We start from the raw sequence: 576,716 nt of genomic DNA on the forward strand, positions 1-576,716 counted from the left end.
GTGTCCTCAGAGGCTGCATCAACCCATGCATACCAAGAAGGGCCAAGACCATCCAGTGGCCTCCTTACTCAGAGCCCTTTTAGGAGTGATTTTAATTCGTGTAAATGAGTATTTTTAATTTGTTATACTGGCCTTTATCTCTATTACCATCTCATTTGCTTTTAAACCTAGTTTTGCCATCCTGACTGAATTCCATTTGATGCATTAGGAGTAATTCTCTTCCCAAAGGGTTAGACATTTTCTCTCCACATAAAAGTCGCTTATTTTGGATAAAGAGACGATTAGATTTATCTTTAATATTTTAATGGCAGCCAGGATTATTGGGTGGGCAGCCCCGGTTTCGGTTGTTGTTGGGGGATTAGACTCTAATAAACTCTTCAGATTGGGATTTTTTTTCTGCTTTTCACAAAGTACTTGTATTTATTTAAAAAATTCACTTCTTTTTGAGTCATAAATTCCATTTGCTGTTTCCTATTAGTATTAAATCAAGTTGATTAAATTCATAGTGACTATTTGCACATATATCTTTTTAATTTTAACATCCACAACATAAAATCTTTAATGGTGCAATCTGAAATACCTGCAACATACATTGCTGTTGCTGTTTAAACAGATGGAAATGAGGATCCAGAGGGAAGGGAGAGAAGAAGGGATGGAGAGATGGACAGACGGATGTTGAAAAGGGGGTGAGCTGACTATCCCCATCACACGGAATACAAAAGATTTGGGGGTTGGTAAGGATATAGAATTTGGAGAAAGCTCCCTCTCCTCAAAATCACCAGCATCCTCTTGGTGAGCAAAAAGAGAGTGCAGCCTGTCCAGGGTGGCAGGCTCAGTTCACCGCACAACCCTTGCAGTGCCAGGAGCCGGGCAGCCCCCGGAGCTGGCATTTCCTCACAGCAGATGCTTGCGGGGCCGGTGGGGTGCAAACCCAAGAAGTGAGAGCCCCTCACCCCTCGGGGCTCCACACCCTGCCTCGGCTGTCACGGATCCTAGTTTAGGCTAATCGTAAACTTGGTAATAGAATAAAATGTCAGCAAAGTAGAAATCAATAAGTGTTAATGCTCCAGGACTTTCACTGCTGGGCTCCCCTCTCGGGCTCCCCCCTCCCGCACCATCCTGTCCCTTTGATTTCAGTCCCTTCTCTAATCCCCACCTCATCAGCTCCGGGAAGGGCTGATCTGCAGCAGAAAATCCCTCATTCGGGGCAAAATCAGCTTAATTTGCAGCAATTTGTAGCAGGTCTTTGCTGGGATTTGAGTCTCAAAATTATTCCGCGGGTGGGGGCCGGAGCCCCTTGCAATATGGGCAGAGATTTCCCCGCTCCTCCGCTGGCAGAGATTTGTCTGGGCAGTAATTACAGGCGGGGGCGCAGCCCGGCCCCCGCCCGGCGCTCGCCCTCCGCCCGCGGGGCCTGGCACCGGGCGAGCGGCCGAACACGCAGCCGCCCGGATTAGCAGCATTAGCGGCCAGCGCCGAGCAACAATTAATCATTTGCTGGTAAATACAAGCGGGAGCCTCCCCCGGCTGCTGGGGAGGGAAGGGGAGAAGGGGGTGGCCACCCTGGCCTGCAATAGAGCAGTGAGGAAAGGAAAGGGAAGGGCTGGGGAGGGATGGAGACGCCCGGGGACCTTGTGCCCTCGGGCCGGGAGATCAGAACAAGCAACTTTCCTTCCGCTAATGCCGCTAATTACCGGCGGCAGCTCCGCCACCGCCCGGAGGCTCCCGGGCACGGGGACCCCCGGGGCCGCCCCCGAGCCTCGTCCCGCGCTCCGGGCGAGCGCCTTCCCGCGGGGCCCGGCCCGGCCCGGCCCGAGCGCCTTCCCGCGGGGCCCGGCCCGGCCCGGCCCGAGCGCCTTCCCGCGGGGCCCGGCCCGGCCCGGCCCGAGCGCCTTCCCGCGGGGCCCGGCCCGGCCCAGGGCGAGCGCCTTCCCGCGGGGGCCGGTTCGCACGGCGGGGTGTGGAGCGCCCAAATCCGCCCCGGTAATCCCGGAGGATGGGCGCTCGATGGGGAGCATCGTTTGCGGTGTGGCTTGGTTTGCGGGACAGGGACAAACAGAGCGGTGTCACGGTGCGTTTGGGTGCCGGGCTAGCACTTGGCGGCCCGTCACTTTCTCGGTAAAAAATTAGCTTGAGGTGGAATCGGAATTACACGTGTTAAATGAATTAAAAGCTGACTAATTAGTGGTTCTGACAAATTCACTGGGGAATCATCCACTGCCAGAGAAATGTTGAAGATGTGTTTTCTAGAGATCAGTTCTTGGTCCATACCGTGCAATATCTTTGTGGTGACTCAGAAGAAAATACGAAATCAATGCTGGTAATGATTTCTACTTGACATAAAAATTGGTGGAGTGATAAATAATGATGGGAGTAGGTCAGTTATACCAGGCAATCTGGATCACTTGGCAGGCTCTGCTCATTTGAACAATATGTGATTTTAATATAGCCAAATGCAAGACTATATATCTCAGAACAGAAAATGAAGGTCACAGGCTGCTGTCACGGGAAGCAGTGGCTCTGAGGAGGATGGAGGAGATGTGACAGATAATAAAAACTAAGCATGGATTTTTGGTGTAATCTGCTCTATCAGAGCTATGCCATTTCTGGATCTATCGACAAGAAAATGTTACCTAAGCAGGATAAGGGTGGTCTTGGCATCTCAAGACTATAACAGATTGATACTGTGCCCACTTCTGGTGTCTACATTTTCTATAAAAACCACCAAAGAACTGGAAAATATTCAGATAAGAACTTCATGAACAACACATGAGTTGAGAGACACTTTCAGAGGTTGGAAGGTTCTTTAATTTATTAGCAAAGGCATAACAAGATTTATCACTAGAAGTCAAGCTAACTAATTAATAATTAATTTAATTAAATATAAGTATTAATATAAGGCTTGAATTTTTCACAGTCAGGATAATTAGTAGAGCAGGCAAGACAGTTTTAAAACAGCTTCTTGTTGAAAAAAAAAACTTCTTTGGATGGAAGTGTTTTGGCTTTTGACAGAAAAATATGTAGTTGCTTACAGAAATCCCTAGGGCAATATATTTTGAAACAGTTTGTTTTACAAAATTGTTCTGAAATGTATTTTCTGATGTTAATTTATGCATTTTCATTTTATATTATTCTTCTACTATCACATTATAGCATGAAAAATAATTTAAATCTATTTTCATTTTAATTTTCAAACTGTTAAGTACATTTGCCACATAATACTGAGTAAGTACTAAATGAATGGAAAATCCTTTTGTTATAACACAGCAGAGAATCTTTATACTGCCAAAAGTGTGAAATACTTCATGTGCCATGAAGTTTCGGATGACCTTAATGATTTTAAAATATAGTATAGGAATCTCCACTGTCAATCACAGTGTCTGTATACTGCAGGCATTGTTTGCTGTCAGCTGTTGCTGATGACCTGTAAGACTAGTTAAATAAAAAGCAACCAGTTGCAAAACCAGCATTTTAAAATTATAACATTAATTCTCCATAGACAGAAATACTTTCAAATGCAAGAATTTCCCACATTATGAAAAAAACTGATTTTCAGACATGTCTAGTATTCCAGCATTAAAACTGTTTACCTGAGGAAGGATCTTTCCCACTTAGACCTTCTAAAATACATGCTCCAGCACAGACAAACCCTGCAGCCTTGACTCAGGTCAGACTTGGCGACTAATGAGTCTGTCCACAGTCAGAGTGCTTTTTGGATCCAGGTTGCTCTCTGGATGCAAAGGTTCTGGTCACCTCGGTTGTTGCTCTTGGTGTTGCGCAGGGGTCAAAGGAGGCTCAACCTGGTGTCGCTGCAGAGGAAATGGGATTGGAAGATGCTCCAGCGGCTAAAGGATCCTCACTCCAGAGAAGAGCTAAGCCAAAGAAATTGCCCCAAACATCTACAGCGGAGGCACCAAGTCTTCAGCACCAATTGTTTTTAGTGCCTCCCAGTGTATCCTAATGAATTAATAACCTGTAGGGTAGTTAGAGCCATGAAATGTCTAAAAAAAATCCATAGAGCCACCATTGAATGCAGTAATAGGGAATTCAGGGTGAAGGGATGGAGTCAAAAGGTTCCCCTATCTGGGCAACCCTAGTTGGATCTAAACAGGTGACATTCCCAAGCCAGGAGCTGGACTATGGTGATCCTTGTTTGTCTCTTCCAATCCAGGGTATTCTATGACTCTGTGAAGCTGGGGCTCTGTGGAGGCTCAGGGTGACCCGTGGTGACCCCAGGCCACCCTTGCTCCCACAGCAAGGAGGAGGGCTGTGCTCTGGCTGCCCAACCATCTGCCAGCAATTACACTACTTTGATTTGAACCACTGGAGTCCTGTCATCCCTTTGCTTCCCCCTTGGTGAACCAAAGGACAGGAGGCAAAATGAGCCCAGGGTCCCCTTTGTTTCCTTGGAGTCTGCATTAGCAGCTGGGATACCTTGTGTGTATCCTAACTTTTGGCTGCTTAGGATAGGTCCATGGTTTATGAACACTCCTGGGTCTCTTTCTCATCTTGCATGCTTGGTTATCTTCCAATGTGCTTTCCATTTTGTTGGAAGACTTGTCCTGTTCTGCTGCAAAATAGCCTCTGCTTAGCAGTATGTCTCTGCCTTCACCCTTGTGTGGAGCTGAGCAGCCCACCTTCAGATCAGCTTGGATTCCTGAAAATGCCACAGTCTCACTCACAGACACTTTACAGTTGAATTTAGATGACTTTAAAGACCATTTTGACATTCTGGGATGAGAGAAGCCTCTATCATTGCTGCTGCTTTTGTGTGGTATAGCATGGGCAAAGCTGTCTCTCAGCCACCTGCTGGGGTTTGGCTTGCGTGGCAGAGGTGGAGCCCAGGGAAATGAGCCAAGCACGTTTGCTAGATGGGAATGGGTTAAAGAGTTAAGGAAGCACTCAGAACTGAACAAAGGTGTTTACAGGCCCTGGAAAGAAAGCAGAGCTTGCTGCCCAGGCACGAGGCTGGGCAAAACCAATGGCACAGGGTGGTGCCACTGCCCCTCATGGGTGACATGCAGGAGCATCACCTGGAGAAGATCCTGCACATGGGGTGGTCTGCAGAAGTCACTTGGTTTTGGTGTGCTAAAACCCACTGTCATCTGATAAAGTTATGGGAGGATGGACGGCAGTGTTCCTCGTCTCTCTGCTCATACCATGGCTCCACCCTTTGTTTTCAGACTCCTAACAAAACCTGGACTAAAAAATGAAACTAAACATTGCAGTTTGTTCTTGGAGTTGTTGTAAATGCACATCCTTCCTCAACGTCTCCATAGCAATCACCAAGAAAACCAACTTCAGACTAAGGCTGCTCTGAAGGATAGTGAACACTAGAAAACCAATGCCAAAACCCTGGTGGAAACAAGGCAAACAGAGAGAGAATAAAAAGGTAACGTGTATTAAGGGTTTGATCATGCTTACACATCCTCTAACATAAATCTAACTTTAACTTTGAATCTCAGCAACAGAAATACCCAAACATAAAATGCTTTCATGTGGGCTTTAGAGATGGATGTATGAAACAGAACAAAACACTTTTTTCAAACTGGTAATCATTAATCTTTCTTCAGTAACTATGGCTTGTCTTGCATTAACCTAGGGGACAGATTTTCTACCTCTCCTCATGTTATCATATTGAATAATACTCATAGAAGCCAATTGAACTACTTGTGAATAAAATGTTACTCAAAAAAATAAGACAGTCAAAGCCAAATCATATGTAAATAATACCCTTCAAAGTCTGCTGAACACGTCCTCTAACCACAGAGTGATACCATTTTAATTATCAAAATATAAAAATGCTCACTGCAAAAGACCAGGAGTCCAAAGTTTTAAAATAAAGTCCATAAAAATAAATATATTAGGTTGAAAATTCTAGAAGGCTTTAAATAATGTATTAAATTTATTTTAGTTTTTTCTGCATTAAAATGGCTCCAGTTGATGTTGTCAAACCTTTTGCACCAGCAGTGCTTTTTAATAAAAGCTGAATTTTTCTTGTACTCTCTTGATTCTTAAAGGTCTTTGTGAAAAGCACAAATAAAGTGAGATGCAAGGTAGCATTGTAACATTTAGCAACAACACAGAAAGTACAGTTAATGAAGAATTTTAGTTTCAGTGACCTATAAATGAGACGTTACCTTCATTAACTCTTGATCTTCTTCCTTTGGAACTGGTGGTCCATTCTGGAGTTACCAACTAAACAGGGAATAAATACTGTGTGCTTCCAGCACTTACACAAACTAGCTTACCAGAATAAACCTTCATAAATATTTCTTGAAGGTCAGGGTGGTGTTTCCACATAAAAAACAAGAGAATTCACCCAAACTGCATGTTACTGGAATGACAAAGTAAATCTTCACATTTTCATTTGTGCTAATGAAAGGGGTTGAATGACTGGGTATTCAAAACTTTACACATTTTGTAGTAATTATTTTCTTCTGCTTTTGAAATAGTTGGGGTTTTTTGATGCTAACATTCTCAAAATATATTGTGGGATACATTTGCTGGTTCTTGGTGAAGCTATAGCTTCAACTACATCCTTTATGTCTACAAATACCCTTCTATTTTAAAGAAATAAAAGGTGCATTAAAGAATAAAATAACTACCAACTACCATCACAGTGTCATCAGTGAGCTCATCAAAGTGCTCTGTGTGGTATTACCTCACGTAGGTTTGCTCTCTGGGCCTTAGATCTTCAGTCTCTCTGATTTCTGTTCCACCTTGGTAAAGGCAACCAACTGCAAATGGCTTAGTGCCTAGAAAAGGCAAAAAGTGCTGCTGTGAGCACTGCTCTTAAGGGTGATGTATGAAGAGAGAGCAGAGTTTTTAATTCAGAAAGACTGCATTCACATTGCAAACCAAGACATTGGAGGTTTTAAATATCTGGTATCTTAGTACAGGGAAGTGAGTCTATGGCAGTGAATATATCTGTTTTCAGCTTCATTTTTCTTGTAAGAGTGTGTCTGTAAGCAATATCCCTAATCATCACTGTTCACATCTGACAAGCCCTATTTTGAACTAGTGGGGAAATTTGACTTAGGCTGTTACTGGCCAATAGTTTCCAAATCACGTTATGAAATTACCTGAAATAAATTGTCCACTAACATCAGCATTTTTTTTCCTTGTTCTAATTTACAAGAGGAATAAACTAGTAATAGTTTGTAGTTATTCAGCTTCATGCCATTGCAAATCACAGTGAGTGGTGGAGGTTTGCACCAGAAGTCTCACTGATCTAAGTGGGTGGCAGCTAGGAGGGAGCTCTGTTACCCAGGGTGGGGGATCCTCATGGATCATTCAGATAACAAGGTGCTGTATTTTTCTCTCCAATTTTTCCTGCCTCCAGTGCTAAGTGTGGCACTATCTCAGCCTGGGTCTGAGGGTATTTTGGCTTGGAAGAGTAGAAGATGTCACTGAAAAAAACCCAGGGTAGTGTTTCCTGCAAAAGTCTTGGGTGCTCTCTTTCAGAAGAGACACCACAGGGGCTCAGGGACTTGCTGCTGGTTCTTCCTGGTGCAAGAGAAGGAGCAGAGCCTCTGTGCTGCTTATGATTTTAAAATATCCAGGACAGTGTAGAAATTGCTCTGCGTGACCCTAAAAGACAAGAAGAGAGAAACCTTTGAAGAGCCTTCCTTACGAACCTAGGGAAAAAGCAGTGATTCCAGAAATGTTTAACAGAAAAGTGAGAGTATAAAGACACCATCATTAACATGGCTTGAAAGACAGGATGCTAATGCAGCTGAAAGCTATTGCTGGTTGGATGTGCCAGCACATCCCCAGCTCCACGGGTGTATCAGCAGCCGGAGGGGCTTTGACTCCGTTGACGTAGGTAGTTATAATCAGGAGGAGAAAGTGGAGAGAAGGCACAGGAGGGATGGAGACCAAGAAACAAAAAAGAAAGAGGGGGGAGAGAGGGAGAGAGAGAGAGAGAGAGAGAGAGAGGAAAGAAAGGACAGAGGGAAAAGGGAAAAGGAGAAAGAGAGAAAATGTGGGGGGAGAAGAAGAGAAATGGGAAGGAGAGCAAGCGAGACTGTATTTCTATAATTACTGTGGATTGGCTCGGATTAAGGGCAACTAGCTATCTCTTGGTTTTTGCTTTTTATATAACAACTAATCTCCTTCTAATCAGTTATTATTAAATTATATTCCATTTTTAATTCATTCACAGATCATTGGTGGCACAATTCGGACATCTGGACAGATAATTGAATAGAGATAATTTATGTAAATGAGGAACAGTTGTGTACAGAGGTGGGGGAGGGGAGATTTCAGCTCCCAAGGCCAGTGACCTAATGAGGACTCGCCAAAAGCTGCCCTTGCATCCTGGGAGGACTCAGGTGTGAGGGAGGATGCTAGGAATATTTGAGTATTGTGTGTTGGATATTAACACACATACAAGAGGCCATCGAGCCTGACCTGTTTCACTTTACCTGAGGGACCGACCTGTATTGAACATCATTCCTCCAAAGGCTGCAAACAGTGGCCAAATCAGCACCTGGAGGTGCCCTTTGCCTCCCAGGGAGAGACTGTTCCAGATCTCTTCATGATTTACAGTGTGATACCCCAGAGCTGCACTGACCTGACCATAGGGTGAGGCAGCAGTGAAGGAGCTGCTCCAACTCAGAATGTGAGCTTGTGCAGGTCTACTGGAATCCTGGAGGCTATTCCTTACTCCTCAAAAATGTCTCCCTGCTCTTTGACAGACGTGGTCTAATCTTTCATTCCTTGTCCTGAACTCTGAATTTTGGAATCAGGAAAAACTTACGTAGGTAGACTTCAAAGAGAAGTTCCATGATCAAAGGCAGTAGCCAAGTACCACAGAGGCAGTGGCCTAAAGCATTGTGGTAGCAGCAGTATGAAAAAACAGCCCCATGATTCTGGCTTATTGTCATCTATATGGGAGCTGTCAGAATGAGCAAATGCAGAAATTGAGACAAATACTGTGCAGAGAGAGAACACAATGTGGCAGTGTGATACATCAAATCCAGTATGAACACCTACAGGGCAGGGAGTCTACTTTGGGCACATTCCCACTGTAGCCAGAGGGCTCTGATCAGTAGGCTCAGTAGAGCCTGGGCCATGGTTTATCTTACCTTGATACAGGTAAGATAAACTCAATTAGGGGACTTGCATCTCTGCTGGCTTTACTGATGAGATAGATACTGACTAGAGAAGTAGCCCAGGACTAGCTCAGGTGTGAGCATCTCAAGTTAAGCAAGATGGATCCCACAATAAGGGAGGAGAGGCATTACTCTGCTTTTGCAGTAGTGGAACAGCAGCACAACTGCAAATTCCTCTGCCTTGGAACAAGGGAAGATTAAAATGAAATTCTTGTTCTGGGCTATGGTTATATTACTTTTCTACAACATTTAGATGCCACAGACCTATGTGCTGAAGAAAGAAGCATGATAGATAAATTTATCTTCCAAAAGGGGGAAGAATGCTAAACTCAATTGCTATAGCAAAAATCTAATTTCCATCACTTTATCATAACAGGAAGAATTTTGCTGTGCATACTGAATTGTCTTAGTATTATGGAACTGTTGGAGGAAGGGAACACCACAAATGCATTCAGTGTGTGGGAAGACTACTCACAAGATTTGTTTGTGAAAATAAATTCAGGTCAAATTGCCAAGAATACAATGCAAATGAAATTAAACTGGTTCAAGTGACCTTCTTGCCCAGTGTCAGAAATACACTGGGCTTTGTTCAGCTCTGCAGGGTTTTTTTGTTGATTAAAAATTTGCCTTTTCAGGTCGGTTCTTGAGGCTCTAATTAGCAAAATGTGAAATTGCCACTTGAAGAATTATTGTGAATTTTCCAGATAGGCATTATCAGTGATAATGAGAATGCAGCCATATGATTGACTGCAACCACAAGGTTGGGACAAAAGTTCTTAGCAAGGAGGGTTGAAATCAGCCCTTCTTCAAGTCTTCATAACTGATGAATAAAGGTGACTGAGGTGTGTGTTAATGCCATTTGTAGGATACTGAGTTGAGAGTATTTATGCCCATGAGCAGAAGAAAATCAGTGCTGCAGTACGGAGAACATAGGTGGGAGTCAACCCAGTGAACTGTTAAAAGGGAAAAATCCCAGAGCCAAAAAATGTGCCTCAGAGACAGACAGTAGGAGAGTCAGAACAGCTGGGCATAATAGTTTGGTATGATTACAATGTACATTTGCAATATGACAAAGCTCTAAAAAGAATTGAGGCAGCTCCACATTTAGAAACATGACACTGTGGAGCAGCCCATTAATGTTGTATTTCTCCATTGTTAAAACTCAAATTTGCAGTTTTGCAATATTGATTTTTTAAGGAAATACTGATAAATGGAACAGAGCATAGAAAAGAGGAAAGAAAATGCCTGGAAACTTGTGGTTTAGGTCTGTGAGCCATGCAGAGATGTGTCTGACTTAAGTGATAACTGAAGAGAGAGGAATAGGAATCCCTCAGCTACCAGAAAGGCACAGAATCTGGTGAGGAAGACAGATTTGGGCTAGCACCAGGAAGAGGAGTACTAGTGACTAAGTGAAAGGAAGATCACAGGTCACCTATGCACAGGATAAAGGTGAGCATTGAAAGGGAATGGATGATGTGATGATGTTAAAACTGCAGAGATTTCCCCTGAGTAACTGCTAGGACTGTGGGAGCCCTGTCATGGGGAGCATTTAATGGATTAGATGTCTTAATTCTCACACAATTGCCCTCTTACTGGTGGTAGCCACCACTGCCAGACACAGGAGCTATGCAATGCTGCTGACTCCTTGCATGCTGTGATGGATAAATATAAATCCCAATAAAGGCAGGAAACTCCTACATAATGTACATGTCCCATCCCAACCTCTATGACACATTTTCATGAAATTTTCTGCACAGTCTGTGTCTTTCCTGATGCTGACTTCCCTTAAGTATATTGGGGGGCTGCTACATGTCTTAAGGTTTCAAACCAGTTTTCCTTATGACTATTAAACTAGTTTGGTGATACAGTCCATTAAGAAGGGACTATTGCATTTGCTTGTTTGTTTCAATAATGTTTTATAATATTAAACCCTCTTTTCTGTTATGGTGGAAAAGCTTCATAATAAAGGAATCACTGCTGTGTGTCCTAAACTTATCCAGTCTGGGGTAGTGTATTTCCTTTGCAAACTTATTCAGTAGCCAAACCTCATTGACATTTATCTCCATTTCATCTCTAGTTTCCCTCACTTCATCATGGACTTAGGCCACTGTGTTTTCCCAAAGGAGCAGGTGGGCTGTGATGAAAATGCAGACTCAGACATAATTGACTCTGAGGGAGCTTTGAAGACCAGAGCTAATATCCTGGCTTGGCAGACAATGCAGCGTGAGAATCAGCACGATGTCTAGAACACAACGGTGAGCTGCTCATATTGACTCAAAGATGGATCCTGAGAATGTGTCCACCTTTAATCCCAGATATAGTGGATATAAGTCCAAGGCCCATCTGGCCAAGGGACCATTATCCTCTCATGGTCTGTCCCCAATCTCAAATGAAAAGGTTTGTGCTCTTCAGACAGACAAGAGTGTATGGAGCGCACACAAGTGTGATACAAGTGTATGATACAAGCACCCTGGTTTGTATCAGAAATAGTTGTGTCCAGCAGGACCAGGGCATTGATTGTCCCCTGTTCTTGGCACTGGAGAGGCCACACCTGGGATCTTCTATTCAGTTCTGGGCCCCTCACTACAAGAAAGACATTGAGGTGCTGGAGCATATCCAGAGAAGGGCAACAGAGCTGGTGAAGGGTCTGGAGCCCAAGTCCTGTGAGGAGCAGCTGAGGGAGCTGGGGTTGCTTAGTCTGGGGAAAAAGGGTCTCAGTAGGGAACTTATTTCTCTACAACTACCTGAAAGAAGGTTAGGGCCAGGTGATGTTCAGTCTCTTCTACCAAGTAACAAGGAATAAGACAAGGGAAAATGGTCCCATCTGCCATGGGAGATTTAGATTGGATATTAGAAAAAATTTCTTCATAGAAAGGGTCGCCAAGCACTGGAACAGGCTGCCCAGGGAAGTGGTTGGGTATACCCTTGGAGGTATTTATAAAAGCAGATGTGGGTTTTGGGGGCGTGGTTTAGTGCTGGGTAAATGGTTGGACTCAATGATATCAAAGGTCTTTTCCAACCTAAATGGTGCTATATTTCTATTCTGTTATTAAGAATGCATGGGGTCAAGGAAAGAAGATGATGAAAGACAATCATACAGACTGAAAATAGCTGGGAATACAGAGAAAGAGTAAAGGAAAATTTTCCAGCCTTTAGTTGAAATTCCATTACTTGTGGTGGATACTCATGCCAACCTCATGCATTTACAACCTCCCTAGATTTCCCCAAGGAAATGCTGCAGAAATAGGTATTTCTATTATGGTATATAGACAGTTTATTTTAAGTCTTCAAGGCATCACTTGATTTAGTTTTCCTAGCAGAGAGGAGCAGTACCAGCAGTCACGCTGGTTATCTGGTGGTGATGGAGAAGCAGATGCTCCCACCACTCTTTCAACTCTCACAGCAATGCTCGATCAATCATGGACTGACACAGCAGTGATCTGGGTGGCACACCTCTGCCCTTTGCCTTTAGCCAGACCCCAGAAAACGGTAAGGGCCAGTACTGTGTCCACCTCCAGAGTTCACTCAACTCTTGGGTTTCCATCATTTTTCAGGTCTGCATCCTGTTGTCATTCCTGGTTAGTAAGAACACAGTGGGGTGTGGGTGAGGACAGCAGTGATGTGTTCAGTGAACCAGCGTCACTTCCTCATACCTCATCTCTCTCAGTGTACTTGCATCTCAAACACTGCTGAAGATTAGATGGTGGATGTCAAATGAAGAGATGGATTGCTAGAAAATTAGGACTAGTGGGAACCCAGAGAAGCTGTCTCTTGGTCCCTTCTGCCCTGTGCCATGACCAGTCATACCCATCTCATTCTTGACAGAGGGACAAGCATCTAAGTAATCTCTTCCAGTGTCTCCTTGCAGTCTATTTCACACCCCCTGCTCATTTTTCCTAATTTTGTTCCTAATGTCTAACATAGATCTTTCCTACTACAATTTCCTGTGTCATGGGCAAAAAGGGCAGCTTTTTTCCTTCTTTCTATACAGATTTAATGCTTGGGGATTTTCTTTTATCCCCTCTCCATCTTCCCTCCTCAGGTTACACAGCACCAGTTCTTTGAGGTTTTCCTTGCAGGATGTGTCAGATCTGTGATCATTCTCACTGTCCTCCATTAGGCACTCTCCAAAGAGTCCACTTAGAAAGGCGATTCCAAAACTGGGCTCAATATACCAACTAAAGCCTCACCAGTGCTGAATACAAGGAGGGTAATTTCCAGAGCTCTTGATAGTTGTTGTCTTATCCATTCTTTGCAGCAGTAGGTTTGATTTATTTGCAACACTATACTATTTTTGACAGTGCTTGTAATCCCTTCTAACCCCTACTGCTTTTTTGGAAGAATTGCTGCATAACAAGTTGTTTTCCAACCCCTGTTTATGCATTTCATTCTTTCTGCATCACTGAGATTCTTTGCATGGTTTCTTACTGATTTGCATCTACGTTTTTTCAACTACTTTCTGAAATTGCCAAGATGATTTTGAATGCTAAGTCTGTCCTTCAGTGTACTTAAAGTGACTTGCAGGTCTGTGTCTTCCTGATCTGCCCACTCCCTCTTTTGTCATCCATTAATTCATGCAGTGAGCAGAACCAGACCCAGAACAGATCTTCATGGAGCTATTCTCAATACATCTTTTATTTTGAGAGTAAACCACTGAGGACTATTCACTGAACACAGTTTTTCAACTAATTTTTCATCTATCTAATGTTAGTTTCTGCTAATTTATATTTCCCTAGTTTACTTACAAGGATAGCTTTTGAAATTGAGCCTAAATATCTTATAGATGTAAAGATACTCAACCTGTTCTGTTCCTTCTTTGTCTACAAGACCTGTTGCCTTGCTACAGCAAGAAATTAAATTGACTGAAAGGGATGATCCTTGACAAATTCACACTGGAAACAATTGATTTTCTCATTTTAGCCTTTGATATTTAGAGATAACTAGGTAATTTTTTCCAGAATTTTAATGGGAAAGGGAATTATGTTGATTGGTCTATAATTACCCATCACCCTTTCCTTCACTTCTGTAAGAGCAATGCCTCTGATTTTCCTGTACTCCACCACATCCCTACAAGTTTTCTGGAAGACAGCCTCTACTAACTCTGAGACTGCTGTAGCCAAATTTCTAAGCACCTTCAATGAAGCTCGTTATGCCAAATAAATCTGAATGCATCTAACTCAATAACATTACCTCTCCCATACACTTGTCTTATTCTATGCCAAGATTTTACTTCCTTATCACTGTTGTTAGTTTCTCTAATATTATCCTCTGTCAATAATTTTCACTCCCTGTTGAGCAGAGATCCAATATTTTGCTTAGTCTTCCTCTTGCTACTAATGAATTTACAGAATGATTTCTTGTTCACTTTGATTATTCTGCTACTTACAAACTTATTTTATGCTTGGCCTTTTTGATTATATTCCTGCTTGCCTCTGCTGTTCTTCTGTACTCACCTTTTGTGGACCAAGGTATTGCTTATCTTCCGCACCCTTCCTTCACAGTGTGAGGTCAATGGCAAATTTGTGAACTAACCAGGTTATTTTAATTTTTTTCCCTATTTTATGATATGATAGCCCCTCCTGGAGCAGAGGAGGATGAGGGGCTCAGAGAAATAAGGCTAGTGTATCATGAGTTTGCTGCAGTTAAAGAAGAAGGTTAAGGGGCAGCTTGTAGGTTGACAATTGGATTAGGAGATGCTGGAGGCAGGGAAATGCAGGAGAGCCCTTTTCCCAACAGTTGTATTTGTTGTAAAAGCAATTATTTTGAGCATTATTAAAGATCATAACCACAGCTCTAATGACATTTATGTGGAGATGGTGAGACTGCATCCTTGAATTCTGCAGTGAGGTGTTAGCTTGTGTCTCCAGCCTGCTGGTTGATCTGATCCTCAGCTCAGTAACAGTGAGGGCAGGTCAAGGAGGGGTAGGAGACAGCAGTGCTGTGCTGCAAGGAGGCCCTGCACTGCAGGGTACCCAGGGACAATGGCACAGCCCTGGTGTGCCTCCACAGTGGGCCCTGGTCACCTCTCACTATGCCACCACCAAGACCCCTATGTACAACGCCAAGCCTTCCTCCAGCATCCCACCTTGATAAAGCCAGGGGCTGAGTGCATGGGTAGAAGGCTTGGGAAATGCCAGGGTGAGGTCTTCCTCAGCACCCTGTCACATCACCTTGCCAATGCTAGCCCATGCCCGTGTCTTCTCCAGAACACCAGTGTCAGTGTCCTTGCCCCTTTATACTCCGCGTTTTGCCTTGACAACAGGTGCTCCTCCTCCTGCTGCTGCCCTGGGCTCTATGCAGACAGCTCCCCTCCCTGTGCTCCTCATTAACACCCCTCCTAACCGGCAGGAGCAGACACCACCAGCAGCTCCTTTCCCCTCCAATCCCCTCCCCTTCCCTTCCATAATCTATCTAAATATTAAAATGAGTTTGTCCCTGATTTACATGCGTAAGAAGGGATGTAATAATGAGGACGTAGATTAGAAGATTTAGCACAATCGTTTGTGTAGATTGTGTCCCATCAAAGGGCAGCTCTGACAAGCCGAGATTAAGGAGCAAACAGCTGCCGCTGGAATTCAGTCCATTTGTTTGTTTGCTGTTTTCTCTCTTGACTCCAGCAAACAGTCTCATTAACATGCAAGTGATTTGCCCCTTAAGCCTTTTCCTGTTTATTATTGGGGGAGTTGCTGACAAGGGCTTTGTAGAGTCCCTGGCCCAGTTCTGAGAGATCGACATGCAAATCAAGATTAAAATGGGAAGTAATTAAAAACAAAGAAGGGGCCACGACACCTTGGTCCCCTCTTTCATTGAGGGATCCTAAAGTTAAGGCACTGGGAAAAGGTGTGTGGTGAGGGGAAATGGAGCACTGTTCACCAGGACTGTATGGCTCTGGCAGGCTCCTCTTGGTTGTGATGTTGAGCTCTCCCTTTCTCCTCCACTCCCTCTGCCTCCCCCTCCTCAAAATGTCTGTCTGCTAAACTCATTTGCAGCCTTTGCTTCAATGGCCTCGTTTGGCAGCACCTTCCATACGGTTCCTGCTTGCTGCCCACCACAGCCTCAGCACGCTGGGCAGCACATCCTGGACCCACTGCTGCCTTCACGGGCACAGCCCCTGGCCTGGGGCCATCTGTGCCCTCTGCCCTCTTAGCAGTGGTGTCCCCATCCAGCATCATGAACCTACCAACAGAACTTGCAGCTTTTTCAGCATCCACAGTGGGTGAGGGACTGACACATGCAGGGACTGTGCAGCAGCCATGCTCACAGGCACTGGTAGTGATGCAAAGGGTCTTCTGAAGCCACCTGGGCTGTGAGGCTATCTCAGGTCACTGGAGCAACACTGAGGACAAACCAGTACAGTGTGCCTTTCAGTAGCACCCAGACTGAGCTGATGAATGCTGTTAGTTCCAGCATAGGGACAGTGACAGTGTGTTTATCTGCTGGCTCCCCAAGTCCAGTGCACCCTCTCTAAAGCTGTCTAGGGATGACAACTGTGAGGAACAGCACACAGGATTTCTTGGACTGAGAGAGAGAGACTGTCACATAAATCTCCTGCAAAGCAAGCAGCCTTTCTCTTCATTTATCAGAGCACTTGCTCTGTCCCTTGCAAGACAAGTAAAAATATAATGAAGCTTAGAAACTTGCTCTGGGAAGCAGCCACAGTTACTCAGTGTGTGTCTACACAGACAGGCAGGGATAGATGTGGCTTGCTTTGCCTGGCAGCCGACTCCTGCCTGGCAGCATGGAGCTGTGCCGGAGCATCTCCACACCCAGCCTCTTGTCTTGGTCACTCTCAAGGCTCCTGGCTTGGGCACAGCTGCTCCTGGACCCTGGGACTCCTGCCCAGGTACATTGCATGCTTGCACCTTGTTAAGCAGACTTGCACGTGTTTGTGTGTGCATACCCTCGGTGCCAGGATGAGGCTGTTCACCAGCTGGGACACAGTCACATTTGTGAATTTCCTTTAAGCTTTTCTTAAATCTTGATGTTGGCAGACTGCTGTGCACCTTCCCATGGCGGCCAGGGCAAGCAGGATCTGACGAAAGGTAGCTCAAAACTCTTGGCCTTGGGGACTGGCTGCTATTTTCAGTGGTTACTCAGCTGTTACTGAAGTTGGTTTCATGCATGGCCAGGAAAAGACTGCAACACTACAAATATGTGACTGCAGACTGTGTTGTAATGAACTATGTAGGAGAATCACAATGTTTAAAACACTTATGCATGCACTAAGTACTTTCTAACCTGAGTCCTTTACTTTTATAATCATGGAGTAGACCTGCACAGAGGAATTGGTCAGTAAGATGTCACTCTCCACCTTGTTCCACTTAGCTGTTAAGTCCAGAGAAGCTCAAGGCTTTTGTAGAAACAACTGTTTAGAGCTGCAGTGCCTTCCCCTCAAACTACTTCTGCTGCTTGCCAAGGCAGTGCAGTAAGGAATGACCAAACCAAAACATGGCCAGCCTCAATGTTACGGCATTGCACAAAGTAAATGAGATGGTGACCATGATCCTTGCAAACAGTATTGTGTACAGACAGAATGACAGGCGAGTGATTGTGAATTCCCTGCTGTTGTTTCCAACTCATTGGCCAAAATAATTAATGAAATAGTTATAGCTTTTGCTTTTTCAAACTCAGAGAATGGCACAGCTTCACTGCTTATCCAGCTTTTTTTGGTGTTTGTTATGACAGTGCCAAGGGAGAGAAGAGCATTTTCCCAGCTGGGGCACTACCTGCAGGAGAGCATAGTCTGGTACAGCTGGAGTGGCCAGTCAAGTTCAAACAGTGTCAGAGATAGGAATAGATATCTTTTTCCAACTTGAATAGCTGCTGCATTCCTCTGATCTGCTCTGACCTTCCCCCTGTACCCCTCCTCTTTCTCTCCAAGAGGTAGCTCTGCAGCCAGCAGCCAGGCTCCAGGTATGCTCCCATAAGAGGTGGCTGTGTGCAGTCCCAGTCAAACCCTTGCTTCTCCATGGGGCAGCATTCGACTGTACAGTGCCTTGCACACTCGCTCAACCATGCAAGGAGGTCTCCAGGCAGCAGCAGCAGCACCCCAGCAGCAGCAACACTGCCTCTCTCAGCACCATTTCTTTACCTGTAACAACCTAGCCCTTGTTGCAATTGATTTTCAATGGATCATTGAAATTGCTTCATCATTTTAGTCCTAACAGACTTCTACTGCCTGTTTCTCTGTTATTTTGGGTTTTTTTCTTTAATTTCCACAGAGATAGAGTTTTGGTTTATAAAGGGATAAGGATTCTGTGGCTTGGGCCCTTAAAGTCATAAATCCCTGGGCCATTTTTGCTCAAACACAGCATGGTCAAAGCAGCCACTGCTTCCCTGGGTAGAGATCAGATCTGGAGAACTTCACACTCCCCAACCAAAAGAGATATGAGTGATTAAGAGGACTGCTAATAGTAGAAATGGGTAGTCAGCCTTGATAGAAGTCATTTGAGTGCTCCTGCTAGAAATGGGAATGAGCAGGTGAAACCAGCATGCATACGCAGCATACCGGTAAATTAGCAGGGAACTGCTGGAGAGTTCTGTTTGTCTGCAGCTCATGTCAGCATCCATGACACCATCATGCAGTGCATCCCTTCCAGCCTGGTCCTCGTGAATGTGCTGATGGACCCCAAAGAGTGGGATCAGTGCTTCAGCCAAAGGAACACACGTGATGGAGAAAAGGGTCTGGAAAAAAAAATTCATAAATGAGGGAAACAAGGATATTGGAGTGGTTCCTGGTTCCCCCCAAAAAAAGATGTTTTCCCCCAGAAGGGTCTAGTGATCACCCTCAGATGGCAGGTGCAGGAGAAGCTCTGGAAAACAGTGGCTTTGACAAGGGGACAGAGGGGACACTGAGTCCCCCAGCATCTCATGGCTCTTGCATTATGTGTGCAGAGGAGTCCCTGCCCACGCCTCCTGCTGCAGTAATAAGCGCTTGACTGAGAACAGGGCAGGCAGGAAAAAAAAAAAAAGGGGCTTCGTGGGCTCGGCTGCAGCGTGTGCCACCATGTGAGCTGGGAAGGTGGGGGAGTCTCTAATCCCTCGGGGTCAGGCCAGCTGCCAGGATCCAGCTCGTTCCCCAGCATGGCAACTCCGCAGCCTCTCTCACACCCTTTGCAGGGCAGGGGCTGGCTGCCTGCAGCCTCTCTTCTTGGGCTTGTGTTCCAGGTAGCTGCAGGCAAAGGAATGCCAAGTTTTATGCACACCTTCTTTTGGGAGGTCTAGGAAGCTTTTGTGACCTGCATAGACACTTAGCAGGGTCCAGGGGGAAGGCTGCCTAACTTGTCTCTATAATTGCTGGTGGTTTCATGTGCCAGCTTTGCCGGGCTGTTGTTTTTCCTGTCAGGAAAAAGAAATATAAAATTATACTTATGGACATAATAGGGTTTTTTAATCAAAGCCCCTCCAATGCAGGAAGCGTCTCTCTTCAGAGCCAAGATATTCAACTTGCCCTCCACTGCATCCTTCTTTCAACTATGATTATTTTTGCATTACTATTGCTATTATGTCATAAATTGACGTCTTGTGTTCCTGTTTGTTATCTGGGGATTCTGCTCTAATCTTGACAATCACTAATGCAGTGTAAATCCAGCGCGCTGGGTGATAATCTGGCTACATAAAAAAAAAAAAAAAAAGGACTTTCTAGGCATAATCAAAACCTTTCACTTTAATACTGAGCACAATAGTTTTACGACAAAATTGCATTTTCCCCAGCTCTCCTTCTCTGCAACTCAGAAAGATACTGTGCTGTTTGCCTCTAGATAAAGTGGGTGCTCCCTGGGATTTAGTGGCAGGATGCAGGATCAGGCAGTGGAGAGCAGTTTGCATCCTGCACTCCAGTGACATCCAAAAGTTGGCAGGAGTCCTGTTCCTTCCCTGGCCTCGGCAGGGAATGTCTCCCCTTCGCCAAACAGAGCTCTGGAGGATGGATGGGGAGTTTCTTGGATTGTGTTAATTCCACACAAAAAGTAATTCACTATGACTCATACTCATAGGTAGTAATTAGTGCCTGTTGAAACCCTGTTTTCCAGCCAGATGTATCTCCACACCGTTAAGTTGCTGTGCTCTGAACTGAGAAGGACCTGGGTCAGGGAACAGGGCGTGCGTTTCACTCCCTTTCTCAGGGAGCCATGAGAAGGGTAGGAGCGCAGAAAGCACTGCAAGCCAGGGAGAGAAAAGACGCGGGGCGAAATGGTGCATTAAGGCTGGGTGGTGCGGGTATTTCGCAGGAAGAAACGCCTCCCCAAAGGCCGGGCCGTGGCTCTTTGCAGGCCCGGGCAGCAGCAGGGCCGCAGCCCCTGGGGCCCGTCCGCGCTGCCCCCTCACGGCGGGCCGGGCCGGGCCGGGCCGGGCGCCCGGGTGTCGGTGGCGCGGCGTCCGGGAATGCGCCGCTGATCCTAAACAAGTTTGCCAGCCATGCTTTTCTCATGGCTCCCGCACAATGGCCCGTTTTCTGCCCACCTGCCGATTATGCTTAATTAGGCGAGGAGTTGATTAATTTGAGGTAATTGACAGCTAATTACAGGGCTGAGGGCTCATTAACTTGACGTCCTGTCTGAGGGAATCAGCTGGAGGGGGTCAGGTGATGTGCAGCCTCCCTCTGGTGCCCGCTTGCCGCCCACTCACCTGGGCGGCCCAGGGAGGGGACAAGTGAGGCTGCCCTGTGGGAGGTGGGATGCTGGGGGCCGTGGCCACAGGGCGTCGGGAGGACAGACACCCCAGAGGGGACGCGGCAGGAGGGCTCCCTGTGGTGATAAAGCAGGAGGAGAGGAGTTTGGAGGTTGGTGATGGGCTGGGAGCTCGAGGACAAGAAGCCAAGCGTGCAGGCAGGAGGGGAGAGAGATGTGCAAGGGATGAGGGCTCCCAAGGCTGCAGCTCCCAGCAGGCTGGGCCAGCAGTCCCCCACCATGCCCACAGCCCCAGCAGGGTGTCCAGGGCGATGGAAGATGCCACAGGTCCATCTCTTCAACAGGAGTCCGCAGCAGCTGCTGGCAGGCTGCATGCACCCGTGCTTGCTGTACTGCAGGACATGATTAGTCACTTCATGTTCACATCATACAACTACTAATTGAAAAAAGGAATCTTTTTGCAATAAGACTTTTCTCAGTTGCTCTTTGCTGCATGCAAATCACAGGACAGCAAGAGAGCTGTTTACCTAACATCCTATTGATCTCCCTCAATGGAGAGAATTCAGGCATGTCCTCTGGATTTACACATGTATCCTTATCTCACCTTTGTAGAACTGGTAGAATCTCTGCAGAGAGAGGCTACATTATACAACCAAGGTTACATTGAAAATCTAAACTGGATGCAACTTTTTGAGCCCTACACCCTGGGCCTTGACCATAGAACCATCTTCACAAGGCAGGTTACCTGAAGATGACTGCCAGAAGTCCGGCCTTACGGCTATTCTTCTCCTGGGGGACTGGCAACTCACAGATCTGGGATGTTCCTGGCAATGCTGAGGAAAGGGACAAACGAGCCTTTTTTAAAGGCTACCATCTAATTATGTCAGAGAGGATGTGGCTAGAGAAATGTACTTGAAAGGTCACAGAAGTTTGTGATGGCTTCTTGTTGCTGTGGGAGGGCTCACCACCCTTAGACTCCATCTCATTTTCAGGAAGTCTTGCCATAGACATCATGGATGTAGTGCCTGGTTAGTAAACTTGGATCAGGATTCAATGGTAAGCCAATACAGAAAGTGGCTGAGAGGAGGAATGAGGAGTAAGCCATGCTGGTGAGCACAATGACTACAGAGCACAGTAATAGCTGGACTGTCCAGGCAGACACGCTTAATTCACACCAAGGTATTTTGCACTGCTATGGGCAATGAAGGCTTGGATAATAGACATCGAAGAAATGAGATCTCCTGGCAAAATTGCAGACAGCTCTTCTGTGAGCATATGGAAGTGTGGTGAAGAATCTAAAAAAACATCATAAATCACAGTTTGACCTTACCACTGGAGCTCTTCAGCCAGAGGAAGCTGCATTGCAACTGAAGCCTTCTCAGACACTTCACACATTGGCATCATTCCTCTGCCTTATTTTTGCCTTATTTCTGCCTCTGTCGCCTCTGAAAGTGCTATGCCATCTTCACATTCTTGGTGTGATCAGAAAGGACGAAAAATATAGGTGTCTCATCTGCATCTTGCTGACAGTGGCTTTTAGAGACCTGACCAATCAACTTGCTTTGATATTCTGTTGTTATATTCCACTGCTAAGTTGTAAACTGCCCTTTATCCCTTTGAAATGGTGTTTAATTTTCAAGCTCTCTTGTTTAAATTTCATGGAGTCGGGTAAAGCTGACTGGTCTCTGTGGAAATCATTATTTAATACCCTTCTCCTATTTGTTGTTCCTTCTTTCTACCCAAAACACACCCGGACTGGGTGATGATTCATGGTACAGAGGCCAAATGGACCCATGTGACAAATAAATTTTGCTCACTTGCTTAGAACCTTTCCCATGTCTGTCTCTTTCAGGAGAAGGTGTCCATAATTTAAGTTGCATTTGAGAGGAGAACACCCCAGCAACTTTTATAGTGGCATTTATCATTTAGAACCTGGGAGAGGAGTTATTTGGAGGAGCCCAGGAAGGTAGTTTCCCCTTTTTCTCTCTAAATCCATTGTTGAAATTGGCTAAACCTTGGCCATTTCTCATCTTGACTATTACAAGGCTGTTGCCTTGTAGTGTAAATACAAAGACTGTACATTGGTGCAATAATATTAAGCATTAGGTATAGCACTGGGTTACCTCCTCATGAATTTCTTCCTCTTTTCTGTGTTGACACAGACTTCATCAACAGTGCTGAAAGAATCTCAAACAGGGATACGTTTAACCATATACATGTGAGCTCGTGTAATGTTATCATCAGCTTACTGGAGTGCTAGGATGGACGTAGATTAAGTGGTTCCCTCTTTAACAGGATGCCTGAGGTAGATCCAGATAGGAAAAGTGCATTCTGCATGTTTTAACTCACTGAACATTTAGAGCTCTCTTGCTGTAGAAAGCCTCACCCACCAAATGCCACGGTCTCATGCTGAGTTCTTTTCAGAAGAAGGAATATTTCATAGGGCCCATGATTCTTCTGAGGTCTAAGCTTTAATAAAACTTCCTTTTTGATACTTTCCAAAAGCATGTAGATGTGGTGCTTAGGGATATGGTGGTAGACCTGTCAGAGTTACCTTAATGGTTGGTTTCAATCTTCAAGGTCTTTTCCAGTGTTCATGATTCTGTGTTAACTGAGTCAGGAGCTCCTTCTGTCTGTAAGGAAATTGCTGAGTCCAGTTCTAGTAGCAGGAAATTTTACACAGCTCTAAAGCTCTGGGTAAGCAGTAACAGATATGATCTTTGAGGAAGTGCTAAGTAGCCTGACTAGGATTGTCATACTGATGTAAGAATCAGGATAGCATAGAATCATTTATTTGAGAGGTGTTTCCTCAGAGAAATCCATCCTATAACAGTATAGTGTGACTTAGGGTGATGTCATTTCAGCCAGGGAGACTGGTGATTGGTATATAACAAGCTTTTGGTATTTAAATACAGGTCGTTTGTACATCCAGAATTCCATTAAATTTAGGCAAACTCCTTTCTGTACTAAGTCTGTGGATGCTGGAGGAAAAAAAAGTTGGAAAAGTATGTAATACCAATAGTTTGTTTTACAGTAGTAAAAGTGCAAGTAATCCCTACACAAACTATACATAAGCTTTCCAGGTAAGTTAGCATCATGGAAACTATTGCTGTTATCAATGACAGGGTAACTTGTTAGAATTTAATTTCCTTTTTATCTCAGCTTTGGAATTGTCTTGTTCTTGGGAATCCAAAAAAGACGAGGCGGTCTCAGCAAATTGTTTGTCTGAGAGAAGGAAGATTACCATTCTGGAAAGCAATCTGCACTTCCAGCAGGTTGGAGTGTTTTAGAAAGATGATTACCTGAGCAGTGGCAAGGATGCCCTTGGTGACACCTGGGCCAGCACAAGATGCTGCAGCAGTCATTTGTGTCACTGGATGAGAACTGTGCTCAGATGGTGACACTGCTTGTTCCTTGATAGCCTTTCTGTTGCTTTCCTCTTTGGACATAGCTCAGGCCATTTCAAGGAGGAAGAACATTAGATGTAGAACACTAAGATTTTCTTGACTACATCTGTTCTTCTCTGATCTGGCAGATACAAGCAGTTGCTCAGCACTAACATCCCTGCACCACGTGTCCAGCCACAAAGACCTACCTCACAACTGCATTTGCAGCTGAAGCTGGTCTGAATCTGTCCACACCACCATCTGTAATCAGTGACTTCTAAAAGAGAGACCTGCTGATTCTCCAGTGTCTCCATTTAATTTGGGTACCTCTGCAGCATAAGACAATACAACAGGCTCAGAGGACTACTCTGAATCTGAGGAGTAGGAATGGCTGGAGGGAGTGCTTCTTAGCTCTGATTTTTCTGAAATATTTCCAGCCTTTTTTCATACTTAAGAATTGCTTTCTGTTGAGTCTGGCTTCAGAAACTTTTTCACATACACAGAGCCTGTGTGAAGTAGCTCAAAATTATGATGCCAACAACAGAAGCTAGATGCAATGTTGCTTTAAAATCTGTGCCATAACTACTATGAATATGCCTGTGTTGGCACAGGTATAATTGGCACCTATTCTGCAAGGCTGGATTACAACCTTCCCAAAGCAATTAGAAGGCTGAATTTTAAGTCAAGATGCTGCTAAACAGTCAAAAACTAACAAATATCCATAGCCCATGTTTACACCAAGCAGATCACCCTCCAGTTCTGAAGTTCAAAGAAGGTTATTTTTCTGGTGCTCCCTGTGACATAGCTCCCAATCACCAGAAAACCAGCTTGTATTTTAAGCTTGAATGAGAGCTCAGGATCAAAATTTTACAGTTCCAACCCAAATGCAGTACATGATGCACAAATTTTTAATCCAAATACTTCACTTCATGTGCCTGAGAAGCCAGTTAGCAGAAAAGTGTACACAGGTGCACAGACTTTTTCTATAATTTCAAACATCTTTCACCTTAAAGAGCTGTTAAGTAACTATTCTCTATCAGTATCTGGGTTTGAGAAGAGAAGATGCCTGATCGATGGCCTTGCTCAGGAGTAAGAGGGTTACTGTAATTATCTTGTTTGCAAGAAAAATAAGAACATTTATCTCATTTTAGGTTAGGAGAAGGAATAGAAATTATGAAATTTATCATTAGCCCAAATGCATTTTTATTTTGCTGATGAATAAATGTTGAATGCCTGACCTTTGTGCTAGTATTGTTCCCATTATTTCTGTAGGAATTTTGTATTAAATTTTCCATTAAATGTTGGAATTTTTCAACACATTTGACTGACCCAAATAAAAACAAATTGCATTTTAACATTTTGAAATGAGAGAACCAAAAGCTGTCAGTTTCCATGCTGTAGAAAATAAAGAATATTTTTGGACATTTCGCTTACATGGCACTATGTTCATGCACAGCAGTGCTGATCTGTTGCAAACTTGTTTGAATTAAACTGAAGAGTCCCAAGGGGGATCTTATATCTAATTTGTTTGAAGATGCTGCAAGGCAGTGTGAACCACAAGGATGAAGGAGAAGGAAATCTTTCTCTTTTTAGATCAGGAAGTCACCAGGAGTATATGTCTCCTTGAGAGCCACGGAGCTGTAACCTTGAAAAGAGTAAGAGACCAAGTGAATTCCTCCTTCCTAGAATCTGTCTCTCTGTCCCTCTAAGCAAGGACAAAAGTCCAGAGTGAAGAGGGTGCTTTGGCAAACATGAGACTGGCATGGGGGTATTGGATGAACTGCAGTCCAGCAGCACAAGTCAGGCACAAGCAGCAAAAGGTTTGCCCCTGACTTCTGACTAAGGCGCTGACAAGTATCTCCTGCAGATCTGGAGAAGTGACTCTGAGAAAAGAAGTACAGGGACAGCTGATTCTGCGTTATCTATCCATACCTTCTCCCAGCTAAAGGTATTTTGAAGTTACATAAGTGCTAGACATGAGAAAACATCAGATACTTAGCCCTTGAAAGTACAGACTGTTTACTTGATATAGCTCCAAGCTGGGATTTATAACCAGTGTGGTAGGACAGCTTCTCAGAATTTATAGGGGCTGACTATTTAGGCATTATTTTGATGACCAGTCTTCAATCCAGTGCTGAGGCAAAATTAATTTACTGTTCTGATAATATGGTGTTCTTTTTGTTAGCTTCCCTCAATAATACTTATCACTTACGTATGTACACAAATATGGATGTAGCTTATTTGGATGCTATTTTTATTTAATCTTAGTTTAAGACTTTTATGAACATTATAATAAAATCATGTACAAATGCCCTCCTGATACTTACTCAGTAGGCAATAACAATTGACCAGAATGGATATTGCCAGGCAAAAAGCGAACTGGATTCACTTAAGAAGTCAATGATTTCCACACGTTTGTTTCACTGACAGCACATTTGGCTCATCATCTCTATAACACCCTGCCTGTACACTCAAGTTTTCAGGACAAAAGAGACATCTATCCACTTGCTGCAAAGAAAATGACAAATGTTACTTTTTTGTCACAGACAATAATTTTGTTATGTTACAAAAACTAGGAAGCTGACTAGGGGAAAGGAATTGTGCAGTTGATCATTAAACAAAACAAAACAAAACCAAAAACAAAAACAAAACAACAACAGAACAACCCCATAAAAAAGCCCCCAAAAAAACAAAACAAAAAAAAAAAAGGAAATTTGGAGTTCCCAGGAATAACTATAACCAGTAAAATAACAGAATTTTTTAAATATGGGGGGGAAAATTGCTAACCACCCAGAGATAAGAAAACAAGCATTTGTACTAGGGATTTCTAAAGAATAAATTGTGCTGGAGAAACCTGATTGCTTTTTAAAACAGAATTACAAAATTAGTGGATGATGGGAACACGATGGATTTGATACATTTGGATTTTAGTAAAGATTTGATACATAAATCCTACTCAAAATTAATGCAAATGGGTTTGGCTACACCAGTAGATGGAATGAAATATTGGCCGGAGACCCACAAATAAAGGATAATGATGCATTAAAAGGTATTGTGTTAGAGGGAGAGATCTCCCTCCCAGAGATCAGCAGTCAGCTCTGTCCTATTTAACACCTCTTGACATGACACCTTCTGTCTGAAAATCAGGAAATTTTTGGAGAGTGAAATATGGAAGGACATGAGGGATAGAGCAGCTGAAAATAAAATGGTATGCCAGTAAAAATACAAGTATTGTCCAAACCACAGTATACAGTCACAAGGAGGTCCCTAGAAAACACCGGATGAGAATAACTGCAGCAGGAACCAATGAGATAGGAATTAGCTGTGTAGCACAGCAGAAAAACAGCTAAAGTGTTTGAGTAATAGAGCTGCAATTCACCCCAGAGTGCAAAGAGCAGAAAGCTTTTGCAGTATCTTTGTCCCACATATGCTTTCAGTGCGGTCCCAGGCAGGTTTTGATGTTGTAGCTGGTAGGGCAGCTCCTGGAATCTCTTTTTGTTGCATGCTGGAGACAGAACTGCTGTTTCTCCCCAGAAACAACCAGTGTGGATACAGTGAAGTCAGCCTGATTTGCGAGGAGGGCTTTAAACAGATTCTTCCTCATTTTTTAGAAATTATAAAACCAGGGAAGGAAATGGCAGTAAAGCAAATTAAATGCATTAACAGCAGATATAAATCCCCATTTTCCTAATGTTTTCCCATTCTCTATCACTCACTCTGTCCATTTGCAATTTCAGCTATTAATCATCTAATCTTAGCATCCATCCCCAGGTGTACATGGGTGTCCCAATGACTTTTGAACCCGCAGACAAATTTCAGCCATTTTCCATGTAGGCAGTGCATTTCTGTACCTTTCTGTACATTTCATTACATTAAATGGCTAAGAAAGAAATCCAGTGACTGCCCTTGCTGAAGTGCGAGCGTACCTCCTGTCAGGTACCAGAGAATCCACACATGATGCAGTCTTGAGAGATACATCCACAAGGAAAGCCACACTTCCTTGGCTGGTGCCACTGCTCATTAAACTGATGCTTTTCTCTGACTTCCTTCTTGCTGAAAACCACCAGCTCTTCCTATTTTCTTCCCTCGTGTTTTGCTTTTTTCACTATTTTTCTTCTTATAATGCATTTTTAACAGTCTGCCTCCTTCCCTCCTTTGCATTTGCTCCAACCTCCTGCCCATGCCTTGCTGCGTTTCAAAATGTACTTTTTACCCATCTTGGTCTCCTGTCCTCTAAGTTCCTATTTCTAAGTCCCTAATTCTTCTCACTTACTTACTTACTTATTTTTCTTTCAGTCTTCCACATCACTTTATTTCCACAGATCTCTCCCACCAAAAAAATCTTATTAATAATATTTTATTATAGTAAAATTTTATTAATAGTAAAATCCCTGTAAACTTTACCCAGATGCATATACAAATGGGGTACACTAATATCTATTGCAGCAAATTCCTCCCTCTCCAAATTATTGAAGTGAATGAGAGAAATTATCTCTCTTTTGTTAGAGAAAATAGTTTTAAGCTCCCTAGAGAGCTGCAGTGATCATTTTAATAATGTTCTGTGTGAAGGCAGGATCAGACCCACAGATCACCAGCGCAATAGCAAGATTTTCAACATGGCAAAATTAGGAAAATTATGTTTTTCCTGCCTTTGTCTGTCGGCAAACATTTGGACCGAGCAAGTGTGGAATTACATTAAATCTGTAAAGACCCTCTGTGTCTAAGTGTAAAAGGCTCAGCAAGGTCAGAATAAGTGTTCTACATCAGTGAAAATGTTTTATTATTTGTAAGGTCTCTGTAATGCTCATAGCTTTCTCCTAAATACATGCATATATACCATGCACTCTGTGACACTTAACAGTGCTGTGAGAAACCATAATTTTTAAAGTTCTATTTTTAAATTCTCAAATCTTTAATACTGCATAAAGTCACTCAACAATTAAATTCATAGAATAGTTCTTACAGGTCTTAAAAAATATTTAAATGTCTGGTATTGCACTGTAATTTATTGTTATTTAAATTTCTTACACCTGTTGGTTGCTTTGGCATTTGCATTTTTATTTATTTCTTTACTTTAAAGCCCACATCTATTTAATGAAACAACAAAGCAGATGGGAAGCAGTGGAAGGGCCACTCAACTGTAGCTATGTTACAGGGTTTGAACTGTGCTGGATAACCTCTAACAAGACTCTTTACATCCTGACGCCTCCTTTTCTTCTCCCATTCTTTTACTGTTTCATCTTCTTATAATCTCTTAGGAGGACAGAAACATTCACCTAATTATGTGTTTCCCTGATGCACAGCACAACAGAGTTCTGATACTTGCTGAAGTCACCATGAATTCAATGGTTTTTGTAATGCAGTTGAGAACTCAGACTGCTGAAGAGATGTCCTCCAAACACCCATGGGCCAGGTACCATACAACTAGTGAGTGTTATGTGAATGCCAGAAGGTCTTGATGAAGGCCACAAGAAGCCATTGCACCCTTTCCCTCCATCTGCATATTTTCACCTGTCTTCACAATGTTCTTGAGTACTGCTAATCTGTATGATGGATGTTCTTTACCAGAATGCCATCCTCACAAGGACACAAAACCAACACTTTTTTTAATGCTCAGTGGATCCTTATTTGTATTTGGAAATCAGAAATTTGACCTAATATTATCCATACAGCAAGATGGCAGGCCAGTCAAATAGAGGTGTTACAAGCAGGGACACCAATACTTCCTTGGGCAAAGAAACAGAGATAAATTGGAAAACCAGCAGTGTGTCTTTTCTCCTTGAGTCTGCCAGTAAAGCCCAATCTCTTGAGGAAGTCCTGACATGGGAAGTGTCACAACCTTTACACAAGGATGCCACTCAAGTCTTGAGCTTCCACAGCACGAAAAATGGAGATGGGTGTGATGGTCTTTAGTTTTCTGCCAGTGATTTGTGACTCCTCCTTAGACCAAGACTGAAGTGGCCACACGGTGTAACAGGCAGTTGTTTTTTCCTTTTCAGAAACTGTTCTGCTGTGACACCAGAAAGCAGTGCAGATGTGGGTTTCACTGAGCATCCATGACAAAGCCTCGGCTCAGGTAGAGTGCTTGTGTTCAGACCTTTGCCTCTTTCTATTGTGAGGCAGCATAAAAGCTGCCAGCTCACTGGGGTAAGGCAGGAGCAATAAAGCTTTTCTCCTTTCCTCTCTGGGTTTTAGTAAGAGGATTATACATCTCCTTCTTCTAGAATAAACCTCTTTGCAGAGAAGATACTTCTCAAGCCCTCTTTGGAGATCAGGCTTCTAAGATCAAGACTCTAAGATTCAAGCCATCACAGCAGCCAGTAGGAAATGAACCCCAGTAAAAAGGGAAAGGCTTTTACAGCTCTGCAGGGCTTGGACACAAGGGTACATGCTGCCATGGCTAAAGGATTCTTGTTTGGTTCACAGCTAATGGAGACAGAAAAACTAAGGAGGCACAAGCACAAGTCAGAGTTCAAGCTCCATCCAAGATGACAGGAGACTGTTGCTGGAGACTTGGAAGGACACAAACCCTCATGCTGGAACAGCTTCACCACCAGGGAAAAATAACCCAAGAAACTAAAGAGGGAACCTCTTGCAACTTTAACCCTTGACAAAGGATGTCTGAAAACAGTACCCAAGCATTCCTGAGTGCATGCAATGAGTACATTGTTAAAAGAGAGAGAAAAAAATCAAAAGGTTTAAGACATGGTTATATGTTTTACTACATTTAGCCCAAAGCTTTAGAATGATTACAACATCCAAATCAGAATTAATCACTAATACATTCCCATAACTTTGGAAACATCAACCAGCAATTAACTTGTGCAAGTTACTCTGTTTATAAAACACCTATGTATTAAAATGAAAGTCTGTGTGATGAGTTAATAAAACTACTTCCTTCCACTGAGCCTCCTCAGCACACACTATTCTTCCCTTCTGCTGAGGCCATCTCAGCTGCTGTGACAATACAGACCTGCTCTGACTCCTGCTTCATCTTCTGTCTCTCTGTACTGCCTTTGTAGTAGGTCACTATCTGCTGTCACTCTCTTTACTCTCACTGTAGTAGTTTTAGGCTAATGGCACAAAAGCACACATTTTGGTTTTAGCATTTTCTATAGCTCCTTTGGTGATCATCTTCACCTACATTAACTTTTGTGCATTGTTTCAATGTTGCCCCACGGCGTTTTGGAGCAAAACAATCATCCTGATATATATGTACATCTTGCTTTTCACCTCACACCATAAGCATCACATCTTCAATACAGAGGGATAGTCTGATTCACCTCCATGTCACCTTTCATCTTTCCAGCTTTCCACTTCCTGGGCACATTGAGAGCTGTGATGATCCTAACAACTCACAGGAGCTTTCTTTCTTGATGGCACCTGGAGGTCCTGGCAATTCCTCAGCTCTCTCCTCACTACCCACTTTCCAGGGACACAAACTGACACACTGTCCTCTGTGTGAAGGGCCACTGGGGAGAAGGGACTGCTGGAGCTTGACCTGCTGCTACTCTACCACTATGTCCTTTCCATCTCTCTGAAGACCATTTTACTGGCTCTGCACTTTTGGCTGATGGATGCATCATACATAACCCCCTCTCTGCTTGTACACACAGTGTTTGCCTGGCTTGCCCAGCGAGATGGTTCAGTTTTGGAAGCACCAGGTGCAGCTGCTGGGACCGCTGGTTGGAGAAGCATTTGCCTCCTGAGCCCGTTAATTAGCACAGTAACGGTAACTGTGCTCCATTAGCCAACCCATGTGGTCAAGTCCCCTCTCCGTCCACCAACCTTGCCCTTAATGAGAGCTGGAAGAGGGACACTCACAAAACACTGCCTCAGAATAATATTCGGCTTTGTCCACGCCGGTAACGAGAGCTGACAGGATCACTACGTCCATTTCTCTTCTAATTAGCACACTTCCAGCTCGGCCTGAGCCAGCAGCCAGAGAAAAGCGATCGGACAACCGTACCGAATCACAAACACAAAGAGGCCCATTCCCCGTAATTAGGTGAGACAATCCCTCAGTCTTTTCTCGGCTGGAGCTTGCCGGTAAGACTCTCGCTGTTTTGGTAAGTCCCAGCAACACAAGTTACACGTCTCCCCAGGACACTAATAAGCCCCTAATTGTCTTCCGCTTCACACGGCTCGTACCATAGGTCTGACTTGGGGGAATTCTTCTAACGAGCGGCAGCCAGCACTCCCTGCGCCGCAGACGGACAGGGAGCCGCCTCTCGGGCACCGGCAGCAGAAGGGGGACGGGGAGAAACAGCCAGAAAAGCAATCCAGGCGCTGGGGCCCAGCTACATGGCACGGGGCCAGGAGCTGGGCATCAGCCACACGGTGCTGGGGACAGGGGCCTTCTCCATCTTTTTTCCATCTCCACCATCCACCTGCATGGTGGAAACCTGACTTCAGCTCTCTAGACTGTCTTATCCTCTGTCATCTCCAGGTACACAGGTACTTGCACTTCCACACAGAAATGCACCACCAAAACCAAACGTCTGGCTGCAAAGATTTGCCTCCAGTCTCTGCTAAGGTTTGCTGCGAGCTGCCCTTAGAGAAATGCTGCGCCTAGCATGGGCTTTCCTCCAGTGAGGCCTCGCCATGGGTCTGCCCCAGAGTCCAGGCCGGAAAGGAGCATGTGTGCAAACAAGATCCTATCCGTTCTCATGTAAAGGAACATGTGCTGAGTCTTGCAGGACAGGTTTCTAAAGATTCTCACAAAATTATTAAAAGCATGAATTGTGAGGTGGGTGTGAGACCCCAGCTCAAGCTCTCTTAACAAAACAAGGCAAAGAAAGACACATAGTCCCTCTAATTTTCAACCTGACACTTTCTTCAGAAACTGCCGTCAACCAAATGTTTTTCAGCAAAACATTTTCCCTAATTTTTGATTACAAGCTCATATTGAGCAAAATATCACAGCTGATCCTGTTAAGGATACTCTTGGCCTGCAGATCCATTTGCCTCCTGTGCAGCTGATTACAAACTGATCCCTTCTGCAAATCAGGGCTCACCCTGATTCCTCCCACAGCGGGCCTCAACAGAAGCAATTTGTCCCATTTTTACACGTGCTATTTTGGCTTCAGTGTGCAAAACAGGGGGAAAAACCTAAGACAGGGTGACAAGCTCATCCACACAGAGTACAATAGAAACACAGATGCCATTGCTTTCTCTGAAAGGCAATTTGGGATTTTATATATACATATATATATATATATATGTGTGTATATATATATATATATTAGCTATAACTGAAGAGTTACTTTAATTAGAGAGAGGCAAACAAACAGAAGGCCACAAAACCAGTCAGCCTGAGCATCTGTGCCCACTTGGGTTGCTCTTGCCCCTCATTCTCATGTAGCTGGTAAGCTCTCTTCCTGCCTTTTCATACACAGCCTGCTGCATTTTGGGCTATCCTAATAAGTGGAAGATGGCAAATGGGAAATTTCTGCTTCTTCAAATTTAGCTTAAAATTCTGTGATTAGGAAGAAAATGGAGCCTGCTATTTTTGAGAGGGAAATCCTCCCTCACATATAAGTGTCTGCAAGCACAAAATTTAATTACCCTATATTATTACGCCTACTCATCAGCTATGGGCCACAGAGCCAGCCTTTCAAGTGATACAGAACCAAGTCAAGTACTTTGTCCTCACAGAGATCTGGTCAATAAATAAGGTGCAAGGTCATTCTTATTACCCATTTTTTCTACTAGCAATTAAGTAAGGGCTTTCAAGCTCAGCCCTCTTCCTCTTTTCTGTTCCTTGCTGAGGTGTCTATAACAGAGACAGGCAGGGAGCATTCTGGCTTCACTGGTCACTGATCTGTATTATAGGAATCAGCAGGCAGGGCAGAGGTCAACCACACAAACCCAACAAGAAAACGCCTATTCTGTACACTCATCAGCTGCCTGGAGTCAGTCATCCTCCTCAAAGAGACACAACGGAAAAGGTCAAGTCTAAAAACCAGCAGTTTCAGTGGATGATGAAGTCAAGATGTGAAGGGATCCTGCCATGCTGAAAATCTGGCACAATCTAAATAAAATTGGCATTGTTGCACATATTCTATGCAGAATGTGGATTATACCCTATAACAACTGGATCGGCCTGGATCTCTGGCTATTTAACCATCTTTATGTGGAATTTATGACTGGCAACAATGATCTAAGTTCAGAATGTTGCATCTCACATCCTCCTGAATGAAACTCAAAGCACTGATGCAAAGATTGACTTGCAGAAATAACATGTCTCCAGAATAGGTTTGATTCCAAGAAGCACAGCATTATGTAAAACCAAAAGGATCCAGTCTTTTTCCTTTCCTTGTCCTTGATTTTCTTTGTCTCTCTTTTTAGATTTTTTTTTTTCTTTCTTGCCTTCTAAAAATACCAATGTGTATCTCTTATGAGGGCAATGTACATCTGGCATCACACATGCAATACCTTTTGGTTGTATCTGGCACCCTGGCTGATGAATGTGCTGGGATGTGCACAAAGGAGTGGGTGGGGCTTTTGGTATTTTTGTGGTGGGAAGGTTTTGCTACAGTGATAACAGAAATGTGTTTACAACATCTGCATTTGTTCTTCTAATTATTTTTATTCAGCTCAGAGTTGTTGCTTCATGGGAAGTTTCTGTCCAACTATAATTTTCCTGGGCTGAAGATGCAGACAACCTTCTAGAAAATTGTCTTTCAATGAATTATCATCTTCTACTAAAGATTATTTAATGACTTCTTCAAAAGTGTCAGTAGAGACTGGCACATAAAGATGGGGGTACAACAATGAGAGGATTATTTTCATGCTCTATCAAGTTTGTATGCCATGTTCAGATAGTTCACTCAAAGATGTGACACATTTTCCCACTACAAGGACCATTGTTGCCTGAGGTTCTTACTTAGGAGAAACTCGTGTTTTTGAATGACTGCTGGTTCTAAGGGAACACATGCATCACTGTGGACTTTCTGCAACAGTAATTTTTCTTTTGATTGTATATATCTAACAATTTGTATTAGTTTAGAAGTACTACAGAAATGTTTATGAGAAGTTACTGAACCTGTGGGAGGCCAGGAGACCAGGATTTCAGACCATGTGGAGAAGACAACATTTACCTTTTTCACATACTGCATAGGCTGAGGATGGAATTGCCAGGTGTCAATTCAACAGCATGGAATGGCTGGCATCACTGTCACTGTGATCCGGAAAAATCCTTGTTTGCCCAGCACTAGTTATTGTAGGTGAAGTGGATGAGATCAGCTGCAAATCTAGCTGATGATCCTGCTCTTAGAGATACTCAAAACAGGATTTAGGCCCCAATGCTGTGAAAGAAAACAGGAGAGTAACAAAATACAAGCTGCAATTAGGACGTACACACTTCACAGTATGCTTGTACTAAGAGTACTCTACAATTGATTATGCCTGCTCAGGCTGTAATAAAGACAGATCATTGAACATTGTGAACACAAACAAGGTGAACATAACCACAGAACAAAAACCATAGCAGAACCTGAAAAATCACAAGTAGTGCACAGAGAGCAAAGAAGAAAAAATCCAAACAACTGTTCCTGACAATAAAGAAATTAAAGGTTCCAAACGGAATTACCAGGTAAGCAGATTTAAAACCACTTCCCTCCCCCCCAGGTTATTTTTTTGTTTTGTTTTGTTTTGTTTTTTGGTTGATTTTTTTACCTTTCTTTGTATAACTGAATGATGGAACTCACTATCCTGGGGCATTTTTCAGGTCAGAAGTACAGACAAATTAGGACTAAGACAAATTTATGGAGGGTAGGGTCTACTGTGGACCAGATTCAACTAAAACAGATTGCTGGATGCTGTATAAGTTACCCTAATGCAAAATCACTGTGTAAGCCTTTTGTTTATATCCTTCCCTATCCTTCTACAACTGTTTATAAGCAAAGAGAAGATTACAGATAAGACTGGCTTGTGATTTAACTTGTAATAGCACCTTACATTTTTACATAACACAAAAATCAGTAAATCCAGAATAAGGTTCAAACATTACCTTCAAGATGGATTAGTCAATTTTCACTAATCTGTCATTTCTAGGTGTCTTTTTGAAGGAAATATTAATCAAAGTTGAGAACTGTGAGTTACAGGACTATTACAAAATTGTTGATCTCGTAATGGCAAAACACTGAGTTAAATGGAGTATCACATTATTCAATTGCCAGTGCACATAGACTTTTATTTTGATAATGATTTACATAACAAACAAGAATTTCTTCTCGGTTGAATTAGACAGCAAAGCATTTGATAGTCTAAAACTGAAGCGAATAGCCTTTATAACTGAATGTGTGTTTCACTGGCATTTAAAAGAAACCAAATAAATATTAAGTTTACTTCCAAGAAAGTCACAATAGCATCTAATTTACCAATATATGAAACCACTTTATAAAACAATGCATCAACTTGATTAACATTACCAAATCTTGATTTTCTTACACTCTTCATTCCCATCAGTAACAAAAAGTCACTCAGATTTTCTTGTATAGATAGATAACAGCATGGATGTCACGAAGGATAGCGCTGAAGGAAAAATAGGGTTCAAAAGGGCATGAAAACCCTTAGTAGCATTTGAATATTGACAAATATTTATTTACTGATGGGAATGGAACATCCACAGGCGAGCCCTGAGGTGGTGTCATGCAGATAAGTGAAGAGCCTGAGGAATAATATTGCCTAAGTGGCCAAGCAAAAGCTTTTGCATCTCAGAGAGCTATTCTGGAAACCCAGACAAACCTCTCAGGTTTGCATTTGCATATTATTAAACCAAAAAGCAATAACAGACAGAAAAAAATTCTTTGACTAACACACAAAAATACATATAAATATTTCCAATAAAAAATAACATAATTGACTCATCTCTACAGATACGTACAAAATCAAAAAATATCACAATTCTAAAGCATATATTAATGACTGCCCTATAGAAGATGATTACTGTGTATAATACATGGAGATTTTTCTTCCTTTTTTTTTTTTTAAACATATGTATGTTACTAAAAACTACCTAGAGTTTGAAATTTCTTACTGCACATATCATAAAATACACATATTCCAGGACAGGCTTCCATATATTTTCCTCTATCCTCCTTTCAGATCTCAATTCCTTAATGTGTTCGACCAAGAAACCTCCATAAAATGCACAAACTAATACTGGTGATACAGTTGAAGTATCCCATTATGTCATATATGTATACATATATTACATATATAGCATACAAACTTAAATTTGCATTCCAAATCTGTAATTCAGTGCTTAAAGCTATATCAACATCAGTTTGCACCATCAGGTTTTCTTCTGTTCCTAAACATTCTCATGTCCTGAAGGGATGAAGCTCCTGTTAAGCTCAGCCCTGCATAAACTGTGAAGGACAGAAATACCTCTGTTAAGTCTTAAATCAGGCTCCTAATATCTCTAAATTTGTGCAGGGTCTTTCCAGGATGTAGGATTTAACTACTTAAACTTAGTTAACCTGAGCTGTCCAAAACAAGCCTAGTTCTGACCGGCAATAACCAAAACTACAGACTGCAAACCAAAGGGTCACCAGCAAGTCAGTAAAACTCAGAAGTCTATTTGATCAAAAAAAACCTCCCCCTCTTTATTGCACATGCACCCAAAAAGAGTCTCATCTCTCTGCAAAGCCAGAAAAATGCACTGCTGTAAGGACAGCCTGTTACATGTACTATTGCCAAATAACTTCTTCTCTCACATGTGACTACAGCCTGAGAAATGACACATTTTGAAAAGCCTGCATGATAAAAATACCATTATGTTATGTTTCAAAATTACATTGTATCCTAAAAAATAACATATTTACTAATGCTTAAAATGTTGTTTTCTAGGAAAAGGAAAGAGAATGGAATTAAAATAATTATTCTCTTAAATAAAACAAAAAGTCTGAACATGCTCTATACCTCTTCCAAGGAGTCAATATGTAGAAGTGCATGAACAGAAGACAAAGGCATTAAACTGTAATCACAGTGTTCTGAAAGAGAGAAGCTCACGAAAGTTTCTATCTTAAAAACTCTGGTTTTGCAGGAGAGTAAAATTTTGAGGTGCTGGTTTGTAAGCAATTAAAAATACTACAAAACATTATTTTCAGAAATGCTGAGATATTGTACAGGCAGACCACAATGTGGCTAACAATCCTTCTTGGAGTGAAAACTGAAAACATCACCATCTTTCAACTTTATAACTCTTTACAGTTTCTGGCCCTGCAAGAAGCAAAGAATTGCAGAGGACTGACAAAGCTGTTTCTTTGTGTACTGGCCAAAGCTTCTGTAAGGATATCTTCCTTGAGACACAGTAACACTTCTTACTTGCTCCTGTGGTCTGTTAGTTTCAATTTCACTTAGAGAACCACTTAGGGGTGAAATGAAGCTCCTGGCACATCGATGGTCTGTCTGGAGGTCTTCCTCAGAGTACCAGACATTCTTCTCTGGTGAGAAGGCAGTGAGCAACTGGAATCTAATGCAGAGACTCAGCTTCTACACTAAAAGCATATGCTCCTGCTGAGCCAGTGCTCTTGGTCAATCCACACCCCAAACTATGCTCAAATCCTTCAGCACAGACCTCACACACAGGAAATCAATGCATCTAAGACAAAAGACACACAAAAGGGTCAAGGCCTCATGATGGACACTGGCCAGTGTCAGATCTGCTGTGTCCCTCAAACAGGCTGCCCCTGAGAGCAGCTGAATAAGGACACTGGCTGTTCACTTTGAACTGCTGACTGGAACAGGTTACTGTGTCACAGCATGTCAGGGCCAAGTCCTCCTGTCGGACATCCTATAGTCAGATGAAGTCCAAACTCCAGTGCAACCAACTGCAGTCCTTGTGACCTGTGCATATTGTACCTTTCCCCCGTTAAGAGATGAGCTGTGGAAGCAAAAAGAGATGTCTGCTTCTGAAGGTCTAGAGCAAGAGCTTTGTTCTTCTTAGACTTTCTGGGTTTCATTTGGATCCGCACTACATAAAATGACTTAGTTGGGGTATTTTCGTCCAAATGCTAGATGCAGCTACTTTTTGGGTTTCTCTAGGATGTTCAGGAACTTCCCTCGAGTCATTTCTCTAGCTGAAATCACAAGGGAGGAAAAAGAAATCAGTATTTTTTAAAAAGCCAAGAAACTCAAACAAACAATTGTTTAATTTGTATAAATGTATAACATATTCTAACCACAGGATAAGAAATTAATTTAGATTTGTGCTTGTACCAAAACTAAGAATTATTTTATATATTAAGTGGAAAATAAATAGAACTGCATTTCAGCTTGAATTCCTGACATGCTACAAATGCAGGCAGGGTCTGGAATCTTCTAAACTCAGCAATAATTTCCACAGGCTGTCTCATTACATACAATCTATGCTTTCTATTCCTACTGCATTATGCTCTTGCAGCACCTCCTTTCCTCTGTACTATCCATCTCTGAATGGTGCAATCCAAATCTCTATCACTCTATCTCAGCACAATTGTTCCTGTATGTTATAATCTGTCAGAGATTATGGAACTCTCTCTTTCTCTGTTTCAAGATTATTGGTCCCTGGATGATGTGGTCTTCAACAGAAATTAGGCTGCATTTTCACTCTCTCAGAAGTGTCAGTCCCTGGATGCTGTAATATAATGGGGTTTATATTCCTTCAATGCAGTTCATATATAGATAGGGTAATAAAAGTAAAGTTTATGGAGCTTTGGTCTTCTCTTTCTCTCTGCGTTGTCAGTCCTTCGATGTTTAATACAGCAAGGCAAGGCTTATATGTCTCTCTCTCACTCTCAGTTCTATCAATCTCTGGTAGCTGTACTACAGCAGGGTTTACACAGCCACTTTTCTGCGTGAGACATTTCTGACTTGAGAACTCATAAGCTCACAAGCTGGCAGAGAAGCCCTCATACTCTTCTTGTCTTGCAATAACAATAACATGCATCAAAAAAACACCATTAGCAACTGTGGCCTGGAGAAAGACAATGTTCCTACTGGTGCCCCTCCATTTCTTTTCAACAGAGGTGTAAGGTGTGTGCTGGACTGGGAGGCATCAAAACATAGAGGGTTTTATTCACAGGAATGATGAAAGCATGCATGTTTCCCACACCTAGCTTCAAAGACAGTCTAGAAGGAGACAGGAATTAATTTTCTGTTTTATCCATTCAATTCCTGACTTCTCTACTGTGACAAACATCAGAAATTAAAATTAGCATAAAAACTGGAGGTGGGTTTGTTGATGTTGGGTTTTCTCTTGACATTATTGATTATCTCTCAGAACAGAACTAAAATGTAATAACAATATTCAGCTTACAATACTGAGTGTGCACTCAGATAAAGACATTTTGTTATTGTTTACATAAAAGTTAGAATTTGTGTCTTAAAGCCTCTTTAAATTATTACATTCTAATTTTACACAAAATTTTATCACGAGGTATTGTCATCACCAAAATCCCTGCAAAACAATTAAGTAAAAGTCTATAACCTGTCTGTTACATACTGATACTTGTAGGCTGCAAAGTCCACTGTCCTGAGTGGAACATGCTTCAGACTGGCTGCAGGTTCAAGCAGATCACTGCACTATTTCCTTGCCTCATGCCTCTGGCTGTGAGTTATCTCACCTGGGATCCCACTTCTGATTCGCAGCATGAATTTCCACAAAAGTACTCATTTGTACCTCTGCTTCCCCAACCCCAAGGAACTAAGTTGCTAAAGCACAAAGAGCATGACTAAATAAAACGGAAAGATTTTTAAAATTTCAGCTTGAAAGAGATTCTTAGTTCTTTGACACCTCCCTGCCTTGCTCCAACAATAGTTCATGGTTTTAAAACATTCTTAAAGAGAAAAGCATGTAAGCTGAACTGTAGTTGATAAAGTGGAAAGTTTTCCAGAGTGCAAGTCCCATACAGGAGATATACGAATGCATGACAATTCTGTTTCCCCAAAGAGGGCTGCACCCTATAAATCAGGCAGAGAGCATAGACTCCTTCTGTGCGCTGAGTGAAATTACTGTGGGTTGGAGGTTGCTCCAAGAGCACGTGCCTGCCTGTTCACTTGTCATCGGAGATGTTAACATTTCTGATTAATTCACAGACCTCTCATTTTATTCTTCATTCCTTTATCCTTGCTATCCTGTTCTGCTGCAGCTTAAAGATTCTTACCGACCTGCTACAATAATCACCACCCGCTTCCCCCCCCAACCTGGTGAAATTGTTTAGTGATGCCAACCGCGCTTTTAATTTGCAAGACATCAGACACAGAGGTAATTTATACCAACATCTGTTCATTTCTGACTTCTGAAACAAACTCGCACATGCTGCTACAAAATCCCATTAGGAGCAGGAGACAGCCTTCTGCTATTCTGTATTCCTCATCTCCTCACAGACTCAGGCTTGCAGCAGGGCTTTATTTTTAAAGATATGATGCCAAACTGAGAAAGAAAAAGGACCTTTTATCTTTGTATACGTATGAAAATGGCCAGGAAGTAACATCCTCATTTGACCGAAAAACCACAGCCAAGCTAAGGGCAAGTTTCCACAAGCATTAACAATCTTGTCTTCCCTGCTTCAGCTACTTCCCTTATCTGCCCAAGAAACACAGTTCAATGTATTCCTGGTAAACACAGGCCAAATTTTTATTACATGGTACTGCGTTCAAACATCTTGGCTATTCCTCCACCTTTGTTTCTTTTTAATCTGTGCTGGAGCATGATTTGATGGATTTTGCACAGTAAAAGGCTCTAATATTAAACTGACTTCTCTGCTCAGTATTGCTTCTGAGAAATGAATTCTTAATAATAGGAATATAATTTCCATTGGGGTCTTATGAAGCTTGCTGGAGTGAGGGAAGAGCTTGTGAATGAAGAAACCATCACCCACATTCCAAATACGATTGCAGGCTAAGAGAGATGGTAAAACCAGCTTTAAGCAACTACCCAAGGGACCAGCAGAAGCCATTTGAATGGTAGACAGAGGTGGATTTTTTAATTAAAAGGTTGGACAAAACTATAGTGAAAACCTCAGGGATTTCATCTTTACAATGGTAGTTTAAACCATGGACTACAAGGGAAGAGAGGGTTTGAGCACAGGTTTCATTGTACCAGCAGCCACACACTACAGAGGCTGCGCAGCACAAAACAGAAACATGAATCTGCATGACAAGGCACGATTTACAACCTGGCCTACACTGTGCATCTACTACAACAGAAAAATCAACAATGGATACTATTGCAATAGCTTGGATGCCAATTAACCTCACCTACTCGGGAGAAGGAAGACACTGAACACAGAAAAAAACACTTTAAGTTGATGTCAGCACTGGTTGCTCCGGAAGTAGCACTTGAATAAACTCCCTCAGGTAAATGTTTTGAAAAATGGTATCAGGCTATTATAATTAACAGAGAATGCTGTAATGTAGGAATTAAGTTTGCTGCTAAGCAGATCTCAAGAACAGGTACTGGATAGGAAAGGCTGGGGCTGAAAGGAGGAGGAAACATTTCTACTTGATAGGGGAGCAGAATAAGGTTTAATATAATCTCCTCTTTAGAACTTCAATCCCTCAATCCCACATTTAGCCTTGTTGCCTCAGGCGCCGTTTTTACTACAATTGTCCCCAAGCTGCCTCTCCGCAGTAAATTTTGTGGTTGCTGGTTGAAAAGATTCAGTAGTACAGATTGATTTCCTACAAGTGAGGAGATGAGGGATTACCAAAAGCAGTCCTGGTTAACAAGATTGGGTGCAGAATCTCCTGCTAGAGCAGCCCACTCTGCCAGTGCTTTGCATCCTTTCACTATGACATATGGGTTTCATTACACAAAGATTTTCCTGATTTTAACTTGGAGGCGATTACATTGGAAACTCAGAGCTATCTTTACATCTGTAGCAATTTAAAGGTTAAGTAACTTTTAATCAAATGACAAAGACTCATAATGTTTTTTTCTCGATTGAAAATGAAAACTGCTGTTCCGGATATTCCTTCCACTGACAATTTAATTAGAAAAAACCACTGCACTGGAGATTGGGGTCCAGCCTGATTGCTCCCCATAAAAAGCCTTCTCACACATACCACAGGACATACTGTGTCATAAGGTCTGGATAGCCAGGAAATAATGGAAGGATTTACTGCTTTAAAATCAGCAAGGAAAACAGTGATTTATACTTACATAAGCAACTTTCATCCAGGAGAATCCCTAAGCAACTCACATACATGCACACTTTTAAAACATAATATACACTTAAATATATCCACAACACACTTGGGGATAAAGTCTATGTAAAAGATATAGGTGACAAACTGTATTTATCACACATTCATCATGAACGTTAGGCCTTCACTGCTTACTACTTCTGGGCTTATCTAAAAATCTCAAAACAAAGCTTGTGAGTATATATTCAAATTATAGATACTTTAATACAAAGTCATTTGCTAATGAAGCACTTCTTAGCTTCTCTCCCAGATATAAGTTATGGGACAAATTTGACTGTGATCCTTCTCTGACCTGAAAATAAAGCCTTGTTGAAATCTAAAGGTCTTGCTACTAATAAAACCCAGAAATACAATTAATGTTTTTAGCTCTGAAATGTCTTGCAGTATCACATTTTGAATGCTACATTTTTGCCTGCAAAAAGGTTATTTTAGGCACTGCTATAATTTGTTAGCTTATCAGTTATTCTTCCCATTCAGTTGTATTTATGGTAACTAAAGAACTTGTTTTTCAGCATGGAAGGATTCCTTTGAAGTACTAATCATACATTCTGAAAATACTGCTGTGTCCTTGGACTACATAGAAAACAAAACTAGAAAGGTTTATTTCTGAAGCACTGTCAATGCAAATTACCATTTTATGGCAAAGAATATGAATAGCAGAAAGACAGCAGAACAGTTCTCTGGTTTTTAACCTTCTATCACACGAGTGTGTTGCATCAGAAATGATTTCTTATGTGCTGAGATACAATATTAGGATAAGAAGACACAATGATTCTTTTTCTTAGTTGTCAGGGCATAAAAAAGGCCAAGAGGAATCTGCCTGTGAGCCATTGTGGGACTTTTGCTTGACTGAACTTGTGAAAGCCAATTCCAAAGTCACACCTTTCAGTTGAGCTTAACTAATATTGCATGAGGAAAGAAAATTTAAAAAAATAAGTCAGAGGATGAGGGTTGAAGGCAAAAAGGTAATGTAAAATCAGGAAAAATACTTAAGATTGACATTATTACTGAACAGTCCTCAAAGAAAAAACAGACATATGACAAACAAGACCAAGAGAATATTATTACTCAGACAACATAATCTGAACTTCTGTCAGAGAGAGAGAAGCTGGTCCCTGTAGATCTATCTCAAACCAGACCCCCAAAATCCTATCACCATCTGGCACCAGCTCACACCTCTTTCTTCACAGAAAGAGCTTCAGTTACTCTGCTGTCTCCTGTCTACTTCCTAATATAAGTGTCAAATGAGCTGCTAGTTGAAGACTGTTGGCCTCTGACAAATACTTACCAGTGAAAGTACCCCATGCCCAATTTCAGATAGAGTTGAACTGGCATCAGGAGAGCAGTGGCTAGTGGTAAGAATGTCAGTCACCTTCACTGCAGGCACAACTGGCACATGCAGACACTCCAAGCTATGCTTCAGGAACTGTTACACTGACACTGAAGACCACTGCAATCACCTAACACTCCTGAAATACATTTCTCAGGTAAGACAGCAGAATCAGCATTAACACCCAGGTGGAATCAGCTTGCATTACCATGGCATCTCTCAGCAATCAGTATCAAAGCACTTGGAAAGTTTATCAAGCCTTACAATAGTCTTGAAATATACAATGATTTAATTCCCACCTTACAGATGGGGTCACAGCCTCAGTACAGATTGTGTGCTTTCACCCCAGCCAGCAACCAAGCCCCATGCAGCCATTTGCTCACTACCCCACCAGAAGAATCAGAGAGAGGATCAGAAGGGGAAAAGCTGGGAAATTTGTGGGTCAAGAGAGAGTTTAACAGAGAAAGCAAAGCAAAACAAGGAATTGATTCACTGCTTCCCATGGCAGGCAGGTGTTCAGCCATCACACATAATGCTGACTTGGGAAGACAAACACCATCACTTTGAACATCCCTACCCTCTTCCTTCCTTTCCCCCCCACTTTATAAACTGAACCCAATTTCGTGTGGTCTAGAATATCCCTTTGGATCACCTGTCCCAGCTGTGTCTCCTCCCAACTTTCCATGTGCCTCAAACCTATTTGCCTTGAGGGGGCAGTACACAGAGCAGAAAAGGCTTTGGCTCTGCTCACTAATAACAAAACCATCTCTCTATTACCAACCTGTGCTCAGCACAAATCCAGAACACAGGTCCATGTCAGCCAGTGGGAAGAAAATTAACTCTACCGCAGCCAAAACCAGCACAAGATGTATGCAAAAGGATTCGGCAGCTGTGCTAGAATTCAGGCTCTGAAGGATGAGCTGTCAAGTCTTGCTGCAGCAATTTTGAATAGTAACACCCCCTTAGTCCAAAACATCAGTGTCCTTCCCTTGGTGAATGAGACAGCAAAACGTGCCCTTATGTCAGCTTTACCTCACAGCCTGGCATGGCTTGTTTTGAAACGCTGGAGAAGGTGAAAGCTTGCACAAAGCCAGGCTGTGCATCGGAGCAGGTGAGCACATGGACTGCTCCTCCCAGTGTGCTATGAGAACAGTCCTCTCTGACAGAGAAGTAGTAAATAGTTGAGACTGATGAAGTTCTAAACCATTGAAACAGTTTAGTGAATGTTAGCTAGAGCCTTAAGAACTGTAATCAAATACCTAATGCTTTCCTGAATTATGAAATCCTCACGTGACCTCTTTCCACCTTGTTTTACTCCACACGTAGTACTCGTATTTTATCTTATACCTGATAAGAGATCTCAGAGACCATTCAGGATTATCCAGTGATAACAGATCTGTATCAGATTAATAAATCCTCAAAAATGTTATTGTTGCTATCAATAAATACTGAAATAATATCTGCGCTAAGAAAAATTCTTCTCTGCAGAATTAATTTACCTTGTTCTCCTAACCAGATTTCCCTGCCTCACAAGGAGGTTACCATTCTGTTTGCATTCAGTTGCAAACTGTGATGTTCACTGAGTTTCGAATTCTGAAACTACAAACAGTATTCATTCACACACAGATGGGCAAAGTCAGTCAATGAAAACACCCAAAGCAAGGGGCAAAGACAACCCTGCCAATGACCAGGGAGCTACTAAACTTACGTACCAGGACACAGACACTAGGATGTGCAGGTATTTTGTCCTGAGTGACCCTGACATTACAGTAAACTCTTACAGTACCTCCCAATTCTATGAGCTGCCTGCAGCCAATATCTTGTAGGGCCAAAGTTCTGATCCCTTTGACCCCCAAAGCAGGGAAAGAGTTACATCTTCTGCCTGCAAAGCCAATAAAAACCTCTTGATTATAATTTAGATAAGAGCCACTGGATTGAATAATAATGTCTGAAACTCCCCTGGCTGTTTCACCTTGAGACGTCCATCACTGGGTTAAACATGATGCTAATTGCATTTGGATTGATTAATTTCTCTCACTCCTGTCTATTCGAATAATGCTTAACAAAATAATCACAGCACCCACAGCCAAATCTTCTCCGTCAAAGGAATGAAGCCATCAGAACCAGCAGAGATGAAAGAAATGAAGATGACCCGTAATTACTGCTACGGTGATATCATTACCATATTACAGAAAATGAGTGTACGTGGGGGGAGCGGGGGCTGCGATTATTATTTATTTTTTAATGGAACCTCACATCCTAAGAATACAGATCCAACATAGCGAGTGGAGCACACAGAAATACAGAACTAAAAAATTATTGTGCATTAAATTGCAAAATACAGTGAACACTAGGACTTCTGATACATCAAGCATCCTGTACTGTAAGATGCTGTTTATTCACTTCACTATTTTTTCATTGCAATAATATTTTGTGTATGACTAGCATAGAGATTTAAGATGCCTCTCTTCCTAAAAAGATCTTCAAGGCCTGCAGCAGAACTCACCCATAACCTTGATGCTAAAGTAATTCTTTTTTAATATTATTAAAAGTCATCTTATTTTCAATGCAGGCATTCAGATTTTTAAATCACAAGATCTAATTTGATGCTCAAAGAAAAGCTATTATGCCAGAAATTTTTATTCTTCAGTGCTGATTCCTCTCTGAAAGCAGTTATAAACTGCATCCAAAGCCACAGTAGATCACTCTCAACCATTCAATATGCTGGTTCTGTAAAGATATCAAATGTATCAAGTCTGGAAAAATTTAAAGCAGGATTTGAAAAAAAAGAAAACAAAAAACCCCCAAACAACCAAACCCATAACCCTAACATGCAAATGGAAGGCCTTCTGCTCCCTTTATTCTCCAAAATACACTCCCAAAGCCCCCATCATTTGAGAAACAAATAGCTTGGCAATTGTGTAAGATCTACAGACACCTGTGCACTGCAATTCTAATTGTGGTTTATACACTTCACTTCTCTCAGTGCTCCTTATGTCTCCCCCCTAGTCTCAGACCAAAGACCAAAAAAAAAAAAAGAACTACATACAACTAGCAGCTTAAAATATTTTTTCTGGAATAAAGCCAAGGCGAAATACACAAGAAAATTTTGCATGCCAAAAATGTCAAGACCTAAGACCAGGCACTGACTCATGAAGCTAATTAAACACAGAAAAATTACCTTCAGGTATTTTGTAAGGCTGAAATTGAAAGAAAAAAAAAAAAAGAGTTATATTTCCAATATTAAAAGCAGTAAGAAAACCAGTTTTGCATTGAAGTTGAGGATATTTTCAAATATACCTGAAAGGTACTTTACTAGCATAGGTTATCACTGGAAGAGCTACAACTTGGGAGAGCTCTGACCATCAAATCCCACAGATCTCTCAACTAAACAGCAGAATAGGGCCAAATTTTTTACAAGAAGCACTCTAAAGAGCCTTTTTCTATTTGCTTGTACCAAAAGGAAAATAATCTCCTCCTGTCTTCCAACACCTGCAGTGGATCAAGAGTTCTTGATAATTTAGATTTTCTCCACCACAGGATCTCAAGGAAGAATCTTCTTTCTCAAACACACAGAAATGAGATCAAAACTGCTTGCTCAAGAACTCTCAGGCATAAAACACACCAAGAAGCTCAGCAAAGAGGTCTTGCTGAACATACACATGGAGCCAGGTATGAAAGGTTTCTGGAGATGAACGGACCCTTCTCAGAAGGAACAGAGGCAGAAGTGCTGCCCATGCTCCCACAGCACAGTGCACCGCAATGCAGTGCCCCTGCCTGCACTGGGGAACACACATTTACTGCTGGGAGCAAAGCAGGTGAACCCTGAGAGTAACAATTTTTTCAGGTTTTATCAGTGGCCAGGGCATGGAGGCCATGGCCAAATCTGAGCCCAGGAGCCAATAGAAACAAAGGGATTAAGAGTTATTAGGAGCAGAGAGAATTACATATTTACAGTACAGTTACTGAAAAATAATCGTGTAATGATTATGTAAGTCCCTATATTCCTTTTGGCTAATAATGCTGGGATACAAGCTGTATGGTTATGCAAGCCAGGGCACACAAATCCAATCAGAAGACATCAAGGCTTGTTTACAGGGAGGCTTGCAGCACTGGATCAAGAACAGTACAGCTTCCTTGACCTCCAAAAGGTAGAAACCAGTCCTTGTCAATAGGTTAGCTAATGCCCTGAACTGTGAAGAAGAACTGAATTTTTAAATTTAACTTCTGTCAGCAAACTTAATGGAAAGAGATATCTAGATCAAAGAAGCTCATAATATGGTAGCCTGTATTTATTTGTCCAGAAGTATGTCTTTACTTTAAAGAGCAGACTAAATCTTTAAAATGTTTTCTAATCCCAAGATTCCTTATTGAAACATTTTTTCTGTTTAGATGACTGCAGCCCTTGACATAGCAATGCATTATCAGTATTGAAGGTCTCTATGAAAAAAAGATTCATAGGTTTTGACTGAAAAATAATATTTGATTTACACATGTATTAAACCAAGATTCTTTTGCAATTAGTATGATACAACACATTACATTACATTACACAGAAGAAAGACTTCCAAACTTTTCAAAAATCCAAGAAAAAAGTCTGTATGGCCAAATATGTGCAAATGACTGAAATCTCAGTATTTCGAGGCCAAAGTCTCAGGCTTTGTTAAGACAGATTTATGGAAGAACAGCAATATGCAGTATGTGGGCTGCAAAACAACACCTTCACAACTGTCTCCATAATTTTATTCTTTCCTTTGAATGAATCAAAGGTACTTCATGTAACAATTACCCTTATCCCTGTCCTCATCCTTCCCACTATATTCACTGCTTGCTTTATTCCAGCATTTTAAGCTATGGTTATATTATTGAAGTTATTTTACCTTGATAAGTTTCATGTGTTTTTTACCCACTACAGTACACTTCTGGCAGCAATACCCTGAGCTGAGGAGTATCTGAGAGACCAGAAGAGGATTCAGGAAATTGAAAACCATCTTTACCAACTCCAAGCTGGTCACAAGACATCTGAGGAAATGCACTTATTTAGAAAAGTTACATATTTTACAGCATCCAAATGCCAATGGAGTCAAGTTCGAATGAATAGTGAAAAGCTGTTATTACTCAAAGAATCTATGACTAGTGCTAATCTGACCTACTTGATAACAAAATTGTAATACCACTCAAGGCTATTTGGAATGGGTATTAAAATATAAACAATTTAGGCTCTGCTACAATTATTCAATTTAGCTGTTAATGAGCTTAAAGGCAACTAGGCAAGGCTCAACTGTAAAAACAGATGTAAAAGATATACCCAAAAATACCCTCCCAGACCCACAAGGAAACTGAGAACATTTTTCATAAACATCCTCATGCTTCTAGTATTTTGAAGAGTTTTGAAGTACTCAAAGTATTTTGAGTTTTGAAGAAAATATTAAGAATCCAAGAAATAAGGAGGGTATTGGAGTCTGAAGATATCTCCTGAGCGTAGAGGCCAGCAGAAACTCCAGTTTTTTGAAACCCAGAAATAAATCCAAAACAAACAAAAAGCATTATTTTTCACTCCAGAAGCTCTACTGAGAGTAGCCCATTAAGCTTTGGTACTCATCTGCTTCCAAAAATTCTTTCATGTTTATTTACAGTCCATGCATACCACTGGTCTGAGGACATATCTACCACTAGATACCACTCTTATGAAAGTTGAATGCAGCAACACTGCTATTTTTTAATGAGCACAGAATTGCTTTTCATCCATTACTAGAAGAAAGAACAGAGGCACTGCAGCAAAGCACACAGCAAACCTTCTACAAGACAGCTCAGAAAGGAAGGAGAAGGCAGTGCCTCTGCTTTGCCATGAAGAGTCTCCATAGATTTGGTGACTGGAAACACTGCTCTGAGGGTTAAGGGCCACTGAGGAAACTTTGGAAGTCAGAACTGTGAAGACTCCATGATCCAGTGACAATGAAACTATCAGATGTATTTAGAGTTAGAAAGGTACAGCAGAGTAGAAGAGGTATAATGAAATGAGGATAGAAGATAGAAGTCCTTAGTGAAGACAATTTAACCTACCAGAAGAGAATATATCAAATAAGGTATACAGTACCAGATCATAGGAGGAAAATTGTACAGAATTAGAGATTCATTCTGATTTGATAGAACCTTGGCAGGTCTCCAGTTAATGTTCTGTTCTTCAGCACAGACAGACTGCTCAAGGCTTTATCCAGTCAAGCCAGAAAAACATTCATAGATGGAGACAGCACAACCTCTCTTGACAATCCTTTCAATAATTGATTGCTCCATGCTGGAAAAGTTTTCTCTTGATTCCAGTCAGAAACATTCTTGCATCTATTTATTTATTTATTGTCTCTTGTCCTGCCACACCTGACTCCATCTTCTCAAACAACCTCCCTGCACATTCCAGCAGGCAGCTATCAGGTTCCTGGGAGGTCACCTCTTCTCCATGCTGAATGCGCCCCATTCCCTTGGCCTCTGTTCACATGGGAAATGCTCCAGCCCCTGATCATCTTGGTGGCCCCTCCACTGAACTCACTCTAGTTTACCAATGTCTTGTTCATGCTGGGGCATGGAAGACACCACTGGTGTGGCATTACAGATGCAGATGCATCACTTCCCTGGATCTTCTGGCCATGTTTCAATCAACAGATGTACATGCAATCCCACATTCCTTTCCCATGTACTACTTACTTGCTGCATTCCTTGCCTTTAACCTTCTACCAACCCACTGCTTTGCTTCATGTTTCAGAAAACCCAAGCACCATAGGCAAGAGTGAGGGCATTTTATGCCCTGAGACAGGGAAGGAACTGTTTGCTCCTTTCAGTTTTATATCCATACATTAATAAACATAAATTGTAAGCTTTTTTTCTTTAATTAATGTGCTCTTTATTTTCAAATAAGCCAGGTACTAGACATGAAAATCTTGGGGCAACCTAGAGAACTATCTGTTGAAAACCAAATGAGAGCTTGGCCTGCTACCCAGAAACATCCATCACTCAGCCCTTTTCTGCTGGGATTTGTGTTGAATGACGTCCTCTGCAGGTTAACAATTAGTTTTTAGCATAAGAGGCCTGTGCCATCGTCATCATCTCCCCAGGAGACCAAAACAGGCTGAGTGATTTTTAGATTATATGGTCTGATAAGACACAGGCTCCTGAGTCTCTGTGTGCTTGTGCCATGCAGGCCACCTGCTCTGTGGAGCTGCCACCAGGGACACCTTCAAAAAGGTTTAATAATGATGTTCTCTCTAGAGAAGTAACTCAGAGCATGCTCAGAATTTACATTTACACCACTGACTAAAATCTTGTATATAAAATCCTATATATAAATAGGATCTATGACTAGTTGCTAAAAGAGATTGTAGAAATGCTACTTCCTATTAAATAAGAATCTGTGTGCTCTGTAGTCATAAAAACTGTAAATGAGCACAGGAATTGATAGAGCAAGACAGATCAGTAATCTACCCAGTCAGATATCCTATCTAACTGCACCCAAGATCAGAAGCATCAGAGGAAAAGATAAATTAGGGAGCCACATTATGAAGACATATGGAATAATTGTTACTGAAAGATTCCTCCTCTTCTTAAGTGCTTGTTTTATATCCTGAAGCAGCTGATATTTCCTAATTCATTTTAGATTTTTTTCTACTCTAACTAAAAATGTTCTCATCGTCCATTTAATTGCCTGATTCTTTTTCAATTGCTGCTAAGTACTTGCAGTTAAAAAAAATAAAAAATCCCAGTGTGGCAGAAAGTCCCACATCAAATCATTCATTATGTAAAAAGCATTTATTTTTGCTAATTTCAATCTGACTAGTTTCCATTATTTGTTTTCTGATTTTCTCCCCTCTCGTTCTTTTCAGGGTTGGGAATCAGTAGGAATTTTCCATTTATCTTCCCACCTGAAGAGATAAAATAACAACTGCATTACCTTTCAAAATCAAAGAGATCCTCTTTTTACCCCCACATTTTCATAAAGAAAACTCTTGATTTAGAAGTAGCTCTCTAGTGTATAGTGTATACACTATCTCAAATTATTCCTACCAAAATACTGCCTGATGTGACAGAGTACCCAAAGTTACAAAATAGAGAATGAGACTTATTTCCTTCCTGGGAAAAGATTATTAGACCTCATGCAGAAATACAGGGTGTAAAGCACAAACAATTATTAAATTCAAACAGAAGAGGTGGGAGATAGCATAATAATTTGCTGTGACTTGGAGATTCACTCAAGCCTGAAGACATACAGGAGAAGAACAATCTGCTCAGCTTCACCATGCTGGAGACCTGGCTATTCTGGACCTGGCTGGTTTGGATGATCCCAGGAGCTCAGGAGGCTTAAGGGGCACATGCAAAATATTATTAAATCCTGCCACATTCATCAACCATGCACAAACCTCAAATACAAACAGCAAGTTTTTCATCCAGAAACACAAAAGTCATGTAAAAACTACTTCATACAGAACATCAGAACAACAACAACAAAAAAAACATGTCAAGAAAAAGAAATGGAGAAATGGTCTGATACAACAGTAAAGAATGTGTAGAAATGTATAGAGATCAGCCAAAATATGAAGCTCATCTTCGTGAGTGGAACAAGATTTCATAAGATCAGAGTAAAGGATTCTGAGAAATGTATAATAGTATAAAAACTTGGATAAGCACTGTGTGGATATCTAGGAAAGGTTTTATTCCCTAAGTGCTATATCAAAACTGGAAGAAGATTTAGGTTATGGCTTGGGCGCTTGGACTTACTGGAGAGTCAAACATTACACTTGGTCACAAGGTGAAATGACCAACAAAACAGAAGTCATTGAAAGAGGGATCACAGACAATTGGTTTGGCAGTGGAGGAGGAGTAAAAAGCTCCAGTTTCAACAAGTGTTCAGGTCCCTCAGATATAATGGAAATGAAGGGGCTGCTAGAAAGCATTTTTAATACCATAGGTTCTAGAAAGGTAGCAATGTTCATTAGCTCCCACTGTGCTCTAAATACTCTGAAATATGCATGTTGATAACTTACAGTCACAATATAGAACAAAATACTATATGAAATAAAGCCATGCTACATAGTACTGACACATGCACTCACACTAACTCTACAAAATAGTTGTGTTTCATGTACGTACATTTTATAATATTTTTCAAATTATCTAGCTTCTTAGGAGTAATAAAGTACTACCTTGCATGAGCACTGTAGTGCTTACACAGAAATTATATTATCAGAATTATTTACTGAAAAGAGAATAGAGATTTTAAAAGAGTACTGAAAAGACAGGAAACAAAGTGCTACAGAATTGATAATTCTCTTCATTCATAGTACAGATTTTTCCTTCTCAGTTTCATTGCCATAACCACATACAATTTGAATCACTACAATGCATCTACATTCTACTTTCCTCATTAAATTGGAAACTAGGTGATACCAACTCTAAAAATCATCAACATTCACCATTTCTCTTCCTCTCATTGACACACATGCAAAGGGCCTGTAAACTCCTACTGTCACCAGCCTAAGACATGGCCTTCACCGGGACAGATGTTGCCACTGGCTTGAAGAACTTGTGCCCTCTCTGGGAATCCAGCAGCAGGTCTTTTGTTTTATCCAGCAGGCAGGGCCACTCAAAATCCTCATTAGGAAGTGATCTGCAGCTATGCACCAAAGGGAAGAGTCCAGCTTGTAGGATTTTTGATTTCATTTAAGGCAGTGCTTAGCAAGAAGAGAGACCAGCAGGTATATTTTCAATGCCATCTGCTGGATAAGACAGACAACTCTAATAAAGGCAAATACCTGCTGTTTTCCATCTATCATACCACTTCCATCATCTCATACCAACAGCTCTCTCTTCCTTGTATCTTACCTAAACAAAGACCAAATTTGAAGTTGTCTCAATAAGCAAATCTTATTCCCCACTCCCTTAATGCATCCAAGAGAGCAAATAAGCCAATATTTATGAACATGTTTGAATGTATAAAAACGACTGCACTTTACTCCAGCAGAGAATTCAGGGGGTTCTTACAGAGAAAAATATCTTAAAATAGATTTCATGAGAAGAGCCTGATGCATGTGCTGCAAAACATATTCCTGTACTGCACTAGTCTCCCACTCTAGAAGAACTAATACTTCTTTCTGAGGAGAGCAATGAAAATGTCACAACACAAGAAGGTTTTTTCCCCTTGCCTGGAGAGTATTTTTCCCATTGGAAAGACCAACAATGGAAAGCATTCGCTCAACTAAATGAGTAGAAACATACTTGTATTTCACAATAAAATGGAACAGACAACTGATCTGAAGAGATGGGTAAATTCTACTCCTATAGAAGTACAACAACAGATATCCTAGGATTTGAGAACAGGTATTTATTAATTCCAGTGAATAAAGTGTTGGCTTGATTTTGAACAATTCTCAAACTTTTCTGAATTATGACGTATTATGGTCAATCAAATTGCAAAGCTTCACTAAATGTCTCAACTGTTCACAGAAATTAGACAATATGGATATCTGCAACTTCTCATAAAGGACATCTGAACACATTCCCCTCCCAATAGTGTAACCAAAGAACTTCTGAAGACTCTGGTAGAATGACCCTCTTGCTCTATTATGCCATTTAGACAGCCTATTGGATCACCTAAATTGAGTAAAAAAAGAGGGATTGGCATGAAATGAGGTCTGGCATGAGGTTGATATAACTCATGTAAGAGATGCAGGAACAGATTGCACTCCTAGGTCCTCAAATACAAAAATCGTACTTGCTGACGTGAAAAAACAACAATTGTTAATAAACAGATATTCTACTCTTCAACACTCCATATGGCAGTCTGATGGATTAAACACCAGCAGAGTGTTGATCACTCTAAAAGCTCATATTGAGATGATCTGGAAAATCTGTCTATCTACAATTTACGAATTCTGGTTAATTTAATTAAAATGTTGCATCACTAAGTGCCTTAATATGGAAAGCCATAAGCTTGTGAGGTTCCTGGCACATGCCTGGCTTCAGAAGAAGCTACAGAACAAATTAGCAAGAGTCTCCTTTTAAATTTGGAATGTACAAAGGAAGGAAGACTCCTGAGCTAGAAAATTAAGTGTACAAACAGGAAGAAGAGAGCAGAAGGGATAGGTGATACAATAAGGCTAAGGAATGCCTGTAGCATAAAGGAAAAAAGGATATAGGCTGTAAAGGTACAGGTGGCTTCTTTGAAAGGGGCCAGCTAAGGTTAAAGGAAACTAGATGTGTTAGAGGTAACAGACTGAGAACGGGAGAGAAAGGGGTGGGATTCAGGAAAGGAACTGTCCCCTTGCAAGGCCAGGAAGTCCCAAAAAAGAAGCCCATGATCAACATGCTAGGCCAAAGGTAAACTCAGTAGTGTAATCTCCCCTTACCAATGGAGGCTTGGGATTTGGCTTCTTCAACTGAGACATGCTCCAGCACATACACAATCAATTACTGCAGTTTAGCTAAGGGGTGGTATCTGCTCATTTTCAATTTGGTGACAACACCATGAAAGAGAATCTTTGAGGCTAAGCCAGCTTACAAAGTTTTATTTTTTATCCTAGAAGCATGGCTGGATGAAAGAATACAGACATTCCCAATGCAAAACACCTGTCACAAAAGACAAGTGAGGAAACTGCTAGGATGTGGAAGCAGATGATAGTTTGGAAAACAAACCATGTCTGAATGCAGCTCTACATTAATGGAAGCCAAAACATTCCCAGCTCATTACTGTCTCTGGAATGACACATGCGTGTTAATACTTTTTTATACTTAATAATATCTACTGTTCTTCTTAAACAAAAAATGAAGATGCCACGTTAACTTCTTAGCAGTTAAAGCTGAGGGTGCAGCATCAAGGGTTTGCTGGGCACTACTGCAAAGCACAAAACTTTTTTTTTCTCTTTTCAAAAATATCTAGACTAATGAAAATTCTAGATGGAAGGAATAGCAGTTATCTCTAGGAAAACATAGGTTTAGGCTAATTTCTTGTTCCAAATCATTAAACAGAAACAATTTTGGATTTTGTTCGGTAGAATGATCATCTTACTCGGAAAAAGCAGGAGGAAAAGTCTCTCCAGTATGGCAATTGGTCCTCTACTTGCACAGGCAGATGAGGTTCTGCCTGCAAAACCCAAGAAGATCTGCTGTCTTTCTGTGACAGACAACAGGGTATGTGAGATTGTGAAGAAGGCTTGGTTGTGTTCTATGTCTAGCACAGTATTATAAAGAAAGATGGTCACCCCTTGAAAACACCAGCTGTGTTTCTACAATTCACTGTGTGACAAAAAAGAATATTGACCTTTTACAATGCACAGCCCTATGCAAATCTTACCCATTAGAGTAGAAGTCAGAAAAATTGATCTGGAGTAAATAAAAAACAAGGCCATGTGCTTAGAAAATAAAAACCATTATAAGAAGTTTGATCACATTTGCATCTCCATGCTTCCTCTAGGCTATTCCAACTACTTTTCAGAACATGCGACTGAGTGTGTCAGAGTCAAAGTTAATTATTTCCTTATTCAAATACAAGAGTACTGCTCTTCTATACTATTATAAGCATAAGAGCCAATAAAAAGTGCCAAAGACAGAAAGCAAGGTGGGAAAATAACCTTCCTTCCCCTAAGTCTTCTCTGTTTCAGAGAGACCAAGCAGGCTGGTTTCAAAACAAGAGCAAGTGATATAACCAAACAAAAGCAGATCTGAAAGGTGAGCAAACCCCACAAGCCACAGAGTCATTATTACTGTGTCGACAGCACACTTGTTAAAAATGTATATTTTAATTTTCTGTATTGCTTAAAGGTCCCAATTTGCCCAGGGATCTAGCTAAGCTGCCATTTTCTGCCACGACACAGTCTAATCTTTATTTAATGGATTTAGCATCTATCTTCACTAGAGTGGTCTCTAAGGGGAAGGGGAGGGGAGTATGAAGGGGCATGAAGAGATGATCAGGGCCCCCCTCTCCTTCATCCATCCGGCACTCATGTTTGTGTTCAAAATTCAATTACCTCCTTATTGATACTTCACAGAGATATTTAAGCTGCAAACATGAAGCCCTGATTTCCCAGGGGGCCATGCCCCTCTCTATTTCACTGCTCTGCTTCCCCCAGGGTGAATTCCTGAGGCGTCCATATTAATAGGTAATCAGTCACAATTCATTTATTAAACAGCTAGCAAGGTTTATCAGCCTGCCCTGATTAGCCGGAAGAAGCCACTGAATTCCTAATTTATTTATGGAAATATAAGTGTCTTTTTGAATTCCATTCATGAAAGACAGGGGTGTCACGGGTCTGGCACAGTGAATTCTAACAGGGAAGCACCAGGCAACCTGGACACTGAGGACTTTGCAACTTCAGCCTGGTAAACGCACTGTGGTGACCTCAGCACAACCCAGAGATTTAGACAAGGATTCACAAGCCAGCCCTTCAGAGAGTAGGCATTGCCTCCCACTGCAACTAGAGAATGATTATCCACTGATGGCTCAGTGTGTGGAATGGCTGGAAAAAGTTCACTAAACAGAGCCATCAGTGCAACAAAACAAGGCCAAAATAATAAAGAAAAAAAGAAGCATTTTCAAAAGTTTAAATAAAACCAGAGCTGAAAACAACTGCCAGGTAACATTATTATATGCATTTACACATAAAGTTCAGCTTTTTGAAAACTGCATACTGTTACAACCTTTACATTATTTCTGCTATAATAATTTCAACTAAACTGTTTTTAAAATGGAACACCACTACTGTACATTCAAACTCAGACACAGAAAGTCAGTGATGCTGCTGACTACCAAAAAGTGAAAATCGCTAAAACAATTTAAAAAGTAATTTATCTATTTTTTTAAAAAGAGAGATGGAGTACTCAGTAAAAAGCAGACCTTGAAGTGAAAAGACTTATACATGCACTGGATACACCTTAAGGCAGTTAGAATAATACAGCTCCATATAACATAAAGCTTGTATACACAGGCCTCTGAAGGTTCAAGGCTACTACTGGTGGAAAACTTTTTTTATCCCTGTAAGCTGTGTAGTGATCTCCAAAACTCATATGCACCTGAATTTTACCGACCATAGCTACTTAACCAGAAAACAACTAGGAATGGAAGGCTATAGAAAATGTTTATTTCCTTTTTCTTCTCAATACAAATTTGTACTAAGCAATTTTCAATGTGTCCCCTTCTGCCTTTGGTCACTTTCCTGAATAGCTCTACAGGGAAGTAAACATAGAAAAACACAGTAAATATAGGGATTGTATTTTCAAATGCTCTGAACAAGGTGTGTCCTTCACACAGACGCAGTAGCCAAAAGGGTATTTTTGACTAATTCTTTCCTAAAATATTTAGATCTCAAAACTGACAGGATTTAACAACATACAGTGTTACCTGAAATACAGAGACATGTTTAAACATATTGAGAGCATTTCTGTTAATACTAATTCTGAGACACTGTTATGAAACATTTTGTTTAGCAACTTCAGTATTCTAATCATGCTATTAACTGACTACAAAAGTTATTCAAAACTAGCAAGTCTAAGCATAGGGAGGATGCTGATACCACTCCGCAATACTGTATCTCACAAGAAATATTTCAGTTCAATCACAATTACTTGAAAATATATTTCAAAAATCCTTCCAAAATCTTATGTAGTTTAAAACCAGCTATGCCTATATCCTCTGAATTTACAAGAACAGCTGAATAGTTACACAAAAGGTTTTAATTTAAGATTCTATTACACAAAAATTGCAGTAGCATATTGAAACATAAAAAAATCCCCACTTCAGTACAACCCATAACCTTAAATACAAAATATATTATTTCCTCTCAAATTACAGTGGTTAGACATGAAAAGATGTAGTACATGCAATAAATACATCCAAAATGCTAGGAGGACTGAATGTTTGAATTCATCTACATCAAGAACTTGTGTGTTGCAGGTGTATGAAGTCAAGGATGGCATGGGGAAACTAATCCTGGAAGAAGCATCTTTTTACTGCCTGAAAAAGTAATCAATAGCTTAATTGTTATTAGTTTGTGTTTTCTGCAAATAAGGGTCATTCAGTGTATTTTTCCTACCATGAAATGTAGTTCCTGGAAGAAGGAAAAAACCACAGAATTTACATGAAAGATTTCTCAATACCTTTCCTCCACTGTATAAGGAGGATTTTCATGCTGCACAAGAGGCAGACACCACTCGATTTTACAACAGACCCAAACGTCTAATCGAGTTGTGGCTCTCAACAGCCAGTTTCTGCAGCCCTCACTGCTTGGGGAACTGCAAATGTTACCAGTGAAAATAAAACAACCTCTTCCTTTCCTAAGTCTATCCGTACTTCGCCTTTTCCCCCTTCAGCAGTAAATTCTCAAGAGTGATTTTAAACAAGGGCTTTACAGAATACACAAGATAGAACTCACCACAGAGCAGGTAAAATAGGACACTCATGCATGTTTTCACTGGGAAGCTCGTTATTTTCACTCCCTCAATATGTAAGCTCCTTATCATGCAGAACACTGCAGCGCTGTCCATAGCAGACATCTAACCCATGATGCCCAAAGGTGCTGCAAAATGTAAGCTGCAATCATGTTGCAGTTATTTCTAGTCCAGACAGATGTTATTTCTAACCTAGTAGTTTTCACAGACGTTACTCCCAGTTATTTCTAGTTTTCACTGCTTTCAAAACACAGCTGAGTGAAAGCAATGTAGTATGGCACATATACAGGAAGAACTCCTGCAAAACTAGAAGAGAATAGAATTTACTATTACAACAGAGAGCACAACATTACAATCTTCAACTGACTGATTTTCAAATTAACTAGTTTAAAGTCCATTTTAATGCAACTAAGTCTGATATAGATATCCAGTCAAACCCAGCATGCCACTGCCCATCCACCAAGCAGAACTGGAATTCATGCCCCTGCGTAACACCCAAAGGGTTTCAAAACAAAACCAGAAGTATTACCAGAAGGTACTCCTTCCTTTCTAATGCCTTGATAGAACTTGAGGGCAAGCACCTATTACTCTGCAGAGAATTACTCTTCATACTGTCATCCTGTTCCATCTTGTCCTCCATCCCATAAGTTATTTCCAATTCTCCTGAAACAATGTCCATATATTCACGATTATAAGCCGCACTGAGTATAAGCCGCACTTCCGGGTGTCAGCAACTTTTCATTCTTTGTCCATATATAAGCCACACCTGATTATAAGACGCACTTTGGGTTCGGACCAAAATTTTAGTCAAAATGGTGCAGCTTATAATCGTGAAATTACTACTTTTAAGGCTACTACAGTAACAAACTGCATGATTACAATAAAGCCTGGGATGATTATCTTCTCTCTTTCTTGCACAGTCAGTGCCAGCAACATCATACTCTTACTGACTTAACAAGGAACGTCATAGACTGCACACACAAAAATTACTTCCCACACTACTTAAATGCTGTAACTTAAGTGACAGACATTTACAGGCAGAGTACAACACAGTTCAGAATAAAAATGAGACCCTTTAATTGACACTGGAGAAAATTAGATTCTAATTGCATATGCTATATTTTGCTGATGACAATGGGGTTAGCATTTGCAAAAAAAGTGTTATGAGTTCCTTAACGACCAACAGGTTATTAAGACCTTTGTCATATAAGACATTAGAAATGTGACATTTCCAACAGCAGAGAGCCCTCTAGAGCTACCACAGGATAACAGTTTAGCAACCCTCCAGGAGAAGGGCACCAATGCTGCTTAATGCAACATCTGGGCTCTCACAGATTCCCCTCCAGCTACTGACCAAACACAATTTTACCTGGTTCAGTAGAAGAGAGATCAAATCCCACAGAGAGAAAACATCAGTAACATTTTGATTTGAAGAATATGGGAGCTAATATTTATTGTATTGTCAGTAAACTTGGAAAGCTTTAAAATGTAATAATAGCTTTGGGGGAAGTTGTGCAAGGATTTTGAGATACTTATTTACAATACATCTATAAAAAAATAACCAAATACCTGAAAAGCAAAATTTTACATGACAGTGCATAGTGAGACCAAAATAATTGTCACTTTGTGAAGTGTAAACAATATGTGGATATATTCCTTAGAGCACAAAATATGAAACTGCCCTATCAATGTAAAATAATTTCTACACAGAAAATATATTCTGCTGGACTTATTATAATAAAGTTTACAAGCTTTCAGTAAAACAGTACTCAAAACAACACATAAATGAAATCTACTTAATCAATTATTAGATGTGTTTCAGTTACCTCCACTCTTGTGCTTGTGCTGTAGCAACCAATCAGTACAATTAAATGACAAACTGAAAATCTCTTCTTACACAGCATGGAGTCTCCTATTCCCACCTCCTCAATTACAGTACAAGTTGTAAAATAAATTGCAAGAAAATAACTAAACTATATCCTTTAGCTTTACTGTCAAGACTTACAACTGTGAAAAGCAGTAAGCACAACTTTATTATCTCCTCACTGGGACCAAAAATAGCAAGAATAAATTCACCCATTTTCTCAGAACCAAAACCCATTGAAGCACACAATTTTGGGACTGAACTGAATTACAGCATACCAACAACAGGTTTGGGTCCACATTTCAAGAGCCTAAGTCAACCACTTGAAGTTATGAGCTTAGCTTTCTGCAGGTCTTAATTATGATACAAGTTTGCAGTGTGCTTAGGGAACAACAATCTCTTGGACACTTTAAAGAATCCACAAACAGCCTTCAAACATGCTTTCATGGGCAAGTATAAAGTAATGTTTTACTACCAAAATAAATTTCTAAGAGCCAACACTTCACTGGAAGGGGGAGGTGAAGAACAAACTTGCAATGAATATGATGAGAAGAGGCAGTACGTCTACTCTGCTGGCAACAGCATCAAGCTTCCTTTTTCGATCCCCAGCTAGAACTCAAAAAGCCTCAGCAAAACCTTCCTGTAGAGACAAGATTTTAATTCTGTCTTACATTATGTTTTCAATGCCTAAGAAAATGTAAATAGCTGTCATTGCTTCCATGCTATTAACAGCAGCAATCCTTTGTTATTCTTGAATAACAATTATTGTTTTCTTTAAGAATCAAGTACAATCTTTGTGCATCAAGAAGGCTTAGACATGAAAGAAAAGGTACATTCAGGTGTAATCTGTTGTACATGCCCGTGCAGACACCGAGCAGGTCCCCACCAAGACTAAGGGGAGCAAGAACACCCAGCCATCCTCACTGGAAACATGTCAGGACAGTAACTACATGTGTGCACTTAGGGTCATAGCACAGTCCTCAGCTCCTTCTCCCCATCCCCTTAAAATGTGTATTTCTGCAGGATATGTATGAGAACTAGTTATGAAAGTCAAGCAATTAAAAAGCATTTCTGAGGTATTCACGGGACTGTACCAGCCACAAGTGCCTGACAGCTCTGCATGTGTCAAAGTCCCTGGAGAGCCATCACACTTCAATTACTATCACTAACATTAGTCATTATCAGGCTGGCTTCAGTCCCTGGGGAAGGCAGCTTGTGATGACAATATCCAGCCTCTCCTTGTAAAACAATTCATTAGGCAAAGCGGAACAGCTGGGGCAGCCACGTGGATGTCTGCAGAGTGCCCCCCCAACCGGGACCTCCAGCCCCCCTTTTCCTTTTGGACAGGGGCAGCCACCGCCCCCATGACAGCTGTAAAAGCCTCTGGGGACACTTCAGGTTTAATCAGCACTCCTTATACTCAGGGGAAGCATCTGATTGCAAACTTAAACTAATGGCACTCAGAAGGTTACAACAATCATCAGATAAGAGGCTTCAGGGCATTTTTGTCTTGTTCTAATACTCGCAAGTTAATGAGGCAATAAGAGACAGATACTATCAGACTTGGTCTAGCAACATTATACAGACGGGATGTTCAAAGCTGCATTTACTGCAGATGCAAGAGGTAAGGTGGCAAGTTCACTATTGATCTTACAGAAGACTTCATGCTCAGAACGACTGAAACCACTCAATAAAGTGACAAAATGCTTGGCAAATTTTCACATAGCTTTGTATGCATTATCGCTGGATCCAAAATGGAGGAAACTGAAGAGGAATACAGCAAATGAAACAGGTAAATAGTATCTAGCATTAGAATGGATACAGACTAATAATTTCTAACCTTTATGCTGCTTGCAAATAGAAATCCTTTTTCATATATAATGTCTACAAATGGCTGAGAATAGCCTCGCATTTCTTGGTTACCCTGCTTGGGGGGAAGTAGCACTTGATACTGGGATCTGTTTTATTATCATAATCTCATTTTACTTCTGATGACTGACACAATATTCTAATGATACCCTCCTGCAGGATATAATAGCAGCAAGCAGGGGGAAACAACAAACAGCAGCAAAGGATACTTAACAATAAATACTTTATATGCTGTTTTTTAAAATTCATTATTTTTTCAATGCTTTCCAAAACCAAGTTAACATGAACTCCACCTTAGGGAGATAGGAAGGGACATGTAAGAAAGCAAATAAATGAACCAAGCAGAAGAGGGGTAGGACCAGAAACTGAGCCAAGCCTCCAAAGTCACATTCTAGTGACATTTTTCACTAGGATTAGCGGCTGCTCTACAAATAGGTCCACCAAGCCATACAGTGGAAGAAAATTCCCTCTTCATTCCTGCCAGAAGCCAAAAGTTACAGGAGAACATTTCAGACAGAGATGGCACAGGAATAATCTTTCCAATAGCTGCTAACACAGAGTAAATGTTCTAGTAGCACAGAAGAAGTGGAAAGTTTTAATCGAATAAAGGCATAGACAGCAAAAGATGTTTAAATAATAAATACAGACCAGTTGTAAACGTTTGAGAGTCCCTGCTAGAATGACTCCTGAGATTTGTTTGGCATTTTTGTGTTTTTAAATGATAATGGAAAAATGCACATAACCTTATGTTTGATCAAACTTTTCCCCATCCTCAATTCCTCCACTGACAGTAGTCTACAAGTTATCCTGTCAGAATGAGAGTAGCAAAAAATAGGCTTCTGACAGTATAATGTAAGAACATTTTGTTTGTAGTCATGTTTCTTTCGGTGCCAAGCATGTGGCAGGTAGAAATGCTTTAATGTGACAGCCCCATTCCTTTACTTTTTTAGCTAAAAGCTCTTCAGTCAAGCCCCATTGACCCTCTACTTGTCTAGACAGATGAGGGTGGTTTCACTGCTCATTTCAGCCAAGACACACAAGAAACTCTGTGTATCCTGAGGACCATTCTCCTACTCTGCCTAAAGAATTGTACTGAATGAACTGTATCTCCCTATGCACAAAAATGGTCTCTGCAGCCCACGCTGCACAGACTTGTAATCAGCTCTGTTGATGGAAGTATTTCAAAGTCCATTCATCATCCCCCTAAAATCTAAAATCCATCACTGTGATAAAGGAATTCTGAGGTTTTCTGTTCCTAATCAGCTGCTCCCACAGAGGCAGATCATAAAGCTGCACCTGCATAAAAGCTCATAAGCTGAACTGTTTGGTGCTGTGGGGAATGCGGGATTCAAACGCACTTCTAGTTCCAGAAGATCTTACATCACAGAAACATGGAGTCACTGCATGATCAGGGTTACAAGGGCTCAGAAGGTCTCCTGGTCAAAGTAAGGTTGATTACGAGGTCAGATCATGCTGCTTAAAGCTTTATTGAGTCAGGTCTAGAAAACCTCCAAAAACAGAGAATGCAGAACTGGTGACTGCTCAATGTGTTCCACTACTTGACTGACCAGTGCTAATATTCCAGATGGCTTCGCAAAGCAGAAATTGGTGCTTTGAGTATCATACCAAAAATCCTGCAGAATTTAAGGGTGATGAATCAGATGACTGATTTCTAGTCTTCAGAGCAGTTTGGTCAGTTAGTTTTCAGATAAATCAGATTTCTTTCTCTTTTTCCCTGCTAACATAAAAAAGGCTCCCTTTTCTTAACCACAGCAAGAATCTATATCAACCTTCACTCTATCAACATAAATTAAAAAAGTCTTTTCCAGAACAGACTAAACCACTGTAGAACTTCTTCCTACTATTGAACAAACTATAAGAGACAAAGGGAACTTTCAGAAGAGACATCCTTAGACATAAATACCATGGTATAAGAAATGTTTTGTGGTGTTTTATTTATTGGCTTGGTGTTTTTATTTTGTTCTTCTTGTTTGCTGGTAGTTGATGTCCTGGGTTTCATTTTGGTGAAGGCAGATATGTTGCTTTTGTCTTGTTTTAATAAAGAAAGTAAAGCATCCTGGCTGAAATACCTTTCAGAGGTAACCTCCATTTTAACAAAATCAGACTCACAAACTAGGTATGGGCATGTAGAAAAGGTGAGGAGGAGAAGAGAAAAGGAAAAAAAAAAATTCAAGAAAGATCAGGTAAAAAGCATCTCATCAACTCAGCTTTTATTTAAAATTTAGCTGTTGCATTGAGCATCATCCAGTTCAACAGCAGTTACTTGCCAGCTTTTGGGCCACTCAACATGTGATCCTTACATACACTGCTTTGGAAACTCAGTTATCAGAACTAGATGGGATGCTGTCTACCACTGGAAAAACTCCCCATTGTACTTCTAACTTCAGACTCCAGAATTAACCATGCAATGGCAGGTGTCATTTTAGCATTTCTAACACTTCTACACCTAACCACATTTTAAAGCTATCTACACAATCACTGAGTGTACATTATTTATGATAATCTCCCTTTGGTAAGACGTGTCCATCAGAATTAGAAAAATGCAATCAGCTGCATTTGGGAATCTCAATGAATACCTGACATAATGGAAATGTAGGGTTTTACAGTCCTTTTGGATATTTGAAAATAATTCTGTGGTAAAATAATTGCCTTATTGTGAAAAAAATTATTAAGTCACAGACAAAAAGATCAAATCCAAACTGTAGAATCTAACAACAGAAGATTCCACACAGACAAGTATCTACAACAGGTATCAAACAGAAAATACAAGCAAAGAGAAACTGTAGAAGTTTGAACTTCTGACACATATATAAGAGTCTTAGAGATTTTTTTTCCCTTTCTCAAACTTCACAAGTATACACCTCCTTCTGCAGCAATCAGAATTACCAATGCCTGGAGACTATGATGATACATTAGTACTCAGCATCAATGTTCACCACAGCATCCTTCCCTAAGAGTACGGGAAAGACAAGAAGGCAAAGATGGAGAATTTCTTGAAACTTACAGAAATACTCATTCTGCTTTACCAGCAGACAGAGAACACCCTAAGGATCCATGCAGTATTTCTTTCCACACATGACAGTTACCTAGACACAGCATTTGTTTTATGGTAAGAATGTACTATTTATGCATATGGGTAGAATCACATCTGATATCATCAGTATACTGTCTCTCCCTGATTTTATGTTTAAGAATAACCTGAACCTTCTTCTTTTTTTAATTTTTTTTTTTTTCTGCACAGAGGGCAACTCAAATATGCACCCATTTATTAAAAAAAAAACAATAGCAGCCATGGTCCAAATTCAGTTTCCATCCTCACTATTGCAACCTAATCTCCTGGCACGTTAATGCAAATCAAAGTGAACACTTCTCTGACACTGGTAGCAAAGCATGTTCCTCTCCCAAGAGAGACCTGTAAAACAGGACAGTCACTGACAGCAGTACAATTACTGACACAGATACAGACTTTATGGACATGTTTATCTCTGCTGTAAATCCACACTCTCTCTCCACTCCGATTCATGAGTCATAAAGAAATTGCAGATAATGAAAAAGTTGGAGAAATTTACAGCGTGTCGGAAACCTCAGACAGCCAGAAGAAATTAAAGAGCTGACTGGGGATAAATCACACAGGTACAATTAAAACTTCCTATGCCTCCTTCACTTCCAAACTGGGGCACAAGCCAATGGAGATGATGAAAAGTTGAGGTCATGACTCCTCTGACTGTAATCATTTCTTAACTACCTACATGTCAGAATTAGCCAATTCACAGATCATGTATGAATGGCAATTTCAAGCTGGCATTCTGATGTCTCGCTGTCCCAACGGGAGGTGCCCCAGAAAAATCCTGCCTGTAAATAAGCCACCCAGCAAACAGTATAAGGAAAGGTGATTTCCTTGCCTCTCTGTAGATGCAGAGTATCTCTTACCACAGTGATGTGCATTAAAATGAAGTGGTAGATCTACAGTGTGGGAGGAGAGTATAAAAAGAATCGGGAGAAAGGCCAAGGTTCTACATGGAAATCACAGCACCTTGGATATTGTGGTGACAAGGCATATAAACATCTTAACAGACAATTCAAGTGTTCTTTTCACCTCTCTGAAACAATCAAAGAAGCCCAAGAATTACTATAAATGCAAACTGAAAACAGCCTCCATATTTTTCCTACTGTGAAAAACTAAGCCAACCATTTCAGCTGTCCTAACCCAAAACTGAACCATCCAAAATGTAGACACATTCTATAGGAGAAGTCTACTACCTCTGCAAAGTAACTCCTCAAGCTAACTATGTATCATAGAAATCCAATGTTCAAAGAGCATAATTTTGTCATGCAGATGTAAAACTCTGTCTCTGAGCTTTTGAAGCACATGAAGTATATTGTTTCACATAAAGTCTTTGCCAAACACAGTACTAAATAACAAAATAAGTGAGAAATATGCTTTGAAGCAAAACTGAAACACGATGAAGATTCACTCAGCAAGGCAGGGAATGCAGAAAACTAACCAAGAAAAAACACAGTTGTTACAAAGAAAATTCCAAGCAGAGCAGAAATAACCAAAGCACACACATCTCAAACTGCTTCTTTTTACGCAAGACAGTTTACCATGCAAGTAAACAAACTGTGTATTTTGTTTAAGAACATAACAAGCACTAGACTTGGCAGACATTGTTCTCTTACAAGCCCAACATATTTAGAACAATGTAGGTGATCCAAAACACATTTTCTTCCATCATGTTTCAGATTAATACAGGCACAAAGTGCTGGAAGCACAGTACTTCTGAAGATGCCAGCTTTTAACAAAGAAAAAGTGAGCATCATCCTCACTCTTTTGTCAGCAGTCAAGATGGTAAAAACACTGTTATATCTCCATAATAACTGCCACTGCCGTGGGATGAGACTGCTGTGGGATGTAGATCCAAATCACATGCTACTCTTTCACTCTATTTCCTTCCTGCCTCTCCAAAAGGCAGTTTCCTTCTCCAGCTCCACCACAACACTTTAGATAGTCTTACTTCTCCAAGGAAATAGGGAAATGTTTATGTTATAGAAAGAATCTGCTCTTCTACACAGTCCCAAAACCTATTTTGACTAGTAAGAAATCCTAGGAGTCCAATTCACTTTTCCATGCAACTCTCTAGACTACAGAGAGTGGACACACAGCTTTTACTAAAATGGACCAACAGAGATTTCAGAAGATGTCATATGACATATTAAAGCACCCTTTACTTACACATCTGTTACTATGTTTCCTACAAATGTAGAAAATGAAACATTTTGCTGCAAACAACTGTACATACACACCAGAAAGAGCAACAGACAACTGTAATGCAGAAGTGAGACCATGTTCACAAATGTAAAGTAAGGCTTCTGAGCTTAAAAAGCCTCTGTGTTGGCAGGACTAGTAGTTATGATCAGAAAATATTTTTATCAGATAAATTACATCACTGATAGAAGCCTGTTTGGGTACAAAAATGGAGCCTAAAAAGGCTGCATGTTCATGCTACATGGAGACAATCTAGGCCAGCCAATCCATTACACAAAAGGAAAAAGATATTTCAGTAAAAGAATACATTATCTTCCCTAATTTCCCTTATTTTGAGTCTAATTCAGCAACTTTGTATAGGCAAAGTTCAAGTGTAGTAACTGTAATGCCCTGTCTTGTAGTTTAACAGGTAAATTGAATCCACCAAAGATGAAGCCAAATTTAAACATATTCTACCTATGATCAGCATCAAAATGAGGTAAAAAAAATAAATACCATCCGAAACTCAATGACAAGAGTAGCCTGCAAGGATCACTGGCAGAACTAAGGGTGTGTGTTCAAAAACTGCTACAGTTAAATCCTGATGAACTGCTCCGCCCCTCCAAACCCACAAAAAAAGCTGAACTTGCAGGCAAGCGATCACAACAGACAGCATTTATCTGAAATGAAAAATGAAAAAACAAAGACTACCAATCTAAGGAAAATATGGTGAACTGTACCTAGCTTGGAATTCAGAAGGTCTCCTTTACGATTTTCTAGAAATTTCAGAGGCTGCTGAAGTTGCAGAGGACTACAATTCAAAACCAAGGACAACTTAACTCAAGAGCGAAGTAGTGTGCTCATTCATGAGCACATCCATCTCTTGCTATTTCTGGAAGAGTTTCTCCATTACAGGGAACCCTCAGAGATTTCTGGTAGTTGCTTAACTACCAGGCAGTTTAGCACATTACTAAAATAAATAAACAAAAATATCCATTGTCAAACAAAAGGTCCTTCCAACCCACCACTCTAATTGACATGCCAATGGCAAACATCTATAGAAGAGTGTAAGTGCAGGGAGGCACACACTGTACCTGCATGGTAATCTCTCTCTGCTTTCTGCATCTCCAAGATGTCCAAGCCACTGGGGACTTCTCAGCAGTCAGACACCCTGCAAGGATTTATCCTCCAATCATTGTTCTCATTGAGTGAGAAACTTCATGTCCAGAAGCTCCAGTGATGATGTGTTCTGCTCTTCAACGCACAAGTATATCCTCACATCTATCTCATCACACTCTTTTATTCTCTCTGCCTCCCATATTACGAGAAACAGTGAGGAGTCATTCCCTATTCACACTTTCTCTGCATTAATGTTTACCAGATCTTTTTTCACATACTACATCAGTTGTTTTTCTCCAGGCCAAAAAAACCCTAGTCATTTACTTATTCTTCATATTAAAGAAAATGATCACTGTCTAAACTTGGACTGGTTTTTCCTTTATCAGTCTGGGGCTACAAGACAACCAACCTTTTGCTGCTCACTTGCAATCTCCCAGATCATCCAGGTCTAATCTGGGAGCCCCTGATCAAACAGCTCTTCCACTGCACCTTTTTTTTAAAACATGCTTGAACATATATGGAAAATAAATCCAAGTTACAAAGAAAATAGGAACAAAGTTGCTAGAACCTAGTGAAAGCCAGGGTGCACAAAACCATGGGAAACTATAAATAAGGAGACTTGGTTGAGCATGTTTGGGAACTGTCTCATTGCTCTTGAAAAAGTATGAGGATTTGACATTGGATAATACAGTCATGCCTAATTTTACAGCAAGAAATCACAAACTACCTTCAACTCCAAATAAAAATTTAATCTAACACAAGAGATTAAACTAGCAAAATTACTGACAGGGAAATTATAAATTATATTCATAGCTGTTTGGTCAGTTATCCCACATTTTCCAATATTTAAGGCACCCACAGCATCAAGGCACCATTAGCTTCACAAAGATATTGAGGCTTAAGAGGAGCAGGATTTGCAGGAAGTCTCATACTGACAGTATCACTGCAGGTGTACTGTGATACCACAGTGGCCAGATGATCACTCTGGTATCAGTGAGATTTTATAAACATAGCTGTGATACCAGCCATCTATATTTACATTTCAGGACTTCTGAACAAGTATAGCAGGTGTTATCTGAAAAATATCAGAGATTCACAGGGAAACAATAGCAGGACCTTCAAAGAGCCCCTGCACAACCACATTCCTTCAGTGATGGAGTGCTTTTCCCATTCTCCAATCCTACATATTTGTTACTTTTATACATAAGTTTTTTCTGAAGTTCGGAAAAAAGCAAACTTCTAGTTTTTAATAAGAAAAACATTTTTCTCTGTGTATTTATTCTCAGATACATCTCTCTATATACACATATCCCAAAGGATGACAGGGCCTATCTTTAAACACATGGACTTCTCAGAGCTGCCCGATCATGAAACCAAGACTTCAAAATTCTTCTGAAGTCAACTTTGACTCAGATGCTCCAAAAGGTGCAATGGGTCATACAGTGGAAAAACAGAGCTTCCAATCTAAATTTCCAGTTATTTACATTAAGTGTTTTGAAAGTTGCTGCTTTGTGGGCTACAAACATTGAGTCAGGGTCTGTGACTGGGCTCCTAAAAAAGAACTATTTCCCTCTTGCTTGCCACATTAGCTGGGGACTGCTCATTCTGCAGTGCTCACTACTCCACTCCAAGCAAAGCCTGCAAGTAGAAAAATTAAGTGACAGAGAAGGGAGGAAAAAAGTTCATAACAGGGCTCATATATCTTTTTTCCCCCAAACTTAGAAATGAGACTCACTGAGTGGCAGCAGCTCACATTCAGAAGAGCTGCTATGCCTCTCAAAGTCACCCTAACTGTATGAACAACTAAAAGTCAATATATTCATTGAGCCCAATTCCTTCTCCCTTAAAACACCCCAATTGATAGGGACAGTAAAATGGACACAAAGCAGGACTTTCAATACTAAAAATGTTCTTTCTAAAAATTATTATTCTAACCAATAAAATAATTAATTAAAATAAGGAAAACAGAAGCTGTAATGTGAGAAGGTTTGACTTCATGATCTTGGAGGTCTTTTCCAGCCTAAATATTTCTGTGATTCTAAAAGAACCAAAGCAAAAAGAAAAAAGCAGCTACAAGCAAAATGATGAGGTAGAATTTTACAGAGCTTAAAAAGCAGACAAGGAAATACAAGCTGAAACCTCAGAAGAAGTGCTGAAAAATTATTTATTTTTAAAAGGCTTTATTGATACAAGGACCTGAGCTTGGAAGCTTCTAGAGAACTCTAGAATCACTTTTTAACAAAAAGCAAATACACAAAAAAGACCTAAGCTTGTTTCTTAAAGAGGAAAGTAAAATTTTTTTTTTTTAAAATGGTTCATGCTATGAAAATCCTGCTTCATTCAAGGAAAGCTATACTTTGATATGAATCCTGTGCTAAGGAAGGGAAGAATATTCTGCAAAGAATATTCTGAGCAAGAACCCACCTGCTAGCATGCCAGGAAGAAAGTGGAAGAACAAGCTGGAAGGAAAAGCTAAAGTATATGTTGACAAATTAAATTGATTTATAGAAGCCATGGGGCACTCAACAAACTAGCCAGGGTTACAGAAAGTAAAGATAACCCTATGGGAGAAAGAGGAGAGGGAGTTAGTTGCGGAAAAAGAAAATCTGTGAAAAGCATGCAACTAAAAGAGGAAATGAGAAGTCCATGGCCAAAAAGTTTGGGACAGCTGGAATTGTAGATAATAAAAATGTGGAATTCATATAACAGTATTCAACTGTTCCTAGATGAAAGCCATCCAGATGTCCCATCAAGATGGACAAAACGTTCAATACATCTGTTTCAAACTTGTCAAGAAAGCCCACTCATACAGACAAAATAGTAAGAGAGTTCCTATGAATTCAAGAAATGAGGCATGTAACTCAGTAATTATTTATCTAATTACATCATACCAATTCAATTATTCAGATTTCAGTGCTAATGTTGCAGTAGTACCTCAATACAGAAACTTTTCAAAAGGTACCCAGTCCCACAGCACTTTGCCTAATGAATTCTAATGCAAAACTGGTGTCAAGTATGTTGTGAACTGGGTATAACAATAACAGATCTCAGAACATGACTGCAATGTCACTCAATAGATACATATTTCATGGAGTGCTGCAGGAACCATCCTGGTCCTGCACAGTACATAATTAATAACTTGGATGAAAATAAAAGTCTTTGAAAATATGAAGGATTTGAGGTGGGATCTAGAAGAGTTGGAAGAAAAAGTAAGTTGCTAATACTTTGAAGTAGAACTGTCTCTCAACCTCACTGCTGATGAAACACTTGGAAATACAATAAAAAAAGACCGTGCACATTCTGAAGAGAAAATATGTCACAAAAAACAATCTTGGGAGGAACAGCTTCAAACCGTAACTGAAATGTCTGCGGGAGGCCTCATGCTGCCATCTAGAGGAGACTGGAAAGCAGCGGGTTTTGTCCTGGTTTGGACAGCCACTTTCAATGAGTCAGCCAATTCAACAGGGACTAGTAAACTCCAGTACAGAGATACAACCAAATCCAATATAACCGAGACAAAACCACAAGTTTCCTAACTCTAGTGAACACATCTCTTGGATTTTTTTCTTGTTCTCTCATTTATCTAAGTCCATAAGAGAAAATAACCTAAAGACAGTATTAGGAAAAAACAGTCCTAAGCAGCTTCTGCTCAAATTCCACAACTAATTTTTGGTTAAAATTTTCCAAAGATAATTTTCCTATGTATATTATGACACACAAAGTATTCAATGGATTAGAGTGTAAAGGAAAATCGGTGACAAGAATCTACAAGAATGGGAACCTTTCATAAAGCTTGAAAATTCAAGACTTAAAACTGTTGAGCCTCACACATTTCAGTTTTCACTCACTTTGGCTTCTTTACGTATGCACTTGTTCTCAGTAAAAATAAATGGAAACACATGCAACAAATGTCACACATGCAATAAGGAAACAAATGCCTCCCTAGCTTTACTGCAACTCAGGCTCTGCTAAAGTCCATTTAGCAGAACAACACTGTCTGGTATTAGAGCCTACAGCTTAACTGAGAAAGCAAATCATCAGCCAATCTTTGCATTTGACTCAGTTTTACACTGTTATACTTTAATTTCTACTCCATCAAATCCTTTACACAGTCTTAACAGATGTTAGCAATGAAAGTAAAATAAACTTGAATTATGTTAAAACAAGCTTAATGATTTGTTATGAAGAATGCATTAGGCTATCCTAGGTTTGCAGTCAGAAAGACTAAAGGTTTATTACTAAGTTGTGTTACCCACTGAAAGGAAGGTGAAAGACTTGACACTTTTAGTGCTTTGTGTAGCCCAAGAGTAATTGCAACCAAGGTTTACATTGGAGCATAACTAAACAGAAAAAAAACGTGCCAGTACGTATGAGTAGCATTAAAAACAACTCCACAATACTCTTGAAATTCTCAAAGCTGAATCAACCCATTAAGAGTCCTAAATGAGACAACGAAAGGAGTCTTTCCACAGTAAGAGTTGGCTGTTTGCAATTGGGATGAAGGTCACCTTTATTACACAATGACATCACTTCCCACCACAATGGAGTGTAGAAAAAATAAGCTACAGAAGCAGAAAACAGTACGAACAATGAAGTGACAGGAGAATCCTGTACACAAGTGTAGGTTTCACTGCGGAGGCAGTGCATGAAATTTGACAGAAGTACTGCCACAAGTATTCTGAGAAATACCTTTAGTATCTGAGTAGGAAATTAAGCAAAGTGACCTGATTTACGTGAGACAATGTTAACTTGGGAACAGAAGCCTCTGTGCCACTGGGTAACACCAGACTGACATACATGTTTTCGCCCATGCAGGTAGGCTCATTCTCTCATCCTCTTGCAGGAGGTCACCAACTGTCAAACACTTGCCAAATCTGCCAACACACTTTTCCAGCTACAAATGTACAAGCACATGCTTTAGTGGAAAGATTTGCAATGCAGTCAGCCACATCTGTGTACAGCACTTACATTCATCCAGTCCCAGCTGATAAGCCAGGTTCTGCAGGCCACGAACTTTTTCCATTAGGTTAGCTGTAGTGAGGCTCCCCAGTTCTTAAGAAGAGAAAAAAAGATGAATTTTAACACTGTCCATAGTTCTCCAGCAGCAGTTCTCCTGTTTAGTACTTCACAGAGCACTTTCAAGCCATACTCCTGTCAGGATTTGTTTCAGTGAACAGTGTATGTTCAAAATTCAAGCTGACTCCACTCCTAATTTTAACGTAAGCAGAAAAGCCACGACTCTAGTTCACACTTTAATCTGCCACCATTGCAAAGAGTCATTTGACCCATAGTTTGGAAGTTCTTGTAAGGTCATGTTGCAACATGAACAAGCTATATAAAAGCATCCAAGGGAACGAGCCTATTTCATATTAATAATGTGAGTTCAAGCACATTTTCTGGAGAAAGTCAGAGTTAATTCATCTCACTTTCATTCTGTAGCTGGGACATATCACTGTGACTCGATCACATATCATCATCTGCAATGCACGAGAGGCTGAGCACACTCAAGGATGTTTACTGCAACTAACAGCTGCATAATGAAGCAAGTGTACATGCTAGCTAATCCTTCTGTAACCTGCTTATAAAGCCTCACCATTGCATTGGAGCTCCTGGATCTGGGAGGGAACACACACACACAGAGCATCTCTGAACAAGTCAATCAACAAGACTAAGCTACTCAGCAACTGATCAGCTGAGCCCCTCCAGAAAACTCATGCTACTTCTCAAAATGCAGGAGATGCTCACTGTACTCACACAGTGATAAAAATGGCTAAGGGAAGTGACTGAAATATACACAGTATTACACTGCTTGCTTTGAAAAATCAGCCTGCCACTAGATAGGCTATTGGAAATAACTGGTCTAATGAAACTGTCTATCATTAGCAAGATAAAGAGACTTCTGAGTCAGAGATTCTGCAAATACGATGACTAGAGATCTCAAGGCATAGGGCCACCACCAGAACATTTAAAGAACAAGTGTTTTAAGCCTCCTGAGTAAGTACTGAATTCCCACCTGCTTTGGCAACCTCAATTCCCACCCACAATATTCATACTCACCCTTCAACATATCAATATCATCATTTTCTAATTCAGCCATCCACTTGGGAGGAGAACTTGTAATGGGCTGTTTTGAAAAAAAAAATAGAAGTTCACATTAAGAAAAGTTAATTTTTAGAATTATACAATGAAGTATGATCTGTACTGAAAACTAGTTACACTGACTGCAAAAATATGAGTGTGCTCCATAAAAATACTTTTATGCTTAATCTTGTTTCTTCTTGGACACTTTAGAATTTTAAAAGGCATGCTACCATCCACAAGCCAAAAATCAGTACGAATAACAGGATCTTCTGAAGTTTAAAACCCTTTATTTCTTCCAAAGTATAATTCTCATACACAGTAAACTGCATAAAGTATGAAAAAGGAAACACATATATAAAAGACACATTAAAACCAAAAGGTGTATTGTAGCATATACTGGAGTTATAACTGAGATGCGGTTCACAGAAGATGTAAAGCCCGCAAGAGATCCCGCAGATCTACCATCACACGGAAGGAGGAAACGCGAAAGGCAAAGCAGAGCTCACTCACGCTTTTGAAGGAGGCGGCGAACTCGGCAACCCCGGGCACTGGGAAGAGAAAGCGGAGGTTGGCGGGGGTGAACACCTCTGCAGCTGCCCCAAGGAGGCCCGGCCCCGGTCAGGCTCTCCCCACCCCACCCCGAGCTGTCACACTCGGGGCCGCGGGCCCGCCGCACTTACGCTGCTCGGGCCACAGGTCCGGGGAGGCGCGGTCCAGCTTCTCGAAGCTCAGCAGCGAGGCCTCCAGGTCGGCGCCTGCAACAGAGAGGGGGTGAGGGGATTTGGGGCGGGGAGCGGCGCGGGGGCGCGGCGGTGCCGCTCGGCCCTCCCGCCTCACCGTCCGCGGGAGCCGCCATGGCGCGCCCTCACGTGACCGCCCGCGCCCTCGCGGCCCCGGCCGAGCGGGAGCGGAGAGCAAGCCCCGCCCCTGAGCCCCACGTGCCGCTCTCGCGGCCGCCGCCGGGCGGCGCTGGGCAGGGCGGGGCCGGGCCGTGACGCTCGGAGGGCGGCTCGGCCCCCTCCGCCAATCCTCGGCCCGGCACGGGGGGCGGGAGCCGAGGGGGGCGCGGCCTGAGCGGCTGCTGGCGGCGATTGGCCGCGAGCCGCGCGGGGGCGGGGCCCGAGGCGGGGCGGGGCGGGGCGGGGCGGGGGGCGCCGTCGGGGGCCGCGGAGCAGCGACCCTGGGCCGGGATGGCGGCGGCGGCGGCGCGCGGGGTGTGGGGCGGGCGGCGCCGCGTGGCGCTCAGGGTGAGGCGGCCACCGCCGGCCCGCGGCGGCTCCCGCGGCTCGGGGGGCGCAGGGAGTCGCGGCTCACCTGGTCCCGGGACCCCGCGGGGGGGTCGGTCCCGGGCGGGGAGCAGCCGAAGGGGGTTCGGGGGGAGGTGCTGCCTGACCCGCCCTGAGGTGGTCTGTGCTTCCCCCCGTCCAGCTGCCGCGGAGAGCCGGTGCCCCCTGGATCCCCTCAGTCGCAGCGCCCTTCTCTTCCTCGGTGGTGAGTGCCCGTCCGAGCCGCTGGGAGGGGGAGGGAGGGAGGGAGGTGCGGAGAGCCCCGGGCGCCGCCGCCACCGCCCGCTGGACGGATCTCGGATCTGCTCTGGCTGGAACCCCGGTGGGTCCGGTGGAACAAACAGAGGCAGTGCCCCCGTGCTTGATGTAAGAGATGGAAACGAGTTCCGTGTCCGATTTGTCAGGCTGCGGAGCTGTGTGGTGGCCGCTGTCACCTCGCGTTACTCCGGGTGGCTCTGGAGTGGCCTCATGCATCTGTTTGCGACAGAGCGAGGATCTGGTTTCCTTCGGACAGTATCGAACAGCTTTAGTTGTTGTACTGCCTTTTTTCCTCTGCTGTCCATGGCTGCACACCCTCCGAACTCCAAACCAGGATCCCACAAATAGTCTGCTTTAGTACCGTCCATGTTTCCACATCAAGTGCATTCTTTACAGAAAAAAAAAAGGTGGCGATCTTATGGAAAATGTGCAATTAATTTTAATTCAGCGTTTCCTGGCTTGCTTAAAATGTTTTTTGTTGCGCATTCAATTTTTGAGATACCCTTTTTAAACAATTTGAAAAAACATGAACTCCATTGCACTGGAGTCTGTGTGGGTCATAAGCACTGGAGATTGTAGCTCCACTGCAGAGACATGGCACTGAGGCTAATGGAGTGATTGATAGCCATAGGAGTTTGTCATTCTTTAGACCAGCACTAGACCAGCAGCTTTTCTGACAGCCAGGAAAATCGGTCAAGGGACTCAGATTTCCTGTGCTTCCTTCCAGGTTCTAGAGGAGATTGTGTTTTCATAGGCACAGACTTCTGCCTCTCTTTTCCAAGTGTGATTCCAGCTACACAATCATCTGCAACTTTTTCATTTTAATTGTCTCCTAGTGTTGCTTTCCAAATCATTAGGTCTTGCTTGTCCATTAACAGACTTATTTTACACTTCTGATCCTAGCTTTCTCATATCCAACCTTTCTCAATTTATTCTAACTAACATTGCCCTCAATTTTTTTCATTTTCATCCTCTTTTCACTGTCATTGTTTGTTCACTCAGTACCATTTATGTTCCTGATTCTTTCTCTGATCTCTTTCTCTTCATTACTCTTTAAATAGCATCCAAGTCCTCATCTCCCTTTCATAATTCCACATCCTAATTTCTTCAGTTTTCTGATATATTTGGGTTTGTATACCAGTTCTATTGATCTGTCCCATTTCTGTTATTCATACAGAAGATCCATTTCCCCTTTCTCTTACCTGTTCTCCCCAGGTCATGGATTTGTGTCATGATTAACTGGTTCTTGCCTTCTCCTAGTTCTCTCCTTACCTTCCAAGGTCAACTCCTCTTTTCTTATTTCTTAACTTGTACAGTCACAATTTGTTTTCCTGCATGGTATGCTTTTGTTGCCTGTCTAATGCTAACTGCAGCTTTTACCTCTGCTTTCTGTTCCATTCAATGTTTGCCTGAACTCCTTATTACGAACTTTCCTTGTCCTTCCTCTTAATCTGAGTGGGAATGTTCTGGTTTTTGTGCTGCCAAGCCAGGACACTCCACAGATGCAGGTTCTTTGCTCTTAGTTGCAAGACCAAACTGGGGGTAGGGAAAGTCCAATTTTCTGCTTGCAGCAATGAACTGGAAAGATGAACCTGCTTAGTGGCTTGATGGGAAGGAGGCAATGGGACAGTGGTGCAGTCTGCACTGGGTTCATGGAATTCCCATGAGTGAATTATTAACAGTTTCTTCTGAACAGTTCACACATCAATTCACGATTTCTGAGTTGCATTTTTCAGGTTTTGATTAAATAGACTGAAATAATTCTGAACATAAGCAGAGAAATGTATTTTTTTCTATAACTGCTCCTAGAAAGAATTTTGGCCGTTTTGGTGTAAAGTGAGAGAAAAATGGGGCAGAGAGCAGTTAGCTGGGTCTTGCTGTGAAGACTGGATCTAGACTCTCTAGTGGTTCACATAGCAGTAAATGATGAAGGCTTGCCTGTAATACTGGTATTTAGGCACATTGAGACAAAAATAACTCACTGTCCAGTGTTTTGACCTCCACAGCCAACAACCAAACTCTTCATTGATGGGAAGTTTATTGAATCCAAAACTACTGAATGGATTGATATCCACAACCCGGTAAGTGAAATGGTCACAGCTTATATAAATAGTGATCACTGTGAAACAAAGGTCTGTGCCTCTCTTCAGGGATGTGACAAAACCAAAACATACGTACATTTCTTGAGAAATGTTTAAATTTGGAGCTTAAGGTAGACTACAGCTTCTCAGTTTCCTTTTCACATCAAATGTCAGTCTCAGAAAAGTTGCTATCTCCTTTACTTCCCTCACATAGTAAGCCCCTGATCTCCAGAAAGGAAGCTTAAATTCTGGTTATATTTTTTTTCTCATAGAAAGGCTCTGTGATGAGTATGTCAAATTTCTGAAGGGTGTCCTTCACCCTGTAGATGAAATCAACTGGGTGCAATTTGATCCTAGCTGCATGTGAAGTCCTGATAGAGACTGATATTACTCTCAGAGTAAAAAGGTGAAAAATCCTGAGAGCTGAAGCTCCTCTCCTTTTAGGGAGCTTCTATCTGTGACCCACAGTGATCACAGAGAAGTTAGAAGTTGGATACTATGCAGTGCAGAATAGATAAGTAGCGCTTGTATTGTCTACGTATTCCACCAAAGACAAATGGAAATGAGGTTGCACTCGGAATTCTGACCTTCCTGGCCTCTCTAGTAAGCATTTAAATAGCAGTTTCTAAATCTTATTTGTAAAGCTCTATTTTCATTTGCTTTGTGGAAATGATCAGAGCTGCAAGCCATGTTCATGAAGCTCATTTGGTCTCTATGTAGGAACCAGAGTTTCTTGTTTAATTTTCTCCCTCTTGTTTTAAATAGTTTCTCTCATAATGATATATCTGAAATTTTTGTCATGTCAAAGCAGATTTAAGAACATTAGAAGAAGGTTAAACTGGCAACAAGCTTGAAGTTAAAATACTGGTTAAAATACTGTAGAACTAAGGTTGTGTGTAAATATAGTACTTTGGCCTAGGGATATAGGTAAGCTAACATCAATGGCAATTGCACAGTCATGTGCTGCTTTTCCCAAAGGAATGTTGCCTCATTTGATGTGCAAGAGGGACGTCCAGATGAACCAAAATCATGGAGATGGAAAAGACTGCAGCCCATAGAAACTTTTGCCTTATACTCTCTAGAAGTTTCAAGAAAGACAAGTCACTTCAACTCCAGCTTGAAAATCAGCACTGCATTTGCAGTTTACTGAGTGCTTAATTCAAGATATTTGGAGTTTTCAGATTCAGAAATACTGCAGTTGTAGCCCAGGCCTTGTGTGTGCAATCAAGGAAGGCATCTCCTTTGTGCTCGGCCCTTAGAAGTACAACTCCTTGTAGAACAAGAATATTAGGTGTGTGCTGTGAAAAGACTCTTGAATGGTTGGTGGGGACAGATGGGAAAAGTTGAGTTTTGATGCAATTTGTTTTCTCTTTCAGGCCACAAATGAGGTGGTTGGCCGTGTACCTAAAGCCACACCCAGTGAGATGGAGGCAGCTGTGGCTTCTTGCAAAAAGGCTTTTTGGAACTGGTCAGAAACATCTGTTTTGAGTCGCCAGCAAATCTTTCTGCGTTATCAACAGCTCATCAAAGACAATCTGGTGAGACACCATGGCTGTGTGTGATGGCTATGGCTGAATGCATTGCAGCTGATTTTAGGAACTAAATTGAGAGACTGGGTGTTTACAGAGTTCTGTAACGGAGTTCAGAGGCATTGCCAAGCCAACTGAGACACTGTCCAGAGGTGCAGAAAAATGTTCTCATCAAATGGTAACAGAGAGGCAGCATATTCTTAGGGAATATTATTCTGAATTTGTCCCTTTACAAAGAGACCACAGAAAGAACTTTGAGCCTTGATGAAATATGTGCTAGTTGATGAAGACAAGTATGTTACTATGTTTCTGGGTTTCCCTGATTGCTTTTTTGGTGTGTATGTGGTGTCATACCTGAAAGCATTAGAGTACAAGCCATTCTAGGATGATCTTTTCTAAAATGTCATCTTCGTGGATTATTGGCTTCTTGGTCTACAAGGAGCAAATCAGTCAGTGTAGGTTTTTATGGGTTCTGTTCAGTCTATTCACTGTCATGTTCAACTCTCTGTTAATTCTGTCCTATCCCTGCACTCTGTTTCATGGGTGGGCACTTTTCTAACATTCATAAACTTTGTGTTTTCTGTGTGCAGAAAGAAATTTCCAAACTCATCACCTTTGAACAAGGGAAGACCCTGGCTGATGCTGAGGGAGATGTTTTCCGAGGCCTCCGTAAGCTGCTGGCTCCTCCTGTTAAAAAGGGGGTTTGAGAAACCACAGGAAGGGATGAGGTCTCCTGAGCAACTGATGGCTCTGTACAGTTGCTCCCTTTATAGCCTCCAAAGAAAAGTGTCAATTGTAGCTCTAAGCTGAAGAGTTTTCTTAGAGTATCTTTAAATCACTTCCAACTTGTCAGAGCTTTCTCTAGGAGTGACTGCAAATTACTAAAAAGGGATAAAAACTTCTCGCCTGTGCTCAGATATCTAAGGTTGAGACCCAGGTACCCAATTTTGTACTGGGACTGTTGTGTCTGTGCTCCTATCACAATGATGTGTAGTGTGGTCAAGAGAGAATCCATTCATAATTTGTTTGCAATTCTTGGTAGAGAGATTTTTCTGGAGCACAATGAGTTAGTTTTAAGCTGTGGGAGAAGAGGCTGGAAGAAAGAGGTGGGTCAAGGTAGTAATGAGAAGGGAGTTTGGGGACCAATTGTTAACAGATCATCCAGCAGCATGTTGCCCTTTCTGCCGCAGAGGTGGTTGAACATGCTTGCAGTGTGACATCCCTCATCCTTGGAGAGACCATGCCCTCCATCACTAAAGACATGGACACTTACACCTACCGCCTGCCTCTGGGCGTGTGTGCTGGAATTGCACCGTTCAACTTCCCAGCCATGATTCCTCTTTGGATGTTCCCCATGGCTATGGTTTGTGGAAACACCTTCTTGATGAAACCATCTGAGCGTGTGCCAGGAGCACTAATGTTCCTTGCCAAGCTGTTTCAGGATGCTGGTGCCCCCGATGGGACCCTGAATATTATCCATGGACAACATGAAGGTAATAACAACCCTTCCTGGGAGATGGTGAGTGTATATGTTGTGGTGTGTGCTCAGTGGAGTGTCTGAGACTGCTGCAGTTAGATAGGTTTGGACAGGTGCTCCAGCTCTGTTGATGAAGCTGAAAGGCAAGTGGGAGATTCTCTGTCACCTTGCACCAGATCTTTCAGGAGATACAGTGAAAATTTTGGGAATTGGGGTTAGAGTTCCCAAGGCATGTAAGTGCTCAAATTCTGTTTAGTAACCTAAACTGCAACTGAAATAAGTAGATAAATCATCTTGGTTTCGCAAGGAAGCCTGAGCAAGAATTACATGCCTCACTGACTATACAGTGGATGCCAGTATTCTGGCTCCTAACATGCTGTTTTTTACACAAGCACACAAGTAGGTTCAGGACATGATGGTACAAATACAGAACAGTAGCTTCACTTTGGCATCGCTCAGATACCCTGGGAGGTGCCCAAAGCATGAGGAAATGTAAGAGAGGCAGGAGTATGAAGAAAGGGTAGGAGTATGTGTGCTAAGAAGTGAGTGAAAAGTTGCACAGACAGGCTTTCAGGGAACTCAGATGTAGGAAACAAAGGCAAGAATTTCAATAAGAAAGATACATAGATTTAGTACTGTGGGGATGGGAATGGAGAGAAGCATTTTTGCACCACAGTTATAATGTATTATTTCCTATTTGAAGCTGTGAATTTCATTTGTGACCATCCGGATATCAGAGCAATCAGCTTTGTGGGATCTAATCAGGCTGGCGAGTACATCTATGAGAGAGGATCCCGGAATGGCAAGAGAGTCCAGGCCAACATGGTAATGTCTCTGAACAGAGCACACTTTAGCACATAGGCTACCTCTGTCACCTGTGAATGTTAAGAGAGACCACACCACTCAGCAGCAGAAGCTGAGTTTGCTGCTGATAGCTAAGTGATAAGGCTGCTCTCTTGCCAGCCTGTTGGTAGCAGAATCGTAGCTACTATAAGAAGTCATTGCCAGAGGGCTAGAGAAGAAGCAGTCTGGGGTGCTTAATAATGGGAGACTGTGTGTTGTTTTTCAGGGAGCCAAGAACCATGGTGTGGTGATGCCTGATGCCAATAAAGAGAACACCTTGAACCAGCTGGTTGGAGCTGCTTTTGGAGCAGCTGGCCAACGCTGCATGGCTCTATCTACAGCAATTCTAGTAGGAGAAGCTCAGAAATGGCTGCCAGAGCTTGTGGACAGAGCCAAAAATTTACGAGTAAATGCAGGTACAGACTGAGATGATAAGTTTTACATCACTTCTGTACAACTGCAGCTTTTTAGGTCAGCTTATCTGCCATACCATGTTGTGACCCTTGGAGCTATTGGCACCACAGGTTTGGATGTGTAGGGGTAGGAGCTAGCAGATTGTCTGGACTGAGAAACCCAGCCCTGCTTGGAGGTAGGAATATGTTTTCAGCTTGCTTGTGGGACTGTGTTGCAATGTTTACAGGATCAGTCTTGTTTTAACTGGAGATTTAGGTTAAATACTATGTTTAACTCATATCTGCCATTTATATATCAACTTCATTTCAAGATCCTTCCAATTTGTAGTAAGCATACAATAAAAGAAGAAAAATGGAAACAAGTACTTTGGAAAAGCTAGGCTGTTATTAATTCTAGGGGAATTATATATTTTATTTTTTTATATTGAATAAAGTGCTGCAAAGGGGAAAAGTTTCCTTCCTGAGAAGAATGTGTTAATGACTTTTGGCTTCCTGGTGATTCCTTGTTGATTGAGAGCTGCAGGCTGTGGCTCCTGTTCATCAATGTCTCAAATCTTTGTTCTGTGTCATAGAAACATCAGGATTTTCAGATTTTTCCTACCAGTGTAGTTATCTCCACAACAGATGTCTATGAAAAGGAAGTTAAAAACTTTGTTTCTCTGCCTCTTCACAGGAGACCAGCCTGGAGCAGATCTTGGGCCTCTAATCAGTCCCCAAGCTAAGGAACGGGTTTGCAGTCTGATTGAGAAAGGAGTAAAAGAAGGTGCCAGCCTTCTCCTGGATGGACGTAATGTCAAAGTGAAGGGATATGAAAATGGCAATTTTGTTGGACCAACAATCCTTGCCAAAGTCAAGGTAAGATGACCAAAAACAGTGCTTGTGAGTGTATATTGCAGGGTCAGCTGAAAAATGGGTTAGCCAAATCAGTCAGTAATCAGTGATCACCAGGTAGAAAGGCCATAGATGGCTCAGCCTTCCCTGGCACAGGGTCAATGAAGTACTCATTGTAATGCAGGCAGTAAAAGCAGAAAGCACTCTGGAGATGAAAAGTGGTGCTTTCTTTAGTGTACTAGATAGAGGACAGGGCATGGGAAATGCTGGAGAGGTGAGGAGGACTGAAGGATGGCCTGTAGCAATGCAGTGTGATCAATAATCCCAGGAATATCATGAGTGCTAACAGCATGTGTGTTTCTTGTATCCTATTTACTACAATATTTTTATTATATCCTTTTTGCAAATTGCTTTTTCTACTGTTTGTATTGGCAGCCAAACATGACTTGCTACAAGGAGGAAATCTTTGGGCCAGTCCTAGTGGTGCTGGAAGCAGACACTTTGGATGATGCCATTGAGATGGTGAACAATAACCCCTATGGGAATGGAACTGCAATCTTCACCACCAATGGAGCCACAGCTCGGAAGTATTCTCACTTAGTAGATGTGGGGCAGGTATGTTCCAGCTAGGATTGCTGCTTTTAGCCCTCACTATTTGCAGTGGGTAACCAGCTGTAATCACTGCCCTCTCAGCCAGCAGTGCCCAGCCTCAGATATAAGGAAGCAAAATGCAGAAGTCTTTGGAAAGTACAGTAATTTCACGATTACAAGCCGCACCATTTTGACCAAAGTTTTGGTGGAAACCCGGAAGTGCGGCTAGTGCTCGGGGCTGGTCCTGTCCCGAGCAAAAATGGTTTGAAATCCATGGTTTCCCTTTGTTCCAACGATGAACCAATCAGAGAACAGCTTATTGCCTGCCTGTGGATGGCGGCGTTACTGAGGGGCGGGGGGTGTTATCAGGGTGAGTTACCTCGGCGAGTTACCTCGGCAGTTTGATAAAAGTGTGTGATATTTCTCTATTTCTCTTTTTTAAGTGTTTTCAGTCTTGTGCGGCTGCGCGGCTGGCCGTGCTCGCGCGGATCAGGGGAGGGGCTGGGCCAGGCCAGGCTGTGTTCGCGTGGATCAGGGAAGGGGCCGGGCTGGGCCGGATGAGTGGGGTGGCTGTGCCGGCTGTTCGTCCACGCGGCTGAGCGGCTGTTTAAAGGCAATGCGGATCCATTGGGAACGCTCGCAAAATGACCACGCTATTGTTCGTGTCTTTTTCGGCTTGTAAATAAAACTTGCAGGGTACGCTGCCGCAGCTATGGTCTGTGTCTTTTTTCACTTGGAAATAATGTTTCCAAGGTCGGCACCTGCCAATAAGCCCCTGTGATCCCACGATTGTGTTACTAAATGACGACTTTGTGAAAGTTCGCCGCGAACGAAAGTGCGGCTAATAATCGGGTGCGGCTTTTTTATTGACAAAGACATCAATGTTGCCGACACACCGGAAACGCGGCTTATACTCCGTGTGGCTTGTATTCGTGAAATTACTGTACTCTGCAATCTGCTACTTCTTGTGACTAATATGGCAGCTTTCCTTTGGTTTAGGTGGGTGTCAACGTTCCAATCCCAGTGCCTCTGCCCATGTTCTCTTTCACTGGCTCTCGTGCTTCTTTCAGAGGGGACACCAATTTCTATGGCAAACAGGTAACTTTCTGATTCAGAGTATTCTATTAGGTTGAATTGTGATAAATCAAGTTATAAATGGCAATGGGGAGATGGTCATCAGTCCTCATTAGCGAGGAGACTTTGAAGCCATTTCAACCAGGAAACTGAAAACCAGCCAGTGATCACAGCACCATAATACATGTTACAATCATAGGTAGCCCATTCTTCTTTCTTTTTCCCTTAAATAAAAAAATGCAAGTTGGTTTAGGAGATTTGAGAAGGGAGCAATAACTAGCAAGCTTTCTCACACAATCAGAATCTTCGTGAAACTGGTGAAAAGAACAGGCTGACAAGAATTGCTTCCACAGAAGAAAACTCAATCCTGTTTAGATAAAGCAAAAACCCTTCGATACACCACTAGTGTAGGCCTGAGGAATTCATAAGACCAAACACCTGATCTGTGGATCTCTCCTTTCCTCCAGGGAGTGCAGTTCTATACACAGCTGAAAACTATCATTTCTCAATGGAAAGAGGAAGATGCCACCATTGCCAAGCCTGCTGTGGTTATGCCAACTATGGGAAACTAAACCAGCCTTTGCAGATGCTGTTCCTGGTGCCCTTCTGTGCTGCACTTTCCAGCTTTGTCCTGATCCTTTACTTGGGAATGAATAGAAAGCTCCTTTGTCTCAAGGATCTGTTACTGTGCAGATTGGGTGCAGTCATGTGACTCACGGTCTGGATTTTCTGTTGCTGTCAGTGGTTTTTTTTGTTAGCTGAGCTAATTTTTTCCCTACAACCTATCAAAGACTAAACAACCTTATCTGACTGAAAAGGCAGCCACTGAGATTGGTCTTAATTTGTGTTTCTTTCCAGACCCCATTAACTTGAACATTACTCTGTTTTTCACTTCACTATCTTTAGCCTTAGTGACTCACTCCTGGCTACATCTTGTAGCAGGTTTATTTACCTCTTTATCTTGTATATTAAGATTCTAAGTTCACCTTATTCAAAGATGAGTACTCATTTTGAGTGACATAACTGGGACATCTTGGGTGTCTCATAGAAGCGACTTTACATACAATGAAGACAACAAGTTGTCAGTCTTTCACCTGTCAAGCAGTTTCCAAAACATTGGGAAATAGCTTTGTACAGATTTTTCAGGAAGGCATATTTGATTTCTTGTCTGAGGATGAAAGAAATTTCTGTTTGGAACAGTGACCTTCACTGTGCCTCTGACAGCTTGAAAACTTCTGTTCCTCTTCTGTCTGGAGCTTGTATGCTCAAGTTGCCAGCAATTCCATTATACCTGAAAATTGTTTGGTGCCTTTTCACTGTGCTAATGGATACAAGCCTACACCTTATGCCCTGCAACATAATGAAACTGTGGAAGCAGAAGCATGTATAATGTGTCTTTGTGTCACAGCATCATGTGCATCTGAAAAAAATGGAGTGTAAGTAGAGAGGTCAGTAGGAAGAAAGAACACATTTTTTAACCACAAAGCAGCCAGACCTTGTCTGTTGGTTGCCTGTCCTGATTGTAGCTGTATTTCTTGTCTTGGTTGATTGACTCCTTGTCACATTTGCTCAAACAAAGTCATGTACTCCTGGGACTGCAAATTCCTATTGCTAGAGAAGAGTAAGGCTTGGTATATACAATCTGGTTTTAAGAATCTCTGCATTTGAAGCTGGAGAATCTATATTTTTATTTCTGGTTCCTGAAAGATTTTGCAGCCATGAAGGATCTGCAGGGATCTCACTCAAGCGCCCATGGAAAATAATATACTTCTAATGATTGTAACCATTACTTGTTCTAATTAAGCAATCTGAATGTGAACACTTTGTATCCTGCCTTCTGGTAAAGATGCCTTGTAACTGACAGCTCTATTTTAGTGCAATTCTGTGCATTCACTAATGTTTGTATTTTGTTATTTTCCTCTGCTATACACTAGAGGGAAATTCTCACCTTGCAATTTGATTACAAATTAAAAACATGCTAATATATTTCTGCACACTATGACTGTTCCTTGGAAAGACTTTATATAGGTGTGACATTGATTTTATTCCCCTCTTCACAGGAGATGGTCTGCAACTCCTGTAACCCATGTATACATATTCCTTTTACAGTATTTCAGGGACTTCTGTACCAGTTTCCTTGCACAGCATTTCAAGGAATGCCTTGTTTTTGTTTCCATGTACACATAATTTGATCACAGAACCTCTTAAGCTTCATGTAAATAGCTACAAAATGAAAATACATCTTCACCAAGTTATGCCAACACTTTATACATAGGGTTCTAACCACTAGTCCAAATGCTAGTGCTTTGTACAGGGTCTTGCAAGCTCCTGGCTTGGGAAAGAAAGAGGTCTTTAAGAAGGAGAAAAATAAGTATATTTCAGATGGATTTCAAACACAGAGTCGAAGCAGCAGCGCAGCAGACAGGGGTCTAGAATTCACAGCCTTACTGCAAAGCTAACTTTCAAAATAAAAAGTGCAGATGAGTTTCTAATTGCTGGCTGCTGTTCATGGAAAGTGTATAGCCGCATTACTTGGTCTATCTGTTGACATCTGAGTCTGTGGAAGGATCACTGCAGAAGAGGATGGATCTGATAATGTGGCCTGCTGTGTAATAAATATTAGGTTGGGAGAAGTATTTTCTGTATTGCAAAGGTAAAATATTGTAGGTAAGTCACTATTAAGACATTGGAATTCACTCAAGCATCTAGGGAATACATACTAATTAACAGCCTCTAATACTGTCATTTACTTTCAAATGCCTTAATTTTCTCCATAATCAGTACTGCTATTCTGATTTGGCTGTTGTCCTAGTAAAACTCATTGTATTTTTCCTTTAGAAATTCTAAAATCTGTATTCTCCTGTAACAAAAGCAGTCTATTATCAAGGTTACCTGCTCCCTGAGGAATTGCAGAACTATTCCTGCACTTTCTCCAGATATCTTCTACACGACTGTATGATCTTTTGTGTGCAAACATCTTTTCTAATTATCCACACTTCCAACAGCATTTTTACGCAGACAGTTTTAAAGAATTGTACTAGAAATGCAAATCTTGTGTGTTCCCTTTTTAATAATGAACTGATCGTGATTTACCTGCCTCATCTCAGTGCTGTTACTGCTTTCCACTCATCTGTTTATTCTCCTTTTTATTTAATATCTGACATTAAAATAAGCTAAATAATGTATCTTCTATGTTATACAATAGTCTAAAGTATCTACTAAATTTATTTAGACTATTAAAATACAATTTCACGGTCAACCCTTTGAATATTATGAAAAACATTTTCTTTAGAAGGCACTGAAATCTAGATTCTGAAAGCTATTTAATATGCATAAGTCAAAAACTATTTTAAAATGGCTTAACCACCTCTGAGAATTGGACCCTAAGACTTCCACTCCCAGGGTTTTTTTTTTCTATCTGTATCAAGAAAAAGGCTCCAATCCACTTCCATGTCCATTTTGGAAAGTGGCAGCCTGCCTTTCCAAAGGATGTGTCTCTCATCTTCCTATATCTTAATGTATAAATGTCTCCAGGGCTCCTGCTTATGAACTTTTATCTGGTAATTTGATGTCTGAGTATTACATTTTGGCTTGTGTGCCTGACTGCCTCACATCTGACAAGCTGTGCATGCCAGAACCCTGCCCTACCTATTCCTCCAGGGTAAGCTGACATTGCTTGCCTTGGAGTGTCATAATTAGCAATAAGGTTGTATCTGAGTTGGTATCTGAAAATCAGGCATATGAGTCTCCATCATGGTCCACGCTCTCTGATGAGGACTGAATGCAACATCAGCTGCATCGATTTTGCCTTTTTAATCAAAACTCTCTGTGCTAGCTGAAAACGTGTCTCCTTGTATGATCATGGACTTTGACAAGAGCATCCTCTAGGAAACATAAACCTGCTTTTCAATAAGAGAAGGCTTTAGGGGGTCATGAGATTTTTTTCCATAAGAACTGAGTCTAAATGCCTGCTGCTGAAAGATCAACACAACAATAAATTTTAAAATTAATTAAAAATTCCTCAGTTTTGTCACACATTCATGTGCATATAGATACACTAGTACAGATCTTATGCCCCAATTCACAGCTTGTAATATATTTAATGCTGCTTGAACTTTGAATTACCAGTGTAAGCCATATTTTATGTATCTTTAAAGTCACACTCCCACATATTTTTGGAGACAGCAATGAACCATAGGGTAAGTAAACTTTTCTGGCTGTGGATATTTGTACTTTTTAATACTGGGAAGTTTGCTTTACAATACTCTTATAGGGAAATATACCTGGGGAGTACTACTGTCACAATACACATTATTTACTTGTTTGGTAAAGATGGATAGGGATCCATTAGTGACTGGACAAAATAAATCTCACTGCACAGAGCAAAGTTAATTCTCCTGACTTCTATTCTTGACTTTATCAGTACCAAAATTTCTTTCCAGTTGTTTTTCTTTTGATACAACACATAAAGATCTAACAGTATAGTCTAGTGCATGTACAAAATCAGTATATAGTGTACCAACTTTTTCAAAAAGTTAAAGTACCTCACACCAAGCCACACAACTAGATTCTTATGTTAGATTCAGAGCTTACTGGAATCCCATTGACCTGGAGTGACCAGCCCAGTTCAGTGTCCACCTACTGAAGAAACAAAAGATTACCATGGATTCACCCCATTCATTTGGACAAAAAGCAGTCGCAAAATACAAGGGGGGTTTTCTCATGTCAACCTGCTGATATTCTGTTTTTCAAAACTTTTTTCCACTGAAAAACATAGAAAAGATCAATGTATTTGAAGAAAATTTCAAAGGCATGTCATTCATGGATTCATTATGTGTAAAACAGGTTTAAAATTCTAGCCCTTCATTGCTCTTATTCAGCTTTTCATAACACATACATTTTAAAAATAAATAGGAGCACACAGCGCTGTGTTTTCAAATGCTAAATCTATGGCTCTCTAAACTAAATAGAACAAACCCAATGACATCTGTTCTGTTAGTGGTTATAAATACTGGGAAGAGGAGGACTTGTATGAACACATATTAGTTTCAAATACATTGTCTTCTCCTTGTCTCTCCAGTTCATACATAAAAAGGGTCAATACAGAATTTTCTATTTCAGTTCCAGTCTTCCCCTTCTCCCTCTCCAGGGGAGAAGATTCCTTAGACCTCGATTACAAATTTCACCCCCAATTTTTCAGGGAGTGTTTCTGCTGTATCAATTTTGAGATAACCTGAACAAAGTTGTCGCCAAGTTATTCAGTAGCCAATCCATACTAAACAAACATTTTTCTGGGGTTTAGGATCATGTTAATCTCTCACCAAGAATGTATGCAAGCTTCAGCTATGGGGGACCTTAACTCTATGGCTTAAAATCCAAGTGCCCAGACACTGCTGCAGATAGTAGGCACAGATATCTAGCACAAGGTTGGAGACCTGCAATCCTGGCTACTGCAGCATATGTAGCTCTAATTTAATTTAATCTGCATCCTAACAGAAGTTCTGAGATATTTGTAACTCTGAGATTTCATTTTATTCACTATAAAATGTAATCCTGTCAGTCAGTGCTGCGCTGCAGGTGATCCTGTTTTCAGTATGTCAGTGTCTGTTTCATGTGATGAGTTAATTTTTAGACTATTAGAAAGCTTGAGGAAAACAGTCTTGGAAGCACAATGCAAAGCAGAGGCTTCTGAGATACAGAAAAACAGTGGAAAACAGACTGGATTTACCACCTACTGTATGTTTCTGTTAAAATGATCAGCAATATAGCAAACAGTTGTTAGCACCTTAATTGTAATTTTTGTAGGCTTCACTGTTAGCTCACAGGAGTGAGCAAAAAGCAAAAGAGCAATGCCAGAAAAAGCAATGCCTATAAAAGAAAATAGAAGCAACAATTATTAAAATGAAACTACAGAAGCACATCTCTACTGGAAGTTCTCTATCAAATTCCACAGGACATAGCAGAACATGCAAAGAACTCTTTTGAGTTTACCTTTAGTTTAATCCATAGAAATAATGACCAAAAAGTGTTAACCTAGTTGTAATTAGGTTCACACAAAGTCATTACTAATTAATAGGATACTGCAATTCATGTGTTATTCTCACTACAGAAGTTTTCATAACCATTCCAAATCCAAACAATATTACCATGCAAAGGATTTTTTAGGCGTCTGTCTCAGAAGATGGACACTAGTTTTCCATGTTTCCATACCAGTAACATTTATGTGCTTCCTCTAGGTCTCTGTGCATATTATTTGTGCTATTTCTGTTGCTTTTGAATGCTTTGATTTGGGGAAATTGTTTCTTCACTGCACATGCCTCCTTTTTTTTTTTTCTCTTTTTTTTTTTTTGTAATAGGCAGTTTGGGCCTTCTTCTTTTAATGCTTTCTACTGGATATGATCTCCTGATTCACATTACAGAGCATCTGTATGGAACCTTTCTACCTCAGTCCCCTCATTTAAGATATCCTGGGCTATGTTCTTCACTCAGTCCATCTCTCAATCCTTCATTTCTAGTTGTTGCAGTTTTTTGATCTCCACCATACTTGGTTGGTGCTGTGTTTTCTCAGTCTCTGATTTTCTGGTCATGTGCCATAAGGCCATTACCAGTGTTTCCGCTATATGTGTGCTCTGTGCTACAGATGGCGGTGCAGTGCAAAGGAAGTTTACAAAAGGAGAAAAAATGACAGATACAGAAAGAAAACTGGCCATCTGGAAAAAGGTCCAAGTAAGATCTTCTATAGTAGATAGGTGAAACCAAGCACTGGCACACGAGCAAGAAAATAGTGTCCTACCAACTGACCGCATCAATGTACGGGGTCAGAGCTTTGTATCTTCTTATTAAGCAAATAGGATGTTAAAAATCATTGAATTCTCATTCCCATTTTCAGTTTCTTTTTCTAACTGGAAAAGGGGTTTGCTTGGTACTTGGATTTAGGAAAGTAGGAATAGCGGTAAAGTGAAAGAATCTGTAATAGAGCAAATGGGACCAACAGCATAGTGCTTCTTTTGCATTGTGTTCCGAGCAGAGTTTGGCTCCGTTTTCTCTGAAACCTCCTCCAAGCAGCCAAACCCAGCAGATTCCCTCCCAGCTTTCTCTTTTTCCGAGCTGAACAAGCGCTTCAGCCTCTCCTTGTCCATCCCGTGCTGAAGGCCCGGGCTGCGCCGGGCTGGTCCGGTGCTCAGCTGTCCCTCGCCAAGGAGCGGGGCAGGATTAATTCCTGAGGGATGGAGCGGGGGGGTTCGGCTCGGCGGCCCGACCCGCCCGCGGGGGGCGCTGCCGCCCCACACGGCCCCACACGGCCTCGCCGGGCCGGGCGCTGCCTGAGGGGAGCTCGCTCCGTCCCGCCCGTACCCGGCGGCGGCAGCGCCGGCCCGGCCGCGGGGGCTGTGCCGCCCATGGCTGCGCGCCCCGAGCGCCGTTCGCGGCCCGGCGGGGGAGACGCGCGTTCCCGCGGGGGCCGGACGGCGCGCGCCCGCCACGCGCAACTCCCGCGACGGGCGGTGCGTCACGCGGGCGGGCCGTGACGCGGCGCGCGGGGCCGGCGGGATGCGGCGCCGCGAGCGGCCGGTGAGCGCGCGCAGCCGGCGGGGGCGGGGGGAGGGGCGCGGCAGCGTCCGCGCGCTGCCATGGACACCGCGCGCCCGCCGCCCGCCCCCCCCCGCCGGTGCCAGCGGCGCCGGGATCGGGAGCGCGCGCGGGGCGGCCGCCGTCCCGCCGCTGCCGGGCGGGGCGAGCCCCCCCGAACCGTGCTCGCTCCCGCGCCCCGGGAGGGCGCTTCGCCGGGCGCGAGCCCGGGCGGGCGGCGGGAGACCGGCGAAACTGCGCCGGCGGCTCCGTTAGTGCCAGGGTTGGGCGGGAGGACGGCCCGTCCCGGCCGAGCGATAGATAGCGCGGGCCGGCCGGTGAGGAGGGGACGGGCGTTCCTGCCAGCGTCACCGGTGCCGGCTCCGGGAAGAGCTGCGGAGTCCCGGGCCGCGCTGCCCGGTACCGCCGGGGCGCAGGGAGGAGGCTCTTGCAGGGGAGAGGAGAGGAAGGTAGGGAAGGGTCCCAGGCGTGTGCAGGGCCAGGGCTGAGGTGACAGCCGTGGGAAGCGGAGCAGGCAGGACGCGCTGGGATGCGCTGCAGGGACGGAGCCAACCGCGCGGCGGGGTCGGGGCATTCCCGGGGAGCGGCTGCGGGAGGCAGCGCCGGAGCGCTCCCGGCTGGCACGGCAGCAAAGCCCTCAGCGTCCCGAGCCTGTGGCAGCCAAGGTCTGTTTTCCAGGAACAGCGGTGTCCCAGGAAAAGGTGCCGTTAGAGCCCCGCAGGTATGCGCGTTCGCGGCTCCCAAGGGTGCCCGCACCGCAGCTAGCGGTTTCCTGGAAAAGCCGCCTTGGTCTAATTAAAGAGGAAAACCGAAAACCCGCTTGGCCAGAAATGTGAATAAGCAAATAATGTGTGTTTGGAGCCTCAGTATGGGGGAAGAAAGATTAAAACTATCGATAACGCATGTTTGTGAGTTGGTTCTACTTATTTCCCCTGGAGTTTAAAGCTCTAGAGCCAGAATTTTACCGAAAATACATGTGCTCAAAGAACACTGTGCCGTTATTCTTATGGAAATACTGGGAAGTTCTGCCTTTGAATTCAGTTATTCCTTCTGTTGTGTCTTCTAAACAGTGTACTACTTTTAAGAAGCTGAAGTTTTTGTCAAAACAATCCAAGAAAGCTGTTTTTTTCAATAGATAAAAATAAGTCCAGAAAAAATATGTAATAACTTTTTTTTTCTGGAAAAAGAAGGGTTTAAAAGTATTTATTTAGTCATGAATGTTAAGTGTTAAACCTCTCATCTGGGAAATAGATTTTGTGACCATAAGAGTTGCTCATCTGGAAAACAGATTTTGTTACTGTTTGAGCACAGAAGACTTTCCATTCTGAATGATTTCTGGTGTGCTTTAGCATGGAAGAATATTAATTGAATTATGTAATTTTATTTGTTTCCTAAATAGTTTTTTTGGGGGGGGTTGGTAAAATATTTACCTGTATTTATATCATTAACATTTATTACTATTATTTTTTAATATTTTTGTGTATCTCCAAATATTTCCCAATATTATGTTAGGAAACAGAAGGGAAATTCTTGTATCTCTGATACACTGCTTCTCCCTCCCCTCAGATCACATTCCTTTTTACAGGGAGATGGTTCTGTTGTGTGGTTTTTGTTTTGTGTGTTATTTTGTCAGAAATAGTCAAGTACTGAATATTTCTTGTCTTGAAAATCACCAGTGTTTCTGCATATGGTGAGCTCTAAGGTTGATTTTTGCTGTCTTAAGGTTAGTAATTGTTATGGTGTAGTTTTTACTTTTGTTGTTTAAAGGAGGCTTTAGTTGGGTTTTTTTTCCCCCTTTCTGTTTCCGCTTTCAGTCTTGGAAGTCTCTGCAAACATTCCAGTATTTTTGAATCATACAGTTTGCATAGTTCTTAAATTTTATATTGGATGTACTTAAACTTTTTCGTTTAGTAGCTAAAATCTGCTGTGTACAGATGACATTTGCACCTGTTTCAGTGGGAAATGAGTGTTCTGTCCTGTTTTGCTGGCTCAGGCCTCAGGGATGTTGGGGTCAACTGTAGTGCTTGTGTAAATGTTTTACTAACTTGAGCTCAAGTTAACTTTCAACTTCTTGAAATTCATCCTGTGTAGTTACATAAGCATGTTTCACTGCTTGTATTGAGTAATGATAAACTCAAATTTGAATAAAACTGGTATTTGATGTGCCTTCTTGACGTTATAATTTGCCTGATACACAGTCCACTCCTGTTAGCTGACAGTGAAGGTGAAGAAGTGCAGGTGCAGCGTCTCTTGCTGTGGTGCTCTGAAGGTGCTTTCCATTAGGAATTCCTGGAGTGGAATAGCTGTTGCTTCCATCCTGCTTCAGGTGTGTGCCTAGCGTACTCATGATCAAGGCTGATTATTACTGCTCCTTTTGAAATACAGTAACTGTGCTTACTGATGGGGAACTGCAGGCTTTACCTTGCTGAGCTGCTTGATTGCATTAATGAGCTTGTGATCACATTACCATCACCCTGTTTTCTCCTTTCTGCTTGTTGTTAATTTTCTCCACCCTGTTGTATTCTGATACCAGCTAGGACTTCTAAGCTGTTTGAGAGGAACTGTTCTGAAAATATTTTTCATTCTCAGTAACTTATCTCTTGTCTATTTCTACCCTGAATTTTTTCTTCCGTACTTTCGATTATATCTCTCCAAATTCTTTTTTCCATTTCTGTTACGGTCTGATGATTTTTCTCTTTTGTCTCTGATTTCTTGCTTTGATCTGTTTTTATTCTTCTTACGGACATTGTTTTGCTAGTGTGCTTGATTGAAGGGGTTTCACCAGTCATTGAAGGGGTTCACTGTGCATTTCTCATTCTCCATGATAGATAAGAAAAATAAAATCCCAAGGTGATTGGTCATGAGTTTGTTGTTTTATGGGGTTTTATTTGTCCTTAGAAGTATAAAAGGAGAAAGAAAAAAAGTCAGGGGAAATGTAGAAAACAGAAAGTGTGATATGGTGGTGGATATCTGAGAAGGGATGGAGAAGAGAAGCTTGAGGGGAGGTATTTAATGTGAGACTAAGAATCTGTCAAGGAAAGTATGAGTTAATGATGGCAGTTGCTCAGATATTTTCGGATCATCAGAGATTCTGAGGCTTACATAACTGTCACATGTGCTGTTTGTAATAGGACTCTGGAGTTTGTTCTTAAGATAGGTGCTTGGGTTGTATTTGTGATAGTTCATTAAACAAAATCCTTATGTTACATGAGAATAAGAACACCCCTTTGAACTTGTTGGAAGGTGGCTCTCACTAATGTACTTTATATTCTGTTAAAACAGTGCAGCTGCCTGGATTTTCAGTGGCCCTCCTTGCTGTGATGAAGCAAACCTGGGTAATGCCTGCTGCATCTTAGTACAAATTCATAAATACAAAACTGCCAAACTTCTTGGCACTCCTCATCAAGTCTCTTCAGGAGAGCACTTTGTTGCAGTACTACGTATTTACTCCTTTCCACATAAAATGTGGGTACTTTAGAAATTCCTGCAATTGGAGTTGATCTGTCACAGACACTGGCCAGGGTCGTTGTCTGCTAGGGAATTGTGGTCAGTTCTTCTCAGAGTGTCCTTCTAAGGCAGAGAGGATCAGGAGTCTGCTTCTTCCCACATCTCTCTGCATCTGTTAGGAACAGGTGGCCAAAAATAAAGGTCACAGCAGGCAGGTGAGATAACCCATCTGCAGTGGGCTGTGCACTTCATTGGCTCTAGACATAACAGAATTCTGGAGTGAGAGAGATGCCTGAGGAATGCGATGGTTTTTTCCTGGAAATGGGTAAAAGTTGATCTCTCTTCACTGCAACTGGGGACGAAGGTCAAGGATGGAGATAAAAATCCTACGAGGGCTGAGTCTGGGGTGGTAAAAGGTAGTGGAGTATAAGTGATCTCTTTGGATGTGGGAGAAAGGTGTGTGGAAATAGAGGTTATAGCAGACTCACATAGAAAGGAAAGGAGAGGGTTTAAAAATGAATACATGCAGGATAGAGACAGCAAATAAAGATTTCAAGAGAATGTACATGGTGCGGCTGAGCAGATTGCTAAAAGACAGTCAAATGTAAGAGCAAGCAGTGGCAGGGGTCTTGGGCAGAGCTGATGAGCAGCCATACAAAGTAGAATATTCAGTGCTGTGGGTGGATGGATGTGTTATCAAATGTCTGGAAAGTGATAAGGAGCTGTTTGCACCTTCTGTGTGCTGAGTCCTCTGTGTGTAGGTTGATGCAGGCAATACTGCATATGGTGAGACATCTGGCCACATGCTCATTTCTGCTGTTAAAGGTGCCTACATATTCTCCTCCTTTTTACCTGGGCACCACAGGATTTCTGTGCCCATGTCTTTTGTTAGCATTTCTCAGGAAAAATACGTGCAGAGGATAGGTGTTCAGGGGAGATGCAGTTGTATCTTGATATCCAATACTGTGCAACACAGCTTTGGGGCTTTGGCTTGTGAAACTGTTGTTAGAAGCTGTGTAAGCAACCTGAGTGTTTGCAGCAACTGCTTTAGGTTTGTGAGAGTGTGTGGGTTTTGTTATTTTTTGTTGTTATTTGCAATTCAAAAAATAAAAATCAAAGTAAAAAGATGGAAAAGAAAAATATGAAAAAGTACCGAGAGGCAGAGCTCAGGTGCTCTTCAGTTCAGCCCCTGTTGTGCAGCACAGGCTTTTCTTGGAGATGGGGATGCTGCTGGAAGGATATGCCTTTATTTTCTCTGTGTGCTAATCTCTCCCAGCAGCTGTTCTTAGCCTGAGATGAAATTCTCTTTGTTTGTGACCGTGAATAACACTTGTGTTCTGCCACAGCATCTCAAGTGTGTAAATACTAAAGTGGTTCTGCCCAGAGTTATCCTCTGGCAATATTTCTTTTCAGATAATATTTGGGCTTTTGGGAGGTTCTGGAGACAGACTCTGAATGTTGAAAGTCTGCAAGACAAATAAGAGAAGGAAATTGTCTGAAAGTTAAAACTAGAAATACTGGAAAGCAAACTACTCCATCTCTTCTGTGCTTAGGAAATGGAGAAACCTTTACTCTGAAAGAACAAATCGGTTAGATGTGGTTGTAGCATTAAGTGCAATAAAACAACTCTTTTTGGATAAGGTGTTGAAAAGTTGAAAAGTATCTAAAGGGAGAATGTATGTGTACAGAATGATTTATTTATTTTCTTTTTAAACAGAGTTTTAAAGGAGAGCGTTCTTGGTAATTTCAATTCCTATTTTTTTTTTTTTTCAACTCTTTAGGACCTTCTGCAGCTCTGTGATTGCTGATACATGCTTGACAGCCTCAAGGGGTCCTGGCAAGATGGCATCTTCCCGACTTCCCATCCTTATAGCATTGGCATTTTCCTCTTTGCCCTTTGTTCTTTCACATTCAAACAGGGTGATGTGGTTTCAAGAGTTCTTTCCACCTAATGTATGCCCTGTAAATGCCAAAGCAAACACTTTTTATGGCATCATGTTTGACGCAGGAAGCACTGGAACCCGCATTCATATTTACACCTTTGTGCAGAAGAGCCCAGGTAAGACCCCCATGTATGGTGACTTAGGTTCCAACTTCTCAAAACAGTTTTGTTTTTTGCCAGCTCAGCATTTGGGGGCAGATGAAGATTTCTACAGTTTGTCCTTCAAATGGTCCTCCTGCAGGTGTTTATCATCCATTTGTCATGGTGTTTTGCTGTGTAAATACTTTTTTTGTAGATCTTTTGAGTCTCAGAGATATAATTGTGGGTATACTGGAGAATTCTGAATTTTCAAACATTTTCATCTATGCAGCTTAAACATCTATGCTGTTTAAAAGGAATATTCCATTGAGATGAAAAGATACTTGTGCTGGTTTTGTCAGGTTGCATATTTCCTTAAATTTTATCAAGAGATACTTGAATTCTGCATGTATTTGTCACATTTTGTAGCAAATTAAAACCAGTAAATTAGAGAGTTGTTAAGTACTGAAGCTCTGAGCCATTTCCAGGAGAGCTCTGCAGAGATTCACTATGCTGCAGTGTATCTGCTGCTCACATGGTGCAGAGGTGCCCAGTTTTGGCTGCACATGTGACAGGATGCAGGAGGATGAATTAGCTTGGGTATGAACAGGTTTGTGAGCCAACCTGTGAGTCAACAGGTTTGCAAAGGTTGAATGCTGGTTGCTGCACATAGTACTTGTGTGTCTTTGCATGACTTCATCCATAGTCTGGAAGGAATGGTACAAGGTCCAGTTCTGTTGGACTCAGTCTGGCTTGTAATACACAATACTCAGGGATAGCTTCTACACCCAAACTGAGCTGTGGTCAAACTTGTTTGGCTTATCAGCCAAGTACTTGGGCAGAGTCAGCTCTGTTCTCAGTTGGATGAATCACCCAAGGATAATTGGAAGTTGATTGTCTGTGTTAATATGCACTAGTATTTCACAATTAGCTTAAGGACAGAAAGGGAAAGAAATTTTATTAAGAATAGGCAATGGTTATGCTGCATTATTGTAACTTACTGTAGTTCACAAGTGCTAAATGAACATGCTTTTAATTATAACAGCATGTTATTAATAAATTGTTTGTGAACGTGGAGGGTACAAGGGCAAGTGTCTGCTAAATATGTTCCTGAAGTGAAGGAGCAAGGCTTGGTTTAGGAGGGGTATAATCTTGTTTGCAAGGAGAATCAAGGATAGTCACTTTACAGTCCTTTTGGAAATTAAAGAATAAGATTTGAGTTGTTGACTGTATCGTGTGATGTTTTGTTTGTTTGCAGAAGATTTGAGTTGTTGACTGTATCATGTAATGTTTTGTTTGTTTGCAGAAAAACTTCCAGAGGTGGAAGGGGAAATCTTTGAGTCTGTGAAGCCAGGTCTGTCTGCCTATGCTGATCAGCCTGAAAAGGTAAGACTGTCCTTCATTCCCTGGGAGTTGATCGAGCTTCTGTTAGATCATTTACATTCTACCAAGCAGTTCAAGTAGTACTGATTGCAATTGCAAAAAGTCAGGAAGAAATGTGAAAGTTCTGCTGCTGTCTCTCTAAACCTGTTCCTCTGCTTTTGTGAGTTAAGTTGTACACGGAAATAGGAGCTGGTATTTTACATATTTCATCAGTGGAACAGTGGCTTAATTAATTGCTTAAGTGTTTATATAATTAGACTATATGCCTTTGAGAATTTCAAAAACAAAGTGATTTTTGTCTTTAGCAGCATCCATATTCAGTGTTTATTTCCCCTCTAGCTATGCCAAATACGAGTAACAAATAATTTTCTCAGTTCTGAAGTAAGCTGCCATTTTCTAGCCCCTGTGCTGACAGGAAGCTCTTTCATAAACTAAAGGAGATGCCAGAGGAATGATAGATTAGATACAATATCTTGTGTGCTTTAGCAGCCTTGAAGCTGGGAGCTAGCACTATGGGGGTTTCAGGTTTCTCATTTTGCTCAGCTGGATTCCACACTGCAGCAATTTGAGTGTGACACTTTATGGAAGAGTGAATGGATTTGGGATTTCTCAAAAACTTTCATACAATCACCTGTGATTCCAGTGAATCTTGCTTGTTGGGTAGGAGGGCAGAGCTCACCCCAAAAGAAATTTCTAGGCATTTCACAGGAGAATGTGTATTGCTAATCCCAAACTGTAATTGTTAGAGCAGTGGAAATAATTGAGGCAGCAGTGATGTCTGTACCTTTATAGCTGGCATTTTAATTGCAGTATTTGCTATGGACACACTTGGAATTCTTATGTTGCATTTAGTGAAATCTACTGGTATTTTCCCTTGCTTTGGTAGTCTCAGTCAGTAATTGCACCATTTAGTTTCATCATACTGCAAGATGTTTAGGTTTGTCGGGTAATCAGTTCCCTCACCTCCCTCCATTCTTTCCAAAAAATACCTTCCACAAACAATTATATTTATCTTCCCCAAAATATATTTATGAATACACCTTTCTTTCCAAGGCAGACATTCGGTTTGATGTTCTAATGAGATGTCTGGCATGGTTTTTGTGCTTACCTTGGGTGTATCTTCTGCTGTTGAATACTGTCTTCACAAGTTTTGAGGAGAAACTGAGAGGCCTATTCTCTGTTGGCCTGTAGGAGGAAACCATATGAAAAACATATTTTTCCTTTCAGGGTGCTGAAACTGTCAAAACATTGCTGGACATGGCCATAGATGCTGTGCCACGTCATCTCTGGAAAAAGACCCCAGTAGTGTTAAAAGCCACAGCTGGACTTCGCTTGCTGTCAGAGGAGAAAGCTCAGGCTCTGCTTTCAGAGGTAGTACTAAGTTGTTTTGTTCTCCCTCATTCATCTTTTTCTTTTTTTTTTTTTTTCTTTTCATTCAGTTCTCTATTCTGTTTAGCATAAGAGAATTTCATCTATGAAAAAAGACTGTAATCCCACCATAGATGAAGCTTGTAGTATATCTTATCTGGTCCTGAAATCCCATCTTGCTGTGGTGGAAAGCACTTTCTTTACTAGCCCCTACTCCACACACTTTTGTTATTTTCTACTGCTGTGTAAAACAAAACTTCGTCACCCTCAGAGCAGACAGGACTCTGAAGACCAAGAAATTGAATCACTATTTCTTTCCTCAGGTGAAAGAAGTCTTTGAGGAATCACCATTCCTTGTTCCAGAGGACAGTGTTGGCATCATGGATGGATCTCATGAAGGTATATTTTAGGAGGGGTAAAAAGTAAAAGCAAAGAGAAACAGGAAAAAGAGAGGTATCTTAGGAACGTGAGAGGGAAATAGAAATGGTTCTTACACTGAGAAAAAGAAAAGGTTTCTGGTCCTGTTTGAAACAATGCAATCCTGCCTTTCTGAGGTGGTGTTCATTACTTGGTCACCCATTAGGCTACAAAAGCAGATACACAAAGAGATTTCACAGGTTTCAGAACAAAACCTTGTCTCAATAAGTATTGTCTGATGCAGGCTGACCAGCTGAAGCCTGCTCTTGGCAACTGGTGCAAAAGAAATGGTGTCCACCTCTGAAAGGATGCATGACAATACATAGCAAGCTGGGAAGCTTATGGAAAGTGCCTTGTAAATTCTGCAATATCAGCATTAAAAAATCATCTATTTTCAATCTAAAATTGGGAGGATTGTGACTATCAGAGGAGAATTAAGGATAATTGGCAAGTATTAAAAATATATAAATGAATAATAAAATAATAAGTTAAAAATATTTTGTTGGGAAAAATACAGCTGGTAAAGTAGCAAGGAAATACCATAAAATACAAGAAAAGGTGAAATATATTGTAGGTTTGGAGTGAACAATGACTTTGCAGTGCAGAAAAAAAATACTGTAACATTCTGGCTGTATATCCAGACATACTGCCTTGGAGAACGGGCAAGTAATGATCATCTGTATGGTGCCTGATGAAGAGAGGCATCCTGTCATGTTTTGTTCAGTTTACAACACTTCCTTATGGCAATTAAATTGCCACTTTGGAAGGTGCTGAAGGAAAGCAAGAAGAATTATCACAGTGCTTAAATAACTAATAAATGGAGGAACATTAAAGAACAAAATCTCTCCGAGAGATGGGGTCAAGAGAAAAGAAGTATCCTTCTGTATTCAAGTGTTTTATAAGTATGGTGCAGTGCATAGTTTGTCACTCTGGATTAATGGGTGAATTGTACAATAAGGAGAACTGTTGTATTGCCAGGGGGCAGGATCAAAGAGGCATAATAGAGGAGCACAGGGTAACCTGCCAAGTTTATTTAAAATCCCTACCTCTTCTACTGTCACATGTTTGCCTGTGTTTGGGTGATAATCATGCCAGTGTCAAGCGAGTCAAAAGAGCTTGTTTGTGTTTTACTGGTTGCTGCTCTGTCTGTAGTGTAATTATAGAAACCTCAAGATTAAAACACAGGGTGGTGTGAATGCAGTTTTCAGATTGGGAATTGAAATGCTGGACTGCAAAAATGGGCCTCAGAAAACTTGTGTATTGTGTCAGCTCATTACTTCTTTGTAGGTTGTTTGGATAATAGATATGATTTGTGTATGCTGCACTTGCATGCATATTACAAAGTCCTACCTATATCAGCTCATGAACCTTATGTGAATCAATAATGCATCATATAATGTAATTATGAGTTTGAATTAATCTCTGAAGTCTGGGGTGGTCAGGTTAATTTAGTAATGACTTCCAGTAAAACAAATAATATGTGGAGGGCTGGTAACAGTGGGGAGGAGATTGGTGAAGTATTCAGTGGTGACTTTTTTTTTTTTTTCTTTTTTTCACTTCTTGCAGGAATTTTAGCCTGGATCACTGTGAACTTTTTGACAGGTAGTTAATTCTGTATAACTACTCTTTAAACTTGAACTTGAGTCTCTTCTGTGGAGGTGATCACCCTGAGTTCCTCTGCCTTGGCCATGCTTTTCTTCCCCGCTCTGTCAGCAGTGCTAAAGCAGTGGATTGTCTTGGGCAGGCTGTGTTCCAAAGTCTGTAGTAAGAAGGAGACATCTTAACCTCAAATGTGCCAGAATTTGCTCCAATCTTGGAGGCACTGGCTAGCTAGTTTCCCTAATGTGCTTTTGGGTGCTGCTAGTGTGTGAGAAACAAGGCCTTGCAGTGTTCTTCATCCCAGTTTGAGCTGTGCAATTACAGGAGTGGTGCAGGGCATGGTGCCTTAGCACTACTGGTTCTGAGAGCTTCTGGGAGTGCAATCAGTGAAAAGAAAATCACTACTCTAGATAGATGAGCAATCAGAAAAGCTGCTCTGGGTGAAGAGAAGTTATAATAGCTCATTTGGCTCTTACCACCCTTCCTTCCTCTACTGGTTTTCACCAGCTATATGGTGGTTACAAAATTTGTGTACTCTCCCTGAGTCTGCTGCAGGTGATACTTTGTCTCTTACTTTTAGCTTTTGCTTGATACCTACATATTTATCTGCTTTTGTCTCCTTGGAGGAGAGATTGGAATCAAGGAAAAAAGTCTGTGAATCTTTCCCTAATATCTTCTGTTTGCCTGCTTGTTCTCTCTGAGGTTTTTTCTTTTGAAGGGCAGCTCAGCCCTCCTTGTAATCATCTGGCAGCTGCCTGAACACCCACACAGTGTCTGCATTTCAGCATTTGTGCATTGGGGCTGCTCTGAGCATGGTGTTGTTTGCAGGGCAGCTGTCTGGCCAGAACCAGCAAACTGTTGGGACTCTGGACTTGGGAGGAGCCTCAACCCAAATCACATTCCTGCCACGGTTTGAGGTGAGGAGTGGTTGAAAGTGTGTGGGTTGGGACTGCAAGGCTGGTGGAGAGATATGAGCACTGCTGCACTCTGGTATCACTTTGTCAGCAGTGGTACAAGCAGAACATCTGTGGTTAACAGAACATCTGTATTTCTGTTTCCCTTTGAGATCAGCTGGCTGATAGGCACTTGAAAACAAAGGAGGCTGAATAATGAGGAAATAAAAAGAAAGCAAATGAGTAAAACCAAAAAGAAATAGCTTTTGTTTTCTAGACTCCGGCTGGGAAAACATCATTCATGTTGATATTGCTGTATATTCAACAAATGTAGAACATTTCTAGGTAGTGTTCTTGAATATTAGAAGAAATTTAGGGGCTGGTCTATCTTTTTTTTTTCCCATTCTAGTCTGATAACAGATCTTCACTAAATTTTGTAGGAGAGGAGTGTTGTATAGGATAAATTTCTTTAATAGTAGCACAGTCAATTCTCTGTTTTCTTATCAATTTCTTCTCATTCCTTTTGAGCATTTTGCTCTCTATCCCTCAGACACCTTTGCTGGATTTCTTAGTAGTTCCATAACTCTTTAGAAACAGTTTGAACTGGGACCCAAGTCTGCAGTTTGCATGAGAAAATTACATGAGTAATGAAAAGGCACTATATCATTCCGTACCTTCATATTGTGATGTTGTTTATGTCACTCTTTCTGAAGGAGTCATTTCTTTAACATTTTTTATTTATAGAACTTGAGATTCTCAGAGGATTTTTCGTGACCACAAAATGCATGGCTTTCACATCAGGATATTTTAATTCTGCAATTGTGTGTTATGTTGAAACATGACATGCAACCTTATCTTGTTCAGCAAAGCCTCAAGTATACTCTGGTCTTGTCCTCTGTTTTGTGTTGATAACACCTGCTAAAGTGGGCACTGGACCAACAGGAAAGGGTGTTGTATGTCAGAGTTTTGGAGAAATAAATAGAACTGTGAAATAGGTTGAACTTCAGCTCAGGATTCAAATGTCCCCTTCAGGCCTTGCAGGAAAAGCCCTGGAGGGTTTGCTGCTGACCAGGACTAATGGTGTGAATTTGTAGGCCAGTGTGGAGTCAATGTTCATGTTGCCTGCTTGTACACTGCTTCTCACCTGTGTTGTCAAGTTCAAATAAATAAGCTCAGTATGTTTTGGGGGGTTTTTCCTATCTGACAGAATTAATAGGGATACCTCCCTTTGATTTGTGAGGATTTTTCCCTCCTGCAATTCCAGGCAGTCACATGTTTGTACTTGTATTAGTTTGGAACAAAATACTGTAACAGTAAGAGATTTGTTTATTAAATATTAATTAGAAGCAAGTAGAGAACATATAATGATAACTGCATGGAGCTGATTTTAATTTCATGGCATTATTGCCAAAGTTAAAAGCAACTGAAAACCAATTGCAGTAATTATGAAATTGCTATTTGGTGTCTGCCTCATTTTTGTGAAAGTAGGGCATGAAAAAAGACAATTGTTTTCTCCAAACTAATTTTTTTTTTAGGATCTCTCCTTTAAATAGTTTTTGTGCTGTAAGGTTTAGAAACAGAACTCAAAATATGGCAGTCTGTGTGTATGAGGCCAAGGATGTGACTGCCATTTCAGTGATAATCAGCTTGAGACTCAAAATAAATTTCAATTTATATTTGCTCAGGAGAAACTCAAGCTGAATACTGTCAAATTCCTTTCAGCTTCGAGCAGGCTTCTGTCTAGGACTCTAGAAAATATAACCCAGATCAGGATTTCCTTACTTGAATGGTAACTGCAGGACTATGCAGCTTCAGTTCTCCTGGAGATTCTGCCGCTTGGCCCAGAATAACAGTGTCTGATCTAAGTGCACAGAGCCAAGAAGGGGTGGGGGAAAGAGCCCATGAGGAGAGACAGAAACTGAGACTGAGAGCTTAGGGAGTGGACACAAAGAAACAGTAAATGATGGCTAAAGCAGTTCAGCCTTACAAGAGTGTGAGTCTGTAGGAAGCTGGGGCAGGGTACCAATGGGATGGAGGTGGGCACAGGGGGAATACTGTGAGAGGAAAAAACTGGAGGTGGTGAGGCAAGAGGCTAATTTAGGTGGAGCAGCCTTAAGACTGGGAGTGAGTGAGTGATCACAGCGTTTCCTTGAGTACCCGGCAAGACATTTGACATGGTGAAAATGGGGCCTATACTTTGTATTTTTAATTCTTGTGAGTACCTCAGTTTAGGTGCCTAGTGTGACTTGCAAAAGTTCATGGCACTTCTAGTGCAGCTGATTTCAATGGGGATTCTATACATGTAGAGTAGCATGTAAGTACTCCAGAAAAATTCAGGTTACCTGAATTAGAAAGTGTTTTCATCCTGATCTGTTGTGCTTCCCTGTTATACATTGAAGTAACACAAAAATCCATGTAAATAAAATCAGTGTTAAAAGCTGCAGATATTACAGCAGAGGCACCATTGGAAAACTGTACTTTTGTCTTCAGAGCAGATCAGATGAGTAAACTCTATGGGTACATCTGTGATATTACATTAAAGCTAGTTATTCTTTATTGCATAATATAAGCTAAAACTTTTTTTTTTTCTTAATTTTTAGGAAACTCTGAAGGAAACCCCTGGGGATTTTCTTACCTCGTTTGAAATGTTTAATAGCACCTACAAGCTCTATACCCACAGGTGAGGAGCAAAAGACTGCAATTTCCACTGGGGAAATCAGTCTTTTTGCAGCCCCTGAGCTAACAGACACATCATCCTGGTACCAGCAGCAGAGACCATGACTTTACTACTTATCTGTATGGAATGGTAGAAGTGGAACATGACATTAGCCATGATCCTGGAATGTTTCCACTGAACTAATGTCACTGCAAGGGAATATTAGGCAGTCTGTCAAATGAAGAGAAAGCATATGAGCTTGTGAGCCCATATTTAAGGAGAAGAATTCTTATTACTGGATTCAAGCCAAATATTCTGGAACAAGCAGAAAGGTAGATATTGTGCCAGTAGTCAGAGCTAAACATGATCAGAGATTTGGAAAGAGAACTTTCCTGGGACTTGTTCCTTAGTGGTGTGAACATTACCATCTCAGCCAGTTATAGAATCTGCTTACTTGACAGCAGCGCTGGTCTAATAGTCATCCTCTCCTACTTCTTACATTTTCTGATGTAACTGATTGCTGTAGTCATCAATACAGTCCATTAGATCACCTAAAATAATTGGAATTGAAAAAATCATCTCCTAAAAATTTGAGAGCTGGAGGTTAGTTTAACTCTGAATATTCTGCAAATGTTTAGAATGACATGACAGAAGGGGTAAGTGGCCAAACACAGAGGTGGGAATGAAAGAATCAACAGGACTTTAATCTAGCTGTGTTGCTGCAATGTGTGATGACATTCTCATAAGCATTGTTCATATTCTAGGTTATAATGAATGTAGCAGTTACCTGTGGTGTCAAACAGGTGAATTTCACACAAAGCCACAGTTCCTGTTTTGTGGGAGGTTCTGCACTCTGCCCTAAGAGCACATAGTTTTGTGTGTGTTACATAAGAGTGGCTGCCCTATCCCCCATGCACTCAGCACATACCCTTCTTTCTCCCTTATTTTTAAGATGGTGCATTTTTGCTTTTCACAATCATCTTGTATAAATGCCACATCAGCTCTAATCACTTCCTGCCGTTTTAGATTTACCCATTTTACAATTCTTTGTATTTCTTTGTGACATTCTTTTGGCCCTCAGGGTTGTTCTGGTAAAGAGAACTCTGCTTCAGACAGGAGAGCCTTGTGGGAATTAGAGGAAGGGAATTTGGTTTGGGAGTTCCAGGACTTAGGAAAAGGGGTATAGGTCAAGCATACCAGATGTGCAGGAATCAAGACTAACATCTGTTTGCTGTTCCCAGCTATTTGGGATTTGGACTAAAAGCTGCAAGACTGGCAACGCTTGGAGCTTTGGATATGGAAGGTATGTTCATACAGTAAAACACTCAAGATTTATGGAGGGATACTTAGACAGCCTTTTGTCAGCAGCCCATTTCCTGTGTCTCTTTACTTCTTTGTTTCACTTTTCTGTTTCTGATGGTATATATTTGTCTGCAAAACAGTTAAGGAGTTGTTTTGTGAGACAGCTGATTTTCCCTATTTTTGAGATCAGCCAGCAATGACACTCAAGTGCAAATTCCAGAAATGCACACGTGGGAGCATGCAAACTCCATGGCCAGCCACAAACACATAGCTTTGCAAGCATCCACAGAAGCACAAGCAGCATGAATAGATCCTTTTCCTGAGGGTTGCTGCTTAGGGAAACCCACTTCGTAGGCGCTTCTGGTATCTGCCTGGCCCGTGGTGTTCCTGTTGTGTGCACTGCCTAGTGTAGATGGAAGCCCACAGACACATCACATGCTCTCACTCACTAACCTGAGTGCATACTCACATTCCTGAGTCTTTCCAGTCTCTCACCCAGAGCTTGGGCCTTTTGTCTAGTCTCTGGCCAGGACCTGGAGTCTTTGCACCTTCTGGATTCTTACTTGACAGCAAGGTGGACTTGTGATAATTACTGGAATGTACTCAAATCAAAAATAGCTGGGAGTAGGAATTAAGAAGAAGAAGAAGATAGGACAGACTGCAGTGATTGGTCACAAGGCTCAGACAGAAAAGCCCAAGGACCAGCTGCTGTCTTACTTGTGACTGTCTTCTTTTATAGTCCCCTCTGGTTTGCCATACTTGTACTTCCCTGATCCTTTAATTCCCCTTTCCCAGCCTTTGAGCCTTTCCCTAAGCATCCCATAGTAAATTTTGCTGTCCCACAGTCTGCCTCAAGCATTCTGTTAGAAATTTGCTTTTTCTGTGAGACCTGTGTGTGCAGCAATAATCATGTTTTCTTCTTATCAGTTACAGTATTTCTGGTTAAACCCCTCAAAGGTACATTGAGTGGATCCTGTAGTGGCCACTGATCTCTGTCTTAGGAGGTTTTGTCTTCATTGCTCAGTTGCTTTGTTTGTCTCAATTATCTGCTGTCATTAGGGTTTGTGCCTCTGTGTGTTTATCACCTCCCAATTCCTGTCTTTTGTGGTGAATAGCCATTATCCAGATACCATTTATCTCATTAACAAATGACAAGCCTCGCTGCTCTGCTGTTTGCAGGACAAAACAATTTTTCCAGATTTGAAACTAGTCCTTAATTTGTAATCAGTTAGTGCCACGTCCATCAATTCAGATTTTTGTACTTTTGCTTAAAGACTTTAATGGAGATCTTTCAGCCTTTTCTGGTTCTGCATATTGATCTATAGCTATGTTAAATTCTGTGCTTTCTGACTCTCCTCTCTGCTCTCATTCCAGTTGTGGATGGACAAATGTTCCGCAGTTCTTGTTTGCCAAAGCAGTTGGAAGCAGAGTGGCACTTTGGGGGAGTGAAATATCGGTATGGTGGCAACAAAGAAGGTAAATTAAGGAGACTACATATTTCTTTTAGAATGAGTCATCTCCAGAATCTGAGTTTTTCCTTGTGAAATATTTCCTCAGTTAACTGATGATGATTGGGATATGAAGGATAGCTGTCCAGTTGTAAAGGTTCATGTCTGAGAAATCCAGATTAAAATCTGAAGCTGTAAGAGTAGCTGATCTATACCCCTGTCCTCTGACTGTGATCTCTTATTGCAAAATCATACCTTTATAGGAAATGTTGAGAATTACTTGTGCAAATAAGAGGTTTTTCTGAGGCTTTGAGCAAAGTGTAAAAATTTTGTGTTAGGATACAAACATTTTGGCCTACCAGTTAATCTCACTTGTGGGACTGTTTCTTAAGTCTCTAATAATAAGTCTCTAATGCTGCATAGAGAGGGTGAGTCTGCTGCCATCGTAGACTTGAACAGATCAGGGAACATGAGAGCTGAATTGCAGATTTAGTGTGTGTGGAGTGGGTTGGTAAAATTGCAGTGTGATGGAGGGAGAAAGCAAGGTTTTACCTAACAGGTGGCAGCAAATGTAGAAGATTCTGCTGACCGCAGAACATGTCAATGGGAGTTGTGTCTGGCATGGAAGTAGTTTGTGTGGCACTTCTTTCAGACACTGCAGTGATCTGCTCTAACCAGCTCTACTTGATGAGGGTGTTTCAGAGTCCTTGCCTGTGTGCAGGTGCTGTATTGGACTACAGAAGGGATATCTAAGCTCTTGTTCTGATGGTTTAATCTCTACTTCTTCAGTTTTTCATCCTGTTGCCACTATTTCTTCCATCTCTTGCATGTGGTCATTGGCTCACCCCATCTGTGTTTATCCTGACAGGAGAAACAGGATTCAAGCCTTGCTACTTGGAAGTACTCAAGGTTGTCAAAGGGAAACTTCACCAACCAGATGAAATTCGTGGAAGTTCCTTCTATGCTTTCTCCTATTACTATGATCGAGCAGCTGACACCAACCTAATCGGTAAATTTGGGATAATCTACCACATATGAGCATGTCAACCAGAAGGTGGACAGAGGAACCCTGGTGGCTGGAACCACGCAGAGCAGAGGAAAGGAATGTTATTGAGAAAGAGGAGATACACAAAATACCTCAAGGGAGTGACATCTATATCTCACTGCAGTTTGGTGTTCAGAGTTCAGCACATGAAATGTGGTCAGGGCTCCAGTTACACCTGCAGCTCTGTTCCAAACAGGTCTCACTCCTAGTGCAGCGTCGCTAAGTTGCACTCTGGGGTCAACTTAGATCAAGAATTCAAATGCTGTCAGGTCTATGATGATGTTTTCTCACATCTTTTTCAGATTATGAACGTGGAGGTGTTTTGGAAGTGAGAGATTTTGAAAGAAAAGCCAAAGAAGGTAATTGTCATGAGCTGGGAAACTGGTTTGGACAAGAAATAACAAAAATATGAATGTGTAGGCAGTACATTATGTGACTTGGAAGAAAAGCAAATTTATTTAACCTTTATTTCACTTACACCTGTCATGTTACTTTTATTAGTCAAAAACTCTAACTGATGCAGAAGACATATGATAGAGCAGTGAGAGGTTGGTGGCTTTACAGCTCTGTTCAGGAGAAGGAGATAGTTCATAGAGTCACTACAAAATAAGAGCTTATTCTGTCAAATCGCAACTCTCTTGAGTTTAAGAGAGTGCTGAATTCTCTGAGTTTGTCACCTTAAATCCTATTTAATCTCTAACAAAATGGAGGGAGAGAGTAAATGGTTTTTAAGTCTGACAGCCTCTTCCTCATTCCTTTTCTTCCCCCCGTCTTTCTTCCTCAATGCTTGTTCTAGTTTTGTACCTCCTGTGGATGAAGAGCTTCCACCTTGCCTGGCTGCTGATGGCTAAAAGCAAATTATCTCTCTAATGTGATTGTTCTCATGAGCAGAAGATGCTTAATTATGTAGTTCAGGACTGACTTTTCTAAAATAAGGCCTAAATTTTAATGATTTTTCAGCTAAACTTAATCTCCCTGGAAACTTGGATTTTGAATAGGGGGATTAGGCTCTAAAATTTGAGTGTGGGTTGGTTGTTATTCTTTCCCTAGATAGTGAGAGAGCTTATTTCCAAAGATGTGGCTAAGATGTTACCTAACATTATCAAACCACTTGCTTAGCTTTAGAGCATCAGAAGATCAATTCTGTGATCCTGAACTAATTTTTCTCTAACTTATTTCAATAGTAGAAGGATGCTGCTCATCTTTTCTTAGCAGGATGTGAACTCTGCTCTTGCTGCCAGTAGAACAGGGCAGTAACAGTCAGTCTAGAAAATGATGCTTAGTGTAAATACATGTCCCAGTCACTGTCACTCTGACTTCAGACCAAGGAATCTTGACTGAGCTGCCGCAAGGGAGTGGTTATTTGGGCAATAGCCTCTTCTATTTCCTTGGAAAAATAAAATAAACTGCCATCCTAGAAAGTGGAATCCATTGCTAGAGCCTCCATGGAGAAAAGATGATGAAAACAAGTGATGCTGTGTTCTTGAAAAAATAAGTAATCTAATACCCTGCTAGTTATCAGTTGAGAGAGTGTGGATTATGTTGCTGTAATGAAAGATGTACTTATGATGGAGTTAAGAGAAACTGGATGTACTACATGGTTTATTCCCCAACATTATAGAATATACAGCATGTACAATGTGTCATATATACCCAATAGATGAGGATGGCTTGTTTGGTAAGCTTTGGCTTGAGTTCAAATGTACAATGTGGATAAAAGCCCTTATTTTACTGAGATCCCTTTTTTTCCTTTTTTCCTTCTCTAGTCTGTGATAACATGGAGAGATACAACTCAGCCAGTCCTTTCCTGTGCATGGATCTTGCTTACATCACTGCTTTATTAAAGGAAGGTTTCGGATTTAGGGACAACACAATCTTAAAGGTGAGAAAAAACAGTTAAATCCCTATCGATTAACATGCATTAGTTGATTTTTCTCACTAATTATCTACTGAATCTTTCCAGATTTGTAACATGTAGTTGCTGTCATTTGTGCAATTTACAAATCTAGAGAACTGTCAGGAACATTTTTTTTTCTTCCTTTATAGTTGACAAAGAAAGTAAACAACATAGAGACAAGCTGGACTTTGGGTGCTACCTTTTACCTGCTGCAGTCTCTGGGGATGACTTATTGACCTGTGACACTGCTGTGGACTTCAGCCTTTCTGAAAATGCTGAGAAAATAAATTGCAATCTCCAGGTATATTGTTCAGCTGGGACTGGTTATAGAGCAGAACATGGACCAAAGATATACAACAGATCTTTACCCTGGATTGGCATTGTGCCTAATGAGAGCATGATTTGTAACTGTGATTGCTATAAATGATCCAGAATCTGCCTTATGAAAGTAAAAAGGTCTAAACCCCAGCAGAGAATATGCAAGGGGCTCAAAACTAGCTTTCACCAGCAAGTGTGTTAGAAGCACAGAGTTCCTGGATGTGGTGGCAGACTACAGACACGTGACTTCTCCTACCCCCTTCTATTTTAAACATACATAAGTTAAGTTTGCTTGTGAGATGTTAAATACAGAAATCAGAAATAGCATCAACAGTCATTCAGAGAAAAGTGAACAACTCTGGATGCTGCCAACCTCAGTGTTCCAAGAATCCAGCTGCTAGCTTAGCAAATACATGGCAAGAATACTCCAGTCTTTCAAGAAGGGCCTGCTGTAAGTACACTTTGGGCATGGTTTTAGGAAAGGTGTTGGCTAAAACAGTAATTTACCAAACATTTTTTTCAGACAGTAGGCATTTTCTAAGCAGAATGTGTGCCTGTGTTTCAGTTTTGCTGCCCTTTACAAGTCTGTGCAGCTACACCATACATCTGACTAACAGACTCGATAAATTTATTCATTTAGCATGTAGTCATAACACATAGTTGTGCTGGCACAACGAGGAGCAGTGCCAGCTATTGAAACTCAACTGCCAGAAGAAGAGCTTGTCACATTCCACCCACAAGGAGATTGCAGTCAGATGAAATGGCTGATCTGACAGCTCACTTTGCTGCGAGAGCCAGTTCTGTTTCTCTGCTCTCAGCAAGGCACAACCACAGCCTTCTCTCTGCTGCTGGTGCTCCTCGGGTTCTTGTGTGAGCTGATTCAGGACACCTAACTTGAGGGGTGCTCACCCAAGAGTCAAGTCTAGTGCTGTCCCAAGGCCAGCAGGCATGGCACAGCCCCATGAGACCTGCTGGGCCAGACAGTGGTCTGAGCACTAGTCCCTTTGGCAGGAGTGAGCTTTATGGTGTGGTCTCCCATTTGAAACCCATCCATTGCCCCAAGTAATATCAGCCGTAGAGACTTTTTATACCCCATGAAATAATTAGAAGCTTGCTACTGTCGTCTCTTCTCCAAGGAATGTGTAAGGTACAGGTGAATTTACCCCATCACAACAAAGAGGTATTACTCATGTGACTAAGGGAAACTTCTATCCACTGCTGTCTTGCGATGAACATCTCCCCGTTGGGCAGTTGCAGTTACCTGTTCGCTCTCAAACACCTTTCCTGCTTCTGTCAAACCAAAGACTGCCCTCACACTGCCTTCTCTGCAAACTGGATTTGAAAATAATTGGTAATTCCCAGCAAGGGGAGGAAGTAGTGCACTCACGTCTTCTATGGTCTGGCCGAACAGCTTGGAGACTTAGAAATTTGCCTTACTGTGAACATTAGTCCCCTTCCTCCAGTTAGCAGTGCAAGTTTGCCTGTGGCTGATTAAGCTATCCCATTTCATATCTCAGGTTTTACAGCACGAGGGTGCAAGGCGCGCTTTTGATTGAACAAATTCGATCAGCAACAAGAAGGCAAGGGTTTGGGATGGAGCCATCCATACTTATCCTATCACTGACACCTTGCCATAAATTCAGGCTGCTTTTTTGAAACAGGAAATGCTCATCCTACATGTGTACCCCTTACCAGAATCTGTTTGAGATCCACATTGAGAAATTCCTGTGTCACACCAAAGGTTCTGTTTGAACATGGAGAAAGTAATTGTGGCCCGTTGTCAACCATAAACATTTCTTATTCCTCTTCCTACTGTTGGCAAAACTTGGTATATGGTCTGGTCTGCAGAACAAGGTGACTGCAAATGCATTCATTTTGTCTTCAGTGAACGCTTTTGTATTCTCACAAATTCACACAAAGTAGGATGCAGTGGTTACAGGCCTGGCCAGGCTGCATTATCCTGAGAGCAAGCTAATGTAATAATCCAGAAGTCATCTTTCAATCTGAGCCAGTGCTGTCATAAATTCTTACTGGATCTTGGGGCTAAGAGCTGGCAGCAGTGAGGCTGTGTTTTGAAGGTGGAATGCTGTATCTAAGGAAGCAGCAGCATTATCTGCCCCCTAAACACACAGCCCTGAGGAGGGCTCGAGGGCTGGGTTTTGTCCAAAGCAAGGAGGGGCTAGAAGAAAGGTACCATGCAGAAGTTGTTTTTTTCTGCATTCTTTTCCTCAGACTCTGGTACTACAAATGCCAGGGGGAAGCATCTGCTTCCCAGTACCAAAGTTGCATTTAATCTGAATGCTCAGGGCCTTAATTTGTCAGTGGCACAATTCATTAACTGAAGCAGAACTTGTGCTCTGGCATGATCCTTCAGTTATTAGAGAAACAAAAACTCTGTTAAAAGGTTTATTTTTGCAAGAAATTGCAGAATTGAGCCCCTGCTGTTTACATCTGAATCCAAGCAAGTGGGGGGATCTGGACAAATCCAGTCAAGTCCTCACACCCTAGTGCAATGAGATTATTTATTAGCTAAACTAAAGAGTAAGCAGCCTTTTAAGAGAAGAGCTCTACTTGCAGCCCTGATTTTTATCTCCTCCTTTGTATTGTCTTTTAGCCAGCCATTAACAAGAACTGCCTAATATGAGTGACTGCAGAAGCACAAGCTTTCATTTCAAAACTTATGTTTCATTCTTTCTGATGTTGATTTCTGATACTGGTCAACCATATGTGTAAATCTTGCCCATGGGCAGTGCTTAGTTTAATTGTGTGAGTGGAAAATGTCTAATGCAAGAGGCTGGTGTTTGGAACCTAAGAATATCTTGAATTATCTATTTTAGTAATTAAAGCATTTTTAACAATATTCAAGATGTTGTGGTATTGTTTTCTTTCCTAGATATCATTGTTTCCTTGAATCTTTACCATGGAGCCCTTAAGACTAGCCAGTTCCATGAGAAACACCATTATTATATAAAACACCAAGAGAAAGGCAGGGAAAAGTGTGGAAGAAGGAGAGACCATTTTAAAATGTATCTGCCACCATGCATTGTCTCCCTGTGCTGCAAACTACCCCTTCTGTCTGAGGTGAGGTGCCAAGAGCCCAGGAGTGACATTACAGTTCTAGAAGTCATATCAGAAGAAACCAAAAGTAACAAAGCAGCAAAAGCTGTTAAAAACCAGCAGTTGGCAAAAACCAGCACTGTGTTTTGCCAAAAGACAGACAAATGTTTGCACCTCAATCTTCAACTCAGGAGGCCCAAACTAAAAGCACATTGGACATTTAGTTCTGTGGCCGAAGACATCATGGTACTATGGAAATAATCCCTAAATCCTCTTGAGAAGGGCAAATGAGACAGCTTTTGCATAAACCAGTGGATGATGTAATACACAGCTCAGTCCCTCAGTTTTATTGTAAATTAAAATAACAATTCAAAGATTCAAGTCACAGTCCTTTTAAGGGCAGTGCATTCATAGACAAGCTGCTGACAGACTGACAACAGATCACTTGCTGGCAAAAGCCATGATCTGCTCCTAAAAGAGAAGAAAAAGAGAAGTAATTCATAAGCATGTGTTTTAGGAACAACCTTTAGGCACCATCCCTTTCATATAAATGAAATGTTTCATATGAATGCTTCATGAAACAACAGTGCTTGGCCAGTCTTTCTAGCCACCTGCAGAGAACCTATCCCTATGTCCAAGGAAATTAACAAAATTGTGGCATTCCTTTCCTTCCCAAGTTGCACAAAACTGGTATTACCAATGGCTTCTGTGCTCCAAAAAGCACAGATACATCTTCATTTGTTTTGTACTTTTAAGCAGAAAAAGAGAACAAAAAATTCTGAGCACTGAAGCAGCAGCATAGCCTTCCTTAATGAAGACACCATGCCAGTGGCAGCTGCTCTGCCTTACTGATTTTCAATTGAGGAAGTGTCTCAACTGTGACCATAACACAAAGGAAACAGGGCATCTGTGTTTAATATGAAGATGGAGAATAAATGAAATAAAACTGAAATCCAAAAATGAGAATCTAATTTGCTGGTGCTTGGGAGCTTTGAGAGCAGAGGGCTTAAGGAACCTCACAAAAATCCAGCAACTAGGCCAAAAGGGTGAGGAATTCAGGCACCTACACTGCCAACAGAGGGGGTCTGTTTAAGACAGAAACTGCCTTCCTCAGGTAATTTCCATTTTCAATATTAACTTCTGCCATGAGGGAACAATTCACATGGAAAAACAGCACAGTGTGGGCTGCACACTGCATCTTGTGAAGCCACCCAATGTCTTAATGAAGATGTGTCTTCACAGGCCTGTTTTTTTTTCTGTACATTGCTGGAATACAATTCAAGGTTTGACATTTTAATTCCACAGCAAAATTAAGCCAAAGACTTCTGATGACCTCTAACTCCTAATTACTGATACAGAATATACACTTAGATCTTTTACATTCCCTTTTGCTGCAGGGGAAAAAAGTCCCTACTGAACCATCAATTATTTAGGAATTCCACAGGCCCATTCAGGACACAAAACCTCAAGTTTAAACTAGTATTTTCCAACCAAAAATGTGTAATTTAAAACAAATAACTTTACATCTTGTGCATATTTTGTGAATAGTTTTGGACAATTCCTACAGCCCTCACTGAAGTGAGATGCTTACTTTGACAGGAGGTAGAGCATTTGTTGCTTGCAATCCCCATGTCCTCAGCAACACCAGAGGAGCCAGTGTGGTAGAGTACAGCCTTTTTAGCGTATCAGTAGCAGCTATCAAGGAGACATTATGCCTCTGACGTTCTGTTTCAAATTTGAGGAGGTGTTTTAAAGAGCCTGGAAGAGATAATGGAATGCTTCTATTACACTTGATGTGCCACTAACAATTGGCATCTTATCTATAGAGCAGTTTCCTCTGCCAACTGAAAAAGAACAGAGAAATGGTCTGTCTCAGTAAAGACCTTCCACCAGTTAGTGCTCTTCATCTCACCACATCTCTAACTGTCATCCTGCAGACTTCACCTTTTTAAAGCAGCTTTAAGATTTGTGGGATGGAAACTGCATCCAAGAAACTTGAACTCCACAGCCAATGGACATCACAACAGCTTTGCTTCAACAAAACTTTCAAACACAAGACAGCAGCATGCTTAACCAGAGGTACTGCAGCAAAGGCCTAGAAGACTAATCCTCTTACTACCACTGTGCTGGCTTGGATCCTTACCCAGATCGCTCCCGTTGAAGGCTGCTGCACTGAGGTGATGAGCTAAACAAGCAACATCACCAAAGCCCAGGTTCACTCCTTGTCCTGCAAGTGGGTGGACTCTGTGTGCTGCATCCCTGGAGCAAGAGAAGACAGAAATGTATTTCCCTTCGTGAAGAAAGCCACAGCAGCTGACAAACCCCAGAAGAGATCAGTGTAGCACTCCTCACCTCTTTGCAATGAACCACCTTAGAGCAGCATATGCGCTTTATCCAGTACCTCCTTGCATGCTATGCTGAACTACCTGACTGCCTCTCCAGTTGTAAGAAGCAAGACAAAGGGGAGGTAACAAAAAGCAGGTCTGAAAGGAAAAATTATAAAGAGGTGACTAGCCAAAGTCCTCTCAGATCACGTGTGGAACAGGCCTGTATGTTTTTGTAAGTGGCCTCAGCACAATGGGCCCTCTGTCAATGGCACACTGCACAAAAACAAAGTGGACAGACATTATGAGTATAAAGAAGAGGTGCGATTATCATTGACTAGAAATAAAATTGGGTTCTTCTATGAACAGACTTATCTATAAAGCTCAAAGACAAACACTGCTACAGGAGTCACAAAGTTAGAGAAATTCAATTAATTTTTGATGCAAGATCACGTGCTTTACCAAGCTATAAAGCACAGCATGCGCCGAAGCACAGAGCGGTTCACAGGTTGGAAAGATGAAAAGAATACCACACAGAAGTGTAGCACAGCATCCAAGAATTACTAAAAGCTACCACTGTACTGCAGCTGGGGCACAGAAGAAAGTACATATAAGAAATGTTGTATTTTCCTCTTTGAATAGGCCGACATACAAAAGTCTCTGACATCCCACATGGAGTAATTTTTATCATTTGTGTTCAAGAAAGGTGAGTTTAAAACTCAAACTGAATGCACAGAATGGGTGGTACAATGTAAGGTGAAGTATAGATCCAGCATGAGATACTGGATTGTTTCACTGGACTGTGCAAACCAGGAAAGGGAAATAATTATCTTTCAATTTACACAGAAAGCACATATAATGGGCAGAAAACTACTCATACAAAAGGACATGAGGGCACACGGAACAAACTGGATCTGGGTAAAGTCAAACTGCTATCCTCACATCATTTCTAACACATGCCACCCGCTCAGCCAAGGCTGCCCCTGAGGGCCTTACCCGATAAGAGCTACGCGGTGCTGGACATACTCTGTCGCATGCCCCATTCCAAGAGGGAACATGGCTCGGCTCTCTGGATCCACTTCAGCAACACTTGGAGGCAGCTGACGGACTGCAGTCCCTGAGGGCTTCAGGAGTGAAATGGCAGAACGAAACATGGCCCCAGCAGTGTCAATGAAGTCAGAGTGGTTTGTGTTGCTCCACTGAAACAGACAAACAAATCTTTGGAAGTTGACCCAGACGAGACCCATAAAAGAACCCAGCTGAAAAATAATCTGAGTTCCAAATGCTGAATTTTACCCACTTGGACAAAATTCTACCCAAGAAAAAACTATCTTCACTATTTAAGGACATATACATTTCCAACTAGGATAAGCCTACTCTTCCTACTTTTTGGAAACTTAGGTTAACTTCTGGGACTTTCAGAACTAACCTAATTCAGGTCCAAGGCATCATATTTTCTCTGTATCATTCTCACCAGAGGAAGGTACTTCAGAATCCACCTCTCCCATTACTATAATTTAAGCTACAGGATTCTGTTCTGTTTCTTACAGACTCTTCCCTGCCACAACGCTGATACTCACAAAGGCAGAGTTGATGCTATCCACAAAGCTTTCCTCATCCATAGAGACAAGTTCCGATGCATGCTCATGAGATGTAGACCAGACCAGAGAGCTGGCAGTGTCAGACAGCTAGTTTAGAGAATGTCAAGGGTAAATACCAAGAGAAAAAGAAGCAAAAACAACATTCATTGCAAAGATTTTCCCACTGCCCTGCCTCACACCAGTCCCTCTGAAAATTACAGTTCCACCCCATCTTGTTACAAGTGGGAAATGCCAAGAGGAGGGAGAAGGGGAAAACACAATAAATGAAGAGTAAAGGGCAGATGTGCAAATTCTTAAGAGACAGAACCAATACAGAAAGGCATGGACAGAAATAAAGTTACTAGACTACAAAATTTTTTAAAAACATTAAAAAAATACAGACCCCTTACCGGAAGAAGTGCAATTGGCCCGGTGGGAAGGAACCGCTGCCATGCTACATTGTTGTCTGTGGCCTACAGTGGAAAGAAGCAAGTGGACAGCAAGCCAGATCACCCTCTTAGGTTCTGCTGCTTATGGAAAAGACAGTTGAGCAGAATTTTACCTCAGATAAATGGAGAGTTGCCACCACAGCTGATTGGTCATACTGATGTTCGATGTTCTTAATGTCAGCTTCCTTCCGGACCATAGAATTATGACCGTCTGCACCAATCTGTAAAACAAAGAGATGCAGAGCAACTTCTTCAGCAGCTCCTAGAAAGACCAGGAGCTAGTATTTCACTCTCAAAACCTCAGCCTGCATCTATATATGGTCTGTTCATTCAGAAAAAAAAATCCCCCAAAACCAGAAGAGGTGGCCCCTTCAGCTCTTCTCAAATTCAGCAGCATCTCCTTGCACCAGGTAGAGAGAAGGCCATGCCCAGTGTCCCACACCCTCTCTGACAGGGTTAGCCACTCACCTCATGCTAGCACTCCACAGAGGTGGAGCAGCACACATGGAATCAGAACCAAATCCAGTGGAAAGGACTTGGGTTAGAGATGACACCTTTTCAACAGAAATAAAGAGCTTAGTTACCAGCAGCTTGGTTTGAAGTCTGCGTCCATCAGCTAACTCAACTTGGACCCAAGGGCTTGTGTCACAGCTGTGGGAAGGAAGGGGCCAGGTGTACCCAACTGCTTTACTCCTGTAGAAAACCTCCACCCGGTCTGGTGGGAACACAGAGTACCATGGTCACAGCATGACACGGACAGGAAAAAAGGAAACATCACAGTCACGAGTGTTTCAACAGCACCCTAGGAGCTCACCCTACAATTCTCAAGGCACCCCAGAAGAACAGATATGGACAACCCCTTGTCACTGCAAGGCCTGCTCTGGACAAGGAGCTACAGATCTTTTAATTAAATCAAATTTTGGAGAGACTGTATTCTGGAGAACTACATATCAAAGTGCTTTCTTGCTCTGTAGCCTTTGGAAGTCAGATTTCTCCCTCCCTTCCCAATTCCAGAAGCTGCCCATTTCTCAAGAGTTACTTGTTAGATGAATTTCTCCCTCTCAAGACTTAGTACACACAATAGAAGGCAAGTAACTGAAAGCTATCTGCAGGAAATAAAACATTGAAGAAGTTATCCATTACCTGCTACTGCATCTAACTGTTTTGTGAGAGCAGACATAATGACATCATTCTCCACTATGTAACCCATGTCATCTAAGTCATCTTTCTCAAAAACGATCATGGCTTCTGAACAAGCATCCCACACCTACAAAGAAAAAATACATTACATGAAGCTATGTGATAAATAAGTCCATTTCAGGGACTTAACAGCAGAAAGACACAGCAATCTAGAAATACAGAACTAGAGAAACATCCTGGACTACTGTTCATTTCCAGCTACTAAAGTGCACCACATAACTAATTTCATTAAATGATTTAGCGTAAGCTCAAAAAGTAATTCCAAGTCAAGTTTTATATCCCTACTTTCCTGTTACATAATTTTTATATAACTCTACCCTACAACCTTGCTGTAGGTTAACCCCAGCACGCAGCTCAGTCCCTCACAGCACCTTCCTTACTCCACTGCACCGGGATGGGGAAGAAGACTGAAAGGGTGAAAGTACAAAACTCATGGCTTGAGGTAAACACAGTTTAATAGGAAAAGCAAAAGCCACATGTGCAAGCAAAGCAAACCAAGGAATTCATTCACTGCTTTCCAAGGGCAAGCAGGTGCTCAGCCACCTCCAGGAGAGCAGAGCCCCATCAGGCACAATCGTTACTTGGGAAGACAAACGCCATCACTCCAAACTTCTCATCTTTCCTTCTTCTCTTCCTTGGCTTTTATTCCTGAGCATGACACCATATGGTATGGATTATCAGTCAGGCTCAGCTGTCCAGCCTGTGTATCCTCCCAGCTTCTTGTGCATCCCCAGCCTGGTCATGGGCAGGGCACTGTGAGACAGCCTTGGAATTGTGTAAATGCTGCTCAGCAATAGCTAAAACATCCTTGTGATATCAGCAGTTTTCAACACAAATCTGAAACACTGTTCCATGCAAGCCACCATGAAGAGAAGAAACTCTATCCCAGCCAAACCAATACACCCTTTACCATTATTTCCTGGTTAATACCCATGCCTCAATATCTACAGCTGCCATTTAGGAATTTACCTTTCAGCCTATAAAATCAAGGCCCTGAGGACAGGTATTTCTGAGCAGACTGCAACCCACAAAAAAGGAACAGAAATGAACACAAGCATGACTGCCCTTTACCATAGAAAGAAAAACCTTTGTATCATTGATGTAAGTGCTTTTGAGAATTCAGAGTAGACAGACATGAGGTATATTTGCAGGCACCTGCATTCGCCTGAACGGTTTGAGTCTCAGGCTGCAGACATGATCCCAGGCACCACAACCTGAAACAGAAAAAGAACATAAATACATGGAGATACAGGTTCATGTGAGACCAAACCAAAACTCACTCCACACTCTCCTCCACCCTTCCCTGACTGTGCTCAGGCTTGGCTTGTACCATCCCTGGACAGGGCCAGGATTGTCTCAGTGCTATCACAGCTCCAGAATCACACTGTTTCACTGTTAACACAATACAGCAGGACAGAAACTAGGGCTCTCCATGAACCTCTGACCTAAAAGCCAACTCTCACTGTCCCATCACTGAGTAATAAAACCAACACAGAAATGCACAGCCATTATTGCAAAGAACATTTATTTCTCCACAAGGAAACAAGGCTCAAATATTTCTTTAAAATGACAATTAATCCTCATTAATTAAGGACTGAGGTACCAGACGAAGCTTCTTTTGTGAACAGAACATTCCAGGTGCTGTAGAAAGCACTTTGCAAACTTTCAGTAGCATAATGTCACAAATATTTATATAATGGCAAATCAGACCAGATATTAGAACACAGGTCCCTGTTATCAAGAGAATTTGGATTTAATAACCACAACTCAGCATGTAGAGACAAAGGCAAATAATTCTACTGATGTTAGGGTGAAGGCAGCACATGGTCAAAAGGGGTTTTGTTTAAACAAAACCAGCTCAAATATAAATGCTAAAAATGCAAACAACAAAAACATACTTACTGCTTAGCAGGGTTGCTGATCCTGGGGAGATGGAACTGACCCTGTTACTGTAACTGTCTGGCATGTGATCATATTCTTTCCTAGGACCAGCCTCCAGCAAAGCAATCTTTTTATCATGGAAGTGGATGTCATGCCCTACAATAAGCAAATAGATGCTTTGTTACAATGGTCCTGCCAAAAATCTCAGAAATAAAACACCTGAGTTTCTGTAATAAGACAGAGTGGATGCAGCACTTAATAAAGAAATACATATACAATACAGATTTTGACTGGGTAAACTTTTGAATGTTAAAGCTTTATGACTACAGTCCTGTTACTGAAATGGACAACCCCTCTGCAGCTAAAGCAAGGATTACAAATTTTCCTTTTACATAAAGCTTACATTTTTGTACAAATTTGTGCCATTTTTAAATGAAAATTCATTGCTGGAATATTATCAAGTGAAATCTGCAATGTTTACTCCATGCACAGAACACATTTTCCAAAGCTTAGTCATAAATTCTCCTTTTAGAAGAAGAGATAAAAATAAAACTTCTGTGATATGTAGCAATTAAATTAATATTTTCTCTGACCTTACATTCTGACAGTGGAATAGCACAAGCAGTTTAGACTTTAAATTTCCAGTTAAAGAGAACTGAAAAAAAAACTAAGACTCAAGTAAAGTGTAAAACACTGCAGCAGAGCTGGCCACACTTGCAGCATCCCAACCACTACAGATGCAGAAGGTACTGAGGACAGAAGTGGTGTCCTTGCAACGTCTAGTTCACTACTACAGCACCCCTAAAGACAGCAGTGTCCTGGACATATTTTCTAGATTATGCACAGTAATAACCTCATCTCTTGAGAGGTCCCAAACCTGCTTGTCAGCCTTAGATATCAGTGCTGGAGTCTCAAATCCACTGTGCTCTTGTTAAACAATACAATCAGAACTTAAGCTTGCAAGGTAAAGCCTTATACTTGCAAAGCACTTATTTCTCAGGATCTTTGATGCTCTGTGCACTATATATTTTTTTAGGTTTCTGTCACTACAGCGCCATTGTGAAGCCATGTTGCAAATAAAGAAGTAGCCAGTACTCCCAGGACCTCTAATGACACAAAGCAAGCAGAAATCCATTTTAACTTAGTATTCCAGTGTTTAAAACAGGGGTTAGAGAATGAAACTTGGGATCAGATAATAATGATTAGACAGGTGGAGCACTTCTCCTACAAGGAAAGGCTGAGAGAATTGGGTTTGTTCAGACTGGAAAAGAGATGACTTAGGGGTGACAGTACCTGAAGGAGCCCACAAGAATGACAAAAAGGGACTTTTTATAAGATCATGTAGTGATTGAAGGGGAAATGGATTCAAAGTGAAAGAGAGCAGGTTTAGATTAGCTATTAGGAGGAAGTTCTTTGCTCTGAGGGTGGTGAGACACTGGAACAGGTTGCTCAGAGAAGTTGTAAATGCCTTGGAGGTGTTTGAGGCCAGGCTGGATGGGGCTCAGAGCAACCTGGTCAAGGGAAGGTGTCCCCGCACGCAGCAGGGGGTTGGAACTCGGCGATATTTAAGGTCCCTCCCAACCCATTCTATGATTCTTTCATCAGAAAAACATTTCCAGGTATGGGTGACATTATCCATCAGCTATTTAAGGATGAGCATGTTTGACAGAAACGCTACAATCTGTAAAACTCCAGTTAATGGCTCCATTTAACAGCTGTGCACACACACGGATACAGCTAGGCTCATCACCACCGATCAGCTCACCAAACACCTCTGGGCCATCTTTAGAGCGTTGCCACACGCGGACGCAGGATCAAGGAGACCCCACAGCAGGATCCCGGACACCGAGATCCTACACACGGTTATCTCACACTGCGGGTGAGTGGGTCACAGCCTTACCCAGCACGGCGGCCATGGCGCTCCCGACCATGCCGCCTCCCGACACCACCACATCGTAGAGCGGCGGGGCGGAGGCGGCGGAGCGGAGCGGGGCGCGGGGCCCGGCCCTCAGCCGCGCTCCGAGCGGGGCCAGCAGCGCCCGCCCGCGCAGCGCCGCCATCGCCGCGGAACTGACGGCGGGCGGAAGTGGCTCCGCGGAACCATGACAACGGCCGCGCGCGCCGCCGGCCTCGTGTCTGATTGGCTGCGGAAGGCGAGGTGGGCGGGCCCGAGCGCTGCTGGCCGCGCTGATTGGTGCAGACCGGGGGCGGGGCGGGCTGAGGCGGCGGCCCGCAGACGAGCGGGGGCACGGCCGCGGCGCTCCCGGGCGGGGAGGCGGGGTCGCAACCCCAAAACCAGCACTGCCCCATTTATTTCATTTCTTCCAGGTGACGCGACATCCCCCAGGCTGTAACACGCCGACTCCTGCGTTTCTCTCCGCCGGGCAAGGAGCCGGGAGCATCCTCTCGGGATGGGGGGCCGGCGGTCTCCGTTAGAACCGGGCGTGCCTTGCCAGGCAGAATTATGGGGTGACCTCGAGGTGTTCGAAGAAGATGAGGAGCTGGAGGGTTTCAGGAGGGAGGCGGAAGTTCTGCGTGAGAAGCTGAGGGAGGCTCTCAGGTAGGATGGTACCTGGTAAGGATGGCAGGATGGGGTGCAGGATTCCTTCTCCTGGCCAGTGAGAAGGCGGAGCATGTAGTCCCAAAATGCACGTGTGTAGTGCCGAAACACTGGCCACAAATGTTGTCACAGCAGGGAGGATGGGATCAGTAGGTGCCCACGAAAGCAGCATTCACATAAAACACGAACAGCACAAATCCCCGCCTCAGTCATCAGCTAATCATGCTTAAAATGTCACACGTTTCTATCCAGTATCCAGTTTTCAGAGCTGTCTTTCCAAGGTGGAGCTCTCAAATGACTTTCCTTGTCATTAGTCTAGCTTGGCATTCACTAGCAGGTCACACATGCATGCTTTTACAAAGTAAGTAGTTCATGAAGAAGAAGAGACTGCAGCAATCACCAGCAAGTGTATTGACCAGGAGTCTGTTCACACATGATCTGCACCTTCTGTCTCCCTCGCTTTCTTCTCCTTTCCTGTTCTTGGTCCACTCTGATTCACCTTGATCCTTCCTTTTGCCTGCATTTATTCCTTCCCTAAAATCTCCTAAGTTTCGCTCACTTTCACAATTACCCTCAGACATCCTATGAGAAATTTGCTATTTTAATGGGACCCAGAATAGTCTCAGGTGGGTTTTTTTCTTATTATCAATAATATGGTCATCTTCTCAGGTACAAAGTTTCTAGCTGAACCTCTCAAACATCACACTAAAGCAGTTTCTTGTCATGACATTCCCATCAGCATCCCAGGAATGCTAGTGTTTGGTACTGTTTGTTAGGCTTGTGCATCTGTGTGCCTGATTGCCTCTCCTGCATTTGTCTGTTACGTTGAGTAGCTGTTAGCAAGATAACCCTAAAGTTGGAACTTTATGGTTTGCCTGTGGCTTTCTGGCAATAGAGTGCTAGCAGCATAATAAATTGCATGACAAAGCTAAGTAGGCCTAATTTCCATTTTGTACATGGAAAACAAAACAAGCAAAGCTCTGCTCACAAACTTTGGTAGCAAAGTGAAATATGGAGCCTGAGAATGGCAAACCGTAGACCTGTCTTTTAAGAACCAGCTCAGCTTATGGTGTCTTTCTCTTAATCAACAGTGTCTCCCTTCTTTTAACTGTTTTTTTTTAATAATTTCACTTATTTCCCCTTCATAATGTCTTTGTCTTAGTCATACATCTGGTAATATAAGGCAGTCCAGTTCTTTGACCGACCTCACCTCAGACAGTACCTGCGATCAGCAAAAGCCTCACTTGTTTCCTAAGCCCCGCTTGAGGCCAAAAAGTGCTTCATCTCCCTGGATTCCTTCCATCACCATCCCTCAGCCTTTCCAAATGACACTGCGGGAAGCTCGCAAAAAGTCCGAGTTGCTGAAGTCATACATGTTTCTTGAACTAGACAAACAGAGAAACAAAAGGCAAAGCCAGGATGAAGCTGAATGTCAGAAACAATTCCGGGCACAGCCTGTACCTGCCCACGTGTTTCTGCCCCTTTATCAGGAAATAATGGAACAGAATGAGATTCGCAGGCAAGCAGCAACACAGAAAAGAAAGGAGCTGCTACTTTCAACACAGCGGCCCTTCAGTTTTCTGGAGAAGGAAGAGAAAAAGAAAGAAGCTATCAGACAAAAATTCCTGGCAGCAGCAACCCCAAATGAGAGCTCCAAACAGAAGCAAGCCAGTAAAAAAGTACCTAAATCTACTTATGACTCACTTCTTGGAGATAAACTCAAAGGTAACATGCCAGGGCTCTTTCTGTAAAAGCACGTCCCTGCCTGTCCCTTGCTGTCTCCATGCTGGGAGGTAAGATCATGGCCTGTAGGGCATCACTTGGAGCCTAAGGCCAGTTGAGTCTCCTGCGTGTCGCTGGTCATTACACTTGGTTTAGATACCCTTGCAGTAGAGTGCCCTAAGTGTAGTAGTCTTGTATCAGTGTCAGCAACAGCAGTTCTATTCCACTCCCCAGAAAACATGGGCACATTGAGCTCTTCAGACAGATTTCCATACCCAATTTGCTGCAGATATGACAGACTGGGAATCTTTTCCTGCACTGGATTCCATATCTTTGGTTACACTAAAGGGACTGAGATGATTTGTGGCACAAACATGAAGACAGATGGAGTGCCATAGGTCTCTAAGGTCCATGCAGTATCTTAGATCTGACAACTTTACTCCTACCCAAGTGCTCCATTCTGCACAGAACCCCTAGGAGAGGAGAAAAATATTTCCTGAGCCCAAATTAGGCAGTTAGTTTCTAAGTGATAGTGTAGTAGTCAGTCTTTCCTGCCATTCTCTGATGTTTCCAGGTGCCTTCCCACTTGCACTGGCTCAATGCTAAAATGGGAAGTAGGCACCAGGACCATTCTAGTCAGGACAGCCAAGGAAATGTTACTGATGCTTGCTTTCAGATGACTTAAGCCACTATAATTGAAAGTTTGAAGTAAGCAATTCAGACTTCATGCTTGAATGTGGGAACTAAGCCAGTCCTTAATAATTCTCATGGCTTTTCTCATCCTTTTCTCCTTTTTTACTGTTTCCCAGTGATTTCTTCTTGAGGACATACCAGTTCAGTTTTCATCAGAAAACATTCTGTTGGGGTGTACTAACCTAAATAGATTAGAAAGGTAAAAGGAAGCAAAGGACAAACCGTTGTTCTATTTCTATCTGGCATATGAGAAGGGAGGGGAAATGAACATTTCATACTTCAGGCAATGAGTATCTATAAAATTACTCAAAGCCATCTTATTTTGCAAACAGTAGTATTGATTTTTTTTCCCTAAAAGCTAAAAACCAACCCCCAGCCAAATGTCTGCATTTTAACAAATATTTAGTGCTGCACAGGGAAGAACTTCAGTTTGATGGCATAATCTGAAACATATTCTATGCAAAGTTTGTCACAAAAGGTGATCTATCCATCAAATATTCCTTACTTAAAAGCTCTTCCAGTATAGACAGTTACTGCTGGAGATTACATAGAAAAGCCATCATCTGTTACAAGTATACTTGAACTACTCATTTGTACCACACAGTCAACATGGCTGTAAGTCCCATACAAAAAGTACTAGTGTGGGAGATTACCACTTCTGCAAGACAAAGGGCACAAGTTACCTGGTATCCCTATGAATATGAGAAGTCCTGTTCAGGTATTGCTCCAGTAAGTAGAAGAGATATCTAGAAATTAAGGCCTGAGAAAGAGACCCTACCATGGTTTACTGGTATCTTTGAATTATTTTTCCCTGGGAGGCAGAGGAGAGAGGGGCTGAAAAGGAGGGGAAGGAGAGCACAGGATGTTTGGTCTCTCCTATATGTGTAGCTGCCATCATAATGGAAAGTTCAGACTTGTGCAGTGATAATTTTACAGCCTTTTATGTCACTCATACTCTTCTCATTGCTTTCCTTTTGATCCTTTAGAAGCTGAACTCTACCGGGAAATCCGTATTCAAATGAGAGCAAAGGATTTGCTCAAGAGTTCCGTAGCTCCTATAGATACCAGCAACTGTCGGAGGGAGCCTCAGTCCCGAACTTCCACCAGAACTAAGCAGGAAAGACTTGGCTTCTTACAGGACAGAAGTTTCAGCTTCAAACCAAGGATTAATCCAACAGTACCAGATTTTGAAGAACTGTACTGGGCGTTTCAGAGGAAGACACTGAGGAGACAAGAAATCAAAGAGCCAACTCGTAATAAACCATTCAAGCTAAGAACCTCTGCCAGGCAGAGGCAGGCTAATGAAAAGATAAAGGTGAGATACCTGGATATTTCTGTGGTGTACTGCTTTCTCCTATCAAGATACCAACTTCTCAAGTTTATAGCATTTAATTATTAATGGTTAACATCCTGTGATCTCCGCCCTTATTTTGAGAGTACTGCAGAATTCTAGGCCAAACAAGAGAACAAAATTCTACATAAAGAGATGAGCTATGACAGCTAAGGCTCAGTCACCCTTTCATAGCTCTAATCATGTCTCCTTCCCCTTGTCCCTCAGCCCATCCACATGTAAATCTCTGCTGATGGAAGAGAGAAGAATGAGTGCATTCTCATACCCCAGCTGTTCTCTTTGGTAGGCAAATAACAGAGGAGATTCTGTACTAGCAGCTGTCTGTGAACAAATACACTGAATGAAGTTTCATTTCTTTCAGGATTCTCAGAAGCTTTCCAAGGTTTCAGTGCAAAAAAGTCACTCTCTGCCTGGACTTTCCTCTCTCTCTTCCAACACCCTTCCTGTGCATATTACAGATGCAACTAGAAAGAGGGAATCAGCTATTAGGTAGGTAGAAAAGTTTGTCTACAGGACTGTACAACTACTGCCCAATATGGAGGGGGAAAATACCAGTGTTTTCCCTCATCACATCAATTACATCAACAACACATTTCCTAAATGTTTCTCTGTCTTCTTTCTTTGCTAAGTCTTGCTCTGTCTCCCAGTTGCTTTGGAAAATGCACACTTGTATGGCTGAAATTTTTCTTTTTTAGGTTAGATGACTACAAAAGTGAAATTGCCAGCTAGCATGTGGTCTGCCACTCCACATGGGTTCATCAGTAACTTTTTTTTTATATAGATATGCCCAAGATAACAAAAAGGAGGGGGACAAAGAAGGAATTTATTGGCTGGAGAAACAAAAAATGAAATGTCAAGCTATGCAAAAGTCTCTAAACAGCCGAGCAAAAGCACTGGATCCTCATAAAAGTCTGGAGGAAACACAAAAGGAGAAGTCAAAACAGATCAGGTCAGTATGCTACCCTGCACAAAAATAACCATTTGCTCTACTAACTGAGGATCATCAGATAATTCATTAGGACAGAATAGGTCTAAAAACATTCCTAGCCTAGCCTTTTTTGGCTGTTGTATCCATTCCACATTCATTTGGATATCTTGACTATTCCACGCTTTTCCTTCCATACAGAACCGTTTCCTTTAGATTAATGTTTGTTGAAACTAATGTGTACAAGCCACTCCACTGTAATGTGTAACTTGGTAAAGAATACATAAGAGACAGGATTTTCTAAAAATGTAAGCACTGTTTCCTTGCTTGCAGTCAAGAAGAGCTTTGCTAATAAGTCCATAACTTGTCAGCAATAGGATTTTCCCAGCATTCAGAATCAAGAGAATTACTGAAGTGATTTAAGGAATGAAACACTCACTGAGAATTCATCATTCCTGATCAGCTGCAGTCAGAGAGAACCTATAGTAGACAGGCAATTTTTCCATTACAGGAAAAATATGCAAGACAGAACAAAAGAATACAGAAAAGAGCTGGAAGAAATGCAGCTGCGAGTCAAGAACAGACCATTCCTCTTCGAGCAGGTCACAAAGGTAACTGCTCAAAGTCCCCGAGTGTTTCTGGGCAATAGGATAAATTGTCGTTCAATTAAGTCAGGCTTTAAGAAATCTAGTCTCAAATTAATTCATGGATAAGAAGGTACAAATGGTTGCATAGTCTCTGGACTGCACTCAAAATAACACATGGAAAAGCCACCAAAGTATACTTTAAATCCCTTCCTACTACTTGAAAAAAACATTCAGGCTTATTTCTAGGAGCTTGCCAGTACCTAACTGCAATCACAGTATATGATCTGATCAAAATCAAGGCCTTATCACCAGAAATGAAATGAATACCTATTCTGCACCTGAATACCATAGACTACAGTCTGGAGATGCAAAACTTTCTTAAAACCCTCTCCAGTTAAGCACATTTTCTCTGCACCTCTATTGCAATGGAAGAACATTAATGATGGTTGCTTTTATCATCTGTAGGCTTTGCAATCTGGGGCTGCATTCAGCACATCTCACCCATCACAAAGTACCAGCTGCAAATCTCCATTGCACCTGAGGTGTAGATACAATCTGTACTCTATCTTTTTCCCTGGGTTTTCTCTTTCAGTTCCCTGTCCTTGCAAGAACTACAGCTGTTTAGAGACAGTGACAATACATTGACAATATGCTGGATTTAAAATGTCTCAACAGAAAGTACCCTCCTGGATCAGGCTTTCTGTTCTGATAATGGAGGCAGAGAACATACTGTGTGATAAATACTGGTAATATTTCCATGTACCAGATTGATAAGAATTCACCGTTATCAATAGTGTTCACTCATGTTGATACTAGGCTTCTATCCTTCCATATAGAACACCTTAATCTTCAGGGACTGGCCAGTCCCTCTGAAAAACCCTTATCTCAGACTGCATTGATTTGAAGGTTCATTTGGAGGCAGTTAGGATATAGGACTCAAAATGCTTGTTTTTTAATTGAGCTGATACTAAGCTATTTCACAGGCACTCTCCATTTATTAACTTCACTGTTGCTAGTCCTTACCACTTACAAGCAAATGTGCTTACAGGATTTCACACAATTCTGTTTTTCCACATTTTTGATTTGAATGTGAGAGTTAGGATTCAGACACAAGTACATCAGTCTGGTAAGACTGGAATGTGGCAGGTGGAGGAGAACAGAAGAAGGAAGAAAAAAAAGAACTGAAGCAAGAAAACGTGAGCTGTGGGTTTGAAAGATGTTAGACATTGTCCTGCTTCAGTTCAGTTTTGGTACTATACTGTATGGATTACAAAAATTTTGGACAGGAGGTTGTGTTGTCGTCTTGTCCCCATTAGGAGCATGAAATGTGCACTTCAAAACAAGTTGACTGTTACGGGGAATCCCCAGTTCTATGTATTTACTGTTTAAGTTTCGGTTTCACAGCATGATGCTCGTCAAGGAGCAGAGCGTCGCTACAGACGCACCCTCCAGCAGGTTGGCCTAAGCGAAGAATTTGTAAGGAAAAAAGGGAAAGATGCCACTGACTTGCTGGAAGAAGAATCTGATGTTCACAGGTAATAAAAACAATGCAGTACAGATCTTTTGTCTGTGACTAAAAATATTTTTCCTTGTTCATGAATGCATTCTAGTTTCTATAATCTAGTGTAGGAAAAATTAAATCAACTTCATTTCTCTTACTAAACATTGTAGCTCCTCTCTCTGAATTCTTTTTAACTGCACCCTATTTCATATACACAGGGAAAAACCATTTCTGGTATTAGATCATCACTGTTTCTGCAGGCTGCCCGAGCCTCAGGGTGAAAAGGATGACTGTACTGGACAGGAAGGAGTACCTCAGGAGGAACAGAGCGCAAAGGGAGTGGCAACATAAAAGCTCGCAGAAGAATCCAATCAGCTCTTGAGTTTTTTGTTCCAAGATTCTCCAGTTTAATCCTCAGGAACTTAATAGTTAAAGCTGACACCTAAGAATTGCTGTGGGGTGAGATGGGAGAATTTAGTAAAGGAAAAAAACCAGCTGTTGTTTAGAGCATGTCTCGTTTAACCCAGCAAACCCTGCAGCCTCCCTTAGTCTTGAAAAGTGTCTCTTGTGTGACCTCTTTCCCTTTAACGGGCAACAAAACAAATTAAAGAGGTTGAAGCACTATCTTTGGATAAAAGTATATATTAAAGATTGAAGAGTGCATCCTCTAGTGTCAGCTCCTTGCAGTCATGCCACAGAAGCACACAGAAAGGAAGAATGCCTTCCACTGTGCACTATTTTAGGCACATATATTGGTAGAATACTTCCAAACAAGTATTTCTACAAAAACAAATATCAGGATTTGACCCACCTTGGGAGAAAACTCAAAGGGGAAGTCTTTCTCTGGTATTAATGCTTCATTCACTCAATACCAGCTCTGCTTTTTCCCCCAGTTAGTAAGAAAAAATAGTCTTCCTATATTAAAAAGTCTCCCATGTTTCATGATTTGAAAGCATTTCAACATCTTACCAATTTAGGTCGTTAATTTGGCCCAAAAAACAACCAAAGTTATGAAGAAGGTTGTAATTAAACAGTGCGTCACTTTGAATTGTTGTTGTCCTAATTGTATGATTACTATGATATCAAAGATGGATCTTGGAGAAGAAAAGATTAGGTGTTGCCTGCTAGGACTTTGCACTCAAATGCCTAGTGCATCTTGAACGGCATATTTCACACTTGAGTGATCTCTCTTTACCTGACACTAATATCAATTTTAAAAATAAAAATCCTTGCCACCTGGAATGTTTTCTGAGAATTTTGCACTTTGACATTAAAATATTTTTAAATGGATATAATGTTTCTGTATTACACAATTTTCCTTATCAAACATCTCACTTACTTAAATAGATGTGTCTCTTTTTGTCACCTCAATCCTTTTTTCCTTACATTTTAACAACACAGCCTTACCATCAAATCAGAAATACAGTAACTGTCAGAGCTACTACATTAGACAAAGATATAAATAATGACATTTTTAATCATAACAAAGTACTAAATCCAAGAATTTGTGGCCCAGGGGTTTCACACTGCTACATTACAAGCTGAATACACCAGACTGCAGCATCCTCACTTGTGACTCAGGCTTAAGTTCCTTGCAGGGTTTCAGGAAGGCTGTTACCAGTTCCTACACAGGATTAATTGTGTAGGACATACAGAGGCTGTTCTTTCTCTGGGTACCCCCTGGAAAAGAGCAGTGATGTAACCATATTGTCACTGTGCCTTGCCACATTGAAAGAGGCAGGAAAGAAGATTACTTCCATGCTCCAAGTCTGTGGTTTAAAGCCTCTTTGTATGAATATTTTTGGAGCAGTGAGACTGAAATTATAATACATACATTTTGAAAGGTATTTACTAAAATTGGTTGCTAATTTCCATAGTAATAGTTAATGGCGCTGAAAAAAGAAATTTCCAAGTATGTGAAGTGAAAAGGGAAACCCTAAGAAAGGAGGAACAAAAGTTTAAATTATTATGCCATATCCTTTTAACAAATACTAAGGTGACATGCATGAATATAGTAACTAATTAAAGTCTTCATATTGGTCCTAAAGAGAAATTGCAAAAATACGATGAAACTAAGAGCATCAAACTAAGTAACTGAAACTCACATATCTCTTGCTAAACAAAGTTTTGTTCCAAAAAGAGGATTACAATTCTGTAATCCTAAAAGAGAACGGTAGTCTTGTAATATGTCTCAAAAATGGTATGGAAATAAAGAATTTCAACTATGGTTCTGGATTTTTGCATTTTATGAAAATATTTGGTTATATTCAGTTACAAGACATAGCCTGTTCAGCTAGCCTACAAAAATACTGTAGAAAAGAAGAAATCTCACTGGAGTATCTCCCATCAGTTGCTGAGATGGCAGCCAAATTGCATCAGACTTTGATTCCCAGGTACCTGGTGGAGCTTCTGCAGGAACCTCCAGGTATACAATACCTGTACCAGCAGCAGCACTACTTTTCCATTCAGCTAGGGAGCAATATAAACTCTAGGCATTCCCGTTGCATAGAAGCTATTACAGACACACTACCTTAGCAAAACTCTGCATTCTCAGCAATGCCAGTTCTGAAGACTTTTAAAGTTAACAAAATATTCAAAACACCATGTGGAAGACTCATTTAAAGAGCTTGATATACCAAACAAATTTTGGAGGAAAATGACTGGGAAAGCAGGAACAGAACACAGCAAATGTAACCAAATGATATCAAGTAGTACATTTATTTCATATAGTAAGTCAGCTTCTGACAGTGAGATGTATTAGAATATAGTCTCTGAAGGTAAAGGGTGGAAGGAAGGCCTGTTGCTCAAGATACTGAATATTTGAACAGTGCCTAGCACAATGAGGTCCTGGTCCTTAGCTGGGGCTCCTAGGTGCTCCAGCAAAACAAACACTTTAGGCTTTAGTAGATGGACTGCATAAGCAGTTTTGAAATGGTGTTCCACAACATGGGCTAAGTGACATCTAAGCAACAGACTTCACCTTTTAAGCTCTGCAAGAGAGAAACTTGGTCCAGCAGATCTTCTCCAACTCCAGTTTTAGGATTCATCCACTATCTACCCACCCCTCTGCGCACAGTTAAAGCAATGTTCATTCATCCCACTGCAATATGGTGAGCCTCAAGGAGGAATGATCAATCCCATCTCAGTCACCACATATAAGAGGGCGGAAAAAAGAGCAGCTGGTCTCACCCTCTTCTACTCCAATAATTGACTCAGTGTCTGGCAGGTGCAGAGACTCAACACCAAGGCTGGGCTGAGAGTTCATGGAGATGAGATTCTTACTATGCACTGTCGATTCTTCCAGCAAACTGCTGCCCATCAGTGACTCTATTTTGAAAAAAAAGGGTAAAAGAAAATTCTCATGATGCAATGACACTGCAATATAAGATAGAATCACTGCCCCACTTCAAGTCATATTGACTTCTTCCCTGGACACCTGCTTTATCCATTCCTACTCTTTGGGCATTCAGTGCTCCAATGGATGGGAAATACGTTTATTGTTTTGGACCTTACTATGGTGGGATCTTATGCAGGATCGGCTTTCTCTTTAAATAATTAACATTGTGTAAAAACCCAGGCTGCTTGCAACAAGAAAACATAACCAAAGGAAAAAATCCACATTAAAAACCCCAACTAGATTCATATTGATTTTGAAAACAACAAACATATCTGCCCCTTGACCGCCATACAAAAATGCACTTTTGTCTTCTGTCCTAGAAAAGGGGAAGGTAAGCAGCCCCCATCTCCAAGAGGAACAAACTTTTGTTTCTTACTGGCTTGTGGTCTCATGTTATCAGGACAAACATCTTTTCTTTGACCATCCACTAATTTTTTCCTGCACTTTTCCCCCAGAGTCAATGTGCTCCCTTCTTTACCTGGCTGTTCTCGCTCCCTGCTGCCAGCCGTTCCAATTCGGGAGTGGTGTTTCCTCATATGCACATTCCTGCTACCACTCTGGGAAAATGTCTTCCCACAGATTTGGCACTGATGGGGCTTCACTCCTTGGAGTCAAAGGGGGAAGAAATATCCCAAGAATTACCAAATGGGGAGAAGAGACCTCATCAACTAAGAAACTAGTAACAGTTTTCAAATGGCTGTTAATACCACTGGTGCTAATTTGTCAGTAAAAAAAAAAAGAGAAGTATTTCCATCTCCTGGAGGACCATAAGCTTCTAGAACAGAAGAGGTTTAGATATCAGTAATGGCAGTTGTTGGAAAACTCAAGTCTGAAGAGTAACAAAGTCTTCAAGTCAGACTGCTGACAGGGAACAAGTTATTTGAAATCATTTACTCATTGATATGGAAACACTTGATGTCCCCCACATAGAATAAAATGACCAGAGGCAAGGAAGCTGTCTCCTGCCATCACATGATGAATTGCAGCATCTGGTTTACATTACTGAGCAGAGACTTGATGATGACTTGTCACTGTGAAAAGATTTCCATTTTAGAGAGCAGTTCATAATTTTCACATTACAAACATGTTGTCCATACTTCTTGGCTCAATGGCATGGAAGCAAGGAGAAAGGACAGAAAAAGCATGGAGAACTCAATCTCAGATGTTATTACGTTAATAAACTCTCCCATTCCCCAAACATTTCATTTTCATTGTGTGCTGATGACATTTAAGATAGATTGCTCAAAACAGAAGGCAAAAGCTTTGAAACACCTGTGAAATACATTTCCACCCAAACCTTTGTCCAATTACAAGTATGTAGGATAAAATAAAGGAAAACCCTACCTATAGCAGAAATCCACTTACACGAGATTTCAGATACAAATGGCTGTAGTTAATATGCAGAGATGCTAGAGTCTATGCAGCTATGAAAAAAGATATTCAACTCCATGACATTTTAGAAACAATTTTAAAAATAATTTTTAAAATGCAATTTGTATTTATTAATAGAAACAACCTAGAAGATTAAAGTGTACAGGCTACAGGCACCATGAAAGGGAAGTAAAAAAACCACTATGACCAGAAGTTCTGTAGAAACCAGGATTTTACTTAAGGAAATCAAATCAAAGTCCTACAATAAAGGTCTTTTTTTTTCAGACAGATCGCAGAATGTCAGATGAAGACTCTTACCTGAGTGGACAACCAAATGTTTCCGAAGACTGGAGTATTCAGCAAAGGAGCGACCACATCCCTGTGCCTGACACAGAAAGGGTTTTTCCCCTACAAGGGAAAAGTAAGTTCTTAGATTTTGGAATCACAACTTAATCTGATTGCCCAAGTCCCTGAGAACAGCCTGGACATCTCTCTTCCATTCTCCCATTTGGCCTTATGTATATTAGGGATCCATGGAAATGACACATCCTTCCTAAGCTTCCTAAGGCTTTCACAGCATTCTCTTCACCAGAGGAAACAGAGGCATTATTTTAAAATATTTTAAAATACTCTAATACTCATTATTTTAAAATATCATTCACGGAAAGTGAGGAAAGGGATCACTGTTTCTAGATAATCTTTCAAGTATATAAATAATAATATAGTAATATAAAACTACTGGATCTATGGTGTATCTTCTATATGCAGTTCTCAACAATGACCTCTCTGTTCCACACACTCACAGGGTCCTGCTCCCTTTCTGCCTCTCAGTGCCAAAAATCCCATTAACTGTATTTCCTTAATATCAGATTCTATACTTTATTTTAGATCAGGCTGGACTTGCCAAAATGCTATGAGAGATGTGTCAGTCATTTATATCTCTGTGTGGAGGAACTGTAATTCAAGGCACAAATTGTTCTCATGGGTTGAAATTTATATCACGGTTATTTTTTATTTATTTAATTTATGATAAATTGGGAGGTTGCTACATTAATGCAGTGCAATAAAATTAATCTGTTTTGGACACCCTCTTAATAAAGCTAGACATAACTTTTGCCTGCAACATCCCACTCAAAAACTCAATATACCATGTTTAACACTATGATTTTAAGTCTTTAACTGGACCCCTGTACAAAAGTAATAGCGAGATCACAGGAGATTAAGCAAGCTATTTTAACAATTTATTGTATAACATATATGTAGTTCTTTCAGAGTAAACTTGTTTTTAAAGGCATTGCTACTGTGACTTTGCCTTTAGAAATCTTCTCCCTACAGTTCATTTATTGGCCTATTATCTTCAATAGCATTTGACAGCTGTGAGCAAAAGGATCAACACAACATTTTCCAATTGGTGTTACAAAGCTGAAATATGTATCAGAGTGTCAAACACAGATTGTACTTTCTGGCTTTCCATAAATCTTTAAAAGTTTGGAAAAACTACCATTGACCTAAATAACAGTGCACAGTTCCATCTGTAAGACACTTCAGAGCTATTTAAACCTGCAATTTCATAACACCTTTGGTCTGATCAAATGCTTAATTCCACATTATCCATCTGCAGCTTAGAAAGTTACTATTTACTCCTTCAGAAGCTACTACTCTGTTGGTTGCAAAATGCTCACTTCTCAGGGAGGATTTTGTATGGATCAGCCGGGCCTATTAACTTAATCTGCACCTTGGCAGGGAGCTGTAAGTGCAAAAGAAAACTGCAAAAAATGTAACTGCTGTTACTACACATTCAAAATTTTATTATTGGTATATACAATTTTTAACTACATCCCAACATCTGCCCCCAAACCATGTGTTCTAGCTAGACTGCACGTACTTTAAAATAGCAGCCTTTTCCCATGTGTATCGACAAACCACATACCATACGGTCATGTTTAAGTAAGGCAGAAGGCACTAACAGCTGCTGGCGACCCACATCATCTGTAATTTCATTTACCAGGGAGGCCTTGTTCTCTCACACTTGTCAAGGTTATTTTGAAATTAACCAACTGAAATACAATGCTTCTGAGGCCATCTCTAACAATATTCCGAGAAGCTTGAGCTGGGTCATTTGTTTGAGTGTTGTGATGACCCCGAGGCTTAAAAGACTAAACAAGCAAAATCACCAGAATATTCATTATGAACTTTGCTGGCCATTAATTAAATTGCTGGTCACTTAAGCAGTAATTTTTGTGCCTCTCTCAAACAACTTTCTAGTACAAAAACACCTAAAGCACTTTGGCTGCTATACCAGCTTCTAAAAATACTGACACAAGGCAGGATTACATTCTCCAGAGGAGCCATCATAAACAAATCATGTATAAAACACAGCACTATGAAATAAATGTTTTTGTTTTATTTACTATAAAAGGCTGAGCATGAATTGAGAGTATAGAGGCTCCACCATACTGTAACATCCCAAATTAGCATTGGCACAAACACAGCAGTTTGCACACCATAATGCTGTCTTCTAATTAATGCTTTTTTTCTACTTTTCTTGGTACTATATTTTTGCTACTCATTACACTGCACTCCTCATTTCCCTGTATGTCCCAAATGTAGTCATTCTACAGCAGTATAAGTAACACAAGCTAGTCAGTCAGGCAGATGTCAGTACAGCTTCTACTATCTATGCTATTGAGCCTTTGAGGAATTTCAAATAACCTCTTTGCAAAACACAGTTTCAGAAGTCATCTTCACTAACTATTCCCTTGGTAACAGTCTAGTTTCACACACCCTTCCCTCCATCACACAACTGGAAGGGAATCTTCAGAGTATGCTTCTGAGCAGAATACAGGACCACCACACACTACTTGAAAGGTAAAGCCCGTGTGAGACTATATAGAATAGCAAAAAAGATTATCATTTGATTTATCTGACCTATAGGTCAATGTGAATTGACAGAAAAGGGACATTAATGGAGGACAGAGGTAAACAACATAATACTTTGAATAGTTTGAGGACAGAGGAGGAAGTGGTTTATTCCTCAGGAAAGACCCCACCTCAGCAGACCACAAATAGGTGAGGTCTAAAACACACCAGTGTGAATTCGTAGGTGGTTCTTCAGGTTTCCAGCTGTTGTGAACTGTTTACCACAGCCCAGTTCTGTGCACACAAAGGGTTTTTCACCATTGTGAGTTCTCATGTGCACCTTCAGCCTCTGCAAGACATAGAAACTTTTCCCACAGCCTTCTGCCGGGCAGGTGAAGGAGCGGTCGTTCCTGGAAAGCAACAAAAAGCTTTTTCATTACGGCTACTGCAACACATTTTTTTCATGAACACTCAACTTCTTAATTAAATATGAGTACCGGTTAAAATACAAAAAATACAGCTTGTCAGTGTCAAAACCTAACAATCTCAAATACAGAGTGCACTTTTCCAAGGTCATAACAACACACAATTTCATTCTGCTCACCGGTGTGTTTTCAGATGATACTTGAAGTGAGCTGGCCATACAAATGTCCGATCACAGCCCTCAACTGTGCACTTCAGCTTCCTTTCCACACGAGATAGATGAGGAATGGGGCTTGAATCTTTTGGCTGCCCATCTCCTGTGCAAAGATGAACATTTTCCCCTGAGAAAAAAAAAAGCCCACAGAAATAAAAAATTTAATGGAAGAAACAGCATCATATATGATACAGGATTGTAAATCAGGTATGATGTGTCTGGCTGCTAACTGTTTAGCATGCCCTACATGCTGCTGCCTAGCCTGTAACAGGGATCAGATACAGACTTGCAAACCTTACCAGGCCCTTAAATTATTCCCAACAAGCCATCTGGACCAGATAAGCTGCTACCAGATAAGGCTTATCACAAAAAGAATAGAAAGCCAATGCACCAGAAATTGTAAAAATGGTCTCTATATCAATATCAAACAACCAATTTTAACTATCAGCCAACTATCATCTATTAGGTAAGCTATTTTTGAAAATACCTTAGCTAAAATAAGAAATATTTGCTTGCAATTATTTATTAAAATAATTAAGTCATAAACCATGTGAATAAATCCAATTATGTATTCTCCAGGAAACTGATCTCCAAATTCAGTGGAGCTAAAAAGAAAGTATGAGTCACAGTATTTATTAAAAATAGGCTCTTAAAAGTGAAAATCAAAGTTGAAAAACAAGCAGCTGCTGCCAGAAAGAAGGTTTTCTTTGCATGTACTGGAGAACTAGTAGGCTACAACCAGCAGGCTAGTTCCACTAGAGTTTATTCTAGAAAAAATGAGAAGCCTATTTATACCGAAGAAAAAAAGCATAATTGTCCTGTATAAGTCTATCACTGATGATTTGAAGATGTCATAACTGATTCAAAGCAAGACACAATTAAAGAGAGGAAGAAACAACATGAAACTAGGGGTCTTGTATGGAACATTCAACTTTTGAGACACAATCTGTGGATCTCCTACCATTATTGCTTGCTTTGGCATTCTTTGCGAGCTGTGCCCGAGTGGCAGCAATTAAACTGTCATGGGCCAACTCTTGCACTCGTAGGAACCATGGAGTACTGCTGTCTGTGCTATCATGAGAGAGAAAGTCATTGCCAGAATCTTCTGCTTCATCTTGAACAAACACCAAGTGCTCTGCGGGAGACCCCAGCCCTAGAAAAGAAGAAAAATTGGTGAAACAATAATGTAACAGAGGGAAATTTCTTTTTGCTTCTCAGAGATTAGTGTTCATAGCATGGATGAAATAGCTGCCCTGAAAAAGTCTCCACTGACCTCGACATTGTAGAAAGATGTTAATGACTAAATGCTCCTAAAATATCCAATAATGCCCAGCAAGTTACATGATCTTTCCTCTTCATAAGCAGCAGGGAAAGAGCTGCACTTGTATCTCCTGCATTCTGCTGAGACATATCCAGCCAGATGACAAACAGGAGGACAATTACCTGCTCTCGTCAGGTTGAGAAGAATGAATGAAGTGCTGTCGCTGGGCTGGAGGTCTTGCAATAAACTAGAAGTTTCTGAAGTTGACAGAAGTTCAGATGGTTTCTGTACATTCTGTGCCCTTGTTTCCTCTCCATCAGGGCCTACATTTACCTGGAGACTTCTCAAGACAGCAGATGAAGAAACATCTTTTGAAGAATTAGTGTGACTTGGAGAAGTGAGATCTCTTTCATCATCTAATAAGGAAAGTGAAACCAGAGTAAATAAAAGTATAAATACACTGACTAAAAGACACCTATGTGAAATAATTTTTCTAGGAAAAGACCCCAGAACTTGAGAGACAAGGGAGTTTCTAACTAGTCAAACTTCACTATAAGTGAGAAGATTCAGTCACTCTGCTGAAATTGTTCCTCCATCCCTGGAATGTGTTATCAGCAAGAGACAGTGAGGCCAGGGTGGTGAAGTGAAGACAGCTGTATGAAGGGTAGGGTCACAAAGATCTGCCACGTAGATTTTACCTGGCAACATGAGTCTGTTGCATTCTGAGGTCTCAGTAACAGGAAGCAGAGAGAGACAGGTGATGTCTTTTGGTTCTGATTCCACCAGTTCTTGTCCCAGTGGAATAGAAGTATTTTGAACAAACTGAACCAGCAGCTGGAAAAACAAACGGAAGATTAGGTCAAGAGCAGCACAAATCATTTAAAAAGGTCCTAAATCCACTCCCTAGTGTCTTGTAGGAAACACTGAATATAATACCATGAATACACACAGATATAAATGAAAACTTTTCAATTTACATTAATATAAGGAAATAATTGTTATCTCTGAAATACCTATACACTTCTCATTTCTTTAACATATAACAAACAGCTCTGGATCATTGCAGAATAAGTCTAGTTAGGCTATATTTCTTTCAAATTAATATTTTATCACTTGATACTTTGCTATGATCTAGCATTTCAAGTAAATGTTTTCCCCCCTCCACCTTCGGTACAGGGATTTTTTAAAATCATTGTCTTTAAATACTTTAACTGAAAGTTGTCCTTTTCTAAATTAAAAAAAGCAATCAGAAGACTAGTTACAAAGATGCTATCATATGGCTATTCAAAATAAGCAGATAATCAGAGAACAAGGCTGGGATGACAACGGGGAGAATGCAGACAGCCTTACCCATCCAAATCAGCTACTCCTAAAACCATCAAAGATGGACAACCAACCCACACGCTAAGGGGATTAACACAAGAAACTCTTTCCAAAATACTACACGAAACAAGGGGGACTATTGCATAAACAGATACAGGACTTAAACTGAGATGCATTCCCTGGGGAGGAATTTGGGACTCGTCAAAAGATGTGGGGGGGGATTTGTACAGGACTTATTAGGTGTTGTTTAAGGGAAAGGCCAAAGGCAGGAAAATGAAAGGATCAAGTCAGAGCAGGGCAAAACAAACACAAGAAAATGAAGAGGGAAGAATAAAGGGGCCCATTGCATATAAGCAGGAAGTTGGTCAATTCAGTTGTCTCGCACAGCCTAGCTCTTACACTCCATCCTGTCTTCTTATTAAACTCCATTCTTACCTACTTCCTGTGTGGTCCTGCTCTCTACAGTGGGCCTCTAGTGGCACACACTAGTTTCATATGTGTTTTCCATGTGTGCCATATGCTAATGAACTCCGAGCCAGCCTAGTTCGCAAGTGAAAGAAGTGTGGGGACAAATCCCAAAGAAATGCATGAAGGTTTTGCTTAGGCAGCAGAATACAGAATCAGGTACTTTGTGCTACCCATGTTTATGAGGGTAAAGCTGCAAGCACTCAGCCTGCATTCATATGTTTGGTGCCAATCACATCTGCACAGTGTGTGCACACATATTTTTCAAACAGGTACTAAATGTGACAAGCGGCTGAATCCAATATCAGAGTTAAAGAGTTGTTCTCATGATTCTTGATGAGCCCAGGAGGTGAGAGGTTATTCAGTCCAGCAGATTTAGCCATCCCTAACACCAGTCAGCTCTGGCAAAAATTACTTCCAACTAACTCCTCAAAACCCTGAGTTATAAAAAAGGAACCTGACACCTGAAAATGAACAGGAAGTCAGAGAAATTATTTTTTCACCCCTGAAATCCTTCCCAAATTTTTAACCTAGTTCAGAACAGTAAAGTATGTGCCTTGTTTACTCATTCCATCCCTTTTACAACATCTCAAGTTTTTGTCAGAGTACCAGAGATAAGGCTGGACTCCTCTTTACCTCCAAGGCAGACACACTAATGTGTTCTGTTACCAATGCCACAGTACTTTATATTAAAATATTCTGATTTAACAGAGGAAGTGCTGCTGGGAATCAGGAGATAACACAGTCCAACTTTTGCAAATGGACTGAACAAATTCTGTGAAGACAGAAAGGGGCCAGTTGTAACACACCCAGACACTTACTCCACATTTCAGAGAAAATGCTGCACAAAGCATTTGATCATGTAGGATCTATTTGTTTGCCTTTAAGTTCTGTCAAACAAATTAACTCCCTGAACTGGTCTCCCTAGGGGCTCCTTTTAAGCTCATCCTGGGCCAGTCATTCCCTTCCCAAGTTGTGCTGTAGGTTTATCTGTCTCAAGCCCTGTCTACAGGATGAACCTCAGATTTTTACTGCATCTGTGTCCCTAGCCCCATCTTCTGCTGCTCCTACTCAGATTTTGGATAGATCCTGGACCTGGTTCATCACTTTCCCTTATCCAGGCTGAGGGCTGTGGATTCCAGCACCTGTCTCTGCCCTCCATGCCCAGGTGCTGCAGTGTTGTGCCCTGGTCTGTGAGGACACTGCCTGGACCGGGATCACCCTTGACTCCCTGCTCACCCTTCCTTAGGAGCAGCCTGTCATCAGTGACAATTATGAAGCTACAAATTAAGTCCTGAAGTCATTCAGATGGCAGTGTGCCATTTGAACTAGGCCACAAGCCAGATGGCAGTTTGAAAGGTTAGAATTGTTTCATCTTAGATATAAGATTATCCAGAGGACCTAATAAGAAGATGGAACTATTTTTATGTTATCAAAAAAATACATAGGCAATAAGAGACAGTCCCTCCCCCAGGGCCATGTATTCTAATTTAGGATTAAAAAACAGGACAAAAAGAAGTAAAAAGAGAGTTAGGAATAATGAGCAAGGCAACCAGAAAAAATAAGTAGGGACTAAAAACTGTGAACACTACAATCTGAATTATTGGATTGTCTTTCATGTTGATGAGCCCTACTGCTCCTTACTCTGCCATGAAACACTTGTTTTATGGACTTGCCTATTTTTCTACAGAAAGACCTAAATGAAACTTACCTCCCACAAGAAGAAATATTTGCTTTAAACCTTCCACTTCAATAACAAGTGGCAACATTAAGCCACTAGGGAGAAGCAAAATGCAGCAACCACAAACACATGCTCAGAAGAAAAAAGTTCCTTTTAATTTGCTTTGAAAAGCAATGACAAACTTGTACAGAGAATTATGAGAGGTTACAAAAAGCAGAAGCAAACAAATGGATGTGCATTATGCTCATTATTAAAATGGGGAATAAAAAACCCCAACCCTTTGCACAAATGAAAACAAACCAATCATCAACTCAAATAATTCAGACAGAATAAAAGTTTTCATGTTAGTTTTATCTTGACAGATTTCTCCTAAACCCTCCTGTTCAAAATCATTGTATACCTTTGTGGACAACTACAGCAACTGGAATACAGGAAAGAACTCATTACAAACATTGCATTATGCTTTCTTAAGCTTCTCGCAATATGGTTTTATAAACAGGAAATTATAAGGGAATCTGGTAATTGGTTATTCAGCATAGAAATCTAGAAACAGGACAGGTGATAAATTAAATGCACAGATACACAAACACTAACAAACTCTAGCAAACTGCAGATACAAGACAGTAAAAATACCCAGAACTCCTGGGACACTGATGGATGGGCCAGTACAGAAATAACTTGAGTGTGATCTTGAAAAAAATTCAACCAGAAACTTTGTAAGGAATAAGAACTTTGTAAGGAATAAGAACAATGTTACCAGAACCCTTATCTCATTAGCAAGAGCAAACTTCTGGGACTGGGTAAAACATATTAAGGTACCTTGAGTGGAGACTGTGGGACTGTGAAAAACTTATGTTTAGGGGAAGGACCAAAGGCAAGGAAAGGGAGGAATCAAGGTAGACAGGAGAGAAACAACTATGGGAACAGAAAGGGGATTAAGGATATTACTGGTTGACCACATTAGCAGGCTGCAGATTGCTGCTCTGCATCACCACTGGGGTGTATCTCATCCTCTCTAACACTTCCTCCTAAATGGTTTCTGAGTACATTCATTTGATTAAATTCACTTTGGCATAGCCTGTGAAATAGAGAAAAACAATCTGGAAACCCAAGATCCTGGTCAGAGTCTGAATTAAAAAGTCCAAGGCCTGGAGATAGATACTGGAAGGACTTGAGGTTTGGCAGAGTGGACAGATGCATGACCACAAGTACGCATGTCAGCCAAGGGAGGACACGTGTGACATACCAGCATATTTCAAGCCTTTTTACCTGGTAAGCAGGGACAGGATTAGGCCATTTGTGGCCTTTCTTTTCCATGGGAATGCCATTTGTGTTTGAGTGCGCTGGTAAAAGCCCTATCCTGCCACACAGCCATAATATCTGCATTGTCTATGTGTGCACAGGTATATTTTTGCAGTTCAGGCTCAGGTGCACCTCTGTGTGCACCTCGGAACGGTGCAGTGGTCTCATGTCTGGAAGATCAGGAAGGCAGGAACCTCCTAGATGATACAGTATGACAGATCCCATAACCAAATCACATCTGGCATCACAAACAGGTCCCAGATGGGCTGTAAATACTCCTGAGATCGTGACTGTAGAATCCCTGCTTAGGGAGGAGACTGATCCACTATGACCAAAGTGCTAGAATTAGTAAGCAAAGCAGATAGGTCATCTTGGGATGCCAGAATAGGAATAGTTAGGGAAATTGAATGTACAAAATATTAGCAGAACACCAAAGGAATGATAAGAGCAGAGAGGTGGCTTTACTCTATAGCTAAAATATCCCTTGGAATTTGAAAAAAAATTTTAATATTGCAAAAGGACATCCTTAAGAGATTCAGACTTTATGGGACAGACATGAATCATACAGACAATCTATAATCTTTGGAGGGCAAAGTTCAGTTGCATCTTGATAAAAAAAATTTATTTTTGCTATGCCACATCACCTTCTTGAATACACCCTTCTTTAACTACTTCTGCTGAAATGCCACGTAACTGAAAATTCTGTCAATAATGCAGACAGTCAATGTGTCAAAAATGTAAAATATTTATTGGCTGTTGTCATCATTAAGCAAATACTTGTTATCCCTGCTGGTCAACAAGAAATGGCTGGACAGGATGAGCCCAGGGTCTATCACTACAAACAATGCAGAATGCTTGTATTATCAAGAGGCTTGGATAATGTCCCTGACCCGAGAGGGAAAAAAACCCCACAACAAACAACAACCAAAAAACTGTTTAAAGAACTGAGAACCTCTACTGGAAATCCTTAAAAAAAAAAAAAAAAAAAAAAAAGCAAAAGTAAAAAACAAACCAAAATTAAACAAAAAACTAAACCAAAAACCCAAACAACCAATCCAACAAAACCAGAAACAAATGATGATATGATATGGCCACCTGGGATGGATCATATTAAGTTTGTCTCCTATAACAGATGATTCAAAAGCCAAGAAGTGTCAGGCAGCTGCTTTGGCTGAAGTAGGGGTTGCTGAGAGAGACAGGGTAAGAGCGTTTTCCAGAAGCTCAGATCTACCCCCCACACTAGACAGCTGGAGAGCTAGACTAGACTCCCAGAGCAACAGGGACCATGTCTTTAATCAAAGCCGTTCCTGTTCTAAATTTAACCAGCGAACCACAACAAAATAAAGAGGTCAAAAGAAAATTTAGTGGAGGGGGAGGAGAAAGGAGGGGCTGGAGCTTAAGGGTGTGCAGGGCAGAAGGCTTGTTACCTAGAAACTGGGATGTCCTCCTCCCATACAGCCTCTGGGGAACTAATTAAATCACAAGTGTCTCTCCTTGTGAGGCACTGAGCAGGAGAGAAAGGAGAGGCTAAAATACCTCTCTTCACCTTCTTTCCAAAAACTAATTCAATTTACAGAACAGAGTTGTGATTCATTTGATTGTGCCAAGAGTCACCCCAACTGCAGAAAGCACCCTGCACTGGACCCAGTATGGTGGAGTTGACTGGAAATACTTGCAAGTATAATAAATCACCTCAAAGGCTTAAAGTGTGCAAAATGCAAATCTTAGCAGTTCCCTGAGGAATGATAGTTACATAGCTTTGGGGGCAGGGAGTTCAGAAGAAAAAGCAGATCCATCTGTCCACACAACTGTCTCCAAGCAACTTTATAACTTTCTATGAAAGGAGGATTCACCTCTACTCAAGCATGATTTATTTAATGGCATGTTGGTGGCTCCTTTAGGGACAAGAACCAGTATCAAAAAGTCTATGAAATAGAGACAATGTGCTTTGATTGTTGCCATCTAGATGTCAAAAATACAGCTAGCTTTTAATTAATGCATTTCTCACATGGTAAGGTATATGAAAAAACATCTGTGGCTGTAAGAATTGTGGTGCCATGGCTCACTAGAGGATATAAAATCATTATTTACTTGCAGAGACATTTGAACTGCTATTTAGAAAAAGTGTAAAAAGGGTATCTGCCAGTTTCATGTCAAAGGAATAGAAAATAGTACTAACTTAACACTCAAGCTTCATACAGGAAGGATGCCCTCTGCAACAACCACTGTAACTTTTTTTAATGCACCAGGCCTGTTTCTTCTGGAGAATACACAGCCAACTCTTACTATGGGCTTGCTGAGAAGGAAATGCAACTCTGCCATGAGGAAATAGGACTATTATGTAAATATGCCTAATTAACAAATACCATACTCAAGTCAAGAAAAGACAAGGCCCAGTTACAGCTGCTATTTGAGGAATAAGCAATGAGCATTCCAACTGTCCTGGTCCTTGGCTGTCAGAAATAATCTAAGGGAACCTACCCATTCACAGACAAAAGTAACGAAGTCCTCCCACCTTATCATTCAGAACTCAGAAACAAAATTGCTGGAATGTATGAGAAACCAACGACAAGGCAAGAGAGAGGAACTCTCTGCACATCATGCTGAGAACACTCAGAGCTGTTCCGAATTTGCAGCTACTGCAGTGTGACTGGAAGGGCTTTGGCTGCTCTGTTAACAAACAAATGCCTCAACATCATCACATGAGCTGTAATGAATTAACAGCATGTAATCATCATTCTTTTTAGAGTACCAGTTAAAGATACATGCTGTATCTCTAACATACAAATTGTATGTTTCATAGGGATAGAAACAAGACTCAACAAAAACCATTCAATTAAGTCTTGCAAACTTCCCCAAAGTTATTTCATAGCTGTACTGTGTCCTCTGCTCTAGGACTTTAGCCATCTGCAGAGGTAAAGCTGAGAACCAGGAAAAGCAAGGACACCAAGTGATACAACCCCTGCATCTGTAAGTGGGGAAATGCACAGAGAACTAGCTAATGGTCACTCAACATGAAAAATAAGGCAAGAAATAGGAGAGGCAGCAGGTGAGGTGCTGAAGGTAACAAATTGCAGACACTTGTACCTAGCACATTACAATTAGAGTAACAAAACCCAGAATTCCTCCACAACTGATTAGTGAGCCACTGCTAGAGTGACATCTTGTAGAGGTTCAACCAGAAGTTTTAACTGACAAGAAAACAAAGCTATTACGGAGTATCAGAATGGGTCTCACATGACAGACCAACCTTACTATCTAATATAGCAAGGACAGCAGGACGTGTTAAGCTTATTACACTCTGTTTAGGGAGAGGATGGAAGGAGGACTCAAGGTGGATAAACAAAGAACAAGGGGTAGGGTGGAGAAAAGAGACTCCAATCATACGTTTGCTGGCTTCTAATCAGTACACCACTGTGCCTGATCACCACAGTCCCTCCTAATTACCAAAGACATTCCTAAATATTCTATCCACTGCTAGTGAGCTTCTAGTTGACTAATACAAGTAGGAAGCTACCAGAGTCTGGAAAAAAAAACCCAAGAAAACATTCCAGCCAGAAACTGGCTAAAAGCCCTGGATCTGGGCCAAAGGACTGTAGGCCTGGCAGAGACATGTGAATGTGAGTACGCATGAGTTGAGTGATGAGGGTACATCTATGGCCCACTAACAAACCATCATTGCTCATGCTTTACCTGTGTTTATGGCCAGCTGTGCATGCACAAACATCCCTATAATTCGTGCCCAGTTGTGCTACCAGCTGAACCTGGAACAGTCCAGCAGCCTCACATGGAGCAACCAGGATGCCCTGTGTGCTGCTGCTGCTGCCTACTGCTTCTGCCAACTGCTTAATGGAAACAGGAGTACTGTGAAAAACAGGACTGGTTGATATTGATAGAATAATTCAGATTGTCCAAAACCAAGTAAAGTCAATTTGGTTTGAGGGAAAGAAAGAGTCTATTTGTTCATTTATTCTCATAAAAAAAAGAGTGCTATAATAGTGGGGGGGAAAAAACCTGAGAACAGGCAAGAATATTGGCAGATACTTGAAAGGAGGTGAAAAAAACTTGCAATATTTTCAAATTTTTTACCATTCAAATCAAAGCATGAAAGCATTAGATGTCACTAAAACACTTGAAAAGTTATTACATAAGCAGCAACCTGAGTAAACTCATTGAACTCTAAGTGTTACCCATAAACATTCCTGGGAACAACCAAACTCAGTTCATAATTGCTCACCTCAGGTTTGGATTCTAACTCATCCGATAACATTGATTCAAGTGTCCAACTCCTGCAGCTGTTCTCAGCAAGGCACAGATTTTTTAATTTTTAATTTTTTTTTAGTTCAGAGAGAGCAACACTCCCTGATTATTTTCATATTTTCCTAAGTGCAAACCAGTGTGATGGTCCTTCTGCAAGAAGCTCTGTTGTGGAAATAATTAAGTTAACCTAAAATAACAAAAAAGGAAACATAAAGAAAGAGGAACTGAAAAACAAGAGCAAAGCAAAAAGAAGTGAACGTGTGTTGATGCAACTGTAAAATATACTTTGAGGTATCGGTAAAACATATGTACTGAGGTTCCTGGATTTCTGTTTTCACTTAATCAAAAAATAGCCTTTAAAGTAATTTTGCAGTGTTAGGATGTCATTTACCACTTTTTTTTTTTGCAATCACTAATTTTCTATGGAAAATTGCCTTGTTTGTTCTGGAAACTTACGGGATCAACTGCAAATCACATAAAGCACGCAAGACATGAGGAAGCTGAATTCCCAGCACACAACACAGTGGAATTATCCAATTATTGATAACAGGGAGCCATATACAAACAACCTGTCAGCAGGAAACATCAGTTCTTCCTGTCAGTCAAGATATTTCACAGAATCAGAAATTTAATTTCTTAATGTACCCAGAGAAATAGAACTTATTTCACAAAGACCCATATGATGTTTGTGCTTAAAGGGGAACATGAGAACAAGCTTTTCTTGCCTGCCGAGAAAACACCCAGACACTGCTGATGGGAGAAAAATGTGAACTACATACAGTTCTTTTCCCTTTCCAACACAACTACCAATCTATTGACTATGTTAAAAAATAACAAGAATACTGGACCAGCTACCAAGAGAACCTAAAAGCCTTCCTCTCACACTCCTGGCAGTGGCACTGCAGCACGGAGCTTCACCTGCCGTGAAGGGGCAGGGCAGCACACCCGGCGAGCGCACAGTAACTCCGCCGCCGCCCGCAGCGAGCCAGGGCCCTGCGGTACTCCCGCGCCCACCCGCTGCCCCGTCAGCCTGCACCGGCAGGGCGGGCCCCGAGTGACCCACGGCGACAAGAGTCAGCGCTGCCAGGCCCGGCTGCCCACGCTCCGGCCGGGAGGAGCCCGGCGGAGGCCCGGGGAGGAGCGGGGGTAGGGCGGAGCGCCGAGGCCCGGCGGGGCAGGTGCCACCCGCCCCAGGGCGCGGGTCCGGCCGCAGCCGTGAGGGGCGGCCCCGGCAGCGGGGACGGCAAGGACAGGAGGGCCGGGGTGTCCCCCCTCGCTCCGCGGCTCGCTGGGTTCCCGCACCCCACGGAGGTCGGCAAGTCCCACAGATGTAGCCAGACACCCCCCAGCAGCCGCCTTACCGGCATCTCCGCCGCCCGGACGTGACGGGCCCGGCCGGAAATGCCGCGCGGGCTGGGGGGAGCGCGGGGCGGGGCCGCGCTGCCGCCCGCCGCCGTCTGTTCCCATCGCCCGCAGCCGGAGGGGAGCAGCTCGCTGCCCGGGTTTTTCCCGTTGGCCTCGTTACCAGGCCTGCAGGCTCCAGCTGCAGCCTGATCCCTCTTCAAGTAGTCGTTTTCATATGGATTGTTACCGTACAGGTGAACATTATGCCGGAACTTTATGGAAACGTTCGATCTGCTGAGCTCCTTTTTCCCATATAAATCGACACATTGTCCCAGTTTGTTACAGCACGTGTGGAAACACCGCTTTCCTACTAATTCTTTCTGTTTCTGCTTTGCTCTGACTTCTTGTTGCCTGTTCTTGCAGCTGGTGATGGAAAATTCCAGGAGTTCACAGTGGCTCACTAATAACATGTACCAAGTTAGTCATTCCAGAGACATACATGTTTTTGCAATGTACCTAAAAAACAAGAAGGGACTGAGTAATCAAAAAACCTTGCACTTTAGTTTTAGCTCGTTATCCTAGGTGACCAGGACAAAGCACCTGAAGAAGTTGGCAGTCTGGTCTTGACATTAGCATCCAAACCAGTGACCTTCAGGTCCTGTAAACTTTAACTCGGTTATGTGTAGCCTGTAGCTTTGGAGCCATATGTGATTCCTGACTCCTATGCCAGCGCAGCTGCTTGTGTTACACTCCTGATGCTGGTGCTGATAGGCAGTGAAAACCCGGGTGATATGGGAGTAACCCAACAGCAGCTGTCCAGGCTGGCAAAATCAGATTTCCTGAGGCTCCCTTGGAGCACAGCCTCTTCTGATCCACGGTGGACTGTGGAAAAAAACCCCTATGGTCACTTCCTGGTAAATGGCTGTCATCTCCTACCTTGAATTACTTTGGAATGGTTTCTTTTTTCCAGCCCTTCCAAGATGTACAATATGGCTTCACTGCCTTACAGAACATTTGAAAAATTTGATTTGCAGCATAAAGATTCATAGTTCTCTCCCTCAGCTTTAACTGTGCGGTGAGTGGCTTCATGGAGGGCAAAGCACTGGAGTCATACTGACAGCCTAGTGCTTCAGCAAAACGACTATTGACCAACTACATTCTGGAGCCACCTGGTAACTCATAAAGTCTGCAAGCAAGTTAGATGTAGATCTTTTTCTGAGGTAATTATCCCATCAGCTTGCAGGCATTGCATCAATACTAACAATAGCCTGCACTGTGAAACCAATTTTCAGTGAAGCTGAAGCACATTTCTGTTGAACAAGGCAGAGAAAACTGATTCAACACCCAGAATCAACAGCCTTGGAGACTGGGCTGCTCAGTGCCATACTGGCCCTGCAGATGGATTGTATCAGGGAACCTAGAAAGTCTGGCAATTATAACGTTGGACCACTCAGCCATAGTTGTGGTGGCCTGAAGCTTTAGACAGCTTCATTTATTCAAGCCTACAATACTGAAAGTAATAGCTCCTGAGACTGAATTTTTTAACACAATCCCAAAAAGCTGGAGCTCCTTAAATGGCCGTGCAATAGTAACAGTAAAAGACCATTTCACTGTACCACTGAGGAATCTGTTCAGTGCAGGTAGCTTGGTTTACAGCTGCAGTGTAAGATGCGGACTGAGCTCTGGATGGCTGGAGTCGAGTCCATTGAGCTACATACCCTTTGATAGGGACCTGTGACCCAACCAGGTGACCAGACAGAGACATGGCAGGAGCCAAGGACCCCCAAACATTCCCATGCTTAGACTGAGGGTATAAAAACCCAGAGTTTCCTTTGTTCAGGGTCCCAGCTCAAGCTGTTACTTAGTTTTTACACCAAGACTGAATTATTTTAAGGATTGGGACCACTGAGACTCTGCCATGGGAAACCTAGCATTGAGATGGTAAGGAAACCTTGTCTGACTTTTTAGCAAGGGGCTGTGGAGAGTCAGGCTCACTGGAGCTGCCCACTGGGAAAGGGTTTCAGTCAATTTAGGTGGTGAGAGCATGACTGCCAGAGTAGCTCCTGGATGGTCAGACAGGAAAGTTTCCCTAATGCAGCATGCCATTGTATTGCTGATCCAATATCCAACAAAAGTAACCATAAATGCAGAACTACTAACTCTTCTTGATGCTACTTTGGTAATCCAGAGGAACTGAATCATAAAGCTTGATGCTGTTTTACATTAAGATACTCAGTAATCTTAGAAGTCCTTTGACTCATCACCAGCTCAGCAATGGGGAATCGTTGAGTAAGTAGATATTAAAATATGGAGACATGTAGGCGCATAAGTTCCTTTCATTTGCATCCTTCTAGGCCAGATGAGTTTGGCTGCTTCAGAACTTGCATCTTGACTGCCTGGGGAATTTTGGTGGAATCTGCAGTGGGAGTAACACAGCACTTACCTGAGTTGTTTATGCTGGTTCAAATCACTTGTGCAGGCGTGTGAAGCAGCACCGGTCCCTGATGAGAACTGGCTGACTGGGAATTTCCTATAGTCTTACTTTAACAATAACTTCTGCCTCTACAGGCTCCTTCTCTCCAGTCAAGGAGAAATGGAAGACACATTTCCCCCAGGACCAGATTCAAGAAAAGATAAGTGATCCTGTTTTTTTACCCCTGCTGTGAGACAGCAAAAATGGCTAATCATGGAGTAAAGGGAGAGTGGTGGTTTAGATTTGGTTGTTAATGAATCTGGTTACAATGTGTGCCTACTCCTTACACAGAGGAGTCTAGACTTCATTTCTATTAGCACATCTTTTTAATATTTCGTGCATACATTTCTGAACACTCAGATATAAAGTTGTTATAGAAACTGTATCCATTATTCCAAGATACTGGCAGTATTCAATTTTATTTTGATAAGTTTTTTTTTCATTACAAAAATGTCTGCAATTACCATCACTTTGTTTTTCAGCCTTTACAGCATCAGCATCTAACAAACTTTTAAATTCTCTCAAAACTCTGTATGCACAGAAGTCACCTTTACACACCTACAGCTGGATGTTGGCACGAGTGTTATAAAAGCGGGAGCGATTTAAGAAAGTGAGTACTAAGATTTGGAGCATTTTCTCCTATATCCCTCCAGGCTCGCACCCGGTTCTGTCACATGTCGGACTCTGCCGCGCTCCACCTTTCCTGCGCAGTCAGCGCGTTTCCCGCGGCAGCAGCAGGAATGCTGCTGAGGTAATTTTGCTGGCTCAAAGGCGTACGTGCGGTCCCAGACAGGCCTCCGCGCCGCCGCCACCACACATCACCAGACACCCTTCCCAAGTTTTCCTAAACACCGACCGCGCGGGGCAGGCGCGCCCAGCAGGGGCCGTCCCGCGCCTGTCCCCGGCCGCGGCCGGCGCTCCCACCGTAGAGCCCGCAGGGAGCGCGGTCCCGGGCCGCGCCCAGGGCAGGAGCCTCCGCCGCACTGCGTTGGGAGCCGCCGGAGGGGCGGAGAGCGGGGGGGCCGCGCCGCCGGCACGGGGGGGGTGAACGGCCAACGTCCCCCGCGGGGCGGGCGCGCCGGCTCCGCCTCCCAGTCCACCGCCGGCGCGTTCCATTCTCCCCGCGGGGTGAACCTTCCTCCCTCCGCCGCGGCGGCTCTCGCCGCCCCGCAGAAACAGAGCGCGGCGCCGGCGGTGACTTCCTTCACACGCTGCCCTCAGGGCTGGGTGGTTCCGGCCCACCTCTCCCCGCTCTGCCGGGCAGTGGTAGCGGCCGCTCCGCCCCTTCGCCTCCCCCCCCCGCAAGCGGCGCGGGTGGTGCGTCCCGGCAGCAGGCGCGTCCCGGCCGGCGCCCGCCCCCCCGCGCCGTGTCATTGATGTTGTTGTTTGTGTCGCAGGAGCCGCAGGCCAGGCCGGGGCCGCCGCCCGGGGCCGCCGCCGCGGGGCTGGGGCCGGCGCCAGGGATGTCGGTGTGCGGGGAGGCGGTGGGCGCCGGCTCCCTGCCCAGCGAGCTGGTGGTCCACATTTTCTCCTTCCTGGCGGCCCCCGACCGGCTGCGGGCCTCGGCCGCTTGCTCGCACTGGCGGGAGTGCCTCTTCTACCCGGCGCTCTGGCCGCGCCTCCGCCTCAGCCTCCGCGTCTCGCCCGCCGAGCGCCCGCGCCTCGAGTTCCTCATGCGCAAGTGCGGCTGGTTCGTCCGTGAGCTCCGCGTACAGTTCGCCGCCGACAACTACCCCACCGGCGGCGGCGGGGCGGCGGCGGGCGAGGGCGCCGCGGTGGCGGGGGACGGGGAGGCGCCGCCGCCGCTGAGCCCCCGCTGGCTCGACCTGCTGAGGACTTACCTGGAGCTGGTGCTGTGCGTCCTGAGCAGCGTCCGCAACAACAGGTACCGGCAGGGGAGCGGCGGTGCCGGGCGCGGGGCAGGCGGAGCCCCGAGCCGCGCAGGGCCGCGTCCCGCCGGTTTGTGCGGGCGGAAACAACGCCCGAGCCGGCGCCGGCCGGTTCGTGCTGGGGCTGCGCTCGGAGCCGCTCTCGGGGTGCGTGTGAGTCTGTGAGTTGGGCAGAAACGGGGACGCGCCGCTCCAAACTACCAAATTTTTGTCTTGGAGTGTAGTTTGATGAGGAGTATAAACGCTCTGACATTCAGTTGGCGAGCGGCTGGTCAATACACAAAACAAATACAGCTGCAGTAATTAAAAGTTCTTCGTCTTTTGGATGGAAGTGAGGAATGCAGCTCAAACGGAGCAAGTGAGAGCCAGGAGTTGGAATTTACTGCATAACGAGACAGCTTTCTCACTTAAAATAAGCCTTACTACGGACAGACTTTAGACCTTTTGTACGCTTGAAAAATGTATGTCATGAGAAATTAGTAAAGGGGGTTTAAAATTACAGCTCTGGCGTTCTGAGTTACTGCCCCAATAAAATACCTCCGTCTTTCCAGCTCTAAGGTAGAAAAGCTGAGCTTTCATGCCAGCTCTCACCTACTAATCTGAGGTTTGAGGAGGTTATGTGCTCTTTTGTTTATTGGAAAAAAGGACTTTCTTGGCCTAATTGAATTTAAATTACAGAAATATTTTCCTGTGGTTTGTATTTAAGATGTGTTTTTCACACACTTACTTTGGCAGGTTAGATAATTTCCTCAGCTTTGAGGTCTTTAACACAAAAATACTCACATTCTCTTCACTGTATGTGGGTGTGATAGAGATAATAAGATAATAATAATAATATATCCTAATATATGGCCTCTAGTCAGCATGTAAGACAGGAAAGCAACCCACGCAGGTTTTAGGATAGGAAATAGTTAATATTATTTTCCCTCGGTGTGCATATAGCTTCACCTACCAAGGGAAGAAAAACTGCAAGTGTTTCAGGGAATCTTCAGGATGAATTAAACCTTGTGGATGGCCTTTAGAAAACTGTCTGCGACTGAGTCATGATCTTGTTACCGCCCCCTTCGATTTCAGAGCTTGAGGCCTTCCTTGTGTCTTTATTTTGAATTGTAGCAAGATAACTTTAAATGCAGTTCCTCGTTGGTTTGAGATGAATGCAGACGTGGTGTGTGAAGTCTCACTTTCAGTTCCTCTGCTCTGTTGCGCTCAGCAGATACTTCCTGTGGTGCAGCTGCGATGGCTGAGAGTTACAGACCTCCCTTGAGAAAACAGCTCGGTAGTCCCAGCTCACCTTTATCTTAATTTATTTCTTGCCCTGTGAATCCTTGGTGTGCAAATCGTGATCATCTGTCTTGATTGGTCTTCTCGTGCATTTCAGGAGCTTTCACTTCACTGTTGAATTTGTGGGAAATCCAGCTAGTATTATAAGAGGAAAAAATGTTGAAGTGATTGTGGTGATTGTTTGATCTGAGACAAATATCGTGACGTGGGCTTGGCATCTTAAAATAAGTACAGGAGATGTTGCATGGGGGCGTTGTTAGAAAACTAAATTGTTTCTTTCTTTCCTGAGTGAAATACCAGGCTGTCAAAATTAACTCTGATGTCAGAAGGCTTTTGATGCACTTTTTCTTTTGGAAAATTCTCCATGGCCTTCTCTGATATCTGTACAAGGACACTTGCTTTCTGAAGTTCATTTTACAGATTCAGTATGCACAATGTGACTCAGGACTGCAGCAAAATACTGAGCAGAAGTAGTTGTTTCTCCAGTGCCTGTTCTCTGGTAGATTAGTATAATTTTGCTGGTAAGACAGGGATGAAAAGTTACCAACTTTGATAGGATTTTGCATTGCTGTACTTTGTTGCTCTCTCTAAATCGTTTATATGCTGCTCTGTTGGTTTCAAATGAATGATGTGTGACTGGGGAACACAGGGTACCTGGTTATTACAGCAGGCTTTTTTTAACGAGCGTTTTAAAAACTGGAGGAAGAGTGGCATAATTTACATTAAACACGTGACTTTTTACTTTCAGAATAGACTCATTTTTTCCCCTTGAACACACTAGGTTTTTAATTTATTTTGGTATTTGAGGGTTTTTGTTTTTTTTTTTTCCTTGCATAGTAACTACGTATAACTAATTAGTTTTCAGGTAGAACACTGGGTTTTAGTTCTTTAAGTAGGTTTTTGAGATTGAAAAGAGGTGAGAAGGAGTATTAACATATACCAAATTGCTGCTTATTTCTTACTGTCACCACCTAATGTCGAAATCGGAGGCGTTGTCACCTACCTGATGCTTAGTTTTGTTGTAGGGATTGAAGGCCATAATTATTAATTAATTTCTCTGCTTTTCTTAAGGATTTTAAATAATTCCTTCTTGTTTTCACTGTATTTCAATGTACACAAGATAGCTATTGTAATTTCCAGAATAATGGAAATGGAAATTTTTAACTTCTCCAGTGGCTGGATCACTGTAAATGCATTCCTTTTGGAATTAAGTTTAGAACAGGACAATCTTTCATAATTCCTTTCAGCCCTATGATAGCTTTTTGGCAGATAAATTCAAAAAATGTTCCATCTTACACTTCAGAATTGAAAAGGAAGAAATCTGCTTTTGTGATGCTGTTTCTTAACTGCAATGTTGTGGGGTTTTAAATTTTTTATTAAGCAACACAGTAGCAACCTTCCTCTTTGCAAGAAAAATAATTTACTTTAAATGGCTACGGATTTCCTTGAGGATTTACAATACTGCAGGACCTAAGAAAAGTAATTACTAAAAGTAATGAAATTTCTAAATGCTCTCTTGGCTAGAGGAGAATGATGTGTGGTTTTCCAACTAAGAGCATTTTCTGTACAGCAAGATTGCTAGTTTCTAAGCAAATCTGTGTGTTAAGTTGCTAGAGAAATATTTTGGAATGACCTTTGCCAGTTCTGATGGAGTTAAGGAAATAGCAACTTGTCTGTAACTTGTTTTAAAAACAACTGAAAATTTTTTGACAAATACTCCTGCTGCTAGCCGATTACCATCCAAAAAGCTACATTCAATGTCTGTCTCATATTTGAAGCAGAGCTCAAGTTGTTTTGTGGGTGGTAGCATATTACTCCCAAAATACTGGGAATAATAGAATTGGGACCTTGATGAGCTCTATCTAAATTTATCATTTATTTAATTAAAAGGTACTAAAGTAGCATTTGTAGTGATCTGTAACTTTTCCATAAGCTTTTATCTTTATGACAGCAAATATATCAAAGTAACAAAGCATATAACTGTTTAAAAGCTGATGTTCTACTTAATACTGAGAAAAAGGGTGTGGGTGGGTGTAATGTTTCTTAAATCCTCATGATGTGCACCTTCTTGATCTTTCAAAACGAAGTTCTAGAAGGCAGGGTGGGAGTGCTACAAACTTTGTTTGCATTTACATGCATACAACAGCTAATAAGCACCTGGTGATCATTCTGTAGGAAAATCCTCTTCTTTTATATAACTCTAAGATAGCAAAGTATAGTTTCATTTTCTCCTTCCTTGCTTACAAAGGAAGATAGGAAGGTAGTGATACACCCTCACCCCCCCTTTTCCTCTGCTGCGTGTTAAATTGTGTGACTTGTTTGATCTTTGCTATGGAAACAAAAATGCACCTTACTATAAAACTGTGGTATCTTGTATGGTATCTCTTGGAGTTAACAAAAATTGGTCAATTCCTCAAAACAGTAGACTGCATCTGTTTTTGATGTTTGCTAATGACCGTTTTCTATTGGTCTGAATGGGCAGCTGAAACTGGCAGAAACTAGTATAGTAATACAATATGTGCCTTACCACTTTGTTCGCCTTGAATGTAAGCAAGGACATTTTGTGCCTTTTTTTAACTGGGTATTAAAAAAGACCAACCAAAACTAAAGATGGAGCCTAGTAAGAAGCTTGCTATTTCTAGTGCACTTTCTGAGCTAGTGGAAAATTAAATGCTTTAGAAATCCTTCCAAAACACAAGGTTTCCCCCAGCTATAGGTATGGACACTACACAGGATTAAGATGCCTTTATGACTTTTAGCAAAAGATAAGTAACTTTTAAATAATTATATTTAAATAGCAGTCATTTTACTGACTCTCTCAAGTAAAGATGAGCAGTGAGCTGAATGTCATGGAGTTGTATAACACTCCAAATAGTAGCAAAAATCTAAGATTGTGTTGAACTGTGATCAGATTTGTTGATGGTAATAACTGTTCTGTGAATAGAAAAATAATTAGATATTGTCATTGGTTGTTTTCAGGCGGAGAACTTTCCATTTGTCTCCACTATATGAAATGGCAGTTAAAAAGATGAAATAAAAATGTGTAGGGTGTTAGTAATTAGTGTTCCATGCGTCCTGTGCTTTAGTGGTCCTCTTAATGCCTACATCCTACTGTAGCATTGGCTGGCGGTATGAGAGGCACAAACCAAGACCTGGGTTTGATGTGAATATGCAGGTGATTGAAAACTGTTCTGAAGACTGCATTTTGGCTCTTGACTCACAAATAAGTCACCAAGATCAAAAGATAAAGGCTTATTTAAAGCATGGGCTGTGAACAGTACTTTTCACACCAGGTGGAGGTTCCTGCTACTTCCCTGTCACATCAGACTATCTCTTAGAGCTTTTGAGGAAAAAAGAGCCCAAAATACTCTCAGTTGGGTGTGCAGGTGTTTTAGATTTCCCTGCCAAGCTTGTTCTTCAGAATGATCAGGCTGTGTCTTAGTGAGATTTTTAGAATATTGGTCATATTCTAAGGCTCAGTTTATTAGAGTGTATCATCAGTACAATAGGCCTGCATTTAAAATATGAAATATTAAATGGCTAGAATTTCAGACACAGTTGTAAATTCTAGGTATTTGACTCCAGTATTTGTCAGATTCTATATGAAGCTCATGAATCTTGCTGCTAAATTGTAGTTTTCCTATAGAAAAAAAGTAGCAGGTGCAACAATGGATAGATTTCAGGTGATCAATGTGCTGTTTTTTAATACAGGGACTTCAAAACAGGTAAATTATGATTTATGGTAGATAACAATTGTAGACTGCAACTCATACCTACTAAAAATGTAAAACGTGGCTACTTAATCCTTTCCTTGCCCACCCCCCTCCTCTTAGTAGAATATCAGGTTGTACTGTGGAGGTAGTGAAGTGTACCAGAGCTTTCCTATGCTTTGAGTATGGTAATTGTGTTGCATTTTCCTCAAGGCTGATTTGAAATACTAGCATATGCTTTGTAAGCCAGAAGAAATAAGGATTTATGGTAACTCATTTAATTGTGAGCTACAGGTTAATTGGCATCTGCTGTTTAGGATTAATTTAACTTACGTGTCCATTTGTGGTGAAACTGGAGTTTCTACCTTGTTAATTATCAATTGCAGACTAGCCCTTGCATGTTTGGGGTAAATCTAATTTGCAGCATATATAAATAAAAGAGCTGTTGACCCAAAACTTATTCAGCTACAATAATAATAATAATCTTAATAGTAAATGCTATACAGCTACTTTAAAACTGCAGTCATTTCCATACCTCTTTCTTGATCTGTTTTAGGAACAGAAAAGATGCAAGTCAGGGAACTGAACTAGGGAAAGGAAAAGTGAGTGTCTAGTGCACTGTGTCATGATAAGCATCAACTCAGAGGTTCTTCTTTCACTTCTTTTTAGGTATCCCTTCTAAAAGTTCAAATAGCATATCATGGTGGGCCACTGTCCCTTACTGATGGAGAATATTAGAAGAGCTTCCCCTGCTTTGATATAACAGAAATTCAACGCTGCTTAGGGTATGGGGAGCTTTTGCTTTTCTTGTCTGAGGTTTGTGATGCCTTGATTGAGGCAGGTTTGAGCTCCCATTTGTAACCCATCTGATGTAAGTGCTCAGGCAGGGCTGTTTGTGGTTGCTCAAATGCAGTGTTAAAAGGAGTAAATATTTGATGTTTTCATCTGTGACACTTAACACACATGTTCCAAGGATTAAAAATAGTGTGAAACCCCTCCTAAGTTTTCTTTGTGGTGCTGTAGGCCTGCTGAACATACTCCTGTGCTGACTGAAAAACTGTATTTGGTCTTACACTTGGTTTCAGCATTTCATGTAGTCCTCTTCCCCTTTATACTTCAGTCTCATTTTCTGTAGTTCCACAGGCTATGTGTTCAGTGGGGTAATACTGGGGTTTATTGCCTGCATTTGTCTTATCCAGAATGATTTCCCTCACCATTTTAGTTTTGTGTACAAATTCCTTTTTATTTTGTTGTTTCCTAGGAACCTCCAGAAGTTAAGTCTCTTTGGGGATATAAGCATTCTGCAGCAACATGGAACTATATCAAATACCTACCTTGGCAAGGTTGACCCTGATGGCAAGAAGATTAAACAGTAAGTTATATTTATAAATTACCAAATACAGTAAAATAATAAAAATAGTTAACAGAACACAGAAATTCATGAAATACATGACTGAGAAGCTTTTGAGTTTTTTTACAGGGTGAAAATCTAAATTCTTGTTCCTGCTATTTACATGAAGTAGTCTGCTGGCTGTTGTATTTTTGTTGTTTTTTTCCCCTCCATTTTTAGCAGGGTGAGAATCCTTTCTTTCCTCTTCTCATTGTGTTCTAGAAACAATATTATGTTAAGGCCACAAAAGGGTAGGAGGGATGAGGGACTCTTACCAACACCTCTTACTATTACTGTAGATGAAAAAAAATTAGAAAAGGAAGTAATCTCTTGTATTTCACAAGAGTTGAAAACATGTTTTTTTTAATGTTCTCTTTCAAGTTTGCTTGAAACTTTAGAGAGAAACAGAGAAACTGTTGAAACAAGGAACTGCTACAACTTATTTCAAATTGCATCTGAAAACTAGGTTACGTATTTGCAGAATTCCTGAAAGATCACAGCTCTCAATGTGCTTGTTTAGTTCAGACTTGCATTTTAGCTTGCCATAATTATGTTATAGGACAGTCCTTGAATGCTTAAAATCAAAATAGTTTTTTTTTTCTTCTTTGGAAAAGGTTGTATACAGTATGAAGAGCTACTGACTTCTGGAATAAATTACCACAGAGGGAATGATGCTGAATTTTAACTATTTTAGCAGTACTGCTAAAACTTTTGATACAATAAAACCTGAATACCATAATTTTAATTTGTGTCTATTTAGACATCTTTTGCCCAGTAGCTGGGGAGTGCAATAAGTAGAGCCACTTGAGGTCTTTACTATTTTTTGTTTTGAGTGATTTTTAGAACAGTGTAGGTATATTATCAGATCGATGGATACATGTGAATGCAGTCATCAAATTGAATGTTTGGTCCTGACCTAAATTTACAAACCAGTGTGAATACAACTGTGAGTCACATGCTGTGTCTTTGTCATCTGTTACGTTTCCAATGCAGAACTTGGAGCAATTTGTGATTCTGTCTAATGTATGTACTGTAGTGCTGTGTGCAGGTAAAGACTCATTTGGTAAAAGCTCCTTTATTTGATACCCTTCGTGAAAATATAAATATATAATCAAATCTTTGCAAAGAGGCTTGAAGGGAGCCATCTGAGCAGATGTTTACTCAGTTGAGTGCATGGTTAACCATTTCTTCAAGGAAGTATTCACATTTTGGAGCCATAAACCAAAATTCAGAATTAATTATCTAACTTGATGTTAGTCTTATCATTTGATGAGTATTAACCTTTGCACATTTTTGAATGAGCAAATAAACGCTACTTCTTTTGGTTCAGTTAATTTTGGTGTTGGTTTTTTGTGTGTTTTTGTTTGTTGTGGGTTATTTGTTTGGATTTTGGGGGTGGTGGTTTGCTTGTTTGGGTTTTTTATTTTTTTGGAGGAGGGTTTTATTGTTGTTTGGTTCTTTCCTAGAATAGAACAAGTTATTCAGGACCTGCTAGTCCTTGTCTAAATTAAAGGGAAACTGATAGTGTTTCATTTAGTTGTATGAAGTTTGAGAACTAGTAGCAGACTTAGTTCAGAAAGTAAATCTTTATTGCTGCTTGGCCTTGTGTTTTGCACTTGGGGTTTGCATCAATAAGTTGTAAAACTTTGCTGATAACTAACAGTGAAAGGTATAAGCAACCTTTGGAGACAGTGTTAGTGGTAGCTGAGGATTTTTGGAACCTCTGTGGTGATAAGCTTTACTAGCTGTTTCAGAAACTTCCTGCAATTAAAAGCAGTCAGGGGAAATGTGGCTTTGAGCTGGGTGTAACAGACTATGGGTGGAATGTCAGCTATTACAGTCATTAGGATGCTTCCTCGGGTTTAAGACTAAGGGTTGTCCTGAGGCAGAGGAAGCTTTGGAGCATGTTTTCAAAAATATACTTTTGCAGTCATCTGCATGAGTTTGTAATGCTTATTCCTTTTCTGTACAGCATGTATGTCCCTGGTTACTTTCTAAACTTCTCTTTACAGCTCTCTTTCTTAGTGTTGGGAAACTCAGTATAAACAGTTCATTTGTCTTGAGCTGAACAAAGGGTAGTTGTTTAAAATTTTGGCTTTCTGAAATCTACTTCTCATGATTGATCCGCGTGGTTTAGATAGTTTGGTTTCCAAAAGAACCAGTTTAGCCTCTGTTACTAAAGAAAATCTTTGATTGATAGTATTTAATGAAACAAATGGCCTCCATATGGACCTTAGTAGTATGTTTGCTTCCTGTCCAGGACCATGGATGTGCTTCAGTCCTGGTTAAGACTGGTTTGGGAGCTTAAAAATGAACTGTGCCTGTCTGGTCAGGCTTTAGTCTGTCCTCTGGGTGAAAACACCATTCGGGGCATTAATTGTGAAAGTATGTTTTTTAAAAAATTATTTTTAAAATTGTTTGTTCCAGTATAATAATTTGTAGGTTACAGGTCAGTGGTGACTATCCCATAATTACTGCCTGCAGGGAGCAAAGGGGGCTGATGACACTTGTTGACACATTAGTAAGCTGTGTTGCTTTTTGGCCTGTGCTGAGTGAGTTCTGCCTGTATTTTCTGTTGCATGCTCCAACTTCAGTTTTATAAGTGAGCTTTGAAATAATTGTGTTAAGTTAGCATAAATGTTGTAGTACCTGCTGGGCAGTTGAAGTAAAATTAATATGGTAATAAAGTAGGTGGTAATTTCCAAGAATTCATGTGTCTAATTTTCTAGAATGCAGTTCAGGCTATTTTTGCAAACGCCAGTTAGATGCAATCTGTTTATGAAAAATGGAATGTGCATAAGAATTTGCAGGGGAGGAAAAAAATCAATCCTGCTCGGGTGTTTAAAAAATTATTTGAACTATGTTAAAATTAATTATTTCTATCTTATGTAGTGCTTTCTGCCTTTTGTATTAAAAACAATTCAGAAATTATTGCTGTTAAATATTCTGTATTGACATGTTTGATCTCTTACTGGCTAAAAACTGGAAAAAGTTTTCTTAGGACCTACAGGTCATTAGACTAGCAGCACACCAGCAAATCTAAATTCTTGTGTAAATACCTTGCACTAAAAAGCTGATGTGCAGATTGCATTAAATCAATCTCTCTCTTTTAAAAAGTTTCTTACTGCAGTTCCCACTGGAGAGAAAAGCTACCTGAGAACTGCAGAGTTGTGTCATATTTCTTTTTATTGAATTTTGCAGGTACTGAAACAATATTCTTCTAAGCTCCCATGATTAAGGTGTATGAGAATGGCAATTTAAACAGATTTTTAGTGCAGTGAGACATATAGATGGTAGTATTCTACTGAACACCTCAAAATTTGTTTGTCTTCAGCAGTTCTGTAAAATATTAAAAGCAATATTAAGATTGATTACCTGGGCTATTACAAAATAAATTCTACCATTGCTGCAACCATTACAACTCCTTTTGTAGATGTGTATGGGAGGAGGGAAGAGTCTTTGGAAGAAATTTAAGATTGCTGTGGTGGAATCTTTTCTTTGGGGGATTGCAAGATAATCTGCCTTCAATTTAAGCATTGGCAAGAATAATGATGAAACACACATTGACAGGATCAAATAAGGTTCATCTTAACTCTCAATGAATTTAGAAATGAAATAGAAAAACTACGCTGTCTGTGAGTCTTACATACTGTTTAAAACTATTTCATTTGTGTCACAGTTGTGAGTCCTCAATTTAAAATAAATATTGAAGTCTTTTTACCTCATGACTATCTTAGGCAAAACCTTAGGAGCTGAGGTGTAAAATAAATACAGTAACCACACCAGCTTTTGCATTTGGGTGAAATCAGGCTTTGCAAACCTAATACCGTCAGAAGAGAAGGAAGAAAGTACATTATAGGCAAGGGGGGAATGAATAAGGATTTGCCAAGAGAGGATGAATGAGGACTGATCTTTTAACTTTATTACAGCAAGAGTTATGGGGCATCAAAGGTAGTAGGTGATGGGTTCAGAGCAAGCAGTGAGAGGGGGTAATCACACTGCAAAGTTCTTTATTATTGGGTGTTACAATTGCTAAACACTGACTGTGCTGAGGGAGGGACCTGGATGAATTTGTAGAAGTGAAGTCTCTGAGAGCTGCAAAATGTATAAAGCCACCTCTGCTCAGAACTGAGTTACAAAGTCTTGGAAACTAGAGAGATATTTGTTAACTGTCCCTATGTGCTTCCCTTGTTTTGTCACCTTAAGGTGCTAGTGTTTCTCTGCTGTCAGTCAGGATGCTGGATTAAACCTTTAATTTTGCCTGAACATTATCTCTATAAAAGGTACATGGATGAGGATAAAAATTTTGTGATTTTTTTTTGCTTAGACATATAAAGTATACAGATCTTCATCGCAATAAAAGAATAAGTGTTCTGTGAAAACAGAACAGGGGAACAAAAATTTCTGCTATTTTTGTACTGGATCTTATTTCTTGATGTTTTATGGGACTGTCACAGCCTGGCTCAGCTGCTTCTCTGTAATGCTGACCCGGGCTTGAGATCAAATACTTACCTGCACATGTGTCTAATATGCTAAAAGAACACTTGTCATTTGGGTAGGAGGACTCTTTTGGGCCTTTACAACTTTGGAATGAAGACTGGAAAAATACTTACATAGAGAAAGTTTTAAAGTGTGACTGTACTATTTGAATTTCATATTGAAAATTTAAAATACTTCTGTTGCCTTCTTGAACAAAATAACCTAAATAACATTTATTCATTAAAAAAAAGGAGGTAGAAGGGGTGGGTGTATCAGAATAAGTTCATAATAATCTTGAAAGAAAAATTTTTGAATAAAACAATTGAATGGTATGCAGTTGGTAAGACTAAACTGTGTTTAATAGGAGCATTGTCTCTTTTGTTTACTTACAGAATCCAACAGCTGTTTGAAGAGATATTAGGCAATAGCAGGCAATTGAAATGGCTGTCTTGTGGGTTAATGCTGCAAATAGTAACTCCCACATCATTGTCCTCCTTATCAAACCCCATAGCCAACACCATGGAACATCTGAGTTTATTGGACAACCACATCCCTGGTAATACCACTCTTATCACCGCGGTTGAATTGGAGCGCTTTGTGAATCTGCGTTCGCTCGCTTTGGATTTCTGTGATTTTACAGCTGAAATGGCAAGAGTCCTGGCTGACAGCAACCATGTGCCTTTGCATCGACTGTCTCTGCTGGTCCACAGTGTTTCCATAATGCACAAGTCATTGGACAATATGCCAAAAGATGAGAATTGGCAGGCTCTGACTCGCAACAGCACTAATCTTCGGGTCTATATAATGGCTTTTGATGTCAAGAGTGATGATATGTTAAGGATTCTTAAGCCCAGTATCCCCCTAGAGAGGATTCACTTTGACAGCTATGTCACTTATGTTTCAGGGGCTGTTGTTGACCTCATATCCAGGCAGTATGACAAGTTCCTCACTCATTTTATACTAATGAATGATGTGATAGATATGTCTGCCTTCCCAGATCTCAGTGACAACCGGAATGAAGATCCACTTGTCTTATTAGCCTGGAGGTGCACAAGACTGTCTCTCCTTGCTGTTCATGGTAGGTAACACATTGCACGGGCATAGGATGGGGCTTTTAAATGCTTACAAGCCTTCAGCCTTTCTAATCATAGTGTGTTTCAGTGGCATGTTATTCAAAAGGCTGCTGCATGCACCATTGCTATACATGCTGTTGTTGAAGGTGTTCATTGTATATGAGTTTTAAACATGCTTGTATCTACTAACTTCTGTTGAGAAGTCATGTAGGATTTTATTAAACTCCTCACAGAAATGAGGATAACTTAAGAAGTGACTGTTCCAGGAGGCTTATCCTACAAGTGGTCTGCACTGTGCAAGTTCCATTAAGTGATTGGTTAATGTGTATGTGAACTGAAAACATTTGCTGTTTTTGTGTGAGCTCATATGCTGGCAAGATTAGAGGGTTTTGTTTCCTATTTGTAAATACCAAGAGTTAAGTGCCCCAAAGCTGAGAAGAAGAAATTTGTTGCCATTTTGTTAAGACTACCAGCAGATGAAGGCTGAAAATGTGTGGAGGGGGTTGTCTCAGTGTGTTGGTTTCACCAGTGATACCAGAGCTAGGTTTATCCCACCTATTTATTTGCCGTATGGTAGCAAATAGCTTTTAGAATTTATTCAGTTCTGTCATCAATAGAGCACTTGGTGGTAGAAATTGGAACAGTCTGGCAAGTTTTAAGGCATCCAAAACTGAAATAATGCAGAATAATGTTTTTTCATTTGTGCTGAAATCAGCTTACCAAGACCAAGTCTGCTCATGCCTGAAGGAGTTAAGTGATGACTGTATTGTGTTGCACAAGAATAAATGTGTTTCCTCAGACTGCTTGGGGGAGTAAATCTCCAGTTGTTCAGTACAAACAGGAGACCTTCAGCAGCAGGAAGTGGACATTCAGATTTCCATCAGTTGAAGTCAGAAGGTCCTGCTGTATTTGTTTTTGTTTTTTTTTTCCCAAATGTGGTATTTTACTGAAAAAATCATTGCTGGGGCAGGAGAGGCGTGATCAATTCAGCTGTCTCTCCTTAGTAGTTTCCAGGTGAGACAAATTTTGGATTTTGGGTACTGGTACATGACTCTACCAGTCTAGGTGTGGATTTTAGCAGTTTCTTCTAAAATTTTGATACACGTTTGAGGACGTTTAAAAGTTTTGTTTTATTTGTGTTACCTTAAATTATCCTCCTGCTGCCGAAGAGTCCTCTAATATATTAAGCTGGTGAAACATCTGAACTTAAGCCTGGTGTAGGTATCATTTAATATCAGTACATGTCTATTCAGTAGAAGGTATTAGTCTGTGCAGAGCACTGGGAAGGCAAACATCCTTTGCACTTCTGTCTACCAAATGGTTGTTGCTACATAACCTTTGTCTGGAGAGATGCTGTGTCTGCTGTGGGAGATTCGTGTGAGATAATGACCAAGTATCATCTTGCTGTTACATTGGGATTCACATTCTTTACCTTTCTTTTCCCCTTCTTGAAGCAGAAGCTAGCTAAGCTGCTTGTAAATGCCTCCTGATCTTTCCTCAACTATGGACATAACTTCTGTAGTACTATACCGCAAACAAGTAGTAACTGTAGATGGAACATTATTAGGAAGAAATATCCAGAATGCTGTGATACCTCAGTACAGCATCTCATTAGCCTCATGCTTGGATTCCCTGAGGTTTACCATGTAATGTTTTCTGGCTCCACTTGTCATATTATACAGTGAAGTTTCCTTCAGAGCCATAGTTTGCTCAAAGTGCTCTGGTTTCTTCTTCTGTCTCCCAAAGTGGTTATTCTTCAGTTTCCACTGCTTCTCAGGCTTTTGTGTGTGTGTTTTTGTGTATGTTTCCTCTTCTGGTATTAGTTGGCTTTTGAAAATGCTTTGATTTACATCTAGTTTTGGTGCCACTTGTCACTGACCAGAAAAGGAAGGGGAAAACATATGCTGAGGACACCTTATTATAGGTTACCTCAAGATTTTCTTTTGTGGGAAGTCATCATCTTTCCACCAAAGTAGCATGTCCAGGAGCCAGAGGAAGGAAGATGTTAATACATTCTTGCAGAACAAAGAAAATGTGTAAAGAGTGTTTGGCCATTGGGATGGAGACAGTAGGATACTCATAGTAGGATGATCTGGCACTGTGAATAAAAAGCATGGTCCGTCTGTGAGAACAAAAACCTTTTTTATTTGTTTCTTCCTCCTTAGGGGAAGGATACTGCCACACAGATTTTTATGACTTCGTGTTATAAATGTGTGTATATATATATATATATATATATAATATATACGCACATACTGGGGTGACCTGAGGAGGCTGCAGAGGCTTCTGGTTTATGTGCATGCTGATTTTGTTTGTTTAGTGGTGGCTTGTTTTTTGTTTGGGTTTTTTTTTTTTAATGTCTACTTTCTAAAGCAATGAAAGCAAATCTTTATTTCTAGCATAAGCAGAGTTTTAAAGCAGTCCTTTTATGCATTCTGTTTATTGGTAACTCACTCTTTTAATTCCAATTTTACTACAGAGTAGATCACAGGAGGTTTGAAATTTTATCTACAACTTACAGTAGTCCACTGCTCTGCAAGTAGGAGAAAAAGATCTAGAAAAACTTGATGAAACTATCTGAAATAGTTTTATGCTTTCTTATTCAGAGTGTAAAATGGGGGATTCACTACTTGAAACCAGAAAAGCCCCCACCATGCCCTAGGGGAATTCTGCCAGATGGAACATGAGAGGTTGTGAGAGATACTAGGATGGTCTGGTATTAAGTACTAGAGTAAGAAAATGACAGAGTGACATTGTTTTTCTTTCCCCGTAGGTTACACAGTCTGGGCTCATAATCTTATAGCAATTGCTCGTCTTCGTGGCTCTGATCTGAAAGTACTGGAAGTCACAGAAGAAAGCATTGAATTTGACCAAGGAGAACTGGCTGATCAGGATGTGGATCCAGTACACAATTTCATTGAGCAAGTTTCTCTCGGATTGGGTCGCCCTTGGCATGCTGTCATGGACATAGAGCTGCTCAGTGTCTTCACTGAGCCAACCCGTCATTTTTACAGAGAGATGCAAAGCTTCAGTGAAGGCATTTAGCTCCTTATTTACAATTCCTGTGGTTACATATGCAAGTAGGGTCCTATTATGTTTTTTCGGTAGTGTGAATTAACCCCTTTTGTGCTGTGTTTAATCAGTATTAGCTATATAGAATTATATATGTGTATTCTACTTCTTGATCAAAGAACGTAGTTGGATATTGGTTTAGAAGCTGAAAGTGGCAGTGTTTAGGGTTTTCACGGTTAATGGACTTGTCTACCAAACCTTGCAAAGATACAGCCAAAGGCTGTCTGAGGTTGCCGGCTAACTTTACTTTAATTGAGTAACTGCATTTTGAATTATTTTGCTATTATATTGGAGTCCTGTGCTCGGGAGCCAACTGTTTTTAATACCCATATCCATAGCCCAGTGGATTTCTCTGCTGTCATTGTGTGCTTAATCCAGTAGCATGCTACTTAATAGGCTTAAGGGACGAGAAGTCTATCCAGGGCTGTTCACTGTAAGACTCTTACCTTGCTTGATTTCATACGTGGATTCTGCAGCATGGCTTAACTCCATTCTCGGCTTTCCTTAGCTGCTAAGCGGCGGTGTGAAACACTAGCGTTCAGGTTCCTGCACTTACAGATTCACTCCATAAAGCTGTAGTCTTTTGGATTCTTTGCGAACTCCTCCTTGTTTGTTCTCATGTTCTGTCATCATCCTTAAAAGTTAGCTTTGGGCCAAAGTTTAAAGGAAAAAAGCAAGAAATGTGCGCTCCGGTGAGGTAAACGCATAACAGTGAAGAATTCAATACAAAGGTCTACACCTGCAAACAAACATTAGTCGTGAAATCCCTAACAACCAAGTCACTGGATTTTCTCTGTCAGCGCCTGTGTCAGCTGCCAAAGAATAGATTAAAAACGAAGAAGTGCCCACATGCTGGCAGGGGCAGGCCAACTTTTGGCCAGCCAGATACTGCTAGATTGTAATATATAAGGTCGAATTTCGACCTGTGGTACACAGCTGTGCTGTGGCTCAGTCAGCAACCTCAGAACTCTTAACAAACATGCACCTGTTTCACTGTGAATAGTGAATGTAAAGGAAGGAAAGGAAACAAATATAAAGCTTGTTCTATCACAGGTATGAGCTGCTATGATGCATGAAGAACATTCCATGAAGTATGTTTTAAAATCTTGTTATATCTGAGAGGCTTTAGAAGCCGATGTAACTGTTTCAGGGCAACCGCGGTACAGACGTGGTCTCTGTGAGACTTCCACCTGACCCCAGTTTTAAGTGGTACGAATGTTGTGCATTTAATGTTTAAAGGACAGTCTGCAATAATAAAGTAAGTGGCCAACGTGGGTGCCCAGCAGTGCTGAGACCTGGCTGCTATATTGTAAGCTTTGGAAAACACAATTTATGCAACAGATGTCCAGATATGATTCTATTTATGGAAAAAGTTTATATGTGTTTTACAAATGGTTTTACCATCTTATATTAAAATGACCTTTTGACAGGTGTGCGCTGTTTTGTCTCCAGTGAGCACATACCATGCGGATTTTATATGTACATCAGTAGAGTGAATCCACTGGCACAGTGTGTGTATATGCCAGATGTGGTGAGATTTTATCTTATAAATGTGATCAGACTAAAAAAAAATCCTGACAGAAAATGTAAGGAAACCAGCTGAATGTTTGAATTGATGACTGATGTTGTATGGTTTATGTTAAATGTTATATTCTTTTAATCAATGAATAAAGCATTAAAAATTGATCGCTGTATAAAATACTTTATTGTTGACAGCATGAAGATTTTTAGAATTAAAATGCAACATCGTTCATAAGATGTGTATAACTAGTAGCTCCCATTGTGTTTAGGTCAGCAGAAAAATCTAAAATAAGTCACACAACTTTTTTTAATTTGGCTGAATTTTGTCAACATTTTTGGGGTGGTGGAGGAATGGGAAGGATGCTTTGCTAAAGATCAGACCAGTTAGCACAAACAGTATATTATTATATGACCTATTAGACTGATACAGTAAACTGTGGATTGTAGAATATAGAAGACTATTTTTGAGAAATTACTGCATCAATTGCAATTGCTTAAATCAAAATCTAATGTGCTCAAGAAAAATGTGTAGTACTTCTTTGGTGTCCCACTATTAAATAGAATATGAATACCTGCAATGCTTCAGTTTGACGTTTTATCTGTACTCAGAGTACACAGTTGTGCCTTCTGAATGAAAGCTGCAGATGTCTGGTCAGCTGTTGGAGAGCTGCTGTGCCCTGCAATGGCTGACTGTGCTGTGAGGCTTGTCAGAGTGGCTGGTCAGTGTGTGCGTGCCAAGCACGGACTTCATTTGAGCTCCTGAACTTCATGTTACGATAGCCCAAACTGCTGCCAAATGTGAAAACCGCACTGCTTGTTCAAGCAGTTTCCTAGATCTCGATTTGGTAAGCAAGATAATTTGCTATCAGACTGAAGAGATGCTGTGGGTAATAAAGATAATTTAAATACAGTTCCAGCTTTTTATGTTCCAGTAGAGTGAAATACTGGGACTTTCTTGGTGTTTTTCAGGGCTCGGCCTCAGGAGGGAGGTTTATGTAGCAGATAAATCTGATGGTGATTGCTCAGCAGCATCTGAACCTGAAGTTTGGTTGTAAAGGGTTCAAGATTTCAGGAAGTCACGTAGAAAAAGCCAGAAACAAATAAAGCAAATTCTGTGTCCTCTAGTTTAAACAGGTGCAGAATAGTATTTTTATCTCTGCAAGCTACTGCATTTTATGGGTAACAGTTGGAAAGTAACCGGTTTGTTTCTCTGTATAGACGTGTTTTTAATCTGTTTGGTCTAACCTGTTTTCTGCTTTAATTGACTTAATCTTGAAAGGTAAGATGAGGAGCAGGAGAAGTAGCCCACTTCTCTACAGCAGGGAGATGTGCAGCCCTTTCACTCACTGCAGTTGCACCAGGGCTGGCTCTTAGCAATGGCTGTCCATTGTTAGAATGTTCTGGGTCTGATTTTTTTCATATAGCCTGAAGTCTACTCACTGGGTGTGGCTTGTGTTCAGGGAAGAACTCAGTGTACTTAAAACAGATGGCTAGAATCTTTCTATTTTGGAAATTACAGGCAGTCCAGTAAAGCAGGAGTGTGTGGTGAAAGCCCATACCTTGAGCAGAGCTGTAGAAAAGCACCCCTGATTTTTCTCCTTTCTTAGGAAGAGATAAAAATGGGGTTTATTGTCTGCCTGTATTTTCAGCAGTAATCTTTATTAGTGATACCAGGATGAAGGGATTCAAACTGAAGCCATTCGTAATTGTTAGGAAATAAAGATGATCTTAATATTCTTTTGCATTTACAAACTATCGTGAAATTACTTTGAACTTGCATAATCCCAACAGGAATTTTACCTTTGTTGTTTCTTTATATTTCCTGAAGAGATGGCAATGTCAAGTTAGTCTTTTGCATTCTAAGTTCACCTGCAGGAGCTTGGAACACAAGCCTTCATATGTCAAAACTAGGTTTCTTACTCCTTTGGGGTGGGTGGAACAGGGACTTTCCCATATACACTTTTGTGTGACTTTCCTACATTTGACAGGTTGCCATCTACCTGCTTCCTGCTGCATAAACCTGGGCTTGTTCCCAAATTTGCAAATAAAGTTTTGGACTGCTACTGGGGAGGGGGAAAAAGTCTCAAATGATGCCATTCTCTCTGCAGGATGATCTAATTCATGCTTTTCCTGCATTTTCTTAGTCCAGCTATCTTTTCTTTTGCCTGTAGCTTTTGGTACCATTGTGGGCATAGACGGTTTGGTGAGAGTTAACTTTGAACAAATATTTACCCACATGGAGAAAAACATATATACATTCACAAATAGTTTTTGCAGCCTCCCAAAACAAAAAAAGGTTTATGGCAGTGTCATCAGCCCAGGACTTCTGTGCTATACCTTGCTTCTCTGGGCAGGGGCAAGGCTGTTTTTTGAAGTTTGATTGTACCTAGGGCTAATGACAAGGGTAAGGGTAAAACCCAGTAATTCCTTTGAGAATCCTTGTGAAGTCTCTCAGGCAAACTCAGAGCCATCAACTACAGTAATTTCACGAATACAAGCCGCGCTGAGTATAAGCCGCATCTCTGGGTGTTGGCAAACATTTCGTTTTTTGTTCATAAATAAGCCGCACCTGAGTATAAGCTGCTCTGTCGCACGCAGCGAGGACCCGCGTACAACAAAGTTGCCAAATAGTAACAGAACCGCGGCATAGCGGGGGGTTTACTGGCTCGGCCCACTCGGGGCTGCCGACGGGGCCAGGTGGCCCAGCCCGGCGCTGCCACTCGGCGGGGCTGCTCGGGGCCAGCCGCTGCCTCTGGGCTCACTCGCCCTGGCCCAGCACTGCCCCGTGGTGGCAGACAGAGACGGAACACCCCCAGCTCCCGCGGCAGCAGGCGGGCGGGAACAGAGCCCCCCGCCTCCTCCCCGCGCCGTGGCGATGGCGGCATAGGGCCCCCCCTGCCTCCCCGAGCTGCGACCATGGTGGCACGAGACCCCCGCCGCGTCCCTGAGCCGCGGCGATGGCGGCACGGGTCCCCCGCCTTCCCCCCGGGCTGTGGCAATGGCGGCACAGGGCCCCCGCCTTCCCCCCGGGCCGCGATAATGGCGGCACGCGGCCCCCCCGTCTCTCCCCCACAGTGCGGCAGAGGAGGGAAGGACAGAGCTCTCCCTCCTCTCTCCGCGCCCCCCGTGCTGCCTGCAGGCAGCCAGGCTCCACCCGCGGTGCAACAGAATAACAATTTGTAACAATTGTGAAATGCCAGCTTTTACTAGCAGGTGCTCGGCTCAGCACCCTGGCTGGCACTCCTGAGGTTGTAAATGTCAGAAAATTAGTCACATGTTACCCGCTCCTGAGTTTTAGCCGCGTTTCTGGTGTGGGGGCAAAATTCTAGAAAAAATGGTGCGACTTGCATTCGTGTAATTACTGTATAATAATTATTTATTATATATAGTGAATAATGGAATTGGGCGGAGCCGCAATGCATTACGGGTAGGGGGCCGCCGCAATGCATTATGGGTAGGCAGGGCCGCTGCAATGCATTATGGGTAGGGGGCCGCCGCAATGCATTATGGGTAGGGGCCAGCCGCAATGCATTATGGGTAGGGGGCCGCCGCAATGCATTATGGATTGGGACCGTTGTTTTCCTGGAAAGTGAATTTTCAGGGGGGCTATGGGGGCATCCCCACCTAATTTTTGTGCAGTTTAGTGCACGGGGGACGTTTCGAAGGGTCACCCGACGCCAGTAATTTTCGCTAATGAGCCCACGTTAATCAGCGGCGCTGCCCCGCCCCTCAGTCCTTCCCCCACGGCGCCGAGGTCGAAGGCTCTGCCCTTTCTTCTTCTTCTTCTTGTAGTTCTTACCCCCCGCTCCCCACCCACTCCTCCTCCTTCTCCTCTCCCAGTGAGACCCTCCTAGGGCAGCCGTAAAACTACCGCGTTTTGCCCCAAAACTGCCCACCCGGTCGAGGGGGTCCCCGTGTGGGGAGGGGTCCCGTTTTTGGAAGGTGTTTTTGGGGAGAAGTCCCTATTTTTGGGGAGGGGTCCCGGCCTTGTCCAAGCCCCTCGGGCACTTCACGCACGTTCTGTTGCGTGCGCTGCCTTCCCTCGGGGGGGAATTGGGTGGGGACTTGGGGGGTGGGATCAGCGCGGGGGACGGCACTGCTGACCTTGCCGGGATCCCCCCGTGGCGAGGAGGAACCAGGCGAATTGGGGAGGGGGCTTGGGGAGCGTTTGGGCGGTGGCATTATGGTGGGGGGGAGGATCACCAGGGGGGCGGGGGGAGGGGGTTTGGGACTGCCGGGGAAACACCGGGTGGGGTTGGAATGGTGGAGGGGGGGGGGCGGTCCTGGAGCTGCTTTGGGACCCCGAGAATGGGGAGGGGGGCGTTGGAATTTGGGGGGCCCTATTTTGGGGGTCCCGAGTGCTGGGGGGAGGGTGTTCTGACATCCCCTGAGCCCCGCACCCCCCCCCCCATTTTTGGATCTCACATTTCGGGGGTGGTTGAAGGGCACTGGGGGGGGTCGTGCCTTGTGTCTTCCCCCCCATGACCCCCTGTCCCCATCCCCAGCTCAGGGGGCTCTGTGGGTCCGGGGGTCTCTGTGGATTCTGTGGGGGGGTCGTGCCCGCTGTACCCCCCCACCCCGTGACCCCCTCATGACTCCCCTGTCCCCCTATCCAGCTCGGGGGGCTCCGGGGCGTCTCTGTGGAGCCAGAGGGGGCTCTGTGGGTTTGGTGGGGCTCTAACCCAGTGTCCTCCCTCCGTGACCTCCCCATTTCCCCCCAGCTCAGGGGGCCCTGGAGGATCTCTGTGTGTTCAGGGTTCTCTGTGGGTTCTGGGGGGTCGTGCCCGCTGTCCCCCCCCATGTCCCTCCCCGACCCCGCTGTCACCCCCTACCACCCCTGAGGTCGGGGGGTCTCCAGGAGGTGCTGGAGCAGCTCCAGCTCCGGGCGCTGTCGGTGACGGACGACAGGGTGGCGCTGGACCAGGGGGCCGTTCTGTTCACTGGTGAAGTCTGGGATCCCCGGGAACCCCCCCGACCCTCCAGGGGGTCCCAACCGCCCCCTGCCCTCCCCAGGCCGGGAATTTTTTGTGGGAATCTCGCCCCGGACCAACCTGTGAGGGGCTGGCGCCGTGGCTGACGCCTTCAGGGTGAGACCCCCGGGGGGGTTTGGGGGGCCTCAGATCCCCTGGGGAGGTTGGGGGGACTCTGGATGGGGTTTGGAGGGCATTTCGGAGGGAATTTGGGGGTTCGGACCTGCAGAGCTTTTGGGGGGATCTTGGGGGAAATTCAGGGGGCTTTGGAGAATTTTGGGGGGAATTTGGGGGGCTCTGGGTGGTTCAGACCCCCAAGAAATTTTGGGGTTCAAAGCTCTGGGGGGTTCTGGGGAAATTTGGGGGAATCTGGGGGGCTTTGTGGGGAAATCTTGGGGAATTTGGAGCGTTTTAGGGGGCTTTGAAGGAGCTCTGGGTGGTTCAGACCCCCAATGCATATTGGGGTTCAGAGCCCTGTTGGGTTTGGGGGAATTTGGAGGGGCTTTGGGGGCAAAATTTAGGGCACCTAGGGAGGAATTTGGGGGCACTTTGGGAGGGCTTTGGGGGAAAAATTTGGGACACTTTGTGGGGAAATTTGGGGAAAAATTTTGGGGGGGCTTTGTAAGGGAGTCTTTTTGGGTTTTTTTTTTTGGGGGGGGGGGTTTCCTCAGTGTCTGCAGCAGTTCCAGGGGGGTTTCTGAGGGTCCTGACCCCCCCACACCCCCCCTCCCCAGGACTTCACGATGTCCACGGTGCCCGTGGGGGGCCGGGGGCACCTCAAGGGCGTCCTGAGCATGGCTGACCCCCAGACCATCGCCCACAGCAGCGACCACAGCGCCCAGCGGGCCCTCAGGGTGGGGAGGGGCTGCGGGGTGAGGGGGGAAATCCCAATTTGGGGAGGGGGCTCCCGGAATTTGGGGAGGGGTCAGCCGGGAGCTGCACATAGTGAACCACAGAGCCGCGGATGAAGCGGTTCTTGACCGACAGCTGGGCAGGGGGAGACCCCCCCCACGGGGGCCCCAAAAAAATCAGTGAGACCCCAAAAAATCTGCTGAGACCCCTAAAAATCCGCTGGGATACCCAAAAACACATTGAGACCCTAGAGCAGCCCCCAAAAACTCAATGAGACCCACAAAACCCACTGGGATCCCCAAAATCCTGGTGGGACCCCTGAACGGCCCCCAAAAAACCCAGTGAGACCCCTAAAAAACCAGGTGGGACCCCCAAAACCACACTGAGACCCCCGAATTCCCCCCAAAATCCCACTGAGACCCCCCCAACGGGCCCCCAAAATTCAGTGAGGCCCTCCAAAATCCCCCCTGAGACCCCTGAAATTCCACTGAGACCACCAAAGGGCTCCCAAAAACTCAATGAGACCCCCGAACAGGCCCCGAAATTTGGTGAGAGCCCAAAAACCTCTGCGACCCCAGAAAGGCCGCAAAAACTCACTGAGACCCCAATCGGCCCCCAAAAACCCAGTGAGACCCCTAAAAAACCAGGTGGGACCCCCAAAAACACACTGAGACCCCCGAATTCCCCCCAAAATCCCACTGAGACCCCCCCCAAAATCCCCCTGAGACCCCCGAACGGCCCCCAAAAACTCACTGAAACCCTCTGAGACCCCCCAAAACCCCCCTGAGCCCCCCACCCCGCACCATGTGCGGGCACTTCTTGGGGTCCGTGACGCTGATGTCCATCAATTTGATGTTCAGGTACTGGGGAGAGAGCAAGGAGGGGGGTCAGAGGGGTCTGAAAATCCCCATTGACCCTCCCTGGGATCCCCCACTCACCTGATCCACCGAGTGCAGCGTCCCACAGATGCTGGGGAGAGACATCATATATGTAATATATACCCTATATATAATAGATGATATAAAACATGTCCCGCTATGTATAAAGTGAAATATCACATGTCCCCCATGGAAAAAGTCATAATTCACATGCCCCTCATATAAGAAATGAAATAATTAACATCATTAAAAGTACTAGAAAATAAAAAAAAACCACTACCACGGCAAAAAAAGACAAGACCAAAAAACAAACCAAAACCCTACTTTAAAAATCCACCCTATAAGTATCCATGTTCCCTAAAATAAAACTAGTAAAAGACACCAAAACAGCCAACCAATTAATCAAACTACAAAAATAAAAATAGCACAAAAAAACCTAACTTAACAACACTAAACTAAAAGTACTCCTAACTCAATGAACTCGTTATGCCTCAAACCATCAAAACAAAAATACCACTGATAAATAAACACAAAATCAAAAGATAAATTTAACCATAAAGAGTATCTTCCAAATTATCCATAACTATAAAACATGTATTACAAACAAACCAAATAAATAAAACCCCTATGATATAATAATAAACCAACATAAACAACACACAATAACACCCCATATATAATGTTTTAATTATATTTAAAAAAGCCTAATAAATTAGCTATGACATGACCTCAAACCCACCAAAACAACCGCTACATACTCACAATAATAAAACGCTGTCCCAAAAGAATTAAAAACCCATCCTCTGCCTTATGCTACAACCCATAACACCAAAAAAAAAAACCCAACAGTAAAACACAATTCAAAGAAAACCTCAATACCAAAACTAAGACTTTATCATACACCATGTATAAACAAAACAAAACTATACATTATATTATGGAAAACCATCTTAAAAGCACTACATTAAAAAAAAACTTTCAAATATTAAAAACTGCATCTAACAAAAGCCGTCTAATAAATTCACAGCCGAAACTCCACCAGCAGAGCCGGTCCGACCCCAAATCCCCATCACACATATCAAAAGTCTGTTTTAAAAACCTACTTCAATTCATCCTACCTCAAATACAAAACCATCCATAAAGTGGCCTCCATTCAAACCCAAAATTGCACACAGTCAATAACACCAAAAAACAAAACAACACACTATATACCACCAAAAAATAAAATACTGAATTAAAACCAAATATAAATACCACTATTTATTAAAGAGCACAGTCACCATCTATACTTAACTGGAACTAAAACTAAATGTATATATACAATTAAAATGCATTACTTTCGACATATACCTGATTATATAAAATAATAAAGTGTACTAGAAGGATATTATAATATAATATCCTCTATCATCCTCCAATAAACTCTCTCGCAACTATATAGGCTAACACACACACACACAAAAAAAACTAAAAAAAAAAAATCTAGTTTTTACTTCTCATTCATTAGCTGTTACGGATAATAACCAAATCAAGTCGAATTAAATAAATTTCCTTTATTGCCCGCCCGCCCCCCGCTCTGGAAGGGGAGGACACGGGGGACCCGCAGCTGTCCCCCGCTCTTCTCCAAATCTCTATGCAATAATGGATTCATTTTTCTTTAGACTTATTTCTCTTATCGGGACTCCCTCCCCGTGTTCTATCATTTAACCCAGCGGGCTGTCCCTTGTTATTTCGGGCAACTTACCTTTTTTTAAAAATCTTTTTCGGTTTCTCTGGGGTTTTCCTGGGGTTTGTTCTTTTTCTGTCTTATTTCTTCAAAAAAAAAAAAAAAAAAACCCAAGCTACTGTTATAGATAATAACCGAATCAAACCGAATTAAACAGTAAACCAGCAACCAAAAATACGGTCTTGGGAAGCCACAAACTAAACAGGACAGCACTCGCATCAGATGACGCTGTGTTCACACTGCCATCCCGGCTTTTTATACAGATTTTTCTGGCCTGAGGCGAGAGTTCCCTTTGTTTCTGCTGAGGATTCTCGTGTTTCTTGGTGCTACCCTGCACAAAAGTCCCTCCTGCGCCTCGATGAGGGCTGTGTCTGCTCCCTATTCATGTGTAATTTCCTTGGGAGTGCTGGTTTCTCACTTACGGGGACCGGTGATGGGCTCTGATATGCGGTACTTGATAAGCTCTTTATCGACGATCTGTCCCGTCTGGTTGTTCCAGGATCGTTGAGCTGGGTTTGTTGAGATGCTAATTAAGGCCTTTGTCTATGGCTTCGGGTGTGGGTGGCAGTGGCTGAAAAGTTCTCTTTCTTTTTTTATTTTATACAACTTTCTTATACATAAACACGAATTATAACAACATATATCACAATCCCTCCCCTTCTATATAATCAAATTAATTTGTGTTCCCTTTTCAATTTTCTTCAGATTTATCACTGCTATTCCATCCCTTCATTGTCTCTTCTCGATAATTTATGCAAGGGAGATTATTTTTTCCTGTTTGTTATTCAAATTTTGTAAGTGCCTTTACTGCACTGGTATTTACCTTTCCTTCTCCCGATTTCAGTAATTTGGATGCTCTTCCAGATGTGGGCATAGCGGCTATTTGCATGCCCTGCACCACTGAGTGCATTAATTTGATGAAACAAGGTATCAAGCATGGTAGGAAGATGACTCCAGCTACTGAGCACAGGATAAAGAATACAATTTTTTTCCACTATGCTCCCGAGAATAACTGTTCTCACCAAGATGCCTGGAGAATGGAATTCCGCTTTTGGACTGGGACATTTGCCACCCTTTTTATTTCTGTAGCAAGATCCCTTATAGTTTTTCTATAATCAATTTCAACACAACATTCTCTTCTAAGGCTATTTGTTCTATTTTGCCTTCCTTGTTTCTGGATAAACAAAAAGTGTTATTGAATTGGGCACAAACCCGTTCGTCATTTTCTTCAAGTAGGTCGATGATGATTGGTTCACCGTCCGAGATTAATCCGTTCTCAAACTTAAGATTTCTGCCCGCCCAATACATTTTTCCTTCTATGACACACATATTTAATCGGGTATTGTCATAACATAACTCATTCACCTGAAAATAAGCTACATATACCGACTTTTGTTTTCCCCCTACCCACACCAAGCGATTGCATTGTCCACGAGTAGGAAGAGGTGTGAACGAGTCGGGGTGCTGATTAATGGGCATCCCCCACACTCATTGTTACGGCTTTGTGCCGCAGAGCTTGGCAGAATTCCTTGGTTATGCGTTAATCGGTGGGAACATGACTAGGCTGAGGCTCACCAGGATTCCCCCACCTCTCTGCCTCTGCCTACGCCCACTAGTTTGCTGCTAGCGGCGAGGGAAACCATCTTCTCGGCAGCAGAGGTATTCTTTAGGGGACCAACGCAAAGTCCGAGCTGCATATCGTCTCTTAAAGACATCCCACCTTGACAATTTTATCGTGTCCGTCCAACAGGGTACCTTATTTGTTCTCTGGCACTCTACTCTTAGAATTTCAGTTTCCCACTAACCCCGTGTTGGTATAAGAGAACCCACTCTACAGAATCTAATTCAGCGATATTCAATTCAGCGGCAAGTACTAGAATTCCGTCAGTCAAAGACAGCTCTTTTCAAAACACTTAGTACAGAGCCCTTTAGGTCAGATCTCCCGTACACAATGTGTAACCTAAACTTCACAGCAGATTTGGCACTTGAAAAGAACAAAAGGAAAACACCTCCACCCAGAAGCTATTCACCTTATCTGATCTAGGTTGATCATCGGCTTGTTTGGGGCAATTTTATCTCGAGATCTCCAGGGGAGGAAGCCACTTTGCACTTGGGTGTTTGTGGTTTTCACTCTGGAGGCGTGTGTCCAGCCTTTTTCTGCTGTCCGGACTGCTGAGTCTGTGGTTAAAAGGACAAGAAAAGGACCTTCCCAGTGAGGAGAGAGAGAAACCTCTTTCCAGGTTTTAATGAGGACCCGATCTCCCGGCTGTATTTTGTGTATGGCGAACCCCAAAGGAGCATTTTGTGTGACGATTCCTTGTTTTCGCAATTTTTGTAAATTTTTATTTTTTGTTATCAAGTAGGGTTGTATTTGTCCATCTTCTATTTTTGGATGTCCCACTGGCATCCCATGGTCATAAGGCATCTCGTGTAACATTTTAAAAGGAGATAGCCCTGTCTCAGAATGAGGCATCGTCCCAATATTTGATAATGCTAAGGGGAGATATTTTGGCCAGGACATTTTTGTTTATATCATTAATTTTGATAGTTGAGCTTTTAAGGTCTGGTTCATTTTCTCAACTTGTCCAGAACTGGGGATGCCATGGTGTATGATATTCCCACCGAATTCCTAGGGCTTCAGCCAGTTGTTTAATAACCTTTGAGGTGAAATGTGTTCCTTGGTCTGAGTCTATAAAGTTGATTATACCATACCGGGGGATGATTTCCTCCAGAAGGAATTTAGATACTGTCGGGGCTGTAGCCCTCGAGCTTGGGTAAGCTTTAACCCAATGAGTTAGTTTGTCTACTAGTACCAGCAAGAATTTATACCTCCCAACCTTTGGCAACTCAGTGAGATCCACTTGGATTCTTTCAAATGGACGATAGGCTATAGGGCAACTACCCCAAATTACCTGTCGTGTCCTGGCTTTGTGAACCTTTTTGCATATCAGGCACCCCTGCACTTCCTGTTTAGCTAATTCATAAATCCCCTTACACCCGAAGAATTTCAGAAATTGTTCTGCCAGAGCCTGTGATCCCCAATGTGTTTGCAAATGTAGTCTCTAGAATTTTTCTGGTATAATCCTTAGATATTAATTCCTTCTCATCTGGTAATTTCTACTTACCTTCTTCTAATATACCTCCTATCTTTTTTGTTTTTCCCCTTCAATCTCTTTTTGGGAGGGACAAGGGGGATATCCCCGAGTCCCCCCTTCTCCGAGTTCTGGGGTACTTACCATTAGTAGTGCTGCATTTTTTTGTTTCTTTATCTGCTGAATTGTTTCTTCTAATCCGGAATTGTATTCCTGTTTGATGTCTCTTCACATGCACGACCGAGATTGCTAAAGGTTCTGGGGGGTCCTGAGGGGGTCTGGAGGTGTCCTGAGGGGGTCTAGGGGGCTCAGAGGGATCCTGGGGGGGTCCTGAGGGGGTCCTGGGGGGACTCTGACGGGGTTCAGGGGAGCTCTGGGGGGGTCCTGAGGGGGTTCAGAAGGATTTTGGGGGGCCCTGAGGGGTCCTGAGGAGGTTCAGAGGAGTCTGGGGTGGGGCTCTCCTCATTTACACAAGTGAGGGTTTCTCTCTGGCTGAGCTAAATTTTGGCTCCAAGCATGGCATTTACACTTCTGGGAATAATATCCAAGAAGTCACGACTGACAGGAAACTTCTAATTGACTGTGATGTGATTCATTGGGAGGCTCACACTCTGAGTTAAAACAGCATCACTAAAAAAAAAAGAAATCACTGAAACCCCCAGATTGTCTGGCAGTCCATTGCCCCAGGAGCCTTGATGTGCTGCTGCGATAACCATGGAAATATATTGTGTCATCTAATTTTGTCACAGAAGGGAATAAATTCCTGAGCTCCACCGCAGCCCGCAGGGATGGTGAGGGGGAATCCCACTTTTCCATCTCCCTCTCCAGCAGGGCAGGGTGGAGATGTGACTCAACACCACACTGTGCACCCCTGGGAGCATCCTGGGAGTGGGGTCAGGGACCACAGAGCCCTTGCTCAACTCTTCTTCCCAGGGGATGAACCTGAGACAAAACAGGTGCTTGACCCACAGCAACATCAGGGCGACAAAGCTTGCTCTGCTATTTCCCAGTGTATTGTTTTTGGGTTTTTAATACCCCTTTGAAAGCGGTGCAGTCAGCTCAGCTCTGCCCCTTGGATGCTGGCAGGCTGCCAGGCTCTAATTAAGCCTGCTGTTATGTCTAATGCTGGTGGCAGTGTTTCAGGGCACCAGCACAGAGGCTGTGGGAGTGGGAGCAGGAGATGAGGTGGCTGCAGAGCTGTGTGGTGACTTGGATGTTCTGGCTAACACACCAAAGAGTGTTGATTTTATCCTCCTCACTGGTCAGATCAGCTCGTGAGCACAGATCCAGCCAGGCTGTATAAAAACTCCTTTTCCTGCAGGGAAGAGGACAGCTCCTCACTTTGTGGCACAAAAGTGCTGCCAGAGAGCTCTGAAATTCCTTGGTACCCAGGTGAGTGCCCACAGCACAGAGCCAGATCTGCAGGCTCGCACTGCACTCACCCACAGCCTGTGCCAGGGGCAGCCTGCACTTGGGAATGGGCCTGAGCTGGGCTCCAGCCAGGGGACAGGAGCAGGGACTGAGGAGGGGACAGCTTCAGCATCTCTCCCTGTGCTCAGGTCACACTGCAGGTCAAGTCTGCATAATTTTCCCTCCGCTTCTGAATTTGAGCAGCTCAAATTCACATCATCCCCCATCATGTGCATCCACAGAGTTGTGGCCAGGTACATCTCACTGCTACAGAGCCTCTTTTGCTGCAAGTCATGACTTGATTTCAGTGCATTCTTCAGCCTCACTCCTCCTCACACAACTCCCAAGAGCACAGCTCTGTTCCTCTCCTCTCCACGCAGCTGCTGCCGCCTGTGCAACCCCAGGACTGAATTGCAGTGCCACTGTGCAATGCCCATGCACAGGACAGGATAGCGAGGCACAGCCAGGAAATCCAATCCCAAATCCAGGTTCCTGCAGCTCCCTGTACCCCTAGCCAGCTGTGGATGCTTTGGAAAATCAGCCTCACAGTGCAGAACATGTTGGGATGCTAGCTGGGATATGGGACTTTGCCACCACCAAGTGATCAGTAGAAAAAAGAGAGAACAGCACTTGTTTAATCCCAGACTGGTGCCCTGTGATTTGTATTCTGCTTCTTGATCCAGCAGCTGTGCCCTGCTGCCCCTCCTGATCTCCATCAGAGCAGTTCATCTCTCCCTCAGCCCCACAAGGCTGAGCTGATCTGCTCTGCTTGCAGATAATGCCATGGACAGAGCCATGTTGCAATTAAATACTCTCCTGGTTCTATGCTACTGAGAAGCAGAATCAGAACGCACAATGGCAGATAATTACAGGTGAGTAATTACAGACACAATCTTCCCTCTTCCTTGTCCTTGTTTTTTTTTTTTCTCCCACCGTGCCACACTTGCTGAGAGCCTGACACAGTGCCCAGAGCTCCGAAGATGATGAGCAGAGTAATAAAAAAGCCCTTTGAGGCACATCCCTGAAGCTCCCTGAGCCCTGATCATCCTTCATGCCATGTTTCTGCAGCCCTGCTGGCCAGGGTAGTGAGCAGGAGGTCCACTTCAGGTGGTCTGAGCTGCTGAAAGCTGTGTCATTAAAAAACCCCAACTTAATAATGACAATTGAATTGAAGGAATATTGTGGAATATTTCCTGCTTGTTTTCAAGAGGGCTTGTAACTTGCTAAAACTTTTTGAAATTCAGCTGCTGTAAATAGCAACTCATGTGCTTTCCCAATCACTTACCTTTCTTGCTCAATACTGAGTTTCTATTTAGGAACTGGTTTTCAAAACATTGTGCACTTTGCACAATTAATTTGGGGAAGTCTGTGGTGTGTCCCAATGCTCAAAAAAAGTGCTCTGAAAAGCTGAGGAGATCACATGTGCAAAGTCAACCTATAGAAACAAATAAGCACATTTTCATACATGCAATCTCTGGCAGGATTGCTTAGAAATCATGAAGTGTTTTAAAACAATGCCATAACATTCTTAAATGCGAAATGTCACATGAAATGAAATATTATTCAGAATCACTTCTCTCTCCTTCCCAACCTGCCTGCAAACAAGTGGGATCTGCACAGCTTGGCTGTGGGTGCTGGGAACAGCATCAGCTGTGAGTGGAGCATTATTAACAACTGGAATTATTAACTCTGTTTCAGAAAGCTGTTCTGTGCCTCTCACACGGTCGTTTGGAAGATCTTTTGGAAAATTCATCTTGCACCTGATCCCTCCCTTTTTTAATGAACCACATCATGCTGTCAGACAATGCCGATGGACAGCATAAAGCAAGGAGAAAGTGAAATAGCAGCTGAAATGACAGGCAGGGCCAAAACTTTTAGCCACCAGGAAGATTCTGATGGTACCTGGCTCCAGTTTGGTCCCCTCCTCTATTGCCAACCTTCATCAGATAATACTCCCTGCAAAATTTTAATACTGCAAAATTTAAATGCCTGCAAAATTTTAAGCCAGGGATTTTTGTGTGGTTGACATTCATTTTCAAGCTTCACAGTGTCTTGTAGGTCCTGTGAAAGAAAGAGAAGAGAGATGTGGGAGTGATTTCATGCTTCCCCTGCCCTGCTGGGGTGATGTTTCTCAGTCTCCACAGGGAGGAGATGTGTGTGAAGCAAAAGGGTAAGAGGAGTTAATTATAATAATTTGGAGGGAGGGGGGGTTTACATTCTCCATTTCAAAGAGAAGTTCCTGCCTTTCTCAGCAGACACCTGTCCTCCAAACTAAAACAGCAACTTTTCATTCTTTGTCCATGTATAAGCCACACCTGATTATAAGCCGCACTTTGGGTTCGGACCAAAATTTTAGTCAAAATGGTGCGGCTTATAATCGTGAAATTACTGTAATTGGCTAAAACTGATGCAACAGCCACATTAAAACTAAATGGCTAATTTAATATGGATGATACTTTAAAATGTGTGTTGTCAGAATCTGTCATTGAATCACTGGAGTACAAAGTACATCTAAATGCTTTGAAGGCTAAACTAGAAGCAGAGGAGAGAGCCATGGAAGAGTTCTACAGCTGAAAGAAGCCAACGTGGGAATAATGGTAGGAGCAGGAGTACTGAGCTACAAAAGAAAATCCTTGGCAGACTCGATCTAGGCAAAGAATAAGTGGGCTGGAGGTTTTTTTGGTAACTTCTAATTAAGGGGTGTGGTGGCTGCATTTACATTAAAGCCTGAAACTGCGTGTTATGTGTGTGCATGCAGAGAATGGAGCCTGGTGGTTGAACGGCTGCTGAGTTGGGGCTTGCTAAAACCAGTTTGCTTCTTTATCTTAGAAGAGTCCCTCACCAAATGACCGCACTGAGTCCTTATATGGTTTTCAAATTGAAGCCAAACTGTCGTAACAGCCACCAGCTCCTAGCAGAACTTTTAGATTGTACAGTCACCAGTAAAAGTAGAGCTTGGCTCTGTCCAGATCGAGCCTGGCACTGGCCAGCCCTGCCCTGGCTGCAGGTGGATGCACTGTGCCTACAAGGCCATTAACAGAGAGGTGAAGATGAATAACCATTAATCTCCAATCTCTTATACCATGTTACCACTGACATTGCTTTAATTTTCTGTAGATTTTTATTAACTGTTTCCATGTTTTCACATCTTATTAATAAAGCAGCAAGCATCACTTTTGGCATGCAGAGAGACTCCCTGTACAGCTCAACCAGCACAAAGTAGCTGGACTTTTTCAATATGGTTCGCATTGTTTAATTTTATACACCTCTGAAGAGACTACTCAAGTTAGAAATACTTAATTTAAAATTACTATTGTGGAGTGAAAATCACTTATACACAATATCCATAGGTATTTAATTCTTTATTTACAAAATACTATCCTGAGAATTTTCCCTCTTAAGCTTCAATTTGAGCAAAGTAGTTTGTATAGACCTAAGTAACAACGGTTACTTAACGTAAGGAAAAATGCCAGTAGGAAAGCACAAAACTTGTTCAGGACATTCCCCAAATGACTGTCAAGTCTCCTGCTGTGGTTCTGGTTCTACAGCTGATGGATCTGACTGAGATGGTTCAACTCTATTTTCAGGAGGAGGTGGTGGAGGCAAAAATCCAGGTCGTTGAGGTGGATAGTGAGGATAAGGTCTCATTGGAAATGGATTTCTTACTGTCAGAGAATCAGAGTAATCCAGTTAGTATCAGTCACAACAGTAACCATATACACCTGCTCCTCTTGCTGGCTTACTGCTCAGCTAGGCCTATTTAACTAGAAGTCACATGTCAGAACCCAAGGAGATAGAGATCCCAGGAAAGAGGAGGGCAAAACCATCATTTTTCTTGGTAGTTACCCACTAGCAGAGACCCAGTAGTCTCTAAGCAGCAGCCAGCCACTGTTGCTGCTGCCAGTATCCCCTTCAGTCTGCCACAGCAACCCTCACCTGCTCCACCTTACAGTATTTTGGCAGATAAATGGCTCAGTTCAGAGAACAGCCAGACAGAGCCAGTAAGAAGTCCTGCAGTCTGATACTTACATCTTGCTCCAGTCATGGAAACTCCAAGAGAGAACAGTTGTTTTAGGACTGTCCCTTTGTAGGGCACCAGCACACCACAGAGCCAGATTTTAAGATTTGCACAAGATGCAATTTCATAGGAAGAAAAGGATTAAGGCAACCACCTACTTGCTTTCCTACCCCCAAAAAAGAATCCTTTAAGTGCTGAACAGTACATGTAGTGTATTTTCCAGCCAAAGTTAGTATTTGAAGATCAAGATAAGCTGTCGTGAAAAACAAGTGTACAACACAATGAACCTTAATCAGAAAAGATGCTCCTGTTAGCTGAACTAACAAGTAGTGGGTCCAAATATGTACACATCTACCCCCTGTAGCAACTCACTACCTGCACAAAGCATTCATGTTCACCAGTTTGAAACATAACTGGCCTAAAGCCACGTACTTGGCAGCGGAGGGCGTGGAGGGCCGAAGTCTTGTACTGGAAAGCATTCCCGTGGCCCATACATGCCAGCAGGAGGAGGGGGAGGAAAAGGAGGTCCTCGTCTCATGAAAGGTACAGGTGGTGCTCTAGGATCCACAGGCATCAGTGGAGGTCTGACTGCAGGGAAAGGTGGGGGTGCAAACCCTGACCTTACAGCTTCACTTTCAGGTGCCAGCGACTGATCAGGGAGCGAGTTCTGCAACACAAGGAACCAGGGGAGTTAGCAGAGGGAAAGGGAACATCTCCAGTCCCATCAAGCCCACTGTCATGTAGGTGTGACAATAGCTAAGAGCTAGTTCCAACTCTGCTTTAGCTGCAGCATAATCCTGAGCAAGGCAATCTATGTGTACTGACCATCTGCTTGAGCATCGTTTCACCTTTTAGGATATAATTAATTTTCAACAGGGATGATATTAGTAATACATCAAAGCAATTCATAAGACAGGAAGTGTTGTAATGAAGTATACATGTAATTTTATAATTTGCACTGATGAGTGCAATAGAATGTGACCAATGGACTAAAGACAAATGTTTCTATATGTTCTGCAGAAAATTAAATCTCCTTTAAATCAAGCCTCTCTTTAGCTACTTACGCTAAGGGCAGAATGATCCTTCATCCCATCTCCACTTGGTTCTGTTTGTGGGCTATGTTCTGAAGATGTCTGTCCATCTGTATGCAGAAGTTTAAAAGTTATTCAGTGCTGATCTCTTTCTCTCCACCGATTTCAGTATTTTTTTTCTGAAACCACTATAGACTGGCAACAAATCCAACAGCAAGCAGCAGTTCTATTGTCCCCCTCCCTCTGACTGATGGTTCATTTTTTCGGTAGTGCTGGGAATGGCTCTGCTATGATACACTCTTGGCACAGAGCTTGACACCAATCCTATTCAAGTATGACAAAAACCAATTCCCTCCTTGGCTGACAAATATCAAGGACACTTCCAGAACTACATCAGTTTTGGACGAGCAGTCAGAAATAATCATCATCATCATCATCACCCTCTATGTGCCTTATTTACTTTATGAGTAAAAAGATAAATAGAAACATCAACGTTTTTACTTTTAAACTTTGCTGGGAACAAGTATTTTCAATAGTAACTGGAGAAAGTTATTAAAGGGAATTGTCAGAGAGTAGAATCTGACTGGATATAAGTATATTAAATATATACCCTAAATATGCTTTCTTTAAACAAACAAACAACCTCCCAAGCCTGAGATTTGAAAACTATTGTTTTCTTACGCCTCAGCTTGAATAGAGATGATTATACTAAAAAACAACAAACCAAAACAAGACTTCTAACTAGTGACAGAATTTTTATGTGCATGTTTTATTTCTACTCCTGGAAAGCAAACAAAGCTGTTTTCTCAATGAACAGACAGGTATCTTCAAAAACTCTAAATTACTTGTCAGGCCCTGCTTTGTTGATGATATTGTTACTTAATCTAAAACATTTCAACTCCTATGTCACACAGAAAATTCATGCCTTGGTATTTATGTTGCATAACACTTTTCATTTTAGAACCTTATGAAGTCCCTCACAAACTCTGTTAACCTTTAACTCTTCTTCTGACAAAGTCTCCTGCTCCAGGAACCTCCTCAAGTGAAAAGTTTTCATAGTTTGCCATCTCAGCTTAGGAAAATCCATATTATTTTGTTCACTTTAAATAATATTTTGATCATCTTCCTAAGAAGTGTAACTTCTTAACTCTAATGAGTGGGAGCCTTGACTTCAGTACTGTGAGACACTCTGCTGTTCCCAAGTCAGATGTGCTGGATGGGCTGTTTTTTGGCAGTTTGTTTTTTAACTGAAGGGGGTTTTTTTGGGTTTTGGGGGTTTTTACAAATACTCAGCCAACTCTAGTGAAATTTTGTGTCTCTAAATAGCAACATTCACACGTGCTTAATGATCTCTTAAATGCTGGTTATCCAGAAAGGTTAAAGGTTATCCAAAATCCTATTTCCATTCTGGTGGTTTTGAATTGCCCAAGAACTGAATACAACATTAAAAAAAATAAATTAATTGTTGTTTGGCAGTGACTGAAGAAAGGGGCAAAAAAAGGATGCATTAATAAGAGCAAAGCCAGTGCACTTCTCTTGTCCTTCAGTCAGCAGCCAGGTGCTTGAAGAAAGACCTCAGAGGAACATGAAGTATTAGAAAGCACAAGTGAGAAAAAGCAGAAGTAAAACTGATAGAAGGCTTGGCAAAGAGGGAAGGTCAGCAGCTGCACAGAGACAGAACTGTCTTCCAGTGAAGAACAAGTCACTTTGACACCTGAACCTCTAACCTGAATTCAGCATTGGCAGCTCTCACACTGTGACACCAAGTAGCAAAGTTCTCTCTCCTCTGGCCAGAAATGGTGCAAGGGAGATGGTAACTTCCTGCTAATCCTGTCATGAGACTTAGCCGGGCATTACATAAAGATGAAAAATGCTTATTAAGTATTAAGCTCTTAAGCTGTCAGTGATAAGGTCTCAGTGACCAAAACATTGCCTATAAGCTTCTACCAGTTGCCAAGTGTCACAAACTAAAATGTACATAATCCAAGCATGGATATGTACATACTGGCCAATTCAGAACTGGTGGGTCAGTGAAAGGTGTGATTAAACTGAGGACAATTCACTGTGAACTATAAAAAGCTGCCACCATGGTCAACAGTTTGAAGAAGTGCCCTCAGGACCTTCTACCTCCATGCACCAAGCTAGAGGACACTTCAACATTTGGCTGTTTCTGTTTCACTCTTTGTGACTCTAACCCTTTCTAAGTGTATCAAACATGGGACAGAAATGCAAGTATGGGCTTGTGATGTTTTATTGCTGTGCTGAGCCTCATGAGAGGGACCAAAACAAACTCTTAACCAATTATCAGTGGTTAACATACAGAACAGTGAGGGTAGACCAAAAAAACACCTCATGACTGCCATTCACAGAATCTTGCCCACCTGACAGCAGGAAGGGCTATTGCTCCAACAGGGAATGACTGCATCAAGGCCAGCAGGTGTTAAAATGTTTCTTACACAATGAAACTTCAGGTCTGTGGTAGCTGAGAACCTGTTCTTTTGCCACAGCTTACTGTACACAGTCAGCTTACACTGGAATTTTCCATTTCAGAGTATCATGGAACCAATTCCCACCTGTTTTATCAAAGGACTGAACACCGTAAGTTCGTAGTTCTGCTGGTCCAGAAAGCCTTCCAGTATTTGGAGGATTAGGGAAAAATCTTTCTTGTCTTCGAGCAGGAAGAACTGGATCAGCATAAGGTTCACCTAACAGTGAAGAAAAAACAGGTCTGTGAAGATTTATTCCTTCCATTCCACACAATTTTAGACCAGAAAGATTCTCTGGGTATCTTACGCTCTTGTAAATACACAAAGTGTCTATTAACCAAGGTAAGGAAACAAATCTTAAACAACCCGAGGGAATCCCTCCAAATATACCCAACAGCTTATGTTTCTAAAGAGCTGCAAAAGAAAAAGTTCATTGATTTTTAACATACAGCAGAATTTTGAAAGTTATGATAGTCTAAGTTATGAACAGTGGGGTCTTGAAACAAAGGTTCAGCCTAGCAAAGAAGATCGAAGACAAAATAAGGTACTAAATGTTTTAAGCCACTCTTAGGTAAGAATGCAGTTTTCCATTATGTTTCATAGTGTTATAATACGGTTCCACCAACATGCTGGCATCAGATCTAGCAATCTGTAATGCAGCTGCAAGACAAACTGTATCAGTGAGACCCAAGGGCAAAGGTGGGCTAAGAGCAAGAAGGAAAGGCCAAGGAAACCAGACTAGCTCTCTGCAGTATCCTGTCAACAGACCACACCTGCCAGATTAGAAACTGCACCCTGAGAGGACCTTGAGTTCCACCACCAGGCTTTCACACAGATGTCTATTGCTTGCTGCAGTAATAACCAAGGTAACTTAATCTGTGCACATGACCTAAATTTTTAACTTTTCTAAACTTGTAACGTTTTTTTCTTCTTTATTACAGGTATCCAGGAAGGCTGTCCATACCCACAAGTTTTTATTTGAGAAATATCAGCAGATTCCTCTTAACTCATCTCCGCCTTCCCTGAGTGGTAATGTGCAATACAGATCTTTAGCTGAAGAAGTGAGAGTGAAGACTGATGCTGCTGCTGTTAATCATTGAAGAGACAGTATCAACAAGAAAACATGTCCCAGACAGGATGAATGCATCATGGTTCTCCTATACTATTAATATAAATGGGGTTTTTCTGAAAAATAGTCTTTTTCAACATTACCTAGTTTTTATTTAAATGTTAGAACTTTTTACTTCTTAAATCTCTTATTAACTATCCAGACCAGACAGGTCTTTTAATGCACTAAACAAACTCCCAGTAAAATGATGAAGGCAAACAGTTGATTGTTGCTTGGTAATACCAATATGTACTTAAAAGATAGCAGAGAGGTGCAAGTGAACCACTCTGACCAAGAAGAGAAAAAACTACTATGTTCAGTTGCATGTGCAGGTCCAAGAAAACATTTACTATTTTTAAACCCAAAATAGTAAATATACAGACTGCAAGTCAGTAACTCCTCTTTTCCATGGATATGGTAGCTACGCCGAGTTTTCACCTGGTGGAGGCAGAATTATCCTGTGTTCTCTTTCCCAAGGTGGAGACAGGGATCCAGTATCTGATGGTGGCCTGTGAGGATCAGTTAATCTATCAGAATTCAGCTCTCCTCTTTCACTTCCAGCTTCGTACATGGCAGTTGGTCCTCTGGATCCTAATCCAAGAAATCGAGTAGTTATTCACCCTTGCATTTCAAACCCTCTACTAGGGCTTTCCTCAGTCTGGAAATGGTGAAACAAATCAAGGAATGCCAACACTGTCAAGACACACGAGGTGCATGGCTCCACGGGACTCTGCAGTTACATCTACAAAGAAGGGTTCAAAGGTGTGCAATGAAAAGGTTCAATAGCAGCACAACATAGAGGACCTGCAATGCTTTTGACAAAACTAATAATTTTACAAGTTACAGTTAATTTGAACCAGAAACCAGTACCTTCATGATAAGTAATCTTTTCAGTGATAGAAACCTGGTGCTAATCAAGCTAACAATTAGTACACTGAGAGTTAATACATTATCATAAAACACCCATCAGCATTCAACACTCTTCTTTATTCAAGAAGAAGAAAAAAACCAAACAAAAAAATCCAAACTAAACAACCAAACAAAAAAACCCTCTAAGACCAGGTCAACACATAATCAAGTGCAATAAAACCTGTAAAAATGAGTGATTTTAGATTGCAAGCTTCCTCTAAAACAGACTGGGTTTGAAAAATTGCAGAAATACTGAATTCTGCTATCATTCTCTAATTCTCCATGCTAAAATTCAACCTAAAACTTTAAGTCATTGTTGTCAGTGTCTTGTGCAGTCTAAGGTAAATACTACAACTGCACTTACTGAAATCCTTATAGAAGAGAAATTTGGACATATTTCCCACTAATTAAGTACAGGCTTTGATGAGTGTAATGATAAAAATAAATTAAACAGTAGTTTCTTTATTACCTGTAAAAGATACTGAACTTCACCCTAGCATTGACCTACACTGCTCTTACCAACACAAGAAATATGAATGGAGGGTATTTTTCTTCCCTTACAACCCATGCCACCCTAGCTTACTTCCACCTACTCCTGAATCTCTGAACTGTACTCCTTACACACAAACTTCCTGGTCCCTTCTATCAGTAGGGAAGAAACAGTCTCCATGTATGATGGCTGCTTCAAATTTAGAAGAAAGGGAAGGGAAACAATTTACTGAACCAGTAACTTTCTAATACCACAAATGCAATAAAACTGTCTCATGTTTTTGACAACATTCTTTCAGACTGTAGACGAATGACATGGAAGGGGCAGAATCTTTCTTCAGACAACTAACTGACTCCCTTTTACTTTAAAATCATATTTATTTCAGCAGAACCCCATCTATCCAAGAAAAAAAAGACAATGGATAAGTCTGGCTTTTTACTTTTCTTAATTTATGCTTCTAAAAATGAATCCACTGACCAACCTACCAATAAAAACTAGGTTTCCAAGTGTACTGTTACACATTAAACAGCTTTAGAAGAAAGTTGAAAAACAGAAAGAGTTTGTCCAATTAACTGTTGATGTTGAATTGGTTGTTTTAATACTTTTTGTCACCAACAAGAGGAAAAGATGTGACAGGTTTATAGGAGAGGAGAGAGAAATCCAGAATAGATACATTTTCAAGTTTAAGAATTGTACCTCTTCCTCCTCCTCCACCTGGAAGCATAGGTGAAAGCCTTAAAGGACCCTCCAATAAAGTTGGAGGGGAAAGAAAAGCTCTTGTTTCAGATGAAGGCCGGCCCATTGGTGAGGGTCCATATGGGGAATGCTCTGGAACAGTTAAAACAAAATACTCAAGTTCACAATACTTAGTTTAACAAACTGTATAAATAACTTCTCAGGTGAAGTTAAAAACTAAACTGTAAAAAATGAAAATTGTGCTCTCATTACCATGTGTAACATATTCCCAGTCTACCCTCATCAATACTACAAATGCTCTTAGTTTCAACAATATACTTGACGTGACCTGGAGTCACTTATGACCCAATTATTTTTTTAAATGACTGGTATTTGTACATACACAAGGCCAAGATAGTTTTCAAACAATTAAATATGTGTGGTCTTGGGAAACAAAACCATAAACCAAAAGAATTAGGCTCTATTTTACAATTCAATACTGTACCTCTGCCAAATGGTCTCATTGGAATATCAAGAGCATAAGGGTCTTTTTCTAAAAGTTCAAGTTTAAATTCTGCTTCAGTTAATCTGCAAAGAGACAACAAATAAGTAGTAAGTGACCAAGAAATGCAAAAGCTTTACCAGATTACACTGTTTACTGCCAGGCTTTCTATCTAACTGGTTAATGAAGAAAGGTATTTTATTCCCTAAATAAATAAGACAAAGGCTGTCACAGTACTCTGAATTTTAAAATGCCTGAAAGTATTTCTCTATGCTCCTTTGTTTAAACTGTAATTTAGAAGTAAAAGTTGCATTTTAGATGTCACACTCCTAGTACAACATCACTTTAATTACTCTCCAAGCATTAGTTAACCTCACACCTGAAAGTTCAACTACCACAAACTGTTAGTTCAGCATTAACTTCTGAGATTAGCTGTAAAATCATAAGGTAACCATGACATCTGGTTGATATATACTTAAAACAAACAAACAAACAAACAAACCATACCCACCCCAAAATTTGTATTCTAGTCCTACATTCTGCTTCTTTCCTGAAGTATTTCAATACTTCACATAGTTCCTACTTTCTCGCATGTCATAATTACAGGAAAGCTCAGTGACTCCCTTTCTTTCAGAACTCAAACACTGTGATCTCTCTGCCATGTTTGGGCCACAATACATTAACAGAAAACATCAAACTGCCTAAATCCAACACATGCCAAACTGCATTTGTTTAATAGTAGATAAGAACTGCACTTACTTTTGTCTGCTATGTGCATTTTCTTTTTTTATATCATTGAGGTATCTTTCAGCTGCTCTGGCTGTCAGCTTTGGGAAAAGACAAAAACCAAATGTTTAGATACTGCTATTTTTTATTAAATGCTTCATAAATATGACAATTGTTAGGTGCAAGACATTCTATGTGAAGTGTACAGACTGCATTTTCACAAGATATGACTCGTGTATGGAGCCTCACATATGCCAGCAAACGATATTACCAGCTCTAAAACCCAAAATTTTTGAGGAATTATAGAGCTTTCCTGCAGGTTCTTAAAACTTTGGAAATTGAATTCTCTGGCTATAGCTACTCTGAAACATCTACAGAAGATTTAAAGTCTCAAATTCTATGTAAAAATGTTTTATTTTAAAATCAGATAGATAACATCTCTGGAATTATGATCACAAAGCACCATAGCTTTTAGCAGCATTTTATCTCAGATGTTCTGTGAAAGGGAAAAATGTATTCATCAGGAGATATTTTAAATTCTCCTGTTTGGGGAAAAAAAAAGGCAAAAATGGATTTTGTAGAACCACTCTTAGGAAGCTGTCAATGGAACGTACTGTTCTCACAGGACATAATGTCTTCTACTTGTAGATAAAAGAAGTGAAGTACACAAAAAAAAAAAAACCAAAATGGCATTGAAACAAGGCCAAAAGCTTTCATTATTAGCAAAATGTCACACATTTGTTACTGGGTGTCATGTTCTTCCAGCAGGTTTATTGCTATAACAAATGATATAAGATTATCATTTTACAGTGTTCATAAGTATCCAGCTTAAGTTTTCCAACTATTTTATATAATAGAAGTATTTTTAACTTGCTTTTGTATATTTCTGCAAGAGAGCCACATGTTTAGAAGTGAAAGGTTAGAGATAATTTTGGTGATGTTTTTTAGTACGAACCAAAAAGGTGACAAAGTAAATTTTTCAAATAATGAAAAATGAAGATGCAGAACACGAGGAAAATTCAGTATTTGAAACTTACCCAATTATCATGAGCTTTTTTCTCATGTGAAGTAATCTGTGAAAGAGAGATTGGTTATTCACCTAAACCCCAAAACTTATGATTATATGCTCTTTTTTATAAATTTAATGTGTGTGGGTAATTCATAATGAGATGCCTAAACTGAAAATTCAACTTATCAATAAAATCAACCATTGATCTCTGCTATGAAATTGTCAAAACCAGATGACATTAAGAAGAGAGAGCGGAAGGCAAAATTAGACACCCAAAAAAGCCAAGCCAAATACAGTTCACAAGCTAGCAGCAAGTGGTGTTCCAGTTGCAGTAACATCCCTCCTTCTGGCACAGATTTTGTCACAAAGCAAAAAATACCTGATTCTCGTAAGAACGAATGGTTCTCTCCAGCTCTTCTTCAAGATCCTTTGCTCGATCTCTGCAATAAAATGAGAATTTATGATATTGAAATAAAATGGGCACAGAAGTTTTGAATACAATAAACTCAACAGTAGCCACAAGGTGTAATTAAGATATTTTTTTTTATCCTAAAGACAGTATTGTCACTTAGTCCTGAGGGTGGCAAAAAATTACACTAACAGTGGAAATTCTAGGCATTGCATTACTGCAAACAGGGATGTAAACAAGAGAACAGAACCCAAACCCCCCCACACTGTCAACTTCTCAGTGGTTTGTGATGTTCCCAACATAAAGGCTATCCTTGCTCACATGCCCTGCCAGCCAGTCTCACCCAGCTCAGCACAGGAACTGATGTGGCTGGAGCACCACAGTGTCACAGGTTACCAGCCAGTCCTGAGGGACAGTCACCTGCAGTGAGGTTACATCAACATCACATGTATGATCACACCTTTACTGCCAGCTGCCCTGTGCACAGCCTCTGGACTCTCTCAGCAGGTGGGCCAAAGACACAGACATTGCTTGGTTGTACTCAACTTGGAATATTAGTATTCTCTTTAAAGTTAGGATGCCTACAAAATCCATGTTCTGAATAAATCAGGAAGAGTGAATTCTGTCTTTCTGTATGAATACTGAAGAATGTCCACAAGAAAGAATTAATCTAATTAACTCTTCAGGAAGCATTGAACACTATTGTTAGGCCTTATATTCCCATAAACACTGAAGTAAAATAGCAAACACACATTGCATACTGAAAAATTATGCCAGTTACAGAAAATGCAGAAAAATCCCAGAGGTATACACAGCTGGTATAACAAAAACCAGAGCAAAGCAGTTATGAAACAGCTACAGTAAATATTCACCCACGACAATATTTTAGTAAAGGATTTCTAAGCAACAGGACTATGTGACAAACTTTGAGGTACAGAAATAGAATACCATAACTATACAGCATAAATGTTAGCTCTGTAGCAAAACTGAACATTTAATTTACTTTACAACATTCTCTTTACTTCATATTTTTAGCTTTTCAGTAAGGTGAAGTGGATTAGAGACTCACTTCTACCACACTATTAGAGCTTATGTACCAGTACAATTAGGATTCTAATAGAAGTTGCCACAATCTTCAACATCCGAATGTTTTAACAAAGTAAAACCACCCTTTGTCTGTATTATTACACACAAACTAGCATCTAACACACACACCCCACAAAGAAACTGACAGAAAATACATGTGCTTATGCTGTGTTTTTATTAAATTCTCTATTGCTCTTTCTTCACTTGGGAACAAGTGACTAGAGCAACTAAAATCTGCAATTACCTGTAGCTGTTAAGTTCTTCAGCAGCATGAATAATTTTTTCATCTACTTTAGAAAGCTTTTCTTCCTTCTGTAGACGTTCCCTCTCTTCTACTGTCAACTTCCTTTAAAAAAAATTCAAAAACTGTGGTCAATTTTGTTTCAACAGTTTTGAAGTCAGACAAAAATCATATCAAACAAACTAAAACCCAAACTACATAAACAGTCAGTGATTTGTTCTGGTATTTTCTAAAACTAATTTTCTAGAGGAAAAAAAGATTGTTACTAGCTATTAAAAAAGAAAAAGGTTATTCCAGGTCCTTCTTTCCTTCTTTTGGATCCTTATGCCTTATTGGGTACTACAGAAGAAAAAATTTATACTCCAGTCCACAGATTATGCACAAGGTAGTTCTGCAGACCATGCATGGATACCACTGCTGTGTACAGCACTGAATGGATAAACTGGTCATTTGCCTGTGAACAGAAGTTCTTGGCAATCCAGCTGTCTAAATCATGGATCTTGTGATTTAAATTTCTTTTCTACTCAATCTTCAATTCCTACTTTTTCATTTCCCCTGTTTGAACAGACAGAGTTTTAAAAAGATGCCTTAATTAATTCTAATTTTTTGTGTTGCTACATCACCACACCAGCTTCTCCCCATTCCTTTTTAGCTCCTCTAAAATTCTTTGATAAGCAGCGTACATTTGCTGAGTTTTAGTGAGGTTATTTTTAAATATCCACACAGTCTGCTTTCTGCCTGCTTATTAACAGGTTCCTTCTCACTCCCTCCCTGCTCTTTTTTGAAAAACAAAATGCTAATGCAGTGATTTCTACAATTTGTTGCATCTACAAATATGCTAAATATCTACACAAATATATATGCTACAGAGCAGATTACTGAGAGTAATACTTCAAAAAGGTCCTGCACACTGCTCACTACAGGATCTAGTCATGTGCTGATTCTCTTGGGCCTTCAAGACTCTCTTCGAATTTGAAACAAATCTCTTTGATTTCTCTTTGAAGAAATAATTTCTGATTAGTAAAACAAATTTTACCATCATGCCCTAAAGTGATGCACCCCACTGCTACACATACACACTCCTGAAGGTTACTACATTCCCTGAACCAATCAACTTTAATTTCTAGTCCTAAATCATATTTCAATCACTAGGTCATAATCCTTACTAATGCTCTGACTGTGGGGCACATAGTACAGCCCTCACACTCTGGTTTTCTGGGTGAGGAAAGCCTGACTCACAAGGGTTCCGTGAATTACCAACAGCTTGCCTATGTTTTAAGTTTAGTAAAATATCTCTGACAGTTAAAGGTCCTATTGATTTTCTTTCAGCAACTTTGGCCCATGTATTACACCCTACAGTAACTCCATGAAAGAAAAAAATAATCAAGCTTTCCTACTTTAATTGCCTTATTTAAAAGATGAAAAATCTGTTATTACTTGGTTTCTGTTTTCTACTTGCTTGTGGAAAAGTCCTAAAATGAATTGTTTCATGGAAACAGTTTCTATAAACTATTGTAAACACAAATGTACATGAAAGCATAATAAACGGTCTTCACAATTCAGAAAATTCTAGAAAGCAGTATTCAAACTTTTAATAATTTTCAGTCCCCCTAATCAGAGTTACATTCAAATCAAACAGCAAGCATTAACAAGAGGATAAGAAGAGGAACCAGCACCTGTGTAGTTTCATTTCATTTTCTTGATAAAGCTCAGTCATTACTTTAAGTTTCTGCTGAAGCTTTTGAACTTCACTTTCAAAATGTTCATTTTCAGACCGCAAGGAAGCTTGCTGGCTTTGAAGGTTTTCTATGCGTTCTGTCAAATTTAGAGATAATTATATTGGGATAACACATTGGCAATATTTCAGTATACAAAAAGTCTGTAGAACCTTTGATCCTATGTTGATTTAATAACATAAAATATGAAGTTAATATATTTCAACATATGACACAAAATGAGAAGCCAGCAACTATACTCTCTACCTGCCACAAAGTGTAGCCCCGTGCGTGCATCAGTCCTTTGCTCCAAGCCATGCAACTTCTTTGAAAACAACTCAGTTTTGTAATTCTGAATCTGATTTTTCATTTAGAGCTCTTATTTTAAGTATTTGACCAAAGGAGTAAGACTAGCATCATCACATGCTCTTGTAGGCTTACCCACACAAGGTGTTCCTCAATAGCCTGAATGGGTAACTCAGATTTGTCAAACTACCTTTATCTTTCCAAATTGAACTCAAAGTCATGTTTCTTTTCCTATTTCCTATTCCTGTGCCTTTTTTCAAGAAACACAACAAAGCTTCAAGTAAGTTTGAACATCTTCACGGGACAGAGCTACAGTCAATTTGGAGAACTCGCCAGCACAAGGAATGTTTAAAGGACTGTAAGAAACTGAAAGAAACCCAGAGAGCATTTCACCACCCAAATCACAAAGCTGTACATTCATAAGTGATGGTTACTCTGCTGGTCATGATTATGAAAGCAATAACTAATTACAGGTTTTAATTTGAACTTGAGTTGTTGCAATACTTTACATTTTAAGGATTGAGCTTGCAACCAACACAAACCAACTATAATTAAGCTACCCTATTAATAGATGGTTTTAAAATTTAGATTAACACTCCACTGTTTCATGTCCAGAAATTATGCAAAGGAAGTAATATATATTTATTAACATCACTTTGCTCTTGTATTTAAAGATTTTATAACTTAATAGTTACAGAATATTCCAAGAAAATACAACCAAATTTGCAAATTTGATTGCTCTACATCTAAAATCATGTATTTAAAACAGCTAAGCAACTTAAAAATTAATTTCCAAAAAGAATCAAGTAGTTATTAATGTAATGTTATTAATGTAAACTTAATTCAGTTTTTACTGGAATTAATACTTGCAGCCTGTAATACCATTTTACCAAAGCAGCATCTTCTTAAAGACAAAATATTTAATTACCTGTAAGTTCTCCTTTAGCTTTATTTTCATCAGACAGTTTTGAATACATTTGGTCTCTTTCTGCTTCCATAGTCTTTAAACAAGCATTTAACTGCAATTAAAATTGAAAAAAAAAGAGAACATTAAAAAATTACCAGATTAAGAAAGTGTTTGTAGGCAAAAATACCTAACTAAACATTAAAAGATGCTGAACTCTGACACTGGTATTACCAGAATAATTACATATATTCCCTCTAGTTTTCTCTCTCCCACCCACAAATTTCTTACAATCACGTACCTTTGCAGCATAGATCAATTTCTTTACAGTTCGCTTTTGCTCATCATCTGCTTGAAGGAATAGAATAAGTCACGTAAAAAGCATGAAAGGGTTTGTGACAGAGCTTACTGCTATTACTTGGTTTTTATACAAAAGCAATGCCAACACACCACAATAGGCACATCACACTTGGAGGATAAAAGAGCAAAAAAAAAGCAGGGATGTGAGCAGAAGATATGCCAATACTGCAGTCCTTTGTCTGCCAGTCAATCACAACTCAGACTGGTCATGTTAAAAGTGAGATGCTGAATACACACTGAAAGATTCATGGGCATGTGCTCTATGGTACCATAAGCACCAGCACAAAAAGAAGTTGCAGCAAAAAGAGGAGGAAGAAGGGGTTTTCTCTCTTGCTGTTAAAGGGAACTCACATCTACACCCATTAGTTGACAGTGCTACCACACTGCCTGCAACAAATAACACCTCTGTAAGCATAAGGAAACAAAAATCAGGTTCTAAGGACCCTCAGAACTACTGCTGGGAGGAACTTGAAGAAATAAAATCATGATTTCCACCTAGAAGTACCACAGAGTCACTGCTTTATACACAGGCACATACTGCAGAATTCTGCAATTCTGGACCACTGAGACCACTAAGTCTTTACATTGCTCTGTAACAGTCTGTATGGCACACAGTGCTGAACAGGAGGATAGGTTGCTATTCCAGAGATTTCCAAGCATCAGTTAACTGTCCAACACAAATGACATAAGGTGAGATTTAAAAACCTGACTTCTACAAAGCTAATCTTTCAACTTTCCTGGAAGTTAGTCAGTTCTGTATTTCTAAAACACCTGTTAAGTATTTAAATAGGGAAACTAAACAAACCATACCTAAGTGCTCTCCGTTCTCTGTTTCACCCTTTATATCTGTGTCCCAGTTGTTGTCTTCAGTGTCACCATCTTCTCGTATTGCTGAACTCCAGTCTTTCATGTTCAGTATGTATTGTGTCAGTGACTAAGAAAAAGCACACAAAAACCTCAGAAACAAATACACAATGAAAATGTAGTTATCATTACAATTACTTTCCAAGATTTCTGTTCTTGATTTAGTTCCCTTAGTAGATTAAGCCAGCCCCACATATCAAAGCATGTATTTGCAGGTCAATGGGCACATCCTTATGAATAATTTTCAGATAGCTCTAAGCATGCAGGTTTTTAGTGGGGCTTGTGTATTTAAGGTACACAACTGTAAGAATATACACCCAAATTTCACACTCCAAACTGGGGATAGGGGGGAAAGCCAGTACTCTATCAGAACTAGAAGAGTTTTTCCTCAGTTGTCTGTATCAGACTGCTTCATTGGGCTGCTAAGCAACCCTTTCTTTTTTGCTTAGCCAGAAACACAACATTAGAGAATAGTGACAGCAAACAAAAGCCCAAAACAGCGTAAGGCATATTAAGACAAGGCAAGGTTGTCAGGTTTTGTTGGAACTCCATGATTAGCATCAGTCTGAATAATTTGATTCAATCCCAAATGTAGTAATTTACCTTGATTTGGCTCTCTTTATTTTTTAAAACTTCTTCTACATCTGTTTTGGATGATTCTAACATCTTGGTTTGTTCATTTAGCTCACTAAGTCGTTCACCCCATCCTTCTGCTTCCTGCAAAAGCTAAAAAGGGAAATACCAGATTAGTGTGATTGTCTACAAAACCAAGAACTGAGGATTAATAGTACAGAGCCTGTTACATATATTGTCCATACGTAACTGGGATTTAAAGCTCTCACCCACCAGTAAGAATTAACAGAGATGAGACTACAAGAAAATTATCTAAAGAGTTGAAAATTAGGATTTCTATGCTATAGTTCAGTTGCTTTAACTGCTATAGCTGTCCATTGTAATTGGTTGTTAAGGTATTTTTAAGCATTTATAAGAAGTGTTCGGTTTATTCCACTCTAGTTTAAAAACCTTGATGTGACAATAGCAATGAATATAAAATAATGATAATTTATATAACAGTGACATACACTGGGGAATGGATGGAAAACACTCACACTCCAATATGCACACACACTTCTGAAATGGTGCCTGTGTGTTTTCGACTTAGAAGCAGACAGAGAAGTAAGGGAGAACAGGAAGCTTTTAGGCAGTAATTTATATTCATGTGACTTGCAAAACTACATTATTTCCCCTCCTCTTCTCCATACCTCTTGAAGTAATTTTAAAATTTTATTTGAAAAAAGCTTGTTCATTTGTGAAAGTCACAGTTGTATGTAATCAACACCTACTAGTATGTATCTCTTCAATTAACTGTGCTTAACTAAAATTATAGGTAGGTTCCATTTTACAGATATTCCTGACTAAAATCTCATTTCACAAAAATATTTTACAGGAGTTAAGGGATTAGAACACTTCATCACCAGCTATTAAAAATAACCACAGCAACATATTAACTAATTACATTGTGAGAACAAAATTGAACAAATTTCAATTAACATACAAATTTCTGTTAGGACAAAACATGTGCTACAACAACATAGGGTGAAGCACAAACAAATCATCTTAAGAGTCTGTTAAAAAATATTGTTTAAAGTTGCACAACAGTCAATTAATTTAAAAGCAGTAAATATACAGAAAAGAATAACCAGTTGAGCAATGAGAACTTAAGAGCAGTTATACCAAAAATAAAAACAGAAAATGGTAATTAAACAGGGGAACTGCCATGCAAATAGACAAGCAAGCCTGAACACTACTTATCAAAGATAAACTAGAAGGCACAGAACAAAAGGTATGTGACTAGAATAATACACATTGCCCCTTGGCACACCATTGCACTTTCCAAGTTGTAAAAGCCATGTATGAATTTGCAGCATCATGCAAATGACATATTAGGGATTAGAAGACATACACAGACAACTACTTTTATCATTGTCATCATCAAAAGATTACTTTTAAGAGATTCCTTCTCCATGAAGCCAGAGAGAAAATAAATTTACATGACTTTATAGATTTGTAAGAATTACAATAAAGAGAAACAGCAAGGATTTGCAATGAGCTAAAGCAATACATATTTCTAATGTTCCTGAAGAAGAAAAAAACCAAGAAACCAGCAAAGCACAGAAATTCATTAACAACCTTGTTCAACCTAAAAGGCCCAGTCCTCTCTCTGACACATCACAAATCTGAAACAGCACATTTCTTATAAAGTTTAAGCTATGATGTGCCAGAAGATTATGATCCATTTACGCAAATGGACAGAGGAAGAAAGGACTCCAGTTTCTGTGAACAAATAACACCTTTGTTACCTTTTGTGCACACGTGAAATTCCACCTTTAAAAAAAAGGTAAGAAAGAAAAACAAAAGAAGGATATGGATATTCTGATACAGTAAACTAACTCTCACATTAAGAAAGCACCTCAGAAATGAGAACACAGATAAGTAAGGTAGACACTTTCTCTTTTTTACGTATTGGGTTCCAGCAACAAATAACTTTAGTTTATTTAACTACTAAAAAGCATAGCAAACTACAATATGCACAAATGTTCTCAAACTACTAAAAACTGCAACAAACCTCAGTTAACAACAAAGTATAGTAATTAATCCTAAATAATGTGGTTAAGGAGCTACTTATACCCAGGTTGTTTTATCTAAAAGAAATGCAAAAGACATTTTTTTTTATCTAGGAACATGGCAATTAAACCCTGAAAACTGTTTTTACTAAATTTTTTCCCTGGTTTTCCTTGATATAAAATGATTGCCTGAGAAATATAGACAATTGCCAGTACTTAGTGTTATCTTTCTCTAAGTAATATTTTTTTACTTTATTAGAAAGGAAGGAAAGTGATTTTTGTCACACGCACAAATAACTGGATTGTTTCTGTTTAAACCCAATAAATGATCACAGGGGAAAAAAAAAGGAAAATTCCTCCCTATAACAACTTTATGCATTGCTTCTCAAAATTTATTACACAAGAATACTGTCACATTTGAAACAAAGCACTGAGACCAGACTCTTCCTCCCCGCAAGAATGAAGAGGATGTAGAGATTAGGAAGAAAAAAAAAAGACTCTTGAAAGAAAATAATCCTCAAGCAACTTAATATCACAATGATAATAGTCAAATTCACTGCTTCTCCACCCAGAGCTTTCAATACAACTGTCTTCCTTCTTTGGTAATCACAAACATGGACTCCTTCTAGAACTAGGGAAAAAGATTAAATTTTACTAACAGTTGTGCAGAACTGAAATATTTCTCCTACAAAAAAAATTTATTGCCTGTATCCTTTTCTTTTTTTCCTGAACCACTAAGTTGGACATACACCATGTTTTGACATTGACACAGAGCACTTCCCAGCTTTTTATAAGACCTCTAAAAAGCAATAGGCTTGTTCTTTCACTCCCACTCCTTCCCCCCTGCAAATATCCATCAGGTTATTCCTCAGTCAACGGGGAGATCATCAGTCAGTCAGGAAAATAAGCACATAACCATTAAAACCACAACAAACCATCAAACCAACATTACACAGAACATTAAACGTTAATAGAAAATATCTATTTGTTAGAAAAAAGAAATAGTTTCACTGTAAAGCAACCTATTGCATAGAACAACTATTGCACATGATAAATATTTTAAAATATTCAGTGTTCTTTGTGACCTGGCTAAAGCACTGAGGTAAATGGACAACTAAAATTTGGGAAGTAAGAGTCTTTTCTGTTCCTCTCGCTTACATACCTGACTTCTAATTAACACATCTACAGTAGTATTGGAGTATGTTTTTTACCTGCCTTCTGAATACTCTGCAATTCCTCAATTTCTTTGGTTTTTTAGATCAAGCAAAAAAATTTTCTCTCTGCCTCTGTAGCGAATCCTACCTGTGGACTTGTTCAGATATTTCTGTTTTCCTCCAGGTCTCAAAGTTCTTATTAGACCTACACTACCACATGCTCTCCTTCCACTGCTCCATGCATGATACCCCACAAACTGGAACTACTGCATTTCTTGCAAAACAGGATTACTTTAGACAAAGTCACTCCAGTGTAAAATTGTTTTAAAAACCATGTCCTCTTCCTCATTCCATTTACTAAAACACACCAGAGATATTAACAAACCTGCTGAGAATGAGCTCTTTGCAGAGATCATATTTATTAGTAGGAAAATACAGTATTTCTAAGGATAACTAGGAAGAACCTACCTGTTTCTCACTTTCCTGGAGATGGCTGTTTTCATCTACTGCATCTTGAACAGATGTCTTGAGTCTCTCAGTATTAATCTGATACACTTTTAGGGTGGACTTGGCCTAAGTGAAATGAAAAAGTGTGTTGTTTAAATGGTATTGATGAAGATACAGGTGGGGCATGATGGCATTACTGGACTTGTCTTAGGTTTTCTGGTTGTGCTACATATATACATTTTCTCTAAGTTTCAACAGTTTTTGCTGACTGTAGTTTTGCAATACCATATATCATTGAGGAGTAAGGAAGCAAAGAAAAGACAAGGTAACTACTTCTCAGTAAATGCCAACCACTATACGAAATTAAAAATTGCTCAATCAAGCCACACCAAAGTACTAAGCCTTACAAAGTCTTTTGGTTTGCACAGAATATTATCACTGCACCCTTAACAGAAAAAAAATTAAAACAATAACTACATGGGGAATAGTGAAATTGCAGAGATCTGAAAACAGAAATTATGAAGGTTAGACATACCTCATCAATTTGTGACTGGATAGATTTTTCTTCGTTCTCTAAAGACTCCACCTTCTCCTGAATTTCAGCCACCTGAAAATTATTAGTTGTCATACAGCTTCTTTCACATATTTGACTGACAATGTCTAGACAATTAATAAAATCATTTTTATTATCAGACTGAGAAAGTTCTACTGTTGAATCAGTAAAAATGTCTCTAAAAACGGTTTTTCTTTGAGTATTTTCCTTTATGGAAAATTAAGTTTTTGTTTCAGAACACACAAAACAATAGTTCGTCTTCTTGGTAGATATTTTTTTAAATTAATAGAAACAAAGACAAGATTCTATTTATTCTTACCAAGGTATCATTTTCTGACTGCTTAGATTTTTCTTCTTCCAGTTCTTTTTCTAGATTCTCTATTTCGTCGTTGAGTTTCAAGTTTGACTTGTTCAGTTTTTCGTGCATTTCCTAAATCAATTGGTTTGTGAGTTAATAAAACATTTGGTATTAATTACATATGAAGACAACAAGTTTTAAATATGACAAAGTATGTTTCACTCAAATACTGTAGAGACTTCTGCATGAAAAAAAGCTGTAAGAATTAGCTCTATAGGATCTGAGGTGCAAAAGGAAATAAACCAACTTGCAATTTTTTACATTAATTTTATAGAGCCTAATAGGTATTTGATTCACTTACCCAGAACTCTTTTACAAATATATTCTCAGTATGGGGGATATAAACAATGTAGTGGTAATTTTTCTTTAAAACTGTGCACCTGTAGCCTATGGAAAGTATTTGAATTAGATATTATGTGAGAGAAAAATACTACATGCACTACCCTCTCTCCTAGAAATGGGAACAATTTATTTCTTAAAATTAAATATTGTCCAATATGCCATTTGCTCTAGTATCGCTCATCCTCAACGCAATTGTTAAAAAAGGCTTCTCTTAATTTAAATGCTTTGATTTTAAGTAATTTTCAGTAATCCAATTAAAATAATTGTGTTGGAGGTTTTGAGTTTATCTGATTTTTTTTTTTGTTGTTGTTTTTATTTAGTTTGTTTGGGTGTTTTTTCATATTGGCCACATTTTTCCTAGAATACTACCTCATACTGTAGAAATAAAAATTTCCATTAATCTTTTTACCTCAAAAAAAGATGTGTCTGTTGATTCTTTCAGAGTGTTACCATCCTTCAGAGACAACTGTAAATCTTCAAACTGAAAAGGAATTACTTTATGTCAGAATATATGTAAATAATTGATTAAAAACCAGCATTAATTTGTGATGCTCTAGTCTGAAACACAGACATCACCTAAATATTCACAGATGCACCTTGCTGGAAATCAGGAAAGCCTTAACCCTACTAGACTATCCCATGATATAAACCAAAAAAGCACATTTTGAAGTTGCTTCCAGTGAAATATATTGTATTGAGAGTTTAAAGAGAGAACTTGCTAACACCTTAACTGCTCTTAAAGGCATTGACAAAAAAAGAGCATTTGAAGAATACCTTTAAAAGCTTTAAAACATTTTTACTTCTAGAAAAGTTAATACTTTACTTGATTGAATCCATTTCTATGACATATCTGAAAGCAATAAATGAGGACTGTTACCTCTTTTTTGCAGAGGCTGAGTTTTTCAAGAATTTTGCATTTTTCTTCAACTAGTTCAGCAATTTTATTGGCAAGCTGTTTCTCCCTTCCTAATAAGTGAAAGACAAGCAAATATTGCATCATCCAGACAAAGGTGAAAATAGAAAAAATAAAGTCATATCCAAAGAAATATGAAAAATGAAGTATCAGAAATAAGCTTACCTACATAAAGTCGACTTCTAACCTGAAAAAAAAAAGATAATAAACACTGAAAATGTGTGATCAATTACTTTCACATAGTACCTGAAAACTAATCTTTTAAGCTGTGATTCCATGCCAAGTTTAACCATGGAACTTAAAAAAGGAATATAAACACAGGCTTCTACTAAAAACAGGCAATCATATCCTCTCCATATGTGTGTTTGCCCTGTCCTTCTCCCACTGTCATCAGACAAAAGAGGAGAAAGGAGATTAGTTTCCTCCTGGATCACTTTAATAACACACCTCTGTATATTCATCACACAACCTCGACTGCCTACACAAAGTCCCACAGTGGACACACACACACAGTCAGAAGAGCACAAAAGGGAAGCGAGGGGGAAGCTCCACACACAAGGTTCACATTTCCTATTGGGAAAGATCTCCCACACATTACAACACATAACAGCTAAAGCTGCAGTTAGGCACTACCTGATGGGCATCCTTCAAGTGCCAAGTGAGCAGCTGCCACATGGGGTCTGGTGCCCTACAATCAAAATCTAACAAACTGCAGGGCAGAATCTGTCACAAATGGCCTGTACAAGAGATGCAGAACTTGTCTGAGCCCACAAAACTCTTACAACACAGCATTTCTCCCATGGTTGGGCTGGGTCATGTGCCTAATGTAGCAATGGGTCCCTCAGATCTTCGCTGTGTCCTCCTCATTTAAATCCAAGGAGTCCAAATAAAGAAAAAAGGGTAACAAAGCTGTAAGTATGCTTTTATCCTATCATCCCAAATGGATGTTTAGCTACTCCATTACTTTTCATTAACCATCAATTCTTCAAGGAGCAGTCAATGCAGTTCTAAGTATGGATGACTGAAAAAGCTATCAATAAGTTCTGTAAAACCGCATGCCCTAAGTGACATGTGCAGGAGGAAAGCAATACCAAGTTAGCTGTTTAGCTGTTTGCATGATTTCAGCTCAAATGCTTTTTGTACCAAACAGCTATGCAACCAGTCTTAAAACAAGAGTATCATTACACCTACTACCAAAATCACACTGTCTGCATGAGAGTATGTGAAAAATGGGAAGGAATTCAGAATACTGAATTACAAACACTGACCCCATTTCTGTAGCAGGGAAAGTATGGTAGGCAACTTTTATTACTCAGACCTTTACTTACTCTCAAGAGAAGATAGGCATTACCTCAAAAATATAATCTGATTTGTGCATTAAAAGGTTTCAGTCCTGCAATTCTCAAAGTCATCAGATTAGTGCTCACAAAGAGCATGCAGTTAAATTGGTTCAGTATTCCAATGCTGCAATAAATAGAATCCAGGTGTCACTGCCCAGTTTTAAAATGCCTCCCTTGACAGGAAACAATGTGGATTGCTTTTGCTCACAATTACCTTGCAAGACCTGAGCTGCTCTGGCTATGGCCAGGCTAGTCACAGAGATACCAATACACACAGCAATACTTACACCCTAGGGAAGACATCTCTGTCCTGTGAAAATCATTTAAGGACTGACACTGAAAGTCCGGTGTAGAAATTAAAAAGAAAAAAGGAAACCTTAGTACAGTGAGTTTCACTGCATTTCCTCTTCCAACAGTCACTCACCACATGTCCAAACACTTATTATCTTGACAAAACAGACTTTTCAATTTCTCTTTTAGAGAGATTCTAAATTCAATCACAACAGATTTAAAACTCTGAAGCATTATATATCTTCAAAACTTCAATGTGAACTACTAATGCACTCCATGCATCTGCAAGTAACTTGAACACTTTCTGTGCTGGTTTTGTCTGGAATAGAGCAAAGTTTCTTCACAGTAGTTGGTATGGGGCTGTATTTTGGATTTGTGCTGAAAAACACTGATAACACATGGATGTTTCAGTTATTGTTGAGCAGTGTTCACACAGAGTCACGACCTCTGCTGCTTCTCACCCCATCTCACCCACAAAGAGGCTGCAGGTCCACAAAAAGCTGGGAGGGGACACAAGACAGCTGACCTCGACTGACCAGAGGGATAACCCACACCATGCTGACATCATGCCCAGCACACAGAGCAGAGGGGAAGGAGGAGGAAGGGGGGTGTTTGCAGTGATGGACTTTGTTTTCTAGAGTAACTGCTATATGTGATGGAACCCTGCTTTCCTGGAGACAGCCGAACACCTGCCTGCCCATGGGAAGCAGTGCAACAATTCCCTATTTTGCTTTGTTGCATGCATCACTTCTGCTATCCCTATTAAACTGTCTTCATCTCAGCCCATGGGTTTTTTAGCTTTTATTCCTCTGATTCTCTCTTTCATTCCAAAGTGACAGAAGGAGCGAGAGAGTGGCTGTGTGGTGCTCAGCTGCTGTCTGGGGCTAAACCACAACACTTACTGATTGATAACTTCTGTACAGGAACAAGAGAATCGTCAAGGCTCCAACAACGCCAGCACAAATCACTATTTCCCATGGGAAACCATACAGATCAGGGCCAGGTCTCATATCTTCGGGCAGTGAAGCCACAGCCTGAAAAGTAAAGCAAAAAGCTTCAGTTAAAGGAAAACAGGTTACTATTATCCACAGATATTTATATGTTGACATCATTTACTTTCAAGGCTTGTATACCTATTTTTTCCCAAAACTCTGAGAAAATTATAAACAGAAATTTAAATTATTTAAACAGATCTAAACAGATTTTTAAATGATAGATTTACCAAGTGAAGGAAAAAAAAAGAAGTTCCAACAAGATATGAAAATCAACAGATAAAGCTCTGAAACCTTTTCTTTCTGAGACTATCAATTATCAGAGAATCACAGAATTATTAAGGCTGAAAGGAATCTAGGATTATCTAGTTATCCCTCTGCCATCAACAAGAACACTTTCCACGGGACCTATTCCCCAAAGCCCCATCCAGGCTGCCCCTGAACACTTCCAGAGATGGGGCATCCACAGTTTCTCTGGACAACTTGCTCCAGTGCCTCATCACCCCTACAGAAAAGAATTTCTTTCTCTTATCCAACCTAAACTTATCCTCTCCAGTTTAAAGCCATTCCCTCTTATCCTATCACTCCATGCCTTTGTAAAAAGTGCCTCTCCAGCCTTTTTGTTGGCCTCTTCAAGTACTGAGAATTTACTACGGAAAATTCTCCTTTGAGTTGTCCTACAGCTTTCACTGCTGAAGAATCAATAGTAGTAAGTACTTCTTGATTGTCTGGTAGAAAACTTGTTTGGTAGAAAAACCTGTTCAACCAACGTCATGCGAAAATAACATACGGAACACACCAGTGATTTAACACATTTTAAACACTTCGATACACTCACGCTTCATTTGTAAACGGACCTATCAGCCCAAAGATACGATATGCTCCCCATAGCTCAAATTTATTACACGTAACCCGTGTTTAAGAGCACAGTATCGTGCAGTCAAGTCTCTATTTGGATTTCTCTCCTGCCCGAGCCCCTCCGCAGCAGCGCTGCACAAGACCCCGGCGGTCGCGGGGGCCGCGCCGAGCCCCGCGTCACTCCGTCACTCACCCAGCGCAGCCCTTCCCAGGCCAGCCCGCAGCAGCGCCGGGCGCTGTCCCGCAGCCCCGGCCACAGCCCGGCCGTGCCGCTGCCGGCCCCGGGCCCCCCGCGCCCGCCCGCCGCCATCTTCCCGCGGGCGGCGCGCGCCCCTTCCGGCCCGCCGCCTGACAACCGGCCCGTACCACTGCCCGCCGGGGGGGCGGGGAGGAACCACTGCTGCCGCGGGTAACGGGGGCGCGGGGCACAGGTGGCGCCCGCCCAGCGCGGCTCCCCGGCGGCTCCGGGCCTCCGCCGGCACAGCCGCCCCTGGGCACGGCCACCACTGCGGCAGGGACCGGCAGCTTCCCTGGGCGTGCGCCCACCGTCCCGCCCCCGCCATCCAGCACGGACGTGACCCCGCGCAAACTGCTCGTGTTCCTCCCTCACGTTGCGCTCAGAGACACTCACCTCCCGTGCGGCGCTGGCCGCCTCCATGTGGGCCCGGGCGGCAGCTGGTGGCACGGAAATAAAACTCGCGGGCAAGGCCCGGCTCCCGCGGGCCCCCGCTGTGCGTGTCCCCGCCGTGCGTGTCCCGGCCCGGGCGGCGGGGCCGGCAGTGCCCGGCGGGGCGGGGAGGGCCGGGCCGGGCAGGGCAGGTGGGTCCGGCTGGGCGGGCCCGAGCTAGGTGCCAAGGGCCCGTGCCAAAGGGGATCCTGCCAGGCTGCTGAGCCCAGGGAAGATGCAATGCCACAGAGCAAAGGACTCTTCGTCTCGTTCGCTAAAATTAGCGCTAATTTGGTTTAATTCGGATTTTGGTTTTTAGTTACTTGATTTCTTTTTTTTTTTTTTTTTTTTGTTAATGTGTGTTAACGACTTTCACAACGCAAGGTGAGTGACTTGCCTGTAAAGCACCTAAGGGAGCAGGACAGGCGGAAGGTAGAAGTGCCTTTTTTAGCTATTTTATCTGTATCAAGCCGGACAAGAACGAGTTTGGCCGTAGCAGTGAGCTGTCGGTCACGAGGGACGAAGCCCCCCAGTTTTCGTCATCCTAAACTACAATTTAACCATATTCTAAATACGTACACTGGAAATCAGGAATAAATTTGCGTGGTTCTTAAACATCAGCTCTAAACAAAGTTCAAGCAAAGCACCGAAGTGAAGTTTACCGTATGGCACTTTACCTGCCACTACTCTTGAATTTAGAGGAGACACCGCAGCAACATTTGCCCTTCCTCAAGGTGCCCTGGCAGCATTGTTGTGCAATCTTGCCCCTTAAGGTTCACCTTCACTCTCCACTACGTTTTGGTGTTTAAGACACCCCCCTAGCAGTAATAACCCCATTTTCTATTATTTTATATATTTGCTTAGGAAAGTATCTTCAATGCAATTACGAATGAGGGGAGGGTTTGTGAATCAAGGCTTTGAAAGTACTCTTTAAAAACAATGGAACTTGTCGCTTATTTTACTCATCATAACCCAAGTTTTTTAAATCCAAGCAAACTTAGTGAATACTATTCTGAGAACTAGAGGGAGCTATTAGTTTCATTAAAAAAAAAAAAACCAAAAAAATCCCAAACAAACAAAAATTTAAAACCACCACTCAGATGTCTCCTGGCTATTAAAAAAACCCACTAAACAAAACCCCAAATCCTCACATCCTAAGTTCATCAGATTCTGCACTGCAAAGAGGCAGATGATGAGCAGCTGACCTACAATTTTCTTGTACTCTGTCTCATTTGGCATCAGAAAACCCTGGAAGTAGGGAGAGGGTTTATTTAAAAGGATTTTTTTTTCCTTTTCTGTTTTGTTAGGAGTTTCACTGCAGAACATTACTTTGTAGCTGGCTTAAACTTGCACTAATGTCAATGTTATATCACAGAAAGAATTCTTACCATTTTGACGATAATCGTCACTGCTGACGATGCAGATTTTATTGTTTCTCTGATCTCAAGAGCATTCCAGCACAGAAGTATCTGATGTATCCAGCCTCCTTCTGGTTTGATCATAAGGAATAAAACAAGAGGTATTATCAACTTCATTTAATTCCAACTGGTTTCGTTGTTTCTTGCTTTTTTTTTAAGATTGCAAATCTGTTTTCCTTAAAGTTAAGAAAATTAGCACTTACCATTACTTGGAACATAATTTTGGATGGCATCAGAGAAAGACTTTCTGTCATCAGCTAGAGAGTCAGGTCCTGAACTGTCCATTTTTGTTTCAGAATTTACTGAAGCAATGGCTGTTGCTTCTGAATCTTGGTCACTGTCATGTTCACCGACTACAGCTGCATACATTTCATGCTCCTTCTCTGGTGTTTCTTCTAGAAGCTTTCTTCTGCCTACTCCTGGACATAATTGTGAGGGAAATCATGGTTATTTTTAGAGGACTCAACTTACTCCTATAAGATATTAACCTCTACAGAGATTTTAATTTTTAAATTTTTCTTTTCCTCAGCTTAAAGCCCAACACTAGAGTATCACATTAGAGAAAACGTGCTACAGATTTATGATTTAAGAAATGCTATACAAATAATGATTTCAGAATTTGAAAGATAGAGCTTTAAACAAAATTTATGTTGTAGTAAAGTAATTAAAAATCAGTATTCAGGAAAAAAGTATGTTTGGTTTTGATAATTAATTTGTAGATTCCCTGGTCAGGATTAGTATGTTTCTTTCTTTTATCCAATACAAGTGGGGTAAGCTTTAGAGGGAGAACAGTTAAAAATGCCATGTAGGATTAAAGATTAACAAATTCCCACAAGATATTAAGCCTCTGTGCAAAATGCAAGAAACCACAGGCATGTTCATGCAGAAGTGTGACTGAAGGCACCTGGCTGCCTCAGTTTTAGTGACTTGGAGTAAATTGACTAAGGCCAATAAAATACTCTTGAAAAAAAATCCCACACTGTGCTTACCCACAAAGGAAAAAAAGTTACAAATTTTTAATTTAATAATATGCATCAAGACAGTGCTGGCCAAAGATACACATTAGAAATAGTCCACTAGTGCAAGATGAGTAATTTGCTCTTTAACTGTTACCATTTTATTAACTCAACTTGTATTATTAGATAATTGAAATATCATAAATCAGTCATTAACTGGTATAAGTTAGGCTCACTACCTCTTCATTTTAAATCACCAGAAGGAGACAGTGTTGTATCTGTGGTGGGTTTTTTTTCTGCCAACAAAGAATATTTTGTTCTTGCTAAATCTCTGTTAGTGAAACATGACTCTAGTAACTTTAGCTGCAGTTTGGCCAGCACACTTAATTGTTATAGCAGACAAAAGCTCTGGCTGCTCTAGAAGAACATTCCTTTTTTCTGTATATTTTCTCTGTTCAGTATCCAAATTGTGCCCCTTTTGTGCAGACACAATGACCTGTTCCCTCCACATAGCATTATCTTTAGTGGAGTAAGCTGTGATTTTACCATGAATCTTTTCAAATTGCTGCTGCTGCAGCAGTTTGCTTCCATCACAGACATACTCTAAGGATTGCTTTAAATCTTGTTTTAATTTAAATAAAATTGTTGAAATATGGGTTTGGTAAAACTGTTCATCATACAATATTTGCCTTGTTTTGGTTTTTTTCTGCACCTTCTCTATATTTAATAGTATCTTATATTGTTCACATTCCTTTCAACTTCCTCTCCTTCTGTGCAGTATTGAAGTGTACTAGTCCTAATTTCACTTCTATTTTCATTTGGGTTTTTTGACCAAACATACATGCTTAAACTTTTTTTGACAGGCTTAATTGTTAGTTTTACTAAATATATTTGCAAAGAACCCTGCTGGTCTCATAAAAGTACTTCTGAAATCCTTTTTGTTAAAATATAGTTGCTATTATTTGTATTTCTGGATTTTGACTCATATTTTCAGACTTTCTTTCTTTCTTTCTTTCTTTCTTTCTTTCTTTCTTTCTTTCTTTCTTTCTTTCTTTCTTTCTTTCTTTCCTTCCTTCAACTAGTTTTAGTAGCAGCAATTTGTTGTTCAGCATTATTCATCCATTCAGTTACAACAGTATCTTCTTTTTCAACAAGTAATTTCATGATTATAAGCCGCACGTTACAATACAGAGTGTGATAAAAGGTATCTATTCTATCACCATCTGTTGAGGGTGGGGGCAGTGATCCTTATTTCAACGGCAGATATTCTGCTAATGGGCCATGCATTGAAACCAGGCAGGGCATTGTTCTTTATCTTTTCACAACCCATCCTTCCTCCAGCGAGTCATTTTCTGCTAATGGCCATTGAGTCCCACTGTGGGACTGATAAAATTACTGCATCCCATTGGAAGTTGCTCCTGCCAGGGGGAAGAGCCCAACATTTCTTACCAAGATAAAAACAGAGGTTTTGGGACACTAAGGTAGCCCCTTTCTCCACTGGACTCCAGAGGAAAACCGGATTTCTCCACATCACCACTGGACCTCCGGAAGGAAACTACACCTTCTACAGGAGCACTGCTCCAACTGAACCACATCTGTCACTGCAGGAGGATGCAGCCACCATTTAATGGGACTGCTACCAACACCCTGCCTGACAGGGTATCAGGTTGTACTCTGACTTTGTCAGGGTTTGCAGTTTGTTTCTTTGTAGTACTGTATTTCTATTTTAATTTCCCTAGAAAAGAACTGTTATTCCTAATTCCCATATCTTTGCCTGAAAACTCCTTGATTTCAAAATTATAATAATTTGGAGGGAGGGGATTTACATTCTCCATTTCAAAGAGAAGTTCCTGCCTTTCTCAGCAGACACCTGTCCTCCAAACTAAAACAGCAACTTTTCGTTCTTTGTCCATATATAAGCCGCACCTGATTATAAGCCGCACTTTGGGTATGGACCAAAATTTTAGTCAAAATGGTGCGGCTTATAATCATGAAATTACTGTACTCATATCAGCCAGGTTTATGAGCATCCCAGGTTGCCAGGATTTAATTAATCCAGTTTTTAAATAGCAGTCTGGCTTTCTAGTTAAATGGTTTTAGAAGATAATAGCTGTCTTTTTTTTCTTCTTGAAAAATGTGATATATTTTAGAGAGCTCGAAGGGTAAAAGTTTACTCATGTCACATGGCTGTTGCTTTTATTCTTGACAAGTAGATTTTGTTTAAGTTTTTTGTCCACTGCCCTGTTTGTTAATTTGCACTGCCAGCTGACAAGGAAAGATCATTTTCTTTAGAGGTATTTGCATTACTGTTACCTAATATGCTGCCTGTGAGACACTTTGATTTGTGAATTTAGTCTTTTACAGTACTATCCATTTTGAAATGGCTTTTGGATGCTGATTTTTTTTTTCTGCACTATAACCTTTGACTAGTTTGTCTTTCTCAGGTGTTTCTAGACTAAGACTCAGTTCACTGTCACATGTGGTCTTCTTGATGCCCAGATTATTATTTGCAGTTCCTGGTAGCTCCCCATAATGCTGCACTTGCCCTTTGGCTGTTGAACTCAGAAACTTCATTAGGTCTGCAAAGTGACTAAAAGAGAAGCAATGGTTTTGTTCTTCAGATATTTCAGGCTTTTCTCCTGTACTTTTTGTGTCTCAGGGATCACAATTCAGAGGGGGTCATGAGAACAAGAAATTTGATGCAATTGATTAATGTCCCTGTTGATTATCATGTTTGTCCATATTATAATAAATAAAAGTATTATAGATATTTGTATACCAACCTGATTGGCCACGTCTGCTTTCTGACTCTTGGTTTTTCTTTTCAGCATCAGTGTTTCTCAGCAGTTGGCTTTCTGATACCAAGTCTTCCTCTGAACTGTAAGGTTCAATTGGCTTCTCTTTGTCACATATTTGCATATCTAAAGATGATTCTGTACTACTTGAGGTGTTTTTGGTGTCATTAAGAGTACGTGCACTTGCTGGTATCTCCCCAGGATTTGGCCTGTTAATGTTTGAATTTGTTAATTTTTGTGCATAGTTCTCATTTTCTTCATCTGTCACCTCATTAGCTATTTCCTCTGATTCTTTGTCCATATGTAATTCCTGCTGGTCTAAAGTCTGATCTTCCTCATTCTTGTTTGCTTGGTCTGTTGTTCCTCTGCTTCTCTGGTCCTCTGTAGCAATTGTAGCTTCCTTGGCATGGCCAAAATTAAGAACATCACTTAAACCCAAATTAAACCAATTTGATTCAGATTCTTGGCTTTCACTCTTTTCTTCTTCTGACAATACCTTGGTGTCTGTTGTTTCATTTTCAGTACTAGAATGCTCAGGCACACCAGACACATCATGGTTTGGTGGATTAATTTTTTCTGATGCCAAATCAACATCTTCATTCTCTTCACCAAAATACAGAAAGCTTGTCAGTCCACCTTGAAACCAACTAGATGTGGAGGATTCTTGTTCCTCATCATTTGGCTCCTGTAAATAATTTTCAGCTCCTACCTCTGTTTCTTTGCCTTGGTATTTATTTGCTTCTGAAGATTCAGTAACATCTTGTAAGGGCTCTTCATAATTTTCACTTTCTGTGGTGAACCATCCTGAAATCCAGCTAGACTGAGTTTGAACAGGTTCTACTGGGAGACTGTTTTGCATTTGTGGCTCTTCAGTATCATCTTTTCTAACCAACTTTTTGTTTACAGACTCCTGAGTGTGAGATTCCTCAGAGTCATTTTCAGAAACTGATTCGTTTTTTTCTTCATTTTGTATGGGGTCTCTTGAATATTGTAAGAGTTCATTTTCATGCAGCTTTGATTCTACATCAGACAATGAATATTCACTTTCTTTGTTGTGATCATATAATGTGTTATCTTCGTTTTCAAAAGTGTACTTATCTTCATGAAGACAAAGGAAATCAGTTTCCTAAAAGAATAATACTAACTTTTAAAATGTCCTAATGTGTAATTTTCTATATCATTGTCTAGCGCAGCAAAATTATCGTTGTTCTTTCTGTTATAACTTTACACAAAGAACTGTAATTAATTACATTATTCCTAAAGGTTCTATATCTTTAATTACACAGAAATTATTTTAGAGAACAATGAACACACAAATAGAACAATTATAAAAACATGTTTTGAATAATGTAAAATAAAATATACGTCAACAGTGGAATTTCTAACTGGATATTTGATTTTCAGTTGGTGTAAACTACATTGGAAAATCTGGTGATTGGTTTACCTTAGTGAGCACTTCAACTTCTTCTCCAATTAAAACTTCCTCAACCTTCACAGCATCTCTTGGGAAATATCCAAAATCCTTCCCTTTCTGTAAAAGATATAAAACTAATAAGAGCATTTAAATTTCAGTGATATATATGTTAGGTACTTCATATGTGCTGGAAAAGTATGAATGAACAATAAGTTTATAGAACAGCCCCCTATATCCTTAATTCTACTTTGTCAAAAGATTGGTTTATTTTTCCATCACAGAAGTGTTCCCCTTGCCATTTCAGAAAGCAAGGGGAAGTATATTACTCTATAATATTATACCTGTATTATTTTTAGGAATGTGAGTTTGTGTACTACCAAAGCAGTAGCCTTAAAACTGCTTCAGCTGAAGGCAGTGCTGTGCACTGATGGTCACAGCCAGTTCCTACTAAAATTGGCTGCAAATTTCCCATTGTCTCAAATGGGAAAAATGTCATGCCTTAATAACTAATGACCCATATTAAGTTACAAGAAAAGTAGGATATGCAATTCAGATATGAGACTAGTTGCAGCTCAAGAGAAAATTACAATGAAGATGGCTACACTACAGAAAATAAGTTAATGATAGGACCCAGAAGGTCAATAAACCACTGCTGTCTTTACATCAAAACATTGAAGGTATGGTTTTGGATATATCCAAATGGAGGGATATATCATGGAAAGCAAAGAATAGTGAGGTGCCTGCAAAGATACTCTTGGATTAAAAAAAAAAAGAAAGACAATTTCACTGTTACACAATAAATGTGACAGATTATTTACAGGGAAAAAAAGCACCCAAAAATGTACTAATGTCTTGTAGTTTTTTTAATTTTTTGAAGCACTTACACAGTTTTACTAGCAGTAAAACTTAATTTGGATCAATACATCCATTCCTTCTTAAATGACCATTCTAATTTCATTGACACTTTTTCCAAGTTGTTTAATGTGCATGATAACTTCTCAGGGAGCTTTCCTTAAGCAGTAGAACTGTGAAGTCAGGTACCAATACTGGATGTCTTACCCCCAGACCTGTAGGTAGGAACCTGACCTGATGGATCTGAGTGTTTCCAAGGGAACCAGATTAAATCAGTACAGCCAAATGATAAGATGAAGGAAACAGAAAACTTGTATTCTGATCTTGACTTGGTTTCTCTATGAGTGATCTTTGCCAAGATTTGGTTTTTTCTTTCTGTATAAAGATAATAACAATGACCCGTCTGCTAAATACTGTATTATCATGAGTGGTTAATATTCCGAAAGAGAGAGAAGATCCTTAGAAGAAAGTAGACTGGGTTGTTATGCTATTACTATATCTAAAATATTTATTGGGAAAGTCTTTAATATTTAAGTACTTACACTTCCTGTCCACAAGTTTTCATTTTCCCTTGAAAGTTTGGAGTATACAGTGATCTCCTCCCCTGCTTTGAAGTTAAGATACCGGCAGTCAGGCCCTAAGTAGTCGGTAATGGCTTGAACTCGGCTCATTGCCTCTGGAATAATATGTGGAAATAAATAAAGACAGCATTCATTTTGCCTGAAGTCAGGTTACTGAAGAAATCTGATATATATCTAATTCTGATGAATTGCAATAGCAAACATTTTAATGTATGTGCTTTGTTGTGACACTTATCCATTTATATCAAGTGGAAATCAGCTAATGCAAAAGCAGCTCTGTCTTGTTTTCTTTCCTATGTACTGCAGATATCAAGGGAAAAAGATCTTATGGACATTTTCCAGTGCTTGTTTAGCTAAGATTTCAATGCTTAAATTGAAAGGATGTATGCAGGATTAACAAATTCAATTACTAAAGTAGATCTAAACAGCTAAAAAGTATTTCCCAGGCATATTTATAATTTTATAGTTTAGGAGTTCTAAGTTAAATCTAGTAATTATTTCAGGGATTTTGTCCTCTATTTTGAATACATTTATCTTATGATGAAATTACATCAATTTTAGGATATAAAGCTTAAACATGTTTTTAACATAAAAGTTTACAGCTCAATATGAATTATTTTAAGTTTTCTTTGTCTCTACCCCTGTCTCCCTACAGAAACCACTACTGATGTGCTCTGGTCAGTTTGAAACCCATTTCCCATGCTGTTCCACAAAGACAACATCCGGAACCTACTGAACTTGGTATGGCTCCACAAGAAAATAGAAATCCATCATCAGAGGAAATCTAAGGTTTCTTCCACTTCAGAGGAAGTGGTAGATTGAAAATATGTTGAAAATACAACACTCAAGTCTGTCAAACCAGTGGAAACATCTTAGAAACAGTTTCAGCTATGATTATGACAGATTTCACAATGGTAATCAGTGGATGATAAATGGGACATTATTTGCCCACTTGTGATTCAGTGGCTCTGCCTCCTGCAGAGTTATTTACCTTTGAGAAACACATAACTAGTTGCTTCATATTAAGGAGGTAAAAATAAGTAAAGAGGAAATATTAACAGAGTGTTTTGTAAGGATTACAAAAGAAATCCCAAATCAGTTGGTTTACAGTAGAAAACAACCAGAGTTCTGCAGAATGGGCTATGAATGTACTATAAACATATGATAAAGTCTTTTCCCGTTTATAACCTACCATTTAAATTTTATTTATATTTTGTTTATTTTATTTTGTATCTCTAAAGAATAATTTAAAAATACTTTACAGTTGTTTTAACTGCCCATTTTGGGAACACCTGAGGAAAACTAGCTATTTACAAGTATTTTTACTGAACTTTGATCACACACCTTACACAACAATCCAGCAAGTCTTTTTTTTTTCCTCTTTTTGTTTTATAAGTTTAAGCCTATTTCTCTTAAACTCGGTATATTAACAACAAACATTTACTATGGCTACTGATTTTCAGTCTGTTTCATTGCTAATTTCGACATTATGATTCCTAATAGCTGCATATACACCACAGATTCCCTTTGAAAAAATCCACATTTTTACTTACTCTCACATTCCGGATCACCACACTTCTTCCATTCTGAAAGTACCTTTGTACTCTGCAGACTTACTGAAAATGAAATTACTAACAACAGAATTCTCTGATCCAAGATCCTTGACATTTTAGATTAAATCCAGATTGCAATGAAACTGTAGAAACTGCACTGATGTGCAAGAATATTCTACATTTTCTTAGCCTAACAAAACATTGCAAGTAAACTTCCAATCCTGTTTCCCTTCTCTTATCTGCTTAAACAGAAGTACACTATGCTAACCTGCAAACAATCTGCAGAGTCAGGTGTCCTGATTATACGCATGCATTAATAATTAACTATGTTCTGGTAGCTAGGCTGATGTTTTGAATACAAAGAAAGTAGTTCTGGTCAAATCAAAATTTAGCCACTATCAGATAGATTCTTGTGTACTGAGTTTGTAGAAGATTGTGCCTGGGAAAATTCAACAGCAGTTGTATTAGGATTAGTTCTGGATTACAAATGCATTTTTAATGTACCTCTTCACCAGATTTTAAGATGGTTTAGTGTGATGACCAAGAAGCCTGGCAAGGGCTAAGACAGCTTACTATTTACAGCCTACACCACATTCCTTCTACATTATCTTTGCAGATGGAGTTCTGCACAGCTGATGTCAACAAAAGATGAGTGGGCTGAAGGAGGAGGCCCTGTGGAGATAGAATGGTCCTGTTTTGGCTCTGAAGAACTGAACATACCAAAGTCATATGACTAGAACCTTGAAGGACACCATGGCCAAAAAAGCAACTTTTTCCTGAGTAAGAGTTTAAATATTTAAATATTAAAGCAACACCCTGAGTATGCTAATAAGATTATTGAAGTACATGCTACCCCATACATGACTATATTTCTTAATCCTCCACCTGGATTATGCTACATATAAAGAAGGAGGAGGAGAATAAGATGGGGCTGTATGTAAACTGGATAGAATTTTCATGTGCTTAGTGAAAGGCCCAAAAAGATCTTGGTGTCAGTTGGTGGGTTACTCTCCTCTCTTCACAAGCAGGGATACCTGCTTGGTAAAATTCTGCATAGGATTATTGTTACTACCCAGGCTAACACAATATTATTGTTATCATTAGAGCTCTGTCACATCTAGTGCTGTTTATCAACAGCAGTTCCAAGTCTGTGTTTCTGTTGTTTCAATAAACCAAACTATGTGTGCTATGTGTGAATCTGGGACAGTGAGGGTTCTCACTGAGCACAGCTTGACCTGTAATTTTAGATTGGTATATTGCACTATTTGTGAATCTCAGCTTGTGAAACTTCTTATTGAACACAACCAGACCTATAGTGCCAAATTGATTATAAACATATATAAAGCCCAGGCACATTCAGACCCTCTCATCTCTAAGGTCCAGCTGGAATGCAGGGGGTATTATTTTCTATCAGTCTCTCCACCCTTAACACAATAAATATATTATCAATTTTATGCTTGTATTGATTTGCAGTGAATACCAACCTAGCTACTGACAGTGTAATAGCTTTGTTTCTTTAATAAATTATTTTTTTCTGTGCATTGATATGTTTTAGATAATTTATAGCTGGTCATTGGGAACTTAGAACAGAAATATTTTCCACATATTCTTTTGGAGGTTTCTCATGCACTAGATCTAAGTACAATCCATCCTTCAGCATGGGGAATGCTTACTTGGTTCCAAAGACTTAAAGGTGCCTGGCAGTTTTCAGACTTAGAAGACAACTAGAAAATCCATATGCTATCTCTGCATCATATATCACAGAGCAATACAGCAAAGCTAAGCAAATTACATGCCTGCTTTTTAAAGAATTCCTTGTTTCTTAGCAACCTATTATCCAATTTGTAGTTATAAATAATTTTTCTCAAATAGCTTATGCTTTAAAGTAGTAAATATGCAGGGAGATGTACAATAGTTACAGAGGCATGAAGTTTTGCTATAAATGAAAACCTGCAGAGAATCAGAATACTGGGTTCGGAGGGGGCCTTAAGGTTTACCTGGTCCAACTTTTCTTGGTAAAAGCATGATCTAAACAAGATGGTCCACATGAATCTTAGAAGTGTCAAAACATTTGGACATCCACCACTTTATGGGAAGATTGTTCCAATGGCCAGTTGCTCTCACTGTGAAATATTTTCCTCTACTGTCTAATCAGAATCTCCCCTGAATTTTGTACTCATTGTCTTTTACATGTGTGTACTTGTAAAAAAAAGTCTCCATCTTCTTTGCATCAGAAGCAGACTTTGCTTCAAAGGTTTTGTATCATTGTCCCATACTTCTTTGGTGACCTAAAAACAGTGTGTCTTATTAACCTATAAAAAAAGCTTCACTTTTCCTTTCCCATGGTCTTGTGTGAGGGAGCCTCTTCTTCCTATCTTCTTGATAGTACCTCAAGAATCTGCATTCCTTCCCAACCTGATCTTTGCAGTCTTATAGTTCCTAGTAGCCTGCCCCTCCTTCAGTCCTGAGTATGACTCAGGTTCCACAAACCTAAGCTGTGTCTTACTTGCAGCATAGCTTCCTCTTCCTTCTGCTCCTCAACTCAAACCTGCCCGACACTGGTGCTTAGCCTGATCTACAGAGCTAGCAAAAAAGGGCACAAAATGAGCTAGGGTCACCTTAACCAGCAGTGGCCTGCAAACAAAAAACTTCACAGAGACGACATGTCCCCCACTTGCAATCTAATACTTTGGCCCCTTCCTTTGCCACATGACCTGATAGTCAGGCAGCCTATCCTATGACCTGTTACACCAGCTGTCTCTGCTGTTAGATAATCCAAGGGGAGCACCAAGGAATACACTGCAGATCAGCACCCCTGTCACGCCTGACTAATGCTGCCCTGTCTTTTTTTAAATTTCCAAGTCTCTACAAAATAGATTGGTGAAAAGGAATATACAGGGAATTTATATTTTTATATTGGAAGGACTCTATATACTAAGTGTTGTACAAATTAAAAAAAAAAAAAGAAAAAAAAAAAAAGAAAAAAAGGGACATTTTTATCCAACTGGTCCAAAGTCTTTCATAGTGTTGCACACCAACCATAGAACATGGGACAAAACCCAACAATTGCCTAGAAGGGTTAACAGTCCCTTTTTGAGCCTGGCAATATGGAGCCCATTCACCTAAAAATGGAAAACAGGTATTCTGACATCTAAATTTACATACATACTTACGTAGGTTTGTGGGGGAGAACAATTAAACCCACATCTTGATGTTTGCACAATATTACTGTACTTGTGAAAATAGCTCTGAAAATGGCACTGACTTCAGTTTCATATAGATACCAAACTTAGTCCAAGTCTTTACATGGAGGTAAAATCTCAGCTACTCAGTTAAAAGTGCATTTGAAGTTTTCAATTTATTCTGGGCATTGCTCATTGTGTTGTTTAGTCTCTACAAGCATTCTTTAAGGCTTAATTGCTGACAAACACTACTCTGATCTCTGATCTATATTATTTGTTCCTCTAGTATCTTCAATAATAAATCATATTCATACCAAATATTCTTTTCCTCTGGATGCAAATTCTATACATAGCATAGGCTATCAAGCATGACTTCAAATCACCTTTGAACTGAAGTCAAAGGTTAATAGAGTTTATTATAGCTAGAGTCCAAAGGACAAAGTTGAAAGCTTTATAGCAGATAGAGACTTCAGTTAATTTCTGTTCTGCAGAACTGAAGCAATGAATGTGAGTACTACTGCACATGCAAATACAAACAATAATGAAAAATATCTATTTCCAATAACTTTCATTAGAATGGAACTATTTTTATTTGCAATGACACCTTAGTAACTATTTCTACTGAAGTAGAAAGGCAGACTTCTTAAAACATACTAGAATTCAAAGAAGGATCAGAATTAATGAAGTAATTGAAATCATCTGAATAGTATAACACACTGGACAGCTCTTTTAAGAAACACCTTTTAGAAGTGAAGATGTTGCATTTCCTAGACTATTCAGTCATATCAGAAGTTCGTAGAAGTTCTCCTAGTATCTATTTTATAATAAGAACAGACTATACAGTTTTGGCTATACTGTTCTGGTAACACCAAGGGGCTCCACACAGAATGTAGAGTTTCACAGTGTAGAATATTGCACAATATGTGGAAGACTATAGTCCACGAGTAGAGACTTTTAACAATATAATTCTCTTGACTTTGGATGTTTGGATACAAATTGATTTTTACATTTAATCAAATGTGATGCCAGCAAAATTTGGTTTCTTTAAACAAGTATCTTTTAAGAAATAAGTCAAAGGAAGTAAAGTAACACTAATTCACTCTTTCAGTTAGACAAATTGAAGCAGGTAACAGGCATCCATCACCCAGATCTAAATAAATTGTTTCAACAAAGATAACAAGTAGCAAGGAAAAGCCACTATTGCTTGTCTCTTATAAGAACAGTTAAAAACATGACTGACAGTGCATTTCAAAAAAATTATGGAAGTTGTGACCTTTATTACTTTGAATCTTGAGAACGCATTTCCAAGCTTTGAACACCTCACATTTTGCCATATAATAGAATACTCTCACATGATAAAAACTACCTGAATCAGCAGAAAAAAAACCCCAAGACAGAATACCCTCCATAGCACACATCTCTATATGTTACTAATGCACCACTGCTGCAGCATTTGATCCCATCATAAATACATGTAGTTTCAGAGAAATTCTTTTTTGACCAGGCAAACTCATTTTGAACATCTTGGACATACGTTAAATGAATGTTTACCCTGTTGTACCACAGTAATTGCTATAAAATTAGCAGCTGAACCTGAATCTTAAATCTGGGGCCTAATCACAAGACCATTACTTTCCTGAGAAATCAAAGATGTTCCAGAAATTTATTTGTAAATTTACTGGTTTTGAAATTAATTTTGTTGGAGGTGGGTTGTTCAGTTCTCTAATACCTACTATCTGCAGAAAAATTATGTTCAGATTTCCTTGGAATAAAATATAAAGAAGCTGTTCCAAGCACAAAGACATCACCCTAGACAACAGAAATTTGAAAAGTATGCCTTTTATCCAAAGTCATGTTTCAGCTTATACTCAATGAACAATCTGTATAACATCTACATGACAAGGGTTCCAAGTGGAACCTTATGGAAAAAATACATTCTTGGAGAATTCCAGCTTATCTGTGCATCAGGACTGAAGAAAAAAATCAGCAAGTAATGGTATAGAGTCAGTGCATAGTATAAAAGTTCTAAAAAAACCAAATCACCAACAGCCTTCCTAAATTATACTTAAAGCTAGAAGGGACCATGTGATGGAAACACTCAGAAGACAGGCATAGAGCATACATGGTATATTCCCTACTCACATAAAGCATCTCTACTTCATTCTTAGAAAAATGGAAAAACTATTGTTTCTTTGTCCCATTGAGTGAAAAGAGAACAAGGCATTTTTTTCTTCCATCTCCACTCACCATTGTGCGGAAGGGGTAAGAAAATGTTTCAACCATTTCCTACCCCTGTGCTATCTGCACTAAAACCTCAGAAAATACAAAGTGTTCCATTTAACTTAGTCTTGAAGTTGTCAGCTATTTTCATGGTTTCATTCCTATCCACATCTCTGATACTGTTTCAGAATAAGAGCAGGGACCTTGAAGGAAAATGTAACAATTACTAGAAATACTACTGCTTTAAGGTGCTAACAGTACTGTACCACCTTACACTATTTTTGTAGTGGAATATTGATCGGAATATTTAGCTTTTAGAAAACTTCACAGTTATTACATACTGACATTCATGTTACACTGAGCTGCTTAGATATAGGAATGCTAACAATTAATGGCACTGCTTAACAATGGCATTAAGTTTCTTCTAACTAACATTAAACTATCAATTACATCAGCAGCTTTGTACGCAGCAACAAAGCTCCTATATTTTCACAGTCAAAAATACATTACTGCTGTGAATATAACCTGAAAAATCTCATCAATCCAGTCCTTAGTTCCACCACTGACCTACCATCCTGTTGTTTTCATAAAGCCTGTTTTTATGTTGCTCTGAAACTGGGCAGATTTGCATGCTGACTCCAGTATCAGCCTGTAAATACACTACAGCAGTGAAACACACCAAGCTCAAAATAAGAAATGTTAAAATTATTCAACATTACAAAATAAGTGTAATTAATTGAAAAAACTAAACTGACTTTCAGAGGTAATTTGAAACATGAAATTAGTCAAAACATGTAGACCAGTAACATTTACTCAGTTATTCAGTATTGAGTTTTTTTTGGTGGAACATTTTTTAACATCTTCAATAAGGCATTTGAACTTTTGTTTGTCCTTCAAAAAAGACAGCACATTAAACCACAACATTCCCTGAAGGGAACATTGTTGGAAACTACTGACAAAAACAACAATTACTCTGTTGTAGAGGCAGAGGCAGATAGGATACTGAAGTAGCAAATGGACTGTACTCCTTGATAAAGGGAAAACCTGTTTTTTCCTACTGCCTACTTGTGCTGCACTCCATCCTTTACTAGACACACTTCTTGAAGTCAGTATTTCAGAACACATAAATCTGTCACTACTCTTGAGTTCAGACAAAAACTGACACATACCAAGCTAGAACTGGCAACTACCTTCCAGAAAAATGGGGTGTATATGGCATTTCATACACTAAATCAAGCTTATGTGTCCTTCCATACTGAAACCTTTCTAGGATTTCCTGGTCTGTGATTTGGCATATCAGATAACAGTTCTCTTCCTGTCAAGACAGCTTGGACTTTAGCACTACAATTTCATACTCAGTTAACAGACAATTAAAGCCTTTAGGAATACTTTGGATACAGAGCTTGTAAGGTACAGCCACCTGCAATTACAATTCATATTATAAATGTAAAAGACTAAGGTAATACACTTGTTAATAGAAAAGACCATAGGCATTGAGAGAATAAGTAGTCTACAAAGCCACATTTATTTGCACATGTACAGAACAAAGCAACGGATGTTATTGTTTTCCATACAAAATTATATAAAAACAGTATTCACCTTCATAGATAACACTATTACCACCTTAAGTTTCATTAAATACATTCAGAAAGCATTCTTGCACGCACACAACATTAGTATTAGGTAGTCCCAGGTAACTCCAACACTGCAATGTAATTATTTCCTAGTGGTATGAAGGGATCAAAAATGAGTCTGTAGCTAAAACAAAAAGAATCCTGGTTGAGAAGCAAACTGAAGTCTTGCTTCCACTGGCCACCAAAACAAGGATCATCATTGAACAGATTAACTATATCTAGAACATTGATGTAAATACTACCAAAGCACCTGCAGAAAGCAGGTAAGAGTGGTTTTCCAGACTGACTTGAGCTACCTTGGCCAGTATAAACATTCCCATCTAATCACTGCTTGCCTATGGGCAGGAAATTTTTATAAAACTGGAGGACAGACAGAATTGACTAAGAGCTTGCAGTTACAGAGGAAAACAAAAAGTATAGATTCAAATAATTACTTTGCCTTCCTACCCAGCACTGGAGAGATTATTTGCTTTACTAGGTCTCAAAATTCCCATTCTTGCAAGGAATAGGGGGGAAAGGCAAAATTCTGTATTTCCTGCAATATGGCCTTCCTACATATAATCTAAAAAGGGGAATTTAATTTTCAACAGGACATCTCAAACAATTTATTTAAAATGCACATTTATTTCTACAAAAAAAAGTGTATGATACAGAAGAAATGATCACATCTACTTTAAAGGTTTACCTATTAAAATATACAGAGGATCTTAATGAGTACAGGATATTTTAAAAAAAGATGCAAAGGAGTGTTAATCTTTTATTTTTACATTTTCAGGAACTTCACATAATTTTGGTAAGTAACCTTTTACAAAATTATGTAAAAAGTACAAGAATGCCTGGTAAACAGTCTGCATTTTTCCAAAAGATTTTTTTACAGCATGCAACTCTTAAGGCAGCCTTCTCTTCCTCCTTACAAGGAATCCTTTCACTCATATAATCTTCTGCTGCAAAGATTAGGCTAAGGAAGCTTGGTCTCTTCTGTTAACGCCTTTTGTCTTTCCTGTCTGATTTACGGTCTCTTTCACTCCGTGAAGTTCTCTTGCCTGACCGACTACTTTCTGATATAGATCTCTTTCTGTCAGACCTCGAACTTTTATCCTTTGAGCTTTTGGTATCTCTACTGCCACCACCTTTTGAGGACTTGTGACTTCTATCTACCCCCGAAGCATCCCTTCGCTTCCTGTCTGTGCTCCTTCTGCGTTTTCTATCTCTGTTATGCCCTCTGCCTCGGCTTCGACTTCTACTTTCACTGCTGGTAGAGCTACTGCTGCTGCTGTCCCTGCTTGTACTCCCACTTGTAGTGCTGCTGCTGGTGGAACTGCTCCGACTGGTACTGCTGCCAGTACTGGAGCTACTCGCACTGGTAGTACTGCTTGAAGTGCTACTGCTACTACTGCTGCTGCTACGGTTATGACCAGTTTTGTTCCCTGCCCTACCCCTGCTTCTACTCCTAGTCTTACTCTTACTTTCTGCACTTGGTGTCTGATTCTGCTCTGCCTGGGCTTCAACCACCTTTACAGACACCACAGGATTTTCATCCTTGTCTGTCTGGAGCTCTGTATCCTGAGTGGACTGAGACAACTGAGGTGACTGTGCTAGTGGCACAGACTGTGGCTGAGACAGAGCCTCAGCTACAGATTCTGTCTGAGCTTCAGGTGTTTTCTCCTGTGTTTCTTCAAGTTCAGCTTTATTTTCTGTTTTGATACCTTTCTCCTTCTTGGGAGAAGGCATATTACACACTTTTTCTGACTGAGCATCACACTCTGTTTCTGGTTCTGTTTCTTTGCTATTTTCATTTTCTACATGTTCTACACTATCTGCCTCATTCATTTCAGCCACATCCTGCTCATTATCCACTGGCTGAATGTTTTCACTTTCCTCTTTTATAACTGTGACCTCCTCATGCTGACCATCCTGTTGCTGGTCATTCTCCCTCACCTCAGTAGGCTCTTCTACTTTCATCTCCATGTCATGTTTCTGCTCATCCTCTTCCTGTTCTTTTTCTGCATCGCTATGCCCTGAACCTGAACCTATTTTTCCCTTTTCCTCCCCTACCTCCTCCATTTCTACATCATTGTGCTGATTACCTGTCTCCATCTCTTCCACCTGCTGAGCCACCTTACCCTCTTCCTGCTCCTTGTTCTGTTCTTCCTTCTTTTCTTCATTCTGCACCTCCTGACGTTCTTTTTCCTTCATAGATTGTCTTCTGGGCCTGGCCTCCATTTTGTTAATCTGCTCTGCAAATTCATTTCTCCTGCTTTCAAAGAGCGCTAGGGAATAAATGCATAAATAATAGTTAAGATAATCTACAGACACTGAAGTCTGTTTACCCTTTAACTATGAGCTAGTAAGTTATCAAATTGTTCAACTTATAAATTCTGCAACCTTGTTCATTCTGAAGTAGCAAGCGATTAATGCATAATGAAAAAGACTGCTAGTTACCTTAACAAAACAAAGCAAAAGGGAGAGTAAGCTCAGCTGAGTATTAGAATAGTAAAGCCCTAAATCTAAGCTAACAAAAACTTTATGACTGTCAAACTAACCAACAGTATATCAAAATAATACTTTAATTTTCTGGTATTTATCTGTTAAAGTTATACTTCCTAAGGTATGCAAAAGACAGTTAAAAAAAGCAAAAAGCCATCTAGGTATTAAGAAAGCTTAATTACTGTAGGATACCCAGACAGGTGAGCTGCCTTCTCTTATCCCCCAACCCCACAAAATGAAAAAAAGCTCCTAAGAAAAAAAGCAAACCAATATATTCTTAGTTTAATAAAATAGGAACAGGAAGACTACCATCAATCGGAGCATTTTAAATTGTTTTCCAAAAGAAAAATATAGTCATCCTGTGAAACAGAAATAAACACACATTGAGATAAAAAAAAATCATCATAAAGTTTTAATGCTATGTTTAAGAAAATACTTCTCAAATGCTTTGTAAACACCTGCAGTTCTTTGGGTCTTCATGGAATCTGCTTTTTCAAAAACGAAGTTGTTTCACTTTGATACATCTGGATACTAAAGCTAATATAAAGGATTGCTTTAAATACATACCTCTGGAATTATGCATACGCATCTTTTGACTTCTTGTAAGAGAATCAAGTCCCATTCAATATAAAAATAAGTCACTGAAAGAATAATGTCCACTTATGATAAACACCCGTGTAAGAATATAGTTTGTCCTAAGCATGAAATTCATGTACTTAAACAGAGACTTAAAAGAAACTTGTATGGCAAATAAAGGGAGGCAAGAACAAGGACCTTTGCATCACAAAGACCACTTACCATTCATCTTTTTCTGTGACTCTTCCATCAGCTTCTGTGTAGCAGGACACATTCTGCCAGGTATGTAGAATAAATGAGGTTTTGTCTTTGTTCTGATGTATTTAATTATCTTAGCATTATGTTCATTCCATTCTTCTTGCTGAGAAATAAAAGAAAATAACCCTGAGATATACAAGAATAGTTTAAACAAGAGAAAGACCAAGCACAAAACAAAAACTCACCAACTGAGCAAGCTCAACCTTTTGCTCCAATAACCGCAGCTCTGTCTGTTTAGCACGTCTTTCTTCAAACAGTTCTCGCCTCTCATTTTCAACTTGCTTTCTCTCTTCCTCTGCCTGCACTTCAAGTTTTTGTTCAATTTCTTGTCGTCTCTTTTGCTAAAATAAATGAAATACCATCTTATTTTTTTTCTCCATCAAGAGAAAGGGTTCTAGTTTGATCCACTTAAAATTTTTCAATTATTTACACCACTAAAGGCATTCCTATAAACATATTAGGAAATACATCCTAAACTACAGCTAATGGAAGAAAAGAGCATCACTGCTTACTGGCAACTTATTTTTTGTTGGTTTAACTATATAGTTATGGCACCCTGTGAATTTCTGTGTGCTTTACAATCTTTCAGTTTGGACTTAAAATTTTCAATATAAGCTTCAACAAGTTGGGTTTTTTTCCCCAATGGCAGAAAAATAAAAGGAATGTATTTGAGGTATCAGGGAAATCAGGTAAATTTCCCACTTGGGAGAGAGTAAAGCCAATTCCTCTAGAGATAAATATGGGACTGCAGACTAGTGTTTGTGACCAACCAAAAATTAGATTGTGAACACTTCCAGTATATTAATTGCTAATTATATATATTACTACCATCCAGGAATGCTGTTTATATGCCCTAGACTGCCATGTGCTCAGATCATACAGTAATTGTCAAAAAAAAAAAAAAAAAAGAATTTACTGCATGGACAACAAAATAGCTGTGACATACAACTCCTCAGGCCTCAGCTTTGATTCATAGCAAGTGTATATGTATGAACAAAAAAAGATCCCCATATGGATTCTCAGAAAAATTTTGCAAGGAGCAGTAAGTAACTCCTCAAAGTTTCTTTTGCAAACAAATACTGCTATAAATTAGACAGGGACTCCATGTTTCTAGATCATCTTGATAAACAGTTTTTTGTTCTAATGCAAGCAGGAAAAAGTGGACTTTGGTCTTATGTGCCACATGACAACTTAGGTAAACCACCCAAATACTGAATCTGAAAGTAATCAATACCAGCACTGTGAGTCAACTCTGCTGACACTATACAGAAAACGTTTTAAGTTTAAATCTTTCTATTTGCTTCAACTGGAATACTGAAATTCGAATTTTCAAACACTGTTTTCGGAATGACCCATTTAGTGCGACAGTAAACAAATACCATAGCCTTCACAAATTAGAAGGGCATACTAGGAATAAAGTTACCACCATCCCAAATACAAGTTTTCTTAAGTAATCACTAAGCTATGCGAAGCCTTTGCTTCAGTACAATCACACATGTATTTACTAAAATCAGAAATTCTGGTTATCTGTACCGGAACAGGAAAGATTTTTAGACAGATAACATAACCAAGCATAGATTTCTGTATACTTGGGTATAATTTAAACATCTGGAACGCACCAGGGTAGGCACTGCTTCAACAATACCTATTATTTCCAGAAATAGTCTATGATCTTTTAAATAGTTACCTGGTTAAATTCCATCTAACACTGCCTTTTTGTTTCCACAAATGTCACAAATAGGGTTACAAAGTCATAGTAAGAACTCCTTTCCTGCTTCCCACCCTCATTCCCTTGTATTAAAACACCCTACATGCACTCTCCCCAATTTGCTGCACCGGCAACCTACACTGTAGAGAACTTTCATTCTTATTTGAAATAACTTAACCACATGATTTTGTTTTATTACAATCTGATAGAATTTAAAGTAAGTACCCTCTCAGTAGCAATAGCAACTGTTGACTCCTGTTTAAATTTTTGAAGAGTGCCCATCAACAAGCCAAATATACGTCGATTCCTGAAAAAAAAAACACAACAGAAAGAAAATCGAGATTCAGTTCAAGTACTAAGATTTTTATTTGTAAAATTAATCAGAGAAACCTTCCACCTCAAAGACACTTATTTTTAAAGACTCAGTAGTACCCAAGGCCATCAGCAATAGATGACATACTGACTGTGCCAACAGTCCAGGATATAATTTACAGTGACATATCATTTTGCTTACGAGTAAGACACAGTTCTGACCTGTAACACAGAACAGCTAGCACTGGCAAGACTGGAAGCCTGCACATTTTTAATTTGAAAATAGTAATGCTAAGGAAATATTTTAAAAAATCTTCAAGCAGAGAGTACCAAAGAAAAAACAATTAAGTAAATACAATGTGAGCTATCAAGAAGGGAGCAAATAGGATTTTCTAAAAAGCATACACTCCCTTCTCCACAATCTGCTTAAGACTTTTAAGGAGAAATGGAGCCACAGGGGAGTGAAAGCTTATTTTTACAGTTGACCAACAATAAGACACTGCACTATGGGATGAAACCAGAAGTGCATTCATCTAATTAGGTGTTATTTTGAGAAAAATAAGTAAAATTCTTCAACAAATTCCCTTCCTCTGAGCAAGAACTAGTTTCTTGACTTTCACCTTCAATTTCTTTTCATTCAATGCCAAATTAAGTCTTGCCTGAACCTTTACCTGATTAAGCGAGAAAAGAAATTCTACTGTCTTCCTTAAGTACCATTCTATTATAGTGGCACAAACCTCACATAGAAAGGTAAAAGTGTATTAAATAGTAGAAGGAAGAACAGATAAAAAATTGAAAGCCAGAGATCACTGAAAGTGCATTTGATTATGAATGACATCCCAGAAGACACTGAGCAAAATCAGGAGTTCAGTGGATGTTGTCTTTCTTCCACCAGAATTCATAGAGACTAATACTGGTTTTCATCTCCCTAGAGACTACTGAACGGAAAAGCAGTAAAACTACAATTCTAAGGGAACAAGTTTTTAGTGCCTGAAGCTCTAGGAAGTTCAGTAAAAATCTTGGAAGTCTCCCTGTGAGGGAAGCAATTAGAACCTAGTAATAGAAGCAAAAGCAGACATTAAGTTATAACTAAAAGAAGCAAACAAAGTGCCAGTTTTCTTGTGCCAGTTGATCTGTGGGGACTTATCAGAGAAGCCTTAGTTCCTTATTCCAGTTCTAAATCTTCTGTTTATTTGAGGTATAATTATTATTGGACCAGGTGACTTGCAGTCTGAAGTGCACTCTCAAGAGGTTGAACAGTTGCAAATTTGATTTTCTTACACCTCTTACCAATAGAACTGCATTTCAGTTGAGAGTTTTTATAGCCCTGAGAAAAAGAAAATACAGGGGAAAGGAGATACACATAGGAGGAATCTAAAAAGCAGCAGGCAAAATGAAGGACTGGACACACAATAAGAAGTCAAAGTAGTACAAGAAAAGAAACATGATGAAACTACTTAATTTAAGAGATGAGGCAGATGGAGTGAGGAACCATACCCAAAACCCTCCTTTAACCAACAAAATAAATGATGAGCCAAGACAGCTGTAATAATCCAAGACATTAAGCAACCAATGAAGCTACAGATATCTGTCTTACTAAAACAACATTAAAACAGCATTAGCAAACCTGTTCCTGTAGGTGGCCTGAAAAGTAGAATCCGTGGCAGTTATATGAACAATGCACATGTTGCTGCTTGTGAATTATTTTCAGAGAATGCTTTTCAAATTAAATTTTATTCCATAATGGTAGCTCTTCAACATAATCTTTGATACAGAACAGGTTGTGTACAATACCTTTTAAATATAAAGCTACTTCCATGGTAGGACTCAAAAATATCTTGTTAGTGTAAAAGAGATTTCTGCATACCTTTGTTTTCCTTTCTCATCCATATTTTGATCTTGTATAAGGTCTCGACGTGTTCGCTCTTTGGAGGTAGCAACAACAGAAGATGGCAACGCTGGCTACAACACAGAAAAACAAACCACTTTATTCATCATATTGCAGGTAGGTTTCTTCTTGCACAGCTCTATTTACTATATATTACCTTTTTAATATCATCATCCTCTGCGTCGCTTTCTTGGCGTGATTCTCTTCTTGTCCGACGTTCTCCACCCAGCCTGAGGAAGAAAGCCAGTGGTCATGAGAACATGTATTTAGGAAAGAATCTCTTTCAGCATGAGAAAAATACAAGCATGTCTAGTCAGAACAACCAACACTTTGTTAAAAATCTCCCCACTGTTCCAAGTAATGGTAAGTAACATTTTACAGACACAATCTACTGTTGGTGAATATCAGTAAAACAGAACAGTTTAAATTTTAATACAACTTGCAGAGTAATAAAACCAGATGAATCTGAAAATACCATATCAGACTTCCAAAAATACATTTGGAATGCATTCTTTTAAAGGTTTGTGCTTTTCCAGAACCTCTAAAATGGCTACTGGTATAAAGGGATCACTAAACAGATTTAAAGGCATTGACATGGAAAGGTTGGTACAATTTCTTAAATGGAAAATGCTATTTCAATAAGTTACCTACCAAGTCCCTGTGGGAGAGAGGCAGCTTCATTTTCTGCTACCTCAAAAATTCGAAAGCAAGCTTTACTTTCGTCAAGAACTACCATTGCACATTAAGCGCCCACAACACTTAAGCTCACTATTGTTAGTCACATCTGAGGAATTTGCATCCAGATGTGAAAGCTCAAAACCCAAGTCCTTTTCCAAATTGCCTGTATTCAAGTTATTGAACAGGAGGCCCCAGTCGTAATTCAATTTGTGTTCACTTCAACAAATGTCACTACTAAGAAGAACGTAATACAGCAGATTGCATGCCAAATAAAACCAGAACATCCCAAATATCTTTGTATTGCTGTATCTTGATATTATTGCTACCATCTTTGTGTTGCTTGAAGGTACGAAAAAGATTTCACCACAGTGATTTGCTATCACCCAAATTATTCCCAACAAGTCTTGAATAAGTAATCTTCAAATAAGACAGTGGAAGTCCCCAGTTATTACCAGTTTTTAGTTTATTGTTACGAATTCTCATTTGGAAAACCAAGTTGGCTGCATCAGTTTTTGCACTCACCTACTGGATGCACCTTCAAGATCCCTCTGTTTGGCTGGGGGTCCTCCTCCACTATCCGAGAATCCACGCCTAAAAAGAAAACACTAGTGGTCTTAGAACAAGTTAGTTTAATCCCTGGACCACCTCAAGTCTGCAAAACTGAACTATAATTTGGCTTCATGGTCATGATTAAACATAAATTTTACTCAGCTCTATCACCATTTACTGTTAATACTGCAGGGAAGTGTTCACATTGCTGGTGAAGCATCTAATTTCACCTTGAATTTCTGTACTTATTTAACTGAGGAGCGACATAGAAAAAGCATCCCATTGTGTTCAAATAATCTTATCTGCAGCAATTTTCAGGATGCCGTTTTATCCACATGTATTTTGAAATCCTTCCTGGAGTACCTATCAGTTCTTTTATCACCAAGCGATTGATCTTGAACGATTTCAAAGATAAGGTCCCAGCCACCACACAATACCTGCCTTCATTTTGACATTTCCCCTTATTTTTCTGTTTAACAGCTGAGAAAGTCGCAGAAAACCACCCATTTAAACTTGTGTCAACTCACAATGAAAAGGCGCTTTAAATTTAACCCCCAAAGCTCCGTAGGGCAGCTCTGGTGCTCATTCAAACAGCACCGCAGCGAGCAGCGGAGGCAAGCGAGGAACACATCACACCCAGCACAACGGCACGAACCACTGCCAGGGAAAGGATGGATAGAGCCCCAGCGTCCGTTCTGCGCCTCCTTACCTTAGCAATAAGCTCCCACGCCCTCTACCTCCACCGGGGCCTGTGAGGGCTAACAGCCTGTTTTGAGGGGGCCTGAAAGAGAAGGTAGCCGCTGTTAGTGGTGCCCGCCCGGCCCTCGGGGTTCTCTTGCCCGCCCGGCCTAACGGGCCCGCGGCCGTTCCGTCCTGTGCTCGGCGGCCACGTCCCGCCGCCAGGGGCGGAGCTCCCCCATCGCCGCGCCAGCGGAGCGGGCACGGCGCGCACAGGGACGCGGGGGCCCGCGGTCGGCTCCGCGCCGCCCGCCCTGCAGGCCCGACGCGCGCCCCCCTCCGCCCGGCCCTTCCTCCTTCCTTCGCGGGACAGCGGCGCGCCTGGCGCTCCCCGCCTCACCTCACATCATTGGGGTCCCGGCCCGTGAGCTTGCGGATATTCTCGTCCACGTGCTTGAGGCTTTCTTTGGCTTTCTCCAGCTGCTCCTGCAGCGCGCGCACCGCCACCGCCATCCTGCCCGCCGCGCGGCCTGGCTGGGCCCCGCGCAAGGCAGCGCTGGGAAACAGGGGGAACAGGCCCCGCCTACTTCGGGGGCCGCGGGCCGGAACGCGCAGCCAATCGCACCCCGGCGGCCTCCTCTGAACCACCAATCAGCGGGCACGAGCGGCAAGGGCACGCCCCCAGTGTGGCTCGCCAAAAGCGCTCACCAATCACAGGGCCCCTGGGCAGACTGGCATCCCCGCCGCCCAACTAGCGGAAGCCTCTGCCTGCTAGCTCGACGAATCAAGGAACGGCATCGCCGGAGTGACATGACACAGACCTAATAAGAACTCAAACGCCATTTCCTTGTAGTCCAATCAGAAAACCACGTCGAGGCCGCTTGTTCCCACCCACCTGGGACACATCCTGCTTTCCCACTGTCAATGGGGCCGAGGAGCCGGCACGCGCGGGACTCGGGCGAGGGCCAATCACCGCTGCGCTACCACAGGCGGCTGTGCCCGGCGGGCCAATAGACGGGGGCGTTACTTGGCGCAGGCTGGGGTGGCGGCCTGACGCGTGCCGGGGCCGCTGCTGCGGCGTGGCAGGGCAGCTCCGTACGGCGCGCTTGGCATGGCGCCCGGGGCGGCGGCGGGGCTTTAAACCGCGCTCTACCCCGGCTGCAGCCGACGTCGCTCCGTGGCTCCCCGCGGCGGGCAGGGGAAGGCACGGGCGCTGTCTTGAAGGCAGTGACACACGCGCGCCCCGCCTGGCTCCAGCGGTCGGGTGGGCGGGGCAGGTCCGCAGGAGGGGCGGGTTTGGTCCCCGGCTCCGGCCCTCACTCAGACTCTGGACTCCCCGCGCCGCCCAAGTCCGCGCACTCTGCAGAGCTTTAACGCGACAGCCCTTTTCTCAGCGCTTTCCCGGCGGGGAGAACCGGCCCGGCCGGCACTGCTGGGCCGCCCCGTCTCGGCCCGGAGCTCCCGCGGGTGTCCGGGCCCGCCCGGAAGGGGCGGCGGCCCCGGTGATGGCGGACGAGGCGCTGTTCTTGCTGCTGCACAGCGAGATGGTGGCGGGGCTGTACCGCGCCGCCGAGCACGGCGAAGGGGTGAGTGGGGCCGGGGCCGCCCCGGGCCCTCCGGCAGCGGCCGGGGCTGACGCTGCGGCCGCGGCGCCTTGTGTCTTGCAGGAGAACGGGCGCTGCACCACCAAGCTGGAGAGCATGGGCTTCCGCGTCGGCCAGGGGCTCATCGAGAGGTGAGTCCCCGCCGGGCCCGGCTGCCGCTGCTCGTTCTCGGGGCTTTCGCCTCGCCGGTAACGCACACCTGTCCGGGCAAAGTTGGTGCTTGGGCTGCACGGGGAGCGCTCTCCTCTCACCATTAGTTGTTCTGGCATCTCATCTTTCCGTATCTCATTCTTGTGGGGACCTGTGTTTGCCTATCATGGGACAGTTTTTGAGTGGGTTGTTTTCCTAGTGCTTCCCGTCGTGAAAACCGAGTTAGGGTACAGACTTACTTTTAATACTTAAAGTTATCTTTAATTCTACTTTGTGTAGACTTTTGCCTGTTTCCCGCTTTTGGTGCGTTTTGTGTCTTTATTCTTTTTCTGATTGACTTCTTAAGCATAATTTTATGTTTGGCTGTTACTCTGTTTCTTGTGACCAGGTGCTCTGAGTCCTCGGGACTGAGCAGCTCGGGCCCTTTGGGGACCCACGATGCAAGTCCAGCGACCTCGTTCCGAGGTCTGCGGAGACTCTTGAGTTTCTCAAGTCATGCTTTTGTTGAATAAAGTCATCCTTTAGTGCCAGATAAAGACCCTCAAGGAGGATAAAGGGAGAGAAAGTTGAAATAAGCAAGAGAAAGAGGTGCCTTCTGAAAAATGGGAACAAGTTGTACATGCTTGTTCCTTTGTTAGAGCTCTTTTGCCTATTTGAATGACTCCTTCTAAGGAGTAGTATAGGTGTGAGCATTTTGTTTATTTTCTATTTAGATACCTTGTTGAAGATAAAACTGATGGAGCATTTTCCACCCTTCTGTATGTCAACTATGTTTGATAATCATGGAATTAAAACAATTTATTCTGCTATAATGATGCAGATACTAAGATAACACCGTGTTGCTCTTAAGTTAAAATACTTGATGAATGCACAGTGAAGCTGGAATGATACTATACGATGGTTGGAAAATTAATTTCTATAATAACCTCAAAATTTTGTTTTTGAAATACCATTTAGAAAAACCATTTTAAAATGCCATTGAAAATTTTTTCTATATTTAATTGGTCAGGTTATGTGTACCATCATTATTGATATATTTCTTACTTTTCTCTTAGGTTTACAAAAGACACTGCCAGGTTCAAGGATGAATTAGACATTATGAAGTTCATTTGCAAAGATTTTTGGACAACGGTATTCAAAAAACAAATAGATAACCTAAGGACTAATCACCAGGTACTAATGCTGTAGATTAAGATTTAACTTAGAAAGTTTTGAGTTGCTAGTGTGTTTTTTGTTTTTCTTGGTCTAAAATTAATTACCAGATAAGAATCCCAAAATATTCCATATTTGTTTTGTTTAAAAAGCATGTTTTTCAATATTCATATTTAGAATACAATTTAAGAATTGCCTAGGATGCCTTTATTGCCACCCTGTTTTAATAGACTAAATGCTTTGAATTTCATATGCACTGTTGCAGTGTTGCAGAAAGCACAGTAATGATTACTACAGTCGATTAACATTTAAACAAGAACGTTTTAATCTGTCTCTTAAAAAATGTTAGTTAAAAATCGTGAAAAAGTGATGTTACTCTCTTAGCATCTATTTAAAAAGAGTGGCTGCTGTGAAGTTTTTTTACTTTGAAGAGTGCTAAGAGTTTTGAGCAGTTGAGACAGTTGTAATGTATTGAAAACACTCGTATAAGAAACACTGGAGAAACTTCTCAGATATGCATGTAGGTGACATTGTGCTGTATCCATGTGCTTTCCTATATCAACAGCCACAGTTCTTAAGGAGCCATTTTACTGGAGGAAGAAAATCTTTTTCCTATTGAATGACTTGGTTTTCTTATGGCCATTTGTGTCAAATTAGGAAAAAGAATTTGTACAAGGATCGTGCCAAATAAAATAGGTTTTATTTTTCAGCGACTTGTTTATTAAGTAATCACAGACATTTATTACTTTTGAAATCTGGGGGTTTAATTCAAAAAAGCTGCAGTATTGAGCTTAAGGTCTTGATTGTAAATACAGCCTTAATTTAAGTTCAAGGCTTATGAAAGTCTGAATTAGCACAGTCAGTAGCAAGGAAATTAAAATGGCAGGTGTAGCTAAAGCTATACTGTGTTTATACTTAATTTATCAAGATGCATATTGTTGCACAAAATTGTATGTAGAAAACGCCAGACTCTTACTTTGATTTTCTGTTGGGTGTTATTGCCTGTACTGCTGTAAAGAATAATAATTCCTACTGAATTTGAGAATAAGAATAGAGATGTGCAAAACCCAATGAACATTGAGATTTGAATGTAAAAATCAGTATGCATTTGATATATTACCAAAAAGTTTTTAGTATGGAATTATTTTTTCTGATCACTGGAAGGACTCTTCCAAGAAGAAATGTACATAAACATTTTTTAGGATTAACTGATCATATTATTATCTAGGGGTTTTGTTGTATACTCACAATTAAGTATATTTTCTTTTTATATTCCTTGTAAGTAAATAATACAATTCAAATTTAAATAACATATTCCTTAATCTAAAATTTTATTTTTCAGCATGAGATCACATATATTTTATCTACAAATCAAATTCATTCACAGAAAATGTGGATTTTATATTACTGCACATTCAACTAAACCCCTCAATTTTTTCTTTTTAAACAGGGTATTTATGTCCTTCAAGACAATAAATTTCGTCTCTTGACACAAATGTCTGCAGGAAAGCAGTATTTAGAACATGCACCAAAGGTACCCTTCAATTTTGTGTGTCTGGGGGTCTACCAGTTTGGTTTTAATTACCTTGATCTATTGATAACTTTAAATAGATATAAACTCTTCTAAAGGGCACCTAAAGGACCTTCAGAACCTGTGTGCTGTTTAGAAAGGCATTGTGTTTTAGAACAGTTCAGGATTTGATTTATAGGGCAAAAAATGGTCACGATTGTTGTGAAACTTGGTGCTGTTATCTTTGAGTTACTTCATGGTGAAAGCTTGCCTGCCACTACCTGCCACTGTCACACAAATTCTTTCTCTTCAGGAAGCATGTGTTTTCAGAAACTTTTTTAAAATTCCCAAAACACATTTGGAAGATGGCATTTGTTACATAGAACAAGCTTCTGAGATCATGTGAAAGATTTTCACCAATTAATAATAGTTTTGAGTGTAAGATGCTGAGTTATGGTAATAAAACCAGTCCATCTGCAGAACCTGTAATAGAGCACTTTGGTTCAGATGGATTTAGAAATGGGAAATTCAGTTCTATTTTATGGTTTCTTAATTCTTGATCTTAGTCTTCCCAATTGGCTACTGTCCTTGGATTTTTAATTTTTTTTTTGTGTTTGCGGAACAGAAGAAACGTTTCACTAACACACATTTTAAATATCTGCAGGCCTTTGTATTCTAAGGTATGGCCTGTGCAGGAATGATGTCTTGGACTGTTTCTCCTTTGTTGACTTTAATACAAGTTGCTAATTTCAGCCAAGTCTTGGGAATAATTGTTTTAAGGATGTTAAGTTCAGGTTTATTGAGGATATTAAGATGTGGGTTTAATGGAAAGTGACTCAAAATGCTGCCTCTAATGAGAGGAATCCATTCTTACCAAATATTGGAGCTTTCCTCTATTAGAGACCTGGCAAGGTCTCTCAAAGCCTCCATGGTTTGCTGTTGTCCAAGTATGAAGTGGTGTTCTTGAGTACTTAGTTTCAATCTTTATCAACAAGCTTCACTGTTCACACTCATTTGAAGTGTAACTTTGTGCTTAGTATTTAGCATTCACCTGTGGATTAATCAGAGGAGGCCTATCAAATCTGGGAATAAAGAGTATTGTAACAGCTGAAGTTTCATCAATGCCTGCATGTAAGTAGTACTTGGAGTCTTCAATTATTAGCTCACTTGGTAACTTTCCCCTCCGACTGTATTACTGTTATATTTTTCACGGTGGGATTTGTTTGAAGCTGCTGGGCCATAGGAGTCCATGTGAACTTCAGGATATGGCTTGCCACTAAATCCTTCAGTATTTGGAAAACGCTGACCGAGGATAAGCCTCCATGATACTGAGTGGAAAGCAAAACTAAAAAGTCATATTTACATTTAGAAGCATCGCATGTGTAAGGATGTGTGTCCAGAAGGTTATTTGTACAAATTAAGATCTTTCTCTATAGGAGTCATTAAGAATATTACTAAGTGAAGGCCATTGTAACTACATAAGCTGCTCAATTAAAAGTTTTATACAGACTTAGCACAAATTGTAGGTTTAGCTGACAAAATTTCTGTGATATGGGATATGATCAACTTACAGGAAAAAAGAGAAAAGCTGTTCGGTGTGGAATTAAAATTCAAACATTAAATTTAAATAATGGTTCAACTGCTTACAATTAAACTGTAAGATTGAAATGTTCCTTACTATTTGTTTGAAAAAAAAATTACAAGAAAATAATTACTTGGAGAAATAATTCTAACAGTAATTATGTGATCTGACTCTGCTTTTCTTGCAGGTAAATTTCAGGTCATGATACAGAAGATGTAGAGCACATTAAAATCTGGGTATCTGCTTTAAAAAGCCTTTGTATGTGGATTCAGTATCTTTACTCAGTCTTGTATATAATATGTAAATTATAGCAGTGTGCAGCACAATTCCAAAATATATAATAAATGCTCATCAAAATAACTTAATATTATACTTGTGTCTTGGTATGACATCTATTCTATACCAAAGTCATAATGTCCACATGGTAAAATATTCAGCTGAACATTTCAATTACCAAAAGACCCTTGAAGACCAGAGGCAGAGTTTGAGAACAGAGAAAAATCCTGACCAAGACTAAATTTGAATAAGAAACTAATAGTAGTGTTGTGTTGCCCAATGTGAATGCCTAACTGCTATCTTTCCCCATTCACTCTGAACTGGGAGGCAGGGATTGCTTCTGTATTTCTTTGATGGAGCCCATTAGCACATAAGCCAATAAGCCAATAACTTCATTAAAGAAGTTAGGTGGACACCTTTGTAGGAATGTAGTTTGGGGCAGTAGAAGAAAACTTGTTTTTACATAGTTCAGTAGTTTCTCCTGTCCCTAAAATTAGCAGCTGTTCCTTGTGTCAGAATGATTTATGCCTAGGGTCGTCAATACTGGCCGAAGAAGGAAATTTATTCCACCTCGTTGTGCATAAACTCAATATTAATGTAATTGTTTTTAATTGCTAGCTATGGTTTACTTCTGTAATGTACTACTCAAGAAGTAGTACTGTTTACATTTTACTGAAACAATTGTTTCAGTAACATCGTGGCTACAGTTGAACTGCTAAACAGTGCTAGAGCTCAGGCACCAAAACTTGAAAAAACACATTCAGCCCGAACTCTGTAGATTTCTACAGTAAGTCTGCTGTTAAATAATACGGAGTGAGAAAACCCACAGTATTTAAGAACAGTCTTTTAAATCCTTTAGTTTTATTAAAAAAGTCCTCAATAAGTCTCTTAGAAAAAGAATAATAATTTCCAATGTAGCCTCAGACTTCACCTAATGGCAGTGTCCATAGATTACTCAGATTGTAGAAATTTCTAACCACGAATGTAGGTTACAAAGAGCTTGAGAGATGATGCTGGATACTTCAGTTACCACTTTATGATGGTATTGGAGATAGTGACAATCTCAGCTAAAACTCAGCTGCAGTTATTCACAGCTGTCCCAAATGCATAGTGCGAGGGTGTTCTGAAGGGATTGTGTAATACTTCAGGTCTGAACAATGCAGTGTCTTGCTGTTAACTCTGATAATGCTGCTTGTACTGTGGCAATGCAAAATACTGGATGTTCTCCAAAGAGCCTAGGAAGGCTCATCAGCCAGGTCACGTTGATCGAAGTACCTAGGAATGAAGTGGAATATGGTAAGAAACCTCCAATGCAATGTATTCCTCACTTCAAGTTGTCCAACTCATTGCTTTCTAGCTCATCTTTTAGTGCTTCATGGTTCAGGGGGCTCATCTGAAGAAAGGAATAAGCTTACTTTACTCTTAGGTATATCTTCAATACTTTTAGCTGTGTATATTTGCTGCATTGGCCCAGGGTACTTTTACAGACTTTCATTTTTAAAAGGATTCAGGTTAGTACAAATAAGCACACATTTATGCTGGACATACATTACTGGTTTAGGTGCACAAGTTGCATTACCTGCTAACTAAGCAGATTATCAAATTTAGAGCTGATATCTGTTCTTCATTCTTGCTCTCCTGGAAAAGAGATTAGATATTACAACAATTCTTTTGTTACCTGTGTCAAATAGAGAAGCTGTTACATGTGTATTTGCAGTCATTCTCAAACAAACTTAGGAAAAATTAATTATTAAGTCTTCTGAAAAATTATCCTCTTTACTGCTAAATTCACCAAGTCCTCTGCACAGTTACATTAAATCTTACCTCCAGTGCCCTGACTTCTGAACATCGCCTTGCCAGCTGTCGAATAAGGGAGTGAGCTTCAGGTAGCAAAGGTTTTTCAAGGCATGCCAACAGTGCATAAAGCCATCTACCCTGTGAGGATACAAATAACAAAGTTTTAATTCTGAGTATTTCCTTGAAGATTCAAGCAATTCATGTTATACAGAGCAGGACTGAAGTGTAGCTCTCAAAACAAAACTACAATCAAGTACTATATGCTATAATTGAATTTTGAAAACCACAATAGACGCTACATGGCAGACAGTTCTGTGTCTCTAAATAAGATTCTTGTGAGCACTGCTCCTGGGTTTCCTCGCATTTTTGAATGCTGGCAAAGATATAACTTATTACAGCTGATTATTTTAGTAATATCTAAACATTATTAGCTATTAATTTTTAACTTCACAATCTGTGAAAAATATTCCAGAAGACTGAATGTGTCAACTCAGATCTTTGTGGAATCAGTAGTTAGATCTGCTTTAAGATTTGCTCCACTGTGAAAATATGTCCTTTGAGTTTTACATCTCTGAATTCTACTGCATTCTTACAAACTTAATTTCTGGTACCAGTCTAAATTCATAATTTAATCATAGTGTCTAGTGGCCTTCATTCTGGGACCTAACCTAAAAGTCAAAGTGCACATTCTCTGTAACATACATACTGGTTAAAAAGGAAACAGTCTTCTATAGGAAAGCACAGAATGTGAAAGGTCTTTAAGTGACTGAAAAAAAATAGTGAAACTATGCTAAGCATCATGTAATCTTTCATTACTCTTTTGCTTTGTGGTACTGCAGGAGATGAGATGCATCCACCCAGGTCTTTTGTAGATATGGTGCCATTACACAGCTGGTCAGTCTAGTTGTGACCAAGCTCCATGCCAGTGTAGCCTGTCAATCAGGAGTTTTTAGGTTTGATTTGTCACCACATGAATGCAGCTAAGCTTTCTGGTCTGTGCTGCACGTGGAAAGATTAAACGTGTCTTTGCCAGCACACTGTAATGCACCTCCAAACTAAACTGGAGTTGTTGGTAAATAGTGTGCAGTGCCCTGACAGAACCAAAGCTGCTGTGATCTCTTACTGATCTCTCTCCTCCTAAACCTTGATACTCATCAAGCCTTGTGGCTTAAGTTAGTGGGGAGAGTCATACAAAGGGGAGGGAGTTCGGGGCAGTACTTTTTATGTCTGTATCTGTTATGTTTTATAATTTTAGCCCTCCAAAACCAACTGTGAATACTAATTTTAATATCTAATCAAGAAAGTTTTGAAAATAAGAATACAATACAACTATCTAGAGAACTCTTTAGAAAATTAAAATAATTTAATAGAAAACTGCAAACAATTTATTCTTTGTTTAATGCATTCATGTGTGAGTAGTTAGAATAAATCAAAAATTACCAGTTCTGGAGTAAATTTTTTCTCTCCAAACCAGCTTATCAGGTATTCTAAGACACTGGTTACTGTTGCCTTCAAAAGAGGAACAGAAAGAGACAATATAGTATCTGCAATGCTTTGTTCTGCTGCTTTTCTGCCTGAAGGATTTTATAATATGAAAAGTATTTCTACTCCACACTATTTATTCCAGGTTGAAGTTACATGTAAGGGTAAAGTAAGTGTTAAAGTACCACTTTTTGGAAAGAACTTTGTATGAAATGAAGTAATTTTCTGTGTTAATAACAAGTTATGTATAAGTAGATACAGATTAGGAAAGAGGCATCACACTGACTGACTGGTTGGTTGTGTGTAATGGTGGCAAGTGGAAAATGTAGTAAAGGAAAGATAAGTGTGATTCTTCTAGCTTTGCAATGTACATAAAAGTTCACCATACAAACTGCACTTGAAACTCTAAATGAGAAATTTTCAAACATTGTAAAGTACCTGCTGGGGCATTCAGCAAAAATTCAAACATTAAATGTGCTATAGAGAAACTACAAGAAGATACTTTCAGAACTAGTAATGAAAAATCTTTGCTTGTAAAGTTATTTGTAGCTGAATGTGAGATAATGAATACATAATACCTATTTTCCTTCTGAGTGTACAGAATTTGTAATAAACAACTGCCTACTCTAGGCAAAGAAAAGTAGATGAGCCTTCTGCAACAGAACATGATCATTTAGGCAATGTCACTACATGATTCTAAGAGGTAAGCATACCTGATTCATCCTGCTTACAATACTTAGCAAAGGGGGAAAGCCCACCTGAAAAAACCAAGTTGGAAAATGCAAACATTATCACAAACATTTTTGTTCTAATTTAGAACATACTACCATTTTAATTTCATGTTCAGACACGTGTAGTGATTAGGAAGTCTTTTCTGAGCTTTAAGATTTATTTAAAAGTATCTTCAAGAAAGTTGAGGGTCTGGTGAAGTATCAGAGCACCTTGCTTCCATTGTTACTTGTTAAAGTTTCGTGTTTTTTTAAATGATGCAGTAAAGAACATGTTTGTAGGGTATCACATATGAGGAGGGTAACCACATATCACTATGCAACGAAACACTAAATAAGACAATGAAGAAAACTTCCATTCTGTTCAGTGAGAACAAAATACAGTAATTTCACGATTACCAGCCGCACTGAGTATAAGCCGCACTTCCGGGGTGTCGGCAACGTTGAGGTCTTTGTCCATATATAAGACACACTGGACTGTAAGCCGCACTTTCATTCGCAGCGAGGATCCCCATGCAACTTTCACAAAGTTGCCAAATAGTAACAGAATCGCAGGAACGCAGTGTTTACTGGCTCAGCCCTGCTCAGGGCAGCCGGGAGGCAGGTGAGCGGCCCCAGCCCCGCTTGCCGCTGCCACCAGGAGGCAGGGGAGCGGCGTGTCTGGCCGGTGACGCCGGGAAGAGGGAGAGGGGTGTGCCTGGCCAGTGCCGCCGGGAGGAGGGAGAGGAGCGTCCCTGACTGCTGCCGCTGGGAGGAGGGAGAGGGGCTTGCCCAGCCATTGTTGCCGGGAGGAGGGAGAACGGCGTGCCCAGCTGGTGCCACCGCCGTGCGCCCGGGGCCAGGCAGCGCTGCCGCTGCGCCGCCGCTGCCCGGGGCCGCTGCTAGCTCAGACTTCTGGGTTGGGAAATTTCCAAAATTTATTCATAAATAAGCCGCTCCAGAATGTATGCCACACTTCCGGTTTGGGAGCAAAATTGTAGTCAAAATGGTGCGGCTTGTAATCGTGAAATTACTGTAATGACTTTAGCTGATAAGAGATGAAGGAACTCTTCAAGTTTTGACTGAAGACATAGACTTATTTTCTGCTTCACTTAGTTTCTGCATAAAAAGAATGTACACTGGGACTTTCTGGGCTCACCAGAGCCTACTTTCTATTTAGCACAAAGTGGTAATAAACAGTAGGATTATTTCTGGCAGTTAGTCTACAAAACAGCTGTTGAAAATTAAATAGAAGTCTTATACTCACCTTCATGTAATCAATTCCTAAATTTTCATTATCAGGTAGTGCATCTATTTCTGAGTATATTTTTTCACCTAGGCAGAACTTCCTCCAGCCTTCTTCATCCTCTGATTTTGGCTGAAGTAAATAAAAAGAAATGAAAGCTATGTAATACTGTTATCTTAACGACACTGGATAAAAGACAATATTCATAAATTGTTGCATGCAATTATAAAGCAAGATTAACTGTGGATTCAGTAACTGAGGAAACAAACCACAGAGCCCTGTTATGAATTCTACTCACCATAGTAACATTGCTGTCCAAATGTTGTGATCGCCAGTGATTCCTGTGCTTGTTCAGGCTCTGTAATTAAAACAAAGTCAAATCCCAGTTTAACTCTGCAGTTATTCTAGCCTAGCCACAAGGGCTCTTCATTATTCTTAAAATGTATGAAAAGTATATTTTATGACTTTCTATAAATCTGTAGATACATAGCCAGCACATCTGGATAAGTATCTCCCCATGTCTCTTAGCAGAAATATAATTAAGGTGCTCATGCTGGGTTTTTGGAAGTAATGCTAAAGCGGAAGGCATTTTGAAGTCTATTACATAAGGTTAAGCTGAGATGGTAAGCTTTAATAGTCTTCTAGACTTTTCTTATTAGAACAATCTTAAGAAAAATCCAACTTTGATTTAATCCAAAAGCACACATAAAGCCAATATCCTGTTTCCAACAGTGGTCTGTATCTGCATCAGAAGCCTACAGAATTGTTTGAAAGAAGGCAAGTGTGGTTTCTTAGCACATTTCTTCTACCTGGCAGAAATCCTGGGTAAAACAAATCGGCCTGCTTAACAGTTACTTGTAGAGAGCTGTAAATGGTCTGTAGCAGAAGAAATTTGTCTCCCACTCCAGTTGTCACTGTAGCTGTAAAAGACCACTAAAAACCACTAAAAACACTCTTAAGTATCAGCAGTAGTTGATGCAGTAGTTGAACAAGTAAATTCTGATGCTCTTTTTTGGTTTTAAATACTTTTTAGGATAGTCTCATTTCACAGTGTTAATTTTGGTGCAGATGAGGAGATGATTTGAGCATAAAAGAAATACCTATACAGTGACTAAGCCTTTAGATGTCAGTCTCAGTTCTGCTAAAACCTTAGATTATGCCTAATATGCAGGATGCAATGTGATCCCTTGCAGAAACAGGGGTAGCTCAGTTATTGTTTACAAAGTAGATGCAGTAGTACAGGATCTCCTCCTTCATTAAACTTTTCTCCCTGAAAGAAACACGGTAGATGAGCTCATGCAGAGCTCAGTGCTAGAGCAGCTCCCAGTTGGTCACACCTCAGTACTTGAGGTACTCCTACAATGCAGCATCCATGCATTGTAAACATGCTGTCTGTCACAAATGACCTCTACTTACATCTTCCTTACATTTTCCATTTCACTCTTTTTGAACTGTGCATAGAGACTAGTCAAATCATAGATTTGGCTTTGAAGAGACCTTCACAGGCTATCTAGTCCAACCCCTCTTCCATGGGCAGGGACATCTTCAACTAGATCAGGCTCAGAGCCACATCCAACCTGACCTTCAGTGTTTTGAGGGATGGGGCATCCACTCCTCTCTGGGCAACCTGTGCCAGTGTTTCACCACCCTCACTGTAAAAAAGTTCTTCCTTATATCTAATCTAGACCAATCCTCCTCCAGTTTAAAACTTTAGTAAAGCTTAGATGAACTTAGAACCTTCACCCTTTGAGACTGCTTAATTTTCTATTCTTCTTGTGTTATTTCAAGTAGGGTGCAAATGTATCCAGAAAGATTAAGGTCTGTGCTAACTCTATAACCTTGCAAATATGTTTTACCAAATCAGTATTTCTCCTCATAATGGGTTGCCACCTCTGTCAACAGGTTCCTAAATGGACTGTATGAATGGACTTTATGAAATCTCCTGATGGGTTAGAATCCACTTGGTTCTTATTTAATGTTGAATTCTGCAGAACATTTGCTGCAAGCACTATGTTTTAATACAACTGCACGACATCATAAGGGTTTTTGTCCTTTCTCAACTACACCATATCATTTAATCTAAATATGGACATACTTTTGTTGAAGGAGAATTTCTTAAATGTGACTCTCAAGAATTTTATCAGAGGTTTAATAGCCACACAGTATATGTTCAATTAGCTTTCAAGAACTTAAAACACGCCTGTAAACATCTATCATGCTACAAAATCATAACATTTCCATACTAGATATAAAGTTACCCTATGTAAAGCACAGATGTGTTCTATCTAGACTATGCAAGACTCCTCACAGATGATCTTGTACCTGACGAACAGCTGAGAAATTGGCCACTTGCTGCTGCTGCCACTTGAGCGTTGGAGAGTATCCCTCAGGAGCAGGCTGGCATCCAGAAATCTGAGAAAACACTGGCAATAATTATAATGTAAAGAGAGCTTTATAAGAACAATGCTTAAGAACAAGTGAATCAGTAAATGTTTACTGTCAGATAAACAATATCCTTTAAATCTTCATCTAAGAAAGGTAATTCCATGACCACATCCCAGGCTGAGTTAAGATTTTGGTTTAGACAAAATATCTTTTGTTTGACTCTTCCCTTATGTACATAAGAAGGAAAACTAAGTGTTCAAAAGAATTACTTAAGGTCATCTTTTCAGCAACTGTTCTGCTTTAATCTCCCTGCTCATATAAAGCAGGATGCTGTTTCCTTATCTGGGACAGATACTATCAATCTTAGGCATTCTACCTGTCAAGATAGTAAGCTGAGGAAGACAGAAGACCATAAAACCATCTAGGAAATTAAGTCTGATAGTTAAGTAGATATAAAGATTTAAAGATTAGCATGAAAGAGTTATTAAACAAAATCTTTCTACAAGTGTTTAAGACTGTCACTACACACAGATGAGACAGATGAAGAGAATGGCTACAGAAGTTACAAGATCATGTCAGTATTAGTTTCTTTGAGAAATCTAGTAGTGAAATCCCAGATTACATCACTGTCTTTGGAGAAAGGCAAACTATTTGAAAGTAGATTAAAAACCAAGCTGTCAGGGCAATGCAACAACAGAAAAATCTGCTTCATCAGTAAGGAAAAGTTCCAATAAAATATTCCTTCCAAAAGGAAAGAAGTGGTGCTAGAATTTCATCTAACTTTAGTAAAGCTTAGCTGCATTTACTATCCTTATGCTAGATATAGACTTAAACCCAAAGACAGGTATGGATATATTTTTCTTCTAAAATTTATGCAGGTTTTATGATTAAATAATTGTAAAATTTAATGCAACATTTGATTTCCTCAGACAGTAAAATAGTCTGCTGTGTATCAAATAGTATGGGGATTATAAATTTAATCAGTTAGAAAGACTGTTGTTACTCAGCAGTTGAGCAGGGATTTCCTCAAACACACACATTTAATTCTGTAGATGCTTTTAGAATCTAACAGTGCTATTTTGTTATGCCAATAACTCCCCAAAATTAATACAAACATCATTGTAGTAACATCCTTCCCCTTTTTTTTCCCCTCTCAAAACGTGTAAAAGCTCTGAAACTTACTGAAATGTTTACTGTCGGCTTCTTTTTCAATTTTCTGGGATCTATTTTTGCCACAACCACGTCAGGACATCGAGCTGCTTCAATCCTACAAAATAGAATTAAGTGGTCTGCATTTTTTCTTTCCTGTAACAGGTTGATATATACCGGATATCTTTGAAATACTCATAAAATCATGGAGGGACCAATCAAGATCATTGAGTCCAACTCCGTTCACAGGACGGCCCAGAAATCACACCCTGTCCGAGGACGCTATCCAAATGTTTCTTCTTCAGGCCTGATCCTGTGACCACTGCCCTGGGGAGCTGTTCCAGTGCTCAACCACCCTCTGGGTGAAGAACCTTTTCCTGATACCCAACCTAAACCTCCCCTGGCACGGCTTCATGTCATTTCCTCGAGTCCTGTCGCCGGTCACGAGAGGGAAGAGATCGGTACCTGCCCCTCCCGCAGGTGTGTAAAACACCGACTGTGCCGCCGAAGGGCAGCACGGCACGGCCGCCCCGGCGCACCCCGTCCGAACCCGGCCGCTCTCGCAGCAAGGTGACGGGCCCGGCCCCGGCCCATCCGCCCCGCCACTCACTGGACGCGCTTCAGATACTCCTGGGGCGTCCTGGGAGGCACGGTGGGGTCGAAGTCCTCGGTTAGGTCACAGTCGCCCACGGGCAGCAGCCGCGGCATCAGCTCCTCCAGGCCCGGCTCCATGGCCGCGCCGCCCCGGCGGCAGAGCCCGCCCGGCTGCCGCTGCTCTCGCGAGAGCGGCGATGTTCCCGCGGAGCTCTGCGGGCGGCACGGCCGCGCTGGGGCCCTGCGCCCCGAGGAGCGGGCTGGGCCTGGCGCCCCGGTGTGCTGCGGTGTGCTCGGGGCTGGGCCTGGCGCCCCGGTGTGCTGCGTGTGCTCGGGGCTGGGCCTGGCGCCCCGGTGTGCTGCGGTGTGCTCGGGGCTGGGCCTGGCGCCCCGGTGTGCTGCGTGTGCTCGGGGCTGGGCCTGGCGCCCCGGTGTGCCGCGGTGTGCTCGGGGCTGGGCCTGGCGCCCCGGTGTGCCGCGGTGTGCTCGGGGCTGGGCCTGGCGCCCCGGTGTGCCGCGGTGTGCTCGGGGCTGGGCCTGGCGCCCCGGTGTGCCGCGGTGTGCTCGGGGCTGGGCCTGGCGCCCCGGTGTGCTGCGTGTGCTCGGGGCTGGGCCTGGCGCCCCGGTGTGCTGCGGTGTGCTCGGGGCTGGGCCTGGCGCCCCGGTGTGCTGCGTGTGCTCGGGGCTGGGCCTGGCGCCCCGGTGTGCTGCGGTGTGCTCGGGGCGTCTCGGTTGCCCTGGAGACCACCACAGGGGAATAAAGGAAATACAGCCAAAGAGCAGTGGCAGAAAGGGGTTTGCCAACTCACTGCCCATCAAACTGGGCCTATTTTTGTGGAGCATAGGTGTAAACCTTTAACAGCTTCTTTCATTAGGCCTTGTGCCATTATTCTAATACACTGTAGTTTTTGCTCTTACTTTACCTGTGAACAGCCAGTATTCATAATACTTGTCCCTTCATTTAAATGCTAAATCTGTGGTTAAAGTCAGTTACATTAATGATTGTAAGTTTACACAGAGATGCCAGTCTGGAAGGGTCAATGCCTGAGTTGTTGCTGTATGAGTTTTTCTGAAGACTATAATGTGGGAGCACCCATACGCCAGAAAGCAAGGTAGCATTTGCACAGGAGCATTGTTTCCCAGGCGAGATAAAAAGTGGAAGGATGATGCTGTAATCATTGTGTATTATGAAATTCCTGTTATACAAAATGTCAATCAGTATATTATCTTTCCGGTAGTTCTGCATGCAAAGTCTATTTAGATGTAATATTTCAGAGTAGTTTTAGATACTTCTGTCATAAGTTAAAAAAAAAAAAAGCAAGTCCCCTGCAAGTCTGTATTTCAGTAGTTCTAAATAAACATCTACCTTAACTCCTCCTCTCCAATGGCTTTTGTTTGTTTTAAGGTGTTTCTAAAAGCACCTACGTGTACCAGGGAGTTTTATTTCTGAAACCTGGATCTAACGTCCTAGTTGAGTATGCAACAATTGCAGTCACCACTAGAAATAAAACCTGCTAAGTTAAGCCTACCGTGATAACTCTGGAAAGGCTGACTGATGATCAAGACAAAAACTTTGGTAAGTCCAGCTTTATAAAATTAATTCCTAATACTTTAGTAATATTTACAATTTATTTTTCCTATTTCTTGTAAAGTCCAGAATTATGAGCAGAAAGAATCCACAGATATAAATACACTTTAAATGTACTTTCTAACTTTAGATTACTTTCTCTGGAACTTTCCATTAGTACTTTTTAAACAAAGCAACATATTTTTAATTATTACAGATAGTCTTCCATAGGTATGAAAATTGTTCCTAACGGGTCTTACCAACAATACCAACAATGCTGATGCAATGGCTAGCAAATATGACTCGGTGGAGAAAGAGGAAAATGGAACTGGAAATGTATATATTTCTCCTCAACTGCTTAGGTATTAAGGAAGAGTACTTTTCCAAAGAAAGGGTGAGCTGCATTAATGGGTATGCCTGGTTGAGTTAAAAAAAAAAAAGAAAAAAAAAAAGTAACACATAAATTCTGGATATGAAAAATTAAAATGCTTTCAATCTACATTCTAGATATTAATATTGGGAGATAACAAAATATTTTTATATTATGAGTAAATGAGTTTATATCTATTTTCTACTTTTTTCCTTCTCCTTGATTTTCTCTGTGGTTTGCACTATCATAACAGCTGCAAGAATTTTCTTTAAGTTTAGAGCACTGGATTGAGTTATTATGTAATTAAATTTAATTATGCTGAAGACTAATTTAAAATACTGAATATCTTTTATTTGTAGTGAACTTTCAAGCTAGTATACTTTCCAGTTTTCCTTTCTTGCCCTTTGAGTGTCATCAAATGTCAGCTGCCTCTTTTTCTCTTATTTAAATAGAGTTCATCCTGCAGTTTAGACTTCGGGACTTGCCCCCTTTTTTAGGTAATTTTCTGAAAATGTTTCACAAGGTATTTGAATACTTTTGTAACACGGAGTCACCTTCTGTGTATCTATTTGAAGTTTGCAGTGTTGTGGGGGTTCGGGGTTGTTTTTTTTTTTCCTTTTGAGTTCAGAGTGAGGATGTTGCATGTCACTGGCAAGCTCCTGCTTAGTACTCTCACAAATGGCAGTGAGATTTGTGGACAAGGAAGTTTAAAATCCCTCCCATAAGTTATGCTGTGGTTCACCTGTTCCTGTTTTTAGACTGAAGAAGACTGGTAAACCATACTGTAGATAGTAATGGCAAAGAAATTCTATCATAATCACATTTGGCATATACAAAAACAGGATAAGGTTGTTTTAGTCGTTTGTATTTGCTTGGTGGTCACAGAATGTTTTCTGAGTTGCAATGAAGGAGGGAGGGTATGGTAGTCAGTCAGCAGAATGCTTTTCACTCCTTCCCCATGTCTGGATTAGGTGCACTAAGACATCTCAGGAAAGACAGAGGTTACTGTTCTGGCATTTCATGACAGGCTTTTTAAAAACAATTCCTGAAACTGAAGAGTCACTATATAACTTGCGTTTGGGAATAAAAAGTTGACCACACTAACACAAAACCCGGACAAACACATATAGTATAGGTTAAGTGATAGTTACCGTAGATAGTAAACAACGTATTAAATATTTATAAATACGAGATAAAGGATTGTTTCAGGCTAAAAGCCCAAGGAATATAATTTCAGTGTTTTTTTTTTTTTTCCCAGGCACTCAGTGGAAACATGTAAACAATCTTCGAGATAAAAAAGCTGCCATAAGTACACACGGTGGAAGACGGGAACAAGCAGGGTGAGCTCAGGGACTCCTGGAAGCCCGGCTGTTTGGATCCCGAGAAATTCCGTGCCGGACAGAGCAGCAGCGGACGGAGCAGCGCAAGTACCGGCAGGGCCGCAGGCAGCCCCGGTACCCGCGGGCACAGGCGCAGCACGGGCCAGCCGAGCGCTGCCCTCGGTGGTCGGGATGCCTTTTTTCCGGAATGGATTTGGGATCGCGATGCAGAGGACCGACCTTCAGAAGAAAGCCGAACAGGGCAGGAATACACAGGAGAGCAGGACCTGCCAGGGCGGTGAAGCGGCGGCCCGAGCTGTGGGATGGCTGAGGCCGGCCCCGCTGCGCTGGCCGGGCAGGCCCGGGGGCTGCCCCGGGGCGGGGGAGCGGCGGAGCTCAGCCCGCCCCCGCTCTCTGCCCCTTGACGTGGCGCGGACTCTCCCATCAGCCATGTTGATGCGTCGGCAGCGCCGGGGCGGCTGCGAGCGGGCGGGCGGGGAGAGCGAGCACAGCGGGAGCGGCGGCGGCGGCCGGGACGCGGGTGAGCGGGCAGGGCAGCACTGAGGGGGCAGCGCGGGGAGCCCGAGCCGGCGGAGCTGGGGCCCCGCGGGGAGGAGAGGCGGCAGCCCCGCTCCTGCGCTGCGAGGCACGGGGGGAACCTCGGGCCGCGGGGCCCCGCACGGCTGCCAGGCCTGGAGCGAGCGGGGTGGGAGCTCCCCGCGTCCCCTCCGTGGCAGTGGGGGATCTCCGGGTGCCCGGAACTGCCTTAGGGGCCCCTGGCGGCCTGAGGGTCCGGGGCTGCCGCCGGCCGCTGGTCGGCACTGCCCGCGGCCTCCCGGGCCGGGGCTGGGCGAGCGGCCCCAGCAGCTCTCAGCTCGGTCGGGGCTGCCGGCACTCGGGCACGGCCTTTCCACGGCCGGGGGTAAAGGGCGGCGCTCTCCGGCAGCGCCTGCGGAGCTCCTGTCCCGGAGCTGTACCTGTGCCGCTGACGGGGGTGCCTTGCAGTGTAGGTGAACCTAAAGGAAATGCGGGCTCTGCTGCCTTTGGTCCTGTGTTGTTTTTTTAATTTAGCTGGGTTATCACATACCGTGGTTGTTTAAAAACAAAAAGTTTTCAGTGAGAGGTCTGGGAGAGCATATTTGGAGGATGGCTGCAAATGGTGGAAATGGCAGCAACTTGCTTTAGATAACTATTTAAACCATTCTGCTCTTGTATTTTAATTCCTCCTTGGAACTGAAATAAATTTGTCTCTGATATATGATTTGGGCATAAAAAATTAGTTAAACGTTTATTATTAATCTCTTTTACCAGATTATTGGTGCCTAATAAACTGAGAGAATAGGAGTTTTGTAAGAAGAGCGTGCAGTGAACTGTGCTCATTTACTGGTACTTAAACACATGATGCTATGAGGGACTTCGGTCTATCTATGCTGGAACTCTTACAATGCTGTAGAGAAAAATGTTTTGATTTTGTTGGTATATGCATGCAAGGATTAGGGGATATTATTTTGGGGATATTCTGTTTTGGGATATATTTATCTGTGATGTGTAAACGTTGAGAGGTGCTGGTAGTCAACCAGTGACTCTCAATGCAATTCAAGTGTGGCTTCTTTTGTGACACACAATTGAGATTGTCATGGTGCAGGGTTGTGAGGTGCATTCAGCCTTATCAGTGGAAGGGAGGAAGCAAGCCAGAAAGGACTTCTGTTTTTTTCTGGATATCCTAATCTGCACCAAAGGTGAAGCAGTGGCACCCCAAAGTGGGAACTGTTGCTGTTCAACTGCTCTGAAAAATCCCTTCTTTGAGGTTTTCTGTGGAGGGCAGTGTGTATTTTGTGGCACTCAGGTGTCCAAAATTTGGTGTGTAGCGTGTAGACCAGGAGGGTTTGGTCTTCTTGTATAATGCAATGCATCTCCACACCTATCTCAGAAAATGTGTCTGCATAGCTGTAACAGTGGTACTGAATGTAATTTAACAGACCAATAGTTCCACATTTGATGAATGATGAAATAGGTAGGCATTATTGGCTCTTGAAAAGGAAGAAAAGAATAGAAGAAGAGGTGGAAGAGAACTTCATTGTTCTTTTATACACTTTTGCCTTCTGAATAGTAAATCCACACTTAATAGAAAATAACAGTATTTAACTCAGTAAATCCAACAGATCGTTTATGTATCTACATGCATGTGATTAGTCACTGCACATTGGTGTTTGAACATTGCCCTTTAAGGAGCAATAACCAGGTGGTAAAAGTAATACCCATGTACAGCTATTTCAAACATAGCTAGAGTAAAATGTGGAGAGAATGCTTTGAAGTCCAGGACAGAAAGTGTGACACGTTGCAGTTTGGAGCTGGATTTGGAGAGTCTATAGCTGTTGCTGGTGAATGGCTGAAATAGTCTTAAGTTGCAATTTTCTTTGTCTTCTCAGGAAATAATTTTTAAATGGAGAGTTTGTCCAGTTTGTGGTTATAGTGGAGATGGTTGCATTGTGCAGATTCTTGCATTAATATCCCATTTTTCAGAGATAATGTTCCTTTAACTTTTTTACAAAACATGAATGGATTTTGATTTATTAGGAGCAAAATTTCTTAAATTCGGTATCCTCTTCAAGTGCCAAGCTGTTCTTTCCTCTCTTAGTTAATTTCTCTCTCTGATTTCTCTGTAGTAATTACAACTTCCAGATATTCTCTCTTTCGCTCAGTTTTGTCCCCTGCCCAATGGCTTTGCAGCAATTTGAATGGAGACGGTGGAAATGCTCTTATGCACAAAGTCCCTTATGCTCCCTGTGTTGTAATTGCCATGATGTGTTCAGATAGAAGCCGATTTGCTCCTAATATCAGTTAGACGTGCCCATTAAAATATTGGCATTTGATTATTTCCTAAAGATATTAACGGAAATGCAGGACTTCCATTTGCTTTATGTATTTTGTTAATCTGTTTTCTTACAAGTTACAATTAGAATAAAAGCATTAAGTTAGGCTATAATTTAAAATAACTTGAAAAGTTTTTAGCTGTCATAGAAACTAAAGCTGCAATGCCATTATAATTTTGATAGATAGAAGTAGGTTTTGATAAATTGAGAGTTTATATGAGTCTCCTGTAATGTGTGTAAGGTCAGAACTAAGAATGTCAGTGTGCTTGGGAGAATTCCTGATCTTAATTCCAATTCAGGAGGGTTCCAGCATTTCTAATAGCTGTTCATTAACTTTGTACAGTATGAAATGAAACCTAGGAGTATTTCTACTTCTTCTTAGGTGGTTCATGTAGGCTTTTACAGTAAATCCTTCATTATTAGGCAGTGTGAGTTTAGATATCCTAGTTCCTGGAAAAACTTGTGCTGTATGTACTATAAAAGGTACTGTGTAACATGCAGCAGATAGACAGGAACAGTGTGTATATGTGTAGCTGAGGAGTTTGGGATTGGAGGGAGGGCATGTTCTTTGCTGACTCTTTCAGATGTTCACAGGTACTTGTTGAGCTTTTCAGTTGTCTGTGCTCCCCAGTCCTCCAGATTCTGAGTAATCATAGCAGAACATTTTGAAAGCCTTGAGTCAATGGCCAAAATGATAAATTTGAATTAAAAGATTTGTTTAAAAGTGCTCCTTGGTACATAATGTATTTGAATATGGCACTTGTATTTTTTACAAAGTTACTTCTTGGCATTAGTGTAGGAAGGTACTCTTGTGGAATGTCATGTTGTTATTCCTTTATGTTTACATGTAGGCTGCATCATGAGATACCAGAAATATGGTTAGAAACTTTAAAAAATTTTGTACAACAGTATTTTGTTTCCCCTTAGAATTCTGCACATTGCTTTTAGGATTTAAGAAGCTCTACCCAGTGTTTTATTGACTGTACCTCAGAGTATTTGAATGTGTGACTGTCATTACATGCATTCAGCATTTAATTGTTACAAGTCTTTGCATTCTGCTGATTATCTTTTTATTTTAGAGTTAGAGAGAGAAGTTGACCATGACAACCTTCCTGGAGTTTATCCAGCAGAATGAGGACAGAGATGGAGTTAGATTCAGCTGGAATGTTTGGCCTTCAAGTCGTCTTGAAGCTACAAGAATGGTAGTCCCGGTGGCTGCCCTCTTCACACCACTGAAGGAGCGGCCAGACTTGCCTCCTATTCAGTATGAGCCGGTGTTGTGCAGTAGGACCACGTGCCGAGCTGTTCTGAATCCCTTATGGTAAACTTAATGCATATTATTGTTCTAGTACTTTGCCTTAGAATCCTGAGAACAGAGCTAGCTGAACTGTGGGAAAGATCTGGTGTATGGAAGTTCAGGTACTCCTCACATCATTATGCAGTGCAGACTTACAAGGTTCTGCACATAGGTTTGCATATGTAACATATTTACTGAAAACATAGCTTTCATTTAATAATTGTTTCAGTTTACTTAGTATTAATTAGGTGTGTTATTTCTCTGCAACTATACATCTTGGGAGTTAGTATACTCTTGCATTTTGCCTCTAGAAAATGACTTGGGTAAAAAGTTACAGTACTGTATCTTTTGAAATGTTGGACCCTGATATAGTTTAATTTCCAAGTGAAATAAACTACATTTATTACTGACATAAGTTCATTTGTGGAACAAAGCAGGTTATCTGTTTATCAAAACAGAAGATAGATAGATAGATAAATAACATCAGAAGTAGGCATGAAACAGGGTAGAAAGCTGTTTAAGGTTAAAGGGGATATTGGCACAAGCTCAAATGATTGTGGACTAGACATGGGTAAGTTTGGGTTGGAAGCAGAGGAGCTGTTTCATATGTCATTCCTGTCACAGAAGTGTGGAAAAGAAGCAGAATGATTTCTAGGTTGGAGTTTGATAGGCATGGAAAGGGTCCTGATTGATAGATTTTAGTCATGATGTCAGAGAACCTGTAGAACAAATTTAGTGTTACGAATGATTTGTCCCTGCTTGGGAGAAAAGACAACTTCAAACCAGATGTAAAATTGTGTTTCGGTATTAAGCAACCACAGTAGCTGGTTATACTGGGAGTCAGACTTTGTTGAAGTTAACTTTTTCAGAAGCATTATTTTTTATTGAGGGCTGGAATTAAAACAATGAGAAGACAAAGTTGTAAAGGGTCAGATGCTGATGTTACAGTTAACTGTGTATATTTCTCTTGTGTTGCATGTCCAAGTAATGACTGGATTTTTTTTCCCCTGAAAGGGTGGTTAGAGACTCAATCTGAGGAGACTTTAGAAGCCCCTGTGGCACTTTGGGCTAGGTAACTTGCAGCCCCTATAACTGGTAAAGATAATTATATAGTAGTAGATCTGTGTTTTGTTTATGGCATGCTGGGACTTACCTGAAGATTTAATGATATTTGAAAAAGATTTTTGCTCTTGTAGACAGGGGAAGATGTAATAACAGGAAGTGTACATTGAGAACTAAGGTGTCTTTCCTTTAAGATGTGATTAGGACTTGAAGACATCTCTGTGATGTGAAGATAGAATTTGCATTTTTAATTCTAACTGTCTGAATACTAATAAAAATGTAGAGAAAAGGAGGCAGACTCATCATTTGAAACCAATGTTTTTTAAATAGAGATAGCTGTCATCTTGTAACTTGTTTTTTTAGGGCATAATGTATATTCAGGCTAGTCCCACACTCTGACAGCTAATAAATAGAGTCAGAAAAAGATGAAAAATTAAAAGGTAGGGAGAATTAGAAAGATTTGCTAAAACCATGGAGAAAGGCTCTAATATAGGTGCTGAGTCTGTATTTTTAAATTTCTTACTTGCACCTTTTTCCTGAAGGCCATTCTTTCTCCCTAACACAATAATTTGTGTGATACATCTGTGTAAGGCTCCACTTACTTTCAGTTTGTAATGTGGGCATTTAGGAGAAAGTATATTAGAAAGAAGCTTTTTCAAAATCAATGTGTTGTTTAAAGTTTTAAAGATATGTGTTCTAGGGACAGTGGAGGAAAATTAATTGTTCATGCTACATAATTTTTTCCTGTTGTATTTTTATAGCCAAGTGGATTATCGAGCAAAACTCTGGGCTTGCAACTTTTGTTACCAGAGAAACCAGGTAAGAAAATGAAACATTCAGCATATAGAAAATATTTTTACAAGGTGAAATAAAATCGTTGATTTTTCAAATTATAGTTGCTAATGGAAATTGACAGAAAGAGCAGGAGTGTGCAATTCTATCTTCAGACATTGTATTAAGATGTTTTTCATAACAGTAATAGTGAATATCTGTTAAAAAAGGTCTGGTTTTTTTCCTTTGTGGAAATTGTAATGTTTTATTTATATTTAATGTCTGTGTTTTTATTTGCAGTTTCCTCCTACTTATGCTGGTATATCTGAAATGAATCAGCCAGCTGAACTTTTGCCTCAATTCTCCAGCATCGAATATGTAGTACAGGTAAAATCATTAAATAGAATATTGAACATTTGTTGTCTTGCAATATACAAAAAGAACAAATTTCAATTTTACTTCTTCACTCTGTTTTAGTGACTGTGAGTATTTATGTGCTTGTTAGTAGATTGAATGTCAATGCCATCAGTTGGAAAAGGAAAACATTTTATAAGAGCATTAGGATGGCTACTAAGACTGGTTTATAAAAAAAAAAGGAAAGAGTTCTGCTCTAAAGGTGATACTTCTTTTAGGTCTGTTTCTTTACAATGAGTTTAATTTGTGTTTGTGTTAGGAGGCTGCTTACCTTCTGTTTTTTACTGAAGTAACTTCAGTTCAGATTTGACTGTTCATTCACCTCTCATTAATCATTTGAATTTAAGTTTGTATTTGAATGATGAATAGTTAGTTCTAGTGCTGTCTGGTTTAGAGACAACATCTAATACATATTCAATTCAGGTGTTTGAATTTTAATATTCATCCTTTTTCAGGATAGAGGTTACTTGAATAGAAATAAAAAATGGACCTAAACTTCTAAATCGCAAGCATTTGCAATTGCAGATTTTTAACCTCCAAATTAATTTTTGAAGATTAAAATTTGTAAGACCTCAGTGAGGCAAATAATAATCTGAATCCTCACTGAAGTCTTACAAATTTTAATGAAAAGTGAATACTGAGCAGAATCTGTAATTTTTGCCAACTCCAAAGTAAACTGCAAAGTAAATGGAATGTTTGCTCATAGTACAGCAAAATTAGTTTAGATAGAATAAAAAGTAATGATGACCTCTAGAGTAAAAATAGGAGGTGAAATGCCGTGGACTGTCATCAAGCTAAAATACTTTATAGTTGTGAATAGCTTTATGATTGTTATGTTCACTTGGAGTAATAAAAGCTCATTGTATATTTAAAGATGTATATAATTGGCTCATTCTTCAAAATTACCTGATATCCTGAAAGAATTTTTTCTTTTCTTCTGTAGTAAGCGTTTCCTTTTTGTACAGAGTTCACTTTGGTAGGGGTTTTATTCTGGATCCTGATTACTAATTGAGGGAGAGTTAAGTTAGATGGAGTATCACCATTACTGGTATAATTAACATTAAAACTGTCACAAGATGTATCTTACTTGTTCATTTTTGATCCTTTAAATATTGCAAGACTTGTTTTTCTTACGATTCTAATTTTGTTTCTCAAAGCGTGGTCCTCAGATGCCGTTGATATTTCTTTATGTTGTGGATACATGCATGGAAGATGAAGATTTGCAAGCTCTGAAGGAATCCATGCAAATGTCCCTTAGTCTCCTGCCACCAACGGCGTTAGTAGGTCTCATTACCTTTGGCCGAATGGTGCAAGTTCATGAACTTGGCTGTGAAGGAATTTCCAAAAGTTATGTCTTCAGAGGAACAAAGGACCTCTCTGCAAAACAACTTCAGGTAATGAAAGAAGCAAGCAAAAAGAAATCCTTAAGGTGCTAATGGTGAAGTAGTCTGTAAACAATTTTCTAATAAAATCTTATTTATTTGACTACAGGAAATGCTGGGGCTTACGAAAGTAGCTGTTGCACAAGTCGGTCGGGGTCCTCAAGTGCAGCAGCCACCACCTTCTAACAGGTAATCTACTTTAAACATCTTAAAACATGTATCTTGACTTCACTGACTTACTGGACAACGTAGATTTTATGACCATTAAAACAATAAACAGACAACCAAAGTTAGTTGGTCAGCCACAAATTTACTAGTAGTCTGTTCTTTCCTACAGTTTGTACTGGGAAGAATTGACTCAGTGAGTAATAATAATATTATTTGGATGATTTTTGGAAGTGCTCTGAGAGGCACATTATAGATACATAATAATAATAATAATAATACTTCTGTTGATTGGTGTACTGGAAAGTGTTAATAGATGCCCCTTATGCAGATATCCAGTTGTGTCTTTTTCTCCCTCTTGTATTCCTCTTCCCTCCCCTTTGGTCTCTCATTTGGATGTCACAAGCTGGTGTTTGGTTTTCCTGTGTATTTCACTGTGACATAGAAGAAATTTCTGAAATTCATGAAAGATAGTTTTGCTGTCTCTGCCCTCCAAAAATTAGCTGCATATGTAGACTGCTTGCAGCAGCATAAAAGAGATCTTACCATGTTAATTTTTCTCCTGATCTTTGCCTGTCACTGAAGTAAGGAGATGTGTTTCTGTTTGAAATTTATAGGTCATCACCTGCACTGTTCTTTTGACTGGGTAGGGTTCTTTCTGGATAGCAGTGGTATCTCTAAGTCTTCCAAGTTTCAGTTTTGCAAGTTCTTGCTGAACTTCTTAACTTAAGCTGAGTGTGTACGTAGTAGCTCCAAACTACTTTATTTTGATGAAGCAGAGACACTGCTCTGAATTTAGACCAGAATCTAGAATTAGACATCTCGAATACATGTCTAATATATGTCTGGTGAGCAATTGATGAAATTTTTATTTAATGATTTAAATCTAAAATACTTCCATGTATTTGTTTCCAGGTTTTTGCAACCAGTGCAGAAGATTGATATGAATCTTACTGATCTTTTGGGTGAACTGCAGCGGGATCCTTGGCCTGTTCCGCAGGGAAAACGGCCCTTACGTTCTTCTGGAGTGGCCCTGTCTATAGCTGTTGGACTCCTTGAGGTAAAAGCTTTAACTACTGCTGTGCTAAATGCAGATCATTTTCTTGCAGAAAAGCTACCACAACCAATATGTAAAAATCTTACTAATTGATGTGTATTAGATTTGTAGGATGATTCTGATTGATATCATCCCTTACATGCATAGAATTTCATTGACATTTGCGTATTTTAATAAGGCAAAATTAAGAGTGAATTACTGGCTGATTTAACTTCTGAGAGTGAAAAAATGCAGTTATTGTTACAATCCTGTCAGTGTGATAAATACCTGTATGTCTATTTGTTTTGTTCAGTTTGTAGCAAAACCCAGTGGTTTTATTTGTCATTTATTTCCTGCAGTGTACTTTCCCTAATACTGGTGCGCGCATCATGATGTTCATTGGAGGACCAGCTACGCAGGGACCTGGCATGGTTGTAGGGGATGAATTGAAGTTACCCATAAGATCATGGCATGACATTGAAAAAGACAATGCAAAATATGTTAAAAAGGGTACCAAGGTAAGAGATTATAATGGGTTTTCATTTCTTCCCAGTAAGTAAACATTTAAATTTCTGGGCACTATAAGATGCTGTTGGTAATAGCAAATGTAAAAAGAGGTGGGAATTGTGCGCTTTTGTTTGGCTCTGAATAGCGATATGTCTCAAGAATTTCTTCAGAAATTTCAGTATACTGAGTTGGCACTTGTCTAGCTCACATTAAAGTTCTTTGGAGTGTTTCTCTGGTTTAATTCTGAAAAAAATTATGTGACTGAATGGTATATCTAGTGTTGTAAGGCTCATGCTTCTAAGAAAGGTGCTCAAAACTGTCTCTGTAGCTGGGGAAGAATTAGGCTGTAGAGTTTAGTCGTATCTGATTTAATTTAAAAGGTACATTTGGGTTGGTGAACTCCATCCAAAACCTGTTGAATTCGTCTTGACTGATTATAATGGGAGCTTAAACAATTAGCTCAGTTGCAGGCACCTCTCATTGTAGACACTTGAGATTAGAATAGTAAATTCATTTCTGTGCTGGATCTAGTACTAAATGCAAAGTTTAAAAGGAGGAAGATCAAACTAATTTCCTAGTTCAAACAGCAACCACTGTTCTCTTTAGTGGGAGTCAGGCTCTTACCTGATCAAAAAAAAAATCCCAAGTTTTGAAAATTCCAGTCTTACTAACTTTAGGAAAAATACACTTCTTTGTGAATAGAATCTGAAAATGTTGTTTTAGAAAAATTTTGTGAGTTTAGGATTTAATATGGAGATGAGGAGAGTTCATGTTGTAAATTGCTATGAACTGTATTTTCATCTTGGATTTAGCATTTTGAGGCCCTGGCCAATCGAGCTGCAACAAATGGTCATGTTATTGACATATATGCGTGTGCATTGGATCAAACTGGTCTACTGGAGATGAAGTGTTGTCCCAACTACACTGGGTATGTGTCTATTTGCTTATTAGTAGTATATGAAGATGCAGTTAAAAGTTGCTTAAGAGGAAGCACTTGCAAAAAGTGTTCTGCTCTTTAAAAAAAAAGCATAAGCACACTGATAAACAGTGATGGTTACATTTGCACTGGAATTTTGGAGTTTGGTTCTTCTAGATTAAACCCTGAAATAATGAATGAACTTCACAAAATGCTATCGTTTGGTATAATAAATATTTGAATTTAACTGACTTTGTGTGATAGGATCTTGAGACATCCTTAGTGTTGAAAGTCCAGTAGAATATTTTCCCAGTGAGCAATTTTGTTACATTTGTTAATGACTTCAAGATGCGTAGGGCAAGAAACTCACTTAAAACTTTCATCCTTAACATTGTAGCAAAATATTAATTTAATGTTAGTCTATTTTATGTCTCACAGTGAGTTGTCTTTAGTTTTAGTCCTCAATAAAAATGAGCTATATAAATAATCTATTCTAACTCAGGGGTTTTGTTTGTTTGTTTTGTTGTTGTCTAGAGGCTACATGGTAATGGGAGACTCTTTCAACACATCATTATTCAAACAAACGTTTCAGAGAGTATTCACAAAAGATATGCAAGGACAATTTAAAATGGGCTTTGGTGGCACATTAGAAATAAAGGTAAGCATACAAAAATGCAGTCTGTTAGTGAAACAATGGAATAGGATGGCTACAAACTGTGAACCTTTGCCCTTTTAAGGAATTTTTAGGAACATGTTAAACACATAGTATTAAAGTTTAGCCTGTACATAGCTGTCCATAGTCCTAGCTCTCTTTCTGCAGTTCTGTGATTCTGTAAATGTGAGCTAGGTACAATGATAGTTCCTTCTCACTTTGGATTCAGTGACAGGTAAAATAGAGACTAAAACAAAATAAATGTTTCTATTAGAAATTCACAATGCTGTGAGCTTCGATTTTGATATCAGGGGTTTCTTCATTTTAGGTAGGTCAGTTTCTTTATGTAGTCCAGGATAAAATTTTCTTTCATTTCTTATTAGAATCTATTCTGGCAATATAATAATGTTGCTTTTGACCTCCACCATTGTGATAAGTTTAGAGCTGAATATGCTGTAACTTCAGGCACTACCTTCCTTGATGTTTTTTGAAAAATACTACAATCCCATATCGTAGAAGAATATGAGACTATTCATTTTTGGTGAAATGCTGTTTAAATTTTTACTACTAGAACAAATATTTGAACCTTTTTTTTTTATACATATTCATGTGAAATTTGCTGAAAGATCCCAGAAAATGTAAAAAGAGAACCCCAATTCTAGAGGGATGTACAGATCACTTCAGAAAGGAAAGTGACTTTGGACTTTGGATTTTGCTTTTAGCTAAGTAGTTTAGGATGTAGAGTATAAATTCCTTATCAGGTGTGTATAGGCTTGTTTTACTAGTCTTCAGTTTTCATCTTAACCTTTGAATATTTTAATCCTTTCATTAGAAAGGATACATTACCTGTATGCTTTATAGGCTCCCATATTTATAAATCAAGCAGCTTTTCTCCATGTTTTAATTTATGTTAATGCTGTTGAGATATACTAATTGTTATAGCAAATAAACATAAAAAAAGTATCTCCAACTGTATCAAGCATTATTATAACCTTTCCTAAAACTATCAGTGATGTAATATGCCTTGAGGTTTTAATTATCTAATGATAAAATGAGACTGAATTCTTCAGTGTGACATGTTAATGTATATTTTTATTTGAAATATGAAGACTTCAAGAGAAGTAAAGATTTCTGGAGCGATTGGACCCTGTGTGTCTCTCAACTCTAAGGGACCTTGTGTCTCAGAAAATGTAAGTAAACTTGGCTGAAAATGAAGGTAATATCCTACTATGGAAAAATAGGATTTAAGATTTCTGGATTTGAAGAGAGGCTAAAAGTTCCATAAATGGAATTAAGTGTTCACATTTACTGATTTTAAATTCGATACATGCCAGCTCGTATTCATTACTAGGTCAGATTCAATTGTATTAGACCTTGCAGATCTGTTGTTACTTGTTTAGATTTCTCCACCTATTTAGATTGTTTAGATTCTGTTGCTTTACATTTATTGCACGAAAGTTATATGTTGATGTAGCAGAAACCAAGTAGAAAGTGAATTAGCGTGCTTTATTGTTCAAATTGGAGCTGTGTCCTTTTATCCAAAGTGAACCTTAAAAACACGTTTTTTAGAAGGGATTGACAGAACAGGAGGACACAAGACTTTGGAAACATCCCTTTATCTGAACTCTGTCTTCCTATTTCTGTAGGTGTTTCACTAAAAGCACGTTAAATTGATTGAAAGATCCAGCTATTGTAGGCTCCTGAAGTGATACCTTTAAATTATATTAGACTTAAATCATCACTTAATTTCTTATCAGATAGTATTATTAACTTTTGATTACCAGTTAAAAAAACAATTCCTGCAAGTGACCGAAATGTCTTGCATTTGAGAAGCCTCACTTTAGTTCCTAACAATCCGCATGATAGAGCACTTCTCAGTATGAAAATGGTCATAAATGGCCTGCTTTAATCAAGCTCTTTTATTCCTTAAATCTTGTATTTATGATTGCATCTTTGTGAATATAAAAATTTCAATATAACAGCATTTTTTTTCTTGATGATCTGATACAGATTTTTCTCATTTCATTGCCTGAAGGGATTGCATATATTACAATAAAAGTTAGAAATCCTCAAAAATAAATTAAAGCTGCACCTCCTTATTTAAACTGCATTTCTATTTCATAGGAGGGAATAAGAAATTCAGTTGCAAAATTGTCAGTTGCTTTGCAGTTATATAATGGTTAATTTCTATTCCAAACCCCTTTTTGTTGAAATTATCTGAATTAAAATTTGAATATGAATTAGATGAGAGTGCATGCAGCTCATTTCGGTGGTAACTGGACAATTCCTCTAGCCATAGTGGTTTTCTAGTGAATACAGGCACAGTGACAGTATGGCCAACATAGTTTTCCTTAAATATTTTGTTTGGTTTCACTGTGTCCATTATGGATGATGGATTACTTTAATTGCTTTTGCTGGATGTTTATGTTGCTTTGATGCCAAAAAGGAATTGTCAGTTGAAATACATTGCTCTGTGTGTACAGTTACCTTGTTAGTTACTGTGTTATTAAGTAAAATATAGCGTGTAAGCTATTACTTAGTTTCACTGCTGCACCTTACAAGAATAATTCTGCTTACTTGTGCTTTTTGCCTCTGCTTAAGCAAACTCTGGTACTTTTTCCTGTTTCTGAATTGCTTTTAAGACTTTTCCTAATGCCAGCTCCTGATCTTTCTAATGTATTAATTATTTAAAACAACAGTCTTTTTAAAATTATTCCTACACCCAGCACTACAGTTGCTTTGCAGGAGTGTTTGAGAAGGTGACAGAGTGAGCAGGGAGAAAGCTTGTGAGAGTAGTTGCAAACAGTTACCTATAATGGCTAGATGCTGTATTTTATGACCCAGGAAATGTTTCTGGTTTATAAAAGTATTACAAAATCTTTCTGCAGGAGATTGGTACAGGAGGCACTTGTCAGTGGAAGATTTGTGGTCTTAATCCTACTACAACACTTGCACTTTACTTCGAGGTGGTAAACCAGGTAATAAATATTTGTCTACTTGTCTACTAAACACAGTAATCTTTCTTTATACGACTGTTGAAGCTTGTATTTTTGCGTGATTTCCCCCAAGCACAGTAGCACGGATAAAAATGTTGTTGCCGTTTTGTGTTGTCAAAGTCTAGAGGTGGACATAAACTGCTTAACAATGGGCTAATATTGTATGTGATAATGAGCCCTAAAGAACTCTACAATTTTTGATTAGAGTTCATAATCTCTAACTCCAGTTTTTTCTTTCAGTGTGTTGCTTATTGAGTGTACGTTAATCACATTACATGAAAATGCTGTAATCTGTATATTTAAAAGTTCTTTTCGGTATTTCTTTGATGTTTTAGTTACAAGGTAGTTACTACACAGTGTTACATTTTAATTTATTGCCAGTATTTGCAAGCAAAGAATGGTTTTATTGAAATGCGTGAAAGGCAAAATAGTCTCTATTTTTGTTTCCCTGAGGGGTTACTAGAAATGAAGATGAAAATATGAGGAGCAAGTGTGGTACACATTCTCATACCATTTCTTATTGCAAGAAGCAGTTCAGGAGCTGACATGACTGTAGTTTCTGTATATTTAGTATACTGTATTTCACGGTTTGTTATTTATGCAAAGGTTTGAAAACTTGAACTTACCTTCACCATGTTTTGATTTTACTGCTCTCATATTTATATTGGGCTCATTTTATTAGTAGCTCGAAACCAGCTCTAATTATTGTGTGTGACAGTTGATTTCAACTATCCTTCTCTTTTGAATTGCTGATGTAGCATGTAAACCCGTATTTTCACTGAGCAGAGTTTTGAAATTTCAGTTTACACTTGGATTCCAATCTTTGTTTTGACGGCGCTATTGGAGATCTATTGATCAACATTTTAGATTATGTCAGTTTTCTTATCCTGTAATTCCAGTGAATCATATGGTGTTCAAACAGAATGTGGTGAAACCAGGAATTATAAGACCCCTTGGAAAGTGTTGTCTCTGCAAGGGCATGTGTAAGAAGGGAGCATTGGTTGCTTTAAGGATATCTGATGAAGCCAGCAACTGCTTCTGACAACCCTTAACAATCTCCCAGTTGATTATCTGTGTTTAGTAAAGGTACTCAACAAAAGCACCAGACAATGCATTAATATGGCTTGGGCTGCCTGTTGCAAAGAATGTTATGATTTTCTATTAATTATTTATACATTTTTCAAATTATACAGTAAAATCTTGAGATTCTCTTTAATTTTCTTTTCTTCTGTACTTAGCACAATGCTCCCATTCCTCAAGGAGGACGCGGTGCAATCCAGTTTGTGACTCAGTACCAGCATTCCAGTGGACAGAGACGTATCAGAGTGACCACAGTTGCCAGAAAGTATGTTTTACTTGTCGTGAATAATTTTTGAAAAGTCAGGATATATAGATGAATATGCCTTTTACTTTGTAGATTTTGTAAGCAGCCGCTTGTTTGAGACAGTTTCCTCTCTTGTTCTGTGGACTGTTTTTTTCTCTGAGAGGTTACAGTGGCTGTATAATGTTATTGTAGGAGAGCTCTGAAGAAAGCCAAGTGATTTTAGACAAAGGGAAGCTTTGAGTGAAATTCTGTGGTCTAAACTGAGGATATGTTTGGAGTTAGGGAATGGTAAAAATCACTTCATAGTTAAACTTGAGAATGCTAACTACAGTTCGGAGTGTAAATATCTGGTATTCCACGTATAACCCTTTATCTGCAGTTTCTTTGATTCAAAATACTTCACAGTTTTAGGAAATTATGTTTAATATTTTGAAGACATTTTTCAATGTCCAGTGACATTTATTTACTCTAAGCTGAAGGAGATGATTGCATGGTTAACTTGATGGAAAATTCAGTTTATTGAAAAAAGCATTGCTCTGTTGAAAAGACTATGTTGTTAACTTAATTAGTTGTATTAGTTGAATCCTGATGACTGATGGAAGGTCTAATTAATAGTTTGTTCTGTAAATTAAAAAGAACTGGCAAAGTGCACAAGAAAATTGCTTATGTGGGAATGTGTGATTAGATTTGTGGATGGTGTTTTGTGTAACAACCTTTCATCACTATTTTTTTAAAAAATGTGATAGCTGTTCCATTAGTAACATTATATTTTATTTCACTGGTTGCATGGCATCTGTACAAATAAGGAACATTTCCAATTAAAGAATGGTTAACTGGGAGACTGCTCGTTTAATCTCCCCAGCAGAGTTTTTGAAGCTTCAGCATGAGTTTGTTTAACTGCTAACTGTTAAGATTTCTTTGCCTTAATTTTGAAGGGGTGGTTTATTGTTGGATTTTTTTTCCTTTCACTGTGATGCAAATCCTTTTATTTTTATTTTGCAGCTGGGCAGATGCACAGACCCAGATTCAAAACATTGCTGCATCTTTTGACCAGGAAGCTGCTGCAATTCTCATGGCTAGATTGGCAGTGTACAGGGCAGAGACAGAGGAGGGCCCTGATGTGCTGAGGTGGCTGGACAGACAACTTATACGACTGGTAAAAAAAACTGAAAGAGTCAGATGGGTTTCTTGTTTGCAGACACATAAGTGACTACTGTTCAGTGATAGTTTCTTTTAAAATAAAAGCAAAAAATGAACTGAATGCTTAATTTCCACATGAGATTATACAGAATTAACCAAGATTTTCTATTTTAAATTTAAAAAGAGCAGGTGTGTTTTCAGTTGATTCATTAATGTTTCCTCAGCACATGGTAATTGCCAGGAATTAAGATAAATTTTAGCATGTGATTAGCAGAAGTCAAAGTTTTCTCTACTTTCTACTGTCTATAATGATATTGTAAATATTTTTAGAAAAAAAAGAGGCAAAGTTTCTAGCAAACCGTACGGATTTTTTTTATTATTCTCAAAAGTTTCGTTTTCTGTTTGGGTTTTTTAAAATGTATTTTAATTTTTATTTGTAATTAATTAGTTTAATAATTTAATTTAAAACATTTTTTCTGGGCTGTTTAATTATCTAAGTCTGCTTAGTGATTTTAGTGGGGAAAACAGCCAATACACAGAGTTCTTAAAGCCCTGTATTCAAGAAAATCACTGTGTATTGAAACTTCTGTCAGTGTTTTTGCTAGGTTTCTGTTTGTTTACAAAGTTGGAAGCAGCACAAGTCATGTACCTGATAAAACCAAACTTAGAGTAATGGCATGACCATGCAAGTCTATTTCTTAATATAGATTTTCTTTCTCATTTACTCCAGTGTCAGAAATTTGGAGAATATCACAAGGATGATCCAAGCTCTTTCAGATTTTCAGAAACATTTTCACTTTATCCACAGGTGAGTTTGTCTATAGGAAGGTTTGTTTATAGTGGTAGAAGAGAATGCTCAGTGAAGAAAGAGTCCTTGTAGCTCTGAGTACAATAAAGCATATCAGGATGAACAGACCCCTTGCCCCCAACTACTGTTGGCATGTGACATTAGGAAAATCACTTCTGTTGTCTGTGCTGCTGTGTCCCCTTTTGTCCTCTGCCCTTACAGTTAAATGTCTAACTGTGTATATTTTTGTTTCTCCTACAATGAAATCCTTATCTCACCTGAATTTGTAATTCGTATAATGACACTTTTTAAAGGGCTGTTCTAATGAAAAAATTCAGAAACCATAAGACAATAAATGGGTTTGCTTTATTGTTTCTCTCCCATATGATGTATGATGCTGACCAGAAAAGAGACATTTCTCTGTGAATTTGACCTTGACTGTATTACTCTTTGAATAGTTTCTTTACTAATAATCCATTTCAATAAATTTCTCCCTCCTGATAGCTCCAGATACTTCACTTTTGGACTCTTCATACACTTATGTGATATTTCTGTTTCAGTTACCTACTAATCTGACTGTAGATGTAAAGTGTTGTGTAGAGATTGAGTCAGCATGTGGAGAATTTGTTTCAGCAATAAAAGCTTATGCTTTTACTGACAAAGTTTGACTTTCCTGTGGTTAGTGTTCCTTTTTCTGCTCACATGCTATAACTTAGTTGTAGAACAGTAACCTCCCTCACAGGAACAGTAGAACTTAGAGTAAAGGAAGGATTTCAGAGCTGCTTTGTAGGTCTACCCATTCTGATACCTCTCTTACTGTCATGGGAGTGTGTAAAACCTGGCAAAGCTGTATATATAAATTCAAAATGTTAAAGGAGTTGGAATTCAGTTTTGTTGTGGCATTGGTCTCATGCAGTTTGTGGAAAATATTTCTCTCCTTGTACAGCTATCCTTTTTATCTGTCAAAGTTCAAAACAGTGACTCTTGTTTTGCAGTTCATGTTTCACTTGAGAAGATCTCCTTTCTTGCAAGTTTTTAACAACAGTCCGGATGAGAGCTCCTACTACCGTCATCATTTCATGCGTCAAGATCTAACCCAGTCGCTTATCATGGTTCAGCCCATTCTTTATGCCTACTCTTTCAATGGACCTCCAGAGGTATCAGTAGAATAACTCCACAGTGGGTTAAAAGGTGCTTTGTTGAGAAAGAGGTGATTGCTGTCTTTGCTGTTACAAAATGTATTGGTTTAAAATTTATTGTATGAGGAAGAACATTAATTTTAAACAGCTATGAACAGGGCATATCATAGAATTCTGATGTAGCAGTCTTAAGAGCAAAAGTTACTTTGTAAAGAGGTTCTGTTTTAGACTCAAGGATAGTACTTTTTGTTAGTTTTTGAGAGCTTTTTTTTATTTCTCCTTAATTCAAAGCGTCTAATTTTAATGATTCCCATTATGTGTAGATTTAGTACAGAAGCTTCCAGCTGACCTTGTCGTGGCACATTCTGTTTAAACTGAAAATATAAAGCTAGTCTTACAAGAAGCTTCTGAAGGAAGTGTCAAACACTTCTTTGTGTCAGCAGATAACAAAAGTAGTCTGTTACATAAAAGAGAGTGAGGCAGTGAAAACAAACATAGTAGTCAAGGATCTTGGCAGGTTGAATTTTTAACTTTTTTAGGATGGTTGGGTTTTTTTTAGACTATTCATAAGGATATAAAAGAAAGACTTTTGAAAGTGGAGTTTAAATGAAAGTAATAAGGTGGTTTGGGAAGAGCAGCTTGCAACTGTAATATCACTCTCCCATGTATGAATACCAAGTAGTTCCATTGGTGATTGAAGGAGAAATAGGATTAAACAGGAGCTGATGTCTCAGTGTAGAATGAATAAAAATATTTTATTCTTGAAATAGCTAATATTTTTATTTCTAGTTATGCTGATTCAGTTAAATCATATAGCACTAATACAGTGTCACTACCCTTAAAAAGGTGATGTAAAACCTTAAATCTTACATTAGATTTCATAAATCATGCGTATTTACTATATGCATTATTGGGAGATGTAAATGCACAGTAATAATATGCTGCAAGAGCAAGACTAAAAAAAGACCCCAAACAACTCACAAACCCCAAATCATACACTTGAATAACTACTGAATCCTTACGCATTGAAATGCCATTCAAATTAAGGGCATTCAATGGGTACATGCAGAGGTACATTAAAGACTAGCAAAGTGCATAGTAATGAAAGGGGTTTCAGTTCTTGAATATATTTTTTATTAATTTCATGAAGTTTCAGATATAGAATCAGGCAGGATAACTTCAGAATGAAATTGTGTGGATTGCAGATGTGTAACATGGAAAGGAGCAAATACAGAGCTTTAGTAAGTGATTGAAAACGTTCCTAAGGTTCAGTTACTCATTAAAAAAAATCTGGCAATGCCATCTGATTGCTCAATTCTGCATCAGTTGATAATTTCTAAATTTGTTTTTAATCTTAGCCTGTTCTTCTGGATAGCAGCAGCATTTTGCCAGATCGCATTCTCCTTATGGACACCTTTTTCCAAATTCTTATTTATCATGGAGAGGTAAGCATTGTAATTTCTTACATAATTACTCTTTCTATGGGAGTGCTACATATGGGACTCGGGCTCCACTTTTTATGCACCTCATTGCTTGACCCTCTCATCTACATGGCTGAGAGCAGAGTCCTAGTTTGCGTTTGTAGTTTGGTACTTTAACGTGTCTGTATGCAGATACCTGACGTGATTTGACGTTTTGGTTCTGGCTCTTATGATGAGTTTGAGATTAATTAGCTTCAATATGCAGAGTATTTTTTTAGATCAGTATTTTTCCTACTTTGGAGATGTTATACACTGCCTCCCCCTCCTCTCCACTTTTCATTCATTTATTTTAGACCTTTAAATTGTTTCTTCAGGGATGGGTAGTCAGAACACCAAGTTTTATAGTTACCCTTTGTCTGTACTGTCCTGGAGGAATGGAACTCTCCTGGCAGTTTGGTAGATAACATGTTCTTTAGTAATAAAATTAAAGTGCTTGTGACTTGCTACTGCTCTGCCTCTCTGGAGGAATTGAGCTGCTGCTTTTTACTACTTCACAACTGTAAATAGTTCATAGCTGAGAATTTGAAAAATACTGTACTGGATCATGTCCTTGTAGCTGCACTGATAAAAATATTTACTAAACTTCAACACTTCTTAAGTACCAGAATGTTATCTCATTTTTGTAGGGTGCTATCAGTAAGCAGCACTGGTGGGCTGCTCCCTGAGGGAAGAGGAACAGGGAGCTGAGCATCACTGCAAGGCAGACAGGGTCTTGTCACTGAGGACCTGACCCCACTGTACCTGAGCAAGGCAAGCAGAGCAGTTGTGGGCAGACTCAGCCTTTAGTGCCCATCAGACAAGTTGACAGGGATGAGGCAGCTCCCAAGTTCTGGCCATGAAGTCAGGTCCCTGAGTGGGGGTCCAGATCAGTAGGTACCTGGCCTGGTACAGGCATGTAGCTCAGACAGGAGCCAGAAATGAGACCCTCAGTTTTAAAGCAACTGCCAGGCAGAGGAGGGAGGAGCCCCTGCTGAGGTCTTTCCTAACAACTGCCTGTACCAGTGAGCTGACCTTGAGCAGCCAGCTTTGGTCCTAGAGGGTGGGGAGGTTGTGCTACAGACTCTGAAAGATATCAGTATACTTATTTCTTATATGTCATATACATGCATATTAGAGAAGTTTAAATAATATCTTTGACCTCCTCCAAACAGAATATTTGGCATGTAAAAGGTGACAAAAGATGACAAAAAAAGAGGAAATACAGATGGACCACAAATGGTTAAGAGTTTGGATAAAAAAAAATCTAGTAGCATATTACTTGCACATCTTGACTTTTAAAAATTAACTTGCATGCTAGAGGGCAGAAAGGGATGAGTGATAGAAAAGAGGCCAACAATGGCACATTCTCCTCTGAAAAGGCCTGTGTATCCTCTAAGAAAGTTTGGTGAATCAGTTTTAAGCTTCCTTCTTTCCCCTGTCCCCAGACTATAGCGCAGTGGCGTAAGTCGGGGTACCAGGATATGCCAGAATATGAGAATTTCCACCACTTGCTACAAGCTCCAATAGACGATGCCCAAGAAATTCTCCATTCCAGATTTCCAATGCCCAGATACATCGATACAGAGCATGGAGGAAGCCAGGTATGGTGAAATGTGTATTGTATAATCCTGGAAATTACGCATTAGTAATGTTGTAAGATATTTTTGGAAGTAAACATGCATTTCTCTGCTAAAATATACATAAATTGCAAATCAATATTTTGAATCTTAAAGCTTTTACAAAGCAAGATATTTTATAGTAGCTTCCCCCCTAATCTACGAGTCCTGCTATTTGTTGTTATTATTTTAATCATACTGACTTGTACTCTCAGATTCTTTGTGTAAGGTGGGTGTGTGTCTCTGAACCAATACCAGCATTACTATTTGTGTTGTTTTTTTAAAACTTACCAATTAAAATCTTGTTGCTATTCAAATGTGCTTTGCTAGTGCTTGTAAAAGACAAAAGCTTACTTTCAGCTGCATCAGAAAATTGTTAGCAGTTCATTATAGCTGTGGAATCAACGAGTGACTTTATTTACAGAGGTGCTGTTTGCAGTGAATCTCCAGATAATAGAAATTACATATTTCATACATATGCACCTTTTTTCTCAGTACAGGAAAATTCTGTTTGAGAAGATCAATTTATTATCTTTGTTTTGTTTTTTTTAAAGGCTCGTTTCCTGCTTTCAAAAGTAAATCCCTCTCAGACTCATAACAATATGTATGCGTGGGGACAGGTGAGTTTGAATTTGTTGATGAAGCTTGTACACATGATTTTCCCCTGCCACTATTTCAGAAGGCAAATGGCACATTATGTAATAATAATAATAATAATAAGTAATAATGCAAAGTTTTTGAAACTGAAAAAGAAATGTTGTTTTGATCTGATGTGACCAAAATTACAAAAGTTAAGAAAAATGGGCTTTATTTCTTCAGACAGATCTGGTTTACTATTTTAAGCTTCTGTTAGGCTGCTTTCATGTCTAGCCCACTTTCTTAGACAGTGTTGTCTTAAGACTATGGGTTTGATGTTTGCCTGACAGAGCCTCTCCAAGGACTTTGACTGAAACAGTTTTACAAAGTCAAAAGCAGGTATTTTATTGAGGCAACAGATAAAAAAGATTTGGAACAGTCACTTAAGTGCACTTTATACCTTAGTAGTAAATGTTCTAAGGCTGGACAATGATTGATGAAACTGAGTTTACAATTCATTTGACTTACCTTCACCAGTAATTAGGTGTAGTTTCATTCTGCTAAGTAGCAGAGATGCAGATATACCAAAGAGTGTCCCTGCTTCGGAGGGAGAGAGGAGCAAATCCATAAGCCTATCTGAAAGGTAGAATCATATTCTTGTCCACACCATGGTGGACTTCAAATGCCAATTTTATACCTGTTGCAGTCAAATAGGATTGGTTCCCTGTTGCTGCTGTGAAAGATATAAGAAGTGTAACCACTTTATAATTTTTGTATTGGTGGGTGTGTTATTTCATATATAAATGAATGACAGTGAGGACTTAGGCAGCTTTGTCAGGCTGAGCTGTCTTGGGGATGAAAATGTGCATATATTGCTCAAGGGCAGGACAGAACTGTAGTACTTCAGTATTGCCTCTTCCACCTGGCTGAACCTTTAGTAAGGCTGCCTGACCTTTGCCTGGTGACCTCCTCTTCAAATCAGCATGTTGCAGCCTTATTTTCTTATCTTCTTGTCCACCTGTATCACAGAACTTTAGATCTCATCCCTATAAATACCTTCAAAATACTGGAAATGAGAGTGCTTTCCACACGTAAAATCAAAGGAACTTTTTTGCTATAGGGGAAGTAAGTTTTGTAGGTAGTTATAAGCAAGAACTGGAAAATACACCGGTACCAGTGTCCTGACGTTTTCCAGAATTTCTGTGGCCTGGTTGACGAGAAATCAGTTTTCAAATCTTGTCTTTAGGAAGGAAGTTATGTTCAGAAGCTAAACATTCTGTAGCAGTTTGCATTCTTGGATGTTGCATCTCTGTTTCACATTCTCCTTCCACATTCAGCTTCTGCAGTGATTAAGTGCTAGTGCAGTGTCATCTTCTCATACGAATGTAATGGCATCAGATATTTGAAGCTGTATATTAACTGTGCTCTTAGAGTATTTTGCTAAATGGTGTACAGTGTTGAAGTCATGAGTGAGAAAGCTCTGTAGCAATTTTATGGCAGTCATCTTTGTCAAGTAAGTTTTATCAGGCTACATTTTCCTAAGGATGACAGCACTGAGGTCCAGAGTGAAACCTGAAAATTCTAGACTGAGTCAGGTCCAGCACAATTTGAACACAAATCCCAAATTATTTTCCTTATAAAATTGGTAGTCTAACTAGCAGTTTGTTAGTGCTTCTCTTCATCATGTTTCCCCTCAACATATGCACAAATACTGTAATTTGGAAGGTGTTATTTTTAGTCTAAACATTACCTGGTTTTTTTTTGAGTTTTCACATTTTCAGCAGTACAGGACAACTGTTTTCTGCTTGTTTAATTAATAATCAAATGAAATAGTATAATGAAATGAAACTGATCTGTAAGATAGTTTTTCATGCTGGACAGGTGAGACTCTAATACATCTTGCAAAATATAGCTGTCTGTTTTAAAGCTGAAAAGAATTCAATTCTAGGGTAACATAAGAAATGGTGTATTAACCTCCCAAGGGGCACTGCAGTGTGTGTGCTCAATATGCTTTTGTATTTGCAGGATTTTTGTGAAAAAAGTTGAATCAAGGACTAATTATGAAATGAGAAATGTAATGTCTGGGAGAAATTTAAAACTGAGCTGCATCTTGCTCTTTTTTTCTCACAACCTTCCTGAATTGTTTCATATTTTATTTTGTGCACAACTGAAAGTCCACATTGACCTGAAGAGGGCACCCACACACCACTGAAAATGTGTTTCAGGAGGTGACGAATTGCCTGGTTTGGTTTTTAATATTCTAAGTAAATATTTTCTTTAAACTTTAAACTTAGCAGGCAGATGCCTTAATAGTATAGAAAGCTTTTTCAGTAAATAATGATGAACTTCTTGTGCATCTGTATTATGTGGCTGGTGTTTGAAGATGCAGTTGAAATTTTTGAGAAAGGACATGTGCCTGCTGGTTGACAGCTGCTGGACATGAGCCAGTGTGTGTGCCCAGCTGGCCAAGAAGGCCAGTGGCACTTTGGCTCAGATCAAGAATATTGTGTCCAGCAAGACCAGGGAAGGGATCATCCTCCTGTACTCAGCACTGGTGAGGCCACACCTTGAGTCCTCTGTACAGTTTTGGGCACCTGCCAGGTGCAAGGAGGACACTGAGGTGCTGGCGTGTGTCCAGGAAAGGGAAACGGAGCTGGTGAGGGCTCTGGAGCACAAGTGCTGGGAGGAGTGGCAGAGGGAGCTGGGAGTGCTTCGTCTGGAGAAGAGGAGGTTCAGGGGAGACCATATCACTCTCTACAGGTGCCTGGAAGGAGCCAAGTAGGAGTTGGTCTCTTCTCACAAGTAACAAGCAATAGGAAAAGAAAAAATGGCCTCAAGATGCCAGAGGACATTTAGATTGGATATCAAAAAAATTTCTTCATAGGAAAGCTTGTCAAACATTGGAATGGGCTGCCCAGGGAAGTGGTAGAGTCACCATTCCTGCAGGTATTTAAGAAACATGTAGATGGGGCACTTAGGGACATGGTTTAGTGGTGGGTTTGATAGTGCTGGGTTAATGGTTGGACTCAATGACCTTAAAGGTCTTTTCTACATAAATAATTCCATGATTCTTAAATAAGAGAGCCCTTAAATAAGACTTAGTGTTTGACAGGCTTGGAAGTAGAGCATTCTTTAATCTTATCTTGCTGTCACCAGGTGATAGCTAATTTAGTGTGCCTTCCCTGAGAGTGGCTGTGTGTTATAGTGATCCAAGAAATCTTGCTGCACTTGGGTTTTGTCTCTTGATCATTAACTGAGAACTGTTTCTGGCCAGTTCTCAGAAAACAGCACTGGTTCTGAGCATCCTCATTTAAGACTTTTATGTCTGTGTTTTGGAAGACTTTACAAGACTGTCAGCAGCTCTGGTTTTATTTGGAAATATGGATGACCAGTACCTTTGAAAAGGCTGAATTGTTGAGATGTACTTCCTATATCTGTAAATGGACATAGTGGTAGATTGGTCTCAAAAGACTTAGGGAGTTACTATGTAATATTTTCAGAGTTGCCAACTGCTGGTATATTTTGACTGTAAATTTGTTTAAAAATAGTAATTCAAACGTGACCATTTTTCACTTCTTGGATTTGTGAAATTGCAACAATCTACACAAAAGGTTTTTTCAATGCTTTTGTGATCTGATTGCTTGTGACTTTCAGGTGATTTTGGTCTTTCTCTGAGGTGGTACAGAGCCACAGCAGACAATAGGCCCACCTCGCTTTGGGAAAGCCAGATGACCTTGACTTGGTGTCAAATCAGACCCTCAGGGGATTTGTTTCCTCCTTTCACTGTTTTGATATGTATGAGCTTCACTGACAGACACTGATCTGTTGGTTGTGTCATTTGCATATTACTGTTTCTCTCCTTTTTGCTCTACTGAGGTACGAATGATGCAGGAACTGTGCCATGGAAATTTTATTTACATTTAAAAGTTTGTAAATTAATATTTAGCACCTGTCAAAAACTTGAGTTTTGTATGGCTGATGTAAAGATCTTGCTATACAGGAAGTCATTGCTGTATATGTTAATATGGAAGAGAATGTAGTTGTGGTTTATGCTTGGATTCATGTAAATGTATGAAAATTTATGTAAATGTACAGTCTGCTGGGTTTTTTTGTCAGAGAATTTCAGCAATGATACGCTTCTAAGATCTTGCTAAATTTGTAAAATGTTTATTCAGTGGAACATATTGTGTCTTAAAATGGTTTTTCTTCACAATGTATATAATCAGTTCTGCTTTTTTGCCTTATTTCATAGGAGTCTGGAGCACCCATTCTTACTGATGATGTCAGCTTACAAGTATTTATGGATCATCTGAAGAAACTCGCTGTCTCTAGTGCTGCCTGAAATTCTGCAGTGCATTGAAAGCACAGACAAACTGCAGCCATATTTCAGCTTTTTTCTCCTTTACCCTTTTCCATGTCTCTCTTGACAAAATGCTCTGATATGCACAAGCTGCCTGACTAGATATAAACCAGTGTTGTTTTCAAGGAAAAACTTTATTATCAGCAAACGTTTTAATGTGAACTGCAGTTTGTAAAAATTACAGGTAGTAGATTAAGTTGGAAGTGAGGAAAAAGAACAGTCATTTTGATTACTGTGATGCTATAATTACTTTGAGATCATTTGCAGCAACTTTGAGATGTGATTTCAGTTTCTTGTTTAAATGGTTGGGGTTGATTATCCTCTGCAGTACAAAGGCCTGTTGAACAATAAAGGAAATCTTTGGTGATGTCTGGCTTTCCAGACTGCCATGTGATTACTTCACTCAATCTGAGCCTAAAGTGAACAAAGCAACAACAAAAAGCATATGAGATTAGTATTAACTCGGTCTTTTGATTTAGGCTGATGAATTCTGTTTCCTGCAGACATATTACTGTTCGTGAATTGTTTATTTTAGGGATATTTAATTTCAAGTATTTCTTCCCATTTGCCCTGTTTGATTCTTTGGCAACAGAGTTTTTCTTTATTTCAGCATAAAGAATTTGAACTAAAACCATACAAAATCCGCTGTTGCACAAAGTTTAAATCCACATGTATTTTGACCAAAGTATCTATTATCAAACACAGTAACAGGTGAATATACTCAAAAGTGAACACTTCCAGCTTGAGCTAAGAAGAAATCCTACATTACCAAAATGAACTAAGAGAACAGGCTTGATTTTTATCTTGGTGAGTATAGTTAAAAATAAAATCTACCTTTTTTATTATTTCCTTATAATGTTATTACACTAATGCATGACACTGCACATCTGCTTTTTGTTTCTGCATCCTTTTTGTTATGAATTCAACAGGCTATAGTTCTTGTTGAAACAGTATTACATAGAATATGATGTAATTAATTTGATATTTAGTTCATACTTGATTTTTTGGGGTTGATAAATTAGTTGCTTTTCCCATTAACTTGTTGAAGTTTACACATGAAACAGATGTTTACATAGGTAAATACAATATTTTGTCAAGCAAAGATGTGAAGTGGGGTAGTGGGCAGTAAAAAAATGTGCCAAGTCTAAAAGAATAGAGAGTTTATAGGAAATTAAATTGTTTATTGGTGTGATAAACATGAGGATGGTTTTTCTGTTGTCTGTAAATTCTAAAAAACATGATTAAATCATTTTTTCTCCATTTCTTTGATCTAAATGAGATGAGCTCCTTTTGCCTCAATATAAATAAAATACATGTTTTTCTCTCACTTTTTGTATTTATTGTACTGGTTTCTGTCAGTTCTTGAAATGAAGTGTGGAAATAAAGATAATAGTGATAAAATTTAGAGTAATTTCACATTTTTTATTCATTTAATAATAGATACCCAACTAATTTAACTTCCAGAGGTACTGAATGGTTTATTCTAGTGGCAGTTGAGAAGATAATTCAGTAACCTTTTTGAATTTGTTTTGTTTTAGCTAATAAACAGCTTTAATATTTTTTGTAACACTAAATATGTCCAGTTTATTTGACAGTTAGGTACTGTTTGCCTAATAAATCAATTCATTACCAAGTCATGATAATGAATGGGCTTTTTTGTACTTTCTTTTCTACCGTTTAACTAGCTTTCACCTTTTAATAGTTTTTTAAAAATCCAATTTCTTAGCAACATTAGCTTATCAAGTATTTAACATTGTCAAAGACTTTTTTGAAATCCAGATATGATTGATGTATCACCTTTTAGCTCCTGCTTATTCACTTCTTCCAAAGACTCCGTGTTGGTAAGACAAGATTTTCCTTCCTAAGAAGCACGCAAATTCTTTTCAGAATGTCCATATCTATCCATAGGCTCACAAGTCTTACTCTGCAATTTTACCAGGGGTTGAGATGAGGCTCATCAGTCTGTAACTTGCAAGATTCCCTCAACAGCCCTTTTTGTGGATGAGAGTGACATGGGCAGTGTTCTGCCAGTCAGGTGGCACAGTGACTGCCTGTAATGGTAGTTACAAGTGTTCAGTGGCACGTCTGCCCTTCATGTCTCACTTTCTTTAGAACTCCTTAGTGAAGACCATCCAGTCCTGGTAACTCGTAACATCTCATTCATGTACTTGATCTAATTCTTGCACACTGGCATAGGTCAGGTGAGCTACAGTAGAGGAAGGAAGCCATTTCTTCTTTAAAATAATGTGTTTGCAGGGTTGTGCTACAGGAGAAAGTGTTTTTAAAAAGATCAATTGCTACAATTTGAAGTTCTTGCTAGTGTCTGTATTGCTGGATTTCTTGTTGAAGCGTTTCTACCAATCTGCAGTATCTATGACACTCAAAGTTGATCTATTTATGATTGCTTTGAACATTTGATTTTGGCTGGAAACAGACTGGAAATCAAAGGAAGAGTTGGTCAAATGTTTTTGAAAAAAGATTTGGAGGAGCTAACCTTCTGCAGAACAACGGATAAAACAGTTGCTGACTGTTCTATTAAGAACTGGCAAGTTAAAGGTGGAAAATGATCCATGGCACGTCAGAGGTAGGGGTACAAGCAGCCAAGTGCTGCTTTCTTCACGTTGTTGGGCAGGCTGAGAGTTTTAGAGCAGTGCAAGATCTGTTCTTGATCCAAAGTTCTTCACTTGACATGTATAAAACTGAGGCATTGCCATCTGGGAAAAGTTTGTCTCAGAAAGCAACATGGGAGATTTTGAAGTTAAAGTTTTGCCAGGATCATAAAATCAGGTGGAACTCACAGCAATATAACAGCTGTTCCTGTTCTTTGATGTTCTTGTGTCTCATGCTAGGACATACAGGAAAGCACATTGTGGTTGACAGTGCTTACATAGTGCCTGGTCTATAAGGTGCTTAGTTCTAACCTGCTTCCTTTTTCTCTGCACACCTTTACAGGCTGTTCATGCTACACAGCCGTCTACATTTTTCTTCTCTTTCCGGTGCCTTAAGTCCTGAAGTTGAGTCCATTTATTATATATACATATATATGTATATACACCATTCATGTGATCAGCCCACAACACAAAGCTTCTATTGTCAGTGTCTTAAAGATTAGGTAAATGTTTTCTGGACCTTGTAAGTGTGAGAGCTACCCTTCATTCCGGAAGAGAAGTGGCGGTTTATTATTTTGAAACAAGCATTTAGAACAATAGAAGCCGTAATCTAAAATGTGGATGATAATATGTATAAAAACCTTCAAACGCTGAAGTATTTCTGACTAGACATCAAAACCAGAATCGTTGCCATCCACATAGATACTTAAGTGTGCTGCAAAAAAGGTCAGAACATCCTTGATAGTGCTCTGTTCTTTCACTAGCAAGAGATCAAGCCTCAGCTGTTTGGTTTCTTGCTGACTCTGAGCTGTTGTGATAAACGCCCTGGCTTGGCCTCTTGGCTGCTCCTGCTTCACAGGGACTGGCGCAGTCAGTGTGTTATGAACCTTCGGAAATACTTGACAGTAACTTAATCTGTTACAATACTACAATACAGCTTCAGGATCTCTTTTTGTGTGGGTGTGTGATTTCTTTTTAGTTACTCTCAGTTTAATATTTTCTGGGTTTTTTTAAATACCAACTGTTAATAATTTGCTTTCTTCTTCCTGAGGAGAAAATACTGTATCGTTAACTGCAGACTGTCTTCTAATGCTTGGATGCGATAACTTCATGTTTTGACACAGATTTAACAAGCTCAATCAAAAGTTGAAGGCGAGTTGCTTAAAGGCGTGTGGATTTGCCTAGAAATGCAAATACTGTCAAATTCCTAGAACTTCACATCTTGGTGTGTGGACCTGTGCCATCAATGTTAGGAAAATTGCATTTCTCAGTGTTCACTCTTGGTCAAATAGGAGAGGTGGTGAACAGTGATGAGAAGCCTATCCTATTCAACTGCATCTGAGGCAAATTATTATATTACCTCCTATCATATTGTAAAGTGCAACAGAATTGAGCTCAGTTTAGCTTTTGGCATTTTGTGTTCATACAAAAGTTAAATGTTACATGAAAGCCAACAAACCTGAACAGAACAGATGGAGAAATTAATGAAGCTGTTGCTCTGCTCTGAATTTAATCTAAAATCTTGTTTAAAATAGCAGATTGTTCCTAATAGTGTAAGCTTTTGTCTAAAGGAAGAACTGCGATGCTAAAAGATAAGCAATTAAATCAATGTCCATAAATTGACTTTAGAAAAAATGAAGCAAAATAATCCCTCCATACTTTAATAAGGGAGGCTGTCCCCAGTTCCTACAGATTGTCCATTTTGTGTGTCTTTCCATCTTTTTCTGTAACTGCCTGGAGGTATCCAGCTGTGTGGTGCACTTGCCATGAGGTGGGGGAAGACTTTGCTTGCTGGATAATGTGTGTGGAACAAGCAGTAGGCTGTTCTTTGGCTTTCTTGGGGAGAAATATGTATGTTATGTCATGATCTGCAGTCAGCTTAATGCATTGGAACTGTGACATTTAGGGAATGTTTCGCTGGCTAGAGAATGGCCATAGATCAATATACCAATATACCTTACTAGAAAAAGAGCCTTTGTGCTTCAAGTCCAGGCATGGCAGCCTGTCATATAGTCTCTCTTCCTGAATACTGGGAACAGACAACCACTCAAGGGATTTACCACTCTCAAAGCAAGCGTATGAATTACATGATCAGGATAACTTAGAACCATGATGGTTGTTGAAGTGGGTCAAAATAAAATTGGAACAGCCTTTGAACTCCCTGAACATGCACTCCCTCCTGGATTAGATCTCACCTCTTTGTGGTTGCCAGCCTTAAAACCTCAGGAGATGTGCCAGTGACTCATGTACTAGAGTTCATAGTCTACAGATAACATATGGAACTGCATTGCTTTTATAGGGTTATTAGTAAAAGTTTAGCAAGGGAGCATAGCCATGTGTGAAAAATTGAAACTGGGCAGAGACCCAGAAAAGCTTAGGTGGCACTAGATTAGTATGAAGTAGCCCTTGCATTTAACAAATAACAATGAGCATTCAATGGTGAGCTCCTTTTCAGCTGCATACCATGAACTGGTTTGGATTTTGCTGTTTTCTGTGGCAGCACCAACATGTTTGAGTCTTGGCTCTGAATTGAGAACATTTTAAGACCCTATCCTGTGTGACCTGAAGCAAGTGCTTCCATGGGACAGAGATTGTTTCTTCCATTTTTATTGTGTTTCTTCCTGCTAGGTATGTCAGCATAACAGGATAGCTTGAATTACTAATTGAAACATGAATGGTTTAAACTGAGCCATCCTAATTTGCAGACATGTCACACCTGGATAATGAAGTAATTTTATGAGTTTATAATACTGCTGGTCTTTATTAATCCTTGAGGGTACTTTTGTTAGCTCTGATTTTTAAAAGGACTTGATTTTTTTTCTGGGAAACTCACAGGAAGTTTATAGGTGGGCAAAATACTACTTGCTGTGTTTTTCTGGCTTGTCATGAAGCATCAGAAAGAGCAGTGAACGAGCCTCAGATCTCTTCTTGCTACCACAGTTGCTGTCTGCATGGAAGCCCAGCTGCTGACAAAATCTTTTGTCCAAGAGAGACAAACTGCAAGGGAAGGTACTAACAGCTGGCTCTCAAGGGCCAGGCTGGGGCTGTTGATGTGGCTCGTGGTTTCAGGCAGTGCTGCCAGTCTAGTTGGGATCAAAATGTGACTCTCCCACAAGTTGCTGTGATGGTTCTTTCCACTCTAGGTTTACACACTGCACTGAGGGGGAGCATAGCCCAGATGTGGTGTGAGCAGTGCTTGAGGGGATATAACTTCTCATTTCAGACTTGCTCCCAATCACCTGCTAGAGGAGGAGGTAAATGGAGAGGATAACCTTTAAATGATGGTGTTGAACCAGACAATGGAACTGTTCTCCATTTTTGGCCCTGTAAAAGAAAAAAAAGAGAAAGCTAACTTACTGCAGAACTCTGAAGAATGTATATTTTGTAATTTAGAAACAGGCTTTTATCACAGTTTCCTTGAAGTTAAAACCATTTTCAGAACATGCAGCATTTTCTCACTGGAGTGCAGATGGGTCTGCAAAGAGAGATTGCCATCAGCTAAGTTGCCAACAGCCATGCTTGTGTAACAGACTTTGCTCAGGCAGGTCCATGTTTCGCTGTTTCCTCTGTGTATGAGATGTCAGCCACAAAAGGTACCTTAACATCTATTGAAAAACTAACTTTTCTCACAAAAATGTAGGATAGAATTTGCTCTGTGATATGGCAGAAAAAGCAGCTGAGGTTGAAAGTGTGTGACAGTGTCTGGGATTCTCTGCAATAGCAAATAATTTTAAGTGAAATGCCCAGGTGATGGAACAAGTTAGCCATGTGAAATGCAATACCTTGGAGGTCCCTGCCAATCTAACCAGAGCAGAAAAATCCTTGCTATGTTCCAATCAGAAAGCTAATTTAATGTGAAATGCTAGCAAGACACCCTGGAGTTTTCATTTGATTATGAGCACCGGTTTGGCATCCTAGAGCAAGCAGTTGTTAGTGGCTGTTTCCAAGGAAGGCAAAAAGGCCCCAGAAGCACAGCTGTGCCATGAATGGCTGGTGGAGCAGACTACTGCAGCCCTTGCAGAATAGGTTATACAGTATGTTCATGATTTTTGGCCCATCAAAAGCAAATCAAGCCAAGTACACTGTGATTGCTATTTTTATATTTTGGCTGACTACAGTAAAATAGATAGTTATGCTGAAATTTTAGTGCATAAATGTTCTGCTGTTACTTCCTTTCCTTTGTGAGTACCTGAAACTGGTTTACTTTGTACCTATGAGATGTGTTAGTCCCATGTTGACAGGATACTTTTGATCACAGGTGCACAAACTGATGGCTGCAGCTTCCAGATTGAAGTGATTAAGTGACTTACTTACCTCATATCCTCTTTCTAGCTAAGACATATGAAAGAATTTTTCTTGAGAAAGAGAGAATAGAACCTTGATAGATAGCTGTAGAAAATGGATAGACTTGGTAATTACATGTGAACTGCTGCAGGATAGAGTGTTCTTTCACTGTATGTGCTACTTTTCACAGAACCACAGGAAGTTGAGGATTGGAAAGGACCTCTGAAAGGACATTCTTGTACAGCCTGTTTAAGCAGGCCCACCTAAGATCTCATGTAGAGGGTTTTTTCTTCACTTGAGAAGGAGATGAAAATTTACCAATTTAAAGACAAGTCCTTGCACAGGCTCCCGTTATCCAACATAATTGTAGCCAAAATGCAAATAGTCCCATAAACTGCAGGAGGTAGACCAAAAGCTCTCTGCTTCCTATGGTCTTTTTGGCATGGTGCAAAAAGACATGAATAAACACAGGGACTATTTTTTGAGAGAGGATTTTAACTGAAAACATAACATGTGGGCAGGATGCTTTCAAAGGCTTAATCCATCTTAATAAATAGACTGAAAGCAAATTAAACAAAAATTAAATTGTTCCCTATGTGTGAGTATCTGAAATGCCTGACATGACAGGTCTGCAGAGTAAGCCAGTTGTATCTGTATGAAAATTTATACTTTGTCCTAGTTAAGTAATGTATATAAATAAGTCTGGATTTATTTTTTGAGTTGCTGTATTTGGTAATGTATGATATAATGCCATTCAAACCAGAGCTTGAAGTAACTTGGAATTATTGAACAGAATAAATAGGACATCTGTTTAAGTCACATTTCTGTGCCTTCTTAATCTTAGATGCAACCATTTCATTTGCTGATAGAACTATATATCAAAAAGATATTTGAAATACTATGTTTCCCGTTGAATTGACAGTTCCCAAGTCCTTGCAAGAAGCAAATAATACTTTTACAGCTTCTGCCTCCAGTGTCACAAAGGAATGGAATAATTTGATTTTGCAGCTTTGATCCAAATAGAATAAGTGGTTGCTTTGCTCCGTGTGTGGATCAAATGTGTGTGCTAATCTCCTTCAGGATCAGAGCTTTGGTTAAAAGAAAATGTTCTCTTCTGAGATGAGTGTCAGTGCTTAATGATAACAGATAAGCCCTTTGCACCACACTCTGCCTGTTATTCCATGTTTTTGTAGGATTGCAGTAGCAGGCCAACTGCAGAGAAAATAGTAATATGGTTTTGCAGCTTCCCAGTGAGTGGGAGTATTTCCATCAGTGCATTACCTTTAGCAAACCTCCAGACAGCAGTAGATGCATGGAGCTTCTGGTCTGATCCTGGTTCCAGTTAGTTGCTGCTGTAATTGAGTGTCTTTGATTGTTCCTCTTTTACATCCTGTTGTGGTTTAATTCCAGTCAGCAACTAAGTACCACTCAGCAGCTTGCTCACTGCCCACCCTGCCTCTGGTGGGATACAGGGAGAAGAATTGGAAAAAGGTGGAACCCATAGTTTGAAGTAAGAACAGTTTAATAATTGAAAGAAAATGAAATGAAAGTTGCCCTGCTCCTGCAGTCCTACAAAAACACAGAATGCAAATGGTTGTGCTTATCTTTCTTTACTTAACAGTAAGTACTGGTATTTGCCTCACAAGACAGCAACTTCCTTTGACCTGTAACAATAATAATAATAGTCATGAAAAGGAGAAGGAGAGAAAGGAATAAAACCCAAGAACAGCAAGTGATGCTCACCTCCTGCTGACTGATGTCTAGTCCATCCCTGAACAGCAATTGGCAGCTCCTGGCCAGTTTCCCCCAGTTTATATACTGGACATGGCATTTGGTGGTATGGAATATTCAGTTCAGTCAGCTGTCCTGGCCGTGCTCCCTCCTGGCTTCTTGTGCACTAGGAAATGTCCGTGACTTTGGCTAAGCACTGCATAGCAATGTCTAAAACATCTGTGTGCTATCAAACATTATTCTCATACTGAATGCAAAACACAACACTGTACCAGCTACTCAGAAGAAATACAACTGTATCCCAGCTGAAACCAGGACACATCCACAGAAGTGTGGGCCCAATCAGTGAAGAATTTCAGTTAAATTCACCTTCACATAGAAAAACATAGTGATATTTTCTTTATTTATTTTTTCAGTTTGAACTTGTATTATAAAAATGACAACACTCTAAAGTAAGCAACCTGTCATAAATATTTCTGACATTATATTAAGAAACAATATTTAAAAAGTTATAAAAACTAATGTAAAACTGAAACTCCCCTATCCAGGCTCTGTGGTACTGAGCAATAGAACAGCAGGCAACAGCAAGAAAGTGATGCACAGGAACACGAGGAAGAACTTTACTGTGTTGGTGACTGAGCACTGTAACAGATCGCCCAGAGAAGGTGTGGAGTCTCCCTCACCTGAGATATTCAAGAAACCTGTGGACATAAATCCTGTGCCATGTGCTCCAGAATGGTCTTACTTGACCAGGGAGATTGGACCAGACGACCCACTGTGTTCCCTTTTAATCTTATCTGCTTTATGCTTTTGTGAAAACAGGCAGACCTGAGCAGGAGGTTCAAAGTGTCAGGTAAGAGAAGCAAATGATTGTGGAAGGCTGGAGCAGCCACAGGTGTTTTTGCAGCTGAGGCATGGTGACTTGTGACTTGTAGACATTCTGGGAGACGTTCTTACAATGATAAAACTGGTAGCTTTGATGCATGGAGTCACTGTGGGGTGCATGTTGTATTCACTTCTGGTCCCTTGTCCATGTAGCAATTTTATTAGAGAAAGCAGATTATCAGTGCTGATCTGCCCTTTGTAAAGCCACATTTTTTCTCACTGCCTTCTTGTCCTTCAGTAGGAAGCAGATCTATTTGGAAATGGATCTTTAAGAGTTGTGCTGCATGGTCTTTCTATGGACTGAGTTGAAGCTGGCCAGCATTTAGGCCCTCAGATCCTCTGCAGCCTTCTTAAAGATGATTGCAATATTTAGCCCTTTTCCATGGACTTCCCTGCATCATCACATGTACTTATGATGATGTGGCTTCACTATCATGTCACCCAGACTTTAACCATCCTTCCATGTGTCCCATCTATCTCTGTAGCCATGAATATATCCAATGTCTCTAAATAGTCCTTAACTCTTACTTTTGTGTTTCCTCATTCCTCAAACTGCAGGTTTCTATGGAGGTCTGGAAAGGTTTTGAAGACTGAGGCAAAAAATATTTCAATATTTCCCCATTAAACACTAGTTTCATGATTCCTTTGAACATCAGTTTGCTACTAGGCTGCTTACAGGATTCCCTTCCTTTTACCTTTTATGCCCCTGGGCAGCTTGAGCTTTGACTGGTCTCTGTCTTTATTGACAACATCCCACTCCTGCCTGTCCTTGTTTCTGCTTTTTGGACTTTTTTTTCCATTTTAATTCATTAGCTGCTCCTTGCTTTGTGAATTGGGCCTTCTGCCAAAGTTTTTGGTAGTATACAAAATTAGCCTTTAATTAGAATTCAAGGGTATTTTTTTTTTTTGGTACATCTATCCATTTATTATTTTTAGACTAAATTCTGCCATTGGCCAGCTCACAGATCTTGTGACTCAGTTTTATGACAATCCTGCCCTGCAGGAGCCACTTTAAATCTGAATGATTCCCCTCTGTTTCTTCATTCAATAATTGAGAATTTTTACTTTAATGCAATGCAGATGTAGTTTAAATGACATTCACTTGTAACCTTTGCAAGGTGCAGATGTAGCTCCAATCCAGCTGACCTATCTTTATTCAGGTTGCTAATGCATACTTCACTATTTCCAAGTCTTTAATGTCATACACCATGGAATGTGTTTATTGTACATGCATATTGCATAAGGCCATGGCTTTTGGTGGACTCAGCTTTTCATAAAACAATGCTTTTAACTTTGAACACAACACTCAAGGTACACAAATTGGGAAAAGAAAATCTTTGTTCCACAAATATCAGAGTCTCTATTGTTAGCTTGGAAGGCTCAGGTCTCAAGAACTCAATTCTGACAGAAAGTTTTTATGTATGCAAGGACTATAGAGACCTTGTTAAGTTCTTCCCATGTCAAACACAATTGATGATTTTTCTGTGGGGCAAAAGAGGCATTGAAGGTCAGCATATCCAGTAGTATGAAATCAAGATGTGTTCCATACCATGAGTAATAGGGAGAGTGGCTCAGCAATGAAAAAAAAGGGATTTTGACTGTAGGAAAAATCTACAGGCACAAGGTGATAGTTGTGGTAACTGAATGAATTTTCAGATTCATTACTAGTAGTAAGAATATAGTGACCCTTTGTTTTGGGAAATAGCTTGAAAAATTACTTGCCTTTTTTTTCCCCCTGCCCTCTCTCTCTTTTTATTATTTTCATTCAAAACAGAGAAAATGATACAATAAAAAACCTACCCAGAACCAGGCAATGTAAAATTACCTTCTACTACAGGATGATCCAACAATGACTTTGGTGAGGGCAGGATTTGTTTCACTTCCCAAGCAGCTGTTGCATGCAGAGGTTAGGCTGCAGACAGGAGCTGCTGCCCCAGGAAGCAGCAGTGCTCATCGTATGATTGAATTAGCTCATTTCCTGAACGGTGGCTACAGATGTAGAGGCTCAGGCTTGACTTAGAGCATGACTTATCTGTTGGAGGGAGTGAGCTGTGAGTCCACAGAGCTCTGGGAAAGGGCACTAAGACATTTGATTTGTGTAACACCTCATTTCTGCTTGTTGTGTTGGATCAAGAGCCTGCCCTGCACCCAGCCTGGCTGTGTCCTTGCTGCCCACCCTCCTCCCTGCGGTGAGGGCAGCCTGGCTGCTCTAGCTTCAGTTTCAGGAGAAGGAGCATTTGTCAGGGCATCCTGTCAGAAATTGAGCTATTTGGCTTTTTCAGCCTCCAGGGAAGTGCAGGAAGTGCCATTTCTGCAGCACACCTTCAAGTGAGTTCACTCCTGCTCTGAGGCGAGTTCTGGTCTCCACTGTGACATCTCAAGCACAAAAACACCCTCCCTGCTGAAAAGCTACTGGGGTGGCATGACAGGAGCCAAACATGATCCTCTATGCCCTCTAGGAACATCTCCAGGCACAGGGTGCCTTGCTGGGAAGGGTCTGGCACAGCTGTTTGCTCCCTGGAGTGCAGTCACCAGTCAGTCTGGCCAGGCACAGAGCCACATGCAGGGTGACATGGTGAATGTCAACTGTGTGAGGAAGTGCTGGGTGGCTGTACATTCCTGGTGACTCCCTTAAATGTGCCAGCAGGACCTGACAGAAGGGTTTAGAGCTGCCCTGCGGAGAGCCAGGCTAGTGCAGAAGGACATCTTCCCCAACAACTTGCAGCTGTACTGATTACCAAAGAGCAAACATCTGTGCCCAACCAATCAGTTCGCTGGACATAATGGAGCAGGTCAGCTTTCAGATATACAGAGGCACTTGCAGTTGGAGAGGTAGATAGATCAGAAGGCTGCTAGCTGTGTGGAAAGGAACCAAGTGATATGTGGTCGTGTAAGGCACAGATAAGGTAAGATGATGCTGTATGAGGGACACTCCAGGGTTAGGTGGCTGGGACAGGGACACCTTGGGATGAGCCAGTCATGCAGAACAAAAGAAGGAGATAGAGCTATATGAAACTGTCCATAAGAAAGAATCTGTACGAGCTGTCAATAAGAGAAAGGATCAGAATTAACAGAGAGGTTTATAAGAAAAGGAGACAGAGCTGTACAGAATTAACAGAGAGGTTTATAAGAAAAGGAAACAGAGTTGTATGAAAGGAAATTCTGAAGAAGAAAATGTGTAGAGTCTGCTAGTGGAGACTGGTAAGAAATGCAAATGAAGGTGATAGTGTTGCCAGCCCTATCTGTCTTGACTTAGCTGTGACACTGTCCCATGGCTTTAGAGTGAGGGGTGGGTTAGAGAGTAAATCTGCAAAGTCTCTATGTGGTGCTGCCCTTATGTTGATGCCACCATTATTCACCCAAGCACCAGGCAGAACCTGACTCTGCTCTTTACACTGATTTTTTTCATGACAGAAAAAAGGGCTCATTGTGCTATTTGCTGGAAATAAGAACAGTTTCTGACATTATCCTGAGACCCAAGAAGGAAGAAAGGAAATAACTTGGAGAGAATTTCTTGCTTTCTAAAGTACCAGCACCTTAACTTCTTTGTTGTTTTTGTGCCGTTGTAAAATACTTCACAGCTGTGGCCTGAAGCAGATTTTTGTGCAGCACGGTTCTTCTTTCAGTGCAGCTCCCTCATTCAGTGTGGCTGCACCCTCAAATGGAATTAGATGAGAACCTGCTTGAAGCATAGTACTGATTAAAGTCAAACCCATTTACTTCCTTGTGTAGTCAATACATGGCTTTTGGAATACAGCATGACCTGGAAATTTTTCCCTGAATCTGTGCTGTTACTTTCTGCTGAGTTCTGTAGAGGTTAATAAAGTTCTTGGGGGATTAAAGACTGTTATTTAGAACACAGTTATTTAGAATTCACCCGGTCCTGTAAGATCTGCCACACTTGATGCTGATAAGTATTAAGAATGTCTCAGAATGAGTTTCAGGTCTGAGGCTGCGGTGGCAAAGTCCTGGTTGCTCTAACTGTGCTTGCATCTCTGGTTGAAGACTATGTATACTTCAATGTGGAAAAAGATTGGTTTTCTTCTTCAGACTGTCAGGATACAAGCACAGTTGAAGACACAGGTGTGCCTGAGTTTTGAGTGGCAAGTCACATCCTAGGTGTTCCTACTATGTAGGCTATAACACTTGGAATTCCTTTTATCTCTATGTAGTAATTGGTTTTTATAATGCTGCTCACAGCAGATGTAGTAAATGCCCTTTCCCACAACACTAGGGTTTTAATGTCAAGCAGAAGATAATCTGATCCCAAGAGAATGCTGCCCACCTTCTTAAGGGGAAAGTGTGACACCTTGGTATTCTGGCCTGAAATACATGCCAATGTAGTAATGATCTTCCTGTCTAAATTCAGTGCTATCATAGGACTATTACACAACTCTGCTCAGAATCACAGTAACTAAGATTGCCTTCTGATTTTTTTTTGGACAGTGAACTAAATTCCACTGCTTCTTGAAACAGTTGTCTAGGGTATGTCCACTACATTTAAGGATCTAAATGATGCCACTGTACTGACTGAAAGATAAGTAAAGGTTTAAAGAGTTGTCTGTTCTCTAAATGGGTCTGTAGCTCTTGCCTAGGCCATAAATATTGTTGTGGTAATAGTTTTTTTGATAATAATTTAGTGAAATCAGGTTTTAAGATTTAAATTTATTTTAGGCTCCTTTTTTATATTTGAATTTTCAGCTGTATTGCTAAAATTGTTTTGACCAAGTTTTGATTTGCTTGCAATTTGGTTTATGATGAGGTGACCACAGTCTTAATTGTAGTAACAAAATCCCTCTGTGGGTGAGTTTCTTACCCAGTGTTTTCTGGGTTGTTTCAGTGAGCTGGCTCACAAGTTTATTTATGCAATGACTGTTTAGATTTAATGATTTTTACCCATGTATAAAATGAAATGGCACTGGATATGTGCTATGTACAGCACTGAACATGTGTGAAATCTTCATACTCCTCTTAGAGCTTGAAAATATTGTGTCATACCTGTATAGGCACTCCTGTTAAAGGAAAAACAATTACTTTTAAACAGATCACTCATTATGGTGGGATTTTTTGTATGCTTGGAGAAGCATAAGACCTTGATCAGAAAACAGATAAAATAGAAAAAGGTGGCTTTCAAACACACCAATAATATTGTTTCTTTAAAAACATTCATTCCAAGTACAGCTGTACAACAGCAGATATGGTATTTCAAATATACGGAGATTTCAGTTACTTCTGAGAATAATGGATTTTCTACCCAAGTATCTTTCAATCTCCCGCACACGAATTTCAGCTTTCCAGATGACCTTTGCTGAGTGAGGGTGAGTTCATGTTTGTTACTGCACACCATGGGCAAGCCTCCGGAGATGGAATGCCATCTACTGGTGCTAGCCCAAATAATGCTGAGCTTTAACCTGTGCAGGGATTCCTTGAGTAGGGAGGCTGGGCCAGGTGAGCCACTCGGGTCCACACCAACCCGACTGATTCTGTGGTTCAGCCTGAGGTCTCCCTTTCACTAGCTGTCAAAGATAAGGTGAGGTGTGTTATTTCATACCAAATCCCTCCAGGACCATTCTGTTGCTACCATGTTCCCAAAGACTTATTCTTGGTGTGGTATGCAAGAGTTCCACTAAAATGAAGATAAAATGATGAGCTGTAATTACTGGGTTCTAATGTAGCCTGCTTTTCCTAAGCTCACTAGACTCAATTATTTTCCTACCCAGGCTTAGCTGATTTGCTATTTAAAATTTTTATTACTACTCAATAGCCACAAAGGGTTTCCAGTGACATGATATATGGATAGACATCTGTGCATGACTACCAAATCTTACACCAAATTTCTGGTTATGACTTAAAACATTCAAATAAGTTTGGAAACTGCTTATAATAGCAACAGTATCTGTTTCATGACCTCATCTCTGCTGTATAAGCTGTTCTGTGGAATTTTCAGTCTAAAGCTTTAGTGGGTGAAGCAGACCTACTAGGATTTATTAGCTAATCCTATGATAAACTGCAACAAAGGCAGGAAATATTCATGACCATGTAAAATTATCATGTAAATGCAGTATTATGCAACTGCCATTATAAAAATACATCTAGGATAATCTTGTTTTACAATAAATAGGAAAAGTTATTATTTCTGCTCTTGTAAGTCTTTAATTTTTCAGCTAAGAAAAAGTTGCTGTTTGTTTTTTTTCTTTCAGTTGGCTTATGCAGGACAGATTTCTGACCATCTTGGTAGCTTGAACTGATTCTCTCACATGGGGCATATGGTAAAATCTCATTTCTTAGATATTGTCAGTAAAACAACATTACCAGAAAAGACCTACAAGATGTCTCTCTATAGCAGTTGCCCATGTACAAGTTCCCACAGGAAAAAAGGACAGCAATCTTCCCTGTGTGCTGATCAGACTGAGATTCAATAGGTTAGGTTTTAAGTTTACTGTATTGACTGACCTGCTTTTATAACGTCCTTTTCAGTCTCTTTCATCTATCATCCCTTCTTTGCATCCTCAGAAATGGGAACATGCTTTCAGTCACAAAGTAAACAGTCAGACAGGTCTAAACTTTGCTGTTGAATGGAAGCTAGTATGTTTGACTGGGAGCTAATTACAATGGTTGGGAGATGGCTCAGTGACTAGAGGCTCAGAATTGGAGAAGTTATTTTGTTAAATAGTTTGGTGATGGTTTATCTGCACTGATTAATTTACAAATCATTTATGTTAGAATAAATTCTATTCCAGCAATAGGAAGGATTTTAATTCTCCAATTAGTTTCATTTTGGCTAACACAATGGTATGTTTTGGCTGGCACTAGTTAAGGACATTCACAAGGAGGGAAATAGAAACACTTTTTATTCTTGGAAGTTTCTGTGATGCTTATAAATATTCCATTGATTTTTATTTTAATAAAATAGATTCAGATATAATGGAGTGGAGTATCAAGTTAAATAATCAAAAAGGCACATTGTTTTTCCATCGATTTTCAATGTATATACAGACAGAGTATTGCACACCTTTCCAAAGAGCAAGCCTTGCAGCTACGGTATTTGTGATATAAACTGGTATCTGTGTGTTTTGATGGTTGAATGTTCAGGATATGGGTTCTGAACAAGCCCCCATGGACTGATTCAGAAGCTGGAAGGTTTCCAGATGGTGAGATCACACTTGGCACCTCCAGCATCTTGAAGTTATTTGTAGATGTTTTGTCATTTACCTTGGGTTTTTAAATTAGTACTTCCTCACCCATCTCATCAAGGAAGCCAGTTGGCCCTGCTTATCTGCATGACTTGTTTTTCCCTGCTTGCCCCCCTTACTCCTGCCCCTAGTTCCAGTACTTCCTCTCAAGAAGAAAAATGACCTTTTAATTCTTACCTTTCCTTCTTCTATTAGAACTAGCCCTCTCAGCAACTTTCACATGTAGTTGGTGACTTGGGACAAGTCACTTGAAACACATCTTTACCCCTGGATGTTTGCCACTGTGCAGATTATCATTTAAGGGCAATAAAAACCAGGTAGCACTTTTTGTAGGTGTCATTTTGAGGTGGAAAATGGAATTCTATGTTTATTTCAACCACATAATTGTGTCAAGTGTCAATGTCTTATTTCTAGTTTATTAACCTTCAGGACAGTTACAGATTCTGCTTCCTGCCAGGATGGAAGGTGTTTGCATTTAGCTATACAAAGTTCTATTAATATTTTTGGAAGCAGTGAATACTAAGGTGGGAGTGGAAATAATCTGTGTGCAAGTACAACTTCAAAGTAGTGCAGCTGGCACAAGAAGAGATGAGCCTCTTGAACTGACAGAAAAGAAATGACAGCGTTTCATTTTTCTGTCTATTCATATAAACATGTTGAAATGACATTACTTATATTTTAATTAATTTTTATTTAATTTTTGGCATAGGTTCTCTTTAAATATGATTTTCCAAGATAGCTGCAAAGTATCAATGCAATATAGCTGTATTTTATTGTGTTTTTTGTTGTAACAGAAGTACCATGGGACTTGATAACAGAAGAATTTCCGTGACTGAGAGATTTCCTCTAATAGATTAGTGACACCAGGCAAAATGGCAAGCAGAAGGACAGTGGGGGAGTGCTTAAACTTTGAGAGCCTCAGGAGGAATGTTTAATATGAAACACTAAGAACTGATGAAGAAATGTGGGCTGGAGAATGTTTAAGAAACTACTAATCCCATCTCAATACAGATGGTGTTGGGAAGAAACTGGAGCATATTTTTAGGGCTTACTAGAAGGTTTTTCATCACATCTAAATGTGCACCCACTTATTGCTGAGTTAGTACATCCCTTGGAAGCAGAAAATATCATTTGATAAAATTGCCTGAGCAAACTATTAAGGAATGTTCTGAGGTTCTTGGCTTCACAGTGGAAGGGTTTTTGCTTAGCGGCTGTAATCATTATTTATTATATTTTCTGAATTTTATCTGCATATGTCATCACCAGGATTCATGACTTGTGGTCTAAGTATTAGAGACCTTATTAAATGTTAAATTTGAGGCTTCAGCATAGATTATTAAGAAGCTAGTGCTGAAAGCTACAACCTCCCAGATAAACACATCCAATCTATCCTCCCTGACCTCTGTTAGCTAGGTAGGAATTTCTAAATTTAGTACAGGGATGATCTGTAAAGGAATTTTGCTTCATTGACCCTTATGCTGAAATATTTAGGTGTCTCTCTCTAAAACCTGAAATTATATTTTTAATTGAACTGCCAGCTTTGGATAGATGCAATGCAGTGGTTAACAACACAAAATTCCAAAGTTTTTCTGTGGAGTGGTAGCATATGTCCCTGTGCTCTTTACTAATCTGCGTTGTCCCTTGGAGTGATGAGCCTTGAGATGTCCCCTGTGCAGTGCCTCATGCTCCAGTGCATTGTGGTGCATTACAGGAGACTGCGCCTCCTTGGAAGGTTTGACCGTAGAAGTGTCTGAGGGCAGACAAGGATTACGAGATGTTGTGAACAATGCACGAGAGAGAGAGCTGACGAGCAATCTGCCATTCCCTGGAATGGTGTCTTGATTGGGCACACCTGCCTTAAGACCTTGAGACTTTCTGAACTGGAATCTGACACCTGAGCAATGAAAGGCAATTGATGAAACTTGCTCATCCAAGCCTCTGTAGCAATTGTAGCAAAACTCTTCATGGAAAGGGAAGAGGCAGATAACTGAAAAGTTAATTCCTCAGGGATGCCCAGGCCAATGGAAAATGTTAGCATCAAGTTATAAGAAAAAAACCCCACTCAAACTCCCTTCTGCATCACCAGCAGAAAAGCAATTTTGTTGTAGCTGGAAGATTTTGCTGTGTGGGGTGTCAATAGATAGGAAAGTAAAGCACTAATGTTCCAACTCATGCCAGATTGGATTGCAATTTAACATTTAAATGGGTTAGTCTGCCTGTAAATCTATTTGTGGCTATTTCTGATCTTCTCCTGAGAAAAGCAAGGAAAAGTGATCTATAAATCATGTTGTTACAAATGTCTTTTATTTTCCTGGTTTCATGAAGAGAAAAGATGTATTTGTTTCATCTTCCCCCTTCACTTATGCTTAAAAACCAGCTTTGGTTTTATCTTTGTTAAACAGAAACGACCTTTCTGTTTGCAACTAGGCTGATCATGTTGTGTAAGCATTTGGTGACATCTGTGTGCTCTGCAGCTTGTGCCAGAAGCAGGTAGGTCTCTTCTGTCAAAGCATCAGTAGAAGGATAAGTGCACATTCATTTGCACCATGTAAGAACAAGCATGTAGGCTTATCTGCTCTGTCTTCTCAGCAGTGATGTGTCTGTGCTGCTGCTGAGGAGCTCTGGGATTCACATTACTGGGGTATTAAATATGATTGACGTTTGTGTCCTTTACCATCTGCCCTCTGACCAGCAAGTAAAATGGACTGGTTCAGGTTTTCTGGCCATCCCTAATCCTCTCTTGGCATTTAGTTAGTGACAGGAGGAGAGGGCATAGCCTCAAGCTGTGCCAGGGGAGATACAGTTTGGAATCAGGAGGAATTTCTTCACAGAAAGGATTGTTAAACATTGGAACTGGCCAGGCAGGTGGTGGAATCATCATCCCCAGAGGTGTCCAAGAAATGACTGGATGTGTACTTAGTGCCATCAAGTAGTGGTCAAAGGATGGGCTCAATGATCTGAGACATCTTTTCCATCCTAAATGATTCTGTGATTATTCCTTCTGCCTTTTACAGGGACACAACCTGTATTATATATGGGATAGTGGTATAAAACTGTTTAACTTAGAAAACAGCTGTGTACTTGCAGAACCTAGGGAAACAGGACCTTGAGCAGAGCTGTGAAAAAGGGAATAAAATCAATATTAATTTGTTTCAGCAAATCAGTGCCCCAGTAATGCTGCTGTGCCAGGTTCAGTCAGCTGTGCTAGAAGTGATGGAGTGAGTACATCCTCCCCACTTCCCCTGTGACCAGAGGAGTCCAGGACATCTTTACAATGTTAGCTGCTGCTGGGTGGAGGAGAGCTTCTCTGACTTCTATTCTAGGTTAGCACTGAAGAGGTTTTCATCTAAATACATGTTGCCCAAACGTATTTTTCTCTAAATTGCAAGCTTTATTATGTTTGTTTGTTTAGATGGATGGCATGTTTTGTTTTCCATGAGTGTTTGGGTTTTATCCCCTTTTCTTTTAGGACATCAGATACAGGTGGGAGAAAAAGGAAAACATTTTTCTTAAAACCCCTTAGTAAAAAGACTACTCTAACCTTTTATGCATTTTCCATGTTGGCATTTTAAGTATTGATTTACCTGTGGCTGTACTTAATCTCAGTAGAAGGATATAACTGGAGTTTTCTATGATTTTTTCTTTGTTACAGCAGATCCTTTTGTTTTGGCAGTGTGGTTGCCTGTTTTGCAGGTGGTGAATCTGTTTTCTTATGGGAAGGTTTCTTTTGTATGCTGAGATTGTGCCTTAAGGGCTTTGGTGAATTAATTCAGTTTGTTATATGTGGCTTTAGGAGTGCTTCAACAGCTAAAAACCCAATCGATGGAGAAAAGGACAAAAAAAAAGTGTATTTTTGTTCCTTTAGGGGATGAATAGCTGAGCTGATGGCTGCAGTAAAGGCAATTGCACTGTTCAGTGAAAAACCACAACAGTTCACCTGAGACCTGACAAAGACACAGTTGAAAAAGGAGGGAATACAAAGGACAGCAAAATATAGTCTCGTTCTTCATGAATGTTGAGGGTGTAGGTGAAAATTGATGTGTGGAATGAGGGGAGCCTCTCTGAAAGAGTGGGACATCTTGCTGATTTTGTTGCCTTCCTGTTACACAAGGCTGAAGAAATCTGAGCCTCTGTTCCAGGTGAAATGGAGCCAGGAACTGTGTTAGGAGACCGAGGCCAAGTACCGCAGCATACTTGTAGTAGCTGCCATAAATCTCTTGCAAGCCCCATGCAGAGCCTCAGTCCCACTCAAACGTAATCCAGGGTGGAAGTGATGAATTTAGAACCTGTGAAATGACAGGTCTTTGTAGCATGAAAACCTGGGACTTGGCTCAAGGATATGCAAGTATGCTTTAGGGTGTGAAGCTGTCTGGGATAGTCTTAGAGGATGGGAGGAAGCCAAACCTAGTGCAACCTGTCCACACTGCCAGCTGGGAGTGGATCCTGACATTGATGTGTCAGCTCTGAGATCTGTTTGTGCCTTTCAGTGGAATACACCAGTTCCAATATGCCAGAACTGTACCAGGCTGACAGCAAGCTGCAGTGCTGTACAAGAGCTTGTCCTGTGCACTTCTTCAGGTCTCTGTAACTCTGCTTGTTGTTCATCTTTTCTAGGACATCTATGAAATGGCGGTGTTTTTCTTCTAAATAATTTCCCCATGAAATCTGCTGGCTTTTTTAAAAATGAAAGAAAAGAAGAAAAAAAAAAATCAATGTTCTGTGTTGCTAGGTTTCCTTTTAGTTTGTATGGAGTTTCTAGACACAGCTGCAACTTGAAAATATAGCCTCATATTATAAAGAAAAGTGCAACGAAGCAGAAGAAGCTCAATGAGGCACCATAAGGGTTTCAGCTTACAACAGATGTTAAAGGAATTTATTGGTACAAGAATGTTTAATAAGGTGATAAGTTCCTAGTAGTTCTCCTATTACCTTCCTGGGATCAGGAGAGTTCTGAATTCACTGACAGCGGTTCCTAGCTAGAAATCCTATCCAAGGTACAAGTGTTCTAAAAACATGGTGGGAAGGTGTCAATTCTCTAACCTGAGTTTCCCAAAATTAATTATGTCAACTTAAAACTGATTTCTGTCCCTCTTGGCTCTGGTATCTTTGTTCTTTCAGTTAGTGCTCGTAGCTGTGGTTGGATTTTTGTGTGTGTGGCCAGATTGATTTCTGTAATATGATGACTGGGAGAGTAACTAGTCTGTAAGATCATGCCTCAAATTCATAACACAAACTTCCATTGCCAAAGGATCTGTGAAAAGTTTGAAAATCCTGCTGAATGAGTTAGAAACTATGAGACTAGGAAATCATTATTTTTCTGGTCTAGATTCCTTACGGCTTTTTTTTCACTTAAGTTTCTGTGCCTTAAACCAATTTTATTTCACTAAGGGAAGATACATTTTTTAAAATAAAACCAAATTTGTATAGATATTAAAGAGGGAACAAAACTCGATGATTTTTAACTATGGGATTGGATATTTCCAAAGTTGTACAATGATACCCATGATGAAAATTATGTGCTAAGCCTAAAATAACTGAAATTGCCCAAAATTGTGATTGGAACTGAAAGCAACAGAACTTCTGAAATTACTTCATATCTGTGATAGTATTTGGTATTAGGGAACAAATATTCTAGGAAAGTTTGGATTTATTACTTTACCTTTAGTTTTTTTTATTTCACACTCTTGTTGCTTCTTTAATTCTGGGAAGATTAGTAAATGCATGACTTGAATTTCTTCATTCTTATGATATGGTGACTCATCTGTCAAAGACTTTAGCTGTGTTATGGCAAGTTGTGTCATTCTGATTTCTTCTCAGAGAAGAACTATTTTACAAGGTTGAAGAACTACAGGATATAATAATTAGTATAATTTTCTTTTCAGATCTCCCTGAAATTGATTTTTTTCTTCTAAAAGAATGATAACTAGAGGTCTCGAAGGAGAAATAAATGGAACATCTTTCTATTGAAACGGGGTATTTTGGCTTGATATTGGTTTGAACTGATAACTTCAGAATCTGTTCAGACTGCATGTGGACTGCATTTTTTAATTAAATAGAATACTGCTTTTAAAAGTAATTATATCTGCCCTTTTAGTGATGGAAAGCATAAGGGTTAGTCTGCCTTCCCTATACCCAAGCTCATACATTGGAAAAACTTTAGGTTCTAGGACCACTTAATCTTATGGCTGGATAGAAGAGGACTACCTGGATGGCCCTGGTAAATGTCAAGGATCTGTAGCTTAACAACTGGCAAATATTTGACTTGCAGTTTAATGACTAAAACATCTGCTAATGCTGTAGAGCTGATAAGTGGGAATTCATATCTAATGGTTTTACTAATGGTTGCAATAATTACCACAAACCACACACGTTTTTCAAGGTATTTTGCTAAAGGAAGCTTTTACACAGGTCTTTAATAGCTTGTGACTGCAGGAAACTTTGTTGTACCAAACATGGAATACACAGTTTTCAGAAGAGTTGGGTTGTGGCTTTAGGCTAACATGTACTTCTGAATATCACTTTTGTCATCCTTGAATCAGAGTGCAACAGAGATGTTCCCATTACTTCATACCGGCAACAAAAAGTCCTTGCTCCTACTGCAATGCAAGCAGTGAGACTTATGGTTAGCAGTTCCATGCTGAGATACTAATAATAGCTAAGTCATTAATTTGTTAGTGGAGTAAATGGCAGAGGAGGCTGCTGAACTTTTTATTTTCCCCTACTTGCACTGTTTCATACTAAGTCTAAAAAGCTTCATTGTCCTCACTTAAAAATCTAGCATGGAAATTCCAAGTAGTTATTGGTGGTTTTTTTGTTTGTTTAGGGCAAAAGATGTTAAAGTCAGCATGTGCAAATGCTATCTTTTGCCAATTATGATGGGGAAAACCTATTTTTCCTTAAACAGAAGCAAGTTCCATCTTAAATTACATAAGCCACTGCTTACTTGTGGTATGGTCAGACCATTCAGAAAGTAGGACTGTATATGTAGAGGAACCTTGTTCTGTAGGTGTAAAAAGTGGGGAATGATCAAGGAAAGTAGAAAATTTAAAATATACTCACAGAACCTCTGAGAGAAATGTTGGATTTCAATGTTGAACTTAGGTACTGACCAATGTAAAAAAGCTGAAGATTTCAGAAAAGACTTTTTGTTTCCTTTTGAGTTCTCTGGCACTCTGAAGAAATAAGATTTTGTAGGTTCCTTCTAAACAAAGATACCAGACTTCATTATGTCTTCTCCTCAGTAAAATCAATCCATACATCTTTGTTAGTTTGGTCTGTTTGGAACAGGTAAGTTACAATAATTGTGGCTATTTCCTCAGAAAAGCTCTTTGCTTGCATTTGTCCTGCTATTTCAATACATCCCCTTGTTCTGGGAGACACTGAAAGAAACCATTGTGACTTCCAGCAGTCACTTCAGTCTCTGAATAAGTTATGAACACTGGTATCTACTGTGACCAACCTAAACAAAGAATCCCCAAAATTCAAGTCAGCTATATAATGAAATATTGATGTAAATGTATTATCTCGGGGGAAAATATACTAATATAGGGCCCAATTTCCACCTATATTGAAAGAAAAAATGGATTAGAACAAAGGAGAGTCTGCTTTGTTTTTCAGCAGAAAATGTAATCAGGGATCCGTTTTGTGGACAGTTTCTCATATAAAATAGAAATATGCAGTTACTAGCTGGAAAGAATGAAAATCAATGAATCACAGGAAAAAGTGCTTTAATGGCATAGTGAAAGAGGCAGCTACGTGAAAGAGGGAAGGCTGACAGAGGAAGAATATATAAAGGAGGGAAAAGCAAATGTCACAGAGAACAAGAAAGTCAACACATAAAAATTACACTGCAACAGCAGATTGAATGTTTAAGTGTATTGACTGTATTGAAGGCCACAGAAAGAGGTGGAGGTCTGACTTGCAATGCAGGTACGAGGCTGAATTGTTGTGTCCTTAGGTGTCCATGGTCTTGTGCAGATACAATACTCTATCTCTGTTAAAAGAATAATTTTTGGACTTCTGTGGCCATTTTAGAAGGGTTGTCAAAAGATTTTCTCCGTGTTCAGACCTTTCAACAATATTTGAAAGAATATGATGATCCTTGGTTACTACTTGTACACTAAGAAAGACTGAGACTTTTACATTAAGAAAGGTTTCTGATAGATGTGTTTAGAAAGAAAAAATACTACAGTAGTATGATAGCATCTCCTGAACAATCTCTTCTTTATATTGATGGCAGTTTATAAATAGTATGCTCTGTAGGATGCTTTTACAAGAAACTTAATAAATCTAGAGGTGAAAACTCAGTTTTAAAAGGTGATGTATTTTTTCCTATGCCTGCACATCATCAGATTGTCTAAATATCAGCTCAGTGCTTCTTTAAGTTTGTTTTTAATATGTTTAGTTTTCTTACAACTTTGTGAATCTACCATTGCTAGCTGTGTCACATTACCATTCTTCCTTCCATATCTGAACCAAGGGAAGTTTAGACTGGGTATTAGGGAAAGTTTCTTCACTGGAAGTTTTTCAACCTTTGGAACAGGTTGCCCAGGTAAGTGATGGAGTCACCATCCCCTGTAGTTGTGGCACTTGGGGACATGGTTCAGTGGTGGACTTGGCAGTGCCAGGTTAAGGGTTGGATTTGATGATCTTAAAGGTCTTTGCCAACCTAAACTATTCCATGATTCTATGAAAATACTTGGTTGAGAAGGGAAGTGGTGCTTGGTAACACGGCAAATACTCAAAATTTTTCTTGAGTCAGGCAGTGCTCATGATTGAAACTCTTCCTGTACCCATCTTGGAATGCACTGCTCTTGGAGGGCAGGCTCAGGGCTGAGGGTGGGAAGAGCTGGTTCCTGTTTTAAACTTCTCAAGTAGCAGTGATCCCAGGGCTGCAAATCTGAGCTTCCTGCAACCTGGAACACACAACTGTAATATGAAACTGGACGTCTGTCCAGCTTTAGGATTTCTGCTTGGGAAATCAGAGTCCTAACTGTAACTTATATATTTGGTTTTTTTAGATATGTGAGGTAAACAATCATTTTAACTTGAAGAAGAAAGAAGCTTAAATTGTTAATTATACACTTGTCACACTATTCCTAGGGTGGTACAATGACAATGCTTTGGTATTGCAATAATTTGTATGACAAGGTTGTTTTTTATTTTTTTCTGTGTTTTCCTTCTAAAGGGAGAGTGAAATTCTATTTTTTTTTCTTTCTGTGACATAAAAATTGGGCCAAAGTTGTTTGTGATGAGAGCAAGTAATTGAAGTTTCTGAGATTGGACACATAACTGTAGAAATAATCTCTTGAGTGTAATTATTTCAAGATGGAACATGCTGATTGGAAATGAACAGTGAAATTAGCAAGCAGGAAAAGATGATGACATGAACTTTCTCAGGGTCAGTAATTCCAGTCCAGAATGGTTTTTCAGACACGTGAAAACTCCTTTTCTCGGCCCCCAGGCAGTAAGATGGTTTGGAATTTGTCCAGTAATTGTTTAGCCCTGCTGAACATAGGAATGGCTATGTAATCTCTGTGGTGGAACCTTAGTGCAAGGGAGAAAATGGAAATGAAAGCAATAAAATAAGCAGCAATGAACTAAGGAAGCTGAAATTTGTTTTGGAATGAATAAAAATGTTTAGATGATAAAAGTTGTGAGCTATTAAAAGAAGCAGAATTGTATAAAATATTGTGCTGTGAGTCTTAGATTATTTTTATCCCTGAACTACTAATAATCCTGAAATATCTCAAACCATGGATGTTTGATGCAAACTCTTTCATTGTTGAATTGGTCAACTAAGGGAAGGTACTGACAAATATATGAAGATGTTTTTCCCTGTGTGGCCCTGTGCCCCTGCTCCCTCTCCATGGCTTTGACCTGCACATTTAGTCTATGTGGATATGAGGATAGTGAAAAGTATGCCTTGTGAAAGCATTAAATTCAAAAGGGAATGGAAAAAGTAAGGGGCAATACGGAACCCTGTTTTTTTCCAAGTTCCTCTTGGAGAGGACATGGTGACTGTCACTTTGTTCTCTCTGGGTATGGAGACTTTCTCCTCATTCATGCCCTGCTCCCCAGAGTACTCTGCTGAATGGGTACATTTTGATGCCCTTCTGGGAGAGGCCATGGGAAAGGAAATAGAGTGCATTCTGGGCAGGTTACAGAAACTGTTCCCTGTTCCAGGTGAACTCAGAGGCACTGAGGATTAATACAAAGAAAATATTCTTGCCAAATGAGTCACTAGAGGCACACTCTGACACAATCCTGAACTCTTAATTTTCCCTTACCACCCCATGTCATGTTGTTCCCTGGCTGGTAGTTCTGGTCTGAAACTTTTGTTAGCTGCCTTTGATGTTCTCAATCTCTGCAGGGTTCAAACCATCCATGTGCCTTTTAATCATAGATTTTTTAAAATTCTGTGGACTGAATTGTATAATTTTTATAAAGACAATACCTTCGTTGAAGTGAATTATGTTATCTGTTCATTCAGTGTGTAAAATGGACTGGAGATGCAGGTAGATTTTTAGATCAATCATACAGTAAAATTGAACTTGTGAGCAATGCTTTCAAAAACATAAGAAAAGAAGTAATTAGACTGAATAAGTCAATCTGCAGTGAATAGCTGAACCAAGCTGTCATTTATAGATATTTAAAAGCATATAAAAGCAAAGATGAAGTAAATCTATGTTAAAAAAGCAAGATAACACCTACATTAATCCCATTGAGAGACCGTGCCTTGCAATCTTCAGCCATAACAAGCTTTCTTAGCATTCCTGACGTGTTGACATGTATGAAGCATTGTTTCCTGGATGTTTGTGAAGTTAATAATTTAACATGCATTAAGAGTCCATTTTCACAAAAGTAACTTCAGTTTAACTGCAATCTTGGATTGAGCAGTAACTAGTGATTATCTGAGTCATATTTTAATACCATGGCAGCTATGAACTTAGATATTACTTTAAAATAATAAGCAAATGCTATTTTAAATGCTGTTTCATGACTTGGCTGTCACAGATGCAGAAGCTGGAGCAGACTACTGTCAAATACACAGCATTAGCAAATCAGTACCAGAACTGCGTGGGAGGAAATGCCACCCTCTATCAACTTTTCCAAGATGCAGTTTCCTGCCATTTTTTTTCTACCTGGAGCATAACTGCATTTTTAGTATAGTCTTTTACACATTGCTTCAGTGCACTTGTCATTTTGCTTACCACCTTTGTCCTAATTGGAAGCAGGGACAGTCTTAATCTTCCTGTGCCTAATTTTTCTGTTTGCTCCCACTTCCCAGATTGCCAAGATGGCCAAGGGATGAATGATTTCGGGAAAGAGATAGTATCATGCTGGAAGGGATATATTGCATTGGTTACTTCTGACAAGCAGGGCAGATACCAAGGCAGAGCAGGCAAGGTAAGTATTGCTGGTATCTGCCAGGGCCTGTTCTGGAAGGTCCTGACCTGACTGAACCCTTTTTACAGCCTGTGCAAACTCACAATTAGCAATCAAACACTTCCACAAGTTATGAAATATTGCCTCTCAATAAATAATTTTTCACAATATAAAATATATGTCTTTTATGTTGTTAATGGATCCAGGTAGCAAACCTCTAATCCTGACCTTTATTATCTCTTAGAAAACCTGGTTTGCCACCATTCCTTGAAAGCAGTGGTAATATTTGCATTTAAAAATGTCTGTCTGTCTAGTGAATTAAGATTGGAATTGCAACCAAAATTCTTCTTACAGTGTTTTCACTCCCCTCACCAAAAGTAATTAGCCAGCTGACCAAACCCAGAAGTCATTCATGTCCTGTGGTCATGTAACTTTATTTTTATTGAAAAAAGTATTTTTTTGGTAGTAACTTTTACTTTCATTCACTTTCAACTATTTTAACAGCCTTTTAACTTGCGTGTTCTGATTACTTATTTTACTTCTCTGGATATCAGATACAAATAATGCCATTTCTCTTCAGTGGGTAGCTGATAAGTTTGGGTAGCTGAACAGCTTTTTAACCATAACAAGAAAATCCCAAATATTTTCAGAGATTTCTGTTGAAAAAGAATCAGCTGTTACATGTCTACATCTTTCTCCTGAGTTCAATAACTTCAGTTCTTTTTCATTCACACTGCCCACCGTGATTTGCTATTCAGATAGCCTAAGTGTACCTGCTGTAAGTGAAAGCAAATATTAACACAAGTGTGGTAGTTTTCTTTTAAAATGGCAAACAGAGACTCGAGTTCCCTTTTGTCTGTGACCTTTTCCATAGCCTTAAATAGAATCCAACTCTTCCACAAAGTAATCAACATGAAGAAATAATGAGGCACACATGAAAAAAGTTAATAAAATAAGGAAAAAGAACCTTTTATCATAGCAGTTGACAGTGATATTTTATCATATGGGAGAGAAAACACGTGGATATGTTTTTAAAACTGGTTAAATGTTGTGTGTGTACATGGTCAGATTGGGCAAAGACAGCAATGTGTAACTTGAAGAGCACAGCATTAATTGCATTAATGAAAACTTTACAGGACAACTAGTGTTTTGCAATTGTATTTTTTGCATTTGGGTGGGGTTTTTTTTCCACACTTTCCTAAAAAGCTAATAATAATGGAAAATCACAAAACTAAATCACAGAAGGGGTAAGGTTGAGAAGCAGCACGGGGGTCAGCTAGGTCAACCTCTGTGCTCAAGCAGGGTCATCCCAGAGCACAAGGCACAGGGCTTGTCCAAACAGTTCCTGAATATCTTCGGTGAGGAGGATTCACAACCTCTTTGGGCAATCTGTTACAGTGTGAGCTCATTCACACAGTAAAGAAGTTCTTCCTTATGTTCCCACGCACACTTTTGAGACAGAAAATTTTAGTCCAGGCTCATGGAGTTCAGGAAGCTTATCAGTATTGAAAATGGGGCCTTGATTTGGAAACCCTGAGGGAATTTTTTCCACAAGTTACCATCTCTGTAATACCCAGACAGGAAAAACACATAAGAATAGAAGTGTGTGGTGGCAGTTAAAGTGTTCAGAGTCCCATGAATTGCAAATCTAAGAGTAATATTGCCAGTAAAATGTAGTTATTCTGTTCCAAACTGTGGAAATTGTATTATTAACAAACAGCTTCAAGGCTTTCTGAGACCTTGATGTGTTCTGGTTTAATATTGTTGACTGCTATAAGTACGTAATCCTTTAGTTATACTCCCCTTGGTTTGAAGCAGAAATTTGATGTTGGCGTGCCACACAAGACAACTTTCTTTCAATGTCTGTTTTAGGATTTTCAATTGTGAGTTGAACAGATATTCCACATTACTTATTATACTTCAGTGATTCCTAAAAAAAGTCAACGATAGAGAATGACATAACAGGGTTAGGTAGAAGTAAAATTTTTTTAAAATGTAAAAGTATAAGGAAGCTCTACTCCTGTGAATGTTGTTGCTTCCATATAGTTATGGCCATGAAAATTGCTGTACTCTGAATATGTGCTTCAGCTGACTAGCAATGGTTCAAGTGTGTACTCATCAGACAGGACAGCAGAGATAATTTAGTCTTGATGATTACTCCATTGTGATTAGTAATGGAAACACAAAGGAAATTAGTTATCTGCACTTTTGGGGGTGGGGAGGCAGGGGAAGACAAAAGAAGTAGAAAAATGCCATCAGCTCATCAGCAAAGGGTACAAAAACTAGACAAATTAACACAAGAGGATTCACAGAAAAAAGGAAAGGAAGCACAGAAGAAGGTTTTGGTGGCTTGCAGTGTTTGGGCATAGTTTTAAGGCAAGAGCTAGAACCAAGAAAGGAAAGTGTTGAAAGCCCACTGCTCAGAGGACATCCAGCTGTGTGTAGCAAAAAGCTCCATCCATTTATTCCAGTCCTTCTGTGCCTGTTTTTCCGTCAACTCTTCATCTGTAAGAAAACTTCCCCTTTTGTCCTATGGTGTCCTTAGATTATTGAAGAACTGTGAAGAGCAAAATTGACTAAGAGGGAGGAGAAGGGAGAAAGAGAGATATTTTTAACAATGTAGAGAAGAATGGAAGTAGAGTGTAGGAAAGATCAGTGCATGTACATAATAATTTCATTCTACTCATATATAATCCTGAGAGATGAGTAATGATGTGACAAAATTTAGCAATGACACTGGGTTTTCAAAGCAGTCAGACAAAGGTGACTTTCAGAAGTCTCAGCTTTTGTGCTATCATCACTTTCTGTGCATGGGTCAGGAGATTTCAGCTATTTATTACTACCCAGTAAAGATCTTATCATCACTGTTTTTTGTACCATGAAGTACTATGGAATAGTAGGAAAGAAGCGAACAAAATCTGAGGTTACAATAATGTTTTTTTCTAAAACTGTGTCTGTTCCATCATATAATTTGAAACCCCTCTTCTCATGAGAAAAGTTTAAAAAGCATAGCAGTTTTCAGTGTGGATGAGAGAAGAGGCAGACAGATGTAAGGGATTAAAAATTCAGAATGTTTTGAAAATGTACAAAACAATCATCCACTGTTGAGTATAAGGACTATCCAACAGTAGATTTCAATAAACAGCAGAAATGCCGAATTTTTGCGGAGTTTTGCAAATCTTATCAAGATTTTCCACAGGACTCCGGAAATTAACAGAGATGAGCATTTGTGAAAATCAACATTCGAAAGATTTCTCAAATTCTAAAAAATACAATGCTAAAGTGTCTGGATCAAGAACCAAAATTATATCACTAAACTTACTGTAGTCGTATAGACCAAGGGATTACATTTGGTGATTCAATTAATGAAGTGAAAGAAAATTAAGTAAAATGTTAAAAAGGCCCTCAAAATTCCACCCTGTCCTAGTTTATAGATCCAGTGATTGAAGGAAATTTTTGCTAAACATTGCTGTCACAGATACAATTGTGTCTTCCAGGTTAAGGCAAACAGAGTGTGCAGATGTTGTAGCCAGGTAGTGTATTTCCTAATTGCCTGCATTCTTGTGTGCTTTATCCTGTAAGGAAACAGCAGAAATTCCTTAGAACGTTTGTAAAGCCAATATCTGCAGGTACCTTTGTGTGTGCATCAATCAAATGCTTCCTGAGAAATTCAGCTGTATGCAGGTGAATTTTTACCTTTTGTGCTCAGAGCCGCAAATTTACATTATGACCCTGTTCTCTGAGCACAGATCCAAAATGTGGAGCACAAATCCAAACTGGGGAAATTTGAATTTCAGGAAAGCATGTGGGTGAGAGAGAACCTTGAGCCTCCTTCAGCCTGGAACTGCTGCACCCAGACCTGCAGTGCAGATGGCTTGGGCCATCCATCTGATCTGTCCTCTTTCTTTAGAGAACAGATGGGGTAACACTTCTTGCCAGAAAAAAGGCAAACCACTGGATTATACTGCTTGCTCTTTTTATAGATCTAGGCTGCTGGGAAGGGGTGGAAAATGGCTTTTGGGATCAGGAGGGAGGAAATTTGCCTTCTCTCTAATACTTCTGACAGATTTAGCAGTCTGAATTTTTGAATTAGGACCTAGCAAATACAGCAGGTACCTTTGCTGTCATGGAGGCAAGGAATAGCTGCTGGTGAGACTGGACAATGTACCTTGTTTCCTTGGTTCCCCTGGAGGCTGGACATAGCCAGATACTGCTGCTGAGGTCAGAGCATCCTGATATGACAAAGCGAGAGGAAGGCTGTGACTTAAAGCAGCAAATTAATTTCCTGAATGTGGAGGGAGAGTGAGTATTTGCTCACTTAAAAACCCCATAAACCCTGAGGTTACTCACAGGGTGTGTAAGTTGTCCGCTATGCCAAAGACTGAAGGGCAATAGGAAAAGGGTGGGGTACAAGACAAAAGGAAGGAAACTGCTCAAAGGATAGCAAGAGGGAGGGACAGGTTTGAAATAGCAGATTCATGTCACTAGGAAGAACTAGTGTGGCTAGGTCTAAAAAGTGCTTTTAATCAGTTGCAGGTCCTCTCTGCATGTGCTTCCTACAGCTGAAGAACAGCAGCCTAGTGCCCCCTGCTAGGCACCTGCTGAGCAGCTGTCGATGCAGGAGATGAGCAGTGACTTTGTGCATCTCCATGCTGAGAGACCTTTTCTGAAGTTTTCTTGCAATCTGTGTCTTTTTGCATAGCCACTGAGATTCATTTATGCAGGGAGAGTTTTGATATTTGCAAGAATAGAACATGTTTTTTAATAAAAGTAATCTGCTTTTCTATGCTGGTTCTATGCATATACTCTCAATTAATGTTGTAAAGAGAAGTAAGTGCCTAAAAAACATACTTAAGGTTTCTTTTGATTAGTGAAAGTTGCAGTGCAAAGTTCAAATAATCTTTTAACTTTCCACTGGCTTTATATTCACAAGAGTAGACTTTTGCATTTTGTGTGTGAGTGTGCTGCAGAAAAATGGTGATAGTCTCTTGTTGAAAAACAGCTCAACTTTGGTCCAGAGAATGTGTGAACATACTGTCTCAGCAATTAAATCAGTACTCATGTGCTCTTTTTATGACAAGAGAATTTGTAAATATTGGTAGTCTATTATGAAACAGTCTTGGGGAAGAAAACCAGGCTGGCATAAGTTCCTTGTTGTTTTGCTGTCAGAAATAATTAAATATTATTTTAAATTTTAAATTATTCATAACAATAGTTTCTACAGAATTGCTTGGAGCAGATTTAGCCTTTAAAAATGTTTAGTATTTTCTACTTTCAGATAAAGTTCACATATTACTGTAAAAGAAGAATTAGTTTTTCTTATGCAATGTCCCTTAAACAGTAGAATTAAAATAAATGTTGACTACTGTTGTAACAATGGTTGTAGTAGTACATACAAACTGCACAGCACTCTAGCTAAACAAAATAAAATTATTCAGTATAATGATCTGATAATCTCCAGTGGCATTTGAAAACCAGCATAGACATAAGCAACTTAATGTTGATGCCAGGTTAACAAAGCAAAGTAAAATTTAATAAAACCTCAACAAATTGTTATATCCTTAGCTTCAAGTATGGTTCCTTAACCATGGCATGAAAAGCCTCCAGACTGGAATGATGATGATGTGTAGTAACTGATTCAGGTGAAATATATTTTTCTGGGTGCAGTGCAAGGCAGTAAAACAGTGGACAGATTGTTGGTGATAATCTGCAGATGGAACATACTGCCTTAATACTTGCCATCCAAAAGTCTTTTAACAATTATTGTGGTGGATTATACAGATTTGAAAATTGATTCAGAGGGCTAAAGTGAGTTGTGTGCCAGACAATTAAAAGAGAGAACCAGTCTTGCAGTCCCGAAGAAGTAATTTCATCCAAGAGATGCTGAAGAACTTTTCCATTTCTGGAGAAAAATTTTAGTTGCATTAGTAATTAGTTATAATTAAAATTACTCCCCCCCCCCCCCTTCCCCCTTTTTTCACCCTTCTTTTGCTGCTCCCATGTTGTCCATTTCTGCCCATTTCTGTCCTGAACTGTTGATCATCCAGACAATTTTATTTATTGTAATTCCTCTATTTCTATCCTCCCTCCTGTGTAATGTTTTTCTTCTGGGCCATGCAGCCTGATGTCTTCCTCTTGGACCAGTCTGCAGACTTTGCAGTGCTGCTTCCTGCAACACTCATTCTCCTTAAAGACCAAAACAAACAAAACTTGTAAATTCAAACAAACCACACAGAAATTAACCAAATATGCAGAGACCACCTAAAAATGTCAACCTCAGTTATGTTTCTTTCATATGGAGTCATAACTTATTCACTATTTTAATTTCAGTACAAATGTCTAGGTGTCCTTTTCATATGTTCATTTCCTATTTGGGAAAGAAACCTTGTTCACTTGGTTGTCCTCTGTGATATTCCAGAGGCTCACACCCCCCACCACTATTACACCAGTGCCACCTTCTGCTCTGATGTACTTGAGTTGACAGGTGCTAAATTTGAGCTTTCAAAAGTAGAGCTTATAAACATTTCAAAACTTTTTGAACTTCCAGAATTATTAGTATCTTATTACATCCTTGGAGACTACACCAGAGTAGTCTGCAATTTGACTGCAGTTTCTTCCCCATCCTCCATCTCCAAATCAACAAAACTTTTAAAGATGTAAGTTCTTCCTTGATCTCCTTTGCTATTGAGCTATGTTATGTAGCACTTCATAGCAATTTTTAAACAAATGTATCAGGCAGACTATATTTCTGTGATCATTTCCAGCCTTCAGTTTTCCCAGGAATCTCATCCATGTCCAAAAGAATGTGTCCTATATTGTTGAAATCTTTGATATGCTGAGACAGGGTAAATCAAAGGGGTTAAAGTAAGAATATTAAATAGGGTACCAAATATGAAAAGAAATGGAGCTGCTCTGTAAGTGGATTTTAATGGGAGGAAAAAAATCAATTTGTTCTTCATCCACATATTTTGTAGGAACAGTGATAGATAATAAAATATTTAAGAACACACCATATAATGCAGTCTTTTAAGAATTTTAACCTGGTATTATATTTTTTTCCTCTCAATTTTAGAAGTTCCATGTTTTAGCTGACAATCGACCCATTCACATGAGATTCCTTTTCATTTTATTCTGCCTTGTTAGTTGGAAGTTTTGTACTTTAGCAAATCTTACAGTATCTGATTTTTCTTTTGACAGTAAAATCAGTGTCAACTCTCTCCTTTATTTCTGTGTATTCAGATTCCCAAAGAATTGAAATGTATTAAAATGTTATGTTGAGTGGAATAATAACCATAGAATTGCTAGGTTTGGAAAAAAACTCTGAGGCCATTGTGCCCTACCATTAACCCAGAACTACCATGTTCACCACTAAACCATGTCTGGAAGTGCCCCATTCACAAGCTTTTTTAATCACTCACAGGGGTGGTGGTTCCATCACAAATAAATATGATAATGATATAAAAATTAAAGCAATAACTTTAAACAGTTCTGCCAGTGATGTATCATTTTCAGAGCAAATTTGGACTGCTTCAAGTATGGTATTCCTCTGCTCTTTATTCCTAATCTTGCAGAAGCTTAGATCCAAGAGAAAGAAACTTGTCTCTATAAACACCCTTTATTGACACCCTCATCTTTTTACTGATAGCACTCTCTTCCCTTAAAAACCTCATTTCAAATAATTTCTTCATAAAATACACAATGATGCTACTGAAAGTGTTAATAACTCTTGGTTATGTAGGTTTTCTACATTGTGAGATCAAGGGTATATGAGCCTTGTTCTCCCTTGCACTCTTGAGTCTTAGTTTTGGGGAGTTGCTCTTGTTTTTAAATTGATAGCTTTTCCTTATTAACTGTTTAGAATATACTGGGGCCAATGATAAACTGGAAACTGGAAAGGAAAGTTGACAGTAAGAATAACAAGGTCAGTGGAAGACCTTATAGTACTGTGTATCAAAGCTGAAGGGTGAAGCCTGATCTAACCTGTACTCTTGGTGTGGGAAGAGGAGCAAAGATATGAACCACACAGAACTTGCTTTGTTTCTGATGCTGGAAATGGGGGAGGAAGGGAAGATAATTATTTTTCCTAGGAGTATCTAGTTTGATTCTGGCAATGGCTACTGCTCCATATACCCAAAACTACTCCAAAATGAAGACCAATGAAGATCTGGACATGCAAGCAAATGACTTATCTTCAGAAGTGCCATGTATGTAGCAGCTCTCTCTGGAGCAAAATGACTAGTAGAGCACATCGAAAACTTTATGGTAGCTCTGGTGCTTAGTATATCGTCTTGCTACTTTGATTTTAATTTAAAACACTTTTCTTTCCTGTATTTGCTGTTATTTCAATGAGAAATTCAGAAAATAATACTTGATCTTTTTAACATTGACAAATTTTGGTAATTTCAAATGCTTCTGGAAAATTTAAATGCCTAGTTAAAGCTTTTAACATTATGTTCCTGACTGCTCAACATCGTAAGAAATTTACCCAATTATTTTTGTCAGAAAAAAAGTGCAAACATCTAAGACAGTTTTGTGGACTAATTTGTGGAACTGGGTCTTACTTCACATAGACCACTTTTAAGAAGTACTGATTAAATGGAGCAGACTTCACTTAAATAATTTTCTGCTCAGGGAATAATATAAATATTTCTATTAGCAACTTATTTTTAACTTCTAAGCTGCATTCCATATGCACTTCCACCATATAATCACTGCTTAAATTTTGAAAGGCAATGTGCAGAAAGTCATATAACTAAGTAATGATTAATTTTGTACAAACCATAAGTAGAACAGGAATGCTACTTCAAACTTGTTTCCTACCATAATTTAGATAAAATTAGCTTGCTTTCTATTCCTATCTTCATATTCTCAAAACAAAACCATTGGCAAAATATAGAACTCTTAAATGGCAATGGGACAGATACATCTGCTCAAATATTTGGATAGACTTGTATTGAAAAGGGAAATGAAACTGGACCTTCTTTCATTTCGATCATTTGCTTCTGGCTTTTAATTCTCGAAAGTTGTTGTGAGGGGAGCTACTTAAAACCTCAAATGTGTTCTGGCTTCAGGGCCATTCTTCACAATTTATTTCATTGTTCCATTCACACATGCTACTACAGAACTGGAAATAGTGATGGAGTTTAGACACAGGGGAGTTGCCTGGGTTGCTTGATCATGTGGTGGAGCACAAATTCCTGGTGCAGGCAGTGTGTAGTCCTTGAGCAGTTTAAGGGCAGCTGCTGCAGTTGGTGCAGTGTGTGGGAAGGTGGATAATGCTTCCTTCAATTGCCATGGCAGTGTGGTTCAGCTCTCCAGGGCCTTCCTGTTATTCACTGTCACGCTTCCACCCTTTTCCAAGGCAGAATTAGCTTACTTTAATCTCTTACTCAAGGAGGGTTCTTGTTCTGGGCACACAGCTATGGAAAAACATTAAAAAAGAATCTCTAAGGAATTTCAGCCTGAATGCCTGGAAATACTCAGTATGAGACATAGCTAGTGATTAGAAATGTATCTGGCAGTGAGTATGGAATTTCTCCATCAGTCAGCTTCCCTCTTTGTGAGCACAGGCAGGTTCACATCAGCATTTAGCCTTAACTGCTGCTGCTTCTTAGTATAAAGACTTCAAATGACATTTTTTTACTAGCCTTCCTAAGAGATCCTCCCATGGCACTAGGATCTGGGAGCCTCAATATGACAAATTAGTCTCTCCCTCCAATATCTTTATAGACTGAAGATGCCAAGTAGCTAAGAAGAATTCCATTAGGTGCTTTTCCCCTGTGTGTATTCTTTCTTTTTCTAATGCTTTAGGCTTCAGCCTTACAAGAAGCTTATATAACATTTACCAATATTTGTAAGTACAGTGATTACTAGTAAAAAACACCTGGCCACAAAAATCCTCTCATCTTGGTAGAAAAGAATGATAGGGAACCAGGATTAAATCCTGGCTGCCTATCATCCTTTTCTTCCAAGACGAGAAGATTTAACAGGACTCCTCTAAACTTCAACTCTGCAATCTAGCAAAGATATTAAACATATCTCATTTAGCACACCCATTTATGGTATTGCTATAATTTCAAAATAAGATGTAGCAATATAAGGAGTGGCAGGTAACTGCAGGAATCCCTTCAGGAAGAAATGGAGGTCCCTAATGTTCTCTTCCTTTTGGCACTGAGCTCCTTTGCCATGGGTATGTAGAATGTTGCGTCTACATCTATATAATTTTATCAGAAATATATAAAATTCCTGAATTTATGGATATTTTTTCACTCAAATTTATGTATTTATATGTACCTAAATGAATTAGTGAGATATTTAGTGGAATATGTTATGGATGTAGAATATTTTTTTGTAAATGGGAAAAACCAGGAACACATTCTTTTTTTTTTTTCTTTCATGTAGTTGGCTAGATGAACTTACAGAGGACTGGAGCACTTCAATGACAGAATGTTAAACCTCTGTTTCTTCTTAAAAGGCGAAACCAGAAAGCATGTACCTTGTGTCCATAAAGTTTTTGTGCACCCTAATGAATACTGAGAATTGCAGAGCAGCCATTTGTATTAGGTAAGAAAATGTTAATTTGTTAGATTTTTTCAATCACACTGAATCAGATATATTTGCTACACATGTATTTCAAAATCAAAACTTTGGCAATTGAGTAGTCTAGTGCAGCTGATTAGAAGGGTCATAATTAAAAAACTCACTTCATACTTTCAAATATTGGGGCATTTTTATCACCAGAGGGCACTATCCTTCCAGGCTAAGATTAAACTGTTGTTCTATGGGTTTACTTTTTTTTTTTTTTTAATCTAAGAAAAAGGATCTCAGGCAATACCATTGGGTGTCTTTTCTTATGTATACATTAATTTTAATAACTACATTCTGATCATCCTCTCCTTTAAGTTTTCCATATTTCTATATGAAGAATTTTCAGATTGATGTTAGTCTAGTTTAAGAAACCCCAAAGGATTTGCAGAAAATGCAAAGTTATGTGTTGTGCACTGGCAGAGACCTCTTTGTTGCAATCCAGCTGCTGTTGTAGGAACAGACCTGCATGTGAAAAGCTGCAGAGTATTCCTTCCTGTCTCCCCACTGAGGGATTCTTTAGGCTGCTGCTCTGTTTTTATTGCCTCCAACCAACCAGAGTTCCAGCAGTTGACAGGAGAGGTGGCTTGTGAGTCATGCTGACCACACTCCAGTATGAAATGCTCCTTTTTGCAGGGGGCTCCTGCTGGGATTTTTCTCTTGCTGTCTCTTGTATTCCAGTGACCAGCACTGCACAGATTCCAGTTGCTAGTTGTCCTCTCAAGGGAGTATGGGAGAGACTAAAAGTCACGGTGGTGACCGCAGAGCAGCAACAGGCCCCAGCAGCATGAAGATATTGTTTCCTTGTACCACACAATGATGTTTTGTCTTTTGTATGTAGTATTATGCACTAGAAACATTCATGCTGTGAATACGTATCTTATCTTGAAGCGTTTTGTTTGTACATTGCCTATATTCATGTAATTCTCTTATTAACCAGACAAGACCTTAATTAGTCCTTTGGACTACAGACATTGCTCCTGTTTGTGTCATGACTGGCTGTGTGTTAGTTCTTCCCAAGCTCTGGTAAGTCAGTTGCATGGCTATAGCAGTAAGACAACACATTGCTTAGATTTGCCTGCATAAGACATCATATCCCTTAGATTTGCCTGCATTGCCTTAGCTGTGTTACAATTCTGGCCTGAATTCCATTCTCAAACATTCCAGATATTATTATCTTGAACAGGTATTGAAACTCACCTCATTCCTGGCAATGATGAACACCCACAGATCTTGCCTGTAACAAGATATTTGTAATTGTCAAGTTATTAATCCAAACTTGTGATTGACAGAAAGAGAGAGAAGAGTAGAAAAGGTTCTGTGTTCTTTGTTGCCTTGCACATCACTGCTATGTAGTTACAGGTAGTGATGATAAATACTTCATATTTAAGAAGACTAAGAGACCACAACTCGCCAATTCTACACAGTTTTGTGTTTCACCTGCAGCAGCAGGCTATGTATGAAGGGAGGAGTTCTTGTGATGGAAGCTTCCACCAGGGAAGTGCCTCTTGTGCAATGATTGCCTGTATTTCTGGTCCTGCTGTGTTTATTCTTGATCTGGATATTGGTGTCTTCAAAACAGGGGCAAAGAATAACCCTGTTGGACTTTTCTGTACCTGCAAGGCATTTCCTAGGAGAACAGACAGCTAGAAAACCTGTTTCCATGGTTGACTAGAAATATGATCCTTCATTTAAGGGCAAAAGAAGGATTTATTTTGTGTCAGGGAACTCTCAAAAGGAATGGTCTGAAAGGAAAAAGGAATTTAATTAACCTTTGCTGCTCACGGAGTTTCCCATGGTGTTCATGGGTATGTCTTTTAGCAAAGCAGTAAAGCAGATCGGGTGAAACTGCCTTTTCTCTCTTCTGAGTATGTCCTCTTAGCATCAGGTATGCCCCATATGTCTGATGGGCTCCTGTGGCTCATTCTTCATTTTCCTGAGCTGCTTAATCTGCTTTTGACTGGTCAGAATGATAGCTCTATACCCAGAGCTATCACAAACCACCATGTACAGTCACAGGGAATTGCTTGCACAGAGAAACATGTGATTTGCTTTCCAAAGGAGTTTTGCAAGCAAAAAGATTAAAACAACAAATCCTTAGGCTCACACAACCTTATCTAAATTTGGCTATTCTTTGCAAACTTAGGCAGGTCTTTGTTGCCTGGTTGCAATCTGCTTCTCTGCAGAACCTCTTTTTTCCATGTTGTGACTTTTCAACTGTTTCCAAGTTCTGTTTAAAGCTTCTGGTGAAGATTTCCTGTTCAGAAGTTTTTCTTCATGCTTTTAATCTTATTGAAGAAGAAGCTGTAGAAAAGCATTAAAAGAACACATAACTTCAATTTGCTGAATGATTACAGCCACCAGTGTCCTTTGGTTCCCCAAAAGTACCTCAAGCTGGTGCAACTCCTTTGTTTAGTCTTACCTGATAATTGAAATCACCAAAACAGTGGAGATGCAACATTTGTTAGGCCTGTGTTTGTCTTACCATACCAGAATATCAAAACCAGGAATCTGTTTCAAAGTATTTGTAGCTATGATGTAATTAAATGATTGAGGGTATTTTAACAGTCTACACTGACAGTAACAAATGTCAAAATTATTCTACTTTCTCAGTTCAGGAAAAACTCTTAAAGTATTTTGTAAGAAGTCTAATCCTCTACTTATTAATGAAGTGAGTGGAATAATTATTTTAATTTAGAGAGAGCAGATTTGAGCAAAATATAACCACTTCTGAAAATCCCAATCAGTTTCTGAAGAACTTCTAAATAATATAAAATGCAAATATTACAGTACCTTGCATAATATTTTATTAATGTCCCCAGAACTTTGCAGTCACTGGTATTTTCTTTAGTGAGGATGACACTATCTTACTCTGAAAAAGATCTTGCAGTTGGCAATGTGTGTGATTAGTGCTTGAGAATGTGTCATTTCTAATGCATTGTAGAACTTGCAAGGTCTTAGAAAACTGACAAGATAAGTTTTTGTCTTTAAAAATCCAAAATTAAACAGAAACCACCTTTCTAGAAAGCTATTCTAGAATTCTGTAATCAGTATGCAGCTAGCTGCTCATTTATCATTGCACTTGGTTTTGTGCCATTTGCAGCTTTTGTCACTGACTTCTGTGGCAACTGGTCTTTATGGATACAACTAGAGTCTCATTCTATAAATATATATATATATTTGTGTATGTGATAGATATATGAGTATGTATGGAATGCATAAAATCTCCCTCAATCCCTGACTGTAGCATCCTAAGGCTGCATGATTGAAAAAAAATGTTTAGTGAGAGTCCTTTTACGGTTTAAATATCACATTGAGGTGGGCAGACTTCAAAAGGAGAGTTCAATTTTCAAAGACCAAGTAAATTCATTAAGTGCTCTCAATACTTTCCTTCCCCAAGAGGACAGCAGTATTGAAGCTTGTGGTTTTGGTGTTTAGCAGCTGCTTTGTGTTTAACACCTCAACCGCAAAATTGCAGTTCATCACACGAGTTCTTGGAGTGACCTGGCTTGAATATGCCAAAGAATTGTTAAGGATTTAAATAGTTCATGATGGAAGCTTTCTTCTGCCTTTTTGTTTTCCTGTGGCAATAGATACTGTTGGTATATAATCCATCCAAGGAAATGCAACTGAGTTAGACACTGCTATTTTCAGTATAGTTTATGGATTCCCACCCTGGCTTTAAATGAAGTAACTTGGGTATCAGTAGAAATCTTGCTGTAGCAACACAAGGCTTACCATGGGTAATTTACTTTTCTTGGAAGTGGGATAAATAATACTCTGCTGAGCATCATGTGTGATGAGTCTGGGCAGACTCATACTCAGGGTTTCTCATTTCAACCTTGCTCAGATCCCTACACCATATGGTAGTCTGCAGGGTAGCTATGGCCTTTTGAATTGAAATGGAACCAAAAGTGAATGCTAGAAAGGTAGAGTTTTGAGTGACAATGAAAAAGCAGCAATCATGGGGTAGCTGGCAATGAGTAGACACTGGAGGAAGCTTTTTGGTTTCAAGAAGACAGCTGTTCTCTCTGATGGGAGCCTACGTGGAATATCTGCTCTGTGTACGACAGATATAATGTAAAGCAAAACTTCAGGTGATATAGCTTCACAAGGGAAGTGTTTAGCTAAATCTGACTGTCCTTTTTTTTGCCTCCCTGGCAGTTTAGTTTTCACAAGCTTAAGGAAGATGCCTTGGGTCAGAAATGGAAGTTGACGTAACCAGTTAAGGATATGGAAATTGAAAAAGAAGATGAAAAAGAGCAGAAAAATATCCTGCTGCTAGTGAGGAGCTCTGGTTTGCAACCCACCCACCTTCTGGATTGCCATTCAAATCTAATATTTCTGTGTCTCAGAGTTATTTTCTCCTGTGCCTTCCATTATGTAATAATAACTATCAAATATGATCTGCTCAGCTACAGAATCTACAGCTGAATTTGTCCAACTACTGAAGAAGAGGTCCTTGTGCAAATTTGCATACTGCTCCTGTTGTCTCAGCAGTTACTCCATTGGTCCTCTGTTCTGGGCACTCTGCCTTTAAATGATAAGCAATGCAAGGGCTGATTTAATGGGAGGTAATAAAAGTTTTGCTGTTCTTTCAGGACGTGCTTTTGTTATTTAAATGTGCCGAAATGGTGTTAATTACTTCTTCTTTACAGTTGAGGTGAAAGACTGCCATCAACTCTTCCAGATTTTGTTTTAAATCTCAGATGGCTGCATCCCATAGTAATTGAATTCAGATTTTGAAACCTCACAGAATGCATCTTGAAAGGAAATAGAATCCCAAATATTTTGTCAAAGCAGAAACAGTTCTGGCTACGTTCCCCAACACTCAAGTATACAGGGGCCTGATTTTTCCCTATCTCCTGCTAACACAGTAATTTGCATCTCTGTGGGAAGACACCATCCAGTAGAATTGGGTAGCATTTCATCTGAATATTCTGTCATCTGTCTACATGATTACTCTATGTGAGGCAATGGATGGTCAAGCTTGTAGTACTTAAATGAGAATCCAAAATTTTGAAATAATATTTCTATGACTTATCTTTCCAGCTGCACAGCTGTCATGTTATGGTAAATAGAAGATACTTCTTTAAAATCTCTAAATTTAGAAAAGAATATATGTTAAATGTGAAAAGATTGCAGAATCTCTTCACTAAAAATTTCAGGGTGAGATTCACAGTTCTTTGGCTTTGACATGCTACCTCTAGTCTAAGGGCTTTGCTGCACAGTAGAACTTATTCTCTGCTGAATTTTTTTGCATGTAAAGTCTTACCTTCCCTGGGAAATTCACTCACTAGTAATGCCATACTCTGTTGCTTGGAGGTAGCAGTTAACTCCATCTTGTGATTTATTATTGTCTGCATTGCACGATTCTTTGGCAGGTCTCCATTTACCCTCCCATATTGCTCAGACCAACCTGGTCTCTTACCTGTGTGTAATTACACAGAACATTTGTTCTCATATTTGAATGCTGCTTTCAAATTCTAGCAATCTGTACAATTACCATGGTTTTCTTTTCAAGTCTTGTTTTGTTGCCTGCATCCAACCAATTCAACAACAATAAAAATGATCCCCAGAGGAGAGAGGGATGGGAGGGGGAAACAGTTCTCCAGAATTCAGACATCATAATGTGGTGAGGATTTAATATATCTGTGCTGTGTCAGAAATCATGAATGTGAAACCACCTTGCACTAAAACTGCACATCTCCTTTTTGGGGGGAAGTGGAACAGTGGAGGGCTCAAAATGTGATGATGAGGAATTAGTACAGTTTCAGCACAAGGCTGTAGTGACTATTTTACCTTGGCATTGCTGGTACAAGGCCCATGGGTGAGGTTGTGATTTTAGGTTCAGATTCTCTGGTCGGCAGGAGGCAGCCAGCACCCTAATGTCTCATCCACAAGGCTGCCAGCAGGCTGGCAGAGGAACAAGTGAAGCAGCATTGTACTGGCTTCTGCTGTAAGTCAGTCCTACAATGAACAACCACCCATTGTTTGGTTTTCTCCCTGAAACCAGAGGCACACTGGTTCACCCACAGTGTGCCAGGCACAGCCTTTCATGCTGGGTTTCTCCCTCTCTTCCTCCCTGTGAGTCCTGCCTGGCTGTACATTGTGTTCAGAAGCTCTCTGTGCTGTTGCTAATTGAAGGAAATCTTATAATAGAAATGTGTTTGTTGAGGGCATGTCATTCTGCAGCTCTGCAATAAAATATGTGGTACATAATGTATTTTAATTAAACCGGAAATTAACTCAGTTAATCAGTACAAGTCCACCCACCCTCTCCTTTTTAATATCGCATACTCCAACAACAAGGAAACTCAGATAGGAAAATTGCACATCTTCCTTAATAAGACACCAACACTGTTAGCATTTAGTGTGCTGGGCACTCACTGAAAAGCAGCATTTATTGGATGGGGGCCTCTTGATGTGTAAAAGAAACAGATTCTTGGACTCATGAAGTGGTTGAGTTGGCCCTAACTATTGAAGACCAAGGTGTTTTTGCTTTCCTGTCATGGAAGCTGTCTATCTTCTCCATAATGTCAGGAGTAGAACACTTCAGTGGCTCATTGCAGCTGACAACCTCAGTTGTGCTTATTTACTTGGGAGTATCATGTATAATTTTTTGCCTTGCTGTTCCTGGTCTTAGCCTGTCAGATACCCAGTCTGTTGCGTTCATTCACTTGGATTTTGTGGGTAGGCACTTTCTTCACTTTGCTGACTGAGGACACAGGCCAGGAGTATGTCCTCTAGTATTAATGGATCTGCATAAATTAATTATTTGTTTGCCTGTCTTCAGCATCTGTGTAATTCCTGATAACGTAATCAATCCTTATCTTGGCCATGTACTCTTTAAAGCTGTGGGTACAGGCACATTAATGTGAAATGGAATTTAAGAGAGCAACCATCCAACATGCCCTGAGCTCAGCACGACAGTTACCCCACCCGACTGTTTGAGTGTACAAACTAGAAATTCTTCTTATTGCAGATGGTGGCAAGCCCTGGTGTTCAAAGAAATTGTCTAGTTTGGTTAGATGAAATACAATATTCTGATGATCAAGACAAGAAATGATCCATCAGCCTCTGAAATGCCACATTGCTGAAGATATGATATGGTTCTCCAAGGCTGAGCAAAAGGAGACAAGACTAGAGATACCTGAGACCTGCTGAGACAGATGAAATAATAGGGAAGATTTTATTTTTTTCTGTCAACAGGGAGAAAAAACTCTCAGTGACAGGGAAACCACCAGGAAGAGTAGGTGGCAGATAGTGGGGATGAGCAGGCAGATCTTATTCTGTAAGATATATTCTGGGGAAGCTGCTCTTCCAGTGAATGAATGTGAACTTTTGTTGGGACACAGACTTGGGACAATGTCCCGTTCTGAGCCTCAGTGCCCCATAACCAGAATGCTGATTTTTTCCCCCCTTTTTTGGGTACATTTTTCCTTGAGACAGGTCACTGCACCACCTGTCCTGTAGCTCTCCGGTACAAAGTTACTGCCATCCCCAGTTTACAGAAAACCATCCCGTCTCAATTAAATTTCTGGCAAAACCTTTAGCTTCATGCTTTAACAAAGACTTTTTGGCGCGTGTGGCTGTGGATGAATGACACTGTCTGGGATTTGGTGCAATGTACCCCAGGCTTCCCAAGACTCGTGTCTTTGTGTTACTGACTGCTCTCTACGATGCACTAAGGGAGCAGTGAGACGAAGGCTTGTCTGTCTGACCCTCCTGGTGCTGAAGGGATGCTTGCATGGCACAGAAATGCTGTAACTCTTCCTGTAACAGACCTTTGCAGAATAATTATTTTTCATTACCCCTGTCATCTCTACTCCTCTGGGACTCAGATGTGGCTCGTCACAAGCTGCTAGCAGTGTTGTATTGTAGGTGTCTGGATCAGTAAAAGTTGGTTACACCTTTGTCTCCCCATGTGCAAAGCTGAGCCTAACTGACTAGAAGATGGAGATGGGGGAGCTTTCTGGGGGGAACGTCTCACGTTTTGGCTCTATTCCTTGTATAGATGTTTGGTTTCTCATGTGTGAGCAAAGTGTGCTCTATCTTGGATACTCTGAGCTCAAACCTCATATTTATGGTGTTTATTCTCCTCTCTGGTGAGTTAGATTGGAGGGTTTCTGTTTTAACTACATAGAGGAAAACACTGTTCAACCTTTTCCATATCACATATTAACATCTGGCTAATCACAGCAATATCTAGATAAGTTGTTTTGTTCTGGTTTTGTTTGTTAATTTTTCAGGGAGAAAAAAGTCATTTTGCTGTAAAGATGTAATTTAATGAACGGGTTAATGTTTAATGAGTTCTGACTCACATTAGATAAGATATAGAGATTGTAAACAAAGCATAAATCCTGGATTTCATACCTATTAATAGAACTCCACAGTTATTAAATAAGTTGTATTACAAATCACAGAGAAGTTTTTTTTTTAATTCTGCACAATTTTTTACTGGCTGACCAATTTATTTTGTTTTCATCAACTAGACAAGCAAAAAAACAGCAATAAAACATAAATTCAGTGTCAAGTTTAGATATGGCAGAATATATATACAGCTTCAGTGAACAAAAAAGCTGGTGGGAGTAATAGGTCAATTAGCCTGTTATTACTTGCTTTGATGAGAAGGATCGAATTTTCAAGACTGATGTATATCACACAGTGGATTGTACAAACTGACTTGAACAGCAGCGCCAGCAGATGATCAAGGAACGGGATATGAAACCCATTGAAAACTCTTCTTTCATAATCTTTATTCTGATTCTGGCTAAAGATTTGTAAAAAAAGTGAAGCTGAAAGAAAGCCCCATTTTAGAAAATATGTTGGTTCTGGAAGTTGCAGTAACTGCAAGTATTCAGACACAACTAATACACATGTATTGGTTATCACACTTTCACCTTCCACCTGTGACAGCAGGGAACAGTTAGAGACCTGTGCTGTTGTTCTAATAGCACCATGTTTCTAATGATTTTCAGCTTGCTCTATGACACTCCTACTTATAAAAGTTAACTGGGTTTTTCAAAAGCAAAATTACCTACCATAATTACATCTTTCTGGTTGCCTAGTTTGAATGAAAAATCTGAAGGGCATGTCAAAATGCACAGCTTCAGCACAGATGTTTATCTCTGTGTATTACTGAAACAAATATTGACATCTATTACATTACTGTATCTGACTCATAGTTTGGGAAAAATAAGAAGTTTCTGAATTTCTTTAAGGAACCTTGATATCAGAATTTCTGCACTGTTTTCAAACCAAGTTACTGGTGTCAATATTAGTTATCTGAGTTACGATTCATGATGCTGAGAATACAAACTAGGTGAAAATGGTTGGGAAGGAAAGCTAGAGAGAGAATGGCCTCAGGTTGCACTAGGGGAGGTATAGATTGGATATTAGGAAAAAATTTCTTCACAGAAATATTGTCGAGCATTGGAACTGGTGCCCAAGAAAGTGACTGAGTCACCAGTCCCTGAGGTGTTTAAAATACATGTAGATGTGGCCCCTGGGGACATGGTTTAGTGGTGGCTTTGTCAGCATTATGTTAGCAAGTGGATTCAATGTTTTTAAAGATGTTTTCCAACCTAAAGGATTCTGTGATCCAATGAAAATCAAATAATCTATCAGTGTTATGTTCTGTAGCAGGAGGGGTTTTTTTCACCTGCTTCCTTCTATCTTGCTTTGGCTTTAAATATCACTGAAAGTTACTATCAATAAGAAGTGGGTGATTTTGTTGTTTTATTGTTGAGGTTCTTTAAAATACGTTTTATTTCCTTTGGAACATGACTGCAGTCTTGCAGTAGCAGGACTCAATGAAGAGGAATAACAAACCAAGCAGTCTTTCTAGGTTTCCCTTGTGTTGCCCAAGGGCAATCGACCTTGTGTCCAAAAATGATTGACTTTTACTGTTTTGTAAAAGACTTTTGACCTTTCTATTGTCCTTGTTGTCCAGCTGCCTCAAGGCTGTCCTACTTGAGACATGACCTTTGACATGCTCAAGCTGTTTTGAAATGCAGTAACAAAGTATAACGCTGCTGACTTTTGTCACAGGAGGCAAAAGTAACATAACACAACTGGGTTACAATAGGCACATCCATGCAGTGATGTTGCAAGCCCCATTAATATAAAATATCTCATCTGATTTCTTTGTGAAACAAAATAGTTGCTGGGGACTCTAGCTATTGTGAGGCACATCCTGTCTTGAACTTTTGGGGTTCGGGGAGGGAATGTTGTGCTTGTTTTTCTGTCTGTTAGGATGTACATGGTACTAAATAAAATATGCAACTCAAACCTACACCAAAAACCTACAACAAAAATTGTCAAGTCAAATAAAATGAGTTTGTGGCTTTATTATCTATTTTACTTAGGGAAGAAAATATGTTCATATGTTATTTGAGGTTCAATTCTTCATTATATCATCTTTGAAAAAGAGGAGGGTCTAGTTCTGGTCTCCTGGCTTACCCTCAGGAAAATCCATTCAGTCTGGTTTCTGCAGTGAAACATGTGAAGCATATCAGATATGTTAATGATTAGGGATGAGTGGGTCTTGTTATTTGGATGACTCTGTGCTTTTCAGGGAGGAGGATGGCAATGCTGTGGAGGGGATGGGCAAGCCAAGCCATGCATGCACAAAACTTTTAGTGTAGTGAGACCCCTTTTTCAAGATACAAGTTGTAGCCTGTAGCCTCTTATAAGGTGAGCTGCTCTGCTGCTTTTGTTACATCCTTTTCTCAAATGCCTCTGGTGTACTTGAGAACCTGTGCTCCCTTCCCTTGCTCTTTGCCAATGATAACAACGTCAGTGATTAGGAGAGTTTCACTAAAGCAACTGGAGTCCAGATGAAATCAGTCAGCATCAAACATGTGTCTAAAGGCTTGTATGCAACAGAGAATTTATAGAAATTAATTTGGAATATGTAAATAAGTTAATTCAAGGTAATATAAAATCACCTTTAATTCCTGTGCAGGCATTGCTATTCAAAAATAATAAAGTCTCACTGTATGTGTTCACTTGAAGACTAAATGAAGCAAAATCTTTGGGTGTTTGATTCTAAGTACTTGCTTCAGCAGTTTCTGTTTGATGAGAGGTGAAAACCATAAATACACCCCAGTGCCCTTCCACAGCATCCTCCTGAAGGGTGCTGTCAAACTGTTCTGAGTTCACTAGTCCTTGGGCTGGCTTGGTTTTAGGGTAGTGTACAGCAGTTAGGGGTATGTTAGCAGATACAGTGCTTATGGGCTGTCTGGCACACAGGTGGGCTGGCTGTGTCCCCATATGGGCAGAGGGAATAGAAACTTCCTACACATCTCCATCTGCTAACACAGTAGTCCTCAGAAGGAGGGCTCCTAATAATTTTTCTACCTTTCTTTTCAGTACAAACAACATAAAAAAGCAGGAGCAGACAAAGGACTGCTTACAGCATGTCCACTCTATTGACCAGATGCAGTCATACAGTCTTGAAAAGGAATACATTCAGATTGAGAACCATCCTTCCTCAGTGTGATTTATCACTGCAGCTCTTGCTTTGGTTTGGGGAGTAAACTAGAAAATCAAAGCTAGAAATTCAGAAGTAAAAACCTCGCTCTTGTCCATTCCTTTTTAAAATTCTTATCCAAATTAAAAAAAAACAACATTTGAGTTGTTCTGATCGTGTCAGATGCAAACCATGACACCAGATGCCCCTGAAGATATATTTATTGGAAAGCACTCAAAATTAGATTGGTAAAGAATAACAAACAAATAAAACTAAAAAGAGCAACTCTAAGGCCGAGGTACTCTTAAAAAGTCTGAATTTGTATGGACAAGGTCCAAAAGAAACCATAATGTATCAGCCTGCAAAAGTACATCATAGAATCAAAGAATATACTGAATTGGAAGGTACCCATCAGGATCATTTATGTCCAACTCCTGGCTCTGAACAGGACACCCCAAGAGTCACATCATGTGCCTGAGAGCATTTTCCAAATGTCTTTGGAACTCTGACAGGCTTGATGCTGTGACCACTTCCCTTGAGTGCCCATTCCAGTGCTCAGCCACTCTTCAGGTGAAAAATCTTTCTCTCATATCCAGCCTAAACCTCTCCTGACACAGGTTTGTGCCATTCCCTCAAGTCCTGACACTGATCACCAGAGTGATGAGATCAGTGCATGCCCCTGCTCTTCTCCTTGTGAGCCTTTCCTCCAGGCTGAACAGACCAAGTGACCTCAGCCACTCCTCACATGGTTTCCCCTCCAGACCCTTCACCATCCCCATGGCCCTCCTTTGGATGTTCTCTAGAAGCTTTGTCTCCGTCTTATATTGTGCTGCCCAAAACTGCTCACAGGACTTGAGATGAGGCTGTACCAGAGCAGAGGAGATTGGGACAATCCTTTCCTTTTGACCAGCAGGTGATGCTGTGCCTGATGCCCCTAGGGCGAGGGTGACCCTCCTGTATTTACATATATATATATATATATATATATATATACACGTACATACACACACACACACTTATATTTTATATATAAAATATACATATAATACACACATTTGCATGCACACACATATATATGTATTTATTGTTCACTAGAAACCGATTTTGTGTGTTTTTCAAGCGTTAACACTCTGTGTGTTTCTGTTTTTCTCATTCGTTACCTACTTTGCTGTGTCCTGTCTTGGGGTTTCATTCTCAGCTGGTTCAACCTAAATTTTAAATCCTACACACTTGTTTTTGAAGAATTATTTTCTGTTTGAAGTAAAAACTAAATAGGATCTTGCTGGTTTTGTCTCACATTTTCCATACTTAAATAGGTGCTAAGCCAAGATGAAGGTAATTGTGTTAAATAGCAGAGACAGGTGTGTAATAATTTTGCCCTTACTCTGCTGGCTAGTGCAGGGCAGAAGGTCAGATACAGCAAAGAGCTCCAGTAGCAATCTCATGTGGGGCAGCTGAGAGGGTCAGGACTTCTAGCTCAGGACTCAGCACACCCCCTACCTGACTGACACCTGTGAAATCTGGGGCCAGGGAAAAGGTTGAAGGGGATGTAGGCCGAGGTCTTTGCTCTGAGTCAAAAGCAGAGTGAATATCTGAAGACTACTGCCTGTAGTTCTTTAGTGTTCCAGGGAACTGCTTTTTGCTGCTTGCTCGTGGAAGCACAATACCTGATTCTGAGAGTATGTATGGATCCAGCACACACTTATTCAACAAATGTTGATGCAAAATTGCTGGTTTGGGAAATATGCCTTGAAGGAACTTAATTTTACAGACAGTATAATTATACAGCTGTTACAGATACGCCTGTAAAGCACAACTTACGTCACATAGTTTCAAACATGTGCTGCATTTCTTTTTCTCTTTATATCTTCTAAAAAGGTAGTGTAGACTAATCTGGCAATTTTAAATGCTAGAGATAACATTCATCTAATTTTTCCATTTCTTTGGCTTGTACACTTATTCATTTAACTGATTTTGTTGGAAAGGAGAGAGAGTAGCAGATAAAGCATTTATTAAAGTGTAATTCCACAGCACAGTGCACAGGGGCCCGAAGCAAAGTCTATAAATGTTAAGTCCCAGTTTGTAGTGTGAGTCCTATAGCCTTTGCTCCATTTCTGATGAAGACTGACTGCAGTCAATGAAGGCTCAGGCAGTAGTACTAAGCAGATAAACTGAGAATTCTGAAGCAAAAATTGTGGGTTCTTGTGATTTAAGGTCTCACAAGCTAAGACAATGTCCACTAGCTGTTAGAGTAAAAAGGCCCTCTCCTGTTTCCAGATCTGGTTCTGAGAAGCCTTTCATCTGTAGGTCTGCTGCTCTTACTACACAATGCAGTAGGAAAGTCCTATTTTTCTAGTAGGACTTCCATTTATTTTAGAAAGGTATGCAGTAGGCTAAATAGTGGATCATACCACACATTAAAATTGAAGCCAGGAATGTGTTTGAGGAAATGTTAAGATGGTAGGGTACATTCATAATATTACAGGAATGCGTCTGTAATTCAAGATGCCACCTTAAAACAAGGGATGATCTGATCCCAAATGATTAGTTGCATTTTAGGAAATAATAAAGGAGAAAGGTGGGGTGCAGCTAGAGGGTGATAATATCTGATCTTTAAGTAATGATTCATACCACTGTTTAGAAGGGCATTGATATTGAAGACAAGTGATCCATACTGTAGCCCAGTGTAATCCTCTGTGAATAAGTGAAACCAACACATTTCTCAAGGTTTATTCCCTTCTTTTCTTTCCCAACTAAAGCATTGAGCACAATCAACTCTTGAGCAGACTGTCTGCGAGAATGCAGCATTTAATTGTTACGCTGAAGGGACTGATGCAAGAACAAACAATTAGATAAAAAGGGGTTGAAATTCTGACAGATAGGCTAAGATAATCTTTGCTAAGCTCAGGGTTACAGCTGCCACTAATTTAGTCACATTATCCTTCTCATTGCAGATGTTTAGGGATGGACCCTCCAAATTACAGAGAACAAAGCATTTCCACCATAAAAGCAAATTTTATCATAAGAAATATAATTGATAGGATGATAAAAGCTTTTGATACTGAATTATTTGACAGACTAACAGGAAAAACAGAATATTTGAACAGATATTTATCTGAAGAAAAGGGTGAATATGACACTAGTCAATGCATTTCCAGTAATGTTGCTTCTGAGCTAAAAATGTTTAGGAGCAAGTGATTGCGTTGAATTAATCTTGTCTGGTGACATATCTGTACCTAATCATGATTTGTTCATTAACTATGTCGTTACCACTAGTGATAATTAGCTATCACTATGAAAGCTATAATGGGATAGTTTGGTTAATGTATGCAGCTCCTAACAGTTCCATAAATCATTCTTGCAAACAAATCAAAGTCAATAGAAGAGTAACGTGACCACACATAATTGTACGAGGTTTTTTCCTATCTCTTAGTCATTGGTAATGTGACCTTCAGCACTGGTGAAATGTCAGATGGGTTTAAAATGTCTTTGGTTTGCTATTTTGGCTATATGTATGATCTTAAAGAAAGATAAAACCTACACCTAAAATTTATTATCCTTTAAAAAAAAAGGCACAAACTGCAAGCACAGGTGTTAAACTACAGGTAAATCTGTGTAGTAAAGTTCATGCTAAGTGGAAGCACAAAGCTCCAGGGGGTTAATTTATTCTGTTTCAAGATGCTTAGGCTGTATCTGATACTGACTCAAGTAGTTTGAAGCTTGTTTGGAGATCTCAAGCTACATGCTAGTGGGCAATCTAGGTAACCCTTCAGTTAAAGATTTATGCTAGTTATTTTATTGCTCATTTTCCAGAAAGGTTCACAAATCTGTAAGTATAGAATGTGATTAAGACTGCTCTGGATCATAATCTGTCAAGAATAATTTGCTGGTGTGCCCATTGCCTGCCTTTCTAGAACACATGGAATTTACACTGGAAAATACTACTTTTACTTGTAATATAAAGCAGCGTGGTACACATGGTTTTTTTGGTAGGAACTGCACTTAGCATTTAATACAAAGTTCTGAAAAAATCAGAAATAAAGGATTGGCAAAACCCTTTCATTTTTCTTTGCAACTCTGAAATTTTTAAATAAACCCTCATACAAGAGTGTCTAAGTGTCAGAGGATTTGTCACCCGATTGTAGTTCAGTGTCCTTGGTCCTACAAACCTTTAAGAAATGTTTAACACATCACATTTATCGTGTCAAACTGCCAGTGGAGCTTGCGCAAAGTGAGGTGCAAGGAATTAGAGTTCAGGTATGGGCTCACCATGGCTGCCATACTTTTCCCATGCCAAAATCCACAAGGAGCAGTTGGGATTTCACAGTAAAGCCTTGGGGAGAGCATCATGATCCTGCACATGGGGATGCTGTGCTTTCAAGCTGAACAAGAGAAGCTTGTAACCATGGTGTGCTGCAGAAGGGACTGCTGATGCAATTGGACTCTTGTGACCATCTCTGCATGATGTGTGCTCTGCCATGAGGCACGTGGGCTGTTTTGGGGCAAGGCTGGATTTCTCCAGTGTTTTTCATGTTGTGGTGTGTTGACACAGATCACAACAGGAACAAAAAGTTTACTGAAGAACAGAAGCTGAAAAACTAATCTACCTCTTTGGGCACCCTCTAGACCCCCCCAAAATTAAATTAATAATAAAATTAAAAATAGAAATATCACCAAGGAAGACTGTGTCTGTTGGGTCATAGGTGGTAGAGAGAAATATTTGCTCAGCATACTCCAGAGAGGAGATCTAATTCTTCTGTTCAGAGCTGATCATATTTGCTAAACAGAGTTTGTGTCTTCCACTCTGAAAATCTTTATGAGGGGAGGAAAAAAGGCTTTATATGTAATTTTAAATTAATTTTGGTGGTTTTTTTCCCTTCTTCTCTAAATTGAGTAGAAAAAAATCCAGAATCATCACATTTCTTCTTTCCTTTGTCTTAGTTTTTAATTATAAATTTTAAACTTTGACAGTAATGTCAATGTACTAGAATGGAACTACTGAGTACACTCCACTGAACAGAATAGAACACACACCACTGTTTGGTGGAAAAAAAACCCATCCAAACTGGAAATAGAAAATTTTCAGCTTTGAAAAATAGAATCAGGATTAAAACTTTACATCTAAGTAAATTGAATACTATAGTTTTAAAATTTTGTTATTATCCAATTAGATAAGATAGTTTAATAAATTTTTTTTTCTTGGAGGAAAGAAAGGGAGATTTTTTAAAAATCAGTTTCAACCTTTATGTATCATGCCTTCAGGATCATGGTTCTGCTTTTTTCCTTTAATTCCAGCTTAGTGTTACTGGAGGCTACTGATACCTTAACCTTTTGTTTCTTGGAGTACCTAATGGAAATAGTGAAGCAATAAGATCCAGGAAGAGTCACTTGATGGTAACTACTGGCATTTGTTATTTGTTTTGTGTGAATCTTTTCACAGAGTAAAACCTACTTTAAGAGTGCAGTGGTGTCAGAAATTTTCATTGCAAGCACAACAAAGAATTTGTTTATAAAATGTGCTTAAAATGTATGAATCTATGCAAGTTTCTGGCTTAGAACCAGTTTTGAGATGCTGCTTTCTGTTGTGCTCCTGTCTGCTTCATGCTAGGCTTTAACAACCAGGAGTCAAACTTAGTCCTCAACAGGAAATGCTGGAATAGCGAGTTAAATCTTGGGCAGATATGGGGTAGAATATCCCTGCACTAAGGAGTCTGTAACTTGTAGAAGATAATTGAAAGTTGTAATGTTGTCTTCTGGGGGTTTTTGTTGGGCGTTTAGAGGGGCATTAATTTTTTGGGTGTTTTTCAAAGGCGCTCAAAATCAGTTCTTGACTTTTTTTTTTTTTTCACCCAGCAACCAAACAACTTTGTTTTTTGACTAAGACAAAGGTTTTTTTCTTTTCTGCTGCAGGTTGCGTAGACCTCAGTCTCCCACTGAGAGAAATATCTTTCTGATTCACATGAGTTACCAGCAAATTTCATGAGATGTAGTGACATTTTATTTCTCTTCAAAGGCAATCAGTAAAACTGAAAAAGGTCACATTTTGTTTTCAGCAGAAAGTGCCTCTGTGTCATAATTTAAAGTGAACAACAACTTCTAGCTTCATGCAGGAAGACATGCGTATGTTGGATAGAGTTTAAAGGGAAAATGTTAATTTCAAGTTCATTAGAGTCTAGAAAATCAAAGTGCATATTTCTTAGTGGTTACTCTTCAAGAATTTTATACATTTTTTTAGTACTTTCACTTCTGTATGATTTTTTTTCTGTCATTGAATCATTCCTACCATATTTTGGACAAAATTAGAATAATTGATCATCGATTTAATTGTAATGAAATAGTAATTTAATATATAGTTAATATTAATGTATATATAAATTATATATATAGAATTAATAGTAATGAAAAATGTAATTTGATTGAAAAAGAAAAAGCACCATGAAATTCAGTTATAGGAGTCGTATAACATGAAAAAACAATATGTTATGTTTTTTTGGATTCAGAATGGAATTTTTGTGTTAAATAGGACTATCCACAGGTTCACTATTCTGGCAGCAGAAGCATTAACTGCGTGATAGACCAGGAAAAAAAACTGACAGATTTTGTTAAACTACCTTGCATTGTCTTGCTTGCATTCAGCCTTCAGTGAACATTTGTTTTGGAGAACCTTTATTGACTGATTAAGAATCTGTAAAATCTTAAGTTATTTACTGATTTTCCCATTTATGGATCTAGTTGCTCCTGATTTTGGCTATGATTATATAAACACTTGAATATAAAAGTTACTTTGGAAATAGAGAGCTGTTACCTTGGATGAAGTTATTCATGTGCAGGCATTAATATTTCCACATCAGAATATCTTCAGTATCTTCAAGACAGCTAAAAAAACTGGGAGAAAAAAAGAACTCCAGTGTAGAAAAAACTTCATTGCAAAAACTGGGAGAAAACTACCAGTGACCTCATCACGTATTTTTTTAAGAAAAAAAAAATCTTCTACAAACAGAAACTTTGTGCTGAATGGCTATTGCAAAATTACATGAATTGCCATGAGACACGATTTTTTTCATTTGCTGTAGTAGGGCCTAATTATATCCAAGTGTCCTGTAGATCTGAGAGGTTTTAAGAATGAAATAGGGGTTTTTTTTAAAATTTATTGATAACTTTGTAATGGTTAAGGCAGATGAGATGTTCAAGCTGACTCTTGTGAAATTCAGTCTAGGACTAGGCTGAGACCTTAGACGTATGCTCTGAGAATGAGAACAGTGCGTAAATGCAGCACTTTGAGAGGAACTCAGATTAAAAACAAGAGTTATGGATGGATCCTATGAGTCTCAAACGAAGCAAGTTTCAAATGGAAGGAACTCAGTATGTTTAGGGAAAATGGTGTGATCTTGTTGGCTACCACGCTTTGAACAGACCCTGTCTGGCCTCCTACTCACACTGGGTGACCCTGGCTGAATGCCAGGCACCCAGAAAAAACACTCTCTCTCTTCCCTCCTTAACTGGATAGAGAAGAGAAAATATAATGAAAGGATCATGAATCAAGAAAAGGGCAGGGAAAGATCACAAATTGCCATGGGCAAATCATACTCAACTTTAGGAAATTACAGTAATTTCACAATTACAAGCCGCACCTGATTATAAGCCGCACTTCTGGGTGTCAGCAACTCTTCGTTCTTTGTCCACATATAAGCTGCACCTGATTATAAGCCGCACATTGCAATACAGAGTGTGATAAAAAGTATCTATTCTATCACCATCTGTTGAAGGTGAGGGCAGTGATCCTTATCTCTGCGACAGATATTCTGCTAATGGGCCATCCACTGAAACCAGGCAGGGCATTGTTCTTTATCTTTTCACAACCCATCCTTCCCCCAGCGAGTCATTTTCTGCTAATGGCCCATTGAGTCCCACTGTGGGACTGATAAAATTACTGCATCCCATTGGAAGTTGCTCCAGCCAGGGGGAAGAGCCCAACATTTCTTACCAAGATAAAAACAGAGGTTTTGGGACACTAAGGGAGCCCCTTTCTCCACTGGACTCCAGAGGGAAATGGGATTCCTCCACATCACCACTGGACCTCCAGAGGGAAACTGCACCTTCTGCAGGAGCACTGCTCCAACTGAATCACATCTGTCACTGCAGGAGGATGCAACCACCATTTAATGGGACTGCTACCAACACCCTGCCTGACAGGGTGTCAGGTTGTACTCTGACTTTGTCAGGGTTTGCAGTTTGTTTCTTTATAGTACTGTATTTCTATTTTAATTTCCCTAGAAAAGAACTGTTATTCCTATATTTTTGCCTGAAAGCCCCTTGATTTCAAAATTATAATAATTTGGAGGGAGGGGGTTTACATTCTCCATTTCAAAGAGAAGTTCCTGCCTTTCTCAGCAGACACCTGTCCTCCAAACTAAAACAGCAACTTTTCGTTCTTTGTCCATATATAAGCTGCACCTGATTATAAGCCGCACTTCGGGTTCGGACCAAAATTTTAGTCAAAATGGTGCGGCTTATAATTGTGAAATTACTGTAATTGAATTTGTTACTAATCTTAAACCCGTTTTTCTGTCATCTCTCCCTCCATTCAGGCTTAACTTTTTTTCCTGATTCTCTGCTTCCTTCCCCCTCTTCTCCTTCAGCGGTGCAGGGGTTGCAATCAGTTCATCACTTTTTTTTTTTTTTTGTTGCTTCTTCCTCCTCAGGGAAAGCAGTCTTTCCCAGGCTCAAAAATGGGATCAATCCCATGAGACACAGTCCCCCACAAATTTCTCCAACATGAGTCCTTCCTATGGGCTGTGGTTCTTCACAAACTGTTTGAGCATGGGGCCCCGGAGGATCACAAGTCCTGCCAGCGAACCTGCTCCAGCGGGGGCTCCTTTCTCCACAGCTCCAAAGTGCTGCCAGGAGCCTGCTCCACTCTGGGCTTCCCACAGGGATACAACCTTCTTTTGGAAATTCATCTGCTTCAGCATGGCTTCCACAGGCTGCAGGTGGGTCTGTGCCCCTCACAGCTCTCCAAGGGCTGCAGGGGGACAGCCTGACAGCTCCATGCGCTCCATCTTCACTGACTTTGGTGTCTGCACAGGTGTTTCTCGCATATGTTCTCTTCTCTGCCCACAATTGCTTCTACACAGTAAGGTTTTTTCCTTCATAAATAAGTTATTACAGAAGGTCTGCTACCTTTGCTGGTGGGCTTGGCCTTGGCCAGTGAAGGTTCTAATTTGGAGCTGGCTGGAATTGGCTGTGTTGGGCATGGAGGAAGCTTCTAGCAGCTTCTCATGGAAGCCACCCCTGCTGTCTTCCCACCCCCCACCAGAACCTTGCCATGCAAATCCAATACAGCAGGTTCTTGGACTGAAGTTGTTCATGTGCCAAAAGCCATCCTTAACACTTGTCACTTCTGAATTAGAGTAGAAAGGGCTCTTCAACAGTCACGTACAACACAGCCTTAGGATCATCTGCAGCTCCCACTAAAACAGAGGAAGCAGATCCTCAGTATCACTCTGGATTTTGTTTTTAAGCAAAGAAGAGTTTGGTGATTTCAGGGGGAAAATATGTAAAACTTCTTATCCTTTGGACTAGAGTCAGTGATATACAATTCTATTTTGCCACTTGAAAGTCCTTTAAGCTTCTAATAGAAGACCAGGTGTAAAATTTCTATGTGAATGCTATCACAGGCGCTGGGAAAAGAAAATTATTTTTGTTTATTTAACTTCTTTAATTTTCAGTCTGACATTTCTCTACTGAACTCTGAGCCAAGATTCATTTGCAGTATTAAAGCACTTCATTTTATGGTTTTTCTTTTTGTAGGAGTGAAGAGACTTTATGGAATGACTTGAGGTTTTGCAAATTTTTTTATATTAAAGCAAAAAAAAAAAAAAATCAGAAAGGAGGATTTATTATGAAAATTCCCCCTAGAGGGAAAAAAAATATTGACGTTTAAGTATCTGCTAATTTTGCTCGAGACTTTGGATTGTCTTTTATTTGTCCTGAAATTATTTTTTCCTATAGATGCTTAAAAATCCCCTAGTACTTTATTTGGCACAAGAAAAATCCCTCTATGCAATCCCCCAAACCCATTCTCAAAACTCAGAGCCTTAAATGGGTCTATGCCATCTGTTCTGCTTCACTTTGGCAGCTCTGACTTGACATCTGGCAGTTACAGAACTAAGTGTGAGCTTGTAATTAGAATTGGACAGAGATCTCAAGTTCCTTGTTTTAATAAAACTTCCCTGGACTATGTGATGTTGCAGAGATGCTATCTCAATACTGGTATCCAACATGTTTGTATGTTTTTGATGATTCATCTAGAGTATGTAGAAAGAAGCAGCTTTATAGTAATGAATTTTGGTTTACTTCTTTCAGTCCTAATTAGAGCATGTTTTAATGGTGACACTGGAGTTATTTTTGTTGGCATTGTAATCTTTCTCTAGATAAACAGGCAATATGAACTTCTTTCATGGGGAGAGTTCTCAGCTGAAAGATATCAGGATTAATCCCTGAGGAGATTCTGTGTTCATTTGTGGTACATAAAATGGTTGAGAGCCCCTAAAGGCTAAACCACAAAGAATTTGGAGACTGCTAGTGTTATGAACTGTGAAATTGAACCCAGTTGCCAATGGAGAAGAGAGGGGAGAGAAAAATAAGGAGAGGCAGAAATGGTTTCAAAGATGAAATTAGCTGGTAGGAGGCTAAGCAAGGAGAAGGTATATATGAGAGAGACTTGAGAACCAGTTAAGGAGTTGTTCTTAATATCTTCTTTTTTTTCTATAGCTATCACTCTTTCTTCACTCAGAATTTCTGTTCCGAACGCTTTCAGATGGGCTTTTTTCATTCATTTGCCCTTGTTTTTCTTTGCTCCGGTAGTGAAAATCATTTGGGCAATATATCTTTACTTCAGGGAAGAGACAGAAATTTGGCTTTTTGCTTCAGTTAACAGCTTGAGCTGGTCTCTGCAGGGGATCTTGAGGGTGAACCTGAGCAGCTGAATTTGTCTGAGAACCTAGGTTAATGTGCTTCTGCTGCCATTTAAACCCATGCTGCTTAAGAAGGTTAATAATTTCCAAGAAATTCTCCCCATTGCCTCATCGCTCACTCCTCATATCCCTGTACTCCTCTTTAGTCAGTGAAGCTGAATAAGTGTCCTCTTAAAGGCATGATGATGATGATGTTTATTTTCCTCTGATTTGTCATGATATTACTTTTATGAAAATGGTTCACTTTTTTTGTAACAGCTTTTCATTTAATACAGACTTAAATTTGGTTATATCTATTACAGACTGTTTCCCTGTATGTTCCTTATACAGCTTTAAACTTGAAAGAGAGCCATCATCGTGACATTTTATTTGGGCTAGAATTTGAATAAATGTAATTAGGCTTTGTCATGCTTTTTTAGACAGTCAACACAAAGTTATTTCTTTTCTCTTTGATATAAATAGCTTTTTTAGACTGGTTCTCTTTTAATTACTCTTGAAGATGTTCATATTTTAATAAGGCTGTAAATGTCAAGTCTGGATGAGTCAGACCTAAAATATTAGAAAGCAAACTGTCTCCTAACGTTCTCACTCTGTCCTGATCCTTGCGAAGTGCCAAGAACTTCCTTGTAAGTGCTGAGGTCTCGAACAGCACTGAAGACAGAGAAAGCTGAAATTGCCTCACCTTTCAATACAATCCCTTACCAGACAGGCTGCATTAACACCAAATATATCTGATCTCCATACAAAACATACTATGCCACTTTTTTAAAGAATTAAGTATCCTATTATAATTGATGTTTTTATTTTTGAAACAGAGAGCCAAAGCTGGGCTGCGTTTCTTGTATTTGTCCCACATTACCTTTTTGGAGATAAAAATTAAATTAGCAAGAGCTACCTGTACAGAGAGGTGCCTGCATAGAGAGGAGTCAGTGGGAGGTACAGGAAAACAGAACTACAGAGCTGTAGAAGTGTACCAATACTAGCTCTGTTAAATATCTGCTCTCTCCCATCTCTGCCTTGAGTTGCACTGTGGGATGTTCATTAGAATTCATTTTTACTGGGAAAACAGGTGCAGCCAACTGTGTAAGTGGGCAAAAGAAGTGAACTAAGGGTCTGATTTTATGAGCCTTCTCAGTTTCTAATGCTTCAGTATTTACAGTATTACCATCAGGAGGCAGTCTGAACTTTTAAAAAAATCTTTAATTCTTCTTTTGTTTATCACAGTCTTTTTCCAAGCACCACAAATCTTGAGACAGAATCTTGAATGTTCCTCCTTGCACCTGACTCTCATCCTCTGCTGTGGATATCTGTAGGAGATAAACCCGCAGAGCAATTCTTCTTCCCTAAGCACAAGGTGATGAAATCAATGCTAACTCTCTCTTAGCTTCTCTAGAACAATACTAGTGATTCTGTTTTTCTTTGGAGAAAGGGCTTCAGCCTCATAAATTTCTGGTGCAGTCATTTTTGTTGCTTTTAATCAAGATTTTCCTTTTGGTGTAGCAGGCAGTGAATGGTTGGGAAGGTGGAATTAAGCTGATGTTCCTTGTTCAATAGGGGAAAATAGTATAGGGAAAATAATATAGCGAAAATTAGTATCTCCTTCCATTTGCACCTGTCCTTCCCCACGTCCCTGAAACTGTTTCTCAGCTGACCGACAACTTCAGAAGGTTGAGCTCATGCAAAGCAGTGAAAAGTGAAGCACAGAAATCCAGATTAGCCCTAACCAAATATATTTTGTAGCTACATGGCTATTCATATCAGAGTTTAGATTTCAGCATTAACTTCCTCTCACTTGTTTCTGCTGCTTCTCTTTCATAAATTTAGCATACTGAGATGTCTGGCTGGAGCTGCCTCTCCCTTTGGGCCTGTGCTGATGACCTCATTGGCTTGTCAGCTGCAGTCTTTGCACAGATTTCTGATCAGAAGTCTTGTTAATATCTGTGCACCAGCATCTTTAACTTGCTTGTGTGACTGAAATTTTAATGGCCCTACCTCTGCGGTAGAGTCGTAAGAAATTGGTCTATGGGTTTAATGTGTTGACAATTTTTCTAATATTCATGTGCCCATATTGAAAGAATAAATTGTTTGCCTTCTCCATCTTTCCTGTGCAACTGTGCTTGGCTTTTGTTTTACTGTTTTACAATGCCAGCTCAGTTTTAATATGCTTTGCACGGTAGCTCTTGCCAAACAATATTTTTCAGGTGACAGCCATTCGATAGCTTTGCTTCATGCTGTAGCTTTTACACTTGTTCTAATATTATGTCCAAGGTGACTCATGTTATATTGCAAATTTTGTTGCTCATTTTAGTATCCAAAGCATTTGCAGTTATTCTTTCCTTTTAGTAGACCTGGTGTTGTGACTTACATTGTAATCCATGAGTTCATTTTTTTTCTATCAACATTAGTAAACTATCAGTTTTTCCAGAACCCTGGGTACCTCCTACCAGTTCAAATTAAATACTCAGCATCACTTTGCTTCTTCATTTTTTTTGATCATTCCTTCTGACTGTATCTACTATGAAGGTAATTTAATTTAGTTTTTTGACTAAGAGCTTCAGGACATAGTAAATGTAATTCAAAATGGTGATGTTTATCACTTCATATCCTTATGCTAGATTTTAAAAGAAATAAAGATAACCTGTGTTCAGAGTAACAGATCTGAACATGAATGAGAATCCTAGAAAATTTCTAAAAATTTTGAATGAACATTATTTATAGAGCTGTTAAAAGATGCAATAAAGTGAACGAGGTTGGTGTAAACAATACAGCTCACCTCACACTGTTAAACTGTTCGGGCGCTCTGAGCCAGTAGATGAAGACAATCTTCAAGAAACACTGACATGATGGGCAAGATACCACTAACATTCAACAGAGCAGAGGTAATACCAGAAAGCTTCATATTGTTCAGCACTTCCCAATACACTCCCCATTTTCAGTTGTTTGTGTTTCTAGCACAGAATAAGCCTTCTGGCTGAAAGTTTTCCAGATTTTTTTCTTGTCTCAGCTTGAATTTTGAAATTTTTTGAATCAAAGCTTTTTGCATAAAGGAAAATTAAGGTAGCAGAATTAAAAATAGATAGTACTGCTGATGTTGAAAGCTCCTGTTGTCTGTTTGATGTTTTTTGGTTTAACTACTTTGGTACCTTGCCTAATGTACATATGCATTACATTTCATTGGGCCTCATGATTGTTACTGTAAGGTCTTGGCAGCCAGCCCTCACCTTTTATTGGCTTTTATAGGATTATACATTTCATCAGCAAACTGCCTTACATGAGACTTCATCTTCTTTTCCCATTTTTTTAGATGCATGTGTAAGAGAGGAAAGATCCCTATGAAAGACCCATCAGTAAAGATCCCTATGAAATTTCATTTATGACTAATGAGAAAAACTGGTAATTTATTTCTGTCTCATTTTCTAATTTCAAAGGAACTTTAGTAACCAATATTCTGTTATTTTTGAGACTGACATAAATGTTTTGTATACTTGTAAATGCACTTGTTTTGTGAATGCTCCAATAGGAAGTAAGCTTGATGACATTGATGCTGTTGTTATTTGTTGGGGGGCAGCCACATTTTCATTGTAAGTAGTTGTATATCTACATTTGAATCTTAATTATTCTTTTGAATAACATCAAGCCTGAAGAATGCTACTAACATAGTGAGTTATAAGACAAAGGACAAAAGCAGTTGCTTTCTGATGTGTAACTATTGAACAGTTCTCAGTTTCTGTCATGTAGAAGAGACTGATCTTTTGTAGTGCTAATTCTTTAACAAGATCAGTGGTAGTTAATGGAGGTTCTTTTCAGAGTACTGTATCTATCCAGTTATCTTTTTCATCCTTGTTGTCTCATACAAAATTCAGTAATTTGTTTGATGAGACCTATATTCTGGTGAATTATTTTGGCTGTCATAAATTATTATTCTGTATTTATTAATTGAATTTCATATCAACATTTTTTTTCCCCCCTAGCTTTATTGGCAGGCTACCAAGCCTGTAATTACCTGCCATTATTCTTGTTGGGTATCAGCAGAGCACGGCATCCTTTCAGGGTTCTTAAATGTTCCTGCAATTCTGAAACCAGAAACATGCTCATCCAGAAGTTTTGAGGTGTAAATTACCAAGGACTCAATTTTAAAAGTGTCTGAACTTCACAGGGCTGTTTGACATTTCCTATTACTAGTGCACTGTAAATCAAACTTTAAATCACTTCACAGAAAGACAGAATGTTTTGAGTTGAAGGGAGACACAAGAATCTTTGAAGTCCAACTCCTGACCCGGCACAGGACACCCCAAAAGTGACACCATGTGCCTGAGAACATTGTCCAAATCCTTCTTGGACTCTGCCAAGGGCCCTGGGAAGCCTTTTCCAGTGCCCAACCACCCTTTGGGTGAAGAATCTCTTTGTAATATCCAACTTAAACTCCCCTGATACAACTTCATCCCATTTCCTTGGGTCCTGTCACTGATCACCACAGAGATCAGTGTCTCCCACGCCTCCTCACAAGGAAGTTGTAACTGCAAGTGAGGTCTCTCCTCAGTATCCTCCAGGCTGAACGGTGACCAAGTGACCTCAGCCACTCCTCATACGGCTTCCCCTCAAGGCCCTCACCATCTTCGTTGCCCTCCTTTGGACACTGTAATAGCTTTATATCCTTCTTATATTGTGGCACCCAGACCTGTCTCCAGCACTCGAGGTGAGGCTGCCCAAGTGCAGAGCAGAACAGGACAATCCCTTCCCTTGCCTGGCTGGCCATGCTGTGCCTGATGCACCCCAGGACAGGTTTGGCTCTCCCGGCTGCCAGGGCACTGCTGGCTCATGCTCAACTTGTCACTGATCAGGACTCCCAGGTCCCTTTCCACAGCACTACTTTCCAGCATCTCATTCCCCTGCCTATATGTAAATCCAGGATCTTTGGAATATCTCATCCTGCTTTCCTTTTAAACACGTATCATAAAGCTAAGAAACATTTTTCAACATTATAGTGAATATAAAAATCTAACGGTGACGCTATGCCACTATTACAATGTATTTTGCTCTAAGTATACTTTAAAAGCTTTCATTCTCACTTGCTTTACCTTTACTACCTATGAGTTTACCCAGAGATTATTTTTCCTAAACGTTTTATTCCTTTTTCATTTGATATATCAATATATATGTAATTTAAAATATTTTTAATCTCCTGTCTTCCTTAAATACCTCTCTTTAGCAGCTATGAAGTCGTATCTTTGCTTGATTCTTCTCTTCAAAATGATGGTCTTCAGATTTAGAAAATAAGCTCTACTGAAGAACACAGTTTGCATTGCAATGGAGATCTGTTTTCTTTTAAGAAATTTAGGTCATGTTGTAGTTATTGATTCTTAGATAGCCACAAATTTTGGTTTAGCAATTAATTCATCTTTATGTATTGTATGATTCTGGTAACAGTTGCATCATCACTGGTGCAATGCAATTTGCATTAGAAAATTGTCATCTGTATTATTTAGCTAAAACAATTTCAGATTTTGAATTCAATAATAGAATATGCTTAAATTAGTCATGCAAAAATGTTTTTGCTAGAAAAAATGCAGGCTGGAGAAATTTGGGTTATGCCATAAATCCTTGTCAGATTTTGATGTAACAAACAGAATATAATTTTTAATTATGCCTAAAAGTTTTTTTATTATGTTTTGAGAATATTATTTATATGTTTTATTGTATTCAATTAAATTTATATAAAAGGAACTATGTGTAACTGCTCTTGGAGATTGTCACAAAGGGAAAACAATGTAAATATCGTAGGAGAGATTGTGTTAAAAGTACATTAAAAGGATTTGTTAATTTGTGCATGGTTACCATAACAACCAGATGCATGTTAGAAGCTTTTAAAGTCACTTAGACAGCTGAGGTGTGTCATGTTCATTATTTGTGACCTGGGCATATTGCCTTGTCCCAGGTCCAACTCAACTGCTGTTGTCAGTCTGTGAAGCCAAGAAGAGTGAGGGAAACACCAAGTCACTGGGAGGTGGTGCTGACATTGTGTGTGGACAACAGCTCTAAGGCATTGTCTGCACAGGTGGGTTTATTGAAGCATGTGATGCCTCTGAAGAAAGGGAATGCTTGACAGCCTACCAATGCTTTCCTGACCCAGCCACTGTAATATGCTTCTCATCTTAATTATATACAAAGTAAACAATGAAATAAGCTCTATTATTTAATCTTAGTTTTTTGTGTAATTGAAGCTAAATTTGTTATGGCAGAGTCTAAAAATTATGTAGGCAGAGTAGGTAGCACATTTTAAAATAAATTTTATTGGTTCAGATGGGATATGCAAAAAGGAAATTTATTTGTAATAACAAATCCACTAAATTTACTAAACTTAATAAATCTTCCAAATAATTGTGGATTGCATGGGTATGAAATATATAATCTATATGAAATAACTTCAAAACAGGTAATTCAATTCTGCTTCTTCAGTACCTGTTTTTTGTTCTTTATTTTTTTTTTCTTCCCTATGGAATTGTTATTATTTCTCTCTGGGGTCCTCTGCTTAATATAAAGTATTAAGCACCCCACCTTCCACTTATGACATTGAATTGAAATACTTGCATAATAAAGCAGATACTCAAGATTGTGTGAAATGTTTATTGATACCTAAGAATTGTTAGGCAACAACCTTTAGTACTTCTTGTCTTCTGAACTGTTGTCCAGAGAAGTCATCGATGTAAGGATAACAAACACTGCTGATTTGTTTCTAGATCTCCTCCACACATCTGGTTTAAATAGAAAAACCAAAGCCAACAATAGGAAAAGAACAGTGATAGGCTTACAGAAAAGGCCAGTTTCTGCTGCAACCTGGCCAAGATAAGAATCTCTCTGGAGTTACTTACAAAAACTTTATTTGTAAATAAACTTCATTCGTAGTAACAACTTTAGAAAAAGAAACCATATGCACGGGTTTGGTATAATTTTTTTCTCATATAATTTATTTTAAGTCAATATGACAATAATGAAAATAACTTCTTATGTAAGAATAAATTTTTTTTGCCTGTCAGTTTTTGTGCTCTGGATGGAAAAGACAAAGTTTTGGCAGTATGCAGTGAATCCTAGAGGGTGATTTAAGTAGAGAACCCAGGAATGGTAAAGAATGAGGCCTAATGCCTATGTCAGTGAACTTGTGAAGAATAGTAAAAATTTAAATATCTTTGAAAGAAGTCCTGTATGAGCTGAGAAATATGCTATATGCCACACCCCAAATTGCAATGGAATTTGGATTACTCCACAAAGCTTTGCTGTGTGTAAAGTCAACTTCTTCTCCAGATTTAGAGAAAACAATTAAATATATATAGTACCTTAAAAACAAGTATGAATACAACAAATATGAAAAGGGATGTAATATATGCTCCTCCAAGGACCTATTCCCCCTTTAAATCTTCTACATTGAATCCACATTTTCTTCCCCAAAATGTCACCCATCTGCTGAGTTTGGAAACCCTGCCTGAATTCAAAAGCTCTGGATTGCACAAGAAAGTAATGTAATAAATTCGAGCCCCTTCTGGTAAGTGTGGGAAAGTTGGTGAAGTCCACAAGAATTTCCTTACGAGTCAGAAGATTTTTACTAAATTACAGTAATGAAATATTTTGTTAAAACAAATGAGACAGAGTCATAAGGATAGAGAAAGTTGCAGGAGCAGAGTATGTACCTGTAGAAAACAAATAGAGCAGCTCCTTTTTCAATGGTTTTGTCAGAAATGCACCCACTCCCTTCCCATCACATGGCAGGCGTACCCCACAGAAAGCACTCCCTTAGTCCTTCTCTCTTGGACCAAAGGGTAGGAGTAGGTTATGGACCTCAGTGCCTGCCTGTCACCAGATCTGAAGGAAGCTTTTCTCAAACTTGTTCATAAAAAGGGGCAAATATTTGTTATTACAGCCATGGGAAAATAGGGTTGATACTGAGCTTCCATGTAAAGGAAAGTACAGAGGCCCTCCAGCTCTGATTTTGCCCTGGCTTTTGGCAAAAGGGAACCACAGTGGGCCCTTTGCATCAGTTCTTCCTCCCTACATGAAGCTGACACCATTCCTTAATCCCAATAGGGTGGGGGCAGACACAAGCCTTCTTGGTGAAGGGAAGATCCACCAAAGACCAGGAAGTAACCTGTTCCTGTAACCACCTACCTATTGCAACCACAGGGGCAATGCTTCCAGTGAAGTCTTCTGTGAAGCCCAGTTTTTAACACCTTCAAAATCTTCCTATGGCATCATAAACTGCGAGGACAGAATGTCATGTTCTACTGTCCTGGAAGGTTTGCTTTTGGCACAAATCTTGATCTCTACTTTCTTAGTTAAATCAAGGATGTTCAGGATGGCAGCGGCTTCCACCTAGCAACAATTACCCCACAAATGTACCTGGGGAAAGCCTGGGGTTATTCATGCTGCCAAACCCTGGCATTAAAGATGTTGGACTATTGTTCTTATTGTAAAAGAAGATGTCTAAGCTTCTCCAGGCGATTTAAAAAAGCATTTCAATCAGCCTCTTGCTTTAAATTGCCCTCCAGTTCTATACAGGGAGATGAAGGAGCTAAATGCAAGGAAATATTGAAACTTGCTGCATCCCATTATTGGGTAATTATCAAATGATTTTCACTTGTAGTCCTGACTTCAAAGAGCCATTCTCATTATACAACTGGTGTCACAGAAATATGGCTTTGTAATCGTGCAGACCTTTTCCTCCCAGATAAATTAGTACTTTATGTTATTGAGTTGGGCATTTAAAATCCTTTGAGCTTTTATTTTTCTTCTTCTGTGTTTCTTTTTTTTCTTTTTTCTTTTTTTTTTTTTAAGTGGGGTTTTTGAATTCCTTTTATTCGAGTAAAATAAGCTGAAAAGGAATATTTTAATTTGTATATTCTGGTGCAATTTTCATTAAAGCTCTATTCTTGGAGGCATTACCTTAAAAGGGGTTGTAAACATTGTAAACATGGCTCAGAATTAGCATAGCTGAAGTGGGAGTTATTTTTCATTTTTATCACTCTCTGCCATGCTTCACTTACCTATTTAGTGCAGTCTGTTCTGTGCAGCCTTGATAGATGAAGCAACATACTTGTAAATAACAGATATATTTATATTGCTTGTTCATCAGGAAAGAAACGCTTCATTGCCACAGCCATGTATCCATAGCAGCTGTAAGACTCTCAGATCAGTTTTTCAGTTTTGTAATTTTACAACATGGTGGAAAATAACAAGGCTCCAAAAGTATGTAAAAGGTTATTTTGCTATTAACATTTCTGTTTTTTCAGTGGTCTTTATTAAAACTATTTTCACTTTCCTCACAACAAAGGGGGAAAGCTTGGTTAGGACAGAGTTTAAATCCAGCTTGTAAATTTGTCTTTCAGGCTCATCAAGATCCACTTGCATGTCAGAGACCTCTGTCCCTTGTCTTAACCCAGTGAGAGAGAAATCTAGACTCACTCAACCTCAGAAAACCTAGATCCACTTGAAAAGGTCAAGACCTTTAAGACTGTGTGAATAATTATATTTTACTAAAATGTAGAATTAGAACTCTGAAACATCAGAGCTACGTTCCAGGAATATGAAACTTTTGTGTTTTTGTGGGCTGCTAAAGAATACAATGTTGATTGAAACATTGACCTGGTAAGCAATTAATAAGCAACTGCAAAATATTATGTAAAATTCTAACTTTCTTTAAGTTATAAATTAGGTGGTAAAAACTACAAGAGAAACATTAATATTGAAACGTTTATATGTCCAATTTCATGCTTAACAGTTTTCTAACTGAGGAAGCTGACTGACAGAAGGAAAAGTAAAATTTTTCTAGTGTAAAAGAAGAGTTGTATTATATTGCTCTTTTTTTTCCATAACACAATTGAGGACCAAGATCACAAAATCAGATTTTTCTTACATATAGTTCACAGGCAGCAGATTTTGAAATCTTCAAAATCTTTTGCTGAATTCATGGAAACATCAACTGAAATTTGTAAGCAAGTTTTTTCTCTGTGTACCTGTAAACAAGTGGCCATTTTTCAGCTCAGATAGAGAAGAAAGCTTTTATTATCGGATTTCAACAAAAAGTCCCTGGGAAAAAAAGTCAATTTGTTGATCTCAAGGATGTGTCCATTTATGTCTGGATCAAGAGCTTGGTTTGAGGTGAATCTGCTCATTCCTGATTTCTACTTTTGTTTGCATTTTGAAGCAGTTCCAGCTGATCCTTTCAGTGTCCTTTTTGGTTTTCTTTTGGATGAAACTGATCTGGAAGATGTGGTCCAGGTGCAGCTTCAGATGCAAATTATCATTCAGTCAGGCCAAGCTAGAGTTATCCCAAAGTTTAAAGAGCAAACCCCACCACTAGTGGAATAAGTATAGTGTGAACATTAAATCCTTAACATCAACTATTTGGTTTTAAGGGTCAATTCTGACTTGTCTACATTACTACTCTCCAACTGGACATATCCCTCATGAGACTGTGCTGAATGAACAATGCTTGCACAACTGAAAGTGATGTCCTGACAATCCAGTTGTATCTTACTACAAGCAGATTCCAGAGCAACGTGTACTTGCAAAAATTTAATTGCATACTTGTATTGAAATAGACTTGTATTTGCACTGTAATATGAAAACAATGAAGAATGCATGTGGTTGGTATTTTATTATTTAAAAGGAGTATGGTAATATAATCATTAACATATTTTTAAGCATCACTCACTGTAGAAATTTAAATTAGTAGTTCACTATGATGAGTTTACAGATAACATTTCTTATGAAAAATGGAGCATCTGAAAGTTTTAGATTCATAAAGGGGTTAGAATTAAGCCATGAAAATTAATTTAGCCAAGTAAAACGGATTGCTAATTAGTTTGCTAATAGGGCTGTCACTTCCAAACTCATTGCAGAAGGTGAATATTAGGTTCGTTCTGTCTCTTGAGGTTTCAGGGAAGTTTATGACATTCCTTATGAAAGGTTTTACTATCCACATTTTTCTTGTGAAGAAAACTCATCTTTCCTGACAGATATTTAAGGAATATTATTGTGAATGTTGAAGATTTCTATTCTGTTTTGTCTGTTTTTTGGAATAATTTTCCAGGTAATCAATGCCTTTTTTTTCCCCTATGTGGCATTGATAACCACATATATTAGAGCAAAATGGAAGTGACAGAAAATGCTATCTAAATGCTGGAATGACCTTACTATACCCCAAGCTTGGAGTATACCAAATAACTCCTAAAATAAAATTAATTCAGTCTCTTTGGAAAGAGCCCACTCGAGAAATAAAGTTGTTTTTATTGAAGTGATATTTGTTATAAATATTATGCCAGCAATACTAAATACTGAAAATTACAGTGAGTATTAATTCAGGTCTGTTCTGCACAGAGGTCAGAGTGTAGTCAGTGTACCAGTGTTTTCTATACATCTCATCTACAACTAAACAAATTTCACTTTGAAGTTTGAAACAAACTTCACAGTGACAAACCTGGGTTGCTGCTTCTCTTTTCCCCTTAGCTGTTGAGTGCTCTCTCTGGTGGCATTAATGTGGTGATATTAAATCTGTCATCTCTTTGACTGAACAGAGCCAAGGCAACTGACAGTTTAAAGATTTCGGATTGTTCATTCCAGTTTCTTCAGACACAATCTGTCATTATGCTACTTTTAGATGCATTTATAGAAACCTTAAAAGGACTATAACTAAAACATAAGCTCTACAAACTCCAGTTACAGACCAAAAGGTTTTTTCTGGTTAACTTCAACTTGTTAAATCACACAAATTGGCTTAATCCAAACCTGTGCTATGAGATGAATTCAAGGTCCATGTTCTTCCAACATGTTGAGAAGCAGTATACTTGGGAGCAAAATACATCTAAAAGATGTATTTGCTTTTTAAAATACAAATGGAAATTGTTTTGCCTTGTAATTTTCCCAGTTTTGTTACATATATAATCTATGACCTATCTATAAGTGTCATACCTGGATTTTCCATAAAGGGATTTAACCTCATCTTAAGTTGGTTAATATAAAAAAATGAGGCATAAATATATATACTGTATAAAGGATATTACTGGAGTGAAATAGAGGATTTTTCAAAGTGGGGAGTCATTCTATATAAGGACTATATTAAGGGAAAAAAAACAACCCGTGGATTGGACTGCTATTGGAATTGTTTGGTGGACTGACTTTTACAATAGAATTTCAAATGATGGCACAGACGAGAACTTTTCTAACCAAGCATGTGCAACTGCACCTTATCCATCCCTTCATGGTTAATCTACTGATGTCCACACACCACTGTTTGTGTCATAAGCAGGCCTGGTGGCAGAGTAAGAAATAATCAATATAATAATCAATAATAGTTCTCTTGTTTCTGTACTTACTGTCACTGGCAGCATATTCGTGCTGTTTTTATTTTTGTCATGGCTGTTTTAAACTGGAGGTGAAGAAATTTTTAATGGATTCATTTTCAACACATAAAATGCATTTATTCAATGTATATCAAACACTTCAGGTTCTGTAGAAATCTCAGTACAAATGCATTAACTTCATGGGGATTAATAAATGCAAGAAGTGAAAAGCCTGAAAATATTTTTAACCTACTTTCTGAAGATATACCAGCTTACTAATTTTGGATTCTTTCCATAAGGGAAATATTACCATTTTAGAAATTGATTTTTCCTTTCTGCCTCTATCTTAAAAATATTATTGCTTTTAAAAGTGCTTTCCCAAAGATTTCTGTAGTCCTCAAAAAAGGTCCTTGAATTCTTTATTGATTTCTGAAGAAAAAAGCCTGAGAAGTAGAAATTTCTTTCAATCTTTCTGTTTATAATTAATACAATTAAAGACAATGACATTCAGAGATTTAGGGTCATGAATTCAACGAACAAAAATTGCCATAAAGTTCACTTACAAATGAAAATAAATGTAGGTCTCAAATACTCTGCTTTTCAAGGATGATTCTGGAAATGACCACAGAAAAGGAATGCATTAATAATTCCAGTATGAGTTGGAATAGAATGAAGCTTGTGGTTGGTTTTTATGGAATGGAACATTTTAGACGGAAGCTTATTAAAGTGGATAAAATAGGATTACTTGTTTTGCAATTTGGCCAAAATTATGGAAAAAGAGATGGTAGAAAAATCTGTTAATGAAAGGTTTAATGTCCCTTCATCTCACTTTGAGGAAGATATCTCCAGTATGCAGATCTCAGACTATTCAGTGACAATAAAACAGCTTCATTTTTAAATTATTGATGTTCAAGGTGGACCCTTAATCCCTTTTATTTTCTGATCTACTAAATAAATGATACAGAATACTAAGGCAAACAAATTCAGGTTTGCTAAAATTCTTTAAAAGCTTTAATTAGCTGTAAAGATAGATCTGCTTTGAATTTATTTATTCAGAAAACTTTACAAGTGTTGTTAAATAAACCTAACAGATTAATAAAAATATGGCAACAGCTGATCAAGCAGATGCATGAAATTAAAAAAATGGTTTAAAAAATGAATGAGAATTCTAAAACATGGAAATTATTATCAATAATCTGATATCATTTATATTCTTTCTGGAGTATTTAATTTTAGTTGATACCTGCCAATCATGTACTTTTTTTGATATGAAGACTTAAAATAAAGTATTGTTTACCCACAGAAATGAGGATTATGTATTAAACATATTACACAATTTATGTATACAAAATTTAATGTATATGTACACTTTTTTCAATTACATCTTTATGCCTTGCCATGGTTGGAAAAGTGGCTTTCAAAACACTTTTTGCAACATTCCTAGTTTTTAAATTAAAGCACACTATATTTGTGAGAAAGTAAACATATTTATGTTCAGGGAGATGGATTTTCTGCATGTTCTGCATTTAACACAGATGGTTCTTATTTTGAATCTCACTTTCCAAAGCTGTATTTTAATAACTGAAGTAGCTTCCTGCATAAAATTGGGGGAATATGTGATTAGAAAGGAGTAAGAAATGGAAAAACTATGGGGTGTGGAAGGCAGAAATGTTTCCTCTTTTTTTTACCCTTTGATTCTTTCTTGCACCTGCTTTTATTTTCCATCATTGCTTTGCTTGCAGGTGTTGGATGTTCATAATCTTTTTGCACTTCCTTGCTTCGTATTCTGCTGTAACTTCTTCCTACTAACCTCCAAAAAGGAGTTTAACTTTTGCTGATATCTGTCTTACCTATACCTTCATTGAGGTTTCACCTAATCCCAAAATAGCAATTTTTTCTAGGGGAAGAAAACTTAATGTGAAAAATATCACAGTATCGGGCATAATACTGAAATTAAGTATGTCATACAGAGAATTCAATGTTTATATCCTACAGCAAATCAAAATGCTTTCTATTTTAAGGCCTTGGATGAAGAGCTTTGCTGAAGACCAGAGGTTGAACATAGCTCCACAGCAATCCATATACATGGTCAGCAAAGGGGAAAAATTCAAATCCTGGTAGGATTTTTTTACTGGTGTTTCACAGCACAATGTGCTTTTTTCATAGTCACTTATTTTTTGTTGCATTAAAATGATAAAATTTAAATATTAAGTTTTTCTTTCTTGTAGTTTAATGTCCAATTTCAGTAGGAAAGGGACAGAACACTGCATTGTCTAAAAGAAGCTTGGTAAGTAGGCTATTAGGATAGAAAGTAGCTCTTTTCATTTTAGCCTAAATCCATAGTAATGTTTTAGGCTGTTAAAATGGAGAAAACTCCATTGATCACTGCAAAGGTGGTGGAAAGGTATCACATAACTCCTTATGAATGAATAACAGGCATGAATTTAAGAGAGAGAAAAAGGCAGTGCTTTGGAGACTAAACTGTCTTGGAGTTTGGGAAGTGGGTCACTGTGTTATGAAACAAGGCATTAATGAAAATATGTGGTTTATATTTTATATTTTTAGATCTTACATTCAGTCATTCATTCCTTCCTCTCTGCCACATCACTTCTACACCAGTTCTCTGATATTTTCAGAACTCCACTGCAAGGTCAAAACCCCATTTGTACCTGAATTATTCCTAGTCTATGTTTTATGAAGTGATGCATAAAAAAGGTATTTCTGCCTATCCAGGCCAGTCTTTTTAAATTCTCTTCAGTAAGACCAGTACATTTTCCTTATTCACGTGAAATTTGACAAAAGGATGCTTTCAGCCCTTTCCACAGCTCTCTCCACTGTGTTTCTCCTGGGTCAGATTCTCTGACTTTCTATTTGTCCCAGATATTTTCTTCTATTACAGAAAAGACTGGCTTGGGTTTTCAAAGGGTTTTTAAGCTCTCCACAAGACCTCTGTTCTTAAATCCTTTTAATACCTTGTCTTTTTCCTGAGGCACTTATTTTGGGAGACATTTTAGATTTCCTGTACTATCCTAGGCTACAAATCTTGTTTCCTATGGTAAAGATTAATTTTCACATTTCTGTAACAGTAAATGACATGGGTAATATTGCTCACTAACATAAACAACACAATCTTTACTATTTTCCCAGTAAACCACCTCTCCTCACTATGTTAGTTGTGCCTGGAGAGGATGGGGTGTGTTTACCTTGGGTTACCTCTAAACTGGCAGTGAACAGAAAGGGGAGGAGGCTGCTCTCAATATAGCTTTTGCTGGATTGAGTGTAAGTCGAATGAAAAAGCATTTATGAAAGATTTCTTCTTTCTTTCTCTGACTTATTGATTTCAGAACTCATTGGATTGTTTAATATTTCTACTTTGTAACAAAGGAAACAATAGCAGGAGGCATGTAATAAGGATATTTACAGTAATCCATCTGTAAATACAGCATGTGTATAATACAGCCCATTTGAATGTAGAAACAGGGATGGATTATTTTCATGCTTCATTTACACCTGTGCTATATTATTTTTGTTTATCACTGGCAATACAGACGTAAGGTCCTTTTGTACAAAAACTTAATAGTAGGCCTTCTGTCCCATAAGTGGAGATACTCCCCTGAGCAAGGGCAGTCCATAGACTCTAGTTTGAAACGTTGGCTTCATCTGAGTTATTTTACTGTAAGAAAATGGGTGCTGAATGAAGAATATAGACCTTGGTGAGACAAAGAGGCCAGCATCTGATACTGGCTTACAACAGCTCTAGAGTGAAGTCAAAATTAGAGTGAAAAAAACCAAGAAAAAAACAGTGAGCAGTCATCTCAAATACAATCCACTTTGATTTGAGGGCTTCTGATAACAGTGGAAATTCCTGTAGCTAAAACTTTGCAGCTGGTGGAAGCACAATTTGATTTCTTTGAATGTAAATTAAATTCTATCCTTTAAAACTTTGCTGACATTAAAGAAGACAGTGTTCTGGCCATATTTTGCCATGCTTATATCATGATTATCCTTTGGAAACTTTTAAATTGTCTTTGTACCTACTCTAAAGATTCCAGTAATGTTACTACAGGCAAGAAGTACGGCAATATTCTCCTTAAATAGCAGAGAGATAGTGATTTAAGATTATAATAGGCCATTTCCATAGGGATCTAATTTTGGTCCAGATGGCAGATGCTGTTTAAGCTATTTCATGAATTAAACAGAAGAGGCTGGTTTCAGTTGTTACAGTGTCTCTCAGCACAAAAAGAAAGTCAAATGTGGTGGTATTTTTCTTAATGACAGCTTTGAAGTGTTTATTAGCACATTCTTAAAATTTCTTAGAGGAAATGTGTTTTTTCCTGTCTGAGATATAATACAACTTCTCTAACCATAGAATGAAAATCCTTAATATACTCTTTATTGTGATTACCCTGGAACAGAGCCACAGCCAGGGCTACGATGGGAGGTCTTGTTTACTAGCGTGTCTTTGTTTCACGAACGTAAAGGAGACTTGGTAGATCTGTCTTCAGCCTGTCTGATGTTTGCCTCTGATGAAGGGCAGGAAAACCTCAATTTTTCTTACAGCTTTCTCCTAAAAGCCAATTTGCCTTTGTAGGGTTAACACAAGGGTGTCTAACTCCTTCCTTAAAACTCCCTTTCCCCTTGTGAACAGTCCCTGCTGTATATGGATTTTTATTACCAAACACTAACCAGTATGAGAGGGTTCATTAAAATTTATGTGTGTAGCAAAGTCTGCAGCCTCTATGGGATATACTTACTTTGAAGAGCAGTCATGAGAAGAACAGCTTGTTTGAGCTCATATAGCTCTCCATTATTCTTTCAAGTCTGTGGAAGCAGAAACTCCTTGACCTACTGCATCGATACCGCTAATAATTATAAACATATTTCCACCATTAACAAAAAACTGTCTCTGAAACAACAATAACTAAAGCAAATCAGATGAATGAGAAACAGTCACATTATCTAAAATATTTTATGCTATTTTTCTAGAAGCAAAAGTATACTACAAAGGTCATCAGAATTGTGTATTAGAATCCATTTATTTTTCTCTCAACATTCTCTTTTTCAGCAATAAAATAACATAAGTTACAGTAAATTCACGAATACAAGCCGCACTGAGCATAAGCCGCATCTCTGGGTGTTGGCAAATATTTCGGTTTTTGTCCATAGATAAGCCGCACACGAATATAAGCCGCTCTGTCGTTCGCAGCGAGGACCCGCGTGCAATTAGTAACAGAACCGCGGGAGGGCGGGGTTTACTGGCTGAGCTAAGGCTGTGCAGGCTCGGCCCGCTAGGGGCTGCTGACGGGGCCAAGTGGCCCAGCCCGGTGCTGCCGCTCGGGGCCGGCCGCCGCTGCCCCTGGGCTCGGTCACCCCGGGTCGGCGCTGCCCCGCGGTGGCAGGCAGGGACAGAGCTTCCCCCGCTCCTACGGCAGCGGCGGCGGGCGGGGACGGAGCTTTCCCGCGCCCTTGGCGCCGGCGGCGGGCTCGGACAAAGCACCCCGCCTCCTCCCCGAGCCGCGGCAATGGCGGCGCGCACTTCCCCCCCCTCCCCGGGCCGCGGCAATGGCTGCGCAGGGCTCCCGTCGGCTCCCGGAGCCGCGGCAATGGCGGTGCGGCCCCCCCGTCAGCTCCCCGGGCCGCGGCAATGGCGGCGCGGCCCCCCCGCGTCCTCCCCGGGCCGCGGCAATGGCGGCGCCCCCCACCCCCCCCCTCCTCCCCTGGGCTGCGGCAGAGGAAGGAAGAAGAGAGCTCTCCCGCCTCTCTCCCCGCCCCCCGTGCTCCCTGCAGGGAGCCAGGGCAACACGGTAACACTGTAACAATTGCGAAATGCCGGCTTTTACTGGCCGGTGCTTGGCTCGGCACTCTGGCTGGCACGTCTGGGGTTGTAAATGTCAGAAAATTATTAATATATTAGCCGCACCCGACTATTAGCCGCACTTCCGGGTTTCCACCAAAATTTTTGTCAAATTGCTGCGGCTTGTATTTGTGAAATTACTGTAATTGTTCCATTTAGTGCTGAGTCATTGTCTTTTTTAGTTCTTAGTCCAAGAACAGTTACAATACAAAAGGAAAGATATTTTAAGCATAAAACTCCTGTTGTATTCATATGTGCAACACAAACGCTTTCAAGAGCTCCACAGTCAATTTCTGTTTAAAGAAAGGAAAACAAGCAATAACATTAACTTCATTAATCCACGAAAAATATAATTTATATTGTTTAAATGTCCTTTTCCTGCCATGCTAAGGTGTTTTTAGAGGAAGAGGAGTGATTTTGTGGAGGTTTATGCTTCCTTTTTTTTAAAATTGGATTTTCAGTTTTGATAAACTCTGGCTAGACCAAACCTGTAGCCTTTAGATAGTAAAATCTCCTGTGGAAAGGCATCAGGCCAGAGGAAGAAAAGTGTGATAAGTCTGGTTGGAAATCTAGGTTTGTAATCCTGACTATCTCTATTGTAATCATTGTCTATATTTAAATTCCTCATTTATAAACTCATTTTGCATTAATATCTCCTAGTATGTGATGGTGCTTCTACATGTTCTTGGCTTGTGAACTACTCTTATATTGATTTTGGATGTTCTATTTGGAGCTTACCTTCTCATCTTTTTTATGCTTATTTTTTATTTCTCTCAGAAGTTCCTGCATTTCACATGCTTTCACTTTGAGAAGGTAGCAAAAGAGTCAGTCCTCAGAATGGACATGAAGAATTTCTTTCAGAACTTTAAAATTCCTGCAGGCAGATGGTCTTTTGAGGGAGTAGAGGTAAATTGTGAAACACAATCTACACTCAAGCTGTTATCATTTGTAGCTTTCACTGTCTATGGTTTGTTCCTGCAAAGCAAAATGTCTGCTCTAAAAATCATTACAGTAATTTCACGATTATAAGCCGCTCCTGATTATAAGCCACACATTACAATACAGAGTGTGATAAAAGGTATCTATTCTATCACCATCTGTTGAGGGTGGGGGCAGTGATCCTTATCTCTACAGGAGATATTCTGCTAATGGGCCATCCATTGAAACCAGGCAGGGCATTGTTCTTTATCTTTTCACACCCCATCCTTCCTCCAACGAGTCATTTTCTGCTCATGGCCCATTGAGTCCCACTGTGTGACTGATAAAATTACTTCATCCCATTGGAAGTTGCTCCAGCCAGGGGGAAGAGCCCAACATTTCTTACCAAAATAAAAACAGAGGTTTTGGGACACTAAGGTAGCCCCTTTCTCCACTGGACTCCAGGGGAAAACCGGATTTCTCCACATCACCACTGGACCTCTGGAGGGAAACTGCACCTTCTACAGGAGAACTGCTCCAGCTGAATCACATCTGTCACTGCAGGAGGATGCAGCCACCATTTAATGGGACTGCTACCAACACCCTGCCTGACGGGGTGTCAGGTTGTACTCTGACTTTGTCAGGGTTTGGAGTTGGTTTCTTTGTAGTACTGTATTTTTATTTTAATTTCCCTAGAAAAGAACTGTTATTCCTAATTCCCATATTTTTGCCTGAAAGCCCCTTGATTTCAAAATTATAATAATTTGGAGGGAGGGGGTTTACATTCTCCATTTCAAAGAGAAGTTCCTGCCTTTCTTAGCAGACACCTGTCCTCCAAACTAAAACAGCAACTTTTCGTTCTTTGTCCATATATAAGTCGCACCTGATTATAAGCCGCACTTTGGGTTCGGACCAAAACTTTAGTCAAAATGGTATGGCTTATAATCGTGAAATTACTGTATTTTCAAAGTCTAGGAAATTTTTCAAGAAACAGAAAGTTTATTAGCATTGCTTATTCATAGTAAATGGCATAATAAAAAGGTGAAGATGCAGCTGCATTGCTAGCAACTATAAATTGTTCCTAATTTCTCAAAATTAAGAGATACCATAATCTTTCCCGTTAAATACAGAATTTTCATTTATTTAGGCAAATTGTCTTTTTTTCCCATGAAACTAATTCATCAGGATTTACAGATTCAGACTAGATATAAGGAAGAAAATTTTTACAATGGAGGTCGTCAAACACTGGCATAGGTTGCCCAGAGAGGTGGTGGATGCTCCATTCCTTGAAACAATCTAGGTGAGGTTGGATGGGGCTCTGAGCAGAACATTCCGTGGTAATGGCAGGGCGTTGGACTAGATGGCTTTAAAGGTCCTTTCCAACTCAAACCTTTCTATGTTTCTACACTACAAAGGTAAAGGGGTAAAGAATCAAGTAAATTATTTCTGTATGTAGAGAGGTAGAGCTGGATTACTTTTTGGTTTGTAGTTTGCAATTTTTACTGCTTCCTGCCGTGTTGCTTACCACACTAGAGGACCCTCTCGATGTTTCACAACGCTGTAGTATGATGGTCAGTAGAAATGAAAATGGAACAGGAGATGAGGTGTTAAACTACCAACATGTCACTCTGCCCTATGCAACAGGAAGCCAATGGCCCAGAACATCATTTAGCATATTCCATAAAAAGTCAGTGATTGTGGAGACAATGTGCTGTACAAAGAAACAAAGCAGAAAAAAGGTTCTGACTAGTTCTGATTTTGCTTCTGGGATATAACAGCTGGGGTTGTGAGTGCAACAGCTGCTCGAAAAAACTAGCAGGGAGAGACCAGGAGGGACTTTTACAGCTAATTGATCTGACTGTTTCTGTGAAGCGTATTTTGGTATTTCTCCTAATAATTCCAGCATTCAACTCACAGTCCTCTCACTCAACTTCTGGAGCCATGGCTTGTCTTAGTTTTTGTGGCTAAATCTGATCAAAATCCTGTATCAAATTACAACCTGAATGTCATGAAAGTAGCCTCCCATGATTTAGGTGATTCAATGCATTATACAGTTGGAGGAGCAAACAAGGAAGTGGAGAAGGAAATGAGTGGCAGAGATCCCAAATTTAGGGCACTTTTTTTTTTCTTTTTTTTTTTTTTCTGAGAAGGAAAAAGTGGTTGGACAGAGAACCAAGAGAATCTTCCAAGCCAATTAATAAGTTAATGGACTATGCACTTGCCTGGCATTTTACTTCTAGCTTAAAAAGATTATACTCGATGAACCTTAGAAAAAACTTGCCTCTCTGTAAGTATTTCCTTATTGAGAACAAATGTTGATTTCAAATCTGTTAAACTTATTCATAAGTGTCACCTCAGGAAAAAACCAGAAATCTTACTTCCTCTCACTAATGCATGTTGCTGAATTCCCCACAATGGCCTTTTCTTGTTGTAATCCTTAGCAGTTGGAGAAGCACACGATCCATTTAATCCGTGAGCTATAGAGACACACACGTGGTTTCACATCTCCCAGTGATGTGAAATCACTTATCATCGAATCAAACTGTCGGGAGGTGGTTGTTCAGCTCACACACCCTTCCTAGTCGTGTGCTTCATTTTCCCTTGGCATCCATCCGTGTTTACCTTTACTGATGGAGCAGCTGCAATTTTTTTTCTGCAAACAAGGCTGGTTTTTGTAAGACTCTACAAACATGTAGCTAAAGGTGGTCTAAAGAACTAAAAAGTCCTCAACTATAGTGATTACACAGTTTCTCTTATGCAACCTATTCTAGCATATTTTTTTCCTATTCTTACCTCTATAAAGGTTATCCTAATAATTGAATTTGCTGAAACTTTTTTCCTTATGGTTAATTTAGAGCATGTAAATAGGTTTCTCTCCCTTAATTTCAAAAGTTATCTGCATACATGTTTTACATACCTAGACATATTACACTTAGCTTTTCCTTTTCTAAACTAAAGAAAGTTATCCTATAATTTCTTTGCCAACAGTTTAAGTCTCCTAATCTGATCATTATCTCCTTGAACTATTCTGAGCTCTGTTTAGTCTTTCGGGCTCATCTTTCTTGGGGCCAGTGGTAACAACTAAACAAAATTCTCTTTCTGGAGCCTGAAGACCACAAAGATTATTTTTTGCAACATAGTGACAGAATACTTGGCTGTGCATCCCTATATGAAAGCATAACCCAAACCTTGTTCTGCAAAATACTGAACCATGTGTTACTTTTCCCTACATTTTTCCAGTTTTTTACAATTGTTCTTAATGGCAGCCCTTGACTTTTTCAGATGCATAGAACATCCTTTTTGATGTAATCTTCTAAATGTATACTTAGTTTCAACCAACTACTTAATAACAATTACTTGACTTTTTCTAAACCCAGAAAATACAGATGCCCTTGGGTCTTTCTGGTGTGAGAGTTGATAGCTATTGCTTTGCATGTGTCTCCTAGTAATTCCATTTACACCCTGCTGTCTTGTATCATGCAAAATCATGCCAAAGATTCCCTTAAAGTCAGGATATATGATATCTACAGCTTGTACAGTTGTCCTTATACAGAAAAGAATATTGCATGGAAAGCTAAAGAATAGGAAATCATCTAAGCAGTTTCCTATTCCCTTCTTCCTTTCAGTCCCTTGAAGTGAGATATGTAATACAAACAAAGATATCTTCAAATATTTTTTTGCCTCATCATTATTTCCCCAATTTAATTGGCAGTTGGTGGGTCATTTCATATGCTATCACATCTATTCACCTGATAATATTGGCTCATTTATTGTTTTGTTTTGAGAAAAATACTGCAGAAATAAGTGAAATGAAATAACCTTGAAAAATCAGTTCTTTATTTTTATTTCCTATTTTTAGGTAAAAGAATTCCCTTTTAAAGGAAGAAATAACATGAATTATGCATGAATGATCTACTTTGAGCTGCATTGTTACCTCTACTGCAGTTACTGTGTTTGATAAGCTTGCAAAGTCACTACAGTTGATTAAAATATTTTCTTGGACAACACTTCAGCAGGAAAAATTAAGATGTATTTTATTATAAAGAGTTCTCTCATTGCTTTTGTAGTAGTTCATAGAAGAAGACAAATTTTACTGTAAAAATCAGTTATAAAAGACAACTTTTATTGTAAAAAATTAATAATTCACACACAGACTATCATTATTGTCCTTAAACATGGATAGAATTTCTGCAGCAGAGAACACTTGTGTCATTTCTTGAGGTTTTATAATTCTCTGAAAAGCGTGAACATGTTTCTCTTCAGTAGCTGTCTATTTTTATCCTGATTTTTTATGTCAGTCATGAAATTTTTGCTTTTCTTAGCTCCACGTCTTCAGCTCTGAAAGCCACTTCACCCTCCACGTTAGCCACAGCCATAGGAATGAAGAATGTTGCTCGGGACTTTGAAACAGCCCAATTTGTGGTTATCTTAAATTTCAGGTATTACAGTAGTTTGTATGAAATGTCTTCTCTCTTCTCTCTCATATCAATCTAGTGCCTACCACTGTCAATAGAAATCTTCACTGGGCTTCAAGATACACTGGATGAGCTTCAACAAGTAAATTATATCAAATTAGTAACTACATGTTTCTTACTCCAGTCAGGACAAAGGCTGTGGGCTGGGTGTGCAGTATTTCTTGAGGAGATAGACTAAAGAAAAAATAAATATTAGTGGGAGAGATAAGAATAAGCAAAATTGCATTAGCTGGAACCTTTTCTTGCATTCCTTAGACTGTGCATCCGTTTAGAAAACTTGGCCAGATTTCTCCCTGTCCATTCTGCATGCCAACAATGCATCTTAAAATGGTAGAAAAGTTTGACAAGAAATTACACTGGAATTTGCAGAGGTCCAGGGTGTGACTCCCTCTTTCTTTCTAGACCCAAAAGAAAAAACAAGTGTTAAGCCTTTCATTGGAAGGACTTGGAGCCTGACAAACTAAGAATAAAAGGGATTATTTAGTTCTAAGAATATGTGAGATATCTTGCCTTAGTTTATTATACAGTGGAGTTTAAAATTTTAGTTTTGGATATGTTGAAAATGTCTGCCCTCTCTATTGTAAAGTTATGATCTGCTTCAGAGACATTTATAGCTATAAATGCCCTCGTTTTGGCTGTTTTAGAAAGAATATCGCCTGCATCCTCTGAAGCCAGTGAGCTGTAGAGCATTGTTCTTACTGTTTTGTTAACAGTGATGGAAACAAACACTGCAATACTTGAAATAGGAATGAACTCCATCTTGCTGGGTATTAGAACAGGAGAGAAAGCAAGCCTTTAGCAGATGAAAGTGAAAAAGTGTCTGGTGTTTCTTTATCAAATCCTGAGTTTAAAGAATTAAACTTCAGAGGGCATATGTTGTTCCACTACTATAATGAAAGTTAAGCTGTCAAAAAAAGAGGATGTTTAGGTTTCTTTACCAAAACCTGAATTATTTTAGCCTGAATCATGGTGCTTAAATTAGATCCTTTCCTGAAAATGACATTTTTTGAAAGTATAGAATAGAATTTCAGATCAGAAGCTCAAAAGCATCTGGGAATCTGATCAAAGTGTCAGTATGAATCCACAGTTAAAGCATTGTATAATATATAAACTACAAAATTGTCAAACTCTATAACCATTAGGAAATTTAAACATTTCCAACAATTTACAGTTCAGTCCTTTTTTCCTAAAATTGCTAACAGCTGACAGGTTAGGCTCTTAAGAAGTTAAATTGATCTGGTAGAAGATATTACCTTATCAACACAGCTTGCCTAGGCTGTATTCTTTGATTATGACTGCTACAGCACAACCACTGTTTTCTTATTATTTCAGTTCTTGGGAGATGAAAGGGCATTTAATTTCTGGTTTGACTTCCCCAGCCCTGCTTTTATGAGTTTTTTTTTAAAGACTGGATCTGGAACAAGTGAACTGATAAAAATATTCTACTTCATGTGTCCTGTATCAAAAGAGCTTCCTTACTGGGGTTATTGAAAGAAAAGTTAGGAAATATTTAGACTACCATGTCTGATGATAGAGTTGTCAATACTGCAAAAGAATACTGAACTAATAAAACAGAGACCATGTCTGCAGCAATTGAACGTATTTTGAAAAAAGAATATTTGACAATGCAAAGATTTTTGTCTTTTGTCAGAAACAATGTAATAATACTGGATAATTGAATGAAACTATATCACAAAATTGGAGTTAAAAGGTAAACAACTGTGTTGTTGATGTAAGAATGACTTCCAGCCCATTTCTGTAGACTTTTAGTGTCTTATACTCTCCGTGCATTGTAAAATCATTCCTTGTCACTCAGACATTATAATACCTTACTGGAAATGTCTTACAACCATTCCTGCTTTGTTTATATTAATATTTCAGTACACTAATTTGAAGAAGAAATGTTCTCCCTCCACCCTAGTGTATGCATATGCTTGTTAATCTTTTGTCAGGATGTGTGCAGAATACGAGAAGAAATTAATTGCATTCATTGCGTGAATCAATGAACAAAGTACCTTAATTTATTTGAAATTACTATTTTGATAAAAAATGGGGTAAAGAGGGTTTAAATCTCCATTGAAAAATACAAAATGTTCTGCAGTTTAATTGTTAATGAAAAAAATTTGCATACTAAGAACCAGGCAATCAAGAAAATTACAAAAATCCCATCTAAATGAGAGAAGTTTAACACTAGAAAGAAATAAGCATGGAAAAACAGCAATAATTTAGAACCATGTAGTATCACTTCACAGGCAAGAATGCTTATTTTGTTGTGGGACTCATATGAAATACAGAAATAGTATAGGATATGAAGACCTCATGAAAAAGTTATCTTCTTTTGAGGTTTTTTGTATGTCTGTATTTATCTGTATGTACAATCCATGTATGAATACAGTCAGATACTAAATAGGGAAGGACAAACTTCAGATTCCTCTCCACAGATTTCTACACTGCATTAAGCCTTAGGATTCTATTGTAAGTAAGTAAGTAAGTAAGTATTTCCAAATTGGATAAATCTCCACTTCTGGGGTGAGATGTATATGTGCATCATCCTCTCCTTCTACCCTGGTTTCTATGGAAGGAAATCCAAGGCCAGGGCCTGGAGATTTACTGCTAGCCTTGCCTGGTCCTGCTGACCTTGGCTGGGTCCCTCATTTGGATGACTGAAGGACTTGGTGCTTCATGGACTCTATTGTTCCTGTCATCCATTGAAAAAATTAGCTATAATTGTATACATGATGCAGCACAGTATCCATGCATAACTTGCTCCTGTCTTGGAGCCCCTAGGAGGCATAACTCTGTAGGATGTCTGGAAGACACAGTGAGGTGAGACAGGGCTCCAGCATCATCTCAGAGCCCCAGAGCTACACCTCAGGACCTACTGGCATTTCTGGATCTGAGCCATTGGGGGTCAGGCATTTGGTTTAAAATATATTCCTGTGATATTTAAAACAATATGTTGTGGTTTTAAAAATTATTTTCCTTCCGTTGTTAAAGCTTTTATAAAATTTTTGTTTTCAAGCTTTGCTCTTCAGCTACAAAACATATGTATTTTTCTTTCAGGTGAGCCTCCCACATCATCACTGATCTCTGGGGATTAAGACTCTCTGGACAAGTACCAGGTCTCTGAAGCTTATGATAAGAGAGTAAGAATGAGCAACTGTAGGAAATCTGTGTATGGTAGGTCAGGTGTGCAGTATGACAGATGGCTAGGAATATGTGCTGATTTACAAACAATATATATATATTTCAGTCACAGTGTTTGTTGCTATTGACTCTCCTATTTTGTGTCTGTCACTTAAATATACAAGATATGCATCTGTAAGCTTTGAGGCTTTCTAATGATAAAATAATTTGAAATTTTTCCCCTGGACTCTAAGTTTAATTGGATCTTGTCAGTCTAATAACAGCTCAGGTGTGCTTGAGCCTGTGCTCATTGCTTGTCTGCAAAGGAAGCAAATGCAGACCTGAGAGCACGTATTGCCCTGTGCAGCCATTCTGTAAGGTTCAGTGATTGGATCATAGATGTTAGAATCTGTTTTCTGTTTAAAAGGAGACAGTTATTTCTTCCTCCTATATCCTATAAATTATCAGTTCTCTTTTTATCTGGTATCTTGATATATACTGAGATAGTACTTTGCAACATCTGTCACAATCTCAAGGTATCCTATTGTCTTTCACTGTCTGTTAAGTTACACCAAGTTAATGATGTAGTGGCATATTGCATCTCTAAGCTAGGTTTAAAAACTAATTAGGATGCACACAAGAATGAATGCATAATGGTTTCTTTCTGAAGCTGAGTAGAAATTTGACTGCAGTACAGTTAAGCAAATAATTCCAATGAATAATTGATATCAATGTCACCTTTTCTGTTTATGAATTATCTACTAGCCTATTACAAATTTCACTGGTTTGTTAATTTTATCCAATCTGTGAATTCAAAAATTATTGGTCATTTCTTGAATATTGTAAGTGAACAAAGACAGATAATATATGAATGTTTCTTTTACCTAATGACTTAGGTAACATAACAGTTCTGTACAGGAAAGGTAAAAATTTTGCAAATAAAAAGGGCAAAATATCCGTTTAGAAAGTATTTCTGCATTTCAGTTTCGAAGCCAAAGAAATTTGAGTGGCAAAAGTAATACTCAACTGCTCTTGAGAAACTGTTCACAAGAGGATTACAAACAGAAATAAAAAGGAATTTTGCTTTTATTTAGGATTGACTCTGAGTGTCTTTCTACTTTTTGCTCTATGGTGATTCATAATTCAAGCCACCAAAACATTCCCCAGTGTTTTCTTTCAAAGACTGGGACAAGAGAAATGTGTCACATGAGAAGAGAATATTATAATAATTTCTTAACATACAAAACATTTTCATCAAGGCACTCCTTACAAATTCCAAAACAGGATTGCAGCTGGCTCTTTGAATGGATTCATAGAATAAGCAAGGCTGTGTAAAAAGCCTTGCTATTTTGTGCATCTCCAGCACCAGGGACTGATCCTCCTCTAATCCTTGCTGTGTATCAAGTCTCTCTCTTTGTCGAGGGGTTTTATATGAAAGGAAAATTTCTCTTATCAGGAAAAAAATTGGGCCACACTAGCCCCATAAGTTTTGACCTCTTTGCTGTATGCACTGCCAAAATCACTCAGCTTTCCCGTGCTCATCAACACTACTCAGAGGGTATCATGACCCTTAATTAACATGGCAGCTGGTGAGCAGTGCTGCTGTTATCCTATTTCCCTTCACAAAGTCAAATCCCTAAGCTGGTGCAGACATTTTATTCTACTTCTCCTTTGAGCTCCCACTCAAAAGTGTTAACACTCTTTTTTGCCTCTGTAATATACTAGAAAACATGGTCTATGCAACTGCATTCTTCATCAATGGCCTGATTTTTAATAGGACTGATCTTGTTTCTGAACAAATGTAGCTTCACTCATTTCAGGGAGTAACTCACCTTCAAATGAGTGTATCTTCCAGAAAATTTGAGGAGAGTGAAGATATTGCATTCAAAGCAAAATCTGTGGGTGGAGTAACATTTGCTAAGGAAAGTTCTGAGTTTGGAACAGAGATACATCATTACTCCTTTTTAAATTCATCATACTGAAGTATTAAGATGCTTAGAATAATTGAGATTTTTGGGCCATGAAACATAGAGCCAAGTGCCAAATTTCTGGATTAATGTGCCAAATACAAATAATTCTTGGTCTTCTAAAGACAGTTAATTAGGTGCTATAGTAGTTTGACTTTTCCCTGTACTGCTCTACAGGCAGTATTTTTGTTGTATTACCTCTTACTTGATAAGAAATGTTGATTGGCAGACAGAATCTCTATCACTTTTCTTAATTCTAATGGCTTTAGCGAGATGAAAAATGGCCTTGTATTGGCTAAATCCTACCCCTTCTAATTCTAAAGCAAGCAGAGACAAGATGCATTAGCATGTTAATAGAACTTTACACTCTAAGGTTCTGGTTTATCAGATATTAAGAATGCATTAGCGATTCACAAACAGTGATGGACAGGACTCGTTAGCATGCTAATGCTACCTGAAAATATGTGGTTATTGTGGTATCTAGAATCACACACTCACTGAATGAGTAATTTAAACATGAGTTTCTCATTTAGTATGCTTTCCCTGTTACATAAAACACATTGCAATGTTTTCAAAGATGATTGTTGACTTTAAGCATCTTAAAATTGAGATATTATCTTAAGATTCTTTGAAAAGGCCAGATTTTCAGATACTCATGTTTAGATTATGTATCACATCTAATCTAGGAATTAGATCTCTGTATGTAATTGAAATACTCAGTGATTGATATCATGTAACCACAGTGAAGAAAGCCAAAATCACTAGCAATTATTGTTTGCACAGTAGACCAGTTTAACCTCATTGTCCACTTACACAGACAGGATTTGTTTTATAATGGTTTCTAGCTCACTGACAACATTTCCCAGCCAAATATTGTGGTTTTGATGCGTAAACATGGGGATCAAGTTAGAGAAAGTGAGCCAAGATAGGTGAACTTGAGTTAAATTGTGTTTGGGATTCAAAGCTCATTGAAAACCCAATATTTTCGCAAGACTTGATCTTGTTTGAGGGTGAATTTCACTTCACATTTTAGTTTGTCTGATTGGTAAGGGAACTTAGGTATAAATACATTAAAAACATGCAGCACATTTCCATGAAATTGGCTGGTCTAAAAATTATGAGTTTCCCAACACTGTAATGAATGATAGTTTTATTTGATTCATCTTAGTGCTTGAAGTGAAATTAATACCTATCTCACATAAAACCAGGCAGATTTACCACTGTGCCTATGGTGTTTGCTCTTCTTTATCTTTATTCTTTTCTGTACACTTTTGATTCATAGTGCACCTCAAGCTAGAAGTTGACAGACTATCACTTGCACAGATAGATGCTGTTCTGAAACACTTTTAATAGGTGTATATTAAGTTGACAGGGAAAATGGACAATATAAAATATAAGTCCTAGAATAATCATTGGTAAATATAAAATTTTGTATGTGAAAGGCAAGGAACACTTCTGAAGCTAGAGTTGATTGAACATATCTACCTATTATTATTGGGTTTTTTTCCTAAGAATAATAACATAGTTTCCATTTGTTTATGTAGATTAACAAATTCACTTGGGACCTCTCCCATTTAGTCATCAAAATTCCCAGTCTTCAAGTGCAGTAAGCCAATTAAACAAGGCATCGCCAATGAACCAGACAGATCACAGTTCTGGATACCTTATAACAAGCCTCAACTTTTCAGTCACCATCTTAATATTTTCAAGTATAGGCTTAACTTCATCTTCATACTGAATTCCGTCTCTCCCCCTCCAACTAAAGGCACTTGGTGTTTTCTGAGGGTGTAACTTGCTAGATAGTACTGCATGTCTATAGATTGGGGATGATTAATTTCTTTTATCTGGGTGCTGGTTTTGGGTAGGCATCACTCTGCAAAATTCCACCCCTCAGATTGTGCTGACCTAGTTTGATTGGGTCAATGGGTTTCACATGAGGACAATCTCAAGCAGATGCCACCTCCCTACGAAGCTTCTTCCCGCATGTACTGACTCTGTTAAGCAGCCATTAGAGAGAGCTGATCTACATCCAGGAGTACTACAGCTGCACTGTGAAGGAGCAATGACAAAACTTTGTAGGATCTGTGTATTTTTAGGATCTGTTTTCACTTTTCACTGCTCTTTAGGCTAAATTGTTCCATCTCTTCTAGCTCAGCTGTCAGTAATTTGAGTGCTAAATTGAGTGACTTAACACACCTATAATTGAAGGGGGTTTTGTGATGCCCTCCTTGACTTTTCTATGAATCAACTCAAGTGACTGTATTACTTATTTTCCCTCAGTGAGCTCTCAGTGACAGTTTTGGGAGAGGTAGATGTGCACATTACATGATAAGTGAGGATGGCTCATCTCTGGTTGATAGGCAGCATCTCTGAATTTTAACTGGAGTAAGGTGCTTCTAACAGAGGTCAGTAATCCAACATGTTTGCTGCTACGTCTGTATCACCTGGGCTAGTATGGAAAAGTATTAGGAAGGACATAAGTAAGCACTTTATATTATATGGGCAGCTTGGAGGGAAAAAAGTGATTAGTGCTATCTGAAGACATTATTTAATGGTGTACCTGGTATCAGTAATCATTGTTCTCTGCAGGGAAGGGTCCTTTATTTAGTCCTCCACAGCTAACTCTAACCACGTCATGTATTGCTGAAATCACTACACTTTTGTTTTAAGACAGCAGAACCATTGGTGCAGCACCTATACTTGGGAACCTTTTCTTGTGATCACTAAGTCTTTTCTTAATAAATTCCTAGATATAAATTAATATGGAAGTAGTGGGAAATTAAGACTTGGAGAAGGACTGCTATATTCACATTAACTTTTTTTTTTTTTTTCATTTAGCACTCTTATGTTAAAATGCCCAGAATTTATAGTCTGAATACAAGCCCAGTCATTCCATTCACCATAAAAAAATCCTGATTAGGGACATTTCTTCCTACAGGAGGCACTAATAATCATACTTCACTCAGGATATTTTATCTACAGATCTCAATGCATTGTATGAAATAATTTAAAAAGTAATCAAAAAACTGATGGAAAACAGGTTCCTGTTTTATATAATTTTTTTTTCCTTCTTTCAGTTGAAACTTTTGTCATTTCACCCATACAAAAACTGACGAGCTAGGGTGAATATTGGGTGAGTCAATGGGTCAGACACCTGTTCAAGATGTAGTTCAGGGCTCACTGAAATGCCTTCAGGCTTGGGGCAGCAAGGATTTGTGCATTTATAGTAAGCTCTTTTAAAATAAATCAGTGTTAAATGTAGTGAAACTCCTAGCTGCAAATAATTAATATGATCAGTTTCAGTCTTTTCATTTGTGTTTTGCAAAGAGACCTTGGATCTCATTAATTTGTTCACTATTCATTATTGATTGGCTGTATCACAAGGATGAATTTCAGTTTGTGTGAACAGTGTTTATTGGCTGCATCTGCTGTCACTGATGTGTGGGATTGGTCACTCCAGCCCTACAGCTTTGTTTTTCTCCCTTGATTGGTTTAGTGGTCAAAACTTGAAGCTAATTGCTGCCTTGGGATGGGAAGGTAGGGATTGTGGTGTTGTGGTACTAGAATCAAGAAACTCTTAAACAGTGTAAATTAAAAGATGATCTGTCAATATGAAAGTGGATGGAGGCACTCCAGACCACTGGGAGCCAAGACGTACTGCCACTGAGCATTGTGTGGGCTGTTCACATTTCCATTTGCTCCTTTTGACACAGATGGACACTAAGTGATTGGCTGAAACAGAACAAGCTTGCAAACAGAGCATGAAATCACTAGTGAGTGAGGAAGGGAGGAATAGGGATAGAAAGAGTAAAGGAAGCAGGAAAAAGCAAGAGAAGAAAAAATCTATAACTTAGATGAAAAGGAATTAGCATATCATTTCTCAACACTCTCCTGTACAATTGCTTTCTTTTCTTTTCTTTCCTCCATTACCCTGTAGATTTGTGGCAATGTTTTTAAGCTGCTCAAGTACATAGTTTTTAGCTGTTCAGGACTTCCAGACTGACTCTCTTAACACTTAAACAAGCAGCTTTTATACTCCCTTTGCATTTATGGGGTATCATCATAAATTATATCCTGTCTCTTATAAATGAGATAGGGAATAAAATGGAAGAGGAATTGACTGAATTAGTTTGTGCAAACATAACTAGTGAGTGTTATCCAAATTACTTTTCAGCTTAAATTTAAGCCATTTTTGTTCTTCATGAATGCCAAGACTATGATTACACCAGGCCTACTCATCTTTAAAAGAAGCAGACAGTTAATGATGCTTCTCTACCCTAAGTATCCTGTAGCAAAATCTCAGTCTTGAAGTACAATAACATAATTTATTTGGGTGATACAGTGATAGGAACAGCTTGAGCCATATGACTCTGAAGAGGGATGCCATGGCAATTATACCCTTACAATCTAAGCTTCCCACCCCTCATGGGAAATTGGTCCAATTATAATGTCAACATGTGGGGTGTTGATCTCCACTGATTTTCTTTGTTGTCCGTACAAGGGCTGCTTCTTCTCTTATCCCCAGGGCTGTAATTTCTGTTCATGGGGGTAGTGGCCTTTCTTGATTCTTTATCTTTGAAGATCAATTGTCTCTGAGGCCTTCTTTTACTTACGTAGACAAAAAGCTCCGGGTACCCAGGTGAAATTTTGCAAGTTGCTGCCTCAGTTAAGTTCTCCCACCAAGACTCTAAACCACACTGCTGCTTGCTTGCTCCCCTCTCTCCATCTCCGTTCCACTCCTCTCCTCACACTGTGTGGGGAAAGGAGAATTGGAGGGACAAATGGCAAAGATCTGTACTGCAAACAGCAGTGAGATAAGAAAACAGACAACAATACTAATAACAAAAGTATACAAGAGAGAGGGTGGTTTACGTGTGGAATGCCCACTAAGGACTCCAAGATGGTGAACAGTGGTGGACAATCCTGACATTTGTTTTTTTTCCTCTAGAAGTTGGCCTCTTCTTATCAGAAGCCAGAGAGAGTCCCTTCCCCATGCCCCTGGCAATGACATGAGGTGGTACTGAATGACACTGAGATCCTGGCTGAAACTAGGACAGTAAGAGACACTAAACAATTAATTTCCTTTATTTCTTTGCACAAACCAAACTAGATAATATCCAATCTCTCAGTTTCATGTAACTGTAAAACTGCACTAAGTACTTCAGTTTAGAAATTATGTTGGCAGGTTTCTGGAAACAGTTGATTAGGTCTACTTTGGCTGATTTACTGTCAACATTGTTGCATGGTTACAAGAGTATCCTTACCAGCTAAAGTACTGTTGAACTTGCTAGTGCTAACCATTTTCCTCTCACTTTTAAAAATAATGAATTTACAGAAATTAGGCTTTCAGAGTACCTGAGAAATCAAGTTGATAAACTCTGAAAGCATCTGTCTCGTAAGAACAATTTATTTTGCAGCTGATCTTTCAGTGTTTCATATTTGCCTGAGGATTGCCAACAATGTTAGGATTTCTGTGGCTGAAGGAAGAAAGATTATTTGCTCATGTCCCAGTTCTATACCTGGTGTCTAATTGCCTCTTATAAGACACAGTAAAAGACTAGCAATTCTGCCCCAGCTTCACTAATACTCGTAGTGTGGTTGTACATTGCTCTCTGTTTAGGTCGGGATGTATCAGTGGGAGTGCATGAGCTAGCCTAAACAACACAGGTATTGATCATATATGATTTCCTATGATTTTTTTTTTCCTTATTTTGTTTTCTGGCAACACGTAATTTCCTTCTTTAAGACTGCACAACTTTTAGGTTAATGATGATATGCTGGCTGAGCTACTGTTGTGCCAAGCATTAAATGACTAATATAAAGCTAAGGTTGTTCATTTAAGCAGAAAGGAGCTGCTTTTAGCTTTGATGGAAGCCTGTCTTCCAGTACTGCCTCCATGTGACACTTCTTGCTCAATTTTCTCTGCTACTCTGAGTCTTCAGTGACAATCCTTTCCTTTAACCACTTTGAGTCACAAAAGGAAGCTTGACTATGGAAATTAACAGAATGTCAGAGAAAGAAATATTGAGTTATTGTGATATACTTGGAAGATATCAGTCATTTGGAAGTGTGTTTTCTAAATTCTGAATTCTAAGTTTAAGCCCTCAGCTGCCATAAAGTAAGGTTAACTGCTAAATTAAGGTAATTGTTAGTTTTAATTAGGGTAACTGCATTCATTTACCCAAGCATTAAGTGGCTCTGAGTTTTAGAAAGAAAGTGTGCTCCCAAATCTCAATAGATAGTACTTCAGCAAACACTTTAATTCTTTTAACTAAGCACTTTGCAGCTTAGAAACCTTGGGTCATGCTAAAGTGATGTTAGGTTGGCTGTGTCCTGGGGATTAGAAAAAAAATTAAATTAAAGAATGAGAATTTTCAATGCTCACAGGTTTTATTTCAACTCTAGCAGATGAATCTAAATCAATCAGATTTTCAGCAAAATATGCTAGAAGAAGGCTATCATAAAGGTTTAGAATATCATAGTTATTTTACTTATTTAAATGCACATTGGCAACAAAACTATTGTAGCTGGCACCATATAGAAAGAAATCTTAAGCTGATATAAAGTGGCATGCTTACTGCTGCTTTTCCATATTAAAGAGAAAATTTGGTTTTTTGAAAGCTGACTGTCATGGTTTAACCCCAGTCAACAAATAAGCCCAATAAGCAATGCTTACTCAGTTTCCCCCTGGTGGTACGGGAGAGCAAATCAGAGGTGCAAAAGTGAGAGAACTTACAGGTTGAGATAAAGACAAAAGCCACAGCACAAGCATAGAAAAACAAGGAATTCAATTACCACTTCCCATGGGCAGGCAGGTGTTCTGCCATCCCCAGGGAAGCAGCATTTCATGACATGCAGTGGTTACTTGGGAAGACAAACTCCAAAACTTTGGAGAACTCCCCTCTTCCTCCTTCTTCTCTTCCCAGTTTTATATGTTGAACATGACACCATAATGTATGGAATATCGCTTTGGTCAGTTGGGGTCATCTGCTCCATCTGGATTCCCTCCAACTTCTTGGATACCCCAAATCTGCTCCCTGATGGGATGGTGTGAGAAGGAGAAAAGGGTTTCATTCTGTGTAAGCACTGCTCAGGAATAGCCAAATGCCTCTGTACTATCAACATTACTTTCAGCACAGATCCAAAATGCAGCTGTATACCAGGTGCTATGGATGAAATTAATTCTATCCCAGCCCTAACCAGCGCACTGATTCAATGAAATGTGCTACATTCTTTGATTCAGAGTGTGAAGGTCCAAAGAGCAGCTGCCTTCCTCTAATGTATTCAGAAATTGTTACTTTTTTGTGAAAGGTGTGCTTTGTGGTAAATTGTATTTGTTGCCTTTTTTTTGTTTTTCTTCTCCCCAGAAGTTCTTTGCCTGTTTTTCCTATTTCACTTACTTATTTTGGGTTATTATGCTACAGTTTATTTTCCATTCTTCTCTTCTCTGGGGATTACAGTAAATTCACGAGTATAAGCCGCATCTCTGGGTGTTGGCAAATATTTCGGTTTTTGTCCATAAATAAACCGCACCCGAATATAAGCCGCTCTGTCGTTCGCAGTGAGGACCCGCGTGCAATTAGTAACAGAACCACGGGAGGGCGGGGTTTACTGACTGAGCTAAGGCTGTGCAAGCTCGGCCTGCTAGGGGCTGCCGACGGGGCCAGGTGCTCCAGCCCGGTGCTGCCGCTCGGGGCCGGCCGCCGCTGCCACTGGGCTCGGTCACCCCGGGTCGGTGCTGCCCCGCGGTGGTAGGCAGGGACGGAGCTTCCCCCGCTCCTACGGCAGCGGCGGCGGGCAGGGACGGAGCTTTCCCGCGCCCGTGGCGCCGACGGCAGGCGCGGACAAAGCACCCCGCCTCCTCCCTGAGCCGTGGCAATGGCTGCGCGGGGCTCCCGTCGGCTCCCCGGAGCCGCGGCAATGGCAGCGCCCCCCCCCCCCCCCTCCTCCCCTTGGGCTGCAGCAGAGGAGGAAAGAGAGCTCTCCCGCCTCTCTCCCCGCCCCCCGTGCTGCCTGCAGGGAGCCAGGGCAACACGGTAACACTGTAACAATTGCGAAATGCCGGCTTTTACTTGCCGGTGCTTGGCTCGGCACTCTGGCTGGCACGTCTGGGGTTGTAAATGTCAGAAAATTATTCATATATTAGCCGCCCCCGACTATTAGCCGCACTTTCGGGTTTCCACCAAAATTTTTGTCAAATTGCTGTGGCTTGTATTCGTGAAATTACTGTACATTGAGTTTTTGTCCATTTAGTTATTCTAATATTCCAGGTGGCTATTTCTTATTGAACAGTCATCTGTCTCCTTTTTTGCTTTATTTATCTGTAGTTACTGCTATGATTTTTAGGTCTGTGTTTATTTTGCAGCAGTGTCTTCACTGCAAATGATCTTGTTCATTTAAAGGAATAAGGTTCTGAAATAATATAGTAGAGTAACATGTTTATGCACAGTATTTTCACTAATCATTATGACCACTCAAATATGTAACCGACGCTACATTTCCATCCAACACGTGCATAATATTAAAATGATGGATTTTTTTTTTACTTTATTTCAATAGGAACTCCTGAGTATATAATAGAAGTGTTCAATAATTTAAAGAATGAACATCTGTGAACCATAGAAGGCTTGGTCTCTTCTGACTTATAATGGGAATGAAGTTCTTGAAAGAGTGCTTGAAAGCAGCTTGAAGTGCTCAAATATCAAGGATTCTAGTCAGTGTTCTATTTGAAGCAACTTTTTGTGTTTGAATGAGACAATCTCTTCACCCATAGTGAAGTCTCAACCAAGAGACCATGCTCTTATTTGGAAATACTCCTATCAATGACATAAGGGTCTTCTCATGAAATAAAAGCCCAATGACCAAGAAATGTGCTTGGTTGCAAAGCAAGACAAGAATTTCAAAAGAATTATTAAATCAGCAACATTATTAAGAATTATTAAATTTGATGCAACATAAAGGGTAAGATCTAATTCATTCAATAATTTGACTAACTCATTGACACCTCAATCCATTCCTCATTAGTACAGGGTTTGAAAAAATAATTAGTTTCTGCCACTCGTTTATACATGGTGATGTTATTATGGTAAGTCAAAATAATGGAAAAATACCTTGCTTTATATTTCTTGACACTTGTGGGGTCTTTGCCAATAGAAATATGAATCTAACATGTAAATTCATTATTGCCTCTGAGAGTTCTGTCAGATTTTGGGTTTGCCCTATTCAATTTCCTTCCTTTCCCCCCACCCTCCTTTGCTGCTATGACCTTTGAAACGAGAATGGGAACTGACAGACTGACTAGCTACAGAAGAGAAAATAATTAAGCTGACGACCTGCAGCACTGTCAGAGGCAGAGATAGTAAATTGAAGGAGAAAAAAAAGGAGTAAACCCATTTTTCCTGTGATCTTTTTCCATCACACTTCTTCTGGGCTATATATCACTCTTTCAAGACTTTCCATTTTAACCATTTAAAATGGCATGTTATATAATATATTCTTAAAATAGAATGGCTACAATAGAGCTCTGAATTGCTTTGATGCTTTTCCAAAAAGGATCTGCAGTGCCTCATAACATATTCACTTTAAAGAGAACATTGATAAACATTCAGTTTATTATACTGTCCTGCCATGCATTTTAAATATCTGCAAAATGTATTTATTTAAATAATTGGGTACCTGTGCAGTTAATGATGACTGCTACATTATGCATGATTCTTGGCAACTAATAGTGAGGATCAACTGCAGTGTTCCATTAGTGGTTTTCAATTTGTTGCTAAGTTTTCTGTAATTGATTGATGCTACTTGAGACAGTTCTCAAAACTGCAAAACCAAAAACAGTGTGTCTCCCATCTCCAAGAAAATCCTTTCCCAAGGGTTTCCTTTCCTTCACAGCTAGAATGAGTGTGGGCTAGAGAGACTGAGAAGACATAATCTCACATTCTCCATCATGTGTCATGATAAAAAGCTTTTCCTGGCTGCCCAGCAGGCACTGACATTCAGATATTCCTGCAGCATAGGAACTTGCTCTGTGGGCTGTAAAATGGACAGGATGTTGTCTGTGATTCTGTGTCTGTGCTTATGAAAGTGACTGTACTTTTCCCATCTTCCTAATGGGAGCAGCTTCAATCTGGACTACAGAGTTCTATCTCATATTCTGAGAAACATTTCACACCATGCACAGTGTAACACGCTGAAGTGTGAAGACATAGGCTGTGAGGAAATGGCAGACAAAGCTGTAAATTTAGCTTGTGATCAGGGGCACTTGCACCAGTTGTGTGAGCAATGCAACAGGAGGTTTATGGACAGCAGGTGGGAGTGTGCCCATGGCTAGCTTTGTAGCTGGTAACCAAGGGGATCTGGGGAGCTTTCTCACACCTTGCTCTGTCAGACTGTGCTCTGCATACCTCTACAAAACACCACTAAATCCAGCTGTACTCTGACCTAAGTGCTGATAAGACTCTGGGAACCATGAGGTAACAATTTCTCCATGTTAAGTCATGTTTAAGAACAAGTTCTCCTGACTCTGAGGATGAGCTGAGACACTGTGCTGGCCTGGTCTGTGACACCTACCACCTGCATGTCTTCTTAACATAAACAACTGGAGGGACACATGGGAAAATGTGTTCATAAATCCTCTTAAAGAATCCTCAAATGTCACCCACTCCAGGCTTAAAAATAGTGTTTTTGCTGCCATATTTATTCCTGACACTTGTAGAAACTGCAGGGTCCTTCCAGGCACATCCCAATAACATGGGCAACTGAGAACTCCTGTGTGGGTGTGCTTGCAGAACTGAGCTGTTCCCTGGATGTGATAGCATGCTGCCAGGTGTTTAAAATGGGAGAAGGGGGTAAAAAAACCACGATGAGGAAGGAGGAACCATAGAACTAATGTGTGTCAAAGTTCTATCTGGAGCAGGGACTTTTTAAAATGAACATTGCATAAGGCTCTTTCCCCTTGGGAAACTGGCTTATTATTGATGGTTTCTGAAGTAGTACCTCCATCAGAATTTGAATATCTCTTGGGTCCACCCTTGGGAGAAAGGATTTTTGACTGTCTCTAAGAAGCTTGTCATTATTCAACACGTATGATAATGCGAAATTTAGCTTGCTGGTGATGTATGATCTTTCCCTAACAGTTATAGCTAATGGAATTTCTACTGAATTGTGGATGTCTCGAGTCAGATTATAATTCTGTGGATGTGCTGGTTTTAAGATCATCAGGGAATCAAACTCCAAATAAGCCACTTCCCTCTCCCTGATACTCTCAGTAAGTAAGGGACAAAAATTTTAAAAAAGGCAATACTAGGGCTTGAAGTAACAATTTACTGAAAGCACAAAGCAACGGAAAAAGACACACACAGTAACAAAGGCAACATTAATAGCAAAAGTATACAAAACCCGAGAAGTTGTTTTATCCACAAAAAAGGTATTCTCCACTGAGAACAAAACCAAGAAGGTGGATGCTCCCTGTAGGATGCATCTGTGTGGTTTCCCCAGTATGGGATCGTTCCTATGCCCTGTGTCACGGACTCTTTGGGGAAAAAAGGCAATATGGTGACTGTTTCCTTGCATGGCCCATGTGGTATTTGTGAAACAAAGAAAATATGATGGGGGAGCTCCCACATGAAAACAATGGAAAATAAGGACAGAGGAACCTCTGTAAGAGATGTGTCTGAGTAGGCATTGTGCAGCCATTTTCTCTGAGCTCAGACCCGTGCAGCTACTACTTTACCTCTGAAAAGTTCCAGCTCCATGCTGACTTTGTGTCACCCCAGACCTTCTGGGTTCAGCCGTGTCTCAGAGCTGTCCCTTCAGCACCATGCCTGGGAGTGGCCCAGCTGTCCCTTTCAGCACCAAAAGTCTGTAGTGCCGCTGGAGGCAAAGTGAGGAGGCAGAGGGTGGGTGGCAGAGGAACCGAGTCTGCAGGGGGTGATGGTGACAGTCCCCTCACTGCAGAGAGCGAGGCATGGTGACTCACTCATGGTCTGCTCCTGTCTCTTCCTGCTGAAACACACAGCCCCAGTGATGACGTGCTTGGTGCAGAATAAACAACTCAGTCACACAGAACTCTGCCTCTTTCTCTGTAACCAGGACAGTAGACAAAATCTTTCGCATAGCTAATTTTTTATTTGATGTCAACTCTTCATTGACACAGTATTTGCAAACACTGAACCAATACATCTATTAACTTTGAAAGCTTTGCATAACAAAGCAATCTCTGCACAGTAAATGTGTGCTGGCATGTAGAGTATGGAATTCCACAGACCTGAAATCCTTGCTGAACAGATCAAAAGTTACAGCTATGTGTAAACTCCCAAGAATGAGAATCTGATTTCTCGGGAGCAAGACTCAGTCTGAGATCAGTAAGTGGTGAGATGTTAAAGGCATTAGGCAGTGAGGTTGACTGCTGACAGAGTACAGTAATTTCACGAATACAAGCCGCACCAATTTGACCAAAATTTTGGTGGAAACCCGGAAGTGCGGCCAATATTCCGGGGCGGCTAATACATTAACAAAATTCTAAAAGCTGCCAACATGGAAGTGAGAGCCCACGGCAGCCCCAAGCCAAGCTGGAGCCCGGCCGGCCCCGGCTGAGGTGGGAAAGCCTGGCAGAGGCGGGGCCAGCAGTGTGGGGGGCGGGCGGCAGAGCCTGAGCCAGCAGGGCGGGGGAGCCCGGGAGAACTGGGGCTAGCAGTGCAGGGGAGCATGGCAGAAGCAGGAAGGCCGGCGGGTGGGGCTGCCTGGCAGCGGGGGAAGCCCAGCAGAATCGGGGCCAGCAGCGTGAGGGAGCCCGGTGGTGCGGGGACCTGCAGTGCCGGCCAGGGCGAGGAAACGCGGCGGCGGTGCAGACGGGAGGGGGCGGCCGGCGAGCCCGGCGGCGGCGGCGGCAGCCCTGCCGGCAGGGCGAGCGAACGCGGCAGGGGGGCGGTGCTGACGGAAGAGGGGGGCCAGCGAGCCCGGCGGCGGCGGCAGCACCACCTGGCCAGCCCCGCCGAGCCGTGGCGCTGAACTGGGCCACCCGGCCCCGTCGGCAACCATGAGCGGGCCGAGCCTTCCTGGCCCCGCCCTGAGCCAGTAAAGCCCGCTATGCCGCGATCCTGTTACTAATTGGCCAATTTGTGAAAGCTGCGCACGGATTCTCGCGACGAACGAAAGTGCGGCTAATATTCGGGGTGCGGCTTATCTATTGACAAAGACAGCAACATTGTCGAGGCACCGGGGGTGCGGCTTATAATCCGTGCGGCTTGTATTCGTGAAACTACTGTAGTCTGGCACCGTTCTTGTATTACTGCAGAAATGTTACCAGTATATTGCTTTCATCTACACACAGATCTACAACATCTGGTTTAGGTATTTCACATATTTTATAGTGCAGTAGAGTATATGGTAATAAAATAGCCAGTTGTTCTACACATTTTGCTTCTTTCATTGGTCATGCAGTGTCATTTGCAATATATTCTGTAGGTCCATAAAAGTAATGTGTTTTCCTTTGTGTGTTCTGAATTGGCTGAATTTGTGTGGGTTTTGTGGTTTTGTTTGTTTTGTTTATTTTTTTCCAGGACTGTGCTTTTACATATCAGACTTTAAACCCCATAAAAATGGTTGCAAGAGAAGAGTTTGATTTGGCAGGGTGGCAAAGTTGTGCTGTTCAGCTGTGAGACACCACACAGCAGCCCTCTGACTAAAGTTGTTCTTGTGGGGATTGTGCTGAAGGGTATTTTCATACCCCAGAGCTGCAGAACATAGACAGTGTTCTGGGTAGCACTGACTACTGCTGGTAACAACAGAGACAGCTTAGAGCTACTGTGCCTGGAAGATCGTTAATCTTGCAAAATGATAGGGCAAACCCTGCTCTACCTATTTATTGAAACTTGGTGGTCCTGAAATTCCAAGACACTGCGTAGCACGATATGTTGAGATAAGTGACATACCTGAATTTACTTCTATCAAGATGAGACAAGGATAAACAAGAGATACATATGGCTTGTAGAATGGACACATATGGATCCAGCTGAGTGGCAGCCTGCACGTCACACATCATGACGTGCAGGATGATGTAAAACATGAAAGACATCCTTACAGTCCAATAGAGGTAGAAGCCATAGAATGATATCACTTGCATTGTGGTGTTACATTGTCTTTAATCTCAGGTAAAAAAAATACAGTAGTTCTGGTTTCAGTGTATGTGTTCTCCTTATGGATGACAGCTGTAAGTATCCAAAAGCAAGAAATAAAAACATTTCTTTAAATGCAAAAATATTATCTCAGGAAAATGGCTGAGAGATTGATAACAATCTATATGAATGTATATATGCACATAAATCTGTATTTGAAGCAGTTTTACAGCCAGAGGGTCTCCAGAAAATGAGAGGCAAGTGCCTTCTGTCCCTATTGCACGTAAAATTGCAGCACAGACACAGCAAGTAGATGTAAGCCATGTGATAAGAACAAGGACAATAGCTCTGATCAGTGTTCCTAATACTGGGAATACATCTGGCAGCTGCTGCTCACCTGCAGAACAGAAGTATATAGAGTACATGCTTTACATCTGGAATAGAGTGAACTTATGAGATGGACTGGCTGATGATGACCTGCCCTCACAGCAAGTTCTTTGTGTTCAGTGAGCAGTGACAGTCTGTTCTGAGCACTTTGCTTGTCAGTTTGCCATGGGACTAAGCCTGTATAGAATGGTCCAGATTCACAGCACGTGCAACATGACATGTGGGCACCTGTTTGCATGCAGGACTCCTGGAACTGAGATGATGAAGTCCAGCTCCTTCTGTTCCTCTCTACACTAATCTAGTAGAAGTACCCCAGGCTGCAAATCTGATTTTCCTTATGCAAATTGGTTTACGGATTTTAATTTTCTTAAAAGCTATGCACTTCAGTAAAGCAAACATACTTTAACTCTTGGGAAATAATTGGCATGTAATAGGTTACTGAGTTTGGCAAGCTAGTTTGTTTGTTTGGGATGAAAAGATCTTCATGTACTGATGTATCTTAGAGGCCTCACAACTTCTGCGTGACATCAACTGAAATGTACAAAGTGCTGTGTTAGTGAAAGTTAAATTGAAAATACTTACTTGCTATCCAGAATTCCTTTTACTAAACAAAGAGGAGTTGTAAGGTAGAACGGAGAATTCATTGTAAAACACATAATTTTAAGGGAAGACAATGAAAGATTTTACTATGAGAAGATAAACAGAAGATAGTTTTAAAAGTAAATTATATAAGAAGGAGGCTGTCTGGCAGACAGAGCATCCATATTGTACCTGATAGTTTTTTATAAAGCAAAACCACAAAACCAGCCAGCAACTGCCAAATTCTGGTCTATTTTTCAGAAAAGCATTTATAGATTAGATGATAAACGATTATAAAGCCAGGCAGTTCTTCATACCACATCTCTGCTGCTGGTAGTGATGTTGCTTAGCAACACTTGAACAGGAAGAATCCTGGATTGGCTTCTGTGGGGTGTCAGTGCAGGTTATATTATGTGTTCAGAGAAGATACATACTGGGTCCATGAGTCATCTTTTAGGCATTTTCTTGAAATTTAATTTTTTTGTAAATAGCTATTTTGATTTCTTTATTTAGTTACTTGCCCATGCTAGACATTTCTGTATTTCATACACATGAGGAACTCCTTCACTGGGTAGAACATACTAAGTGAAGTTTTGGAGCTATGGAGGTAATGGTCTATATTTTCTGAAGGTTTACTACTTCTCTCTAGGATATTTGCAAATGTATCCAGTCAGTAATGTAAAAGCTCACATTTCCATTCATGCTATGCCACCTGCACCACACATATATTATCTGGTTTAGTGGGGTAAACCTTTAAACAGGCGTTTCCTTTTCCGTCTCTGTTCTACCCCTCCTCATCCTCTCACCCCATCCCCTCCCTGGCTCGCTCTCTGCTCTGCCCATTAGTTGTTTGTGACCCTTCCTATACACATGCAATACTTATGTAATAGAAAGGTTCTTGCACACTGCCTTTCTTTTCATAACCTATTACAGTAGGAAAGGTGAACAGGAAAGTGCTTCCTTTTGTGTATAAGTTCTTGGTTCTGTTTGGCAGCAGACCACATTTGTAATATGTACCTCTGCAAAATGGATAGAAATCTACTGTTCTGATTTCATGGCACTTTCTACATGTTTTTGTAATTTATACCTTGTAAAGTGTTTGCCAAAATCACCGTTTTATGTTCATTTTGCAGAGGTAAAAATTCCAATAAAAATTGCAGGGCAGTGCTGGATTTGATGTGAGGTATCTTTACGGACACATATGAAACAAAGATACTAACCATGAAGTCTCAAACCAGATAAAACTCCTACGAAAATGATGGTTACCTAAGGATTTTAGGGTGCAGCTTCCATTTCCTGTGAAATGCTCTGCAAATTTTACTGCCGATCTCTACACCAAATGTTTGCACAGATCTACCACTCAACTCTGGACTTACTCAGCGTAGTCCAAACTAAACTGAAAACTGGACTGATTGTGAAACAGAGATCTCTTGTAGATGTCTTGCCATACATACAGAATATCTAAACTAGTACTCTTAAATTTCATTTTTAAACCCTCTCTATTCCCTGATTTCTCACTCACTGTTGATAATAGTAACAATGTACTTGTCATGAGGATGCATTATTAGAGAGTGTCTTCTTTCTTGGTCCATTTGCCCATCTGACTTATCAGTCTTTTACTTCTGAAATAGAGAGGTATTTCAGCTTTTATACTCTCCATCCTAAAACCCTTATCCAAAATATTTGTGTATTTGGGAGTATTGCTCTCTTTTGAGGCTTGGCAAATGTGGTCTATCCTCCCCCACGCACTCAGAAAGTTATTGCAAAGATCATCTCTTCACAGCCATTCACTGGCTGTGCCTCTCCTCTCAAACTCTCTCCGCATGGACTCTTAGCCCATGTTCACTCTTCCATTATTGGTTTCCTACTCTGATTGACTGTCACTTAATTAATTCCTCTAAGATATATTTTAGTTCAGGGCAGGCACCCTAGTAGCTGTGAAGTTTCTAAATTTTTCTAACTGGTTCATTCATATTGAGGCCACTAAAAAAACCTATTAATCCTGTGGTTGCACTCTGTGTTTGTTGTCTTCAAAGCTGACACTGAGGAACAAAACAAAGCTGTTGCATTATGTGATGTGGGTGGCAGTATTATAGGGATCCCTGCTCTCATTTCTCTCACATCAGCTGCTTCTGTTTTGATTATTTCTGACCTGATGACTAAGAGATTGGAGCATCTGACATTTGAGTGGAGGCTGACATATGAGGAGAGAGCTGGGATTGTTTAGTCTAGAGAACTCAGAGGGGATCTTATGAATTTATATAAATACCTGATGGAGGAAAGTAAAATAAACAGAGCCAGAGCCTTCTCAGTAGTATCTAGTTAAAATGCAAGAGGTAAAGATGAAAAAGTAACTGAAGAAATTCCCTTTAAACAGAAGAAACAACCATTTTTTACTGTAAAGGTAATTAACACTTGAACAGGCCCCCACAAAGGCTCTGGAGCCAACATTCCTGGAGAGCAACTTGTTCTAGATGATCATGGAATTGAACAAGATGATCTCCAAAGGTCACTGGTAAACTCAGCAATTCTGTGTCCTCCTGAATTTCTGCTTAGAAGTGCAGCCTGCAGTGATTAAAAAAAGTGAAAAAGCAAAACCAAAACCCCCTAAAACACTCAAGGGTTTCTGTTTCCCATGTTGAGTGTGTACTTTTTTGAGGGGCTTTTTTTGGGACCCATTTGGCTTTTGCCATTTTTTTTTTCACCATGGATACCTGTGAGTCTTTGGTGCTCCTTTCTCTGTAGGAGTTGGATGCAACATTTTTACTGGCCTTTCCTTGAGAAATGTTTGCCCGTGCTCTGTAAGCAGAGATGAATGCAGAGACCATGGTTTGTTGGTGGGAGGAGTAAACTATCTTCCGGAAGGGATCACAAAACTGCTGCCGTGTCGGGTTGCACAGTTGAAAAACCCCACAAGAAGATGTGGTGGGAGAAACCTTTTGGGGCAAGGCAGCCACATTTTTATCTGAATCACCTTGATGTGTAGACTCTCAGATGAAGATTGGCCTGGCTGCTGATCTTCAGGGCCTGGGAGCAGGAGGGAGGCTGGATCCCAGCATGGGAGGAGAGGGTTTTCAGACTCCAGGTGTGATGCTTGATTCAGGGTGAGTGAAGGGCAGGTTGGCTTTAACTACCGTGGAGCTTTGACCCTGTGTACTTCTCAGTTTCTGGGTGTGCTGGCAGGGCTGTAACCACTTATTTTAGCCTGCCAAAATTATCCTACTGAAAGAGGAATGATACAGTTTTGTAATTACCACTTGTATTTAAAGACTTTGTTCAAGTGCCTTCCTCTGTAGGTTGTTTGTAGAACATAACTGCAACCATAAATTCTCCACATTTTCTTCTGAGTTGATGGTTTTATAATGTACTTCTTGAACAGCATTCACTGCATACAGCTAGCAAGATGTTTTCCATTCAGAGTAGCAAACTTCATGTAGATTTGCTGTCATGGATCCATCTTATTTTCTTCAGTTTTCTGTGTCTAATGCCTCATACAGATTCATTGAGTTATGCAAGAAATGTTTGATTTTTTTTTTCTGAAGGCTCTAAACATTATTCCTTGAAAGAAAAACCTTTTGGCCTTTGGATTCTTTCAAAAAACGGTTCAGTGTTTTTAGCCAAACTTTGACAGCATTTAAAAAGAAGTGCCAGAAATGCATTTTCGTGTATGTTAAGCTCTTTAAGGATTTTAACACTGTTGAGGAGAGAATAGTAGTATAATTTCCAATGCCACAACTCCTGCTGCGAAGACTTCTATTACATTTATGAGCTCCCTTATAAAAGAGTTGGATACAACTTCAGTCTTGAAATTTTCTTTGCCTGGATAACAAAGGCACAGAAAACCAGACGATGTTACATTCATGAAATAGAGACAAGTCTTTTAAAAATGTTGTCCTGAAGGTATATGGAGCACTTTTCCTCTTCACTCTCTTTATAGACGTAACTGAAATGTATACATCCTAAATGTATACTTTCTCAGAAAACTGGGATCTCCATACCTTGGGCATACATTGGAGATGGATGAAATAGAACATATAAAACAACCAAATAGGTGCTTTTATAGGTATAGATTCTTCTGGGGATGTTTGAGAACTCACAATTTCATAGCTGCTAACCACACCCACTGTAAACATTCATGTTAAAAAAAACCACAAAAGCAGAAGGTGAATTTTGCAGAGACTGAGAATACTAAAACTTTTCTCTTCCTCCTTTAGGTGACTTAAAAGTGGGTTTTTTTACTTTCTAAACAAATACTGTGATGTAGCTATTAAATCACTGCACAGAACAAAGGGAAACTATAAGTAACAGGGAATTTGCATACAGAATTTTAGGAAGCATTGCAGGTTAGTATTTAGCATCTCTGGCACCAGGTCATCTTTTATAGGACTGAAAAATACACCAAATTCACCAAAATATTGAGTTTTTCAATTCTGTGTGTCTTGTGTTTATTTGTGTGCCACAATGCATGAAAGGTTGTTTATAAGCTTAGGAAATTTGTTTTTCAAATCCTAAGGGAAAGTTCTGTTTTCTGAGGAAGGCTTACTGAGAAAAGAGTGATTCAGTTTCAGAATTTCACTTATTCAAAAAAGCTGGCTAATGTGTTTCAGACATATGTATAGATTTCACTAATACATTATTTGATAAGAAATGTGCAAATGCATTCAGAAATTCTGAAAAGGAGATTATTTTTTTCTCATGCAACATCTTGAAACCAATTCTTCAACAATATTGTTATCTGAAAGTTTAGGCGTCTTCAAAAGAATTTTGATTAATTTGCTTGGTCTTCCTACATATTGAAATCTTTCAGCTGTGTTTTCTGAATCAACGATACATTTTTACGCTTTCTTATATAATACGTATAATCACCAAAACTCCTTGTTTCTCAAAAGGAAATCTGTTTACATTTACAGAAACTAAGATAAATAGTCATATAAAGTGTTCTATTTACTAATCCTGTATTTCTCAGTTTCAGCAATTTTAGTTGTCAAATGATGTTGCAAAGGTATTCAAACATGGCTGCTGAGTATGAGGATAAAATAAATTTTGTATTAACCTCTCCAAATGAGGATGGACTAGGCTAATGGTCCTTCCACAAATGTGTTTGGGAGAGGCAATTACTACACTTGTTAACTAATTTTTAGATAAAAAATTGAAAAAAAGAAATAAATTACTGCTCATCACTTTAACCTCTTTTTCCTAAAGTATTTCCAAAATTAGGTTTTTAATTCTTGCTATGACACATACTACATAAAAATATTGATCATATAATCTAATGACATTTGTATCTAAAGGACAAACATGGCACTATTTGTTGTTCATGTAGGGAGTTTTATATTGTGCCATTTAGCACAATATGAACCCTTCAGGATTTATTTCTTTTTCATTCCCTTCTAGGTACTCTTTTGAGTCCTTCCACTTTCAAAGAATAATTGTAGCAATCAGATACAATAAGACGAATGCATGGAAGGGACCAATTCAATTTTTCAAGGAAACAGGACACATCAAATGTTATTTCTGCCTGCTGGCTTGTTAAAAAACCAACCAAACAAAAAACCACTAAAGAAAACATCAAAGCCTGAGATTAAAAACAATCCTACCCATACCCTCAGTCACAGGCTTTGCCTAGGTGTGTAAAGTCAGCTGGGCTTTTAAGCATTAGTGGAATATGTCTTTAGTTTATAAATCTAACTTTCCATTCAGACAATTTTGGCTTCAAATTCGCATAGTACTATAATTTCTGATCATTCTTGAATATACACTAAGGTAAAAAATGGCTCAACCTGGCACTTATTCAACAGATGTGTCTTGGGTCTTACGCTCGTAGGAAGAATTAATGAAAGCCCTCAATGGAGGCTTATCCTTACTCCACCTGAAGCCAGTGGGCACTTTGCCATTCATTTCAATAGAAAATCTGGGTAAATACTCTGCATATCTAAAACTCTAATAAAAAGAATCGTAATTCTTAAGCTTTTCTGACCATATCCTGTCATATACAAAAATGAGACAATTCAAATAACGGAGAAGAGACAGTCAAAACATCAGTGAACATTCTTGTAGATTCAGTTTCAAATAATAGTTCTCCTAGAGAAATATCATCTCCAAGGCCTCCTGCAAAAATATGCTATATAATTAAAAGTAAAACCAAATCCAGATAAAACCTATGTCATTATATCAGAATGAGAGTAGAAGGCAGAGTTTTAGTGGTCAACAATATGATCAGGCAAACACTGATTGCAATTAAAAGTATTTTATGTTTTATGTTCATGTTAATAGTATTTCTATCATCTGACCTTCAAGAATGCAAGAATGATCACATGAGGAAAAAATTATTTCCTCACCTTATAATGGTTACATCTTATTTTAGCCATGAGAAATGCAGACAGTGTTCTGGGACCTTTGCCATACCTATGCTGAATAGGGTGTGTAAACCATGAAGTCTGACTCTGTTCTATGCTTCTTTTTCTTACTAGATCTTTTGATTCATTTTTTAAAATAGACACGAACCGGGCTAAAACACCCCATACCTGTATCCTTAGCAAGCCTGAAAATTCAGTTCTGATAATGCAGTGGGGATTTATCAACATTTTCCTATCAAATAGATTTTGGCTATAATGTGTTAGATATTTTAAAAGAAAAAGCAATAATGATCCCAATATGAAATTAGTTAGGTAATGGGAGCAGCTTTCATTTATACATTGTACCTGGCATGGGGAAATTGATTGGTATCTGATAATTTATAATCTATGGATAAGAATGCAATTTCCAGGTTATTAAAATGTGAAAAGGTCATACTTCAATAACTGAATAGCTATTAAAAGATTTTTCAGGGAACATTTTAAATCAATGCTGTTGACAACCAAAGAGACAGAACAGTTTAAAGGAGGAATGCTCTTTGCCCTTCTAAAACCAGAGCTCGTGCTTTCTTTTGCATTATGCCCATTCACAAGTGTTGCACTGCTTTATATCCTTATTAGGAATGCAACTACTGATGCACTGCATTTTTAATTGTTTGTTTGTTTTTAAAATCCATAACTATTTTTTAAGTTTAGAATTGTTTTTTTCAATTTCTTACTAATTTTTTAAAATGTGAAGCCTATAGCAACAAAGGCAAATTTTGAAATTAATAATAATCATCTGAGTTTATTTATACAAGTAACTTCCTTTAAATCATATTGATATTTCTGAAGAAGGCAGTTTTATTTCTTGGCTAGTAAAATGAAATGAAAATATTAAATACAATATGAACTCTTTTAATAGAAGTCATCAGAAATGTCTTTGAAAGCCAAGGACACATTGTTATACTCCATACCTATTGCAATAAATGCATTCCTTTTCTTAGAGCAAATTGTGAGGCATTAGATAAGAATATTTCACAATAATGGTCTCTGAAGGGCAGAGAAGATCTACAAGTATTCTAGGGTTTGTTTTAGGATTTTATAAAGTGTTGCTTTGGTATTTTGCCTGTAACCAACCCAGAATGTGGAAATGCTCCCTACCTACCATGTCCAGGTCAGTAAACTAATGTAGAAGGTTGGAGGAGGAACCTGGATGTCACAGTTGGCCTAATCCAAGAGAAGTCATGAGATGGCTGCCCTTTACTGCCTAAGGAATCAGTCAGCAGGTGGCCATGGCGGGACCGTGTCTGTGTTTGCACTGACAGAGTACAAAGTTCTGCAATGACAAACTATTCTTGAGCATCCACCCTGTGCACTCAAGGAACACTGGCTCAAAGTCATATGTCAAGTGATTTTCTATTGACAACTGGTGCTGTGCTTAGCTGGCATGTGCAGAGCTGGTTAAGCTGAGATCAGTGGCACTATTGCTGCTTTCAGTAATATCTATTTCATGAGCCCTATTTGTGCAAAAGCATGGAGACATTGAAGGTTTCTTGTTCTCATTGGCTAATGGCAGAAACCAATTTTTAGGTAAGGAACCTTGGAGCAATATTGTCAAATACCACTACCAAATCTCAACAGTCTCAGTCTTTACACTGGCAACTTGTCTTCAAAGAGTTGAAGTTCTGGAAAACTTAATTAATAAATACCTTCAAGGCATGGGCTACAAAATTCCTCATCAGAAGAAAAATCTAACTATGGAGTATAGCTATAGCCCCTCTGAGACATTAAACCAGAAGGCTGAGAAATAAGGGATTAGCTATGACCAGGGTAAGTAAGGCAGAGAAACTGCATAATGAGAGAGGAGTTGTTGCCTCATTAGCTTCAGGTATCTACAGACAGGCTGTAGGTAATCAGATTGTCCCAGATAAAGTCATGGGCTTAATCACTGAGATTCTTTGCAATGAGAATTAGTACAGAGGTTCATAACCTGGGTATTTGGACAGGCAAAAGAGAAGGTGGAAGGTGCTTGTGGAGAGCTCTAGTCTAGGTGACTCTAGCAGTGTTTGCAATTGCAGTCAGTGCCGCAGTAGAGGAACTTCCTTTGGCAGTGACAAGGCTTGCCTAGCATGGAAAGGTTGTGATGGATCTAAGTTTCTCCAGTAGTGTGGAGATCATGACAATTTGCAGAAGAGAAAATGTTGTATCTTTTATGTTTCTGCTCTCTCTCCCTTTTTATATGTTTATGTATTGTTTTAAAGGGAGACAGAAGTAACAGTATGAGCTGCTTCAATATCTTTCTTTTCACCCAAAAGGAGAGATAGTGGTTTTTACCAATCAATGGTACCTAAAATTGAATCATTATTAATGCATATTTCCATGCAATCAAAGTAAAAGTAGAATATTTTTTAAATGAAACAATATTTTACAGTTCAGAGATTTCTATATTCTAAAAGGTTAACATATTCAGAAAGATATTACAGTTGAATCTAAAACAGAAATAATTTGAAACAGGTTTCTAATACATGTAACTATTTGGTGTGGTAACAGAATTCATCTTCAATTCTAATTATTTTGATTATGGGAGATCTAAAGGCAAATAACAGGTTAATCAACTTCTCTGTGAGTTGTGAAATCTGATATATGTTGTAGTCACACCTGTATGGACTTTGATTTTAGTGGGATCATATTGCAGTTTTTTAGACTGCAAAGAGTTTCTAGTGTGGACTCTATGTTCAGCAGACATCAGAGTCAGGCTGTGGTCTTGGCTGAAGCCTCAAACTATTGTGTAAAGTGCAAACTAATATCTTTAGCAGTGTTAGGACAAGGGTGGCTTGTTATTGGTCATAGATTCCTTGAGGTCTCCAGAGGTCACCTAGTCCAGCCATCTTTGACAATTCTTATGATATAATAACCCAGCAAACAATAAAAAAAGCGGTTTTCTTTATTCAAATTGGAATTTCTGGTTCAAATTTCTCATTTCTGGTGCCTCTTCTTCCAAAATTTGGCTCCATCCTCTCTGTACCTTCCCACTGGCACCTGTAGACAGAGATATGATCTACTTTGAGCCTTCCTATTTTTAAGAATGAACAAACACATCTCCCTCAGGCTTTCCTCACTTGTCACATGCTCTTGGACTCAATGCACTGTGTGAAAATCTTTGGAGAACTGCTCTCATAAATGCCACAGAGAAGGGAATAATCGTTTCCTTGACTTGTTCTCAGAGCCCAGGACACAATTGCCTTAATGACTGTGAGGGCACAGTGCTTGACTCATGCTTAGTTTTTGTTTTCCTCGATCTCCAGGTCATTTCAGCCAACACATCCCACAGCCTGTTCCATTGCATAGGACTGTTATATTCCAGATGCAATTTTTTGCCTTTATTGAGCTTCATGAGGTTCCTGTCAGTCGACTTCTCCAGTCTGTCAGGTCACTCTGAATGGTAGCCCTGCCCTCTAGGATATTGACTGCTCCCTCTCAATTGGACATTGTCAGCAGCACTTCTGCAAGTGCCCTCTCTTCCATCGCAAGGGGCTAAGGCTGTGTTTCACAAAAAGTTCACATAATCAGGTGGTCACACCTACATGCTTGTGCTGTACAAGTAACTGTATGCTGATGACAAGATGCTCTAAACTGTGACACAGAGATATGTAAATAATTCTTTTTGCTGCCAACCTCTTTTGCATTGAAATAAAGAATTCTAGAGTCTACTACATTGCTAGTCTTCTTCATATTAAAGGCAAATAAAAAATAACAAGGAATTTTATGTAGAGATATAAGAATATTATAAAAGATACAATTGGGAAGTAATTTTCCCAAGGATCCAGGGGAAACTTCTAAAGATTTTTGCTCTTATGAAGCTGTTGGCAGCTTTAATCCTTTTAGAGTGAATTTGCTCTTCCTATATATGTGAGCAATTGGCCTCAATGATATCACTTGCTAACTACAGTGCTCCATCTGGGCTGTCAAATGACACAAAACTGTAGTGGTATTTGGGTGAATCAACACATACAGGTAACCAGGCTGACCTCCAAAGAACAGCTGAAATGCAAAGAGTAAATTTATTTCATTACCTCCTTACATACATTGAGCAGCAAAGACGGGGACACAGGCTCTGTTAGGCTTAGGTCACCCTAGTGAAGAGACACAGGGACATAAGCTCTGTTAGGCTTAGTTCATCCTAGCAGGCAGCAACAGGTGGAGCACTGCCTGCTCCAATAAGTCAAAGAGCTTTACCATGTGCAGTTTATCACAAGGCTGTGTTTTTATGATCTCTCTCTCTCCTAGTAGAAGGCTCAAACCTGTCTGTGAGAGTTCCTCTGCATAGGAATTCTACTCAAAACAAGCAGGGGATAAACAATGCTGTGTATAATCAATGGATTTTCCCCCACCAACATTCTCAGCATTCCCTGCTGCAAGGTGCTTTGAGCTTTTAGAGAGCTGTTCACTTCTTTCTAAATCTCTGGGCTCTAACCCTTTCCTACCAGTGTTTTATCTTAAAAGGACTTTCAGTTATACGTGTTACTAAGGTTTGATTGCTAATGTCATTTGGCATTTACTGTATATTTTCAGCATCTCTGTTTTATTCAACATGTGAAATGCTTTATCTGCCTTGATCTGGTTGGATCCTGACCTAGCTGTAAAGGCTAGGTAATGTGACTGTGTTCCTCAGAGGCGTAGCATATATTACCTTAAATACAGTTATATTTTAACAGGGTTGTATGGCTTCTTTTCAGCTAGGATGGAGATTCATTCGTTGTATCCCATGCTGTGTATTAATAGCCCCTAAAACACATCAGTAATGACAGAAACACTGTCCACTGCTCCAAACTGCAAAGTAACTCTGATCTTGGTGACCCATCCTTAGGAGAAATGAACCAATTCCCCTCTCAGGGGCTCCTCATCTGCTTTCCTCACATTAGGACATTTCTTCTTAGGCAAGTATGACATTTATCCTACACAAGCCTACAAACTCGAATGGAGAATTAGCCCTCATTAGTATAGAACTTATTTTTACTGAATCTCGCTAAGTCTCAATGACGTTTGTTCACAGGAGGTTTTATCTAGGAGTGTGATTTCATTTTATTATTTCCAGTTGTGCTTTTGTGTATTTTAACTGCAGTAGGCTTTTTTTGTACAGTAAGAAAAAAGTTAAAGCCTTCTTGAACAATACAGTACTTTGTGAGCTGCCTCCAGGGAGCCACAGCACTGAAGGAGTTTATTATATTTTTGTGATTAGTCACAAGACAAAACCCACAGAAGTTCTGGACAATGCTTGTAAATTATCAAAGCAAAAATGTCGGATCCATTCTGTGTACGAAGGCTGCAGTAGTCCCATGGGTGTTGTACCCAGTGTCAAAGAAACAGACTGGGATATTGACTGTGTCATAGAAGGTATTGAAAACACTCCATATGTGTTAGAGGCCAGCTCTTTAATGACTACCAACTTTAATTGCCGACATAGTAATCTCTTGGTTTAGTCAAGTAGGGGCTTAAAAGACAACTTCAAAGTAAAGAGTAGTTAACAATCATAAGGCAACTGCAGGGAAGCAACTTTTGCTTCAAGTGGGAGCAGCAAACATGCGGAAAGGTTTTATATAAGCCAGAAAATCCCGATGTTTTATTGGAAAGATGAAAGAATTCTTTTTCCCTAATCTAAAATAGTGGCATGACCCCCATCTCTCTGAATTTTCAGTCAGCATTTGATATGATGCCCTTCAGGAATTACTCTTATCAGAGAGATTACGCCCAGAGCTGTACAGTTGAAAAGAACTGTCTCTATGGAATTACTGCCTGGAGGGAAGTTATCATTAAAGCTCTGTAATAATAGAACTCTTTTTTCTTTTTTTACCTCCTTGAAATCTTAAAAAATTATATTCTGCAAGCTAACCTTTGGTATAGTCCTTTCTCAAATGAAGTAAGTATTGCAGATTTAACTCATTTATTTCAGAGTAGGGAAGCATAGCATATCAAAATTATATTTTGTAAATTTTTGTTTTGCATCCAGAGGATAATTCCAGATAGTGCCTGAACATTGGTCCCATTGGTTCAGGCTCTCCAAGTGACTAAAACCAAAGATATTATAGAGACTGACTGTTTCATGCAGTAGAAAACAGGAAGACTTGTATCTGGATTACACTCTCAGGGTTATGAACTCTAACTTCTCATATTTATATGTAATATGAATTATATTCATATTGCATGCATATTGCACATATATGTAATGCATAGATACATTCAATTACATTTGTAGGTGGTAAGAACTATGCAATAGCAGTTTAACTCTGCACAACAGAGTCCTCATCTCTGACTGGAACTACTCCAGTACAAGCACAGACAAGTGGGAGATCTCTAGGTTTTGGGTTTTTTTTTCTTTTTCAAGATCTGATTACTAAGTTATCCATTCTTGGCAATAACTTCTGCTGGTTTTGCTCAATTCATTGCTCTTCATGGTAAGTTGCACAAACACTGGGTAAGGCAGGCCTTGGGGTTAATGTTCTGGTTAGAGTTCTTAGACTATGATCTACCCTGGTGCAATAGGTTGTCCTGTGGATCAAGGTGCACAATCAGGGCTTAGGGAAGCAGTAAGCAATAGTTCTTGTCAACATGTTTCAATTCTGTGTTGCTACTTTAGGACCACTGAATCTTACCCCATGTGCACACATATTCGATTATTGCCAATCCAAAATTAAGCTTTTATTCTTGAATTTGTGATTTTTTTTTTCTAAATTTCTGAAATGTCCCCAGCCTGTCTGTAAAGTCTGTCCTGCTTTAAACTCTAATAATGATCATGATATCTGAGTGCCAAAGTTGGTTTAAGAATATACGGTTTTAGGACTTCAGGATTGGGTTGAAATATTTGGATGTAGTATATGTTAAAATCTCAAACTTTAAAGTAGCTGTAGCTGTCAGTCAGACATGTGAGGAATACAACATATGCCTTTGTACGAATCTTCAGGCACTGGCTTTGAAACAATTTTGCTGTTATAACAAAACAAACAACAAAAATAAGAGAGGACAATTTGTGTTCCTCTGTGTGAAAGACAACACAAGGTTACAAAGTGATTGCTGTCAGTTTGGCCAGAGACCATATTTTAGGAAGTAGAACACCTCTGAAATAGCAAAAATTCAAGCTTTGCTAGAGACAGCTCATCATATGGGTAAACATGCATGTGCTGTCTGCCTCCTGAGATAAACTGTCTCTTCAGCTTTCTCTCAGCTGTACTCATTTGCCATCAGTAGAGAGCTGGTGTTGCTGTAGGGAAAGATGATAGAACCTGACATCATAATATATATGTTTTATAGCATCAGAATGCTTTGATGCATTGTAACATCTGGCACAAGTATAAAGGGATTCCTGTTACTTTAATCAAATCCTCTTGGAATGATAACATTAGATATGTACATACTAGTACATCAAAGGCCTCATTTATCATTTATCAGGAAACAGAAGGGAAAACCCAATTTTTATGTAAATGCAGAAAAAATGTTATTGAAAGCTCTTAGTGAAAGTCTCAGTATTGCTATGGAGTATGATAAGTAGATTGACTTTTTTATTTCACTGTTTGCAATGTATTATTTGGGATATTCTAACAAATAATAGGTGTTAAAATCTGATTAACACTAGCTGGACAAACAGAATTTTTGTTCTGATATGAAATAAAGAGTTGTCACAGGCATACAGAAGAGAATGTATGGGGATTTTAAAGTGTATAAGGCAGAAGTTCTGAAGAATAATCATGTATTTCAATTTACAAGTCAAGATGGAGCAAGGACAGCAGATGTTCAGAACAGTAGTTCTTTGAATCCAAATCACAGACAACTTGTGCCATGTATCAGGTAAAACTGGAATGTGATTTTGAATCTCAAATCAGTGCGTTGTTGGCTATTATCATGTATTTTTTTCCTCGAATTTTAAAGGGTTTCATTTTTATTTCAGAACAGGACAAATTTTTGTTTTCTTACTAGTCTCCATATTTCTAGTCTTTTTTTTTTTTTTTGACTGGCGACTTCAACAGTGCAATAAGACTCACTGTGTCAGGTAGAGCACCCCAATTCTATTTGTGTTCAGAAAGGATGCACTTAGCCTCTGGTGCAAACAACTCATCAAGAGACAGTGATAACCTTTAAATATGGGGATGTAGAATCTAATGCTATTCAGATAGATGAAAAGCAAGCTATGATCCTACCTCTGTTTCAACATGGATGTTAAAAGTGCCTGACTTTGCAGGTGCTACTCCAGAAAAGAGATGAAGAGCTGATTTTATAAAATGCATACTATTTATGATAATATAACAGAAATTCCTGAACTGCAAAAAAGACAGTGGAATCTTCCCTCACCAGACACAGCACTTAACTGCTGTGAAAGAAAGCTGTCAGTACTGTCACTGATTATTCTAATTTTACTTTCAAATTTTTTACATACCACCTGCTTTTGGATCCCATATTCCCTTTGGCACAGAAGATGATATTCAAATAAGGTATTTTTCTTTATCATATTCAAAGATGATATTTATGGACTAACACTCTGACTCTGAAGCTCCAAGTACATATTGTAATTTGGTTACTGAGAGTCTGGAGTAATTCTGGTGGCATTTGCAACCAGAGCTCAGTGAAGGACAGAATACTTACTTCTCAGGAAGCTGCTGTTGCTGTCTGTCCCTGTCTAGAGAGAAAATAAAAGTGTTTTAAACTTAGCATGAAAAAATCAACAAAATATGATTTATGAAATCATTTTAGGAAAAAATAATTTAAATAATTTTTTTTTAAAACTGCTGCCTTTTAAAAACCATTTTACTAATGATATACTCATCCTTTAGGTCATGCTGACACTGTTGTTAGCACTTGCTTTGTGTAGCAATATTCTTCATGTTGTTTGTAGTTTCATCCAAGTCCTGCTGAAATAATTGTGTGCAGTATAACATGAAATATAAAAATGCTGGTATTTTGGAAAAAAAGGTATCATCTCAGAATCTTCCTAAAACAAGAGCACTTCATAAACCCCCCTAATGCCTCAAAGTAACAGTTCCAAAACTACTTTGATGATCTTTTATTTAACACTTAATTTGACTGCACATCAAGTCTTCAAGTAGACCACATGCAAAAATCTTTGTTTCTAATAAATAGTATCCAACTGTTTCAAAGACAATTTAATTGGTCTTTTGTATCATTAATTTTCAAGAAGTTTTCTGTTGCTTTCTTCTGAAACGCAAAACTACCTTTATTAAAGGACTTTACACCAGATTAAAATGTTGTTAAGAGCATACTTCAAATTGATGGGCTTTTGATTTAGCCAATAGAGGCAGTAAGGTTTTTTTGTCAGACTCCTTAGAATAAGAAGATACTGACTGAAAAATCATCTGGTGCTTTCACTGAACCTCCTCTAAAAGATGTGTACTTGTTTCCTGCGGCTATCTAAAGCACTCTCACTTAAAACCTCTTGTATACAAAGACTTGAAATGAAATAGTCTTGTAGAAAACATACTTTTGTATAGAGTAAAAGGAGTACAAAGCAGAGCAGTTGGAAGGTGTTGAATAATCAGAAATCTTTACCTATTTACTGCATTTCTTCTTTACCATTCTTGAAGTACTATAGACAAATAATTGGGTTTGAACAGCTGTCCCATGAAGACAAAAGACCAAAGACTTGAACTAAATTCCTGTTAAAGATTTTAGCTAGTAGTTCTTAGAAAGGACCATCAATGCTGCATTTAAATTACCATGTGGTTTACTTGTACCTTACTGCAGGTGCTTTGGTCCTCTGTGCCTCATGCAGCCTATTCAGAACCTGTTCATCATCAGACTAGGAGCCAGGGCTGCTCCTGTGGGGCTCTCTGTTTTGGCATTTAGCACATGCAAACAGACTGTAAGTAGGCACTGTGCACTTTAAAGGTGTTAGCTCTCATTTGTTGCCTAACAATGGGTTGTTTCAATCTGATAAATGTGTAAATGCCCTTGCAGAATCTTTACAGACTTTCACCTTGGAGGCTTTCTTGTCATTTTTGAGGTTTCCTAACATCCACTGTACTGCAATGTTACTACTGAAGAGCTACAGCTCTCAGTTGATGTGAGGATAAATTGGTTTCCTTATGTCATTAATTCTTACTCTCATCAGTTTTATGCTTACTTTGGGAAGTGTTACCTTCACTGACATTTTTTTATAGAGGAAAGCAATGGATTGCTGTGGCAGGCTGATAGATATGACCTGGCACAATCTAGATTGTGTCAACTATTCTAATCCCTATCACAAGGGTTGATGTCTGTGTTCTTCAACTTTATTTATACTGCATCATTTTTTTCCCACACTGACTTGTTTTCTGGCATACTGAATGACCTAATTCACAGTGTAGTTGAACCTTCATCATTAGTTTTGAAGTTGGTCCAGTCTCTTTCAACTGCTGACCTATCCCCTTGCTTAAAATTTCTATGCATGCCTTTTGTTTTCTTACTTCCCTTAGCTGTGCAAAAGTTTCCATTTTGCCTCTCTCCAGAATCCTATCTGTGCTTTCAGACTTATTTGCTGTTCATGCTCTTTTGTTGTTTTTTTACTCTCCAATTTCTCCCTTCATTCTTTTAAAGAGAGAGATAAATTAGCCACAACCCTTCACAAAGCTTACAGTAGAAAAGCTGTTATCACTGTCATTGGTTGAAGCTCACAGAAAGACAGATGTCTTTTGCTTTTTTTATTCGGTCCTTTTTTCTGATGTGGGACTACCCTTAATCATATCAGCTGCTCAGGCACTAGAATCTGGCCAGGCTTTATTCTTTTCCCATCCAACTTGGGTATACCACTGGTTAATCAATCTCTTGGAAGAGAAATGTCACGGAGCTACATTCTCTCTGTTGCACTTTAAAAGGTGCAAAATATAATTGGTGGGTGTAAGGACTTGTTAGGCATGCTAGGAGAAGATAATGTATTTCTGAGATACTTGGAGGTTTTTTATGTTTTATACTCCTACAGTGTTTAAATTATAGATCCATTTAAAAAGATTTGCCTGATTTATATTTTCAAAGCATTTTGTTCCTTCTAAAAGCTATCTGAGATTGCAACATTTTTGGCATTTTTTTATACAACTTGTGGACATGTTGTAGGAAACTTTATTGCTTTTCTCTTAAATGGGCACAGAAGGCAAATGTAAAAATCTGGCAATTGATAAGTTCAGAAAAATTTTGGCTCACAAAGACATAATTGATTCTTATGAGATTGTAATATTTCTTAAGTGGAAATTCTCAGTTCACATGGGAAAAGATCAGTCCTAAAATGTGTCTATCTAGGCTGTGATGGTGTCCTGCAAACAACATAATTTGAAAGATAATAATTAATATGTTTTTCTTAAAGCTTGAATTAGAAAGTTTTAACCATGAAATATACTACTTGTGCTTTATATACTACTTTGGATAATATATTAAGCAGTGCCATCTTTCTTCACACTATTTAAACAATTCTGGTTTGCCAGTATGCAATGTCCTTTTCAAATGACCTTTTTAGTAGAACATGTAGAATTCTCTGAAAAGTCGAATGTAATTTGAAGACTTGCCTGTGCACACTGAACATATTGCGATTTTTTCCTGGAGGAAAAGTACATTGTCTTTTGTTAATTTATGCCCTTTGCGGCAAGGAGGTACAGACCTTTTTAATAAATCCGTCTATGATATTAAGAATATGCACAAATCTTTATAAGATCATGTTTCAAATCAAGGCTAAATCTATCTCTACAACCCTTGCTGAAAGTGTATAACTCTGAAAGAAGCAGACTCAGGAAAAGTAGCAGTATTTATTATGTAAGCGGGAGAAGTTATCTTAATTAATATTCGATAGCACTGAACAATTAAGCTGAAAAAATTTATACATTTTACTAGAAAAAACGTTATAAGGATAGGCACTGTGGTAAATGTGTTATTATGATTTACTTTGTATATTCTAAAACAGGTATAAACTTTGTATTGGAAAAAATATTTAATGTATTAGGATTAGTCTATAAGACTCAAAAACCAAACCCAAATAGAATCAGTACAGTGCATTTTATGTGTAAGTGCTCATCACTGGCATCATAAAAAAATCATAATTAGATACACTTTCATGACTCTATAGCATGTTAGGTTTTTTCCTGCACAAATTTGTGGAAGAAAGGTTACTATGGTGACAGAATACTCATTTGAATGATTTTATCTCAATAGCTGAACATTTTTACTCTTGGCTTCTCCAGTGTACCTTTTAATTTGAAACTAAAATTTTGAAGCTATAAGAGATGTTTTAATCATGCTGCAAGGAAATTATGACCAAAGTGTAAGATGTCCCTCAAACAAATAAAAAATGAGATGAGAAAAAAGAAAAAAGAAGGGAAGATGTGATTAAACTTTGTGCAATAACTGACTCAATCTGTGGAATCTGTTTTCTCAGATTAAAATAACAGGTAGTAATTTGAGAGTTTCAGTATTTTGTAGAATTACTCATGAATAGTTTGAGGTTTCATAACTGACTACACTATATTTGAACCTAGGATATCTTCTGGAGATCTCAAATGTCAGACTTTCCAAATCCTTGGGAAGTCTAATCAGCATTTCATTACCATGTCTAGAGCAACATAAAAGTGAAGCTCGAGCCTGAAATTTCATAAGCCTTAATTTTAGAGTCACCTTCCCAAGAATAAAGCACCCTGGCTGATAAGTCTTTCCACATGACTCACAAAGGTAAATATGCTTTTTATAATCATGGAGCTGAAAAACTGCGAACAGCTGAGTGCTTAAAACTGTACATTCAGCAGAGAGCTACAGACTAGGAATCTCAGAGAAGTTGCTTAAAAATATTGGTGACTAAAGGAGAAAAGTGGGAGATGGAAAAAATTATTTGTCTGAGCTACTAGTTTTTTTTATGACCTAACATACTTTATTTCTATCTGTAGAAGTGCAGAAATATAAATATTGCTTATGCAAGTAGAAGGTGAAAATTGCTGCATCAAAAACCAATTTGGCAGAGTTCCCAGTTACTGATGTACATGGCATAGCATCACAATGTGCCCAGGAGGCCAAGGAAGGTGTCAGTCCTGTCTCTGCAGACTGGTTGTACCCTGTCTGGAGTGCTGGGATGAGTTCTGGCCCTTCAGGTACAAATGAAACATGGACAAACTGGAGTCAGCCCAGGGAAGGGCCATCAGGATCAGTAAAAGAGCATGCATCATATAAGAAGCTCCAATGTCTAAAGGTGTGTTTCCATAACTAGAATCAAAACCTGTTCGTCTGTAACGGTTTTTTTTCTGTACTTGTAGAATAAGATAATTATTATTAACATTGCCCACAGATGGATATCCTTGTATATTGATAGAGTCACTAATGTATAATAAGAAATACCTAAATCTCAGCTCAAAGAGGCTATAGCTAAAACCAAGTATTTTATTTAGATTGGTAGAGTCAATAAATAATACCAGCTGTTATTTAGGGGTTTAATTCCATAATTTTTTAGGAAAAAATAATCACATAGACTGTTACTTGTTTTTATAGTATTCAGTCTTATAATCCACCTTTACTTATGTAAAACAGTATTGAAATGATAGCCATACAGTACTAGATATGGGAGTCCCCTTACCTTTGCAACCTATTCCTAGAATTGATCAGGAACTTGCATAAAAGTTAGAGGAAGAGATATATCCAGACTCTTTGACAGCAAGAGGTTAGAAGTTCATTGAAATGCGTCAGATGGCATTGACAAAAAATGCTAACAAGGAGCAATGGCCACAGGCCCTCCCCTATTTTTGGGCTGCTTAGTACATCACAGCAGTCATTTATACTTTGGATTAAAGCTGAAAGGTGAAATAGTATTGACACTTAGAGTCTTCCTGATTTTGCTTGTGACCAAAATTCTGTTTAAAAATGCAAATTATTGTGTTAGCTTTATTAGAGAATTTATAATTCTGAACGGAAAATTATTTATGTGGAAGAGTACAAGATTGTTTAAACTTCTCTATTGTAAGTAACCAATTATTTTCATGAATTTTGCTATGTTGAAGCCTTGGCAGAAATTCATAACTGTAGAGAGGAAATTCTCCAGCCTTCTTCACTTGTAAACATCTGTAAGGTAATAAAAGTCCTGAAAACCCACAAATGTCGATGCCTTCAACCCCCATCCACCTAACATCTTGAAATCTGAAATTCATTAAGAATGTGTTAATAAGTAAATAATTAGAAGAAAGATGCAAGTTTGAAAAGTATGACTCTTGGCTGGCAGCTGTAAAGTCTATGCAAGGAAGAAGATATTTTAGTCTGGTTTTAAAACTCACGTAGTGAGATATTAATTGTACTAAAGGGCTAGATGAAAAAGTGAGTACTTACTTCACTCAAACTGATAAGGTTGTGACCACAAACAAAAAGAAAATAGGTACTTCCAACATGAGGAATATGTTAAATAAAACTGTTCAGGAGGTTATTTAAAATATTGGATGCTCAGTTTTTAATTTCTTGCTAGTTTTCTTTTTGCTTTATGTATAGCTTCTCATTTTGGTCCTTATCTAGGGACCAGACGAAGTCAGGTTATACTGCCTCAGAAAAGGCATGCCCTGCAGCAGTAGTTTAGGCTGGAAATATCTCCATGTTGGAGATGCAGGCAGAGTCAAAGCCAATCAAGAGGGAAGCACATTTAGCCACAAGCAGAACTTCACACAAACATTAGCAAAGAGTTCTTTTTTCCTCTCACGATCCAGCTTCTCCCATGCTGTGCAAGTTACAGGTACACAGAATGTTCCACCTGATCTCTGTCTTGCTTTCTCACAGAGATCTGCTCCATCTCTCTGCCATGGATGGGTGTTTCCAGTCCTAACTGATTCCTTTTTGCTCTGCCTATTTGCTCTGCACTGTTTGATGATCCAGCTTCACTGAGCTATCTTCCTGTGAAAAAACTAAGATTTTTTTCCTTAAGAAAGAAGAAAGTAAAAATAAGAAAACATTTTCCTTCAGTGCCTGAATTTCTCTAGTTTGGGGCTGTGATTTCCAATGCTGCTACCCAGACTCTTCACCAAGTGCTGTTAAAATACTTTCAGATGATGCAGTGTTAGATTGTGATTTGTTTGGACAAAATCTTAATCTCATTTCCTGAGGTGAAAGGTTCCCTGTCCTATCTTTTGTATAGAAAACTATCTCATTCTTTTTAACTTTGATGTTTTGTGCTGCCACTGCTTCGTTGTCACAATATCCTGTTGAGCCTGGTGAAAACTGCTTGTCAAACAGAGTTAACACTCCACATGACTTTTTTCTTCACTCCATAGACAGAATCTTTAAGATGCAAGATTTGTATGAAATCTTTTTGTCATTTACTTAAATTAGGAAGATGGGGCAAGGGTAGTGAAAAACCTCAACAACCAACCAACCAACCAACCAAAAAAAACCCCAAACCCACACCCTGTGAAAAAACAACCTGTGTGGATTTCAGGAGGAAATATCTAAATCATCAATATTGTACATTAGGATTGACATCTGATTTATTGCTCAGTAGTTCTTTAGCTAAGGGCTTGAATAGACACAATTCTTGCTATACAACACTGGAATTGAACTCACAAATCTTCTCAGAACAGAAAGTGGCTGGACTTCCAAAAAAATCAATATTGTGTTAAATCCCATATCTTTTAAGAAAAGTATCCTTCTACAAGTGTCTAACTTTAGATCATAACTTCATAACAGCCACAATTCTAGGATTACTAGCAATTGTACTTAAATCTGAATCTTCAATATTTTTAATTTACTTTTTTGTGTGTGTTTTTGGATTTAGATTAAGGACTGAGACAATTAGTATCACTTTTTTTGATATTGTAAGTTTGCATCCTATTTTAATACATGAATATTGAAATGGGCTTTCTTTTGCTTAGTCTGAGTAATGCATGAATTATTAGACTTTACACCTTTCAAGACCATTTTTCTTAAATATGTAGCCCTCTTAATTTTTATAGTATAGTAGTAGAGACAAAGTAAATATTGTTGATTTAACTTGATGAATTTACTTTGATCCTCTCCCAACAGTTCATAAGACTTTCACAATATATTAATTTAAAAAAATAATAATTCTATGACAGTGATCAATTCACTACTAGGTCACAGTCAAGGTCAGTGAATTCCTGCCAAAAGCATAGACAGCAACTGCAGGGAGCTATCTCCTTTGGAGGTAAAGTGATTTTGTTGCATGTGCCTGGAAAGTTTGGTATAACGTGGGTTATCACTCACATCCAGCTGAAGTGAAACTGAATATTAAACCAGATAGAAGAAAGAATCAAAATGTGTATGTTGGCTTTGAACCAGGTGGGAGTTTCTGGAGCCTTCTTCTACATCACATCCCTTGTTGATGATTTGATATGGTCTCTCTTGCCACCACTGTCAGCAGTGTTCTGTCCTTATTGCTCCTATCTTGCTTATTTGGTGACCCGAGTTACTGTGTTATTCAGCTTGGTGGAAGACAAGAAGAAAAATGCATAGATTAGCAGGTGTGTAGAGTTGAGAGTGGGAGAGAACAACATGCCTTCTTGACTTCAAAATCCAGCAGATGGTAAGGTGTTTATTATTATTCACTGTAGGGGCCAGTGAGTTATTAAAATGAGTAATTAAAGTGGTCATCCAAATGCAGCATGTCATGAAGTGTTTGCACCTCACAGTGAGGATGATAGGACACATGAAGTGTTCTCTGTGTGAGCCACACACAGTTACCAGGCAGAAAAGTAACTACTAGGCAGAAAAGTCTAGCAATTTCAGACTTTAATCTAGTTTGAGGAGTCTTTCCATAGAAAAACTTTTCTCATGTTTGCTACTCTTTCAAAACTGGGGAGGCAGGTTTTTAACCTTGTACATGTTAGAAACATGAAAATGAATAATTTTAAAATTTCATCTTTTTTTAATTCAAGGCTAATAATGAGAGTTTCAAAGCTTCATCCATATTTTCATGTTCTGACCCTGTACAGAACCTCCACTTTCATATTTTCATATGCAGTTCTTTCCAGGGACAGGTAATGATAAAAAATTGTGTCCACAGTACGATGCAGACTTCATTCCTCTGCCTATAATACTGATGGATGTAGGTGACGAGCAGTTCCATGACCTCTAAAGAAATAAAACTTGAGTTTACACAATTTGAGATAAAGAAAAATGGGCAGTAGCAGCCTGAGAGATTGTTTGAATCGTGCACAAAGAGGGAGCAGTTGCACGCTCTCATGGACAAATGGATGTGTAAGAAGCTCTGGCAGAACTCATTTGGGGTGATGTACAAGACTGAACAGTTAAGTGACAGAAAGTGAAGCCAACTCTCTGACTCCTGGCTTTGAGTGATGACTGTTTCAGAAATAAACTGTGAAAACAATGTGGACAAAGAAAGGAGCAGTCAAAAGTTTCAAATTGCAATGGACAAAAGAAGACAACTCAAACTCAACTTTAGCAATTCCAAGTATTGTTGCTATAAAAACAAATGGTCCATGGGCAGGATATTTCTGTTAATAGTGAATCCTAAAGTGTGTGATTGTACTTGGTGGTTTCTTTTAAGTTTATTGCAAAATATGGCTCTAGATATATCAGTATGCCCCTGTATTTTAAAGTTCAATGGTTATTAGTAAAGGGACATAAATGTGTGATGAAATGACTGTAGAATTGTGACTGTCTATGTGTACACTTTTTACATTAAAAAGACACCTACAGCAGTTGTCTATTGGTAAGATTTTGTTCAATAACAACAAACCAATGATTCAGTCATGGCAACTGCTGAGATTAGCTATCAAAGTTTGTCTAGATGCTTAAGTTCTCTTTTAAGTACCCAGATAAGATGGCTTCATCTTACTCAGATAAGGTAAGGAAAACATATAATTCTTTTGGTTTACATATCTGGTAGTATGTTCAAGACCACTTTTCACTCAGGCATAACAAATGGTCATTTCAAAGGCCTTAGAAAACTTCATTTTATGAAGTATCCCTGCTGTTTAGAATTCATGAACTTCAAACCACCTAACTTTTTCTTGCAATATAAGAGACATGCTTTGTGGAGAAGGAAGCATATTGCACACATGACTTTCAATGGAATTTGATTTTTTGAACAGCATTTTCGTAACTGAGGTACAGAGGTGTTTGGGAACTGGTACAGAATGTGTAAGCAAGTGGCTGAAAATTCATACTGAGAGTAGCTATCTGTTGTCCACAAACTGAAAACACAAAGCAAAGTTTCTCAAGTATTATTTGTTATTTTCACTAAGGGTTTGGACAGCAGAATAGAGAATGCCCTTATTAAATTTTCAGACAAGAAGTACTCCAAAAACCAAGGGCAGAAAAACTGCAATCACTTGGGAAGATTAGAATGTGAAATGTTGATTGATTGGAGCAATAGGATGAATCAGACACGATGTAAATCAATCAGAGAAGGGGAAAATTCCCACATATGACTACAATAAGCTGTGTATATGCAAATGGAAAATGCTAGAAAAGTTGAAGTTCTAAAGAATAGCATCTGCGGCTTATAGAAGATAAATATCTAAGCAACAGTGGCTTGGTACCCTCCCTTGTGATAAAAGATAAAAGGTTTAAGCTGAAGCAGGGAAAGTGCTTGCTATGCTGCAGAAAATGGTTTCGGAAACACTAGGGATAATCAAGTTCCCAAACAGGATGATTATCACTGTAGATTTTTTGGTGTACCGTGACAAATAAAATACAACACTAGTTTAAATGCTCATCAACCATGCAAATTTCCAGTGGCTCTCACTCAAGGTGCTATTTGTCTTAAAATGTTATTCATATATTAAACATATGTTCTTCTGGACTGTATATAATGAAAAAAATGACATTATACATCAGTATAAAAGACAACATATCTGAAAAAAAAATTTTTTTCAGGATTTCAAAGATAAGTGATAAAATAATTGAATTTGGCATTTCAGACACTTCTGAAATGTCTTCATACAGAGATGAAAAATTGGGAAAGATAAAACTGGCTCATAGTGCCTCTAGATGCTTAGCCCCATTGTTTTTGCACCTGTGGGTGTTGTCTGACATTGTCTTGTGTATCTGTATGGACCAGAAAACAGGTGGTTGAGCTATAAGGACAGCTCCAATTAAACACACAAATAGTTTCAATGGAGTCAGAAGAGCTGGTTTAAAAGAAAAGCCATTAGCAGAGCTTAGCTCTAAATTCTGGTATTCTAAGTCTCAGAAAAGTCCTTAAATCACAAATTCTTTCTGTTCCTATTATCAGAATGAAAGTTTCTCTTCTGGCATTGTTAGATAATGCTTAAGTATTAACAACCACAGAACTGTGAAAAAAAGAATTGAGTAGCTGGTTTGCAACTACTGACAGAATTCCTGATATTTATAGGGAAATTTAAAATGTTACACTTAAATGATTAATTTAAGAAGGTTTTTTTTGGTTCTGGAATTTGCAGAAATGCTGAACATAAGTTTACTTTTTCACATATGGAGCATAATGTCAATAGGGATGAAGGAACTTGCTCATTCTTTTCAGTGAGGATTGAGTTGGGCTTTGGGAATGGTTCCACTGCCTTTTTTAGGTATATTTGTGTGAAGCTAAGCGTGCAGACAAATAATAGCCAAAATTACTTCCTGTATACACTGTTGTGAATGGGAAATGGAGAATGCTTGCACAGTCCTTTTAAGATTATACTGTAAGGGTTTAAACAGTTATAGAAAAGTTGCTGTATCAAGGGAATAATGCAAGTATAACAACCAACCACATGTAACATTGTCAGGATGGTTTTCTTTAAAAAGAAGCTCTGTCTTTCTTGCTATTTCTTTCTGTCTTGCTTCAGTTTGCTTCAGACGGAAATGACCTCATTATCAGTATAGATGGAAAGGAATTCAGAGTCGGTTTACGTAATGGCTTGATGCACTAAATACTTGATACTTTATGGTATCAAGCAAACTTTCCTAACAGGATTCTGTACAACAGATTATGAGTGTGACATATGTTCTACCCTTGGCCAAAACAAGAAGAGGTTAATTAGCTGCACTGGGAATAGGAAGGAGGACCAGCCTTTTCCAGCAAGCATTGTATTTTCTAAAGGGAAAGCATTATTGCGTTGGCTAATGAGAAATAGGAAACAAAAGAAGGAAGCCAATTAAATTTGTGTTTGCACAGGAATGGACAGCAAAAACTCTGTAACTAATTATGGAAGAAATAAATGTTGCTCTCTAGCTGTGAAGTTTAAGTTTGTCAAGGGATGTAATTTGGACATAAAGGGAAAAATTAAAAAAGAACATGTAATCGGGTCTTAGAAAAAGTTCATTTCACCCTGGAGTAAGGACAAGAGGCTGATTGAGATAATTTTTTTGCAATGTCCTTGTATCTCTCTCCTCAAACTATATTTGTGTGCCAAGAGCGAGCACAACTACTTTTCTTCTCTTGCCTTTGCCTCTAAAGGTTGATGTACAGACTGTTCTTCATCGTGCATGCTGACATGTGATTTAATGCAGAAATATTTGAGGGATTTATGAACTTTCTGGGAAGCTGTAGACAAGTATTTGAATGAATGCATACTTACATACGCAGAAATCCTTTTGCTGGCCTTTTTTATTATGCTTCATTTAATAAAAGCTTTAAGATGCATGTTTCAGTCTTCGCACTTTGAATAATAAGAAGCAGCAATATAAAATTTCTCTTTCCCTGACCACTCCCAGGTCATGTTACAGTCTGGTGACATTGTCAGTAGATCAAGGACTCTTGTTAAGTTTCTAGGGTAGATTTGATGGTGGTGACTTCGATACCTACCTTTCTAATAAGTCCAGAAGTTTTCTATTCCTTGAAGGTAATGGAGTGCTTCCAATTTTTAATCACCTAACTAGCCACATCTTAATGCTTCAGATGGCACTGGAGAAATATAGAAACCAATGCCATATTAAAAGACCAATGGTTCTTTCAGTGCACCATAGTCAGAGCATGCCTCTCCTGCAGAACTGTTTTATTTTCCACGCTGGCCCACACTCACAGGCTACTGAACCACCTGTGATCTGTTTGCCATCTTCTACAAGTTATGTTCTACACACTGTTCACAACCCTTGCAAATACTCTCTTTTTTACAGCAGCAGACAATGTGAAATTGAAGGAATTGAACCAGCAACATGTTTTAGAACAGGTCTGTTGCAATCTGAAGTGTTAGCACAGAAGCTTTTCTTATCTCTTCTGACAGCAGAGGACAAAAGCCTGGTTACATAGAAGTCAACAAACTACCAGAGCTACCTCTTTTCTTTCTGTGAACAGTGTCAGATTTTTTTTGAGAATTCTTTTCCTGTTGCTAATATTTTTTTTCTGTGTAATGCTGGTGAAATATCCTAAGTGTGTAGGATAGGGAAAATAAAGACTTCTACATGTTTTTAAATAGGCAAAATCAGATCCAGTGATGGAGAAAGTGTGCTTCTGCTCATTACCAACCCTTCATCCATTCTTTTGCCTGGCTTGTTTTCTCACATTGTCACAGCTGAGATGAGGCTCTTGACATAATTTTCTCTTCCAAATCTGTTTAGAAAACTTCTTTGTCATAAAGTTGCATTCAACACAAATGATACAAAAAGGAGATAGCTCACTGAGAGATAGTGGCTTTAGGTCCATACCTTATAAACAAACAAACAAAAAAACTCCTGGCTGACACAATGTGCAAAGGTGCTAGATGAATGATTCAGTTAATGGGACAGTTTAGCATTAATAGCTGCCTCCTATGAAAGTACTGACATGGCAATTGTAAAGAACTAGCAGATGGCAACTCTGGAGTAGGATTGACCAGAAAATTAAACAGTTCTTAAAAAAAAAAAAAAAAAAAGGTGAGGTTTTTACTCTTCCTTGGTACATTGAAATGAAAACGATACCTTCAAAATGTGAGCACTAAATGTCTGAGGGACAGTGTGATAATTTGCTGGTAGTTTATGCTAGGGAATAATAATGTGGAGAATTATGGTGGCAAGTGTCTCTTAATTGCAGTCAAATGTTGTCCACTTTGTACAAACTAACCATTAATTTTCTCACACTGAGATAAAATGAGAAAGCAGATGAGAGTCTGGGTCTCCTGGGTTATGGGGAATTGTCACAGACTGCAAATTTACCAGCTGAGGTGAACAAGTCTCTTGTTCAAATCAGGGAGCGAACAAAACTTTAGCTGCAGCTACACTTGGTACTGCACTTTGAAATTTTTGATTGTTTTTCTGTAGGGGTGGCAAACAACACTGCAAACAGGTATTTTAAAAAGCATTGAATATAAAATTGATGACATAAACTACAAATATATGTGTAGCTGTGGAGTGTTAGTCTTCCTGTTTTCTCCTTTGTTCTTTACAAACGCTTTGTTTTTATTTATGAGTCTCCAAATAAAGATTACGTTCCCCTTAAATAAAAAACCAAATCAGAATGAACCATCCTTGGCAGTCTGAGAAGCTGGATCTGCAAGGGGCACCAAGCACTCTGTAGATTTACTTTCTGGCAAAGAACTAGGTAATTTCGTGGAATCTTATATTTTATACCTCTTTTGGATGTAAAAGAGATCTCCATCCCAACAACAAAACTCTCCAGATCTTTACTGCTATCTGGAATGGTGCCAGGTTTTAATCGTTGTGTGTTTTTGCTGGCATTGCCAGACACCAGATAAACGAGCAAGTCACTGATAGTGACTTTCGACTTTTATCATTAATTCCATTAACTTTTGATTTTTGAGCTAAATACTTTATTGAGTTAGTAGTAGGTTGTAGCAGAATAAGGCACCACTTTGGGTGTCTTCTGGACTTTAATAAGCATGAGGCCACTTCCAAATGCAGTCTCATTACTGTCAGGCTTATTACCACCAAACATGAGCAATTTAACATCTGTTTGAATTGCAAACACTTATGGCTGTTGTGAACAGTTGCTTATAAAATGACACTTTCTGTTTTCCATGAGAAATGAATGGTTACACAGCAAAGATTTAGAGGTACTCAGTGCTTGAATTCTGAGGGGAATGTTCATGTTTATATCTTTATGTTGTGATCCTGCCAGCTTTCTTGTCCAAGGTCTCCAAATGGGTGAATTTTCCTATAATAGCCTAAGACTGAATGCTCATCTGTGTGAAGCATTCATTAAAATATTTATGAAAAAGCAGTTCAGAATGGAGCTAGCACAGAATGAGCTAGTTTAAAATCTTCTGTGTTCTGTATGTTATGTAGTATTTATTTAGCACTAATTCTGATCAGTGTTTCAAAAACATGACTTTGAATACACTCCATAACTTAGTGTGGTTTGTTTGGAAACTTGCCTATTTATTCTATTTGTATTTTGTTTTCTAGTCCCAAGGGGAGCTCAGACTGCATATTGAGTAGAAACACAGCACTTTTAATAGAATATCCTATTGCCCTGACATGAACAAGAGCTGTTACACATTTGCATAGTTCTAACAGTAAACATGGTTCTTAGCTGCATTATTCAGGATTGAGTATGGCATGGGAAAATTAGACACAGATCTAAAGTTTGTTGCAGGTTTTCACTGTCAATTTATCCATCTGTTGTGGCTTTTCAAGGAGGAAATCTCCAAGGATCTGTTTGGCAATGCAAATTGGTATAGAACCTGATTTTGCAGTTTTCAGTTGCTATTTTATTGGTCATTGTCCATCACCGAACAACTAAAAATAGTGTTAAAGTACTATATTGAAATGTAAATTGTTGTAGTACAAATAGGCATTTAAATACTGTACTTCTGTGTAAATGAAGGCTACTGAATATTATTTGTTTTCTTGAATTCTTTCATCTATGTTTTATTTTTCTTCAGTATTTAACATCCCAAGTACTATATTCTACTTTCCCAGATTTCCAATCTGTGATAATTGTACTGTACTTAACAACTAGACTATCAGGTGACTCTGATTTTGACCTCTGGAAAATGTTTATGGAGGGCAAGAGTTTTGTACAGTATACAGAGAAAATGGTACATGTTGAGAAATCCTACTTTGAGTACACAATGCCATTCAATCCTGCATTTGCAGCTTGTATGAAAACAACATTTCTGACTTATAAAAGAGATTATTTATTAAATACATTTCTCTGACTTCAGTATTTTGCAATGCACAGTATTTATGGCATATCAACAACCATTCATGGTTAAAGTAACCGTTTTCAATGTAAGAATATAAAAAGGCACAAGATACAAAACACCTAATACATGCTGCTTAATCTTTAAAGCACTCAAAGTCTTTGAAGGCTCTGGGTATTGGGTAAGTTGGCCAAGTGACATTTGCAAATAAACTGCAGTATTGGATCAACTTGAGTAGGGGTTGGCTGAAAAAATTGATGGCTCAATTCTGCCAATCCTTTTTTCTCTGTCTAACCCTCTAATCTTCCTACATGCTTCAGTCTTTCAGTGTGATCTGCATGGACTGTTCCACGTGCCTGAAAATAGCTCTTTGAAGGATCATGGTTTTGTGAAATTTCATGCAGAGGTTTTCTTTTGGACAATATTGTTATCATTGAAATACTGGACTGTTCTTCATTTGCTACTTTCAGTGCATACTAAAGTGACACTGTATTCATCCTAAATTCCATAAACAGAAAATTCTCTTGATCTAATAAAAATAGTAATGTATGCTATGTTGAATTTCCTGGGCATAATTCAGCCCACAGCTGCATAATGTGGCTACTTAATTAATATAATATATTCTTTTCTGCATGCTGCTGTATGATTAACAGTTCCCACTGAGGAATGTACTGTAGGTGCAATTGAAATGGATGAGCCTAATGAACAAGGGTATTTGCATTTCATTACTGTGTTGTATAATTTCACTCATAAAATTTTATGGAATTAATTTAGCATTATTTTTCTGCAGATGATCGTAACAATAACTTTTGAACTAATACAAGAAAAGTTGACTCAAAACACAGTCAAAAAGCACTCAAGTTCTTCAAATCACAAAAGCTTCAGGTTTCATGTGAAACCCAGCTTTTTGTCTCTAAATTCTTTTAGGGGGCTTTGATAATCAAGTACAGCTCTAATATACTGTTAGCTGAAGTGGAAGGCAAGATTCTTGTCCACTTTATTCTCTCATCTCTCTAATCTCCAATGATTTTATAGAAGAAAATAAAGGGTATTTAATTCTCAAAGCAACCATTCATTTGATGGAAAAGCTCCCTGGAAAATTAATTATTTCTTGTGTAGAAAATGATCCAGGCATGCGTTGGATGTAAATGCAATTTTCAGTTCTGTTGTTGGCAATTATGGTTGTGATATACTGAGCTACAGGACATAAATTTTTGTGTCAGAAGAACCCTTGGAGACAAGATCACAAATGAGAAGAAAGAGGTTCTGAAGAAAATCAGCTCTGTCCAGATTAGTCAAATATCTATTTGCAGACAGGTGCACACACTTTGTAGCAGATCAAAAAAAGGCATTATAATAGAAAAGAATTACTCCCCAAACTTCAATCTCCTTCTCTGGTGTGAGACTATGCAAAGTTTCATTTTGTCTTTTGGTAAAATGAGAGTTACTTTTACATGAGGTTCCCCCTAATGAAACTCATCCTTCATCAGCAGCTGCCCCAAAGTGTCATCTGGAGACAAAGCCATACTAACCAGTAGTGACCCTCAGGGCTTAGCCCTCCATGGAGCCTCCTCCAGATGTGCCTCTGCTCAGCTGGATGCCAGCACCTGTGCTTTTGGGCCCGTGGGTGAAGGAGCACAGCCTCAGTAACTCCTGCTCACATGTGACATCCCTTCAAAGGACATGCTGACTTTGCTGCAGCTTCTCCTAGAGGCTTTGAGCAAATAGGCTTGTGGGTCTCCCACCCCATAACTTGTTGTCAGAGCCAGCTGAATGACAGCATGGATGTCTGGATGATGTTAAAAAAACAACAACAATAGAGTCATACATTTCTAGTGGAAGAAGAGAACTGCTCCCTAACTACACCTGCCAGCATATTTTCTATTGGGAGCAAGGGAAATGATGGGGCTTAGTCATTTCAGCATTTCCCATTACACCTGAAGTTAATTTTTCTGCCTTGCTGGCATGAATTCCTTCAATGGTGCAGCTGTGTGGATGCTGTGGTGTATTTAGGATTTGTCTGCACTGTAGAGGTTAAATGAATAAATCTTCTTTATTGTCTAGTGGGTCTACGTGTGTTGCAACTAAATCCTGTCCTCCCTGCGAGCCAAAATGCCTAATTAAAGTGTAGCAATGCCTACACAGGGGTTGATCTGTCTGTGGGAAATTGCCTACACAAAACTGCCCACCCATCACCACAAGCACAAGTAGCTTAGCATCATTTCTTGTTCTAACTTCATTTAGACTAACTTGTGTGGATTTAATGTGAACATATATAATTCAAACTGACTCTTGAATGATAATTTATTATTAGACAGTGGTGGAAGAGTTCCCATGTGAAATGAAATGTCTTTTTATGAGTAAGTGAAGGCAGATTTTTGCAGTATTTATGGCCAAAAAAGGACATTGCTTTTTTAAAATTCTTAAATCAAACTCCACATCCCCTGAAAGAACTAGAGCACAGATGTATTTCAGACATGCAAAGTTTCAGCTCACAGGAGGAAAAAGAAGCCAGAGAGGCTTTTAGGCTGATGGCTTTTAAGGGAGTTTAGCAGATGTAGAAAATTGAAAGAGATAGTAAGAGCAGTCCATTTCTTAGATGTGCTGAAGGTTTGTAAAATTTTCTGTCTGCATTCAGCTGTCAGAAAGATAGAACTGACATGAGCTCCCATTTTAATGTGAATTTTGATTGACAAGGTTGTTTGTTGTACTTAACTCAGGTGTCATATCTGTGTATAACAAGGCTTTTGACTGATTATTATGCTGGTAGCATTATGCTGTATCTCAGAGAAGAGCTTAGAAGACTGCAAAGATCTGAGGATTACTCAGGGCGTACAAAATCTTGTGTTTCACAAGAGTTTCCCCTTTAGAAAAGAAGGTGGAAATTTTACAAGCTAGCTTGATTAAGTTTTAGCCCTTGGTTTGATTTGTGTCTTGAAAGACAGTAGTGCAGAAACAGTGTGTGAAAGAGCTAAATCTAAAGCAAGTTCTCAGAGTAGTGTCTGAGGATTTATCGTTACTGTGGCCATGGTAGAGTAGCAGGGTCCTGTAGAAGAGATGGTCTCTCCCTCAGCAGCCTTAACCACTTAGCTTTCTTAAAAACATAACCTATTTTTATCTTTCCTAAATGTCAAAAATTGAGAAGAAAATACAGAGCAAGTGTACCCTCTCCTTAGCTATAACATGACCAGTACCAGGAAACACCAGCACTTGCTCCAGGATACATGCCTGGTGAGGAGGATCTGCCCAAGCCTCACAATTCTGTATCCTAAGATAATTCCTTTCCTCAAATCCTAGAAAGTCAGTCCACAATGTCCTGAGCTTTCTGGAAACACTTGCTCTGGTTTCCCATGAGAAGGCAGTTGTGATTGTCTCCTATATTCTGGCCTTTACATTCAGCCCATTGTTTCTCCAGAATGTGCTCATTTCCTCTGTAATTTGGATGAAGAATTTGCTGAAAGTATTTGCTACTGGTTTTCAGGCTTTCTCTCCTTTTTGGCAAATGAACAGCTCTGTGGAAAAAAAAAACCCAAAACAGTTAAATTAAGGAGAGGTTTAATTTCTTGGATTCTGTTTTCTATTTCCCTTGGTGTGTTTATTTAATTTTGCTTTATAACTATTGGCTTCTGAACTAAATTGTGCTGTCTGCATTCTGGTTTACTAAGTGGGAATGACAGAGAAAGAAGGGATATGCACATAGTGACACCAAAAAAGGTCTCATCTACCAAGGCTGTATTTCACTTTTCTTGATTTATTTGACTGCTTTAATTACTAGAATTCAAGTTCTTGATTTATATTTTTTGTAAATCACAGTGGAAAGAAGCTGCAGTAATAATCTGTAGCCTTCATTTAAGGCGTGCAAAATGTGCAGGAAATGTAACTGAACTATTTAAACAATTCTTCCAGTGAATCCATCCAGAAATAACATAGACCAATGGCTTTAGTACTCGACTTGTATGAGGGAACATGGATTTCTTTCCTGATTTTGCTACAGAAAAATGATATGGTCTTTTAACATTCAGCTCTCAGATTCAGCTTTATCCTCTGGAACACAGATATTTTGCTACCTTTTTCTCTGAAAACTGAAAATCAGAATGTCTACAGAAGGTAATGTGCTGACAATGTTCCTAGTCTGTTAATACTGAATCTGAGACACAGATAAAAGAGATCTTAGAATTTGACACCTTCTTTTTTTATTATGGCATTTTCTGAAGGACAAACACATCTGTCACAAAAATCTCTACAAACTTGGAGAAAGCAAGTTCCACCTGGTCTTCAATTTTAACAACTGAAGTGAGAAATATTTCTAAATTATAACAAAACCACATTTTTGTTCCCATGTAAAGATAATTGTTGTGATTTTGGGGTGTTTTGGATATTTTTTTTGTTACTATTGTTTGTTTTTTTCTTTTGTTTTGAAGCTGAACACTACTTCTAAGTGAGAAGAGGAAATCCAAGCGGCTCTGAGTTGCATCAGCTCCCTGAACTTTCCAGAATGCCTTCCTGCTTCTTCAGTGTCCCCAGAACATGGGATATTCTGAAGGGTTGTCTTGCAGATTTGGGGAGTAACCATCTCATTTCCTTTATATACATTTTTAAAAATTACTGTTTCAGTATGTCCAATATATTTTTTACTGTAACAGTTGTATTTTCTGAAGACAGCATCCTCACTGGAAGCTCTCACTCCCCTGCTTCCCCTTTCCTGCTCTGGGGATGGAGTTAAGAGTTGGAGACACATAAAGATGAAAATCCTGAGCCGAGATAAGCACGATTTACTGGAAACAGCCATGAAACAAGAAATGAGCAGTAGCAGCAGCAATACTAACAACAAAGGGTATAAGAAAAAGAAACAATAAACACGGAAAGTAAAACACCAGACCATTTGTGCCCCCTCCATGAGAAATATGAGCCCCTAACTCCTGCCCCTGCCAAGTGACATGAGATGGTATTGAAAAACACCACAGTCCACAGGTTCCCCTCACTCTCTGTAAAATATTAACAGCGTCTTGACCAAAACTAGATCAGGGAGGGGTGAAGAATTGTCCTTAAAAACACCACTGGGATGGAGCTGGGCAATGGACTGTCCCTCCTGCCTTTTCGTTACTGTCCAAATTGATAAAGGAAGCAAAGGGAATGAGAGAAATGTGATTTTTCTCGCACAGGAAAAGGGATTTGAGATATGACAAGCCTGAGTCTAGTCAGGATTGGGGAATAAGGAGAATAATGAGTGAGAAGAGATAGTAGGACATGTTTAGAACCAGGTAGCTAGAGGTATAATTAATCAGGGGAGACTGTGTCACAGGGCACCATAAGCATATGGTGCCTTTCATTGTTGAAATGGAATGATGGCATTTCAACAACACTTTGTAGGATAATTATTCAGTTTGTGAGCTGAATTATTTATGTAGAGTAGTTAAGTGGCAAAACACATGGCTGTGTTTCCTGAGGAACTACTGCACTTGTTTTAATGCTTTTCCTTATTTTTAATTACATCTCTTTTCTGGATTTTCATGGCAGCTATAAATTCATCTTGTTCCTTTACATCTAATTTACTCTTAGGACAAACAAAGTGCTTTGAAGAAGTTCCTTAATGAATCTAAACATTACAGCTTGCCACATGTCCAGCAGTCACACAATGTGTGTCTGTGATTTGCAGATGTTGATGGAGAAAAGCAGTCCTTATGTTGGAAAATTTATTTTTACAGGTGGCAACATCACATCCATTGAGTGTCAATAGTGATTTTTCACTTACTGGATTTGTGTTTTCTCATAATGCTGTGGGATTTGGCCTGATTCTGTCTCTAGCTTAAATTCTCCTAAGTCCTAGGAGACTTCAATTTATATTCACATAATTTCCTTCTTGCCCTGTATGTTCTCATTTGATATATTAATATAGTTTTGCACCTTATTCATTAATTTCAATCCCTACTACCAAAAGGGACATTGCAAGATTATAACAGCTCTTCTGTTTGATAATTAGTACTGTTGCCAATTTCTTTTAAACAAAGACAATAGATCAGTAGATTCTGTCAGTGGTTCTACATAATTACTAATCATTATTAAAACAATTAGTTTTAAAATTAAAGTTAAATAAAATTTTTAAAAAAACCTGCAATGAACCCTTACTGTATAAATTGACACCACAGTGTGAACTACAAAAAGACAAAACTAAAAGATAAGAACAGAAAACCATATCTCGTGCAGTAAGAAACAGAAAGCCAAACAAATAATGCAGAGAGAAAGGTACTGTTTTGTCATAAATTGTATTTTCACTAGACTCAGAAAGAGAGCTGTGAAAAGCAAAACCCAAGGGACAGGCTATTCAGTTTAACACTTCAGGGTGGGAAAGAGTTTCATGGAGTAATCTTTTTGTAGCTATATGCAAATAATTTTTCTTATATGCTTGATACGAAGTCAGAAGTGGGACATTCAGAAAGCAAAAATGTTTTTTTTTTCAATAATACTTGAAGCTGCTCTTGAAAAGCTTGATTTTCTAACGTTACCATAATTGTCTCAAGTGCTACCATCTTCAGCTCCTTCCCTGCTGCCTTTTATGCTGAGTTAGTGGATACACTGATAAGTACCATGAAGATAAGACAGGAAGAATTTCCCCCATTCTTGGCTGACATTCTACAAAAGTCATATCAACACACTCCTCCTGCACATTTGTGGATTAGGCAGTCTCCAAACATCATGTTACCTGTCCCTGGTGTAAATAAATCCAGACAATACAGATGAGTTTGTAGAACCTTGTTGCCTTTTATATCTTGCCTGATCTTTCAAAAAACTGGGATAGAGGGAAATGAATAAGAAACCAAGTATCCATTAGCCACTGCTGCTAACTGAAAAATACTTCCTCAGCACAGGCTTCCAATACAGCTGGTTCCAGGTTGAGATGCCTCTTTGCTCTTTTAACACCGGTGGTAAAGACTCACCCATGGGGGCTCTTTCTTCTCACAGAATTTGTGAAGAGTGAAGTGTGCAGGACTAACACACTTCAGAAGGAAGAGAACCCTGGAATATTTAAGATCATTAATGTTTAGTGTCCAGTTTAGAGGAGGGAAAACAGTGATGTAAATGGAGGGATGATGGGAAACAAATAATTGATGGAAAATCAATGACTAGAAGAATTTTTGAAGGTGAAGAGTAAAATTAAATATAGAGGAGACATGAGACTTCATTGGAAGGAGACATTGCTACTCTATGGGACCCTCTTCTTAGTACATTGTCCAAATGGTTTTTACCATATTGTCATTGGTAGGGAAACTTCATGGAAGTTTGGTATTTTGTGGACACTGTCAAAGAAGCTTGGGAATCTGTAGTAGTTTATCGGGGTAAAGGAAAAATTAACTGATTTTTTAAATGTTGTTTCACTGTCACAAAAATCTATATAATAATTATCTTCCTCAGCTACATAAATCTTATAACTGGGAAAAAAAAGCAAATCAAGATGAAACATATATTTGCATATTATTATATTTGCAAAGCAAATGGACAACTCATGCAATTCTATTTACTGTATTTTACCCAAATACAATATCTACAATAGCTTATAACTTATAGGTGAGAAAAGCCCTTGGAAAGGGCATTGCTGGAAGGCACAAAATAGAAGCAATAGCTGTAAGACAGCAGAATCATAAATGTTTTTATCTACTCAGATATCAGTCTTTATGATTTTTGCTTTAATTCAGTTTTAGTAGCTTCAATTTAAATAAAAGATTCCAGTGCTGTTTTATTCAATAATAGTATCAATGTGTATCACCAAAGAATCTAACTTATAGCTAATAATTTGAATCAAAAAGGCTTTGCTTGTTTCATGAAATGAAGAAAATAAAAATGCTACTCAGATCCTCATGCAGTGGATCCTCCAGGATGTTCAATATTGTCAAATTGGACTTTGTGAGCATCAGACCAACTGCTCACAAGCAGGCATAGGAAAGGCAGGAAAATCCCCTTTCAAAAGAAAGAAGGTTTCAAATCACACCCAAAGCCAATTCATGCTGAAATTCAGCAGGGAAAAGCTACTGTGAAGAGAGCTTGTCCAAAAGAGAAAATTATCTTGTTATTAAATCTCATTTCTAATAAAGATGAATTCAAAACCTTGCATCTAAACAACCTTGAATTACTTTGGTTCAAGAAATCAAATCCACCATTTGGAATCCTGCCAGACCAAGCGATAAATGTGAACAATTACATTAATCTTTATTTCTCCAGAATACGTATGAAGCCTCAGGGAAGAAAACAATTTATAAGCATGGAGAAGGAAGGAGGAAAGAATTAATGTAGCCCAAAGACTGCTCATCATTTCTTAAAGGAGAAAATACTTTTAATTATTTAACTTCCAACATTAGTTCTTGACTCCAGATCATATACTAGTGTTTTCTGATTTTAGATATGATACTCTGGATTAATAGAATTCAGAGTATTTTCTTCCCACAAAGTTAATATACCATCAATTACAGATCACTAAATGTTCAGTGAGCACAAATTAACCATCAAAGACCTTGCAGCAGTGTAAGGATGCATTGTCTTGGAATGTATGGTATTTTGGAATGCAGTAATCTAACATGAAAACAACATAATCAAGTATGCAAATTGCAAATAATGTATGTGCCTTTTTCCACATCTTAAGCCTTGTCCAGATGTGTTGTCAAGATATCTAATATATGTGTTTAATTTTCCCAGTTAGTGAAAAACATGGGATTCAGATGTCTTGTTTTCAGGAGGAATACTGACTATCCAGCTACTCTTACCCACCCTCTCCTATTCAGTCCAGACTTTTTACAGAAAAGCATGAGAGACATTTAATTGCAGAATTCTTTCAAAAGACATTTTTAGTCTGCACAAGATGCGGGTGCTAACCAGAGGTGTTTGCTCACAGCCCTGATTAATTAGTGTAGTCTCTGGAAAGGGCTGGTTTGGTGACATTCTTGTGCTTGCTCTTTGCTTTCCCTGTTTCCTAGTGCTTTGTCTTCTCCATGATCAGTATGCTGCTTGTTTGCCTTGTCCCTGTGAGGCATTGGTTAGGGTGCTTGGACACTGGGATTTTGCTTCTCAGTGAATGGTTGAGCACTGAAAATCTGAGTACTGCAGCCCCAGCAGAAATGAATTTACAGGTTATCATTAGCTGATCCTTCCCTAACTCATCCTTCCTTTCCAAAGGGAAGTGTGAACATCTGCCCTATTAGCAGGGTGCCTGAGTATTTTATGAGGTCTGATTTCATCATTATGATGTAAAAACTTTCTCTAGTGGCTGTGAAACCTATCCACTCAATTGAAGTAACACACTGTTAAAATATTTTTCTAGTATACCAAAATAGAGTAGAATTGGTAACAACCAATATGTTAAACCTGATCTTCTGTGTGATGCAATAACAACTGCAACTTGCCACAAGGAAATGATCATTTGCAAAGTGGACAGGCAACCAGCTGAACTGGTCTATGTTGCCTTTGTCTATTAGATATGATTTAGGTACTGCAGAGTCCTCACATCCATAACTGGGGTATAAATCTAGTGTGGGGGGACAGCTAAAAGTAACAGATTATCTTCATACAAGGTATGTGCAACACACAGCAGGTAAAAGTTAATTAAAAAAAGAGAACTTAAAAGATTAGTTTCTATTTAATTGTGAGTTAGGTATTATGGTTTAAAAAAATGGTATTCTACATGTGAGAACTTCCAATCTTTGATAAAATCTAATGCTTTGTCTACAGCAATTAGGATTTAAAACATTCCTTTCAGATATGGCTCCTATGAAACAAGTCTGAAATGTAAAGTCACAATAGCAGGAGCTAGTATAGCTTAGTCTTAAATGTTACTATGAATGTACAGCTGAACTTTTTCCACATTGGCTTGACTTCCAAGGGAAATTAGGTCTATGGGATGTCATTGTATCTGTCTCAGTGTCTGCCAATCTGTCATTCTGTATCTCCTTGAGCCTAGCAGCTACTTTAAAACAAAATTCTGGACAGAGGTGTAGAGGGCTCAGTAATATTAAATTCCTCCAAGCTGCAAGAAAACAGGCCGCTGAGAAGAGGAGAATGAGACAAATTGGTGTTTGTACCATTGGGAACCCCTCAGAGTGAGATCAGTTATGTTACTACAAAAAAAAGATATTCCCTGGAGAGAGATACTATGGACACTCCGGTCACAGGAAAGCTTCAGTAAGAACTTGCTTTTTATCAGACATTAATTAATGCAAGCAATACTCATGTAAAACCAGACTTAAGAATTTCTACTCCTAAAATGATTTGTTTGGATATTGAACTGTGACTGTAACACAGATCAATGAGAGAGGGCTGTTTATCCCATGGTATATTCCTATTCTATTCACCACATGCAGTGGAAGGAAAGTGTTAGGATAATTTTTTTTTATGTGGTGGAATTGGCTTCCATGCTCATATTTAACTGCCTTTTTTTAATTTTTTTGTATGGGCAAAAACAACAGGAGATATACACTGAGCTACAGAAGAAGTTTTGCAAACAGAACTGACCAGTAGTCACCTTCAAAGTATTTATTAGAATCCAGCAGAAAAATAATTATGTTTCATATGAGAAATAAATATATAGCATAGAATACCCCCAAAGAATACCCCCAAAATTACATTTGAAATAAAATTCTAAATTCTTCCATGCGACTTTTCATTAAAACCACAGATTCTTGTAAGTTCTGGCCTAAATGCAAGTAACAATGTTTATTAAAAGGCATTTCAGTGAAAAATTTCAAGCCAGCTAGAAGGGTGAGTGTTTCTGAGATAAATCTGTGGCAGGACATTTAATCAAATGGTTCAGAGAAGACATTCCTGGTGTTGATAAATTTATCTGATTTCAAAATTTTTTTCACAAGAAGTTAAGATAACCATCTGCATCTATTTCATAGTCAAACTGACTGGAAAAAAAGTCAAGATGAAAAGATACCATGACAAAACTGCTGGTGTATTTTTAGAGGAAAGTATGAAGTTTTCATGTTCCTTATTGTGGTAGCACCTTTGATGGGTTTTTATGTGGCCCAGCTCTCTGTGCATTGCACCACACAGTGGAATGTGGGCTTTAAGCAAGCATTTTGATAGATCTTACACATTTCTTTTAAACTGAAGATCTTTATAAATACATGCTTGTCTCTCAGACTAGGAAAGTTGTGAGAGAATATTTCCAAAGGCCATTCTACATATGCATATTTATACTGTTAGTTAGTATGTTAGTATAAGATATACTAGTAATTACAGATCTTTATTTTCTCCTTCACCCTTCTATCTTCCTATTTTATGCTGGAAGTCTATAAATGAGATTTTCCCTTCGCTTTTATAAGTTTATAATTAACAAAAACCAGAGCACTAATGCAGTACTAAAAGGCGAATTCTCTAAATTTCAACAGAAGAATATTTCAATTCCCCATATTCTTTTCAGAACTCAAAGGAAATAATCACATGTTAAAGAAATACTTTCATGTCCTTCTATGTATTGCTAAATTCTTTTGACATGTTATGGATATCACAGCTTTGCTAGAGCAAGCAGAAGAAAACTGTTGGCCAGGAAATCATACAATGTAAATGCTCCCAGTAGAAAGCAGAACTCTGTGAAATGTCTGACACAAATACAAAGGCAAGCCTTTGTGAAGTGGAATAGGATTATGAAACTGGAGATTTTGATCCATATTTTCCATTCTTGGAATTCTGGTTTTGCTTTTAGAATTAATGAATCCTGGATTACAGTAATTTCACGACCATAAGGCGCACCGGTCTATAAGGCGCACCGGGTTTTTTTTTTGCAGCGAGGCTCCGCCCCCAGCTCCTCCCGCGCGCTTGCTGGCCGAGGCCCCGCCTCAACCCAGCAGCCATTGGCTCCCGGGCCTGCCTGTACCCGGCAGGGCCGGGCTATGCCCACCGCCGCTCCGTGCAGCATCCCCAGGGCCCCGCTGTTCCGGGAGTTCCCTGGCGCTCCGGGTGACCCAATGCCGGCAGGCTTGCCCCGTGCCGCCGCTGCCCCGATTCCAGCTGCTTGCCCCCTCCCCGCGTGGCAGCCGCTCCGATTCTGGCGGCTTTCCCCCTCTCCGCATGGCGGCCGCCGTGATTCCGGGGGCTTTCGCCCCGCCCGCGCGGCGACCGCCGTGATTCCGGGGGCTTTCGCCCACCCCGCGCGGCGGCCGCCGTGCTTCCGGGGGCTTTCGCCCACCCCGCGCGGCGGCCGCCGTGATTCCGGGGGCTTTCGCCCCCACCGCGCGGCGGCCGCCGTGCTTCCGGGGGCTTTCGACCCCCCCGCGCAGCAGCCGATCCGATCCCTGCGGCTTTCGCCCCCCCCGCGCAGCAGCCGATCCGATCCCTGCGGCTTTCGCCCCCCCCCGCGCAGCAGCCGATCCGATCCCTGCGGCTTTCGCCCCCCCCGCGCAGCAGCCGATCCGATCCCTGCGGCTTTCGCCCCCCCCGCGCAGCAGCCGATCCGATTCCTGCGGCTTTAACACCCCCCGCAAGGGAGCCGTCCCAATGTCGGCGGGCCGGCCCCGCGCGGGGGTGGCCCCGAAGCCGGCGGGACAGCCCTGCGCGGGGGACGCCCCGATGCCGGTGGGGAGGCCCCGAAGCCGGCGGGATGGCCCTGCGCGGGGGACGCCCCGATGCCGGTGGGGAGGCCCCGATGCCGGCGGGTCCGCCCCGCGCGGGGGCGGCCCCGATGCCGGCGGGACGGCCCTGCGCGGGGGAGGCCCCGATGCCGGCGGGTCCGCCCCGCGCGGGGGTGGCCCCGATGCCGGCGGGTCCGCCCCGCGCAGGGGCGGCCCCGAAGCCGGCGGGTCCGCCCCGCGCGGGGGCGGCCCCGATGCCGGCGGGGAGGCCCCGATGCCGGTGGGGAGGCCCCGAAGCCGGCGGGTCCGCCCCGCGCGGGGGTGGCCCCGAAGCCGGCGGGTCCGCCCCGCGCGGGGGCGGCCCCGATGCCGGCGGGGAGGCCCCGATGCCGGCGGGTCCGCCCCGCGCGGGGGCGGCCCCGAAGCCGGCGGGCTCTCACTTCCGGGGTGGCAAATGTCTCAACTTTGTAGATCAGATAAGGCGCACCGGACTATAAGGCGCACTTCCGATTTTGGGGGGAGATTTTAGTCAAAAGGGTGCGCCTTATAGTCGTGAAATTACCGTAATTTGTTCAGGTGTTTTGTCCTTGACTATGTCTGTTATATTTTTTTCCATGTCTATAGGAAGATTTTTAAACACATATTACTGGCATAAACTGGAGGGAGATGAAGGCCAAATGTACACTTTATCAAAGGTGCAGAATATGTCTTGTTTTGACCCCATTCCTGTGAGTACTGCATTGCCTTTGACACAAAAGCTCTGCTGTGTTCTGAAGTGGATTTCTGCGCTATGCGCTCAGGCTCCCTAAGGGAATTGCCAGCAAGGGCCCAAGACATTACGTTTGCTGATAAATTCTCTTTGCTGCCTAGTGCAGCACAGAGATTTACTGAAACCTGGCACTGCAGTACCAGGAGATGTGGGGTTTACGGGCCTGTCACTTGACAGACAGCACACAGAAATCTGGAAATGTCTTCAGAAGGGTGCCCTGACAGATTTAGTAGAGGAGATCTGTGAAAGCTGAGGACAGGTTTGGCGCTTTTTTGCAGTTGGTGATACTTTTGTCATCAGTTATATCCTCCTCACCTCTAATTAAGAAATGAAAGCTAACAGTGACTGTAATATAGTATTTGGGGGAAACTCAGAAGTTTATATTCTGGCTGTAAGCCAGAACACATTTAAATGGTGTCTCTGGTGAAACACAGCTTCTAACAGCTCAGACTGTAGCATTATTTCAGTTCCTGTACTTGTTTTTTCCATTCATGACACCTGTTTACAAGCAGTGCTTCTTGTCACTTTTTCATTGCTGTTCATTTAGTTATAGAGAAGAACCTTTAGCTCAAATAAGTAGCAGGGGTCAGCAGAATCAGAGATAGAGGGCACTCTAGAGATAAAACTGGAGATTGTTTTATGTGGTCCCTGTTTCCTAAATAGCGCTGTGTGATGAAGGTGCATGTACTCAGGCAACCGCACACATGGAAAATGACTTTGTCGTTTTCTTCCAGGTTTTCACTCCTTTGATTCTTTGCCTTTCTTTAGCATTTGCATTATTTTAATCACTATCTAACTACTATTTAATTACTTATTACAAATGTCCACAGTCTAAAATTCGGATAGCTTCACCTAACCAAGTTTTCTGGAACATCACATTAAGCGTAAATTGAGGTCAGCAAATTTTCTGTCAATAACAGGGCACTTGTGCCCATCTTTATTGAAGGAAATTCAACTCAAGTGTGGATTGTCTTTGTTCATAGCAATCTATCCATTCTATCAAATCTGACATACAGTCCCAGTGCAAGACATTTAAATTAACCTGCCAAAACACAAAAGATTTCTATTATTTTTAAATCATAGTATTATTCCTTTTTCACATTTATCTCACTCTGCCATTGCTGCAAATAAAATGAGTTTCTGTGTTCATCATACTTTATGAATTAATATCCATTTGGTTAGGTTTGGACTACTGTAGCAACACTTTATAGTTTACCTCTTCTCCTATACATTCCTAACAATCAGAAATAATGCAAAACTTTTCCCAAAAGTTGACAAAACTTAGCTGAATTTGCAGCTTGTTTTACATACCTTTAATTTTCCTTCCTAATGAAAAATATTCTGTTTCCTTGTCAAGTTTTGAAGTTAACACAAATAAAATATACAATGTTCCCCACTGATCTGCTGGCCAGTGTTGCTCTCTGAATAATAAATGTTACCAGTGCCAATGGTACTCTTATGATGTATTACACTACCATATTCATATGAGTACATTCATCCAGAACACTGCTCATCACCCAAGGAAATCAGAATATCCACAGATTTGTGGTGACAAATTATGTACTTGGCAAAAGCAGGGCTCACTTGAGATGCATTAGGAATGAAGACAAAATGCTCATTATCAAATGGTTTGTTCTCATTTATATGAAAGAGAATCCCACCTGACTTTTGCAAACAAAAGTAGAATTTCATCTTAGGGAAGCGATTATATTTCAGTGCTACAAACATCCTTTTGTCTTTCTGCAATCTTGTGTCAATGTTTATTCCCTGTGGCGTAATACAAATGGACTTGTTTAATTTTCCTTGCCCCACATTTTGCCACAGATGTTTTGTCCTAGCTATCTGTTACATATATTTCACTTGTATGGCCTTTGTTCCATCCTGGAAATTGAAGCATAAAATTATTTCAGAACATGGGTTTAAATACTGAGTTATCCTGAATACAAAGCACATCAATTAATCTTTCATTCTTTATCTATGTTAAAACCTCTGCCCCAGCAATCCTGTGTGGTTATAGATGAAGAGTGCAGTGTTTCCATATCTATACCACAATCAGTCCTATTTCACTTAAATTAGAAAATACCTATCCCTACTATTTATTCTATGACACACAATTGAGCATATACCTATCACTAACCTTAAACTTTTTAGCACCAGCATTTGTATTGATACAGATATGATGGAATATATAAAAATATAGCTGAAAAATGTCTTGGAGAAACAGCACAGCCAAGTTTTCACTGAGATACTTCTGTTCTTTGAACAACTGGTTCAAATGTGGCTGGCTTGTCTAGTCTGTGCTGCACTGATCACTCTGTCCTAAACCCTTAGGAGTAAGCATGGGGAATAAGTATTACCAGCTTGATTCTCTTTCTAAGGTGTACAAAATAAGATCTGTGCCAGCATAGATATACTTACCATCATGTTTAAATTGTCCACCTGTGTTTTAATTCAGTAATACTACATCTTTGCCAGCATTAGAGTTAAAAAATGAGAGCAAGACCATTGACTGTTAAAGAAAAAATGAGTTTCTCACTTGTTTGTGCAGCCATCTGGTTTGCCAATGAAGTTATGGAAATCTTGCAAGAGAATTGGCTAAAAATATCCCTGGTTTTGTTTCAAAACTGGTCAAAACTTTACATGTTTGTGACTTACTTAAAGAACAATGGACTGATATAAATATGTAGATAGGGGCTCTGAATATTGTTGTGTTGTGGAAAAAATACAGATGTAGCAGAGAGAGATAGCTTACATTACTAGAGGGTATTGCATGTCAATATGTACAGTGCATTAAACCATTATCTTACAGCTTTGTCCTTCACGGGAAAGAAATGCTAAAAGAAAGTGCATAGTGAAGGCTCATTAAGCTTGAAAAGACCTTTGAGGGATTTTTGAGTATTTCAGTTATTTTCAGTGGAAAACACACTTCATTTTATACACTGTTCAAGATGACAGTAGCTAGGGTATTCTACTGCCTGAAAGGAGTTGCACCTTAGATCAAGTTTCTGGTTTCAGGTTTGCATTGTGAGTGCCTTGAACTGACTAAACCCCAGATATGAAGTTTCTACTGACTTCTATATAAGAAAATTAGGTACCAGCCATTCAGTGAAGCTTTTATGGGAATCAGCTATGAGCAGGTGATGTGGGAATGGCTGGGGAGAATCTCCATGCAGGTCAGGGTGAGATCCTGTTTGGCTCAGCAAGGAAGGCTTTCTCTGTGACTCCTGCCTTGCAAACTCCTCCAGCCTCAGCTACACTATTTTAAAGGGCTTTCAGCTCAGTCATCTGCCAAGTGATGGCAAGTTAGCAAAGGTAAGTGTGCTGTACTTTGATACAGCATGAAATAATATGCCTCAAACGTTATTTAGTATGAAATTCAGTGGCCCCATTCAAGACACCTAACCTGCTCCATGCTTAAGATCATCAATCAGTGTTTTAAATTTCACCATTTTCATCTGTCTCACATTTTAGATATGAACTTTATCTCCAGGAAATAACACTAGAAACCATTCTTCTCCTATTTCCTCCAGCCCAAACTTGTAAAGGTTGAAAAGGTACACAGGAAAACAAAAAGGGAGGAGGATACATAACCCCTGGAAAGTGAACTTAATAAGGAAAATTATATCTTTATTTTTGTTCCAGTTTGAATCTATTTTCAACATTGCCTTCCTCTGCTGAGAAAGCTGAGGTCAGAGAACCAGCAGCCCCTGCAGTCCATGGACATCCACGATGGAGCAGAGATCACCTGCAGCCCACGGAGGACCCCACACCGGAGCAGTCTGTGCCCAAGGCAGGCTGTGACCCTTGTGCCCTACAGGCTCCTGGCAGGTGCTGTGGTCCTATCAAGAGGGGCCCATGCTGGAGCAGGTTTGCTGGCAGGACTTGTGACCCTGTGGGGGACACTATGCAATCTGTTCCTGAAGGACTGAACCACATCAAAGGCCCCCAGCTGGAGAAGTTTGTGAAGAACTGCAATCCATGGGAAGGACTCACATTGGAGAAGCTCATGGAGGACTGCCTAAATTAATTTCCCCAAGTTGAGCCTTTTCTACCTCTGAAAGCAACTGATGAGTGTTCTCTCCCTACAATTATGAGGGAGAGAACTTCTGAGCCTTTAATTTTATTTCCTCTCCCCTGCCCAGCTGATGAAGGGAGTGATAAAGGAGCTTTGGAGAACACCTGGAGTCCAGACAGGGTCAACCTGTCAACCTTGCATTTCTTTTGCTAGCTTGTCCCCAGTGGCAAAAAAAATATTTTCTGCAATGCAGTTCTTTCTAGGATTTGTTCACTATCACTGCTGAAAAGTGCTGTGTTGTTTTTGAGAACCCAGGCTTCTTGATTAGTTAGGATAACCATGGCTACAAGAAAATATTAAGTCCTAAAAAGCCTAATTGTAGATCTCTGCTTAAGAACTGCTGTCAGCTGGCACCTTTCAGAAGCATTTCAGAAATTAAATATTTCACTATCAGATAAAGAGAATTACAAAATTGCTAATGTTGAAAGGGAGATGGCTTAGATTAACCCCATTGCTCAAACTAGGGCCAGCTAGGGCCAATTGTACTCTTCCTTTATCTCAATTCACCTGATACTAATTATTCTAACCCAAACTTGTGAATTGGGGACTAGACATGTTTTTCAATTAACACAGGTAGGTGATGTTTTTTTAAAATTGTCGGTATAAAAGAAGTTGTTTGGAAAGTGTTGCCTTCATGGAAATTACCAAAGAATACAGCATGTCTGAACCACCATTTCTGAGTTGCTAGGCTGAATGTAGCAAATTCTAGTTCTCATTTATGAAAAGGGCTTCTATGCCAAATTATCCCAGTAAATTCTGTGCACTTGCACAGAGCTCCTGTCATTGGTAACTTGTATGCATGTCCTAGTTCTCATGAGAAGGAGCCAACTATACAAGATGCTGAAAAAGTCTTAAGACCTTTGAGGATGCAATGGAGCAACAAACATTTTTGGCATAGGATATAGTAATAAATGCAGCTGGAAAAAGAAAGCAAACTGAAAAAATAAAATTCTTTCAGCTCTTAGGGCTGAATATTCTCAGTGAAGAATACAGGCTTAAAGATCAGAAACAAAAAGGTAGCAAAAAATCCACCTGCAAATGCATACACAGGTCATCTGTGCACTCCAGAAAGAAGTATTCAGGGAATATAATTTTAGAAATAGAAATTAGGTTGTAGAATTACCTGACTCTCCCAAGGAACCATTGCTCTTACCTCAGACTCAGCAGGACTGCCGTGTTTAGCCTACAGAGAATGTCAGGTAATTTCAGTAACCTGAGCTTTCAGTTACAAAAACCTGCTGAATTTGCTAAGGCCACGCAGATTAATATCCTTACACATTGGCTGATACAGGGTAACTTTTGTTGCTTTGTGTTAGTTTGTGTGGCTAATATTTTGAGTCAGAGTTTACTAGTTTTCTCTGGTTTTCCCAAGATGACTTTTTTTATTTTTAATAGGAATCAAGACAGATTTGTAATATAACATTTCAGATTTTCAGTGTCTTTTTAAAAAGCTTTTGATGTCACTTTTACATAAATACCTTCATAATCTGCTCATATAAACAAGAAATTTATGACCTGCATGAAGAGAAGCAGCTATAAAATTTTTTGGCTTACACACAGATTAGATCATTTAACTTGTAATAAAAGGGAAATATTTTCTACATTATGGTTGAGGGTTTTTGTTTGATGGAAAATTTTATCTTTCATTTAGATTTTAAATGAGCAGTGTATGTTAAAACTCTCTGACAATTACCCCTTAATATCCTAAATTGCCCTACTAGAAGTACCATAACAAAATGACACTGAATTTAGTATATAACCCTCTAATACCATGTACCAAAGAAAGGGCTGTTTTCCCAGCTGTCATAACGAGAGATTGCAAAATGGCTGCCAGTTCACATAATGAAGATCTTTGCCTCCCAGGTGTTTATATATTTCCTATCACATTAAAACAATGTCAGCTGAACACTGGATGCTGCTGCAAAACGAATCATTACTGCTGCAGTTATCCATGCCTAGCTGGCACCTCAAATGTGGGGGCAGAGCAGCACTCATCACTGCTCCAGCAGCTGGTCCAGCAGCAAGGAATTAGCAGCCAGCCCCTCCTGCCACCCTGCAGCAGTGTGCCTGCTTGCTGACTGCTCCCTCATGCTGCTCACAGCAGTGTGCAGGTGGATGTGCAGCCAGCATGGAGCTGAGCACAGCAGAAGCCTGGTGACATGAAGGTTTGGAGTGCTGCAAGTGAGGCTGTCCCTGCTTCCCCCAGGCATTGCCTGAAGTGCAGATTTCTGTAGCTGCGATGCTGAGGTTTGATGGAATGTGTTCAGTAACCAACAGGAGCCAGGGACACAGGGAGGCATGTTCCCAAGTCCTTCCTAAGGGGCTTGCACAGAAACCCAAAGCACTAGTTCAGTTTACCAGAAGAGAAAAGAATGGCTCCTGTTGAATTTAGCAGCTCTGCACCCAGACTCTCGTTCACAACACTGTATTTAGTATCTGCTGGAAGGATGGGGGAGTCTGCAAGAGGCACAGGGGGCAGTGGCTGCATCAGCTATTCTGAGATAATCCACCTGTGACCAGCAGTGAGCACTACTGCATACAGCAGCATCAAAGAAAGTGCTGCAAACATTTCCAGCCTATGAAATCCAACATCTGATTTGCTTTGCTTTTTTGGAGAAGCTGGTAATTACTAATTATAAGGTAGTGAAAGTCATGTTATCTTGAAACAAATAAAATTTTTTCTGATCTGACTATAGATCCTCTTTTGGCATCACCCTATGCAACAGCCCATTCATACTTCTGCCAGCATTACACAGCAGTGTGCCTCAGGCAGTGCTCAAATGTCCTTCTCTCTGAAAGCAGCCTCTTACTTTTCCACCTGAGCTGTCGTTCATCCACCCACAAATCACACAGTCAGCAGGTTTCCACTGTTCAGTTTGTATGAGAAGTTTTGGATAAAACTATAGGCCAGATATATGTCCTTTATCAGTATCATATATAAAGGCCAGTGGCTTAGACCTATGAATTTAAAGCAGTTTGAATTGCATATTTATTCATTGAGGAAAATATAGACTGGATCAGTTTTTTAATAGCCAGCTAATGTACCTACTCTAATAGTACCCAGTGATGTTTCTAATGTTGGCATCTGCTTGTACCAAGAAAAAACTTAGCAAGCACATAAAACCCCCACATCAGGTTCTGCCCAAATTGCTTCTGTAAGCTGTACCATATGGTCAAAGATAAAATCTAATATTGGAAATACCAGTTGTTTAATTGCTAGCCCTAATACACTGGGGAAAATAAGATATTTACTCTGAAAGATTCATAATTTGACTTCATCTCTTCTGTTTTTATTGCACGAGTGTCAGTGCTGCCTTTTCTGATCATTCAGCTACTCATTAGCTCTTTAGCAGATGTAATGTTCCTGCTCTCTTGCAGTTAAATTTTAACAATCAGACTTTTCCCTATCTATCATAGCCCTCGAGCAATTAATGCTATCAGAAGGAAAAGTGACTTTTCAGATAACTGAACCAGCCTCACAGCAGAGCATTCTAAATAATTTCTCCAGTAAAAATGGTTTTATAAGGATTTTTTTATCCCCTTTGAGCTACATGAAGATTTTATATTCCCAAATCTACTTTACTAAACAAGTTTACCTGAGAGTTTAGTTGTCTATTTCACAAAGCTAAGAACTGCATACTAGTTGATGACTTTTTATTCTCAATATTAAATAATCCATCAAATGAACAAAGGATGTTGCTATTTTGTATATATGCAAAGATAAAATAAGGTAATTATACATTATATACATAATACATGGCATTTTGCAAAACACAACTATTTAACACATCTTGGCTCCTGAAGAGATCATACATGACAGAGGTACTCTTTAAATTCCCCAAGAATTTTAGCCACAACAGAAAGATTATCTATTTTAGATCCCTGTGAAAGCCTATAACTTTGTAGATAGATTTGTGTAGCCGTGTGAAGAAATGAAGGAGAAATGTTCCCTCACATATATAGATACCACACAAGATTGTAATGAGATTTATTTTAAGTGTGATCTTTTTTCTCCTTAGTTTGGGCATGCTATGTAAGACAAAAATTTACATATAGAATCTACTGCAAACTGGCATCTCATTTTTTATTAGCAAGTCACTCAGATTAGTCTGAGTGAAAGTGCTAGCACTCTCATGATAACTACTATCTCTATTTTTACCTTGATTTGGTTCAAATACAACAAAAATCTATTCTTAAAAGATTTATTTGCTCTTGTTCTAGAGTATCAGTTTTAAAATCAATTTACTGACTACAAAAAAAGACATAAATTATTGGATTTGGTCTAGTAGAAAGGTTGATTAAATACACTTACTCCTATTCTCTGATTCTGAGATTTGGGGTTCTACTTTTTGTTTTAAAATGTATTTATTTATATTTCTAAGGTAGTCAGTATAAGAATCACCTACCCCTTTAAGAACAAGAAGAAAAATGTCCATAACTAGTTCATGCCAACTGAGGAGCTTTCTTTGAACCCTTATTTGCTAATGATTAAAAATAAATAGTGAGTAGCTGTTTGGAGAGGTAATCTGCTTTTCAGTATGTGTCAGGGGGTGCACGATACCAACTTTATTCAAATGATCTTTTCAAAGCTTGGGATATCAGTGTTTCCAAGCGTTCCCCCAGAGCGGTGTAGAATAGATGAGAACTGGAAAAGGCAATACTTTGAGCTACCTTTTTTAAGGTACATTACCCATATATTTGTGTCATTACAGCTTTGTGTTGAAGCTAATAAGCAGGAGATGCGAACAGCAGAATTTTTCTGAGATGGTAGTAAATGAGAAAAAAATGGCTTGAGAAATGTTTATGTAAAATATCAGATTTCCTAATATCCTCTGATGGCTCTGTGTAGACAGAACTGACAGCATGTTATCAGACACAATTATGCAGTGATTTGGATTAGGCCTGCTGGGGACAGGGGAAACCAAATGTTTGTATGGTTGCATATATACATACATACATTACAGCCACATGTACTGCCACAACCTGAAATGTTTAGTGACAATTTATAAAATTTTTGAACTTTTTTACAACTCTCCTCACTACTAAAATATCTCACTCCTGAGTAAAAAATGTTTTCTTTGACTATATTGCAGTACTGGTTTTAGTCAAGTCACAGTCCTTTGTTCCATCTTTATGTGACTTCCAGGAACTTTCAGTGCATCTTTTCAACAAAGTTTTTTCTTTTTTCTGGAAACTGATTAGGAAAAAAATTTTTTTTTAAAATCCTTTTTAAAAATTTTACTTTTAGATTTTTAAAATAACTAGCAGACATGAATCACCGGCTGATATGTCTCTAATGGCCCATTGTGGCAGTGAATAATTGGTAGTTGTATAGAACTACCGAAAATTGTATCCCAAATAGTTGTCTTGTTGAAAAGAGACAGCTGTTACCCAGATCAGCTACCCTGAATTTTGCAGGATGGAGATTGCAGGATTAAAAGTGTCTTGTTTTTGCAACAATCAGTTAAAATTTCCAGGGAGATTTCCCTGCAGAGTATATCCAAGTATTTGACAAAAAGGTGCTCTGTACATATTAGTCATGAAATGAAGATCAGCATTGCAGTCATATCAGGATGGAAAAAAGAAAGTTATAGATGACATTTCTAGCACAAGCAGCTGCTAATTAGGATTAAATTTTCCATATAAATAAATATATTTACTGCCTTGATAATATGTTTAATTCACGACTGGTTTGCAAGACTGCACCAAATCCTCTCACAAAAACATTTTGAAAAGAAATCCTGAAAACTGACCATTTAATAACATAAATGCACAGTCACTGACACAGTGCTAGTAAGATTATAACACCTCCTCCTCCCCAAGGGAAAAAAAGCAGCTTAACTTCACCTTTGAGCAAAATGCAATGGTCGTCAGTTCATCCCACTGAGTTGTGGCCCAGCTGGAGTCTGCTTGTGGGCTGTGGAGGAATTGTCTACTAAATGAGAAAAGAAATCTTCTGATTAATATGTTAAATTGAGAAAAAGAATAAAATACATTGGTATAGTCTTTATCTCTTGATGAGGTGTAGCTATGGGAATATGAAAATCATACCTTTTTCCTCAGTTTAAAATCTATAAAAGTATTACTTAGCTCAGGTATAGATGTTCACCTCAACTTCACAAACTGCACCCCCTCCCCCCAACTGTTCATATTTACGTCTATATTGTTGGTGCTTATTTGGAAAAAAAAACCCTAAAATTCATCTTAGAAAATAAATATTACACTAGTTTCCTTTTTTGATGTTGAAAAATAATTTGTCCCAGCATACAGTGATATAGATTAGACAGAAAACGGAAGAAAAATAAAAAGTCAAATAATTTAGACCTGATTATATTCTGAAAAATGGGAAAACTTGCATCGTTTGCAACATTCATGGATGAAGAATAAGCTAATAGAATAAAAAAAGCAGTTCTGATTGTGATTTGGTAATATAGTATATAACATCTGGGACTACAAACTGATGCTTGTCAGTTATTTGTGTGCTGGAAGGTCTATACTCACTTTCACATAAGCTTTAACCAAGCCATTACAGCCTTTCAATAGGAGAGTGATTTTTACGGAATGAAAAAGCTTTGATGTTTTATTGAAAACAGCACTGTTTTGAAATAGCCTTCCCTGAGGATCTAGCAAACAAAATTAACATCAAACATACTTCTGTGGCAAGTGGTTTTTTTTTTGCCCCATAATGTATATAGCTATAAGCACATAGATTCATAGGATTCTAAAATTTGAATTTAAAATGCAAACTTGCTGTTCAAGACAGTGGAAAAGAGCATTTGATAACTATGATCCTTGTGGGGAACCCTTGCTCACACTGACAAGAGATTTTCCAGTGTACAAGGAAAATCAGTCATTCTACAGTCTGATAGCCAGCTAAATGACTTGTGTTAATCTTTATGCCTCAGGAAAGTTTCTACTAAAATAATGGGTGTTTTAAGTGCCCTTGTGACTTTCCTTAGGGTTTCATGATTGCTGCTAACACCAGATAAGCATAGGATACTGAGGCCATGGCTTCACAGACATTAACTCTGCATCTTTGTGCTGTCATATCAGCCATCCAAGCTGTGTTACATTAGTGAGTCTTTGTAAAAAGAGGTTTGAAGAGGGTTTATATCACATTTATGACTGTAGAACAAAATGCATTATTTGCTGCACTGTAGTGCTACTTAATCTACCATGGACCTTCTTGGTAAAATGGTCTTTTGACAAAAAGCAAATTATATTTATCTTTTATGGATACAGCCTGTAATGTAGTTGCAGCATTTTTTCTGCCATTCTGTTGGTTTGGATACTGTAAATCAGCAAACCAGTATCAGAATTAGCCTCTCATCTTTGGATTGGGGCTGGAGACAGTCAGTGACTAACACACCTTTGCTTTAGTTGGAGCTGTTCCTGTAGAAAGATTTCCACTGGATAAAATCACAAAAGTTAATCTGTTCCCCCTTGCAGTAGCAGACAGGTCTGTTCCAAAAATAACTAGCCATTTTCTGTACCACAGGGTAGAACTCAGTTGTGAAAATAGAAAGTAACTGACTTTTACCATGGAACATTTATAACAAAAATGTGCAATCAAAGGAAGCATTTGGCAGAGTTAAAAGCATGTGAGGAAAGATAAATTTTAAAAATTCAGTGCAGTATTATAAGGATTTATGGCAGAACATCAGTATTACTCTCTTACACATCTGTCCAGTTTTTCCTGTTCGCTCAATGTCACTTTGGATATTGGCTTATGCAATCATTACGTCTTGCCTTTTCATGTTTTCATACTCTGCACAGTCTATAAAGGATGGCACACAGTCTTGTATAGCTACTGGTCTCTTGTCCCACTCCAATCTTTTTAATTCTCACTATATTTTCCTTCAAGACCTTGGCAGTGAGAAACTAGACCATGAAGTTGGATCTGCAGAAAAAAGAAAATCATGCTGCACTGATCCTCCTGCTCTCAGCAGAGAGGAGCACAAGACCTGCAGAATTCATCCCTAAAACACCTTACAATTGCAAAAATGAGAATCCTGTCAGGCAAAATTGTTTCAAATTACTGAAGAACTTTTACTAGCACAGCTGGAAAACATGCTGCTTTTCCATTAGGACCTTTATTTTAAGTTTAGTTCTATACACAAGGACTTTGGAATAATCATTCCAGTGAATCTATGGATTGAGAGATGTGTTTCTGAGGCATTCACTCTACAGATTTAATACACTTGTATTGAAGAAGAATTTCTTCACTGTGAAAAACAGAAGTGTTAGCTGGAAATAAGACCTACCTTTTTTTTCTTTTTTTTTTTTAATTTGACAAAGTAAAAGCTGTTTCTACAAACAGTAGTAGCTCTAAAGAGCTTTAAACTCAAGCAAGAGAATACTAAATAATGTATAAAAAGAGCAGAATGCAATCTCCCACTAGCATCACATTCTCTGGAGTTAACAGAAGGTGGCTGAGGGAAATACATGATGTTCCCAGGCTCCTTTGCATGCTTTTTTTCCTCCCATAATTCCCACAACAGTGAAAATATATACTCCTTATTCAGTACACCATATACCTCCATGGAATGTGTGGAGGCAAACCTGATTTGGTTATGCACCCTGATACACACACTAAAGCAAACAATTGTCATCATAACAAATCAATTTCATGTGGAGAAAGTCTTGTTGCAATTCAGGATTACTTTTAAAACATATCTAGGAGGTATTAAAATCAAGGAATCCATCAAGACACTGATTTTACCTCCTATTGTATTTTTCTCACAATCAGTCTTTCAGTGATCTAGATGTGATAAATATACCTGTTTCTACTTCTTCTAAACACAGGGGTTAGCTACCTTCTGACCTCTTGCAAACATCCCCTTCTGCTCCACAGCTGCCAAATACCTTTTTCCTGTGGACTTTGCTACTATAACTATGTCCCCTATGCCAAAACCAAGTTTTTCATTTGACTGTATCTGACAGACTGTATTGACTGTCAGTTCAAGAAGAGTTAACATATTTCCTAAGCATATATTCATCATCAGATACTGTTTCCTGAGAGTACCTTGGAACTTGCATATGAAATTGTCCCATTGCTTTGTCTTGGTAGATTTTGCTCAATATATCTTTTATACATAAGGACCTATTGCTGTATGGTGAGGGTAACAGTAGATCTGAGTGACTTCCTTCATACAGGAAAGAGCTGCAATGTTTCTGTTTATGCAGAGAATTTAAGATCCCTTGCACTAAGTTTATAAAAAATTAATTCATATACAATGAACTGTGTTGAATGTACACTTGCATAAGTGCATTTCTGGAACATGGCTTTTCTTGTCTTTATCTTAATTAAAATGTTTGTAAACAGGCAGTGTTCTTGTGTAATGTGCCATGCACTGTGTGCCTGGGGAATATTTTCTAGCCAAGCTAGTCTCCATAACTTTATCTGACACACCAAGGAGATGGAGTCCTTCCAAAGTAAGGGAATTCGTGAAGACTTTGCTGTAAGGGGACTGATAGTGGCTTACCTCACCTGTCATACTGGAACAGGAATTGCTGAAATAAGGAGCTGGACTGGCCCAGAGCCAGCCTGAGAGAAAGCAGACATTTGTTACAGCAATCTGAGAGGAGACACTTGTATTCTACAGAGCAACTTAGATATAGGCAGCTTCAGAATGGAGCATGAGCAAGAAGATAACAAAGACAGAACTGTTACAAAACAAATGGGGTTTTAGGAAGATGTTTATGAGAGATGATCCAGATTTTTTTTTTCCCCCCTGTTCTTTCTTTCCTGAAAATAGATATTTCATATAAACAGAAACTTTATCTGGAAATATATCAACCTTGAAAGAAAAGCAAATGAAACCAAAACCAAACCAACCAACCAAACAAACAAAACCCCCCAAAATAAAAAATACAAACAACAAAACCCCCACTGAAGCCCAGAACACTTTGTGACAGCAGTAGGTGGACCAATGACCAGTGAGTAACCAGCAGGCTCTTAGGTAGGATTCCAGGGCCCTGAAAGACCTTGTGGAATTCACAGCTGTACCTATAACCTGCCATTCCATACTGAGCAGGAGTTCTCTGACTGTGAAATGAGACTTAGGAGGCCTGCCTCCATGAACTACCCAACACTAATGCAAAATGAAACAGCTCCAGAGAGTCAGGGGAGCACAGGGGACAGGGAAGGAGTCATACCCAATATCAGGTGTTAATTCATTGTTGTCAAATAGTAAGATAACATTGTCATCTATTTGGGTATCAGAACCTAAATGATGTGAGAGGAGAACAGTTTGGTCACGTTACTCTGAGATGCCAGTTGACCACTCTGCTTAGGGCAGACTACAAGAAACTTTAAATTAGCGTAATATTGACTCAAGTTTCAGCTTCCAAGCAATCTGCTAGTGTATATCTAGAAACTAGTAATAGAGGACCTTGGTAAAAAGTCCCTGAAAGGGCAGTGGTGAAGGCAGAATAGAAGTCAACTTGCTAATGCAGTTTTGATACCAAATCAAATATTTAATAGTAAAAGCTATTGAATGTGTGTGGAGGGGGGAAATAAAGAAAAGGATGACTGAAATAATTTTTGTGACTTTATCTTTTAAAAGCCATTCTTAGCACAAATTAATTTCAGTAAAACAGGAATGACGCTTGTAAACAGAACGGAGCCAGGGGTTCTGCCAAGCAGAGGGATTATGTAGGTGTACATCTGACACTGCTAGAAAAAAAAAAACATTTAAGCAACTAGAAGGCATTCCTTTTGTTGTAACTTACCAAAAAATATTCATCTTGTTCATGCCAATAAGTCCAAAGATATGATGGAGAGCCTTTTAAAATTATAATGCTTTATGTATGCGAAGTAAATCAAGTATTATGCAAGAAAATACTCCTGGTAAACTTGTGTAGTAGTCGTACACAGGAATTGCTGAGTTTATGAAATGCTGGCAGTAATTTTTGTTCTTTTTACAACCACATTGTCAAAGTCATCTATCCTCATTGCTGCTAATCCCCTTGCAGCACTAACTGAACATTCAGAATGCCTCCCTTGCATTTCCAGTTCTAAGGGAAGGCTAATAAATTATTAGTTCAAGCCTTTTTTTTTTCTTTTTGACCATATTGCTTGATAAATTGTAAACAGAGAAGACAAATGTAGACAGTAGTGCACAATTTGATTTAATTAGTATTTGGCAGAGCAAACTCAGATACATTTTCTTTCTAGCACTGACTTAAGCAAATAGGCTTGATTTATTTCATTATTGTTTTTCATTGCTATTTAATGATTTACAGTTTAATTTACCCTAATTTTGACTTGCATTTTTATTAATAATCTTTATTACTTGAATATATTTGGACTCCATGGGCTGAAAACAGCATTTAAATTTTGCTTGGAATTTGGTTTTTCTTGGCAATAAACAATAAAACAAGGGCAATCCTCATCTAACTTTCATATTTTTATATCTGAATTTATTACTTAGCCTTATAAGCTTATGTATTTTATTACTTAGCCTCTTAATTTGAAGAAAACCAAAATGGCTAATGTTACAGAGAAGTCACAGTGTATCTTCCTCTTACTGTATGCTTTCAAATTTTAGTGTTAACTTAAGAAGTATGATAGTATCTACTGTTTTTACATTTCCTCTTGAACATAAAAGCTATTTCACTAGTGAGTGATGAACCTTTCTGACTTCAGATTCAGTTTAGAGAATCCCAACTTTCCCACTGCAGCCTTTCTTGAAAGAGGAAAAAAGGCTTCAAACTAGAGTCTCTAACTCAGATCCCAGCCCTGCTTTTTCACCAATAATCAACTGTGTTACAGAAAAAGAAGTTCTAGCTCCAAAGAGCTTCCACATTAACAGACTTGAGGCAGGAAGGCCAGCAGGATTACATAGGATCAATTATTATATGCGCTGTTTTGTTGTCCTCCCCCCAGCCTGTCTGCTTTTTCTCAAAGAAAATGGAGGAGCTTACAGCTGGTGGAATAGAGACATATTTTGAGGGAAAATATATGCATCTTGTTCTCATTTAACTAATTAATTCTTGATACAGCACCCTACTGAAATATAATCGTGTGTGAAAATTTTGAAGTGTTCCCAAGATAATCATGTAATAACTTGACATAAATGCAATAAATCACATACAAATAATAAACTCTCCTATGGCATCATCTTCCTGGAAGGACATTTCTCCTCAGACAGGGAACAGATTCAGAATAAACAAGAGACAGCTTATTTCAATCTTAAACAAAAGAGCAAATAGAAACAATTCTAATACCCCTGAGCCAGTTAAAGAGTCTTAATTCAACTGTGTGGAGGCTGATCCCTGGGAGGAGATTTCTTGGCTCCAGTAATGCTATTTGTATGACTGAGTGCTCAGCCACATCAGCAGGTACTACACCACTCTGTGTAAGACCTCACTATAACCTTGTCAGAAATAAGGCATCCAGAGGGATCTTGAGAAATGAACACATGCAAACCTTGTGAGGTTTACCAAGGCCAAGTGCAAGGTGCTGAAACTGGTTTGGGCAACCCTGGTATCAACACAGGCTGAGGATGGACAGCTGTAGAGCAGCCCTGCTGAGAAGGGCTTGGGGGTGCTGGTGGGTGAGAGGCTGGACATGACCCAGCCATGTGAACTCACAGCCCAGAGAGCCAAGTGTGTCCTGGGCTGCATCCAAAGCAGCGTGGGCAGCAGGGCCAGGGAGGGGATTCTGCCCCTCTGCTCTGCTCTGCTCTGCAGGGCTGTGTGCAGCTCTGGGATCCCTAGCACAAGAACAGGGACCTGTTGGAGTGAGTGCAGAGGAGGGACACCAAGATGATCAGAGGGGAACTCTCCCATGAGGAAAGGCTGAGAGAATTGGGATTGTTCAGCCTGGACAAGAGAAGGCCTCCAGGTGATTGTATTGCAGACTTTCAGTACCTAAAGGAGGACTACAAGAAACCTGGAGGAGAACTGTTTATAAAGGCTTGTGAAGACACAACAGGAGGTACTGTCTTCAAACTGAGAGTTAGAATTAGATCAGCTATTAAGAAGAAATTCTCTGCTGTGAGGAAAGGCACTGGAACAGCTTGCCCAGAGAAGTTGGGGATGTCCCTTCCCTGGAAGTGTTCAAGACCAGGCAGGATAGGGCTTTGAGCAACATGGTAAGCAGAAGGTGTCCCTGCACACAGCAGGGGAGTTGGAAGTAGATGATCTTTGAAGTCCCTTCCAACCCAAACCATTCTATGATTTCATGGTCCTATGATTCTATGTTTAAAAATTATCAGAATGTGTAATTTCTTTCCTACTGTACTGCAGATTACCACACGGGACATGCTGGTTTGGAGGTCAAGAAGATCCAAATTATTTTGCCAATCTGGTACAATGCATTCCTCTTTTTGTCAGTATGTGTTCTGCAGGAGAGAATTCACCACTTCTACATGAAATGAAATAAAAGAAGTGGTTTTTAAAGGCCCATTATAGAGCAAGATAGCTATTGATGGGCTGAATGTTCCATGAATCATTAGTGTTTCTGAACCTGCATGTCTCCTCTATAGTAATCATCCACTTTTAAATATGAAGCAGAATATATAAAGCAAAAAATACTTTCAATAAAACACAGTGCCAGGAAGGCTGATCTGCTATTAGAGCTTGTTTTTACTATTTAGTCCAAAATACTTCTCACTGGATGTCAAATTACTTTCAGCTTAAAATTACTAGCTTTTATTTTTTTTCTTTTTTTAATTGGTGCAAGAGCTTTTTGGTCTTTTATGTAAGAAGGTTCTGCTGTAGGACATCACAAGAATAGTGCTGGCTATTTGTAACTTGGTTTATACATGGCATGGTAACAGGAAGACAGAGTTTCACTGGGTAGGTAAATATAGCTGATAATTTTGCTTGAACAAAAGAGGAGACTTACCCTTGAATTCTTGGGATATGAATAAGTAATGCCCAACTGTTTCCAAATATAATTCCAAGCCTTGTTTTGTTTCAACAAATTTGTCTGAGGTGATCTAAAATTACCTGTTTCAGTTTTCTCAAAGTTTCTGTGCCAATTAGTTCATCTATTCATATTTGTGTATGCAAGAAGGACTCAATGCATGAGAACTAAACTAACTTTTAATAGACAGATACAGCAATTGCCATTAGCATCCTGGCATAATGGAATTCAAATACTTAATTTTGTTAGCATCTTTGGCAACTGGTACCAAATGATGAAAACTGTGGATGTTTTCAGACTTCTTATGTTAATGGTTCATTTTCAGGATCTGTAGCTGCAGAATCAAGACAATGTGACTCAGGGATGGCTACAGGTTTGCACATTGTACAAAATGAAGGTGGGTGAAGTTTTCATTTATTAAAAAAAAAAAAAAAGGGAGTTCTTTGCAAGTGACAAAAAAAGTTTGCCTGTAAGAGGTACTGGCATCTTATTTAGCTTAGTAATTTATGCTATAGTCCTAGGAGGGTGTCCAAGATTAAGTAGACAGGCATGGCAAGCATCATGGACTCATTACAAAGTTTGTGCCATGGTATTCTGATTGTGCTACGAATTATTCATGTCACTGAATAGCAGGAAAAGTGCATAATAATATAGCCATGAGGTATATATTAGCCATAAGTTATTATATTACATGCAGAAGTGAAGATTTGACTGTCTCATGCATCTGCCTCAAGGGAAGAAAGTAAAATTACTTTGTGAATCCTCTGTACTTTCAGTCTAGCATAAGAATCTACAGGAGTGTTGGAAAAATCCTCGGTGACTCACTCTATGGGCAAATGGGAAAGGGCAAGCAAAGTGATGCTAACTATCACATATTTAAGAGGAAAGGAAGAAAAATTATCAAAAGACAGAGAGCTGTGCACAAAGGACAGTAAAACTGAAGAAAATCAGTATGATTAGAGGTGCATCAATAAGTCTGAATGTAATTACACTACGAGCTTTTGGGATTGCAGGGTAAGGGAATGTTTGAAGGCATTTGATTTTTGCAGAGAAAACTTTAGATTCATACTGTCAATACTTAAAATTACAGTAAATTCACGAATACAAGCCGCACTGACTATAAGCCGCATCTCTGGGTGTTGGCAAATATTTCGGTTTTTGTCCATAGATAAGCCGCACCCGAATATAAGCCGCTTTGTCGTTCGCAGCGAGGACCCGCGTGCAATTAGTAACAGAACCGCGGGAGGGCGGGGTTTACTGGCTGAGCTAAGGCTGTGCAGGCTCGGCCCGCTAGGGGCTGCTGACGGGGCCAGGTGGTCCAGCACGGTGCTGCAGCTCGGGGCCGGCCGCCGCTGCCCCTGGGCTCGGTCACCCCGGGTCGGCGCTGCCCCGTGGTGGCAGGCAGGGACGGAGCTTCCCCCGCTCCTACGGCAGCGGCGGCGGGCGGGGACGGAGCTTTCCCGCGCCCGTGGCGCCGGCGGCGGGCAGGGACGGAGTTTCCCCGCTCCTGCCGCGGCGGCGGCGGGCGGGGACAAAGCACCCCGTCGGCTCCCCGAGCCGCGGCAATGGCTGCGCGGGGCTCCCGTCGGCTCCCCGGGCCACAGCAATGGCGGCGCGCGCTTCCCCCCCCCTCCCCGGGCCGCAGCAATGGCGGCGCGCGCTTCCCCCCCCTCCCCGGGCCGCAGCAATGGCGGCGCGCGCTTCCCCCCCCTCCCCGGGCCGCAACAATGGCGGCGCGGGCTTCCCCCCCCCTCCCCGGGCCGCAGCAATGGCGGTGCCCCCCCCCCCCCCGTCTCTCCCCTGGGCTGTGGCAGAGGAGGAAAGAGAGCTCTCCCGCCTCTCTCCCCGCCCCCCATGCTTCCTACAGGGAGCCAGGCTCCACCCGCAGTGCAACAGAGTAGCGATTTGTAACAATCGCAAAATGCCGACTTTGCAGCTGCTCGGCTCAGCACTCTGGCAGGCACTTCTGAGGTTGTATTAGCCGCTCCTGATTATTAGCCGCATTTCCGGTTTAGGAGCAAAATCTTAGTCAAATTGGTGCGGCTTGTATTCGTGAAATTACTGTATTTTAGAGCAATTCAGTGTTGGCAAAGATAATTTTTCAACTGAAGCTATTCATAGACTAATAACAGAGCATCTGTGAGATGTCACATACCCACTTATTACATGTAATTCTGTGAAAAAATGAATATTTAATTTGTATTGAGATCAATGAAAGTTGTGAATTTTACCTCTCACAGAATTGATTTCTATCTGAAGAGGTGCTGTTAAGCACTGTGGCATTCACCTTCACCATTGTAAATGTTTGTGGAAGAAATCTATAGACAGTTGTGCAGTGAATACTACATCTCTGTTATAACCTGGGGGATAATATATGATAATTAAAATGTTTCATTATCTTAAGAGAAGAAATTAATCATTATTGGCACACAGACACACCAGGTTATATGCTGCTTTTCTAAATGTTATTAAAATAGAATTATTCAATGTGATGCTTCAAGGAACACCCCAGTGGAACCTGGTTCTCACAGGAAGAGCACTAGCAAGGGAATTTTTCCTGGATTTTGTTACCTACAGCATCACCTCACAGAACCCTGCTCTTCTGGCAGTTCTGGTTGAAAAAGTTATTGAACAGAGGAGTCAAAAAGCTTATTGATTAAGAAGGGTGGAAATTCTTAAAAAAAATTTAAAAAACTGTTGCCAAAACACTGGCTTATTTAGATTTGTTTTTCTAGGAAGATTTCATTGAGATTAGCCACAATTTTTCATGGTAGGCTTCTCAAAAGAAGAGCCAGGCAAAAGCAGATGGCATGTTAGATGGGTTTTGGTAGAATTTAGATCATACAAATTTGTTCCTAGCAGATTTCATGTTAGATTGAAATGTATAACTTTTATTCATGTCGTATGAGATCTTGCTTTGATGCACATTTTTATCTTTGTATTTTAAATTTTTAAAATGTTTTGTTCATTTTTATTTTAAAATCCAGGATATAAACCCAGGTCTCAGACCTATTACAGTAGATAATAAATTCTGTGTTAGTTTTTTTTTTTGCAACTTGGATAATAGCCTCACCACAATAATTAACTCTATGTCTGAATTTCCTGAAGGTCATTTAGGAAAACCAAAACTCACTAAGAAATATTGAAGAGAATGGAATCAGGAAATTATTGTAAGCCTACTTAGTAAATAAAACACATCCAGCAAACTATTTAATACATTAACTGATTTAATTCATTGACTAGCTAGACTGGGCAACATGTTTGTGCACTGGCCATCACATGGTTTTGAGTGTTAAAGAATGGTTACAATCTGGTTCATCAACATTTAACTCACATTCTGATAAAACCTGGTTTACCTGATATCTTCATGACAGTCTTCTGTGTTATAAATATTGTACATCTGTCTAAAGACCCAAGATCTTTCCTTACAGCTGTTTATGTGACAGTCCAGCCGTGTGACATCATCACTTTTCATGTTCTTTATACTTCATTTGTTTCTCGGTGTGATCTGAACTTTTGAATTTTTTTTGGCAATTCAGACCTCTCCTGTTCCTAAAGGTAGCAGTCTTTATTAAACTGGGTTAATTTAAAAGGAAAAGCAAATCTAAGTAGCTTCTGTAAAGTCATATGCTGAGTTATCATGAGCTATTCCATTGTAACCTGCCAGACATTTTATCAGCCAAGGACATGCATGTGACCAGCAGATATCAGAGAAGACCTTCAGCTGAGAATGTCTTTAAAGGCCACATACCTTGTAATCATATTTTAGAAGGTGCTTTTAAATGTTAATCAGTAATGGCATCCATGGCCCAAAAATATACTATTAAGCTATTATGGAGATTCATAAGCAACTGTACTGATATATACAAAATATGTTCACTACATTAGTAAGGACCTTTTTCCTGTAATTTGAGACAGACAGGCCCAAGCTTTTAACTTAGTAATATCTCTCCTCAAGCCTTCAGCTGGATTTTGGGACAATCAGAAATGTTCTAATGTGAGAAACAGAATGTATAAAAGCTACTGGAGCATCACTGGGCCAAGTTCAGAATTTGATTCATTAGATGAACTCTTCTCTGAGCTGTAAGGCTTTTGCAATGTTAGGCAAATAACTAGATTTTCTCTTGGCTCCTGTGCCAGCAACAAACAGTAGTCAGTACACTTCTAATTACAGACTGCTGTAAGACAGAAACCAAATGCACATTCAGATTGATTTACATACTAGATGAAGCTCATTTTGCGTTTTGATAGTTCTTTCTCCTAGATGCCTCTGAGTTTGTTTTATTTCTTCTTTACCCCTCAGTGCATTATGATTTCTGTGCTTACACGATTTTATTATCACGTCTTTGCTCCAACACACTTCAGTTAACAGGAACAACATCAGCCCATGGAGTCTGGACAGTTTCTGAGTGGGTTTGCTTGTGGGTCAGACAACCTCCCACCTCCACCTCAGGACAAGGCATGGCTGCACACAACTCCCCCTCCTCCCCACTTTCTGTGGGAGGAAAGCTCAGGTGCACAGTTGAGATGAAACCTTCAGAATGATTCAACAGGTACTGAGCTCAGCACATGGGGAACCACCTCCCGTGAGATGCTACATCATGTCTCATCATCAAGAACATACAAAAGTGCACTATTTATATTTCTGAACTTGCCAGTGCCAACCAAAAAGAGAAATCAGGAAATGACATAGGAGTAGTCATTGTCCTGCTTTTTGTAGTCCAAATTCTGAAACAAAGGTTAGGCTTCTGGAAATATTCTCAAGAGTGTTTCTACATCTTTGCTCCAAAAAGGCTGAAAAGCCAAAAGAGCCATTCACAATTGCAATGATCTACTAAAATGCAAGCAGTTCTGTACAAACTGCTAGTTGTTGTTTTTGAGGAACACAGTTTAAATATAATAAGAGGGCACAATGGGACTTATATTCTTGTGTTGAGAAATACAAAATGGGAGAGAAGCAATAGTTCCCATGTTATGCACTAGCACATACGCAGGTTTCCCATGGCTCTGACATACAGAACTCACAGAGGGATATCAGACCACTCACAAACTTGTAAAAAAACCACCTTACCCAAAAGTTACATCTTGCAGTAATCTGAGTGAAAGTTCCCAAAATAAATATTGGAAGATGTGTAGAGAGTTTTGAGTTAGTAATGGATATATGATTTCTTCTCAGATAGAATATATGAAGTATCATTCATATTTCAGGAGATTCCCTTTCCCCTTCAGGGCACTCAGCTTCAACTGCTCAGCATGTTGGCTGGGATGTTGGCTCGCCTGCTGCTGTACAGTGAGCAGGGTTAGGCAGGAGCAGAAACATTTTTGTATTCCAGCAAATCTCAGCTTATTCACAGTCTCTTGAGTCCTGCAATTCTTTCTCCTTAAAGAGAACAATGGCGTTTGGAACACAAGTTAAATTGTCTTTGGATTTATTTCTTCACATTACATGTGTTAGCTATTCATAGTTTTCTTTACTGCAGTGTCTTTTGGGGTATTCCTTGTGATTCTGAGTACCCTTTGTGTCTTCATATATTTTCATATGCAATGAAAATTCATTAAAGAACAAATTCAGACATAATCTCTCACTTTTATATGCTTTTAATTGTAATTGCATTCTCTATTATCACAGAATAATTTGGGCTGGAAGGGACCTTTAAGATCATCTACTTCCAGCTGCCCTGCTGTGTGCAGGGACACCTTCTGCTCAACCAGGTTGCTCAAAGCGCCCCATCCAACCTGGCCTTGAACACTTCAAGGGAAGGGACATTCCCCAGCTTCTCTGAGCAGCCTGTTCCAGTGCCTTGCCACCCTCACAGCAGAGAATTTCTTCCTAATGGCTAATCTAATTCTAACTCTCAGTTTGAAGGCATTACTGTCTTCACATTATCAACCTCATCACATCATGAAGATTTCAACACTCTGTTGTGTCTTCACAAGCCTTTGTAAACAGTTCTCCTCCAGGTTTCTTGCAGTCCTCCTTTAGGTACTGAAAGGTTGCAATACACCACCTGGAAGCCTTCTCTTGTCCAGGCTGAACAATCCCAATTCTCTCAGCCTTTCCTCATGGGAGAGTTGCTCCATCCCTCCAGCCACCTTGATGGCCCTCCTCTGGACTTGATCCACTTAATCAATGTCCTTCCTGTGCTGAGGATGTTGTTGCCATTCTTGCCTACTCCTTATAAAAATACATTGGCATTATACCTATTTATTGTACCAGAATTAATATGGAGTAATTATCATACTATTATCATGCTTCTTCTTTCAAAAGCTTTTTTGCACTTTCTCACAGCTCCTGCTTTTGGATAATCCTTTTCCAACTTTCAGTCAGAGTCTAGCCAGTGGTGCTTTTTTCATTTCCATTTTCAATGCCAGTATTTTAAGGGCTCATATGAAACCTTGCCATCACAACTTCCTTCCAAAACAATGGATATCTGGATGTAATAGCCGGAATAGATGCTACTAGCTTTCATCAGTAGTTTGCGTTGTTAATTTACTCTTAATTCATTAGAATGTTACTTCTTCATCGTCTTCTTGTTCATTATTCTTGTTTTATTATTGCTATTATTTTATTTTAATTATTTTTTTATTGTTGCTATTTTTATTATCATCATCATCATCGTCATCATCATCATCCTCATTATTATTACCATTATTATTATCATCACATCAATGCTTCTGGATATAACAAATTTTCAAGCAAAAATAATTGATTCAACATGGCTAAATAATTTTAATTCATGCCTAACCAGAACAGCAGTGTGGAAAGCTGTAAGTGGGAGTTAAGTGACAAGTGCAAATTGATTGCATATTTATACAAAGTAAAAACAATCGAATATTAAGTAATGAAATACAAGAGCTTTAAAGGAAGACTGTCAATATTTAAATGCCATACCTGCCAAATAACCATTAGTCATTTTCTGTCAGGTAAAGTATAGGAGTGGATTTTTGACAGTGACTCTTGGATTAATCTAGATTTAGCCAGGATGTGAAAGTAATATTTCATGAAGACTAGAAGCTTTTTCACACAGTTGCATCAATGAGTACAATAGAATGGAGTTTAGGGAGAACAAAACTCTGTTTCAGTTCCGGTTTTTGGGATGAAGCCAGGAGGACCTAAGAGCCTTATGAAATACTATGTCTGGACACGTAATTCAGCAGTGTAAATGATACTATGAGGGCTAGACATATATGATAGGTTCAGCAGTGTTGAGTTTTTCTGTACCTAAATTCCCACTCTTGATCCATCAGACTTTAAATGCCTTAAAATAGTTTTGAAAATGGAAGGAGGCATTAGAACATCACCTCCATAAGAAGGAATATAGTTCTGGGATAGTTTATTGAACAGATGCCAATTTTTTAGTGAACTAGAAATATATTCTTATCCACCTTGAAATTGAAGACACAAAAGTAAAACCCTATGGTGCAAAAACACAGAAAAAGCAATCAATCATTGCAGCTATCTAAATTTATGTTCTTTCATTACAAAATAAACAAACTAGAAGACACTTAAACACAGTGAAGATTGTTTCTAAAATCTGCAGGACACGTAATCTAAAAGGGAAAGACAATGACCCTGCAGCAAAGCCTTCATGGAAAAATGACAGCAACTTTTGCCACTTAGTCATCTCTGAAGTTCAGAGGTCTGTTTTATTCCAAGTCTTTCCATGGTGCACCTCTGTCAGACACAAACATATTTGTACTATGCCTGTTCTGCTGAGACCCAGCAAGATGAATATCAGGAGGTCCAAAACTGACTAATTAACATTGAGAACACAAAGCTGAAGAGTTTAAACCAGGGCTTTCTGGAAGAGATTTGTTTTTGAACTTTGAATTCTCAGCTCTTGTAAGTACTGCATTCATTAAAAATGCTAAAACCACAACATGGAAGTTAAAAAAAAAAAAAAGGATGGGAAGTAGCATTCCAAAATGCCTGCATATCCTTAGCTCATTTTCTTGGAATACCAGTTTAAAATTTTTCAAGTTAAGACAGATAAATGGAAGCCACGTTGTTACTCTTGGCCTAAGCCACTTGTCCAACACAACAGGAGAAACCCCTGACCAGAGAAAGAGAAGAATCTGGATTTCCTAAGCCTGCTCCAGTATCAGAGCCAAGGGATGACTCTGTAATCATTTGCAGGATTTTAGGTCTTTATGGTAAAAATAGTGGCTGGTGAAAGATCTACCTTTCTCAGTGTATATCACTGTGCTTAGTGAGACCTCAGAAAAACAACTTAATGGCTTCACATAGCAAAGAGAAGGGCTTGTTTAGTGTCATACAGGAACAGTGGCCATAGAAAGGACATGGAAAGCAGCTGGCAGTCATCATAGTAGAAACAAAAAGTGTAGAATTTTGTTTCCAAAGCTGAAGTTATTCATCTCTCACAGTACCCTATTTTAATGGGTTTTTCAGATGAACAGTAAGTTAATCCACCAGTTCATCTACACAATAATATTGTCAAATGAATAAATATGGAAATTGTATGCTGTGTTAGTTTGATTTTTCAAGTAAGAGAAATTGGGGACATGCTTTTTTTAATCACAATTTGTGCTCATAAATATTTGTTACCACTTTTCAGCAGGTCTAAACATATCTTCCCAAATTAATATGATCTATTAGCAGGAATTTTATTATCTACTTCTATTCTTAGAGTACATTATCCTTATTTCACTTTTCTGACTTGGAAAATAAGTTACTCCTCTTCCACAAATTTCTATTCTCTCTTTGGCTTTTCCTGCCGAAACAGCACACTGCTCTATGTCATCACTCTCCACTGCTGACACTACCCCTTGAGCTCTCAGGGCACAAAACTGATGGGCTTCGATGGTTTTATGTTTAGTTAAGCAGACCATGTTGTTTTTAACTTTACTCAACCAAGAGACAAAAAAACTCACAGAGAAGAAAACAAAAATGAATAGCGCAGTTTGTTCCCACCAAGGCCCACTCTCACTGCCACACTGGCACAAAAGCTGCTCCTCTCGGATGCACAAAGCAATGCTGTGCTGCCTTATGAGCTCAAGGATGCCACCAGTGTATTGGGTAATGACAAAATCCAAGCTGAGGGGTGCAGCAGGTGAGTGTGCTCAGGAGCAGGGCTTTGCTGAGCGGGAGGTGTGACCAGATAGCAAACCTGTGATGGACAAGGTCTGTAACATTCTGTCACAGACAGCAGAGACTGAGATGCGGATGCAAATATGTGAGAGGAACTTCAGCTGTGTAGCTGCAGAAGCTAGGGGTTAGTTACTTGTGATTGCTTGCTGGTCTTGATGTAAAAGGGAACACAAAGACATACTCTCAGAGAATGACATACCAGACTAGAAAGATCACTACATTTTATCCTCTCTTCCCCAGCCATTACCTCCTCTTCATCCTCTTCTTTCATAAAGCCTACTCAGCATCTTTATAATTAATGTTTATTAATCAGCCTGCCAGAATTGAAGCAGATTAAAGAAGATTTAAACTACACACTTTAATAACATTGGAGGAAACCAGAGGGCAAGTAAATGCTTTCAAAAGCTAAATCTGGATGTTGATTAGGTATCTGTGTGATCAAGAAGCCATGAAAAAATTAACCTTGTAAAAGTGGAGAATATTAAATTATTTTCTAAAAGTTCACATCTAAATGACGACAAATTGATTCATCTTAAAAGCCTCGTGAATTCTTTGTTGTCCTGAGCACTTAGAATGTTGTTTATCTCTTCCTGTACAGAACATCTTTGATTTTGTGTTTGCATGAGGGCTTTTGTCTGTGTCAATTTGTGTGCCTAACCGTACCCATGTGTGTGTATCAGGTATTTATGTGTTCTCACAAGGAATGCATGCTACTGGCTTGGCCAAGGAAGCTTGACCATGGAGCTGCTCCAGCTCTGCTTCTCTCAGGCTACTGGACTCAGTGTGTCTTAACAAAGGTGGCCAAAACCATATGTGTACAAGAACCAGACAATTTATCCATATATTAATATACATCCAGAAGTTTAAAATATGTCTGCATGATTAGAAATGGCACTCAGACTCAGCAGGAATTTTCCATGATGAAGTCAATTTAAAGAATATCTGTAACCGAGAAGCTTGTGTCACCAACAAAAATTCCCATTTTAAGACTAAATACTGCTGAAACATATCCTTGCAACCCTTAAAAATTATTTTGTTTCACCTAACTTGGACACACAAATGTCCCTCTCTTGCTAATGGGAAGAGAATCCGCCAATGTGGGAATGTTTGGGAGCCATCTTATTCTGCACAAAGCAAACAGCACAACACAAGCCCTTGGAAAATGCCAGGTTTCATGTCCAGTAAGATGCTTTTATGTAGCAGTAATATATGCCAATAGCCATGGCATCAGGAGATTGAAACATAAACTTTTTCTTCTTGGGATTTATTTAATTTTGTTTATATGCTAGAACCCAGGTGGATCTATCTGGGCATTTATTTTTAATATCAAAAGACAGTTGTTTCCAGAAATTTTCAACAACTAGGCAGGATGTGATAAGAGGTCCGGATTCTCAGCGTGCCAAAGTCAGACATAACCCAAGACAATGATCTTCAAAAATGCAGGTTTAAACAAATGGTTTTTAAAAACCTCCCCATAGGAACTTAGCTGAAAGAATACGATACTAGTTTTATTCCTGTCCTTAGGGCAGTTTAGACATCACTACAAATGTTTAATTTTTCAGCACTCGTATGAAAAACTTACCTTGCTTATCTAGAGTGCATATGGCCCAGAATTACATGCATTCATTTGAAAGCTGTCCAGTTTCTGGCCATTTGCCATTTTGACAGTGCAAGGTTTTCAGTACTGTATTGAAGGCATTAAGCAGATAACATTAAACAATTTAACAGAAATAGGGAGAACCTGAAAGAAAAACAAGTCTGATAAGCTACTAAGATTTTGAAACAATAGAGTTTTATGTGTCTAGCTCTTCCCTATATTATAAATTTTTTACAGAAAGTAAAATCTCATGTTTAGACAAAACTTGTTATTTGTTGCTTAAATTACAATCCCCTTGATTTAGGCTACAAAAATCATACTTCAGAAAAACAGTGCCAAGGCTGTGAAATAAATTCTACATATTTTTGCAGTAATGCAATACTTGTGACAACAGTGTAGAAAACGCCTTATCTTAGGTTGACATTAGTAAAGAGTAAAAATGCTGTAGCTCTTGTTACCAGCTCTGTTACAACATATACAAGGCCTGCTGTAACTCAGATCAAGTGAAACTCAGAAGCAAATGGATTGGTTTGCCCTCTATACTCCCTGTAGTAATAAATCTAAAATCCTCAATAGCAATACACCTTCAAAATCAGATTTCAAAGTATGACTTGAAAATTATCTTCTCTGAAGATGTTTGACAGATGCAGAAACTGAGACACCAAAAGTTTTTGCTACAGTCACTATGCAGATCTGCAACAGAACTGGAAACAGACTCCAGTTCTAAGCCCAGTCCAAAGTCCTGCCTTTTAGGTCACACTGCTAAATTTATAGCAAATTATGTTATGTAAAAGTCATACTTAACAATGTAATTGAAATCACCAAGAGTGCCATTTTCCATGCAGTCCCATTAGCAGCCTAAATGAACATCTCTGCCAGAAACTTCTGAACCCACCACCTAATTCCCTTCACATTTGGCAGAAGTGTTGAGATAATTAAGCATCTATTATCATTATGCTAATGATGAGAGATACTTGTAATTGCCCTGAATGAAGGAAAAGTTCAAACCTGATTTTACACCTTGGGACTATTCAACACAATCCTACTGGCAGAGATGAGTTTTTTAAGTTTTGTCCTTCTGTAAAAGCTCAACACAAGGAAACAAGACAGGGAACATTGTCTCTCTTTGCACCACCCAGCAGCCTTCTGCATCACAGAGACAAGACATTGGAGAGGAGCCAGAGTACAGCCAGAAGATTGCACGGACTTACTCAAGCAACCAGCTGTGAGTTTAATTGTAAAGAGATTCCTTCAGCCAGATAAAAATTGTCATCTAGGCTCCAATTATCCAGATTAAAGTTCTATTAATAGATCCTTGGTGAGGATCTAAATATATGAGAAACACTATAAAATACTTTACTTTTGAATTATTTCACCAGTTTCATTTGGACAAGAGTTTTCTTTTGACACCTTCACAAGCTGTAGTGAAGGTGGATGTGAGGAGATAAAGGCAGATATGTGACTGAGAAAACATATGAGTTGTTGCTTAACATTTTAGATGTAAAAGGGAAGACTAATTGAGTAACAAATGATTTCATTAATTGAACACTTGTTCAACTTTTCATTACACAAAGTTCCAAACCAGTTATTATAATTTAAGGGAAGTGTTTTCAGTTTCACACATATTTCTGAAAGTGTTCTTTCCAGGGTGACCTGAAAGCTTGGAAAGGAATTAAGTTATTCAGGGACCTGAAACTAATCATGGTCTTTTTGTGTTGTATGTTGGGTGGATTGGTTGCATTTCGGTTTTTCAGTGGAACTTTGAGCAAAGCAGATACTGTCACAATAATCCTGACTGGCTGGGCTGAACCATATCCTTATCTCTGAGTTTTACACAGCATTGGGAGTCCGTAAGGGAGATGCTGATGAAGTAGGTTCCATGGTAAGGTTATACTGGGGGAGAGGGGGTAGGAGGGTCTGCAGGGGTGGCCTCTGTGAGAACCCAGGCAGAACCAGTTCCTGCTGACTTCAAAACAGATCCTTGGCTCCACAAAACTGGTGGCACCTCTGTGGAAACGTTTTTAAAAGGGTAAAAACCACTCTACAGAAGATGTAAGAATGGAATGATATAAACATGAGAGAAACTACCTTCTAGGCACAAAGGTTATTCCTGCTTCCACACTGAAGCAGTTTATGAAGGACTGCATCCCCCATGTTGGAACTGGGGAAAATTAAGAGGAGGAAGGGCAGCAGAGACAAAGTCCTATAAGCTGCCTGCAGCCCCCAGTCCTCAAAAGCCATTCCACTTGCAGGAGGGAGGAGAAGGAAGAAGAATCACAAACAAAGGAATTAAGTTGAGCCTGAGAAAAAGGAGAAGTGGGGAAAGGTGAGTTTAGTTTTGTCTTTTAGTTTTGTCTTTGTGTCTCACTATTCTGCTCTATTTGGCAGTAAATTAATCTTCTCCGAGTTGAGCCTGTTTTGCTCATGGTGGCAACTGGTGAGTTAGCTCTCTGTTTTTATCTTAGGTCACAAGCTTTTTCATCACACTCTTTCCCTTTGTCCTTCTGAGGAGGAAAATTGGGACAGTGGCTGTAAGGTGGTCTGGCAGCCACACTCTCAGCTCACCAAAGCTGGAATCCTGGGACATCAAAGCATCTGGCACAGGGGAAATCACACTCCAGTAACAAAAATCTTCCTTTGCCATTGGTTGTATCTTTCGTCATACACATATTGAAGCTTCTTGCGTCAATAAAAGTTACATTTCAAATAAATTCTGAAAGAAATAAAAGATGCAGGAGTTGACAGTTACTGCATACTTGTGTCATTTTTTTAATCCCAAATGATGTGCTTTTGGTTCAGCTCCACCATAGCCCATTGCTTTCTGGCTCCAGTTCTTATAGCGAAATGTAAACATTTCAGACAGATGTCTGGCAGTAAATTGCCTCTTCAAATATTTCCTAGCAGCTGTGTAGTATCTGCATGTGGATGTCTCAGATACCCCTGGGATGTCCTGAATGGTACTTATACTTAGACAACAGCAGTAAGCCCCACACAGCCCAAGCAAGTAAGACTCTTGGGAGGAAGCTCATTCTCTCTTTTCTATGTGATTAAGGTCTAGTCCATTCATAATTCACCTATGAATTCGAAAGGGGAATCCATCAAGAAAAAATTTATGTTACTCTATATTTCATTGGTTCACATCTTCTTACTGTTAAGCTGTCAACTCAGTGTTGGAGGCTTCCCATCCACCAGGATATTATGACTGAATTAATTTCATAATTGTTTGCCAGTTTAGCAAAATTATTGCCACTTACTCTCCCCTAAATCATAAATAAACACCATTCCCATATTTTCCTTCTGTTCATCATTGAATTATTGCCAAGTTTTCCCCCTCCCCACTGCTTTCTACTCTTTACTGGCAAGTTTTCAAGGGCATTTGAAGACAATGCTGAGAAAAATCATGACTAATCTACTCATGACTTCTATGGCAAGAACTGCTGCATTACAATTGCATGGGGAGACAAAGGCTGACAGTCTTTTTACATTTCAGTAGCAATTTAAGGCTATTAACCTTGAAGGCAATGGCAGCTGCTGACCCTTGAAGGCTGAATCCAGTCATTGCTGAGCCAGAGAGTGAAGGGCTGAGCAGCTCTAGAGCCAGCCAGGTCAGAAGCAGCAGGAGGGCTCAGTGCCCCAAGAGCTTGTCCCCTGACTAATGATTTCTTGAAGTGCCTGGGCTGAAATACTGATTCAAGCCAAGTATCTTGTTCTTCCAGCTTGTTTCAGGTAGCAAAGTAAGGTACCCCATGACTGTATAGATAATAACTCAATTTAGGAGCTATTCTTGAAGGGCATAAAGTGACTCAATTTACTAGGACTTCCCTGGGAGCTGATGGTATTTGGCACTCTGCATGGTCAAGCTCTAAAAGCAAATAGAAATGAATGACTCCTCCGTTGACTTTTCACGAAGTGGTGCAGTGAGGATTGGTCTGACAGATTAAAGTGATAAAGGCAGCTAAAAGTTATGTTGTAATACTGAGTATTTATTGACCTGTGGTGTTTTGTAGCTGACAGACATTTGGCAAAATTCTGTAGTGAGTGGGGATTCATCTATAAGGGTGGTTAATTTCACTGGTAATTTGGCTGAAGCAACACCAGGAAAGCCAAATTAATTCCATAGTAAAGCTCTGAGGATACTCAGTTTATGAGACTAAAAGACTTAAGCCACACTCTTCTGTCTTTAACAGCTGCTTAGTCCCTTGAACTAAACCTACTGGAAAAATCTTCAGTGCTATGCTTTGGAAGCCTTTATTATTTGTTCTGGGTCTTTGTTATACGTTGCCCTTGGAGCTTTCTCTACCTGATTTTAATTAAGACTATATCAGAGATTGGGAAAGTAATACCTGAAACAAAAAAAGAGATTTGTAATGACAACAGTACAGGAAATACTCATTTGTATTCAGAGCATGGAAGTGATGAGTGTTATTGCTAGCTGGTACCCTTGATACCACAGCCATACTGTTCATCTCTGTACAATCCTGGTTCAAGTCCCATTGTCATTGTTGTTATTGTTATTCTAAGCAAATGCACTTCTGATTTTTAAATCAGATATATTCAAAGACTTTACTATCTTCTTCTTCTTTGGTTTCCTCCTTTTCCCCTTGCAAATGTTGTGATTCCGGTCACTTCAGGGGAGAGGAGTTTACTGAAAGGCTATACACTGGCTCCAGGACTCTCTGAGCCAGAACTGTCATCCTGCCAGTCCTGTGCAAAGAGGATTTTCATCAGCTGATAACCAGCACAGAACAATTAAGAAACTTGTTTCCAGTTCTTAATCCCATAAAAGTACCCTTTACCTAACACCATACCCAAAAACTGGGGTCTCTGGGCTGGGATCTGGGTTGTCTGCCCAAAAGTTCAAACTTATTTTGTGAGAAGTAGAAAAAAGGAGGATTACTTCATTCCTCATTTTTTTTTTCAACATAGCTTGACCCTAAAACCAGCAGAGAAGAAGATGTGCTGAGCCTTGCATGGCGTGAATTTCTGAACACCACAGTTCTCCCTTATTAATTTTACCTGAGACTTATATGTAGTCTAATCACATAGTAAAAGAGCAGCTGTTAAAAACATCTAGTTTTCCTTAAATTAAATGTGTTATAATGATGATTCTTTTTCTGAATATTCCTGCAGTTATTAGTTCAGCAAAGGAATTAGAAATTCTTACTGCAAAACAATATTAGTTGATTGCATTTACTGAGTAAAAAAGGAGATGATGTTTTGTTTGTGCTATAAAATTAATGTTTAACATAATACAAACTGACATTTTTTAGCACAAAAGTGGCAATGCTCTCATACCCTCTTGCTCAGAAAATCTGTTAGATTATCAAGTGTAAACAGCAGTTTGAAAACAGTTCATGCCTGTGCTCACGTTTTATTAATCACCACAAACAGATTTGAGACCAGATAATCTGCATGAAGTATTCCAACACTTTTTGAAGATACAAACTTGAAAAAATTGCATATCCAATTCTGATTTCACTCCATTTTTAATCAAAATTATGATCATAAAGAGATTTCTTGCAGTATGTTAAAATACCATAGAGCCTATTGCTTATATACCACTTTGCTTATTTCACTCAAATATTTGATCTGGAGACAAGAATCAAAAATGTGCTGATTCTGCTTATGCCACAAATGGTGCCACAGGAGGCCCTGTGCGACCAACTCACTGTGCCATCCAGGGAAAAGGAATCAGCTCAGTTCCCCCTCAGGAGGGCATTCATTATTGTGTCTCTCCCAGCAGAGAATTCATAACCATCTGGCTTCCAATTAAGCAAAGCATACAAAAGTGCTTTTCCTGCTTTCAGTTAAAGCTGATATACCCTCCCTGCAGAACTCAAAGAACCACAGACAAAGACAGCATTCAAGAGCTGAACACAAGACACCATGCTGGGAGTTCAGATGTTTATTAGAGAAGGAATAGCATTAGGAACTTATTTCTAAACGTGTTTGAGTTGTACATTAAACATCCATTTGGTAAAACATTGAAATATTTTAGACAAGGACTGGATAAATAATCATCTCTCTCCCAGGAGCCCGATTTCAGGATAAGGTCAAGGGCAGTGACCTCCACCAGGGAAATTAATGCCTCCTGCCAGGGCTGTGGAAGCTGCTGATGCAGCTCCAGAAGGAATTTGGATTTAGAACAGCAGCATGTCTAATAGTGCCTAGTGAGTAACACAGAACTATGTGCTAATCTCTGGTCCTACAGTGTACACACAATCTCAGCATTTGTTGGAGTAATGATTTATTAAGAATTGAGGGCATTTCTCACCTAGCAGGATCAGGGTTTTAGACAGCAACACATTTTCTTGTTCACCAAGCTCATCCATAGACAAGAAATAGAGAAACAGGGAGAATTATTCAGCATCTACGTGTAAACCTTGGCAGGGCATCTCTAAGCAACACACTGAGCTTATAACAGAGCCCAGTCATATTTCAGAAGCAAAGACAAAATGTTTGTTCTCAGATAAAAGCGAACAACATGGCAATAGTCTGAGACTGGGGCCCAGAAACTGCTGAAAATGCTCACCTCTGCCTAAACCCATGGGATCCCTCTGTACCTGAATGGAAATGGAACTTGGAATGTAAGCAAGAATTGATATCCAGCTTTCCAAAGGGAAAGGATTACTGAAACCTGCAAAATAAGTCCTTCCTCCTGGTTTCTCAACTTTATCACATGGCATTAGGAAAGGAAAAGCAACAACAAAGACAGCAATAAAATTACATGCTACATAACAGCAATAGAATTTAAGGCTAGGTGAGGTATGGCAGGTCCCCTTCCTTTCACATGCTCACTCAGTATTCCAGAAGGAGATAGCTAAAGATGTGCTATGGACTGATAACAACCAACTTGGCCAGGCTGTGCTGGGGCAGTGAGAAGTGTGGGAGGGAGGGAAAGCTGCCTGTGAAATCAAGCACAGTCTACTGGGGAGGAAGCTGTGCCAGGGAGCAGAGCCTGGTGCCTACCTGGCCCCACCACTCAACCTCCTGAGCAGCTCTTGTTCTAGTGTGTTTGGACTGTTGTAAAACAATTTTGATAATGTACCTGTGGTAACTTCATAATTAGATCTTAATAAAATATAGTTCCTAAAGCACTGCACTGTATATCTGCTCCTAAGCTGCCCTGTTGTGTAGAGGGAGCTTTCTCTGGATCTGAGTGAAAATGTGTGAAAAAGTGAACTGTAACAGTTTCCCTGACACTATAAACTGAAAGTACAGGGTGACTGTGGGTTAGACATTCAAATTGATAATTTTATATACAAAGTAATGTAACACTGAAGAGAAGCTACTGTGTTTCCCTTATCTGACCAGACCATCTCAAGTCTTCCTGTGAGTATAAGCTCTCCTAGGAGCAGCTAGTCTGAAACTGCAGCTGATCTTTCTTTAAGCTTCTCAATCTGTACTTTTCATGTTTGTTGCCTCAAAAAGCAACTGAACTGAGACTTCTGAAATTTTGCATTAGTACCTGTGTCTAAGCTTGTCAAGCATGAGAAGAAAGACAGAGAGACTTATCAGTGGTACGAAAATGAGCCTTTTCCCCCAGCTGCAGCACTAGAGCATGATGAATTCTTTAATGACTCAGGCAATGGCACAATTAAATCTTAGTTTTGCTTTCCCTTTTCCTTTGTACTGTGCAAGTATGAAACTTAGAGCTGTAACTGTTACGATATTCAAAATCCCCAGTGGATAGAGCCTTAGTGAGGTATGAATAAATGTCAAATATTATGTATTGGATTGTTCTAGAATAGTCCAAAAGCCTAAGAAGAAGTAAGCTCTCCAGATTTCAAGGAAATAGTGTCTGAAGATATTATTTTCCCTTATATTCATAGAATCATAGAAATGTTTGGACTGGAAGACATCTTCTGAAAGATTATCAGGTCAAACCTCACATCATCTAGTCCAACAAGGTAGGCTTTGCAGAAATCTCTGCAGCAGACTCTTTTTTGCCCCTTGGAAGCATTTGATGTTGGCTGCTGTTGGAAACAGGATATTGAACAAGATAATACATGTTTCTGTGTTACCATTTTCGAAAGAAAAAAAAAAGAGTTTAAGGAAGTGGGTGTGACTTACATTCAAATGAGTGTGATGTACCTGTCCCAATAATAAATTGCTTTTACTATGTACTGCGTAATTAAAGTAACATAAAAAACATTACTTGGGCTCTTCTGAATGTGTTGATCTATGTAGTTAAATGCAATGATTGTATCCAATGAAAGTAAACAATGTGATTTGATTTTGAAGGATACGAGAAGAGTAATGAGATACTAACCATAAAGTTAATTTTCACTATCTTTCTGCAAAAGTAATACATTTGACAAGATTGTCCAGTTGCATATCTTTTCTAAAATTAAAACCACAGCATGAAACCACACAATTAACTGACACAGAGAAAAATATAACTATATATATATAATTATCAAATAATAACCTTAATTATGTTAGCTAAAAATATAGAATAACAAACAATTTCTGCAAAATCCAAAGGCAGAACTCTTTGTGGTCATCAACTACAAAAACCTTAAAACAACATCAAATCTAATATTAAACATTGTGTTTTCATATTCAGTCTAATAATGTGAGAAGGACTGCTGCACCTGTAAAGAGCAAACCAAGCTAAACTTAATAAAAACTCTATGCACTTCTGTAATAAAATAAACATTAATAATAAGAGTTTAAAAAGTCACAGAGAATTGCAACAGTCTGAAGTTTGGCTGTTACTTTCCTGTTAATTAGGGACAACATTGACATAAAAGTTTTAAGTGAAAGTGGCACTATTCCAGGATTAAAATATTTTCCTCAGTCATCCATATTCATGCATTCACAGCTCTATCTGACAAAAACCTGCCCTAGTATCTAGATAGAGATGTTTTCTGACCACAGAAGATTAAAACTAGGTCAAAATTCACTGGAGCAGGTATACTGCTTCTGATTTGAAACAAAGATTTCACTTCTGCAAGACTATTGTCAGTTCTGTTTGGATTTTACATATTGAATAGGAAAGCCTCCAGGAGTACATTAAGAAGCATAACAATCAGCTGTCACTCATCATACCTTGAGGAAGAAATTGCATGTTTGGTGCAGTGCTTTGTTTATTTTTAAAAGATGTGCACCTACTGCTTGTGTTCTTTGATTTCATTGTTATACAGCACTGCGTTTTTACATCTGACATGAAGGTTACAGAAGTCAGCACTAAACTTTCAAGGTTTTGCCCTGAAGATAAATCTCGGTGTGTAGCTTCTAAGGGATTGAAAACAGCTGTCTTCTTGCCCTTGTGGATCACTAGTAAAGGGCTGTAGGACTCAGAACTGGAAATACTTTTCATCTGCAGTCACTTGGCAAATACACTAAATCAGAGCACAACCATTTAATGTCAGCTGAAGTTTTCTCTGCTTATTTTAAAAGTTTTGTCAAGAAGTCACTCAGTCTAAGAAAGTTTGAAGGTGTCTAAGATTGCTGGTTAAAGCTTTCACAAGGATTTTCCAGAGGAACACTCAGCATGTATCTGTGTTTACATCCAACTATAACATGTGCCCTTAAGCAACTTTCAACATGACCATGCTAAAGCAATGATTTACCCCTGAATGACTCTTTGGTTTGCTTTCTAAGCATAGAAAGCAAGGCATGGTTTCTCTCTGACCCCTCACATATCATCAGTACAGCTGCCTTAGGTCTCAACAGGTTTGTGAATTTTTCACAGTCCTTTCCAAGACTATGAAGAAAGCTAGACAGCAATTCTGTTGTTTCAACTTAAAAGACAAATAGAATGACAATGGACAACATGGTTGCAATAGAATGTATTCCTCAAGGTGAATAGCATTATTTGCCCATGAGGATTCTGCTAAGGGTTTCAGACTGTGCTAAAGAAAGAGGAGATAACAAAAAACGTTTATGGTGCTATCAGTACGCTCAATCTATAAAGTCAACAGACAAACTGAGAAGTAAAATTTGCCCCATTTGCATCAGTATTTTGAGGAGGAAGTGAGTTTTATTTGGATCAGGACAGGCTTGAATCATGATTTTGATGTTGCGCTATGTAAAATTCTGGGGTTTGCTGGGCTTTTGCTCTAAGCCACAAACAGGAGATAACAGCTGCTTAGTGTTTTAATTTTGTATTCACAAGAATTGCAAACAAAGAGCAAAAGAAACAGCTTATACCACAAACCTTTGTTCTTGCTCTGTTTATGACTGTTGACTTCATTGTCATTTAGTTCTGCCAAGGGCTGATACACATAAAATCAAGACAACAAATGCAACCCATGTCTGTTTCCTCTCTTTATAGTTAATTTTTGAAGGTATGTGCCAAGTAGATAGTGCTGGGAAAATAACTGTGTGCTTTTTTTAGCTGAACTTATACACCACAGGTAACTGCAGTGCACAGTGCTCTGCACTCACCCAGCCATCATCAGGCAGATAACTGCAGGAATGAGAATTAGGCTCAATTTCCTGCCTAGACATATGCGGGACATCCTGAAACTATCCAGTTGAAGAATTATGACATTAGGGCAATAAAGTAGAAGAGTCTTAGGTTATCATCAGTACTGTGTAAAAGTCGCTCTCCAGAATGTATAGATAGGAGATATTTTAATGGTTATAATCTGCATATGCCTATAATCTGAAGATAATAAGAAAGTTGCCTGTTACTCTATACAATCATATAAAATCTTTTTATCTAAAAACAGACATCACACTTAGTGTCAAGCAAGCTGGAACACTAAAGCTGCAGTAATTTCAGTAAGCTACTTACATGTCACTGGATAATAGACACTTTTCATTTCTGATGTGGGTAGGAACAAGAAAATGTCAGTTTCAGAGATTCTTTTTTCAAATGCATTCTTCTGAAATAAAAAGGCTGTTTTCTTTTTCTGCGGGAAATTTTGACATTTCCATTTCAATGTCTTTTCCAGAAACCATTAATTACACTTTCCAATACACCCTAGATGGCAATCGAGCCTTTCTGAATCTAGTGGTAAAATTCCCAGTGCTTGTAATGGAGATAAGGATTTTCTTTTCCACATGTGCATATTTACACAGGTGTTCTTAAGGTCACACACTTAGGTAAATGATTTTAGCTCAGTGTTCAAGTATTGTTTTTCCAGAATCCCTGCTCACTCATCCACTTACTCTGCCTTTCAGACACAGAGGTTTGCTGTTTTTAAGTGGCACAATTTACATGCAGGGAGACCCTGTGAATTCAAACAGAGGATGTATTGCTTATGCACAGTGTCTGAAGCTAGTGGTATAGTTTTCACCTCTGTAAACTGCCTCGAGTTACTTTTTCCTTTGGCAGTTTCTGGGACTTGATGTAAGGGGACTCCATACAGTGCCCTTCCATTTCCAATGCTTTCCTAGAGTACATCAGGACTCATCAATAAACAAGGCATATTTCTTCTCACTTTCTGGTAGCTTATTATTAGCGAGGCCTCTTCAGCATGATTCCTCTCCTCCTCAAAATGTGTCCTTTGGCCAGTCCACGATCACTTTCAAGACTCCTGGACAATGTGTTTGTGGAAGGGATGTCCCTTCTTCAGAAGTCTGCTGCAGTCTAGAATTGTTCACATAATGTGACTCAACTTTTAAAGGTAATAATAACCTGGTTTTATCTTTCTTTTAAAAAAAAGACCTATTGGGGAGGGGAGTTTGAGTTTTATCTAAAGCGATTTTTGTAATATTGATTGTGGATGCTGATTCTCTTTCCTTCTGAAGAAAAATCTCTATATTCTAGACCTAGAATCTCACAGTTAGATCTCCAAGTGCTGAACAAAGGTCGATTCTGCTTTCAGTTGGACCTGACTTTGTCCCTTATTTTCAAGGAGTGCAAAATATTTCTGTTTTTAGGTTTTTGCTAATCATTCCAGAGCTGATTTATGTAAATAACTTATATCTCTCCTTCCCTGGCTTTCCTGACTGCCTGTGTTCTGCTGCTGGTTTTAATTCAGAATGTAAACTCTTCAGTTCAGACTCTGCTTTCTTGAGGGCCAGTAAAGTTCCCAGTGAAGTAATTAATTGATAAATGGGAGTAAAGTTCTGATTTGGGACCTTGGATTCTTTAAATTGCTAATACATACTCCTAGATACAACATCCTGAAACACTGATTTTCTGAGCAGGAACACTTTTTGTTTCTTGCACTTGATGAGATTGAAATTTGTTCCATGCATTTGTTGGGCCTTTGAAAAGGCACGATAAACTCCTAAAAGTGGGCACTGTGTAATTGTTGTCCAAATCAGCTCCTCTGAGCTCAGATAAGATTTGTGGTTTTTCCAAGCTCAGCTAAGCCTGTTCAATAACTGCTGCCACAAGCTGCTACCCCAGTGGGCTCTGGGAACACAGAGATTGCTCACATCTTCTAGTGAGACAGCAAAGGCCAAAAATGGCAGTACAGTAGCTCCATCCACGGAGGAAATTCAGGTCTAGATCCCTGACATCCAGTGGTATAACTCCTCTGCTTATACAAAATATCTGTGAAAGTCAACACACTTTTGCCCATCATGAAATTTATGATACATTTTCCGCAAATGTGATATTTACCAAAAGCAGGCTCATTTTGGATCTTTTGAGCCTCTGTACCATAAGTCCTGAAGTATGTGGAACATATTTTACTGAAAAGAGTACTTATGGTGTATAGTGAAAGCATTCGGCTTCTCACTGCTGGGTCTGGTTCCACCAATTCAATCATGAGGAGGGCTGTTTATAGCTCTTAGACATTCTTTAAGGATGAACACATCTGCTGAAAAAATAAACAGCCATGGTGTTCGTGGGTAAGTTATAGCAATTTTTAAGTTAGGAGAAACCTGTGATCTCATACTACAGGGAGAAAACCTGTCCATTCATTACTGCACAGTGATGGAATTTGGTCAGGACACTGACACACTCTGAGGAAACTGAGATCCTCAGCATCCAGGTACCACTGAGCTGGGAAAGGCTCAGTTATGTGTCCCAAGGAATTACGAAACTTTTCCTTCTCTCATCCTCTACTAGCACAGGCACAAAGTCAGAAAGAACTTTTTTTTTTTCAGCACACTCCACTTGTTCTTTAATTTTAATTTAAAAAATTAATCCCACACATGTTGGAATACATCATTTAACAGAAAGAAGAAACTCAGGCTTTATTTCCAGCAAGATGTTTCTAAATTCTAAATCATATATTTAAATCAGAAGTTGGTTTTTTTAATGTACCTCCTTCATTGCCTGTAATTTAAGTCCACATTTACAGCCCTCTGGGTGCATAATGAAATCCAGCCTGGGTTTGATGTCACTACAAGACAGAGAACCTATCACCTCTACAGTGAAGTTGTGTCACTGCTGAGATGTTTCCTGGCCTCAGGATCAGTGTTACTAATTTTAAAGGGACCTTTTCTCACATAAGTCTGAGTCCTGCCACTGTAGGTTATAGAGGATGGCAGCGCACTTCTGTGAGCAGCCCATCTGGCTCTAAATACGAATGTGCCCTGCAAGGCCCATAGATTTGCAGGGAAGGGAAAGGAAATACCTTTATGACCTCATGCTATCCGTTTATATTCTGAGTCATTAAAATGATCACTTTTATAAAAGTTATCTTTGCTAGCAGAGGAATATGTGGGCAAATGCTCCCTCTCACAATCAGTGTGCTTTGCATTGGACTCAAAACACATGTATTATTCAAACTTAACCTTCCTTCATTCCTACTGAATGATTTGCCCCCAAAAGAAAACATATGACTCTCCATAAAACTGCAGGCAATGGCAAAATTCCTGTGAAGCACTAGAGGTCCAGTGTGCTCCTTAGGTTAATTATAAATTACTCTGGAACCTGCTATGCAAAAATGGGATTTTGTTCCACCTGTGGTCCACCAGTGAATATGCAACAAGAGTCTATTGTCAGTATATATTTCAAATGAAGTAGAGGGGAAAAAAAGGGGGCGGGAAGAAAATAATAGAAAAGGAACTGCAGAACCTGCTCCAGTAATGGGAGAGAAGGACTTCACACACAAAAACCTCCAGGTACTATGAACCTCGAGCTCCTGAAGTATTACAGGATCTGTCTCAATGCCTGACTTAATAAAATCAACTGAAAAACTCCTTGTGCTTTTCAGTACTGCTGTTTTGGAATTGAAGAAGGGTTCACAGGCTGGAAAGCTTGTCCGTGTATTTTTTCTACTGTTGTGCCAGCTGCTCTAGGAAAAGTTGTTATCTCTTGCAAATCTTTCTTTTCAGAAAAACCAAAAATAAAAGAGTGTATTTATGCTGTTCGTTTTGGTTGGGGTTTTTTTACTTTCAGGATTGATTTGCACATGTAAAAACCTCATTTCTCTTTTAAGAGAACGCCAAGGGATATAAAACCACTTGTAAATCCCTCTACTTTCTGAAAAAGGAGTTACAGACTAACAAAGTTAAAGATGCCACTTTAAAAAGAAAATAAAAGATAAAGTACAGCATGTGCCTAAGTATTTTGCTGACTATGATGAAATTAGGCATATTCTCAAGTGAAATGGGGCCAAAATATCCTCGTTCTCCATACTGGAAGGTTCAGGGGGGGTGGGGGTGCCAAGGGAAGGCTTTTAAACAAAGCTGTGGGCTGGCCCATGATAAACACACTGCAGAGGAACTCTGGCGGCTAGAGAGTAGGTATTTGTTTATTCAGAGCCGGGAGTGAGGTGGAGCTGTCTGTCAAACCACACTCAATCTTCTTTAGCCGCCAGTTCAATTTGTAAAGTCCTCCCGTGCAATGTCGCAGTTACAATGTATCATTAGCACACTCGTATCTGCCGCGTGTCGCTGACGGGGATGCGGGGGGCCCTGAGGGACACTGGAGCGGGCGGCGGGATCGCGTCGTGCGGCCGCCGCCTTCCGCCCGGCATCGCAGAGGTGCGTTTCCCGCCTCGAGCGGCGGTCCTCCCTCAGCCGCCGACACGGCCGCTCAGACGCGCGGTGTCCTCCTTGAGCGGCGCCCAGCCCCGCCCCGCTCCGCTCCGGTGGAAAGTCAAGCCCGCTCTGTCAGCCCCGAGCGGCGCCCCGGCACGACCCCGCGCGGCTCAGCCGCGGCGAAAAGACAGACCCGCACTTTCCGCCTCGAGTGGCGGCTTGATCACGCTCCCCTCAGCGGCAGACGCGGAAAGTCAAAGACGCGGTGTTCCCCATTTGCGGCGGCCCAGCCCAGCTCCCCTTGTGATAAATTTGAAGCGAATCAGCAGTAGTCAATTAAAGGTAATTTATTATAACTAGAGCAGGCGCCCTCAGCTGCGACGGGCACTCAAACTCGCGTTTCCCACCTTGTGTTGCGGCCCGCCCCTCAGCCGCAGAGGGGGGAATTTAAATCAGCTGCGTCCGCCTTGAGCGGCCACGCACCAGGCAGAGTTCCACTGGCACTTGGGGAGGCGCCATGGGGCGGCCCTGGGGTGAGACATTGCGGCCGTCACAGGACTGCGCAGTTCGTGAGGAGAAAAGATGAGGTGAATCAGAGGGGACACCAAGAACTTGATGGGGAAGGATTGTTGGAGTACCCTGGCGTCAGCTGTGGGGCAAGGAATGAACATTTTGGGGTAAAATTGAGCTGTTTGGCAACAAAAGCTGCAGTAATGTGTGAGGAAGGTGGAGGAGACGTTTTCGGCGGGAAAATCTGAGGGGCTCTCTACGGGAGACAATTGTCTGAGGTAATTTGTGGAGGCTGGGCAGAGAAAATTTTGCGATAAAACTGAGGTATTTTTAAGGGTCACTGAGGGAATAGGAGTGTCACTGAGGAGAGTGGCAGGTGCCCCACATCTCGCTGAGAGAATAACAGGTCACTGAAGGAATGGCCGATTCAGTGTGCTGCTGAGGGGACCGGAGAGTCCCTGAGGGGAGGTGGGTGTGAGGCCCAAAATTGGGCAAGAAAGCAAAACTCTGGAGTCAGGTGGCTACAGAGCAGGTATTTGTTTATTCAGCAGTTCCACAGCACATAGGATTCAGATGCTGCTGGTGTTCCTCTAAGGGGCAACATGAGGGTCGTTTGAGGGGAGGCGAGTATACTGTGTGCCTCTGAGAGGACATGTGGTTCACTGAAGGGCCTGTGTGTTGCTGAGGGGCCACAAATATTTGAGGGAGATGCAGGTGCCTCGGGTGTCGCCGAGGATCCCTTAGGGTCTCGGAGAGGCACATGGGGTACCCTGCGTGTAACTGAGGCAGGGGCACAAACCCTGCGGGCAGCTGAGGGGGTGTGAGGAACACTGGGGGGGGGGGGGCGGGGCCTCCCGAGCGGCACCGCAGGGGCGCGTTTCTGCTGCGGTGCTGCGGCCCCGCTCCGCTCAGCTGTGACGGGAACTCGAACCTGCTGTGTCCGCCTCTCGGCGAGGCAGCGGGCAGGGCTCTGTCTGTGGTCCGGGAGGTGCCATGGGGCAGGGCCTGGGGTGAGACACGGAGGAGGGGTGGAGGGCAGCCGTCACAGAACTGCACAGTGTTTCAGTTGTGTGGGGAACATGGAGTGGAACTTGTTGGCGGGAAAAATCAGGAAGGATCTCTAGGGGAAACAGTTGTTTTTGGGAAAGAGTCTGAGTAATTTGTGGAGGCTGGGCAGAGAAAATTTTGTGATAATGATAAAATTTTGGGATAATTACCTGATGTAATTTTTAAGGTCCATAAGGAATATTGAAATCTCAGTTAATCTGAATGAGAATGAAGGAAAGTAAAGTCTAAAGTAATCTCTGTCGTTTAGAACATTTTAGGAGCAAAATCTGTGTTAATCTGTAGGAAATATTTTGTAGGGAAAATCTGTGAAAGCGTGTGGGGCACAGAACAAATATTTTAGAGATAAAATCTTAGGTTATGTATAGGACACAGCTAGGGGATGTGTTAGATGGAAAATCAGAGGCAGTCTTTTGCGGGGGGGGTCACATTCTTGCTATAAAATCTGAGGTAATAACTGAAAAAAATTATAGCTCTTTTCACAGGTGAATTTGTGGTAATTTGGAAAGGAAAAATGAGCACATTTGAGGGACAATCAGTTGTAACACAGCAGTCAAACTAAGCATCTTTGCCAGAAAATCTGGGATAACGTAGAAGGGCAAGAGATGATGATTTTAGCTGAAAAACTGGGATAATTTAGAAGGGTATTCTTGTGGCAAGAGTGGGAGCTGCAGACAAAATCTGTTAGAAAAGTATTCCTAGTGTGTCATGAGGTGTGAAGAGAACCCCCTTCCTTTCCTAAAAAGGTTATAAGAAGAACCTGAGTGTGGAGAAATGGAAGCATAGCCCCAGAAGCTGTCAAGGGTTTAGGCTTAAAAGATTTTAAAGAGCTAACTGAATCTTTATAAAATTTTCTCTTTCAAGATAAAGAACTGCAAACTGCAGATATTTGCATAAACTTACTTGTTTTACATTAGTAAGAACTACACAAAAGTATATCACAAAAATTTAAGACTTGTTATAGCCATTATGAAAAGAATTCCAGAATACTGAACTGTTTTATACGAACATTTTATAAAATGAAACTAGCAACAAAACCTATACAATAAAAGCTAATGTAACATAGTCCTGAAAAAATAGAGGGAAATCTCTTTTGCTAGTCACTGAAAGAGAACTGAGGAGTGTCTACACACAGAGAGAGGGATCATTAGACACACCATCCCAAAAAGACATACTATGCAAGTACTACTGCAAATATTTGGGACTGGATGATTTCTAGCTACACATGTTGGGGTGTTGGGTTGCAGATCCCTTCAGGCACAGCAGATGGAGATTCTGAGGCCTGAGTGTGTCGATGTCCATTGGCAGAAGCCGTGGGACGACAAGGCACGTGCTGATGCTTCGGGCTCAAGAGTGGAACGGCGAGGCAAGAGCGAGCTGGAGAGACGGCGGCTTCGAGCTCAAGAGTGGAACGGCGAGGCAAGAGTGAGCTTGGAGCTGAAGACGGAGCACGAGAGGCCCTCTGGGTAAAAGGCCTTCATGGCATGGCCAGGGCACCTTCAAGGTGCCACAGCTGAGTTTGCACTGGGCGACCTCCCTGCGTGCAGGGCTGGGTCTTTGCGATGGTTGGCCTTTTGCCTTTGTGCTCCTTTGGCTGCCCGGAGACGGGGGCAACCCTGTAAAGAGGGTGAGAGCCCCTGTCTCTGCACCTGAGGGGGGAAACGGAGCTCGCCAAGCCCCCGGCCTGGCCGCCCTGTAAGCAGGGCAGGGCTTTTCCCCAGCCCTTGGCAGCTTTCTGCCTGGTGCTGGCCCCTGGCCAGCGTGACCCCCTGTAGTCGGGGCGCGTCACAGTTTTTGTCCCTGTGCCAGCCCTGAAGCGCCTCAGCGCGTCGAGGCCCCTGTGCCCTCCCCGCAGTGCAGTGTGGTGCAGGTCTGATGCTTTTATCCCCCACTGAGCAGTAGGGATGGCTCCCTTGAGCCGGTTGGCTGCACGGAACTTGCTCCCTCTGCTGGGACTGTCTTCCCCTTGGTTGGTGTGAGTGAGCCAGTGCGATTGTACTTTAACCCCATTTTAGACATAGAGCAGTGTAGCTTTGACTTCCCAGGAGAGAAAGAGGAGTTCTGTGCAACCACCAGCAGGTGCCCAAAATGCTTGGGTGGAGAAAGTGTCCGGCCTTGCCCCTGATTTCGGAGGAGGGCACGAAGCCGCTTAGCGGCAGCGTAGGCAGCACGACCCGCCTGTAGCCAGGGCCTGGGTCTGGGCCTAGAGTGCCCTTTGCGCTGGAGAGCCGGCAGCGTGCGGGCCCTGTAGTCGGGGCACGTGTCAGGACGCTGCCCCAGGAGGAGCCCCTTGTCCCTTTGTCCCAGTGAGCAGCCCCAGGTCCCTGTAAGCAGGGCTGGGGAGACTGCTTTAGCCAGGTGACAGGAACCACTGCTCCCAGGCCCTTGCCAGGGTGCAGGTTGAAGAAGTGCTGGTGTCACCTCTGTGGCAGCCTCTTAGAGGGGGCTCATGGGGCTCCTGCAGACGGCCGTGTTGCCGTGCTGCGCTGCGGCCCGGATCCTAAGTGGGACGCAGGCCGGAACCTGTGCTCTGTGGTGCTTGTTGGGGGGTGCCGGGTTGCGGGGGACAGCCCCGTAAGTGGGGTTGTGTGCGTCCCCTGGCCTTGGCGGGCAGTTGGAGGGACCCCCTGTAATCAGGCGGGTATCCCTGGCCCCAGCCTTTCAGAGGCATGGGGCCAGGAGTGGTGGGGCCGGGCGTGTGTCCTCCCTGTCCTCGGGGCTGGGCTCCCTGGCCCCTGGGGTGCTTTGGCTTTAGGCCGAGACCCCGAGTGTTGAGTCTGGTTCCTGTCACCATGGGGGAAGGCGGAGCACTGTGCATATTAAATCCTATTTTTGAGTTCTTTTGGTTGTTTTCTTTTTAGAGCTCATTAAGTGATGCTTCTTTTTGCATGCATAATATAAGGCCAAAAAGATATTTCCAGAGTACGAAATTAAGCTCTTTATGATAAAAAAGGTGTTTGTGTTTTGCATGTGCATACATTAGAGATAAGTCTCTAAAGCTCGTAATTTTTATTGCATCAAAAAAAATTAAATTATGTCGTAGATTTTTGAAGAATACATGTTTATCTTCATGACAGGCTTCTGCTCCAAAGTGGGAAGGATAGGTACGTGGCAAGGCATTTATACCTTGGTATTGGAAATCAAGGACAATGGGCATGACTGGGCATAAGTAAGCATAACTGTAGAGACCCAGAGATGTTCCTTCCTCTTAATGGTGGGTCATCCCAATATTCTAGAAACCATGCCCTGGAATACAAAATGAAGTCAAATCACCTTAGAAAACATGGCACTATAGTGAAAGAACAGTACATGGCTCTGAAATATGTGTTTTTCTCGACTGAGGCTTTAAAATGAAGTCATTCCACTCAAGCCTGCTCACTCTTTGAGTTCAATTAATGTCATCACTGGAGCAATAGGGTTTTGCTCCTGGTTAATTTTGTGCTTGTGTGCTTGACTATTTGAGATGTATTACATGCTGCATGTAGCCACGTGGCGCAGCAATGGGCTTCCGCTGACTGAGATGTCAAACACAGGAGCCACGAAAATGGGTAGTCTGTGCCAGGCACAGCTCTGGCCACAAACAGGTTTACTAGTGACCACTGCAATGGCCAGGACATCTGGATGTGACAGGGTTATTACCAGAAACCCCTGAATTTGTGGCAGCCCCTGAGCTTATGCCCCCAGGCAGTGAGCAAATGGGAGTATGTGCATGGAGGTTGATAACACCTCAGATCAACACAAGTTCAGGATTCCTGTAAGTCCATCTGCAAAAACTTAGCTTGCAGATGCTCTGGTGCTCTCAGAGCCCCAAAATCCACTCCCACCAGCGTCCTTCATATATTCTACCCAGAAGTCTGGAGAGCCGAGATAGTTCCAGCATGGCAGACTGCTTCTCTTGGGGATATTCCTCCCAAGCAGGCAGTGCACTACTGGTTCCCATCATGTAAAAGACAATTCTGAATACTCTGAATCCTTCTTTTTTCTTTCTTTCTTTTTCACTCTCTCTCTTTCTTTCTCTCTTTACCTATTACTGGAATGACAGAACTCAAAGTCAAGACTTGGCTCGGAGGATGTGTTTTCAGTCTGTTTGAGATTTTTGCACAAGAGGTGTCTATCAGTGATGCAGCTGTGTTTCCTTGGACACTGTGTAATTTTGAGGGTCTGCACACAATATGCTCCAGAATAACTTATTTTTACTTTCTAACATGATGAAGAAACCATAAATGTGTAGAAACTTGCACCATGAACTGTGAGAGTCTCAGAACATCAAAAGAACCAAGAGGATTGCGCACTCATTCATTTTGCTGTCCCATTTCCACACTGTGTGAATTAGGGCTACAAGTTTCACATTGGTATTCAGGAGGTCATTTGTCACACACAGAGAAATAAATTAGAGGGAACATTGATAGTGACAAGCATACAAGACTACAGAACAGCAGAAGTATTTCAATCCCCTTGGGAATGAGATGAGCCAAGTTTAACAGACCTCTAGTCCAGTTGCCATAAATTCAGCATATTAGCAATGAATGCATTCAAGCACACCTCTGTACTGTCATTGCATAGATTCATGTATTAATATGGCTAACTGTACATGTCTAACATCTAAAATTAAAGGTCTACATAAAGCCTACTTTTCAAGGAAGGGTGTTTCATCTAACATTTGCTTGACTTAGAAGGAAGCAATTTAAATTACTTTAAGATTCCTTAATCCTGTTTAACTTTATTTCCTGAGAGAAATTGAAAATCTAGTGACTGTTACAGACTTGTGATTATGGCATGGTCCCTTCACATTAAAAATAAAAAGAAAAAAAAGAGAAAAAAGCCGGTGTATGTTGTGTGACCAATTATAATTAAACGAGTAAGCTAATCTTTACAGCGTCAGAAGGACAGGATACATTCACTCTGTAGTGACTAATACGAGCAGCCTAGCAAGAGAAGTCTGAAGGTTTATCTCATCTTCGTTCTCCCTTGCTTCTCTCCCACCAGAGGAGTCTGGCTAAATCAAAAACACCAACCCAGTGCCATTCCTGTTTCCCTGTAAATGTTATCCATTGTGAGCACTGACTTGAAGTCACAATTACTTGGGTATCTTTGTTAAAATATAGTATTGAGATTTTAGCTAAGATTAAATGCCTTCATTCCCCTAAGTTTTCTTAGGCTGACATGGAAACTCTTTGGATATTACTGAAGTAAGTAATTTTTGAACTTTTTATTTTCCTTTAGTATTTAAATCCTGAAGAATAAAAATCCCTCTTTTTTTTTCATACAGTGGTTTAAAGTATGAGTAAGAATAAAACCAGTACCTTTAATAGTAGATGATTCTCACTGGTTTTATAGCAGCAACATTGCCACATTGGTCCTGATGTAGCAAAAAGACTAAGAAGATTTCAGCAAAAGCACTGTTTCTCTAGATATTTCTGTAAGAGCTCTTTTCTTTGGAGTACAAATTCAATATTGCAGACAGGCCTCAACTAACTTCAGAGGGACAATCTCTGTCAAGTGTTCCACATTCTTAGCTTGTTTGAAGATGGAGACGTACTGACACCCTTCGTGTCAGGGAAGAAGGAAAAAAAAGAGGTTTGTTTAGTCCAAATCCCCACTGGTTGCTTTCCAATTCATCAGAAAACTGGTATGTAGTCAGTCTCTGTAAATAAGAAAACGGAGAAAAGTCAGACAGCTCTGTGATTAATATGCTTACTTGCATGTCAGAGATGTATGTTCAAATCCTTCTTCTGTCAGACTGGAGCAGGGATGTGAAGCAAAACCCTGTGCTTGAGAAAAAGATCAGTCAATCTTAGTTGGCTTTCTGCATCTGTCTCTCCTGACAGGCTTCTTTTTTTCAGTGGTTATAAAATACAGATATAATCACTGCAGCAAAAGTAACTCTGCTTTGTCATGAGAAATGCCTTAACCTTCAGGCTACAGGATTTCCTTTCCCTGTCCCTTTGTCATCTGACTGCATTTTGTGCAAGGCTTTGTGCATTAGGCAAATTAAGCTGATTTTATTCATCTGAGATCAAAGAATAAGCATAATACAGAAGGGACAATTCTTGTCAAGTGTAAAGTCAAGCTGCACACACATGTCTAATAGGAAGAATGTAAAGTAATTTACAGGAAGGAAAATTAGTGTCTTGGGGAGGTGCCTCTAGCGTGTTAAATCATGGCATAGCTGAAACGTTGAAGATCCATTCTCTAATTGGAAGTTGTAGCATGATACCTAATATCCTTTATGACTCCAGTTGGGTACTCTAAGGATAAAATATGAAGGCCAGTCAGAAAATACATGGGGTGAAATTCACTGTAGAGCAAATCCATTGACTTCAATCCTTTCCTCCACCCCTCCATCTGAGGGCACGGGTGCAGTCCCATGAACCTGCCACCTCATCCTTATACAGGCTCCTTGTACTTGACCTCTTCTCCCAGAAGCAGTGTCTTTGGCACACCCACACTGCCCTGAAGGATCAGGCATAAGCAGAACGTGCTCTGCCAAGTAAGAACACCTTATTTGTAGTTGACACACAGGAACTATTGTTCTTGGGTTGTTTATGCTTTATTCCCTGTGGCATCTGCTAATATATTCTTGGTCTGATTCTTATCTCTTACTGACACACATCAGAAGCAATTCTATACTCTGGGTGGAGAAGGGTTTGACATTTCTAGTTCAGATCAATATCACATCAGCAGAGATGAGTCAAACACTTGCAGCTCTCATTCCTGTATTATTTATCCACATTCAATTGTCTCTCACCTCTTATTGACCTTTTCTCTTCAACTAATATGAAACCAAGGCCCTTTGAACCCAAGTGCCAAGTGGTGCAGCTGGGTTGCAGGCTGACTATTGTTCTGAGTAATGGGCAGCTAAAGCAACAAGCAACTTGTTCGTGCCTTACCTGGGAAAATACTGCTGAATGTACACCGACCTCCTGGGGAACTTGGCCTGTTGGTGGAGCTCATCAGTACCTAAATTAGATTCCTGTAGACCCTAACCTCTCCCCCCAATTACAGTGTGTCTTATGAGCACCAAGCACAAATTAATGTCACTCTGTTTTCATACCACATAGTAGAAGATAAAGATATGATGGCTGAAATCTGAAACAAGCACAGCAGTGATAAACAGTCCCTCCCTTCATGGGCAATCCCTGAACCCTGATGATCTTTCAAGGGCAGCCTCTGGCTGGCATCACTCTGAATGACGCCAGGAAATCAGGCCACTTGTTGTTTTCATATCCTGTTATTCATGGCTTGTTTAAAATATGATTATGTGGATACTAAGATTGTTTTTTGTCTCCAGATAAACAGTAGTCAGAGCTTTGTATTATCATACGAATAGTTGCATATCTTTCTCAAGCATTCCCAGAATATTAAGGGAAGAATAACCACAAGTGTCCAATACAGGCGGGATGGGCATACACGTAGCCACTGGGTACACAATTTGCAGAGAAGCACTTTCCCTTTTACCTACACACCCACCACGAAACAGATTAACAACAGGCTCAGGTGGAGCTCAGTTTGCACAGATCTACAGGAGACACACAATATTCATGTGTTTTCTACAGCCCTGAGATATTCATATCAGCAGTACAAGGACTATATCTTTGCTGCTACTTATGATATAATTCAACAGAAATACAGTAATTTCACGAATACAAACCGCACTGAGTATAAGCCGCATTGCCGGCTGTTGGCAAACATTTTGTTTTTTGTCCATAAATAAGCTGCACCTGAGTATAAGCCGCTCTGTCGTTCGCAGCGAGGACCCACGTGCAACAAAGTTGCCAAATAGTAACAGAATTGTGGCAGGGCGGGGTTTACTGGCTCAGCTCAGGCCATGAGGGCTCGGGGCTGCCGACAGGGCTGGGTGGCCCAGCTCGGCGCTGCCGCTCAGCGGGGCCGCTTGGGGCCGGCCGCCGCTGCCTCTGGGATCGCTTGCCCCAGCCCGATGCTGCCCAGCGGTGGCAGGAGGGGCACAGAGCCCGCCAGCACCCACAGCGGCGATGGGAGGCGGGGATGGAGCCGCCCCACTCCTGCGGCGGCGGCACGCAGGGACGGGAGCCCCCCAAGCCACGGGGCCAACAGGAGAGAGCCCCTGCCTCCCTCCCGAGCCACGGGGCCAGCAGGAGAGAGCCCCTGCCTCCCTCCTGAGCTGCAGGGCTAGCAGGAGAGAGCCCCCCGCCTTCCCCCCGAGCCGCCGGGCCAGCAGGAGGGAGCTGCCCCGCCTTTCCCACCTCCTGTGCGCCTGCACGGAGGAGCTCCACCCACCGCGCGACAGAGTAACCAATTTGTAACAACCGCGTAAATGCAGGGTTTTACTGGCAGGTGCTCGACTTTGCAGTTTGCACTGACTCAGTTTGCACTCCCGAGGTTGAAAATGTCAGAAAATTATTCACATATTGGCCACTCCTGAGTATTAGCCGCATTTCTGGTGTAGGAGCAAAATTTTGGTCAAAACGGTGTGGCTTGTATTCGTGAAATTACTGTAATAAATCCATCAAACCTAGCCTGAAAAACAACCATAATACAAAAATTGAAAACCTATATTAAAAAAACAGAACCTGCTCGTGAATGAAAACTTTGATCAAGTCTACCTTGTGCATGCATAATTGCTAATGTATGGAATATGTGACTGTGTTCTGAAATGATTTTTCTTTGATGCCTTTAGTGTTGATAAACATCAGTCTTTGAAAAGCAACATCTTCATATGTCATTACAGAGATAGTTATGTCATTTAAACTGGGAAACTCTATCAGAGCTGCTAGGGTTTTAACCTTCATGTGAAAGAAATGCAGGTTGACACATCCGCTACTTAGACTGTGGATAATTTCTGGAAAAGAAATTTAAGATATTAATTTAATTTTTCTATTTTAATTAGACACAAAGAAACACCCCAGTCCTGAATATTCCACATCCTGTTGTGTGGGAAGTCCAAAGTCAGACACTAACTTTTTTTCTGGAGCCTGTCTGCTTTCAAAAGGGACTTTTTCCAGAGCATCTCAAGAACTCTCTTGTCTTTATTTTCTGTGAAATTTTAGGGCTCCTAGCTATCACCTGATGAGTTTAGGACTATTTAGGACAGCAAGAGTAAGTACCACTGAACACACATTTAATACACAAGTGCAAAGGACAGCACTGTTGGCCTTTTTACCATGATAAACAGGAAAGGAAAAAAAGCCATGTGCCATGCAACGGGATTCTCTTCTCCCCCTTCAACATTGTACAGATACTCTGCTTCTGTGTCTTGCAAGCAAACAGTGAAGAACATTTGAGACAGACTTTCTTGAAAAGGAAATGCTTTGAGAATTGCCATTATATAAAAAGGGAAAGGAGGGAAATGCATCAATAAAGTGAACTAAAGCCTTTTTAGTCTGTCTAGTCTCACAAAAAGAATGGCAATAAATATTTCCATAAAAGGTATGTTTACCTCCCATAATCTCCATGACAACAATTATTTCACTAGGCTCAGAATTTTCTTCCTTCCTTTTATTTTTTTCATTTTGAATTAGCTGCTTGTGTAGACAAGCATCTGCTGCCTCTCCATCTCACAGCTGCTCCTTCTTGCTTTTATTCTTACTAGTCTGTATCCCTTACCCATTTTCAAGCAATGAGAGACACTCTCTAAAATGGTCAGTCTGGGCAAAAGGCCAGGAAGTGAAATCAGCTCTTTACCAATAGATTTCCTTCTATTCTACTTTATTTCCCTAGGAAATTTTGTCTCATCCTAAAAAGCCTGCCAGTCCAAGTTTGTTGTAGAATTACAATACTATAGGAAGTTACTAAAAATGTAGGCATTTCTCACTTCAAATGGAAATTCACTGATTTCCAAAAATGCTTTTATTTAGGCCAGAATCTGATTAAATACTAAAAACGTGTAGTAATATTGGGATAAATGTGAATTAGACACTAATTCTTCTCTTGTTTGCTTTTTTCCTGGGATTTCTTGTTTGCTTTTTTCTAGGATGAGAGGACATTCAGAACTCAGCATTTTTCCAGACCTCCAAAACCTGTGGTTTACATTGGGTACTGATAGTACCCCCGTGGACCAGGAAGCAAATTGCATAAAGGTGGTGTTGAACTTATCACAGTAATGTTTTTTAAGGATGGCCTTTGAGCTACAAAGTAGTTTCAAGGCTGCAAATATCCCTCAGGATGCAGTGTATCTCTTGCAGCAGCCTAAAAGGATATGCTGACTTTATGTGGTAACTGCCTCTTACTCTGTGAAAGTCCCTTGCTCTGTGCCCACAGCCTTGCACCACATGGCATCAGGCTGCTGTGGGGGCTGCCCAGCTGTATAAACATGCCTGTGGGCACCAGCACCAGCTCACACACCAGTGCTGCCACATTAGGCAGTGGCACGGACACGGCCCACTCTGGTACTTTGGCACTTGCGAATGATCTCACTTCTCTCTCTTGTTTTGATTTTTGTATTCTCTTCTTTTTGTGTATACTCCCAATTTTCCTGCCTGCTAATTTTTTTCTGTGCTGTAGCACTCTATTCCTTCAACTTACCATCTCCTCTCCTCATATAATCAAACCCAAACACTGAAATACAGGCACACACAAAAACACAACTGAAAGCTCAGATTTTGCAGCATGCAGACATCTCACATGGACCAATAGGATATGTCAAACCACTCAAACCTCTGACCACTGCTGGGTGTCTGTTTTTCAGTGTATGGAGAAAAGAGAAGATGACACAGGAAGGTTTGATACCATGATGAATTTCGGTGCTTTTACTATTTCTGGCATTGTTTACTGCAAAATAGACCATATGGCCATACCCACTACAGTTCTTGGGGACCCCCTCATGCCATTGTGTACTCAACACAAAGCTCATGTGGGGCCAGACAGTGCTACATAATACAGGGGATGTGAAGAATTTGGAGGCTGGGATGGAACTAGTATTAATTATCCAGTCAACAAAAGGAAGGGAGTGAGCTAGAGTGAAAATAAAAAATATTTATACTCTACAGTGTTTTTGGAAAATATTTAGTGTGTTTAATTTGAGAGTTCTGGAATTTGTTTCCCCTAGCTAATTACAGAATTGGAATACTCCTTAATAACTCATTAAAGATGAATGGAAGTGATAACAGAATACTTATCCATGGAAGCATGAACATACAAACTGATCAGGCTTTAAGAGGAACATATGCCTATGGGGTATGCTACAGACACATCAATGCAGTTCATTTACTAAACCTCCCCTTAGCAGGTCAGGATTAGTTATATTTTATGCCCATGTCATAAACACACCCGGTATACTACTGTGTTCATACCAGCAGTTAAATATCATTCCTTGTTATTAAGTCCCATAGCTACATGAGAATGGCACTGGAAATTATTATTACAGTAGACAGGGACTTGCATGACCCCTGCTGGGTTGTCTTTTCCAAACTCTGTAAGTAAACCTTGTAATCTACAAAGTCCTTTTGAGACATCAATGATTAAATTCTTGCAATCATGCAATTTGTTACAATAAGGCAGAAATGCTTATTTTTATTTCCTATCCTGTTCTCTAGAAAGGTAACAGAGGCATGCTGGATTCCACCTGGCATTTTTTACTTCTTGTTGAAAGTTGTTTGACTGAATGCAGAGAAATTAATGAGAAATCTTGTCACACACTGTTGAAAGGAGACAGTTCTCATTGACTTCAAGACAGTTATTTTTAAAACTAAGGTATTTTCTTAAAGAATAATATAACTGCTTAGTGAGAAAATACTTTGTCTAAACACAAGTTACATGTGAAACATATTTGATAAACCATATATATACCATATATCTTTTTATATCATACAGATAATGCATAATTTTTGAGGCACACTGCCAATTGACAGCAATTTTCCCTTGTGTAAAATACTTGTTTCCATCAGGTTGTTTAACATATTACCTGTATCTTAGCAGAACACTAAAAGATGAGGAGTAAGTCTTGATTTTACCTACAAAAATTCAGCAGAAGGATGTCTGGATCTAGTAGAGGTGCTAGCTGGGATCAGAGGGAAGGAGAGAGTTCATAGGGACTGTACAGCCTGACCACAGCCAACAGGTGTAGACTCTGCAAGGCTGCAGCAAGCTAAAAGGCCAGAGCTGTGCCAACAGGCAGAGCACTGATCTTCATTTCTTGCTCCCGAACCATAGTTTTCAGCCCCAAACAAATCTGTGTCATGCAACAAACCAGGTGATAAATTGAGGTGCACATCAGGAGCCCTCCTTTACATTAGCAGAAATGAGCTGCTTCTGATATTTGATACTGTCTCCAGGTTTTGTCACATAACAGGTAGACAGATCTATTTCCAGATGTTTTCCTGTGTCCCCTTTGGGGAAGAGAAATTTACTGTCCTTATGCTCTACACATTTCAGTGTGACATGATCATTTTACTCATCCCCTTCGAAGCAAGGCAGATCTCTTTTACTGCACCATCCATCTATCCCTAAGAAGTAAAATATGGCTCCTAGCAAGATCTGGATGCTGTATCACTCAACAAGACTACTTCTAATGAAAATACACCCCCTTAGGCCCTAGCAGTAGCAAAGTTTTTGCTGATATACAGATGACATATTTCCTGGTTAGTTGCAAAAATAATAGTTGTCATTTAACTTATAAAAATACAAAAGGAATCCACCCTAATAGAGAAAAGTAGTTTGATTAATTCAACACTTCTCACGCAGCTCCTTAGTAAAAATGTGCATGTTATAAATTACAAGAGGGATACAATTACATAATGAAATACCCCCTCCAAATGTCTCTTATTAAAATACAATTAAAGCAAACCACTCTTCTTTCAAGGGCTAAGATCTCACAGGAAAAAGGCTAAAGGATGACTACACCTAAATAAGGCTTTAACTATTGAAAGCAACAGCTACATTAGAGCTTATGCATCCACCAGTTGTAACATTCACATTTGTATAATAAAGCCTTGTTTATATGTAAAAGTTAAGTTGCCTCACATCTGGACTGGTACCAGCATTTGTATGGGAGTAGGTAATAACCTCTTTCATCTCACAGGAAAAAGGCTAAAGGATGACTACACCTAAATAAGGCTTTAACTATTGAAAGCAACAGCTACATTAGAGCTTATGCATCCACCAGTTGTAACATTCACATTTGTATAATAAAGCCTTGTTTATATGTAAAAGTTAAGTTGCCTCACATCTGGACTGGTACCAGCATTTGTATGGGAGTAGGTAATAATCTCTTTCAGAAAATGACTTCTCCAGAAAAGGCCCCATGAAGAGTAATTTCTTATTTACCTAAATGCAAGAACTAGAAAGAACATTAAAAAAACAGGCCACAAGCTGTTTTCTGGAGATTCAGCAGACCTGTTATTTTTAAAATATTTTGCAGGAATATCAGGGGCAGCAATAGGACAGGAGAGCAGACATACACACAGGTGCAGTAGATGTAGAACCACTGCCTCTGTTTTTAGCTGGCAAATGCCTTCAGCTTTGGCAATACAGTATTTTCATCTTTCTGTGCAGTACAAGTTCTTACGATGACACTGGACTGCCCAGGGCACTGGTGGCTAACCTATTGTTTCTAAAGTGGTTTGCCAGTTTGCTGGTTCATATATAGACTTGGAAATTAAAGTCGTGCCCTGTGCAAAATGAGCCGGTAATAGCCATCAATTACCTGGTAGAGAGGCCAGCCCACACCGCTCAAATCACACCCTTGGCTGACAGCTGAGAAGAGACAAAAGGGAGCAAATGCTTTCATGGACTGAGCTGCACTCTCCTCCTCAGGGTCAGAGCCCTAGGTTTGAAGAATAACATGAAAATTTTGGGGCTTCCACATTATTTTTTATATTTATAAAGATTAGCTTTTATTCTGCTAAAATAAATGAACCTTTGGAAGAGAAAACAAAGTGAAGCTGTAGGACTGCAGTGGAATATTAGGCAAAACCTTGTAAGCATTCCCCAGTGAGATGGCAATAGGAAAGATGTAGCAAACTCTCTCTCAAACCTATCAACCAGATTTGGGGAAAATGGCTCAAGACACTAACTTGACAGGTATGTGCAGAAACACAGCTTTTGTTCATCATAAATTAAAACAGGAGGCTCAAGGAACAATTCACTTAGTTTGGCTACATTTAAAGCTAGATTCAGTGAAGAACTAGAGATGTGAATAGCAGGTGATAAAGCTTCCTGATGCAAAATCTTTCCAGCTTAAAATGCACACAGGCAGATGGCTCAATGCCTCTGCTCTGGTGCACCATGGAGAAAAATGAATGCAGGAGTTACAGTTCCAGTAGGCAACAGAGCTCTAAATGCACAGCTGCTACAACACTGTATACTTTAACTTAGGTGGCTGTTAGCATCTCAACACCTTGATTAACCAAAAAGCCAATTTCACCCAGAATTAAACCAACAAGTTCTTGTTGTGTTATGAAAACCTATTTTCCAAGCCTACTGGCACCCAACTGGACTGAGAAACCTAATGTTTTAAGAGCTTCAGATTGACTTGTTGCTTTTTTCTCCTTCTCTCCCTGCCCCCCAAGGTATTCAAATAGTAGAAATTTGTATTGTTTTATTCACAAAACCAAAAACATTGACAGGGGTTTTTCCAAAGTAAAACATGTAAAACAAAATGTGCCTGCAGTTTCATGCCACAAAAAAGACCTGGGAAGAGACTCAGATGTCTGCTGTATCTGAATGAATACATCAGGCACCAGCACACAGAAATAACATTGAGTATGAAAATGAGGCAACATGGGGACTACATGTGGAAGAGCAATTGCAGTTGATCAGTGAAACTCATCCAAGAACAACTACTGAAATCAATGCACGCACCTGATGTATGATGCATTTAGGCCAGCCTGCTGGAAAACCATAAGCTGAATCAGTTTTTGTGACTGTTAAATCGCCCATGTATTGGGATCTACGGGGTTGATTGCACAGCCTCACCTATCCAGGCAAGCTCCATCCTTCAAGGAATTGATAACTGAAGCTGGACCGCTTTTCTCCGGAAAGCACTGTGCAACAAGCTAGCAAGATGCGCCCGGGCATCTCGGGGACACGGCCTGGACACGGGGCCCCGACCGCGGTGTGAGAGCTGCGGCTCGGGGCTTCGCAAAGCTGCGGCCTCTCCAAAAGCGGAGGAGGCACCGTCCTACCCCGGGGCTGGACACCCGCCCGCCGGGCTGGGCCAGCGCTGCCCGGCGGCACCGGGAGCTGCTTGTCCTGGGCACTCCGACAAACGGAGGATGCCGAGATCAGCCACGGCTCCCGACACGTTTCCTCCGGCAGGTCCTGGGAGTGAAAAACGAGCTTCACTTTCCTGGTGGATTTTAAAGGTTTAATAAAAGACAATAAGAGGCAAACAATAAAGCAAAAGGTTATAACGGCCGGGGTCTTGGCATTCGGCCAATAACACCCCTGCTGTTTTGGAGACACCCCTTAAATTCATCAGCCCGTTGCATATTCATAGACACATCACACATTTTCAAACTTTTCTATAAACTGGTTTCTATATTCCAAGAGCTGTTTTACATGGCCACTCCTTGAGTCCGCCTTTTTAGAGTATGCGTTTCTTGGCTGTGGTTTTAATTTATTTTTCTTATCAGTCTTAATTTGTGCTGTGGTCTTCAATTCCTGTAGATGGTCGGTGCTGGTAACTGGTGTATCAGTAACAAGTGTCTTCACTGGGTGTTATAACTACAAAGACGCTTTATCAGCCTACGTTACTCCTAAAGAAAATTATATCTTAAAAACCATTTCAGTACCACACATACAGTATCCACTCTAATATTTGTGAAAAGCCAATACTATAACATGTATTTAGAAGAGGGGGAGGGCCGTGGGAGCGGGGCCAGCGCTGGAGAGGGACGGCGCGGGCAGCAGAGGCCAGCCCAAGCCGGGCCAAACGCCACCACATCCGCAGGGCAGCCCGCGCCCCTCAGCCGCCGCAGCAGTCTCGCCGTCCCGCCGCCGGCATGAGTCGGGCCGGGCCCTGGTGCCTGCTCCTGGCCGCGGCCTGCGCCCTGGGCCGGGCCCCGCCGCCCCCGCGGGCCGCCGTGCGCTGCCCGCCCGCCGGCGCCTGCTTCAGCGCCCACCTCGCCGACGTCTCGTACGCCGAGGCCCGCGGAGACTGCGACCGGCGGCGGGGCAGCCTCGCCTGGGTCAGCGGCGAGCCGGAGCTGCGCCTGGTGCTGGAGCTGCTGGCAGAGGCGGCGGTGCCCGCGCCCGCGCTCTTCTGGGTCGGGCTGAAGAGGAACGCCTCCGCCTGCACCCACGAGGAGCAGCCGCTCCGCGGCTTCTCCTGGGAGGGCGTCGGGGGTGGGACGGCCCCGCTGGAGGTGCCGGCGGCGCTGGGCCGGTGGCTGCAGGAGCCCCTGCGGTCCTGCGTCATCGCTCGCTGCGCTGGGCTGCACCTGGCGGCCGAGCCCGGGGGCAGCCGCAGCTGGGGCTGGAAGGAGCAGTCCTGCCACCTGAAAAGCCCGGGCTACCTCTGCAAGTACCAGTACGAAGGTGCCTGTCCCGATCTCAGTCCCGCGGGCGCCCTCGACCTCGACTACCGGCTCCCCTTCGAGGAGCGCAGCGGCGGCCCCGGCTTCAGCCCGCCGGGCACCGAGCTGACGGTGGCGTGTCGCGGCGGGGAGCTGCGGCTCACCTGCCAGCCCGAGCCGGGCGGCTTCGCCTGGAAGGCGGCAGACAAGCCGCTCTGCCCCTGCCCCTTCGGTCGCCGGAGCCCGGACAGCGGGCGGTGCGCCGAGGCCGCCGGGTGCCGCGATGCCGCCGGCGGCTTCGCCTGTGCCTGCACCCCGGGCGGCCCGGACGGAGCTGCCTGCCCGGGCACGGGGCCGGCCCCCACCGCTGCAGGCGGCCCCGCGGAGCCGTCGGGGGCCAGGGCGGAGGGGCGGCGTCCTTCCATCCCGACACCCAGCCGTCCCACGGAGCCGCCCGCCACCACCAGGGCCGCCTCCGGCGGAGAGAAGACGGCTGCTCCGCCGCCTTCCTCCTCTTCCAACTACGTTTTCATCCTGGTGACGGTCGCGGTGGTGGTGCTGATCATTCTGGTCATGACCGTCCTGGGGGTGTTCAAAATCTGCTTTAACAAGAAATCCGAGGGCCGCGGGGACAAGGAGCCGCCGGAGGCCGGCAGCAAGGCGGAGGCAGGCTCTGCCGAGCCCAGCGGATCCGCGGGCGGTGAATAGCCCCGGGCTGCCAGGGCCGCGTCCCTCGGGCTGCCCTGAGCAGCAGCTCCCACCCGGGCGAGCTCGGCTCGCCACGTCCCTCCTGCTCCGTGCCGTCTTGCCCCAGCCCTGCTGCCGCGGGGAGCCGAGGGACAGGCAACGCGGACTTGGCTGGGCACCTCTTGCACATTACCGCACGCAGGAAAGACCGCGTAGCGACGTTCTTTTGAGGGGATTGAAGTCTTTGGACAGTCAGGAGTTTTTATCGTCTGAAAAGCAATTATTTCGGTGCTGATTTCACTAAAATATAAATAGATCAGCCTGGCCGACAGAGCGATTGCAGCTGCAACAATTGTGCATTTTTATCCTCAGAAACTGTTCGTCGGGTGCCTTACTTGGAGCAAGCATAAAGTGGACCACTTAGAGCACGTGCATCTTGTAATTTAGAAGTCACTCCTTGCCTAAGTGGTACTTGGAGGCTCTCGTTTTCAATCTAATTGCTGGAACTTTTGGAGAGGTGAACTGCCATAATTTTGGATGAAACTGCAACCCATATGCTTTCATACTGATATTCTTTAAAAATGAAAGAGCATTTCCATACTTAGAAAGTCATTAAACTGCTGAGGAAGTGAGAGGTTAATGGGGAGTGAGTTTTATACTTCAGCTGGTGAAAAGAATAAAGGATGATGTGAATCACTGCCCTGTTGTTACTTCACACTCATTTTTATTGTAGCAGAGAATAAATTTCTCAGTTACAGTTTTTCTCCTGAGTTGTTACAAAACTTCCTTTTTGTAAGCAATATGTGGCTCCCGTAGAATCAGATAAGGTGCTGACACACCACCTTGCGAGAGGAGTTAACCTGAGTCCAAATGCGGCATGCAAATCTCATTCTGTTTAGTCAGATATATTGTTGTCCATGGAATCCCATGAGAGTAAGGAAAGATTCACCGTTTGTGCCCTTTTCTAAATGAGGTAAACACTTCCTCTGTGATTTCCCTTGGGAATTCCTGTAGAGGAGCTTTCGTCCTGGCTGCAGAACTTGCTTTCTGTGCAGTTCAGAGTGCTTATGCTCACTTATTATTATTATGGTTTTGGTTTTCAATTAAAGTTGTAATATTAAATATTGATTCAAAGTTTTCTGAGTGCAGTTATACACAGCTAATGGGTCTCACCCAGGCCTTTTGGGGTGCACGGAGAATAGGGAAATATTTTCTTCCCTTGAGATACCTTTAAGTTCTGAAATGTCTCTTTAAATACACTTGTTTGTTTTCCTCTCTTGACAGCTGACATTCTGACTATTGCTTTAATTTTGACACTTCCCTGTCAAGTTTGAAGAACTCTGTTTAAAAAATAATGTGTTATTTTTCTTGCAAGGAAAGATTTGACGATAAATATGGTGTAAACATCTGCTAAGGATAAAGAATTTCAGAGTATAAGTTTTTTGTTTTCCCTTCTCTCTCCCTTCAATGGTGATAGGCAGATGCCACCTGGAACAGCCTTTTGTTTTTGGAGAAGAGGTCAGTGATATTTGTGAGCCATCAGACTGTAGCCGTAAATTCCCTTGTACCATGGCAGGAATTAAATCCAACTAGGTGAGAATGCTACTCATTACAAGGTGACTCATAATCTGCATACTTTTCTAATCTGTTTATCTGACATTTGTATTTCAGAAGGCAGGCATTTTTCATCTTGGGCAGGAGGCTTGATTCTACAGATTTGGAAAATGACTTAGCCATTAATGCCTTATTTCTTAATAAGACTCCTGTTGCTGTCACTAAAAATGATTTCTTTTATGGGTCGTGTATGTGGAGCTCTCTTATCAGAGGCTGTATAAGCAAATAGCAACTAAGATGGATGAGAGCCACTCTAATTTTTTTTTCTATGTTTTAGTCTTTCTCATGTATCAGATAGCTGAACTCTTGATGGGACCGTCCAGGTGTGTTTTTTAAGCTCTAGAAACTACCTCATTCTCTGTTTCTGAGTCTTACCAAGCACACAACTAAGTGCTGAGTTAAGCACCTGACTACTTATTTTGGCATCTCTCAGAATGTGACATACTATTTAGTTAAAATGTACAAGTTCATGCCCTTGTAAACCATTCACCTGTCTCATAATTCCCATTTTACTCCTCCTGTGAAATCGTGTTTTGATTTGAGAGTTCTTTTTCTCACACAATTCAGAATCATCAGACATTTGTCCAGAGGACTAACCAAGGGTTCAGCTGTGTTCCCCCTGGCTCATAATTTCACTCATCTGAAGCCAGACTATTTTGCATCTAAGGATGGGATCCATCTTACCTTGTGTAGACATCTCCAACAGTTCATCTAGACTTTTTTACTCATCCTGACTCCCTTAATATCTGCTTGCAATTAATCTCTTTTTAGACTAGATACTAAAAACAGGACCAATTAATTACTTCCTGAAAGTGCCCTTTCTCTGTATTGACTGTAAGGAAGGCATATGGCCTTCTTAAATGCCTGTAAAATACACATTTAAAAATAAATCAGAAAAATCAGTTCACTTAAGTCTCCAGCTGTGCAAATCATTTATTCTAAGAGCAAACTCATGATGCCTTCTGTCTCTTCAAGGCAAGGGTGTATGGTCATGATTTTATTATTGCTTTAATTACTTTTACTTGTTAGAAATTCTTGTTTAGTACATCTGGGGCTCTTTACTGTGGGAACCCAGGGTATTCCCCTGGCTTCCCTGGAGCCTGTACAGGGGGCTCAGAAGCCTTGGCAAGGTGCCAGAAATCTCTGTGAGTTCGATCTAAGTCCCTGGGAGAAATTACCATCTTTATATACAGAATTACAGAGTCACAGAAATAAGTAGAGTGTAAATTGATGTGTTAGAAGGTAGAAAAATAAGGTTTTAAAGATTGTTTATATTAAGGGGTTTTTGGACACAAGATGGAGGATTTGTGGCGTAGTAAGAAATTCTTCTTCTTCTTCATGGCATCCATCTTCTGGGTCGGGATGCCAACTCGAGATTAGTAAAGAGAAAACTGCTCGGTGTAAAGTGGGTATAAAGTATTGATGATTAATTGTAAATAAAGTAGACGTAAATTAGAGTATAAAAGATAAGTCCTGCCCCGGAGGGCAGGAGAACAGCCTTAGATAAGTTGCAAAGTAAACCGCTGTAAAGTAAACAAAAAATTCCTTAAATAAAAAAAAATAAACAACCTTAAAAACCTCAAAACAACAACTCTCAAGTCTTCTTTCGTACCCTACTACGCCCTACCTACAAAATAAAAACTCTTAAACCACCCTTTACTGTACAAGTAAACAACCTCAAACCATAAAAAAAGTCGTCACCTATCACACTTTACCTTATTTTTGCATTCAGTAGAAAATGAAACAAATAGCATTTGGATTTGTTTGCAACATTAGCAGGTTTGAAATGCATGAATTTCTCTTTCTCTAATGGTTCAGACCAAAAAGAAGATGGCTTGGGAGAAAAGATTGATCATTTTTCCTTTACACTCTTGATCAAATTGGGTGTTCAGTGATTAAGAAACCAATGCATATCTGTCATACAACCATTGGTTCATATTACAGCCATGATTCACTGGTCTGCAAGAGCAAGGTTTACTATTTACATCCATAGAAAGAGAATAAGTAAGATCATGATAAGTACAGATAATCATAACAAGTACTGAGATAATAAAACTGTCTGGATATGAAAGTGGATGCAATTTTTAAAAAAATTATTATGTAACACCATATAAAAAACTCACAATCAAATGCAAATAGTTTTCTAAAACATGGCAAGAATAGAGACAAATCTTGACTTTTCTCTCATGTTGTATATATGTCCATTGACTAAACATTATATGAGCATATTATATTCCAACTGTTTTTCCAGCACAGGAAAAAATATTATTTCATCCCATATTAAAGCTGTATAAATCAAATATAAACTTTGTATCTGTGAGTTTTACAATGCTTACATTTGTAATGAAATGGTCATAGCAAGAAACTGTTAGTCAACATTTGAAAATGGTGATTCCTGCAAAGAGTGAGAATGTCCAGATCTCTTGTCTATCACAGTTATCCAAAAAGTGTCCCTTGTTGCCAATTTTAGATTTCCTCAATTCCTACAAAGATAGTTTGACTGATAGGCATTTTATTTATGAATAAGTGATGTTTTTTTAATGGTTTGTTTCATCAAGTAATCAGAAATAAAATTTTAATTTCCACATTTTAAAAAAATCATGATTTATGCTGGTAAGAGCTTAATTAGAAATGAAATCTATAAGTGGACATGGGAAAATTTGAGTACCTCTGACATTTCTCCTTGTTTAAGTGTATGGTATAGCTTAAAGAGTATTAAAAATACAATGGATTCTGTACTTCACCTAGAAATTTCCTATCACTCAATTTTTTTATCACTGGTCAATCACTGGTAGGTGCAGTGTAGTTACTTCTAGAAATAATATTTTTTATTTCTTCAGTATGTGGACACTTACCAAGGCTGTAGTGAGGCGATTCATCTATTTCACAAAAGATATATAATTAACTCAAAAGGCAGACACAACAGTGCAACAGCAGCAGTAACCACATTCCCAGGGCTTCAAAACATTAAAATTCATGTCTCTTCTTCTTCCCCCAACATGCAGCCTTGTCTTTCTCTTCTTGGGTTGTGGTCTGGGACTGGATGACTCCAAAGTGGCTGTGTAAAGGGAATCATGTGATAGCAAGCGAGTCTTTTCCCTTTTCTGTATTGCTGACTAGAATCACAGACTCGTAGAATGGTTTGGGATGGAAGGGACCTTAAAGATCATCTCATTCCATCCCTCTGCTGTGCACAGGGACACCTTCCACCAGACCAGGTTGCTCAGAGCCCCATCCGGCCTGACCTTGAGCACTTCAAGGGTTGGGCACTCACAACTTTGCTGAGAAAACTGGTGCAGTGTCTTACCACTCTCACAGCAAAGAATTTCTTCCTCATGCCTCATCTACATCTTCTCTCTCTGTTTGAAGCCACTCCCCTTTGGCCTGTCACCACAAGCCCTAGGAAAATGTTCTTCAATTTTTTTGTAGGTACTGGAAGGTTGTAGGTTCTGGAAGCCTTTTCTTTCCCGGGCTGTACAACACTAGCTCTTTCAGCCTGCCATCATAGGAGAGGTGTTCTAACCCCCTGATCATCTTGATGGCCTCCTCTGGACTCCAGCTTGTCCACAACCTTCTTATGTTGGGAACCCCGGAGAACACAGTAATCCAGGTGGAGTGGAAGCAGCAGAGGAGCTGGGGAATGCAGAGATGTGGTGGTGGTCCTGCATTTGTTATGTCCTTCCCCTCCTTCCACTTGCCAGTCCTTTCGCATTCTGAGTCAGAAAAATGGGAAAACAGCTACTATTATGTATTTTATGGGTAATAGAAGAGAAAGAAGACTGCAGGTCCACACAGAGGATGAGCTGAGGAGGAAAAGATGAGAAGCAAACATCCATCTTTATCAGGATATATCTATCCTAACCACCTTCTTGGTGCATATGTTTTCAGGTGTTACTCCAAATGTGGTGGTTTGCAAATAAATAAACGTTTTAAGTCATTAAGCCAGGAAAAACACACAGGGTATAACCTGTCAGAAAAGCATGGTTTTGTTTTTGGAATGTAACCAGCAGGCCTTGTGTTTCTGACTGATAAGAATGATTTACACTGTTCTCTGGAACATAACATAAGATCATAAGTACAGATAGTTTGAGGAAGATTATAAGTGATCTTAGTCTGTCATGTCTGTGCAGAGGAATGTGTTACATTACTTTTCATTCTTACGACTATATCTTTCTCTAAGGGAAAGGATTTTTCCCAGTCATTGTACTGAAGATTCGAGTAAGAAATTCTGTAAATTTTACTTTATGACAGTGAAAGAATAGTGAAAATTCTTCTTTATTCAATTTCTGTTTTGTCAGTGTGGGGTTCTTGTTTTGTGGTGAGAAAAAAATTGCTAGCTCTTTTCCTCTATTTTAATGATAAAGAAAAAAATATCTGTGAAATAAAAAAAAAACCCCAAAACAAAAAACAAAAACCTGTGAAATTCTGTGAAATAAAAAAAAAATCAGAAATATCCAAAATAAATTAACATTCAGAAAAATCTATTATCTATCTGTTTCTGCCTTGTTTTCCTGAATTCCTAGTAGTTCCATAAAGAACCTAAATTGTCATTTAGCTCTTGCAAAAAATGCCTAGATACTTTCTAACCTTCAAAAATAACAACCAGCTTTGAAAACAGCAGCTGACATAAAAAGCACAACTTCATATTTTTTGCTGAGTTGGGAGTTTATTTGCTGTAGTCTAAACAGTGAAAGTTGATTATGTGAAAGAGCCAAGTCCTGTTTTACAATGCCTACACTGGACTCTTTCCTCTGTTCTTAACAAAATGGCCTCTCCTGGCCACCACTTGATTTTTCTCCATTTCAGATTCCTTCTCTCTCAGTCTACTCAGTATCAAATATCCAGTTTTGATTTCTTTTACATCCATTCTCCCCCAAAGATCCAGCTTTGCCATGTTTTGGACCACTCCAGTTGCCCAGCAATCCCTTGGGGTTTCCTGGGTGCATCTGAGCATGGGCAGGTGCTGTGTGAATGAGTTGAGCTCATGCTGTACCCAGCCAGTGGCAGTGGCCCTGGTGTCACCCAGCTAGGCTCAGCTTTGTGAAGTGCAGTGCAGTCCAACATCCTTCCAAAGCTTCCCCTGGGCTGGTAGGGCCCACACGTGCACTGGCAATAGCACCATCCCCAACAAGGTTAGTGGAGACAATACAGTCCAGTTCCCAGTCATAAATACAACACAATTCAGATCCCAAGTCAGAAATCTGGGAATTGTTATCTGTCCTACAACCTCCCCATGCTGTGAATTTGGGCACTTTCTAGTTAGGAAGCTCAAGAACCCACAGAGCAGCCCTTAGGCATATTACCCAGTAGAAAAGACATTTGGGGTGGGAGGGGGAATGGAGAGTAGAAGGTATTTTCTGTACATTTATATAATTTTCAAGGTGACTCTACCCATCATAGTCATCATAATCATATGATTACTACTGTATTCCATCCAGATTGAACACAAAAACCTATATACCTCAGGTAGGATACAGCACCTTGCTATCTCTGCTTCATAGCTGCTCACTGCTCTGGCAAACCCAGATTTTAGGCTTGTGGAGAAACAAAGTTGGAAGGGAGTGGGCATAATTAGCTATATTGAAAAGCATCTGTCTTGTCAAAATTGTGCTTGATTTGTAGCTGTCTAATGATATACTTTGAAATACTCTCAGCTTCACCTATTTTTTTTGCCATTTCTCTCCACAAAATATAATATCTAAAAACATTTTTCTTAAAGAGAAATCTAATTAGTAAACCATCCTTTCTTCCTGTAGCTTAGCCTGAAGTTATCAGTCAAATAAGGCTATGTTGAAGAGGATGGAAATGCTGAATACACAGTCCAGTAGAAATATTTTATTCTCCTCTAGAGATACATAATTCACATTCTGATCTGCAAAGCCCTGGTGTCAAGTAAGGTTCCTAGGGACTGAAATCACAGAGTTTAGAACCCTGGATTTATATTTCTTTCTTGGCTAATTTATTTTGATTTTTTGAAATGATTGGGTTTTTTTGATTTTTTTTTTAATCAGGATTATGAGACTTGAAATTGTCATTGTTCTAGAAATATGGCAGAGTAAATTCAAACCTTAAATAACATTAATCTATGACACCACTGGGTTATTTTATTTCAGTAAGACTTAGTTTAATATTTAGAATTAGGATACTAATTTTGGAAACAGGTTAAAATACAACGAATAGTCACAGTGTTAATAGAGCATGCCACATACATGAAAAATGCAGATATTTAGATTTCCAGAAACAGCTAGAAAACCTTTTTTTAAAATTCTGATTTACTTGAGAACTGGTATTTTAGAAATTCTTACATCACATTCAGAAAGCTGATTCTCATTCTCTGTGAAGAAATCAAATGGGCTCTTTAAGTGCCAAATGCAAAGAAGCCTTACTCTGTGTATGTGTAATGTTCTCTGCTGTAGGGACCATCTGAAGAGGCAGAATATCTGCATGCAACCATCACCTTTTTCATCCACTACCCAGTTGTAAAATGCCTCTGTGACCAGTCTTGCTCAAGTCCACTAACTGCAGGTATCAGCCAGCCTCAGGATTTTGACATGTGTTGTCTTTGCTACTGCACTGGGAAGCCTGATGAGAAAGGAAAGTGATTTCCTGTGCACCTTTCTTGGAGTGGGAAAATGCTGCAGCTGATGTGTGCTGCCCAGCTCATGTGTGTTCCATGTGAAAACTGTTCTCTGGAATACATGCCACAGGAACCAGTCCAGGCCATTCACTGGGTAGTGCTGGGTATAGGTCTCAGGCTAAACAAAGTGCAAAAGTTACCTGCATTTCAGTGGCCACAAGGCCAATTTCCATGACAAGGTGAATGCAGTATTTTTAAAATATAAACCAAAGCTCATGGGGAAAAAGCAAAAAAAAATTACTACTAGTTACAAATTACAATTCACCTACTTGCAGCTGGGTAAGAAGTCAAAATGACACCAAGAAATAAACCACTGTACTCTTTTTTTTTTTAGTGAATTAATCATTGGTTAAAATAATTTCTATATGGAATCTGAATATTCTTATTTGCCATTTGGAAAGCATTAAAAAGAGTTCTGCTCATTTTCTGGTACATATTATTTCATGAGAACAGCTTTGTTTCTTCCTGGTAGTTATATTCTACTATTTAGAACAGTAACACAGAATGGACTAACTAACTTTCTTTCTAGATAAATTGAATGATTTATTGCTGTTGATCACCTCTCCCAGAGTGAAAAATAGCAGGAACAACTGTTAGTTTGGGATAAACAGATTTTGTTTCCAGCTGAAATCACACAGAGTGTTTTAGCCAGGAACCTAGGGGCCGTGCTGGCTGGGAGTGAATCAGCCCATCCATCTGAAGGCAAGCCTGCCATCTACTGAAGCCCCAACCCAACCTCTGCGATGTGCCTGGGAGAACTGAAACTAAAGTGCTTATGCTGGTAGGTGTGTAGGCTTCCATCACAATCTTTACAAGGCAAAGAGAAAAAAAACATGAAAAAACCCCCAGTTCTACTTCTCATCAAAGCTGAGTATGCAGTATGAATCTTTGTTTTTTCACTCTTGCCTCATCATGTCTGATAATAAACAAATTCAGCAGTAAAGAGTAAACTGACTCTCTGTTTAATGTGACCACCCATGAGAATATGCCTGAGTGAAAAGGACTACATAAGATTATGAGATTTAAGCCATCTTGAAGATACTGTGAGTGAGAAATCAAGTGAAGCCCTGGAAATAGCATCATGGATATCATGGGGCACTTTAAAGTTTTGGCAGGTGTTTGATTTCAGTGAGAAGTTAATTGAGCTTATAAAGCGATTTCATCCTTTTTCCCCCATATGCACATGTAAAACATTACAAAATTTAATATTTGCAAGTTTCCTTTAAATCCCATCCACTAGGAAGTAAAAGAAAATAAACTGTACCATTGTTAAAGCTTTTCATGAAATATTTTAATAAGGATGTAACAGTTTCCACATTATCAATTTTTAAGACTAAAAGGAGCTGACTTACAGTCCATTGAAGTGAATTAAGATTTTTTTCTCTCATTTTGATGGACAACTTTGAAATACTAAATTTATACATTCATTTAACAGTACCTAAGTTTTGGTGAAAGAAATGTACAAAGTAGCATCCTGCTTTTTGCTGCTGAGAAAAGTTAAAGGATATAGTTTAACAAAAACCTGTAGTAAGTCCACCACCACAAATACTAGATGCCTTAACTGCCAACCTTACACTTAACACTGTACTTAAGCACTGCAGCTACGAGTACAATGCTATGGGTATGCTACTACTAGAGATTTTTTCCAGTCTCTTACTTCAAATTTCCAGTAGTTCTAATTAATACAATCACAGTATTGTGCTAGAGAAGTGATTTTTCACAGCTACTGGGGCACTTGCCACTGAATGACACTGTTAGCATAGGTGGTAGAAGGCAAAAAACATATCTGCTTATTTCAACAGTCTGTACCGACTCTTCTGTGTGGGATAAGAGGGAGCAGGGATAGAAGGTTTCATTTAATCAGCTGTCATTTATCAAAGAAAGCTTCATCTGTCCATATGAAATTTGTTTTGTCATAAGAGGAGACAAAATTCAAGAGAGTATTTCTGTGGGGGAGACAATGTAAATGAAAGAGTTAGAAAAAGACAATGTTTTCATCTGGAAAAGAGCCTTCTTGAGCATCACCCATTTTAAATGCAATCTTGTAAGTAGCCACCACAGACATAAGTACACAGTATAAATTGCTTCAGAAAAACACGTTCACAACACAGTGACTAGAATCAAATTAAGAAATCAAACAAGGAGACATCTGGCACACATTAAAAACAAGAATTCTCAGAAATGAAACATTAAGAAGCTCTGGGTCAGTATATTACATTGGCAACATATGAAACCCATTTTGTTGGGATTTTTTTTAGTGCAACAGAAGAAACTGGAGCTAGGGTAGTAGCTATTACCAAACAGCTGCTTTTTCTGTCAAGTATTTATTTCAGAGACTGGTGCAGGTTTTTTAATGACTCCCTCTTTTTTCCATGTAGGCTAAAGTGACTTTGCCATCACTCAGGTCATTCAAAAACTACCTCAGCTCCCTTCATCACTGTTTCACAGCTGATGGAGCAGGCTCAAGACAGCAGATTCACAGTCTAGTGCTCCCTTTCAACTTTATTATCAGCACACATTTTTGTGTGTGTGGACAGATTCAAGCATTTCCCAGCTCAGTGGTCCCCCAGCTCCCATCTCAGAGAGTCCCAGCTCTCTGCTCCCTGCGTGTCACGGGACTGCTTATCTCCCATTATCAGCAACCTGCCGCACAGCTCCAAAGCACAGCAATAATCAGATTTTTTCCTAAGACCTTTTCTATTTTGCTTCTGCCAAGTAGTCCAGAGAGCCAACAGTGAGTTGGAATCTGTCTGCAAAGCAAAAAGAATATATCCGTGACTATGCTACTTCTTTCTCAGGGACTTTTTGCTCCCTGCTTTCTTTTTTATTCCAGGGTGAAGGAAGCGTAGGCACAGAGAGAGCTACTCACTCCTTCCTGGGGGAGGGCAAGGTGTATGTTGGGGGGAATTTTTCCAGCATTTCTAATCTCTGAAGGGGAGGTGTGTATTACAGATGTTGAGCAGGGTCATTTTCGGCTGGGGAGAGTCTGAGCCTGAATGCTAGGGCTTGATTGAGGCAGGCTCGACTCAATGGCCTGGGGTGTCCCACCAGCCAAGGGAAAGGGCAAACTGTACAAAAGATGGAGGGAGAGTCACTGCAGGACCTTCACAGCCACTTGTCAGACAGAGAGGAGTGGCAGAGCCAGGCTACCAGACCCTAAGCTAACCCATGAGAGCCACAAATTACTAAGTGGATGTCAAAGCATCAGAGAATGCACCCACTCTCAAGGGTGCAGAGGGAGCAAATCAAGGATGTGGAGTTTTCTTCGCTCTTTCTTGTGCCAAACGCTGCTGGCAATGGGCAGGACCAAAATCCCCTCCCTCCCAGCCTCCCCATGCCACAGCCCTGACTTCGCTCACCCTCCAGCTGGGGGGCAGTAAGGGAGCTGGGGGACAGGAATGCTTCCTCAGAGGGTGGTAATCCTGGAGGTGCAAGTGCCATTCCTGTACATGCTCCCTGACTCCAAGTTGTCTGGGGGAAAGTCCTCCACGCTGTATGCCCTGCTCTTGAGGGCAGTGGCATAGTAGTCGATGGGTTCCTCTGCAGCGTTGTCCATCCAGCTGAGGCAGAGCAGCCGCTGGAAGGACCGCTTGAAATTGTCTGAGAGAAAACCATAGAGGATAGGGTTGGCACAGCTGTTGGCATAGCCCAAGATGACAGAGAGCTGGCTGATGGTGGCATCATCCTGCTCTACAAAGACATTGACCAGCTGCACAATGTAGAAGGGCATCCAGCAGATGACAAAGACCATCACCACCATCATGACCATGAGGGTGATCTTGCGCTCTGAGCGTTTGCGTTGCTGCCAGCCAGCCTTCAGGGCCACCATGCGCATCTTAGCAATGATGAGGATGTAGCAGAGGCAGATGGCCACCACAGGCAGCAAGAAGCCCATCAGAAAGGTGTAGACCACAAAGACCACCAGCCATCTCTGGGTGGGCTCTGGCATGAGCATGTTGCAAGCCACTGTTCCATCACTGTTGGCTGCTGTGTTGGAGAAGATGATGATGGGCAGGATGATGAGGATGGAAAGCACCCAGACACCCAGATTGACCATCTTAGCCACAGTGGGCCGGCGGTACCTGGCCGCCTTGATGGGGTGCACCACAGCGATGTAACGGTCCACGCTGAGCACGGTCAGGCAGTAGATGCTGGTGAACATGTTGATGGCATCCACACTGAGCACCAGGCGGCAGAGCAGGGAGCCAAAGGGCCAGTGGTGCAGCAGCGTGGAGGTGACCAGAAAGGGGACGCTAAGCATCAGCAGCTCATCTGCGATGGCCAAGTTGAGGATGTAGATGTTGGTGGCTGTCTTCATCTTGGCATAACGTAGGATCACGTAGATGACCATGGAGTTGCCGCACAGCCCCACCAGGCACACCACGGAGTAGATGAATGAGATGAGGATGGCGCTGCCCTGAGACTCACTCAGGGTGCTGTTCGGAGCGCCAGAGGAATTCCTGCCGCCCGAGTCCATGCCCTCCGCCTCCGCCTCCTCCGAGGCGCCACCGGCTCCTCCGCCACCACTGTCGCTGCCTCCGCTGTCGCTGTCGCCGCTGTCGCTGCCTGCACCGCCCGGAAGCCTGGGGCAGGTGCCATTGGGGAGCATCCTCTGCCCGGACCCTCGGCCCCGGCTCAGAGCAGCAGGCGTCCGCCGCCGGCTGCGCTGGGCACCATCCCGCCGGGGCTCCCGGCGCGGCGGCTGCGGGACGCGGGCATCGGGAGAGGGGCGGCTGCCAGCGCCGGTCCCTCCGAGCGGCCGCGACTGCTGCTCCCCGGCTGGTGAATGATTAATAGCAGCGGCGCGTCACCAGCTAGGGAAAGAAGGAGGGAAAGAAAAAAAAATGCAGGAGACGTAAGCGGGTGTCCCTTCCCACCCCGCACTCCCCTTGCCCGCCTCCCATCCCGCCCTCCAGCTGTCCGCAAATCCGACAGCTCCAGGGCAGTCTGTTCCCTGTTCCCACTGCCCCATACTACCCAGTGCTCCCCGATACCGCACTTCTCTCCCCACCCAGTATTGTTTCCCCCACCTCCCACTGATCCCCTCCCCATCCTCTCCTTCCTCTCCATTCTCCACTGCTCTCCCTCCACGCACCTAGGTCCAGACCAGGGGCACCCCTGGCAGAGGGGCTATACTTTCTCCTTTAAGAAAAAAGCCTGGGCAGTGTTACCTGGACAAGCATGCTTTATTTCTACGCAGCTGCTGTAACCCTCTCCTGTCACTGCACCATGTGCATTGCCCACCTCACAGCGCTGGACCAGGCATGGCACCGACCGACAAAGCACAAAACATTCAACCCTATGCACCCAGTAGTGTCCGTGCCTCCTACCACCACGCAGCTCCATGCCCCCTACCTTGTCCTCTCTCACTGCCGCCACCACTAGATATCACTCATGAGCAGCCCTACTCCTCTTCACACACTCTGTCCTGAAAGATGCCCCCCCCCCCCCTTATTCTAACTCCTCAGCATGTTTTGCCAAGAGTGAGTGACCAGTTTGCACACTGCAGCTTGACACGACTATTTACACCACAGTGGTGCCAAGACCATCTCATGCTGTCCACTCCTCTCTCCCCACGTGTCTGCTCCCAATCATGGGATCACTTCAAGTTCAACCACCACGTGCTACCTCGCCAGTGTTACAACCTCCCTCTTAATATTTTACTTAAAATATATCCCTGATAGGATTGTATCCACACCAGGGGAGGCTATAAATGCTCCTGAGCCTGTACAGTGGCACAAACCATGGGCACCATCTCCATTCATACACTGCACATACATAGCTGTCACTACACGACTTCTTCCATGCTGAACTCACTGACCACTTCTATACATGGACCTATATGTGATATTTCTTACATACACCCTGATTCTAGATGAACACACATACACCAATAGTACCTTATATTGTCATCTCTAGGCAGACACTGACACCTTGGACCCCTCATCCACAGCCCCAGTTCTAAACACACATGAACATCTTCAGATAGTCCTAATACTGCATCTCTGTTCTCTGGCAAGCAAACTTTTCTTAAAAAAAGAAGAGCATGACTTTCCCATACACCTCTCCTTGTGGGCCATATGTCTCTTCTCCCTACATGTTATTGTTCTGAGTATACAATCTGTCCTTACATGCTTGTACATAACCACTACAACAATTCTCATATACCATCACCACCATTCTGTATGTACCACCCCATCATTATTATTAACAATAATCTGTATTAACCAAACGTGGTTACTCACTAGCTCACACAGACCCTCACACTTGCTCACTGCATCAACACGCTCTCAGCACAAGCATACACACAAAATACTCAGCAAATGCTTATTTATTCTGTTGGCTGTAGCCCCCATCTCTGTGAGCAAAGCACACCTGTATGGGTAATGACCTCTCTCTCCACATAAACTGCCGCCTAAGAGCACCACCTACTTCTGTCAAGAACAGCAGGTCCACATCACACAAATATCACCACCGTGCATATGCTGCTATATACTCCCCACAGCACCATTATACTCAGCATCACACATGCATCCTTGCAACCTACGCATTTTACCATGCATACCCATCACCTCCTACTGTTCACACATCTTGTTATCACCGTCTGCCCACCATCACAATTATGCATATTATCACTACCCACTACTTTAATATGCAGATACATGCATTACCATCAATTGATTATAAACCATCATCAGGAATTTATTCTCTCTAGAACCATATATATCCTTACACCCCTGATCAACACCACCATCTATTGAAACACATGCATGTAACCTCTCTGACTGTATGACTTTCCTCATCTCAGTCATCACCTCCAGTCACACACACCTAGACACTCCCATATGATGGGCATGTGCTCTTTGACGCCTTGTCAAGGGTACTACATTTAGCACATGCATACTTTTGCATGACCTGTACCAAGCTGTTTCTTGTTCTGTGTTTAAAGAGCAGATTGTGAATACATATAGATGTATATATACACCCCTACACATTATAAAAATAACCTTATTCAGTTTTTAGTAATTGCACACAAGTTCTATTTGGATTATATTCTTTGTGACTTCTGAGGAATTTTTGTATTTATATTCTGGTATAGAAATGCATTTATTGAGCAGCCTTTGCAAATGGTCTTACCATTCCTACAGCTGTTCCTGTATCTGAGGGTTTTAGCTAGATGTTTGAGCACTTGGGGATGTAACAGAAATTAAAATTCATACTTATATTTGGGGTTTTAGAGGTTGCATATTTTGATGTGGTAGCATCAGAACTTCCAGCACCCAGAGAGAGAAAAATTTATGTTTAACGCCATGGAAAATATTTTCTTGCAATGTACTACTGACTGCTCAAATTTCTGCAATTACATAAATTCAGATGAAGAATTATCTTCTTTAAAGTTTGTATATTGGGAGAATATGAATCAGCTTTCAGTCAGTGAGATGAGAAGGAGCAGAAGCCAATAGCCTCAAACCCATCAACAAGAACATCTGGTTAATTTCAGCACTTTAGTCTGTTTGAAAACCTATAGTTGAAACATAATGCAATTTTTGTTTACATGAGCATTTTTTAAAGGGTCATTTACTTATGGAGCCCAAACCAAAGGGTTTCCTTCTTTTATATTGTCATAAATTGACATTTAGACATTTTATTCATCCTATTGCCTATTTCACATTACTTTGCCATGCTTGGATTTGGCCATTCTCTGCACCCAGAAGGGTCAGTAGAAACTCATCTGTTGAAGTAGATGTGGGAATGGTGTTCTTTCTTATTGCATTTATTCCAAATGAATCACTTATAAATTGTAATTGCTGCGACAATACTAGGCCCATTAGGCATCACACACCTGCTTGGCATAAGTGCCCAGGAAAAAGAAATGCCATCATAGGCATAATTATAATAATGCATCCTGTGCTATAGCATACACTCTGAAAGTTTGATATCTCCATTCACTGAAGTTTCCTTTGGATATGGAAAATTTCACACTAGAGAATGATATCACTTTCCAAAAAGGAATTATTTGAGTGTCTGCTTAGTCACTTAGATCAATTCCTCTAACAAAGGTTATAGGTATTAATTTACTGAGAATTTATAGCTATTGATCGTTACAAATGTTCACTGTTGCTCAAGATTTCTAACCTCTATTTGATAAAGTAGAAATGTTTGATTGGAAATAATGCATTTTATTATCTCAGTAATGATATACTCCCATTGTAAATACCAGCATTGGCATAGTTTTAGCAATCAAAGATTCATTTAAAGCAAAAATTCTGATATAAACCAATTCTAATTTGGGAACATACTTAGAAATTTTCTGGAGCTCTTTCTTTTGCCTAAGGACTTCACCTGTAAGGAGTAGACCGTCTAAACTTGTGTTTATAATCCACCTGTCACAAAGTGGAGAAGGGCAGCCTGACCTTCTCAACACAGTCTGCAGGTTGGCATAAGACATAAACAGATGCCTTCCAATTGCCCATTTTTGTAGCAACACCTGCCTCTCATTGACTGCAGGAAAAAGAGTTATCTCTCAAACTTGTGGGCTGGGAAGTCTAGGTCTAAGGCTTAGGCCATGCCTGGGGTTAGAATTAGGATTGAGACAAGAAGCCCATAGCTCCAGGTGCAGTGGGAGTGCAAGGGGGAGGATCAATGGTGGGGCAGTCTGTGCAAACAGCTCATACCAGAACACTTGTTTGTCCCACTGGGATAACACTGGGCATCTCAGGCTACAGTTCATCCCATGCCTAGGCTTATGTTAAGGTCAGGAGAGAGACAAAGCCAAGAGCTCCAGGTGAAAGGGGTTGAAAGGGGTTTGAAAGCTGAATAAGGTAGGGGAAGACTCCACAGATGGTATTCCCTAACAATTTTCTCCTCTGTACTATAGGATGGGGATTCTGGGAAGGTTAAATCTTTTGACTACTTCTATGTGACTCTTGGACTGAGACTAGAAAAGAGACAAAGCCAAGAGCTCCAGGAGAGCTGAACTTTAAGAGGGGCTGCCAAAGGTGAGAAGAAGATGCATTTTTTCCCCATCCATATTCTCCTACAGGAAATGGCTGGCTGTCAGTTTAAGGTCCATTCCAGGCACATTGTAGGGTTAGACTCAGGTGAGGCAAAGCCTGGAGCTCCTCATGATGAAGCCCTTCCCAGTGATAATTGGAGCTCAATCTGAAGTATTTGAGGCAAGAGTGCCAGTGGCAATCAGAGCAGATTTCTGGCAAACATTTCTCCTGATGGCGGCGTAAGGCTGACACTCAAAATTGCCAACTTAAAAAAGCCTACAAACACCTCACAAGGTGATGATACCTTTTCTCTCTGTCAAGATACATTTCACCTAGTGTCACGGTGTCTGGAGTATTGTGGCAAGAAAAAGGAAACAGTCATGACACTTAAAATGAGGCCTACAGTAATTCATTGAATATTTAAACCAGAGACAGTATATGAATAGTTTTCTTCAACATCTTTCAACTTCTGAGCACAGCAGTGATGTGGTAATGCATGAGACTGCTCTAAATTGCATGTGCCATGAACGCTAAGTAAATTCAAACGAGTGTTTGGGGGCTGAGTCCTTTCAATGAGGTTCCATTGACTAATTCAGTAAAGTGTCTCCTTTTCAAACACCCTGTGCACCACTCAAACCAGGGTGAGAAATTTGCTGAGAAATTAATGGGTGATTCCTCTTTTACTAACATATATTTCTACAAAACAGCAAAATATCACATAGTTTGGGTAATCAATTGAATTGTAGCCTGTTATGGTTTTTGTTAAAAATCCTTCAGTACCCATTTCAATTGCATATGTTTGGATGTCATACATTTTTCATGAACTTTTCATTAAGATGGAAAATTTTGTGCTGCTTGAACCACTCAGATGTAAATTACGTTCTTACTTTTTGACTGATACCATTGTATGTGCTATGAGTCAGCAGGGATTTTAACTTTTTATTGGAATGTAAACATATTTTTTAAAGTTTTCATTTTAATACAGATATTGTATCTTAGATGTCATGATTCTGGTTATAATTTTACTTTTAGCAGAGTGCTTAAACTTTACAATTTCAGTTATGATTGAATATGAAGTGCAAATAGACAGATGGAAGTGATTGATTATAGTAGTATGTTAGAAAGCATTTTCTTCTAAAAGAAAATTTTTGTCATTTATACATTGCAATTAATTGAGAAATTAACAACTATTCTGTAAAAACAGATATGTTAAACAAGATTCATTAGAGAAAGAGTCAAGCTGTTGCTTAGAGAATTCATAAATGAATCTTTGTGTCTTGATCCAGTTGCATTTATTTCAGACCTAGCTGCTGAAAAAGTTCAAATCAGATGTCTGACAAAAGCTGTGTTTCATCGCAATTCTTTCCACTTCATCACGTTTTCTACTGTAGGAGTTAGTAACTGGCATAAAGAACCATTATTTAAATCGATTATCTAGAAGTCATACAACAAACTGCTTTCTGTCATTAATTTCTTTCATGAAGGTTGAGGGCTGTACACATGTGCTGACAGCACACTCCCGAGTTCTCAAGAGTAAGGTAGCTGCCCCAGCAAACAAGATGTAATCTAGTACCCAAATCCGATCTCAGACACACTTTTCCAAATCTGAATACTTCTGTCTACTGGTAGTTAGCCAGGTCTGTATAAATGTGTAAGTGGTTGGATCTTGGGTTTCATCTCTTGTCTCCTGTCAGAAAGTTCCTCAGTGACAAGTGTCAGCAGCAGCAGGTGCAACCAAAATGCTACTGGGTAAGTTTTGGCTTAAACCCAGTCAAACACAAATTGTATTTAGCATTTTCATCGTGCCCAGCTAAAATGGGCTGGGGTCAGGGCAAAAGTTTGTTGAAGAAAAAGCCATTAGGTTTTCTGCTTCTTGGATTTTGGTGAGATGTTTCCCTATGTCAGATACTGTTCTCTTTTGCTTCATCCAGCCTGATTTTGGAAAGGCTCAGTTATTAGTCTTCACCAGAGTCTTTACAGTAATTGTTACATTTAAATATATGCTGGTTGGATAATGTTTTCCAGTACTAAGTATTTATTTTGGAAGTATAAATGCACTAAAGGTAAGAGGAAAATGAGAAGTGATCAATTATGCATGGGGTGGGCTGGAGAAAAGGGGGATGCTGTTTGCAGGCAAATAACTTTAAACAAATCAATAAATATTTCTATGATTGAAGAGAGCAAAGTAAATTTGTAGGATAAAACAAAGATGTTGTATGGCACCCAGTTAAATTTTATCACTTATTTCATATAGGTTGTGGAAAGAGTCCTCTGGGTGTGAGTGTTCATTTAAAGGTCATATGAATAAATGATACAGATCTTCCTGATAAATAGCTTCTCAGCCTTCTGAAACATATTTGTACAGCAAACAATCATTAAACTCACAAATCTTGTTAAAATTTGATTTTCATCATATTGTGATGTGTAATTGTTTCTTTTCACTCGAGTGAATAGCTATGGGAAGCTAATGAGAAGCAATTTTTATAATAGAAATGGTAACACACAATTAAAGGGAAATATTGCTACTAACAACTGAATTAGTAGTACGTGTCATGCAGTGACAACATTGGTTTAGTTTGTGCTGCCTGAAGTTTAAGTCAGACTGCACAAGACTGACTGAAGAAAAGCCTAATCCTATAGTCAACTTTGATTATCTCTGTTACCTGTACACCTCAGGAAATGGTTCAACATTTGGGGAACATTATTTTATACACCTAAAAGTCACTGAAAAGATTTCAGATTTTTTTTCCAGTCTGTTTTCTCATGTCCTGTGCCTTAAGTAGCCACCAATGCTACTGCAGAAGGGTACACTGCTGTGTTCTGGATTCAGTAGGAGAATAATGCTGGTAACACACTGGTGTTTTAGCCATTGCTAAGTGTTGCTTATCCCGAGTCAAGGATTTTTCAGTGTTTCATGCTCTGCCAGGGAGAAGCTGCACAAAAAGCTGGGAGGGAGCCTGGCTAGGACAAGTGACCAAACTGGCCAAAGGGACATTCCATATCATAAAATGCCATGCTCAGCAGATAAACTGGGGGGAGTATCCAGGAGCTGCTGAAATCTGCTGGCTGGACATTTGTCAGTGGGTGGTGAGCAATTACATTGTGAATCTCTTGTTCTTGGGTTTTATTCCTTTCTCTACCTCTCCTGTTCACTACAATTATTGTTACAATCATTATTGCTAATATTAGTATTATATTATATTTTGTTGTAATTATTGAACTGGCTTTATCTCAACCAACAAGGTCAATGTATTTTATTTTTACTTGAGTCTACAACCTACTGGAGGGCTAGGGAATCAGTGAGCAGCTCTGTGATGCTTAGTTGCCGACTGGGGTTAAATTATGACAGTGTGAAACAATTTTGTGTATCATGGTATTTAACACATATATTCACATTGCTGCCTCACAGTGTGGACAAGGGTCAAAGGGAATGAACACATTTCTATGTCTAGAGTAAAGGTACTATTAGTCATTTTCGCAGTTACACCCATGTAAGTGTCTCTCTTTTTCCATAATTTTATTTTCACCTCAATTTGAAACTCAAAGTGTTTGCTTTTCATTTCTTACCTATGCATATCGTCTTCTTTTGACACACAAAACACAAATTCTTTTCACTTCTTTCTTGCTAGCTACCATCTTATTTAACCAGTTGCTATAATTTTCAGACAGGAAATGTGTTTTGCAATTTCCAAAACGATCCAAGAAGAAGATGACTACGTCAAGGTCACGAAGCAGGCAGGGATGGTAAATGGCTGTTTCATCTCTGTGTCACAATCAATAATATACCTTACATTACCTTAGAGTGCAAGCTAAATGTGATAATATGTGAATGAAATATAGAAAAGAAGGCGGTTTTTAAGTACATGCATTTGTAAGAAGTTGTTCAGTCTTGAGCTCTTGGATTAGTGAGAGGGTCTGAAAAGTAGAAAAATGTTATCTATAACATCCATGTTTACCTTCCTATATTAATAATGACTCATATACTTTTTGGCTCCATTCAGAACTAATCCTTTGGAAGTGGGATAGAGCCTGGACTAGCACAAATACAGTCCCCTGATTTATGGCCAGTTTGTGGAGGCAGTACATGAGGGGTGTTCCTGGGGCACATATTCAGGTTTTGCACTCAGGCACCACTCTGCAGTGTGAATAAAAGAGAAGTGAGCAGTGATATTAGGAGATACACTTGAAAAGTGATCTAAATTAAACCGCTGATTAAGACATGCCCATAGGGGTTTGGTATGGTGTCTCATACTCCACTGAATATTAAAGGCAAGCCCTGGATTTTACATATACAGAACACTTTTTTGAGCAGGAAGTTTGTTAGCATCTGTACAGGGACATGAGAACTCTCTGCTCCCCTCAATCTTTTGAACAGTGAGTGCTGAGAAACAAAATTCTTAGACTACCATTCAGATGGAACTTCTTTCATTTTACTCTTTTCCTGTTTCGCTGTCATGCTGTACATCTCTTCCCCAGTAGTTTGCATCATTCTCTTTTTCATGCCAAACACTCTGTGGGGTATGTACTGTTGGGTTTGGTGGGTAATAGGTCAAAACATATATTTAACATACTTCTTATCCTGTGAAACCTGATTGTCCACAGGATGCTAGGCCCTCATTTCCCCCAAAAGTTAACTTTTCTACTGGTGCTTCTGAGATCAAACAGAAGAATAACAGAAAATTAAGAGTTGTGCAGTGTGCACAGCAGTCTGTGTAATCTAATATTTTGCTGTCTGAATGAATAATGGCAATCACTACTGCAGGCTCTGTGAACTAAGCCCTGGGGGCAGTGGCCATGCCTGGTTTGTCAGTATGCATTTTAGTAGCCAGCAGTTGCTACTTTTAGCTGCTGGGTAATCTGGCTGCCAGTCTCTAAGCTCTAGGGAAAACCATAGGGAGCAGAGGTCTTTATGTGCTCTCCAGTCATGGCCAAGACTCTTAAATTTTATCCTTAGACAGCTTAGACACCAGCAGATGTACACAGGAGATGAGAACTGGGAGACAGCTCTGGTTTTTTAAAATGCAAACAGGAATACCAGTCATACCCAGACAAGAACAGGTGTTTTGTTTTGTGATTTTTCAGGATTCCCACAAAAAGTCCCATGCAAGAGAAGAGGAATAAACCTAGATGTGGTTATTTTTTTTCTCTTATAAAACTCAGAATGACTGAAAGATGCCCATCCTTCTAAAGTTCTCAAAATAGAATGTAGGATATGCTGATCCAGTTGTAGTAAAATGTTCACTGAATTAAATGAAGCAAATATTTTGTCTGAGGCAGACTGTGGAGGATGAACAAAGAACTCTACATTCCCTCCACTAATGGAAATAAACACATCACATTGTTCTAGTACATGAGTATCAGGTAATAAACCCATGACTATAAAGATGGGGCTTTGTAATTAGACTAGAGAAAATATAGATATAGGATACCACACTGCAGCTTTTCTGGCTTCTCTAGATTGAGCAGCTATCTGTAAATATGGGAGAATGCAAGCAGAAAAGTCTGAACTGGAGTATACCATTAGTAGTGGTAAAAAAACCAACTGTGACTGCAGCTCGTTCCCATTTCTATCTCAGCATATATTTCTGGAACAGTTTAAGGGAACAGTGGGCAGGACCCTTGTGGCCTGTTGAACAGCAAAGTTTTCAGTTCTTAGTAGTCATAGTCTCATGACCTCTATCATGCTGTGGGATAGGCAGAATTATTTTCAGACTTAGGAATTTGAGTTGATCACAAAGCTAGGATTTTATTTAATACCACTACAGAAGAACAGGGAGGGGAGAATTTTCTCAAGGCATTTCTTCTGAATGGCCTTTATTTGTTTCCTTCTGATATTTTTGGCCCTTACTCATATCAGCCCTGATGCTGCAATCTTCATCCACTTCAGATATCATCTAATGCCGCAGAAACTGGCCTGAAACAGATTTTTAATGTTTTGTTTGAGTACTGGTTGCAGAATTGTACCTTTTCAAATACGTATTTGGCATTGAATATTCCTCTGATTCTGAAATTAAGCCTTCCAGAAAAAAAAAAAAGGAAAATGTTAATTATTGACCATGCATCATGAAAACCCTTTGCATATCAATTGTATTGGCTTTGACTTTTTTATGCGTTAGCAAATCCCATTGCAGGTTTAGAGTGTGATTGAAAGGGACATTTCTACTGACTCCAGTCAAAGCATTACCAGACTCATTTTCTGATGTGGAGAGAAAAAAACCCCAAAATTTTGGAGGCTTCTAACATTTATATGGTGAGATAATTTTAAAGCTGTTTTCTTATCATCATATCTCTTCCATAAAAGAGATATAAAAGAAGTGCAGGAGACTGTTACAGAAACCCGCCTCATTTTTAACTTCTCTTAAGCTGCTAACACTCAACTTGCAAAAAATTTTGTCTGAAGCCTTTGTTATTTGGATAGTATTTTTAGAAATAAAATACCAGTCTTAAAGTTGCAATGTCATTATTTTAAGACATATAGCTCTGTGGATGAATATCTACCTTCTATATCATCAAAGTGAGCTGTGTATTGATTAATGAATCAGATTTCTGCTGAACAGTGAGTGACACCAGTACCTGACATCCTAATGGATAAAGTTATCATTGGAGATCTTAACTTCACAGGCCTATCTAAATTTCCCAGTTTGGTCCTAATTTTTGCCTGCTATGAGACTAGGCAGGAGAGTTACTAAAATATACATTCCACTTTGTTTCAGGTCTGTTTAATTAAAAGTCCTTGTAAAGCAATGCTGTTTCTTTCTGCAGTGATGCAGATCCACAGTGGATATACCCAGGCTCTCCTCTGCATGGTCCAAATTTGCTGCTTAGCATGTTTCAGCAGTCATAATTCACTTCATAATTCAAGCTTCCCTGTGGACTACAAGCATTCCATCCTTTCCATACATGGCCACTCCAAGGAAACAAGGTGGAGGTAGCTTCAACAACATTACTTGTTGTCCTGTCTCAGGAATAAAAAGATTATTTCATCACCTGTAAATTTTTAATTAAACTCAATACATTCCTTGCACTTGTGTGGTATTAGTTCTGCAGTCTTGTTATTTGTGGACCTCTATTCTGAGCTGGAATGAATGGAAAGCTCTCAGTGTCAGAATTTTAAGATGCTCACCAATGGGCTGGTGAGAGAGAAGAGTATGTGCTCCTGCAACAGCAGATAATGTGAAGAGTTGTTCTTAAAAAGAATTATTAAGAAAGTAAAAGGGAGATGGGTTTTGCAACAACAACCAGTGACCTTCTTTCTCCTTTTAGCAATTTAATGAAGTTGGTTATGAATCAGCTGAACACTGTAGTAGTGGCTCCTTGCTTCACTGTAATTTTTCTTCTATGCATATTTCTTATATATTCAGTCTCTAATTTTAGCATTGATTTTGCTCTTATGATTTTATAGTCTGCATAATTCTTTCTCATAAGAAAGGAAGTAAATACTCATCCTAAGTGCAGTTTGAATTCACATATACGTACCAACCCGTTTCCTGTTCACGTTTCCAAACCTGAAGGTTTTTGGTTTTTTTTCAAGTCTGAAACGCTTACTCAAGAGAATTTGATCTTTACTATGGGTCATTTTATTTTAAATGAATATACAAAAACCACTACAAACCAATGTGTCAGTACTTTTAAAGCATTTCAGATAGATATAGGAAATGGTATTTTTAACCTTTTAACTCTTTTAAAGCATTTTGAATTTTTGTCTAACATTTTCAGCTCTTACTCTGGTGAACTTCTGGGCTTATACATGGATGCAGGAATATTTACTGGTTTTTAGAGACTGATAAATACACACCAAAAAGTTTCCCTTCTTCTCTTTATAAACTGATAATACTTTGAAATGTACACTTCTGAGGGGTAGGAGAAAAATAGGTCTGTGAAACATGTAGTGTAATCTTTCATGGATCTGTCACTGGTTCATCATTCATCTTCTGACATATTTGGAATTTGGAAATCTTTACACTATAGGAAAGTATCCAGTGTTGCTTGGGTAATATGGAACACAACCTAGTGTGCAAGAGAAATTAGTAATGTGTATTTTCACAATTTGGAGTCTGGTTACATGCAAGGACCATGCCAAGTACGGCCTGAGAAAAGCCATCCTTTGCTTTGGAATAAGGCTCCTTGAAGGCAAGAGTGTGTGGCTGCTCTCATGACAAAATTGGCCAAAAGTCCTACAGATACTTTAGAGAGAAAAAACTATGACTGGGACTAAACACAGATATTGTGTTGGAAAGATTTTTTTGGAACAAACAGAAATTTGAAGATACAGTTTGACTACTGTGCTGATTGATCCTAATGTAAGTTTTAATCAAGTGTTCTGGGTAGAACAGCTGAAAGGGCAGTGCTTATTGTTTCATTGTGGGGTCATTCCAGCAGTCTCCCTTGTTCTTCTCTTAATGATGTAAAAACACAACTCCCCCAGCACTGTCAGGGCAGGGAGCTTAAGGACACTGAGACTGCTTTAGGCATTCAGGCTGCCAGCTTTGGGTGCTAGCATGTATGCTGGCTTGTGTTTTCTTGTCAGACTCAAAATCTGACCAAGCTTTCCTGTTACTCATCTTCATTTGTTCCTTGATTGCTGAAGCTTTGGGAAAGATTTAACCTTAATTTTATCAGCAGCTCTATTAGTTTAATATTCTATATTAGGAATTTAGTTTCACATTCTAAATTTGTAGTCACTAAGAACAGAGAGGGAGCTGTCTTTAATCACATATTGCTCTCACAGACTATTAGTTTTACACTAGCAATAATCCTGGTCAAATTGATTTATTACAGCAATTACAGCCAATTTCAGGTTTGCTACTAAGTTAAGTGCTGTCAGCATGCCCTTATAACTCTTTTACCAATTCTTAATTATAAATAATAATTATGAAGCACAGCATGTTTCACTGCTGACAAAGATTGACTATATTCTAATATTGTGTTATCAATATGAGGACAGTTGAGGTAGTTAAGCACTGCATGATCATTCAAGTGATCTTTATAAGAAGTTAAATATATTTTTTAATGACCTGAAAAGCTTAGCTCTTACCAAATCCCTGTAGGTAAAGATCAGAAATATTTTTCCCCTTTACAGTCTACATGCATTCCACAATTTTCCCCCCATATTTCTGTAAAACATTATGCCATCTAGATAAAGACACAGAACATAGAATAGAAGAGCACAACTTTCCCAAGACCTGAGAAGACTAGTTTTGGTTTTGTGTTCTAGTCATACCCGATGAATTGATGTTTTCACAGAAGTGGTAGGAGAAAGGAAAATTCTCCTTTTCCTCTGCATTACATGCTAAAGGTGTTGCTCAGCTTCTTCAAGCACATCAACACCTCCCTGATAAAAAAGTATTGTAAAGTCCAGAACTGGCAGTGCTTAATGGTCTCCTGTTCTCTGCCCATAGCATAAAACAATTAACTCTTCTGAGCAGAGAAAGACTTTGGTTTGAATATGGAGAACTTATTTGTTTAACAGGAGGTTTGACTGCATGATCCCTATGAGGTGTAATCTCCATGAATCTATGAAAACACTTTACTTTGTCATCTTTAACAGCATCAACTCTCCCTCCCTATGCTGAGCTCCCACCATAATGGAGATGAAAAGGAAGGGGAGGAGGTGGGTGAGCCTCATCCCCTTACACCTGCCATGGTAACACACGATCCACACAGAGGAAAATGAGCAGCCATTCATTACAGCCTCTGTTTGGGGTCTTATCTTAATTACTTTAGCAATGACTGTACTAATATCCAGTGAGCCTGACAAAAAACATAGTCCTGTTATCCTGCATAGAGACACAATAAAACAGAATTCTCAAACATTTACAATCCAAAATGACAGAAAGCAGAGGAGGAAAGAGCATTACAAATTCCTCAAGAAGCTGGAAAAATGAGTGAATGAGCTCTGGATTTTTAAAGGTATTTTGATATTTATACATTGAAATATTGGTGAGCTAAATATACACAGGAATATAAGACTCAGACCCATAATTTTTTAAATTACTGTAAATTAATTGCAATTATGCTGAAAAATATTACTAGCAATTAAAAAAAGCTTTTAGATGAAAACAGTTTAAACCAAAGGATTGTATTAATAAAACAGAATGGTTCTATGCACTAGCTCTTAATTGGGTGACCTTCAACAGGAAGGACATTTGCATGTAGCCCATTTAAATGAGCTTTATAAGTGCAAGGCAGCAGAACAGTAAAAACTCGAGGTATTCCTTTGTCTCAATTTTGCTAGGTAGAAAAAGAATTCTCAATAATGAGTTACAACAATGGCTCTATGACCAACCTACTTAGAGGGAAAAGGGCTGTTCTGAGCACTTGTTAGGGGAGATTAATTCAGGCTAAATGAAATAAGAAAGATTGCATCTTTCCAAAGCAGCTTCAATTAAACCTGACTAGCACCAGATGTCACCAGTTAAAGGAAACAGAGTGAGTGTGCTTAGCTTCATGGGATACAGGGAAGACATTTAATAACAAAACTCACTTATCCATAAATTTTAGACTTCACAGTTAGGCACCAACTGAGCAGGGTATTGGTTGTCAGAATTTAATGACTTGACAAAGGAAAGGGTTCAAAAGCTGAAACAAAGTCTAGAATCAGAAAATATACCAGAAAGACCAGATTTATGAATAGAGCTCTAGCAGTTGTTCTGTAACTATGTAGGGGAATCAAAAATCTGTAGATATTTTACAAAAAGTCATTAAAATTCTCCAGATAATTGGAAACCTTTACCATGAAAAAGTACAGAACTGTCCCATCTCTTCAGTCCATTGCCCAGCCTAATGTCAAGGGTAGCAGCATGCCACAGCTCAGCAGCTCTCCTGCCTAGGCCTCCTGAGATGTCCAGGCAAGGACACAGATATTGTCTCTATATCGTGAGAGAAAAACCTAGTATGTGCTGTAAGACTGAGTTTCTTCAGAGACGCCAACCTACTCTAAAACACATCCATATAGAACAAAATTCTTGCACAAGAAGTGGAAATCCTCTATCTTGAGCCATCATATGAATCATCATCTTCTAATAAGACACCCTATGTGGGATATCTGCTGTTGTGGATGAGGCCAGTTCCACCTCAGATTGTTCACTCAGTTTTAAGATGCTTGGAAGGAAAGGGTTAATCACTGCTGTAATCTCAGTGCATTTTATCACAATCTATAGAAAAGAATCTGTGATGGGGGGAATTTGCTTTATTTCTAACACAAAGCCTTCTCCTGCATATGAATGTGGTTCAGCTGTAAGGTAGATGGGTGTTCAACACAAATGGGAGCTGGTATCCCAATGCATTTCTTTATCCATCTTATGTAGACTCCTGACTTCTTTAGTTGCTGCAGTTTATATTTTTAGCATACCTTTGCATTTGTATGCAGCAACAACCATGATAAACAAAGATTTATTCATATAAACAGTATCTGAAGACACCTTATGACAAAGCCCTGAAGAAATAGATATAATAAACAGCTTCTTGCTATTTAAGGCTTTGCTGTTGCAACCATTTAAACACATACTTTGTTTTTATAAGTCCACTGTTTTCACTATGATTTTACATGTTGACAAATTTACTCCCATATATAATAATTTCAGGACTGAAGCTGAAGTCCAGAAATGACACAACTGCATTAGTGTCCATCACTGCTTGCAGAAAAAGGGTATGGTACTTGAAGGCATTCAAGGTGCATTTCCTGCTAAAAAACAACTTGAGGTATAGCTGTCCTTTTTCTGCATCCAGTTGTTAACTATTTTTATTAAATAAAAAGTAGCATAAATGGATCAGACATCAACACTGAGCTTTATGGTGAATCCAGCTAAAACACATGAAAACACTTATTTTTTATCTCTGCTTCTTTATTATTAGAGATACTTTAAAAAACATTTCCTAGCATCATATCTGGCAGAATTCTTCATGAAAAGAGCTAATCATACATTTACCAATGCCAACATGGGGTTTTCTTTGATAGAAAAGTAATGGAAAAAAACTGTCATAACCACATATGGAGGAGGATTTTGCTATCATGTTCTGTGGTGGGGAAATCTGAATTGATGTATTGCAGTCTGAAAGGGAAAAAATTAAAAACTTGGGAAATGGAAAGAAGCAACTGATACATTGTGCCCTTGCCCCCTTCATCTTTCAGTCTAGAGCTGAAAAGTCTAAAAAATTCATCAACTACAGCTTTCATGCAAGCAGGCAGAAAATAGATGTTCTCAGAATAACTACATGTTAAGGCTTTAGAGATAAGGACCAGTGCACTGAATTAAAACCAGGCTCCAACGGGTAGCCAATGGACAATTTAGAGATTAGTATAATGTTTTTTTCATCTATCTTTTCTGGCAGACCACTGCATTTTGAACCAGCTTGCAGGAGTCCTGCAAGCTTGGTCCTAGCAGGCATTTCTACCTCCTGTGACAAAGATGTCACCATCCATCCATGTATGTAAATTTGCATCTTAAGAAGAAAGCTGCAGCCTTTTAGCCTGTCCAGATAGTAAAAGGCTTTTCTGCTACAGTTGCTATTGGAATACAAGAGCAAAAATGAGCTAAATCAGCCCAGAAAGTAGACCACTGAAGAAACATAAAATGTTCTGAAGCTTGAAATATCACCCAATTATGTTAAATCCTGTAACTATGCTGTAATTTTATTATCTTAATAATGGATTTTTTTCGCAATCATCAAGAAATAGTGTAAACAATGACAGTAGCAGCTTACTGTGAAGGTGGCATTCATTGTATTTTGAGAAAAGTGCAAATAATAGTAAGATTCTATAAAAGGATAACCAAATGGAATGGGATGAGAAAGGGTTTTCTTTTCTGGGAAAAGGAAATGTACCGATAGATATATTATTCTAATTCTTACCTAATTACCTACCACAGCCCAATATGGCCAAAATTAGACTTTTCCAATACTAAGAGAGTAAAATGGTAAAGATTTGCTATATTGAAAGCATGCAGGTTTTAATCACAATCCTCAAGGGAAAATCCTCTCTTTGATGTTCCAGAGGAATCTCATTATGTACCTATTGAGCATTATCCATTTATGCAGTGTACCTGAGAGAGGAGGCTGTCTAATGACTTCGTTACCACTCTCTCAGACTCAGCTGAGTAGACTGACTCCTCTGGGAATTTTCTGTGTTCCTTTGCAGGTCTAGTACTCGACTGTTCCACAAGTAACCTGGGCTTAGTTTCTCAGAATAACACAGGGAGATGCTTGACACCAATAGAGCTGCTGTCACGGTGAATTGTTGCTCAAGTGCCTTGGACGACAGAGAATGAAACACATGCAACCAAAGAAGGGATTTCCAGAAGCCAGGCAGCTGAGGGAGAAACTCTGGCATTGCCAGCCAGAGTAATATAAGCAAGTTTAGTCCCTGGAATGAAGGTACACATTGTCTCCCAGCCTGTGGGATATGCCTGTTGCTGCTCAAGCACCACATAGGAAAAACAGTTCTTGGAAGGAGAGAAGCTCCCTTTAAAAAAAAATTTGGATCCTCCCCAGAAGATCCTATTTCACAGGGATGTAAGTATGTCATAGGAAAGCAGGAGACCCATTTTCAAACTTTCCAAACTTTATGTGAAAGTACAGACTGAGTCCCACCTTGTATTCTGACACCACAGTATCTCTTACTGAAGCCATCCCACTTTGTATAAATAATTAATATTATTACAGATTAACATCTTAGTAATTAGCAGTTATTATACCAGCATCAAAGAAAACAGTGCAGTGAGAGGGGCAGTGTTGTTGTGGTTTGGTTTTATCTTTAAGGAAATGCTGCTTCACAATTAATCTTTTCCTCCTTTAATCATTGCTGAAATACAAGCTGATCCCAGGGAGTTTCTGAACTTACTTGCTCCTGCGATGTCACAGCAAGTCTCAGATTCCTACTTCCTCTGTAGAGAACCAGATCTGGGGCTGTTCCCAGGAGTGAGGATCATCATAAGGAATCGAAAGTATCTTCTTGACTGACAGCATCCAAAAATTGGTACAGCTATTTCAGTTCTCTTAGGGAAATACCTCAGCTAATCAAAGAAATTTTTTCTCAAAGAGAACACTTGCAGAAATTTAATTTGTTTCTGTGGCATTTTTTTAAAAACTGATGCATTTGGTTCCCAGGTAAGCTATAGTTTTGCTAATATCAGGGTTTCCTGGAAATGGAAATGGGGAATTCCAAACAGCTGCGCAGGCTGGAGTGTTCCCACCTTTAAACTGTCCAGTCAGTGTTTTTCCAGACATAAAGTGGGAGTGTTACACCCCACACAAGGCAAGGGGTTTTTTGCTATGACCTGAGTTCATGGAGTCAACCAAACTGTTTTCAACTGCTGTCATTGTCTCTCAAAGTAACAATTCTGTCAGTATTTAGAGAAAATAAAAAAGTTGAATAGAAAATAAGAGAGAAAACCTGGAGCTAAGTTTGTAAGCAAAATTTGTCCTTTTCAATCACAGCCATAACAGTATCGCACTTTGAAGCCTTTAAACATTAACCAAGAATAAAGAACATTTCCTGCTGTTTGAAGCACTCATGTTACATGATAAAGGTCTCTCAGCAGTTGAGAGGTTTATCCTGATTCTCTCTTTCATCTACCTCTCTTTTGTCAGATGCAGTATTATCATTTGTAGGCTCCAAGTCTCCAAGCAGTGAGTGGACTGCCTTTCCCTTGAGTATTGAGCATCCTTGAAGTACTTACACTCAGCTTTTCATCCTTTTCTGAGTATTATGTAGAGATCACACAGCAATTTAGGAAAGAAAAAAAAAATTGTCCTGTCTTGGATTATCATGGAGCAGCAAGGAGAGGATCCTAAGGAAGAGTGAGCCAGGAGCTGAGGGATTCCTGCCCAGACAATGCCCTCACTGACCAGGAGCCAGTCCTGCAGCACCTGAGCTCAGCAAGGCAGCAACAGGAGCTGGAAACAGGGAGCATCCACAGCCCCATCCCGAGGGCTCCATCAAAAGCAGCAGGAGACAGGGCTGCAGACAAAACTGGACACAGGTCCAGGACTGCAATATGGGTCTAAAGGGCTCGGGTGTGAAGTGGACAGGAACAGACATCCCTGCAGGGTTGCTTGTGTAGGGACTGGTGGCTCAGCCTGAGTTAAAATGGGGTTTCAAGGCCCATGGGCCAAAGATGTGGGTGGGAGTTCCAGGAGAATCTGGTCAGCATCATTGGGTCACTGGTGCTCTCAAGGCTCTTTCATCAGTGTTCTGTTAAATCCAGTAGAGACTCAATTCCACACATTATATTCTACTCCTGTTTTTGCTTGTAACATCTGTCCTGTCACTGACTTTGTTCCTCGAAGTTTCACATGCTGATTTCACTTTCAAATCATCACAATGCAAGTTTTACTATTGATACATTTCTTTGATAACGAAAAATTTGGCAAGGCTTGCTCCATTTAAAGGTGTCCCAATGCTGGAATACCACAGTCAGACCACAGCATCACCACTCTCAAATGCAGGGTAAAGTGAATAAAAACAGTGACAGCTGAAAAATATCTATTTTGTGTAAACTTATCTAATTGTACTCAAATTAGGAATTGTACAACCCTATATGAAGGCTCTCCTAGGTACTATTGAAAATTCCATCAGTAGTTAGGTAAAATTCATCTATTCACAAATTGAAATTAATAACCCTTTGTGTAAAATTTTTAAATGAAATATATTTATTGGTGCTTGTCTTATTACATTGTATATTTCAGCTTCATGTAATTAAAAGCCTGAAATACTTTAAATTATGTTTCTGTGCTTTTTAAATGGAAACCAAAATCTTGTCTACAAGAGGCCACAAAAGCTTTAATTAAAAAAGATAAATAACTTATGAGTGCAGAATGACAGTGCATAGAAGGAAAAATATATTGGACTGAATAAAAATGCAGATAAGAGCTATACAATGGCTGTGGTTTTGTTAATATCTTGGTTTACTTTTTTCTAAACATGCTGGATCCTTTTTCTTACTTCAACTTGCAAAAATGAAAACTTCATTGTGATTTGTGTCTCATTCAGGGAGTTTCTAAGACATCTGGTAAAGAGTAAAGGGCACTAGCACAGTTTCCAGGAAGCTGCTGCGGTTCCCTGTTCAATAGTGTGAAAGTGGAAAGGACAAGAGGGTTCACACTGCCTCCGTGGCTGTGTGGTTTGGGAGTGGTAATGTAGGTGTCAGTGATGAGGACGCAACTTCTTTTAAGTGAATCTGTCTGGAATTTCAGGTAGGGAAAAGACTTTCCTGAAACTCATAATTCCCAGAATGTGTGTGGCAGTCACTTGGATACACAATGAGTTCTGTATGTCTTGCTGGTTATCATGAGCGAATTCTTAAACTGGTGCCATTAATGGCATTTAATCTCTAGCTCACAGTTATTAGTAGTTAATACCAATAGAAAAAGGGACTCCCTGATTTCCTAGGAATATGAGAGAAAGGTATATCTGCAAAACAAGATTAAATTTGGTGTTTAACTTCAGATTTCTTGCTGAGCAGTTTGATAGGTGATTTAAATTGGTAATCCAAAACACCTTGACTGCAATCAGTCCAACCACACACAGTCCATTTGCCGGCATTCCTTGGAATTGCATGTACAAATTCTCATGTTGGCAGCCAAAGGCTGCAGAGAGGGAAACAGTCCAGGACTTTAAACCTCATCCAGGAAAAGCCCGTACCTTTCTCTTTCTATTTTGGCAACTAAGACATTTGTTGTTGATGCTTTCTCTGTTGTTGTCATTAATGAGGAAATATCTGTGTCAAAAGAGTATTTTCTTGAGATTTCAACCCATACCTTTCCTGTTGTTGCATTGAGCTAGTAGGTCACCTCTATTTGCAATCTGATACCTGGAGAGGAGAATGAAGTCACCAAACAAATATTTATCCTGTGAGTTACCTCAGTTTCTCAACTTGACAAATTCAGAGGCTATACACTACTGCTTTGTTAGCCAAACCTAGATTTGTCACAAGGTTGATGTTTAAAAAACCGACAGAAAGTTCTTGGCCTGAGGAGGATCCATTCTCTCTATTACACATAAGTGTAGAGTAGATACCATCCTCGCTCCACACAAATAACAGTGATTTTGTGGGACACTGGGTAACACAAATACAGCTTATAAAATGCTATATTAACTTTGCAAACCCTTTAAGAAATTCAGCTTGCATTAAATTGAAATTCAATGCTTTGAGTTTTAGAGCCCTCTGTACAGGACTCAAGAAACTTAGCAAGAGAAGCAGCACAGATTGCATCCCGGACCCCATGCTGAATCCTTTCCCCAAAAGAAAACTCAGAGTATTTAAAATAAATATATATTGAAAAAAACACTTGTCCTTGCTGAGCCTTTGCTGACAGTTCTGGTGTGTCAGACACTGAATTTCAAGCTTCCCTGGGTGTGGGACACTGTGAGATCTTGGATTCCAGTTGGTTTCCAATGTGTAAGTATGAAAAAAAAAGGGAAATTTGTCAAAACTTTTCCTGGACATCTTCTAAAGTATTTCATCAGCAAATTCAAAAGACTCCTGCTTCTTTCAAGTCCTAGACTTCATTAGTGTTTTGTTGCCCTCAAACTTACAGAACTGACATAATATATGTTTAGGATAATATATACTGTCCAAAGAAAGAAGTAATTAACTAATCAAAACTAATAAGCATATTTAAGCAAGTTTTTGGGGTTTTTTTAATCTACATTACTTCAAAGAGGGTGATTGTTCTGTTAATCTCTGAAGAAAGATAATCTATCTAGTCGGTTTTTTTCTGCAGTTTGTTTTTTTCTCTCTCTGTTACAGTGAATAGCTCTCAAAAGCAGCATTTTCAAATAAAATAAGAATGAGAAAACTTGTTATACAGAATTTAATTATTCCAGACCTTCTCTCTAATATAATTTTGATAATGTGGGATTTAAAAAGCTGCTGACACCAGTAATGAAAGAGAAAGAACAAAAGAGTGCAACTCCCTTAAAAGTATTTCCTCAGAAGTCTGGAGTAGCACAAAATCCACAGCAAGCCAGAAAAGATAAAAGAGCAGGGTCTGTGTGTGTGTGTGGATGTGTACGTGCACACTTCTGAGGAAATGCCTTGGTTTTCATCCAGTTTATTTCTTCACCTGCCAGAATACTTTATCACTGATGAAAACCTGCTGCATAACATTCTGTACCCACAATGGCCACAGGCATTCTGGTCTTTTTTTCCTCTCATACTGATGTACCACGTATTAATTTATGATTTTCAAAGGCTGTGAAAAGTTCATCAGTGATCCAAGGAGATCACTATAAACTCATAGGATTTTTCTAAATGCAGAGTTTATAAACTAAGCATTTCCTTCGTTTCTTGGTTCCATTTATTTATTTACTCTGTTTTACAGTATTGGTGAGATCTACTTGACAGCATGAAGGAATATTTTTCAAACAGTAGCGGTCATCTTTGTCTTTAAATGAAGACCATTTTGTGATGTTACAATAGACTGGAAACATGCTTAGGCTAAAACAACCTCAGTGGTTTGGGCATTAATGGACAGCAAGATATTCATCTTTCCATGGCCCAGATGGGTTCCAACCACTGTAACCTGTAAAAGGTGGAGCTAACTGGAAGAACAGAGGGAAGGTGTAAGAGTTAGCTAAGGGTGAAGTACAGTGACTTTATTCACGGGTGGCCAGGCAGAAGTCGAAGCAAAAAAGTAAAACATTTAAGGTCTGTAACACCTTCCTGAGAGTTCCTCTGCAGTAACAACAGAAGGAAAACATCTCTGTCTTATGAAGTCTTATGCAACAGTGCATGAATTGATGCAGTTATGACCATAAATAGAAGGGGATGCAGGTATAACCGTAAAAGAACGTGCAGCAGGTAAAACACCATCAGTTAAAACAAAATCTAAAAAAAATTAAAAGAAAAAAAGAAAAATAAAATATCCCTCCGGTACTGCAGATTTTAAGTTTTCACTGGACCTTCAGCAGGCTTCCTTTCATTTAAGGTGCCTAAATATTTTTGGTTTCTTCCCAATTTCCTTAGGAACACTTTTTTTTTCTATGTGTAAAGTGTCTGGAGGGTCTAAACCATTTGCTAACCTTTCTGAGGCTCTAACTTGGTGTTAGCTCAAAGTCATCCTCTTTCAGAAACCAATAAGGCTTAGCAGGATTTCCCCATGAAATCATAAATATCATGTGTGCTTTTATAAATTTGTGCCCATTAATGAATGGGAAGTGTAAAGGAAAGTAAGTATTGAGAAATAAATGAAAAAGAATATGAAAAAGATCTATTTTTTTCACTTTTATACAAAATATGGACACATGGGTCATGACTTGGACTGAGCTGCACTGTGGGATGTTATAACATACTTCTAAAAAGAGGAAGTGATCAGAAGATGCTACAGCTACAAAATACACCCGAAAGCTGAGATAATGGAACCACATGAAGGATGTTCAGAACATAAAACTTCAATGTTAAGTAGCTGACTTCAATAGAAATAATGCATGAGCTGCAATAAAAATTTTGTGTGGAAAAAATTACAAGATATGATGCAGATCTGAGGTTGGTGAAAAAGAGTGTATTTATTGGTCTGATACAGCCATGTCAAGTTAGTGTAGTAGTGACCTGACTCTGAGGGCATAGGCAGATGCTGTTGAACCTTTAAGCAGAAGTAGTGACAAGTGATTAACAATGTTAAAAACAACCTTCCAAACGAAGGTCAGCTACATGTTTCTCAATCCAATAGGTGATTACATCCTGAGAACCAGAATACGATATTTTTATCTCAGTGATTAGCTTCCTAAAAGGAGACATCTCACACTATCAAGGAGATGGCAGGATCATTAAAAACCAAATAAAATTAAACCAATTAGAGAACAAGACTATGTCTATTTAGCTAAACACATGTGAATTGCAAAAACATAATACATGCAAAATAATTCAATTACTTCTTGGCATAATATCCAGTATTCATCCTTAAAGATCAAAACATACACACATCTTATTTAACTGCAAGACAAAATAAGCCAGCCAAATATAAAATTATTCATGACTAAAAGACTGTCCCAGAACAATTATCTTCATGATAAAAAAATCTGACATTGGCACAACATAAATTTGTAAATACCATTAGTCATAACATTTAGGTAAATGGTGCACTATAAGTTTGTTCTTTCACTTTCCAAAATGAAGAAAACATTCTTTCATCTCACACCTGCTTCTGAAGGAAATAGAGACCTGAAATAGTAGGCTGAGGGACAAAGAGCATTTCATTCTATCCCACACAAATATCCTTCTGGGTTTTTTTGTTAACAGCTTGCACTCTATGTCAACAACATATCCTCCTAAGATTCTTAACAAAGAGCATTTTATGAAAGAATTCACTAAAATTCATCAAAATACAATAAAAAAATGATATAATTAAGATAATCCACTATTTTAAAAACCTGCAGGAAAATTTAGGATAATGTGATTTTTTTTCCTCTCAAGCCATGTACAAAAATGTTCAACAGACAATAAGGATTTGCCTGTTAACTCAGGATTCCACATACTGTCTAACCATCCTTTTTGGGACAGATCCAATTATGCAGGCTTATCTGAAGTGAATGCCAAAATTGCTGATTTGATGACTTTTTATTTTCAGGCAATCCATCACCTCTTATGTTTAGGGGCACTTCTACACAGCAGGTACAGAGAACCGTGCTGTGTCTGCTTATACAGAATCCCAAACCACATCCAAAGGGGAATGTGAAGCAACAAATTCTGAGGAAAAATGTGATCAGAAGCAGGAGTTAATTTCCTGAGTGGACAGAATATTTAATGCTTGACTGTGCAATCAACAGCTCCTTCAATAGCTCTGCTAGTGGAAGTAGGAGCACCCCAGTATTCCCACTCCAGGGGATAAACTTGTCTTCAGAGCTCTGCCACTAGAAGCAGCTGTGTGAATCTTCCTGTATTTGCTTCATGCAGTCAGGAATATGCTTATGAAGTCAGTGAAGATGATCTAAACGAACCCAGCTGATTTCTCAAAGGAGATGAGTGATTTGTTTGTAGGTAGTCTATAAGGACAGTGATGAACACCTGACCAGCAATAATAAATAACTGGAAGAGGTAAAACATTATTAATATAGCTGTTTAATGTCAGAAAGAATGCCTTCTCACTGCCTAAGGAACTTCTGTCACTGGAAATGGTGTGAAAAGATAAGCTTTGTCTCTTCAGTGTTTCCTATCAGTGGTCACCCCTCCAGGACAGTGACTTTGCTGATCCCTCTCTTCAGATATTTTGATGGACTGAATACTGAGCCCCATTGCCCATGAGGCTATAGACTGTACCAGGCAACCAGGCATGCAAAAGCTGATGTGTTATCACTGCTAAAATCTTGTGTGGATATAGCTACAAATTCTTTAGAAATAAGCTCTTGTGAGTGTGTCTTTAATTGTTTCAGGTATCTGAAACTCAGTAGTGTATTATGTTTCATTTGTTAGAGGTCACCTGTAAATGGTGGTTTGCTCACACAGTAGGAAGGAAAAGAATTTTTAGAAGGTGGAAATCAGAATAACAAACTAAGAAAAGGGGCATTTTATATTATTTAGTTTGTTGTTCAAAGCTGTGCATGTCCCTTTGCAGGGAAATTTACATATTGGTCTTTTAAAATATATGGTGCAGAGCTTGTTGCCTGTGAAAAAAATAGACTACTTCTCTTCAAACCACAATCACCTATCTCCCATTCAGGTACAAATGCTCTCATCAACCATTTGAAAAAAGCAAAAATTGAGCTGATTCTTAGCAATCCAGTTGAGAGTGGCATGGTACAGATTCTTCCAGGAGAACATTCAAAGCATCCTTTCAGATATTATGATTTGAGGAAAAAGATCTAAAAATGAAATTCTGTCAGGATGGAAACCAGAGGGGGAAACACCACTGATTTTACTGCAACAAGAATTGCAGTATTCATTTTTGGCATCTTGATATAAAGAGTTATCTCCTAGGACACGTTTTATGATCATTTACATGTGCAAAGAGACATCTGAGCTCAAAGCAAACAGATGCATGTTTGATTGTTCAGCCTGCCTGCACAATACAGTTTCCAGGTATGACAAGCTTGTGTGTAAAAAATTATATTTGTTTAATAAATTTTATTCAGAGTCGTGAAGTCTTGTTTTTATAAAGCGACTTTTAGATTTGCTCCTGTTTCTTTAAAAATATTTTTTTTAGTAGAAGGAATTTCAGCCTCACTGCTTCATCTAACTACAGGAGACTGTTTACTTTATCATTTCTATCTGAAGGACAAAACCAAGAAGTATTAAGTTAAAATTTTTCTGTATTTTCCTGCTAGAGAAAATGCTTCACTCCCTTGGTGTTTGTAGGCTGTCAAAAGAACATGCAAGCATGATTCCATGGTCCCTCACAACAACTCTGTGACAGTCCTCAAAATATTGAGCTGTTTTTCTGAACTAGAATGTTAATTTCAGCATCATCATAATTTTGACTTTTGGGTTTGTTTTATCCTTTAATTGGCTTTTTGTACAGGCTGTAAAGGCTCCCTTTCAAAGGAATTAAACAATGAATACATGATAACCATTTAGATGTTTTACTGGACTTTGTGCCAAGACTTTTAAAATTAAAGCCTGTCTAATCCCCTTTCATGCTGTGTGATCAAATATAGCCTGATGTCATGACAACTTGCTTGGCCTTGTGTGACTTAGTTTACAGACCAGCTGGAGCATAAATTCATTAGAAATGCCCACAGATTTATGTAAACCGAAGTGGTGAACTCACCTATGCCCAGTTTCTGTATGACTGAGTTAAAGTAGGCACAACACTCTAGAACTAGGTGCTGTGCCCAGTTGCACAGGTAGATATTTGGGTAACAATGCTGGATCTAAGATAGGAAATTAGACATGGTTTAGGTTGGAGAGCATTTATTTTTTGTTCAACAGAACAAGAGATAATGGTCTCAATTATGCTTCCAAGTCTTGCTGTGCAGCTGTGTTAGCTTCAGTGGGAGCTAATGAATTACAACTGCCTGACTGATTTTAACATCACAACTCTATGTCAAAAGCAAGGTTCTTTGCTATTGAACTTCATAAATCCAACTAAACACATACCAACCTGAACTGATTAGTGAAAAGTGATTAGATGTGAACTGCAGTTGGAAGTCGGGAGGTCTTCACTGGTTTAGGCTCTCAAAGACTATGATCTTACTCACTGGTTGTATGAAATTGGATCAGTAATGTAAATAGAAGGATGGTATGTGCCTATTCTCTCCTTTGTCTTAGGACTTTCCTGTATTACACCAACGTATGGATTTATTCTGGCACTGGAAGACACCTCATCTGACCAGATGCTTATTTGCTCCCTGATCATACAGTGCCATTGACACATCAGCATCACAGGGAAGAGCAACTCCACGAGGTGCATGGTACATGGTGGGCTCTGATGTGACACATGCAAGCACATGCAAGTTGCTTGCAGGAGGGGTGATCATCTGACAGGACAAAGCCTCAGTGTGTGTTTTTGAGCACTTCCATGAGCCGCCCATGATCTGTCCTGTGTTCATTGAAGCTGCAGTTTATCTATGAGTTTTATCTGACACCCTTGTTTCCACTTGTGATTGCATCTGACAGAGTAAATTTTCTTCCATGTATGCAGAATTTGGCATCATCAGTTGTTGAACTGGTTCTTGCAGCTCCATGAAAAATATACATTTCAGCTGTTTACAACCTTGTCACATATTTTGGGTAATCGCTCCTCCCAGAGCCAGCAGTGGCAATCCACTGTTCCCACAGCAACACAGCAATCTTCAGCCTGACTGAGAGGCCATGCTTACTAACAGGCAGAGCTTACTTGTAGGAATGCATCCAGTTTATTGCTCAAGAGGGTCACCCTTTCTACAGTGATATAGGCAACTAAGTGTCATGGTACAATTCCAGCTGGCAATAAGTACCCTACGCACCTTGCAGCTGCCCACTTCCCTTTCCCTGCCCACCCCCATCAAGGAGATAGGGAGGAGAATCAGGAAAGAAAACAAAACAGAGTTCATGGATTGAGATAAGAACAGTTTTATAACTAAAACAAATGTAACAATAATTATAATAAAAATAAGAGGGAGAGAGGGAGGTAAAACCAAAGAAGAAGTGATGCACAATGTTCACCGCCTGCTGACTGATGACCAGCCTGTCCCTGAACCACAATCACCATCCTGCTCCTGGCTAACTCCCTGCAGTTTATATCCTGAGCATGATGTTCTGTGGAATGGAACATGATTTTGGCCGGTTCAGTCACCTGTGTTAGCCAGGGCTGCCTCCCAGCTTTCTGTGTAGCTCATCACTGGCAGAGAGTGAGACACTGACAAATCCTTGACAGAGGGTAAGGGCTGCTTAGCAATCACCAAATCAGTGTGTTACCAACACTATTCTCATACTGAATCCAAACCACACCACTACTTACTAGCTACTAAAAAGAAAACGAACTTTATCCCAGCTGAAACCAGGACACTAAGTTATAGAAAAATAGAAGTTAATTAAATATGATTTTAACAGCCACCCAAAAAGTTTAAGTCTACTTTCATGCCTTCATTATACCTTCACTTCCAGGCATCCATCAGCCAGGAGGCTGGAGATGAGACTAAGTGTTCTCCCTAGCAGCAAAATCACTCTGGTTACAGATTAAATTGAAGGAGTAACTAACGAGTATAAACTGGAGTCACAGAATCCTGAGTTGGAAGGGATGAAAAAGTATCAACGACCCCAGCTCTTGGCCCTGCATGGGACAGCTCAATGGTCACACCATGTGCAAGCTGAAAAAACTTGTCATTTTACTCTCCTTTGTACAGTAACATCAACTGAAACATGGGTTTTGCTTTATCTAGTTTGTCTTGACTGTGATGTTCACAAATGTGGAGTCTATCACGTTTGATTGCTTACTTATAGGAGAAAGCCAACTTTATTCAGTACAAACACTCCAGGAGCTTTTATTCATTCTTCCAGGGACTGAATTTTATCACTTTTCTTGTGCTTTCTATTGACCTAAGGCAAATAGTTTTTTCATCCAGTTGAGCATGCTTTTACATGCTCAGGACACAGTAGCTGCATGTCCCAGTATCACAACAAAAGCAACAAAATCAGCTTATTTCTGGAGTTTACAGAATCAAACATGCTACATTAGTGTACTAAGTGCTGAAACTAAAAATGGAAGGTCTTGACTGAACAGCAACTGCAGAAGGGAATTGTAAATGTTAGAAAATCACAGGTAGTGAGAGCTGCTCTGTCTTTACCTGCTGTTCTCATTGAGCAATGACTAGTAAGTGCCCTAGTTGAGCTATTTTGTTTTATAATTTTCTTGGCTGTGCTAACTCCTTAAATGTGTCAGAGAAAAGTGCAAGCTGAAGGACTGAACCATTCTTTTCCAACAACCACTCAGGTTAAAAGCTATTAAGGCATTGTGCTTGGAAAACTCAACAACTGTAATAACACTCTAGAAACATTCATAGAGGTCTAGCATAAGCAATATGAAGTATTTTATTTCTCCATTTACCATCCTTGAAGAATGTAAATATCTTACTTTGAATATGTTAAAGCATGCAGCAAGATCCTTGTGAGATAAGAATTTATTATTTTAGCTCTGCTTACTCTTAATCATGAGTTCAAAGGTTCTTTCAGACTGACCTTTCCAAATATCAGTGTTTAAAAGCAAAATTTAAGGGGGGTCTTAATGCATCATTGGATTTACTGTGCACAAAAATCCTGACCCAAAGTCCTCTGAAACTCATTAGAAATTCCCATTGACTTAATAGCATTAGGTCAGGTCAATAATTACTAGAACTGAGGCTAACTCATGATCTTGTATCTGAGCACAGACCATCTTTTAAGAGTGTGCAGAAGTGGTGCTAAGCTGGGAGCTGTCTCATCTTGAATATTGGAATTGTGTAAGGTAATGATAATAATGTAATTTTTTCTATTCAGAGAAGAGATGTAGGGATCTAAAGGGAGAGTTGAAAGGAAGGTGCTAGCCCAGATCTCAAATTGCACAACACGGTAAAGTGTCTGCAGGAAAGAGCCTGCAGGAAGGAGCAGCTCTCAGACTTCCAGTGTTGTTTCCTTTCCTCCACTACTTTAAAAGCAAAAGGCTTTCTGACTTTTCATAGTCTTGAAATGCATTTTCACAGACCAAAGCTAATTTTCTTTCTAATTATTCCCAGAAAGAAAAAATTACCTACAAGAAAATTACATACCAGGAACTGGAAAAAGAAAATTAGGTGTTTGAATCTTTCCCTTATTATAATATTTTTGAGCCTAAGGATAATGAAAATAAAGTGCTCAACACTCCAAATTCTGTCTACCTTTTTCTTTGAAGCACTCTGCTTATCCTGTGTGTTGAAGCAGAGACGTGCAATTTAGCAGTGGGTTGCTTTTATATCAGATATGTGTTTTTCATCTCTCTCAGGAAAATCTGCCTGTATCTTGGACCTTCTGAATAGCTCAAGATGATATTAATTCAAGCAATAAATCCTTCAGATAATTGATATGTTCAATTCCTAGTACAGTAAATGAAAAAGTTTTTGCTGCATTCAAATTTACAAGTTAAATCAGAATATGGAAGTGAACACTACTGAGCAATGGGGCTCTGCACAGCTGCAGAGACTGAGATCCAAGCAATGGCAGGCAGCACTGTCCTATTTTATACCACAAGGCACAGCAGAAAGGAAACATGGCACTGGAAATAAAATTACAGTGATCACTTTGTCAGAAATCTGAAAAATTTTCAGAATTTTCAGCATAGTTCTGTGAGCAAAGACAGCAATGAAAGGATGGTGCAAGTGAAACAAAGATCACATTCAATTGTGCAAATGATCATCAAAGCCTCTGCAGGGGGTCATTGTAGTAAGCATTGTTTTGTTTTGTGAAGATTTTCATATATTCCTTTCATTTGATACAGGCAAACTTATTGTTCCTAAGGAGTAATTATTTATCTGCTTTGGGAAGTTTTGCCTTCTAAACAATCACTTGAGAGTTTTTTGCATGAAGCACTAACTTCAGCCCAGACTTTAAAAAAGTTCAGAATGCTCAAAATAAAGAATAACTTTTCCAAATGGTTCAAGTACCTCAGTAAAACCTCAGACCGAACTGCCTTCATCACAAAATTGCAGTGCAGTATCCTTTTGATCAGCTTGCAAAATGGAAGTGGTTTTTGTTGTGTAGTTTGTTTTTTTCCACTCAGTTCTATTTCTAGCCCATTTTAAATGTCAATACAACAGAAGGCGGGGGGTTAAAACTTGAGCTTGGTTAGACATAAAACAGCACTTACTCTGTAGTTCTTCACATTTTTCAAAATGTTTTGACATAGAAAAATTGTTGTTATTATTTTTTCATCTACTAAATTGATCCAAAAATGTTTGCTACAATATTCCCAGTACAGAAAATATGGTTATTAAAAAAGGCAAAGGTGTATTTCAGAGGTGTTTTGGTTTAGTGTGAAAAGGTTGTGAGGCATTATATTGTCTTTACATGTCTATAGTGAAGTGCTATTGATTTTTCCTGTGGGGATACTAATCTCATAGGCATTACTAAATAAATATAGTAAAAAGAAGGCTAAAATTCTGCTTAGCAATATTAAACATTAAATGCATAAAGACAGCAGGTTATACTTTCAAAATTAAACCTAAAAAATGTTTTTAAAGATAGCCATTCCCCCCAAGAAGTGGTCTTCAGAAAGCAAGGGTGGGTCTGCCTAACAGCTGGGTGTAACTTAGGCTGCCTGGATTTGTTTACTACCCAGAGGCAAGGCAGTGGTGCCATCACAGAATCCAAGTTGGTTAATACATATGAAAATCTGGGTCAGCAATGCTTCACCATGCTACAGACACGGGCTAAAATACAGACAAAGAATTCAAAACAGCCTTTTGTTTAGTGCTCAGTTTGACCAAAAACAGGATTGAAAAAGAAAGGGAGACATATGACACAGTAACAAGTACCTTTCTTATTTTTACCTCAACAAACATTTGTTTGCAGATCAACAAATGGGCTGAAGTGGGACCTGTTTAAAAACAGAGTGCACGGCCAGGGTAGAAGGGAGAAAGTTCTTTGAGTATTAGCTTCATGTTTTAGGAATGGATAATCTTTGTTCGTTGTGTGTAGGCTGTGAGGCTCATACAGAGAATTTGCAGAGAAGTCCTGAAAGCCTGAGAGATCTGGATCCAGCCCCCACTGATTTGTTTTGCAAACACTGTCATACAGCACCAAGCCCTCAGTAGAATCCCTGGTACAGGGCAGTGAGATGGGGTCGTGGTTTCAACAGGAGTGAGTCAGGGAGGAGTGCAAAGAGAGATTTGATTGCTGTGCACAGTCTGATGGAGCTGCTCTCTGGAGGGCTTGTATGGGTTTATAGCATGGCTGCAGAGAATCTTGGATTGGAATGTCTCTTCCAGGGCAGTCCTCAGGAGCTATTTTGTGGAACAATGGAGATATGAACAGCATGATGGGACTCTTCCATCTTGTCTTTTGGAAATAGACCTAAGCTGGGTTATTTAGTTCCAGTAACAGTTTTCTGTTGTTATGTTTTAACTACAAACAGTACTGGCTGAATAACAGAATACAAAACTGAACTGAGGTTTGGTTCCATTTTCCTTTTTGTCTTTCCCAACCTCACTTCTTCACTGTCCTCATTCAGGGCTACCGTTGCAGTCTGGGACACCTTGTTAAAACCACAGAAATTTAGAGGATGTATATTTACTGCTTTGGTTTCTGCATCATCTGTTGCTCACTTGTCTACTAAACAGGGTACAGAACACTAAACCACACATAATGACAGCAAACAACAGACTGGGGATAAGAAGAATAGCTTTTCAACAGTCTTTCAAGAAAAAAAAGCAAACAACAAAGCAACAACATGCCCCTGTACTTGTGCTCCTGCTCATTTGTACTGTTTATATACTTAGTCCATATCTGTAATACCTAAGTGAGGGTTTGTGTTTCAGCCTTCCTGTCAGGCCAGCAGCCCAGCAGTTAGCCTCTCTGCCTTCTGAGATGAACTAGGGGTCAGGAGAACACATTCTTTAAAAACTGTATCAAAAACTTCTCCATACAACACTCTACGCGATTGTAAGAATGAAGAGATATGCAGAAACAGATTAAGTCTCCAGGAATTCAGTGTTATTCTAATAGAAAATATTTCAAAATTTAAGAAAGAACAGGGATCACATCTAGGTCCATGGCATAGAGGAGTCTGATTGACAAGGCTGACAGTAACTGATGTTATCATCAATCTCCAGAGTCAAGGGGTACACAATTCTTTGGAATATTAACATCTAATTAGGATCAAAATATACAAAACAGAGATAAAATAGAAAAATAGACAAAGGAAACCACAAAAAAAGAAAAAAAAAAAAAAAGAAAAAAAAAAGAAAAAAAAAGAAAAAGGCTGGTTAAAAATTGAGACCTGACTCATCTACAAACCAAAACTTTGAGGAATTGAGACACCCATATTTTGCAAGGATAGAAATTTATATACATAAATGAAAACCATAGGTTTAACGTATCATCTATAAGCAGATGATGCCAAAGATAATTTGCTGACATTTCTTGTATTAACTCTATACATAACACAAATAAAAAGCCTTACCCCAGAGGAGATCTGCTTCTCATTCCTTTTTGGGAGGTAAAATGTTGCCATTCTTGCTGCTTTTTATGAAGACAGCAGTGCAGTGGTGTAGCAGGACTTCCTCACGTCAGGTCCCAGGAAGATGTTTTATTTTGGGGTAAGTACACGGAGCAGTCCTCTCTTCTTCTGATTGTAGAGGTTCATCTTGCCTCCTGCAGTTTTGGCACACATACTTTGCCTAACATTTTATGTTTCTACTTTCATGCCAGTGAGCTGTGTAGGAGTATTTTTGCCACTCAAATAGATAGAGAGGCTTTCTATCTCTCATATTCCTTGTTGTTTTCCCTGCATTGTTTGGCTGCTCAAACTCTGCTTCTCTGAATTATTTTAGCCAGTTAAAAACACTTTTAATTCTCCTGTTACAAACTCTTCTAAGTGACTGTTTTGTTGTTGTCATGGCACAGTTACACCCTCCATCTTCTGTCTGCCTTAACCTTTTTTCTCCCTACCACATGTTCATAGAAACTCAGGGGTGTATCAAATTAAAGCAGTAAAGGGACAAGTTTCAGCTCTTTATGAGAAGAGGGATTTCACTCACAGACATATTGCTGGGTGGGTGTCCTGTGGTGATTCTTCAGGTACCTGTGTGACTCCTAACTCCAGATGTTTTCCACTGATTTCTCTTGGGGCTCTCTACCTTCTTACCAAGCCATTCCACAGCCACAAATATCTTCAGTTCCTCCCAGCTCACCCAGAGCTCCTCAGAGACCCAAAAGCACTTCACTCCTCCCAAATCCAGTTTGTAGGTCTCCAGGAGCACTCCACAATTCTCACTAAGACTTCTTTCGTCTCTTCCCCAAGTCTTTTCCTATTTCAGTTTTTTATGATGGAGCAGCCCCAGTCTTTAAAACAACCTGTCCTGGGTCACTTTACCAGCTCTGATTTTCTTCACCAGTCACCACCCCTAGGTACATTTTGTGGCCACCTCCCAGCTTAGTGTGAACACATCTGCTGTACTGCTCTCTCTCCACCTGCTGCTTTGCCCATACATGGTTCCAGACTTCTAATTTCACAGACACACTCACATTTCCTGTCAGCTGCTTGTATCTTGTGCCATCTCCCACTGCCAATTGCCAGCCTGGCTGCTCTGGTCCTGGTTTTCCTTGATCAACAATGATTCCTGTAGACAGCTAAAAGCCCTGACCAACATTTAAGACAGCACCAATTAGGACTCTGAGGGCAAAAATAAAGACTTTACACAAACAAAATATCTTTTTGAAGGGGTACGGTGTGTGAAGAAGGTGAAATACTTTCACCCTTTACCATTTCCCTTAGAATATCATGGATGCTGGCAGCTGCAGCCAGGGCAGTAAAGCTCCCTCAGCTTTCAGCTCAACATTGTTGACTGAGGAACATGCAGTGTGTTGAGAGGGCACAGAGAGAGGTGAGTGGCAAAGCACATCACAGCACAGTGTGGTGCAGTGCTCATCTGAACACTTGGGCCTTACTCTCATAATTACCTCTAACTGGGAGTTAATCAGCCCCCAGAGCCAATTCCAACTGTCCCAGTTATCCAGTGAGAAGCCTTAGAGGTGTCCCAATTAAACACAACGTAAATACTATAAAATATGTGCATAAGCTTGGCTCCTAGAGAGGCCTCTTGATTAAAAAGACATCATTATTTCACACCTCTAGTAATTAGCCCTGACAGTTACCGTGATTTCAGAGGAATCTGATTGCTCTCAGCATATTTAACCACACTGACAACTGGTGCAGTCCCATACTCTGCTCCAAATGTTGATCTTGAGACGAATACTGTAAAATGACCTTACATCACCTCTGGTAGTTTTGCTAGGAAACACTGGTGCATAAATATTCAACATAGCCAGAAGTCCTCATATCAAAGAAAATAACAATATAACTACAGCGAGCAGAAATTCTGGTTCTACAGTTCACATAACTGTAATTTCCTTACTGTCCTGGTTTTGTATATCATGCTCTAGGTCCTACTGCAAGTTAATCATAGAGTGGCTATTAATAGACAGCATAAAATTAAACCAGTAATTACAACTGAAAATCTATCCTCTTTTAATTAAAATCTTCAAACTTCTTCACATTTACATTAAATTAAGAGAAACAAGTAATATCTGGTTTTTGTGATGGCCATGCTTGGACTCCACTAATCTGAGAAACAATCAAATGGCACAGATTCCATCTGTCTGTATATTATTTGATCACAATATGAGCAGAGCAACTGAATACTGAGAAGTCTTCCTGAGCTGCAGGCCCATTACTTAAGAGACTTTTAATAGATTACAAAAATCAAAGCAAAAAATCCCCACCTAATTTCAGATTAAAAAGAAAGACTGACATTCTCTAATATTTAGAGCATTACCTGCACAGAATCAGGAATAATGGCACATCAAATTTATTTTATTTCTATCCTATTCACAATGTAGACCTTACTGAATTTAGCACAGAACATGCAGCAATGTCGAATACTATGTATTAAAATATTAAGATAGATATCCTACTGGCAATATTTAAAAACTCTTTTGAATTTTTGCAACAAATATCAAAGCCATATTGAAGCCATCAAACTACATTGGTTTTCATCTTGTGCAATTTTCTAGATGCAGAATGTGCACATAATTTCTGCCTTAAAGTGAAAAATAGATATAAAGCATAGTTTGATTTTTTCACTGCCATTAGCTACAGGTAAAGAAATCTAGGTGAATTATGGCAGCATCCAGTGCAACAGATTTTTTTCAGAGTATTCTTTTAGAGTAATCATCCAGCTGCTAACAGTGTCTTTAAAAGCCTGGATGGCACCTCAGCTTTGTGAAGCACCTTTGATCATAACATCTTACCTAGACTAGCTGCCGGTACTTGAGCAGCATTATATCTCCTGCATTATATCTCGGCAAACACATCCACAGCAGGAAGCTCTGCTGGTACACCAGAGTTTAACCCCTTGGGTGTGAAAAGATGGATTGATAAAGCATACTGTACTGTTCCAGCATGTAATAAGAAATATTCTCAGTTATTCTGAACCATTTAATGCATCCAAATAACTGTGAGAGTTCTTCATGATAACTATTCTTTTATTCTTGTTGTGACTCAAAAGATGTGATTGCCTGACAGTTTTCTGTTTTTACAACCCTGTGCTTTGAAACACACATTTCAAATTGCACCATTTCTTGTAATTGCATCTTGCCTGAAAATGAACTTTAAAGACTGAAACTTAATTCCAGGATGTTGCTACTATTTGCTAGTTGTCTTTTGTTAAGTAAGTAACTGAGATAATTTTCTGTAAGTATGGTAAGCATTTTGGATCTGAAAAGATTATACTTCTTTAAGTTTTTTAATCATAGATTTAAGGGGATTTTTTCAACCATGATGAGCTCTCAGAACACTAAATACAAAGGAGACACCAATATCGTTTTCACTGAATTTTCAGGCTTTTACTTAAAGTTCATGATGAGTCAATTAGGTATACAGTACCTGTACTTGGAGATGGAGTGCATTCAATCAAGCCAAGAAAAACTTCACAATTCAGCCTCCAATTATTATCCTGTAAGTCTGGCACTCATGCAGTCAATTCTGCAATCATTTTGTGAACAGCATGCTGTTTGTATGGCAAAAACATCTTAGTGTTTTCCCCACACATTTCCTAGACTTCAGATAATGTGTTTTTCTCTGACTTGGGAAGAGTAGAACATTTCCAATTTTGTGCAAGTCCAGAAGGGATGAAAATTCAAGTGACTTCAGATTCAGATTCAGATTAAATGCCAGGCTAAAAGAAAACTGCAGCAATTGAACAGCTCTGTATCTTGTTTCAGTAAAAGAGGTTGAGAGGATTAGCCCAGAAGTACATGCCTTCATAGCAGATATCCATGGGTAGGTGATAGGGATTCTATTTGACTAGAAAGGGAAGAAAGACAGCTAACTAATGCTAAGAAAACATTGATGTGACTGATACTGGAATTATGCAGAAATCTTTAGGTGAGCATAACAGAAGAGACTTCAAAGTGATAGAGGAATCAAGGAGGATATTAGGAGTTCTCAATAAAGTGGTTTGTATGGGAATGCATTAAATATATGATAACAGTTTGAACTGTTATCACATATTTAATGCATTCCATACAAATTTAATCAATTTACATGGGAATGTTAATTTGCGGCTTCAACTCCCCATTTGTCTCAAAGAACAGCTTGTGGAGTGCTGAGAAATACAGTTTTCTTTAAAAGTTGCTTTAGCCTCCATCTCCATGCAGGTTTCTGTGCATCAGCAATCTGCCCAGATGTGTTCAGTGCTAACAAAACCCAGGAAAAAAAGCCCACTCAAACCAAACCAAAAACCCAAACCCACTATAGCTAATAAAGAACACACAGACTTCAAATGGTCTTTTAGAATATACTGACTCCTTGGCTGCAGTTTCATTAGCATCAAAGAATATACTACCATTGAAAATTATATCATGCTGTCCATCTCTTCCAACTTACGAAAGAATAGCATTCTTTTGGACAGATAATGGTAAGGATGAAGTGCACAATTATGCTCAGTTGAATATATTCTGTTGAATAAGAAATTGGATTTTATTCAGGTTGCAAACACACCAGAGAGTGTTTTTAGCTGAGGTGCCAAGAAAATAGGCTTTAAGAGAAATAATCAGTATGATCATCATTCAGAGTACCAGGTTTTTGTACCAAGACTCTTGGAGGACTTCAACAATATTGATTTTTCATGCTTCAAAACACTGCCAAGGTCAGTTCTACTCAGAAGCTGTGATTCTGTGCTCTCTTTGGGTCATTATCTAGACTAGATGCAAAGTATATAAAGAGTAGAAGGCTCTACCTGCACAGAACAATCTTATTTAGCATGTACTCTGCACAGATGAGAATTATTGCTGCAGTAACAGAGCCTTACTGAATGCTCCAAAAATAAAACTAGCATAAATTAGTTCTATACTCTAATTGAAGAGCAGGAGGAAAACCTGTCTCCTAGACCAATGGCTTAGCCACAGATTTTTCATTTTCGTTTACATTATATATTAACCTCAATACAAGTACTTGCACTGCATACATTTTCAAGAGTAGTCCCAATGGACCAATTTGTGTTCATCAGGTTGAATATATGGACATGGTTAATAGGATGGGAATGATCAAGTTGTTCCTGCACTGGGAGGTAATGTCATATCAAGTTCTTTAAGCAGGGTTTCCCTTTGTAAACAGTGAAGAGTTTTGATTTATAATTTATTTTCATAGTTATACTAAAAGTATTTTCTCTAAACATGCCCCTGAAATGTATGAAAGCAAAGTTATGGTGGATATATTCCAAACCTGAATAATGAAATAAATGTTCATATTGGAGCCTGTAGAATGTGCAAATACCATCTGGGTATAATCAGTAGTGAAAACTAAGAATCTTGAAAATACAATGGACTGTAATTAAAATAAAAACCATTGTTTGTCTAGGTTGCAGTCATAACTTGGAGAAGCAACATCCAACTTCAGCTAATTATTTCAAAAGACTCTGGCATATGTGCTGAGGTTTGTTGAGCTTTGTATTTAGAGAAGCTTATGTTCCTTGGACTGAAAATTCATGATACTTAAAAAACCCACTGCTTTCTGTGTTTTGATGTATTTCTTTACAGGTTTGCCTGGTAATCTTTATCTTTGGCTCAGCTTTGTGAAATGGCAGTATGGATGGGAGCAAGTGAATTTCCAATTACACTCAGAACAGATAAATCAAGGATCTCCATCTCCTTACCATCTACGTCTTTAAAATGTTGAGTATGGTCACTCATTACGTTTCAGAATCATCTATATCATTTACATGTTACCCATCAGCCACTTGATGCAATGGCAGGCTAAGACTCCAAAAGGATAGTAATTTAAAAGCAGCTTTTCTGATTAACTGGGAAGTAGCTGTTAGTTACTTTAATAAGTCTTTGAATGATTACAGAAAGTCAATGAAACAAGTACATGGAAAGGGGAATAAACCTTTAATAACTCTTAAAATAAATGCAACTATTTTTCAGCTACATTGTCCCAGGCCTTGGTGAGATTGAAGAAAGCAAAGCCTTTTCCATTGCTTGCTCAAACCATGAGTTTTATCTTTTTTATCTCAGTTTATTTTCCCAGCCGAGCTTATAGCTGTATTGATCCAAATAATGCAGTAGTGAGAAGAAGTCTAGGAAAAGAGAACAAAAATGTTGTAGCTGGCAGACAGGGAGGAGAGAGGAGAGGACTCTGTGAACCAGATTTCCAGGTGATGAAGATGGATGATAGAACCACACCCTTTGAGCTGCAGCTGGAGATATGGGGGCACTTTGGTTCCTGAGCATTCTACCCCAACACTGAAGAGACCCAAAAATATGGGAGGAATATGTGGGTCACGTACGAGAGAGAAGAATGTCTCAGTTTCATCTGTGTCTGCCACCTAAGTTCTTGTCCTACTCTAACCTTCACTGATCACTCTTGCTAATGTACCCTCACATCTGGCTGTCCCACTCTTGGCTCCCCCTCAGAGCTCTGTTACAGCCCTTTTCCCTCCCATTCCCTTTTCTGAGACCTAAGCACAGGGGAAGGGGGATAGGAGAGGTCCATGACAGGGGCAACTACCCCTCACCATAGTCTGCATATGAGAAAGGGATGGAAAAGGACCCCAAAACCAGAAGAGAGCCCAGGATTCATCAAGCAGGGGAAGACAACAAAGCTGTTGCCCCATTTTCTACTTTGCACTTTCCTGAGGAAAGTATTCCTGTAGGAGCCAAAGAAAAATCACTACCTTTGCCTTACAAGACCCTGGACTGCAGGGGGAAAATGAATGAATGAAAAAAGCCTCAGAGAACCTGGCTTAGGTTGTAAGCAATTTTCTTGCTCATTGGTGGTAAAAGATTTTTCTTGGACCTTTTTTTTGACACCTGCATGATGTGGATTCCCTGAGTTGTGTGGCATTCAAAGAGCAATTTTATGTGAATCATTTTTTAAAACTGCTTATCTTTTTAAAAAGCAGACAAGAAAGAGTAGCCAAGGAGGATTTTCCACTCCCTGGCTGAAAGTAAAAGTGGACAGCTACCTGCTCACCTTTTGGCAACATCTGTAGTACAATGTGCCATTAGCCAAACTCTTTGTGAAGAAAATTTCAGGTTTCAATTTATATATGTAAGAGCTCAGCCACTGAAAGGCTTATTGCAGTTAATATACTTTACTATCTATAAGTAAGTCCCCCAAACAGTCTCTAAAGTATCACAAAATTAGAAAAAATTAATTGTCTAGTGAAATGTTCCTCTCTTATTCGTGATGAATAATGATTTAGTCTTCTGAAGCTATGACTATCTTCAATGCTTTTTCTCCCTGTTTTCTAGCATATTCTGTTGAGGTTATGGCTGGCTATCAAAATGGGAAGCTTCTAAAACTATTTCCCTTTTTCTCTGACACCTATTTTACACTACAATATGACAGTTTGACACATACAACATGACAAAATCACAAACCTCTGTGATGATTCTGTGGAACTGTTAACAGTTTTGTCCTTGATTAAATAAATGCAAAATTTAGGTTGTTGCAAGATAATAATATATTGATGGAAAAAAAATATTCTAACTTCTTGGTGCCAACCCACAGATCAACTTCAAGAGCTCAGGCGTGACTCAGAGACAGTGCTGTGCAAACTGACAATGCCTTTATTCCAGCAGGGCCTTGCATTTTCCATTTCTCCAAGGAAACCACAGAGTGGGTAAAGCAGTGGCTCTGCTGTAATTTTCACTCTGCTTTTCCATGGCCCGCTACCACCCAGCCTTTAGACATCCTAATGAGAGGATCAAACAGATCCAGGAGGGTGAGTTCTTTTTCTGAAAGCCTCCTCAAACTCATGGAGCCAATAAAAAGAGACTTGGATTTATCCCTTAGTATTTAATAGGCTTTGTCTTCACCCTGCTGTGGTATCTAGTTCTGGAAATCCAATTATATTTTGCAAAAATAAATATATCTAACCTGTAAGGGGGTGGGGAAGTGTTCTGCTAGTCCTGTGGTAAATGGCATGAGCATCACCACTGTACAGAATTATACCAAAAAGTAATGAACAATGTAATCATAACTGATTTTACAATTCATTAAATGAACCAAAAAGTTATTTTTCTTTTTGAGAAAAACAAGGCAAAGATATTTAATTTCATTGACACTTTGTCCAAGAATCACTTCAGGTGTATGCTCAGAGAAAAATAAGTGAATGAAATTATGCATAATATTCACAAACCTGTTGAAGGAAATGCTGTATTTTGCAGTTAACAATCATTCAAGACTGAGCAAGATTAACTAGAGAGGAGAAATTTTGAACTGATCACAGGCTGAGGAGAGCCAGACAGAATTCTTACTGCCTAAATGATTGCCCTAACTGCTGAGCGGCTGGGCAGAAAGGGATAGCAGCCAGTCAGCCTCAACTGCTACATATTTTCTGATTGGTATATAAATACTGACTTTGTCTCTAAGATAGATCAAATTCTGAAAGATCAGCAACTCAACAAGGAGGCAAAACACCCAAATAATCTAGAGAATGTTTAATTGTATTTACTAAATAAAACAGCTCAGACAAGCAACAGTGAAAAACCACATATTTCATCTGGTAATGACATGAGAATACTTGTGGCTCAGCTGTTGTTAGCTGAAGGTGAACCACAGGTAAGGTTTAGATCTTGCACTGAATCATGAATTGCATTTTCAGTTGGACAAAAGGAAGATGAGAACTTCTCCACCATTTTTGTAATGTAGAGAATATATTCCAACTTAGATAGCAAATGCCAGTTTGGATCATGCTATTAGGGTAACTAAATATCAAAGCTTAAATTTTACCACAAGCTTAGTTTTAGCTGGAAGAAAAAATGCTCAGCTCTAATGATAACACTGTAAAATTGCCTGAGGGTTAAAATACCCAAAAGAAAGGACTTGTATAATAACAGTGACTAACTTACTGTTCTGAAGAAGTGTGGGAATTTTTCATTGTTATTAACTGCAGCTTTTTGAGGTCATTTTGAGAACCTGTCTTATATGAAAAATGTTTAACTATTTTAATGCAGCTGTCTAAAGCATATATCAAATTTAGCAAAAATAATTTGAAGGTGCAACTACTATTAAGGAATATTGTGGCTAGACTTTGATCTCCTATATAATTTGGCATAGAAATGGAAAACACAATTTAATGAAAATAAATGTGTAGTATTAAGTCTGAGGTCAGTAAAGCTAGTGGGTAGTATATACTTAATGTCACAACTACAGAGGACATTGACCAGTAAACTAATTAAGAGCTATGCTATAAATAATCTTTACACAATAATTTCAGCTCATCAATCATGGAAAAGTAATTCATAAGCATAATAAGAGAGCAGACTACCTTTAGGTTTTTTTGCTAACACAAATGTTCTTCTGGATCGGGGATGTGTAGTAGCCTAAGCTAAGTAAAACAAAGCTGGTTATTAGTTTAGCAATACTTGGACTGGAAAGATCAGTGCAAAGACTGTAAAGCAAGGCAAGACTTTACTGGGAAATAATGAGAGGCATCTGTTCTGCTTCAACTCCAACCAGCAGCTTAACCCCAAAGCCACTCACTCCTGGTGGGATGTGGGAGAAAATCTGAAGTGTAAACATGAGAAAACTTGCAGGCTGAGATAAAGATAATTTATTAGGAAAAGCAAAATCCACACCTGTGAGCAAAGTGAAACAAGGAATTCATGTACCACATCCCATGGACAGGTTGGAGTTCACCATCTCCAGGAAAGCAGGGCTCCAGCACGTGTATAATTTGGGAATACAAATGCTCTCTCCAAACATCTCCATTTTGCTCCTCTTTCCTCCTATAAAGCCCAGCTTTATATGCTGAGCATGCCACCCTGTGGTGTGGTTATCTTTCTGATCAGTCAGTGTCAGCTGTCCCAGCTGAGTCTCCTCTGAACCCCCTGTGCACCCCAATCCCCTCGCTGGTGGGGAGCTACAAGGAGCTGCTTGACTCTATGCGAGCACTGCTCTGCAGTAACAAAAATATTTCTGTATTATCACCACTTTTTTCAGCACAAATCAAAAACACAGCCCTGTACTAGCTACTGGGGAGAAAATTGACTCCTGACAAAATGAGAAAAGCATCACAGAGAGAGTACACAGGCTAAAGAAGGGTTACTTTTGGTGCTCCTCAAGGGTAGATGGAGGCATTGAGTCTCTTTACATTTCCTGTAAAGACACTGGTACAAAGCACTGAATAGATAAAATTTCCTGAATATCCAGTGATGAGTATAAAATCAACTCAACAGCCAGAAGGGTTATATATCAAGAAATATAACTAATCTTGAAGATTTAAATATTAGGAACAAAATTAAAGTTAACTTTAACTTTTGTTATGAAATACAATATTACATATTAAATGGTTGTTAATTAGGACTTCAGGTGTCAGAGGCTGTCCCTTTTTTGCCTCCAGTTGTTCCCAGCTGGGTAGACATGCTTTGGAAGGCACAATCAGAGCACAGCCCTGTGCTTAAGCAGCAGACAGCATGGCAGTCCAGCTAGCAGCCGGCGCTCAGAAGCCTGGGCCAGCAGAGTGGGCACCCAGAGACAGACCTTCCCTCTGACAGAGAAGATTTGCACTCCAAACCAACACAGTTATCAGGTCTCTTGTTGGAGCTATTTTGCCTTCTGTGAAACAGTCTCACACTAAATGGAAGAACAGTAACTGTAGTCTGCTATTATCAGACAGATGCGTCCTTGCTAATTTACAAGGTCATGTCTATTCTTTCTACAACTTAATGAATACTGAGGGACTGAATAGTTTATGTAATATTTGATGACAATTCAGCAGCTTGGCTGAGAATTACCTGCTACACAATTGTCATGGATTGCAGCATTTCTTTCAGTGAAGACTGTCAGGAGATTGTTTATAATTCATAGAGAGGAAGTCCTTGAATCTATGTTGTATTTGCACATTAATGTTATCTGACAAGTACAAAGCTTCCTTACCCAATTTCTTACCCAACCTTACCCAATTTCTGGGTAGGACCTGAGCTTCAGGTGAAGCAGGTGTATAAATTTATCACAGAGATATCTAATGACTTCCATGCTCTTCCCTGCAGCACTGGGTGCTGGACAGGCTGGACAGCATCCTACTCGGTGGCTCCTATGAATTCCATTCTCTAGTGAATGCAGATCACAGAGCACAGAGATGACCAAACTTGCAAGGCGTGCTTTATCCCAAACAGCCACGATACCAAAGGATGTTCAAAGTGTGTATGTCTTTATGTCTTTGCTCCTCCTCCATCCACTCTGAAAATAGTTCCCAAAGCATTAGTTACAGCAGTGCTCCTCACTACACCACATAGTAAGCAGAATAATTATGGGTGTTTCAGCATAACCCTTGGAAGGCTCTTTTCTGTCTTGCTAATGCTAAATTGAATTCTTTATCCCATTTACTCTTTTACAGGTAACAAATCTAATTATGCCATCTGTACCTCTCTTTCCTTTTCCTTACTGCTCTTCCCTCAGCTCTGCAGCATTAAAAAAAAAAAAAAATCTGTTTTGAAGTGCCAGATCACAAGACATCAAAGCAAGTGAGCTCTGCTATTTCCCCCCCACCCCGACCTTTGGTTCTTACATCCCATTTCACTCCTCTTATCCCTCAGAACAATCTTTCTTTATATAAAAGTAGAAGAAGTTCAAGTTCAAGAAAGAGATGGATGAACACGTGCCTGGAACCATGTGGTATCCCACTGTACACTCAGGTCTGATCAGTCTGAAGACAGTGGTTTAGACCCTTGCAACTGAGTCTAGTGGGAGACCTATATCTTGTGGTGTCTCCTAAGTTTCCATACTGGCCCCACTATTGTTTAAGTTATCCATGAACTACTTGGATGAAGAGGAGAGGCCTCCTCAGTAAGTTCACTGATGTCAGGAAGCTGGGAGGAGCAGCCAATACCCCAGAGGGCTGTGCAGCCTTTCAGAAGGACCTCAACAGGTTGGAGAGATGGGCAGAGAGGAGCCTTCTGAAATTCAGCAAAGGCAAATGCAGGGTTCTAGGAAAGAATAACTCCATGCACAGGATAGGAACCAGCTTGCTGGGAACCAGCTCTGAGAGAACGGATCTGGGGTCCTGGTGGACAACAAGCTGTCCATGAGCCAGCACTACCCTTGTAGCCAAGAAGGCCAGCAGTGTCCTGGGATGCACTAGGAAGAGCATTGCCAGCAGGTCAAGGTTGGTGATCCTGCCCCTCTGCTCAGCCCTGGGGAGGCCTTGAAGTGCTGTGTCTGGTTCTGGGCTCCTCAGTACAAGAGAGACTTGGTGGAGTGGGTCCACTGGAGGGCAACAAAGATGATTAAGGGACTGGAACATCTCTCTCTAATAAGGACAGAGCGAGCCTGTTCAGCAATGAAAAGACAACTGAGAGGGGAGCTGGTCAACGTACACAAGTATCTGAAGGGAGGGTGTTAGAGGAAGAATCCAGGCTCTTCTTGGGGTCCCAAGCAATGGGACAAGAGGCAATGGGCAGAAACTGATGCACAGGAAGTTCCACCAAAATGTGAGGAAGAACTTTACTGTGGGTGACCACACTCTGGAGCAGGTTGGCAAGAGCATTTGCAGAGTCTCCCTCACTGAAGATATTCAAGAGCCATCTAGATGCAATCTTGTACAATGTGCTCTAGGATGACCCTGTTTGAGTAGAGGGGTTGGACAACTTTGCCCATTCTGTGATTCTGTGAATTGGATTCAATCTTTTGACTATCCCTGAAGCTAGCTCCATCCATCACTGTTTACAGTACAGTGTCATGCTCTCTAGGATCCCATGTCCCAGTTGCACTTGGCTGATCTGATTTTCAACCTACCACAGAGTGTTGAGGAACGATCTTAGCACATCTCCAGATTTAAAAAGTGACACTCGCAGATGCAGCCTCCTTCTATCACAGGACTGACTCACAAACTCCTCTTTGAGAAAGAATTTATCTGAGACCTGTGATTTAGAAGGTCTGGGGATCACAGCTTTTATTCTTGTCTTTGTCCTGGAAAGCTCTATGCACAGAATTTAATTGCAGCCTCAGTAACTAAATAAGAAATAAATCATTATTAATGACACAAGCAGCCCAGCATCAATTTTGAAAAACATCCAGGTGGAAACATACCAACCTTGCCTAACACTGTTTCTGGTTTCAAAGAGGCCCTTAAATTGCCAATTTGTCTTCAACAGAAAAAAATTAAGGTTGCTTTCCAGACAGCTACCCAGAAGTGGCTGTAGGCATTGTGGCTGGATGTGTTATTGGTCTGCATTCCAAATAACTACTGTGTCTGGGAGGCAGGAGGGGAGGCAGGAGGAGAGAACAGGACAAACAGTGTGAGTCAGAAACACACTTGAGACAGCCACAATTTAAACACATTTAACTTTTCTCGCTTTGGATTTGGGGTCATCTTTGAGTAGTTTGTCCAAACAAAAACTTCTTGCTTTAGGTGTTTTCCCTAGAGATGAAGGAGCATTCTGGAGGGAAAGGATCATTTCCTAAGGCTTGATCTATTTCCCTTTTGCACACATTGGAGATCACGGGGCATTTTTGCAAGCATCTCCAGGAGAAAGGTTTGGAAAGGTCTTACTGACTTCTATGAAACAATCACATATGTACCGGGGAAAAAAAAAAAAAAGCTTTTCTCCATATAGTACTAAGGATCATTCAAGTTGCCTAGCAAATTACTGTGTGCATTGACCTAACCCCATGCTGTTCTCAACCTAAAGAGCCTTTTAATGCTTCTCAGGCCTCACTAGATGCTCTGCAAAAGCATCAGAAAAATAAAGGCACTGAAGAAAATACATAAAACAAATCAAGCTGAACATCAAGAAATTTTAGTTAGAGTTAACTTTATTAATTTTAATAAGCATGAGATTCAATTTTATTAATCAATATAATTTTATTTTATTCCAGTCTCTTTATTATCTCTGTTTTTGGGTTGCCCACACTACAGTCATAGAGGTGAAATAATTGCAAAAGAAATCTCAGCTCACATTCTCCACATTCATTAAACTCATGTGCTAGCAGTTTTACCACTGTCTTAAAGATTCAGTTTCTGTAGTATCTTTTCTGTGTGTTTTGTGTTCAGACAGGTTATTGATGAAGGCTGCTGTTAGTAGTTTCCACATTTCTTCAAAGTCTTCAACAATGCAGAAAATTTGTGTTTGGACAGAATGTATCCAAGAACATGGAATGCTACATGAAAGGTAAAGTTTCTGCTAGTCAATGAGGACATCAAAACCTTTTTTATGATCAAAATAATGATCAAAAAGTTATTTGGTAACGTGTGCAATGTGATAACACTGAGATAGGAAGTGCACCACGGGAAAATAAAGACTAGTCCTGCAACTGAGGAGTTGTTTCCATTTGGAATCCAAACTGTTCCAATTTGGATTAAACTGCACCCACTGTAATATGTGCTTTGTGACTGTGCATGTGAGCACCATGGTATTCATAGGACCATTTTTTGGTCCTTTCTATTCTACTTTGCTATAGTTGTGCCTGTTAAACAGATAAAGTGACTCAGAATTACCAGTCTTAAAAAATTTACTTTTAGAAGGCTCTTGCAGTCAGTTTCATGAAGGAAAAATTCAAAAGATGGAAACATTGCCTTTACAATTAGAACAACACCAAAGGGAGGAGTTAGATTTGAATACTGATTATTTTTTTAAATCCTAGAAAGCTAGTGAGCAGTGTCTGAAAAATTTCAGTATTTTCAGGATTAGATGCATTTTAAATACTCGTCATTATTGTGAAATAGATGAAACATCTCAATAGCAAAGGGAGTTGCAAATGTTCAGGATCTGTATGGATTTGACCTCCATAACCTTCATATACTTCAAAGCCTAAGAGACATCATCTTCATGGGTTATTCTCTCTGGGATGGTTTCTGTCCCTTTTGTGGACTAATTCTTCACTCCTGAAATGCATTAGCAAAGTGGTGGCAGCTACACTGCACAATTGCCCTTACCATGTTTGCTTTTCCTGAATATTTCTCTCGTTCTTTCTAGATACTCTTGCCATCTTTCCCAATGTTGGGTCTTCACTCTTCTCTTTCATTTGCATCCATGGTGATGGGAATCAGGTATTTTCAAAAGGGCAAAGCTCCTGTGAAGCTGAGACTGGAAGGAGTCCTCATTCTGTGATCAAGTAAAAGGAGAGAAATGCACATGAAATGTCATAAAACAGTAAATACTGAAACCTCAGCAGGTTAGTTTGAAGTCTGCAGTTTCAGGAAGATGCAAAAGTTAAGAAAAATTATATATTTGACAGAGCATTCAAGATGTTCTCTTGTGCTCTGCAGAAAAACAAGAAAACATTATGTTCTTTGGAGCAAAGCTAAACCAAATGTTTCAAAACCAAGCAACCAGTTCTTCTAGAAATGGATTCTTAAATACATGATAATATTTTTTACCTCTGCTTCAGCCTTAAATGAGAATTTAAAAATTTTGAGAATTCTTCTCTCCCAAACCACATGCTCTCACCCAGGTAAACAGAATTTAGGGAACTACAGATGAAAGAAGGGTATCGGTAAGTCATGGGAATGTCAGAACATCTTCAGTGCTTTATGGCTTCTCAGCGTTATTAATTATCTTCTAAGCATTATAGATGAAATCTAAGTCTAACTTGCAATAAATAGAAACACTAAAAAGAATGTTATCCTGGATGTAACTCTAAAGAAGCCAGTGAGCAGGTTCTGCAGTTGTAGCAATGTACAATTTTCTAAGCACACCTGCAATTCACCTCATGCTAATGGCATGTTTCCCATCAGGTATAGAACAGATGCCCTTTCTGCTTTCATTTGTGTTTTATCTCCCTCAAGAGACCTGTTACAGCCAACGAGTAAAGGTTGTGGTATGGGGAATTGTTACTATTATTGACAATGAAATATGGAAGTTAAAAATAATATTACTTAGTGAACCAAAGAAGCCTAACTCCTACTCTTGCAGATGTGGGAATTGAAATGCCAGAACTGTGTTTTTACTTCAGCTTCTCCAGCATTAAACTTATTGCACACCCAGGGAAAAGCATACCCAAGAATGAGCACAAGTGATGTGCTCATGAAAGAAAGGGTAACATGTTCTCACTTCTTTCTTTAAAGGCCATCTTTGATGGGAGCACAAATTGACTAACCTCAGATGATGCCATCATTTTGTGTTGTACACACAAGATGACAGAGACAGAACAGCTCTTTTACTCACCAGTATTAGCAGTAGGCATATTAAAAGAGTCATATTTTGTGATAAATAATACGGATTTTCTCAAATCCTTTGCTTTCAGCATTCTGGAGAGATGGCCTCCCTGGCACTGAAACAGGCTGTGTGTCTCCCTGGGGAATTAGACTTGAGAGACAGACAGGAGCTTCGCAGTGTCCCTGTGTTCCCCAGCACCACCAACACCAGATTTGTGGAGCACTTGGATTTCACCCAGTCACCATTTTCTGATGGAAAACAATTCAGATGAAAACATTTTGATGAGCTCCACTGGATAGACAAAATTTTTAATATTAGAATCCTTTAATCCTAGGTTAATTTTCGAGCTTGAGAATAAGGTGCCAATAGCAGTAAAATTGCATAGATTTGTCAGCAGTTGCTGAAAGCAAAGAATTTGCCTGCAGTTATTGGTTCTTTAATTTGCTTAGCCCTACTGTGTTTGGGATATGCAAAAATCCAACCCGTCCTACTGCTGACATAAATCATCTATTCCTGTCACTTTGATCATTCTGTGACCAAAAAGCAAGAAGTTTTATGTTCAGGTGCGAGAGAAGAAATTGACACTGTTTCAGAAAAACTGATGTGATTCATACGGGACCTGATCCTGGAGGAGACTAAACACCCTGGGTTGATGGTGACCTCTGATGGGAGAGAGGAGATTTACAGGTTCCACTGTGCTTCTCTTCCTACAAGCACGGAAATGTACCCCCTTTAAATTCTGGCCATGACTCCATAGACAAAAGGAAGATAGATATTAAAATTTTTAAATTGGGATGTTGTTTTTAGCTGAAAATAAAAGGGTTTTGCCCTCAAAAAGCTAAGTTTTTATGCCTTCCCCTCTGCTAACATATGTCTTGAGCTTTCTCTTCTATTCTGCAAATGTTTTAACAAGCTAGTAAGAAAAGAGGGGAGGGGATAAAAGGAGAGGAGAGGAGAGGAGAGGAGAGGAGAGGAGAGGAGAGGAGAGGAGAGGAGAGGAGAGGAGAGGAGAGGAGAGGAGAGGAGAGGAGAGGAGAGGAGAGGAGAGGAGAGGAGAGGAGAGGAGAGGAGAGGAGAGGAGAGGAGAGGAGAGGAGAGGAGAGGAGAGGAGAGGAGAGGAGAGGAGAGGAGAGAGAGGAGAGGAGAGGAGAGGAGAGGAGAGGGGAGGGGAGGGGAGGGGAGGGGAGGGGAGGGGAGGGGAGGGGAGGGGAGGGAAGGGAAGGGAAGGGAAGGGAAGGGAAGGGAAGGGAAGGGAAGGGAAGGGAAGGGAAGGGAAGGGAAGGAAGGGAAGGGAAGGGAAGGGAAGGGAAGGGAAGGGAAGGGAAGGGAAGGGAAGGGAAGGGAAGGGAAGGGAAGGGAAGGGAAGGGAAGGGAAGGGAAGGGGAGAGGAGAGGAGAGAAGAGAAGAGAAGAGAAGAGAAGAGAAGAGAAGAGAAGAGAAGAGAAGAGAAGAGAAGAGAAGAGAAGAGAAGAGAAGAGAAGAGAAGAGAAGAGAAGAGAAGAGAAGAGAAGAGAAGAGAAGAGAAGAGAAGAGAACTGCTTTCAAAATTGTTCTTTTGAGCACTGAAACAAGTACCTGATGAATCCACCAGATACAGTGTCAAGGAGGTTCCATGTTTGGTTGCTTTATTTTTTCACACATTACTTACAGAACATTAGACCCGAATCTGCTTTTCACAGTAGCGTATTGCTCTCTACAGTGAAGGAGATGTTCATCTGCAACTACATCAAGTAATGTGGCGTCTGTCAGGGTTTTGAAATATCTGCTTATAAGTGCCTCTGAAAGAAGAGAGCGGAAAAAAAATGGAGAAAGACAGCAACCTTTTTTTTTTTCTTTTATGATATCTGCTTTGATTTCATTCTCAGAGGAATACAATGTGTGCCTTTGGGGATAATTTTTCATGTCACAGAGTAAAATTCATGTAGCTTGTGATCTCTAGATTAGAGAAGTAAATAAAATTGTCTTTTAAAAAAATTTTAGTCTATAAACTTGAGTTACTCTTGCTGAGTGGAGCACTGAGCAATAAAAGCATAGGAAGAAGAAGAAAACAATTTACTGGTCTCTGCAAAATACTTCTTTCTTAAATGTTAAGGATACCTATAAATATGGCTAGGGCAGGAATCCACTGCAACTGGACACTGCTGAAAAAGAAGTTTGTCCACTGTCCATCTCATGGAGACTTCAGTCTCCTCTTCTGAGGAAGGCAGCCACGCTCTGAGTAGATTATTCCATTGTAATGAATTACAGGAATCAAGCTCAATTATTTTATGTAGTCTAGTAAAGAGCCAAAAAGTCATTTCCCTCTGCTGTGATCCATGGAATGCTGGCTCAGTTTCCCTCAATTTCTGATACACTGTGTATGATGTTTTCTAATATTCTAGTTATACAGATCATCCCACCGTGTTCCAGTAATGCCAGTTAAATAAAATTTCTTCTCATTAACGAGAATTACCAGTTCCCCAAGCTCAATAGTCAGTCTTGTAACATGGGTAAAAGATTTAGTGAAAAATGCCTTGCCAGATCAGACCACAGTCTTTATGAAACCCAGACAGTGAGTTTAAATGTGTGTTGTCTTTGCTGTCTTTATACCCCTTGTTCTTGCTTCTGCTTCTCTTCCTGCTTATTCAAGCTGATTTCCAGCTGAGAAAAGTGGGTCTCTAACAGTTTGTGAAGGACAGTGACACCATTCTCAGAAAACTGTGACAAATTTCAGTGCTCCACAAAGCCAAAACCTTCTGTTTTCACCAGTCATCTGTCCAACTCCTCACCTCCAAGATGTTCTCTTTTCTGCTTTTCATAAAACCCAAAACGTCATTTGAGCTTGTCTCTGCTTTTCTAGTCCCCTGCACTTCCCACACCTTTATTATTTATGCTGTTTTATGACATTTTTGTTTCTGTGTGCATTTTCAGCAGAGCAAAACCTGCCTGACTGATCATTCCATCCAATATTACTGTTACATTTCTACATTTTTGCACTTGGAAAAAAGGAAATTTGTTGCCCCCTCTTTCTTCTTGAATATTTATGCATTGATTTTTATTTAGATTCTAGCCTGCATGTCTTTCCTTTTAAGACATCATAAAAAGTTCTTTGTCCCTGTTTCCTGTAGTGACAATGGTTTTTGGAGAAGTCTCTCTTTTTTCTCAGTAGGTAGCTCAATAAGTGTCTGATATTAAGACAATGTTATTAGACAGATTGGGCATCTCTTAGTTGCAGATCACTGGTCCACTGTATCAGTTTGTAACCTAATCAGTTCCCTTGCCACTGTGGCAGTGAGCTCCAAATCTGCTCACCAGAAAAGCAGTTCTCTAATTCTGCACTGTGCTGAGCTTGGCATTTCCAGGTCACATAGCCTATCCTCCAGAACAGCCATCAATTTGCACTTTGTGCATCATAAATCTCTCCAGCCTTTCGACAGAGGGGTATAAAGCTGCAAAGACAAGTGACAGTAAGGGTTTCTTTATCAATTGTATTAAGCAAACAGCTCCCCAGAACCTTTTCCCCATCAGCACAGGCTCTGTCTAATGTAAATACTAATGATGAACATTTATGAGAAATTAGTATGGATCCAGACCCTGACTGATTGAGACCTGCAAAGCAGTGTCAGACAGACATTATTCACAATAATGTTTTAAAGCACTTTTCCAAAACATTTGAATCAATGGACCTTGTCAATCTTTATCCTGTCCTGCAGAACACTGTGAACTAAACAACTCTAAGTAATGTGTAGTGCTGGTGAAGCCACCCAGACCAGCAGCACTCAGAAAAGAGCTTTTATGCCTGCTGCTGCTTTGTGTGATTCCTGCAGGCCACTGAGCAGAGACACTTTACAGAAACAGGTTTGAAGATCAACAACTCTTCCTATTAGCCCTTGTGGCCTGAGAAGATTAATAATGATCTCTTGATTGGAGTCTGGAAAAATCTACTTTACCTGAAAATATTTCATTGGCCGCTTTTGTTAAAAAAAAAAAATTTCACATAGCAATGTGTGAGTACATAAGCTAAAAGAAACTTTATGTGTAAAAAAATTAGTATGAGATAAAACCTGAAAAGCTTCATGTTAGATTGCTGTACATTACAGCTCTGACATGGCTTTACAGTCTTACTCTCCTAGCTCATATAAGGAGGACAATGACCAGAACAATTGACACTAGAAATGGTCTTGTTGTGAAGTGGATATCAGCTTGGATATAGAAATGGCATACTATTGATGCCTGTTTTCTATTTTTTATTGTTTTTTATTATTTTTCACATACTAATCAAATTATAAAAGAGTCTTTACTTATATTCCAAGATTTAAAAGTTTAATTAAAAACCTTGTCCAAAATCACCATGGTTGTATTACACGAGCTTAAGAGTTTGTGTAACTGAGCAGAGATAAGGTCAGCAGTAATTGCTACCATTAGTGGCAATCCAGCAGAGAGTCAAAATTACTTCTAGGTGTAACAAGAAGCCCGGGTATCAATTCTTTGGAATTCTTCTGCATTTTTGAACATGGTAACAGAACATGTTGCATTTGTCTTCTATGTCACATCATGAATCTTTCAGCAAGCCTTGCAACCTGAAGGTTTTTAAACTCCACACTTCTCTTCTGGACATATGCTTCTATTTTATTACCTGATTCATTCACCCACTACTTCTTCACACGAAAATCAATTGTGCCACTTTAAAGGCATTTGCTGTGGAAGGTGCTTTAGTGTCAGGCTGCTGAAGAAGACAGTAAAACACTTGGTTTAGTGACAAAAACATGGAGAAACACTGCCAAATTACTAACTTGTGTAAGTTCATGCACTAGCTGGTCTTTCTGTGTTTTTTCTGTGATAAATGTTGGATTTCAACTCTCTGCATATCTGTCTAGGCTACAGAAAGCTACAAAAATGCTATGTAACAAAAGACAGCACACACAGAAACACACGGATTTCACAAATGGAATTGTACCACAGAGCCTCTCAACACAACTTCTTTTCAATTTCTAGACTTTCTTTATTTCTACTCTCAAACCAAAATGAACTGAGTAACTAAAGCATTTTCAGGAAACAAAGATGGCCAAGAGGAAGATGGGCAAGACCTGAGACAAGTTTTTAAAAACTGTTGGAGAAGGCTTCCAAAAAGGAATGAAAGCAGTATGTGATGTTTTCCCCAGAAGGCCTGGCTGATAGCCTGCAGACAAAAGCAATGCTTTTGCTGTTGAGGCAGCCTTAAAATGTGTCCTGACAGATTGGCAAACTCAGCTGCAGCACCAATCTGGAACGGAAGAAAGGGCCAAGAATAAGAACTGTCTCTTCAGGAACAAAAGTTACCAGGAGCACTGCAAAGCTCTGCTGGAGGATTTCAAAAGCATCCAAATGAAATTCAAGGTCTTGAATCTTTTCTCTGAAGTGCCTTTTGGTCTGGACCCGGATTATATAAAATATCTACTGAGATTTGGAAAAGTCCAACAGCACCTTCCACATGTGCAAGGTTTCCTCTCAGGAAACACTGCTGTCTCAGTAGCTGGTCTATTCTCTGGTATAAATTTCCCCATCAACTGGGAACTGACTTCCTTATCTACTCCAAGGTGAAGGCAGGTTTTCATCTATTTTTTCACACTTGTAAAAAATCTATTCCAACAAAAATCCTATCAAAACAGGGCACCTTACTGAGCACATTACACTCCCTACAGAGAGGATCAGAGGACAAACAGGTGACAGATGGCAGGTACAATGCTTAATGCACTGGTGAATGGTACTCAAATAGTGTGGTGATAAAGGCTGTAGAGGAGATGATATAGAGGAAAACAGGTAGAATACAGGGTGCTGAGGTTATGCAATAAAGCACTGGCCATGGGAAGGATGAGTGCTGAGTGAGCTCAGAATATAGAAAAGTACAAGAAAAGCATTCAGTTAGCTCCACAACAAAAACACACACGATTTTTAGAAAAGTTTCAGTGATCTCTGTCTTAATAAGTGTGTGTTCAACAGGTTTTACCCAAGAGATTGACATATTAGTTTCAATAATTGGAAATAGGACTCTGCCCTCAGAGAAATCTTTTTTCCTCCATTTAGTACCTTATGTCTGTGATTTTGTCCATCTGGCAGGTAAGTGTTATTACAGAGTAGCTGGTAAGCTGGTAAGTTTGATGAATGCATGAGGTAAGTGCATGCTCAGTTGGGAAGTAGTCTGAGACAGGCAATTTTACTTAAATATATTTAAAACATTTGTGGACTACATGTAGTTTAAACCATGGGGGATGAAAAGAGACAAAGAGAAATAGCTTTATGCTTGTCTGTATTTCATCTTATTTTCTATTCTGCCATGAACCATGGGCTCTCCCTCTTGCTGAAATTGAAGATGGAGACAAGGTAAAAAGATGAAGGAGAAAAGGTCAAGAAGCTCGCTGATACAGAGTTGGGTAAATGAAGCCATGTTATTTTCTACCTCAAGCTTTTTTTGAATGCAAAGTATCTTCCCTCATGGTTGAATGTTGCTGGGTTTTGTGATAAATTTCTGGGCATTCTAAACCACCACTGTGTCCAGATAGTCAACACATACAAATTATGTTTATGCTAACCCTTGGACATTGTGCTCTCTCCCTGACTGTGCAACAGCCATGATCCCTTTCCAAATTTAGTGACTTCAGTGAAAAGGTCAAAGCCCAGAAAGCAGATATGGGATTTAAGACAGTAGAACCACCAGTTATCAGTCAAACTCTGCATTGACATGGATGTGTATTCTGCTGTGATCCTGCCTGCCAGTTCTGTATGAGGGACTGTCTGTACAGTCTCCAATTTAGACATCAGCATTTGTTCCCCATGAAATCACTCCAGCTTTGCACCACTGAACTCCTGTGAAAATTCCCCATCTCTGAACCATTCACTGAGTGCCCGTGTCCAAGATCAGTTGTGCACCCCAGCATCTGAACCCAAAGCTTGTGCTGCAGTACAGCCCCTGCATCCACACTGCACACAGGCAATAAGAGCCACAAAATCCCCTCTGTTTGTGTCAGCTTAGGGACACGGGGATGGAAAAAGTAGAGAGGGTAATATTTGGATTTTTTTTTGGTGATTATATCTTTCAAAACAAAATACCATGTTTCAAAACGTGAAGAGATGGCAAAATAAATGCATTTCTGATTCCAAGCTCACTGAAGCAGTGGCAAGAACATATTAAGTTTAACAGGCTTCAGTCTGGGCCAGGAGTATTATTTGCTCCATTATCTTGTGCCTTCTCTGTGGATTTAAGTGATATTGCTATGATTTCCACTACATATTGCTTTGAACCTCTTACCCTACTGTTATAAAACAAATGTTCCTTTTGAACAAAGATATATTTGCAAAAGAAACTTGACATCAATTTCAGTTCCCCCTGTCCATTTTTCATGACTGATCCAGCTTTATTGAAAAAAAAAATTTAAAGTTCCTGATCTGTTTACTAATAAAATAGTTCTAAGGAGCTATTTTAATGGTAAAACTGATAGCTGACTGTATCATAAAAACTACGTATTTTAGAGGAACAGTCTAATTAAATAAATACTAAACAAAACCAGCTAGACAGCCCACAGCAAAAATAGTTTGGTTATTGGTTCCTCCAATCTCACAGGTATTTATGTTGCTATAAAATCAGCACTACAAGTAAACTAATGTAAAAACAATACTCATTATTATATCAGAATAATGATATATTAATGTGTGATTATACTGCACGTGAAAATTTATGGGAAATTAGTCAAAATGTTGTCCTATGGTAATATATACACACGCTAAGTTTTATAGTCTAGTGCTAAATGGCAAACTGAAATAGCTCAGGTATCTTAAAATTTTTTTTCTGAAAAATATTTGTTCCAATATAACAATTTCGTAGAATTATAACCACTTTTCTTTTTTATCTTAACCTATTTTCCTGAAGCCAATATACTAACCTTTTCATGTAAAATATCAACACTGAGGCACCATTGCAATTTCAAAATATTTGCAGACATTTTTAGGAATTGAGGACCCAGGGCCTAAGAGGAAGAAAGTGGGCAGAAAAAAGAATAGACAAGGAAAATAAGATCGGTAATAAAGAATTGTCAAGAAATAAATTAGACTAAGATCAAACATATAAGCAAGGGGTTTATCAATGAAAAATATATTTAGACAATGTAAAACACAATGGTTAAAGATCAAAACTTCTCGGGACAGAAATATCAATGGAACTTTCAATTTAATGAAGTTTGAGGAAAGGTGTTTGTGTGGTCCAAACAATACATATGGACATTTTCAGAATAAAGTTTCTGTTCCTCGTGTAAGATGAAATCTGTTTTGTCACAAATCACAACTCTACAGTCTGAGTGGTAGTGGTAAAACAGAAGTCTTCAGATACTTGAGTCACATGTACTTGCACTCATGTATTTATAAGCCAGGAGAGCAAAACAATAGGCTGGGATAAATAGGATAGGTGTCTATGTAAAGCACAGACCTCCAGAAATAGAATTCAAAGCAGCAGTGCTCACTTCTTTTTCTAAACAGAGCACTGTGAAATTTATCAGGCAAATTAGACACGGAGGAGTTTCTTTGTTATTTAAGCAAACTCTGCATAGCTGGAGGTAGCCCCTCACATTCAGGAGACTACTGAGGAGGTGATGGTGAGCAAAAGGAGAAGAAAAGAGAGCAGCATGTGAAGGGAATGGGGAAGGCAAATCAGGGCTCAGTCTGTCTTATTTATAATCATCTTGAAGATCTCTGTGGGAGATACACAATCGGCTCATGACAACTGAAATGTTTTTAACAAAGACATCTTTTGTGGCAGCTCATAGTCTGTGTCTTACTCTGACCAGCACAAAATATCCTTCCTCACCAGCAGATAAAATTACACCATCCTCCAATCTTGAATATCCATTACAGTCTGGAAAATTGAAGTTGGTATCTGTTTCCACAGTAAAACACCTGTTTTCAACATATATGTCTGAAGTGGTGTGTTTTGGTAGTAACTTAAATCATGCACAAATAATTCTAAACCCTAATATTTTAATGTGAAAGTTGCAATTAAATGAGAAAACCTGAAGCTAATGTAATTTTAAACCAGGAGACCTGGAAGGTGTCTATTTTGTTCAGAAATAAGATTATTTAATGACTTGAGTTAAACAGAAAACTTCAAAATATTCAAATTCATTGTGAAATGAGATTATGCCTGTGGCTGCCAACCAGCTGGGTATAATATGCAGGCTAGCAGCCAGCAGTCTGGTATTTTAAAAAGAAATTCAGATTCTGTAGGCTTGTGGCAACATTATTCATTCTCCCCTTCTTGAATACTCTTCTACTTTACAGATCTGTTTCAGCAACATCCAGTATCAAGTACTACTACTTCTGTCTGCCTAGAGTTGTCACTAGAAAGAACATGTTTTTTCAGTCAGGAATTCAATGCCTTCTCTGCAGAGCTCCAATAAGAAGTGAAGGTGTCAGTGCCTTAGGAGCTCTGCATGGCAAACTGCTGAAGCAGTTGTAGCACACCACACTGAAGCCACAGAAAATTACAAGGAAAAAGGTTGGTTTGCCTTCAGCAAACAACAGCCTGCAAGTAAAAGAAATTAGGTAACTACACTTCAGCGTGGATCACAGGTCCAGGTCCAGCAGGTCCAAGTTTAAATGGAAAGTCACAAAAACATAATATTCATCTCCATCTTGAGGGCTTTTTCCTTAAGATTAATTTCCTACATCCTAAACATTTTAAGTTAATTTTTAAGAAAACTCAAAAATCCTTACATTTAAATAATAAAATTCAGTTTTGAAGTATAAATTTGAGAAGCCATCTTAAAAAAATTTGTAATGATCAGAAACCCTCTCCAGGCAAAAATTTCACTCTGGTTTTTTCTGCTGTATACTTACTTTCTGAAAAACTTCATTGTGTTCCACTGCAATGTGGAGGATGCAATTGACCTTATGTATCATTATAATTTCAGTCAACCATGCTGCATAAACCTGAAAGACATTTTTAACTCCACAGATTTATGAAGACTGGACCCTTTCCTTAATACAGCAATTGCTCCCACTATATGTTTGGGAATTGTCTTTAGTTCTTCTTTGGAGGCACTGATTTGCATTGTACCATCTCTTATTCTTAATACGATGAAATTAATTTTGAGTGTTAATCACACATAGCTCAAGGTTTTCTTTCCTCCAGAAATTTGAATTGTGTTTGTAATCTAGCAGCTTTGTTCCTAAGTGCTGAGCAGCAGCTTGCCTCAGGAAAGAAAAGAGCATTAGAAATAACTGAAACAATGTCTGTAGCAAATTTATATTTGGGACAGGAACACCCTCAGGACTCCAGTCTGCAGGCCCACAGTCTGGACTGCAGTCACAGGAGGTACTGCAAAGTGTGAGCCAGCACATCAGCATGGATGTTCAACCTAGGCTAGGGTGAGCCACTGCCCAGAAGTGCCTGCTTCTCTTCACTGAACAGACAGGTCTCTTGGACAGCCAGCTTATGCTGATGTAATTTTGAAGAGGACAAAGCTAGATATAATGAGCTCTATACCGTGTGAGAATCACAGAACCACAGAATGGGTGAGGTTGGAAGGGACCACAGGGACTCATCTGCTTCAACCTCCCTGCTAAAGCAGGGTCATCCCAGAGCACATGGCACTGGGCTGTGTATTCCAAACAGTTCTTGAATATCTTCAGTGAGGGAGACTCCACAATTTCTCTGGATAGTCTCTTGCAGTGCTCAATTCCCTGCATGCTAGAGAAGTTCTTCCTCGTATTCAGGTGGAATTTCCTGTGCATTAATTTCTGCCCTTTGCCTCTTGTCCTATTGTTTGGTGTCATGGAGAAGAACCTGGATCCATCCTCTCGGTGCCTTCCCTTCAGACATGTGTACACATTGGCTGGGCTCCCTCTCAGTTACGGCCTCTTGAGGCTGAACAGACCCAACTCTTTCAGCTGTCCTTGTAAGTGAGATGTTCCAGTCCCTTAATCATCTTTGCAGAACCTCTCCTGAACCCACTTCAGAATCATAATGAACTCACAGCAAAATCTTAGTTGAGAGCATTTAGAAATTGTATTATTACATCCACATGCTGTTGAATGGAACTATAATGCATTTCTTGAAAATATCACTGTAATTTAGGACAGAAGAACAAGTATCCAAGGATCTAAGCTTCACTTTCAGATCTACCACTTGTGATGTTTTCCTCAGCAAGTCCCTTAACCTCAGTTCCACATTTCTAGATGATAATATACTCATCAGTCTTCATCCATGACTTTTGAAAGCTGTTCTGAGTTCTTTAGGTCATGTAACACACTACATAAAGGAGAAAGAGAAACATTAAGTAATAATAATTGGTAGCAACTGGAAAGAATTTGCAATTATTTCTTTGACAACCCAATATGACTTTCACTAAGAAAACTGCATTTAAAACCAAATAAAGTGTGTCTTTAGATTAGTTCCTCCTCAGCAGAGTTAGAGTTGTGTATAAGTGATTTCCAGGCCATTATGGCACAGCCTGGAGCATTTCTAATGAGACTGTCTGCCTTGTTGGATTATTTTTAAATACACTTTTCCCAATTACTTTCTAAAATATCTGTTTTTCATGTAAATGAAGCATGAAGCTGAAAAATCCAAAGGCTATTCTGTGGGGGTGGAAAGGGAAAGAAACCGGCAAGCAAATCAGATGCTGAATTACTTGCATCACTTATTGTGCAGGGTTGAGAAAGGAGCAGTAATTCATCAAAAGTACAGAGGAATCAAAGTTCTTTTTGAAGTAGCACAAACATTTAGACCCTTAATGACAACTAGAAAACACTGAAACCAGCACTATACCAGTACACAGAGTAGGCAGCCTGTTTGATAGAGTGCACGTGTGTGTGCAGGTATAACTCCAGATCACTCCCTCTCCAGGTGACCTTCAAAGACTGTAGGCAAGATAAGAAAAGGATTGCTAAATGTGTTTGCTATGAAATTCATAATACAATTATTTTTTTTAATCCTGACAGATGTTGGCATTTTTTCCTGTAAAGACAAAAATAAAATAGATCTCGAAAAAAACCTCTACATGACAGGAAAACACTTAAAGCTAATGTATTTGCAGTTTGTAATATTGATTTTCAAAATGTTTGCTTTTTCCATGGCTTATACAGGGCCCATGTCATGAAAGTAAAAATACTTCAGAAAGGTCCTGCATATTCAGTTTTTAAAGCCTAAAAAACAGACTGACATATCTTTTTTTTCCTGTGATGGTTACCAGATGCATAAACATCTTTCCAAGAGTAGCCTCTGATTTTGACTCTGCCTGCAACTTCAGTTCTACTGAAGTCAATAATGATACTGGCTTACACCTCCACTCACAAACTTATCTCCTTCATGTTTAAAATAAACAAACAAATGTAGATTCATTTAATGATTTTTTTCCTGCCCTTTTAAATATTTCAGTGTGTTGCCAGCATGTATGGTCCTGCATCATAATCAGAAAAATCTGCTAAACTCAGTTTGCTGATGCTCTGCCTTGTCATTGTGGGAGACTGATCCAGGTTGTCATCGCTCAGAGTTACTTTCAGAAAGTAAATGAGATGCTTATATTTGAGAGCTATCATGCTTGAAATAGCTGGAGAAGAGGCAGGGAGTAATTCACCTTCCACTGAACATGCTTTTTTTTGCCTTAGACTGTGTAGCTTTGAATTTTCCTTACTATATAGAAATATATAGGAAATATATACTGTGTAGGAATATAGGAAAACAGAACTAGCATCCAGAAAAATGTCAGTTTTGCTCACTAGAACCAGGGGATGACAGCTAGTAGTGATGGTGACACTTCCTATTTTCTACTTTTGGCAGCACTAAGAATTCAGCATGGAGAAAGTGTTGATGCATTTTATGCCTCTTTTGTATGTTTCAATCTACTGTAGTCAATGTTTCTTGTTTGTGTAGCAAAAACAGTCACATATTTTTCAGCTGTACAATGATCACAGGGAACAGAGTGAACCATTGAAGACTCAAATCCAGATGAGGGCCTAGAAAATTAACTATTTCCTTCTAAACTGCCCAAAACTTCATATGTAAAGTATTTTGGTATAGTGAAATACAGACAGAGAAATTAGAGACACTCCCAACTAAACAAGGGAGCAGAGAGTATCAGTCAGCTTTCGACCAGCTGTTAAATAAGACCTTTGAAACAGATCAAATACCTGAGTCCAAAAGCCTGTTTGCTTTGTGGAGAGTAGTAGAGAAAACCCATTGCTGAGTTAAAATTATTAAGTACACAAACACTTGAGGCCAGTGAACACAAGACAAAATTTTTATTGCATCCCATATTTATTAAATTATCTCCTTCCTGACATACTTCGAAAGATCAGTACCAGCTTAGGCGTCTTCTGAGTCATGATGGGGAAGGATATAATTCTTTCCCCTGAGTCTTCTTTTCTTCTTATCTTTCACATCTTTTTCTCTCAGATTCTGCAACACTCATTTCCTCCTTTCTCACCTCTTCTAGCTTCTGTCCACAGTTAATCAAATCACAAATTCTCAGTCTTCCTCATACAGAGCTAGCTGTCCTCTCTGTTCATCCAAGAAAATGTGATTTTGTTAACTTCCCTACAGACAAGGAAAGACACAAAAATTTGAAAAGAGCGTCAATCACTGAGGAGTAAGAAATGCCCAAACAGAGAGAAGGAAAACAGGAGCCCTGGACTAATGCAGGACTGTGGTAAGGGTAGAAAAGGATAAGGATGAAAAAGGTAAAGGTGAAAATTCAGCCATAAAACTGAAACCTAGGAGGAAATCCATAGTAACATGAATCTTCCTTATCCTCAGCCTGTGATTATCAAGGGTATGAAATGTTTCTCTTTGCTTTTTCAATTTATGTTTCTTCTTACATTTTACACGGTCACAGGAAAGCAGTTTCAATTTCACATCCACTTGTACTTTAAGGCAATATGTTAGCAGCAAGGCTGTCCAAGACAGGTGTAAGATATCTTTTCACTGCAGTACACTCTGCTTAAAGGGAAAGGCAGACATCTTACAAATATGAAAATGTTAGTATCTTCCCTGGACTTAGATATTTCAGATTAGATAATTCTGAAATCTGCCTACACTAACAGATTTTAGAGGTGTGAGTATCTGGCATTCCTTTCCTAGTCATATTTATGTCCATCAGGTACCATATAACAGTGTCATAAGCCTAATCCAGCTATCAGGGAAAGAAATTGTGACAAGCTCTCTCTAATATGCTAGGAAGTGTTTAAATCATACCCATTATGTCGAGCACAGTACATTTGTTGTGGGTAACATGTCAGCTGCATTTATTTTCTCAGTGCATTGTTACAATGCATTTAGGATGTCACTCAATTTCTGTCCTCTCTAGAACAACAGAAATTCAATGGAGATGTAATTATCACCACCACATTTCCTCTCATCAGGAGCATGATTGATTTTATTTGTCGTTTTAATATGACCAGGGACATAAGTGGTGATTGAGATAGAAAGAGGAAGCCCTTTGGTTTTGTGTACATAAAGGAAATCCAGATACACAATTATGGAAATAAAAGTAAAACCCCTTCCATCTGCAGACACCTAAATGGCTGAGAAAAATCACTTCACCAGATGCTAAAAATAATTTTTCTCAAAGAAGTTTGTCTCTATCAAACAGCATCTGCAGAAGAATTTTAGGCACTGCAAAATCTTCTTTCATGTGTTTCCGTTCAAAGTTTGGAGTTGGTGACCGTAATGTTATCATTTTAAAGGTTTCATTAGAACCCTTAGAGAGGATGCAAGGGATGGACATAAAATATTTGGGCTTGTCATGACTACTGGGAATTTTGAACTTGATCATAGATGAAAAAAATCTGTTATACAATCTTCTAAATAATGAACAATGTTTAATCTAGTTAAGTAATATTTTAGTATCTTGCTAACACACCATGAGTTATTAAAAAAAATTGGAAATACAGTCTCAATCACCATAATAGTTTACATCCAGACGC

At 40.0% G+C, this 576,716-nt stretch overlaps 15 protein-coding genes and 2 long non-coding RNA genes across 31 annotated transcripts; 8 read left to right on the forward strand and 9 right to left on the reverse strand.

The window, feature by feature from the left end:
* The first annotated feature begins 1,415 nt into the window (after positions 1 to 1,415).
* On the forward strand, positions 1,416 to 33,285 carry LOC116997652. The gene is made up of 3 exons (XR_004418221.1): positions 1,416 to 1,500; positions 30,132 to 30,208; positions 30,559 to 33,285. It is a non-coding gene; the product is annotated as an uncharacterized LOC116997652 (long non-coding RNA).
* Positions 33,286 to 36,302: 3,017 nt separating this feature from the next.
* LIN52 (lin-52 DREAM MuvB core complex component) lies at positions 36,303 to 77,178 on the reverse strand. Of its 3 annotated transcripts, XM_033062689.1 has the most exons (7): positions 77,119 to 77,178; positions 76,962 to 77,036; positions 76,792 to 76,829; positions 76,258 to 76,324; positions 75,169 to 75,252; positions 47,841 to 47,859; positions 36,303 to 39,221 (listed from the first exon to the last, which is right to left on the reverse strand). In XM_033062689.1, exons 1-6 carry the CDS (start codon positions 77,135 to 77,137, stop codon positions 47,843 to 47,845), a joined length of 300 nt encoding a protein of 99 aa, XP_032918580.1. In that variant the 5' UTR covers positions 77,138 to 77,178; the 3' UTR covers positions 36,303 to 39,221; positions 47,841 to 47,842. The 3 variants fall into 3 exon arrangements, with proteins under 3 accessions (XP_032918580.1, XP_032918578.1, XP_032918579.1); XM_033062687.1 differs by lacking the exon at positions 47,841 to 47,859; XM_033062688.1 differs by lacking the exons at positions 36,303 to 39,221; positions 47,841 to 47,859 and adding an exon at positions 74,751 to 75,094.
* A 306-nt stretch (positions 77,179 to 77,484) lies between these two features.
* On the forward strand, positions 77,485 to 88,658 carry ALDH6A1 (aldehyde dehydrogenase 6 family member A1). The gene is made up of 12 exons (XM_033063226.1): positions 77,485 to 77,528; positions 77,710 to 77,772; positions 79,832 to 79,906; positions 81,283 to 81,444; positions 82,026 to 82,104; positions 82,626 to 82,928; positions 83,616 to 83,737; positions 83,982 to 84,171; positions 84,842 to 85,023; positions 85,435 to 85,614; positions 86,590 to 86,688; positions 87,132 to 88,658. The coding sequence occupies exons 4-12, from the start codon at positions 81,331 to 81,333 to the stop codon at positions 87,234 to 87,236; spliced, it is 1,374 nt and encodes a 457-aa protein (XP_032919117.1). The 5' UTR covers positions 77,485 to 77,528; positions 77,710 to 77,772; positions 79,832 to 79,906; positions 81,283 to 81,330; the 3' UTR covers positions 87,237 to 88,658.
* Positions 88,659 to 94,203: 5,545 nt separating this feature from the next.
* On the forward strand, positions 94,204 to 116,904 carry ENTPD5 (ectonucleoside triphosphate diphosphohydrolase 5 (inactive)). Of its 5 annotated transcripts, none has more exons than XM_033063221.2 (15): positions 94,457 to 94,700; positions 96,450 to 96,577; positions 99,480 to 99,757; positions 101,025 to 101,104; positions 102,329 to 102,472; positions 102,793 to 102,868; positions 104,453 to 104,488; positions 105,314 to 105,402; positions 107,979 to 108,058; positions 109,276 to 109,337; positions 110,711 to 110,812; positions 111,653 to 111,793; positions 112,132 to 112,188; positions 113,596 to 113,711; positions 113,876 to 116,904. In XM_033063221.2, exons 3-15 carry the CDS (start codon positions 99,541 to 99,543, stop codon positions 113,960 to 113,962), a joined length of 1,287 nt encoding a protein of 428 aa, XP_032919112.1. In that variant the 5' UTR covers positions 94,457 to 94,700; positions 96,450 to 96,577; positions 99,480 to 99,540; the 3' UTR covers positions 113,963 to 116,904. The 5 variants fall into 5 exon arrangements, with proteins under 5 accessions (XP_032919114.1, XP_032919112.1, XP_032919111.1 ...); XM_033063220.2 differs by having other exon boundaries at positions 96,464 to 96,577; XM_033063223.2 differs by lacking the exons at positions 94,457 to 94,700; positions 96,450 to 96,577 and adding an exon at positions 94,204 to 94,233.
* A 513-nt stretch (positions 116,905 to 117,417) lies between these two features.
* COQ6 (coenzyme Q6, monooxygenase) lies at positions 117,418 to 126,596 on the reverse strand. Its single transcript, XM_033063227.2, has 12 exons — positions 126,436 to 126,596; positions 124,557 to 124,691; positions 123,810 to 123,868; positions 122,598 to 122,721; positions 122,039 to 122,169; positions 121,568 to 121,675; positions 121,416 to 121,478; positions 121,006 to 121,113; positions 120,422 to 120,624; positions 119,245 to 119,360; positions 118,693 to 118,859; positions 117,418 to 117,572 (listed from the first exon to the last, which is right to left on the reverse strand). Exons 1-12 carry the CDS (start codon positions 126,593 to 126,595, stop codon positions 117,543 to 117,545), a joined length of 1,404 nt encoding a protein of 467 aa, XP_032919118.1. The 5' UTR covers position 126,596; the 3' UTR covers positions 117,418 to 117,542.
* A 168-nt stretch (positions 126,597 to 126,764) lies between these two features.
* FAM161B (FAM161 centrosomal protein B) lies at positions 126,765 to 139,013 on the forward strand. 4 transcript variants are annotated; one of them, XR_004418172.1, is made up of 8 exons: positions 126,765 to 127,095; positions 128,258 to 128,820; positions 130,497 to 130,825; positions 131,223 to 131,350; positions 131,643 to 131,810; positions 132,298 to 132,397; positions 133,770 to 133,908; positions 138,928 to 139,013. XR_004418172.1 is itself a non-coding variant. In XM_033061940.1 (8 exons), the coding sequence occupies exons 1-8, from the start codon at positions 126,947 to 126,949 to the stop codon at positions 138,962 to 138,964; spliced, it is 1,605 nt and encodes a 534-aa protein (XP_032917831.1). In that variant the 5' UTR covers positions 126,765 to 126,946; the 3' UTR covers positions 138,965 to 139,013. The 4 variants fall into 4 exon arrangements, 3 of the variants coding, with proteins under 3 accessions (XP_032917831.1, XP_032917829.1, XP_032917830.1); XM_033061940.1 differs by having other exon boundaries at positions 133,778 to 133,908; XM_033061938.1 differs by lacking the exon at positions 138,928 to 139,013 and adding an exon at positions 134,093 to 136,101 and having other exon boundaries at positions 133,778 to 133,908.
* On the reverse strand, positions 136,574 to 153,832 carry ZNF410 (zinc finger protein 410). 2 transcript variants are annotated; one of them, XM_033061941.2, is made up of 10 exons: positions 153,792 to 153,829; positions 152,408 to 152,617; positions 144,098 to 144,233; positions 143,582 to 143,815; positions 143,100 to 143,291; positions 142,106 to 142,265; positions 141,730 to 141,911; positions 138,961 to 139,050; positions 137,750 to 137,875; positions 136,574 to 137,201 (listed from the first exon to the last, which is right to left on the reverse strand). In XM_033061941.2, the coding sequence occupies exons 2-10, from the start codon at positions 152,438 to 152,440 to the stop codon at positions 137,017 to 137,019; spliced, it is 1,338 nt and encodes a 445-aa protein (XP_032917832.1). In that variant the 5' UTR covers positions 152,441 to 152,617; positions 153,792 to 153,829; the 3' UTR covers positions 136,574 to 137,016. The 2 variants fall into 2 exon arrangements, with proteins under 2 accessions (XP_032917832.1, XP_032917833.1); XM_033061942.2 differs by lacking the exon at positions 152,408 to 152,617 and having other exon boundaries at positions 153,792 to 153,832.
* Positions 153,833 to 157,623: 3,791 nt separating this feature from the next.
* On the forward strand, positions 157,624 to 174,827 carry FBXO33 (F-box protein 33). Its single transcript, XM_033062867.2, has 4 exons — positions 157,624 to 158,132; positions 164,389 to 164,499; positions 169,389 to 170,074; positions 172,843 to 174,827. The coding sequence occupies exons 1-4, from the start codon at positions 157,624 to 157,626 to the stop codon at positions 173,112 to 173,114; spliced, it is 1,578 nt and encodes a 525-aa protein (XP_032918758.1). The 3' UTR covers positions 173,115 to 174,827.
* Positions 174,828 to 190,697: 15,870 nt separating this feature from the next.
* Positions 190,698 to 217,029, reverse strand: MIA2 (MIA SH3 domain ER export factor 2). 3 transcript variants are annotated; one of them, XM_033062763.2, is made up of 24 exons: positions 216,933 to 217,028; positions 215,354 to 215,485; positions 212,986 to 213,007; positions 212,785 to 212,873; positions 212,317 to 212,388; positions 211,527 to 211,637; positions 211,190 to 211,261; positions 210,676 to 210,780; positions 207,033 to 207,155; positions 206,376 to 206,499; positions 205,507 to 205,553; positions 205,230 to 205,320; positions 203,957 to 204,095; positions 202,284 to 202,385; positions 200,924 to 200,984; positions 200,573 to 200,608; positions 199,569 to 199,636; positions 198,813 to 198,895; positions 198,329 to 198,460; positions 196,672 to 196,824; positions 195,213 to 195,344; positions 192,673 to 192,749; positions 192,041 to 192,275; positions 190,698 to 191,255 (listed from the first exon to the last, which is right to left on the reverse strand). In XM_033062763.2, exons 1-24 carry the CDS (start codon positions 216,957 to 216,959, stop codon positions 191,107 to 191,109), a joined length of 2,382 nt encoding a protein of 793 aa, XP_032918654.1. In that variant the 5' UTR covers positions 216,960 to 217,028; the 3' UTR covers positions 190,698 to 191,106. The 3 variants fall into 3 exon arrangements, with proteins under 3 accessions (XP_032918654.1, XP_032918655.1, XP_032918656.1); XM_033062764.2 differs by lacking the exon at positions 216,933 to 217,028 and adding an exon at positions 216,495 to 216,574; XM_033062765.2 differs by lacking the exon at positions 198,329 to 198,460 and having other exon boundaries at positions 216,933 to 217,029.
* A 1,021-nt stretch (positions 217,030 to 218,050) lies between these two features.
* Positions 218,051 to 226,652, reverse strand: LOC116997389 (melanoma inhibitory activity protein 2-like). The gene is made up of 5 exons (XM_033061998.1): positions 226,538 to 226,652; positions 224,946 to 225,079; positions 223,582 to 223,668; positions 222,126 to 223,263; positions 218,051 to 218,805 (listed from the first exon to the last, which is right to left on the reverse strand). The coding sequence occupies exons 1-5, from the start codon at positions 226,650 to 226,652 to the stop codon at positions 218,579 to 218,581; spliced, it is 1,701 nt and encodes a 566-aa protein (XP_032917889.1). The 3' UTR covers positions 218,051 to 218,578.
* A 6,793-nt stretch (positions 226,653 to 233,445) lies between these two features.
* PNN (pinin, desmosome associated protein) lies at positions 233,446 to 243,276 on the reverse strand. The gene is made up of 9 exons (XM_033063317.1): positions 243,108 to 243,276; positions 242,739 to 242,810; positions 242,003 to 242,071; positions 240,960 to 241,032; positions 240,782 to 240,876; positions 238,828 to 238,909; positions 237,080 to 237,235; positions 236,859 to 236,997; positions 233,446 to 235,843 (listed from the first exon to the last, which is right to left on the reverse strand). The coding sequence occupies exons 1-9, from the start codon at positions 243,218 to 243,220 to the stop codon at positions 234,555 to 234,557; spliced, it is 2,088 nt and encodes a 695-aa protein (XP_032919208.1). The 5' UTR covers positions 243,221 to 243,276; the 3' UTR covers positions 233,446 to 234,554.
* A 309-nt stretch (positions 243,277 to 243,585) lies between these two features.
* TRAPPC6B (trafficking protein particle complex subunit 6B) lies at positions 243,586 to 249,075 on the forward strand. Of its 2 annotated transcripts, XM_033063321.2 has the most exons (6): positions 243,590 to 244,293; positions 244,375 to 244,442; positions 245,517 to 245,634; positions 247,064 to 247,147; positions 248,161 to 248,254; positions 248,893 to 249,075. In XM_033063321.2, exons 1-6 carry the CDS (start codon positions 244,213 to 244,215, stop codon positions 248,922 to 248,924), a joined length of 477 nt encoding a protein of 158 aa, XP_032919212.1. In that variant the 5' UTR covers positions 243,590 to 244,212; the 3' UTR covers positions 248,925 to 249,075. The 2 variants fall into 2 exon arrangements, with proteins under 2 accessions (XP_032919211.1, XP_032919212.1); XM_033063320.2 differs by having other exon boundaries at positions 243,586 to 244,442.
* Positions 249,076 to 249,822: 747 nt separating this feature from the next.
* Positions 249,823 to 258,524, reverse strand: GEMIN2 (gem nuclear organelle associated protein 2). Its single transcript, XM_033063318.2, has 10 exons — positions 258,358 to 258,524; positions 257,781 to 257,865; positions 256,536 to 256,625; positions 254,512 to 254,571; positions 254,235 to 254,345; positions 252,974 to 253,018; positions 252,219 to 252,287; positions 250,806 to 250,916; positions 250,561 to 250,619; positions 249,823 to 250,256 (listed from the first exon to the last, which is right to left on the reverse strand). The coding sequence occupies exons 1-10, from the start codon at positions 258,477 to 258,479 to the stop codon at positions 250,217 to 250,219; spliced, it is 792 nt and encodes a 263-aa protein (XP_032919209.1). The 5' UTR covers positions 258,480 to 258,524; the 3' UTR covers positions 249,823 to 250,216.
* A 2,537-nt stretch (positions 258,525 to 261,061) lies between these two features.
* Positions 261,062 to 261,958, reverse strand: LOC116998029. The gene is made up of 2 exons (XR_004418284.1): positions 261,838 to 261,958; positions 261,062 to 261,329 (listed from the first exon to the last, which is right to left on the reverse strand). It is a non-coding gene; the product is annotated as an uncharacterized LOC116998029 (long non-coding RNA).
* A 96-nt stretch (positions 261,959 to 262,054) lies between these two features.
* SEC23A (SEC23 homolog A, COPII coat complex component) lies at positions 262,055 to 289,397 on the forward strand. 2 transcript variants are annotated; one of them, XM_033063316.2, is made up of 20 exons: positions 262,055 to 262,138; positions 265,556 to 265,791; positions 267,591 to 267,648; positions 267,901 to 267,987; positions 269,172 to 269,408; positions 269,506 to 269,585; positions 270,477 to 270,621; positions 270,957 to 271,115; positions 271,917 to 272,032; positions 272,555 to 272,678; positions 273,782 to 273,862; positions 275,561 to 275,650; positions 276,907 to 277,013; positions 277,995 to 278,148; positions 278,863 to 278,940; positions 279,915 to 280,076; positions 281,417 to 281,503; positions 282,964 to 283,119; positions 283,689 to 283,754; positions 287,963 to 289,397. In XM_033063316.2, the coding sequence occupies exons 2-20, from the start codon at positions 265,571 to 265,573 to the stop codon at positions 288,050 to 288,052; spliced, it is 2,298 nt and encodes a 765-aa protein (XP_032919207.1). In that variant the 5' UTR covers positions 262,055 to 262,138; positions 265,556 to 265,570; the 3' UTR covers positions 288,053 to 289,397. The 2 variants fall into 2 exon arrangements, with proteins under 2 accessions (XP_032919207.1, XP_032919206.1); XM_033063315.1 differs by having other exon boundaries at positions 262,083 to 262,138; positions 265,550 to 265,791.
* A 208,201-nt stretch (positions 289,398 to 497,598) lies between these two features.
* CLEC14A (C-type lectin domain containing 14A) lies at positions 497,599 to 501,467 on the forward strand. Its single transcript, XM_033062000.1, has one exon. It carries the CDS (start codon positions 497,599 to 497,601, stop codon positions 498,817 to 498,819), a length of 1,221 nt encoding a protein of 406 aa, XP_032917891.1. The 3' UTR covers positions 498,820 to 501,467.
* Positions 501,468 to 506,973: 5,506 nt separating this feature from the next.
* Positions 506,974 to 511,875, reverse strand: SSTR1 (somatostatin receptor 1). The gene is made up of 2 exons (XM_033063228.2): positions 510,409 to 511,875; positions 506,974 to 509,799 (listed from the first exon to the last, which is right to left on the reverse strand). Exon 1 carries the CDS (start codon positions 511,656 to 511,658, stop codon positions 510,456 to 510,458), a length of 1,203 nt encoding a protein of 400 aa, XP_032919119.1. The 5' UTR covers positions 511,659 to 511,875; the 3' UTR covers positions 506,974 to 509,799; positions 510,409 to 510,455.
* Positions 511,876 to 576,716: the final 64,841 nt, after the last annotated feature.

The sequence above is a fragment of the Catharus ustulatus genome, chromosome 6, assembly GCF_009819885.2.
Source record: "Catharus ustulatus isolate bCatUst1 chromosome 6, bCatUst1.pri.v2, whole genome shotgun sequence".
Classification (NCBI taxonomy): domain Eukaryota; kingdom Metazoa; phylum Chordata; class Aves; order Passeriformes; family Turdidae; genus Catharus; species Catharus ustulatus.

Excerpts from the sequence above, each read along its gene's own strand:
- MIA2 (XM_033062763.2), bottom strand. The coding sequence starts at position 216,959 with ATGGAGGCGGCCAGCGCCGCACGGGAG. Across the intron at positions 199,637-200,572 it reads AAAAAGCTCATGATAATTGG|CTGACAGCCAGAGCAGCTGA; the intron begins GTAAGTTTCAAA and ends CTTTTCCCAAAG. Across the intron at positions 196,825-198,328 it reads AGGTGGAGGAGGAGGAAGAG|GATCCAGAGGACCAACTGCC; the intron begins GTACAATTCTTA and ends TTCTTGGATTAG.
- LIN52 (XM_033062687.1), bottom strand. Across the intron at positions 76,830-76,961 it reads GGACCTGTGGCCCGAGCAGC|TGCCCGGGGTTGCCGAGTTC; the intron begins GTAAGTGCGGCG and ends TTCTCTTCCCAG. Across the intron at positions 39,222-75,168 it reads TCAGCTGGGACTGGATGAAT|CTAGAGAAATGACTCGAGGG; the intron begins GTAAGTGCTGTA and ends TTGTGATTTCAG.
- GEMIN2 (XM_033063318.2), bottom strand. The coding sequence starts at position 258,479 with ATGGAGCCGGGCCTGGAGGAGCTGATGCCGCGGCTGCTGCCCGTGGGC. Across the intron at positions 256,626-257,780 it reads AGCCGACAGTAAACATTTCA|ATTTCTGGATGCCAGCCTGC; the intron begins GTAAGTTTCAGA and ends GTGTTTTCTCAG. Across the intron at positions 252,288-252,973 it reads TTGTAAGCAGGATGAATCAG|GCAACAGTAACCAGTGTCTT; the intron begins GTATGCTTACCT and ends CCTCTTTTGAAG.
- FBXO33 (XM_033062867.2), top strand. The coding sequence starts at position 157,624 with ATGTTGTTGTTTGTGTCGCAGGAGCCGCAGGCCAGGCCGGGGCCGCCG. Across the intron at positions 158,133-164,388 it reads AGCAGCGTCCGCAACAACAG|GAACCTCCAGAAGTTAAGTC; the intron begins GTACCGGCAGGG and ends GTTGTTTCCTAG. Across the intron at positions 170,075-172,842 it reads GTCTCTCCTTGCTGTTCATG|GTTACACAGTCTGGGCTCAT; the intron begins GTAGGTAACACA and ends CTTTCCCCGTAG.
- FAM161B (XM_033061938.1), top strand. The coding sequence starts at position 126,947 with ATGGGGGGCCGGCGGTCTCCGTTAGAACCGGGCGTGCCTTGCCAGGCA. Across the intron at positions 127,096-128,257 it reads AAGCTGAGGGAGGCTCTCAG|TCATACATCTGGTAATATAA; the intron begins GTAGGATGGTAC and ends TCTTTGTCTTAG. Across the intron at positions 133,909-134,092 it reads GAAGAATCTGATGTTCACAG|GGAAAAACCATTTCTGGTAT; the intron begins GTAATAAAAACA and ends TCATATACACAG.
- CLEC14A (XM_033062000.1), top strand. The coding sequence starts at position 497,599 with ATGAGTCGGGCCGGGCCCTGGTGCCTGCTCCTGGCCGCGGCCTGCGCC.
- PNN (XM_033063317.1), bottom strand. The coding sequence starts at position 243,220 with ATGGCGGTGGCGGTGCGCGCGCTGCAGGAGCAGCTGGAGAAAGCCAAA. Across the intron at positions 242,811-243,107 it reads CGGGACCCCAATGATGTGAG|GCCCCCTCAAAACAGGCTGT; the intron begins GTGAGGCGGGGA and ends CTTCTCTTTCAG. Across the intron at positions 236,998-237,079 it reads AGGTTGAGCTTGCTCAGTTG|CAAGAAGAATGGAATGAACA; the intron begins GTGAGTTTTTGT and ends TTTATTTCTCAG.
- TRAPPC6B (XM_033063320.2), top strand. The coding sequence starts at position 244,213 with ATGGCGGACGAGGCGCTGTTCTTGCTGCTGCACAGCGAGATGGTGGCG. Across the intron at positions 244,443-245,516 it reads GGCCAGGGGCTCATCGAGAG|GTTTACAAAAGACACTGCCA; the intron begins GTGAGTCCCCGC and ends CTTTTCTCTTAG. Across the intron at positions 247,148-248,160 it reads ATTTAGAACATGCACCAAAG|TATTTAGCATTCACCTGTGG; the intron begins GTACCCTTCAAT and ends CTTTGTGCTTAG.
- ZNF410 (XM_033061941.2), bottom strand. The coding sequence starts at position 152,440 with ATGTTATCGGATGAGTTAGAATCCAAACCTGAG. Across the intron at positions 139,051-141,729 it reads CCACCTACGAATTCACACTG|GGGAAAAACCCTTTCTGTGT; the intron begins GTGTGTTTTAGA and ends TTTCCCTTGTAG. Across the intron at positions 137,202-137,749 it reads CAGGGAGCGAGAACAGCCAG|AGTCACTGATGGGCAGCAGT; the intron begins GTAAAGAAGGGA and ends TTTTCAAAATAG.
- COQ6 (XM_033063227.2), bottom strand. The coding sequence starts at position 126,595 with ATGGCGGCGCTGCGCGGGCGGGCGCTGCTGGCCCCGCTCGGAGCGCGG. Across the intron at positions 122,722-123,809 it reads AACCGTTCAGGCGAATGCAG|GTGTGGGATGCTTGTTCAGA; the intron begins GTGCCTGCAAAT and ends TTTTCTTTGTAG. Across the intron at positions 121,114-121,415 it reads GGCCAATTGCACTTCTTCCG|CTGTCTGACACTGCCAGCTC; the intron begins GTAAGGGGTCTG and ends TCTCTAAACTAG.
- SEC23A (XM_033063316.2), top strand. The coding sequence starts at position 265,571 with ATGACAACCTTCCTGGAGTTTATCCAGCAGAATGAGGACAGAGATGGA. Across the intron at positions 273,863-275,560 it reads GACCTTGTGTCTCAGAAAAT|GAGATTGGTACAGGAGGCAC; the intron begins GTAAGTAAACTT and ends ATCTTTCTGCAG. Across the intron at positions 281,504-282,963 it reads TTCTTATTTATCATGGAGAG|ACTATAGCGCAGTGGCGTAA; the intron begins GTAAGCATTGTA and ends CCCTGTCCCCAG.
- SSTR1 (XM_033063228.2), bottom strand. The coding sequence starts at position 511,658 with ATGCTCCCCAATGGCACCTGCCCCAGGCTTCCGGGCGGTGCAGGCAGC.
- LOC116997389 (XM_033061998.1), bottom strand. The coding sequence starts at position 226,652 with ATGTCAAGGATCTTGGATCAGAGAATTCTGTTGTTAGTAATTTCATTT. Across the intron at positions 223,264-223,581 it reads AAGTTGAAGTGCTCACTAAG|GAAACTGATTTCCTTTGTCT; the intron begins GTAAACCAATCA and ends TTATTCTTTTAG. Across the intron at positions 218,806-222,125 it reads AAGCAGACGTGGCCAATCAG|GAGTAGGCAGAAGAAAGCTT; the intron begins GTTGGTATACAA and ends AATTATGTCCAG.
- ENTPD5 (XM_033063223.2), top strand. The coding sequence starts at position 99,541 with ATGGCATCTTCCCGACTTCCCATCCTTATAGCATTGGCATTTTCCTCT. Across the intron at positions 105,403-107,978 it reads CATTCCTGCCACGGTTTGAG|GAAACTCTGAAGGAAACCCC; the intron begins GTGAGGAGTGGT and ends CTTAATTTTTAG. Across the intron at positions 110,813-111,652 it reads GTATGGTGGCAACAAAGAAG|GAGAAACAGGATTCAAGCCT; the intron begins GTAAATTAAGGA and ends TTATCCTGACAG.
- ALDH6A1 (XM_033063226.1), top strand. The coding sequence starts at position 81,331 with ATGGAGGCAGCTGTGGCTTCTTGCAAAAAGGCTTTTTGGAACTGGTCA. Across the intron at positions 81,445-82,025 it reads AGCTCATCAAAGACAATCTG|AAAGAAATTTCCAAACTCAT; the intron begins GTGAGACACCAT and ends TTCTGTGTGCAG. Across the intron at positions 85,024-85,434 it reads CAATCCTTGCCAAAGTCAAG|CCAAACATGACTTGCTACAA; the intron begins GTAAGATGACCA and ends TTGTATTGGCAG.